We start from the raw sequence: 554108 nt of genomic DNA, 5'->3' as shown, positions 1-554108 counted from the left end.
TCTGAGATTGGACATTAGACTTTGCATCTATTACAAGATTATGATATTGAAGAGAATAGTATGCAAGCCATATTATCTCACTGCATTTTAAGAATGTAAAACGAGTATCCTCTGCACGTAATAGGTAGATGATAATCACATTGCTTTAGTATGCAGTTGGATAGTTGGTTTGTGAAGCACAGTTTTCATTTGTCATCATTTAAGGTCTAAAACTGTTCCTTGAATTTTTTTTTTTGTCTTTTTCCTTTATAACTTTGACTTTTTCTACTTCTTCTCTTTTCTTCTTGCATGAGTATGCCAGAATGAGATGGAGGACCGTGCTCCAGGCTATGATAAATAGGTCTGTGTTACTGTTGGCCAAAATCAGCCACATATAATCTGCATGGAAACACTCCATTGTATTAGAAGCATCTCATTTACATTTACCTTTGGATACCTGTATTTTATATTTTACTGGTTTTTGCTTTCTGTATCTCAGAATGTTATATAAACCTATTAGAAGACTCTGCAAAGCATTTGATGTCAACACAGTTACTTTGATCAAATAAACCTGTATTCAGAAAAAAGTGATGTTTGGCAAGACTTAGTTCTCCTTTATCTGTTTTGATGCTGATCAGTTATTTTAGCATCTCCAATTCTAAACTGCCGTCTTTATTTTCTATTCTATGAGTTTATCCAGTATCAGTGTCAAAGTAAAAGCATAGATTTATAAGTCTAGTGCCTTTCATGATTTGAAAATATTTTGTATTAATAAGAGCAAAAGGTCTGAATAGGTGGTAATTAAAACAATAGAGAAATCACAACAATATGAAGACTGAATTTAAGATAAATATAAGGAGCAGTTTTTGTACCTTTGTCTTCCAGAACGTTTTTCAGGACATGAAGAAGTATAAATTACTTCTTTAGCTTCCTTTTAAAATGGGTGCTGTAATGCTCTTTGCTCCTTTGGCAGTTTTTCTTGTGTTTTCCTGTGTTTGGTTTACAAGCTCTTTGGGAAAGAAATTATTTTGATCTGTATAACCTTTCTGCTGTAATAAGCATCATGTTCAATAACTAACAGCAAATACACCCTAGTTAAATAGTAAAATATGCAAATACAATGAAAAAAATTGCTATCAGAGGAAAAGAGTAATGAGTTTGTCTCTGTAAATACTGATGTTTGAAAGACACCTTTAATGTGGAATGTTTGTCTGTTGCAAGATGAGTGTCTGGATTTTTAATGAATTCCATACAATAATACACAGATTGCTTAGTTCATTGAATCAAATCTCTTACTTGAAGAATGTCCTGTGAAATTACACTTTCTGTACATGGTTTATAATTTGAAAGGAACTGCCCAACCTATTGTCCTGAATTGTTTACCCCTACTGTTCTTTTATAATTTTGCATATGTTTTAGTATCTCTAAGTGGTTTGTTTTGGTCTAAAAAATACAAATACTAATTATCTGCTGTTATTTTCAATTATGATGTGGCTTTGTATTAAATATTAGTTAATGTGTAACTGGGTTTTTTTTTTCACTGAAATTCAAGGAAAAAAAGAGTTTGTTCTTTCACACTTGTTTAAATTTTAATTGCCTTTCAAGTAACAAACAAGCTTCAAGCTAAGACTTGCAGATGTTGAAAACTAGGTCATCTTGTTTATGCACAAACTCTGCTTGCTGTACTACTGAGTTATGGTCTATAAAAACACATTAGAAGGATTCTACTAGAATTAGGCAAGTCAATAAGAATTTTATAGTATTCTTATTGCAAGTTGCCATGAAAAAAACATTATTTTTTATTAGTTATTGAGCTACTATAATTCTGGTTTTTGCTTAATTGGATTTACTTTATTCATCCAGAATATGATAGCTAATTTTTAAGGAGACTCTTCACTAAAAATGTAAGCCATGGAATCAAAGACTGGTATTTAACCAGAATTGATCCCGTGGTTTCCATAATTTGAAATCATTTGTGGGGCACCTTTCAACAGGTCACCACAAAGAGAACAGGTTCGTGCAAGACCACATAATCATACATGGCCATTACACAGCCATCTTTTTAACCATTAAATTAATTTAGAATGTGGTGATTTAAAGGTCTTTCCTTCTATCACCCCATGTTAGGCAGACCATATGCTGTCAGCCATTCAGTGTGCTAAAGTGGTGCCTAAACAGTTTTGCTCTTCACTGCAAAATCTTATATTTGACCATTAATCAGAAGTAGAGGATAAGTGGTTAAATGGTGACATCATAACTGCACATGAAAAAGATCTTTAGTGTCACAGCAGCAGTTTGTACATAGTTTATAATGTTTTTTAGATTTAAGCTGTCGCTTATTGAGAGAGAATAAAAAATTTCAGGATCACTTATGATAAACTTAGAGTAAACAGAAAGGCATGGTGAGATTTTTGAAAATTTTCTTCTTCCTTATCTGTTCTGCCTGGTCACAGCCAGAATCATCAGTGAATTGCTTCTACTTAGTTAAAATGCAAGCCTGATTTCAAATCAAGACCTACATGCAGTAGGGTTTTGTCTTCTTTCTGGGAATCTCTTATTTTATGGCAGTAATAAGGATATTAAGAAAAAATTATTGGATTTCAGAGCTTTCGATGTCATCTTGGTAAATAGCACAAGATTAGAGCTTCATTTACCCCTACTATTATCCACCCTTGTTCAGAAAAAATAACACAAAGTTATATGAGAACTGAGAGAAAATTGTTAATGTTTTATTAGTCTTAACTCTTCTGTATTATTTATCTTAGATTCTGTAAATGAGCAGATTGCTCCTGCTGCTATCCATATTAATATGAATTCAAGACCCTCAGTGTTGTCTCCAAGACTTACCTTCCTTTTGTAATTTTTGTATTTCGTATTTGTCATCTTTTTATTACTCAGAAATAGGATAAGAATAGTTAACCTGGAATCTTATTGCAGTGCTTGGTAGGTTGAGTATATTGTCCACATGAAAGGCTCTCTCAATTTCCCTGCTTCCTCCTGTTCAGCTTGATATCTTCCTGTCTGCTTCTGCTTTACACACATGAATGTATGTAAATAGATGATCTTGTGCTATTTATTTTTTATTCCTTCACTTTCTGATAGTGTGTGGGTGTACTCAAAACAGTAGAATTTTAAACTCAGTGGGGTGATAGAAGAGAAATGGAGAAAGTTGACTTTGTTATTTAGAACATTACTCACTTAGAAAATTTATTTTATTATTTGAGATGCAATTTGCAAAAACAACTAGGCTAGGTTGATAGAGTTTTATTTTTCACCAGATGACTGGATTTTTAACAAAACCTTTTCTTCATGACAAATATGTATATCCTTTAAAGATAAATAACTGAAAACTGGAAAGGATCCTGTTTTCATCTGATATTTGCAGTGTTTCGATGTGAATAACACTGTAGTTAGTAAATAATTATCAGGTTTGATGTCACTGCCTTAACTTTTCTTTGTACACTGGATTCTTTGACTTCACTACATGGTCTGCTCTCTCTTCTTTCCCCCACTTCATCATGAGGAAAGAAATAACATTTTCTAGTTATTTTATTCATCACTCCTTTACAGATCAAGACATATTATAAAGAAAAGCTTGAGGCACATTTTAAGAGCACATTTAATAGCAGCTATATAACTGTTCCAGGATTAAAGTGGAATTTAACCCTGCTAGCATTTTATTGAAGTCTAACCTGTTATTGTTTTTATTCATTTGTGCACAAATGTCAGTGGCATCACTTAAGTAGTTATGCAATGCAGTCTGTACTAATTCCATAAAGTGATTGTATAGGATCTCCTCATCTCATCTCTTTCAGAATTATTAAAACAACTATACAGATGTACTGGTTCCTATGTCTTGTCAGATGCTAGATTGGAATTGCAGGTACAGGTGATATGTTTTCTTAGAATAATTAGTGCAGTTCGAAAAGTAGCATTTGGTCACAGAAGCCCCTTTTTTGGATCTGAAAGAGAACAACAAACTTCAGAATTAAATACCATTGAGAATAATTGGTTTCAGATCATATGAGAAAGGAAATAGTGAGAAAAGCAGAGAAAAGCACGGAGAGATGATATAGACAGGGAATAGAGATGCCAAGATTATAATTTACTTGGGGAGAGTAATAGGTAAATTGTAGCCTGTGGAACAAGAGCATGTTTCAGTCAGCACCAGTAGAAAAATCAGAAATAACTTCACTTGATCTTCAAATTCTGTTTCTGGAATTTGAATTTGGTAGGGAAGGGAAATAAACCAAGCCACCCAATTTAGTGAATGATTTACTTAAATTTGCCCAATTTATAATCCAAGCAAATGTAATTTGTGTGTGCAGCACTGAAGCAACACTATTATTTTAGTGCAATTTTAAAGGCATTTTCTTCAGAGAAGGCTTATAGTTAAGTTCCTCTGAAACTACTTTTCGTGCATTGTATATTAACATATTGCAAAGAAAATACAAGACTATTGAATAAGCTGGGAATTTTTGTTTCCTGGGAGGTTTTGTTTCAGATGTTTTTTTTTCCTCTTTACTGTTCTTGGAGGGATATCTTGATGGTATTTGTCTTCTTATAACAGTTGACTTGCTTTAGAGACTGTTTAGATAAGTAGGTTCTTTGCCACTGATCACAACCCCTTGAGACCTGCCATTCAGCCACTTCTTAATCCACCTATCCAGCCTGCACTTTCTGAGCTTGCCTCGGAGGATATCATAGCGGACAGTGTCAAAAGCCTTGCTGAAGTCCAGGTAGACAACATCCACTGCTCTCTCCTTGTCTATCCAGTCACTTGTCATTGTATAAGGCAATCAAGTTAGTGAAGCATGATTTCTTTTGTTTGGTGTCACCTTTTGTAACACTGCTGAATCGTTATGAAATTTCCTGAATTGCATTTTGTATATGTATATATAATACATGCACATAATGAGAAAAGGCAAAGTTATAGATAACTGTAGAAATTTATTTAATTTGATATTGTCATTTTGTGAAGCCTTTTTAAAATATAATTTTATTCAGATATCACACCAAAACCAGTTAGGAGGCTACAACTGGTACAGAATTATAGCAAGAATTTTAATTCAAAACCATGTCCCATATGTAGAATATGGATTTGCAAACAATACTTAATTTTAAACTAAACTGAACAAAAAACACAGCAGTAAATTCCTTGAAAGATTTTTAGATCAAAACCCACGTCTTAATTTAGGGGCAGGCTTCCATTTCTGATGGTACATTTCACTGAAATTAATCAATACCCCATAATGTAACTGAGATAACACCCATAAAGGAGCAGAAACAATTCAGGTGGATTGTAAAAATAAATATAATATATAGATTTTTCTTAGCTAAATCTGTGTCACATTTGAATTTGTATATCTGTTATAGTACCTTTATAAAGTGGAAGAAGGCATTCTCATCTTTGATCTAGTAGGTATAATAATTTTTTGCATCGAGGAAGGCAAAATTTTCATTCATCAGGCTACCACACTCATCTTCCTTAAAAATATTTAATGTCAGCATTTAACCAAGTATTATATTTACTAATTACCCCCCAACATCCCCTTCTCCAAATAAGCTACACTGGAGGTAAAAGGCGATCCAAAAGAAGTCTTCTGCTGATCTTGTTCTCCGTGTGACATAGCTTCGCACCTAGGCAGATTCATTCAAGGACTCAAAACAGCAGCATATCTGCAATTCCTTCATATCTACTGCTAAGGTTATCTTTGTCTGGGTAAAGAGCCAAAAGCTCTGTAGACTTTTTCCCCAGTCTGAAAATACATCCCAGGTGTTCCTTAGAAAATTTTTTTTTTCCTCTTGAAAAACATTTTGGTGGAACATCATAAGCGATTGAGACATACTTTCTATTGCTATTTCTTCAGATTTTTTCTTATTTACTTAAGTGAAGATGGCTATTTTACTTTAGCTAGCCCATGAAGATTCCAGGTTTCCTTTCAAAGAATGAAGCTAAATCCTCAATCCTGCTGAAGAAAAATGTGACTCTTTACCACAATACGTACACAAGTGACACACATCATGGCTCTAACAATGATGGTTAAAAATGCTATTTGCCCCTGCTTTGAGTCCATTTAATTTTTTTTATTAAAACAACCTAAATACCTTTTGTTAAGACATAACCAGGGTTTTGATTTCCAATTGTCCAGAAAACAAAATGTTTTAGACACATGATGTCTCCACACTAGTGTATTACTTCTATCTAGTGGGAATATTCCTATGAAAGCACCTCAGAGTCTCATAATGTTGCAAATAGTCATTATCATCAGAGATGAGGAAAAGTGTCTTGATGGATTAAACTAAAATAAATTATCTATATATAAAATAGAATCAATGTTTTACTGTTAATTTTATAAAGAATTTCCACAATTCATTACTAAAGAGATATTTTTATTAGAGTAAGAACAAATAAAGGACATAAAGTGTGATTGAGGTTTGGGAATTTCTACCAGGGACCAACATTTCATGACATTGTTGAAGTTAACTGCCAATTAAACTAATATAATTTCATTATATTGTCATGTATTAATGTAGCAATATTCCACACAGAATAGAAAGAGCTGCTTGCATTTTAGAGCTGTTTAAGAATTTTTTTTCTTTGATGGTCATAATTCGCTGGAAAGTTTTATGTATCTTTATATATCTTCTTTTTGATATTTGTACCATTGCAGATGCCATTTGGACTTCACCTTTAGATTGGTGCTTGCTCTATGCCACGTACAATTTAACTGGCAGCCAAAGCAGTAATGAAGTTGTTACTCAGCACCTCATGACTGATCTTTCTTCCTGTGTTTAAAAAAGAGTTTTGGTTTTTTTTCTTTTAAAAAAAAAATTACACTAATTTGTTATGCAGTTTACTCATAATTTATACCTGTATTGTTATTTGTTTCAAAGTGACCAAGTTTCCATCCTAGAGTGTCTGTCCAACTAGAATTATTGCTGTATCTTAGGTAATATTCCTCTGTGGTTACTTCTGTAGGAATTACAATAATCATTGTGTAAGTCTTATTTACGAGGTCGTAGGTTGTATTTGTGTCTCCCATTTTTTATTCAGAAACCTTTAGGTAATTTATATACAAATACAAGATACTAATTTGTCTGTAATAAATTGTATGGTTGATAATAAAAAAGTATATTGTGATATATACCCACAAGATGGCAGATTAACTTTAGCGCATGTGACCTTTAGCATTTGTTGAATATTGGGTGTGGACATAAAGATTTTATGTTTATTGATGCCGGGAAGCTTCCGTCTGCCTGCTGAATGGATATATATTGGAAGGAGAGTGACTATGGGCAGAGTGCATAAGCACCTTGCCTTTGTGCAGTTGTAAAGATTAGTCAAAACTGAATCAATTAGTACCTGACACTGAAGCACTCCTAATTTCTCCTGATTTTATAAAAACTATGCCTTTTCTGCTAACCACTTGAAAGATACAATGTTTGCTGTTTACAAATGATGTCATAATTGATGGAAGAACATCTGATGTAATCTACCTGATGACACCTGTGACAAGGTGAATCAGTGGAGGAGGGAAAAGCTGAGGATGTCATCTACCTAGGCATTACTGAAGTCTTTGACACTGTTTTCCACAGCATTCTCCTGGAGAAACTGGCTGCTCTTGATTTGGATATGTGTACTCTTCTCTGGGTAAAAAACTGGCTGGGTGACTAGGTCCAGAGAATAGTGGGGAATGGAGTAAAATCCTGTTTGTTGTGGTGTTCCCCAGGGCCCAGTACTGGGGCCAATACTGTTTAATATATTTTTTTATTATCTGGGCAAAGAGATTCAGTGCATCCTGAGTCAACTTGCAGATGACACCAAGCTGGATGGGAGTATTGATCTACTTGAGAGCAGGAAGGATTTGCAGAGGGATCTGGGCAGCAGATTTGGATTGATGGGCCAAGGTCAATTGCATGAGTTTCAGCAAGGCAAAGAACCAGGTCCTGCATTTGGGGCAGAACAACTCCAGGCAGTGTCACAGGCCTGGGACAGAGTGACTGGAAATCCTTTCAGGCAGAAAAGGACCTGGGGTGTACTGATTGACAGCAGCTCAACACGAGCCAGCTGTGCCCGGGTGGCCAAGAAGGCCAATGGCATCCTGGCCTGTATCAGCAGTAGTGTGGCCAGCAGGACCAGGGCACTGACTGACAACCTGTACATGACACTGGGGAGGCCATACCTTGAATCCTGTGTTCAGTTTTGGGCCTGTCTCTCCCAAGAGATGCTGAAGTGCTGGAGCATGTGCAGAGAACAGCCAGCCCACATGAATAGATCCATAAGAGATCCAGGTGTCTAGTAGCTCTTGCCCTTATAGGAAAATAGAGGTCCAGCCCAATTCAACAATGCAGCCTCAGAAAACTTATGTACCAATGCTGATGGTAAATCTAAACCACAAACCAGAGAATTTTACAGCTTGCTTTTTAGTCCTCGCCCTCCAATGTGCCCATTTCAGGGAACTTGCTGAACACTGAAAATCCTTACCAGTCTGCATTTCTTTCCTGGGGAAACCCAGTGTGCTGGGAAGATAAGAGAAAGGAGATACTCCCACTGTATCTTGCCTAGTGCAAGCTTAGCCTGAGGTAGGGGCATGCAGCCACATCTGAGAGCTGTGAGGTACTGCCTAATGTATGCATAACCTGAGGTATAAGCTAGACGTCTGGGATGAGGAGAAAATGTTTTGCTCCCATTCCATTTAGGCCATCTCCTTTCTTTGCTGGGATGCATTTCACCTGCCTGTTTCGTTATTTATAATGTTTACTGCTGCCCTTCACTGAGTGGTGTTGTGCTAGTACTTTAGCAGGTTCTCTGATTTTTGGTCAGCTGATGTTTAGAGTTAGTAATAAAACTGGCAAAATGCTGCAAGCTCGACATTGTTAAGAGCAGACAAACAGTATGTAATATTCTGTGTGCATTTTCACTGCACACAGTGAATAAAAGCAATGTGTGTTAACAGTTGCAGCCTATTTTAAATTCTGTTTCTGTAATGTCGGCATTTTCAGCTTTTGGTCATAAAGCATCCTCTTTTATGATTTTATGACTAAAATTGCATTTTGAAGAGTGTGAAGCATGTTAATTCATGTCGATTTTCAAGCCACTTCATTTCATTGATTCATTTTCATAAGCTATTATTAATAAATCTGGAACTTCCTTCAGATTTTATGTTTTGAGAAGTGTTATCCTTTTCTTTGGTTTCTGTTTGAATCAGGCTATTTAGAAATGTGCTATATGCATTCAGCAGCAGCAAAACAAAGCTTTGCATTCTGGCTCATTGCCTCCATTGCAGGGGCAGACAGGTGGTGATGTCTTGTCACCATGACTACATACAGCCCTTAGGGAGGGCTCTTGTAAGATGATAGTAATTCCTGAATGGGGGAAGGGCATGAAGATATTCTCCTTCTAGCTGTGGGTTCTTTTGTATGGTTACATGCCTACCCTGTTCACTCTATTATGTGCGTGCGTGTTCCCTGACATGCAGGAATGGGAAAGAATCGATCACTGCAGACAGTGTGATAGAGGCTGCTTGCATTTGCCATTTAAAATCTTTACGTGGATTGGAAGGGCAAGAGGACAATCGCAGTTGGATGGCCTGAACCTTTGCATTGTATTGACCAAAGGTTTTCCCTGAGTCAAGCACTTCAGAAGGAAAAGTATACCTATATGCTGAGGTGAAAACATATTAATGCAGCAGTGGTTTAGGGCACTGGTCTGAATAAGAAGGAGAACTCTGTGGCAATTATCAGTACTAGCAGCAGAAAATAGACACACGTGGTGGGAAATGTTAATGAGAATAAATGGGAAAAGTCCTTCATCTCAGTCTTCCCACAGTATATCACAGCAAATTAGGTAAGTAGAAATACAAAGTTGGGCTTTGCTTAGGGCACACAGTCTTTTGCTTGTGAAAGAGATCTTAAAGCACTTTCAGTGATGAAATATGGTTTGACCTTGTCAATGTCATAGCAGAAAAATGTGATTGCATCTTCTTTGGCTTCAGATTCAAATGGGTCATAAAAGTGCCACCTAGTGAATGGTTAGTATTTTCCTTCCATATGCTTTGTGTGGCCTGACCTGTAAACTTCTGCAATCTGCCAAGACCACAGCTGGAGTTGGAGTTGCTGCAGGATACTTGTCCTTTCAATTCCACTCCTCCTTTGCAGTAGCACAAGTAAACACCTCTGCTACAGGAGGAGGTGAAGTGCTTGAGTAAGGAGTGGGAAACGAGAGATATGCAAGAGAGTTACCATAACCTCAAAAAAGGTAAAGGACTGTGAGACTTGAAGGGTGCAGAACAAGGTAAATGAAAGCTGGGAATTTTTGTGGTTTACATGAGTAGAATTTTATATTAAGGACCATGCAGTTGTCATTCTGTATGACTACACATAACACCTGGAGAAGATGGGTTGTGGAAAAGTGTTTGTTATCTATGATATAATTAAAATTATTTAGTATTGGAGTTTTCAGCCTAAAGTTCAGTCAGGAATGTTGTACACAGACAGCAGGAAGATGTCCCTGTTTCAAAATAATGTAGGCTGATAGAAAGAAGGAGAGCTCTGGGAGAGTAAAGATGGAAAGAAATCCTACCTTTTTAATGGGGAATTAATTAGAGAGATATGGCTAAATGGAAGAAAGGACTCCAGTTAGTACTTCCTTAAAGTGTCTAAATCCCCATGTTAAATGACAGTTATGATCTGGTTCGTAGTTTCCTAAGGGAAGCAGCTCTTTGTCTGTTTTCAGTGCTGTGGAGCAGTGTGGGAGCAGTGGTGAGTTGTAGAGAACAATTGGTCTTCTTTGTACTCCATCTTCAGATGAAGAATTTCCTTCACTCTGCTGTTTGTTTCTAATGATTTGGGAACAGAAAAAAGCAGTGACCTAGAAAATGTAAGAATATGGTTTTACTGTAAAATATTTACAATCTCTAGCTTCAGCTAGACAAATTCTGCAGAATGTGGATTGGGAACATCCAAGTCAGTAAACAGCATTGTCAGTTACATATTTTAATCTGAAGCAACACAAAGAGCTTGTATATTCTTGTATATATGAACAGTCTGAAAAATATAAATAAAATTGTTAGAACAAGAAATACAGGCTCAAAATCACTTTGAGAATTTACTACTCAGCCATCAAATTGCTCTGCCTGTTTCATTAACAGCATAAATCACCTAATTAAAAAACATTGCATGCTATGGACAAGTAATCTGGGCTTAACTAACAATGGGGGGCTTTGTATTTTAGTTACCTACTGAGTTTAATGACTTGTTTTCTATGACAGTATGAAAATAGGCTAGTTGTGCTGGATCTATGAACTGAGAGTTCCCCTGTAGGACTGCCCAATGGAGGCCAAGTACCCCATACAGCTATTTCCACTCATTGTATATTTCCATGTATATGGGCAGAAAGCAGGATGTTGCTTCATGTCCCCATATGGAACTCTTGAAATTCTGCTGTTTGTGAAGAACCTAGAAGGCATGGTAGAGGATGCAGGTAATTTAAATACTACTTCTGCCTATTGCACAACCTGGATACACCAGGCAATTTATTCTCATTCTTTGATTTAAAAAAAAAAAAAAAAAAAAAAAAAAAAAAAAAAAAAAAAAAGCTAAATGGAGCATTGTAGATTTTAAGGCTAAAACTTATAACTGAAAATACACATTTTCAATTAGGTTAAAATACTTCATTATGAAGATAACAGTAAAATAAAAATCTTTGCTTGTCCTAATTTCTGAACAAACTCTGCAGCACATGAATTAAGGATGTGCCTGGTGCAGATGGGAGATGTTAGTAACATCCTTTCTACACAGCACACATTCATGGAAGTAGCATATGCTCTGCCACTTCTGTCTCGTCACTTTCAGAGTTTGAAAAGAATGTGCTGTTCCCTGGACTTGCAGAAGGAAAATCGCATCCAAAGAATAAATGATACTTGTGATATGTGTCCTACATATTAGACTCTGACTGTATCAATTAAAACTACTATCCCTTTGACCTTCTATATATTTTTGTGTTTATGTATGTCCTTTAATGTTTTTTAGTTGAGAGAGAGAATTTATACAACTTTTGCATTGCATGCTTTCACACACTTCTCAGATCTTTCTCTGCATATTTGCATGAAGAGGTAAGATAAGGCCTTTGATATTCCACAGAGATAAAATCAGTTGTTTTTTTTTTTTCTGGGTCAATCAATTTCCTTCCTTAGATCAGAGCTGGGATCTCTGAAGTGTATACCAGGACAGCTTCCTGCAGTCATAAAATTGGACCCATCACTGTCATCCCCCTGTAACAGCAACAAGAGGAAAAATTGAAAACATGTACATTTTTGTGGCTGTTCAATTCAGTCTATCAGGTCCAAATCTCAGGGAAAGAAATTCATAATAAAACTTACAGTGTTTAGGTGACATAATTAAAAAACCCGTGCATGTTATCTTTGAATATAGCTGTGGTTATATGATATGTTGTTAAACTGCCTCTTTTGGCTTGCTGGATGTGGTATCACTGCATTAGGCTGAGAGAAAAAATGGCATGACCCACTTCGATTTAAATGATCAATTTCACTCATTAAGACTATACTTTGCTTGTATTTCACTGTAAGAATGTATCTGGGGCTATACCTTCTGAAAGCAAACCAAACACTTCTCTATCAGGAAAATGGTGAGGCAGAGTGTTTGTGATCTAGTAGTCCGCAGACTACTAGAGTTTTAGAATAAAGCATAAAGATCCCTGTGATACTGAAATTCCTGTTATAGAAAAAAAAACCAGTAATGCTATGTAAGGTCTGGTAAGTGCTTTTTATATTTTTATGTGTGTTTCCTATAAAAACAATTAATACTTTTAGGAGTGATAGTGTTTTCCCTGTTACCCCTTAATGTAGGTTATGAGGAAAAAAAAAACCCATTAAGTGGCTTTTATTATATAGGAAATGTACTTGAAGTGTGGAATGCTTGAGAACGAATGCCTGCTTTACTGCTATAAATTGTTCATGATATGTCTTTTCATATATGCATCAAACATAGCACTTGCTGCAGAGATGCATGTGATTTGTCTTCTCTCCTGAGAGATGGTAATTGGCTTCAGTTTACTTAGGCTACTGCAGTACAATTTATTCTCTTAGCTTAGCCAAGACTCATGTTGCAGTATATTTTCTTCTATGAGGGTGAGGTATTTAATTTGTGAAGTGGTGCAGAGTATGTGTTACATTACAAAAATGAAGCACATCCCTGCTCTGTGGTGTTTAGTGGAAACAGATCACAACGCTTCACCATTCTCCTTTACCTTATCTTGTCTTATTATTAAATTGTGTTTGAATTAATCATGATCTTTTAGAAAACATCCATTGTAACAAGCTCAGTAATTTGAACACATGGCTAATAAACTCTGCTTGCTATTTGCTTTGTCTACTTATAATTAAGTATTTCTGTGGTTTTGAGCTTCACTCGCATGATGTTATTTGTCTTTTCCAAGTCTTATCTTTTTCTAGATAGCCAAACATTTTCAAAATTGCAAAAAATAAAAAATAATACAAACTTATTTTAAGTGTAAGATTTTGTTGTTAGTCCAGTAATCTTTGGTGCTCAGATTTCTTTATGTTTTTTTCCATTTTATCTATCTAGTTGAAGAACTAAAGAGATGAACATAAAAATCACAACAAATGGCACTTCAAGACAGTTAAGCTCTGAAATGTGGAAATCTTCACATAATTGTGACATTTAGTGTAGCAATAATAATAATGTATCATGTCAGTCATATACTAGTGATGAACCCTCTGGGCAAGGACTTTCCTTATTTTTTAATTCCTATCATGATTTCACCTTCCAAAGGATTTAATTTTTTTTCAATAAATTACAGTATACAATTAATAATGGACTAAAAAGTACTGAGTACTCACCATTTTCTTTAATGCATTAATGAATTTCACAGTAAATACATTTGACTATTCAGGATCCTAACTTCCCACAGTGGCAGTCCTGCTTGTCTTTATTGTGGCCAGTCTGCTTCTTGGAGGAAACTGTTGGGGATTTTTTCCACCAAACACTGGTCTTTCCTCCTTTGTTAAAATTACCTCAGTGCTGAATTAGCTCCAGTTAATTCTGCAAGCTCGTTACTCTTTTATGACTGTGCACATGGTAGTACTGCTGTATTAGCTCATGTGAGGCACTGGGACTTCTGGGAACACTTGCATGGGAACAGCATTAAGCTGTGCTGCCCTATGAATTAATTCGTAATGTACTGAACAGGAATATGTCTCCTTTCTGGGCATTCATGTGGAAAATTTTCATCTGAAAACTCATTAAGGAAAAGTACCAAGTAATGAACTTATACTAGGAAAGTGACTTAGCTCTACTGTCAGTATTACTAATGCTCTCTTTTTGGCAATATGTGACAGATAAGAAGTTGAATACAGAGTGGAAGGCATTTTGTCTGTAGTTGTACATGTTGAAAATTCACCTGGACATGGATCAGTATAGTCATACAGTGAGGATTTTAGGAGCTAATAAAATAAGGAATCCTTCTTTGCTGGCTGGAAACAAAGGAGGGTTAACAGTAGGGAAGGACTACAAGCACAATATGGTAGTAATATAAAACTGTGCTCGACTGGAATAGCCATCACTACTGGCTTGCCTGCATGTGGAGAGTTCTTTCAAGTGTCATTTCCATTCAAATGCATTGGAAGCACAGGAGTGGAGTAATGTGAGGTTTAAATTATACAAATTCAACTGATTTCTGTGTGATAAGGAATAGGTAGGAGGGAAGAAGTTCACAGAAGCAGCAAAGGGTAATTAGGAAGACATACGTGCCCTCAAAGTGAGCCTATTTACAGACCAGGTTGAACCAAGACCCTCAGCCATTTCTGCTAGTCCACACAAAAAGCATTGTCAGTGTTTTTGCACATACAGTGCTTGGTAGTAGATGGATGCAATAACCTCACTTTTACAGAGTACTGTAAGAGACTCCAGGTTCCTGAAAATGAATGATGAACTTTCATTCCTCATCAGAACACTTGTCATCCTTTTCACAGAGCAAAAATTCTGCAGATTTTAGGTGCTGGTTTGAACAGCTAATGTGAAAAGATAACAGTAAAATGAAATTATTAGATTGAAGTCAGGAACCACAGAAGAAGAAGCGTTCCAAAAATCTCTAGAAGTAAATTGAATAATTTATAAAGTTAGATGAATTAGTCAGAGGACTAGTGGAATAAATAATGTACATAACTTTGACTTCAAGGATGTACATATTGACATCAACACAAGTTAGAGGATTCTCTCATTTAGGCCTTCAGGCCAGGTGCTTGTAAGTATGCCCAGACAGCTAGGGAAGGCCATGTCTTGAGCTTTAACCCTGTATTCTAAAAGGGCCAGAGGTCATCTCCAGGGTCTAAGGGTATGAGCAGGCTTAACAATTCTGCATGTTCTTAGTAAGGCATTTTTCTGGTGTAGGGAAAGCCATTCATATAAGCACACAGCTGGAGAAGCACACCGTGTAATCTCACACACGGCTCACACATTGGGTGCAAAGCATTGTAATGAATGGGATGACATAAGGTTGGTGATCTGTCACTAGTGGGGTTTCACAGGGCTCCATCTTAGGACCTGTTCTCTTCAATATCTTCATGAAGGACTTGGATGCAGGACTGGAAGGGATATTAAGCAAGTTCACAGATGATACAAAACTGGGAGGACCTCTTGACTCCCTTGAAGGCAGGAAGACCCTGCAGAGATACCTCAACAAATTAGAAGACTGGACAATCACCAACCATATAAAGTCCAGCAAGCAAAAGACCTGGATTCTGCAGCTGGGATTGGGCAACCCTGGATGTACAAACAGACTGGGGAATGGGGCGCTGGAAAGCAGTGCCACAGAGAGGGACCTGGGCATCCTGGTCACTGGTGAGTCGTCAGTGCCCTGGTAGCCAGAAGGGTCACCCATGTCCTGGGGGCATCAGGCACAGCATTGCTAGCTGTGCAAGGGAGGAATTGTCCTGCTCTGCTCTACACTGGGGCAGCCTCACCTTGAATATTATGTGCAGTTTTGGTCACTGCAATACAAGATCTGAAGCTACTGGGAAGTGTCCCAAGGAGGGCAATGAAGATGGTGAAGAGCCTTGAGGAGAAGCCGTATGAGGCGTGGCTGAGGGCACTTGGTTAGGCCTGGAAGGGACTGAGGAGAGACCTCATTGCAGTTAGAACTTCCTTGTGAGGGGAAGAGGAGGGGCAGCACTGATCTCTTCTCTGTGGTGACTACTGACAGGGCCTGAGGGAATGGCCTGAAGTTGTGTCAGGGGAGGTTTAGGTTGGGTATTAGAAAAAGGCTCTTCACTTAGAGGGTGGTTGGGCACTGGCATAGTTCACCAGGGAAGTGGTCACAGCACCAAGTCTGACAGATTTCAAGAAGAGTTGGACAGTGCTCTTGGGCAGGAGTTGGACTCAATGATCCTTGTGGGTCCCTTTCAACTTAGCATTTTCTATGAACCAGTGAAGAAGTATGGCTTCCTTATTGCATGCTAGTCCAACTCAGAGACAGCTGCAGCGACTGCTGATACTCAGTGTATTAGAGATTTTGATAGACTTTAGTGTTACAATGTTCCATCAGTTATTTCATGGTTATATGAGAAATTCAATATTTAGCCAAAATATGGTTGATAAGGCATAATATCCACAGTAATATCAGGAACACTGAAAACATGCCAGTGAGAAAACTCCAGGAATATTCTACTTACTGTTAATTTTGAAGTATAATAATAAATTTTAAATTAGCTAATATGATAATGTGGTATTTCAAAGTCCTAAATCTTTCTACCCTTGAACATCTTGATGACATCCATATTAAGTCAAACTGTGTTATCGTTTAACATCCAGATACTTTGGTTATGAACGCTACTTGTCACAGCTCAGCGTCAGTGTTATCCCTTGCTGGTGAGATCAGATGAGATGGTATTTATTAATTTTGAGAATTACTGGAATAAAAAGAATCACCAGACAACTAAAACCAACTTTTATCTGTTTGCAATGAGTCCATTGGCTAAGTGTTAAATGGAACCAAACAAAAAAACTTCATTGGAAAGTTTGTTTGCATATTTAAGATCATAAAACATGGGCAGCTTTGGTAGCAGTAGTGAGCAGTGCCTTTGTGGCTGAGAAGGGCTTTTGAGGGTTGATAGCCATTTTGGGGGTAGAATTGTGTCCTTTTTTATTCCCAGACAATATGCTGATAACAAAGAAGTAAAAATAAATTCAGTTTGATCAAAGTTCTCAGATTTTTTAAAAATTATTTTACATAGAAGTTAAAATGTGAAGAATAAGGTGTTTAGCTACACGGAAAAAGAAAGCAATTCTTATTCACACCAAAGTCAGTTTTTATCTTGCTATAACCAACAGAAGGTCAGAGACATAGCAAAATAAACATAATTTAAAAAAAAGAAATCTTTATTTTTTGGCTCATATGTAATATTGTTTGCGTTGTTTATGATAATAACAATTTCTTGCATGCATTTCACCAACACATTACAAGTCCAAAGCATTTGTAAAAGAAAGATTCTACATTTAATGTTAGCTTGTGTATGAAACACAAAATGTCCTCATGTCCTCGATTATACAAATGTGCCATTTTTTTCTTGGGAAATATTTTATTTGTACAAGCCTAGTGAACTGTGATTCAAAAAAAGAATAAGAGTAGACTATGTAAACAGACACTGCAAGATAGCAAGGATTTAATCAACTATGAGACTATCTTGGAACTTCTGATGCAAATAGTGTAGAAATTCGCACATTCCCCTAATGCTTTCCTTGCTATGTCCTGTAACTATTTGGAAACAAGCTGGGTTCCAGATTTACACAATTTACTTCACATTGGAATATATGCAAATATATTATTAAAACAAGATAGTCTACAAATACACACTTTTCCCCCATAGTGTGATGATGCCAGTTTGGAATTACTGTGGTTAGAAAATAAGCCAAGTGAATGAGGAAAGAAATATAAGAAACAGTGATCTAAACTTGAAGACACTTTTCTTACATACAGAACTGTTGCCAAATGGTATTTCTTTACATTATTTATATATGCTAACCACATTGTCAACAGGTTTAACAGTTTGCAATATGGCCTGTACAGTCTGATTCTACACGACATAGCAGCCACTTCAAATTTAAAATGCAAAACTAAAAAAGCTCATAAATAGCTGCAAACTATTGCTTAATGATTTGAAAGAATGAGGTCTGGTTGGACAACTTGATTCACTTCATCACTGACACATGGCTTCCTATAGTGGAGACTGTGGACAGTGAAGGAGCAAGGTACAGCAGCAACATCATCGATATGCATCAGTGATACTCTCCTATCTACAACACAGAATACATGTCCTGTTGTCTTGCAAATTAACCATACTGTGGTACATATCTGATGCAATTCAATGCAGCAAAGCCATTTAATTCTATGCTCAAATATGCACAACAGTATACTGTTAATATTTACATGGAAAAGGGTATTTTATGGATTCACTGGATGTTGGAGATAATGAGAGAAGACAGTAACCAAAGAATAGCCCAGGAAAAAAAAAGAGCTGTCAAAACCAAAGCAAAACAAAAGAACTCCCAGATACATTTTGGTGAAGCTATTTTTCCAGTTCAGAAACTGCACAATATTTTTTGAACTGTAAATATTTTAACATAAACAAGAACTTATTAATGTTTAGTCATTCACATAAAAATAAGTCATTGCAGAATCCTGTGAATTAGAGGAGACTCTCCAGGCACATTAATCTGGATGCACATAATCTGGATGCAGCCATACAAGTAGTTAAAATACTTCAAATTTAAGAGCAACCCTGAAACATGGAAGTTCTTAAAATCTTCGGCTTTGTGCAATGTCATATTTTTATTTATGCATTATTGACAAGTGCAGCATGTCTATGCAAATCACTCCTGTCTGTACATTATAGAGAATCTGAGAGTAGAACTCCTGGTCCTCATACCTCTTTCCCTAAAATAAAACCTATTACAAAAATAGTCACATGTAATAGTAAACAACCTGTGAATTAGAAAATGATAAATGCACTAATACAGTTTTTGTAAAAATATGACAAATGTGGCAGTTGCATTACAAACAGTGAAGAGAATTACTATTCTACATGTTGTGGAAATAAAGTATCCTTTCGCACCCATTTCATGCTCCATCTTCTCTATGGAGCCACCTTTTCCCTTATTCTTAGCAGTGTCAGCTGTAGTGAAAACAGTAACCCCTTGTCAAGTTTTTTACCCTGATGAACAGAGTCACAGTCTGATGATAAAGGTTCACTGTTTTGTTATAGGCACTGACCTTAAGTATATATATAATGTATATATAAGCACACACGCGCACACACACGCACACACACACATATATATGTGTAAAAACTGTCAGTTTGGCATAAATCTCCTGCAGGAGTCCTGTTGATGATTCATTCTTAAAGACTGTAAACAAGTTGTCCCATTAACAAAATTCTTAGATCATTATTTTTTATTTTCCCTGATGTCTTTACCTTTGTAGTTCTTTTCTGCTTTATCTTTTTCATATTTTTCTTTGTCTGGCTTTGTTACACTGTCATAAGAGGGTGGGGAAGTTGTAGAAGAACTCTCATCCGTTTTTTCTGGAGTGGAGTTTCCTTTAAGTTTATCAATAATTATCTCTTTTATAATGTGTCCATCTCCTTCTTTGTTTTTATTTCTGTTATATATACTAGACACCTGTTTAACTTTTAGCCTTAAGAGGTGACGTCTGTAAGCACGCTGAATGATGACAGCAGACACCTCTTCCTGCTTTCGTTTCAGTGTGGTTGTAATTGGTTCATAGGAGACTTTGGAAGGATTGGCTGCCATAAACCGATCTTCCATCTGTATTCTGAGGGCGTCCATCTCCCCACTTTCCCCCAAAACACGCTTTGTGAAAGCAAACAAGATGTCAAGGCAGTGAATTCTGTCACCGCTCACCATGGGTAGATCCATTGCAATAAGCTGGACTTTGTTAGGTTTTGCTATGAGAAGAGGTGGATCTAATGAAGCTGCAAAATCTGATAGTTTACTATATTCTATGAATTGTGTTGCATCGGGATCAAACTTCTCCCAGACCTCATAAAACATCTCAAAGTCATCCTCGCTCAAGGGTTCAGCACTTTCTTCAGTAGCAACACTGAAGTTCTCCAAAATCACAGCAATGTACATGTTCACCACTACCAGGAAGGATATGATAATGTAGCTGACAAAGAAGAAAATCCCAACAGAAGGGTTGCCACAGTCACCTTTCACAGAGCTCCCTGGATGATCTTTATGGGGGTCACAGTCTGGCTCCCCACTGTTGAGAATTGGGGCGAGCAAACCGTCCCAGCCAGCGGACGTGGTGATCTGAAACAGGCAGATCATGCTGTTGCCAAACGTTTCAAAGTTGAACATGTCATCAATCCCAACTTCCCTCTTGACATAGGCAAAGTTGGACATGCCAAATATCGCATAGATGAACATGACCAGGAAGAGCAGCAGCCCAATGTTGAACAAAGCAGGAAGAGACATCATCAAAGCAAACAGCAGAGTGCGGATTCCCTTAGCGCCTTTAATGAGGCGCAGGATTCGACCGATTCTGGCAAGCCGGATGACTCTGAATAGTGTGGGAGATACAAAGTACTTCTCAATCATCTCAGCTAAAAACATACCTAGGAAAAGAAGTGAATAATTAAAATAAAATTTTAAATTAATTAATTACCTATAGAATTATTGAGTTCTTGCTATCTCCAATATAATCAGTGTAGTGATCTATGCTATCACAAAAAATTATACAAGTTATTACATTTTATTGAAAGCTGTTAATAAGGTGAAAGCATCTTTCCTTATGTTGAAATGCTATCCTAGAGAAGGTAAATAAGTAAAATAAAGACTGATTGTAGCAAGTAGGTAGTCCCTGTCTAAGCTTTCAGTAGTTATTAAAATGGTTGGGAAAGGGATGTTTATGTCTTAGATACAGCTAATTCTTGAAGCTGAGCCTTTAAGCCCTTTCTTTATGAAGGATGATATTGGCTTAATTTCTGCAAGTCAGAGATTTCTTTAGCAGATCTACGTTTTATCAGCACAATCTTTCTCAGATGTGTCACTCATTTGCACCTTGGACAGTCACTAGATTTTAACTGACAAATCTTAGTTAGCAAAAGTAAAATTATCTCACCCATGTCACATAATTTTCAGATTTAGTACTGAAAGTAAATCTGTGATTAGTTTGCATATACCACTAAACATTCCTCTTTATATTTGTACACATTAACCTAATATGCCAAACAGTTCCATAATGTCTTTTGATGTGGAAAATGACAGTGGATCTAATGGGAGAGATAAAAATCTTATATGCAACATTACATATATTGTATGCTAGATAATATGAAGATCTGAATCGACATGTAAGTCATAGGAAAAAGGAAATTCTACAATCAATATCAACATACTTGAAACAAATGTTTCCTATTTCTTCCACTAGTTCTTTCTTAAAAGGGAGCTGTTCTTACCTACTATGGAGAGAATCACAACCACAAAATCAAAAATATTCCAGCCTATAGTGAAGTAGTAATGGCGAAGTGAAATCAATTTCAGGACAAATTCTCCAGTGAAAAGGACAATGAACACTAGGTTAATCCGGGATAAAATTGTTTCCATTTCTTTACTCTGATCATCTGTTTCTACCATCATTGTGACCATGTTAAGGCAGATGAGTATCATGATGCTGATGTCAAATACTTGTTTGGTTACAAAATCAAAGATCATGCCTTGGAATTTGTTCTGTAAACACAAAGATGGAATATAGTTTATACAGTGGAAATAATTTTCTTTTAAAATGTCAATTGAGAAAACAACTCCCTTCAAGATTTAGGAGTGCAGAGCAAGACTCATTCACAACAGAGGCAATAAGCCCAACACATACTGGTTTATATCGCATCTTGCTAGAGTGAATCAAGAAGTTCACCACTGTTGGCTGAAGAGACAAGAAGGGAAACATTGCAATAATAAGAGTAATAACAATGATAGTTAATATTATTGGGATAAATAGGTGGTGTAAATTGCTACAAGCTAGCAAGAGTACTAGCCAAACAAAAGCTAATTTTCTTATCTTTATTCCCAGATGGTTTTAGAATGCTAACCCTCTTTCTTCCTTAAACTAATTGTGCTTGGTGAGATCATTGGGCTGCTGAAGACACATGTCTCAAACACACCAAGACTGTTATATCCTAGTTTTTCTTTAGTACTTAGTTCAGTGTTTTTTGCCATATGTCTCTCCTTAGAGAGTTTTTTTTAACCACTTGGTGCATAAGGTGCAACAAGTATTTTATTTTTTTTAAACAGTGTAGGAGTTCAGTAAATAACAAGAGTAGTGTCTTAGAGACAAATTTATCCTAGTCTATGCTTTACTCCCTAGGACATTCTTTTATTCTGTAAGATTTTCTGCATCTGTCCTTCCCAATAGGTTACCAGTGCCCCTTTCTGTCTTCAGCAGCAAGGGCCAGTGCATCCCCATTTCCTACATATTCTCTGTCAGGAGAAAAAACAGAAAATGAAGTTTATCCCTGGTAAAAAGAACCAATAGATGAGCCAAACAATTGTGGTTTTCCAGGACTTAGGCAGCGAATTTTGAAATTTATCATTATTAAATAATTTTGTCCATACTTCAGTGTGTATGTTTTTAAACAAAATATTAATTATCTAATCTGATGGATTCAAAAAGGGACAATTTCTACCTTTGCAAGAAAATAAATGGAAAAAATGTTTCCAGACCTATAACCTTATCTTGTGGACTAGACCATATTCCCAAATGAGTATTTAATATTAAGGGTGTAAAACTCAAATTACTCGTACCACTGGCCTCGGTATAGGTTTCTGTGGCTTTTTGGATCCCAATTTTTTCATTGCATTATAATATTTCTTCTGTTCTTCTGTCATAAATATATCTTGACCTCCAAAGTAAAGAAACAATATCAAAATTAATTAGTATCATGTCCACACATAAAACATTTATCTACAGTATGTCTCCCTGTAATATAATATTACAATTATATTTAATTGATATAAAAAAGGAAGGGTTTTTTCAGGTGTTTACAGGGTGGATGCTCATATACATTCCTAACACACAGGAAGAACCCATTACTGATGCCTTGTCAGCTTTGCAGTTGAGTTTTTCCAATGTCTTCATGCTTGCTTTTGCTGAAATGGCTAAAAGAATTCTTGCCCCACTGCTGCTGTTCAATAACTTGCTGATTAGGATATGTTTAGTGAATAGAGCGTGACTTGTGCCTTACATGGCCTATCTTCTGTATAGATTTTTAGGATTACAGTTAGACAGGTCTAAAAGAGGCATAACTTTGAGGCAGAAGTGTTAGGAGAGTGTATTAGTATCTAATCCGTGGGTTTTAATAGCAACCCCCCCACCTTTGATGTAAAATTAAGAAAAGTAATTCATGTCATGCCACAGCAAATTAAAACACCACTAGAAGGAACCAACCTTGACAAAATCAAATCAGCCTTTGTTTGCAGATGCAAATGCTGCCAGTCAGATGTGCAACTGACTGACTGACTTCCAGTATAGGTAAATTGTGCTTATTGATGAATCTGCACTGAGTCAGATGGAAGCACAATGTCAATGTCACCATCTGCTAAATTGGCTACCACAGCCTGAAGCATCACAAAATTGATAGTAACCCCAGACATGTTTAGGAAGCTAAAGAATATTTACACAAGGAATAATTTGTGTAGTTCACAGTTTTTTTTTACCAGAGATTCTGTCTGGTATTGCTGTTTTTTACCTGGTGATTGAAAAAAAAATAAATAATATGAAACCGCTTTTTCACAGCACACAAAAATTTATAATGACCCTGGCATTTGAAAACTAAAAACTGTGAGGCTTCAAAATATTTTAAATGTACTTATTAGTATTTTTATATTTTAAAGTTCTTTAAAACTGAACTGTATTCACTATCAATTCAATTATTTTAAACATAATTGTATGTTAAAACTATACAGAAAGAAACCACCATTCCCTGTATATCTTTGTTTTAGTACTGATAGGAAATTATAGATTGTATTTGTGTCTAATGAATTAATCTCATTCTCATAGAAGTGTTAGAAGAAAAAAACCCTTATGTACATATTTTTACTTATATCTACAAGCTTATTCATACAAGGTCTATTTGACTTATTGTTTAATCAGTTTGCAGATCTGTTATTCATTATATCAACACAATGCCATATTGTGTCTTCATTAAGCATCAAGAGTTTGTAAGAATAATTATAATGAATGTACCTTAATTTATCTTAATTCTTTATAGTAAATTGAAAAAGAAATTATTTAATGCCAGATAATATTGCATCTAATCAAACCAATAATTCACGTTGACTTTTCACGTCTTCATTGTAACTGTTTACTCAATCTGCAAATTATTATGAACCAACTTTTTACTTGTCAAAAGGCAAAGAATGCAAAATTCAGAACCACATCCACAGATTTTAGCACAGATTATTATTAAAAAAGACACTTTATTTAAGATCTTGAAATACCTTTTGACTTTTATTAGCCTTACAGAAATAACTTTTTAATTCATTATAACTAGTAATTCATACCAATATGGAAATAATTTAAATACTTATCTTCTTTTTTTGTTGGTTGAAGTTGTCTATAATAACACCAATGAAAAGGTTCAAGGTAAAAAATGATCCAAATATGATAAAGATGACAAAATAGAGATACATATACAAGTTGTCCTCATACTTAGGTTGATCTTTTACCTACAAAATATAAAACAAATTATTAAATTATTACCCAAGAGAATACTATATGTAAAAAACAGTACGTATAATTTAGAATTAAGTATATGCCGTCTCAGATAGAAAAGCTATGAACAGCACTAATTTATTAAAAAGATCCAACTTGTCCATTCCAATCAATATTTGGAGAACTGGAAGCTGACAGAATTGTTGCTCATATGAAATTTTTAAGTAAATGTGCCCACAGATATGTTTGTGTATGTATATATATACAAAGTTCCTCATATAGAAGAAAGAAGCAATATGGGATGCAGAGCAGTCATTAATACTTAAAATTTTATTAGCAGAAATCTAAATATTTTATATTGTGTTCAGTATATTATCATGCAACAGAATCAATAAATTTTACTATTTCCTAAATCTCCCTGGAACTCTTTTGGTCCTGCATGAGTGTTCTTACATCCAGCTAGGAACAGATGCTTTCAATAAATATCTAGAGAATATATGCTTTGTGAAATCCATTAAATTGAGGAAGTTTTGAAGGAAGATTTTGTTATTGTCTCAATTTTTCTGGATGCCACATCCCAGCATCTGCACCTCTACAGCACAACAATCTTGAGTGTAGAAAGATACTATGCTAAAGATATGCTAAAGGTAATGAAACAGGACATTTTACTCTGGGAGACAATATCATTAACATGACTATTTGTGTAAATTAAACAGAGCATTAGTTTTGTAGCCAAAATAAAATTCTAATCCCCAAAAAGCTTAACAGGTGATCTTCAGCCTTAAAATCTAATTGCCCTAAAATATCTAGGTAACATAGGTACTCAACCTAAGGAAACAACAAAATGCACAGTTGCAAATTATAAAACCCAATTAATGTATTCCATATTGAATAACTGCATCATATAATCTTAAATTGATTCATACTTATGATTACCAAAAGAATTTGTCAAAAACATATTCTTGTTCTATTACATTAACTTTATCCTTCCAAAAAAAAAAAAAGTCCACTTAAGTTAATTTAGATTTTTTGGTTAAACAGCAGGAAGTGGGATTCTTTCCAGTAAAAATTCTGAGATTCAAAAAAAAATATGTATTGATGCTGATTATAATTCTTTGTTGTGTGTGTAGCTGTTTAAATTTTATACTCTTTATCAGAAAATAATCAACAGGTGACCTTTGAAAGATTTACACTTACGTCTCGTGAATCAACAGCAGCATACATAATATCCATCCATCCTTTGAAAGTAGCCTAATAATAAAACAAAGTTGTTTATCTTCTCCATAAAAATATCATAATACATACAATAACTAGATTAGTGATTTATCTGGACCTCCACTTTTAATAAAATCACTTATAAATTTTTGAGCCACACTTGACAACACAGGCATCATAAATATTTTTCGTAGCAATACTAGTTTTTTTAACAATTTTCTTTTTAGTTACTCAAATAATATTAAAAACTATCTCTGAAGATTTCAACAAGTTGACAGTATGTTTGGAGCTACAGATGTTTACTTTCCAGATGAAGAAAGATAGATTTAGACAGACATTAATGCTGGAGATATGTAGGTAGAATCTACTAGAATCACTCATGGCCACAGCCATTTTGTTAAGTTTACAACATGAACTGATGGAATCAGTAATATAACTTCTGGACAGAAATCAACATGTGTCTGAATGGGTTTTTTTCCTGTGTCTAAACTGACTTTATATTTTTAGAAATGTTTTAATCCCACATAGCTAAAAGGAATAGACTGTTCAAAGTAAAAATATATGTTGGTTCCTGAGAGATTTGTTTTACAGAAGACCAAAAAGTGAACTGTGAAAGAGATGTAATTGACATCTTTAAAAATTTGGCTGAGCTCCTATAGGGACTTTTTTCAAGTAAAGAGTAAAAAGATCTGCCATCATTACTCTAAGAAGTTTATTTTAATGGATGCAGGATGTCCATTTTCTAAGGAACACCAAAGTTGGTGTGACATGCTAGTTGAAAGTGTGAGTGTGCAACCATTAGCCAGGGTTTCCAAGCTTATACATAATAAAGAAAAAAGAGCTAAAAAAGCCTGTGAAATGAACAAAGAGCATCCCTCCTAAGGAGGTTCAGGATAGGAACCATCCCAAGGAGTTGATTTCCATCTGTGCTTGCCAGAAGTGGCTTTGGTACTTTGGTACAGCTGCCAGTTTCCACAGCAGAAAACTTGTACTCTGGAAGCATTCGTATCCTCCTGAATCTTGCAGTGCAATACCAGTTACTAAGAAGGTGTGTTTCCAGCCAAGCTTCACACATCTTTCTTGCTCAGTTGGCAATTGCCAGCCATTCGGAGCACTTTGCATGGCAATATTTGGAAAGGTTCAGAGTTAGATAAGATCGATAAATACAGAAGAGTGAAGGGAAAATGTTAATGGAGGCAATCAAATGAAGATGTGACACAAAACATGCTCAAAAATCCCTTAATCTCTGTGGGGAAAATAAAGGTCAGAAGGAATATTTGAAAAGGAAAATTATGAAAAATCAGAATGAAAAAAAAATTTAAAAAAAAAAACAAAAAGAGAGAGAGTGAGAAGAAGAATGAAAGGTTCACAGTAGTGAAGTAGTTATTGAAGACTTAGACTGTCTGGATGTGTGACACAGATGACATTTATACACAGCTTCAAGAGAAGCAGTTTTCCTTATAATCTTCAGAGGCAATGGTAGCAATGAGGTCTGAAGCCAGAGAATCAGTTATCATTCAGTATTACTACTCAGCACATAAGAGTCACATTGCCTTTACAGGAAAAACATTTTAATTAGGTAGTTAATTTTGGAATTAATGTCAGCTAGAGATACTGACCTGCTCTGAGATAGAAGGGACAAGCATATAATTCTTAGATAACTTTGAATATCAGAGCTGTAAAAATCTTTTCATTCAGTGAAGCTGTATGTTGAGTTATAGACAAGTGATTCTACAGAGTTCAATCACCTAAATGCAATTACATGCTTTCTTGCTTGTGTTTTGAATCAGATCCTAGCTTTAGAAGCTCCATTCTAAGCAAGAAACCTGTAAAGAGCTAAGGTCTTTATTTCTTTGACACAAATAAAATATGCTCAGTCCTTAGAATAAAGGCAGTTCAGAACACAGTGCATAAGATAAGCAATTGAAGGAGAAATGCAATTTACAGATTTTTTATAAGTAATAGGAAATAATGGAATTAATATGCTATGCAATAATATCCAGTACTTCACAAGGATAATACTTATTTAAATTTATAAGTAACATAATACTTATTTAGTATACTATAATGACTCTTTAATAAGCATTAAGGAATATGTTAGTTCTATACTGTACACCAATAAAGAGATTATTTCATTTTCTACACTTACTATTTTCACATAGTTATTATCATCATTGTGAGACTGTATTCTCTAGTCTTGGAAAGGAAAATTACTAAAATTAAAAAAAAATTACAAGAAACAATGTAATAGAGTTGCATGAGCTGTACGTTATTGCTATGAAGAAATTATTCCTCTACTTAACAGTCCTAACTTGCCCATTTTTCCTAGATACCTTTAAAAAGAGCAAAAAGAAAATATATACATTTACTTACTACTTGAAGCAGAGCAAGATATCCAGCTCCTACATTATCGAAGTTTACTTTCACATTCTTCCATCGGGCACTTTGATTGCTTTTTATGAGTTCCACACACTGAGTATAATTGTTCACATCACTGATATCAAACATCTCACCAGTTGTGGTGTTGACACAGTGATAGAATTTTCCAGCAAAAAGATTTACTCCCATGATGCTGAAGATTAGCCAGAATATAAGACATACCAGCAATACATTCATGATAGATGGGATTGCTCCTACAAGGGCATTTACAACCACCTAGTGTACAAATTAGACAAAATAGCCACTTAGCTTATGGAAAGAAAATGAAGAATACTTGAAAATACTTTAAAAATCTCAATTCAGTATTATTATGGGATGGACAGCTAAAATATTACAATACAATTTTGGGGGGAAATTTTAATGAGGTTTAATAAAATGCTAATGAGATTGCAAAAAATAAGAAACAAAATTATATGGAAACAAAGACAATGCAAAAGTCTGAAAAAAAAAAAAGCAAAAGAAAACCTGTTAGTAGCAAGATGAATTCTTAGAATTTGTGTGCTCTAGAGAAAAAGAGAGAAATAAATGTTAAATTCCAGCAATATAAATTAAAGTCTATAACTAGAAAATAAACCAGAAAAAGCTCAAAGAATGATGATGTGGAAGACTGAATAACAATGTCTGCATGTAAAACTTTCATTGCTAATCATTTTATTATTAGAAAAGTTATGTATATATTGGCATCAGTATATTTTAGTATCCACACAGAATGCAACAAAATTAAGGATATCTAATTTAATAGTTATTAACAGCATTTGCTCTAAGTCTTGGTTTTAAATTGCCTGGGTCACTATAGTTGCTCTTACACGTATCCTTTTTCTTTTTAATTGGTTGCATTTATTTCCCTTGAGCTACTGTGCATGGGCAAATGGCAATAAAAGACCAGATTAAACCTTTGGACAAAAGTTTTCTCTTAGTTATTGTACTTCAACTAAAAGAAAGTTGCACATATTCAAACAACAATTTTCTAGGAAATCACTAGAGACTGCAGTAGTCTTTTGTGTGTGGTTTTGAAAAAGTTAGTATTTTTCATTTCAGTGAGTTGACCAAAAGTAGGCTAGCATCAATAGAAGTTTTGCTTATTTATTAGATACTTCATGTGTTGTTTGTATTGCCAGTCAAGTAAAACATAGTGGTGATGGTGATGTGCACAGGACACACTTCCCTACACTGGCAGGTGTGGCCACCTCTAGGATATTGGCAGCCTTGCCCAGAGAGGAACCACATTATTTATTTGGCAAATGAAGATCTATGACTGAACTATAAATATGTATTGCAGTATTGGGATATTTTGAGGTGAAAGATTAAAAGGAGATTTCTCAATAACATTTTCTTTTTAATTTTTTATGTATCAATATTTTCAGTAAGTAGCATGATCTGCTACCGTTTATAATAGGGTTTTTCTGGGAGGGTTTTTTGTGGTTGGTTGGTTTGTTTTTGTCAGATTGGCAGAATATGAAAATTACAATCTCCTTAACAGGAGGGTTTTAGCTCTCTTTACATTAATATGAAGGAAAAAGTCTCTAGCTGAGGAAATGATTTCCCATCTCTCCCCTCTGTACTTCCAAATCTATCCTTATTTCAGGTGTCTTTTCAAAAAACCTTTCCCTAATACTACAGCATTTACTGTGGGATTTTTTTTCCCCAGGCAGGTAGGTAGGGAGATACAGTGAAGCTTTCATTTCTGGTGTGTTTTGTTGGTTGGTTTTGTTTTCTGGCTAATTGTGTTCCATCCTGAACCACTGACAAACTAACACAGAATTGAAACTAGCTATGGAAACTGAGTAAAAAAAATTCACAGATAAACTGCAGGAAAAAACCTCCAACCCTCTACCGTAAAATTTGTCATGTCCTTTTATTTTTCTACGTCCACAAATCAATGGAAATTTTAACATTCAGGGGCTGGGAAAACACAACTATGCAGCAGTGACCAGGCAAATTTAATGAGCTCAAGGTCTAATTTCCAAATGTAAGATGTACATTGATCTTGTTTGTAAGGACATGTTGAAAGGCCTTTTTCCACGCATTTTTGCATGCCTTCCCATGTTGAAGTTCTTTGAAGAAAGCATGAGTGTAACCATTAATATATTAATTTTTGTATGCATACATTTGTTCAGACTCATTCATTTTATCTCACCCTCATTCCTTCAAATCGTGACAAGGCTCTTAAAGGTCTTAAAGCTCTTAATGTCCGTAGCGATTTAATGGCACCAAGTTCAGAATAGCCCAGAGCATTGGCTATTAAACTAACCAATGAGACCTATCAAATACAGAAAAAAAAATTAAAAATAGTCTACACTGTTTATTTTAAAATAATAGAAATTCAAACAACAAATCAACAGTGACAAGTTGTAGAATGCCACCATTTTCATACTTGCTGGAAAGGCAAGAGGTCTTATAAAGGCATGGTTGAAAATGGAATATATGCTATTAAATGTCTATCCGTTATGGTTGGATAGGGTTTAACAGTCATATGGAAGCATACTGTTGGTGAAAGATAAAATTTTCAGGAATATTTAAAACCAAAATAGCCATACTTTCTGAACTTCATTAAGGTTCAACCTTCCAAACAATTTAAAATTCTGAATACATTTCATTATTTTATTAACTTCTGTCAATATCGTGAATATCTATAAACACTAAAAATATACTAAATATTGTAGTAGCTAATTACAAATATTTGTTACAAATATTACTTCTAAGTGAAACAATTCATAGCAACAATAACCAGGATACCTTGGAAATATGTATTGAAAGAGGTGATACTTTCTCACTTGCCTGACAAGTCTCTGTTTTTTTTTTTTAAATCTTCTAAGTATAGGAAAATATTATGGGATAGATATTAACAGCTGCTCACCTTACAGCAGTAAGAGCTTTATTATCTTTAACAGTGTTAAGCTCCTGATACATGTTATTGGGATTTTGTTAAAAGACAATCCACTTAAGTAAGGAGTAATTACTTTTCTTCTCTAATGGAACTGAGCTTTATACAGTATTAATATGAAAGGAATTAATTTTCTTCAAGCAGTTTTGGAGACAGGAGTGGGGAAAAAATCATGCCTGACTCATATTTTATTCATTTCTACCACCAAAAGCATAGATGACATGTACATGAACATAGGCATATTATTTTGGTCCTTAAGAAAATCCCTTAAATGTTAATTTCTTTGCCTCAGTTTAAAGAACTCTTCAAAGACTGTACAGAAATAGAAATTCACTGGTAATGGTGGTAAGATTTTGCTCATTATATGAAAAGTTGGTTTTCTGTGTTACTTATATGCATAAAGAACAGTTAAAGAAAAACACAGGAGTTACAAGATCATGTCTAAGAAGGCCAGTCCAAGAGTAAATACAAATCAATTATTCATTGCTATGTTGCTATGTATATTATCTAACAGAAAATAGTGTTTTAGTGAATTCATATTGCTCGACCTTTCAACTGAATTTCATGTCAGAATGTAATTCTTTTTAACAAAGGAAAGGATTATTTTATTGCTTTAATGGATATATGGAACTTGCTGTGATTTATAAGCATATTAAGAAGAAAATCTTACTGATTTTCTTAGTCTGTAACTGAAGTCTGTTCACTTACTAGACATAACAGTATTTTTCAGCCATTATATTAACAATTGACATTAATTATTTTTAATAATTATCATTAATACAATTTATTTTTCCTGTGATGCTACAGTGAGAGCATTTTATCTTTAGTCACTCATAATATGTTCCAGAAATAACAAGACATGGAATAATGGAATTTTCTGTATTTTTAATAGAATATTCATTTATTCACTCAAATCAACAAGATACCCAGCCATAACAATAAACCTTAGTGTAAAGAGAGCATATTTTATGAATTAAAAATAAACAATGAAACAAATATTTAAAAAATATCTCTTTCACTGGGAGAGTGAGGCGTCCTATAAAATTGAACTCCCATTAATGGCTCCTTCATTTTAAAATTTTGTCCCCAAATTTGCACTGTGCCTTACCTATCTTTCACAAACAAGACCCCTTCCAAACTGTTAGGTAGCAGCAGCTCCTGAAAGCCTTCAGTGGCACTGTGAGTATTGGCAGTTATTAGTTTCTGACTGTAAAATTCTTCAGTCTTGTTTGTGTTGCCTATTTCAGATTATTGGCAGCTTTCTTACCATGATGATAGTGCTCTTACACCATAAACATGAGGTTTTTTCTCAAAGAAATACTTTATCTATTGGAAACAATATGTTTTCCTCTGGACAGTTCATATGGGATGCAAAGTTTTGCTTGGAATTCTATTGTATTATTGTATACAGCTGTTCTATACTTCTCTGGTGATCTGAGTCTTGTTAACTTGGTCTTCTCTCATCTGTTCCACCTGTTTTGTTGCCAGTATGTGAGAAAGTAAATGTCCCTGTACACTGATAAATAGATTCATACATGCAGATGCAGTAATTTTAAGAAATGAAAATGAACTCAAAATGGTAGAAAGATATGCCTCCTAAAATTGAAGGATTCTATGTTCTCATTTGTGTTTGTCTTCTAACATAGGCTATCTGTTGCAAAAAAAAAAAGAAAAATGTTTAGCAGTGAGAGCCCTGCTCAAGATCTTCAGTCAGGCCATACAGTAGGATGGCATGATAGAGACTTAAACTGAGGTAGGCAGATGTACCAAGAGTCATCTGTCACAATTGTAAAGTGACAGAGCTGAAAATTAATGTTTCTTAGTGTAATTATCAAAATCTAATTTAGTCATAATCAGTGAGAGCAACTGTGGCTACTTGTCACAGTGAGGGACTCAGGTATGTGAGATATTGAAGGTCAAAGCCCCAAAGGACTATCTGTGTTTACTCTTGAATAATTTCAGAGAATGGAATTAAACAATCTGATTAACTTCAGTTGCTTCTAATGAAGAAGGAGGCACTGGTGTTCTCACTGGCAGAATGCTGCTGAATCACACCTGTTTAAACTTTAGTTAAAGCACTGCAGAGTCTGCTTTTCTATAGGAAGAGAACATGAGCTCATGTGCTTCTTTAAAGTGCTGATGGTGCTAAAGAAATTGCTGAGTTAGCCTTAAACACAGTAAGGCATTTTTTACTTCTTGCTAGAAAATTGAAAATAATTCTTCAGCAGTAGAAAGTTTCAATCTTATTTATTCATGTTTTTGTTTATAAAATTATAAACTATGGTAAAAATTTAGCAACATAAGCTGCTTTACTTATAGTGATGTATTTTTAAGTTTGAAAGCCTGCTCAGATAACAGCATCTATGAGGCTAAACTAGGAAATCACAGAGTATGGCTTAGAATAATCTGGTTAGGTTTAAGATACAGAAAAAATAATTAAAACATGAGTTGTTGTTTATCTAAAAAAAAATCAATTTTTAACACAATCCTGTAAGAGTGCATCTCCCAACTTCATTAACATCCTCTTAGGAAAACCATTCACGCTGCTTCATTCTAGTGTAGATTTTCAAGACAGAGCTAGAATTTAACTGCATAACAAAACTAACTCAGGCTGGTAAGAAAAAAGAGAAGATCATTCATTTTGAATTATGGGCCACTCTAGCTAGGCTTTTTTTTTCTGTGGGATTTACAAATATGATAAATTTCTATATACATATGGAATAAGTATTGATGAGATCAAATATCTCAAGAAATATGGTAGCATGGGCAAAAATTACTATAACTGCACAATTGCCCTCAGATGCCATCTCTCAGTTCCACACTGAGGGCATGTATAGTCAATGAATTGGGTCAGATAATGTGTGAGGCAAGAGACCAAAATATTCTGGGAGCAAAACCAGCTTTGATCCCTTCTGACAACATAAGCAAGGCCTTTGCACAGAAGTGTATCACAGCTGGGAAGATAGCCAAGAAGCCTTGTATTCTCCTCTATCATAAACCCTGCCAAGTCACAGCTGATTTAGCTATTGCAGATTGTCAGTCCATTAAAACCAATTATTTTTTAGATCAAATAGCCACTCTCTTTCTGGTTTTGCTAGAAATGATTACAGGATAGTTTTCAGTGAGAGAGTTCTGAGAACTTAGATGAAATCTGGACCAAATTAATTGTTTCATTTGAAAAGCTGCAGTGTTCGAAGAAGAAACTTGAACCACAAACTGTCTTATATTCTAAGGAAAAAGGTAGCATGGTCAGAGTCCATTCATCATAGCATGCTTAAAAACTAGGTCTTTTCCTCATAAAATCTCAAGTTTTATACATCATTTGTATGAAAATATTAACCATGAAGAATGAACAAACTGATAGGCAGCCGTCCTTTTCCTTTTGGCATATGAATGGACTTTAAATATCATCTCCAAATCACTGCAGGCCATTACTAATGCAGTGCAACAATAAAATTGGAATTATTTTTGCAACACAGGAACTTTTCTATAGGGAATTTTACAATATTAATTTGTACTTACATCAACAATCAGGAAGTCCAGCCAGCACCAGGCATTAGTAAAATATATTTGAAAACCATATGCTACCCATTTTAAAAGCATTTCCAAAATGAAAATATATGTAAAAACTTTGTCAGCATATTCCAGCATGGTCTTGATAGTTTTGCGTTGTTCAATATATATGTCTTCAAAAGCCTATAAAAATATATTCAGGTATCACTACTGTTTCACAGAATATGCATGATAAAATTAAGGAATAAAGAATAAAAAATAATTAGAGAAGAGCTAATATTTCCCCTTGTTTTTCTTCATTTTCTTATTTTATATGTTTGCCGTCTTTAACCATACTAATTGGAACAACAGGAGACCTGTCTGGAGTTGAAAAAAGAATTTTAAAAATTCTATTTTACTAATGAATAAAGAAAGAAACTCACAGCATGATTTTTTATCCTCTGTGGTATTTAAGAAACTTTCACATAGGCACAAAACCCCCCTTTTCTTATATATCTGTTCCAGATGTTTATATTGCTTTCTAGAAAGCAGTTAGATAAAGCTTATGTCTAAAAAATCAAATTAAATGCAATGTATTTGCTATAATGTACAACTATGCACATTGATATTGTAGCAAATGTTCAGCTTGAGTAAATCTGGAAAGGTGTGCAATGCACATCTTTTTGTATAGTGGTTGTTATGTTTAATTTGCAGCTGTACTCTTCCATATCTCCTGCCTTCAAAACAGTAATTGAATGAAGTAATTATTCCATTTTGTAGACTGGTCTTTCACAAGCAAAATTCAAAAAGTGGATCAGCTAGGAGGAATTAAAGACTTAAACCAATATATTTAGCTATATATTCACAGTTAACAATGGCCCTTTCTACTCAAATTTCTTGACAAACATGCTGAAAATTGGCAGGCAGTTTAAACTTTGTCTTAAAGAAAATGGCACCATTTTATAATGGCAAGACAAAAGCATGACTAAAAAAGTGCATATGAAATTGTCAAACTTTTTCAAGTTTGGGTCAAGTTTCATTCTATCCTGGAATGATGAAATGTAGGGAGTTTTAGACAGATACAAGCAAAGCAAGTCTTTCTGAAGCAAATTTGGTTTTTGCTGTTGCTCCTAAGAGATATCAAAATATTTTAGCATCTGCAATTTTTTTCTACTTACTAGTGCTCCACTGCTGAGGAGAATCATGAATACAATGAAAGTCTCAAACCAGTTGTGTTCAACTATGCTGTAGCAGGTTTTTCTAAGATTCCACCAAGTTTTTCCTTTGCCATCTTCTATACTTACTTGACAACATGGAAATTTCTGCACACAACCTGCATCAGATTAAGAGATGTTAGTATCCAAAAGCCAATTACTTCAAAGTCAGTATTTACTGTAGTATATATTATTAGCAGCTTTTATTAATTTTATAAGATTTTTTTAAAAATAATCCCTAGGATACTAAATAGGCTATCACATCACACAGGATGATGACTACCTGAATTAAGAAAACTAATCTGGAGAGAAACTAGGTAATAGTATACTTAATTATGAAATAAGTCAATAAAAAAAAAATCAATATTTTTGACTATTGGCATGTAACTCTTCTATTTGTTGATGGAGTCACACAAATATTTATTTCTTCCAAATTTCAAGGGCCCTTTCAAATAGCTGAAAAGCATTTTACCAATAGAAAAGTTAAAGAATTTTCTTAGTTACAAGTTGTATGCAGCAGCCAGATATATGAAGTTACTCAAAGCCTAGGGAAACCTTGTTTTTTCATCTGATTTCCAGCATTCTGGGCTAAAAATATTTTCTTTTGATTTTTGAGGACATGAAGGTACACCATATTTGAAACCTTTAAGGACCTAAATGTGCCTAGTAACAATGCCATTTTAGTAATACATCTCTAAGTCAACAGTTATTCTACAACCTTCGGTAAAACAGGCTTCTGGTTCAAGAGCTTCTTCACTTTCAATTTCTGCTTGCTCGCCCTCTCCAGGAGGAGCAATATCAACAGTGCTGCCTTCTGATGAGCTCGATGCATTTAGTTTCTGTAAGTAAAGTTCCACAGAACAATTTTTTCTCATTAGATACACATTCTGTAAAAAATGGTACTGAATCAAATCATGCCAGTCTAAATCTTAAACAATTTATAAATATGCATCATTACAAGTAAAACCACAGTAATGACATGTAAATTTTATAATTCTGTTTCCCAGTTTAGCTTCTCATAGGGAACAATTAAATATAATTTGGCTACTAACCTGATCCATGTGACCAGTGAAGTATTCTGAGTAATATGAATACTGGAGAGCTTGCATGCACCACACTCTCAAGTTATTTCATTTTCTTTGCTGTTATGCTGGATTACATTGAAAATGTGTCTTAGCAAAATGAACTAACAGAAATCTGCACATATGCCTTCTTGTCCACTAGGTATTTTTTCACAAAAATACACGCTATCTGGATTTAAAAGTTGTAAATTTAATGGCATTTAATGGCAAATTTCTGCACAATTTAATTTTTGCAGAAAGCACAAATTACCAGAGCTGAAACATCTTCTTTGCATTCTGGTCTCCTGTGCTTTTTGAGAGACCTCCTGATGTACTTTCCATCCCAAATTTTTCTATCATTCTACTGCTTTTTTGTACAGTGGAATACTATAGTCCTTACTACAGTAAAAGCACTTCTAGATCTGAAAACTGCAAGAACTGGAGAGTGATAAAAAATAATTTAAATTAAGAAAATTTTTACCAACTAGATTAAAAATCTGATCAGGTCATACAGTTTATCAATCACACAAGATTGGCCATAATTTTGCCCTTTTAAGAAAGCGCACTTTGAAAGGAATAGTCTGCTAAAGATGCAAACACCAAATGCAATAATCAGACATAGTGTTTGTAACTTGTTTTCAGTTGACAGTACTGTTATACTGTTGTAATTTTTTCATCCAAAATACTTTCTCTTTTACTGTGAAATAAGGTTTGTAATTAGAAAGCAACATTAAAGAAATAATGGCAATGAAATTCTTCTGATTTATCACATGTAGGAGTTGTACATAGGAATTTCACAAGGGATGCAGTATGCACCTCCCACTTAAATACTTTAAATTGTACAGGTACTGATGTAACAAAAGGGCATTCCAGCACTGAGTAGATTTGTGCTTTTAGCTGAGCAGAACTGATCATGTCCTTTGACCTTAGGAGGAAGGTCATGTTTAGAAAGTATGAAGACCTTTCTATACAATTTTGTTGAGAGAGTGCTTAATATCAACTACTTTTCACATTTATTTTTCAAGATAGTGACATTTTTAGAATATAAAAATCCCCTACTCTTTAGATTTCACAACAAATAATAAACAGTGATTTGTTTCTTGAAAGAGGCACTTCCATGTATTCTCTTCTTCAGAGACATTGCTGAAAATTAAAACTAGTTATTTTACTCTTCAGTTGAAACCCAGTCTCTTCAGGAAAATGTATTGGCAGCTAAGGGCTTTTTCTGCCAGAAATGAAGTAAATGGCACAAATATCTTAATACAGCTTTGTAAGGAATTATTTCCCCATATTTAACTTTTACATGATGTGAATGAAGTTTTAAACAAAAATCATGTTGAATGATGGATAATTTCAGGGATAATTTTAAATGCTGCCTTTTGCACACACAATATGTCGTCTCTCAGACCTCAGGTCCCATGGTTGTTACTGCATTGTGACCAAAAATATCATGTTTCACTTCTCATACTGCACTTCCTCTACAATTTCCAAAATTTATTTATGTAAAATAGTTCCAGCCATGTTGCCTCTAAATGGAATAATTTTATTACTGGTCACGTAAATCTGTGAGTCTGAGATAAAATACTGTGTATCTCATTGTGAGAATATTTTAAATTTCACTTTCTCTATTACATTTACAACCAAAATACCCAGTAATGTACACTATATTAAACACTATTAGCACACCACCTTATTATCCACACATAAGGCTGTCTCTCTTTTAAAAATAATACTTGTGAATTAACTCTCTTATTGTATATCACTGAAACACCAAGAAATAAGAAACCTTCAATTGAAATGATAGACAGTTTCTTAATTAAATAAAACTAAAATATTGCAAAAATAATTTTCTGTCAAATATTCAACTTAGGAAAAATAAAATTAATTAATGGCCTGATCCATCATCTTTAAATAAATTACTGACTTAATAGTAGCAAGATAAAGGTTCATAGAAAGCATCCATAATAAATCTATGAGTGCAAATTAAAAGGCAGTCAAATTTTTAACTGTATTTTCCCATGTAAACTCTGCTGCAGATAGTTCTGTCAGCATAGTTACTAAAACCAAGTGACAGAAGTGCAATTTATAACCAGTACAAACAAAAACTACTATAATTCTTTTCAGTAATTTTCCCATAAATCATTCTCTTCATTTTTTTTTCATATAATCTCAAACAACTGCATTATTAAAAGAAAAACCTTATTACTTAATAAAACTCCTCTTCTTTGCTTCATGACCCTAAATTAGGAAAGAACCAATACATTTTAAATAAGGTGATGTTAATGATATTCTTTCTAACAATAAATCTAATAAAACTAATAGGAAGCTCAAGATACATGATGGATTAGCACAACCTTCTTATCAGCTCATAAATGTGATTATCAGCCTCTAGAACACACCATGCCCTGTAAATATTTATTTGCATTTTCAATGATATCACATTTTCCTTTATAAGGAAATATTTGAAAGCAATTGCTTATAATGCAGCATTCTCAAGGCCTGAATCAGCAAAACAACATGCTTGACTAGAGCAGAAGCCTGAGCAATACTGTGGAAATCACACACAAAAATAAAAGAAACAATCAGACTACCTCAGTGGGATTATATTTTTCTGAAAGCAGTATTATAAATATTATTGTCTAGGATATAAAAGAAAAAAAATGCTTCATCACCCACCCAAACACTTGGTTAATGTGTGTATAATCAGCCTCCATAATGTTCTTTCAGAGCAGTGCATCTCTTATAACAGCTTCGATCATTAAAACAAGCTTTGACCAACAGCGTGTTGATGTGCCCATTTACAAGAAAATGCATTCACTTAAGACCCAGTCTTGCTCTCATTTGATTCTATTCTAAATTTTAATAAGAGCAAGAGCAGGCTACTGAAGTTTAAGCTTTACAAACGACTTCATGATTCAAGTGACAATAAAATAAAAGGATTCAGCCATTACAAATTGCCTTTAGTAATTCAGCCATGTGGTTTTATCCTTTCAGTCTTGAAAGCTGCACTGTAATTGAGTGAAAAAAATATAAAATAATGGAGATTGATGATTCCAAAGTGATTCTAAACTGTCTTTAAATCTCAGATCTTAGGACCTTTGATGTTTATATAATGTTAAGGATGTAATTTTACAATCTCTCTCCTGAGAGTTTTATTTGGTGTTTGAAGCATATCTTGGTTTAAAACTTGTTCATTAAAATCTGAGAGTTTTCAGAATGCCCACCAGTATTAACTTTTTTGGCATCTCTGGGCAATTCAGACCATAGTAGGTAGATCATGCCACACTACAATTAAGGATATCAAATTAACCACTTGGTAATCCTTTTGAAGCCAATGAAACTCTGCTTGAAGGGAACAGCATTCAATCCTACTACAGGACTGAAATATCAATCCCCTCCAAATTTTGATGCCTCGTTTTACTAGCATAATTTAACCTCAGTTTCACGTAACTTTAGCTCCTCTGTTATAATTACTGTCACTATTTCTGAAGGCTCTGCCAATTACTCGTCAATGGAGGGCATGTTTGCCTATAATGAAAAAAAAATCACTAGGATAAATAGATAGACATGCAATTTTATAAAAATGATGCTGACTACTCTGTAGACTTTCTAATTTACACAAATAAGTCCCCCAACTCATTTAGGGAACACTATCGTGAAACACATTCCAAACACTACTATTTATAAAGGGGTTTAAGAAAAGAAAAGTTGTAAAATGTTTAGCTTTTGATAGTTCTTTAGGAAGAGTTATTTGCTAGGTATAATTTTAGCAGTTATGAAACTGTTTGCTTTGCTTCCAGTTTATGAAACTCAAGATATGCACTGTCCAAATGAATATAGTGTAGTTTGTAGCATCTTGATAATCTGCATTACAGTGCATTGTAGATTTAAAAGTATAACTGTAATTTTTACACCAGTAGCTTCTGCAATAATTGAAATGTTCATTAAGGAGTTGAACTCATGGCAGTAATTATTTCAAAATCACTTAACACATTTCATTAAATATTTACATTTATAAGGGCTGAATCAAAAAGGGTTGTTTTTATTTTTTAAAAACTATGCATGCTCCCTTTTTCTTTGGCTTCTTTAGCATAAAACATTCCAAGTACTTTTATGATCCATACTTCAAAACCTGAAGAGCATGCAGTTATTGCTAAATACTGTATTTAAATATTCAGAAAAACCATTAGCGGAGTTAAAAAATGTATGTTGGGTTTGCCAATCCCACCTGACCATGCTGTGATGTGAGTCCCATAACTCAGCAGAGAGCAGCTGTGCATGTTTCTACTCTTGCAATGGATAGGGAAGGTACATAGCTGAATAGCATGCAGGCCAGTCAAAATCCATTAAAAAGTGATTATATATATATATACATATATATGTATAACTTGCTTAGGTAACCTGTGTGAAAGTGGTGACACGTTGCTCTACCTGGTTAAAAAGCACCAGAGCTGCATTCTTGATTGCTCCAGCTTGGTTTTACCCCTGTGAGAAGTAAGAATGGTAGGTAGTGAAGTTCAAGACACAGGATCACTAGTTTTTCTCTTTTTGGAATCTCTAATGCAAACATGGCTTTAACACAATTAAAACATAATTATTAATATTTTATTATTAGCTTGAAAAAGGGAAATACATACCACCTGAAATGTTCAACAAACTTTTCTACAGAACTTGTTAGTTTATTTTAGAGAAATTAGAAATATAGAAGCTAGAACTAGTAATCTGCACACAAAAATTGTGATTCATAAATAAAAGTGGAATGAATAAAATTAACAAAGACATGGTTAGCAGATCCGGAAACTATTCCTGTATTTATATAGTCCTTAATGCTTATTAATTAGAATTTTAAGGGTTGGGTTTATTTATTTATTTATTTATTTATGTCCTAGTCTTTGTTTAACTGACTATGTGATTACCTCTTTTATTTGAAAAATATATACATACAGGAAGCAAAATACTTTGAAGATGTATGCCTTCCCATTCCTCCTTCACCCTCTAATAATGGTAGAGATCCTAGATCTTGTTGAAAATAAACATCCTTAATTTCTCTTCAACTCAAATGTGATGAATTATCACATTTTGTAAAGTTTCTAGTTCAGATTTAGTATGCTATAAACTTCTGAATCTATAATCTTTATCTCACTGTTTCAAAAGAGGATTGTATCAGTGCCTGGACAGTGGAGCATCAGTGTATCCCGAGACATGGTTTAAATCATTAACCACAGCTAGTCTATAATTTAAATAATTTGTCACTTCTGAAGATACTGTCCAAGAACTAGTCAGTTCTAGAAAAAAAATTATTTTGCTGGACATTTTAAACACGATTAAAAAAAATCCAACAAATTGATGAAATCCTGCTGAGTCTTTTGGCTAAGAAATTTATTGAAGCCCAATGAAAATGCTTATCTTTTGGGAATGCAATAACTCTGTTCTTGTCTTTTTCACTTCATCTAGACACAAAGGCCCTGATGAAGCCAATCAGAAAACTGAATTTATTAGTTGTTTTCAAAATTCAGTAGATCTGATGACGAAGGATATTTTAAATTTTATCAAAATCACCTGTTGTGATCATCAAAAGACTGAGTAGCCTTATTTCTCCAATCTGAATTTGTATTTACTGTACAGACACTGTAGATTTTTTTGAATTGTGAATCATTGAGGTCTGTAAGTCTTTAGTTGTAAAATAAGTTTTCCACAACTGAGAAATATATTTGAAATTATTTTTCCACGTTGAAATGCAAAACTGTATTTATAAAGCTGTCAATCAGCTCTAATGAACAGTTGTTAAGTGGTGTACAATATACAATAGTTAGGAGTCTTATGTTTGCTAAGATTAACATAGTTACTAATTTCACAATTAAAACAGCATCCACATGCTAATGTTAAGACCCACCAAATTATCCCCTTCAGCTATTTCTAACTTTTTTATCTTCAAAGGTAATGATCTTGAGTATCTTCTCTTCAGAGTAGAAATCTGTTTCTTTTCTGATGATTATCTCATTGGGTATTGCACTTCTCTTTTTCTCATAATTTAAAAAATCCTCCTTCAAAGTATCAATGAAATGTTCACTTCTTGCAGGTACTTTCAGCCAATTATTACTCTAAAGCAGTGAGTAACTTTATAATCTCAAAAAGAGGTGTCCTCAAATTTCTAGTGATATGTATTAGAAAGATCTTGTTTAGGTCTGGAATTTGCAATCAGGTTCCAGACTAGGTTCTGGAAGATTTTGGAAGTTACTAACTAGCAAATTAATTAGAAAGTGTTTCCATGAAAGCATGAAAAGGGAAAAAAAAAAAAAAAAAAAAAAAAGCTAGCCTTCCAAACGAAGCTCAATGGCTACAGTTATTTTTCTTTTATAGTGTATATGATAAAAAAAAAAAAAGAAAATATTACAATTTGTTCCTCACTCACCCACAATTACCATGTCTATAGTAATTACTTGCTCCTGGTATATTCCTCAGGAAAACACAGGCTGTGCCCCACTTCTAGCATAAGAGACTTCAAATAATCATTCTGCTCTTAACATCAGTGACAGTCAGTAAGACATCAGAGAAAAAAAAATTCATTTTACAGTTCCTCTGCAGATCTAGCTTTGCACAGCTCTGTGGTTAAATAAAACGTTATTATAGGGGATATCTCCTCAAGGTATTTTAAGTGCTAATTACTGCCACAGTTAAGGCAGGAAAAGTTCTGCCCCATCTCTTACCCCTCCTTTTGTGGACCAGGCCTTCTAGCAGGAATGTTTTCCCAGTGGGACCCCTTGAGAGGCAAAACAGAGCAAGTGATGGTGTACTGTTCTAGACAGGTAACTTAAACACTGCACCAATGTACTCTTTATCTTCCTTAAAAGACAATCAGAAGGCAGCAAAAGATTAAGCAGTACTGTTGACTTGGTAGGAGAGGATTGGGAAACTTCACAAATTCCTGTCACATGCCAGAACTTCTGTTCATATATTCCAAATCCAGTGGATTTTTATACACACAATAAAATAACCCCACTTTATTCTTTCCATAGAAATCATCCAGAAGGAATGGAATAAGGAATCCAGAGCAGAAAGTGAAATTAATACAGAATTCACAATTTTCAGGATACTGTCTTTTTAGACACTGTTCACAATATGCACACTTGCACTGTATGAATACATGTCAGGCAGTTAAACAATAGACAGTTGTGTGTGAGCAGAACTTGATGGAAGTATTATTGCTTCAGTTTGCCAATGGCATTGACTACTACAGTCTACGAAAATACTGAAGCAGTATAGAAATCCTAAACCTATCTTAACCATATTGAAAATTTCTCCACAATTTCTTAATATAAATACCATCCATCATTTACTGCTGGATTTCCCACAGTCACCTGAAATTTTCACTGTCAAATTGCTTATTAATTGGTTTCTCTTCCTGAAGACATACAGATACCAGTCCATTAAAAAAGAGGGAAAAATCCCTTTTGATTTATTACCATCCAGAAACTTCAGGACAGCCTTAGAAGATAAAGGTATGATGCCTGAACCAGATAAAGCTGGAACCGAACAGAGCAATTGACTTGTGAAAGTCACCTTGAAATTGACATTCAGAAGTTGTCAACACATCAAGAAGGGCTTTTACTCCATTTTCTTGGGGTGTACATACATCACATATTCACCTGGAAAGCAGAGGAGTTTCTGCCTTTGCACTGCATTTAGTTTTTTCCTCAGCTGTTCTGATAGAATGTACGGCAGTACATTGTAATCTGAGCCATTCAATCTACCTTACAGGAGAAATAAACCAGTAATACCTATGGCACAACCAGTGACCTCACTTCTCTGAGGCAGAGAAAGTGGCAAAGACTGCCATGGGATCACTAACCAGGTGTGGATGAGAACTTCCCAAGTTCCTTCATTGCGGAGGCTAATGTCATGTAACCACAAATTCAGTATCTGCACAGCCACCCAGCGTCCTAATGCATATTACAAACCTTTATAAAGTAACATATTCAGGAAATTTTTAGGCTTGTAACTTGACGGAGTTAATAGGAAGGCATTCATAATTGTATTTCTCAAAGTTAGTCACAAGGACAGCAGAAAATATATAGAGTAGTGCCACTTAAAAAAAAACCATCAGAATATATGAAAGGACATAGAAAACTTTGCTTAAGGTTCATTGGAAATGAAAACCAAATTTTATTAGATCAGCTTATATGAAAAACACTTAACTCAGACCCAGAATCACTCTCAATGGTTTGGGGTTTTTTTTAATGCTAGTTGATCTCTTAATTTACACTGCTTTACACTTCCTGTATCTCTTATATTCTAAACTTACCATGGATAAACACTACTGCTGTACTATCTTATATATCTGCATTGAAACTGTCTCATAACTGAGCAACTCAGATGATAGACTATCTTGTTCATCTTACAATTTTTACACAGAACAGCATTTTTTGCAGCTGCAAATAAACACAGCTCTTGATGTTCTTTAGCAAAAACCCCATGCCATGATTAACTGGCTCATGGCTATGCATTAACGTATAATGTGGTGAAGTTTGATAGTGCTGAGGAATACAACATTATTGCAGATATGCCAGATATACAGCTATGATAAAGTCATGAATGCAGGGCTTCTTTATAGGAGAGCTTTCTTCATGTAAACAAACCCCTTTGGCCCGATGAATTATTACATAACATCACAGCTTCTAATCGAATTGAAAACAAATTTATCCATGGTTCCTGATCCCTTAAACCTCAAAGTTCCTACATTTCTAATGGCACTGAATATAATTAGATTCTGCTAATGCATTTATTAGCTTGTCATGGATCACTTCCCCAATATACAAAGTTTTCCTTGAATACTATTAGCACCTGTTCATGATCACTTCTGGTATTTGAGCCACTTACATTTTGAAACACATGGCATTGGGTTTTTCAGACCAACTTCTGTCACTTTGCACAATAATAACAGCATAAAGCCTTCAAGTAAGCTGTTTCTGCATGCATCTATATTACAAGGTCATTCTGCTTTCCAGGATAACTTCAGCTGCTGCTTTACCATGACATTCAGTACCTAGATTACTTTATTTCAGCCAGCCATAGTCTCTGAACCCAAAGTCTGTAGAAATATTACTCACAAAACTTTTAGATAATCTAGAAGACATTACTGATTTGTGATGTCTCAGGGCTAATTTTTAGAACTACCATAAATATTGAAAGTAATATTTTTTATCCACTTATGTTTGCTTTGGTATTGTTCCTTAGCCTTCTCTCCTTATTCCATAAATTCTTATCACATGTAGGTACTACAGAAAGAATGCTTTATCAAGTGTTTTCTAGTCCTAAAACCTCATAAAACTGTGAAAGAAATGGTAATATTTAAAATAAAATATCTTCCAAATTTTAATAAACAAAATACTAAAAATGTAAACTCTAAAGATCCTCTACTATACCATTATATATTTTTTTATTAAATGGTAATACATAAAATTCTAAAACATAAAATATATTTCCATTGGATATTACAGGTTTAAAAAAAATTGAAATTTGTAAATAAAACATATAAATGTATGACTACAATTTAATACTTATTTATGAAAAATCCTACCTGTTTGCTTTCTTCCATATCAGATTCGCTGCTAAATTCTTCTGTATTTAAATTTTCAAAATCTGATTCTCCGAGTGCAATGGGCACTGTCACAGTGAGGCCTGGGTTGTTTATGAATGACATGTAATCATTTTCATCAATTACGTATTTTTCCACACTGCTGCCTGTGCCTACACCACTGGTGGTTCCATTCCCGTCTTTGAGATAATTCAGGTCTTTGTTTATTTCAACAGCAGTATGATTGGAAATGCAGCTGTCCTTCTTGTTGTTTAGCTCTTCAAGTGCCTTGATTTCCTCTAAAGATTTCTGCTTTCTAACGAAGGCTTTTCGGATGAACTCCTGTATCTTTTTTTTAACATAATCTATGCCTTTCTGAATCCTTGCCACAGCAATCTGGAGATTGTTCATTTCATTATCATCGTCAGTAGCAGCAAGGTTGTCTGAACTAAATGAGCTCAGCAGCAAGGCCAGAAAGAGGTTCAATACCTAAAAGATGAGAGAATACAGCTATGTAGTAAATACAATCATATCAGAAGTGTTAAATTTGGCAGTGCTAGGTTAACAGTTGTACTTGATGATCTCAAAGGCCTTTTCCAATGTAAATGATTCTATGATTCTAAAAAAATCAGTAGAGCAGGTTGCGGATCATAAATAACTTTTTGGGGCTCTGCACATTTTTGCTGGTAAAATGTCAAGATTGCAAGGTCAGGTAAATGACTAAGATACAAACATTCTGAATTCTATTTTATAAAAATTTAAATCATACTAAAAATATCACTAAAGGAAGAGAATTTTGACAGAAAATTTTGACTGCAAATTTTAACAGGAGAAGAAACTTAAAGTGTAAATGGTGCATCCCTTTTATAGTACTTATTTCTGGGAAGTTCTCATCCATTCAATATTTTCCAATTGAAATTTTCCATTTTAGCTCATTGGCTTGAATTTAAACTTTTCTATGAAGGTTTCTTGTATAATTTTGAGTTAGAGGCTTTTTAACACCTTTTTAAGCTGGATGACAAATCACTGTGGGTTTCATTTTTGTTTTTTTATACGTAAACAATCCAAAAAGTTCAGTACTAAAAATTAAACAGCACCTCTAAATTAGCTGCAGCACTCCCAGGATAGGATGCTGGAGCTGACATTTGGTTTCCTTCTAAATGCTTGTACCCATAGTAAGAGTACTTCAGTGTATAGAAATGTTTGAAAAAGAGGAAAAGGGGATCTTCAAATGCTTTTACCTAAAATTTAGCACATTCAGATTAATTTTTTGATTCTAAATAGAAGGATGACAAACATTTTCATTGCCTAGCTGTAAGTCCTGCACATCTACATCACAGTTAATGTTAAAAACATGTTCATCACGTACCACTAGGTTTCCAATCACCATGACCAGCATGAAAACAATAAGGCACATGGTTTGGCCTGCAACCTCCATGCAGTCCCACATGGTTTCTATCCATTCTCCACACAGCACTCGGAATACAATCAGGAAAGAATGGAAAAAGTCGTGCATGTGCCAGCGAGGGAGCACACAGTCACTGGAGATTTTGCAGACGCATTCCTTGTAGCTCTTCCCAAAGAGCTGCATCCCAACCACAGCGAAAATGAACACAATGATGGCCAGCACCAGGGTCAGATTCCCCAGAGCCCCCACTGAGTTGCCAATGATCTTAATCAGCATATTTAGAGTTGGCCAAGATTTTGCCAATTTGAAAACTCGAAGCTGCAAAACAAAAATGCAGATGAACCTTTAGTGTTAGTTACAAAATAGAAGCTAGGTCCAAGATGTTTAGCAGAGTATACCAATTTCTGTAGCTTAATTAGTTCTTCAGTAGTACCTCATTATTATTTTAATACAAAGCAAGGAACATGGAATATTTGTCAAAAATGCATTGTGTATAATTTCATTTCAGTGATACACATAGTAAAAAAAAGTAATAATTTGTGTTTGTATGATGTTTTATTTTACTGTTTTTAAATGTCCACTTACAGGTGATTCTTGAAAAATTCTTAAAGACATTTTAGAAGTTTCTACACTTTTCATCACTGTCACTACACCTTCTTTGCTGGCTTAGTTCCACATTCCCTCAGCACCACATTAGGCCTTCCTTGCTTAGATAGAGGCCAATTTTTTAAGCAAAAACTTGATGCAGACATTGCAATGTCCATTCAAATCATAAACATTAATTTTAAAGTAATATTCATTACCCAAGCTATTAGGTTATGTGAAGTTGGGTACCATTGCAAGTAGTGCTAAATAAGACACTTCTACCTGCTCTGTGTATGAGGAGATAAGGTTTTCAAGTAATGTAGTAACTATTGGTAATTAAGGCTTTTAAATCATTAATCTTGTACCTCTAGTAAACATATTTATAAACTAGTTTCAAACTAGTTTCTGCGCAATACTAGTTGCTATAAAAAAAATACATTTCTTGTAGAAGCTCAGCAATATTTCAATTTAAATGTTACCTTAAAGTCAGCTTGTTGTGACTCTGTTATATGTAATGGAGTGACTAAAAGTTTACTGTTGGTGCCCATTAAAATAAATGTGAAGAGAGTACCTGCTTAAGTTCTTTTTAAGTTCTTTACAAGTAACACAAAGTAATGTTCACAATATAAAGACTTAAAATGTTATGATTATTTGTGCTGGTGACAATATGTATGTTTTCACAGATATTCAGCTTTTATTATTCTTAATGAAATCAGTGTAAAGATTCACGAAATTCTTAAAAGGCAGCAGTTAGTGTTATGTCGGCAAAGGAGATCAGTTGGATAGAAGATCAATAGGATAATTTGATACTTAAAGGTATCAAACACCTTAAATTTGTACTTACCAAACACAGCTTGCAAATTAAGCACATATGAAAAATAATGTGAGTCATTGAAGTATGTAATATATATTTATAAAATATGGTAATTATTGCAGGCACCAGCACTTTTATTTTTTAAGTGAGGTAATTGCATGCAAATATTTAATTATCAAGGTATTTACCAATCTGAATGACCGAAGAACAGATAATCCTTCAACATTTGCAAGACCAAGCTCCATTAAACTAAGGCTAACGATAATACCATCAAAAATATTCCAGCCTTCTTGGAAATAATAATAAGGGTCCATGGCAATAATCTTTAGTACCATTTCTGCTGTAAATATCCCAGTGAATACCTAAAACAAAACATAATGAATTGTTATGACAAATTTATATACCTGAGGATTTTTTTTTAATCCAATGAGTTCTCTTACCTGTTACTATAAAAAGTATCTGATTGCTATCTCCAAATGGCATCTAAGTATTTCTAAACACTGAAAACAAGTAACTAAATCAGGATTTATAGTAGGACAGAGGTTTGATAAACATATAAAAAGCTATTGACCAGTCAGCAGTTCAGCTCCCTGGTATGTTCTGGACTATCCACCCTACAGATGATGTGATGTGACCTGGTGCTTTAAGTCCGTTTGATGAGGATGGTTCCAGTAAGAAGACTTGACAGCAAGTATTTTCCTAGCTTACAGTCTAAAAAGATGATAGTCTCTAATGTCAGACTGTCTAAGCACAGACTCTCTAAAGTCTGTCTGACATGGGAAGTTGGAGTTTCTTTTCCTGTGCTTTTTGTAAGAATATAGAGGTTTCACACATATCTACCATGCTGTATGATGGCTATTTCCTTTTAGGAAAATGAACTTCAGGTTGATAAAGTTATTTGAAATATCTCCAAATGCCAAATGTGAAATTATCAATGCATCTTAGTGTTTTTAAATCCAGAATTTAACTCAACACTTTCTTGAATGTGCGTAGTGATCAGTGGTTTGTGCAGCACAACAAAAGTTTGGGAACATACATTTTTTGTAAAAATATTTTCACTGTAGTGTAATTGAAAAAAAATTCCAAGAGAAATTCTGACTTTGAATATTTTATCAATTTTATACAGAAGAAGAGTGATTTCTGTGATGTTATATCAGTACCATGGTAAAAATAGCATAATCTACTTTAACATTTGAAAGAAAAAAACCAAGGTAGATGTCAAGAAATCTGGCATTCCAGTGAAGGCTGAACTTCCACACATATTCAGTTATTCCATTATAGCAGTTAAAAATATATATTCATGAAAGATAGAGGCTCCAGTAAAAAAAATAACTTTACCTGTGAAAATCATAAATACCATTTCTAAACTGATGATAAAAAGACATTATGGAATAGATTTAAACAAACACAATATATTTATAAGTTTCTTCGTTTAGAAAAGGGTATTTTTACATCAAGTAGTGCATGACAAACTACTTACCAGGTTCCCCACAGAAAGGACACTGCTAAACTGTTCTGTCATTGGGTAATGTTCCATGGCCATAAACAAGGTGTTTAAAACAATGCAAATAGTTATAGCAAGATCAACAAATGGATCCATCACAACTAAATTGACGACATGCTTTACTTTTAACCATGGACTCCAGCAATCCCAGATCAAGAAAGTATTTGCAAATCTGTACCAACATGGTGGGCATTTCTGTCTGGATTCTTCAAGCTCTGAAAAAAATAGAAAAAATTATTATTGCAAATGTATCTTTTGGAAGTTCTTGTTTAAAATATGGGAGAAGATTATATCAATCAAATAAACTGCTCTCACTAACATAACCCATGTTTATGTACCTTAAAATAAGGCATCTAATTTATTTAAGATCCTCTACCACCAGTGGAGAGTGCAGTCCATTCACTAAAGAGTAAATCATCTGAGACAAATGTCTAAAGGAAGAAATGTATTTGTCTTTCTCAGGACAGCAGGGAGAATCTAGACATTTAGTTTAGGTTACTTAACTTGCTTACAGCAGATATCTTAATTTCAGATATTAAAAGTCAACATGACTCATTCATCACTGACCTATTATATAATTGGTATAAGCTTCATAAAGGATTCACAATTTTTGTGGTACGTAACATGATACATATTTTGATTTGAAATACTAGAAGGGTTATATTTGCTACTACACTGAAGCATTACAATATCAGATAAATTATTTGGAGTGCATAACTATAATTTCTTTTTTTGAATTGATATTTTTAACATATTTCATGCCTGTTTCCTTATTTTTTAATTATAACTTAATTTGTTTTGAAAATGTCTTGTACATTTGCAGTGTCAACTGAAAAACAGAGCAACATATATCTGTATTAGCAAAACAACTGTTTAGCAACTGCTCTCAATTAGAATCTTTGGAAACTGTTTTTTTCTTCCATTTCACTGCCAATATTGTCAAAGTTACAGAAGAATAGTAACTTCTTCTAAGGTAATAATAACAAGGATGAATATCTAATGCGATGGGATGTTCGAGGTCAGTGTAGAAGGAAGATTGTTGATTGCTCAAGTGAGATATAATTAGAGTACAGAATATATAAGAAATGTCCACAAGAGTTGCGATTAAATTTCTGCATAGTGGCATCAACCTGTCTGAAATTTCTCATTTGTAGGCATCCCTTAGAACACAAAGAGCTCTCCATCATCATAACATGAATGGATGATTTTGCTACAATAGCTGTTTCACAGATTTTCTAAAAAAGATTTACTGCAAAAATACACACTTTGAGGATAGTGGATTGATTTCTGCCTCTTATATTGTCCTATATGGGTAGAATTACCGGAAGTTAAAAGCTTTCAAACTACTGAAACCAACAAGTTCACCAGGCAGAAAAGGCTATCATAAGTAGCTAAAGCTTTCTATAGTCCTTATAAACCATAACAAGTCAGTACTTCTGAAGGAATGTAAGGATTGGTTGGTATAATCACATTTCTGAACATGCAACTCAGAATGCTGAAATGCAGAATAGCACCAGCCTTGGACAAAAGTGGCCACTCACACTGGGTGCTGAGTTGACACAGACTCTGTTGCTGCACGTAGCAATTTCTGAAATGGTGGAAACCAGATATGGGTAAGGAGGTGAACTATCAGGAAATTTTTGTTTACATTGACATGTTTTTTTCTAGTCAGGAGACAGGAAGGACAAACTATTTAACTGGAAGAAGAATGCAGCACTCTCTAAGGAGATATCCTGTTTACAGAGAGGAGAACCAAGATTTAAGAGGTACCAACAGCTCACACTTGCATTGAAGTAGGAAGACATACCCATAAAGATAGAAGTTTGTGAGAACAATTTTCTTTAGAAAAAACTAATAATTAAGGGCCTATAGGATATAATATTTCTGACTACAATTAGCTTGTGATCTACTTGTTTATCTGAGAGCAAAGGGCTTCAGAACTCACTTTAAAATTATATTTCAGTACTGGCTTAATAACGCTGTAGAGTTTCTTGGTAATTTCTTTTTGGTTTAGAATATATGTTGAATCTGCAAGGTTGGTCTGACTGTAACACATGCCACACTTTGCCACTATCCAGCAGATAGATCCTTCAAGCTTATAAAAATGCTTCAATGGTATATGTATGAAGAGTGAGCATACTCATTTTCCATTAAATAAGAAAAGAAAATCCCAAAGAGTATGCTTTTTTACACAGAAAATACAATATTTTTATAAATTCCATAACTATGAAAATTTAAGAAATGCCTAAGACACTTGGTGGGCATCGGCATGAATTTTTTTCCTTCATATTTTTCATTCCAATTTCCTATTGTCTATCTTTGGATTTAAAGCCTAAGGGAAATGACTGTTCTAGCACATCACTGCCTTTATTGTGGCAATTCCTGTGTTATCTTAATGGATTTTTCCTGCTGATGTCTAATGGAAAAAAAAACTCTCTATATTTTCTGTTTGAGGCTCTGGCAATCCCCTAGATACTTTTATTTTATCACTATTAGTCCACTCCGTAACGTAGTATTTTGGAAAGTGTCATGAAACATGGTTAAGCATTCAGTTTGTGTAAATGACCTTAGAAATGCTCAAAAGCCTTTTGTATCTGATGTTCAGAGACTCCACATGCCAGTTTTACATTTACAAAGAAAATTTTGTAAATAGTTTCTCTGTACACATAGTTAGCAGAACTTCACTGAACTGCCTGTCAGATAAAATGCACTAAATACCTTCCATTGTATTTGTAAGTATGCTGGCTATGCTCATTGCTCTTTGTCTTGCAGCAGACTCTTCCAACATTTCCATGGAAATTTGGTATGAACTCAGTCTTCTTTTCCTTATTTCTGTTTCTGTAGTGGTGCCCTGTAAATGAAATACTGAGGAATTAGATCATCCTTTTCAACAACCAATTAACAGTATTTACTGCATAAATATTGTAGTGATAATCGAATCAGCTTGGTGCAATGTACTAAGCTTTTCACTGAATGTTTCTGTTCTAGTCAGGATTTCTTTTTTCTTTTTTTGAGGAACTCAGTGGGAATTTTGTACAGTGGTACAAATAACCAACTGCAGGACCCAATACCAACATAGCGTGGGACCAAAGGTGGTTCACATTTAAATGACTGGCTGAAAAAAAATTTTGCTTGGTACCTCCTTGATAATACTAATAGTAATTAATAGTAATTATTATTATTATTACTATAGATGAAAAAGGCTTGCTTATCTGAATGTTTGAAAGAACATCTTAGTTTACAGAAGTCTGAAACTGAGACTAAAATGTTATATAATTTCAAAGGGACATAGGAATTGTACATATTTTTCCCATGAAAGAGAAAAAAGTCCTTGAGAAGAATTCAGAAAGGGGTATTTCTAATAACTATAATGAGAGTAGTAGCTAGCTTTTGTTTCATTTTACAGGAGTTTTCCTATGCATATTTCCAAGCTATAGCCTTATTTATATATTCAATATCTACTTTGTTGAAGTGAAACTATACCCAAATTTTCAAATTCAATTAATGTTTTTTTTCTATGTGTAGATCTCTTGCTGAAAGCAAGAATATCATACTTTATGAAGGCTTAGACATAGGAGGCTGAGGACTATTTTTCCTTTATGTTCTCTTATTTAGAAACCATTGCAAATTATTTCTTTAAGAAATTATAAGGAATGCAGAGATGAGGAATAAGAGAAAATTCTGTGCCTGAACCAAACTGTAATAAATACTGTCTTACTTACAATTACCTCTGGTATAAGCTGACCAGTTGGTGAAGTTAGAGTTGAAGGTCCTCCAACCAAGGACACCACTCCATTGCAATCCACAGTGCTGTGCATCTTCCCATTCACTGGAAGCGCTGGTATCATTCTAGATGACACACTGGCCTGGCTAATGTTACTGTTGCGCCTTTCTCCATGTCGATTTGGAACAAAGAGAGAATCTCTTCTGCTCTCGTTGTCTTCAAGGGTGCTGTGCTCATCATCAGCAAAGTCATTTTCAGATCCTACATCCTTTGCGTGACCTCTGAAACTGAAAATGCTGGTTTTGCTGTTGCGTCTTGGTGAGAACAGAGAACCACGAATGCTTAACAAAGACTGTAAAAGATTGAAAACAAACCAAATGAAACAGCATTAGAACTAAAGTTGTACATTCTTGGCTTTTCAATGAATAGTTACAGTGCTTGAAGAAGGATAGTCACTTTCTTCCATAGTATAAGTGTGTCCACTAGGGGAATGTGCTCACCAGGGGACCTGAAGCAGAGGGGAAAAATTCTTTTAAGGTAATGTAGCAGGACTGAGGAAAAGTTGTGCAGAAGACATAAGCAAGGTTGAACAGTTCTGAGTGAAGAAGGTGCATTGAACTGGCATGGACTGTGCTGGAGACAGTTTTCAACATCACTATCAAGATATTGTGGTATTGAAAGGTACTTGTCTTTTATTCCTTCAATTACAGTACAGAGCTAAAAGTCTTTTACTTCTCTTCTTCATCCCCTGGATTCCTAGAGATAATTAATAATGGTCACCGATCATTCTATTCTGTTTTATTTGATAGATGCAGAAGTGATCTTAAGTTTGCCATTGAAATCCTTCTAAACTGATGTAAGGAACTTGACTGACCTCTTCCCAATGGGCTCAATAGTGTGGGAACAATAACTAGAAGACAGAGGGGCAGCTTGGAGATACAGCAGCAGCACTCTTAGGCATAGCTCTCCAGGGGCCATAGCAGGTTACACACACCTGCCAGAAGGTATCACTTTGTTTATCAGGCAGCTCAAAGAAAGTATTCACCAGGGACACCATTACCTAAAAATATTCTGTTACAAGTGAGAAAAATAAATCTGTGGTGTTTGGTAATTCATTTTTTAATTACAGTAAAAGCCAGTTAATGAAGTGTTCTTCTCCCTTGCTACATATTTTATTAACAGCATTCATGAATAAATAAAATAAGTACTAATTGTGGAGAAAAGTAACCTGACATTCAGCCTTCTTCAGTTCTGCATTTTTGCGAATCTTCACATCTTGGTTCATCAAAAACCTGGTTTGAGACTATTGTCACTTTTTCACTATTTCTGCAGGTGGTAAGTCCTCATATGTAATAGCAATGGGTTTGATCCCAGGATAATTAAAGTGAAAGTGAAAACTGTCCTATATTATAAACCTATGTTAATACCTTGAAAATCAAACACTGTATATATACATATATCAACTCATATGTATCTGTGTATATGCATAGTCAGATGTATAAATTCACACATTATGTGTGTGTTGAACTGGTAGAATTGCCTGTTATAAGGCCTGGCAGGTGTTTACCATTACGAGGTGTATTGTTTTCTGTTCTTACAGCTACACCAAATTTTAATAGTTTGGGCTGAAATTTTCTATGATGGCTGTCAGCCTCAGGCTGAGTTACTTAAAAAATACCAGCCAAATGATTTTGCTAACCTATTTATGTAAACTTGGCTGGAGAAAAAGTGCTGTTTTGCTTATACTGAAATATAATTTTATCAAGAAAAAGCCCCTAGCTTCTATGGAACATGACACTGAATTCTGACAAAGCAGTAAACTAATTACTACACCCTTTTTACATTTCCTTGTAAATATATCTGGGCAACGTACAGTCCTTCAAAAAATTACATGCTCACCAGGGTTTCATCTGACTACCAGTGATAGCCTTGTTCTTTTAGAGAATGTTCCCATGGCTGCTGTGTTTTATTTGCAGGCCAATCTTTCCAATATGTGTTGCCACATTTTGAGTACAGCTAATTGGATCAGCCCCCTCAGGGATTTGGGAGAAGTAATGTCTGTTCTGCAAGTCCCTGCTGCATTGAGACAAAAGATATAAGCCAAAATGGCTGCAATTTTAACACATGTAGAGCCAGAAATATATGTGTCTACATGCTATCAGAAAGTAAGGACTGAAAGGAAGGCTTGACTTTTCTGGCAAACTGCATCATTCATCTGCATATGGAATATGGTATCAAAGGACAAAACCTCTTAAAAGGCCCAATGAGCAGATTATCTCCCCTTACCATTCTGCCTTATCGTTTCATGCCCTGGACCCTGTCTCACCAGGGATATTCTCTATGGCTAACAAAACAAATGAGCTCTTCTTTATCAATTCTACTGTTTGCAATTATTTTGCTCTTGTGGCACCTAAGTTTTAGTTGTATGCTGTCAACTTTTGCCCCAAAGCGTTGTTACAACTGCAAAAAATAATAAACTGTCAAGAGCTTCTTTGATTAAGAAATTATTCCTAACCTGGGTGGTATTTGTAGGTAAAAGTAATCTGTTGGCTCAGACCACACATTATCACTTTGAAGAGATGCATTTTGAGTGATGTTTTAAAAAAATGCCGTAATGAGTGTAGCCTTGAAATATGCAACGGTAGCACAGAATCATTTAGGCTGGAAAAGACCTCCAAGATCATCAAGCCCAACCTTTTGACTGATCATCACCTTGTCAACTAAACCATGGCACTAAATGCTATGTCCAGTCATTTCTTGAACACTTCAAATGACACTGACTCCACTACCTCCCTGGGTAGTCCATTCCGATTTTTTACAATCCTTTCCATGAAGGAATTCCTCCTGATGACCAACCTCAAATTCCCCTGGCCATCTTGAGGCTATTTCCTCTTAAGCTGTCACTGGTTGCCTAGGAGAAGAGGCTGAGCTCCAGCCGGCCACAATCTTTCAGGGAGTTGTAGAGTGATAATGTGCTCCCTGAGACTCTTCTTTTCCAGGTTAAACACCTTCAGCTTCCTCAGCTTCTCTCATATAACTCACTCTCTAGACCTTCACCAGCCCTTCTCTGGACCTGCTACAGCAGCTCTATGACTGTCTTGTACAGAGGGACCCAGGACTGGATGCAGGATTCAAGGTGAGGCCTCACCAATGCTAAGTATGGAGGGCATATGCTTAGGTGACAAAAGTGACCCTGTGATTTATGGAAGTAGGGCTTAGAATTTTGGATTAAATTATTTCCAGAGGTCCTTCTTAAACTACTTGTTTCCCTATGATTGCAATGATTCTCCATAATTTCCAATGATTTCTATGATTTCTAATGATTTTCCATTATTTCTAATGAAAAAGAACAGTATGGCTAAATTGCTACACATACAGGCCCAAAAGATCCCTGTGTAGTTTGTCCTTATTGTGCAGTACTAGTGCTAGTTTTCTCATCTTCACATTAAAAAAGCTAATTAAGGAAAATAATAGAAATTAATGGTAATGTGGGCTTTCCTGTGCAGAGTATTTTGATGTTGCAGTCTGCTAAAAACCCCACATATTTCTATAGTTTTGAAATGGATCCAGAACAGAAAATGTATGGTTCATTAATGCATGAATACCAATCTTTCTTTCTCCAGTCTACTAGATACATCCTCAGAAATACATTTTCGGAAATGCGTTAATTAAGTTTATAAGTATTCTTGGTACGTTGTTTTTATCCCTTTGCTAATAGAATGGGTCAAACCATCTCAAACTTACACTGTGAATGGTACTACCACTCATTTTTCCTTCCCTTATCATTTACATAACTTCCAATATATAAACCTGCTGTAATATCAGTGAAAATAAAACTGGAGTGGACACACATGATTTAGTAAAATAGAGTGCTGTACCTGGTGAGGAGAAGTGAGCCTTTTTTCATATGTCAGTTGACTTCCTTCTGTGGAGAAGCGGAAACCTTTCCTTCTGATACTGTCTTCTGACTCAGACTTGGGGAACTTATCGATATCTCCTTTGTCCTCTGCTTCAGACATTTCTTTCTGTCTTCTTTTCTTCCTTCTGTTTCTTCTTTCTTTAGCACTCTTTGAGCTCAACTTTGATGCTTCTGAAGAGCTTTCCAGGAGTTCTCCTAATCCCCCTACACCACTGAAATCTCTTGATGCAACTGATGCCGCTGCTACTGCTGCTGTTGTCTGTCAGGTTACAAAGCAAGGTATTCTTAGTAGGCCAAAAAAAGAATAATTTTATAGTCTTTTATCAACTGGTTTTTATTACCACTGTGATAATAATGCTCTTCATACACTCTCGAGTGTGTAAATATACCCAAACAAATTGTACTGAAGATAAAACTACTGAGTTGTATAGCTCCTCACTGTTTTGCAGCATGAGTTATTTGAAGCACCAACTTCGGCAGAACAATAGCTACACTATTTGTTAAAGAATTGCTGCACCAGACGCTTGTCTGAAATAAAAGGAGTCAGAAAAGGATTAACATAGTGCTTTTTCATGTATTTTGGACCTGTTATTCTATTTTCTCTTGAGAAAAGCCCCACATCGTGGCCTAATTCAGCTGATCCCTTCTGAGCTCTTATAGAGAAAACTAATGCCTAACATTCATTCTGTGAGTTAATGTATCAAATCCAGCTAGCACCCTGAAAGCAGTTGAATCCAGCCTTTCCTCACTGTCTTCACAGTAAGAACACTCTCTTTACTTTCCTTCTGCCTTTGCTGGTACCAGGCACAACCTCTAGACACGTCTTCAAGTCCTTCCTCCCTCTTCATGTTTCTCCTCCACATGTCCCACTGTATCTGCACTCTAGGTCTTTCTTATAGATATGCAAAGACATATTTATTTCCTGTTGATGCTACAGCCTGAGAGAAGAAAATAAGTTTAGATTTCTTCTTTGTGGAAAGGTGTGAGATGTCTTACTGGAGCAGAGTCATCCCAAAACTCAGGACCAGTATCTTTAACTACAGTGGTCAGCCTACTTGCTTTGGTTCATTAGAGAAAGGTTCTTTTAGTCATGAAAAAAAAGAATTGAGAGTATGTCCAGTACTCTCCTTAAAAGAACTGTGGGAGATTGCGATGAAATTCCGTAGTGGAAATTTCTTTAGGGAGCTGATAAGCTGCTCGTAGCTTACAAAAAAAGGGTGGTGTGATAAATGGCAAGAGACTAGGGTTATATAACAAAGATGACTAGTAATTATCCAGCAAAACATATTATATTCAATGCCAAGTAGTTCAGGAATGATGACATATCTCTTTACAGCAGGAAAGGATAGTTTGAAAGCTCATAGTATGAATTAATGTCTTTCATTGCCACAATATACAACCCATGCTATACAAGTTGACTTGATGCAGACTTTTTCTGCTAAATGGAGTATTAAAAGGATTATGAAGTGTTTATAAAATAAAAAAGCAATACTCAAATTTTTGTCATACATATCATCCTTCAAAGACTCTAACACCAACAAAGGCAGCAGATGCTGAGTCATCACCCATCTACTTCATAATACTAACAGTAAAGTTCAAACAAATGGGGCAATCCAAAAACCACTGTGATGACTTAAGTTTGTGGATGAATAGGTTCAGTGTCAAGGGGGTGAAGAGATGGGTCCCAGACTAATTTCTGCCTTAGCAACTAATTCAACACTTCAGTGATCTACCTTGTACTGCCTACTTTCTGCTAATGTTTTCACAAACAAAAGAGATCCTGACTAATAATGCTTATAATGAATGTAGTGGTTGCTCATTAAAAAAAAAAAATATTACTTTCAGGGTCTTTATTCAACCTTACTTATAGTCTCTGTTTCTTATTCTGTTCTTTCTAATTCCAAGTGTGAATCAGCTTCATTTCCCCCCACTCTCAGATACACAAACATCTAAATGAGCCTGCTGATATTTTTTAGTATAATGTGATTTAGTGCCTTTAAGGCATTAAAACATCAGATTTAAGAAAAACCCAGCAATATACACTTTGCTGACATTCAACCTTTCTAAATTTGATTTTTGCAGGATTCTACTCTTCCTTTAGTAATTTGGAAGGGATAAAGTTTAATGACTAACATAAAGATATGCTAATGAGATTTCACAAGTCATACATAAAGGTTTCGTTTCAAGCAAAAGACAGAGAGTTTGTCTTTTTCTTAGCACTTCATGGAGTCGTTTTAACTTAGTGAAAGTACCTGTAAAGTACTACCAAAAATAGAGTTTCATAGGAGTTTCAAATGTGCTGGCATTTTATAAACACTGTCCTGTTGAAAATTTCTAAATGCCATTTGGAAAGCAAGGGAAAATTAGTCCAGAAATTAGACAGATGGCTGACTCACAGACCTGAAATCCTGCATATATCCTACTTTCAGATAAGAAAAGCTGTCACAAAAATATCTATTAGAATGCCTTTTTCTCGTAAAACTTTAAATAATTTTCTTCTCTTTTCAAAGGAAACAAAAATAACTTTAAAAGAATTCTGAAAGGATATCTTTGCTATGAATATTGCTCATCTGTCTTTGAATATTGCTTGTCTGTTCTAAGAATACTTAAACTTCTGGTATACTACAGTTTCAATTAGGGATATTTTTAATTATCTTGCTGGATAGAAACCTAGAAGAACACTGATTACAATCCTTCTCTCTGTTTGGTGAATATTTGGGGAGAATTATTAAATACATCAAGCTTGGCAATTCTAATTCAGCTGTAAACCAGAAGTAACACCACTAGACTATGTTCATGCTATTTAAAAGATCTGTAACATAAAAGCACCATTATTTATGACTACTTAAATTAGGTTTCTAGAGCCCTCTTATGAAAAATATTTTACTTTTACAGTCTTTTGGTGAATGAAGTAACATTCTTGTCTGTACCATTAGCTTGCTTTTTTTACTGTTGGGATAGTTCCTGGTTTTCATTGGCTATTTACACATCTATAACTTGCATAGTAAACAAGACCTTTTATTTTCTGAAATTCATTGCACAATTTGTTTGTGTTCTTAATCACAGAAGATTTTTTTCCTTGCCTTAAGAACAAGGTTGTTCAGAGAGTACAATTTCCATTATTACCTGAGCTTCTTCTTGTTGCTTCTTCAGTTGCTCCAGCATCTGCTGAAATTCTGCCTCTTTCTGCTCTGCTTCTTCCAGGGTTGCTTGGTTCTGTTCTTCATATGCCATGGCCACCACAGCCAGGATCAGGTTTATCAGATAGAAAGAGCCCAGAAAGATCACCAGAACAAAAAATATCATGTATGTCTTCCCAGCAGCACGCAGTGTCTAGGGAGTAGAAAGCATATTTATATATTATTCCACAACTTATCTTTTTCAGCTCATGCAAAAATAAGCCTATTTATGTAATTTTGAACATCACCAACAGTTTACTATTTAAGTCATAATAATTTCTTACCAGCTGATAGAGGTTTTCCCAGAAGTCCTGAGTCATTAGCCGAAACAGTGACAAAAAAGCCCAACTGAAGGTGTCAAAACTTGTGTAGCCATAGTTGGGGTTTCTGCCAGCTTTCACACATATATATCCTTCTGGGCATTGCCTTTGTGAAAGTCAAATACGAGGACTTAGTCAAAACTTTTATTCCCTTCTAGAAAATATGTATTATCTTTTGGAAGAATATGCATTATTTTTCAACAGAAAATCCATAAATTACAATTAAATTAAATCAGAAAAAAAAGTTCCCAAGAATTTAACTAATAACATAGTAAATGAAACATGTCCTTTTCATCCACTCACTGGTTGGAATTACCTAAATATTAAAATTCTCTTCAATTACATTTTGTGAATAGAATCTTTATTCCAAATGAATTATTTCCTGGCAGAAATAATTGCTAGAATGTTGTTAAGGTTACAGACAGATTAAAAAATATTATTAGCTAAATCCCATTGTAGTATTAGGGATTTCCCACATAATGCTGATAGATATATTTTTAGTAAACCTCTTCACTACTGCCAGTCAAGCATCTAACTTCAGCTAACAATTCTAGGCTTATAATTTGGCACATGTAAATGGCAGAATTTGCCAGAAGTGAAGGAGTTAGGCTTGAAAAAACAGATTCAGTCTTGAACTATGAAGTCACTGCTGTGCTTTCTTAATATTTTCCATTTTCTCTTTCTCACTTTTAACTTTTGCTTCCTCCTACTTTCTAAATCGTCAAAGGAGACTTAAAATATTTCAGATCTTATCAATAAAACCAATTTCATTTTCCAATCAAGCAGGAAAAAGGCTGTTAATTGCTATTTTGTTTAGCCAGAGTGTAAATCATTTCGACTTCAATAAGAAATTCTCACTTAGCTGCAAAACTCCTAAGTTCTGTAACCCTGCTAAATCTGGAGTTGCAACTAGATCTCATGTTACTTCTTTTTCTACAGAGCATAACATAGAATTTTTGAAAGGGTCTTACCCTGCATCAGAGCTATTACCACAAAGTAGGGCATCTCTTTGTCCTTCCAAAATGTAAAAATGAGCTGTGTAGAAAGCATTATGAATATATATGAGTAGATAAAATAAACCTGAAAGCAATACAAAGTAAAATAAAAATAAATTGTGTTAAATCACAGCGGCTAGCTACTGATCCCTTTGTAGCATGTTTAGGAACCTTTCTGGTTGTTGTTTTTTTATTGTTTGTATTTGATCTCTGTAAATCAGTGACTGTAAGCAGTTCTACATAAGTCAGAAATATAAACCCCTCAATGTTCTTTACTTGGTCACAAATAATTATGTATTTTAGCCACAAATATATTAAAATACTTATATAAGAAATTCTTACTTTCATCCTCAATGTAATCTTTCCAGTTAAACGTGCTCACTGTCATGTTAACAAAAGTACCGTTTTCATTCATTGTGCTGTTAAAGTAGGAAATAATGTTTATCTCAAAAGTAGAATTGTCTGGAGGCCACTGCAGGCATTTATTCCTCAGGTTGCCCATGAACAGCTGCAGCCCTATCAGTGCAAATACACTCAGACAAAACACAGTCAGGATCATCACATCTGAGAGCTTCTTCACAGACTGAATCAGGGCTCCTACAATAGTCTTCAGGCCTGCAAAGAGAAAAGATCGATGGAATTATCAAAGAGTATCTTTGCCCTTCCCATATAATTAAGAGGCCATGCAGACACTTAAAAAGAAATTATTTTTCATTTCTCGAAAGGTAAAGCTTCATGAGCAGCCTCAGAGCTTGTGAAGATGAATGAAAGAAAAGGATTCCTTTTTATGAATATGCAATGTACATATATTCCAATAAATTGAATATATAATATTCTCAAACAGGAAACTTTATCAATCATGCTTTCCTAGTACAGATTTGATTGCATTTACTATTTTTTCTCTGCATTAAATATTCTGCCAATAATTCAGTTTCCAGTTAATTCTAAACATGACTTCACAACAATGCAAAGCAGCATGAGATAGAATTGCTAATAATTTTGAATGAAAAAATAGTTTGCATTTGATAAATTTTCCTGTGCATAATTTATTTCCTTTTTGGTATCTTCTTTTGTTGTTACTTGCTTATTTTTAAGATTAGTGTCAATTTTAAGTGATAAAAAAAAGGAAAAATTTCAAAACCAAGAACACCATAGCACTAAGCTTTTGTAATGTAGAGGCAATTTGTCAATACACAATAAAATGCAGAAAAACAAAGCAAAATAACCCATAGGCCTCATATTTTGTGTTTCATGCAAGACTCTGTTAAACTCAAAGGCTGATTTTGCAAAATAAAAGAAGCTAATGCTGAAAAGGCAAAGAATCATAAACTAGGTTAATGATCCATGCTTTTTTTTTTTTTTTTTTTTTTTTTGCAACATGAGCAGCAAACAGCAAGACTTATGCTCAAAGGAAGTGAATTCAATGAACGAAAGTCAGCCTCGGTGTTTAACCTCGCTCTCACCTGGAATGACTGATATTGTTTTCAAAGCTCGGAGAACTCTGAATGTTCTCAACGCTGAGACATTGCCCAGGTCCACAAACTCTGTCACATATCTGTAATAGGGGAGTTCACACACAAACACAATGACAGCACACAAATAACAGTTGGAGATATGAGGGGCCTAACACCTGACACCAACTACTTCTTACCTGGAATTACAGAAATAGTTTTCAAAGCTCTCAATACTCTGAAAGTTCGAAGAGCTGAAACATTGCCTAGGTTTACAAATTCTGTTACATACCTGTAGGATTAAATCACAGTTATTCAGAATTGAGGCAGAGCTTATACTAATAATGTGGGTCTTCAAAACCTCTGTGGCAATACTAGCAATCAGGCTTCAAAATTTACCTGTCTCTTCAGTACATTTCAATTTAATAATTGTTTTCATCAATTTTGCTTAAATGTCATTGAAGTGAAACTCACTGATTTGTATTTGAACATCTAGTTAAACAAATTAGCTTGTAATGGGACGGTAACATGAAGTCAAAGGGATGGCTTCATTTTTGGTGAGCAGAAAAATGTAGGCCATGAAATTAGTGTCCCTCAGCAGTAATTGCACTAGTGGCTGACACTCCATTTCGGCTTCTGCCGTATTTTACTTTGATTTATGAATACTAAAATGTGTTAGTTATACAGTGTCTAAGCTTCAAAGGTTGCAAAAATTAATTATGTTTAAATAAATACACTTATAATAATATTTACCACTAATTTCATGCCCTAAAAGCTTAAAAAGTTTTTGAACCACTTACGCCATTAAAATGACACTGAAGTCAAGCCAGTTCCATGGGTCTCGCAGAAAAGTAAAACCTTCTAAGCAGAAGCCCCTTGCAAGAATTTTGATAAGTGATTCAAAGGTATAAATTCCAGTGAAAGTGTACCTGAAAATCATCAGAGCAGGAATCATGGAGTTTTGCATACTTACAGACAGTGCCATTCTTTAGCAAAGATGACTTAAAAGAGAAGAAAAAGTATTTGGAAGAGAAAGGAGTAAATTATTAACTTCACTTGCCCTAAATATTGTAGTTGCTGTTCAGTCTTTGTTGAAATTTGTACCTGATATATATGCTACTGATTTTCTAAAAGGTTGGTTTAATCTCAGTTCTTGTGCTTACAAATAATTTCTGACTCTAGTATTTATGGATACATTTCAGACTTTGATATTTATATGTACATTCTTTGACACTCACAGGGTTGCCTCTTTGCTTGCATTCATAAATCAGGTAGATGTCTAAGTGTTACAAAAACTGAAAAGTTTTTTTAGGTCTTTAAAGGTTTTTTAGTTTAGAGAGTTTTGTAAAAATCAATTCTGAATAATAACTATACAAATGCCTGTTTATTTCATAAATAATCATCAAATATAAGAAAGCATGCCCAGACTGTTACTCTCAAAGATGGGGAGCAAGATTACCAGCTTACCTGGTGTGGGAGCAGCTATTCATTTAACAACATAGAATAGTCAGTTATAACCAGCATAATGCAGGCACTTCCTGAGACCCACATAGATCTCTGTGGACCTCCAGAATAAAGGAACGCGACCTACAGACCCTACTGCTCTTCTTTCAGACTCTCTACAACTCTAGCAAGCCATCATCACTGTTAACTGGGAATGAGTTAATGGTAGTTGTTTCTAAACAGGTTCAGTGTAAGGTTCATTTGTGCAGAGAAATAAATAAATAAAAACCAGTAATGGCTCTTTGAGAAAAGGAGGGAATGAAAGAAGCAACAAGTGATTAGAAGCAGATTTTTCATGCGTAGTACTATTTCAAATAAAAACATAAAGGGCTTTGAGGAATATGACCTAGAGGAAGGTGTCCCTGCATGCCAGGGGTTTGGAACTGCATGATCTCTAAGATCCCTTCCAACCCAAACCATTCTGTGATTCTACAGTATTTCAGAGGAAAACATGTATATCTGTATTTTGTTAAAGAATACACATGCATTTATAACCATGAACTAGAAAGAGAAATATTCCTTATTTAGGTCAGCTCTTTGTTACTCTTTCAAAGGTATGGCCCTTTCCTCGGCAATTTGAGTTTCTTGTGGTTTGTGAGTTGTGTGTCCTTTTTGTGGCAGGCACTTATGAGGTCAAATCAGTAAGGCACGATGAAAGTCCCACTGTGATGAGATCATGGATACCCAAGCAAGGTATGGCAACAATTTCATATGCACAATTTTACGTGCACATCTGTAGTTCCCTGTCTGATTTACAGCTCAGAATATCCAAGGACAAGCGCTCCTGTCTGTACTACACAGCAGAAGTTCAGATATTCCATAGGCATAATTTAAACAAACATGGTGTTACTCTTAAATCATTTAAGTTGTTCAGGAGGAAACAGGAAAGGTATTGATGATCTCATGGAATATGATTCTTCCTGACTCGGGCATTCACATTTTTATAAATGCTTCTTGTTTGGAGTCACACAAAAACAAAGACATAAAAATAAAGAAGTAAAAATGTTTAACTTACTCTACATTCTTTGTCCAGTCTGGAGGGTTACTCATGGTCATAAATACACAGTTGGTCAAAATAGTGCACATGATAAGCATGCTGAATAATGTAGGTTATAGTTAAGGCACATAGGTCAGAAAAGTAGGACAGCTTTATAACACGGAAATAACTTAAAAATATTAAGTGCTTACAAATGTGTACAAATAACATGACAAACTAATTAAAGCCTAAAAACAAAGCTTTGCTCATAATTTTAAATATTTTAAATGGTATGCCATCTGGCATATTATGGTGCACTTCCATAAATAAAATGCAATACTTTTGTAATTATAGCAGGTTTTAAATGAGGTTTAAATGTACCTTTAACTCTGTAAATCATGAAATGACTACCCAAATGTAATTACTCATTTAAGACAGGTGGATCATTCTAAAAGATCTTTAGTCAGAGGTTGGTTGTTTAGGTCTGAGTTTTTCTTTGAACATGATTGAATATATTTGAAAATACTCTCCTTTATCTCAAATCTTTTATAGGACACCTATCCCAAAGCTGAAAACGCAATGTTGAAAAAGCTGCTCTTTACCCATGCTCTTTTGTCCTTGCTAAGTGAGTCTAGTTCATGAATAGTACTACTGGTCTTGGTAAAAGTGTGACCTTAGACATGTTCAAGTGCAATGGTTTGTTACTAATGTGGCCTTAGCCGCAGGGCTTGGTATGGGATCGGTCTCCTTTTAGATATTAAGCCTGATATTTAAACTCTGACAGATTTAGGTGGTTCAGTAGAGAATTCTCTCAGCAGGGATGAAGATCATACTGCAATCCACATGTGATATTGCTCCTTTTTCTAAATGTGAGCAACATATATTTTTTTAGCATAGTTCACTCCCATGGGCACTATTTGTATATCCACATGAAAAGTATTATTTCGATCACTAAGTATTTTTAAATAGCAACATTTAAATCAACATTAAGAAAAAAGGATATGAATGTACCAAAATCTTGATAGCAATTTTTCTGATGGGATTAAAAGGAGTTAAAATATACAAGGCAGACGTGGCACTGAATCGGAAAATTGCTTTCCCCTTATTCAATACTATGAAAGTCTGCAAAAAAAGAAATACAAAATTAAAATACAATGTTGACTACATATATATCTTCACCTCCTACTAAAAGTTTCCATTCTTCACCTGAGAGGTACAAGTTCCATTCTACTGTCTACCTGGGGTACGAAAATAACTGATTTCTGTGAATACAATGGAGTAAGTCTTCCACAGCCAATTCTCCAATTTGCAAAATTTTCCAGCAATTAACTGAATTATGATGTAATTAAAATTTGTGGGAATAACAAACAGCAATAGTTTATCAATAGAAGGAAAATGCAAGATTCTGCCACAAAAATATTTCAATTATATTTCTTATGAAGTCCTTGATTAAAGTGATTAAAATTTATCAAATGTATTCCACCTTGTGAGCAAACACAAACAAAACCAAAATAGCAAAAGGCCAATTCTAAATGCCAGTTTGTATTTGGAACAAATACTTGACAGAATTATATACACACATAGGTATAGAGACAAAGAGAAATTGTCATTACAAAATCAACCACAATTTAAAAATAATTTTGTTTTCATTTTCTATTTTAAATACTACCAATATCAATTATATGCATCTTCTAAAATAAATATCTGTGAAAAAAAATTAAAATTATTAATATATTGCTAGCTAACATAGTTCTGAGCAATGTGAGACAAACAGACGCCAGGATTTGGCATCCTATCACAACAAATATTTTTAAAAGAATTTGCTGATTTTCTTGTTAACAATGTGCTCTTACTTTCCCTATATGTGAGCAGAAAATTTAGCTAGTGATTATCTTTTAAAATTTGGTCCAATAAACCTATGGTTTATGTTCAGTTCATTCTGTTTCTGTGGGCAGTCATTGCCTAAGTGTATTTGTCTGTGAATGAGGTTTACTTGCATCTTTGGTGCTGCTTGAAATTTCTTCAGGACATAACTATTCTTCATTCCTTTTGCTCTTTGTGGATGGTAATGGCTCTGCTTTGTGTTAACATAATAGAGTCTTTGTTACACTCTCAGCAGAGCTATAAAGTATCACTGTTCTTCATGTTGATTTCCATTCTCTGTAAAAGTTGGCTGTGATCAGAAGAATTCTGCCCTCTCTGTGGCCTTTACTGCCTACTTGGACAGTCATCTCAGGGAAGGAAAGAAAACCACTCCATGGTAGGAAAGAAAATAGGTAAAGGAGTGTTGCTGGTGCCTACTCACAGAAAAACATCAAGCTAACACTGAGGATGGCAGAGAAGGGACACACACTCCTTGGCATTTCTCCCTGCCCTACAGTCCTTCACCCAGCTGGAAATGCTAGAAAGATGTTGCCTGTCCCAAGGTCACTGCTGCAGCTGAGCCCGAAGACAGACTAAATTCACATATGATTTCCTCTGCACTGACAAGTCAATGATTAAGGGTAGTTTCGAGTATACACCAGAGGAGGGATGACTAATTCTAGTCCATGATTTAAGATGTCCATTTGTTTTCTGTTGAGCATAATTATATTGCTAGGTAATATAAACACAGATGTCACCTGCAACTAAAGATCCTACAGTTTACTAATTGTTCTCCATACTAATAAATCCATAATTAGTGTGAGCTTTTGCACTTTTGTTCCAAAAAAATCTGTCTACTTTTTCTGATCAATGGAGGTTAGAAACTATACTTCAGAACTTCTCAGGTTTTCTGAAACTTCAGTTGTTCAGACAACTTTATTCCTGAAGTGCGGCAAGCACATTTCTTTCTCTCTCAGGATTTTTTCACAGAACAGCACAGAAGAAAGAAAGAGAAAACAATTTCTATTTCTGCTCCTTGTTTTTCTCATGTGAAATGTGTTTAGAAAATTGTTTACCTAGGGAGGATTGTTTGAGCCTGATGGCCAATCAGAGCCACCTGTGTCGGGACTCTTGCAAAGAGGGTCATGAGTTGTAACTTAGTTAGATATAGCAGTTAGAACACATAGGTTTGTAGTTTTATTATATCCTTTAAAATAGTATATTAATGTATTATAGTATAGTTACAATAAAGAAATCATTCAACCTTCTGAACTGGAGTCAGACATCATCATTTCTTCCCACCGGGTTCACCTGTGTTTACAATACTGAAGTTTTGCAGCTGGTTGAGAAAAGGGCTTAGTACTGACATTATATTGTAAGTAAGAATTTCCATGGAACTGTTGTTATAACCCAAACCACATAAATTTAAATAAGCCTTGGCAATGCTACTTCTTTGAACTTTAATTTCTTTACATTTCCTTGTTTATTTAACTTTGGCAACTCTTAGGCTATGCAGTTACATACAGATTCTGCTTTATTTTCTGTTCCCATTATTGAGGCCATAATTTTTAAACCTGTTTTACAAACCAAAGGCAACCACAAATTTAGCCACAAAAGTGAGATTATTATTTGCATTATTTTTTTTTCTAGCAAACAAAGTTTCTTTGGAGTTTAAAGTATTTTATGCCTTGATTTTTTTATAGTGGCTCAGGATCAAATTTCTTATCTTGATGACAGCCTGGAATGCTTCAAGTCCTCAATAGAGCAACTGTGTTCAGTTCTTTCTATTTCAGAGAGATGGGAAAAGATAGTCCCAAGTACTTCTCCATAAAACACCTTCTGCATTTTTTAATTTAGGGGTGTTATCCACCTCTTCATCTTCCTTCACTCTCCTGACCCACAACACTTGGAAGTCTATCAGAAACTGAGAGAACATCTTGATGCTGCTAAAGGAGCACACAGAAATAAACAAGAGCATAGAGGAAAACTGGCTCTTACTGTCTCTTGTACTTTCACTAATCAGTGCAGGACCTAAGGTACTTTTTACTTGTTCCCAGATTGGACTATTTCAAACCCTAGAGGATTTTCAAACTGTCTACAGCTAATCCCAGCTATGAAAATATACTTGTTTTTTTCCTTGTCTTTCTCTTAACTTGAATAACACCCGTCTGCTTCCAATTGGTTGCATCATCAGTACAAGACCAAAACCCATACACTCTGCTGCATATCCTGACTTGTAAAAAGTGAAACTTTTAACTTGAATGGATCTGTTTGAACTACCTTTTCTATCTCTGAGTTCCTGACTTGGGGATCATGTGAAAAGGAGGACTGTGCATGCCTGTCCAAATTGGAAGAGAAAATGCACCTCTTTTAGAAGTTTGCATGTGTTGCATTCACACATGTAACTTAGATACACTGCTTTTATTTCATAACTCTTTGCTCTGGTCTTTCTGTATGAAAACTTTTCAGTACACCAAAAATGTCTTTTTTCGATTCCTTCCTCAAAAATAAGTTTTGTCATGGTCTGCAAGAGACTTCTAATTGACAGCTCTGCAGTAGAGATCTATCATATCAAACCCAAGCACCTCAAGTAATAGTTTGCATTGTGGTGGTTTCATATGAGCCAACATTTACAGAGACTCTATAGGCTACCTATACAGGGATACATGTATTTCATGTGTATGTTTGCATATGTTATATAGCTATACAGAAAGAAAGAACATGCTTACAGTCCTCTATTTCACTAACTTGAGTGGATACTATCTTGTTATCTACAACTATTTCCATTGCAAAACCATGCTTAGAATATCTCTTTTGTCATATCCAGTCTTACTATTACATTGAAATAAAAAAAAAATCATTCTGTGCTCAAGTTCAGGCAAGATCAAGGAAGACACATCTTCCTTACAATGAAGTAAATAGCAAGTAACTCAACAGAATTGAAGCAGTCACAATATGGAAGAGCATAAATCAGTTCTGTTAAATAAAATGATGGTTCTGGATATTTAGCAGATTGATAGTTCTAACCATCACATTTTGTGATTAAACTTTTCTAATGAATAAAGTTATATTCTATTTTGTGCAAAACATAATTCACTCACTTTTTTATTGATATAATATGGGTCCAGGTCTTCCAAAGGTTCAGATACCATTCCTGGAGGTATGTCACCATAAATAAATGGCAGTGTCTTTCCTGCCTCCAAGTCACTGTTTGGTTTTGGACCATTTTCATCATCATCATCTGTATGTTCTTGCTTGGGCTTTTTAGCTTTTTCTTCTGCAGAACGCTTTTCAATAGCTGCGAGGGAATCTCTAGTAAAATAGCGGAAGCTTTCAGGTCCAGGTGGTACCAGCAGTGCCTGTGCCATGTTTTCATCCTGCAAATTTAATTTCTTTTAGCTTCTTGCATAAGAATGACCTATAAAAGAAAATTAAATAATTTAGGCAAGCTAGATTGTACCAATAGGAAAACCCCAACATTTGGTCAGAAACTATTCCAGGCTTAAATAGAAATAGAAACAGCATATTTCAAGGCTGAATGGCAGTTAAAAGCAAATGCTCAGAATTTGTTTTGATATTTTATAAATTATTTTTCAGCTTTTCCCTGCTGATCCAAAAAAAGACATTTCTTTTTCTGCCCACAGATACTGCTTTGCCTGTGTCCTTGGACACTCCCAGATAGAGCAAATTGCTGATCAAAGTGTTTTAACAGTACAGCTTTTTTTTTTTTTTTTTTTTTTTTTTTTTTAACAGCAAGTATAAATGCATATTCTGTGAGGTACTGCTGAAAATGGTAAACCTACATTCTATAGCTTAATAGATTTTATTTTTCCATATTTTTTCAAGCATCAGTAATACAACTTTACAAACATCAATACTTTCATTAAACTAAAAGATTTGGCACAACTGGTGCTGCTTAAATGACAGCAACTGAATTATGGGAGGAACAAGCATAATTCTTTCTTACTGACACTTAACTGTGGTGAAGGCTAATATTAGATCCCAGAGCAGCTTAGGTTGTGTTTATTGACTGTTAGCTGTGAATCAAAACAACAGGCCATTTAAGTAAAAGTAAACAGCATGTATAATCAAGGCTATATGGGAAAAGATGCTGCTTCTGCTTCTTTGCAAGGCAAGTGTCATAGTATTATTTCAGACTGAAACTGTCCGAAATCTAAGACTCTGGTTCGCTGTGAATGGCTTTAGTACCAGTGGTGGAAGATGCTGCTTTTTCCTGCTCTCTGCATTGAACTCTCTACTGTACAGCAGGTCTCTTTATGAAGTCCTGCAGTGCATCAACTCAAAGCAGTGTTATTTTTCTCTCTTCCAAGTCCTTCTGCAGCAGGATCAGTTATTTAAAGTGATGTACTGTACAGCACAGTTGAGAGGTTTGAATAGCTGGAGGGAGAGAATGGCAAAATGAAGGCAGATATGGTTAAAGAGTGCTGCCACCAGGGAATAAATTAAAGCCTTACTTGGTGTCTACTTTGCAACAGTTTATGGCATACTGTTGTAAAAATTTTAGTTATGAGAACCAATTTTATGAGTGAATTTCAATGCTTAACTAATGGGCTTTAATTATGTTTTCTGTTACATTAAGCCATGTAGCTTTTGCTGCATTACTTCATGATTGTGCAACATCTGTATCCTGGAGATGCCACATCTAAATTTGAGATATAATATTCTGCTCATTTGCACTCATTCAATAGTCCTTCTCCTAAATGTTCTTGCCTGTCTGAAGCAGTTTGTAGAAATCCACACACACAGAGACACACAGAGTGCTACAGTAATGATCTTACAAAATAAGATATGTGAAGGCTGAAGGGGATGTTAAAAAGTGCTTGAACAACCTAGAGGAAGGAACCAGAGGAAAGAAATGAAACAGCATTCTCCTAAATCTGAATTACCAATCCCATGACATGATAAAGACTCATGTTTCTACGCCACCTCAAATCTTAATCTCTGGAGTGGGTTCACAGTACAGCATCCATCAGTGTGTATGATCAGCACTGAGGTCACTGAAATAATTTAGTCAGTAGATTATAGCACCAAGCAGATAAGTAATACAAGACCAGAACCAAGATACCGGACGATAAATTCAGAATTAAAATATACTGTAGTGTAGACACAAAGAAGAAAATTTCTCTCAAGGAATATCCTGGAGAGCTATGAGTTAATGTAATGTGCAGAATGACAGAGACCTTGGAGTGGCTGGAGATACAGATGCAGTATAAAAGGAAAAAATAAATTATAAAGTCAGCCAGAGTCTCCAGCATGCAACCTTATCACAAGCTTCTATGCTGAAATTTCTGCTGCTATTTTTTTCTTTGTACAAGATGGATGCCTTTGCTAATCCTTTTTTTAAATTAATGTAACTCTCAATTATAAGGATCATAAACTCAAAGTTGTCCCTTCTTCCTAGACTTAAAAGCACAGTCATTTTCTGGATACAGTCCTTTGATTACTACTTTTGCTTATGCAGGATTAATGAACTATGAAGATGTCTGAGGTTTCTCCTTGGTCTTTGTGAATAACTCATGTATTTATTCCCCATTTTACAGGTCTGTGATTCAACTTGTCACTCTAGGTGCCTTTTCTATGAAACTAGTCTCAAAAGATGCATCCAAACCAAGTCATCAGTGTGTATTTCTTGCCTTTATAATTCAATGCATTTGTTTAGGGTACTTTTCACCCATTAACAGTTACAGCTATGAATGCTGTAACAAAATGCATTGTCCTCACTTAAAGGATATGTATTTGTATTTCTGGAAATCCACAAAGCAGCCAATGACTGACTGGAGAAAGTATTGGCAGACTTAGGGATTCACTGTATTTTTCAGGGGAAAAAAACATGTCCTAAAAAAGTTTTCCTGATGAGTTGAAAACATTACTTGAGACCTGCCTCCACTACTGTCTAGTGCAATTATATCTTTTCTTTGCTGCTGCTATTACACAAGAAGGTTTTTCCTATACTAAATATGCCCCAAGCGGTTTCATTTAGGTTACAAAACTTAACAGAACAACACAGAAATATGTATCTGATTACAGTTTCTATACATGCATTAATTTAATAGAACAATGAAACAAAAGTTGTGCTGTTGCCTGTACTGAGCCCTAAACAAGCTCTTTGCAATCCTTGAATCATAAACTGCTCATTTGTTAGTGTTAGCTTCCCTCCTTCCTTCACTTGTTTTAAAATTGCTTCTTATCTGGTAACTAAACTGCCAGGATATGAATGATGTTAGGCAGAATTCAGATATCCTGTATATCTAATAATTCAGAAAAACTGTCATTAAAAAACAATCTTTAAAGAAAGAATTTCAAAACTACATGTGGTCCAGGCCCCTCAGTACCTTCTGCTGGTCAGCAAAGAGAATTTCAAGTATTTGAAATAAAATACTCATCTATAGTTCATATATGTAATGCTCTATAATTTAATATATTTCATTAGAAAAATGCAGTTCTCATTTATTAAAGACATGATTTTGCCATTTAGTTGTAATTGAGTATTGTATTCTGTAAGTCCTTCTCCAGTTTTCCTTCAGTCTCTACCTTTAAATAATGAGATTGAGCAATAGACAGTATCTATATGTTTTTAGTTTTATACATATTTCAGCTAGTTATATTATGTCCACATTTAAAGAAAAAAAAATATTTTTAATATAATAACCTTTGATCATTTACAGAAGATGAGTCAGGAAGCAAGTAAAATATCTTTGCTAACAATGTCAAATTAATTTTTCTGCATCTCTGAAAAAGCCAGAAGAAGTGGCCTGAAGGTATCTGTTTTAATGATATCTTAAATAGGGCAAATGGTAAAAGTGAAAGTAGCAGTGTAAGTACCAGGTAGATACCATGATTGTTTATTCAAATCTTCAGGTTATCTAACAGGTTATCTGCGTTTTGCATGAAACTGCACATACCCCTTTCAAAATTTTCAAGGTGGAGAAACAGCAAACCTTGCTGGGTTTTTTTCCCTTTAAAGTACTACCTGCTAAAACCTTGAAAAAGCTGACTACTGAGATTTTCATTCCATTAAAACTGTAACTGTAGTTGATTAGGATTGGAGTAAGTGCAAGGATAGCAAATGGAATCTGTAAAATGACCAGCTATCCTAATTTTCTTATGCTAATCTTTTATTTGAGAAGCTGTAATTTGGAACTAGTACCTTCCCCTGTGCCAAGCCCTGCAACAACCTCTCAAATGCTAGACCCTGGATTTTCTCTAAATCACTAGTGTTAATAAGAGCAGCTGTCTCAATGGAAGTAAAGCTATTTGTCCAAATCAAAAGGGTGGGTCTCCCACAGTAGGACAGACAGAAACAGCAGGGCTGTGGCACCACCTCAGCATCAGCTAGAGATTGTTTTCTGCAGTTTACAAATAAAAAGTGTAGCTCTTGTGTGCTGATATCAGAAAAATACGTCAACTCAAGCTCTTACTGTCCCAAGGAGGAAAGAGATACATTAGAGCATATTCTGGGACAGTCTGAAAAAATGAGTCATCTTAGCTCCCCCTCTTAGTGTTTGGGAAGTTGCTTTGCAAAATTCAGGTATTGGCTTTCTGGAAGTGAAGGTAAATTGCAGTTAAATTACTGTTCTCTGACCAAATTCCAAATCAGGAAATGCTGCCTTCAGTTTGTTCTAGAAAGAAGGATAGGTAAATACTAGTTTCTTGTGAAGAAGAACTAAAATTAAGTATTTTTATTGAAATTTCTCATGGCTTTTGTACACAGAGAATAATTCCATGAAGAAAAATCTGGTCTGAAATATTTTTTTTACATTACACATCATTATCTTTTCATAATTGACATTTACCCTTGTTTACCATTTATCCTGGCATATTTACCCTATTTTTTACTGCTGAAAATATTCTAGTAAAAATGGAATACAGAAAGATCAAAAGAAACTCAAAATGTCACTGCTGTAGTTCACAGTGGTAAATGCAATGCAATGCAGATTTCTTTGAGATATCTAAAGAGACATTCAGTTAAAATTAGCTGTGGGTCCTAAGGCAAGGAATACATGAAAGTTGGCTTCATAAAACTAGGTATTTCAAGGAAAGGAGTGATTTCCTCAAAGGTGAAAACAGCCTCCAGAACTTAGCACCTGGTCAGAACCTGCCTCCTTAAACTGTAATCTAGTAATTTAAACTTTCACAATTTGTTTTTACAGGTCCTCCCTGACTAATACATAGGATTTGTTTTCCTTTTTTCCATTAAGTTCAACATTTACTATTGATCCATTGTGTCATTTTTTAGATTATAATTTATCTGTAGCAATGAGTGTATTTGTATTTTGTATTTTTGTCTGTATTTTTACAGTCAACCTCAGTAGCCTATAGGCATTAGTGTTACATAACTATTCCAAATAAAAATAAAAATAATTAAATCACCACCAGATGTTTATTAATAAAATTAATAAATCCCAGGAGACAAAAATACTTGTTATGAGAATATGAAATCAACTAATAAGGGTATGTCACAGAAATAATATTCCTTCATAAAAACTTGCTTTAAAATGATTTAGAATAGGATGATTTTAAATCATCCCAGGTGGAAACCTGGCCAAAGAATAGTAAATATAGTAAAAGCTTCAGGGGTATTACATGCAATCTTATTTCATGTTCTCAGTAATGACTTGAAATTAGGTGTGAAAGTACATTAACTAAACCTTAAGAACCCCAGCCTCAGCAAAAGAAAACACTGTAAGACTTCAGAAATCTGTGTAGAATATATTACATGAGGTTCGGTCGGATTGGTGAAAGACCAGGCAGATGGGAAAATACTCAAAACAGATTAGATTACAGACAGGAAACAATTTCAGACCTGTCTGAAAGACCCAGAAGCTATTTCTTGGGAAAATATTGTTGGACGCTACTCCCTCTCACCAGACATTGCTATGGATAGCCTTTCCCCCACTTATTTGTCTGTGCCCATTGCCATTCCAGTCACCCCTTTCCTTCCTTCAACCTCTCTCCAACATTTGCTTTCAAATTAATTAGTTCTCATTTCTTATCTTAGTTCTTAATAATCAAAAACTGATAGGTTATGTAAAGGAATAAACCTGAATTCCTCAGATACCTACCTGCAAGTTGTAGAATTCCCAAATTAAATTATCTGACACACTTATCTTATAGATAAAATTGACCAAAACCTCTAGGAATTCTTTAAATGCAAGCCTGGCTTGTATTTTCTTTAACACCATGAGTTGCCTTTGAGAATGTGTGAAAAGAGATCAAGTGTCAATACTTGAAGTATTGGAGAAACCTGAAGAAGGACAAATGAAAACCATATGCAATTTAAGAGAAAGAGGAAGGGTCTCTTTCTTAGTCCATCAGCCTAATTGGAATACCCGTACCCTAATCAACATTTTGCAAATACCTTCCAACATTAGAGATCCTTACATTCTAAAGAAAAATAGCTACAATATATGAAACAAATTTCTATAGCTGAACCTCATAAAGGTATTAATTTCATTTTTCCACTGGTATTTGAGTGAAGATATGTAGCAGAATATCAATTAGCCATCTTTTGCAGTGAAACATTATTTCTAGCTGAGAAGACAGTCTTACCTTTATTTTTCTAAGAAATGCCAAATCTCAGAATTTAACCTCTGCATTTTTTGCTAATGTGAAAAGAAAAAGGCTGCATTTCTGGCAGAAAATGAATTAGCAAGGAAGCTTCTTCAAGACTGCAGTTCCTTCAAGACTCTCTCATTCTTTGTTTGTGTGTCCAAAGCTTCTCAAAAATTTATTACAGTAGACAAAGGTAAGTCTACATATTCACATAGACATATTTTTCCAACCTAAGAGTGCCAAGAAGAAACACAGGATTGAAAATTAGTTATTTCACAAAACCTAATACAGAACAAAAGTACTTTAAGAATATTCTTTAAGTGTGCATTTCAAAGACTCCACCTCATCTTTTACCTTCATGTTTCACTAAAAGGGAAAAATGGGTCTTGTTGGAATTACTGCATCATTGGTACAGTCTTTGGTAGACATGGGGTAAGACATTACCATGACGGTAGTTCCTGGACTAACAGGAGTGTTCTGACATGTCATTTTGAGAACTGAATAGGGTATCATTACTCCCAATGGATTTACTGTCTTTAAGCAGGCATGGAAGTTAATTAACACTATATTTGCATGAACTTCAAGTTATCTATCACAGAGATTGTTCGTATGAATGCTTTTTCTTTGTGCAACAAAATTTTTCTTTCCTGCCAAGTAATATAATATCAGAAAAACACAGTATCTCCAGGTTTTTCAGTATAAATTACTTGCATCATTACAAGAGCTGGCCAAAGGTTGGCCCTGTGTTCCTCAGTCTTTAATAATCTGGGTGTCCAGTTCATTAAATTTAAATAGTCTACTTACATCTTACACATATGAGTCTTCAGCCACTGAGATTCAGATGAGCTGTCTTTAAGATATTTATTTTCATTTGGATATCTCATCTAGATATACTTCTGGCTTTTTTTACTGTTTTATGTTGTAATTTTGCTTTTATTCCTCGAGAAGAAAAGAAGACATCCCCCTCTTTTTGGTCTCTGCTCTTGCCAAAGCAGTTATTAATAATACTTTTCTCCAAATACAGTGAGAATGAACAGCCACAGTTGAAACTCTGTAGGTAAAATAAAGAAAATTTGAATAGACACATATCAGGTCAGAGAGAACACAAAAGGTGGGAAAACAAAAAGTGAAAGCTTCCTCTTAGATCACTGCTTCTCTTACTCTTAAAGACAGAGGATCTCCAAGTGCTTCAAGTACAGAGAATATGTTTCAAAAACTAACCTAGAATTTGCCTAGTACTATTTCCTATAAATCTAGAATTGCATTTTCCCAAATATACAGTAAGTGTTAACATAATTAGAGCTTCCATTGTTTTATAAGGTAACATAAGCTCATCCCAATGATGGCTAAGAGCAAATTCTTTCAATTCCTTGGTCATTTTGAGTGAAGCACTGATTCAGCACATTTTGCTGTAGTGAGTCACTACTGGAGAGGCTCCACTGAAGACATCTGAAAGCTGTGTCTCCAGTTCTGACCTCAGGGAATCATGACTCTGCCACCATTGATACTTATCCACCAATGCATATTTTACACTGAATGCAGCTTTCCCTGGGGGTACAGACGGGACTTCCCAATCCCTTTGACTATAGGGTGCATCTGGATTCTGCCTCTCAAGCAGCGCTGTGGCTGAAATTTGATCTCATGGTCAGATACAGCAAAATGTTTAAGTGTTTTTGCTCACAAGTTTCAAAATGATATGTAAGGGATTCTAGAGGTTCCTAATAAAAGAAGAATCACTAATACTAAACATTCATATGATACTTATTTTCAAAAAAGGGAGTGTAAGTTTTCTCCAGCTGTAAAATATCTGCTAGTTTGCAAAATGCTGAGGAATTCATTTTTAATGTGAGAATTATTAATAACATTAGAAGAGCAGGTAATTTCAACAAATCTGTATTTTAAATTAAAGCACAAGGCAGAGAACCCTTTTTCACATGTGACCCCAAACTGGTCTCTACCTCTATGCATCATGGTTATACTATACTAATAAGTGGTAGTTACAGCAAAACTTGAAGGAAGCAGGTTGCCTGAATTGTGTGTGCTTTGTCCTGAATTTATAATAGACCTAGGCCATGTCAGTGTAATTTCATTACAGGATTTCAACTAATATCTCATCTCGTACAGTATTTAACACATTTTTTCTGTACAATTTTCAATACACTAAAAACAACAACAACAACCCAAACAAACAAACAAACAAAGAAAACCTACCCAAACAACAAACAAACAAAAAACTGCCAAAAAAAAAACAAACAAAAAAAACCCAAACCAAAACCTAAACCTCTAGGGTTTTTTTCTTGATCTAATATCTTTGGTACTCACACCAATACCAGAAATTTTCATAGATGAGTCCAGATTACACAGTTTTATTCTAGCTGAAAGTGAGGATAGAAAATTATTTTGGCTGATAATTTGTTGACCAAAATATTTTTATTTAGTGTAGCTTATCTTAATTCATCTCTCAAGAATGAATCATGGGTAAAATCTCAGGCCTAGTCAGAGGTGATTTCTGATGGATAAATTACATAGATTCTTTCATGTAGGGCTCTTTCCTGAAGTCTTCCGCATATATAGCATGAGCATTTAGTCTAAAACTGATTAGAATTGCTTCAAAGAATGTTTCAAACTATATCCTCATGCTCTTTAGCTCCCTTTCAATTTAATGATAAACTGAAAAAGAAAGAAATGGGCTTACTCAAAATGAGATTTTGTTATAAAGACCATTATAGGACAATATGCCAGTGATGGTGCCACCTAAGTGAAATCTCATGTTAGAGGCAAATGCAATGAACAGAAATTGTGAGCAGCTGTATGGATATTTGGTATTGAGCAGTTATAAAAGTGTTAACCCAGTTCTAGATTAACAAGAAACAGAATTATCCACAAAATTAATTGTCCAAATTCAACTAATTCTTAATACTTTGTGTACTCAAAATTTAAATGTGCTGACAAGTGAAACACTGGTACGTACAACAGTATCCACAGGAAAGGTGTTAAAGAAGTTACAATAAAACTTCAGTGAGCAATATCTAAATACATCACAATATTGATTTTGCTGTATAAAAGAAATAGAAAGCTCTGTTTGTAGAGGAGTACTCTTTTCTAAATGAAAAGAACAAAAATACACTTGCAACAGAAAACATTGTTTATGAATTTTTGAAAAAAGAAACAAACTAAACTTGGAAAATTAATTGAATCAGTAAAAACCTTGCAGCTGAAACACTCTTACTATGCTGCAGAAGCTAGTCAATACAAAATATGAAAGAATAAACTTCGTATAAGACAAGATTAATGGGCTGTATTTGTAATTTGACAGTTGTCTAGGAAACCAAAGGGGGAAAATTGGAACTTCTGTTTGAGAGGCTCACACAGAGTCCTTGGCTGAATGTGATCATTACTACATAAGGAAGAAAACACACAAAAACTCAACATGAAAATAGAGTTCTTTATACCCAAGGTTTAACACAGCATATGAAAGATGTGCATGGATTTCTCCAAGGCATTTATTCAGGTGTCATGGAACTGCCTAATAAAATATAATCAAGCCTTAATTCTGGAATGTTTTCCAAAGGGAGTATGGAAGTATGACTTACATCTAGTCTCTACCTGCATGTAATAAATCGAAAGGTGCAAAGCCTGTAAGTTACAACTTCTACCACCTCTCTAAAAGTTCTCTCTTATAAAGTTGAAATTTCAGTACATTAACAAAATATTGTACTAATTAGAGGCCTGTAGCTTTAAGTGATATGTGCTATGGAATGATAGCTAGTGCTGTAGCAGCTACTAGAATTTTAGTATTCTACCTATTATAATATTAACTAAAGCAAATTGATATGTAGGAAATACATGGCAAGTAACTTAAAATGGTGTTAGCAAAATCCTCTCAGGAAGACTCCTTTAATGCTCAGTTACAGCTTTACTCAGTAGGTAAGAAATTCCTTCATAATACATGTTGAATTTTATTTATGTTGATTTTGGTCAGAACTTTTGTCTCAGGTCAGATTTCTTCTTCATGTGAGCATTTTGGCTTTAAATATCAGTGACAGGCTTTTCTTTAGACATTTCATTTAAATGACAGTAAACATTAGGATAGCCCTCCTTCAGTTCAATCTGACCTTGGACTCTTGGACTGTTTTGAAATTGCCTACTTATTTCTGTCATCCAATTTATGCCACTCAGACATAAAAATAACATTACTGATTGCCTTTCTAACTGTGAAGTCTTTTGCTTTCATCTGTCATAAACAACTTTTGAAAATTATTAGGCTATTAATAAGAATAAACTTAAAGAAAAAATTTAAAAATATATTCAAAGCTGTTTGTGATGAGGGGAATTTATTTTGCTTCTTGATAAGGTGCAAGAGTGTAAGTTATGTGTATACCTTCACTCATCATTTAAAAGTGCCCTCTATGTAACATAAAAGTTATCACACAACTTAGATTTAGAGCATTATTTTTCTTTAAAGAGTGCTTTTAAATGGAAAACACACTCCAAGATCTGCTGAAAATAAAAATAATTTTCTATCTGTCTATCCCTGAGTGTCACTATGAAGTTAGGTTAACGTTGCTAAAATGTATTGGGATTCTTCATTCCTTTGACTTAATATCCTAATTGTGTAGTCTGCCAGTTTTATCCTTACTATTTAGCCACTCCACAAGAGCATATACATTCAAAAGTAAATGTTCTTGATAGTAATAACTGTGGAGAAATCTCTGTGCTCAAGGAAATCAAATTGGTATCATGTTAATTGCATCTGAGAAAAAAAAAATCCTGCATTTTTAGGTGGGACAAAGACGAATTCACATTCAGGTTTCCAAGACTGTCACACATATATTTCAAATATTTATAAATTGGGATAAAAATACTCTTGTAGCAGAGTCTTGATACAGCTACACAATTGTCCTCTATGACTGGCTTTTGAGAAGGCAATAAGGGTTGTTTGTTAAGAAAGCACATTCATTTAACACCTGAAAACTTTGTGTTTGGATGTATTTAAAACTGGACCAAGAAATTTAGGTTCCTGTGAGTACGTTTTTAACTAACACAACTTTGGAATTCCTCAGTGCATCCAAACATTAAAAGACGGTACAATAATGCCTAAGAAAGGACAAAGTTTTCAGAATATGCAAATCTAGGCAGGCAAGAAATTGGGACATGTGGCCCAAAATTCAGGCTATATGGATTAAAAAAATTCTGCTTCTATTCCAGGACTACCAGGCAGTGAAAGGACATAATTTATGAGAAATTGTGACAGGCTTTCCCTCAATTAATACAGTGGCCAGGCCACATAGTGCTATGTTGCCCTACATAAAAGGAACTATTTTTCCTGTGAACATTTCATTTCCTCATTTACTTCTTCATCTGCATTTCTGTAGTGATTTTGAACACAAACTTGTAACTTCCTAGAATCCCATATAATCATACATATTAATATTTTATTGTTAAGCAGATAAAGGAAGTTTCTTGCTTCACATTGTTCTTAAAATAAATTATGCTAAAATACCATAAACACTGATCCTCTCCACATTCAAAAGGAGGGCCTTAAAATTAAATAAGCAACATCTAATTTAATTATAAATAATCTATAAATGGAAATTGCCTGCAGTGTATACTTATCCCAAGATCTTCCTGTTGTGTGGTTATAATGGGTATGTATGGTAAAGGGGTTCACAGAACCAGTAGTGCTGATGCTCATCCCAGCCATTTTCCTTACTGGAATCTCTGATATCCTCTCAGATTTACCAGTGTGCCTCATTGCTTTCATTGAGGAAATCTTGTAAAGAAATATAAGGATGTGCCTGATGCATCTCACAGACAGGGAGTCAGCTGTATGTGCTCTTCAGCTATCGATAGATACACAGCCTGTATAGATATCTATACACGCACAGTAACTTCAGCAGCCTTGCTGAGCAGGTACATCATCTGTGCAACTGATATATCTGGCATGTACCAGACCCATGCATATGGACTATACACTCAATATATGCATATTCAAAATGTGACCATTTGATAAGGGTACATGACATCTAGAATGCTGACCCAAAGAAGTAGCAGGAAAAACAATTCCAGGTTGAAAAAGGGACACATGCACATGGTAGCTCCATGATTGTACTTACCTAAGTAAAACTACTCAGTCAAAAAAAGACCAATAGCAATAAAGAATTATTAACTATACAAATAATTAATCTGTTCATAAATAACCTTTTCCTTAAGCTTTTACATGTGAAAAAGCCTCATAAGCTCTTTAATTAAATATTAACTTTTTTAGTTGTGTTTTTTACTGTAAAACATATTCTGTGATCTGTCTTAATTGATAGAGTAAACGAAGAGCAAGTTTTCATACAAAGATGTTACCGAGACGGGGACCACATTAAAGTTCAGCAACAATTTGAAATCACCGTTTTGGGGTGGTACTTTTGTTTGAGATTTGGATCTTCAGGGTGTTTTTTTGCTGTTGTTAGTTGGTTTGTTGTGTTTGTTTGTTTGTACTGTGAAGAAATAATTTGGTGTTGCATAATGAAAAAATGAGAAACTGGATACTTTTGTGACCTAGAATTTAACTTACTCCTGTTTAGGATTACAGTGGTAGTACACACACATTATGGTTACTCAAGAGCATATGCTGTACCTACTCTATATTTTCAAGTAGCACAGTCCCTGCCTGAGCTGCTCTTATTCCTATTCCCTCTGCTTTACCTCATCATAAGGCAGCGAAAGTCAAGCAATAACATCATCACAGTAATATACTGGAGATTCCAGCTGTTCATACAGAAAATTTTGATGAAAGCAGATGAACAGGTTGTATGATGCCAGCTCCAGTATCAAGGTCCTATGGGAGTCCTATTGATCAATACCAAACTTAGACATGCCATTGCAAGGTGCTTCACAGCTTTTAATCAGGAGTAGATGCAATTAATAGTACCGGGTTTCCAGTTAAGAGGATGCCTTTTTCCTACAGGTAGTTTTTAGGGTGGTTGCCAGTTGATTTGATGGACTGATTGACACCACAGCTCAGACCATGTACATGTGTTCTGTAAGCAGCCTGAACTAGTGGGCATCAATTTTACTAAGATGCTTTAAACCATTTATTTATTCAAGTGAGAATGAAAAAAACAATATATTTTGCAAATGGCAACAGTATATATTACTGATTAACAGCTGTAAGGTAAAATAACAAAACAGAAGGGTTATACTGAGTGAAAAATAAGCTAACTAGAATTTTGTAAGTTCTAACTTCTGAATTTTGTAAGTTTCTAACTTCTAAATAGAATTTTGTGATAACAGAGTAAATGCAACTTTCTGAAACTTACTTTCAATTATCACTGTCAGGATTCAGTAAATATACAAATAAAGTACCAAATATCAGAAACTTGCATTTGTTCTCCTTAGGTTTAACTGAAGCAGAGTTCAAGCAATTATTTTCCTTTGTCACCTTATGGCAAGAAGAGCATATAGATAAAAGGGGCCAAGATTTGTACTTTAGAGAACAAGGTCACAACTTGCTTGCCTTGTACACAGCTCTCTTTTAGTATCTGCTATTCACTGATTCATCAAAAGTTGTGGGACTCCAGTAATGTCATTAGTACATAGCATACACACAACAAATTATATTGGGCTGAGATGGGAGCAGCAGAAGGAAATGGATGGCATCAGTCAGAAAGTTCCATCTTACATCCCACTATCCTTTTTTTCTTCAAAAATCCTTGCTTTTTTGAGGGCAAATAAATTTCTCTCCATGCCTAATCTTCATAAGGTAAAAGTTAACTCATCTAATGACATCTGTGAAGAAAAAGAGGTGAAAACACAAAAGGTATCACCAGTATATTGATTAAACACACCTTACTTTTTATGCTTTTTTCTTTCCCTTGATACTTCCCACTCCAGGTTACCTGTTAATATACAGAAATGACCAAACTACCACTCTGACAACCTTAGAGAGCACAGGGAAACTGTTTCATGTTCTTCACAGAAAATGTGAAATTATCTTTCTTTGCTAACATCTAGTATTACCTATACAGAATTTTGCAATACTGAGCTAAATTGGCACAGCTCAGAAAATCAGTATAGGGACCTAATGTCTGCTCACTGAGGGAAAAATTGTGAACTGACAACACAAGCATAATTTCTGTAAATATCACAGCCTAATAAACAGCATATCTGTTTAACAGGTGCTATAAAGCTTCAAATTACTGCAGCAACTCACATTTCTGTCTTTAACAACCTTCCATTCCAAAATGGAGATGTGCAAGAGAGCAAATATTAAATGTTAAACTGTTAGAGTTAAAAAGTCCCTTCTGCAACTCTTTTCTTGACAAGTCAATTATGAAAGCACAAACGTGATATGTTTCTAAAACAAGCATCATGATTACTGATTATTTATCTTGGAGTTAAAGAAGGATACCCCAAGCACCATAAAGAATACAAATTAAAAACTTCTTTCTTTCACATCATTACTTCAGGTACAGGCCTTGCTTGCTACTCTGAATATCACCTGAGAGCTAATCCTGCTTTTTTTGTATATATGCATTGAGGAGGTGATTTACAAACTGTGGGCTCCTTATTCTGCTGTATATGCTTTTTTTAAGGCATTTTTTCCTACTGTTTTCTTTTGGAATAATTTCCAAATCAATACTAATATAACACATCTGTCTCTAATGTCTATGTGTGTCTGTAGAATCACTAATGAAAAAAAGAATTCACATAACAAAGTGATCTTCAGTAGATATTTTCCTTTTACCTTTAATAACAGACAGCTTTAATTATTATGATAACAATGAATGAGACAAGAGATGAATGGACAATGAAATGAAGAAATATAATAATTCTTGTGTTGAAATATTCAAATAGTCCTGTTAAGAAGCATATATTAAGCTTGACAGTAATAATACAGACAAAATGTGAACTACACATTTGGTGTGGACTTCTGGTTAATAAACAGTCAGTGAGTCCATTCTCTCCTACACACAACCATGAAAAAAAATGGCACAGAAAGAAAATATTTTCTTATATCTTTTTTACAAAATTTAGCTAATAAGGGAATTTCTTCAAATACTACATATATATACAGAAAACAGAGTAGATTGTATCCCTGAATCATCAGAATCCGAGATGCTCAAAATCTTATGAGACCTTCTCTTCCGTAGTCTGAATATCACCAGATTTTTCTTCCTAGGAAACAAGGTCACTTCTATAAATTGCTTGTAATTAATGTTGTATACCTTGATTATAAAATGATCTGATTTTGTGAGGAAGACTACTGCATTACAACATCACAATCAGAGACCAGATATCAGATTTAACGGGGTTAAAAAGAAAAAAAAAAAAAAAAATCACACCATCATCACAATCAGTCAGTACAAAATGGCTTTGAATTCCCTGTTCCATCTTTGACTCTACCTTAACAGCAAACCAGAGGGAAAAATCCAATTCCAAAACGTTGAAAAGATCATGTTGCCATGATTGATGATGGATAAAATTAAACGTTTTGCCAGCTTACCTGATTGAAAGAGAATGAAAAATCACTGCAAAGCCCAGCATCCAAAAATAATGTAATATATGTCTCCTCTTGAAACAGTCCAGATTTCCATCCACAAAGCCTTACTAATTGATCACAATTTCTGTATTCTCGGTGGAAAACACAGAGACCTTTCCAGAATCCTCTCTGCTTCTGCCTCCGCTTCCTGTTCTCAGTGACTCTACGGTACCCAACATATATGAGAAAACAGCTTATTCTGCGGAGGGGGGCCGGAGGGGGATGCAGGGGCGCAGTGACGAGCCCGCAGCACCTGACGTGGCAGCTCCACCTACTGGTGGCGATCCCGAGCCGGCTCGGACCTGCGCTGCCAGCAGCTCCGCGGGGCGACTTACTGCGGGCAAGGAACAGAACAGACCCACAGAACCACACTGATTACTGAATAACCCTTCCAAATACCTTTTTCTTAAAATAATTTAATTTTGAAGCCGTTGTCCGTATACATTGAACAGAGCATTTGGTTTTAAATGTGCTGTTTCCTTTAAAATGCATGGCAACGGTGGAATGTGTAAACAACAGACTCCCTAACTGCCTCCCTAACTGGTGTATCCAGAACTTGCTAATTATCTTGATACTTTCTTATTCATTAAATACTACCATGTATTTTTGGCACCATGTTCATGTCTTTCAAGTGTGTAAAATGTACTATGCTTATGTAAAAAGCAAAGCTCAAAGTCTTTCCCTTAGATAGGCTTCCTGGGCACGTGCAGATTTACATCTGCTTTCCTAGAATTCCTCTGGCCATCCTGGGAAGAATTATTAGAGCAGTGGCTCCAGCACCACCGCCTCCATGGGCAGCAGTATTGAGTGAATAACATCCTTCAGGCAGCATATTGTTTTGTCCTGCCTGGCAGTTTAAGGAGTATTGTGTCTGTGGAAAATGAAGTGTAGAAATGCTGAGCAGTGTCAGCAAGTGTGTGCAATATAATGACTCAAAGCCTTGGGGCAGAGGTTGCTACAGATCCCACCTAATTGAAAATCAAGCTACCAGCTTTCATGTTCAGTCATGTGGGATTTAATAAACAAATATGACTCCACAAAACAAGAATAAATGAGTATAAGAAGCAATTAATATCTTGCTTTCTTGTAGCTCCTGTAGTTCCTTTAAATGCCGTTTCTGCAGAGCTTAGAAACAGCCCCATTCTCTGTCCCCTGGCCACACAGTTAGTTTTGGAAGCAAGGACCCCAGGGCAGCTAGCACGTATCCACCCTAATGGCCCTTACCAAGTCAGAACTGCACAAAGCAATAGGAGTAGTGGTAACTGCCCACAACTCATGTCCCATATCCCTCATATCAACAGAGATTCCTTTTGCAGCCAGCATTTATCCTAAAACATTTTGTGTCACTTTGTGAGTTGTCCTTTTGGTTTTAGTTACATTTGCTGTGTGCTTGACAGATATAAACACCAAATTCCTGAATCTGGCTGCAGGAGACAGAAGTACATTTTCAGGGGATGTATGTACAGAATAATTTCTGTATACTAAGTAAAAGAGATGTACCCTCACCTTCAAAATGTTTGGGGTTTGTAAACCTGGGGCATACAGGGACGCTCCTGATCATACTGGTCACACAAGTCCCCCATTTGCTTCAAAGACTTTGTGAGTGTGAACATACACCACGGTCCTATTAAAAAAAAACCTAAAGAAAAAAACCTCATCTTTTTATTTTAACATTATAAACTTCCAGAAGTTAAGAAGGAATATATTTTTAATTACAAAGTGTTCATTGTCTCTACAGCATAGATTTTGCCTTCATGGGATTATGTTAATTTAGCAAACCCATGAATGATGAGAAGCTGGTGTCTGCATTTTAAATTGCTTAGGAACATTTTTTTGCAAACACATAATGTTTTGCAAATCAAACCATTCCTTGAATAGGACTTTCATTTGCTTACATTTCTTTTATATATAATTTTTAATTAAAAAAATTCTTGGGGGTCTTTGGAAGTTTTCTTTAGAAAATGTTTATGTCATTGTCCAAAGGTAATCATCATCTAGTAACATCAGAGAGTTAAAGGGGAGTAATACATGTTGAATCTGTTTCTCCTGGAAAAATAAAGAAATGTGAATCTAAATAACAAACCATTAGAACTTTGTTAAAAAAATAAAAAGCATAGTCCTTAATACTAGCTGTGTAATTCCAACAGAAACAGGTATATGAAAACAGTTTTGAACCTGAGCTGGTTCAGAGGTTTGATTCTTTGTTAAGTTTTAGACGAGTTTAGTCTTAGAATAGCTAACAGTTCAATTATCAATCTTCACACTAATAGAAGAATCCAGAAAATCGAAGTTTTGTTTGTAGAAATGTGCATGCCACACATAGTCATGGTAAATGTTCATTTACAGAATCACAGAATTGTGTTGGAAGGGACCTCTGGAAATCATGTAATCCAACCTCCCTGCTAAAGCAGGCTCACCTAGAGCAGGTTGCAGGATCACATACAGCTGGGTTTTGAGTATCTCCAGGCAAGGAGACTCCACAGCCTCTCTAGGCTGTTGTTCCAGTGCTCTGTCACACTCAAACTAAAGAAGTTCCTCCTCATGTTCTGATGGAACTTCCTGTGTTTCAGTTTGTGTCCACTGTCTCTTGTTCTTTCTCTGGGCACCATCTGGGCACCACCTGGTCCCATCTTCTTGACATTTGTCCTTAAGACATTGTATGCATTGTTAAGATCCCCTCTTGGGCATCTCTTCTTCCAGGCTAACCAGGCCCATACATAGCTCATGTACAGCCTATATTCTTTAATCATGTACAGACTTTGAATAATGTTCTTAAGAACTTAGAAATCTATCAGCAGAACAACAGGGCACAAACAAATAGCTATATACATTTATAATATAAATGCATAAAACCATCTATATGGAACAATTCCCCCCAAACCCCTGAATTTTTACATATGAAAATTTCATTTAAAAACCCCTCTATATTAAATGTATATTTGTGATAAATAGTATATATACAAAATATCTCTCCTCTCTTTCTTCTGCCTCACTAGATCCCACTGCCAGATCTGAAAACAGAAGTGACCATTCAAAAGACAACAACAAATCGGCTGCTTTGACAAAAGTAATTTATAACAATTCAGCCTGACACTTGTTTCAATTCAAATTATGATGACAACTTTTAATGAATCATCACTGAAAGTTCAACTCAGAAATTACATTTAAAAATGTAACTTGAAAAGCCCTGACATTTCTACATAATATTTCTGGGAATCCTGCCCCAGGTGCAGTTTTGCTCCTGGTAAGACTGAATACATGCAAAGCTATCCAGTCACTTTTAACTAAACTGAAATACAAATGTTGAAATATCTTAGTTCCAAAGAGAAAAATAATTTTGAAGCATTAATTATGAATGAATACAGACCCTGTATGGGGTTTCTTAAGGGCAAGCCCTGTACATAGCTCACATGTAAGTTTTCAGCAATTAAGTCATCAACTGTTTAAATACCAAATATTTTATTTGATGAATGCAATTCTTTTTTGTCAACAATTCTCCTTAGTAATTCTCAGGCACTGTTGTGATGTACTTAAAGGCACCAAAATATAAAACATGATATTATAACTATTCCTTCAACTACTTGCCAACATTATCTTTTGAAAGAAATCAAAATTGCAGTATTTAGCTAAGTGTAATGAACATAACTTTAATTCAAGTTCAACACTGGCTAGTATTAGTGCATAAATCTCTTCAGTTTCTCTCTTTTTTTTTCTCCTTTTATCCCTAGTGTGCCACATCAGAAAACCCCCTGCTTTTAATAAATTTTGTACCAGCTACTAATGCATATTTACAAGCCATGGACCTGACATAGTAGCTTTTCAACTAATAATCTGCATTTTAACTTGAGAATCTATTTTAACAGGCCATAGAGCATACTATCTGAAAAATTAGCTGCTTTAAATTATTCCTAACATCGTAATAAAGATATATGATCAGCAATCTGTACTTTAATGGATATAGATTTTAATAATAACAAAATTATTTTAACATTATGTTATTAAATAATAGTTAAACCCTCAAACTCTTGTAGAAGAACCAATATGAAGGCCATATGCAAGTGGACTCCATTGTGATAATTCATTCATTCAGTAAAAATGAACTAAAAATAAGTCACAAAGCATAATAAAACACCCCAACCACCTTTCATATGGGCCTAAGTGCTTCCAAAATATTGATCTCAGGTTACAAGTTTCCTGTCATTCAGATGAACTACAATCACAATCATAAAGTTATCACAAGCTGAACAAAATGTACACAACAATCACCACTTAGCAATATCTTAAAATGTTCACTTATAAATGCACATACTCTGTTCATATATTTAAAAAGAGTAGGACTCTTGTGTATCTACATTATGAAGAAATAAAATCATTGTATTAAACTGATGTCTAAGTTCAAGATAATTACCAGCAAACAATAATAACAAAAGTGATCAGTAAAAAATTTTTCTTATGCCAGTGATCCTCAGGGTAGAGGTGGGCCTAACAGCATCACTATTGGTCTTCAGGAGCTTTGCTGCCAACCTCACTTGGCATTGTTCACTACTCAGTGAGAGATTTGGTTAACTGGAAAGATGTAGCTTTCCTGCCATATATGTTCTAGATGTTTCTATCCTCTAGTATGTAGTGAGCACTGCATCTGCTGCCACTGCAGAAGTAGTTTCCAAATTTCCAAGTGCTAGAAGCAGTATGCTTTCTAATCTTGCTAATCTTGCTTGATAAGGTTTTTTTATTTTATATCTATTTCATCACAACATAGGAGAATCATAGAAGGCAACAAATTTATTAGGAAATATGGTTTTTGCATGACATATGCCTCAAGATCTTACAGAGATACAGGCAAACAGGTTAGGAGGATTCTGAAGAGTATTAGATATTTATATGAGTAATAAAAGTTAGAACAGGGGACAGGCACTGACTCAGATAATAAGGGTTCAATATCTAAGACTTGCAATCTTGTGTAACTTCCAGAACTTAATGTATGTATGTGTCTTAGTTCCTCTCCTATGAAATGGAGATAATTCATGATGTCAGAAGGGTCTATAGCATAAATTAATTTTTTTAGATGACAAAGCTGTAGAGATCAAGATTGAAGAAATATTTTGTTATTCCTTGTAATGTCCAAAGAGGCCAATCAATCCTAGGAAGCTATTATTTCGAGCACCATATGTTCACAGGACATGGACCATGTTCAAAAGGATCTAACATATATATGGCAAGACCAATAAACAAAGATGAAATGAAAGCAATCGATTTCAGAGTGAACAAATACAATTTAAGGTAGGCAGATTTTAAGAGGTGGAGAAATGAATTAAATGATACCTCAGCAACAAGTGCACTAGTGTGCTCTCAGAGCTAGTAACAAAATCTAATAATGTTCTCCCAGGACACCTATAAACAGAGAGATTGCATTCATATGTTTTCATTCCATTTATTGCTACTGAGTCATGTGGTTTAATTGGTCAGATGAAGGGTAATCATCACTTGGAGAGAGGGGAGGTTTTGTTAAGCAAACCTCAAGTTATGATTTATTTATTTGCTAGTCTTTAAAAGCTGGAATGCCTAGAATAATTGCTCTGTTTAATAACATATGCTTGCCAAGTTGATTTTGCTTTAGAAAGTTTCTGTGTCTCATAGTACATGTAGCAGTTATCTGCACTAAAAATAGTACCTTTATAAGTAAACTATGAAAATATATTACACTAAGAGAGATGACAAAACATTTCAAACAATTGACTCTAGCATGTTAAAGAAAAATAATTGTACCTTGATCTGCTTTTGGCCAAGAATGATAAGGACACAGAACATGTGAACTCTTTGCGGCACGGAATTGTAAAGTACAGGCACACAGAGTCACAGAGAGCAAAGATGGAAGTGATATGTTCTTTCAAAAACCATTCTACTTATTCCTTGTCAAATCTGCATCCACCATTGGTCATTAAAAGGGACTTCAGTGTTAGCCTCCGGCAGCAAAGAAATTACTGGCTTTAAAGTTTGAAAATATTATAAATGTGATATAAAATAGTCCCTTCTTTAAAAGTAGATACCAAGACCAGAGAGTTTTTATTATGTAGAAAAAAATCTTCAGAAATCTTTTAAACTCCAAAGCTTTTTTTTTGCAGGCAGAGGTAAAATCTGGCAGCCTGCACTAATATGCCTCAGATGCAAAGATTTTAGATCTGAAAGAAATGTAACAAAATTCAAAGATTGCTAATGATTAGTAGTCACCAAAGCAGTTTCTCTTAAAGTAACTGGAACTGGGAACAGAATATGCTTCATATTTAGAATAACATTAAATTTCAGTTTCACTTCAATGAGTAATTTGCAAAGGTGACTCTCAGTCTTTAAAGGCAAGAATAATAGGCTTTATGATTTCACAAGAACTAAACAAAGGCTAATAAATTTTTATTGAGATTAATTTATATCTTTTGAAAAGATGACACATCAATAAACCACTGTTCAATATGTAGACCTGTCTTTTGCCTGAGTGATTTACAGATTTAGGTCTAGAGTTTGAGAGTTAAGAGATTTGTGGATTAAAAAAAAAAGATAAAAAGGAAAAGAAATGGTTCAACATATGTGAAACAGCTATTTCTTTGAGGCATGTAAACGACAGGCGTAGAGAAGTGTCTGTTGGCCAGAACAGCTCCAAGCATTGCTCCTTAAGCTTAACATCCCATGCGCTGTGGAAACTGGAGTTTGACCTTTTGCTCCATCTCTTCTGGGCAAATGTTTTTGCATGATTTAATAGAATGGTTATTTTTTTATGCAGATGACTTTTAGCCATGCTCTAAGAGGCAAAGAGAAATTTCTGGTAGAAATGAGCTCTATCAACATGGCTGAATAAGCAGAGAGATTCTTCCAGCTATCCTAGTTTTAGGACTTGAATAAAAAATCAGAAAATGAAATTTGCTCAATGCATATTTGTTTTCATTCCTATGATGTTCCTATAATTACTATTAAAATGGTTAATAAAAGCAAGAATAAATCATGTTTGTAGGTGTTGTTGGATAGCTTTAGGAGATTTAGAATCAGCTATGAGAGATTTGCTAGGATCTCTTTGGATCTCTTCTGAAATTTTCATAGAGAAACTCTTTACTTTCTCACAGGCATGTAACTGTTTGAAAGTTTGTGCCACTTTGTGAAAAATCCAGTTTTTACAGGAAAATAAAAACTTAGAAAACTCCCGAGAATCTCAACAGTTAAGTCAATTGTCTTTTAATTACTGTGGCACTTTATTGTGGTATATGTGAGATCTTATCTTATTTAAATTTTACTTTTCACAGAAGATACAGAAAATCAAATCTCACTTTGCCAATGAGCTTTAGCACTAAAATGTAATTGCCACATACTTACAGATTATAGAAGTGAGAAGCGAGTAGAAGGATTAAGATTGCAGAATAAAAGCTTCTCTGAATTTGTGTATATTTTTTATAATGCAGCTGAAACTCATGCTTATTACCAGTACAGGTTTAACTAAATTGCTACTCTACTGCAAAGAACTACATATTAGTACTATTATAAGTAATAAAGATTCATATAATTTCCAAACTTCTTGTACAAGTTTTATCTCACTTTTAATATTACAAATGTTATTAATTTAAACGCTATTTATTTTTTCTTAGCATAGAAGTTCTTGGTTAGTTTATGAAGTTGAATTAATGTTCAAAACTTTAATATTACATATTCCAATGAAATGATAATTTTGCGGAAAATGCATTCAAAAAGTGACTTTAGAATTAGGCTTTCAAATATCAGCTTCAGCATTTTTGGTCTCAAGTAGGCCTATATGCATTTATGATGTATTTCCACATTTATACAAGGTTATCAAAGTATATTCCAAAGTATCTCGTGCTGAGTGCCCTACTGGGGAGCGCGGCCCTGAGGAACAGTGGCCGTGGAGCCGGGCCGCGCTCCAGCACCGCGGACAGCGCCAGCTGAGGGTAACACGGGCGGCACTTCAGAAAAACCCCTTACGAGGATGAGTAGGTCTGTACTCAAGGAAAAAATCAGTAGGTCTGTACTTAAGGAAAAAATTCCTTAAAGTCAAACTAGAGCGCATTTTTTGGTGCCAACAGGATTTCTAAGACGCTCAGTCCATGCTTGCACAATAGGTGTTTTGACCTATTATTATCACTGCTTGCACTATTTTTGTATTTTGGAGTCCTTTCAGGGTCCAAGATCCCATTGTAGGGCTTGAACAAGCATGAAAATGGGTCATTTTCCTGGGACACTCCAAGGCTTTGGGATAACCGTGATGAATGGTTTAAGCTGACAAAAATATAGATCATTACTCAAATGGACTGTCTCTTCAGCTACTCCCTTGTGTTGACAACACTGATTTTTGCGATGAGTTAGATCATGGATCCCAATTATAAAGTCCACGGTTTTCATCTAGATCCATTCCTAGTTAACTCTGCACTTTTTTCCTCCCTGAGGCCCCATGTTTTGGTATGATTAAATTTTCCTCCACAGCTGAGAATTGCTGAGCCAACCCCACATGCAGGTGGCTGCTAGCTGTGTGATGTGACAGAGCAGGTGTACGTGATAGAAATAGAAGATAAAAGTAGAAACAGCCAGCTACACAGCATTCCAGTATAAGGTATCCTTTAGTAACACTAAATCCAACACTGCTATTATAGGAATTGTGGCTAGAGACAACTGGGGTGAGGCAGTCAATTTGTACATTAGTCTTCTACAACTAATAGTATCCCGAATGCCAAAGATCAGTTCTAAGATGCTATAAAATGCAACGGAGCCTTGGATTCAAATAAGTAAAACAGATCACCCTAAACACTCTTTATTGAGCAATAATGTAATAGTCATTGCTAGATCTAAGCATCCATTCCTTCTGTCTTTCTTAACTTTTATTTCCTTCTGGTTTTCAATAAATATATAAATGTCATTTGTGTTTTCCAGGATCAATAACCAAAGGGAAAAAAAAAAACCAAAAACCCAGCATGCTTATTTGCTACTATTTCTGTAGTGGAAAGTTCTGCACAAAGAATGATTTCTTTATTTCTGAACAGAACATGCATTAGTACATAGTAAAATAAAGATATCTGGCAGTTCCTTGAGTTTTCTTCAGTTACATGTATACTGATGTATTCAAATACATACCTCATTGTAAAAAAAAAAAAAAAAAAAAAATCGTGTTGTCTACTTTAAATGTCAAGCCAGCTTTCAAGAATTGGTAAGCACTGCTCAGTGTTCCCGTTCCTGTATTTAAAGCTGTGTACTCGAGGGTAACGCGGTGCACAAGCTGTGCGGGCAGGGTGTGCGGGCTCCAGCGCGCTCGGTCCTGCCAGGAGGTGGAGCCAGCACGGAATCCGCTGCCGCTTCGTTTCCTCCCTCTCCGCTCTCCCCCCCTCCCTCCTTTTTTTTCCCCTCACAACCAATTTTCTGATCGATGCTGGGATTCAAGGAGTGAATCTCAAAACAGGAAGCAGGCGAAGAGACTACAGTATACTGCAGAGGCTCCTTTGTTGCTTTTATGGGGAGGTTCTTTATTTCTTTCCTTTTTCATTTCAGTGAAATCAAGAGTTTACAAGCTTCTTTGCCCAGGAACCTGTACCTGCAGTAGAAGGAGCCTCTCATCATCTATCTACAAGTGTATGGATATTTCTTATGCTATGATTTTTAATCCTCTTTTAATCAGGTAAGACCACATTATATTTAATTAGAATGCTAAAAAGCCAACAAATTCTAGCTGGTTTTTACCAAGATTCTTCTCTTGTGGTGCCACACCTAGTTTTCAATTAATATTAATAGAGCAAGAGGAGAGGAAATAATAGCCATCTTTGCCACTGCATGGATTTTTCATAGCATTCAATCAGGTCTTAGCACAATAATGAAAAATGATGTTGCTCTTTGCAGCTTTCTGGTCCTATGTTTTTTAAGCTTGCATTTTGTAATAAGAATTATTTTTGAGTTTGTGTTTTTCATCCTAATTGTGGTAATTTCTTGCTGTTGTTTTAAGGTGGTCATCCACAAGTGTTTTCTTTTTCTGTGGGAGGCTATATTGGTGCTGTATTCTGAATACAAATTGGAGTGTGTTTTAAAGCACACAACTGCATCCCTGGGATTGCACAATTTTGATGCAGAGATGTACTGTTGCTTCTTTATAGCATTTTCAGTGTGAGGCTCCCTTTACTTCCTAAATTCATCTTTTTTTTTTTTCCTTTTTTCTGTGAGGCATAGGAGATTTATAGGATTCTCCCCTCCCTCATCTCCCAAAACAGCCTCTCCCTGATGGAAGACAGAATGGAGGACTTGTCTGTGACTAAACATGGTTTTGCACTGCTGCATATACCATATGAAACACATCTGTTTTGTGACTTGTTTTTTATATATAAGAATGAAATTTTTATTTTGAAACTTCATTCCATATTGCATGAGAGAGAAAAAATATTCCTTTCATTATTTTTTTAGAAGCATGATACCCACTGGGAGAGACAGCAGAATGACTCAGGAGGTGGGAAGCTCATGCAGCACCCCCTGACTCTTCTTTCAAACCTTCTGGTCTTTTTTCTACCTTCTCTTAATTACACCAATAATGGTTTTAGTTGGGAAAAACAACACAGAAATGCATTGACTTACAAAGTCATAGATCAGAGAAGGGGCTCAATAACAGGGGCTTCTGTTTTTTGTGAAAAAAAAACAGAGAATGTGCAATCAGTTTTTTCCCTGTTGCTTTCTATTATAAGGTGGTAAGCAGCACTTCATCAAAATTTTCACACATCTGTGTCAAGGCAAACTTTTTTCTTTTTGTGGTGATTAGTGAAGCAACATAAAATTGCCTGTTGGGATTTGAATGCTCGATGCTGTGTTGGCTTTAGATGATTCCATAGATACAAGTGAAACATTAAGGAGGTTCACACACATTCTCGCCATCTCTGCAGGTTGCCTGCTTGGCTGCATTTTTCTGATCAATGTTTTCAATATGCATTATCTGGGTATGGCTGAGCCATTGCAATGTCTGAAGGTCTCTTCACTAGATGGTAAAGGTTCCTTCATTATTGAGCAGATCTGGAGAAATGATGAATGATCATATCCAAATGATCTGCAATTTCCTCTGGTGACAAATGCATTAAATAAATGATGCTCTCATATGTCTATAGGCCCCACTTCAACAACAAACAGACATGTCAATGGGATGACTCATGTTCTCAATATTAGGCAAGTGGATAAATACCTGGCTCTGTTCTCTTGATTTTTTCAGACTGCACCAATTTTCAGAGAAAAAATATTTGTAATCACAGAAATTTTGTAGTGTTCATAAAATGCAGTTAGTAGGTCAAATGGGTGTGTAGCTTCAAAGGCGATCTTTAGATGAATTCTTCTGTTTAAAAAACTAAAAAGAAAATCAATTGAGTTATCATAGCCCTTAAAGGAAAATATTGAAGCGGAATTCTTACAGATTCTGAGTATATTTATTGTGAACATTAAGTCTTGGGAAACAGAGGCACATAAATGGCTATATCATATCAAAGCATGATCCAGTTATCTTGGATATTGCTGAAGGAGTTCAAGCATAACTTGACCCTAAGAGAAAGCTGACTCTCCCAATGTTGTGTGAAACTTAAGTATAAGGGCTATTAAGCCTACTTGTTATTTTTGAATACTGAATTACTCTAACTGAAGTGTACTTTGTACTCATATAAGCATCAGATCTCAACAGCAGAGACCAGTGTACCCATTCTGCAGCAAGAGCAAGAACAGCATCAGTTATGCTGCCAGGGCTGCTTCCTTGATTTCCTCTCAGACCTGGATGAATAGATTTGTGTGGTCACTACCTGCAGCCCTGCTCCACCCCCAAATAGCCCTAAAAACTCTCCCACCAAAGGGATGGAGAGGACACTGAAATCTAATATAGTCTATCTGCTTGACTCATACCTGTTACATACTCAGCTCCCAGATGGAGCACAAAAAATCTCAAGCAAGATTTTTGCTTTGCTGCTTCCAATATTTTAAGGCCATAGGCATGCTCCCACCGGCTTCTCCAAACCACAGCGTGGATCCTTTGCAGCTGCAGACCCTGGTCCTGCACTCCCCCTGAGTGGAAGCAACCTCTTACCCATCAGAGCCCTCCTGTTCTTCTCTCTTTGCTCTTGGTCCCAGCTTGCCAAGCAGACATCAGGAATCCCAGGGCCTCCTTTCAAGAGGCTTCCTGAAGTCACTCGAAGAAATCCATTTCTTGTACCTTCTCTCATCTCATGGACACCCATCAGTCTTAGAATTGCTGGGTGAGAAGACATTTCTGCCAATGGTCACTTGCATCTCCTTTTCCTCTGTTACTGTTTTTGAAAGACATATAATGTACCTCATTTCCCAGAGGTGGTAATGAGGAGAGGCAAATGATGTTGTGAATTACTAAATGCCTTAAGAGTTTTAAAAAAAAGCTGAGGAAATAATCATTCTGTACTTAATGCATACTTGGGAAGATATGCTGTAAAGAAGGTTTGGGACCAAAATACTGACAGAGGACAATTTAAAGAAACATTGAATAACTATATTCACTCTCTTCAGTTCAAATTCCAAGTTTGCAACTTTACCTCTCTTATTTTTGCTTCTGAACCTACTATTGTTCCTTTTCCGACCCTTACCTCCAACTGAAGTTCAGTTGCTTCCTCTTTCTGCCTCTGACTGGTTTGGGACCAGCAGAAGGGCTTCGCTTCCACTCCTTCTTTCAGTGCTGAGTGCCTCAGAAGTTCTTGGTATTAACTGTGCTGAAGGGGCTGCTAATGTAGAGACACAGCCAACACATGGCAGCTCTCTAAGTATTTATTACAAGCTGCTAAGAAGCTTTTCCTGAGCATATCTAGAAATTATTTTAGAGACGTGTTAAATGGCCAGATTTCAATAAATTTAAACAGGAGCAACAAGACTCAAACTCATATATTGCCTAAGTAGCCTACTTGACACAATCCACAATAAATAGATTGTAGCAAAAGTTCTCAAAAAAACTGGCTGGAAATACATTTTAATGCTGCAGTATTACCACCATGCTTATTAAATAAACACAAAACCAGTTTTTAATCTTCCTATTAAAAAACCCAACAACATAGACTCATCATTCTTTCCTGTTGTTTTTTAAACTTGTAGATTAGGGAAATAATACTGTCAAACTTTTTCCAATAAACAGACTAAAAATGTACTTTTTCTATTAAATGGTGACGGTTTTCTTGTTATAAGCATTCAAATGGAAAGAGGATATCTGAATCTGCATTGTGAAGTTGATATTTACTTTCTATTTTCATTGAAAGAAATATTTTGCCATTTATAGTGCCATTAAAGAAATAAATCGAGTATCGACAATTAGTATTTGGCAAAGCTGAAAGCATTATGAAGTGATTTACTTGATGGAAACATTAAGCAAACAAAACTCTGTCAGGTTGTCCATACTATATGGAAGAAAAAATTTAAAAATAAAAAAGTTAGCAATAACTTGTTTTTATGTCTTTCAAGCTGAAGTTCAGTGGTTGTTCCATGTGAAGTTTTCTTAGGCTTTGTGCAATTGTGATCTTTCTTGCTGCTTGATTCTTTGCTTGGTTTCTGCTGCTTTTGGCCAGATGAATTGTTGTAGCTAATGCTAGTTGGTCCTCACCATCTTTTCTGGAGATCCTCACAGGTGGTTGCCATTATGCATTAAAAATGCAAACTTCCTTCACAAAGAAAGAGGCTCATGTCCAAAAAGATAATGATTGCTCCGTGTAAGCTCCCTTACCTGCACAAACTGATGACATACAGCATGAGCAGGCATGCATTTTGAGATGATGGATGTCCAGGTTTTGAACATACAGCAAGTGGTTTTCTGATGTGGCCTTGTCGTATGAGAGGGGGTGCCTTCATTTTATGCCATAAGGTGCTGATTGTCTGATCTTAAATGGAGCTGTAACATACAGCTTTTGAGTAATTCAGATGCCAAACCACCTGTTCTAGCCAAAATATTGGGTACCGTTCAACACTGCAGTAAAAAGCAGGGTGGCAGCAGGTCCAGCCAGCCTTTAGCTTAGCACTTGGGTTTCAAAGGCAGCATTTGTGCTGTATGGAACTGTACAAGCCTACTTGATTCTTTTGGCCTGCTAACTTCTGATTCCAAAGCATTCTTGTCACTGATACTGAGCTTAGTTAAAGCTACAATGTTTCCCCATCTACTGCTGTCATTCCTCTCACAGCAGGGTGACTGTTGCTTTAGTTTAATTATTACCAGCAGACTTTGAGTGGGGCAGAAACCGTCTTCCTATCTGAATGGGAGGTAATTGTACATCATTTTTTTTCTATACCCTCTTTACCACGTCTCACCATCCTCAGTGCAACTGCAAAATCCTCCCATACTTTGACCCCAATGTAGTTTTATTTTATGATAAATGTAAATGACTCAGTCTGAAATTAGAAGTCTGACTCAAGTTCTCTAAAGCAATACACTGTGTTCTAGACTCACCCGTTTGTCTCAGTAGGGTAACAGATATATTAGGAGCTGGATTCCATACATGTATACAAAATGGAGACAGATACATGGAAAAAAATTTGACAGTCTGTGATCTCAAGAAAAACAGCGGCCAGAGTTTCATGGATCATAAACTGTGGGGAGCAAGGTTAGAAACAAATATCCTTTGCCTTGACACTGGGATTTGCAGTTAAAAATTAGTTCCATAAACAGGTACCAGCACCTGAGTATATAAACAAGCCATGTGCTTAAAGTATGAAACAATGACTCTGCCCAGGACAGTTGAAATTTGACAGCCTATCTCTGAGTATGCTAATTGTATTTTGTGTATAAGTAAAACATTTGTACCAAAGGCAAATGAGTGGAAAATCCTACTTCTTGGGCCACAAGGCAAGCTTTGTTAGTTAAGTCTTCCCTCCTGGAAGTCTCTGGCAAAGTTATTTTAACTAGCACTGTAGCACACAAGCTTGTACCCAAAGCGTTTAACAGGTGTATTTGTAGAGTGTGTGAGCTCCATGTGTTTTCTCCTTGCTGAAAGTCAATAATGCAACCATGGAAACTACAAGATAAGTACTGACACCAGGCAGGATGAAAAAATCTTCCATCTGTAGTTGTGTTAACCTGAAAGCAGACATGGGGCAAACACTGCACGATTGTTTGCAGATTGAGGCTTTGGTGATGGCTGCACAAACACCCTGTGCAAATGCGTTCACGCAGGTTAGATTTTTCAGTGCAGAACCTGGTTTCCATTTTGTAAAATGGGTAGCACCACAAAAGTGTTGACAGTAAACAGCCTCCCAAGTACCATGACAATACTGCTAAAAAGTTCTCCTAGTGAAGCAATGAGAATTTGCTTTGAAAATACTGGGATGCAGGTTGAGTTCTACTTTCATTTGGCTTCTGGAAAATACTAATAGATGAAATGGAAAGAACCGAATTTTACTCTCAGAAGTAATAGGAAGATGGAAACCCTTAAAATTATTAAGGAAGTCAATTTGATTAGAAAGAAATAGACATTAAATGTTACTGGGCCACACTCAAAAGAATCACTTTTCAACGGAATAACATTTTACATCTTGCAAAGAGTTTGCTTTTGTAGTTATGTTGGCTAAACATAAGAAACAGTCATAACATTTTCAAGACTTATTGTTTCAAAATTTTTAAGGTATTTTCATTTATAGTTAACATTTAAATTGCTTCACAGCCTTTACATTTGTGACTGCAAAAAGATATTTGTGCTTTTGCCAGATGAAATTTTTTGATCTTTCATCTGAAGCAAAGCTTTGGCCCTCAAAACCAAGCTGAAGGCAGGCTACTCTCACACAGAGAAATCTAGTACTTCACTAGTATTCTTCAGGGGAAAAAAAAAATGAACATAAGCCTCAGGGAATGATGATGACCTTTAATGTTATATGGGACACTTGGGTGTTATTACTCATGCTGGTATCTTGCTCTGTGGAGTGGCAGAGGCTGGGAACTCTGGAGAAGTGTTCTCCATTGCTGGGAGAGGGATTATATAGCTTTTCTCAGTATTGACCTCACTTCCAAATTAGTTCATGGATTCACACATTCTCAAAAAAATCTGTCCTTAGTGAGAAAGATGAAGGATATGATGCAGAAATGGAATGAACTGATATAAATATTGTGAGGATGGGCAAATGGCTCTGGAATTGTGGTAAGAGGAAATATCTCTGAATCTAGAGAAGAGTAATTGATGGGCAAAATGCAGTCAAATGTAGGGCGGGGGAAAGAGAAATTTTAGAAAGGTATACAAATTGAGTTTATATGAAAAAAAGTTGAATACATTGTAAAGGAAATATTGACATGTGTATCCATGTTTCTGGATGGAAATAAGCAGTGTGGTGTGCATGGCTCCTGTGGGAAAACATCCTTGCAGTGGTACAGCTCCAAAGTGCAGGTGATGCTGTGAGCATAGAATGCTTCTAAGAACTCTTAGGGGAGCTCCTGTATTCCCTCAAATCAGAACCTGTTTTTCTGGCTCAAATATAGTGGGAATGGAAAAACTCTCCTGAGGTTTTCAACATCTGCTCTGTTGTTTTATTCACACGTACCAACAAACACAAATTGAATATATAAAAAAACCCCATACACTTAGGAAATTATTCTGAAGTGGAAAAAAAATATCAAACTGAACAAATTTCAGTTCCAAATAGTTCAGTTACAATTGGCTGCAGTTTGATTTTAGCCTAGAATTTTGTAGATTATCCTCAGCAATCCTTCTTTTCCCCATAGTTATAAAATATTATAATGAACAAACCTCCACTACTTTTTTTTTTTAATAAAGTTACCTTGAAACCAAATCTGCATTTTTAAAGAAAGTAACTGAACTTTAAAGCTGTTAATCGTTTTCTCACTCTTATGGAAACAATCAGGAGGTATAAAAAATTAGTTTTGGGAAGATAGATGATGGAAGTATCCAGCTTTCCATTTCTGGCACATTTCCATACTTCTGTGGCACTTCTCCTTTTTTTCCTAACATCACTACCCAGAAAATTGATGTCCAAGGATGAAACAAGGCACCCATGTTATTGCAATAATACTTTGCCATAAGTTAACTTACTAAGGGTTTCTCATGAATTTGGTGTGTTTCAGCTGAGACTCTTTTTAAATCAGGGAACTGGTATAACCACACTGGGCAGAATGTCAGAATAAGCACTCATAACCATTCCCTCTGATTCTGCTCTTATGAATCTGCATTGCTCCCTCAGGCCTTTCAAGTTTCTTGATGGAATAGGGATACTACCTTCCTGCTCTTACCTAACTGCATGTGTTGGCCATAGGACTTTTTCCCTCAGGATAAATTGATCCATAAAGATGTTTTCATAGAGTTCAGAATATTTTCAGTTTATGTCTTGATATGACAGGTTTTGAAAACACTATAAAAGGCAAACAGAAACTGGGCCTGGCAAACTGTTTCAGGATTTTTTTAATGGCATTTCTATTTAATTGTGGACCAATTAACTACTCTGTTTCCTTTCAGAGCAAAAAAAAAAATCTTCTAAATTTAATAGAGACTTGTTTAATGCTTTTTAATGTTATATATCTGACTGAGCTTTTCATTACCCAGGGAAACAAGCATGCTGGTCAGGTCACCGGGGAGTAGTGATGATATTTGCTCTCTGGCTTTGCATGTGACACGGAGGGGATGAAGGTGCAGCTTAAAGCTTTTTAACAGTTCCTGCATGACGGTCTGGGAAATCCTATATAACCATTTGGCTGTGTTCTGCACAAATCAACAACCATATTACTCATTATAGGATCTAATTTCATGCTATTTGGTTTAATTTTTCCCTTTTGGTTGCCAAATTTTGAATATGCATTCAGTCTTATGTGTCTCCCACTGATGACATCTTCATTTAAAATACACAGTTACTCAGCTGTAGAGATGCCTGTAGTGTGAAGCTTTGGACAGTTGGCAGAACTGCAATACATAATAACTACTAAAATTACAGTAATTAATACATATTGTTGAGTACTACAACAGGAATATTCAATCTTCCCCTGTCTCTGTCAATGTGTATCAGAAAGCAGACCCCATATATTTTCATACGTCATTCTGGTTCCCAAACCATACATGGTTCTGCTTCTTAAAACACAAAATGGGAACAATGGTAATAGGTGCAAAATAAGTGGCTGATATTTAGTAAGGAGGTGTGGAAGTAAAAGGATCTACTAAATAATTCACACTTTAAAAAATCATATTAGAAGTATGCTAGTAAGTGGCAGAATGAAGCAATCAGTTGTGGATTAAGGCTATCTTTACATTCTAGAAATCACATATATGATTTGTAGCCACCTGTGAAAACAGCAGTTTGAGTGAATTGCCTGCCATCAGGCAGTACTGAGTACTCATCTCTTGCCCCTTCTAGTCAGTCCAGAGAGACAGGCACTTCTAGGGCACAACTTGCCTCATCTTAAGGTAGATATCTGAAATAGGTCAGAAGAATTGCCTTTTACAAAACCTATTTTTCTCCAGAAATATGAAAGGAGTTCAGATTAGCTTAAATGTGTATGCCAATAGATACAGGCATCTGATGCCAGAGAAGGCAAACCCTACTTGTGGCATGGCCAGTTCTCCAAGACAGCATACAGATCTTGCATGAAGGACACAGAGTTATCATCCTTCTTTCCCCCTTCCCACCAGTCACTTCTCCTGATCCCTGTGCAGCACCAATGAATCAAGGAAGTCTCCTCCAAAACAAATCTCACTGCTTTTAAGAGCTCATCCATATTGTATACTACATCAGACAGTGAACATTGCATTACAGCATCTACTGACAAATGCACCAAAACTAAAGCAGACCTCAATTCTATGCTGTCATTTCAGTCCTTCTTCCTACAGTAATAGGTGCTTTTTATGGGTATGTTCATACACAATTTTAGGGAGACCATGTTGATACACATATGAATGAGTTACTGAATACATGTTTACAAATACTTCACACAGCTCCTATCACATTTATAAACTCATTTTCACATATTTTTGTCCATCCTTCCAATTAATTCCAGCCCAGTTATCTCAGGTTTTTATTCCCTCTCTTGCCTATTCATCCCAAGCTTTTTGCTTTCTCCTATCTCTGCTTTCTCCATTATACTACCTCCTCCCCTGCTTCTGTTCCCTAGCCTGGTCTCCTTTGTATTCAAATTGATCAACCTAGATGAACTTCTTGATCATAATAATCTACAAGTCTTTGAGTTTTTCACATCTCTGCAACCAGCCTGCAGGGCTACTGCAGCCAGTTTTGAGACAGTTGCTTTATCCAGGCAGACAGTTCTTACACGTATCATTTCCCTGGAGGTTTCTTATGCTGCCGGTCTTCAGTCTGAGATATGTCTCCCTTTTCTCCTAAATGCCCCCTTTTCCTTCTGTATTTCCTTCTGGGTTTTTATGTTTTTTTTTTTTTTTTCTTCTTTGGTTTGGTTTCTTTAATAATGAACATACAAAATTATTTAGAACAAAAAGATGAAAGCCTCCCCACTCCTGGGTCAGCAGAGTCCACACAGACAGACTTCAGTTAAAGGAAAATCCCCTCGGACAACAAAACATTAACAGAAAATGCATTATCTCTGTAATTCACACTTTTAAATCTCTGAGGTGTTCTTTCAAATATATGCAAACTAATTTTTCAAAAATTTTCAACTCTAGGCAATTATTATAGATACTGTTCCAAAAGAAAAAGTCCCAAATTCAGAATGTGACTTATTCATGGTTTGAAAATTGGCAGCTATAAAATTTTAAGGGTTAATACATATACATAGACTTCTTCTTAGGAATAGTTTCATTTGAGTTGAAGCTTCCCTCCAAAAATTGGTTTGAGGCAAAAATGTAAAATTTTAGCCCCAGCACTTCAAGTTTGGCATAACCAAGCAAGAGGGAAAGAAGAAAAAAATAAAAGGAGATCTGGATTGCTCAATGTCAAGCATCTCAGTAATAAAAAGTACCATCAGCCCCATCTGCAATTAGCATGAGATATCACAACTTGTAACTAGTAGCTGGCTTGGACCCATCTGCACTCTGTCCCTAAGGATATAGTAAGAACTGCTAACCATAAACCATCGTAAGACTAAAAGAATATTTAAAAGTAAATATGAGACCTCATCTGTGACTTAATTTCCAGAATCACTGAAACCAGTTTGCTTCTAGTTTATTTGAAGTGGCACTTTACTGAAACAAAGCCAACTCTTCCATTCCAGTGGCAAAGGGAATCTAGTGGGGACCATGAATGAGAAAGGAAGTTGTGCTTTTTTGTAGTTGTGCTTTTGTGTGTGTGTGATTCTCTCTCCTTTAGAGACCTTGATATGTTTCCAGGTGCAGCTATATAGTAGGTGCATGAGTAGTGCTTATGAGGAAACATTTTGTGGCATCCTGCCCTTGAAGGTTGATAGATATCCAGGGAGTTAATGCTTCTTTCAAGCTGCATTAACTCCTGCAGGAGCCCCTTGGCAGCTGGTGCTGTGCAGCTGCAGGGAGCCTGTCAGCGTCAGTACAGTTCCCGGGGGAGAAATTCTCATCTGTTATCCATGGAGATATTTGTTTCCCCCATGTGGGATGGTCCTCATACTTTCTGTGCCTATTGTGTTTTGGGTTTGGAAGTTTCTCAAGAGGCAGTTTTGTTTGTCACTAGTCAGCTATCTTTGCAAATGCAAGCCTATTTAGAAAATGCTCCGTTCAGATCCAGGTTCTGTTTAATTTGCAAAGTTACAAATTGGACACGTACACCCTCACGTCCTCTCACATATACCAAGTCAAAACTCAGGGTTTTTGGCATGTAGTGGATGAGGTTAATTTTTTATCAAAAATATACCAACAGCTTGAAATGAGTGGAGATGATGTAAAAACTGTCCCAGCACCCCACTCCCCAGGTCCGTTTCTATGGTTTTACAGTCACCGTTTCCTATTTAAAAAAGCCCCACAACACACCCGCCCACCCGGAGCAGGGGAATTGGCTGGCTGCAGGCAGTAGGCAGCATGGCTGACTCTGTATCCAACACAGACGGTACACAAATGTAACTGAAGGAGGGATGGTGATCCCCCGGTTTCTTCCCGCCCTGATGGTAAAGCCTGAATTTGGCTCCATCGCTGCTCAGCTGAGCTCTTGGGATAGCGAGGAGGGACCTCGCCCGGCGGGGCTCCGCTGTCCCTCGCTGGTGGCTCTGAAGGGCGGGTTCTCCTCAGCAACCCACTCCACTTCTGCCTCTCCTGCCGTTATCTGCCCTAAACACCTGCTCCTTCCCGCGCCTCCTGCTGCTCCCGTGTGACCGTGCCCGGCTGAAGCCGCCGGGGGCAGCTGTCCCTCTGGAAGAGGCCGTGTGTCAGAGGAGGCTTTGCGGGAGCCTCGGAGCCCGCGGGCGGCGGCGCTCCCCCCGCGCAGCGCGGTGCCGCAGCCGCCGGACCGGTTGCTTGGCAACCTCCCCTGGGCGCCGCGCCATTGCGGAGCCCGGCCGCTTCCCGACCGCCTCCCCGGCCGCCTTTTCACTCGGCCTCGTTGCTTCCAGCGGCACCGGGCTGCCCGTCTTCCCTCGCTGTGCCAACGGCGGCTGCCGGGGCTCAGGGCGGCGGCTCGGCTGCCGCACCTGCGGCGCCCGCCGGCGGAGCGGGCTGGGCGGTGGCGCCGGGCGGGCTCCGCCTGCTTCCCCTGCCTCACTCCCCTGCCTGCTTCCCGCCTGCTCGCCGCAGCGCCCGCCCTGTCGGCCTGCTGGCGCTGCCGGGTTACAAGGAGCGGGTGGAAATGTTTTGCGTGGAAGTGGAAGCTGCTCGCAGCAGTTCATGGAGATGGAGGGCTCGACCCGTGCCCCTTTGTCCCTGGCTCGAGGGAAGCTTCGCCCGGCTTCCCTGTCGGAGCCTGACCTGGGCTTACGTAAGCGATAACTGATAAGGCACAGGCTTATTCATAGGTCGTGTTTGCAGCAGAAGATAGCAAGAGGCTATAAAAGTGGATTCACATAGTATTTCCCACAATAATTTGTCAGTAGATTCAGAATAATGATATACGTTGTTCATCCAAAACTTCTAGACAGATGTTCCGGGGATGTTAGAATCTCCCATATACCTGGTGCCTTGTATCCAGAAGGATGTAAATTATATATGAATTTTCTGTAGCCATGCTGTAGTTAAGATTGATTGGAGATTTCATTCTAAACATCTCTGCATAATGCCCATACTGGGAATGCTAAATTCCGAGTTCTGGTTTGTCAGGAAAGAAGTCACTGCGTGTTTTATTAACAGCATAAGTAGTCAGCATATTCTCCTATTCAGGCATCTGGAAATATCTAGCTCATCCCATACATATGGCACTTCTGTTATCATTACATCTTTGAATTGTATATTCACTCTCCCCACACAAACACACTAAAAATGGATAAATCTCTAGCCTGACACTTACACAAGACTCTGCTTGTGGGGATAGTTTCTCACGATGTGTAGCAGGGCAAAGATTGATTTGAAGAAGAGCCCACTGCAGCTAGATAGCTGAAAGGCCGTAATCACTTAATCAGCTTCATTAGGGATTTGGTGAATACTCTTGCATTGTCTTCCCACATTGCTATTTGATTAGGAGACAGTATTTCTCTTTTTGTCAAGGGAAACTTGAACTTTTGTTTTGAACCTTGGATTTAAATCAGCCTTTTTTCCTGTGGTCAAGGAGCACTGGAGGAGATCATTACAGTCTGTAGAAAGCTTATCTTGCTGTATTAAATAAAAAAGTTAAGAATGGTATTTTCATCAAGTGAAAAATCCAGATTGTCTAATACTAGAAAGAAGGATTTAAGGGGCTCTCATCTGGAAAGACAAGTAGGAAGTAGGTTTTTTGTTTGTGCACTGACATTTGAGTGAAAATCAGCAATTTTTCCAAGGCTGTTTCTGATAAAAGAGGAAAATGGATTAACTTTAACAAATGCAAGTCATTGCCAGTTACTGGTTAAAGTAATTAAAGATAACAATTAACTGATTTTTACAATTTTTTTTCATAATTCTTTGGAGTACATCTTGCCAGAGACCTATGGATAGTTTCCTGAAATAAATTTTAAAGAGAGTAAGAAAATTGATTTGAAGGACCCCCAGACTTTCCCAATATGGATCTTTGTATATCTGTTTTCACATTATATGATCCTTGCTGCACATTTTTCTTAAAATGCTATCCTGATGTTCATGTTGAAAGGAAACAGGTGATCCTGGTCACTTTCTATCTTGGAAGAGCAATCCTGAGACTGCTGTAACTGAATGGTAGCCTAATTTAATCTTAGATTTGCTAGCATTTAGGCATTTAAATAACCCTTTTTGTCTTTTTATTCTACTTATGTGTGTTCTACACCAGGTACAGGATCTGTGCCAATATTTGTTGACTACAGTTGTTAGAGCCCTGTTCTGCTCCATTATTCAAAGCTCTGGAGATCCATTTGTTCATACTCTGGTGCCTTAAGCCTTTTGAGCTTGCACTTAGGTGAAGCACTACAATTTGGAAGACTGAAGGTAGTCAGCTAGTCCTTTTCACTCTACAGTGAGAGGACATCACGAGACATTAAGACTCCTAATTTCTTTACTTAAGTGCAATGGATCAGCTCTTTGATATTTCTGAAATCTGCCCAGTTATTTACAGTTTTCAACCAGACTACTGGGCTGATCTGGCTAAAATGCAGAGATGCAGAAATGCTCAGGCCAACACAGTGGGAAATGAGCAGGCTAAGAGTGGGTGGAAAATGCATCTGTCCTTTCTGACAGAACTATCTCATATTGGCTTAAGGTTTCAAGTAATTACTTAAAGCATTTTCAGAGGTGACTTGCTAGTTATACATCCATATAAAATGTTGGAAAATGTGTAGGAATTGTGTTTTTATATAGCTCTTGTAAGAGCCATTTGGAAACATTTTTTTTGCAGGAACACCTACTGTTCAAAGTGCATGATTCAGTACATCGATATTGTATGAAGGGACCTCTGTCTCAGCTGTGGCTACTGAACAGACAGTGGAGCATTGTATGAAACACACAAACCTCAAGCACAGGAGAACTGATGTTTATTTGCTGTCTAATTTCAGCAGTGCAGCAGTGAAAACTTAAATCTTAGCAGAGGTACGGCACCAGCTCGAAACCGTCCACCTTCCAACAGGGCAATCTCATGTTATGCAATCTTTCATGCAATTCCGTGGAGTGCTGACAGCTTCCTTTAGGCCTGGGGAGAAATATAACAGATGAAGCAGCACAAAACAATGAGAAACCTACACTTACTAAGATCCTAAAACAGTGAAGGCCTGTTAGAAGTTTCTTGACTCTTATCCTAATCAGTTTCGCTACAAAACCACACTCACCACTGATCTTTTTCTTCCAAGGTCTAGCTTTTCTTAAAGTCCTTGAAAGATTGTCATATGTCTAATCTGTTAATTCCCTCTTTTCACTGGTAAAAAGTTTTCCTAACAAACCCTCTTGTGGCAGTTTAACGCCACAACCTGTTTATCTGTATGTTAGATAAAAAAGAAAACAAATTCCTTTGCTTCCTTGGAAGAGCTTTTTGGACATATAAAGACAATAATTGTGTCTTCAATTGATCTTTTCAATGTAAAATTATGATAGAAAGAGCTCAAATCTTACATCTCCCTGGAAGCTTTCAGATATAGGATCTCTTGGATCCTACATTTCCTTGGATGTTTTATTTCTGCAGTCTGAATTCTTTCCATATTGTCTAAGTATAAAATGTAGAACGCATAATTCTTCAATTGCATCACTTTTTGAGCCCATTTTGTTGTTCGTCAGGACATTTTAAATTCTAATACTATTCTCCTGTTTAGTTGTAGCCCTCCCAGTTTCATGTCATCTCGAAGCTAGCAAGCATGTTTTCCAGTCACCTAGATCACCATGATTAATTTAGTAGTATAGTAAGAATTCTAAGTATCATGGGGGGAAGAGGTGACAGGAATTCTTTAGATTCAATGTATTTGATTAAATGAAATTAAATTAATCTTGAAAAACTATTTACAAGAAGAAAAAGCTCTGCTTAGGTCTCTTTTGCCCTTTCAATTAAAATACTATTTTATTTTAGACTGTAAAATTAATAGTGTTGTTTAATTTTTTAAGATTAAGGGTCTTAGAGTAGTATTAACATATTTTGCAAACTACAGCAATTATCACAGTAACCTACACTTTGGTCAAAGTTGCTTGCCACTATTTTAATTTTGGGACAGATTTTATTTAAAGTTTAATTTATTGTTTCAGCAAAGAAATGGAAATATGCCAATATAATTTGCTCCTATCACAAAGTTGTAAGGCATTGTCAAAGACTGAGCAAGCTATTATACAGAAAGGACTAGATGAGCTTGATGACTGGTGTTAGTGGAACGAGATGAAATTCAGAACTATTAATGAAAAGTCATGCAATTAGAGACAATTTAATATTGTACAGGGACACACAGCTGGAGAGTAAAACAATCACAGAACCACAGAGAATGATGGCCACTTGCCAGTTGTGCATTTTAATGCTTTGCTTTGCCATTGAACAAAGACAGTTTTTTACACATTTCCGAGGAAAAACTGATACTCTATTTTCCTTCTAATTTTATTAATCAGGATTGTCTGTAAATGAAGGATCTTAGGATGTCAGGAAAAGATTTGGAGGTTTCTCTTGTCTCTGTTCTGTCAAAAATTATTCGCCCTCATGTAGAGTTTCTTTACATATGACACTGAAAACTTCTTCATCTCTACCCTCTCTTTGGGCCTTGTGTTTTACCAGATGAGTAAATGACAAGGTCCATTTCAAGCTTTCACACATGCCACAGTAGAGGGAAGATAGATACCGTCAGTGATAAAATTGTTCATAACATGTACCCATGGCTGTAGGTGGGAAGCTAGACAGCAGTTGGAATGACTTATTACCAGAATTGCTATTCTTATATCGTGTTTATGTTTTAGGTAACTTTTTTACCATGTTCACACAATAGTTCTTAAACATAGGCTATGTTGAATTGGGTTTTCATTGCTATTTGCTATCTAATTTAATAATTGTCCCTTTCTATCTCTAATAATTTTATCTGTTGCATTTACTATAGCTATGTGTAGTAAGGATTTTTTTTTAATTATTTTAAGGATTGTTACAAGCTTCTCTAGATGTATTACTGTTGTCTTCCCTTTAGAAATATATATATTTTTTCTTTCAGACTGCAAAGCTGATATTGCATTTCCTGTGCAGTCTGTCTCTCCAAAATACTTATTCATTTTCTTTTACAGCCTAGTAAGTCTGTAGGCCCAAGTCTCTAGAGCAATGGGATACAATGTCCCTTGGCTATTTCCTTTTTGTCTTCTCTTTTTGCTGCCCTTCCTCACACTGTGCTTGTAGATTGTATAGCACTGGTGGAAATCAAAATGAGATCTATGGTAATTTCAGACCCTTACAATAAGAAACAAATAATCAGATACTTTCACTTAACGAACTGTTAATGGAAGAATGAGGCACGTTTTCCATATTGTGTGAATTAGCCCGGCTTTTCAGGTACTTGGTTTACTGTAACTTTCATACATAAGCAGTTGCCTATCCATACAAATAAATAATCAAAATGCTTTTGTAATTAGAAGCTCCTCTACTCCTCCTGTGGATCTGTGCTGTCTCACAATCCACTTATTTTGAGACTTCAAAACAGCCCCAAGTAAACTGTAGTCCTAATTCGAGCCAGCCAGGAGTTTTCATCCAAAGCTTCTTAACCAAAAACAATTGGTTACATGGAATGATTTGTAAACTTTTTGTTGATTTCTTTGAATCATCTGTGAAAATAGAAAACCCTATCGAATGAAATGCTTTTCTAAAAAGGCTTTTAACATTATTTTAAAAAACGGTGTGATGTTTAAATGAATAAAAACCAATACTTTTGTTGTCCTTGAATTATAGTTCTCATTTGGCACAGTATGTCCTAGTTGCTGAAAATTTCAAAAACCTTATTTTGACCAAGTCAAACTTTTCATTCTCTCACCACAATTACAAAAGGAAAAAATTATCAATATTTTTCCCTCTCTTAACTGTCTGTTTTTCAAAGCCACAGTGACATTTCTTCAGCCACTCTATTAATTCCTTCTACAATGTCTCTTACTTTAGATTGACTTTTTGCGTTTTATTACTTTCCACACCTTTTTTTTTTTTTCTGTCCTCTTTGTGGCTGAAGGAAAGGAGACGGCGGAGAGTAAATGACTGCCAGAAGATATATAGATACATATAGATACGGCAACGTGTCTTGCTTTGAAAGTTTGGAAGAGATTTGTGTATGTGTGAAAGGAGGAGGGAAGAGCAGAAGGTTGATGGTGAGGTAGGAGAGCGATAAAAAAGTTTTATTGGTGCAGCAGGAGGAGAAAGTACAAAAATTGGTAAGCATGGAAAATACAGAGCAAGCAGAAGAGTGGAAAGAAGTAGGATGGTGTTTTGGTAGAGTGGGGCCCGAAGGGGGTGTTTTACTGATTTGCCACAGAGAGTGGTTTCCAGTGCTCCCAACCACCTGCTGCAGCAGGGAGCAGGAATAGATGACTTCTATACAGGAACTCGCTGCTGCAGTGAACACTCAGAAGTGCCCTCCTTCTCTCCCATTGCTGGCCGATCCGTATTTAGAAAGAATGCACAGTGAACATATTGTATGCATTTATTTTAGAATATTTACACAACCTGTAGTTCAAAATAATCCAGACTGCTGATAATACAGTTTCAGCAATTTTTTTAGGTTGTACTGTGCCTGTGTAACCTCCATTTTTTGATTTCTCTTACTTTGCTATCCCTCCTACTTTCTTTCTTTCTCACCTTCACAGTTTTAACAGCTATGGTCACATCAGCAGTAGCTGCTATGTATTCAAAAGAATTTTTGAGAATCTTGAGACTTGACTGGTTATATAAAATCATATATTTTAGTCCAAGAGTCTCAGTTTAAGCAAGTGTTCAAGCATGCAAAAATTCTTTACCATTTTTGAGAAGAATTTATGAGTATATATCAGTACCATCTACTGGCAATAAGAGTTACAGCACTTAGTAGGCTCACAGGAAATGCCAGACTTTACTTCATTAACCAGGATCCTTCAGCAGGAAGTTGGGTGTGGTCTGTAAAAGGAGAATTAAAAAGAAAAAAAAAAAAAAAAAAAAAAAAAAAAAAAAAAAAAAAAAAAAAAAAAAAAGAAGACGAAGAAAGGGAAAAAAAAAAAGGAAAAGGCATGATGGAATTTTAACTGCAGTCTTCCCTGGTGCCATTCCAAACCCACGTAACTGCAAGATTCTTCACTGGTAATGAATTTTTAATTGTTTCCTGCAGTATTAAAACAGAATTATGCTTTTTCTTTTTTTTTTTTTTCCTTCTGTAATTAGAAATAAAATTTAACAGGATTCTGCTGTAGGACCACTTTCATTTTCCTAATGAACCTTTCTGCTGGTGGTAATCAGTGTGGCTTCCAGCAGCAGTTTGGTACAAACCGTCCATGACAGAATGCACCAGGTGCATTTGCCTGCAGTGGAAGAGCATGCTCACAGGGAGACCTGCAGGAGTTGGGATATGTGTGGATTGTGTAGGTGTAAGTGGCTGTGTGCATATGGTTGAAAAGGAGGAGAAAGCATCATGTTGCAGCTTATTTAACAGCCTTCAAAAATATTAATTTGTTGCGGCTGTGCTGGAGTATGTGTGCTAAGCGAGACAGTAAAATAGGATCAGGCTGATTGTATTCAAACTTTTGTATCATTTTAATTATTGTTTCTTGGTATATTGTCTTACTCAGAATTCCTTATTTTATTGCATTTGCTATATTTTTAATGTGCTTACTCAGAAGGACGCTTGTGAAAAATTCTTGTAGGTTACAGCAGAAATCCTGTTTGTAATTTCAGATCAAAGTATTTGCATTGGGAATATTTTCCACTATTCTTTTTAACTGAACTGCCTGGAGACATTAAGAAGAGATGGTCCTGCTCTTGCTGGTGAAATTCGTGAAATATATATACAATTGATATGATATCAAATATAAAAGATCTAAGTGCAGGATGTAATAAATAAAAATTGGTTTTGTTTAATTCAGCAATTCTTCCAGTGCACAGTGTGTTGCCAGGCAGGGGTTCTGAATACAGGTGCTTATGCCTGAACCTCGTTTCCTGAGCTGGCAGTTCAGCAAAGGCAGCATATTTGTACTCGAAGAGAAGGAGCATCTTGTATTGCTTTCAACTGATCCTTCTGGCCTTACATGGCAGTAGTGGATTCTAAGAGTCATTTCTGGTCCATATAGCTAGAGGGAGGACTGGTCCAAGATGCATCTTTCTGGGTAATAAGGAGCTACATTGTCAGGAGTCTCACTCAACATGGAACCAAATACTTCAGAACTATTGATTCCTCACGCTGAATGTAGTGCTTCTGCTTTATGCTTGGTAATGGATAACATTACCCTTGATAAAGGCAAAAGGTGTTATTGTATTGTATGTGACTTTTTTATCAGCCTGTAGAATTGACAATCTGTTGGTGCAAGCACTAAATGAATTTTAAACTAAATGCTTTAAGAATTGATACCTCTGAGACAACTCTAAGAGGCAAAGAAAAATGGTTTGTCTTGAAATAAATGCAAATTTAAAAATTCATTTAATGGCAGCTTCCTCTTGGATGATAATTACTGAGCTTAACAAGATGTCCCCCACAAAATTCTGTGATGGTATATTACTTTACATTGTTGGTAGCTGTGTTGTTCTAAATTTTTTCTGTGTTTTTTTTTGTGTTTTTAGCACTTTTTTTATGAGAGAGGCTAAACAGTAATTAAGAGGTGCAGGATGAAAAGATGGCACAATCAGTGCTGGTACCACCAGGACCCGACAGCTTCCGCTACTTCACAAGAGAGTCACTTGCAGCTATTGAACAGCGTATCAATGAAGAGAAAGCTAAAAAATCCAAACAAGAGCGCAAAGATGATGATGATGAAGATGGCCCAAAGCCAAACAGTGACTTGGAGGCAGGAAAGACACTGCCATTTATTTATGGCGACATACCTCCAGGAATGGTGTCCGAGCCCTTGGAAGACCTGGACCCATATTATATCAATAAAAAAGTGAGTGTGTTGTATTTCTGTCAGACTTTAAGAAAAATAAATAACAAACAACCCTTCAAAGACATAGTATTTTTATTATTTTTGACCTAGAGCTTCCATATAATAATTCCCCCAACAGCTGATGTGATTGGCAGAGATCTCCACTCTAAGAACAGAAATTAGTAATGCTTATGGGACCTTATAGATAAGTAAAGATGCACTTAATTTTTTTTTTAATGAACTTGGCATTTTATTAAAACCTGTAACTTGCAATGTTTTACACACAGGAGAATTAAAGTAGCAGCACAGGGGGTTTCTCTTTAGAATAATTACTAATTGCTGTGTTATAGTTGTGAAAGGAGCAGGTCTTCAATATGAAATTCATCTCAAAGGTAGCTACACATCCTCTTACTACATTTCTTCACTGTTCTGAAAAGTTTAGGTTGCATTCTCTTTTCACTAGGAAGGCTAGGGAAGTATGTAAAGGTAATTTCTCAGGATATGATGATCATCCTGATCCATATTTACTCTATAGTGGCATCATATATCCAACTTAGTCTGGGTGAAAAAATTTTCTTATCCAATTCTATTTTGTTCCATGATTGTTTTCAAAGAGGAGGCGTTTAAAAGAGGGACATAAATAAAGCGGAGGTAGCAATTGCACTTGGAGTGTTGACAGAATGTTACATAATTAAAAAATTATTTTTATGGAGATGTTACTTTAAAAAAAATCCACATATTTGCTTTAATTTAAAGTAACAACAACTGCTGTGGCCAGCACAAAAGTGTTGAACTTTAGACTAGTGTCCAGATGGCCTTGGATTTCCTCCAGATTTTCAGTCCCTTTGATTTTGGCATCATATGTATTGCAGTCTCATTATTCTACTAGTAAAGAAGAAATTTTTTTTTTCCTATTTTCATAATTTTTTTCTCCTGCTTTCTTTTCTTTCCTGAGGAAACTAGCTAGCTAACAAAAACAAGTAAATTAAAAAAACAAAACCCATGAAAGTGAAGAAACTGCTTCAAAGAAAAATGAAGAAAAACTCCAAGAATTGTTATGAATCAAACTCAGACTAAGAGAAAAAATGCAAATGAAGATATTTCCTGCAGGAATTAGGGGTATGCCTCATCAGTAATATATTGAAACAATAGCAATATAGGCATACCATGAATAACTAAGCAGAACAGCTCAAAAAAAATCAGTTGTGCCTTAAGTGTTCATTGCAGAATTTCTAAAATTGAATTCATGTATGGAGAATCATGAATTAAATTTGAAAACACGGTTTTCAACTAATTGTCATGTCTTGCTCCCTTTACTCAAGTGATTTACCCTGTTGAAGTCTGGAAGGCAAATAGGATTTGGGTAAAAGTACCAATTCCTTTCCTTGATTCTTTCCACATTCTGTAGTAGTAAAAATCTAAATTCAATGCCAGAAATCCTAAAGTTAGAGCATGTATCATCATGCTTTGGAAACTAGAAGAGTAATTCTGCAATTAAGTGTGGACGTGAAGTAAAATCCTGCTGAATTGCTTGTTCCTGATTGAGAAATGCACAGCAGTTGTCGTGATCTTTTCCAAAAGCATTGTGGTTTCTAGTAGGAAAAGCAAGACTTCAAGCTGTATGTTGTGATCATATTTTCTCCTATTATTTTTCCTAGAGTTCTTTGCATATTCTTGAACATAATTTTTTGGGTCAGGCTCCATTTTCATTTTTTATCTTAACTTGATGAGTCAGTATAACACAAATGCTACTTCATCAGAGGTTTTGTCAGAGTAAAGGGAACAGAAAACATAAGAACTCTGATTACTAAAAGTCCTGTTTTCATTAACTCCAGGACTAATAGTAGGAGAGTTGAAAAATCTTCATAGTAAAGAGCATGTTACAGACTCCTGTACAATAAGAGAACAAAGTACAGGTTGAGAATCACTAAGTATGGGAGAATGCAAACATTTTACATTTGGAACCACTGATTTTTATAATTATTTCAGGCAGGGAGAGGCATTGTGGTTTCAGCTGCTCTGTTTGCCACACCTGCTCAGAAAGTAAGGCATAATCTTGACAAATGCTACCCTCTGATTTCAGTTGAGTTAGATCATGGCTGTTGGCAGGGTTCCAGGTCTGCATGGTTTATGTGCCCTTTGGGCTTCCTAGGACTGCCACAATGCTATCTAGGTTCACTTCCTTTCAAAAAGCCTGAAAGTCATCCATGTATAGAAAGAAGAGATGATGGAAATAGACAGGACTTTCCCCAGGTGTGTGGGAATCAACATAATTAAAAAAAAAAACCTTATAGGTTTTTTTCTTTATTGCTTGGATTTTAAAAGCACTCTTACATTTAAAAATGCATTTTTTAATGTTGGTAATATACATGAGTCATTGCTGAAACTGGAGAGACAGTGAAAATACCTGGGTACAGTGAATAGAGTGAATTCCGTATTAGGTGAAAGTAAAGTATGACAAGGAAAATAGATTTGCAGGTACAGAACTATCACAAGCAACAGTTGAAAAGGGGACTAATACATTACTCTCAGAACACAGCAAAAATTGAGTATGTTAGTGTTATATTAAAAAATGGTTATTGAGCCCTCTTGATTTCCGTATTTTCATGATCACTTGAAACTTAGACCACTTTGAGCTACTTTTGTCTTAGTACTTTGATTTGATAATTTATGCTGGTTATTTGATTTAGGGATTGAAGTTGAAGTTTTAATGGCTCTCATTTTGGTTACAGTTACACACCTCAGTGTATCTATTATACTGTACAAAAAGTATGCTAATTCTTCAAATATTGCCTACATTACTTTCATACTTGTCTCTGTTTACTAGCTAGCAATATCAGGATTACTTATGATTTCCAAATAGATGCATTTAAGTGTTCATTTAATTGTATTTATAGTAATTTGGCTGGATGCAACAACGTGTGAACTAGACAAGGGGATTGGGTCAATGAAAAAAGAGCATATTGACCAAATATGATTAATGATGAAATGAGAATGATTCAGGATTTGTAATTTGGTATCTTCTAAATGCTATTTTTCATTCTCTTTTTCTTTTTCCAGACCTTTATAGTATTAAATAAAGGGAAGGCAATATTCCGATTCAGTGCCACCTCTGCCCTGTACATGTTAACTCCTTTCAATCCTCTTAGAAAAATAGCTATTAAGATTTTGGTACATTCATATCCTTTTCAAGTGGTTAGTCTAAAACTGTAATGAATGAGATGTTACTTAGTATTTAAATCATTCTCTGGCACATGTCCCAGGATCAATGTGATCAGTAGTGCTTTGTCCCTCTTCTCTCTACTATTTCTGTCTTCTGTTCTTTTTCTCATTCTCCTTTTTCATTTCTGTTCATTGCTGGATCTAATATAGTAATACCAGAAGCCAGACAACCAGTCATCGTCTTTTACGATTTCTGTATCTTCTTTCTTCCCCCACATAATTTTTCCTTCCCTCTTATTTTTTTCTGTAATCTTGTCATCTTTTTTCATCTTTCCCCCTCCTCCACATTTTTCATAAACTGCAGATATATTGCTCAGATTACTTTCAGTTCTTCCCTGGACACTGTGTATTAAAATCAAATCTTTGATTCTAGGTCTGTGCTTGTGTGAGTGAAAATATGGTTTCACTATTTCTTTTCATTGTCTGATTCAGATAACACAGAAAGATAGATTCATAAAACAGCTTAGTTTTCTTGTTTTGTTACACATGCTTAGTCTTGTATGTATCCCACCTATCTGTTTTATTTCTTCATCATTATTGCATTATACACTTGTAAGCCTATTGATGTTTTAATTTCAGTCTTCCAAGAAGGTCATGAGATTTCCCCATTGCAGGTAGAGATTTGAAAAGCTAAATTATTATAATTACTTAACTATTATTTTGTCTTTTTCAGTGTTTTAATAGCAGACTATAGTAGGCATCCCACTGGTCTGATCCCAAATACCAATATGAGCAATGAGGTCATTGACTTTAGAAAGCCAGCTTACTTAATAAGGAAAAAATACAAATGTTGGCACAATTGTATTTAGAGTAGTCTAACATAAGCACACTGAAAGTAGCTTTGTGTTAGCATTGCATGTAGGAATCCTAAGATTATGTAGATTAAATCTTGAAAGGACTTTTTTCAGTCTTGGTATAGTGAAAGACTGATAATTATAGTGGTTGGTATGTGTTAGACATTGTTATCAATGGCTAGCCTACAAATGATTTCCAAAACAATCATGATACTATATAGCCTGTTTTCAATTTTCTTGCTATGGGTGCCACTACAAATAATTACTTCCAGTTATATGACACTCTTTCTCATATTCTGAAGCATTATTATATTGAGTTATGGGGAATAATAGAAGATTATGGGACTGAGGTGGTGGTGAAGAGCTAGTCACCAAAGTCAGAATGCTAAAACAAGTTGTTTAAATTTATGGTAAGGTATATTATAGTTATTTTTCCACTAACGAAAGTGTAGTGAGGATTTGCAACTCTAAGTGGACATTTCATCAAAAAAGATTTTGAAAGCCTATGTAAAGTACAGGGTGGTGAAACACTTGTAGCATGAGGTTTTAATGTTAAAAAAAATATATTTATTTCTCTTTTGCTTTGTTCATATGTGAATTACATAAAGAAAAGCTAGGTTCTCAGTAAAGGATTTTAAATATATTCATATATTCATTGCACAGAAAACCCAAAGAATTGCTGAATGTAATGCCACAGTTTTTGACAGCTCAGAAGGTAGAGGTATCATTACCACTTGAAGGTTTTTTTATTAGCATAGACATGCAAAGAAAAGTTTTTCAGGGGAACCTCACAGTACTTCTCATCCCATTGTATTTGGATTTCTATTTAGGAGCACCACATGAGCCTGCAGCTGTTCTCAAACTTGAGCTTTGTCCTCTCTGTAGCTTTAGATGTTGGTGCCATCATGTGGGCATTTTGTGGTTCATCTGCATGGTTTTCATTTTGGTGATTGTATTTTTTTTGGATCTTAGAAGAATGTCCGCAGTTCTGAGAGTAAAAGCTTGTAAATTTAGAGTTGTTCTGTTCAAATATATGACATTATTTATGACTTGGACTTGTTCTGGAATTCTACTTGGATTTATTTTTTTTCAGAATCACATGTACCTTCCCCTCCCAACAGCATTTATATTACAAAAGTCATATATAAACAGCAATAAAATACTTTTCATGTTAAGATTTCCCCATGTTCTCTCTTACTATGTGGCAGCTAGTTTTCAGTGTATCATAGTGATAAGGAAAAACGTTGATAAATGGCTAATTTTATGATAAAATATTAAAGTGAAGAAAATGTGTTTTTCATTGTTTTGCATGCATGAAGCAGATCAGATTTGTCTAGATCATCTAAAAGAAATACTTTTTGTGTTGCTCCATGACATTAGAAGTTGATACTTCAAAGGTTGACATTTTTGTTCAATAAGAAAAAATACTTTAGAGTTGGGGTGTTTTTTTAAAATATCTTTCAGATTTTCTATTTTTAGTGTATGACAGTTCTCTTGTAGCTATAAAGCAGTGAATTAAATCTTTACATATTCAGGGCTTTTCCCTGGCTATTAAGAAGCAGTAGAGGGATAGATAGCTCCTGATAGTGAAAATCTCCAAAGCAGTGTGTTATTTGATACTCTTTTTATGAAATTTTCTGGCTTACATTCCTTAACTCTTAGCCTACATTATTCAGCATGCTTATCATGTGCACTATTTTGACCAACTGCGTATTTATGACCATGAGTAACCCTCCAGACTGGACAAAGAATGTAGAGTAAGTTAAATGGATTTTCTCTGAATAACATCCAATAATCAGAAATAAACTACTGTAAATTATATTAGGATGACTTCCACTGGCAGCAGCTACCTTGTTGGGCCATCCTATCAACAGCTATTCTGATGCTGTTTCCTTTTGTGTAACATTAAATACATATAACTGTGTCATGACAAGTTCTTTAATGTCCTTCCTCTGTTTGCAGTACTAGATGGAAAATGTAAGAAAAGCCATTCTTATGATGATACAGAAAAAGTGGATTATAAATGTTTTTGACTGCGTTCAATGTCACATCTGTGCAAGAATGCAGGGATATGCAGTCTTTCTTTGTTGCAATAACCGTTACAGATAAAGGAATCCTCTTATGGATGGCTGTGTTGATCACAGTGCAGCTTTCTCTTACCTAAACCAATCTAACAGTGGAAAACTTGTATGCAAAATAAGCTATTAAAAAAGTACTGAAATGGTTAGCTAATCATTGGTGCAATATGATGATTGCTTGGTTAATTGGTCCAATACGATGTCAGCTGCGAGGTGCTGATACACAATGACAGTTCCAAAGCTGCAGGCCACAGGGTGAAACACTGTTCTTGGTTCTTCCTTTCTGCTGCTTCTTCATTCCTTACTGCTTGGGCTGATCCATACCTGTTTAATCTTCAGACATCAAAAGTGAAATCATAGAGCTATTAAGGTCAACGAAGACATTCTCATTTTGAGTTCAGTGTAAGCCTCTATGTATTCACGATATCTAGCATCTAGTAAATATTTCTGATGAAGATTTGTTGCTTGAATATTTCTTCATGTCTGTATATTGTGCCATTTAGAGTTACAATGGATGTCCTCATCTGTGGAATAAAGTTCTGCAGGAAATAAATTTTTTAGTAATCGAATGGAAAATTTTCATATTGGAAAACTGTTTTCAGTTTAGCTCAGTTAGAGTAAGCTTTTTGAGCAGTTTAATTTGAATTCCTTTTCATTAAAGATATAAATTAAACTAAATTTCAGGATGACATCACTTGAACACAGAAGATTGAAATTATGCAGAATGCCAGAATTAAATATATTTTCAATTTACATTCCAACTACATTTTTTAGTCAAAATCATTACCTGAATTTTATTGGCATTCATAAATAATTTTGGTTGTTCTTGCACTTTTTTGATTCCAGTACTACATTTGTCTTGCTATAGGTGAAGTACAGGATATACCTACTCCATAACAGTTACAGAGCAATGAAGACTGATCAGGGTTGGCACTTGCCAACTCTTGGGACTAAGCAAAATTTCAGCATAAAAATAACATTGAAGAAAGGATTTTTAGCCTGAAAGTAAATTCTAAAATCCTAATCTAATACATCTGAGTGGTTTGTTATAACATGGACTCAGACTGGTCATAAACATGCACCAGTGAAGTAACTGGGAATTTTGCATCTGTCTTATTGCATAGAATGTAGAAGTTGAATTTAAGATGTGGGTTATCAGTCTTTTAATCCTAATTTCATTCCTCTTTCCTTATGGTATAAATTATGCAGATGTTAAAGTTGGTTGTAACTACCATTATTTCTTATGCCACTTAAAGAGAAGAAAATGAGAATAAAACAACTAGAGAGCATAAACTGCAAAAATAACGTGATCTATAAACTCTGTCTTGCATATTTTCCTCAGATACACATTCACTGGAATTTATACCTTTGAATCACTTATTAAAATTCTTGCAAGGGGCTTCTGTTTAGAAGATTTTACGTTTCTCCGTGACCCATGGAATTGGCTAGATTTCACTGTCATTACATTTGCGTAAGTCTTTACTTATTTTTTTTTTAATAAAAATTCTTCCTGGTAGCATGAGATTAGTGACTAAAAATTGCCTCATATCTTGTCAGCCAGAATATTTGGAGCCTGGACTTCCTGCAGTTTCAATATGTTTCTTCTACTCTTTTACACATTTTAGTATTTCTAGCCAAGCATGTGCTGCGGAGGCCAGCATGGTGTGCCAGCCCATTAGGATTGTGAATGCCATCACCCTGAACTGTTCATATCCTGTCTCCTTTCTGCATACCAGAATTAAAGGAATCCTTTTGACTTCCTGCTAATAGCTGACCAAATTAGTTTCCAAACATCAAGTCAATGTGGTTTATTATGATAAAACTTAATTTAATTTTATGGCCAGAAGTATATTTATAACACAGGCAAAATACAGTGAATGGTGAAAAGGTCTTGCTCAAAGACCCAAGCAAATAGAATAAAATCTGCCTCAATTCTGAGTAATTGTGATTTAATCCTACAGGTATGTAACAGAATTTGTAAACCTAGGCAATGTTTCAGCTCTTCGAACTTTCAGAGTATTGAGAGCTTTGAAAACTATTTCTGTAATTCCAGGTAAGAAGTAGTTGGTGTCAGGTGTTAGGCCCCTCATATCTCCAACTGTTATTTGTGTGCTGTCATTGTGTTTGTGTGTGAACTCCCCTATTACAGATATGTGACAGAGTTTGTGGACCTGGGCAATGTCTCAGCGTTGAGAACATTCAGAGTTCTCCGAGCTTTGAAAACAATATCAGTCATTCCAGGTGAGAGCGAGGTTAAACACCGAGGCTGACTTTTGTTCTACAAAGGCTGTTCTCACATTTTCAAAGCATAAGCCTTGTTTGCATTGTCAACAAACCAAAAAAGCAGGAATCAAGACATGTAATTTATTTAAATTGATTCATGCTTGTATTAGTTGTATTTTCTTCTACAAAAAAAAAAAAAAAATCAGCCTTTGAGTTTAACAAATTCTTGCATGAGATATTTGCAGTAAACAGCCTATGTGATTTGCATCTTATGACATCAAGCTTTCCTTTACATGTTTTAAATGTAAGTTAATTCTAAGCTTTCATACTGATGCAAATTTTCTCATTTATTGAAGGCACTTGATATAGTAACTTAATTCAGTTTTAAGTTATGTCAAGAAAAAATAAACTCTAAAGGATAGCATGGGCCATGCATGGGGTATCATTCTAAAGATGTCTTTCTTCTCCAAACCATCACCCCTCATATATTATAACAAGATTATTATGATACCATTTCAATGTGCATGTATAATGTCTTTACAATGGGGTTACATTAATATAGAATACTTTGCAAAAATTCATAAAAGAAAGGTTTGGGCAAGAAGCATCAGCAAAAGCAAACAATGCTATTTTATGTAGGGTTGAGATATAGCATGAATAATAAAATCACTTGTTTTGGCATAAACAATGTGTTTGGTATCAGCTACTTTTTATTTTTTTACACTATAAAATAAGTCTAAACTTACATATTCTCATTCATCTTTCCAAATAATAAGGCTTTTCTTTAAAATTATTGTGTCACAAATTACTAGTCTTTTTGCATGAAACCTTTATCAGGAAAAAAGTCACAGGATTTTTGGTGTGTGTTTAGTATCTATTTAGCATCATAATAAAAATCTTTTCTCTTTGCAGGCCTGAAGACTATTGTAGGAGCCCTGATTCAGTCTGTGAAGAAGCTCTCAGATGTGATGATCCTGACTGTGTTTTGCCTGAGTGTATTTGCACTGATAGGGCTGCAGCTGTTCATGGGCAACCTGAGGAATAAATGCCTGCAGTGGCCTCCAGACAATTCTACTTTTGAAACAACTGTTATTTCCATCTTTAATAGCTCCATAGGTGAAAATGGTACATTTATTAATGCAACAATGACAACATTTAACTGGGATGAATACATCGAAGACAAAAGTAAGAGTTAATTACATTATCTACTGCATTGATTTTCTGGTATTGATTTAAACAGATTTGAGAACATCAGTATCTTTTCCTTGCCTTTAAAAGTGTGTAATATGGCCAAGAAACATAAAAGCACTAATTTTTCTCTAGTAAATAAAAGCACAGTCATTATATAATTTAACATTCATAACATTATACTGGGTAGCAAAATATCTTTTTATTTCACTGAATATGACTTTTAGAGGAAAATCACATTGCAGGATAAACCAGAAATTCCTGTGCTGGCTTCAAGCCTCCTGAAATACTGTGACAGCCCTAACATGGGATCTGAAATGTAACAGCTAGGTTAGTGCAAGATAGTGCCCAGTCTCATAAGCCCACATCTGAACATCAGCTAGCCCAAGAATCCTGCTAGAGCAGGTAAACGTAGCTACGTTGTTCCTTCTGGAGTTGGCTGAGTGGCTTTGCCCCACACGCCCTTGCACAGCACAGACACACCTTTAAGAGAATGCTGGTGATTTACCCCAAGATTCTTTCTTGCAAAATAAGAACTAGATTCCAGATTTCTGTCTTTTAATTTGTTTCTTATCTTTGGAAAATCAAGAAATGAGCACTTTTTTCTCTTTGTACCTCATAATACACTATTTCCACCATTTTAGTAGTTAATGTTAGTACTGTGTTAACAAAACTTGTTTAAAAATTCAGATAGAACAACTCTGAACATATCTATAGTAGATTGCTATTCTGTCTTTCATAATAGTATTATTAATCTATCCCATTTATCTGTTCAGCCCCTTCTATTGATTTTAGTGTATTTAGTATATTTAATATATTCATAATTAGGTCTAATAGGTTTTTAATAAGGTCTGTATGTATATTTTAACTGGTGACTATGTCAATGAAAGTTAGGAAACCTCAGTTTAAGAACTAAATGCTTTTGGATCCAGGTCTCATTGCCTTATAATCTTTTAATATACTTACCATCTCAGCATGCTTGAAATACACAAATGTCATGCAGAAATTTTAGATGATAACCTATTCTTAAAGCCATCTGAAGAACAAATTCCATTCCATTCCCCTTTAGTTGTTCCTGGTACTATGTCACACAAATAGAAAGGTTTTTTTCCTAAATATCTGGCCTACATTTTCCCAATTTCTGATTGAATATATTACTACATCTGCTGTGGACTAAGATAATCATAGACTACTTTATATTAGTCTTGATACCATTTAAAAACTCTTATCCTCTGCATTTCTGGTCTTTCCTAAGCCAAGCAATCCTATTTTCTGCTTTGCATTTTCTATACCTATTTTCATTTGTTTCTTTTTTTTTTTCAATCCTTCTAATTAGTCTGGCTTTTTTTTTCTTGTTGTTTTTATTTCGCCTCTTTTTTTGTTACATTTTTTGTTTGCATTAGGTTTTTTTTATGAGATGCTTAAATTGGGTGCTACCTCCTCTAGCAATTACTTCTAATTTGTATCTTCACCTCATGCCATATATGCAACATTCCTATTAGCACACTTCAAAATTAAGTCATTTTAATGTCAGCACTGTATTGTTGATTCACAGTCAGTTTGTATTTTGTGGCAGTTATTGCATCTTTTTGTACAGTGGCAGCTGCAGCCACCTCCTGATATTTTGTATTTACGTATTTGATTTTGCCTTGTCAAGTGTAGCATTTTCCACTTGTCTCTATTGGAATAAATCCAATTGCTTTTGGACAAACTTGTCAATTTGTAAAGGTCATTTTAAATTTCAAATACCTTTTCTCCTAGCCTTATGTCTTCAGAATACTTGATGCATTTTTCTTCTGTTGTTTCATGTCTTGAATTGATAATGAAACTTGTTAGAAAACCGTGTCTAGCACAGATACCTGGGAGATCTTCAGAGTGAGGCCCTTATGAATTGACATTGAGTCACTGGCATCTGCTCTCTAAGAACTTTCTTCAAGTGTTTTGTGGTAATTCCTGCCAGAACATATTTCCTTTCTTTGTATCTGGAAGTGTCATGTAGCACTTGTACCCATGACTGTTCTGTTATTAAGTTGGCAGGAGACAGGAATAGTTTTGTATATGGCATATTTTCTACAAACTCATATTTACTGGTTTTATTACTTTATCATTATTATTTTTGTGTTAAAAAAAAAAAAATCTTGTTTGTTTTCCGAAGTAGTGGAATGAAAGTGGAGCTGTGCCACATAAGAATGTGAATTAGGCCCATGGAGAGTTTTGCAAGTTCTGCTTGGACCCTGTCTGCATCTTTAAACTTCTTTTTAAGTAGGTGTGAGATGTCTCATGGGCTCTGACTCTGTGATCACCAGAATGTCTGAAAATGCATTGATTTCTTATATGATATCTGAGACTAGAATTGCAGATATATAAATTATGGACATAATTTCTCTCTCCCTTTAAAATAAGCAGATTTTATGCTGCCTCTATCATACACTGGTGGTGACAGAGTAGAAGCAGTCAGTAGGAGCTGGTTGCAATTCCCTGCTTGTCTGTTTAGCATTAGCCCTCAATTAGTTCATGCCAGCTAAGCTAGTCCATGCCAGCTGGCAATGAATCTCACAGAACCATCTGCTTCCTGAGAACAGCCAGAACATACCTAGTTCTGGCAACTTTAGCTTAATGTGCCACCTGACCCCAAAATCTCCATTAGATTCCCATTTTACCCTAAGGATCGCAAACTAGGAATTGATGGCAAAATGTGTTTCCTTTTCTGCTGCAAAGAAAGGAAAAAAAATAAAATAGAAGAATGTGTTAGGGGCTTTTAGGCCTTCTATCTCTTTAAATTATATTTTACCTCATCTTAATAGTTAGCCTAAATGTTCGAGTACATTCCCCTGCTACAGAATACAGGCTAAACATGCCCAGCTCCCTCAGCTGCTCCTCACAGGACTCACTCTCCACACCCTTCACCAGCTTCACTGCCCTTCTCTGGACCTGCTCCAGCACCTCAATGTCCTTTCTGAACTGAGGGGCCCAGAACTGGACACAGCACTCAAGGTGTGACCTCATTGGTGCTGAGTACAGGGAAAAAAATCTCATCCCTAATATTTCAGTTTTTTTTCATGGAATACTTGGATAAAAATATGTAATTGATAATTATAAATGAATAGTACTAAATGTTATGTATCAAAATGCACGAATGAAGACACAGAATTGCTCTCATCCTTTGCCTCATTTTCCTAGTATTTTTTTGATTTGCTAACATACACAATTTGATATTCCAACCCTTGTATCTTATAATTTGGTTAGGTTGCTAAGAATTAACTGCATAACTAACTTTTTATTTTCTAAAGGCTAACTTGAAGATTCTGTAAAAAGTAATTTTCCTGTCAAAACAATACTTTCCGTGCTTTTTTCATTCCTAACCCAATATATATTGCAGTTGAAAAATTTGTTAGCTCTGCTAGTTTCTTCCAAGTGTAAAAGTCTATATAATTGTTCAATTTTCATTAGGAGTAAATATTATCTTTCTCATCACCTTTTTGATTTTTTTTTTTAAACAGGTCATTTCTACTTCTTAGAAGGACAAAATGATGCACTCCTGTGTGGCAATAGTTCAGATGCAGGGTAAGAAAATGATCATCATTTTTCATTATGCACTAAAGAAAATTAGCTTCTTCGAATAGCTCAGGTAGTCAACTTTAATATCGGGTGTACTGTAGAGTTACAAATTACCAATGTTTTGCGTTTGAAGCTATACCTAAATACAGCCATCTCTGTGATTTGAATTTACACAGGCACTTCCATCAGCCTCTTAGGCTACTTTTGTAAAGGTAATCACATGAATGATCTGTGCATAATTGTTGCTGCCAGCTTGCTAACAACTGTTTATCAGCCATGCTACTTGATGTTCTTCTCTTGTCCTGATGGAGATGTGTTATGACAAATTGTGGGGAAGGGTAGAATACTATTAGTTATATTATTAAAGCACTGAAATATTATCAGGAAGTAGAATTAAAAAGTGAAAAATAATAAGCTATATATTTTTATCTTAGGTATGTACAATAACATTTTACTTGTTTATAGTTTCTTTAGCAACTGGTACTCCTGAACAATTTTGTTTTACTGCAGCATATCGTAATGTAGAGTAGTTGTTAAAAATAGCATTTCCTCTTCTTTTGTAGTCAATGTCCAGAAGGATATATATGTGTGAAAGCTGGTAGAAACCCCAACTATGGCTACACAAGTTTTGATACATTCAGTTGGGCATTCTTGTCACTGTTTCGATTGATGACTCAGGACTTTTGGGAGAATCTTTACCAGCTGGTGAGGACTTATTAAATAAACAGCACCATCACCAACACCATTGCTACATAGTATTTGCATAGTTATTTTCATTCACTTGTCCCTAAGGCTTTTGGAACGGAAACAGTCTTTAATTTCATATATGTAAACTGTTGTCTAACACAATAAGGCCCTTATTGATTTAGGTTCCCATGTGCTTCCTAAATACATTATAAGGAATAGCTGTTATTTTATGAAGATGGTTAAGCATTATTGTTTTTTTACCTAAATGAATAAATGAATTTAAGTTGTTAAAGTTTCTTACCCAAACATGCTGTAAAAAGATGCTATGTTTAATTGATTTGCAGTCTAGTAAAAATATGTTTTGTTTGAAAAGGTTACACCTTGTTCCTGAACTACACATATCCTTACCTGAAGGACTGTAATTTTCTCCACAGTAACATTTTGAATAATGCACTATTTTTGTGGCAATGTAGTTTGGGACTCATGAGACAGGAAGGTAAGAAGCTGATCAGTGGCCCCCTACTGTTAAATTTAAAAGCAGTAATGTAGATTCTTATTGGTATAAGTTTTGAACTATTCAGAATTGGATTTACCTTGACAGTAGTAGACACAAAACTTTTTAATATGTATTCAGGATATGATATTATTTCTATAAGGAAAAAGTAACTAAATAATCTTCTGCTAACATAAATCAATCTTATATTTCTAAATTATAACACAGAGGCTAACTTATTATGCAACAGTAGTTAAAGTCTGTTAAAAAAGTGTATTATCTCTTTTTCTCCAGACTCTGCGTGCTGCTGGGAAGACATACATGATATTTTTTGTTTTGGTCATTTTCCTGGGTTCTTTCTACCTGATCAACTTGATCCTGGCTGTGGTCGCCATGGCCTATGAAGAGCAGAATCAAGCAACAATGGAAGAAGCTGAGCAGAAAGAGGCAGAATTTCAGCAAATGCTGGAACAACTGAAAAAGCAACAGGAAGAAGCTCAGGTATCCCTGTAAAGTAAAAGTTCTTCCATTCATGACTGTGAACAGGTGCTTTGCGTCCACGTATGAGAGAACTTTTACTCCCCTACTCCTAACAATATATTACTTTGCCTCATAATTCCTTTATATTGTAAACAATCTCTAACGTTTTCCATTGCACTGTTTCTGCTGGTTTGAGTGAACTTGTTAATTTTGTGACAAAAATAATAACCAAAAAGCTAAAGAATTGGATTTTTAAATTTGAGATGGAAATTAACTTTTCACCGGAGCACTTGAACAAGTTACCCAGAGTGCTTGTGGAGATAATCAAAAGCCATCTGGATATGGTCCTTGGGCAACCTGCTTTAGGTGACCCTTTCTGCTGGAGAGGTGGACACGATGACCTTCAGAGGTTCCCTTGCAACCTCAACTGTTCTGTGATTGTCTGAAATGGAGGTGGAGATGTGGAAAAAAAAATCCAAAGAGTAATAATGCTTATGTAAGTAACAGAAGTAAAACTATTGTAGGTGATGGTGCTTCAGCAATATTTGGCTTTTTCTACTCCCTGCCCATCTCTCACAGCAGAAAGGCTTAGCTTTCCAGTTTTAAAGAGAACTGGGAAAAGTGGAGAAACTGAAGAAAACGCTTCTGTGGTACAAATGTAATGATTGTGTGCTGCTTTGAAATTACTTTTCATTTTTTGAAGGCTCTCAAATCTTTAATAGAAAAATTTATAATGTCTGCTTGGCATGTGGCCTCATAGAGCAGAAGTTGAACTATGTCTTCCATATATACACATGACTAAAGTCAGCAGTCAGGGTTTTTTGTTTCACTGGTCAATTGCTATCTGTTGGGGGGAATTCTGAGAATTTTTTGCTTGTTTTTTACCACAGCTTGTAAATAAATGTTAATAAAATGTTCCACATATTTTGAAAATCAAACAGCAACAAGTATATAATAGGGCATAGTTTAACACAAATCTCTGATTATTATTTGCAAAACTGAGATATCAACATTACAAAAGATCTTTAATAGACTAGGGAGTATTCAAAACCCATCAAAATTTTGTAACAAAGTGTTGCTTCCTATTAACAGGCATTTTACCACTTGTTTGAGCCTTGATTCTTTATTTTTACATACTATTTCAGATGAAAAATTCATTGCAACATATTGCTTCAATCTGAAACAGATGTTCTTTAACTTGGTTTTATGACAGCACAGTTTTCCCTGGGGTTACTCTTGCTCCTGGTTTATGGAGCAATGGCAAATTACGGTTCCTGTGGTATTTCACAAATTACACTTCTTATGATATGCTGGATTTGGTGCAGTAGAAACATTGCTTTTATTTTAAAATAATAATTTCTTTAAGAGTGTCAATAAATTTGAAATAGTGAGTGGGGTATGTATTTGTACAAATGCTGTAAATTGCACATGTGCTTGTATGTATAGGCGGCGGCAGCAGCTGCAGCAGCTGACTCAAGAGATTATAGTGGAGTAGGTGGAATAGGTGGATTCTCCGAAAGTTCTTCTGAGGCATCAAAACTGAGCTCAAAGAGTGCTAAAGAGAGAAGGAATAGAAGAAAGAAAAAAAAGCAAAAAGAACAGTCTGAAGGCGAGGAGAAGGATGGTGAAGAATTTCACAAATCTGAATCAGAGGACAGCATCAAAAAGAAAGGTTTCCGATTTTCCATTGAGGGGAATAGACTGACATATGAAAAGAGATTCTCTTCCCCACACCAGGTACCATAGTATTATTACCTCTTAAACACCTTTTTTGTCTACTCATCATATAAAGAAAGCCCTGTATAGTAGTTTGGTTAATTCTTGCAAGATACCACAGATTCATTAATATCCTAAATCAAAGACTAAACAAGTAAAACTTGCAGCCAAATATGAAACTGTAAGAATTTGAGAGATTTTGGTTTTACTCTGAATTCCTGTGTGAAAAATCAAAATTGCATATATTAATTAATATGAGCTGTATTTCAAGCTTCTTAATTAAAATGGATCTATTTCCCCACCAAGTTGGATGTATTCAGCATGATGAGTAGCTTCAAAACATGGTGCATACATACAAAATGTAATGTTTCAAATGAGAAGAGTACTAAAATTTGGGATGCAGAAAGCTCAATAGAAATTACATTAATGCTCATGTAAATTTGAGAAATTAATTGATGCAAGACCATTAATTGCGTTATCTTAAAAAAGGTGGAAATTTGTGTGGCAATGTGTCTTTGCATGTGTTCTCTTACATTGCAACACCAGTGACTCAGAGTGCCATCTGCATCTCCCATCCAGACATTTATTTCATTTGATAGTTTTGTAATGTTATCTCCTACAGTTTTCAAAGCTCCTCTTCATTTGCCCACTTCTCACTCTCCCCTTAGCGCTGCAAATCCAGATCTTGCATACATTCTCTCCTTTTTCTGCCCCTTTTTGTGTCTCAACATGCTTCTTCCTTTTATCTCCATCTTCTTAATTTTCCCTGGTCTTTATGACTTGCTTTTTCCCTCTTTTTAGTCATTATTACTAAACTCATTCCTGTCTTTTTAATCCTCTTCTATTTCTGTCTCTGGAAAGCCTGTTTCATTCCTTAATGGATCATGAGCGTTCATACTCTCTTCATGTATTGTTTTCTCCAGCCTCACATTCTCAAAGAAGCTCAGACCTCTTCATCCAATATTTTCTTACTAAGGACTGTCCTTAGATCAGACCGTGGTGGGAATATAATGTTTCTGGATTTCTATTTCTGCCACTCCTTCCACTCACTTCCTAATGTATTTCCTTTCTCAATAGTAATGCATCCTTCCCCCCACCCCACCTCCTTGGTCTGCCACTCTTTTATGTTGTTAACTGTCTAACTAATCTCTGTGAGGCTTCATTGCTGAATTTAGTTCATGATTCATTCTGTTCCTTATACAAATTTTCACACCTGTCAATTGACTTCAACTTCATGTTGAAGATCCATCTGATCCCCTAGGTACATATTCTTGCCTATCTCTTCATTTAAACTGCAGCCTTATTCAACTGCAGCTCAATTCATCCATCTTGTAAGAAATTAAGCATTCCTCATACAACTTGTTCTTCTAACATTTTCATCTCCAAGTTCATTTACAGTTGTTTGACTATGACAGTCTAGAAATCGCCTCCCCTCTGGTTTTCCAACCCTAGTTCCTTTTCACTCTGGATTCTAACCACTTAAAAGAAGTTTTTAGTACCACCAGTTTTTAGTACCATTTTCCTAGAGAAAACTCAGGCTTATATATAATCTTTTTCCTTGGCATTTCATTTTCTTTCAATGTAAATGACCATTTTATTCCTCTTGAAATCTTATTCTTCCTAACATTCATAACTTTGTCTCCTCTCAATTCTCCTGGTTTAGTTGTGCTTTAGGAGATCCTTTTACCCCTTTGACAATTTTCCGAGGGATTTCCACAATGCCTTTTGTTAGATCCCTTTTCTGTCTTTTTCTTTTTTTTTTTTTAACTCTATTCTGGACCCACAACTGTGAATCATTTTTAACTTGGACCTCTTTACTGCTGTATTCATCAAGAATGTTGTTGCAAAGAGCACTAACCTATCCCATTGCTTTTCTCTAATCTGCTAGTAAACATATTTACCTAAAGATTTTTTTTTTACTATCATAAAACATACTGTTCCTCCCAGCCCACCTTGTCTACTTAGAGTAAACAAGTCCCAGCTTTGACTGACCCAAAGCAGCATTCATAACCTCCTATTAAATTTCCAAACTAGTTTCTTTGAGCTCTTTCTGGTATGCTGCCATTCATGCTTGGAAGAAGCTCCCATGAGTTTTCACAGAACACTTCATTGCTTTCCTCAAATCCCTCTTTAAAACTCTCTTTTACCATGCTGCCTACAGAAAGCTTGACAGGGAAGTGACTTCAGGTGAGCTAAGATGACTGTTTATCATACTCATCAATTTTGCCTCTGTGTATTCCCTTTCTTTTTGTATCCATCTGTTGTGTTGCATTTAAATGATAAGTTCTTTGCAGACTGCCTTTTTGTTCTGCATTTTGCAGTCCCTAGTACAATGGGGCTCAGGTACACAAAGATAAGTTGCAGAAGAGAAACAAAGACACTGCTTTGTTATGTATCATCTCTGCTGTTCATAGAGCATAGAGGTCTTGGGTGAAATCAGGTGCTAATACTTACCAATCAAGTCAAGGCAATTACTGATATGAATTAAAATTAAGAACATGTATAATTAATTGTAAGATTAGAGCATTATTTTGACTCTAATACTGGAGATCTCCAATAACAGAACACTTACTCCAATGAGTAAACTGATGAAGATTAGCAAACCTATTTATACAAAATTTCAGGCACACCATTGCATATTCAGGATAGCTAACACTTTAAAAAAGAAATAGGAAACCTATAATGGTCTATTTGACTAATAGCTGAAAAGATACATACATTTTTTAAACCAGGCAGTATTTGGGAGCTACTTCTGTGTGCAGACTGGGTCACAGAAAATTTGCCTAAAATTTTATTTACTCAGCCTGTCATACTAATGCCAGCCTGGGGTAAAGAGTGTCTAGATCTACTTATTCAGTTTATGAACAGTTGATAATAACATAGGCAGAATAGCAGAGGAAACAATTCTGTCAAGCAGTTTCTTTTACTCTAATTAAACTGATTGATTTCATATATCCAAAGCAGTAAAATAACTAGTCTTTGTCTGTCACTTATGTGCTCTTTGTTTACTACCCAAAAGGGAGTGCATTAGGGGGGGACTGTGCCAGTTCATTTCTTTGTAGATGACCTTACCCTTTAAGACATTGTGGATTTTTCCTCTGTATGAAAATGTTGTATTTTAAAGGATTTTCATCTGATAATAATTGTTTTTATTTACCTGCAGTCTTTGCTGAGCATTCGTGGCTCCCTGTTTTCCCCAAGGCGCAACAGCAGAACAAGTCTTTTCAGCTTCAGAGGTCGAGCAAAGGATGTAGGATCAGAAAATGACTTTGCTGATGATGAGCACAGCACTTTTGAAGACAATGAGAGCAGAAGAGATTCTCTCTTTGTTCCTCATAGACACGGAGAACGGCGCAACAGTAACATTAGCCAGGCCAGTAGGTCATCCAGAACAGTACCTGCACTTCCAGCAAATGGGAAGATGCACAGCACTGTGGATTGCAATGGAGTGGTGTCCTTGGTTGGTGGGCCGCCAGCTTTGACATCGCCTACGGGACAGCTTCTGCCAGAGGTGATGATTGATAAAGCAGCCACTGCTAGCAATGTAAGGAAGTCTGCAATAGCTCAGGCATGATGTTCTCTCCCTGTATGATCAGTCACTGTTTCCACAAATGTAGTCACATGGCAATGATGACCTTTCTGGCTAAGCTGTGAATGCTCCTTTCATGTTTTTCAGCTATAAGATAAAGGAGAAATTGAAGCTGTCCAGCTCTCATTAATTAAATATGTGAAAATCCATGTGAATCGTCTGGGAATTAACAGAATAGCATAGTCAACCATTGAATGAATTTAGTTTGTCTAGTCTTACACCCATTGATTCATTATGCTTAGACTTAACTGGATGGTTCTGTGCTTGTATATCAGAAAGGATATCAAAATGGAAAAAAATTACTTTTACTTAATGGAATATATTAAATTTAAATATATTAAATTAGCATTTAGCTTCCTGCTGTCCATACATGAAACTTTTGATGTTACCCTGGTAGTACAACTTACAAGGGTTGTGATAGTGTTCCTGTAATATAGCTAATTTTTCTATGTTTTTTTTTATGTCAACATTACTAATTTTTTTTTCATTTGTCTGAAAAATGTGCTAGGAAATTCATAGGTTATTCTAAATTAAGAGTTATCTTAAGAAAATGCACTTATGCTTAGTTCCTTCACTGCTAGCTGTGTGGGCTGTGCATTTTCATGTTTAGAAAAAGACTTCACTGCCTAAATAGAAAGATATTTACAGCAGAACTCATTGACAAGCTCTGTGAAATATTTTTTAGTCTGAAATCTGCTTCAATATCTCAGCCCTGTTTCAGCAAAATACTTAAAAACATATTCTTCAGGCACAAAAGCAATATGCTGCAGTGTTTGACTATTCTATGCAGAGTCACGCATGCCTTAGTCTGTTGTGAAGCCTCAATAGAACTGCAGCATGGTGTGGGACAGCAGTGTTTTAAACCAGGAGAGCTCTACAGTAACTTATAGTGTTATTAAATGTACAATCAACCAGCTATTTCATCAGTGCTTTATTTGCAGGGCACTACTACAGAAACTGACTTAAGAAAGAGACATTCTAGTTCTTACCATGTTCCTATGGACTACCTAACAGACCCAAGTGCAAGGCAAAGAGCAATGAGTATAGCCAGCATGCTTACAAACACAATGGAAGGTATGTAACACAGATTTTTTTTTGCATGACAATGCCTTAAAAGTGCTATTAAATGTGCAATGCATTAAGTGGTAGTGATGTTTAAAGACAACTATTTCAGCCTAGAGGGTATAGACAAGAAAAGATTTCTATATAGAGTTAGGGGGGATTTTTTGATGGTTTGGGTTTTTTCTGTTTTTTTTTTTTTTGTGGGGTTTTTTTGGTTTTTTTTTGGGGGGGGTGGAGTTTTTTTGTTTTGGTGGGGTTTTTTTTGTTTTGGTTTGGTTTTTTTGGGGTTTTTTAGTTTGTTTGTTTTTAACTTAGGACTGACAAGTTTGGAAAAAGAGTCAAGCTTGCAACATACTGATAGGTTTGAGGTAGAAGTAGCAGGTTTCCAATTTAAATGCAAGCAAAACCAATTATTCAATGTAGTTTTTCTATACTGAAGCTATGTTTTGGGGTAAGCTCTTTTTAGGTTACTGAAACGGCTATGCTTCTTGCAGTAGAGCAATCCCCTTCTATTCACATATCAATTCAATAGACTTGCTGTTTCACAAAGGAGGGATCATGTTCTTCTTTCTGTACAGCTAAATACAATTACTTTAAATCATGGAATTAAGCAATTATTTGTAAGAAAGGTTGAAACATTATGTTGAGGCTTAAATGACTATGCCCAAAATAGAAAATTGGAAGGTAATAAAGAGCAGTTGTGCACATGTGGACCATAATGCGGCCTAAATACTTGTCTGACTTCAGGCTTGCTCTAAATGCTTATCTTTCATGAGGATATTTTTAAATACTTTATTGGAAGGGACCTTAAAGATCATCTAGAGTTCCAACCCCTCTGCCATGGACAGGAGCACCTTTCACCAGAGCAGATTGCTCCAAGCCCCATCCAACCTGGCCTTGGACACGTCCAGGGATAGGGCATCTACAGCTTCCCTTGGCAACCTGTGCCAGGGCCTCACCACTCTCACAGTAAAGAATTTTGGCCTACTACCTAATCTAAACCTAACCTCTTTCTGTTCAAAACTGTACACCCTCAACCTCTCACTCAACTCCCAGATAAAGTCTCCCTCTCCATCTTTCCTGCAAGGCCCCCTTTAAGTACTGGAAAGCTGCAATAAGGTCTCCTTGGAGCCCTCTCTTCTCTAGATAAGCAACCTCAGGTCTCTCAGCCTGACTTCACAGGCCATGTGCTATGGCCCCTGAATATCTTTGTGGCCTCCTCTGAACCTGCTGTTATGCTGAGAACCCTAGAGCTGAACACAGCACTCCAGCTGGCAGAAGAGAACCCCTTGCCTCAGCCCTCTGGCCATGCTGCTTTTGATGCTCCCCAGGAGGATATTGGCTCTCAGGGCTTGACTGACATTGTTGGCTCATACGCAATTTTTCAGCCACCAATAACCCCAAGTGTTTTTCTACTGGGGTGCTTTCAATCCCCTCATCACCCAACCTTATTACAGGTTTCTAAGACAAATTTCTCTTTTGAATTCTATGTAGCATTAGTTTGTGAATGGTTCTTTTATCTACTGAATCTTTAGTATAGTTGTTTTGGGGGAGGGGGGTTTGACGTTCTTTTTTTTTTTTTTCTTAATAGATTATTTTAATTGTAATTTCTTTTAACTGAAAGCAGGCTTAGTTTCAAAATATCAATACTGTTTGTCAACAGTACCTTGGAAAACATCATTTAGGCTTCAAGGAAATATCTAGGTGATTCTGGAATAGAGACATATGTTTAAAATGCTGTTTTCATTTTTCTCTCTAGAACTGGAAGAATCCAGACAGAAATGTCCCCCATGCTGGTATAAATTCGCTAACACTTGCTTGATTTGGGACTGCTGTACTCCCTGGCTGAAAGTCAAACATATTGTAAATTTGATTGTGATGGACCCATTTGTTGATCTGGCCATTACCATCTGCATCGTCCTGAACACCCTGTTCATGGCCATGGAGCACTACCCAATGACAGAACAGTTTAGTGGTGTGCTTTCAGTAGGAAACCTTGTAAGTCTTTCGTGATGTGCCATGTTTGTAAAATGCATTTTTCTTTAATTCTTTTGTGATTTACGCGCATTCATGTAAAATAAAAAGTTGACGATTTAGAGGTTTGGGATTGTTGAACTTAAATTTAAGTTGTTGACATTTGTAAATTTCACCACTCTTACTTTACAGAGTAAAGATCTACTGAGTTAGTATATGCGCTTTGATTTTGAAAATCTTCATCTTCTGTCATTGAAGCTCATTTAAGGATTTTTTTTTTTTAATGAATAGTTACAAAGCATGAGAACTTTCAGTTCCATTCCCACACCCATTCTGCTCCTCACTAGCACCTTGTAAGGATCTGGGTGTTCAAGGAGTTTTAGAGGGGAAAGACCCAGTAAGCATGACAGATGTAAGGAAATTATGAAATGGAATGACAATGTTTTCCACAGGTCATCCTGAAGAAGAACAGTTCTGCTCAACTTTCTGTATAATTATTTCTTAATAAAATAAGTTTATGATAGGAACAATTATCTTTATTCCTGGAAGTCAAAAGGTGATCTAAGGGCAAAGATGAGCTCTAAGGAGATAAAAATGAGCATTAAAATCAAATTATATTCTGTGTATTGGCATACCTACATATTAGCAGGCTAGATAAAAACCGCATTTTCCCATTCTTTTGCTTTGGAACCCAAACTCTGTGATGCATATGTAAGCTTCAAATATTAATTTTATTCCTAACCCCAGTGTATGGAAATATAGAGAAGATATTCAGATTTACCATTAATTTCTTGCTGAAAATATAATTTAGCACATGTTGATACCATTAGTTTTACTTTTTAAATATTTTCTTCTTAAACTGGAGTAAGAAGCTGTATTTTCCTTGCAGGTGTTTACGGGAATTTTCACAGCAGAAATGTTTCTCAAGATAATTGCCATGGATCCTTATTATTATTTCCAAGAGGGCTGGAATATTTTTGATGGTTTTATTGTGAGTCTTAGTTTAATGGAACTTGGCCTTGCAAATGTAGAAGGATTATCTGTCCTTCGATCGTTCCGATTGGTAAATATACTATTTAAAATATGTTTCTGGATTACATTTTTGTATTTGTATATGTATATTTTGTGCATTTTTCATTTGAAAATTAAATATTTGGCTGAGACAGAAGATCTTTTCAGAACTTCCAAAATGCTAAATTGCATACTCACTAGATGACATGTGTATATTATGTCAAGTTTGTTTTCCATGTTATCATAGTAATGCCTATTTCTCCTTCAAGATATTGTCAACATCAATTCTATTCTTGCTGAAAGCATGCTTAAAGGATTTTCTAATAGAAGGATTTTTTAGAGTCTTCTCCCTAGATGAGGGAGTAAAAAAAAGCAAGAGCTACAGGGCCTACACTATCTGTGACTGAAGATTAGTGCTTGGTAAATAATGAGTTAATTAATAAAATTTATTGACAATTTTAGCTTATAGACTTCCATTACCAATTGCCTTTATTGGTTAGTTTTAAAAGAGAGTAGTGTTAAGATTTTTCATTGTCCAGGGGCTTCTCATCCTTACCAGCCTTCTCTGTACCATCCTCTGCAAGGCTCTATCTGCTGTCTGGCAGATTTTCTGTTCAGAAGTCACTACGGTGTCTCTGTCTGCTATTAGATATCTCTTTCATGAACAGGAACTTAAAATACCTTGGTCTTCCTGCAGACTAGGCTAGCATGCAATTCAGTGTCCAAACACTCTTCTGAAAAGACCTACGCAGTGAGAGACATGAATCTAGAGTTCCTGGTCATCAAGCTCAACTTCTGCCTTAAATTTAAAAAAAAAATATTTAATTTGAAATTAAAGTTAAATACATCCCCTTTAAAAAAAATAAGGTGTTTTAAATAAGTTTTTTCTGGTTATCTGCATAGCATTATACTGTACTTTGCCTGAAGTCTAAAATCTGTCTGGATTGACTTCTCTCTCAGTAGTAGATTCTGGTTTTAACTTGACATTTATGTGGTTTTTTATGAAACATAAAATCATCACATGAAATAATATTTCGTTTTATATTAGTTTATTTTAGTATTCTTCTCTTTCAATTGTCTGAACAATTGCTGTATCTTTCCAATAATTTCATTTTTGTCTGTTTAAAGTTGTACTTATTAATATAATACTTTCCCTTGTTTTCCTCAGTGTTGTATGACAAGCTTTGTAAGACACATTACATTTATTTAAAAAGACAGAAAATATATTGTTAAAGATACTTGCAAGTCACTTCTATGTCTGACATTAACAACTCTAGCTTGTTTGTCTTTTTAGGAAAACCATTTCCTCCATCTCACTGCCTGTTAAGATTAAAGAATCTGGAAGTGACTATACACTTACGGTCCTGTTAAACTGATCACATTTCCTATGTGCTCATTTATTTTTAGTAATATTTTCTCAGAGTTTACAGGAGAAAGACTGTTTTGTTCAACTTCTTCAACAAGTAAAACTTCTTTATAAATACCTAAAGTCACCAAAAGAGTCAAAGTCTGAATAAGAGTATTTGTGATAATTTCAATGTAATTGAAATGAGCATACAGATATTATTTTTGATTTCTTATCACTTGAATCAGGACTTAACACTGCTGATATGTAGTATCGTACAAAGAACTGGAAACAGAAATTTTGTAACTTAAACTTCTAAAGATTACAAGAGACCTGATGTAGACACACAGTAACTAAAATATGAAATGTATAGCAGTAATTTCATTACAATTAGATAACAAAGAACCGTATACCATTCTTCTGTTTTGCAGCTTCGAGTTTTCAAATTGGCAAAATCTTGGCCAACTCTAAATATGCTGATTAAGATTATTGGCAACTCAGTGGGGGCTCTGGGGAATCTGACCCTGGTGCTGGCCATCATTGTGTTCATTTTCGCTGTGGTTGGGATGCAGCTCTTTGGGAAGAGCTACAAGGAATGCGTCTGCAAGATCTCCAGTGACTGTGAACTTCCTCGCTGGCACATGCACGACTTTTTCCACTCTTTCCTGATTGTATTCCGAGTGCTGTGTGGAGAATGGATAGAAACCATGTGGGACTGCATGGAGGTTGCAGGCCAAACCATGTGCCTTACAGTCTTCATGATGGTCATGGTGATTGGAAACCTAGTGGTATGTAATCAGTGGGGATTTTTTAAAACTCTTAGGACATATCTCCTGGTTTTCATGATTTAGAAATGTGAAATGATGACTAGAGAAGGACTTCAGGAAAACATGTAGTTCACTTACCCTTTCTGTACACCAGGTTCAAATATAACTTGATTATCTATGAAAAAGGTTTGTCTATTTTTCATTTACATCTCAGTAAGTTTATAATCTCTTTAGTAAGATCAGTGCTGTATTATGTTTATGGTTAAGAGTGCCTTTTAAAAAAACATCTAATTTAAATCACCTTTTACAGCCAAGTAAACTCAATTGACTCAATATTGATGGAAAATTGTTGGTCTTTATGACAACATTTATAATACTTAAAAGCTTACTGTTTCCGCTTTCAGTCATTTCTCTGGGAAACAAACCAAGCCCAACTCTTCAATGTTTTTCTCATAAGTGATGATTTGTAAATGGCTTATCCGTTTTGCTACTGGTTTCTGAATTCCTCCCAAGCAACATTTTCAATAAAGACACAAGTACTGAATAATGTGGAATAATGATACTTTCATTTCTTATACTCGGCATTCCTTGTAGTACATCCCCAAATAACATGAAATTTCTGTACCAGCGTTGTTTTCCTGATGCAGCCTCTACACCCCTTTCTGCAGTACTTCCACCTTGCAGCTTTCACACTTTCTGTATATATACTTTTCATTTTTCTTAACAGTCCTTTCCACAACAGTACTTCAGAATTAAACAACATACTGATTTTGAATCAGTTCATCAATTTGCCATAAACCATGATGATGTTTAATTGTAGTTCTTTCTCTTTGAGTGCTGGCATCCATTCTCTTTTTGGTATGATCCACACATTTTATAAATATGCTTATCCACAGTCATCACTACTAAGTCACTCACCAGACTAATGTGAGTCCTGTGGTATATCTTATAAAATATTCTGCAAGTTTGAACAGGAAGAACTGACAAATATAATCTAACTGATTTTTAATTAAATGTTTTTAATCAGTTTTGCACATGGTCTGTCATAATTGCATGCTATCCAAATTTCTCTTGTATGTTTGTAAAATGTCATGCAAGAAAGTCTGAAATAGCTTCTTGAAATTGAGGTGTACCACATCTGTGGACTCTATCTCTTAGCTAGTGTTCCTGCCCAGGACCAAGATAGACTCATATATACTTGCAAAATACAATATTTTACTATATTCTGAATTAGAGGTAGTAGAGCTATGGTCTGTTGAACTGTAGAAGACTGGTATTTGCCTACATTCCCCTGGCCTATGAACACTACAGTGGACTTAGCTTGCATAAATCACTGCATTATGTTGTATTCTGCCTCGTTATGTCTTTCTCCATTTTGAGGAGCAGATCTGCACTCCTGCAGATTGTGGAGGAGACAGTCAAGGAATAGCTCAGATTTTCACCTGTATTAGTGAAGTTAAACCAGCTAAAAGTGCTTTTGGCAAGGTATATAAAATGTTGGGGACAGGGATTATGAACTGAAAAGAATAGCAGGAAGGTGCATAGAAATAAATTGTTACATGTGAAATAAAAATTATCTCATATTGAAAATCTTTTAATGACTTAAAAATAAGAGTAATTTTTTCCTTATTTTATTTTAGGTACTCAACCTATTTCTGGCCTTGCTGCTGAGCTCATTTAGTTCAGACAACCTTGCTGCTACCGACGATGATAATGAAATGAACAATCTCCAGATTGCTGTGGCAAGGATTCAGAAAGGCATAGATTATGTGAAGAGAAAAGTGCGTGAATTCATCCAAAAAGCTTTTGTTAGAAAACAGAAAGTTTTAGATGAAATCAAACCTCTTGAAGACCTAAACAATAAAAAAGACAGCTGTATTTCCAACCATACAATAGTAGACATAGGTAAAAATCTCGCCTATCTCAAAGACGGGAATGGAACTACAAGTGGCATAGGCAGCAGTGTGGAAAAATATGTTGTTGATGAGAGTGATTACATGTCATTCATAAACAACCCAAGCCTCACCGTGACAGTGCCCATTGCTGTTGGAGAATCAGATTTTGAAAATTTAAACACAGAGGAGTTCAGCAGTGAATCAGACCTGGAAGAAAGCAAAGAGGTAAGCCTGTTTCTGCTTTTTTTTACTGAGGTTACTAGTGCTGAAGTCAAGTGTTTCTTTAATTCTTTTACCACAGCATATATAAACTCGTAATTGGTAAATTGATGTAAGGTTGTGAGTTTTGAATGATGGTGATACAATATTGCATTTACAGTAATAATCAAGATATGTAAGAAAAGTTTTTAGAAAATTAATTTTTTTTCTATTTTATTTTGTTAAATCTTAACAGGCAAAGGAACCAGTTTAATAGTCCTGGATACCTGAAGTCATACAATGTGTGTATGGCTAGTGCAAATTTCTCCATGCTTATTTCATTAGAGCAGTTTATTTTTTAATCTGCTTTTTTAACAGTTCATTCTGATGTTTTTAACCTTTTTTATATAGTGAAAATGCATCCATATACATCATAGACATATACATTCATACATTTGAATACTGGACTAGCATCACTAAACAATGTCAAATAAATCACTAATAATCCATCTGATGGTAGCAGAACGACAGAAGTGAAGTAATGGCCTTATGGTAAAAAAGTTACAAAGCTTAATATCCTAGTATAAGATCCTGTCATTTGACTACTCACTGTTATTTTCAAAGGCTTAAGATACTTGAATCTGTTACCTACTGTGACTAATTAAATGTACCTCTTTCTGGCACAAGGTGGTGCCAAGTGGATAAATCCAATCTAGCACTGAGAGTTAGTTATAGTGGATGCCAAGGCTTTATTATTGTGTGTATTATTAACCCACTGCTTTGTCCTGCACAACTGAAAGTGGTAGAGGCACATCAGCTCAAGTGGAGTAAGTCTGTGCAATGCTTAGTACTGATGCTAGTTCATTCAGCATTAGCATGGGTACTTTTGAATAGTATTGCATGCTGTGGGGTAGACATAAACTAACATAAAGGCTTTCATTAGTATTTTCTCTTACTTGAATCTAAGAATATAAATATGGGTAAGATTCTAGTAATTTTCTGCCTGAAATCCTTTTTTGTACCAACTGCATTACACATTTAGTCATGTTTTCTTGTTTCTTATCACAAATGTCTTTATTCTTATAATTTTTTTTCAGATTGATTGTATTAATATTTATCTTACTCTTCAAACCCAGTACTTGGGTGTAGAACAAATCAGTTGAAGTTTAACCTTCAGTTGTTCTGTTCTTCATTGCACAAGAGCACTGTGTCAGTAGGAGAGGTGGAGGGTGAGCTTTATACAAACCTCTGTGCTGGTGGTTACCAGGGCTGAGTATGACAATGGTACATCTCTTACTTCACTGTATAGCTGCATGATGTGACTGCTGACTGTTTTCATTAGCCAAATCTTTCTTTTCTTCCCATGGAAGGACCCTCATTGGGTTATTCTACAAGATGACAAAAATATTGACTTTCTATAGGAAAAGTTTTAAAGTGGATTATCCTACATTTGAGGCATGGACTCCAGTCATTGAGCTTCCACCATGAAAGAGAAGCTTTCTACACCACCGACCATATTTAAAAGAAAACAGTGTCTTAATTGCACTCTTAGAGGCACTTAATGCTGTTGTGCTTCAGGAACTGCAGACTGATCAGGTGATAAGACAACGAAATGCATATTAAGTCAGGAATGAGCTAGTGCCAAGCAGTTTTGACTGGACAAGTCTGAAACTCTGCTGAGCATATCTGGGGCCAAAATTTCTTACTAACGCAGATGCTGAAGGTGAAAAATTGAAGGGAATGTTTATCAGTTTTACAGATTTTCAAGAGAGAAACAGCAGTAAACAAAGATTGTGAGCATATTTCTTATGAAGATGCCTAAATTTCAAGTAGATTTGAGTCACAGAAGCGTGACACAAAAGCATTAAACTCTTAATCCTGATTCCTACTCTTAACTCTTAATCACCATGGTTTTTTGATATAGTAAAGTGTTGACTTATTAGTCAGGTGACCAACACTCTTGTAATGAAAATGATCCATAGGAAAAGAAGGCATTTTTTAAATTAAAAAATTGACTACAAATGGCTTTTTCATAAGGTTTCCTCATTTTTTTGCCATGCCATAATGTGCCTTGCAATTCTGGCCTCTCATGTTTTCCTGTTTAAATGACACTGCTGTTGCCAAGTTGACCTGCCAGTCATTTCATTGCTTGCACCACAAATGAAAAAATCTGAGTCAGGAACTGCCATCAAACTGTGTTCAATTAGCAGATTTGCAGATGAAAGGCAGCTGAGGCATCCAGGTGTTGTGAGGACACTGCACAAGATAGCCAGATGCTGATGGGTGTGTGTCTGTGTGCTTCTGCTTGCTTCTGTGTCAACAACCAAGTACATGTATTCACTGTTGTGTAGGGCAATAAGCTGAATTCCAACAAAATAATTATGATTTCTTAGCAAGTTTTAATTAAGCATGTTAATGTTTGGTGAATTCTTTATTATTATTGTCTTCCTAGTAGTTTGATAGAAATATTAACTAGATTTGTAGAAACAATACATATAATGTTCTACATGCTTAGTAGGTGTGAATTAACAAGGAATTTTCTAGAAAGTTACTGAAACCTAAAATAAAATTAATTATAAAAACACTGTGTCCCTAAGAATGTCAGTGGGTGAATACAGTATAATAAGGAAATTAGAGAACAAATACTAGATAAAACTTTATCATGTAAGTAGGCTGTTAAAAATTGTGGGACCACTGTACTGAGTCCATTGTCCTATAAATAAAGGTCTGTGGATCTGAGCTGCAGTACTGCTATTTAGTGTAGAAACTATATTTTTTTTCCATTTTAGGTTCTTAAGTACTCTGAGGATGGTTTATATGGAAAATTTTGTAGTACATGTATGACTGTATAATAATTAGTTAAAGTAATCATAATAGCAGGTAATAATTGATTTATGTTAAATGTAACTTATATCCCAATAACAACACCAAGATATACCAATGACAAAATATTTTTCAATGCTTTGAAGAAAACGGGCTCTCCTAATGCTGTTAAAGACACATTAATAATGTATATTTTACTTTAAGCAATATTCAGTAAAAAAACAGAGGTGCTGTGTCCTGAACTTCATTTCCTACCGTTCTTACTTCTCACAGGAGTAGAACCAAGCTGGATCAGTCAAGCGGGCAGCTCTGGTGCCTTTTAGCGAGGCAGAGCATCGTGTCACCAGTTTTACACAGGTTACCTAAGCAAGTTATACATCTCTCTGTATCTTATTTAATCACCTTTTAGCCAATATTGACTGGCCTGCATGCTCTTCAGCTACGATCTTGTCCCATTCATTGCAATAAGTAACAACATGCACAGCTGCTCCCTGCTGAGCCACGGGACTTGCATCACAGCATGGTCAGGCAAGAGCGGCAGCCCCAGGATTTCTGTGGTTCCAATGCTCTCCATAATACTTTAATAGTATTTTGCAGTGCATGCTATGTACCTCTCCCAATCTTGATGATACAGAATTCAGGATTCTGTTTTTGAAGGGTTTTCTTTTGCTTTGAGGGAAGGCAGAATACGTATGCCACGTTTCTCATCAGAAGCTTATATTTATATAGAAGTCCATCTGTAAATTCTGTTGATAATGAAAAGCTGCTAGCTGTTTCAGAAAACTTTCATATTGTATTTTAACTTATAATGGAGGTAACCTGCAAACTCATCATAGTCATGATTTTATTTTTCACTTTTTTTTAGAAGTGGTTTCTTTAGTACTTGTATAAGCATTCAGTTATTTTGGAGATTAATATGCAGTACTTGGAGCACCATTAAGCATGAAATTAATTTAATTTCTGCAGTCAAAGCATGTGACCATAATTTGGTTGAAAGAATTCATACAAAACTGTTATTTGGCTGGTTAAACATTCAGAGATCAGTTCTGCTCTTACTTACGCTCACACTTAGGTGTAGAGGTGCAAAGAGAACACTAATTGCAAGATGTGGCCCAATTCAATCTTATTATAGCTCTTCAATTTATGGTCAAAAAATTATTACCTCCCCAAACAGCTAAAATTGTCTGCCTTGAGAAACTTAAAGTTATTCTCATCTCATCAGTACTAAAAAAAAGTTTAGCATTCAAGTAAATAAGCTACTGAGTTTGGCTCAAAATGTCTGGAAGTTCCTCAGCTTCAGTGTGATTTATTTCTCACCTATTAAACAATGCCATAATATTTGCAACACCACAGTTGCTGCTTTCAGTTTTGTAAATCATACGTGCTCAAGAGCTTTTCCTCTTATATTTTGTAAAGAATAATTATTCTAATAAGATGTATTTTGATTTAAAAATATTCATTATTTAAAATCTCTTGATATTCTGAAGAATTTAGGCTTTGTATTGTGAATTGGTAACATTCTATTGGCATATTGTGATTCACTGTGGATGATATTAAGTTGTTAATGTTAGAGTTACCTGAAGTTTGCTTAATTAATATTTGCAAACAGCAGTCCCTTACTCTATTTCAAAAATATCCTTTCACTATTGCTTGTATGAATTGAAGAGCCTTTTAAAGTAGGTTTTGGTGGGAGAGCTTTTTCCCATTGGAGCATATTTCCCCTGCTACTTAAAATGCTTTTGCTTTCATACAACTTTTTTTGCAAATATTTTCATTTAATAAAAATCTCATTAATAAATAGATCAAAGGAATTGTGAACATTGATAAAGTCCAGAGTGGACTATAATTTAGAGAGACTGGGTTTTTTTCAGTATTTGCAACCAATAATCACCACAAAATGGTTTTGCTTTGATTTACAGTGTTCTGGATTTTTGTACTTCTGCCTAACTGTATAAGCACTAGAAAGAGTGACATCCAGATTCTACTTTATTACACCAGTGGAATCACAATGATGTCTACCACTTTGAAGATTTTATAGGTGATATAGCCATACTGAAAAAGACTGGATAGTTTGGATATAATATTGCCATTTATATCACAGAACATTTCATTTTCATATGACATCCACACAGCACTGAGAAAATAAAACCAATTTAATTTCTATTATTTAGCATTTTCACAGGTATTTGGGAGGAAAGGAAATTGAAAGCAAAATCAAAATGGTGGTTTCTCTTGGCGCTATCTTCCTGCTTATGTCTGTCCTGCTCTTTGCTCCTTCAATCCCTTAAATTATGATTTCAACATCTACTAGTGGCATCCTGGGCAATCATGATTTCAGGCTTTGTTAAAAATCTTAAGCTAAGAGCTGTCCAGCTACTCTCAGATAATCATCTTTGGAATAAACAAAGAAATGTTAGAAGTGGCCTGGCTGTAAGTGAAGCAGAATTGTATGAATCTATGCGATGTTGTCAAGGTTCAGAAAGTAATTATTTCAAAAACTTCCTGACCTAATCTTGGCTGCTGCTTTTTGCCATGCTTCTCTGATAGGCAAGCTTCTTTCCTATCTTGAAAGCTAAATTAAAATCTGTATCTCATACTGTTCTGTACTGCTGACTAAAGCATGACTGGCAAGGCTGTTGGTACATGTGATTTAAATCTCTAGGATAATCAGTATACTGCTGCTTTAGCAACGTTTAACTACTTTTGTTCTCTTACTGTTTTCTTCAAAAAGGAGGTAGAGTATGTATATTCTAAGGTTTTGAAAAACAGATTTCTCTGAGAATAATTCTCTTAGCATACTATTAAGAAAATTTCTATCTTCATAACTCTCAAAGAGTGTCTAATGCTTGATCCTGGTAAATCTCTTACAATCTGCATGACTGAATCCTTTTGAAATCTAGACTCATGGTATAACAAAAAGCTTAAAATGCACTTACTATTAGATCAATGCTAATGCTTGGGTTTGATTGTTATCTTGTTTCTATAGGTTCATTTTTTTAAAAAGTTATATACATGTTAAGTAAATTGCCTAAATCAAGTTTTTGTAATGCTGGTAAGCAGAGAACAATTTACCAGGTACAAAAGTAATTTTCAGATATGCTTAGATAAAGAACTGGGATATATGCTACATACCTAACATATCAGGATCTGCAGTTGGGGTAGTCTAGCTAGCCAGCTGGATTCCATATGTGTGAACACTGGTAAGTCACAGTAAGTGCTAGAAAAAGTCTTCCTATGTATTAAGGCATGGACAAACATGATAGCAATAACATGGTCCATTGCCAGGTCATGTTGTGTTGAATACATAGAAATCAGTACAAAGTCCCTGAGTCAATTGCTTTATACCAGAGCATAAGTTTGCTATGGAAATATGTAAATGTTGCTGAAAAGTTTTCCTAGCATACTGAACTTAATTGATTCGAGAAAATCTTGAGATGTTGTATCATAAAATCTTTCTAGCTGTTTTTAATGCATATTAAATTTTATAAATTTTGTACATAATGCCATACAATAAATTCAATATTAAAAATAACAAAGAAAAATTTAAAAAGAAACTATACTGTTGAAAATTTCTATTTTTTATTCTTTCCCAAATGATGATTTAGTCTTACAGACTGAATTTATTGAATATTTTTTATAATATTTTTCTTTATATACTGATCTGGTTGGGGCCAAATTCAGGTATAATAGAGCAGCATGCTAAGGAAATACTCTGTTACATCAGCAGAAGAGTAACTGAGTTCTCAGTGGAATAAGGCATTTAATTGTTGCATTTCAAGTATCAGCTGCTGTTGATTCAATTTAGGATTTTTCTGTTCAGTTTAACTCCTGTGGTTATTGTTACAGCTCTGTAAATGAAGCATAGCAGATTTTTAGTGAGAAGAGACTTGAAAGATACATAGTGCCCCACATAAATAAAGTTGTTTTTTTGATGTTCCTGATAATTTACAGTTCTACTGATAATTTTTTACCTTTCCATCTGATATTTGTGATGTCTCCTTATAGTACCTATATCTAATCTTCCATGTTGAGTTAACTGTTACTTTTAAGCAATTTCAGTAATAGGAATTCATTATCATTTTTTACTTATTAAACTAACTGCATAATATCTGAGTCACTGAACTCTTCATTTTCCTGTAAAAGAATGGACAGTAGGTCTTTCAAACTTTCGGTTCAGCCAGTTCATAATTTTTGTTTGCTCTGCTACTACTACAGCATTCTGCTAGAAATGCTCTCCAGATTGGAATGATGCAAGCAACATTTTAAGAAAACACTGTGTAATAAAAACAGTCACTTCTCAGTTTTAAAATAATTTACTATATTGTATTGACAAATGGTAATTTTTAACATAATATGCAAATTTTTTTTAATGTACCTTGCATTTATGGTATTTCTGGCGTTTCCTCAAACTGATGATTGACTTCCACTGATGTTTAAATGCTGTGGTCCTTACTTGACGACTACAGTATTTATCCCATACTTCCTAGTTTCTCCATTTTAGAGGCAGTATTCCACAATGACCAACTGCCATGCATTATCTATAATTCAAACATATTGCAATGTGAAATTTGTCAATAATAATCTGCAGAAAAGTGTGCATCCATCTCTTTGTACTTTGGACCTGATCTCAACAGATGTTAAAACTCATGCAGAAATATGAAACATGAATGTCTAAGCTGGGAATTTCAAAAAAGTATAGATGAAAGGGGTGTGCAAGTATCACTGAAACTAGGTGCAAAATACACCCTCTACATGTTTCTATTTGTTCAGCCTTCCTCTGAAATGTGCTCTATAGTGAACCATTGTACATAAAAATCAAAGTTAAGCTTATGTCAGAATCACAATACAATATATTGTCAGTGTGATTCAATAGAATCAGAATGGGGGAGAGAGGAATGAATCTTTTTTCTTTGAAGAACATACTGAATATTTGTTGCTATGTAAAATTCCATTAATGTCTCAAGTTACTTTCTGTATCCACAGACTAATACTGTTTACATTTCCTTTACAAAAAAACTGTATAGAATTTGAAGCTACTCAGAAATGCTTTAAAGGAATAATGCCTCTAACATCAGATTTAAGTGTCAGCAAAAATATGTATCTTTAATGTTATCATAGAACATCTCTGTCTAATATTAGTTCCCTATAGACTCTATTCTAAATCTGCTTACATCATTCCCTTTGTAAGATTAGCTACTTATCAATGCAGCCATTTTACTGATGTTATACGACATATAGTGATAACATTAGAAGAGTCATAGAATGCTGTAATCAAACTACTTTTACTTATTATAGTACTCATATTTGTCCGTTGCCAATATCATATGATGGTGTGAAAGAATAATTTTTAAGGTTTGGATTATAATATTGCTATGATTTATTGATGCAATATTATTTTATTACAGTATTGTTTTAAAAGCATTTGTTTTCACTTTAGTCATTCAAATTTTTTTTGGCCTTTCATAGTAATTGGACATCTATGTGTACTGTACCAAAGTAATAAGTAGTTTCAAAATGCACAATAAATTCAGAAAACGCATTGGCAAGTGAGTATGCAAAATATCAGCTACTGCTCCTAAAGTAATGTGCTGCTCTTTTGGAAATAAAAATAATTAAATTATCCTATAAAGCTCATAACGTGTTTTCATGTCAATAATAATGAAAACATTACATTAAAACTTTAGATTTAGCTTATTACAAACTTGCTAGAATAATTTTTACTTGAGACATGAAAATACATCTGTGCAGCTTGCTGTTGGTTTGGTCATGATGTTGGAAATTTATTTGTATTAAAATATGATATCTGAAGTGTAACCTAAAATGCAGCCACATGATTGGAATAATTAAACAGTACAAAAGGTGGAGAGCACCCATTCTTATGTTGCTGAAATTTCACTTCAAAATTCTTATGTGTGGCTCAGAATAATACTCTAGTAATTTCAGCAATTCCTTGTATGAAAATATCAAAATATTTTCAATAGGGAAAATGCACGTTATGTGGTTTCTAATCTTGTGACCTCACCTGTAGTAGAGCAATTTGGCATTATAGATTGTAGATAAGAAGTTATTTTAGTATCACAGCACTGAATACATTCAAAATATTTTTATATATATTTCCAACATAAATTTCTATTCAAAATGATAAAATTGGAAAAAAAATAATTACGTGAGGTTTTTTTTACAGAAATTGAATGCATCCAGTTCATCAGAAGGCAGCACAGTTGATATTGGACTACCTCCAGAAGGTGAACAGCCAGAAGCAGAACCTGAAGAAGTTCTAGAGCCAGAAGCTTGTTTTACAGAAGGTAGGCAAAGCAAAATAAAGGCAAGATAAATAGTCCTAGTTGTGTAGACTTAGGCAGGATTCTCTTTTTATTCAAAATCAAAAGTTTAGTGATTATAGTCGTAATATCTGTTAGTATTAGCAACTCTTTCAGAGTTACTGCCAGAGATTTACTGTTCTTGTATGTTCTCTCTCTTTCTTTGGAAGGTATTGCAAAAGATATGAAGCTTTAAATTCAAATACTAAACAAAAATGCTCAAAGGAGAATTATAAGGATCTAATGCAGTACCACTATGATAAGAAAGAAGTCAAATGATTACCATTCATTGTGATTCCTAATAAATATTTACTTTATTCTGACATCTCAAAATTTATTATCACATTTAGGGTGTGTACGGAGATTCAAATGCTGTCAAGTCAGTGTAGAAGAAGGAAAGGGGAAAATCTGGTGGAATCTTAGGAAAACCTGCTATAAGATTGTTGAACACAACTGGTTTGAGACCTTCATAGTCTTCATGATTCTTCTCAGCAGCGGTGCTCTGGTAAATTAAGTGTGGAACTATTGTGACTATTGTGATTTTAAACAGCAAGCATTTAAAATTACAGTTAATCACATAGCTACAGGTAACAAATTAGAATTTGATATCCAATTAATGTATGTTCTAATAGAAATATATAGCTGCAAGTATTTGGCATATATTGTAGGACATGTAAGAATTTGCTTGTGGTCTGTGAAAATTTGTTTGGCAAGTTCAAAATATAATGTTAATGGAAATAAGAAATTAGTTTTTTCAGACTGGTGTTCACGTCTTAATATTGATGATAATAGCTTCTTTCTTTTAATACACATTTAAATAAAAACACAGCTGAGCTATGAACTTAGCAGCAATTCAAATTGTCAAACTAAGGAGGAAGGTGCCAACACAATTCCATCAGATATTTTACCGATCGGTTTTAAATCAGGTGCACGGAGTAGGTATTGAAGTAATTAGTTTCTCATAGCAGGGGCAGAATATAATATTCTTTCTACACTTGGCTCAATGCACAGTGGTTCACTGTCAATGTATACGTTTTCTTTTGATAAGACAGTTACCTCTGTTTAGGATTGCTTTCTGAGTTAGTGTGCATAGTTTGGTTTCAATTATTCCTCAAAAATGCTGTATCACACAGTCATTTTTAAATCCCTCATATAATTTAATATAAGTTTGTAACTCCCACAAAGGAAATCCTAATGTCAATCGGCCCTTGCTATCTGTAGTGAGTTGATGCCAGGTACCCATCAAAGGTGCTCTGTAACTCTACACGTGGTCAGGGGAGACAAAATGTCATGAAGGGTTCATGGGTTAAGATAAGGCCTGGGAGAGATCAGCCATCAAATACTGGAACAGGCAAAACAGACTTAGCCTAGGGCTATTAACTGAATTTGTTGTTAACAAAATCAGAGCAGGATAATGAGAAGCAAAATAAATCTTAAAAACACCTTTGCCCCATCTCTCCCTGCTTCCCAGCTCTACCTCCTCCCTTCCAGTGGCACAGGTAGACAGGAATGTGTGTTATGGTCAGTTCATCATACATTGTTTCTGCCACTGCTCAGGGAGAGGAGTCCTTCCCCTGCTCCAGCATGGGGTCCCTTCCATGGGAGACAATTCTCTATGAACTTCTCTGATGTGAGTCCATCCCACAGGCAACAGTTCTCCAAAAACTGCTGCAATGTGGGTCTCTATTCCATGGAGTGCAGGCCTTCAGGCACAGCCTGAACCAGTCCTGGTCTTACAGGTCCTACTGGGCCACCTGCTCCAGCATGGGCTCCTCTCTCCATGGTCTGCAGGTCCCTGCCAGGAGCCTGCTCCAGCATGGGTTTCCCACAGGTTCACAGCCCTTTCTCAGGCATACCCCTGCTCCAGCGCGGGGCTCTTCCAGGGGCTGCAGGTGGATCTCTGCATCTCTGTGGCTCTCCGTGGGCTGCAGCGGCACAGCTGCTTCACCATGATCTGCACCACGGGCTGCAGGGCAATCTCAGCTCCAGTGCCTGGAGCACCTCCTGTCCCTCCTTCTGCACTGACCATGGTATCTGCAGAGCTGTTCCTCTCACATATTCTCACTCACTTTCTCTGCCTGCAATTCCACCTTTGCAATATTTTTTTTATTCCCGTCTTAAATATTTTGTCACAGAAGTGTTACTATCATTCCTGATTGGCTTGGCCTTGGCCAGTGATGGGTCTGTCCTGGAGCCAGCTGGCATTGGCTCTGCTGGACATGGAGGAAACTTCTAGGAGCTCCCCACAAATGCCACCCCTCTAGCTCCCTCCACTACCAAGACCTGGCCACACAAACATTATCCATGGAGGGAAATTAAAATGAAGTTTGAAGAGTGGTCTTACAGTAAGTTTTGTGTATTGCTGTTCAGCTCAGCTAAAAGATGAATATTGTTTGGAGCCAGCTTTATGAAAAGTATTAAGTGAAAGCCAAAGTTATACTTGAGGGAAAGATATGTGCTTTATCATCATGTATATTTTTTCAATTCAGATTTTTTTCCTGGCCATTCCTATATGACACTGCAAATTGTGAAAACATTTAATTATATCTTCAAAAATCTTTTTCACAGGCATTTGAAGATATCTACATAGAGCAACGTAAAACTATCAAGACCATGCTGGAATATGCTGACAAAGTCTTCACCTATATCTTCATCCTGGAAATGCTTTTAAAATGGGTTGCTTATGGCTTTCAAACCTATTTCACTAATGCATGGTGCTGGCTGGACTTCCTGATTGTTGATGTATGTATTCTTTTTCATGTCCTGTACGACAGGCTTAAAAAAAGAAGATTATGTTTTCAGGATAAGATTTCTGTTCTATTCAACAAAAACTCTATTTTAAGTGCTGGGGTGGTATGGTTTATAATTTTGTTCAGAATGGAAAAAAATTGGATATACTTATTTCTCTAGAGATATTTTTGAAATTCTCTAGTTTTATGAAGTTGTAATTCTTTCTTGAAATTATGCTTTTTACTATTTTTTTTTTGGTGGTATAGAAAAGATGCTGTTTATTCTGTTCAGATTTTTTTTGTATATGGAAGCAATTTCTCAAACTGTTTCTAATATTCTAATATTCTAATGAATTACTGTAAGTGTCCTGTCACTCTGTGCAATATGAAAGAAAAATACTGCTAGGTATTGTCAGTTCCATTGTACTATTCAGTACCCTTGCACTTTTCACTGTATCATGGGGGTGACTTCAAAGAGACAGTTCAGAGAACCATAGATGAGCCCCATCAGAATGGGTTCCCACATGATTTTCCAAAGGCTGCACTACCAAGGAGCAGATATACATTGTCTGAAGGAGACCTAGTGAGAAGTGCATTGTAATTTCAGGTCTACATGCCCAACAATGTCTGTAAAGTGCTGGGTAGCATAAATGGAAGATTACAGATCTTTGACCATATAGCAGATGTTCATTTCCCTTCCATCCCCAATAGCCTAACTTACCTCTCAGTTCCACAGATGTAATTCCATGGAATGCAAGTTAAGGGTATGTCTTCAATCACCTATTTGCACATTATGAAAGCACCAGAAATCTATAGAAATTGCTAAATATCTTCCTAAAACTACAGTGGAGGTCTTTACTACACACAGCTTGGAGAACACTATACCTTGTAAATCCAGAGTAGAATTGCAAATTCTATTACAAGACATGACTATATGCTCATATAGTATTTTATGATTGAGTCTGTACCTCTGTAAAACATGTATTGGCTCAATCATCCAATGTGTAAATTGCCATGACCAGTAGAACTTGTATTTATCAACAAATATTTAATTCTTATTTGATAATCTGTGGTTTAGTTACTTCTGTGACCCTTATAAATAGCTTTATTCGTTTTTCATGTCAACCTTAACTTGGTGCATGATTTTAATAAAAAAAATTTAATAGCTGAAGCATTCTTTTTAATCTATAGTCAGGAGATTGAAATAAAAAAGCAAAAAGAACAATTTGTAGATGAAGGAACTGAGAGAGCAGGAAGGATGGAAGGGAAGGGAATTAAATTGATGTAAATAGAAGGTGATTTATTTTATTTTTGATTTATTAGGGCCACTCCTTCCCAATGGCTATTAGAAATATATTTCTAAGGATTATTGATGAAAGATAATTGTATTATTTATTTTGCAGCTATTCTAGTTTATTTACTCATCTGCCTGCAGACCAGACCAGCGTTATGCAAGCCAGAATTGATGAAGTGGTTAAAGGAGTCACAGGGAATGTAATGAAGTGTGGATATCCCTAACAGTGAAGCTTCTACCATTGTCTAACAAACAGTTGGTTCTCAGTCTTGATTAGTCTGGTTAAATCTGAGCAGCATTGGTGGCTATGGCTGTTGAATAAGATTTTCTGGACACTAGAAAGTTACATTTGACCAAAAGCAAGGTCTGGATGTGGTTTTTGAGAGCATTTACATTCTTATCAAGTTCTGAAGATATCATGGGAAGTCCTGACCTAAATTGTCCGTTCCAATTCACCCAGCTTTTGGGTGTTTTGGTTTTGCATGTGACTTCATTTTTGTTTAAATCCCACCAAATGTTGACTGGTTTATGTGACTATAGAAGGCACTTTTATACCATTCTATCAACGTGATCTTATCAACAGGTACCTATTCTACTTTGTCTGACATAAAAATTTTTCTACATTATAGAGGGTTTCCTGGAGAAAGAGGTCCAGCCTTGAATCTTCTTCAGAAGTTCAGGGCACACATCATTCCCACCATATGTATCGGAAGGATATAAAGATGAATGAGCAATATTGCTTTTCTGTTTTTGTGTAGGTCTCTTTGGTTAGCTTAACAGCTAATGCCTTGGGCTACTCAGAACTTGGTGCGATTAAATCCCTTAGGACACTAAGAGCTTTGAGACCTCTAAGAGCCTTGTCGCGATTTGAAGGGATGAGGGTAAGACAACGTGAAAAAATCTGAAATAATGCATGCATCCACAGAAACAATGCATGCAGAATAATCAACGACCAATCCATGCAGAAATGCTACATTACCATCCTATATATTTCACATTTATCACTAACATATAAGCAAAAGGCTTCATCTGCTTATATGAATTCATGTGTTATTGCACATATTGTTACACTTAATGAGGCTCATTGGCCTTTCCCCATTTTCATATTTTCATGGAGGGCCCAAGAATTTACCAACTGCATGGATCTATGCAATATTACTGAATTTATCCTATACAAACACATCCTACTATAGTCAGAACAGTTTAAAAAAGCTCCAATGCTTCCTCTTAAAAGTGTGTGCACATACATCCATGTATGCATGCACATATGTATTTTGTACCAGTTTAGACTATCATACATAGTCTATATCTTTTACATAGTATTGTGTATATATAAATTGGGAATGTCTTTTAGAACTAAAAGTTTTGTCATTAATTTGTATGTTAATAAGTAAATTAGCACTATTAAAATACCTTCTCTCTTTCATATTAGAACCATTGCATTCTATTTAAGAAAACTTGTTTAGCATATTAGAGATGGAGCTGGTTTTATGATTTCTAGTTGCTTACTGCTTTCCATATTGATTGTAAAATGTTGATTATAATCTATAGAGCACTAAGCAGCCTGAAAACATATTAGATTTTGCTGGTATATTTGAGAAGTTACTGTCCCCAGCTGTTCATTATCACTGTATCAGTTCCCACAGCTGAAACCCTCAGCTGCCCAACAGGGCACATTCAGTCTGTCTCAGTGCAAAGTCACAGAGGTTAGTTTAAATTGCTTCTTTAGTGCACTGAAATGGACAAGGACCTGATGTACTCAGCCATGACTCAAAAGCTCTAGAAATGTTTCTCTCAAGGGTAGTAGTGAACAAGCAGACATGGTAGATATTTCTAGCTCCAGCCACAGGAAGATGTCTGGCTTACACCTTCAGGGTCCATCTCTCTCTGTTGGACATACTGCCATAGTGGGCATCAGCAGATGCACATGAATTGGAACCCTACTGCCATAGCTAAAAGAGATCCTTGTGTGAGCTCCCTCCTGCGATCACTATTCTTTGCCACGCCAGGTGATAAGCTAATTTGCTAATTTGTAAGTCAACTACAAACTGGCGAGCTTCTGAACAAAATGCCATGCCCTCTGTGTGTGGAAAGTAAGAAAAGAGACTTCAATGAAAAAGGAAATGGGCTTTGATGAAATGTTATCAATTCAAACAGGAAATAGCATTTCTTTGCCTCCAAAAAATGTCTGGACCTTTGCTAAAGCAAATTTGAAAATTTGGAATGTTTATATCAGAGGTAAGGCCTGTCTAAAGCATCAGTATTATCTCACTAAAATCATATTAACTGTTGGGGTTTCTTTTATGACAATGACTAGCAAAACAAAAAACCCAAAATAAAAATATTTCAAATTTTATATAAAATTGCTTAAGTGGCAATTTATTGTTGCAAGGAAAAACCCAATAACCTTGTCATGAAGGTTTATAGGTAATGTCAATCCCATGTCTTCCATGTTGGTGTAAACTTTACCTATGGATTTCATCCTGATCTGCCAACTGTATCTCTTTGTACAATACCCAGATGAGGAGAAGATTTATGAGTTTAGCAAAAAAATGCAATAAAAAGTAGTAGATGAAGTTAGATTACTTAAGACTAGAAATGTGACCTATAATTTCATTAGTTAGGCAATTAACCATTGAAATATTCCAATGGATGTAATGAATTTGGCCTTATTTAAAGTAATTAATTCCAAGTTTAGTGTCTTTAAAGATACAGTACCTCAAGTTGATGAAGAGGTTAGTATGAGAACATTTTAATGTCTGATACATGGAAATTCAAGATGTCTGTTCATAACATAATCATTTCATTGGTGTTTATCATGTATGAACTGAAAATATGAGAATACAATACAATGCATACATTTCCATAGACACTTAAATTACTTTCACTGAGCATTATACTTCCTGTATACAAGCAGGAAGTTCTGTTCAATACATACACAGTTTTTAACACACTGTACTATTCTCTAGGATTTTGACTTGTGCCTATGCAAACTAGTGAATAATACAAAAAAATTGCCCCTATGAAAAACATTTTTTTTCCCTGCATCTTCCCACCACTGTTATTGCTAGGAAAGTTACACTTTAATTTGCACTTGGTACTTCATTAAAATAGCCTGTGGAATATAATTAATTTGTCCATGCTCTATCCCAAGCACTGCTATATGGTGCTAGGCACTAATACCTTTTTCTTTCAACTAGGAAACAAGGGGTTTGAAGTCTTTCTTATGCTTCCCCTGCTTTCATTTGCTGTCAGGCCCCCTTTTCTCATAGACTTACTACTAGTGGAAGCTGGAAGGTGTCGGGATCAGTGTTTCCAGTGATGCTCAGCCATACCTTTTGAGTGTCTTCAAATGATTCGTATCACAAGCTGGTTCTCTGTAGCTTCAGGACTCAGACTAATACCAGAGAAAGTAGGTCAGCTGTAGAAATCCAGCAATTAAAGAAGGAACATGACTGGACCTGCAGCTGCAGCACAAAGAGGAACAGAATTCTTGGGTGTACTGAGACTGAAAGCTCAAGGACAAATATTTTCACTTCATTAACTATCCCTTTATATCTCAAGAATTGTTCGTGATGGATGATATTATTACATTTAAGAAAGCTACTTATATTTTTTGAGTAGAAGAATTGAGATAACTTTCAATTAAAAAAAAAAAACAGACTAATATATTTGGAAAATACTCTCAAACTGGGGAAAAATGACCTTGCCATTTATTATTCCAGTCGAAGTGCTGTAAAAATAAGTGAGTACATGATTTTCCAATTTAAACTAATTCAGCATAGTTATTAGACTATTCATTTGCTTAGGTCAAGCAACATCATATGGCCTCCTACATCATGTTGTCCACAGCACTGAGTACAAGCTTGTCAACATAAGACAGCATGATTGAAATAGAAGAGATTTATCTGTCAGTTAGGGAATCCTCTCAACCCAGATGCTGACTTGTAAACTTCTATATTACTTTTGCTTATTAATTTATAACAGGTATTGCTAAGGAGATTTTTAGTATGATTAAGAAACTATTCTGATTTGTTTTAAATTTCCCCACTAGAAATAACCATTTATTAAAACATTTGATTTACAATATGTGGAAAAAAGGTACAAACAAAACAGCATGGAATATTTGGACTTCATGCACCATTCTGTGCTTTTATAGAGCCATCGAGTAGTTTGTATCGAAAGCAACGTCATTTGATCCAGTTCCTAAATTTAAATATAACAACAATTTCACTATAGTCCTATAGGTTCTCAAATGTTGTCCAAAGTATGTATTACCCAAAAGAGGTAGTGTTTTGACAGGAATGGGGCCCTGAAAGTACAACAGGAATCTCTCCTTTCCTTCAGCCCAATTTTCCTTTATAGTACACATGATGGTGGTTCATCACCTATCTAATATTCAAAGGATTTATTTTCTCTTCTGTAAAAGGGCAAGAAATGAAATCTCATCTACCTGGATCACTAATTTTATAATTCATTGATTCTATGGATGGTATTAGTTGCAGTTATAACTTTGTAATGTGAAAATACTTCATAGAACTTCACTATATATTTGTATTTCAAACAGAACAATAAGTTTATTATGCTAGAGGATCTGCCCTAGTACTTGCATCATATAAGCTAAATGAAGTATAAAAAAGCCCATCAAAGCAATAGCTAGTGTTTTGCATTAAAAAAAAAGCAAACTTTAAGTTTTAAGGATTTGCTTCAGTTGTTTTGGGAAAGTTGTTAGCAGTGCTCTATACTTAACAAATTTTATAGTCTTAGAGTTATTTACAGAGAGATTTAAAATAGGAATTAATTAATTTAGCATAATCGATCCCATCATTAAATTAATAATTCTCATTCATAATGGACCTACTTTCTTGTGATACTTTCTCCCAAATTTTATTTTCCTCAGTGTTTTATTTTTATTCTGGCATGTTTTTAATCATTGCTCATCATCACACATTAACTCATTTTCACATTTTTCTTTCCTGAATGCTGATTTTTCCCAAAATTCAGTTGGGAATTAAATCGTCTGTTTTTCAAGTTTTATCTCCCAGTTGCCTGAACACTAACAGCTCTGGTGTGTTCAGCTACTCAGTAGCTTTCCTGGTTTGAACATTTCTACTTTTCTAATTCTAAATGTAAACATGCAAAGGAACATTCATACATCACTTGGTTTTATTTTTAAAAAGACTCAAAGTTAATGTCAATTAGAAATTTACTAGTAATAGATTTGAACTTGTTTGGATTTATCCAGTAAACATGTAGTATTAAAAATTTGGTTTGTTTGATTCAATCAGTGATTGTAATTATTATGGTTTTGCAGATATACATTAAGTAAATATTCTAAAAATAACTAATAAATACTTCATTTTCCTCTTTTTTTAAAAGTTTGTTTTACTGTTTCTTATTTTACCCATTCTTTAAAGCTACCATTTGCTACTATTTGTATTTTTCCTTCTAATTAAGTTTGGCATTTTGTCTTTTCTCTATACTGATTTTCTGACTTGTTATTCTCAACAATTGAAGTGCAACACAGATATTAGAATTATAATAGCATGTTACATGTGAAAGAGGCTGATGGAGCATTTGTAAGATCCTGGTGCCTGTGTTCTTACAGTGTCTCTCTTCGGTTTCATTTGTACTCCAGGTTGTGGTGAATGCCCTGTTAGGAGCAATTCCATCTATAATGAATGTGCTTCTTGTTTGCCTTATATTCTGGCTGATATTTAGTATCATGGGAGTAAATCTATTTGCTGGAAAGTTTTACTACTGTGTTAACACCACAACCGATGAGAGATTTGATATCAGCCAAATTAACAACTTTAGTCAATGTGAGGAGCTCATACAAAACAATGAAACTGCCCGGTGGAAGAATGTGAAGGTTAACTTTGACAACGTAGGCCTTGGTTACCTTTCTCTGCTCCAGGTGGTAAGTCACCACTTAATTAAGTCCTTAATTTCTATTTGTCTTTCTATATCTCTATTGTTTACTTGTAACAGTAAAAAGTTTTTTTATTTTTTATTTAATTTAGAAATTTTGTCTCTCAATTCTTGGTTTGAATTATGAAGTGTGGGATAAATCCATGACTCTACAGAAGTAACACAAAGCCTAGAGGATATACTGACTATGAGAAAAAAAATGTAATTCAACCCTAATACACCTTAGCTGCATTGAATCTGTATCAAGTAAAGCTCTAATGCTCATGCACAAAAAAAATAACTTTTACATCAGATATTATTAATAACAGACAAAAGTTCTTAATGGATGCTGTCTCCTCTATAGTCAGATATTAGAATTGGCTTGCAATTCTTGTACATGAATAAAACATACAATAGAAGGTAAGAGTCAGCTATTAGGATTTCACTCTGCTGGTTTTCATGATGAGTACTAAAGACACTTAGTCTTCAGCTCCTAAAAAATGCTTCTGACAAGCCATTTTCCAGGAAAAGTGTGACCTAAACACCTGTGCTCTGTTTATAGGCTACATTTAAAGGATGGATGGATATCATGTACGCAGCTGTGGATTCTCGAAATGTAAGTATGGTCCCTTAAATCCATTTGTTTTGATTGTATGAGCTCCAAGATTTGAGAATGTAATTTTAATATATTTCAGAAATTACAGTAAAAATGAAAGAACAAAGAGTTCCTATAATTTTGTAGTTAAATAAAATGGAAACCATGGGAAAAATACAAGAAATGTGGAAAGCAGAGGAGCAGTCCTAAAGGATTCCATTTTCTCTATGGTACACTTGAATCAAAATTCCTCAATCCTACAACACACCTATTGCAATGAAATATCTTTTCCTCCTCTCATTATGCATTGAGCCATTCTTTATAGTTGGAAACAGACACCAATACAGAGAGGGGTTATTTTTTTGTAATACTGATCTTATTTATAGTTAAGACTTTCATTGTGCTCTGCAAGCTGCATGACTACTTTCTTTAGGGCAGAGCGCTTATTTTTAATTAGACCTGTGCATTTTCTTACCCTTTGGCCTGCCTCTTGTTCCCTTGATGCAAATTTTCCTCTAGTTCTAAGTAGTCAATTGAATAAACTATACTGGTAAAGCTCCATTTTTTTTTTTTTTAATGTAAGCTGCACTCAGAGCAGGAGTCCTGTTGTAGTATGACAGTGCATAGCTATACCAAGAAAATATGCTTAGTCTAAACATGGCTTGGATGCCTCTCTTCCACAATCCTGTGCAGTTTCCTAAGTGCCTGTAGCAGTGAAATCTCCACAAGCCCACAACACAGGCCTCCCACAAGATTTACAGAAAATTCTGCAGATGTAAAACTTGGTGTTTCTGGTTGTCTGTACTTTTCTCGATTAAACCAATTGTGTTTTCAATATTTATTCTACATTCATACAGGCCATTTTTAAAAAGGAAATATCAGGTTTGATAGCAAAGTCCTTTTGCAAGAATGTAACTTCTTGTAGATTGAAGATCACTGGAATATATGTCAGGATTTGACCATAGGAACCAAAGGTTACACTGATAGAGCCCTAAATTCTATCTAGCAGGTATTTTGTGTTCACTGTTAAACTAATGTGTCATGTCTATGCCTTTTTTCAGGTTTTGGATCAGCCAAAGTATGAAGATAACTTGTACATGTATCTTTACTTTGTCATCTTTATAATCTTTGGATCATTTTTTACCTTGAACCTTTTTATTGGTGTCATCATAGACAATTTCAACCAGCAGAAAAAGAAGATAAGTACTTCATTATTATTCTGAAAAGAACATTAAAAAATTCTTATTTTTGGTCCACTGATGACAGATTCATTCATAAAATTTTTAAATGATAAATTAGTTAAGAGCACTGCATGGTAAATACATTAAATTACTAAAGCGTATAGTTTGGCTTGATGAGGGTTTGATGGACAAATCACAATCTATGACTCTCCATGCTTAGTGAAAATACTCAATGTCATCTTTGTAAAGATATGGATTTGAGACTGAAGCCTTAATTGACTCATAAAAAGGCTAACCATTGAAATAGCTAAATGTAGCTATAAGAGCTCTTTGCTATACTACCTTCATGTCACAGACCTCAGCAGTATGGATTTCTGAACTTTGATCATAAACATTGTATTATCTTTATTTGTACCCTCTTTAGTCTCTGTGTTTTGTCAAAAATGCCTAAAAGGGTATCAGTGTTCCAGCTGCCAAACTCAACACTTTCTGTAGCTTAATACTTAATATAAAAATCATAAAAGAGGATTTTTGTCTGTCCTAAATTTTCCCACAGATGAGAATCTGAACAAGAGTGATCATTAGTATTATTTATAAGTAATCAATAAAGATAACATGATTGTAACCAGTTTTTGTCTCTTGGGTTTACTTTGGAGGTCAAGACATTTTTATGACAGAAGAACAGAAGAAATACTACAATGCCATGAAAAAATTGGGTTCAAAGAAACCACAAAAGCCTATACCTCGACCAGCAGTAAGAATAAAAATATTTTCTGTTATTTTTACACCTATTTAAAAATTGGACTTTTTCTATTATGCCTTAGGCTGAAATAAGTTGTAAGCAAAAAAATACATTATATAAGAAAAGCCTTATTGATCTGAAATATCTTTTTTTTTCTTTTTCTTCTGCTACAACAGAACAAATTCCAAGGCATGGTCTTTGATTTTGTAACAAAACAAGCTTTTGATATCAGTATCATGATACTTATCTGCCTTAACATGGTCACAATGATGGTAGAAACAGATGATCAGAGTGAAGAGATGGAAAACATTTTATATTGGATTAACCTGGTGTTCATTGTCCTTTTCACTGGAGAATTTGTCCTGAAATTGATTTCACTTCGTCATTACTACTTTACTATAGGTTGGAATATTTTTGATTTTGTGGTTGTCATTCTCTCCATAGTAGGTAAGAGCAATTAATTTTTATGAAATGTCTAATTCTGTGAACATGGAAATACTTTTGGCATGTAAAATCTATTTATATTTTGGTTCAACTTTGTCACCAGAAAGTCTTATACATAAGATAACTGAAAAGTATGCTAAGAAGTTTTTAACAAGAGGTTTCAAACACTCCTACTTTTTTACTGATTGAAATTAGATCTATATTCTGAAATCAGTAGAGATTCCTACACATACAGAAAGGCAATTTTGATATGAACTTACAGTGACTGTTGCGGGTGAAAGAGTCCAGTCATCCAAAATCCAAAAGCAAAGTCTGTGTGGGACTATTATGAAGGTAGATGCATGCACCCCAGACAGCAGGGTAAAACCCTTTGCTTACTTCAGTTTTGTTTGATCCTGAGAGGCTTTGTGCCTGAGCTAGAGTGAGCACTGCAGAAGCAGAGCTGAAGCAGATGTAGTAACAAATAATGACTACACTAATCTTTATCTAGAGCAGCAAACTTGAAAGAACTTGAGTAAAAATTGTGGGCTTTTAACTTTTAAGTACTCCTTAATATGCAAATCGATTTTGCTATTTTTGTATCAAAAAAGTTGGTTTTTTGCTTTGAGGCATATAATACAATGCTCAATTCTTTTATTCTTCTATGAATTGTGACAAACTTAAATCGGTTTGTTTACATTCGGAATTTCTGTGTCATTAGTAATAAACCTGTTCATGTTATTTTATGTCTGATTAAGAAGTCGCAGTTTTCTTAAAATATACATATTTTTTAAAATAACCTAACTTTACTACATGGAGTTTTAATACTACTATGCTTATGATATCTTTCTTCAGATTAACTGAGATTATTTTGTTACAATTAAACAAACGGGTATTCCTCTAATCTCAGCATTTGCTAATATACATACACTAGTTATCAGTTTGTCCAACACAAAGGTATTGTAAAAAAACTGAATGGTTAATTTCTAAAAATCTTTCTAAGTATCCTACTCTTCTTAAAGTTCCACAATCCTTGTAGAATATATTTTTAGCAGTGGTTTTAAAATGTAATAATACTCTTTACTGATTTAACTTTTTTTTTCTAGGTATGTTTTTGGCTGAGATGATTGAGAAGTACTTTGTATCTCCCACACTATTCAGAGTCATCCGGCTTGCCAGAATCGGTCGAATCCTGCGCCTCATTAAAGGCGCTAAGGGAATCCGCACTCTGCTGTTTGCTTTGATGATGTCTCTTCCTGCTTTGTTCAACATTGGGCTGCTGCTCTTCCTGGTCATGTTCATCTATGCGATATTTGGCATGTCCAACTTTGCCTATGTCAAGAGGGAAGTTGGGATTGATGACATGTTCAACTTTGAAACGTTTGGCAACAGCATGATCTGCCTGTTTCAGATCACCACGTCCGCTGGCTGGGATGGTTTGCTCGCCCCAATTCTCAACAGTGGGGAGCCAGACTGTGACCCCCATAAAGATCATCCAGGGAGCTCTGTGAAAGGTGACTGTGGCAACCCTTCTGTTGGGATTTTCTTCTTTGTCAGCTACATTATCATATCCTTCCTGGTAGTGGTGAACATGTACATTGCTGTGATTTTGGAGAACTTCAGTGTTGCTACTGAAGAAAGTGCTGAACCCTTGAGCGAGGATGACTTTGAGATGTTTTATGAGGTCTGGGAGAAGTTTGATCCCGATGCAACACAATTCATAGAGTTCAGTAAACTATCAGATTTTGCAGCTTCATTAGATCCACCTCTTCTCATAGCAAAACCAAACAAAGTCCAGCTTATTGCAATGGATCTACCCATGGTGAGCGGTGACAGAATTCACTGCCTTGACATCTTGTTTGCTTTCACAAAGCGTGTTTTGGGGGAAAGTGGGGAGATGGACGCCCTCAGAATACAGATGGAAGATCGGTTTATGGCAGCCAATCCTTCCAAAGTCTCCTATGAACCAATTACAACCACACTGAAACGAAAGCAGGAAGAGGTGTCTGCTGTCATCATTCAGCGTGCTTACAGACGTCACCTCTTAAGGCAAAAAGTCAAAAAAGTATCATGTATATTTAGTCAGGATAAAGGTAAAGTGGAAGATGATCTGCCCATGAAAGAAGATATGATTATGGATAAACTAAATGAGAACTCCACTCCAGAAAAAACAGATATGACCCCATCCACAACCTCCCCACCTTCTTATGACAGTGTAACAAAGCCAGACAAGGATAAATATGAAAAAGACAAGTCAGAAAAAGAAGATAAAGGTAAAGACAGCAGGGAAAGTAAAAAGTAACAGAGAACACTGTTTGTAATAAACTGTTTACAGCCTGAGAAAGTATGTATTTGTGTCAACAGGACTCCTGTAGGAGGTACATGCCAAACTGTCAGTTTTTACATATATAGATATATATATAATTATATATATATATATATAAGGTCAGTGCCTATAGCAAGACAGTGACCCCTCGTCATCAAACTGCAACTCTGTAAAACAGGGTAACATCTTGACAGGAGGTTGTTGTTTTTAGTACCAGCTGACACTGCTGAAGAGATGATAAAATGGCCAACCAGACTGTAGGGACCAGTTCAAAAAAAAAGGTGCAAACCTAGGAATCTATGTGTTTAACATGAAACACACAGTACAAAAATTGTATCCACTGTTAGCATTTCAACAGTCACATTTGCCATATTTTTACAAAAATCAGTGTTGGTGAACTTATCATTTTTTAATTCACAGGTTGTTTACTATTATATGTGACTATTTTTGTAAATGGGTTTTATGTTGGGGAAGGGGGTATGAGGACCAGGTGTTCTACTCTCGGATTCTCTATAATGTACAAACAGAAGTGATTTGCATGAAGGCATGCTGCACTTGTAGTTCATGCATGGGAAAACATGACGTCGCACAAAGCAGCAGTCTGACTACTTCCATGTTTCAGGGTGGCTCTGTATGTTGAGGTGCTTAATAACAGTATCCATCTAGTATCTCATCCAGACAGATCTTAATGTGCCTGTAAAGTCCCATAGAGTCTACAGTAATAGAACAGATATTTTATTTTTTCATAAATCATTTAACAGTAGTTGAACAATTTCTGCATAAAAATTTTACCAAGGGACTTAGCATCCACTTCTAAGTATTCTTCTGCGGAAAACAGTTTACCTGACCTTGGGAAATTGAGTTTACCAAAAACCTGCAAAACATAAGGATTATGAAGTTGTTCTGCCTCACCCTGCAGTATCATTTAGTCATCTCCTGCTCTCAGCAAGGTTGACATTGTATGTGTTGATTAAAAAAGTACCCTCTATGTAAATAGTTATTTTATCCCGTGGTGCATGTTTGAGCAAACAAATAATGACATGTGCACAATATTTATTGCATCAAATATGTACCACAGTAAGTGTAATTTGCAATCTCTCAACAGCTAATATGAAGTATTCTGTACCATTATAGACAGTTTGGAAGCTATCACTGATGCATGTTTATCTTGCCTTTGCTGCTGTAATTTTACTCCTTCCACTGTTAAGAGTCTAATATGGGAAGCCATAGCTCAGTGGTTAAGTGAAATAAATTGTTCAATTGGTCATCATTCTTCCACGACATCAAGCAATAGTTTGCAGTTATTTAAGAGCTTCTTGCTTTGCATTCTAAAATTTTAGGTGACTACTGTACGGTGCACAGTCAGACTGTACAGGATATGTTGCAAACTGCTAAATCTGTTGAAAACTACATGGATAGAATTTTCTAAGAAAATATAAATACTGTAAAAAATACCATTTTATTTTATTTTTCAGCGTTTTGTACATAAAATAAGAAATGAGAATTATCTTCAGGTTGATGTTACTGTCACTTTTATTACTTTCTATCCATAGCACTTTTTAATTCAAGAACTTCACAAAATAAGAAACAAAGGAAAGAATGGGGTAGCTTTAGGTTTCTGCTTTTTTATTAGTACTGTATTTTTGCACACATTTTAATGTGAAATAAGTTTCAAACTGAGTCCAAAATGCACTTGCTTCCAAATAGATATAACTTGTAATTGAAATGTGGTGAGGAGGATTTGTTTAAGATTCTAGCACTGCCTGCATCAGAAGTTTCAAGGTAGTCTTTTTATTCATTAAATCTTTACCAGTGTTTGTTTACATAGACTATTCTTATTCTTGTTGATTCATGCTGCACTAGAACTGTTCTAAATATAATATGGGATCCACAATGTTTTTTTTTCCACAGGAATTAAATAGCAAACTTGTATAATTGATCACATCAGGACATTTTGTGTTTCTTACACAAGCAAAAATTCGATGTTGACTCCTCCTTTTACAAAAATATTGACTTGTGTGTCGGTGAACTGCATGCAGGAAAATGCTATTACCATAAAGAACAGTAAACCACATTACAGTTGAGCCAAAAGAATAAAGACTTCATTTTTTATTGTATTTAATGGTTTTGTCTGCATTTTTTGTTTTCCCACTAAAAACTACTAGATATCAAGAGGTGCTATGAAAGTAAAATATAAATATATTTAAAGTGTTAGAAATAGATTTGTGAAAAGTGAAAAAAAAACCTTGAAGCTGTATGCTTTCTGAAAGATCTTAAATATCATTTGAACTTACACTCTTGAGGTTATTAATCCTATTCAGGATTCTAGTAGGATAACAGCTAAGAGTTCATGATGCTTCAATCCCTTTTCATATCAGGTATTCTGAGACAACTAAAAAAACAGATATTAAAGAAAGTCTCTAGCTACCAAGGCTGCGATGTATGTATTATTTCAATTATGTTTTATATTTGAAGTAAAGAATTATCTTTGTGTTATAGAGAAAAAAGTATTTATCTCATTATTTTCTAAATATAATTTATTATTTTATGATAAGACATGAGAGGCAAATTTTTAGGTAGCAATCATATTTGAGTGCTATTTCTAAGAACTTTTCTCTGTCTTAAATTTAAAGTAATGTCATGAAAGTTACACTGAACAAATTAAAAGCACAAACTCTAATAATCATCATAGATGTGCTGATATGCACTCTACATCAGATCCTCTGAAGAGTATTGGGAAAAGCAGATGTACCCAGGAATCTGTGCGCTGTGGACCTCCGAGCTTTGGCTGTGTACCCCCGGAGAAACACTTGCAAATGGAGCAGTAAGATGGTGCATGCCTTTTGTCCCTTCTCTCCACAATTTTCAATCACTGCTGGTCTGTTGAGGTTGTTCACTCTAAAAATGAGTGTTGCTACTCTCGTGTAGTGAGCACTTAGGCTGCAGTATTTCAGTTAGATTTTTCACCTCAGCTGTAAAAAAAACAATTGTCAGGGCAGGGTGTAAGATAGGGAGAGATGAGATAACCCAAAATCCAAAAGGTGTAATTAAAAGACAAGTTTCATGTTGGTTTGGTTGGTTTTGCAGAGGGAAAGGTCTTGAAAAAATTGCAGGAACATAAGTAATGTATTTGTCTGACTTAGACTGAAAATATTCAGTATATATCTGAGAGGGGTTTGTGCTTATCAGAAGACTAGCACAAAGAAAGAAATTATTAAATGCCTCAAACAACAAGCAGTGAGTACTTTTTTTTTTTTTTTTTTTTTTTTTTTTTTTTTTTGCTTGGGTACCCCTCCCTTTGTTGTTTGTTTTGTAAACAAATCTGTAGCGACGGACACATGGGACACGGGCGATGCCCAGGCGCGTCCCCACAGCATCCCCCGCGGGCTGTGCGCGCCGCTCGGAGCGGCCCCGGCCCCGGCCCCGCCCGGGCGGCCCGGGGAGGGCGGAGCGGCCGCGGGAGCCGCTCGGGGTCAGCCCGCCCCGGCGCTGGGAGAGCGCCGCTCGCCGCGCTCTCTGCCGGCCATGGAGGGCGGGGGCCCGGCGTCCCTGGCGGTGGCGGCTGCCGGCGCGGGCCCGGCTGGCGAGCCTGGGAGGCGCCAGGCAGCGCTGGAGTACCGGTGGCTCAGGTGAGGAGCCGCAAGCGCAGTGCGAGTTTGCGAGCGCAGAGGCGGCGGTGGAGCGCGGCGCACCCGCTGCCAGCCCAGGAGCTGGGAGCTCTGGGTGAGGAGAGCAAACCCCGCTGGCATCTGCGTTTGGGAGTCACCCAGAGAGAACGGCACAGCGGAGACGTTCTGGATCCTCGCCTGTAAGACCGCCTGTCTCTCCTGGCGTTTGGGGCACCTGAGGCGTAAAGGGATGCGAGGTGAGGTGGCCCGCGGCACCCCTTTAGGGCTCCTTGGGTTTTGGCCGTCCCTCGGTGCTGCCGCTGGCCCAGCACTTTCATTCCCAGCTGTGCCCGTCGGCTCGGAGCCCCTCGGTGTGTGGTGTGGGTCTGCCCCGCTGGGCCGGGGTGCCGGCGTACAGCGCCGGGCCGGCTCTCGCTGCACGGAGGGCACGGACCGAGCTGCGCTAGCCCCAGCTGGCCCCGGCATAGCGGAATCAATGGGAAACGTCTCAGAGGATTTCTGTGCAGTGTGTGGTTCTGGATAGATCCTGTGGTGCTGCAAGACTGTGCTAGTCCTGTCAGCGCAGCAAACTCAGGAACAATGAGTTACCCCCAGTTCGTTCTTTGTCTAAAACATCTTCTGGTCTAAGTAGACAGGAAGACAAACAGTTGCGAGAGGCAGTGGCTGACCCAGGCTATTAGAGATAAATAATGAACAGATTGCTCCAGGCTGCAATACATGCTGGGTTTCCCATGTTCTTTCACACTTAATGAGTAATTATATCCACCATATATTGCACTGTTCTGAACGAGGGTATATTTTACTAGAGAGAGATTGCTTACAAAAGTCTGCCACAAAAGATTTCACATCCACATTAGTCACCCTTACTTTATCAGTGTGCAGATTGGAAACTGGATTTTTGGATAGTGTCTATAGATAAAACAAAGCTCGAGGTGATTTGTAAATTTCAGTATATTTACCCTGAAAAGTGGCAATGTAAATAAACACGCAAGGGCAAAGGCGCTGGAGTGACATACCTTAGGGTGATTCCAGAACAACTTACGTGCTTTTTACTCTTGTCAGAGAAAAGCAGGCTAAAGTAATCTCTAAAATACAGGTGTTAAAAATTGACTACAAAGGAAGGTCTGCCCTTTTTGTATGACTGTTCTTATCTGTGGCTATTGTTTCAAGATGTTATTTTCATGTTTATTGTTTGAACAGTAGTTCAGGTTAGCTCAGCAACATCCGTCACTAGTGACTAAAAATCTAATCATAATTTGTTTTAGAGAATGCAATTAAGTGCAGCAAAATGAGAAAACATGGATAGTTTGTGACTAAGCATGCTGTATTTTAAAATGTTCTTACACATCATAAAGATTTTTAGGTCTATTTAACTTTTACTATGAAATAAATAGAACTTTCTGCAATATGTGGTAGAATTTTGGTTGAACCTTGGGAAATCTATTTGTATTTTGTATTTTTGTAGGTAGTATATATGGAATATAAAGCACTTGAAGACTGATTTCTTCACTCTGTGGGGACCCTGACTTGTGTAATAGTCCAAAAAAGTGTTTGCTGCATGCACTGTTACCTTACTATGAATTTATCTTTGTGATAGGTGTTGTGTCTAGTGTTTCCATTTTTGTTTCTGTGAGGTTGTTCTAATGACAATTTAAAATTATTTCCTGCCTCTGTGATTGCATCACAATGGCTGCGGAGGGAATAAGCAATAAGCAACTGCAGGAGGTTGTAATGTGTATTACAACACACATTCACTATTGTAAATTGTTGTATTTTGGAAACAAATGGCCTTGTAGAGACGCTACAGATCAGCAGACAGCCTTGTTTGGCACTTGTCACAGTGGTAGCACAGCTTGCTTTAACCACAGACAGATGTTACTGCACGGATGGTACTACATCAGCCTATTTGTTCAAAGTGAAGGGGGGTGAATGGGGCTGAACTGGGGTTTGGTTTACTTTCTATTGGGGAATCTTCTACAGGTGGCAATGTAAAAATGTAAAAATGATGGTGACTGATGGTTTTGGTTTAACCCCAGCTGGCAACTAAATGCTGCACAGCTGTTCACTCACTCCAGCAGCAGGATGCGGGAGACAATCAGAAGGGTAAAAGTGAGAAAACTTGTGGGTTGAAGTAAAGGCAATTCAGTAGGTAAAGGAAAAGCTGTGCACACAAGCAAAGCCAAACAAGGCATCCATCCCCAGTTCCCATGGGCAGGCTGGCGCTCAGCCACCTCCAGAACAGCCAGGGCTGCACCACACGTAACGGTGACTTGGGGAGACAAACACTGTCACTCCAGACATCTCCCCTTCCCCCAGGTTTGTATGCTGAGCATGGCACCATATGGTGTGGGATAACCCTGGGGGCAGCTGTCCTGGCTGTGTCCCTCCCAGCTCCTTGTGCAGCCCCATTCTCCTCACTGGTAGGGCCGTGTGAGGTGCAGAAAAGGTTTTCACTGTGTGTGAGCACTGCTCAACAGTGACAAAAACATCCTGGAATCACCAACACTGTGTCCAGCACAAATCCAAGACACAGCACCATACCAGCTGCTATGAAGAAATTTAACTCTCTCCAAGCCAAACCCAGCACACTAATTTAGAGAAATGTTGAGCCAGAAAATCAGAAGGTTTGGATGCTGTAAAGGCCCCAAGCAACTCGCTGGATGAGCCATTGGAAAGGGCTTACAGTTGTTCAGGTACTCTTAAGTTAGACCCACAGGAGAAATACTGACAAGGCATTCTCAAGAGATCAAAACAACAAAAAGAATTTTACTGGCAACTTTAGAAAATCAAAGAAACTTTGAAAAGGGTATAATGCAGCATTCAATCAACATAAAACACTTCTCGAAGCATTAACTTGGCCCATTCAACTTAGCAAACTCTAAGCCAATTCAGTTGTAAGTTCTCTAAAATTCCAAGAAGAGGGAATTGGAAGAAGAAAGACAGAAAAGATCCAGAAAAGGACACGTAACAGCACCAACTCCTGGATTCTAGAGGTATTGAGATAAAAATTCCAAGAGGAAGTAGGGTCAAGATATCTGATTGCTTTGTGTTTTGCCTTAAATACCCCTTGGCCTTCCTGGGCCCTTCCCCCAGGTGGGACTTGAGGTCATTTGGCCACTTAGGAGCTGGGTTAGGGGCTCCAGAGGTGGGGTGTGGAGCATTGCTTTCTGTGTGCCAGGAATTGGCAGCCACAGCAGGGCTGGGATACGGGCTCTAGGGTGGGGGGTGTGGGGCAGGGCACTGCCTGACCAGGGCAAGGCCTGACCTGCCCCTGCCCCTCGCACATGCACTCCAGAGTGGCTTGGGACATCAGTCTTTTCAGTCTCTCAGATATCTCTGGCAGTGAAGACATCTTCTGAATGTGTGTATGAATCTGAGAAAAATAGAATATTTGTTACTGGAAAAAGGATTCATCAAATAGATGCAGTGTTAACTGAAGGACTGATACGTGCATCTAAAATGATCTAGAAGATTTAATATTTTCCTTTGTTTTTTGCTATTTCTAGTATGCCACATGGTACTGTAATAGTTACTTTCTTACCCCACAACCCATTTAAGGAAGCTTATATTTTTGCTAATTTTAAAAACTTGTCAAATGAATAATGCCACACTATTCTGAAAGTAAAATTTTATCTTTTTAAGGTTTTCTCATTGAACTGGTTCACTTTGTTGTAGATTGCTTGAATTCTTGAGACCAGTTTAAATACTTTTGCAGACTTTAATAAAGACTCAGGTATCACTGCTCTCCCTCTCCTTCATCCTGTTTGCTCTATGGCTTTGACAGGTAAAAAAGAAAAGCCTGTTGCATTTCCCATTTCCCAGGCAACTACCCTTTCTGTTGGGAATGCCTTCCATGACTCTCAATAGCCTCAGTTACTTGATAATTAGTCCAAGCGTTTTGCAAGACCTGTACAGTTCTGTGCTAGAGTGTGCAGGCTAGGTCAAAAAGGAGAGTGGGCATGGCCAAAATGGAGATAGCTGCTTTTATCTGCCCTCCAGGGAGGGGGGTGAAATGAAGGTAATCCAAACTAATTGGTTTCAGTGATAATACATTTTGTATAATGTGCTGTCTGATAAGCAAGTGTTGTTAGAACAGATAAAAAAGAATGTATTTCCTAATTAATGGTTCTGCAAAGCGAGCTGGAGCCATGAGCCAGTCTGCAGATAAGACTTGTACCTAGTTTCCTAGGATTCTTTTTAAATTAGTCATAATCTGATACTTAAGTAGTTGTAATGTTAAGAAGTATTCTAAACATATATGAGACTGCTTTGACATATAAAAGCAGTTTTTGCAGGCAACTGTTTTGCAAAACTGCTTTTTTCAGGGTTCTCCCCAACTTCATTGTTGTGTCACAAACCAGGATATGTGACCTAAAGGTCACATCATTTCAGTGCAGTACTTATCATGTGGTATTCTCAAGACATTTTGTATAATACATATATTTGACAGGAAAATAAGTCTAGTGTCTTGATAAGATTATAATGGGGTACTGAAAGGGTTATGTTTGAAAGTATGAATTCCATGTTATTACATGGATCCTTTGATCAGCCTCTTGGGTTTTTTTTATTCACACTTCTGCTAACTGTTTGTGTTCAAGTGGGAACTGCATGACTCTGGGTTTGACACTGCTTTTTCACTTTGCTTTGAAGTGCCAACAGCCTTCTCAATAGGCACGATGTTCTAATTTAGTAATCAAGCCCTGATTTTTGTTACCTGGTGAGAACAGATACAAAGGGCAAATTGGATGTATACCCTTGAAATATTGTTTTATATAATTGCATTAGGAGTCCTCCTTTATATAGTTTTTTATGGATTATTTTTTGTGTGTGTGCTTTTGTCTTTGTCTCTTCTGTTTTTTTGAGATCTGTTTGCTCAGTCTCTCTACATAAAGTACAGTAATGTAAATCACTAATGTACACTTTGTACCAAATATATCTGGAAAAGACACATATGGAAGTAGACATTTTTTTGCACTGGATGTAGTAGATATGAAATACAAATTCACTTCATTTTGTATAAACAATGTCTATATTTTCGTGAAAATTTGCAAGATATTTGTTGGAAGGAGGATTTGGAAGTAAGATTTGAGGCAGCATTTTGTTTTCAGGTTGAAAATACTCCAGCATTTTTTATACAAAACCCTGGACTGTTGATCATTTCACAGTAGACTTGCTTCTGTTATAGCCTTGCTATGTCACAACTGGTTTCTTTTGCAGTTCCCATGGCAACAAGGATTTTTGAACTGCAAAGCAAGATACTGCTTTGAGGGGGTATAAATACTCTTTATTATAGAAGAAATTTTGATCATTGAAAGCTGATCAGGCACTCTGCTGTTCCCCCTCAGGTTCCTCCCCTTAATAATCTGTGTTTTGCCCATATGTTTACACCTAAATGTGAATTCTTATTTCACAAGAATACAGTTACCTGTTCTAATTTCTAACATTGTATAAGAAACTATGAAAAAATTGTCAAGCTTTACTGTCGTGATAGCTTAGAAAAATGTGTTGTCTTCCAGATACAGTCTCAACAAGCAGGAGAGCGCTCTATATACCTGGAAATTTGTATGTTTATATATTTGTGAACATTGTATATGCTTGAGTTGAGTTGCTCTGGATTGGCCATGCTTCTGCTAGTGTTTACTTTGGCTTGAACTTCTTTCCAAGATGAATTCATAAAATATTAACTTCCTTAACAGACTTACACTGTATTTTTTAAGTGAAGGATCTCAAAATACTGCACCAGATTCACAAACTAAAATTTATTAACAGTGGCAATAATTTTGTGTGTTTTTCAGTGTCTGTCCCTCACCATCTTTGATGAGCAGAAGTGGTATGGGATGTTTGGGGTTTATCCTGAACCAAATAGCTATAGGATAAGCCTTGACAGACTAACTCTGCTTGGGACATTTTTTCAAAGTTAGCTAGGTTTTCTGTGTTGTTGTTTTTCCTTCTGATTACTCATTCCAAAATAAGAAGCCAGTTATTCAGATGTGTCAAGTTCCTGCCACAACCCCACAGTTTAGTTTGGGTTGTTCTGTTTTGTAACTGGTAAAAAAGAAAATGGGAATTATAAAGTTACTGAACCAAACAGCACAGGTAAACTAGATAATGTAATGTAATGCAAAAGCCTCTGAATAGTACATCTAAGAAATTTATCCTCATAACGTGTGGTAATTTAGAGATGTATTAAAAAACAAATTTGGAAAGTAAAGGCAGCTGCCAGTGGCCTGCTGGTCTTCATGGTTTGGGCTGGGAGACTCTGTTTCCCCCTGCCACTGTCACCACACACAAATGTGGATTAGTATGGAATCATGAAAAGGAAAAAACAGCACTGTGACCTCTACAACTGGAGCTACTCATTGGAAGACAAGCAGTTCTGTTGGAGAAGGATCATACAGGAAAGAGAAACCTAGTATTTAGTAATAACTTCATCCAGATATCCATCTGTTAGAGACTTTTCACTTCTGCTATCACCTGTGTAGGTTATAGCTGTAACAAAATAACTTGCATATACATGAGAGAAATTGAGCCTAGCACCCAGAGCCAAGCATGAATACCCTGGATACACATGAATTTTTTTTTCAAGTGAAGCTAGAATTTCTGGAATGACTGATTTTAATTTTTTCTTCCAACTAGCTTCCACCAAAGTAAATTCAGAGCTAATATAGGAAAAATGCTTACAGGCTGCAGGCTGTATATAATTCATAATGCTGTATGTGATTCTGGAACATTCTGTTTGGAAATTCAAGAAACTCAAGCTGTGAAAACTGGAATTTGGAACATGGGTCTGAAAAGATTTATGGTGATGGATAGCATCTGGCAGTGTATTGCATTGCCCCTCCTTCCCTGCCTTCCAACACAACTTCAACTTGCTTGTAAGAGCTTGAAGGCTTATTTTGGAATTTGCTGGTTTTGCTTGTAATACTAGGCAGTGCAGTTTGAATAATTTGTCCAGTGCTCCCTAAGAATTCAAGAGAACGGGTAATTGCTACCTTGGGTTTTGGGCTGAAGAAATGCAGAACGTTTGGGAAAAAGGATCCCTTAAATGCAGTTAAAGAATAAGAGGAGTTGAGTAAGAATGTCAGGAACTCTCTTGTTTCTGGTGAAGATGTGAGGCTGGTGATTCTGCATGAAGCTCGATGAATGGGTCGAACAGCTAGCTTCTGCATCTCTGTTGAGACACATTAGGAGTGACAATGTGATGACATAATCACTGACCCCAGATTATTCTCGGCTATAAATCCTCTGGTTGCAGTCTCCGCTGTTTCTCTGCATGTGCCGTTCACGTTTAAGGGCTTTTCAGATCATCTCCAGCACCATCTGCTGCATAATGGAAAGAAAACAATAGTGCTGTGTGTGGAGCCAGCTGACTCCCTGAGTGGATTTGGGGGTTTGCAAAATCCATCTCGTATCCAGAAACTTGTCTGTCTGCTTGTTCTCACTGCCATACTGAACACTAGTCACTAGGCTGCCATTACATGAAAAATAAAACAAAGCAGGAACTCATTTACAGGGGCATACACATTTTTGAGCTGGTCAGATACTTTGTGTCTCCTCATGCTCGTGTACAAGGAATACTGCACATCCTGATGTCCCCCTAATTGGACTTAGGGAAACATTGTATTTGAAGCACCTTGTCGGTATGAGTGTGCTGGTAACACTTGTGGTGCACGGGCAGAGAGGAGATAAGCGCAGGATTTCTTAACTACCAGCGTTCACTAGGTGTCAGTGTGTGATTGCACCGAACTGATGCTCTTGCTGAGTTCTTTGATTGTGGTACCTCCCTTATGAAGAGTAATTTTAAAGAAAATTCCCACTTTTGCTTGCAGAATGCAGTGTGGGTTACATTTAAGAATAACTAATGAATAAAAGTAATACTGCAGTCTTTTTTTTTTTTTAAGGAACAGTCTGATAAAAATGCTGATATTAAAATAAAATTACTACCATGCTTTGTGCTTAATGAAGATAATTTAAATACTTAGAATAGCTCCTGAACTGATCACTATCAGGCTTTCTTGTCAGTATCTAATATATTCCTGATGAAAAACTCTAGTCATACTGCTGCTGATCCTGGGTGTGACTAAAATTCCTATTAAGATGTGGGAAAATTGTAGTGTTTATAGTGATATATTATCAGAAAAATGAATATGTTCAATTATTATCAAAACTCTTGTTTTCCTTAAGTCATGTTAAAGATCAAGTCTGTAAATGTCAGTCAGAGAGGAGGAAAGCCCCATGAATGTAGCTAAAATTACCTGGTTTTCTGTTCTTTTATCATATTGTATCCCTAGAATGAAATATAGTGTTTATTAGAATATCTTGAATTGCTTGCATCTCACTATTAGATTTTTTTTTAAAGATGGACTAAAAAAATTGATTTAAAATCCATTTTAAAAACAGATTTAGATTCATATTTAGTTTAGTTTTAGTAATAAATGATTAGGGAACTCATCTTTTCAACCTCTGTAGAGTGATCAGCGTTCATCTTGAAGTTTATGTTGTTCCAAAATAGATGGTTTTTTGTATTGCTTTTGAAAGTGTTTGGTGAGAACTGTACATTAGTAGGTCGAAATAGCAAAAGAGTCATTCATATGATACATGAAAATATTTGAAATGGCTTTCCTGTATCTTCCAGTTTATATTGAACTTTCCCTATTATATTTTAATCCATAACATTGAGTGGATGATACCCTTTACCCTTTTATACTTAATCTATTTACAAGTGAGGCCTTTTGTAGAAATGTTCCAGGTTTTCCTCGGTGAAGTGCCAATGGTCATGCTAATAGATAAGAGAAGTTAGCTTGGTTAAAAAGACAAGTTTTTGATTTGTGCTGTACACTGTATTTCTGCATATTCAATAGGTAGCAGAGATACTGAAGGGATTGTCTAATGGCCAAGCTTCAGTATTTTCCTAGTTTGGTGTAGCTGTATAAGGGTCCTATCTTTGATGCCGTCTTTGTTTCATCATACCACCTACCTGTACCACCTACCATCTGATCATCAAAGGCAGATTTCTTCTGCCCCAGTGTCCCTCCAGTTACATTTAAGCACTGCATCTCTCATCATGAGACACAGCTACCTGACTGGACAGATTTTTCAGACAATTTTTGATTGAGTTTGTAAAAGATCTGTAAGGGATACAGTAGGAAGACTGTGGAGAACATTGCCTGCACCTCTCCCTTACAGATACACTGAATATAAACACTTGTTCTAAACAAAGGAGAGCTTGAATGACTTCTCATTGCATATGACTTTCTGATTTTCTGTCTGAACACTGAAGGAGGCCTGTTCTCCAGCTTCTATAGCTCATTAACTTCACCAAAAATTATCTATTCACAATGATGCAAAATAAAGCAGACTCTGTCACTGCTTTGAAAATCATTCGTAGCCTAAGGCTTTACAGTTTGTGGAAGAAGTGAGGCTTTTTGGTTTTGATGACAACTTTGGGATTCTTCCAGAACCACTCTTCAGAAGCTGATCTGTCTGAAAGGAGCTCTCTGCCCAGTGACAATGTTTTTTGTCTTTCCTTGTTTGACATGTCTTGAGAAAGCTGTTTAAATTAGTTCCTGGTTGTTGCTTTTGACTATCCTGCTTTTCACTGCCAACCCTGACATTCTGTTGGTATGGCACCTTCAAAGTTTGTGATTCTGCTAAGCGTTTTCTTGAAGGTGTGCTGCTGCACTGAAGGTGATTAAAAAGGCATTTGCAAGTCAGGAAATCCATTTGATGTCTCTCTGCAGCTACAACTTTTAAAGTAGTGTTTACTGTGTTTTTAACATAGCCAGTAGAACTTGTGTCTGCAAAACATGTAAAGAGGAATTCAGTCATCCTGCATTTCACTGGGGCTTTCACCTTGCTGAAATGGGCATACTAGGACTGTAGGATATCTGAATTTATGAGCTTTAGAGTACAGTCAGCTCTGTGCACTGGAAATACAAAGCACTGATCTCTTTTCTATGGGTGAACTCTTAATGTAATTGGATTTTCTCTTCTACCGGTGATAGCCATGTACTTGTTAATTGTAGTTGAGAGAACTAGTTCCTAGTTTTCTTAGTTCCTAAGAAAATGAGAGACTTCGATACTGTTTTTTCTTCCCTGAAAGTGTTGAAATTGACACCTGAATCTTTCAGAGATATACCATGATGAATGAGCTACAAAATAATGTTGGGAGGATAGTGCTAAGCAAGGGCCTGCCATTTCTCTTGGCTGATATTGGATGAAATGGGGCATAACACTCTAACGCTGGGCCACTCGCTTGTAGGGATCGTTGGGCTTTCTTGTTCACAAGATCGATTTGGAAATAGGGACTAGGCTCTTGTTCCCTGCCAAGTGAGTGTTCACTTCTAGAATGCTTTTGCAGATCTGTATGTGAAGACACAGGTCAATTTTTGCAGAACGCTGCTTTCTTTGGTACAGATGAAGTTCCTGTTACTTGGGGAGTGAGGACATTTCAATTTATCAGCAAAATTATGTACATTTTGAATTCCGCCTTAGCTATGATAGAACAAAAAGATAAATAATGACCTTTCATTTTACGAGACAAATTAGGCACACTCTGAATTTCTGAAAAAGCAACTGATCCTTCATATAATTTTCCCCTCCTTTTTTTAACAGCTCTGCCACTTTCAAGCTTTAAATTTGCTTAGTATTCATTCAGTAGCTTAACTTAATGCCCTACGCATCATCTTTTGTGATTAAAGATCTTTAATCTTTATGTGTTGCATAACTTCTTATGTTTGTTTCCTGTACAATGCTGATTTTTCTTTATGTTATTAAAAATACACTAGGACAAAACCATGCATAGAACAGGCATGAGAATGGCCCCAAGGAAGTGGTTATGTTGAAAGGCTGGTAGTACTGGTTAGTCACATGTTCTTATGAACTGGACATGATTTCCTTGGATGCTCTTTCCTTGTCTGTTTTGGTGAGCTGTGCATCAGCGGCACTGGGAAAAAACAGTGAGTATTATCAGTAGCAACAGTGCATAGTTGCACTTTTTAGTTTCCTAAAAGTATGCATGGGGTAAAGGAGGAGCTCCTTCGGTGACTTCTGGAATTAAATTTTGCACAAGTGTATTTAAAAATGTAGTACTTTTGTTGGTATAAATGTAAAACACTGTTAATTTTTTTTCACCAAAAATGGTTATGAAAAAAACCCTGTCTTGTTTGTATAATGTACTTGAGGACCTGATTCACCATTTGATACCTCATTTGATCACTGGTTGGCACATGGATACATGTAGCATATGGCACAAAATCCAATATCTAATACAGAAGAAGGGGGATTTTAGGTACCAGTGTAGCCTGGTGACCTCTCTGGTCATCTGTGTGAACTGACTGTGGGCAGCCCCACAATCCCCAATAAAAGTAAAGGGCTAAGGGCTACTTTTAGTGACCAATATGAGTCAATGTGAATATGACCAATAGGTGAGGCTGGAGATAGGGTGGCTGTAGACTGATGAATGAAGCTGGGCAGGGAAGACAGAGCTGAAACTTGCCAGGAAAAACCAAATTAGGAGGATTAGGACACTCACTGTGCATGTGGTTGAAACCATGATGATAATACTCAGGGCAAAATTTATCTAAATCTAGTTGATTTTTGATTTTACTCTTGAAAAAAAATAAGAGATGCCCACAGTTGGGGCAAACATCAAATGTTTGGAGGAACTTTATTTAGATATTATCCCTGTTCTTAATATTTTTCCAGCTCTCTTGTTTGAATTAGATGTTTGTAATTAATTGTGGTATACAGCTGCTTAAGCTCATAATATTTGGCTTCATGTATTTATGTTTCTATAAATTTTATTAATCTTAAAGGCTTCATCAAGTCAGTGCATTAGTAGAGGAGGGGGAATGGAAATAAAAAAAGAAACTCTTGCCTGCAAAATAAGCAGAAAAAGAACTCTTATTAATCTTTCAGGTGCTCAACTGTATTGACTAAGTAAAATCTCATGAAGTGCCTGTGACATAGCAGTGAAAAGTGGTGCACCTCCCTGACCTAGCTGTCAGTCTGTGTTCCTTTCAAAAGTTAGTACCTGCTCTTTTCCCTTACTGTGCTGAGCCACCATCACTAGAGCAGATAAGGCTAAAAGCCAAGAACTTTTATTTACCAGTTTTAATAAAAACTGGGTTAATTTTGCCTTTCACTCATGAAACATAGGTTATGGTTCAAGAGAAACTTGTTTTTGAAGTCTGATGTTTTAGGCTTTTGTATTGTTACTTAGTTATGAGAAGTCAATTCTGGGGTTTTGGGAAGCGCTTACCTGACTTAGTTGGTATGCAAATAAGCAAAATTTGAAATAATTTCCATGGTAGAAAGCTGCTTTATAACATAGTCACAGGTGAGTTAATGGAAAATTCATGTATACTTCTGTGCAAAAATTCCTTGCTTACCTTTTGTCTATTTTTGTGTCATTTGTTAAATGACTTTTGCTTTGACTGAAGGCAGATGACTATACTTTTGAGCTGATTGAAGGCATATAGACTGAATGTTGGTAAGTGGGTAGGAGTCTGAGAAACTTGAAATTTATGTAACTTGCATTTCTAAGAGGTTAAAATTAGTTTGCCTTGAATATCTTTTTCAGTTTTGCCTGGGATTTGTTCTCACCTGGCACTATTTTCATGGAGGTTTCTGTGGTGTAGGTCTTTTAGGGGTTTTTCTTTGTTTGTTTTTTTGGTTTGATTGGTTTGTTTGGTCGTTTGGTTTTTAATTTTACTTGATTTCACACAAGTTCTCTACATATATTTTAAGAAGAAAGAAACATTTGGTTTGGTTTTCCTTGGTTTTGTTTCTCAAGGAATAAAGAAAAACTTACTTCTAATGGGTGCTGCAGTACTGTTTGTCTTAAAACTATGGCAGGTGTTTTCGGCCTTTAGCAGGGCAATAGGCAGTGTAGTCCTCCCCCACTTGCCCCATTGATGAACCTTCCCAGTGTGCCCATTCCCGAGGCTCTGGAAGTTGCACTCCCAAGGCCAGACTTGCACGGCTGGGACCAGAGCCCCTTCATGGCAGGTGGCCCCAGTGACCTGGCAGGCCCAGCTGGATACCCAGCACAGCCCCCCTCACACAGCCACACCAAGTTTCCTCACCGGTTCCACCCCGGGTTGCCCACAGCAGAGCTTCACATGTCCATAAAGCTGTTTATTCCTGGCCCAGTATCACAGAAACAGCTGGAGCTGGTGCCTCTGAGCAGGGACCCCCAGCAAAGGCTTTGTGCCTTCACAGTCCCAGTGTGGAAAAGTCTCGCTTCTCCTCCAGGAGTCTTCAGCTCCTGCTGCCCTCCCCATGTCCATCCACCTTGCTGGTATCACCCTACTCCTTTCTTATTAATAAGTTCCTGCTGTGTCTCTCAGTGTCCATTGCCTGGCCAGTATCACCAATCTTTGTGCCTCTTGTCATCCCAAAGTTGGCAGTTCACAGCCTCTTGTCTCTCTCTGGCCTCCCCCCCAGAGCTCATCTCCATCTGCAAGCCAAGCATCTCAGTGTAGTTTTTGCAGCTCCTTGGTAGCTAATTCCTCCTACTGTAGCAGGAGGAATACATTCAAGTGCCAGATCCACAGACCAGTATGATGTGCCTTATGAGAAAGGGCTTGGTTTGTTTCCGCTCTGAACTGAAACAAACATGGTTCAGCTCCTTCAGACACAGTAGAGTCTTCTAGGTTCTGTTAAAGAGTAAAAAATGTATGAATGTTTTTATTAGTTAATCCTGTTCTTTCCTGGAGCAGTTTTGATTTTCAAAATATAGGGTGATGTGTTTTCATTGTGCATTGCCCATAATTATCCACCACCTCTTCTAACCTGAACTGTCTTCAGGCTTCATTGAATGCAGTCAGTAGAGCATTGAAGCCCATATAGTTTGTTATATGGATTCTGCATTTTTACTTTGCTGTTTGACTGTGGAGTTGTTTTTGGTTTTTGTTTTTTGGGTTTTTTTTTTTTTTTTTTTTTTTTGTGTGTGTGTTTTTGTGGTTTTTGTGGATTTTTTTGGGGTTTTTTTTGTTTTTTTTTTCCCCAAAGACTCATGGAAACTGTATCACACATATCGTGTTTGATAGCTTCAAACTACTTAAACCTCAGAATACTGTAATTCTGCAGTTTTTTTAAGACTAGATGATGGCATTTGTCTACCATTTGTGAGAAAGAAACATCCATTTTCCATTTGTTTTCAGTCATAGATCATACATAATTTCCTGGCAATGCCAACAACTTCAAATTAGGGAAACCTTGGCCTGGGTTTCATAATCAAACGTCAGTTGGTTCCAGTTTTTTTGTCTATGCAGGATTTTTCTAGGAAGCTGAGTACACACAACAAAGTAATACATAATTCATTCATCACTTTCTTTTCTTTTTCCCTTTATTGGTGTTTATTCTGCTTGGGGACCATGGTGGCACATTTTGTAACAACTCCAGGTATCCTGAGTTGCCACATGAAATTGGCATTGGCTGTGAAATTCACACAGTCTTGTTGCTTCCAGTATCTTTACACAGACATGTAGAACGCTGAGAAGGTGTTACAATTCCTGTCTGCATTCAGAAGATCTAGTAGATCTAACGTGTGGAACATGACATGCCTTTGTGGGATCCTGCTAGCAGAACTGTGAATAAGGTTCTGATTTCTAGACCCGTGTAAGAAATTCGTTTCAATATCCAAGGAACAATCTTTCAGAAGAAGATTTTTTTGTAGGAGAAACAAATTTTGCTGTGGGAGAAACAAACCTCTTACAACAGGTCAGGGGTTAGCTCTTCTGCTCCTGAGCTGGCCAGTAACCACTGCTTGTCTTAGGCAAATGCCTGAGCCTGCAGTCAGTAGTCTGGTGAACAGACTGGTGACTGTCTCAAGAGTCTGCCTGGAGCATTCTCTAAATGTCAAGCTCCACCCGTGCCTTCATGAAGGATGTTAAAGCTGCTTGACAGGAGAGATCTTCAGTCACTGGTTTTAGTGAAGGACTGTGTGATAAGCTATCATAAAGTTAGGTAACCTGAGTATAGCTGCTGGGATCCAGGGGCTGTGAGTGCCTGTGCGGTGTATGAAGTGGAGATCAAGAGATACTAGTTACCAGTAATCAGAGTTGAGATCTGTACATCTACAAGACCATTTTGCCCTTAGCCATTGCTTACCTTTTCTCCTACTTGGAAAGATTTGCATTTCAGGAGAAACTAAGATGGTGAAGAAGGTGTTATCCAATATCCCAGCCTGAAGGTGTATTTAGGAGGGAGGTGATTCTGTTGAGCTATTTAATACAGGAATTACCAAAAGAAACTACATTCTTTGTAGAGTCAGAGAAAACAGAAGTAAATATTTTGGTAGCAATTGGCTTAATCAGGGAAAGGAAGAGCGAAGGAAGTTGTTGCAGGAATTTGCTTTCTGGTGGAGCTTTTCTTTTTTTCCAATGTAATAGCTCTGGAGGAAAAAAGATAAAAGTGGTTGTATGGAGTATCAAGTATAGGTAAGTTTAAAAAAAGGAGAAATAACCAAATAAATACAAGTACAAAACATAATTCATTGAGTCACAGCAGGGACTGGGTACAAATCTGGATTGCTTCCATTTCTCCATCTCTGTGTATATGAGGTTAATTAGTCCAATAATGGCACTTTGGAGCTGGAAAGCATTGCTGAGATTTAGCAGGTGCTGGCTCTGGAAAGGGCCAGCCAGGTCCAGGTGCTCTGCCGGGGAGCAGCCAGTGCAGCAGGTGGCTTGGAAGGTGAGACAGAAGCCGGGGGCAGCTCAGCAGTGCAGAGCAGCTCCAGCTGGGGCTGGCTGCCAGGCTGCGTTGGGAGCCTGTGGGGAGGCAGGTCTGGGATCCCTCGGAGGCGGGAGAGCTCAGCCCTGCGGCTCCGGCTCAGGAGGTGCCTGGCCAGGCCCCAGCAGGGCTGCAGCAGTGGGAGCACAGCTCCAGAAGGGGCCGAAGGCAAGAGGCTCAGCTTGAAGGAAGGGTCCTGGCAAAGAATGGGCAATGGTTGCTGCTGCCTTCCTCTCTCAGGGCCACCAGCTGTGCTGTCTGTAGGTTGGGCTTTGGCCCAGGCAGCCATATGCCCCTACCTGCACAGGAGAATGTCCTCAGCACTCTGCAGAAGTGAACTTCATATATTTAAAATGCATTTTTTATGTAAACGACTTTACTCAATTCTTGATGTGCAAATTGGGGCAAGTTTCACAAGGACTGTCTCATGCTACACAGAAGTCTGAGGAAACTGGCAAGGTTAGGCTCTGGAGACTGCACAGACCCCACTGCTAGAGAGGCTGTGTGCAGCCCTTGTGAAGTGTGGGGGAAGCAGCAGCCTACTTAATGCTAATCAGTTTTTGTAGCAATGCTATTTGTGTTTTACTTTAGAAACACTGTCTGTCTGTATTGAGAGTTGCTTCATCCTGTGACTGTTGTAGAGCTGTTGGGGTTTTTGTTGGTAATACTCTCCTACTTTCATAGTAGATTTTGCAAGGAATTCTGATTGACTTGTTTATACTGCCCATTTTTCTGACTAGCTATTCTAAAGATGTTTTGGGGATGGAACAATGCTGCACCTTGCATCTATATTTAAAAAATATTAAGTCTAGTTGTGGCACTACAGTTCTGTATGTCTGTTAATTTCTCTCAGCACTCAGGCTGGTTGAAAGGTGAAGTGTTGGTGCTCAATTCCAAATTTCTTTCTGCAGATCAAAAAGAAAATAATTTTGAAGTCTTCCAGCCAATTGCTTATCAGGGCAAAATGTCTGTTTAGGTGTCCCTCAGTATTCCCTTTTTTCCCACTAAAGAAAATTGTATTGATTTTTTGGATTTGAAACCTAATAGTGTTTTAATGCTTGCAGGAAGGGATTTCCATTTTTCTAGGCATCTAAGAAGAGGTTTTATGCTAAACTGAGGTAATTTGGTTAAAAAGACACCTACTTTACTTGTAAAGACAGAATCTGAATGTTATGCACAGGATCTCCTGGCAGTTTGTTGTGATAAGACTGACAGCTAATTTTTTCAGAAGCTAAATCAGCTATTACTTTGTAGTGAAAGTATGCTAATTGGTATAGTCTTGCTGTTGTTAAAGATCAATAATTCATTGAAGAGAACAGATGCTTGTATTTAAAGGAATTCACAGTTAATTTTATTGGAAAACTATAGCTGAAGATTAAAATTTGTAAACACAAAGGTATTTGTCAGCTTCTGCTGCTTAATGTTTTTCTTTAAAAGGGGAAATCCTGGAGTACAAATGCTTTGATACGGCAGTAAATGATATCTTTGCTAAGAAGACTCGTGTTTGATTTTGATTTTAAATGTAATTAAACTGTCATAAACTAAATGTGATGCTGTTGTCTTCAACTGAGCTGATACCTACCTGATTTATATAGAGAGGTAGAAAATAAAATTCTCTGATTTTGGAAAAAAAAATTTCAAACTAGATTTAAGAGGCTGCAAAGAGACTAGGAGTATATTTCAGGCACATTAATTGAAAATTGTTCATCTAGTAATTCTCTACATTTGAATTCTTATTTAAGTAGAAAGTTTTGTGTAAAGTTCATGCAGCACACTGAATGTTGGCTACTGTATTATAAATACAGTAAAATAAATGCATGTGCACTAGTTATACAGGTAGAGGTTTACACAGCTAACATTCAAGAGAGAGGTATCTACTAATTATTCTTTTTGAGGTATTTTATAAATACTGCCTCAAACGGAAAGGAAATGTATTTTGTAGGAAATTCCTGGCATCTATCTCTGAATTATTCTAATTTGCATTGAGATTTCAGATCCTTGTTTGTATAAAAGCACCACTGTTATTTTAACAATCACAAGCTTTCCTAAATACACAGCAGCACTCTTCACTTAAGATCTGGATAGCTGAGTCAGTCTCAAGGAATGCATACAGGCAGTAACTGTGTTCCTACAGCTGTTTGCTTGTTTTTTTCCTTACAAAAAGGAGCTGAAAGGGAGAATTCCTATTCAGTAGTGAAGCTGAAGGCTTATTAATAGACTTTTTTTTTTCTTGTCTTTACATTTTGTCATTACCTTTTAGTACTGAGTGTCCTCACTGACTACTAAGTAGCTTATTAAAGCTGGTTTTTAGATGTGCTTTTTTGTTGTTTTCTTCTTGCTGTTTTCCCATTTTGCTAGCATGCAGATGGGGGTGGGGAGTGGGAAATAAGGGAGAGAGCATGTTCCAGAGGATGCCAGGATGACTTCAGTTATTGGATGGCTGCTGTCTGATGGACGGAAAAAGGGGGAGTAAACCTTTCATTCTGCACTGACAGAGCTGAAACACAGAAACCGGATTTACAGGTAAGGGTGAAAAATATTCCTATTACGAATAGCTATTCTTGATCCTTGCCACAACATTTCTTGGATATAAAAATGCGTGTGCAAGCATCTTGCTTGTTCCTCACAATGACTCTGAAGCAGCTTTTCCCATTATTATTTCTCCTGCCTTGGAGGTTTCAACGGATGTGAGATCCATAAACAGTGAAATCATAGGCATGCCTGATGCTGGCAGCTTTCTCATGTGACAGGATACGCATTGCTTCTCATTGATGCCGAAGTTGCTCAGTAAGCTGTAGGAAGAGAGGTCATTTTGTGTGATGGAAACACTCACTGTATGCTTGTGAGCGTACAGTGTATGCTCCCAACAGGAAGAGAGTGCTGGAAGATCTAAAAATGCTTTCTTTGAGTTTGGATAGAAAAATGAACTGCTTTTGAAACTGTCTTATTTAGTGGTGAACAAACAGTAAGAATGGCTCCTCAGTACTACTGAAAGGGATTTTGTTAGATTTTTTGCATTATGTTTAGATTTGGAATGAATATGGTTGATAACTCAGGTATAAAATTATCTTTGTTATAAAGGAAAAAAGATGCATATGACTATGTCTGAGACAGATACATCTTGTAGTACCTACAGCATTTACAGATGAGTTTTAATAAATTGTTGAAATAGCTTGCTTCTGCAGAGTTTGTGTTAGCAGCAGCTGTTAGTTCACTCAGTCTGGAGATGGCAAGCAGCAAATAAATTGCTCTGTACAGAAAGTAGATTGGTTTATCAAGTCACATTATATGAGAATATAGGACTAAAGGCAAAAGTCCTGGCCCCACTGAAACAATAGGATATTTTGATACTCGCCTCACTGGGGCAAGGATTTCAATGAGTCAGCTCTCTATTAACTTACCTCTACATTTTACATGTAGGAAATAATTGTTATACAGGACCCTGTTTTGCTGGTTTGAATCAAAAATATTAATTGATGTAAATAAATTGTGATTATAACTGATTTGAGTGTATATATATACTTATAAAGCTAAAATGGTGGAATTTAGTTTTAATAGATTTCAGAGATTAAAATCAGTAAATGCATGAATCCATTTTTGTTGTATTCCCTGAGAGAATTCCCTTAAAGCAGACCTAAAATTACTAAAAATTTGTGCCATAAAGACAAACTGGAGCTAGCCAATAGGACTCTTATGAGTGCTAAAAAGGACTGGAAGAAGCTTTGTCCACTGTCTACTTATTATGTACCTCACCATCGGGAGTGGTGTCCTTTCCTCCTAGCTATTTCTTCAGAAAATGGAACCTGGTATGTTTGCTAAAAAAATCAGTAATTTGCAGTGAATGTCAGTGATTAAAAAAAGTTATTCTGAAAGACTGTATCTTTTGTTTGTTTGGGTTTTTTTTGTTATATTGGAAAGTAATCACTGGTAAATAACATTGACTGAAAAATAGTGGAGTTGTATCCTAACATTTGTTATTTGTAGGTAATGGATATGTATCTGAAAGCATAAGCTCAACTGTTAAATTACAGGCTCAAGACCATGTATTCAAATCACTTTCCCCTCATCAAATGAGAAATCTGACTCAGAAGTGCTCCAGTAACAGAGTAGTTGATGAAAACAGAGATGTAGTTCCACATGTGTTTAAATTATTCTGTCTCCTTGGAAACGCTGCTGCTGCAGATGGATTTGGCTTTTGGTGGCTAAAAATATCTACTACTTAATAATGACAGCATGAAAAATACTGAATAAAACTACTGTGCTGTCATTAGTTTTAAAGTTCTCTAATGATTCAGGTATTCTGCGTGAACTACAGATTCACATTTTCTGTCCAGCATTCACTGTCAGCTGCTGCCAGCATTGACCAGCTCAGTGGAAATGAGATAAGCTCATTAGCCTTGGTTGGAGACCCTGCTGAGAAGGGAGCATATGAGGGGGAGGTAGACTAGATGAAGAATTGTAAAACAGGTAGAAAGTTGGTTAAAAAATTAGTTGGTGGTGATGCAGGTAAGTTGTTGTATAATATTTGAAGATACAGGCTTATTCCCAGGGAAGTCTATGATAGAAAATGTGCTTAAGCACTGACTTTGTAAGTTAACAACCTGCAAATGAAAGAATTTTTTCTTTTATTTATTATATTAGCGAATGCTTCCTTATCAGTTGTATGTGTAGGTGACTGAAATATCATGCAAACCATTTAAAGTAAAATATTAAATTTCCTTAAGCAAAAGCCAAAACCTATATCACTAAAAAACTTGTTACAAGAGAGAAATAGCATTTAATTACTTAGCATGGCTAAGCAATTGAATCTTTTAAAGAATTAATTATTTTTAGTTAAGAATGTGTAACCACTACCTGCAGCAGCTGGACTCAGTGATCCTTGTGGGTCCCTTCCAACCTGGGTTATTCTATCATACTACTTTTTTTCATCCAGTTCTTCATTATTTATTCCTTCCACATATCATAACTTGTTTTGTTGTTAGCTGGTGTTCAATATAAATGAAAAATACCAGTTTTTTTCTGTTTCTGCCTCTTTCCCATTGGATGACTTCCTGCTTGTGCCTAGAAAACAGCACAAATGACAAACATTTTCATAGTGGCCTAAATATACCTCTTATATTCTTTTATTTTGTTGGTATATATATGATTTCTGGTAGCATATGTTAGTCAATATGCTGATTCATTTTTCATCATTGAAGAGGGCATTTTTTCTGTTATGAAGTATCTTAAAGATAACATTAAAATATTACAAGGTATTGTGACACAAAAATAATGAATCCTCTGCAAGTTAATACTAAAATCCATTTTTAACTGACATCACAAGTACCACAAGTCAGTTAAAGTGAAAGTTGAATAATTGCTTTTGGTTACTTGAAATCACAGAATCAATTAGATTGGAAAAGATCTCTGAGATCATTGAATCCAACCTATGACCAAACACCACCATGTTAACTAGACCATGGCACTAAGTGTCAAGTGCAGTCTTTCCTTAAACACCTCCCTGGGCAGTCCTTTCCAATATCTAATCACCTTTTCTGTGAAGAAATTCTTCCTTATGTCCAGCTTAAACCTCCTGTGCACAGGTTAAGACTGTGACCTCTTGTTCTGTTGCTGGTTGCCTGGGGAAGAGACCGACCTTTACTGGGCTACACCCTCCTTCCAGCGAGTTGCAGGCTGGAGGGTCCCTCTGAGCCTTCTCCAGGCTAAACACCCCCAGCTCCCTGAGCCACTGTCTACCAGCACCCCCAAGCCCTTTCCCACTGGGCCACTTTCCAGCCACTCTGCCCCAGCCTGTAGCACTGCATGGGGCTGTTGTGGCCAGTTTGTAGGACCCAGCAGTTGGTCGTGTTGTACCTCATACCCCTGGTTTCACCCATCAATCCAGCCTGTCCAGGTCCGTCTGCAGGGCTTTCCTACCCTCCACCAGATCGACACCCTGACCTAACTTTGGAAATTTGCTCATGGTAGATTCAATCCCCTCATCAAGATCATCAGTAAAGACATTAAACAGGGCTGGGCCCAACACTGATCCCTGAGGGACACCACTCATGACGGACACCAGCTGGATGCAGCACCACTGGCCATCACTCTCTGGGCCCATCCATCCAGACAGTTCTTAACCCAGAAAAACAAATGAGAGGAAAAGATATATGAAGATATACAATGAAATATAATATATAAGATATATAATGAAAGAGCTATCTTTCATTCTATATGAGACTGTCAGCATATTGAGAAAGCAGATAATTAAATGGATTATTGAAACTTTTCTGTGAGTCTTCTTGAGAAAAATTTGTTTTCAGCTGAGGCGGACAAACCTGAGTTGCTTTAATTTTAAACCTCCTTTTCCTGTGTATGTAATTTAAATTCTTTGGAGATAATAAGTAATCTAAACATTACTTGAGGAAATAAAAGTGTGATCCAGTGCTAGAAGTACATCTATGCATTTTATAGTGGTAGCCAAGCTGTGCCAGTTTGAATCCTTTGGGTTTTGGATATAGAAGTGGAAGTTCTCATCTGGTAAAAATAGTAATGCGAAAGTTTGTTGCATATTGCCTGTGATGTCAACGTTGTGAAAGATAGTGATGATAACATGGAGGAAGTACAGTGGGATTTTTTTTTTTCTGGTTTCTTTGGCTTTTTTTATAGCAAGTTGCAAACAGATGAGCTGAGAATTCTGCCAGGCTAGATTTTTCCAGAGATTTTCAGCATTGCTCGTTCATATGTGAAGAGAATTCTGTGCTGTACAGTTAATACCAGACCACAAGGTGAAGGCAATCTTACATTTGCCACTCTGCAGAAAACCTCCAAAATACCCACTTGTCTTGCTTCTAAACTGTAATCTCCTAAAGTTAGTCCTTTTTTTTTTATCTTGTCACATAGAAGTAGTTCTATTCTTGTCAAAAATTGTGGCCAGAACAAGGTATGAAATATTTTACCTAAAATTTGCATCTACGCTTCCCTGTCACCACTTGGACATGTGCACACATCCCTCAGTACTTAAACAGTTAAACTGGAAGAGTCGGTTCCTATATTTTTAGAAGAAAAAAGAGGAACACCTAGTTCAGAGCAAGTTTTGCAAATATGCTGCAGTATGGTTTTGCATTACAAGTTCATGCTGCTGCTCTTGGAGTTCAGATGTTCTGAATTTGGACACGTTGAGTGTTTTTGTGAGTTTGTTTTGTTTTGGTTGGTTGGATTTTTGAAAAGCTGTTAAACAATACATATTTCAGAGTAGAGAATGGCTACCCCCTGTGTCAAGATGCAGAGAATGGGGCAGAAGAGGAGAGCTGTTGAATTCATGCTCCCTCTCTAGTGGCTTTGATGGCAGTGGTGAAGGAACAGCCAGGCTGTGTGCTAATGCAGCATGTAACAGGGAGCTGACTGATGTGTACTGGGGCTGGACAGGTGAGAAGGCCCCTCTGGCATGTACCAGTCATGGCCATGCTGTACTTTGACAGGAGATACACAAGATTCCCTGCCGTGTTGTGCAGTTCCTCTGCAGGCGGGGCGCAAGATTGATGTTCATGAAAGAACAGCATGGAAAATCAGCACTGAAATAGTATGAAAAGGTGATGCAGTGAGTCAATTAGTATTATTACATGGGCTAAACTGGGCAAAATTTATATTAAATGCCACTTATTTCCAGCACTCAGGAAGTTGATAGCATTCTAGTCTTTATTACGGAGCTGAAACCTGCTGCTATTCTTGCAGCTGGAAGCAGCATGATGCGAAGCTGCTGTGCCAAATACACTGCTGCCAGTCTCAGAACCTCATTCCTGTTGCTGGGAAGGTGCTAAGCAAGCCAAGTGTTGTATGTCCTTTTGTAAAGAGGTGCAGTAAAGATGTGTTGGTAGTCCAGATAACAGACAGGCCAGTTCTTCTCATCACCCACATGCTCACTCTGCTCTTAAACTCTTTGTTAGAAGTCAGGTCTTTAGAAGTCAGTAGGACTCACTACTGTTGTAGCAGTGTTTTTCTATTTTCACATTTCAGTTTTAGAAAGAGTTGTGACTTCTCCTGGCCAGACCTTTGCTGCAGGCAGCCCAGCAATGCAGTCAATGCCAATAGTAGTAAGCCTTTTCTGGGAGCATCCATACAAACTTGAAAATTTCTTCTGGGATACAGGTAGTAATTTCTTTTTTCTTTAAAAAGGGTAAACGAAGATCTTCTGCAGAGAGTTTTTAGTGAAGGGATTTTAATTGGTGAAATTCCATCATGAAAACTCAAAACTTAGAAGAGAAGTGTCCAATACCAGGTCTTCAGTAGTGTTACCTGAAGACTATGGAAAGACTTTGACAGGTGCTGCTAATAGTGTCCTAGATGACTTATATGGAGGTTAGGCATTATGAACCTGAATTTGTGACCCAGCTTCAGGATGTCTTTCTCCCAAATCTCCTGTTTTCCTCTGGGAAGGAAAGCTTGGTGTAGCAAGCTTAGAAAATTGTTATAAATGAAATACAAGCTCAAACAGCTTTTGCGGACAAATCTCATACTGACAGGAAGGCCCTCTTGCTGAATTCCTCTGAATCCCTTTCTGCCAGGTTGCACCTTCATTGCTGGAGACCTGAATGCTAAGGTCCCGGCTTCCTGGTTGAATTAATACTGCCTCTTACTCATTTTACTTTGTTCTCTGGGGAGCATGCTGAGAGAAAATTTAAGAAAACTAGCATAGAATTTTCTTCTGTTGCCTGAGTTATACAAGCATTTCATTCAACTGTTGACATCAGTTGATGTAGCTAAGAATTAAAGGTCATTTCACTGCTGCTGCTGTATGCGGGATTCTTGTGTTGAGTGATGAAGAGGGGGATATTTACATGCTTGGTTCATGTAGGACCATGTGAGATCTTTTGGAAGACTAAAGGAGCCAGGGCTATTAGCATCTGTACCGCTTGTAGATGCAAGAGGTAAGCATATGTCAGCATAGTTTCTGCATTTTAAATTCATTGCCAATGTAGCTAGGTGGCATGTGTTAGAGTGTGCAACAATGTGTAGGCAGTCTAGAAGATTAGTGGATTAGTACTCAAGTGTGAAATCAAGAGTACTGTAAAGTGATGGTATAGATACGCTGCAAAGAGCAGACTTGGCAGGATTTGGCTTGCAATGCCAGAACACATTCCCTAGGTTGAATTGTGCAGTCTTATCCTGCAGGATTTACTTGGCGCTGTGGATTTAGCTAGGCTGAAGCAAACGAGGAGAGAAAGACTTTACCTATTTTACATTTGTGTAAGTTGATCGCTGCTGTAAGCAAAAATTTATGAGTAAGATTATACTAATGGTATTCCCTGTACCTATACAGTGTAGTCTCTTAAGTGGAATTAGCTGGCTATGTGTTTGTAAATTTTACAGATTGTAGTACTGAAACTACCAGAGCCTACCTCTGGCAACTGGTGCTTATGATTAGAGCTGCCAAATACAGCAAAACATGTATTGCAAACATTAATTTGAATTCTGAACAGCTGTTTGATTCATGTTCATGTACCTCTGTTGTTCACTGTTTGCAAGCATTCATGCAAATGGTTTTTTGTCTGCATTAATGCAGTTCCTAACATGAATCGTCATTTTCACAAGCAAGTAATGTTCTTTGTGTGAATGATGATGTCACTGTAGGTGCTTTTGGGTTTGACTACCCCTCCCAAATTTAAAACTGTCAGTTACACAAAGAGCAGAATAATTCAGTGCATTGTATGGAGCCAGGCAACCACCTTGATTAGTTCACAACCATCTCTGCTGCTGACATTTATGTAGCAGGTAAGAAAAATGTCTTTTAAAAAATGAAGATTTGCAGGCTAAGAAAAAGACTTAAATTCAAAAAGAGTATTAATCACAACAAATAACCCAAACATCTTGACTTGTGAGCATATATATTCGTGATTTGACTGTGAAATTATTTGCCTAGTCTCCCTAGAATGTTATAGTACTTGCTGACTGGCTAGTGAGTGGGAGTTGTTTGTGATGAGTACTTTGCAGTAATGTTTTATGTGTAACATCTGTTTTCTGCATTCTCCAGTTCAGTTTGTAGTCATTTGCATAGAAGTGTTTTATGTTCAAAAGTGAATCTGTATTGCTGCTACAGACTTTAAATTTCTCTGTACTTTCAGTTGATACATTTGAGACAAGGAAAATGCAGTGTGACACATAGGACAGTTATTTATTTAATGCCCACCTTTGATGTTTATTTTTGGTTTTATTTTCAGATAACAATTTTTATTCAGGTAGATTGTATCATGAAATGTAATCAGGTCTCAACAGGAAATTAGTAGAGAATAAGGTTTCATAAATAAACCAAAGAAATAAGTAGTTGGATTTCTTATACCCTGTTCCCCAGCCCCTTCCACTCCAAATACCAGTGTGTTCTTGAGCTATTTTTCCTCTTGATTTTTCCATAGCTTTAGTCAATAACTGATTTCTATAGCGAGGCTTTTCTTGAAATCATGAGGAGATATAATTTGAATAGGGTTCTATTTTATTATTTCATATCTTTTTTTAATAGTTACTGCATATGGTACATGCTTGATGTTTATTTCTTCACAGGTATGCTCCATACTAATTCAGTGTCCAAGATGATGTTGTATGAGCTGTATACTATAGCACTAAGTTTTGCAAAACATTTATTTGAAAATTTTGGCTAGGATGAAAAAATTGTTGGATTTGTCTTTGCAACTTGTCCTGGTTTTGCCTGGGACAGAGTTAATTTTCTTCTTAGTAGCAGGGTCAGTGCTGTGTTTCTCAGATTCAGTATGAAAATGATATTGACAACACACTGTTGATTTGGTTGCTGCTAAGTGGTGCTTGCTGCAAGTCAAGAACTTCTTGGTGTCTTACCCTCTGCCAGTGAGGAGCTTCACAAGGAGCTTGGGGGGCGTGGCCAGGGCAGCTGATCAAGACTGGCCAAAGGGATATTCTATAGCATAGAATATCATGCCCAGTATACAAACTGTCCGTGGGTGTCAGTGAGACACTGAGGATATGGCAACTTATGTTAGGTTTTCTAGAACGAGTTTGGCAGCATATGTTACCACAGTATCATAAGAAAAATTTTCTCCTGGGAGCACAGGTAATGAATGCACTGTCACCTGTCCACTCACTCAGTAATTCTGACATCACTCTTTTTAGGCCTTTCACTGGGATTTGGGGATACCTGCTATCTAAAGAAGATATCTAAAGGTCTTCTGCAATGAGGTTGTTAACCAAGTTCCTCTAAAATTTCTAGCTTTTTTAGGTACTAAAGAAAGTCAAACGAGCCAGGCTTTTTATATTATTTTACTTTGTAGGTTCCAGATAGTACTGTGACAGTGTGAAATATATCTCCCACATTTACATGGAATTTTTATCTTCTAGTAATAACATATTGCCTCTGAATTTTTTAAATATCGGGTGCCTGCCAGGTATCTGGCGTCGTAGGAAGGCAAAGCCTGTTGCTATGGAGCTTGGAGGACTTGCTTCGCCAGTCAGCATACCTGCAGCTAGAGAACTGGCTACATGATCTCATTGTAGGAGTAGTTTCATTAGTGTGGAGGAAAACTAGGAAGTGAAGGAGGAGAAAATGGATGGGGGTGTTTAGGAGAGATACATCCTTCTCACAGCCCATAGCCATCACATGCTTCTGCTGTGTCAAGTTGTCACTTTCTTGAAGAGTCCTTAACTGTGTTAGGCAATTGGTGTTTGACCTAGAGCTCATAGCAATGTGTTAGCTTATTTTCCTTGCTTTAGTACTGTTTCCTCTGTTTCCACTTTGTTTTGCCTTGGTCTGGACTAATGCCACACAAGTACGGTGAGAAGGATGGCAGAGGATGATATTACACATCGCTGTGCAAGGATTTTTTTGTTGTGAAGGATATATCTACAAACAGGAAAGATTCCAATGTCTGCTTGTTCCTCAGTTGTGTGAATTGGAAGGATGCTGCTCCAAATCAACTGTAGCTACTAGACAGCTGTTTAGCAGTCATCTAGAAAGGTTTGTTTCTAATTGAAACCTTTCTAATTCCATACTTTTTAACCAAATGGGTAAGTATCATATAGCAGATCTCTTTACTTGCAGCTGACAGTTATATTTCAGACTCTGAAGGCTGAACCTCACTGGTGCCTTAGTGGAAGTCCAAGAATATTGATTGACCATCCATTTGTTTTTCTTAGTCATGCGCTGCTGTTTGGTTCCTATAGTCAGATATGGACTTCAGTGTACTGCATTCTATACATATATGCATTTGCTCACTTCTTTTCATAATATACGTATTACTGAAGTACTTCTGTGTATTTAAGAGTATTCTCATCCTATATAATAGTAGTCTCACATACCCTAAGTGACTTGTGGTAGCAAAATTGTATTACTCCTTAGTGACATTACCCTTATGATTCCTCCTATCAGTTATGGGATTTATTTATAGTTTTGCTTTCCATTCATGTATTGAAAATTAGACTTGTGTAAGTCTTTGGTGCCTGGTACCATAAGACATACCTCTAGGGTCTTCTGTTCAAATGAGATTGGATCTGGATTTCTTTGTGACTGCAGTTGCTTCAGTTGATTTGCCAAAATCTGAATTTACCTATTCAATTGTAGTTATAGTACAGGACAAAGAAAAACTCAGTTGACTTCTCTGTCCTGGTTCCCCGATTGTGCACTTAGGAAGCTTTCAGTGATATGACTAACTTTGTGGCCTCACTGCTGTTAGAAGTTTGACTGTTGCTTATTCCTGATGGTCTCTGGCATATATCCGTGTCTTCCACTGGGATATATCACACACTTTCATAAACAGCATTCAGTTGTGTGTCTCGTGCTTATTATGTCCTAGTTCCTGGAGATGTGGATCTTGCTCAGGTACTGCAGGATGCCTGTGTAAATAAGGCTATCAGATGGAACATGCCTTTGCACTACTGTGCAGATGTGCTTTTTCCTGAAGTATATTGGCTTATGGAGCAGCATCTGTTTATACAGATGTTATTCTGAAGGGATCTCCTGCTGGTACATAGTGCGTACAAACAGCTTTAGACACTCTTTAATCTCTCTCTGTGGTAGCCAAGCTCTTGAGTAATGGAAGTGTCTCCTTTCCCCCATGTAACATATTCCTGGGAAGACTTGATTACAGAGAGATTAGAATCAACAGATCTCAAGAAAGCGGCAACACCTAAATTTGATCACAACTACTTTGTCAAACAACCTTGTCAGTAATCTTCCTGGAAGAGATTCAGAACAAAAATCAGGCAACAGTCACACTGAATATATGTAATGGCTAGCTATGCCTTCTTTGTCTTGTGGTGATAACTCAGGTTCTGCAGTATCTCTGTATCTTTGTCTTGATCAGCTAGTCATGTAGAGCTAACCTATGTCATTTTCAGGAATCCTAAGACCCATTTGTTATGGTTCATTATACAGATTATCTTATGGAAATGGCTTTGCTGCTACCAGATTGTGGCACTTGCTGCAAATGTAGACTATGCTAAAACCAGGCAAATTCAAAATCCTTTGGTGTAAAGAACATTTGTTCCTCCTTCTTGGGAACAGTTGTGGCTGTTGACATTCTCACTGTGTGCAGCGACTTTACTGATGCACAAGATGCCATTTAGTCATCCAGTTGCTGTGTGCTTTTACTGGTGGGAGACAGTGTCTGACAAAAGGGCTTTTGTCTGGAAGTCATCTCAGGCTATGAAATGAGTTCTTGCTCTCTGACTGGCTGCACACTCATGATGATCACAGATACTAGGTTTGCCTTGCAGTGCAGTCATGACTTATGTTCTTTGGGCCTGGAACTTCACGACTCCTGTAGCCACAATTTCAGTGGGTGCACACGTGGATTTGACTTAGGTCTCGCGTGTACGGTAAACTCTTTGTCAGCTCATTTCTCACTCTCTTCACTGAGATGTTTGAATGTAAGCATTTTCTTTCTCACACTCCAGCTGCTTCTTTACCCTCTTCTACAGTCAAGCTATAATCCTGTGGATTTGATATTGCAGGCTGTTGCCATGGAAATAATGGTGATTTCACAATTTCAGTGCTGTAAGCACTGCAGGAGACAATGGAAAAAGGTGGTTGGCAAGAGATATAGTGAGGATATGGGGGACAATTCAGAGGAGTTGTTTTTAAACCTGTACTTGGAGGGTGATTCTTTATAATTGTGGGGTTTCAGTGTTTGTATGTTCGGTTCTTTTATCTCTATTTTTTCTTTTTTGTAAATGTGTTTTCATTAGAGGTTGGTTCATAAAAATGCATTCTTACATTTTTGCAAAGGTTATTGCAAAGTGATGCTAAATTCTCCTTTCCATGTCCTCAGAATAAAAGTGCTTTCTTTGCAGTTTATAGTAATTCATTTTTGGACAAAAGGGCAAAGGTTGAGATCTAAGCAACTTCTGTTTGAGTCATGCATTTAGCCTGAAGAAATCCGTTTCAGGAAAACATTTTTTTTCATAAATAGTAAAACAAGCTGAGAACATCATGGTGAGCATATGTATTTAAATCCATCTGTGTGACTGACTGTATGAAACCCTAATATATTTGTTATTTAATTTTTAACGTGCTCTGCATGCAAAGTTTGGTGCTGAAGATCATCCTATGCAGCATCCGTTCTTAGCATTATGTCAGGATTCCACATCTATACTGAAATCTTTTCTCTAAATTAGACACATCCAAAAAGGTAGAGTGAAGCTTACTGGAAAAAATAACTATGTTATAAAATGAATTGAATTGGCAGCTTAACAAGCTGAAGGCAAGTGGCATCAGATGAGAATTTTTGATACTAAAAGCTTAAAAGCATCAAACATCAGCCTTTTACCCCCAGCTATTTACAGCAGCATTTCACTGATTAGCATAGTCAGAGAGTAGATATTATCTGTAACTTTTAACTTGAGATCTTAGAATTAATTTTCAGTCTGCAGTAGGAATTAATCAGTAATGAATATGATAGTAACCAATTTTTAAATTAAAGATAGAGAAAAATGGTTTCTATCAGATATGTTAAAATTATCTAAAAATTGCTTTAAAAATATATTGATCTTTTTCTGCTTAGTGTTGCATAAATGGAGATACAAAGATCAACTGTTATATATGAAAGGGAAGCAATAAGGAATGTTCAACATGACTCTGGCTTTGTTGGGCAATGTGATTAGAAAGTCAGGTTCTTAAGGATGGACCCAGTCCTTTGATGCTTGTGTGAATGGAAATAATCTACTTGTGTGCCAATACTCACTCATATCTGAATTTCAAAAATTCTAGGCAAGAATCTTCTGAGTAAATGAAAATGGCAAAATGAGCCAGAACTGTTTACGCAGGGCCTGGCCTGGAAAGAGGTGAAGTGTCTTATACAGCTCTCAAATTTAATTGCAATTTCAGGCATTTGTTAGTACTGAGAATTACATAAATCAGACCTTTAAAATAAATCAAAAGAAAGAATGAGTTTTTTTCTGAACTATATTTATTACAAAACAATTTTTGTAATAAAATGTAACATAATGTTTCTTGGTGCCAAGAAAGTTTTTAATTGTTATGTAAAGGTCCATTTTTGATGAATTACGCTGGAGTATTATGCTTGACCTAAATTTGCTGAATAGATGAATATATATGTTTATATATGAGATTGGCTATGGAATTGTCTGCATTGGTAGAATACAGGTAGCATTTGCCTTCTGTCTTAAAGTCAGTGAGATGATAAATATACTGATGATAGGTTGTAGGTTTTTTGATTCCTTCTCGTAAAATTTGTTTAAAACTCTTAGTTAAGCAGCCATTTAGCTTCAGGTGGTATTATCTGACTGATAGGTGAACTCTTTAATGATAAATGAATTGGCAGACCTGCACAGTAGGTGCATGTTTCAGTGCCTCATTGCCTCTGTTTCTGTTGCAGGTGCATGGTGACAGCATCGCAGCAATGAGTGGAATTTTAAAGAGGAAGTTTGAAGAAGTTGGTGGAACCTCACCCTGTTCATGTGTGTGGGAATCAGATGATGATGTTTCTAGCAGTGAAAGTGCTGACAGTGGAAGTAATGTCCATCCATCTGCTTCTAATCATTTTACTCGTAAGTACTAAAGGGGTGTGTAAGGCATGATGATACTGTGTCTTATACAAGGTGAGAAAGGTTCATTTTAGAAATATTATTTCATGTTAGAAATACAGTGAAAGCTTTCTGCTTTCTGTTTGAGGTATTTTATCTGTTTTATTACATTTAAATGCTGGCACTGTGAGGAAGTACTTATTTTTGAAAAAATAACTATTTCCTCTGGTAATTGTTCCTGTGAAAATTTTTATGTCAGAGTGAGTTTCAGAGGAAATTCCATGTTTGTGCTTTATCATTCACATCTAGTTAGTATGACATGTTTTAAGTATATAGGAGAATGTCTTCCATTTTGGGTGATGATTTGGGAGCAGGGGGAATATTGGCAGTAACTACTTTGGAGGTCAGTGCCTCTGCTTGGCATTGTGTGTTCAGAGTTGGGAGGGGTGCACACAGTCTGTGATAGAATCTGATCAGTCATCCTGCCACCTAAGCCAGTGCAGCCATACAGCTTTCAGTCATTTTCTTTCACTCATTACAGGGATAAACAGAGGAACAAAATTGTAATTCTGCCTGAGAGATTATTTATAATATAGTTACAGTACAGTTTTACATAGGAAGAATGGGTTTATTGGAAAGAGCACTGTAACACATTGCTACTTACTTAAGATTTTTCAGAGTCTCTGGAATTTCTCATGTTCTATTAGAACACATATCTTTACAACCAGATTCTGATAGTACTGGTTTTCAGATTCCTGTCCCCTGTTGTGGTTATTTTCTATTAGTCATCAGCTTCTGTAAAACCCAAATGCCAAATTTATTGACAGTCAAAAATCTCTAGATGTAAAATGGAAACCAGTAAGAATATTTGCAAATAAAGATTTTTTTTTTCTGTGAGAAAACTGTAGGATTGGGTTGCATAATGTTTGATTATGGAGCAAAACAAGAAAACACACCTTGCTATTTCAGACAATTCTCTTCTCACTACTATATACTATATATAAAACAGGAGGCTTTTAGAATATGTAAGATGTTTGCTCTAACCTCATCTGAGTTCAGTGTAAAATTCTTACCCCCTCAGCCCACCTCATGAAGTAATGTGTTTATTCAGTTACACATACTCCATGAAGTCTTGTCTCATACTGTGTGCCGAAAGCCATTCTGCTGTTCAAAAAAATCTAAAAATATTCATATAAATTCTTCCCACTCTTATTTATCAATACATATGCAGATTCATTTCTTCTCTGAGGGACTGCTGAAACACACAAAAGCAATCTTAAAAATCCTATATTATGTCATGAATTCCAGTAAACCCTGTCAGTACAGAGTAAGTCTTTGTGATAGTAGAATGTTGTAACAGTATTTTATAAGCTGCATGTAGATTAAGGCTGTTCTTAATAACTAATACTCAATATTATACAATTATATTTTTATTTATTTTCCTGTGGTAGCCTGTCCTATACAAAAATAAATGTTGTGCATATCCAAATCAATTAAATGATTATAGCAGCCCTATCTTGATTTTCTTTTCCTCAGCGGCATCTGTGGAAATGAATGTGCTGTTTTCAGAATTAAAGATAGAAGTCTGCATGCATGTGTACACGTGTGTGTGTGTTTATAGTGTGAGAAAAGCATAATTGTGTATGTGCTTTTTAAGTGACACATGTGTACATGTGCTTGTGTACATATGTATGCACACGTGCACTAATTGTGCTAATAACATACAGAAGCCGTGAGTGATATTTTAAATGTTAATTCTGTGACAGAATGCCGTAGAACTGAAGAGAGAGAAGCTACAGGGTTTTATACATATTTTTGACTGGGGTCCCAGCTATGGTAACAGAAGAAATATATTTGTCTCTCCCACTGAGGTTTATGGGTTTGTGTGAATTGGGTACTCTTCTACTAAGAATCCTGAAGTATAATGCAGTAAAAAATAAGTCATGCTGTTCTTTTTAACGAGATTTGAATTGTGTTTTTTCTTTGTTCCTTGTAAAAAAGTTTATTATTTCACTCACGGGTTGTTTGCTGGTTATTTTACTGGAATCAGGATTTCACTTTGGTTTTAATTCCTGAACTCACCGGTAGTGAAGTTAACAGGCAAATTTTGCTGTCTCAAACTTTATCTTAGGTGCAGTTGGAAAGTTTCTTTGTGTATGTGTCAGTTAAACTTCAGTAGGCTGCTGAAGCATGTTACACGCCAACTATGCTCACCCTACCATTAAATGTAATCCTTAAGCAGGGTGGGAATGGGGGTGTGGTGTGAGCCTCTGAAGTTGTTTAGCAGGTCTGGAAACTCCTAGATGCTACCATGATAAAACAGAGTTTATTTAAGGCAATTCTAGGAAAACATAGGGAATCCAAATACCTGTTTGCTCTCTGTTCAAAATTTGTGTACCTAGTTATCTTGAAAGAATAAATTAAAGGTTCAGAGGGACAATATGTCAGAGGAAACCAGCTGAAAAAGAAAGAACCCCCTTAAATTTCTCCATAAGACTTAATTCAAGGCTTCTGAGATGGTTATTTTAAGATCAGAGTACTTCCACATTGCTGCTTTTTGTGTTACTTGTAGTTCAGCTAATCAGTTTGCTCACCTACAGTGAGGCCAGTCCAGTAATATTCCTGTGTATTATGACTATTTTCTTTTCAGCAGGGTGATCTCTGCTTGAAGGGCAAGTATTTGCAGTAAGGCAGCCCTGTCACTGAGTAATTATGAAGTGTCAAGTGGTTCCAATAAAAGGCAGGAAGAACCCTGGAATTGAAGTTGGTCTATGATTTAGCTCTTGGTTATGGAGAGGGGAAGACTCTTGTAGCCTGTCTTAGTCAGGAGTAGAGTTATATTTTACAGAATTTCATGTCATAGGGAAAAAGCCCGAGATAATTTTTGGAATGGAGCTGAACTATCTTGTGTGGGGCAGAGGTCTGCAGATAGAAGTCTTTTTCTGAACAGCATTTTTAAGAGACAGAAACTAATGGCAACACAGGTTATTAAAGTGGTTTGTGTCAGCTTAAAAATACCAAAAATGGGATCTCAGGAATGCTGAGAACATTGACCAAAAGCCCCTCCAGGCTATCTAAGATGTGTGATCAGAGAAATTCAATCCCCTTACAGGATAAGCTTGCATTGAGTGGTTTGAGAAGAGTCTGTTTGCTGTTAATGTAGCCAGTGTGTAAAGCAGGAGTGTTAAATGCTATTACTTTCCAGACTCTGAACAGATAATTAAAAACAATAATAACACCTATTGTTATAATATTCTTTGTTAGATTTGGGAAACTTGTTGACTCCCTGGTTAAATTCATAGAAATATCTCCAGCACAAAAACCTGAGCCTGCAGACATTTTCCATTGCTCTGTTTTTATGTCATGACTGACTTCAGTTTTTACAGTTTCTATGACAACTGTGATTTTTTGATTGGTAAAGAATCAAGCACTAAAGGATTTTTTGGACCTGTAAGGTATTTTTCCATCAAAGGTGTAGAGTGAAAATATCAAGATGCTTTTCACTAATCAGCATTGAAATTAAATTGCTGTCTCAATGTGGATACCTGTTTGTGGCAGGCTCCACATACACTAATTTTTCAAACAGAACAGATGAGAAAATAACCCTGTTACAGTTGCCAAATAATTATCTGGAAAATTAATGATAATTTATGCTTACAATTTAAGACATTCTTATTTTTAAAATCATGTAGGTATTGACATTCCCAGGTTAACCCTTAAAGAAAGGTACTTGTCAAGACATGGTTCAAAGCAACACAACTGGATTATATTCTGAGATTCTTAGGCAATTTTTGTGAGTCATCAGCAAAACGGAACTTGGGAACTAATGATGAAATTACATTAGATGGGAGTGAAAAAAAAAAAGAGATTAACAGAATGCACAGGTGAACAGTTTGTGATCATTGGGGAAATACAGAGAGGAGTTAATAAAGAGCTCATCAGGGTGGGAAGAGAGCTTGTGGACTATGTCATATGTGAAGGAAAAGAGAGAAGGAGGTTCCCCAAGATGAGGAGCTTGACAAGCAACAGGGTGTTTTTCAGTAAGAGCAGGAAAGCAGTGGTAACAGATTTTACTTGGTAAATATGTCAGCTTGCAGAAAGGGCTACAGATTGGCTGGCTCAAAACTGGGAAAAGGAGGGGGGGCTAATGAACAGAATGAGAACAAGCCAGCTTATAAAGATCAAAGGAATTTAATGCTCCAGGAGTTTGTAAATTCTTAGTCATTGAAAGTGACTCATACTCTTTCACTACACTGATGTATATGAGCATATTTCAAAAAAAAATTAGAAAATTACTGGGAAGAGTTGATTCTGATTCTACAGCACATCTGTATCTGTGCTGCATTTATTAGAGAAAAGCACCTTGCACTCAGAACATATGTATGAGGTCTGGTCTGTATTCAGGAGTGTGCACTGTCAGCGGGTCTGGAACCATCTTTTGCCAGCAATTCTTAGTTCAGAATGATGCTAACACAATGTAAGGGATTCTATTTGCTGATCAATATTGTCTGTGAGATTGGATAAAAATTAAACATGATGGTTAGATATTGTACTTGATTTGTTCTACAGAATTAAAATTATACCAGATCATATCTTAGCATATGGTTTTAGACTTTTTATAGCAGTTGCTGTCTCTAGATGCTATTACAATATGCAAAACAATTTTAATAACTTTATAGTCTCATTTATAAAGTCAAAGAATACGAAGTTTCTTTTTTCTCTCACCGGTGATGCATGAAATTTTAGAAATGCAAAATCATGATGACCATGGCTTTTTCAACAAAAAGGGATGAACATGCCTAAGTTCACAGATTTTCAAATTATATCAGAAGTTTTTCTTTTCAACTAACTTCTAGCTTGAGCTAGTCTCAGATAAAATCCTTCTCTGGAGAAATGATAAGACTGGGCAGTAGGTGAGTTTTATTTTAGTGAAGACTTGCTCCATGGTCTTTGTCAAATAAGATCAGACTTTTAAAATGTGTTTCTAAGGGTAAAAAAGCCTGAAGATGTCTTGGGTACTAAAAGTAGCTGTCCCTTTTTTCAGGTACAAAGAAGCATTATGACCACATTTGGATACCAGTGAAAGCTGTGGGTGGCCTGATACCATTACACTAGCTTCTGTAGGGAAAGAACTGGTGAATCAAATCACAAAGAAGGGGAAAATGGATTTTTCTGTTACCAGTTTATAACTATGAATAGATTCATTTTTGTCTGAAAAAAGTTTCATGCTTGCTTTCTCCTGACTGCTGTATCCTAATGCTCACTTTTATTCCTAGTGAGAGTCCCAGTGGCCTTCAGCAGCTTTCTTTGAATTGCTTTATGTGCTCTTACAAAGCAAATGAAGCCTCAGAAAGATTATTGTGATATCCTCTCTCATCTAGCGCCATGATCAGTACATATTCTTCACTTCATACTAGTTTACAATGTTTCCTACCAGTCTGTGTAAAGTTGGTTTTAAAGATGTTTTGAAATTTAAAGCCAAGTTAGATTCCATGCTTTTGACAGACTATGTTGTCTTATTGACCAGGTTGGATGGGGGAGACCCTGAGCAACATCATCCTCATGGGTGGCATCCCTGCCTGGAGGTGGGAGGTTGGAACTAGATGGTCTTTAGGACCCCTTCCAAACCAAACCATTCTGTGATTGTCCATTACAGTGACCTTCATAACTAATTTCAGGCTGTAGCACCATCAATACAATACATCAATACAGGTGCCATTGTGCAGTGTTTTCTCCTTACTGAACATTGCTCCTCTGTTCTTTGCTCTGATTTAGCCAAGCACTAATTTAGCAGTCGGGATGACTGAGGGGAGTTAACTCCAACGTAACGGCACTGATACTGTTGGTAGTGAATCTTCTAAAGGAAGCTCCTTCCAGGGGCTTGTGCCAGCTCAAAGGTTTTTTCTCTATCAGTTGATACAGCTGTTGTTTGTATGAACATGCTGAGCTTAAGCCTCTAGCAGTGAACTGGGAACAGCCTTCTCTGGGGTTTGGCTTGGTTGGTCTTTTTGTGTTTTTTTTTTTTAATAGACTAGCAGTTCTGCTTGCAAAGCAGAGTTAACGAGCAGATGAACTTATTATTTTATCTTGGTGCTTCATAATGAAACCATTCTAATGCTTACAAGAAAGATGCAACTGTATTTTATCTCTATTTGCAGTCTTACCAGCCTTCAGTGGTCGAGTTTTACATTCTTATTTTTCTTATATCATCTGTATTGTACTAGGACTTTTGACTCTACTGGGGACCTGGACCTCCTTAAGATGAAAGCTTGTATCTGTATACAGAAAATACAGACTGATTTTCTCCAGTATAAGACAGCAACCACTTACAGTAAATGCATGTAGTTGCTGTCTTATAAACTGCAGGGAGAAATGAATCCATGGAAATTACTGACCCATGGGCAAAGATTTCAAGAACTTTGATTGAAACATTAGGGAAAAAGGAAAGTATTCTGCTTGCTGGAGACTGAATTGACTTCTTCATTTCTTCTTCCTCTGTACACCAGCCCCATCTCCCATGTGTGTTTTAGTCTTACCTGGCGCTCAGGGCAGTCCCCTGGTGTGCACTGAGTGTGAAGGTGTATTTAAGGTCCTGATCCTTACAGGAATATAGAGAAATTGAGTATCAATCCTCTCCCTCCTACAAAATACTGTAGTGATGCAGTTAGGAGACTATAAACAAGCTATGATTTCTTTTTTGAATTTGCCAATTCAGTGACTTGAAAACAGTTACATTAATTGTTTGATTCTAAAGCTTTCATGAGCTGTCTCTGTTCTGTGGGGGTTTGTCTATTTGGCTTCCCAGCAGTCTTGCTGTGGTGTCTTGTGTTCATCTACCTGTTCATCTGTCTGTTTTAAGCTTTCGAGAATTTAAAGGAAGTGAGGGGATGTGATTCTTCACAGATGGTATTCAACAATATTGATCATCAGTATTTTGTTCACTAAATATGTAGCATTTTTGGTGTTACTGTATGACTACTGATGCTACCCTACCACAATGTATTTATTGTGCTAATAGCATTAAGGCATATGGGCAGAATCCAGTCCTCAAAAGTTTATATTTCAGAGTTTTTATAACACCTGTAGCAAAAAAACCCTAAAAAAAAAAAAAACAAAAACAAAACCAAAATCCTACCAACCAAAAAGAAAAAAAACAAACCAACCAAACAAAAAAAAAAACCCAGAAAAACTAAACAAAAAATGGAGAGAAGATAAGCAGCTCATTTAGTCTGAACTTATGTAATAGTGATATGACTGTTCTGAAGGGGAAAACCAGTTAGCAGTTATCAAGGACATTGGCTTGTCCTGTTATTTCCCAGTTCACTATCAAAGCCAATTAAGACTCTTTTTGTAATGTGGAGTCTTTTGTATTTTAATGAATTCATCATCAACTATGTATGCCCCAGAGTAATAGTGGTGAGAAAGGGAGTTTCACCATCAAAGTGATTGAAGACTCAATGACTTCATCCCAAGTGAGGCTTCAACTGTTATTATCCGTGGCTCCAGCCTTGTTACATGATTCGTTTTCACTGGGTGCTTGTGTGCAAAATAATAATGTGCCAAGCCATTAACCCCCACTTGGAGTGAAGGTACTGAATACACTGTCATAGGACTTGCTGTGAAGCTTAATGTTAGTGCTTGTTGAATTTCTGAGTTACTGATGTTTAGTGAATTGCTCTGTATAAATATTTTTTGTATTTGCAACTTCTTGTAAAGTTGTTTCTCTCCATTTTGGAAACTCCAGGCTTTAGATACAGACAAAGAACAGATTTCTTAGTATTGAAAAGTAGATTTTGTGTGTTGTCAGCTGGTTATCTGAGTATTTTATTTAAACAAAGATGCTAGGACATGCTTTTGAAAATGTTTAAGCAGGAGTTTTGTTTGCAACTAAACTAATGCCAGTTCCAAACTCTTTCTTATTTTAATTGAGGTATGACTGCTAGCAAAGAAAGCAGCCATAGGCAGTGGTCATCTGTAGAGCAATAGTTCAGCAGTGGTTACTATAGCAACCATAGGTGACCTACATTTTACCAAAAAGTGATCATATGTCTTTTTTTTTTTTTTTTAAATGGAGCATACCCGTTGATTTCTACTACTATTTTTCATCTTTCCTACATAGTTTTACTTAAATAGTATTCTTAGTTTTGAGTGATTAGTGTGAAATGGACATAAAAAGTTTTGGAGCAGAGATGCCATTTCATTGTTACACTACTATTTAAAATTAGTAGAAATTTTTACCTTTGCTGTCAGACCCAATTGTATGTTCTTAGGAAGAAGGTAAAACAATTTAAGTAGTTACAGTTGCATTAAAGTAATGTAGTATTTGTATGCCTACCAGTGTGTGGTTTATAATGGCTTGCAGTGGAAAGACTTGTTGTGAATTTATCTATTTCACTAACATTACAAGTCAGTAGGCTATGGTATGAATAAAGCTACCCAAACTTTGGACTTTGAATAAGCATCAAAAATGCTTTTGGCTGTAGTAAATTCATCTTGTCATTGCATTTAAGGAAGTGAGAATTTTCTCAAAAAATGAGACTATTCTGCAGACAGACAGAAGAGCAGCTAGGAGAGATGACAAAATGTGACATTTCAAATAAAAATGAGTTGGCATTTTAAATATACATTTCTCACAATGAGATTAATACAGAAGATGAGGTGCTGGGTCAGAGCATGTGCCCAAGGAAGGCATTAAATGTTGTGATTTGTCTAGAATTTTGGCTTGCAGATGAGCCAGGCCTGGATTTTCATAAAATTTTGTTAAAATAGGTTCTTCAAGAAAGGATTTACTTTTTTATTTTTCTTTTCTAATTGGGGTGACTTTGGTAGTCTTTAGATAAATGAAGTGTTATACTTTGAATTGTTTATTGTGCTTTGTAGTGTGAAGCAATCTTTAGTTTCATATAAATGAAGGACAGAGAAATCTACAATAGAGGCTTTTGAGACCAAATTTTATTTTTCATAACTTAATGGATCACCTGCTAATTACTAAAACCCTGTCACAGCCATGAGAGTCTATGATGGCATTTTGTGGGACTACTAAGGACTGACGTGAATCTATTCAGATCCATATTTTGCAGTCCTTCCTTACTGTTCCCATGTGCAACATCATATGTATCCTGCAGCTGATAATGGAGCCACCTCCCTATGTCTCCTATATTTTCCATTTTCTCCTCTCTACCCACATGTATTTTGTAGCCTGTTTATTGCTTTGAGGTTTATACAGCCCACTCGGGTTCATCCATACTGCATGGCATGCTTTGCACCAGCACTTCAGTCATGTGTTATTATATTAGCTATAGACTCATTTGTTTGCATACCTCAGAAAAGAAAATGTTCTTTGTTTGTTACCTTCTTTCCTGCTTCAGAAAGCAGGAGTTGGATGCTCTATGTCCATCTGTGTACACTCTGATACATGCAAACAGCAGCAGTAGTTGGCATTTTAAAGTAGTATTGGCAAGAAATATTAATTACTCGTGTGAAACAACCACTACTAAATGCTTTTGGGAGTTGATGTAGTTTGCCTTAATGATGCCGAATTTAATTGTCACCTACACTTCCTGTGTCATGATCAAAAACTTTTTTTCCTCAAATCATTTTGATCCTAAAAATTCTTACATATCCCTTAAGCAGAATGTCACAATAGCAAGCATCACAGCCCTGATTCTCAAGATAATAGCTAAGACAATATGTAAGAGCTGTATGCCCAGAGAATTATCGCCTGTGCTGAAGGAGGATATGAAAACCAACAGAGGTCTAACTGGAGTCTATACCAAAGCTAAGACCAACTAAGTTAGGATTCCGACATTATTTTAAAGCCAGTTCACAAGTGTTGGGGGCAGAATGGAAAGGGACACTGTGCTGGTTTTGGCTGGAGTAGAGTTACTTTTCTGCACAGTGCTGGTAGGGGGCTGTGTTGTGGGTTTGTGCTGAACACAGGTTGATAATTCAGAGCTGTTTTGCTTTTGCTGAGCAGGGCTTGCACTGAGCCAAGGCCCTTTCTGCTCCTTGTACGGCCACACTGGAGAGGGGGCTGGGGGTGCCTGGGAGACACAGCTGGGACAGGGGACCCCAAGTGACCACAGGGACATTCCAGACCACATGACATCATGCTCAGCATAGAAAGAGGGGGAAAAAAGAGGAAAGGGGGAGGACATCTGGAGTGCCAGTGTTTGTCTTCCCAAGTAACCTTTCCCTTGATGGGGTCTTGCTCTCTTGGAGATGACTGAGCCTGCCTAACCGAAGCAGTGAATTAATTCCTTGTTTTGCTCTGCTTGCATGTGTGGCCTTTGCTTTCCCTATTAAACCCATGAGATTTCCAGCTTTTACCTTTTGATTCTCTTCACAGTCCTGCTGGTGGGGCAGTGGGCGAGTGGCTGCCCAAGGCTTGGCTGCTGGCTGGGGTTAAACCATGACACAAACAAGCATCTCTAATGGCAAAGCTGCTGTCACTGCCTTGTGCCATCAGCCCCTTCTCTCTATATGATGACCACAATTTTGAAGTATGGATTAAATGTTCGGGATTTTTTAGTTTTGTTTTTCCAAAAACTATATCCAAAAATATATTTTAGAAAGATATCCAACCTCACTTTAAGGACTTCAACAGATGGCAAGTCTGTCACCTGCCATGGTAAGCAGGATTAATGTTTAATTGTCCTTGCAATTACTGAATTTTGCCCTGCTCAGTGAAATACAGGAAGGTTTTCAGACTCCCTGTTGTGTCAGAGCAGGAGTACCTCACGTGTACCAGAAATCAAATGTGCATGCTGGCTGTATGATCATTTATTTTTTATATATCAATATGCTCTTCTGAATTTTTTCACCCTAATATGGTAACTTGGTTTCATTGCAAACAAACAGAATTTTCTGTTTATTCTGTGAGTTTGCATATGGCATCACATCATTTTTGATAGAAATTCTAAGACTTTGTTGGTATCATTTTAACAGTAATGAGACATAAATTTCATTCTTTAAAGGACATATTAAGGAAATGTCTACAGACTGAAAACATGATTTCAGAGGTCTAAAAATCTCCTGAGAGAAACTGGCGTTCTTTGAGATCACAAGGTCAGTAGTGCAGTAGTAGTTATTCATGTGCATATATCTCTACAATTATACAAGTCCAATTTCATTTTGTACTATTTGATGGTACAAAACATGATGCTATATTTTACATCTCTGCAGGGATTTTGATTAACACTTTTGGAAGAACGTAACTAAAAAACACCCAGTTTTCCAGCTGCACCTTTGTGTTTAAAAATGCTTAAAATTCATGCTGAAACCTATTGTAAAATGACCAACATAATTTTGAAGAAACATGTTTTCCCATATCACATGTAAGAGGAAGGAATTGCTAGCCGACTGCAATTCTGCTTTGAGTTTGTTTGGTTTGTTGTTGGGCTTTTCTTTTTGTTTATTTTAAATATCCAAACACAAGGTCCTTGTCCACCATTTATCTTTACACCACAATCTCTGGCTAACAACAAAGAGGGGAAAAAAGATTATCACCACAACAAAACAAACATCCGCTAAACAAAAAAGCAAACCAAACCCCTTCTACAGCTCTTGAAATGACTCTGCATTCACAAGGTCTGAAGAGTGATGAGGATGAAAAATTTACATGTTCAAATCTCAATCCATTGTTTTAAAATGGGGAGAGTGGAGAGACAGAATAGATCACTAATCCAATTGTGCTAGAACAGCTGCCCAGATACAGCAACCGTGAAATCTGTGCTAGCAACCTGATTAAGTTGTTTTTTAACCACTGTGTCATCTAACTTAGCTCTGTGTGCAGTATGAGGGTATCTGGATTCAGTGGCTGCTTTAAGACATTTTAGCTCTTGGGGCTGAAGCCTGATGAGAGTTCCTGTACAAATGCAGTGTTTGCAGCCTCTCCAGTGGTGCTGGCTTGGGGCTGGATTGTGCACTTGGCGCAGGAGAGATGTGAGACAGAGATTTACCAAAGGCTATAAATTTCTGAAGGGGACAATCACCACTATCACAAATGCAACAGTTTTCCCATGTCAGGATCTATAAAACTGCAGGACAGCTGAACAGAGGATATTTCAGGAACAAATGATGGCATAGTCTTATTTTTAAAAAGGACATAATTTAATTTTATGTGATGGTGCCTGCATTTTAATGCATAGCATAATAAAGCCTGAACCCTTTGGCTGAGGTCAGCCTATCTAGTAGTGTCTTCTTTTAGGAGTAGTTAAGCATATAGAGGAAAAATTCTTCTCTTCCCATAAATACTTTCCAGTGGTTAAGTTCAAGAGCTTTTAATTAGAAATCACAATATATGCAAACTTGGAAGATTTCTGTGAGTATAAATTCCCTCATAGCACTTTTTACCTAGAAATTAGAAATACAGAATAAAAAGATAAGAAGACCTGTCCTATGTTGCAATTGCTGTAAAATTTATGTTGTAGTACTTGGGGTTTGTGTTATAAGTTGTGTTTCGTTTCTGAGAGTTTTGCTCAGGTGCCAGTATTAGCTAAAATTAAATAAATAACTATTTACTGGGGATAACAAAATCCACTATCCAGAGAGCAAAATTAATTTGTAGGTTTGTACTTCTTATGATGTAAGCGATAGAAATGCATGACTTGCCCATTTCAGGGCTGGGAGACAGTTTAAAAACCCAACATAATTCCACTGGAGAAGGTATGTAATATGTAAAGAATAAACACTTTGATAGTATCTCTACCCTTTTGTCTGGTAAGACACAGATTTTGTTGATAGTATGATGTAGTGTTTGAAATGTGACACAGGGAATTCAGAGACTTACATTCTATCCTCTAGAGTTTCCTTCCTTTGGGAATTTGAAGAATTCATTAAAGAAATCTGGCCAGAGGAGATTCAAGCTCTCTTTCAGAAAGGTGCTTAAGTTGGATTCATGGTTAATCAAAATAATTGTGCTGGGACCATTGGTTTCTAATACTTGTTCTCACTCAAATGGGGCCTTAAAAAATCAACCCTCTAAAATGGCAGCAGAATGAGTAGTTAAGGATGCTGATGAACAATTTCCAAAAAACATACTATTCACAATATTTTAAGAATCTCTTTCTTTCTACCTCTATTTCTTCATCACTATCCCTATTATCCTTTTGATTGTTTGAAAAGCATTATAATTCAGTGGTCTGGTTTAGTACTTAAGTAAGTCCTAGACACATTCTTGTTATTTCTAATCCATCAAGAGTACCCAACAGCTCCTTTATTTTCTTTATACCAGTCTAATGAGGTCAGAAAGGTCAGAAGAAACTAGCAAGAAGGGTCAGAGTGGCTTATGCAAGGGTCCTTTTCTGTAGGCTGATATTCAGCATGCCGGGAATAGGTCTGGCTATAGTATTTGCAATCTGCAGTGAAATAATGACATGAGCAATTTGACAAGGAGGCTTCATTATCCCTTCCCACAAAATGTATTTCTACAGCTAGAGCAATTAGTAGGGATTATCTCTGAGAGGAGAAATAAATGGCTTTTAACTGCTTCATGTGTACTAAAATCCTACTAGATGCTTTAAATTTTTCCCATGTGGAGAATTTATTTTGTCTCTTAAATTCAAGTGTCAGGATATCACCCTGTATCAGAACGAACAACACTTTCCCATCCACTTACTGATCTAACTTAGAAATAGAATCCTGAAGTTCATGTCAGACTTAAATTTCCAGACTTAACACTAAAATTTTCCATCCCCTCCACCTATTATTGCTGAAAGTGCAAAATATTTTCTTCCTTTAATTGTTTTGACTTGTTCAATGAAACAGGTTCTCTAAAACTGGTGGTCTTGAAGCAAACCTGTTACTTGTAACCACTAAAAGCACAGTTGAGGGATGGGTAACAAAAGATACTTGGTTAATTTTTTTAAATTTTATTTTATTTTTTTTGAATTGAAATGCTAGATATGGAATAGTTAAACTGCGCAAAGTCCTACAGAAGTCCTGGTTACAAGTGGATTTCAGGATGCAACTGGTTATGCAAACTGATTTCATATCTCTACTGCTAGCAGTTCAGTGGGTTCTTCTTTTTGCAATCCAGAGAAATGTTTTGAAATACAGCCATTCGTTGAAGTATTAATAACACCTGTATACTGATAATAGTGTTTAATAAGTGCTTGCCATCCTATTTGTTACCAATTTTTGTTCTACTGCTCAATTGTATGCAGTCTGGCTATGGTTTGAGAGTCCTCATTGGTTACCCATTGTCTAGTAAAAATTCCTCTACATTTTATTTGACATTTGTTATGTGGATATCTCAACTTTTGGGTTTGTTTTCTGAAGATTTGACTTTGGCTGATGACTGGTGTTGGCTAGAGACCATAGTGTTGGATACCACTGGCAGACTCACCTTATTTGTATGCGTGGAATGAAACAATGGATGTGCAGACAGGCAGGAATTTTCATTTCTGGTTCAGGCTGTATTTGACTCAGCTGTCAGCTTGTCTAGTGTTTGGGTTTTGGCATTTCCCACACCCATTGATAGTCTGAGGTCACTGGTATATTTTCACCAAATTCTCTGCTTTTTTATAGCAGAGTGAAACCTTTCAAATCTTGCTCTGCTTGCTCAGTGCACTTGGTGAGTTTTGCCACTGTGTTTGCTGGAGGGTTAGGATGCAAGAGAGCACCTTTTTATTGCTTTTTCTTTTTTAATGGATAGAATTATGTTCCTAGCAAAAATAGGCCATCAATGCCACAGTATGTTATTTCTGGTATTCTCATTCAATTAATTTTTCTCTGTCATTCATTTACTTTAGGACCCATGTGCCCTATTTTTTGCACATATGTATTAGATAAAAATATATTTCTTAGATCTCAAAATAAACATTTTGGCCTCATCTTTCACAGTTCATCTTCAAGAATTTACTATATTTCATCTTCTGAAATGTTGCCTTTTTGAAATGTTGAAATGTTGTGCCTTTTTCCACTTTTAGTTCTTTTATTCTTTATTCAGTTTAATTCAGTTTATTTTTGAAAAGTCACTTTGTTCCTTCCATATCTTACAACTTTCTGTAAAGTTATATTTTTAGTGGCCTTTTCATTCCCATCTGGACTCTTTCTGGTTAATCTAAAAAAAAGAAAAGCTTATGTATAGTGTCTGTGCTACCACCACATGTATCCTTCTCAGATTTTTACTGTAAGATTGTTTTCCAGTTAGCAGTTTGTCTCTCCTCCAAGACAGTTGACTGAAGACTGGGGTCTTCAGCTGTGAAGCAAAAGAAAAATTATATGCAAACTTTTTAGCAATTTCCATCTCAATATCAAAAAATCCCGGCCTTAAAAAATTGCATTCTTGCCGTGTTCTCTTGTATATCTCAATACTGCTTTAAAAGTGATGTTACTTTGACCTGTTGATGCATCTATTTGTATCCCCATTAGCATCACTTTTTAGTGTCATAAATGCATTTTTTGTCTCTGCCTCTTGAAACAGAGGCAAGTTTTTGATCTTTTCCTGTCCACTTACCAGTCAGGGTTCACTAATATTGGTAACTTTAAATTTTTTAAAATCTCATGCTGTTTCAAATGTTTTGGAGCAGTTCCTGCAAATGTATTTAATTGGTTTTTAAAATTTCTTTTAAAACTTGCCTTTGTCATTATGTGTATAAAATTGTCAGTTGTCGTGCAAAAATAACTGTTACAAGATGACAAGCTCTTTGTTTTCTCTGCAATGCTAGGTCTTTGAATCCATCGCTGCTTCCTGCTTGACATTTAAGATACTTAGCTTCTAAGATTATATATCAGGTTATATATAGCTTTTAAGGCTGTAAATGCCGTCATTATTGTGGTATACTAATTTAAGGCATCAGGCGAGGTTTGTGGGGAAATTAGCATTTTTTAATTAGATTAGCTTCTACAGCTAGAAAAGTAGGCAGGCTTTTGTGTCTCTGTCCCCTTTCTCATGTCCTCAAAGGGTTTGGTTTTCCTACTCATCTCAGTTTGTCTACTTCAAGATACTGCTGTTCTCTGCAAACTGCCTGTGTCATTGCTTGACACACTGAGTGTCACGACAAGGCTGGCAGTTGCTGATCTGGATCTGTTCCTGTGTGATTATGATCATAAAGCAATTTTTGAGTTGTTTGCAATTTTGCAACTACAGAAAAGAAAAAGAAGATCAGCACAGAGCATGTACCAATTTGCTGTTGTAAGTATGTAGCAAGCTAAATGTGACAGCTTTTCAGGAATTCTCACAGTGCTGGAGATAATAAGAAAAACTGCAGGATACATGCTGCACAGTTATGAACTCATTGCCATTGTAAATGACACAGAATATGTTTTCTGAATGTAAATGGGCCACTCCTGTCTCTCAATCTAAGACACCCAGGGCAGAGAGAATATCATTTGCTCTGAAAAAGTAGAATGTTTGGGACCGGCAAATCTCTGTATTTCTTGAAATCTTAAATGACTGAAGTCTGCATTTGCAATCCTGTATCCTAGAGCCTGTGTAAGTGTACATAGGGCAGGAGAGCAATTCCAGGCTGGCACCTAGAACAGTGCTACTGTCACTGACATCTGCCTACCCCAGAAGATGGAAAGAGAGAGCCAAGGATCTTGACTTCCTGCTCTTCAGTCAAAAAACTAGTGAGTTCCCCTATGAGCTTGGAGCTGTTGATGTGGTAGAAGTCTGTTAACAGCAAATGACAGCTGGTGCTGTCAGCTTGCACCTTTGCTGTGACCTGGAAGGTCAAAATAGACACAATGACTATGCTATTTTGAAATATCTGACAAGCCTAGTATTATCTCAACTTAATACAGCAGAAATAAACATGGTCCTCATGTTCCTAAAAGGGAAAATATTATGATGGAAACAATATTATCCTCAGTGCCTAAAGATGTTAGGCCAATGAATTAATCCCTTTGAGAAGTCACAATCATTGCAGGGATGCCAAAAACCATACTGAGTTGGTAATTGCTTCTTTTCTGCAACATAGGAAACTGTCAGATGATGCAACTTCGTATCAGGTGATATCAGCCGTCCCTGCAGTTTTCTCTGTGCCATAAATCAGTGATCCTAATGCAAAGTATTTGAATGTAATCCTGGTTGAAAGTCTTAATTTATTTTTTTAAGATGTTCACTGGAAAATATGTTTAAAAGGGGGGAAAAAAGTTCCTCCTCTGCAAGTGCACCAACACAAGAGGCTGCAGTCTTTAGGGACTGTAGTCTCACATCCTCAACCCTTGGGTATTGTACTGTTGTCAGAGTGATAAGTGTGTCTACTTAAGATTGTGAACAAAAAAAATCTAACTGAAACATTAAGTTCTCCAGCTGGTAGGTTTCAAGCAGTTTAATTTAAAAAAAAATCATGATGGTATTTGAAATGCTGAAATCTTGAAAGATATTTGAGCTATAAAAATGCTCTAATTAAAGTCATTATTTAGTTCTGATCTCTTTTAGGTAGAAGTCTTAGATAAAACAGTCACTCGATAACTACTTCTACAAAAGAACTTCCAAACTTGATCGTGTTGCAGAAATGTTGATCCTTGCACAATCTCAGGGCATATGGCTACTACACTTAACCCTTTATGCTCTTGGAAAATCAGACCAAAACCACAGTGTTTTGAACTTCGAATATCAGCTGAAAACAGTGTAATCAAATTAAAAATCAGTCCATTTTGATCTCTGACGTTATACTAGAGCATCCTGGAACTGTCCACTGGTTTGCTAATATGAATGTGGCTATTTAAATGCTGCTATCCATCTTCTTCCTATATGAAATAAATGACAGTCAGTGTTCTTAGAAAGCATATTTCTGAATTGGACTGGCTTATTTTCATAGTAAGGGTTGGGAGGGACCTTAAAGATCATCTGATTCAAAGGCCTCTGCCACGGACAGGGATGTTACCCACTTAGAACAGATTGCCCTATCCAACCTGACCTTTAACACTTCCAAGGAGGGGACATCCATAAGTTCTCTGGGCAGCCTGTTCCTATGCCTCACTACCCTCTGACTAAAGAATTTCTTCCTAATGTCTTATCTAAATCTTCCCTGTTCTAATTTAAAACAGTTCCCCCTTGCCTTGTCACTATCTGGCCATGTAAAAAATTACCCTCTCTCTTTTTCGTTAGCCCCTTTTAAGTACTGGATGGCCACAGTGAGATCTTCCTGAAGTCATCTCATCTCTGGGCTTAACAGCCCCAGCTCTCTCAGCCTGTCCTCACAGGAGATATCCTCCAGCCCTCTGATGGATCTTTGTGGCTCTTCTCAGGACCTGCTCTAACAGGTCTGTGTCTGTCTTGTGCTGAGGACCCCAGAGCTGGCCTCAGTTCCACAGATGGACTCTTTTGACAGTAGAGGGGGAGAGTCAGCTCCTTTAACCTGCTGGCCACTCCTCTTTTGGTGCACTTGGATTTCTGGGCTGTGAGAGTATACTGCTGGCTCAGGTACTTTCTGAAACCTTAGAATGTTGCAATGGCATAGTAAAAAGATTGCTGTAAAAGTACAGCAGTTCAGCTTTTAACTTGATGGAAATTATATATATATATATATATATATATATATATGCTAGGAAAATTATTTTGGATGCTAAAGTATATGAAAAGATTTTTCATTTAATTTGTTTAACACTGATGTTAGGGCAAGTTAAATCATTATTGTGTTTTTAGGGTAGGAGAAGGAAATTTCCTGCAAAAGACTTCTACTTTATTAATGTAGGCTGCTGCCATGGAACATTTGGGGGAGGTGGGGTCTGGGGAGGAATTGTGTTGTGTTGTGCTGGTAGAGAAAACTCAGCATAAGCAATAAAGTTCCCATTGCTGTGCTGATGTTATCACTGATGCTGGTAGACAAACAAAGAAGTAAATAAAAATTATTTTCAAGCTCTCCTAGATACACAAGAAATCAATGCTGGCCAAATGGAAATGGACAGAATTATTAAAGAAGAACCAGTTTGTATTCTTTAAAGGTTATTTGAAACAGCACAAAGTACCTTACAACCTAGAATTCAGTGTTTTTTTCAAGCTTTAAATCATTGTGTTCTATGTGGGTTGTACAAAGGTGGGAAGAAATGTTTTAGCAGATTCACTTCCTGCGGAATGAGATCCTAAGCTGATGTTCAGCAATTCTAGGCAGGCACCTTTTATTTTAGAATTTAGATATCTTCTTGTCTATTAGATTGAAAGTCCACTATGTAACATTATGTGTTTTATTCTAAGTAGTGTGTTGAAAATATCTTGTGCTTTAAGTTGGAATGCTTCATGAACTAACTGCTGTAAAATGTAACAAGCTATTTACATTGCTGCTTAGATAGGTCTGTGTGTCTGGTATATTTTCACATCTGTCTCCACTCAAAATACTTGTTTCTATGGTAGATAGAAACAAATTTGAAGATTGTAACAATAAAAAATACATCTTTCTGTGGAAGACAAAAACGGAAGAGCTTGTCTGCTTCACTGTGGAAGCTGACAAAACAAGGAGTGAGGGAATGTTGCTGGCTTAGCAGCAGTGGAGCTTTAGGAAGGTCAGTTGATAACTAGTCCAGGAAGGAAGGACAGTCTGCTTCCATCTGGATTTTTTTCCTGTTCCAACTGCATTGACTCAGTAAACTGTTTTCTGAAAGGAAGTGTGCTCTCCTCTGGGATACCAGCCTGGAAGAGGTTAAATTTATCTTGGAAAAATGTAGCTTATGTAAGATGTAGCAAGAATGTATCATTAAAAACAAGGTTTTCAAGACTTGTGCTAAAAATCATTGGGAAGGGATATGCTGTGCTATATACCACAGTATGTGTAAAGAGAATTCATTCTTAATCTGTGCCAGTTTTTTTCCCCATGATTTAAAAAGCTGCCTCTGGTCAAGCAGATATTAAGAGTCAGAAAAAAAGCAAACTATAGATAGTGTCCTTCAAATTGGCATGGCAGGGTAAGGGTGCCAGAAGTAGAAGTGAAGGACAGCAATGCCAGCCTTATACTGACATGCCAGGAGTCACTGTATGAAGTTTGGTGATGGGATTGCTTGAGTGCCAGAAATCAGAACAGCTGCTCACAGGCCTGCCCCTCACTTATAAGCTGCTTTCTCCATCTATCTGTTGATCGAGGATATCACCTTTCAAATAGATTTTGTCTATTTCCATTCATTTCACTGACTAGACTCTTATTTCAAAACATGGTTGTATTTCTTTGTTGAGAATGCCATTTATGAATGAGTAATATTTTCATATTTGTGCAGTTCAGGAACCCAAAGAATGTCATTCCTCCTGTCATGGCAGGCTATGGAAATCTATCAAGCCCTAGTATTTGGAACTGAATAGTTAACATGACACTGCTTGAAGATTGTTTAGCTGTGACTGATCTAGAGAAAGCTAGACATTTGGGCCCAAGGTGAGGAAATTTATTTGATTAAATTATATTTGGTCTAGAAAGAAATATGTAGAATTTATATTTAAAATTATCCTACCCCAGTGTTACTGACTGTAATTTTAGATTAATTAATATTACACTGTTTTCTCCTTGGTGAGCATTTTTAACTCTGTAGAACTTCCGTAATGGCACAATTCCATGGGAAGTTTGCAGCTATGCCTCATCCTGAATTCAATTTAGAGGAGTTTGCATGGGCAAGGTTTATAGATCTTACCGAAGAAATGACCACAAATCATCTATTTCCAAGCCTAAAAGCCAGTGCTGAGGCATTTAGAGCTGCTGCTGTAGCTCATAAATTGTAAGCCATGGCATACAAACCATGCTGTTTGTAAGAGCTGGAGTAGAGCATGGTCCACTGAATACATTTTCTAAATCCTGGACTTCAAATCTTTTTTGTCACTAAAAGACTGTAGAAGTTTCAGCAAAACCCTCTGTTTACTTAACTGGTATGGAAGTTATTACATTTCTGGTGTACTTGAAGAAACCAGACCTCTTGCATTTTATTGCAAGGTACAGGATTCCAACCTTTAGAATAACAAGGCATTGAGTGGTGCAAGTTGTCTCTTTTTTGTTTCATGAAATTGAACAGTGCTCTTCCCATAAGTTTGATTCTTACGTGATTCATCCAACTATGATACAGGATACTGAACAGCAGATTAAGTTTGATACCCAACAAAATAATGTAGTTTTATTAGGTGGAAATGATTTGAAGTTCAAATCATGGGCTTAGTCTGGTTTGTGATATATGGCTGGTTTTGGGTTATTGTGGGTCTTTGGGTTTTTGTTTGGGGTTTTTTATTTGTTTTTTAATTCTGTCCAAGATATGTATTTCAATGCATGTAATCTTTATAAAAGTACTTGAGTCTAAATGCATATAGAGTAGGATAAACCAGGATTTATAAAGTTATTACTCATTAATGATGGTGATTACTGAGAGTCCAAATTTCCTTAACCACTTCACTTTTCCTGTAGCTTCTGTGAAATGGGAAAGCATAAGAATGTTCCTATTAATTTTCTTACAAAGTAGATCTGGAATCTGACAGTTTACCCATATTTACAGATGGTCAGAAGGTTCTTGATTTGTTTCCATTTGGATTCACAAGGAACCTTTTATTTGAGAAAAGAGAGCCCTTGCTTACCTTGACTCCCATGGGAGACCCTGGGTGGAAGAGACTGCTAAGCATTTGTATTCTCCCACTGTTGTTTCAAGGAGAGGTGAATTTGGATTCTCCTGAAGAAATCCTGGCTGTTACAGGAGGGGTATCAGGAAATATTGTCTCATTTGAACCTCTTCCTTCTGTGGTGTGACAAGGGAGACCTAGGTTTTTACTCCTGTGAATCTCTTGGGTGATCTATAATCCCTTTTGTGGTGGCAGAAATGCCCTTCCTCAATAGTATGTTTGGGCAGAAATTCAGCAGTGTGGCTCTGACAAAGACTTCTATTTTGTAACTCTGTGAGAAGAGAGGATGGGATGGAATATCATTTAGCTACCTAAAAATGTCAAGTTATACTTAGGAAATTCAAAATCCCACTATGGAGGATTGAAGCTTCCCTCCCTCCCCCCACCAACCTTGAAGAAGTGATTAACCGAGGGTGCCTCTCAGCATGGAGACTGCCTCCTGCTATTGTCTCCTGCAGAAACAACTCTTTGCTGTGAACTGGTTTAACTGTATCATGTCCTTGAACATGTTTTCCTGTAATCACCTTTCAGGATTTGAGGACTGTTCCATAGTGTATATAACAACACACAGAAAAATGTGACAATAGTACTCTTTTCCTGACCAATTTTTGTTCTTTCTATATGTCAAATGTTTGCGTTTTCTTTTTTCTCCTAGTGCTACTGCAGCAAAAATGCGTGCCTTTTGTTTATGTCTTCCTACATGAGCATTGTGACATCATCAGTGGTATTGCCAGGGGAAAAAAATATGCATAGCTGTAGCAAAACCAGCTGCTCGTTAGCAATCTTTCTAGTCTGCTTTCATTTCTTCTCATTAATGTATGCACAGGAGTGTTTCCTGCTTAAGAGACATGGAAGGTTCTCAGCCACAAAACATCTGCTCAGTCCTTGTCTTTGGATAGATGAAAATGGTAGCACTTCAGAATACACTCATTCTTGATAATGGCATTTTTAAAAACTGAAATGAATGTAAGAGCATAGAAGATACTTACTACTGGATTTAGTTGTAGGTAATTCTGAATCCTTTGCTAACTATCTTGTATAATTCAGTGTAATCATAGAGACTGCATATCAACTGTTACAAAACCGTAATAATACAAACCGAGCAAGATGCCAAGAACAATAAAGAAATGAGTTTTGTCATTGATTTGCCTGACGACATGGTAAGGCGAATGAATCTGTTAGTCATGCTTGTCCCTTCTTCCATGCAAATCAGCAGCAAAACTTCCACTGACTTTGATAGGACCAGAATAATGCCAACCATGAGCTACAAGCTGTCATTTATTCTAATGAGAGAGATCTTAAATAGAATAAGGAGCTATTTCATTTGTGGAATGTTAATGAGAAAACAGTTTCTTTTGCTATCTCATGTTATCAAAATGCTCTGAATTATTCTAGAGATAATTGACTGTTTTGTAGAATAGCTGTATCTTTGCAATGTTAATATTATGGATAATTGCGTGTTCGGTACGAGTTTTCAGGGCGGAGGAGAGATGTTCATTTATCATCACTAGCTGTTTGTAGAAAGCTAGCTTTAAATTAGAATATTCAGGGAATTCACTCTGCAGTAGGAATCAAGCTATTTCCAAATATTCTAGCATGGAACCCTGATACTGATAATGGACCAGTGAAAAAAAATTAATATTTACTTTTTTCTGTAAGGCCTTTTTGTAATTTGAATTTAGATATTCACTTACTCTAATATGAAATACTCAGGTAAATATTGAGTTTTTAAGCATTATAAAATGTTATTTAAATTCATAATTTTTTGTTTAAAATAAACAAGAAAATCCAAGCCAATAAACCAAATGCATGCACGCACACACACAAAAACAAACCCCAGAGCATCACCAACTATTACGAAGAAGAGCTTAGACTTCACTGTATTACATAATTTGTCATTTGGATTTGAGAGTAATCCCTGCTCAAATGGCCAATTCTTATTCACCTGAGTAGCCTCACTGAAGTCAGCAAAACTAATTTTAAGACCAAAGATTACATGGTAATGCCCTTGACTGATGAGACAAATTTAAATTAAGGGACTGTTTTTTTAGGTACAGTTTTTCATTTGGAAGCTTGTCCTCCACATAAAGGATAAACACTGGCAGATTAAGTGTTTGTAAAATATTACTTCTTTGGAATATTAATTTCAGTGTGCACTGTGTGCAGAGCGATGCAGACAATGCATGGTTTGTGCCACTCCCCACAAGAAAAAATTGATTGTAACAAATCTCTTGAATTTCTTCTTGGACCAGTGTTACAGTGCGCATGATAATAATAATAATTAAAAAAAAAAAAAAGTTCAGGGGATTTCCATAACAACCACTGTCTTAATGAACTAAAGAAGCCTTAGAATTTGTTGTTCCTTCCTCATAGTAGACCTCAGCTGATAAAAATATCTGTAGCCGGTGAAATCAGTGGCATGCCTGGCTTTCTCAGACAAAACTCCCATGTGATCACACAGGCAGCCTCAGTGAGCCCGAAGCTGCTCAGCAAGCAGTAGGTAATGAGTCTTTGTGCAGAGTGAAGCTCTTGTGGCTGAACAATAAAGCATATGGTACCAGCAATAAAACACAGTGCTGGGAAATTTAAGAAGATTCTGCTGGAAGTGGGAAGACAGTGAATATGTCAAACGTTATAAAATGACGATCAATCTGGTTTGGGTCCTAATTAATAAAAACAGTGCATGGATTGGAAAAACAACAATTTGAACAGGTCAGTTGTTTTATAGATTCTTCACACACTTCAGTGTTTTAAATATAAACGGGGTTTTTGCTATTTCTTTATTGTTAATAAAGCCAGGTTTTTTTCATTTTGTAAGGTGGGATTGGAAGGAGGCACATCAGTGTGATATCAAGCTAAATAAATTGTGTAAGTTCTGTGATCAAATTCATTGTAAAAATGTTTTTACTATTATTCCTATGCAATTCAAACTTCAATTGTGCATGAAAAATGGGATAGCAAGTAAAATTAAATTTATGCTAGATGGATCATTTACCAATATCATAAAATATTTAGTAACAACAATCTATTACTTTGCTATGTATTTGAGACTAATTCTTTCTCAGTAGGAGATCTGTAGTGTTTGTGTTTGGTTAAACATAATGTAACATTAGAGCATATCTAACAGTGCACTTATATGGGGTTTTTTCTCCACATTCTTCTTGGAAATTTTTGGAAGTGGTGTTTTGTGATATTTTTAATGCAATTGTATACATATGGGAGTGATACATTATAACCCTCTGCATGCATTTCACTCTAATGTTAATGCAAAATATGTTATTTTTCGAGCAAGTAATTATTTCTCATAGTAGTTCTTAGTTAATTATACATAATTATTTTATTTTTTGGAAACTGTTCCCAAAGATTTCTGTGGCCTGTTTTTCTTAAAGAGGATAGATGTGAAAATTCTCGGTGATTTCACATCATGTTGAAATTAACCATGTAAAAGTTTTATTCCTTAAATCTCTTTACATTATTGGGTTTGGGGTTTTTTTCTTTCTTTTCTGAGTGCTGAAGATCGTAAATTAGATACGCTGATTTTTGTGGAGAATTTCAGCAGGAAGGCGATGGAGCCCCTGAAAAGGGACTGGGGAAATAAAGAAACAAAACTCGAAATGTAGAGAACAGTATCTCTTTTCATGTGTACTTTTGATTTCAAGGGAGAAATGTGCTTTATAAATAGCACGTTTATTCTGTGGCCGTGCGGGAGGCGCAGGGCCCGGCGCTGCGGGCGCTGCGCAGCCGGGGCTGGAGCGCTGCGCTCGCGGTCCGTCCGTGCAGGCTCGCTTTGTGCGGGGCTGCGCGCACAGCGGAGCCCGCGCTGCCCGCGCTCTGGAATTAAAGAAAGGGAGAAGGGGAAAGGAAGCCCGGGCTCCGGCTGCAGAGCCGGGGGCGGGGGGAGCGGGTCTCCGGGGAAACCGCCGCGGCGGGCGGGCGGCGCTCGCCCGGCTCGGGGCGGGGGGCGCGGGCGCCGCCGCCCGGCTCCGGCGGGCCCGGGGCGAGGGGCGGGGGGCCGTGCCCAGCATGCCCCGCGGCGGGGCGGGGCCGGGCCATGCAAATGAGGGGGCGGGGCGGCGGGGCGCGGAGGGGCGCGGGCAGGTACGGCGGGGCGCGGGCCGGGCGGCGCTGCCGCGGCCGCTGCGGCCCCTCCGCGGGAGCGCGGCCGGACACGGGCACGGACACGGACACGGACACGGACACGGGCACGGACACGGACACGGACACGGGCACGGGCACGGGCACGGGCTCGGGCTCGGGCTCGGGCTCGGGCTCGGGCTCGGGCGGGGCCGCGGCTGCCTCCGCTGCGGGCGGGGCCGGGGCCGCGCGGCCCGCGCGCTTTTGCAGTCGGAAATGTGCTTTGGCTTTAAGGGCATCATTTTCCAGTTGCAAATATTGCTGATACCTAAGCGAAGGTGCTTTGCAGTCCCTGCTTTAAAACGGTTCTCCTGTAAAAGGTAATTTTATATTACAGTCCTGATACAGCGTGGCATCTCAGAAGGCAGGCCTGTTCATGTTTTAGACAATAGATCAGAAAGGGTATGTAGAAGTACTTTTTCACCGTACTTATGTGCAACTATTAATTTCTTTTACAGAGAACCCTGGTAATATCGCAGTAACACCTGCAGTATGTACCATAAGGTTGGATAACACTGAACATGTCACTCTATGCTAGTTAAAATGGAGAAAATATAGCAATATACAGTCATACAATCATCATATAATTACTATATTCATCTAAAATTAGTACAGTGGATTTTAAATTTAAATTTATGAGGAAGTTAGGTACTTACAGTAAGTGCATACAGAGATAAAATTAACAATGTGCAGTTAAATAACAGTAGGAGCATCTCTACAGAACAGCATTCCCACTGTTACAATGGAATCACAACTTTGAAATACACCTGTCTATTTATATAGGAAGGAAACAAAAAGACCAAACGTTTTTCCTGTGGAGCAGGCTCTTCATATTCTAAAACACTCCCAATGTCAAGTGTTTAAAGAAAGCTTAAAGAAAAAATTCTGAAGCAAAAAGGTGTTCTGTGTTGCTACCAAGTTATGGTAATTTGAAGACACGCTTTTCTTTACCCCATCTAAACTCTATTGAAAGTGTGCTTATGTAAACATTTTATGCTGCAATATGGGGCTCTTGAGTCTCTTTAAGAATCATAAAGAGAACCAAATCTTTATGTATGTATCTGACATTTTGGAGACAGAGATGTGATTTTGATCTCTCATATTACTGGAGTTTTGTGTTAATTACACTGTCTTAATTTACTTCTGGATCTGAGGAGCCCAAATCTGGTGTGCAATGTTTTGGTTTGAGAATGCAGTGTTTGCTGTATATCTTAGTTTTTTGGTCTCCATTGTTTATCAGAAAGAGGAATTTGCATTTATTGTGAAATGTCTTGCTTTAGACAGATGCAGTAGTTAACTAAATGAAGTTTAAGTTCAATATAAATTGAAGACATGTAAGTCATGGTTTAGAGTACACAGTGGCAAATGTTGGGACACTTAATTCCAAAGCTTAAATATTTTCCCTGAGATAGCAACAGATGATTGTCTCATCTAAAACTTTTGCTTGCTCTTAAAATGTACTTCTAGTAGCTGAAGTTTGATGTTTAGAGTTGTTTTCCCTTTGAACAAGCAGGTGGAAAGTCAGGCTGAAGCAAGGCAGCTATAATATATTGCAGCATTGGTAAAGATCTCTTAAAGATAAATTTACATGCAGTCTGTCAGTATCTCTTTTTGCCCTTGCTCTGAGCCAGACGTGATGCTGTGAAAAACTGGATTGTAGATGTGCCCTTTCCTCAATAAAATATCCCAAACACCATCATATCTTTAAAATGCTGATACCACTTGAAGTCCTACCAGTGAGTTTTGACTACTGTTGAGTTGCTTCATTGCTCTCTTTTATGTTTTTTTGACCCTGGAAAAGGGATTGGGTGTAGATAAAAGACAGATACGACTCATCTACAAATGTACAGAAGCTGAAAATATTTACTAGGTTAAAACAGCTCTGAGATAAATAGCATGTCTTTAATTTCTCCATCTCTCCACAAATATGGATACAGTAGTCTAATGAAACTTGTGATAAACAGGAGATGAGTAATTGATACCAAAAAAAATAAAAACCAAACTGGAAAATTGTGGCCTTTTTCTTCCCTCACATTTGCATATAATTCTTTCCCCCTATCTCTACACCCACCCTACAAAAAGAGGTTTGTATTTTTAGCACCTCTGCTTCAGTTTTCCATTACTTCATATAATTTTTCCACAAAGAAACAGGGAACATGGGAAAAGGAGTAAAATCTTGTATTGCCATAACAATTTGATGGAAAAATCACTTAATATATGTAACTGGACAACTTAAATACTGTGAAGTTAAGGATAAAATGAAGAGGAGCTGCTTGAGTTTTTAAAGGTTTTTCTATGCTTAAACACAAAAATGTAAGCAAGGATACTTCTTGAAGACTAGCATCCAAATGCATTGGATGGTTTGCATTCAGGCTTTCAAATAAAAAGATATGTGTTTTTTTTTTAGTATTTCATAAATAATTTCGTGGAATATATAACTTGAAGTCCTGATTGATTTTGGGGCTGGTTTGTGTCCTGCTCTTTCATAAACAGTAGGGATTTGCATATTAATTCCATTGTCTAATAGGAGGTAGGAAATGTGGGCTGCATAGTATGGAGCCTGACCCTCATCAGTCGTTCTGAGGGATACGGGCAGGAACTACAACATCATTTACCGATTGTAGCTTCACCTTCTCGCGTAGCTGTTGGATTTTGATGAGGAAATGCAAGCAATGAAACCATTATGTAGTGGAGGGCTGCAGAGTAAATAAGCCTCTGTGGCATTTGTAGCTCTCATTAGCATGCTGCCCCTTCATTACATTTATTTATTCAATTCTGGCAAATCATTTCTGTGCATGCCTATAAGTAAGTGATGTTTTTGTCCGTGCTGCCTGGTGGGGGTGAAGGCTGCGGGCTGCGGCCGCGCTGCGGTGCCGGCGCTGCCGCGCTGTGTGTGCGGCCGCTGTCGCAGCGCCACGGCGGCTCTGGAGGGGCAGGGTGACAGACCGGCCCCAGGCCTGCTGGGCATCCCAGCTCGGGGAACCGGGCTTCCATCTCAAACACATCTCCCCCGGCTGCCTGGGAGTGGGGTCGGGGCTGTGCGGTGCCTGTGGCGTGTCCCACCTGAGGAGCACCTGGCTGCTCCTTCTGGGATGATGAAATAGGCTGACATGGTGCTGGCTTCAGGAGGAGGTCGGGTTTTTTGAGTAGGGATATGAATTTGATGACGAACTGCTTAGTGATTTAAAATGTGTTATTTGCCGCTGTTGAACGAAGTCTGCTGTAAATGTATCATGAATGTGTTAACAAGGAAGCTGGATTGCAGATGTTTTTAGTTGCACTTCCTAAGCGATAGCCATCTCTAGTAAATGCCATTTGTGTGGGGGTGGTAGGGTAAACAAAAAATGTTGAAAGCCACAAAATGTATTTGTTAATTGTTTTTAGTGCGGACAACAAATGGTAGCACTGCTTACTTCCAACATGAGCTGTGACAGCTGAGCAGGCTATTCTCAAGCAAACAGTTTTGACTTTTAAATATTTTATTTTAGGGACGGGGAGGGAAACCCCACGACTGGGGGAAATTGACTCCCAGAGTTGCTATTGTTTTGCTGTCTTGTTGTACCAGAGTCTTTATGGAAGAATTCACTTTCAGAGTAGCCAGAGGTTTAACTTTGTAGCTCTCAATTAAGTTGCTCAGTTGTTTACTATTATGCCCTTCTCACCCACTCTTACTTCTAAACAAACATATTTCAGTAATAAAATGGAAAAGTGGAAATTGCTCAGTATTAACCTTTTTAGCTCCTTTGGAAAAGACAAAGTGATCAGAGATTTAATAAAGCAAAATATATCAAATAATTAGAAAAACCCACCTCAGTTTGGAAGTGTAAGCCACATACCTTCACAGCAGTGCTTTCAGGAGAGTGTAGGGCAGATAATTAATTTTTTCCCAGCAGACTCCCCTGGCTGAAGTGGTGCTGAATGGTCATAAGGTGCTTACAAGTCAGGCAGTGGGCTCACTGCTCAGCTCCTATTCATCACTGTCTCAGTGACAAGAGTGCCTTGGGAATTGGATGGGTACATACTTATTATTAGACCTGGAGCTCTTCTGTCAGCTTTCTTGTGAAGTTTTCAGCTTTGAATTATAAAGTGAACTGAAAAGAATTCTTAGACATGTTTATTAGTATACAAGTCACTACAGGCATAAACTCCCAATTTTCTTTAGCGTGAAAAAAAGTGAAGAGAGTCAACATTCAATTTTAACACAACTGGGAATGTAATTTTAGGTCAGTCTTACTGTGGTCTGTCATCTTGTGTTAGCACCACAGGCACCTTCCTTTGGGTGTCTTTGTGTTGATAATACACAGGTACACATGTACAGGTGAGTAAGGACCTATGGGGAATTTTTGCTGGCCACAAATATGAAATTACTATTGGAAATTTTGCCTGTAATTGAATATATGCATTTAAAATCCTTTTTGAGGTTTTCAGTTATTGAAAATACAGAGAAGACTACTGGCTTACAGAGAAACGTTTCAGTTTATTGATTACACAAATTTTGTCTGTCTTCATAAAAAAAAAAATCTCATTCTATGATACCATGGTCACTAAATCTGGAACTTCGGAATCTGGCTGATCTTTTTGGCTCATTTCTTAAGGAAATTAGGTTTATGCAGTTATGCTTTCTCTGTGCCTGTCATATTTTTCAATATTTTCCTAATTAGTTTTTTAACCTGTTAGCTCATATCAGCTGAGCTTGAAGCAGAAGCAGTTAATCTTCTTCAAGTATTGTGCAAATGGGGGATGAGATGGGAAAGAGAGATTGCTAGTTCACACCAGTAAAAAACAATTTGCACTGTGGCTAAGACCCTGATTATCAAAGTAACCACATAGAGGAAAGCTTAAACACCATGGCCTTGGGGAAGAACACAGTGAAGCAGCCCTCATGCTGTGCCTTGGGTAATCCATCCAGAAGAGACAAATCCATAAATAATAAAGTTTCGTTTGTTTCTCAGATTTTTTTCTTTTTTTTTTTTTAATTGTAAAATTGAAGTAAATTCTACTAATTTTTAGCTGATAGCTGAGTAGCTTATTTTTACCTTGTGTCCTTCTTAGAAGATAAGGTGAACTGTCAATTCCTTACGTATGTGTCAGTGGCAGAAGAAAACTTCACGGTTGTGTTGTATGAATACACTGTTTCCTACATTCAGTAATTTGTTGTGTATGTTAAGGGGCCTTTTTTTGGTGAATTTCCCTCATCAGTGTTTAATTATGAAATAATGTTGTTTCTAAAAATCTCCAGTTTCTAAAAAATAAATGTATTGTTTTACAGAGTTGAATGCATATACCATGACTGGTGCAAAGTCAGAAAGTAAATCCTAGAAACAAATAGGAATTTTACATCTTTTATTTTTGTGTCATTTTTTTTTTTGTGGACCTGAATACCTACTTAGGACTATCTTGGGTGTGCATGAAAAATGCAGATTGTAGCATTATATTTTGGTTGTGCATTGTCCTTGATCTAGATAGAAAGCCTGAATTGTTATAGCCATAAAGCTATTTTTGAAGATAGTAATTTCAAAACATCACAGTCTTCCAGCAGATATTAATAATTTATATTTTCCAGTATGAATAGTTTTATTGGCTTTATTCTCTAGGAAGAAAGATGCACTTAAACATATTTTTACTAATTTTGGCTTTACTTGAGGCCAAACCTTGAATGAAGTCATGACTTTACTGTCTTGCCATGGAGCTACATTCATTTCATTGGTGGCAATTGAATGTTGACTCCTGCTGACCAAAATCTTTTTGTTTTTAGGAGCCTGTTTTATTCTTCCTCAAATATTTCTGCTGACAAAAATGTTTTCTGGTATTTTCCTGGCTGTTTAGTTTCTACCATTTTCTTTCAGCTTTATAGTAAAAAATAGCAACAGAGTTTTGGGCTATCAGAGAAGCCAGTCTGTAACTTTACATGACTACTAATAGCTGTGCCAAATATTTACTTGGTGTCTTAAAAATGTGCACAGCACTGTGATTTTATTAGAGAATTGGGTTAATTATGTTCTTTCTAATGTCAACATTTATTAAAAAGATAAAACAAAGCTTTTATTGGAGATTTTTATGCTTTCGGTGTTAAAAAAAAAAAGAGAGAAGGAAAAAAAAAGGAAAAAAAATTTAAAAGCCCATCAGCCAAAAATCTTTTGATTGGTTCCTTATAAGTCACTGGATGCAAAGAACAAAGATCATATAATAAATTTTAAATGTCTTGTTGCTAAAGTGGAAAGAATAGAATCTGACTGTTGAAGTATCGGGGCTCTGCACTGTTTTTCCTCTGTTCCCTCACTGAACCTGGAAACTCCTGGAGCACCCAGATCTGTCAGTGCTTGCATAGGAATAGTAGAAGGTATTCCTGTAGCTGTGCCTTTTTTTGAGTGGATGTGACAAGGCAAAGGCATGAGGTTGGTCAAAATCATCTGCCAAGCTGGAATTTGAGCTGAACTGAGGAGAGCTGAAACAGTGTCCATTAGGGAACGTGCTGAGCATGTCTATTGTGTAACGCTGCAGCAGTACTGAAACGCAAATGGCTGCTGGCTGAGCACAGGCAGGTCTTCAATATCACAGGATTTGGTGCATAATAAGCTAAGAGCCTTCTTCATGCCACCTCTGTGGTGAATTCTTATTACCAGTATTTGTTATAGCATAGTAAACATGTACATTAAATATATATGCATAATTAAATTTTACCAGTGTATGACAAAAGAACACCTACGTTAAAAGAGCAACAAAATTTGCAGTTAAGAATAATTACTAAATAGCATAATATTTCCATCGTATGACCCTCTACTGTGTATTTATTTTGATATCCAAAGCAATGTGTATTTACACTTCTGAGATGCCTGTTGAATCTAAAGATGTATTTCACAGGGGTGCTGCAAATGGTCTGTGTTAGGGCCGTGTTCTGCTGTACAGATTAGTTCTGCTCAAAAGCTGTGTATATTAGTACAGCTGATCTGCTTTTGCTGATTGTGCTGCTTGTTCAAAGTGAGCTGAGCTGATGTAAAACCTTAGCTATGTGTTCAGATACATAGCATAGGTGAACACCACTGAATGGTAACACTCAACTTTGAGGACACCTGTATTTTTGTAAACCTTCTCCTTTATAACTGGCCTCCAGTGATCATGACAGAGCATGGCTTTGCTATTTCATTATATTTCTTTTAAATAGTGAAGGAAATTTGAAACTCAGTATTTTTGTCTGAGTCCTACTTCTGTAGGAAAAGAATCTTTTCATAACCTTTTGCTTCAATCCCTTCTCATTATTTTTTCTTTCTTCAATTTTGCCTCTTTCATTGTGGTGTTAGTCTGTATTAGCATTTTCAAAAACTAACTAATTTAGGCAATTTTTCATGTTTTTAGGCACATCTGTCACATTCTCAGAACATCTCTACTAAGAATTTCAAGTCTTTTCTGTGATGTTCTCTGGAGTGAGAATGCTTTTCAACCACTGCAGTTGTAAAATTTTTAACTATGATTGGTTTTTAATGAAGATAAAACAGTTTCTCTTTCTCCTTTTTAAATATTTTTTGCCAAGTTTATACATGTGGAACATGCATATGTAACTTGTAATGAAGATGAGAGAAAATAGGTAAAAAGCGAGAAAGTGAGAGTAAGCTTTTCATGTTCCCTCTCCAGAAGAACCCATTTAGAGGTCAGAATAGCCAGCATAATTGATTCCTGCCAGAGGCAGTATGAATTTATATCTTTACCCTTGACTTGACTTTTAGCCTATATTTGTTTAGCCATTTAAATTGTTGTAGCCATTTCTTCCGACCATGCCCTTGGCAGTCTCATTGTTGACACTATCACTACACTTCCTCTGCATTTGAAGTCATAATTCCTGGAAATATTTTTGAAAGCAAGCATGTATGCTACAACTGCATACTGTGTAACTCTAATCCCAAGAGTTAAAGCTTTCTCAATTAAAGCAAGCATTGTGTAATACAAGGTGTATTTCCTCACAGGGAAGTTCTGACTAGATATTGAAATTGTAATTTTGATGTTACATTAGCTAGGATATGCAAACGTAATGCTTTAAAGATGTAATTAAAGCTGTTTAGAGAGAAAAGTTGATTTTAAGGTGTCTAGAAGATAAATTAAAGGAATTCAGTTGCCTTTTACTGAAGGGGGGAGGAGGGGGGAATTTATGTTCAGAAACAGAATTTTGATAATTAATAAGCCAAACTGTCATTCCCCCAGAGATCTTATTATTTAGTACATCTGCTTTGTGTATCAAACATTTCCTTTTGAAGTGTTTTAGAAGTGATCAGAATCCCATTGTATTTGAAGACAAGGCAGAATTACAGAGCCAGCAAAGCTGCTCCTTACTGATGCAGAGGTGCAAACTGTAGGGAGGAGTGCGTGTTTCCTAGCAGCGTCGAGATGGCCATAAAATTCCCTGTCCTTCCAATGGCTCTTTGAGCAGGAATGGTTTTTCTCTTGTACTGAGGTTTGGCTGTGGCTGTTGAGGACTGCAGGTCTTCTGCTTCTGAGTAGGGTTTCAGGATTAGTCTCTAAGTCGCGTCCACTTAATGAAGTGAGAAGCAAGGCGTTTGGAGGTTAGATGCTCGAGAGAGAAATGTTTAATGTGTGTCCGTGTGGTTACCCTTCAGCATGGAAGCAGTGCTGTTGGAGCTCCCTGTGCTCCACAGTCACAGTCCAGTACCTCCTGAAGGGAGGTACTTTGACCTTCCCTTCCAAGAGCAGAGCAGAGCATAGGTCACTCTTCCTCTCAAAACATCTTTCCTGTAAAGGTCTGCTGCTGAATGGGTCTCTTATTAATTTACATGGCAGCACAGCTACGAAACCCACCCAGATGCTGGAGAGCAGAGTCTGCTGTTCAGTACCTGCTGCCCCTAAGCTATAGCTTAGTGGGGGCATCCTAGTCCTTTGTTTAGGTGGAGACCATTTTGCTCTATAGAAAATATTGCCAAGATTCATAGTCCAAAAAGGGTGGGCACAGGTAGCAGCCAAGTGCTGTATTGTATTTACCAGCCTTTGGGTACATAAACAATTGCTCGTGGGTTTTGGCCTGGCCCAGCCTTTCTGTCCCTCTTCCTTCTCAGTATGCTTTGCACTCATAATAGATAAGACACTTCACTTGGATGAACACAAAGTTTCAGGCTCCCAGGGAGACCTCAACAAGAACTTATTCAGATATCTCAAGTCTCTGTAACTTTGGGTATGTGCAGAAGTGCCTTTATGCTAGGGGAACTTGAAAGTGAGACCCTGGAAAAGCTCACATGCCTTTGAAGAAGACAATTTGGTGACAGATTGTCAGAGCCTTCTTTGGTCTGAGTGGTGACTAATGACAAGGACGTTGGAGTAATTTCAGAGTTTCTGGTTACTCCAGTGAAAGCAGCTGTTGCTCAGTCAGCAGGCAATAATCAGCCATTTGTATGTCCCTGTGCCCTTGCAGGGGGAACACTGAGCAGGTGTAGCTGTGAGGTGTCAAAGTGCACCTGTTGAGATGGCACATCACTCCCTCTGTTCTTGTTTTCTAGCCCTAGGAAATATCCACCAGTTCCAAGAGCAGGCACATGTTGGCTGTACTGGGGACCAGTGCTCCCTCTACATTATTCTCATGAGCTACACTTTCTGATGGGATTCTGCATCTTGTTCTGGGGTTTATTAACTCAGAATTGGGAAGAATCTGAATAGTAAACAAGTGCTCAAGTGTTTTCAGACCTGCAGTTTCTTGCTCATTTTCTCTTCCTTGTTCTCGCTGATGAATGCTTTAGTTCTCACATTAAAAGAGGAGTAGTGTCAGCAAGAGGCTGTGTGGCTTGGGGAGCTCCCCAGGGGTAGGCAGGCTGTTAAGGGTTGCACAGCTGTGAGGTCGGGAGTGTAGGCAGGAGCACGCCAGGTGCTTTCCAGCAACTGCAGCCATTGGACAGATGCCCCAGTTTGGGATGTGGAACTTAATGTGCAGTTTCATTTGTGTCTCCATCGCTGTTCCCTCCCTGCACACCCCTCACATATAAAGGCATTTCCTAATTCTGTACAGGATCAGCAGATGCACTCTACCTCCTGTGTAATGTAATCACTACTGCAATGGAAATACCACTGCAATACAGCAACAAGATGTCAGTGATTTCTCTTCAGCTGTCTCCACTTTGTGAGAGGTACCTGTGTAGTTCTGTCTAGTACAGCATGCTGCTGGACACTGCTGCCTTCCTGCTGCTTACTGTCCAAAATATTGTAGAGGTTGAAACTGCAGTAATTTTGAAGGGGGTGTGCCTATAGTTTCAGAAGATGTGTTTTGTTATGTTTTTTTTTTTTTTCTTCTCACAGAAAACTAATAGGAAACTTGTTGACTCAGGAGACCAAGTCAAGTGAATTTCTAAGAGGCTGGGCACTGTCATATAGCAACATTTCAAGTCTCATGCATAGGGGAAATTGGCTGTAAGGATGAGGAAGCAGAGCTGTGTATCTGCAGTGGTTTTGGCTGGATTTGCATCCCATTGCTTTCCACTGAAGCATTACGTAGTGATACTGCTGGAGACAGGATATTACACTTGGTACAATTGCATGTGTGTTTTTTAGAGCTTTTGATTCTCAAGAAGTGAATGGACTCCCTTATTATAAAACTTCTGTTCTAATCCTTACAATTTAATAATATCATTAAAATGTTGTATAATGTATATGCAATTTCTAGTTTTGACTTACAAAGACAAGTTTAAACCTGCTTGTAAGTCCTTCCTGCTGTGCTTAGGAGCTGGCAGGCAAGGTAAAATGCTTTGTCAGCAAAACAAAACAAGTAATTAGAACTAAACTTCTTTGCACTGGGAAGAAACCACTGTGTTCTTGCCACCTCAACTCGTGCATTTCATATAGACAGGCTTCAGTGTTTGCAAAATTATGATTTGGAATTCGACTTACAGACTCTGTAAGCTGGTGAGTCCTACTTTTTCTTTCTTTTTTTTTTTATATACTTTTTCTCTTTTTTTTTTTTTTTTTTGGTAGTTCTCATTCTCATATATCCACCTTTATCTTGTTATGACTTCATACCATGCTGAAAGGTTAGAATTCTCTTCACACTGTCACTTTGTTTTTTCCAGGAAGGAAAATGGTGTTGGGGGTTGAAGGGAGCTGTAGAATACATAGGAGACATTGAAACTACTTAGCATGGGCCAAGTTGAGCAAAGATAGCAGAGAACCTGCTGAAGTGCTGTGCTGGCAGGGTCAGAGCACAGCAGCTACATCCCTGAGACTGCCTTTTTGCTAATTGAAAAGATAAGAAAGACGTGGGCTAGGGACAGCATTCTCTGGCTTCTGCTGCCAAGTGGCAGGATACAACTCTTGTCCACAATGGCTAAGCTGTCAGGCCTCTGCCAAAACCCAGGTGCCCTCATCCAGCCTGCCTGCTGGGAATGGTTCTGGCACCTGCTTCATCCTGCGTAATCCAGGAGAGCAAGAAGTGGCCTGAGCCAAAACGCTGAAATGTGCTAATTGTTTAACGTCTTGGCCAGTACTGGAATCTCTGCTTTAATCTTGTCTTCTTTAGTAGCCATTTAGCCCAGCTTATGCAAGCTTCCTCACAGATGTATTGGGGTTTTAAACACAGTGCCATAGAAATGTTGGTTGGAAGGGAGTTGTGGAGTATATCTAGTTCAGTTTCCTGGAAGGAGCAGAATGTGGCTGGTCCAGAATTAAGGAATCATAAAGGTAGCTGTAGAGATTTTAACAGTTCTGTCTCATGAGCAATGTAAATGATTTTTTTATTTTTCTTGCTTTCAGTGGGATTGGGCAGAACCCTTTGTCAAGTCCATAGTGCTGGGTTGTGTGTCCCTGACAAGTACAGTGTGTCATCAATCCCAGACAAACTTTGCCTGGATAAGTGTTAGGAGCATTTGTCTTTGCAGTGCTGCAGGCAGGATGGTGGCAGCTGTGTGTCCTCTGGGCAGGCTCCAGCTGTTCTTGATCTCTTCTCAGTTAGTTAATTACATGCACTATTTCTGCCTCTGCTGTGTCACGGTTTAGGGGGGTACTCCCCAGTTTAGTGCTCCCACAGAAACTCTCCAAACCATGCTGCCACTCATTCACTCTCCCTTCCCCTTGACAGTGTGCTGGAGAGGAGAATAGGAGGCACAAAAGGTGAAGATTGTGGGTTCAGATAAGAACAAATTACTGAAAATGGCAATGAGATAAGAAGAGGAACAGTAAGGGCAACAATATTTATGACAGAGAGTACAAGAAAAGAAATCTTATTGCTCACTGTGAAAACCCACAATAGACACCAGCTCTCTCTGGCTTGGAATTGGAGCCATAAGGAACTTGTACTCCCCAGAAAAGACTCCCTTCCCCCTGCCCCCAGTAATGATGTGAGGTGGTACAGAATAACCTTGGTGTCCTGGCCATGCCCCCTCCGGGCTATTGCAAAAAATTAACCCTGCCATGGCTGGAACCAGGACATGCTGCTAAATTTCTTCATGAATACTTAGCTTTATAATGTTCTACTCAACCTCAGGAATGTCTTAGGCATTTAATTTCTTAATTTTGGTATCACAGAATAATTTAGGTCAGAAAATACCTCAAAGATAATTGAGTCCAACCATTAACCTAATCAGTCCACCACTAAACAATGTACCCAAGTGCCACATCTACACATCTCTTAAATACCTCCAGGACTCTGGAGTGACTTCCCTTGGCAGCCCGTTCCCATGCTTGACCACCCTTGTGTTGAAGAAATCTTTCCCAGTACCCAATCTAAACCTCCCCAGCATAGCTTGAGGCCATTTCTTCTTGTCCTGTCATTTGTTACCTGGAAGAAGAGGCCAGCCCCCCCCGGCTAAAAAGTCCTTTCAGGGAGTTTTACAGAGTGATGAGGTCCTCCCCAAGTCTCATTTTCTTCAGACTGAGCAGTCACAGCTCTCTCAGCTGCTCCTCATATGAGTCACTTTCTAGACCTTCACCAGCTTCATTGCCCTTCTTTGGACTCATGCCCAGTTTACTGTCATCTCAAACTGAGATGACTGAGGGGATGGACACTTGATCCCCTTGTCCAGATCAGTGATAAAGTTATTTAAACAAGACTGGCCTCAGCTGAGCCCTGGGAAACACCACTAGTGACCAGCCACCAACTGGATTTAATTCCATTCCTCAACACTCTCTGGGCCATCCAGCCAGCCAGTTTTTGCACCCATCCAAGACATAAGCAGTCAGTTTCTCCATGAGGATGCTGTGGGAAGCGTTGTCAAAGGCTTTAGTAAAGTCCAGGTAGACAACATCCACAGCCTTTGCCTCAACCACTGGGCAGGTCACCTTGTAATAGGGGATCAGCTTAGTCAAGGGTGACCTGCCTTTCATAAACCCGTGGTAGTTGGGAGAGGAGAACGTTTGGGAGGCAGGTGGTGTGTTTAACTGGTGTGGGTAACTTCTGAAATCCAGGTGTTTATTGAGCACAAATTCATATATGGTCTTTGTGCCTTCACCGTCTTTTATCTATCTGTAATATTGGAATTATCAGATGAAATTCTTAAAGGGTGGTGTGAACACTGGTTACTTCACTTGCATAGGGAAGTGAATTCTAGCATTGGGAACTATAGTGTCCAGGATGATTTCTTCTTAATTTCATCCCTGATTGTGAACATTCCTTCCTCCTGTGGCAGCCAAAGGAAGGACCAAGTCCATAATTTTTTTCTCTGTTTGAAACTTTACAACATAACCTAGAAGAAGATAGGGATGCTGTTGACATAGTGGGAAAATACTCCCTGAAAGCAATCTGTTACAGATTATTCCAGTGAAATATTCACCTGCATACATGTTGAGTTAGAGTAGGACTTAAGATTGTTTTCCTTCTCTATGGCTTGACTCTCCTAAATTAGTCATGTGTAATTTCATATTAAATGATGATTCAAGACTAGAAGTGGCAATTTACTGCTATTTTGAAATAAAAATTACTTTGGAGTTTATGATTGTATATTCTGCAGATGGATGTTTCAGTGCCTCATTGCCTCCGTTCCTGTTACAGGTACATGTGATAGCATTGCAGCAATGAGTGGAATTTTAAAGAGGAAGTTTGAAGAAGTTGATGGCTCCTCACCTTGTTCCTCTGTGAGGGAATCAGATGATGACATTTCCAGCAGTGAAAGTGCTGACAGTGGTGATAGTGTCAATCCATCCACTTCTAATCATTTTACCCGTAAGTACTAACTCTGTGTACCTAAAGAATTATTCCTGCTTCTCAAAATAAAATAAATTTTATGGTAAGGTAAGCACGATGATTTTTAGTTGAACAGATCATGAAACAGTCTCTCCATGATGTTCAGCTTGTGACTTGCTCAAAAATAATACTTAGTAAAATCCTCTTACATTCTTTTGACTTCTTGTCTATTACACTGTTGTTGTAAAAGTTTGAAGTCTCTTGGAAGCTCCTACCTATTTGCTATTTGAATTATGTGGCTGTTTGTAGTTAATGTTAAGAGTTGTGTTCAAAATAGTTCAAGCAGGTACTGTAGGGAAAGTGCTTTAGCTCAATTTCTTTTCCTTAGCTTAATGTATTGCAGCTGTCAGCTCTCTGTAATACAGTATTGGTGAGAGTTCTCTAAAAACAATATAAGCTTTCTTTTATTTGGAACTGATGAATGTTGTGTATGGTGGACATTATTTCAATAGTTTCTATTTTTCAGATACCAGAGGATATTTCTGTACTTTGCAATGGTTTTGTGTACAAATAAGAATTTGGTCTTAAGTTAGCAAAGCTACATTTGCAGTATATATTTCTGGGAATGATAAATTTATAGTTAATGTTTGCAGTTTATGATACTTGTTTCAGGTGGTTATATTATTTATTAATAGTGAACTGCATCTTCTAAAAAGCAAGGGTTTGCCTCCTTCAACTCTGTTGCATTTAGATCTCCTCTATGGAGTTACTCCTTAAAAGTGTGAGCCAAGGAGTCTGTGAGGCTCCTCATTGCTGCCCGTACAGAGAATGTTCCATGTAACTGAGTGGTATGGATGTGCCTAGAAATCATATTTATAGCATGTGACATGAATGTTCTTAAAACTGACTTACCTTCCAGATGCTGCTGTTCAGTTTGAGTGGGCCTTTGGATGTGAGGGTGTGAATCCTCTTTGCTCTGGTAGGGAATGTTCCTGTGCACAGCAGGGATAGGCACAACTTTTGAAATGGATTTACATGGAACACTCTTGAGGTGCTATATGATATTTAACATGCAGTGCTAGTTGGGGACCTATTTTATTGAAGTGCCACAAAGGAGTAAGTGACCCAGTAAACCTCTTTGGTATCATTAGAAATCTAAATTTATATTAGCATTTAGAAAATTGTCTTGGGGACAATATTATCTGCATGCTGCTACTTTAACATTTGCATCTGCTGAAGAAGTTAGTTGATTATTCATCATAGACTGAAAACAGGCTTTTTACATCAAACAGTCATTCCCACCCACACAGAAGGCCAAAATTTTATGTGTAGGTGATACAGTGAAAGGGAACAATTCAGGGGACAAACTTGGAAGTTGTAGTACATGCATAAGATTTGATTGTAGTTGACATAATAAATAATTTAGTTTAAAGGAAATTCCCTTTCTGTAAGAGCAACTACAGTATTTCAGTGTTATGATTAATGATTTATCTAACTGAGATATTTGTGGCCAGAGTAATAAATGTTCATCTGTGTGTGCACTCACACACATACAGGAATTGCACATATTACATTTTTTCTAAAAATACATTTGGGTATATCCATTGGTGATACAGAAATAGAAAGAGCAAGGAGTTTGTGTGTGCATTGATAGCATTTTTTAAAAAGTATTGTATTTAAAACAGATGCATCAGCCTAAATTCCAAGAAACCAAATACAGAAACCCGATATTACTTAAGAGCTCTTGCGTGATACTCACCTGAAAATTACATGCACATGTAATGTATACTAACAAAACTGATAACAGTGTACATTGGAAGGTATTTTCTTCATGCTTTGAACTCATTCATCTTCCATAGTAAAAGACAAGAGACGAGCTTTTCAAAGTTGACTATTTGAATCTGAATATAATCTGTGAGACTTTTTTTCAGTGAGCAGACTGAAAAGAGCCAGTGCAGAAAAAAGGCTAGCAAGATTCCTTGCCTTTGTTACATGCTTGAATACCTCCTTGATGGAGGTTATCTTTCTAAGCTATTTCCTGACATTTTATACCATTTTCTGTTCTATTTAGTGAGACACTGTCAGATCCTGCGTACCATCTTTTTTCTGGTCTGTTTTCATATAGGTGAATACAAAGTTGAGTATAAACTCTCTTTTACTGACTGGAAAAGGGGGGGAGGGTTGTGTGACCTCTAAGTCAACATCACAATCTCTATATTAATTCTTAAATTGAGAATTAAAAAAAAATGCTAACGTGGTCCTCTAAGTCTTATTTTTTCTTTCTATTTGACCTGACAAAGAGATAATTCTAAATTGCTTGTAACTGCAATCTCTTCAGCACTTTAAAAAGCAGGCATTTTGTATATAAATCCATCTAGCACAGCTGATGCATCTCTGTATTTACACAACCCTTGAAACTATATGTATTGGGTCAGATAAACAGGAGCCTAGCAAGAATTCTGCTCCATTAGTCTTAAAGTCAGTTTAACCTGCCAGCTAAATGAGGCATACAGCTGTTGTGGATCATTCAGGTGGGGCAGAACTACCAGAAGATAACTTTGTTCTCAGCAATTAACCCTGTAGTGTGATGGCAGAAAACACATGACTGAGATGCCCTAAGTGCTATTGCTTGTGACTACTATACAGTTTCTTTAAAAATATTGCCATTTAAACAAGTAAAGACAGCAACAAGAAGAAATTAATAAATCCCTAGCCTAGGTTGCAGGCAACTGAGTCAGTAAATAAAAATTACAGTCCATAAAGAATAGACAAATTTTAACATTAGCATTTTCTTTATAAGGTGTGTGTATTTTTACAGATGTGCACATTTTAAAATCTCTTAGCAAATGGTGATGGAGTGCCTTCATTACTGCTGGCAGATATAATCCCTGTTGTGTATTTTACTTACCTTTCTCAGTCCATTGAAGCAATTTCAGTTTGATTCAGCAGGTCATTAGTCATTGCAGATTTACTTTAATGGATGCCAAAGTGTATTACTAGCTAGTCCACATGCCTTTCCCATTTCACAGACCTGCCTTCATATCAGTAAGAAGGATGTTCATCTTCAAGTAGCAGTGCAAGCGTTGCACGTACAGTATTAGTCAGGACTTAGGCATACATGGGTTACAGGGCTGGAGCACTCAAAATGACATTGGAGCTCCTTTCAGTTGCCTTGTTCAGTTCTGGCACCCCACTGCTGTATTTCATCTGTTCCACAGCAAGCTGAAAAACCTGGAATTGCTGTTGAGGATGTCAGTACAACACCCTGACCATTCCGATATTGTGTGCACTGAGGAGCACTGAGTTCCACATTCCAGCTGAGCTGTAGGGGAATATGTGCCCTTCTAGGGAAGGGTAATGAAGCTCATGAAGGGTCTGGAACATAAATCCTATGAGGAGCAGCTGAGGGAGCTGTGGGTGTTCAGTGGAGAGAAGGAGGCTCAGGGGAGACCTTACTGCTCTCTACAATTCCATGAAGGGTTGTGGCAAGGTGGGGGTCTCTTCTCACAGACAAGGGGAAATGACCTCAAAGTGTGCCAGGAGATGTTTAGGTTGGATATTAGGAAAGGTTGCTTCGCCGAAAGAGAAGTTAAGCATTGGAGCAGGCTCCCCAGGGAAGCGGAGAAGTCACCATTCCTGGAAGTATTCAGAAAACAAGTAGACATTGCACTTCGTGATGGAGTTTAAAGGGCATGGTGGTATTCAGTCAAAAATTATTTGATGATCTTGGAGGTCTTTTCCAACATTAGTAATTTGATGATTCTGTCTGTGATTCTCCCTGCTTTGGTGAGGTACCTGCCTCTAAATGCTAGGTGGTTTTTTTTTTTTTTTTCTGATAACGAAGAATACACAAATTTAACTTACAGAATCACACATGACCTGCAGAGTCACTTGTGATGGCCAGCAACAGCTTATCTGATAAGGTGATCATCACCAGCAGGAGGTGGTGCCATCACACAGCCTGGTTGATATCCTACATCAGTTATCTCTCTATTGCCATTAACATTATTGCTGTCATGAGCAAGGTTATCCTGTGGCCATAATCACAGGTCCTACCATTCCACTAATAAGGGTACTGTCTTTAGAGTACTTTTGGATGTACTTTGGTTCATTAGGAATGGGCAGATCACTGAGGGCTCTGAGAAAACCCTTTGGTCTCTAAGTGCTCTTGCCATCGTTTGATTTTGCTGTTAAAGGTAATGAGGAATTTGAAAACACAAATACATCCCTGTTGCAGTCCCTTCAAAGCACTGAATTGCCCTGTAAAGCACTGAATTTTGTACAGTTGCTAACTTACTGAGATTGCCTCATCTATGTGGCCATACATAATGTGAAAGAAGGTGTGAAATCCTTAGGAAGGTGTAGCTTCTTCTGAATTATCTTCATAGAGGGATGAAGTTTTATTTGCTGTAAGCTCAATAGCACAAGACACTACCTGAGCTTTGAACTTAAGCTGCATGTTTAATTGCTGGTTAATGATAGAAATCTAAATGAGTTAGAAGTGGTGGTGCTGGTTTCCTATGGGAAAACAAGTGTAACTAAATGCAGGCATTAATTCCTTTCTTCATGGCATCTTGCAGTTATTTATGTTGCCAGCAACCAGGCTTGGAATTTCCTTGTTAATGAGGAATATGTTGTTATTGCTATTTGTTGACTCACGATATGAAACGCTAACAGGTTGAGAGGTTCTTGTATTTGATTTTAAAATAAGTCAGCTCATCTGAGCGTTAAAAAGCAAGAAATGCAAATAAATTCAGTGAAATGCAGTGCAATGTCTTTGCACAAACTCACACAGAATGACAGGACAGGGTATACCGTGAAGCATCTCTTCATCTGGAATGAGGAATACTGTGATGAGAATTGTTAAAAATTGAAGAGGGGTTACAAACCAGGCTCCCACTAGTTTTTAGAATGGTTTGTGTAACTAATTATGTTTCTATATTTTAAAATAAGTTCTGTGTTATAAATTAGTGCACTTTGCACACAATACAACCAGAGAGACAGTTTTTGCATTACATAATGATTTTGTTGGCTTAGAAAACATCAAACAAAATCGTTTTGTCAGAAGATGTTCATGATAGATACATAAAATATGGTTGTAAATGCAAAGTGTCAGTCAGCTGAATGGGTAGCTGTGTTTGCATGAAATGGCCATTCACAGAAGTCACACATAGGATGGAACAAAGGATTGCCTGTACTGTCATAGGAGAGTTCAGCGAATGCAATTGTTATTCACGGGTGTTCTTACAGGAATCCCTGGTAGGACTTTCCTCCTCACAAAGCTGGGGCCAAGGTCAGTAATAATCACCTATGGAACAGCAGCTGGCATTTAGAGGAAATGGTGAGCACTTAACCATCTCCACTCCTCCCCACAGGCTGATAATATTCGCAGACTGGAGTATGATGTATGTCACAGAAAAGCACTCTGGAGGTAGAGGGTGCTGAGGAAGTAAACGTAAAGCTTTCACTGAAATTTTAGTGGTCAGGATCCAGCTTCTAGTAGGCATCCTGACAATTAAACATTTCTGCAAGGTTTCAGACAGAATAGTTAAGAGTGAGGTAAAATGCTTAAAATATGAATTAAATCCTCTCTATTCATGTCAGACTTGTCTGTGAGCTAGTAATTTTCAAAAATCTTTTCAAATGTGACTTAAATCTGGCATTAGGCAAGCATTCCCATCCAGCTCCTCCTGTGAGGTGAATTTAGCTTTGGTTTTACCCTGAAGGAAGCTCCTAGAAAGATAGAGCAGTGAAGTGCTTTAGGTAGGTGGTGGTGTTCCACAGCATTGTCCCTCTTCTCTCAAATTTCCGCTAATTTACAACTGAGTATGCAGTTCCCTTCTAGACTTCGAGATTCACATTTCTTCTAGAAAATACCTCCCTTGTCCTCAAGACTACATGTTTGTTTTGGAGGGTGTATTTTATGTCACAGAATTTCCTCGTAATGAAGATTTCCAGCATGTAGGAAAAGTGTTTTATCATTCAGGGTTGGAAACTTGTAAATTGAGTGTATGGAGACTCCTAGAAAATACCTCTTGGAAGACAATGGGATAGAAAGAGAGGTAAGAGAAAGAGGTAGATGCAACCTTTTCCTAGATTTTGTTTTCTATGAGGTTTGGGAAGCAAGCTGACTTTTATGAGCAGTGTTCTGACCTGGATTACGAGGAGGGATTAGGCTTTGCTGTTCTGTGGTGTTAGGCTTGATGAAATACTGCATGAAAAGTCGTGGAGCAGGTGGAGAATGGTGCTAATCCTTCTTGCCATAATGGTTTATATGACACTGAGTATGTAAAAAGCAGACAAATTGGTAGTAGAGTGTAAGAAATGCAGCATTTCCACTGCTCTAAGATAGAGCTTTAATCCAAAAGGCTGCTTCACACATGTTTTTTTCCAGCCTTTTGAAATTCTCACGTGCCTAAGATATTTCTGCACTGGTGACAATGCATTGCTTTGCCCTCATTGATGCAGGAGTGTGAGTAATCTGCTGGGGAGCCATATGGTTCACATTTATTTTAATGTGTCTTTGACATCAGGAGAATAGCTGAGATAGCAGAAGAAAGTGCTTATGTCTTGGAGTTCAGCCAGAACTGAGATCATTTAAGTTTTGTAATCAAAGAACTCCCAGTTTCCTGGGTAAAAAATGTTAGAAAAACATGATGAGCTTAAAATGTCATTCCTATCAGAATTGTATAAAAATAGGAAGCAGATTTTGCATTTGATGGATGAATACAGCTTCAGCGGGTGCTTTTCTCAGGTGGTGGTTTGGATTCCATTTCAGCCACTAAACACGCAGAAGGAAGTGCTGCATCTTCCACAGGTTTCACACGGCTGTAGCTCCACTGCCCAGCTTGGAAAATGAGGATATTGAAAGGCAAATGGAGAGTGCTGCTGCTTTGCTTCAGTCTGCCAGCATATTATTGCTCTTGCTTACCTATTGCATTAGTTATAATTTATCCATATACAAATGAAACTTGGGTGATTCTTTTAAGCATAGGTTGGATTGCTAGTGGAAGTACTGATTTTCCCCTTTAGAAAACTACTTTTCATGGGATTTGGGAGTTGGATGGGCCAATGATGACAAGAAATACCAAGATACAAGAAATAAATGATTACCAAGATACAAGAAATAAATGATGACTGAATTTTGAATGAAAACCTGAATTTTTCAAATTTTCAGTAAATTTTGCTGGGTATATATTCATGCTTTCTAACAGATCAGAACATACATATTGTGTGTGTCCTTCTGCTCTTTCTTGAGCTAAACAGTGTTCTTAGCAGTGATTCCAGCAGATTTAATATAATGTGTCAGGTACAGTGCATGCAAAATAACAAATGCCCCAGACTCTTGATAAGGTGGTAGTTCTGTTTTGGTTGGTTTGAAGCAAAGGGTTTGAATCAGTTATAGAACACTTTGTCCCTGACATTGGAAAATGTTCAGCATTTCCATTCAGTATTTAATAGTACTTTTGAGCTCACATCAAGGCAGCCCTCTGCTCAGAGATTTTTAGGAAGTGTAATAGAGCAAGAACACAGTGCTTTGCAGTGCTGACTGTGCTTCTTTCCATGTCCTTGGTAGCTGAGGTGGTCACAATTCTCATGTCTCCTCGCTGACATTCTAATCTGTGCTTTTGACTAATCAAATACTATCCTGTAAACTCCTGCAGCTCCTGCCAGATCTGTTCTTGTAAACAAAATTCACATAAATATGAATATATTCTAACTCCTCCTGACAGTAGCATTCAGGAGATGACCGTGGAGTTCTTCACAGGGCCTTAACTCTGCCCTTTAATGAGCTCTACCAAACGATAGGATGTGTTCCAGAAAAAGTAATCCCATATGTTCTGAGGGCTCTGAATGTTTACACATGTGTTTAATTACAGACTGTCATATAATTTCTCTGACTCAGAACTATAATGTTAATAAATAACAGCACAAACTTTAATGGCATTTACAGCAAATGCCTGTTAGCTCTCACATTATCTTCATACACGTCTTCAATCTAGTGCTGAATTTACAGTGCTGGTGACACTGAAGTTACCATGTGTCAACATTTTCATGAAGTTCATTTTAATTCTATTGTAACAGTTTTAATCAGTGATATATAAAAAAAAACCCACAAACAAACAACTTTGATGGTTTGGCGTTGACAATTCAATTACTGAAATTGATAAGAATTGTAAAAAATTGAAGACATGCATTAGTGGGTTCTTTAAGACAGCCCATGACATCTGCAGTCTTAACTGAGAGACTGCTGACCAAACTTCTAGGCATAAATATATGGCAATGCTTGAAATTCATGTTCTAAATTTTGATGCACACACATGGGCAAAAACACACATAGTGTAAAAGCTCATTCATGGTATCTCGTTTTTATCAGAGATGACTTTTTTTTTTTTTTTTTTTAATCTGGGGGTAACTAAATCACAGCCTCTTCAGCTTAGCTTCATTTAGCTATAAATGTTAGTATGTAGTGTGTGGATAAAACTTAAGGGTCATTTATTTATGTTTAGCCATTAGTATTATAGTAGTATCTCTACCATAATGAGATTGAGATTTGAAAAAACAGAAATGCTTTTGTTGCAGCATTTGTCATTCCTGCCAGTAAAGCAGTCCTGTCAGGAGTTCCACAACTAAGATCTAAACCAGATAAATATCAACACAGACCTTGTGTGATAGATACTCAGGTTTACAGGTGAGGATTCAAAAGGTTTGTGTGATTCTCTAACTTGTGAGATTTACTTATGCAATTACCTTCAATTTCTTCATGAAATGTATGTGTATATTTTTTTTTCAAGAGCAACTTTCCTTTTTTTTTTCTTTGAGTATTTTACTGTAGTTTTATTTCTCATTTCATTTCTGACCGATTCATTTATTTGGCAAAAAACCTGCCTGCCTTTCAGTAGCTGCCAGTATTTATTCTAAAATAGAGGCATCATCCAGTTGAGATCCAAATAACATTGATATTGATATCAGAAATTGGATACACCCCAGAATGGTTTAGATACCTCATTCAGCAGAAAAGGTTTTTTTTTAAATATGCACTTTCTTATGTATTAGAACATATTGGCAGTGCAGGTTCTGATTTAGAGTATTTGCTAATATGTTATATTGAAAGAGAATGTCTCAGTATGAAAATTTCCCCATCTTGCAAATGCTAAAAATTGGTTTTATTAAAGGTAGTTTTGTTTCAGAACTGTGATATATATGAAAAAGAACAGCACATTAAAACCATATTTAATATCATGCAAAATTGACACATCCCTACCAACTAGTCTGCTAATGAAATACCCTCTTCCCTCACTAAAGGCTTCCTATAAATACTTTTGACAAGCTCTGTTGATATGAGATTTGCTTCAACTTGGATGTAAGTTAACATGCCTACTGTAACAGAATTTGTCTTTTGATTTCCTTTTGTACATGCTATACCTTTTTTTGTAACACACTTTATTAGCAGCATATGAGTAACAGGACCTGATCTTATTTGTCTGTTTTATATTTATAATCCAGCATACCTGCAGGAGGTCTGAAGTGCCTGTTACTTATATAGCAAACCATATACTTTACCATACCTTTAGCAGCTTATTAGTATTCAGGAAAAGTAATCCTGTTACAGTGAGCCACAAAGAGTTCTGTGATAATGTCTGCAGGATACACTGCCTGTAATTTGGATACAGGCTTTATTTTCTAATATACTTGTATTTCCCACAGTTTGGTAGATGATGCTGGGTGTTTTGACAGTTTTACTTCATGTAGAAGTTTGTGGATTTATGTTGGTGGTGATGAACATTTCACAACAGTAATAGAGGCTGAACTATGTTCTACCTGTGGCAATAAACCAGACCTGTTACGAAACCAGACCTGAAGGCCAAGTGGGTCCCATCTCTAGAAATGGTGGAATTCTAGATTATCAGTGTACATCTTGTTGCTCTTACTGCTTTTAATGAATGATTGCAAGCCATTCAAGAGTGGTCAGGCACCCTTTAAATCATTTTACTGTCTGAATTCTGGCAATGAGGTCTCTCATTCATACCTGCACACACCTACAGTTGTTGCCTATAAACTGCAAAGCAATGACTTATAAGCTGCATTCTCAACAACCTGTTGCTATTTTGCAACTAATCAAATAAATTGGACTGCTCATCTTAAAAATCAAGGAGTGTCCCTTACCTTTCTCTAAGGTTTGTGTGTCTTTTTTATTTCCTCTAAAGGCATGCAGCTATTATCAGTGAGAAACAATAGATCAGTGTCATGGGAAGGAGTTGCTAAGTGTCTGTAGAACCAAAAGAAGAAGAATATTTAACAGTTAAAATCTGGCATTTTTTTAAAACAAGTTTCCTATATTACTGCATATGTTTATTAAAAACCTGAGCACAGGTATGACTGGAATCAGAAAAGAGTTAGAAAATACTAGATTTAATTTTTTGTCAAAATTCTATGTTAGACTACATATACACACACATATTCAGTGGATGGCAGCAGAAAGGTGGATGAAGGTAAAGAAAAACAAAGTGTGTCTGCTAGTCAGAATTATTTCTGTATCATTCAGTGGTGATGATGATGGTATGAATTTTTGAGACAGTATGAAACACTAAATATACTGGTTTTGTAGTTTTTCCAACATCAATTTATCACAAATTAGATTATAGGATATACTAATCTTTTCTGTCAGTGTGACCCAGTGCTGTAGTGATGTGGATCTCTGCTGCCTTGTGCAGCTTTGTTGGCAGGGGTTGGAAGAGGTGCAAGTCAGTGGATCACCATCTGTGTTGTGACACTGAAAGAGGTTTCTTTTGCTGGGATTTGGTTGCTTACTTAGTAAAAGGATAAAACATTTTTATGATGTAATGGGAAAGAAAAACTTTCCTGGCCAAGTATTTCTCTTCAGAAGTAGACAATGGTGTTCATAACTGTAACAGCTTGTAGTGGCTTCTAGGTTTGCATATGTGGTAAATATTTCTAATGTTATCTTCTCATTCTTCTCACCTTGGAATATGGTGTCTGTGTAGTCAGGTATTGTCACTTGTGCAGTTCCCTTTATCTTAACACATCTGCTGCCTGACTGCAAGTTACCATTTACAGTGAAATCTGCCTCTGTTCCAGCTTCTTCAATCCTGAAGAGAGAGAAGCGGAAGAGAGCGAAGAATGTCCATTTTAACTGTGTTACTGTGTATTACTTCACGAGAAGGCAAGGCTTCACCAGTGTTCCCAGCCAAGGAGGAAGCACGCTGGGAATGTCCACTCGCCACAACAGTGTGCGCCAGTATACCCTGGGCGAGTTTGCCATGGAACAGGAGAGGCTCCACCGAGAGATGCTGAGAGAGCATCTAAGGGAGGAAAAACTCAATTCTCTAAAGTTAAAGGTAAAGCTTGTCTAAGACTTTGATCTCTGCCCTAATTTAACTGAACAGCATCACAGCTACAGGGGCCAACACACGTATTAAACAAAACAATCACCTTCTGTGAGCTCCATTTTCAGTTGAAATAGATGTTTTCCTGGAGTTTTCTAATTTTACTGAAGGTGCATTTTTGTTTGATTATACCAAGTGCTCTTGTAGTTGTCATTGCTGTGTGCCACCAAGTGCTTTGCAGGGAGGTTGTTCTTTACTCCCTGTTCTCTACAGAGAGGAAAATAAAAGCAGAAAGTGGTGGGAGTTAGCCTTGAACAAGGTGTCCAGCAGAAGTCTGGAAGTACCAGGAAACGAATGAGTCTTCTAAGCCCAATGGTCTATTAGAGAAGGGAATAATAACATTATCGATACAGAAAGTGAAAGAGCTTCTTTCTTGGCTAACTTGAGTGAATTTGGGAAAAAGTAAGAAGCAGTGATACTAAAATGTTTTTTGTTATCAGTATTCCAATGATTGTGTATGTATTGTAAGCATGATTGTGTGACTATACTATTTAACCAGAAGAAATGTGTCAGATAAATTAAGCAGCTATATCAGTTCAGCTAGTCAGAACAAATCCTGGCTGGTTTTCACAAGAATTTTTAAGATTGGAAGGGACTTTTGGAGATCATCTGCTCAACAGCCCCCACCAAGGCAGGGTTCACCTAGAGCAGTTGATACCCGGAACATGTCCAGGTGGGTTTTGAATGTCTCCAGAGAGGGAGGCTCCACATCCTCCCTGGGCAGCCTGTTCCAGTGCTCTGCCACCCTCAGTGTAAAGAAGTTCTTCCACATGTTGAGGTAGCATTTCTTGTGGTTTAGTTTATGGGCATTGCTCCTCTTTGTTCTGCTGGGCACCACTGAAAAGGGTCTGACACCATGCTCTTGGCAGCCCCTTTGAGATATTAATGTGCATTAATGAGATCCCCTTTCAGTCTTCTCTTCTCCAGACCAAACAGGCCCAGCTCTTGCAGTCTCCCTAACAAGAGAGATGCTTCAGACCCCAAACCATCTTTGTGGCCTCCACTGGACCCTCTCCAGTAGCTCCTTGTTGTTCTTGAGCTGTGGAGACCAGAACTGAACACAATACTCCAGATGTGGCCAAGCAGAGGGGCAGGATCACCTCCCTCAACCTGCTAGCCACACTTCCTTGATGCACCACAGGATACCATTGGCCTTCCTTGGGCCAACTTCCCAATAAAGCTGTGCTTTTGAATACAATGTAGGAGAGGAAAGAAACTCTGTATTTGAGTAAAGGAGAGCAGGTAAAGGAAGTGTGTTCCTTCTGCCGCTTTAAAACTGGTGGCTGAAGTTCTGGTTTTTTGTGTCATGGATTGTGTTGCATATATTTTTGACTCTTTCAGATGAATCCTGTAATTAAAAGTGAACAATATTTAGAATTGTAACCAAGCTTCTGTGCTGCACATCCCCTTCTTTTGTGATACTACATCTCTGTTTCTGTAGTTGTACAGAGCAAAGTGGCACCCTCCAAGTTTAAGAAATGCCTTTAATCATTTTTTCTATAGAATGAGCTATGAGTTCATGAGTTCTTTGTCTCAGGGCCTGAGGAAATGTGCATGATCCTCACATTTGCAATTAATTTTTTCAGTCTCCTAACTTTTTGGTGTTTTTTCATAGCTAAATAGAGTCTTAAATAAATTCATAAGGTCATAAAATTTGAACTGTCATAGAGCAAACATAAAACCACTCAGGACAAAGGTGAATCAAAGACAGATATTTGGACAGGTTGGAAACCAAAAGCTAGTAGAGTGTTAGTGACTTATCACTTGATAGAAGTTATACCTGTAACATCTCACATCACAGGGCTTTCAGAGCATCAAGTGTGAATTGTGCTGTGTAACTGATGACTAGCTGTACATCCCTTGGCTGACTTCCAGGAATCAGCTCAAAGAGAGGAATCCCCAGTGGAGTGAGTAAAGAATAGTCAAGCATACAAATAATACAATTTCTTTTCTTGGCTAGAAAGTAAATCAAGGAAAATCACAGATCTTATTTACCTTGAAAGAGTAGATGAGGCCTTTTGGCCTTTAGGCACTGGAGTTTGGCTCTTCATCCTTTCCTAACCCTGCTCTTGGCTGGGATGTATCTCCTTTCTTAATTAACTTACTTAGCTTCTGCCCAGTCTGTTTTGGGGACACAGACCATACTTTCTTCTCATTTTCCAAATACATGTTTTTCCATCTTCCCAGCCACTTGTTTCAGTGGATGATTATTAAGATTATTAACTTTCTGCAAAATCTCTTCATAAGTAGTCAGTGAATAAGGAGAGCCTTATTTGCGTTCCTTATTTTCATCTTACTGATGTTAAGTCTTTTACTAGAGTGAAATATTCCTTTTCATCTGGAGCATGTATAAAGACATAGGCAACAAAAATCTTCCTGTTTTAACTAGTCCATTAACTTTGATTTAGTTGCATCCCTGATTATGTGCTTGGGTTTAAAAAAAAAAAAAGAAAATTTCAAACATGAAAAGAAAATCCAGGACTTGCTGAATTAGTGAAGAGTCACTGTAAGGCACCAAGCATGTTTTGTTTGCTTAAGAGAACAGGGCCTTGCTGATTTTTCATTACAGACATGGAAGGGCTGCTTGGTCATTCACATAGTTTCTAAGTGAATAAAAAAGGAAATGTGGCATTTTAAGGTGACAGTGCCAGAAGTTATGTCAGCAAAACTATTATTCATTTAAAGAAAATGTGTTAATCAGAATTTGCATTAAAAATTACTGTACATCACATAAAAATGAGAAAATGGAGTAGGATTAAGTTTAGTCAGAGGTTTTTCTATTTGTAAACCATTATGTAAATAGAAAGTAACATTTTCAGTGTGGTTTTTAATTTCAGTTTCTCGGGGATTTTTAAATTTTTTTTTAATTACATTAAAATATACAAATCGGTGAGTAGAAAGTATTTGCTCCTGTATAATCTGTTAAAAAAGATAAAAATACAGGAATATATTGAAATTGAGTTTCCATAATATTGAGTACTGTTTATTGTTTTTGTTGCTAAAAGCAAAGGGCCAAATCAGAAACACATCTAACTAAAAGCAGATAAAGGCTGTGAAATCATTTTCAAGTCACTTTGGCCATTTAGTACCAGCACTTTGATGTCAACACTGCTGACAGGAGCATAAACACTTATTAGCAGCAGAGTGTGAAAATTCTGGATGTAAAAGCCATCTTATCAAATGAAAGGTACAAGGTAATCATTTGAGAAAGCATGAGTAAGCACAAAAAATTACCTAAGAGAGTCCTTATTGCTTACTCATAATGCCTCGTGAAATTAACATTATTAGCATGAGACCAGTGATGTTAAGGCTCCCTGGTCTGTGGACACAGTAGGTTTCCTTTGTGGGAAGTCGTAATTTCCAACTAGGGCAAGGCAGAGGTGTCCATCCTACATTTTTCCTCTTTTACTGAGTGGGACTGAATTTCACCCAAAGGCTTCACATATTCATTGGCCTTTTATCTCTGGTTATGACATTAACCTTTAGATTTATGAGGAAATTTACCCACCTACTATCAAGTTTAATTCAGATGAGCAATATTATGACAATCAAGAGAGGTTAATGTTCCCTTGAAGTTCTGGAAAATGTATTTGGTACTTTTTTATAATCTTCCTCCCTCTGTAGTTACCCAGTTATTTTTTTGAGAAATGCTGGAGTCTTTCCTTTTTATTAATTCATTTGTTCTTTGTGTGCCAAAACTGAGGGAAAAAAAAATTAGAGGTGGCAACAAGGAAATCATCCTGCAAAGGAGTCAGGAGCTGAGGTGCTTTGAAATGGCAAAGCGCTGGCTGGTGGCACACGTGTGACATTCCAGCCTGTGGGATGCATGTGGCATTCAGCACACCACTGGAGGCCAGTCCCTAAAGCTCTACTGCTGCGGAGAAAAGTAGAAAAGATTGGCAGGAGGAGGAGGAGAAATACATGACAGGATTGGTATGGTTCTGTAGGTGCCTTTGTGTGCTGACCCATTACAGCATTCACCTCATGGGTAAGAGCCCTAAAAGTTAATTTTTATTAAACAGTAATTGAATAAAATAGTAAACTAATTACAGGAGCAGGGATTAGAATTTTTCTCCCTCCACAGTTTTAAACTTAGATTAAATAACAGTGATCTGCTTAAGGAGTGGTTTGAGCCTTTGTATATAAAATTAGAGAAATCAGATTTCTTAGGCAGGTCATTCCCCTATTATATATTAAACAAAAAAGCAAATAAATCAAAGAAACATAAATACACTCTACTTAGTTTTACCTTGCTAACATAAAATGAAAAGATATAACCAAGAATGCCATTCTGGACTGAGTATTCAGGCTGAGTTGTGTGTATGGTGAGGTATTAGCTTCTGGCAGCTAATTCAGATACATTTAATCCCTGTGTGGATTTACCTCTCTCTCTGTAGAATGTACAGGGGAAAGGATGATTTCTAATGTTGCTTTTCCTACCTTACTGAACTAATACATTGAAATACCTGGTGTAAATAATCTCCCCATTGTCCCAGGGCCAGGCAGAACTATTTAGGGAGCTATTACCCCCTCTTTTGCCAGTGTAATGTGAAAAGTATAACAGAAAATGGATTAGTACATAAAATATGTACTAATATGTACATTTTGCAAACCTGTGATGCATCATAATCTGAATCCATGTTAGTAGTATCACAGCTGTCTCAAAAGGAATATTTAAGAATTTCAGAGAGGTCAGAGACAGGAATCAAGGTCTTAAAAATTTTCTTGTGAAACAATACAGAAAAAACGAGATTTCAGAAAGGCATGAGATCGAGCAGCTAATGACAAACAGTACATTTAGGTAAATAAAGAACAGGTAATTTCTTACCTTCATTACAAACTTGGTATTAAAAATGTATTTTTAATTCATATTCTAAATGTGAAAGAAATGCTTGGTTACCTGTGATGATTTTCTGGAACTTCCTGGCAGTTATGCAGCATTTTTACGTACAGCTTTGTAGATTGATCATGCGTGTCACATATTGACATCTGTGGCATGACGTACACGTGAGCGTCATTTAAGGACTTTGTTAATCGTTCTGTGCAACAGATGACAAAGAACGGTACGGTGGAATCTGAGGAAGCCAATACACTGACTCTGGATGACATTTCTGATGATGATATTGATCTAGACAACACTGAAGTAGATGAGTACTTTTTTCTCCAACCCCTGCCTACAAAAAAGCGGCGGGCGTTGCTGCGAGCTTCTGGAGTGAAGAAGATCGACGTGGAAGAAAAGCACGAGCTGCGAGCCATCCGCCTGTCCAGAGAGGATTGTGGCTGTGACTGCCGTGTGTTCTGTGACCCAGAAACTTGCACCTGCAGTCTTGCAGGCATAAAATGTCAGGTAAATGTCTACATTATTGTCATTATTTAGTTGTCTGGGGAGGGGGAAAGTTGTGTGTCCATGCACATGTGTGTACTTTCTGTTCTTGAAGTTATAACTATTGGAAATTAAGTATTAGGCAATAACACTTGTGGATGTCCAACCTGGTTTTTAAGGCCCTGTTTTAAGGGGCCTTATAGTGGGCAATCAGTACAATCTCCTAAAATATCTTCAGTATGATTTTAGGCACATGCATGGCTTAGGGTTTTTTTTTTGTTCTTACACAAATATTCTGCTCCTCATACTCCTTTTAAGGCTTTATCTAAATAGGCAGATGCAGACAACAGACGAATAAGTAGCCTGCAGATTTCGGAAGGGATATTACCTTTTATTTTAGAAACAATTAGCAGACACTCCAAATATGAATTATAGTCCAAACTCCATGGGAAACAATAAATGACATTCTGCAATACTGTCCTTTATGTAACATGCATGATACTTAAAATCTGTGCATGATACCTTTTTACTGCCTATATGCAATTTTTTTATAGCAGGTTTTTCCTCTGCAGACTGAAGAGGTATTTCATATTGTACATTTGCATAGTGTCAGCTGTACATGTCCCAGAATGTTCCCTAAAAGACATTTCTGCTAGTTCTGCTGAGTTGCTGTTGTGCAGCTGAGTTTTCTTCCTGAATGCATTTTTCATCATCTCATAAATCCAAGCTAAATTTTCTCTGCTATTTTAAATAATGCAGTCTCTTTGCTTTCATCTCCACATGTGGGGAAGATGAACTGGATTATGTTGTGTGGTTCTCCTGCTCATATTTGATGTTTAGGTGTTACAGTGCAGGTGAAAGTCGCAGACCTTAGGCTGTCTAATCAAACTTGCCACCACATGGATTCAGTCACATTTTCAAAAGTTTAAGATATTAGATGTAGAAGTTATGTGCCCAGTCTGTTGAGCTTACAATATTGCATCTAGAATTGGCTGGATTACCTTTGAAAATGCACTTGAGTTTTTGTTCCTATTTTCTGAGATCAGGTGTCCCGATTGGTAACTTTATAAGGTTTTTGTATATCATTCATTTTTGTATATCATTCATTTTGTTTCAATGAGTGTCTAGTTTCCATGATTTTTACCAAATTTTAAGGTGTTTCTGGTAATGCTTTTGCCTGGATTTGAGCACAAAATGAAGTAAAGCTATAGCAGATCAAGAAGTTGAAACGCTACCTATTTTTTGTTCCACTGTGTAATAACCTGTGGAACAGAATCAATTTTCCCTTCTCTGCAATAGTGGAACATGTCCAGGCCCCAGGTTACTGTTCTCTCAGTACTGCTGAACTCCAGGGCTGACTCCCTGAATGACTGTTAGCTTTGACTTATTCTACCAGCATTTCTCAAGGTGAATCCTACTTCACCTTTGTATTTCTCTAAGCTGTCTAAGCTCTGTCATGTCACCAGGCTTTTGCTTCCTATTGTTAATCTGTATTCTCTTTTTTAAAAGGTGGATCGTATGTCTTTTCCATGCGGTTGCACTAAAGAAGGGTGTAGCAATACAGCAGGTAGAATCGAATTTAACCCTATCCGTGTACGGACTCACTTTTTGCACACCATAATGAAACTTGAGTTGGAGAAAAATAGAGAGCAGCAAGTTCCAGCACTCAATGGCTGTCACACTGAGATAAGTGCACACAGTAGTTCCATGAGTCCAGGACCCCATCCAGTTGAATATTCGATTGCAGAAAATTTTGAGATTGAAACCGAACCCCCGGCTACAGTTATGCATTCCCAGTCAGCCGAGGACTTGGACTGCGCAGGGGAAGAGGAGGAAGAGGAAGATGGGAGTAGCTTTTGTAGTGGAGTTACAGATTCTAGTACACAGAGTTTAGCCCCTAGTGAATCAGATGATGATGAAGAGGAAGAGGAAGATGAGGAGGAAGATGAGGAGGAAGAAAAAGCAGATGATTTTGTAGAAAGTATGAGCTCCCATGCTGATATGGTGCCTCTTCCTTCTGTCCTTTGCTACTCTGATGGAACTGCTGTGCATGAAAACCACTCTAAAAATGCCTCATACTATACTAACTCTTCAACTCTGTATTACCAAATAGAGAACCACGTTGCTGGTACTGCTAACCAGATCGGTGAGACTTACTCAGAAAGGGATGCTGTCAAGAATGGTAGTCTTTCTCTGGTGCCTTACAACATGACTTCAGAACAGTTTGTTGACTACACACGGCCATCAGAGGAAACTTTTAGCAGCCCTCATTACCCTTCTGCAAACCCCTCAGTGATTGTTTGCTGCTCATCTTCTGAAGGGGATGGCAGTACTCCCTGTAACAGTTTATACACTGAGCATAGGCCAAGTCACCCACCAGTGGAATTTCACTCATACTTGAAAGGTCCTTCTCAAGATGGCTTTGTTTCAGCTTTGAATGGTGACAGTCATGTGCAGGAACACCCTGCTGAGAATTCTCTAAACCTCCCAGAAAAGAGCAGACTGCACGAAGAGTGCATCAAATCACCAGTGGTAGAGACGGTGCCTGTTTAAAATTAAATTATTCTAGGACTGACTTCCTGTGTTAAAATTCACTCCCATTGGATTTTCCTAGAAACTTACTTTTTTAAGAGGTAGACAGTACTTGGACTAGTCAATGTTCCAGACACATTTTGTTTTCTCAAGCTACACTGGCAGTGGTATTGCACAAAACCAGTTCATGTAAAGATTTAAATAAAAATAATCAAACCCTTTTTTTGATAAAAATAAAACAGATAAGTAAAAAACACACCCAACATATTTCAAAGTAGCCTGCCTATGAACGTATGTGAAACCTGCCAAGCTGAATCAAAACTTCATGTTTTTGACTGTCGGGCCTGTGCAAGATTGTTAAAAATGATACTTTGAAATAATCATGTTTAGAGTCCTAATTTTCAACATATCTGAAAGGATGGTAAATTTAATGTAAAAATAACTACTGTACAAAAAAAAGTTTTAATTGTTCTGTACTGTTTGTATTTTATTTATGGTAGTTTAATATTCATGTTTTGATAAAAATGAACAGCATGTTCATTTGAGCAGAAGATCCATAATTACTTATGAAGAGCATGTCCACTTTTCATCTGGAGTACCTTGTATTCTTCCTTATTTTTTCCTAATACTATTTCTGATAAATCATCTTGAAACACAATTTTAGAGTGTACTATTTTTCTCTTTTACTGTTCTTGACAAACAGAAAAGTCAGAAAGGGGGCATTTACATCTTCTAGAATAGAGAAAGGTAGACAATCCTCCATTTAAAACTAAAATCAGTGGCATTCCAGAACTGGTACCCCCTCCCCAAAGAAGAATGATCTTGTATATAATGGCAAAGCAGTAGCTTAAGCTCACACAGCACCTTCAGCCCAGCCACCGTTCAGATCCTTACGCACTTTAGTGCCACTTTGCAGTACTGTAGGAACTGCAGGAACTGTGAACCTCTTCGGAGAAATGCCATAGCTCCAGACCCTGAGGCAATGTAAAATCTTAAAAGTCACTGTAACAAAATCTGTATGTTTCTCCCAAGCCAGTTTATGAATATGTCAGTATGCAATTTATAAAAGCAGAGCCTTACTGATCAAAGTTTAAATAAAGCATGGAAAAACAATGTGGAAGTGTCTAGATTGCCTAAATTTTTATGACATACAAGACTGGCTTTTGTGGACTTCTGATTGTATCTGAAATTTAGTACAATTTGGTCTTATTAGGAAACAGTCCACTCAGTGAGGAAAAATAGCTTCAGAAATTTTGTATCTACAAAAGTCTGCAAGCAAAAGAACATGTGCATCATTTGGATATCCATTACATTGTGATCCGCCTGTTTTTAAATGGGAATGAAACTACCTTTAATTTATTAAACAACCTTGCTTTTGTCTAGAAAAGGAGGCATAGGAATCAGCTTTTCTCTGCACTGGTAATTCTGCACTGCCTTATTTTGATTTCAAAATTATTTCAGCATTTTTGTTCTAATACTGAGATTTCATTTATTATACATCAAGTAGTTGAAATGTAGGCCTGTCTTGTTTGTCAAAATATGAATCAGCATCTTAGTTTTTATCTGTGTCAAATCTAGTTGGTTAACAGTGTGCATGTAAACACAGTGTAAATTTTATCTCTGTAACAGTGATTCTTCTGGTTAGAAGCTCTTTAAAACATCATGTACAGTACTCCAGTAGAAAAACTGCCGATGTAAAATATGCTTTTCAAAAAAAAAAAAAAAAAAGAGCTAACTTAATTGTTTTTATATGAAATCTGGGCAAAGTGATTTCTTGTATTTATGCTAAATTAGCAAAATATTTTTACTCCATGTAGTAGCTGGAAAGGTTTTTTATTTATTTGTTTCCACAAGAAGTCCTACATGTTTTATATGAACTGCATTGAAAAGTCTAGTTCTCTAGGGACTGGATTCCAAACTTGCAAAGTATTCCATCTCCTGGGAAAGCACACTCATGTTGGTTATCTGGCTCAGCAATTCCACAGCCTGTGTTCCTCACAGTCACAGACCACTCTAGTCTCTTTCTCTAAGGCTGAGTAGCCAGGTAAGTGCCTGTGTTCTCCAATGCCATACAGCAAATACCCATGATTTTTAAAGAGAAATGTGCTAGTCCTTAAAGTTCTGCACTTAAGAATAAATTATTCTGTTCAAGATGTTCTAAGGGCAAATATAACAAGTCTTTGTGTATATAAAGGTCTTGCTTTAACAGTGGGCTTAACTTAGGCACTCCCTTAACACCAGCACCAAAAGCACAAATCTCTTCTGCTTGAGCTGGACAGTAGATGAGGATAAGTAGCAGCTCTTTAACTTCAGACTGTGTTGGAGAGCCACACACTTTACTGGGGTATTTCTCTCAGGGGAAAGTTAAATTAAATCTTTTGCTTTGTTATTCATGCCCTTACTGAGCAATAAGAAATTATTTTCTTGGCCCCTGTGCTTTCACATGAAAAATATCTTTAATACTATCAGCAAGCACAGTAAGTGATTAACTTTACAAAATACTTCTCAGCTAGCTTTAAATATTGAGGTGATGATTATTTAGTATTTCCATTGGCACAGATTTCTGATCTCAGTCCTCTGTAATACTAGCATCTGTAAAAACTTCGGAGTATTTGGATGTGTATGTTCCATGCCATTGGGGCATCAGGGGACAATACAGCCAAATTCTCTAAAGCCTGCAGCGTAGGATAACAAGCAGTACCTTGTAGAAGAGAAGTAGAGGGAGTGGGGACTATATAAAGCATTTGTGATACTCTCTTTTTCTATGTTTGAAGTAGCTCATTCCTGGGAGTCGCATAGTAAAATGTGCAGAATGAATATTTAAGTTGAAAAAATATTCCGAATTGACTGGGTGGTGATAATTTAACTAATAATACTTTTCTTTTGATGCAATATGATATTTTGTGATCAAGATTTGGTCTCAAGATACAAAGTAAAGAAATCTTCTTTAGTTCTCACAGTAAGTTATAAAGTCAGGTCTGTTTATAATTCATGGAGAGTTCCTGGTAGCTACTATTAATAATACCACCACACCTTCTAAAATAGATAAACTCATACTGAGGAAGAAACATGTAACCACTCAGCCAAATCCATGCCAGCAAATAACAAAGCTAAAGCCTTTTCTAAAATGTATAAGTTAACTAGAGTGATTTAAAAAAAAAAAATAGTTGAAACCCTAACCGAGACAGGTAGGTCAATTTAGCTGAAATCTAGAGTAGGATGTAGAAATCAGGTGAGAGTCAAGTTTCCCATCACTTGATTAAACTTTGATTTATTTTTTAGACCAAAAAGCCATACTCTTCGTTTAAGGAAAAGCAGGCTTAAGTCATGGGATGGAAAATATTTTAGTGTTATTTTCTGGGCTAGTATATAATAATATATATAATAATATGTGTCCCATTTCCCAGCTGGTTAATATTCATGTTGATAACCAGTCCTTTCATTTTGGGTAGGCTGTTTCTTTGTGATAAAAGTATTATGTTGCTAAATGATAACCAGCAGTATTCGCTTCTGTGTCAACACAGCGTATTATTTGTGAAAATATCTACATTACTGATAGTCTTTATCAGCTTTATTTTCAAGATAACTGGCTACTGATAAACACTGCTAAGAAGCCCAGTATATATTTGTGATTATATTGCATCATTCACAAAAATGAGTCAAAGTATTTTCCTTTCTTGAAACAAACTGGAATTTTCACACAGACCATTATTGGAACAGCATCTAAAACAGATGCCCTTTTGCCTAGAAGGTGAACTTCATCTCTCTTGGAAAAAGGTGCACTGTTAACTATATATAAAGCTTTAATTGATAGACATGAAATTAGAATTTCGTTGGCACAATCACAGCAATTGCAATTGTTGCTTAAGAGCTGTTACTCATGTCCATTGAAACAGCCTTAAAATTAAAAGCTGGTCAGTAGAAGCTTCTAATATTCTTTGTTATGCCGTATGCCACTTAGATCAGAAAATTCTAGATTTGTAAAGCTTTACAATTTTTCATTTACATAAGTTCCTGCTAGTGAATCATAATTGGAGTTGGCATTTATTTATTTTAATACCGTTGGTTCCACTCCATATTAACTATCACTTGCTATAGATAAGGTTCAGCTGCTCCCCTGCTCCATTAACAGTGGGATCCTGCCTTTGGTCCAAGTGCTGCAGGACCCCTGTGTGGTATTAGTGATGCTGTTACTCATTAGATTGCTGACTGATCCCAGGCCAGATCCAGTTTCTAACCTGATCTATTTCAGTAGATCTGACAATGAACAGATCACATTGCTTTCCCTGCCTCCCAGGCAGTACCTTCACAAACAGCTGCTTTGTTAAAGATCCTATGCATGTATTTGTATGCAAAACTGATATTTTATTATTTCAGATGTTCCTGACAGAAATGTGATACACTGGATAGAGAGTACTGGGCTCAGACAGAGGAGACTTTGCCTTTGTCCTGTTGTGTCATCATGTTCTCTGTGCTCTGGTTTGTAATGTACTTGGAGATACTGTGATATAACATAATTCTATAGAACAGGTAAAATACCATTTTATTCTTGTGGTTTGGCATCATAACTAAATTTTTGTACTGCAGACTATGCCATTTTCCAAATAAAGCCCAGCCCAGCTCAGAACTGACCAGAAATTTTTCTCTAACATGAAACACAGCTGAAATGAGCTCTCCTTTCCTTAGACTGGATTAATGAGCAGAAGTTAAAAAGTAAATTTCACAGCGAAAAATTAGACTAAAAGCTGTGTTGACTATACAATATTTACCTGTCTAGTGCTTAACATTTGAGCAGCAAGATTGTAGTTTTCCTGCAACACTATACTTAGCAGTAACAAGCAGTCTTACTCCTCTGCATGTTGTCTTCTTTTGCCAGCTGAATTCTCTCAGTTGAAACTCCTTGTCTAGGCTGCTCCTGTAGCAATGCAGGTGTCCTTACTCAAACATAAAGCAAGACAGACCCATGATACCCTTTTAAAAGGCATTTGTTAAATAAGGGTCTCCACTGTTACAGCTCATGAGTTTTATGAACCAATGTTCATTGTGCCAGTTGTTTTATTTCTGAAACAGTGAGGAACAGAAGAGGATGACACAGAAAATCCAAAAGCATTTGGGAGTGTTATGCTTTCCTGCTGAGACTAAAGAGTAATTCTGTCATCTGCTTTATTACAGTTGCAGGACAGTTGATGTAAAATACTTTGAAAATCTAGAATTAACTCAGAGACTATATTCTATAGAATTTATTTCTAAAATACTAAATGTGATTACTATTTTTTTAAAATGGTAGAAAGCTGTTATTTTCAAAACAGAGTCTAGTTCACGTACATATTCCTTGGTATGAGAAATCTCAGTGTTTGCCTTTTCAGTGTTTCAAAGTTTTTTTAATATTCTTAATTTTGCTATTCTCTGTAATCACTGTCAATGTGCAAATTAATGTCCATTTTCTCCAAGAAGTGTCAAATCCAAAGTGCAAATACTGTGAAGTGATGAAGAAGTGCAATGTATTTTTAAAGACATCTGAGTGTACAAACGCTTGAGTTCTTCACAAGTTTTTCCTTTTCACTGTCTCTTCCCTCCCCTAAATCCAAGGCAGCTTTTAATTTTATGGCTAACAAAACCAGAGTATAGTTTCCACTTAAGGATGAAAGTTGCAACATCTTTGAGGACTTTTTTGCTACTCCAATAGCTGATACCAGTAGCTGATACCCTAATAGCTGATTTTACTTTAAATGAACATCCACTTTGTGGAACACCTGTTTTGCATGCTTTCTTTTCTTTTTAGTTCCTTCCTTCCTGTTGGTGTTTGGGATGTCTGTTGTGCAGTAAGACTTTTCATTAAAATTGAGCACAAGGGCAACTCTACTGCTCTTTGTGCTTAGAATGAAATCTTGAAAAGCCAGGTTGGGTGGAGTTTTGAACAAAATGATCTAATGGGTGGCAGAGGTAGGGGGGAGTTGGAACTAGATGATCTTTCAGATCTTTTCTAACCAGGCCATTCTGTGATTTATTCGAGAGTTAAAATATATATTGCCCTACTGCTGTGTTAGGTAGACACCCACACCTCAGAAGGTCCCACTGACTGGAGAACCATATTGGTGCTCTGTGTTGCACCTTCTCAACTGAGATCATAGTCCTTCATCCAAGGCTGGGGGTGGAACAAAAGCTAAGTCAAAAGGTAGACTTTGTATTTTATTAACACAATTATTTTAATTTGGAGCTTAGCAATGACACTTCTCTTTCATGAATGAATGTCCAGTAGGCCCAAGTCAAAAAAAGTTTGTCTCTCATGTATGTTCTGGTCTAACTTCACTTTTCCAACAAACCATCTTGAAGATGGGATTAGCTTTTCTTGACAGGGAAAACGGTAGAAGATACAAATGTGCATCATTGTTCTAATACAAGGATCAAGATAATCCTTTGTCTTCAAACACTTGAGTGAGTGCAGGGAGGATAGAACAGTTTAGAGAAAAAGAAAGATGAAGGCTAGAGGCAGATTGATGAGGATTATTTTTCTTCTAAAGGGAAAAATAAAGCATATTAAAAAAAAAAAAAAAACAACGGAAGGAAAAAGGCAAATTAAGATCTCTTCAGAGCAAGGATGGAAATGTGTATGGACATTCACTACAAGGTTGCCCATGTTAGATTGAAATATTGTTTCTGTTATTTAATATATTGTAAACAAACATAAACTCAGAGGAAACAGGAAATTACATTTTTTCCAGACCAGTTATACAGGTGGCCATTAAATAAAAGACTTATCCAAATCCATGGGGTAAAAAACCTAAAAAGCAGCACTCTAGAAGCATTGCTACCATGTCACTGTTTGCTGATGGCTGTTTCAAAGACAAATTCAAAATCATTTTAGTTAACTCTGCTCCCAGGCATGTATTCTTATATACCCAGTTTCTGAGCTAGCAAGAGATGCTAAAAGCAAAGACAAAATGTGCTTTTATCAGCATTTTATCTTGGCATTTTCAAATGAGGCTTAGTACATTATGGCAGGTAATTATTTTAGGTTTCTTCATCTTAAACTTCTAAAATGCATTCTTAAGAATGAAATTTTGGGTTGGATTGTGGATGAAGGTTAACCTTGCTGGGGTAGTGGGGGAATCACTGTAAAGAACCATTTGTGAGTCTCAGATATAGATTCAGCACCAGCTTTCAGCTTCTTGAAAAGATCATTATGTGCACTGGCAGCTGGTTCTCTTAAAACCAGAAGCAAGCATGCTGTTTTTTTTCAAGCCATTTCACACAAATACCACAACTTCAGGTCTCAAATGCCCATGTAAACAAGGCTTAATAACTGGGCACTTCTTTTAACTGACTGATTGTAGGCACTTCTATGGAAATATGTCTGAAGTGTAGTTTGTGAAATATGTTTAAAATGTGTTTGATGTCAAATAAGCGCTAGACATTTAACAGTGCAAAAATAGTCAAAATCTGTAGATTACAAAACTGTTCCTAAGATCCTCAGCCTGTAATATTGTCTTAGTAAAGTTGATCTTTTAAGTTAAATTGCATTCTGGTGTACTAACCTTTTACAAATAAAATTATTAATACAAATGTGATCATTAATACCTGTTAACGTAAAACATGGCAGTTGCATTATTTTGATTTGTTTCAATCTCCAACTAATAGAAATTTTGTAAAAAACACAAACAGAAACAAACACATTACCTTTTATATGTTTAAAGTGTTTTGTTTTAACAGACTATATTAACATTCATACTATCTAGTCCAACCCTGTCTTTTAGCAGGTTCATCTCTCTCTGTATACATACATATATATATATTTCCCCACAAGAATATAAAATTGCTTTTGAAATTTTTGTTGGCAAGTGGTAAATAGTACACCATGGCATAAACTCAGAAGCACTTAAGTTGATGGTCTTTCAGACAGGTAATCCATTCAAATGGGACTAGTAAAAATGCGTAATTGCAGCCATAGTTTAAAATTTGTACATTACTTCTAACATTACTAATTTCTGAGAAAAATAATTGTTACGTACTTAACATTTTCCATTACAGATGATCTTGCATACTAAAATTATGGAGGTCTCAACAGTTAAGCAAGATATTTAATTGGACTGCTGCTTTTAAACTGTTTGAAGAAGCAAGTGGAAAGAAAGTTCATCTTAAAATCTGTATATGGAAATAATTTTAAGCTTCATGAACTACACATTTCCTTAATTTCCTTTTTCTAAACAAGTTGTAACATCAAAGATGCCAAAGGGTAATATAAGCTACAATAATATTCAACAGAACCTAACCTAGATCTTATGTTGTAATAATTTATTCAAATTAACTGTATTCTTCTGTATTTATATTTTCGGTATTTATTATGAATGAGATGAAATTTGATGTATTTATTGTGGCTTATTACTGCAGTGTATATATTACAAAAATGAGCATTTTTAAGTCTTAACATTAGATTTTTTGTTAATTAGTGGCACTTGTATCAGCTGTATTTTTATTATATATTGTACAGTATATATTGTCCATTTGTTTGCAATGAAGTAAACCAGGTTTCTACGTTACATCCTGGCTGCCAGTGCATTGTGCGTCTCATTTCTGCTATGCAGTCACTGGAGAGCCTCTCTCAGCTAAGAGAGCTGGCATTAGTACTGCACCTCCTCCCTGACACCTGCAGAGCCTCCAAAGGCACTCTGTGAAAGTTCAAGCATTTCTCCCATTCCTGATAGTCTGATAGAATAAGGAGAATCAGTTTGTGTGGAATTTGTGCGTGTGTGTTCTTTTGTTTCTAAATATTTGTATGCCAATTAAATTAAATAAACAGAAATGCCTTCTTAGGTATATCCATTTGCCCTTTAATGATACTACTGCCTACTATTTTCTTTGGCCAGGGAAATACTGCACCTGATTCATCTGTGCCTATAATTTTCATAATAAGGTAATGAAACAATTGTTTTCAACAGCTGTTGGAATAAAATTTTGCAACAGCTCTCTCTGGTGGACAATTTGCAGTAATTTCATACATCAGATCATTTCAATGGCAACATTCAAAGACTACTGCTAAATTTCAGGACAACTGTTTATTTTGAATACTGATGATCAGCATTGCTTCATTAAGAAAATAATTAACAATCTCTGCTACCTTTTTATTCTGATATTTATTCAAACTGAGATGCACGTTTATAAAAAGCAAGTTGTCCTTAAGTTTGCTTATATGATGAATTACGTATAGCTAAATTGTGTTTAAAAACCTATAAAGATGAGCTGTTGTGCTCTAGATTATAAAGAAGTTCTCAAAGGAATTAGGGTATCACTCGGTAGAGGTCTATTGGGAGTCCCATATTTGCTATTAGACTGCTTTTGGCATTGCCATGAACTGTGGCTAAAAGGGCTGCTCCAGGGCTTGCTAAGCCATACTGATACAACAAAAAACAACTTTCAACACTGGTACTAATTCAGGTTCCCAGGATGCCCACTCAGAAGTAGGAAGATTTAACACTTGTAAGTTGATCTGTTAGTAGCACTCATGTTATCTGTACTCACCCTAGAGTAAAGCAGCAATTATTCCCAAGGGGGATAAAAAAAAATCCTCCAGTATGGCAGGCTGGCAAATTCCTACTGCAGTGAATGGTGTCATAACCAGGTGGAACCACAAGCAACCTGTAGGGACCAGTTGTTCTCAGGCAGTAGTACCCAGAGCCACAGGCCCTGAAGTCCCAAAAGATTTATGACCTGCTTCGTCCTGCTGGGAGCGTGGCTCAACTGGCCTGGCCTGAAGTCAAGCCTTCTTCAGCACTTGTGGTTACTCCCAGGATGTGTAAGAGAGCACAGTGAGATGGAGGTTAACACTGATGCCAGCTGTTCTAGTAACTGTCAGCAGTTTATACAGCCATCTGATTGAGGTACCAATTTTTACATGATGCTTATGCAATACTATTCACCTTTGTCCCCTTCATGGGGCAGAGAAGAGCATTGTAGTATTACTGAAAGACTTCTGGCTTAAAAAAAACCCCAAAAGACATAAAAGAGCCAGAGAACCCCTCTGCAACACACTGCTTTTCAGCAAGCTTTTCTAATGATTAGAAACTATTAGCCACTTTCAAGAGAAAATTAGCAACAGCCAGAAGATGCTGCTCCTTTTTTATTAGCTAAAAAAAACCCCGAAATCCAACTTCCTAAACTTCTAGTCATATTTACAGATCTCTTATTGCTCTTTTAGTATTATATGATCCCTATACACACACACACACAAATATTTGGGAAGTGCAGTAGTCACTGTGACCTAAAAATTAATTTCAGATTTTCAAACAGAACAGAACAAAAAAAGTCACTTAAAATTTTCCTCTACTTATAGATCTGCTTCCGTCTTTTCTGGCAGTTTGTAGAGAGTCCAAGTAAGACTGAACTGCTGTACTAGGTACTGCAAAATACAGACTAAAATGTCACCGTTTAAGGAATTATGATAGTTAACATGCCATAAAAAAATATTGTATGTATTTTGTACTAGTGACCTATGTTAGTCCGGAAAAGAAGTATCAAAAAATGAAAGGAAAATCTTTAAAAGACCATTTTAAAATCACAGGATTAATTTCCCTTTCTATATCTAGAACTAAATACAAAATATAATAACTAGGTGAAATGCTATACCTAATATCTGCAAAAAAACTCTACATATATTGCTATATCTGCAAAAAACCCAAAAAATACAAAGTGGAGCTTCTCTAGCATTGCTTAGGAAGAGGTTCCTACTTCCAAGTGCAACAGAACACTTGCTTCCTTGCAATTTAAATTCTACCCTGGTTTGAAATGTTAGCTCTTAATAAAAACTCAAACAAATGGCAAAAACCCAACTGATAATGAGCAGATAAATTGTGTTTCATATGTGCATATCCCAGTATGACAAGCTTCTAAGAGAAACAGGTTGCATGAAGAAATTATCCTTTAGTGATTTTAAAAATAATGCATTTTCTGTTTAACATGAACTGAGAACGAAAAGAATAAGTACTTTTAAACTGGTACGTTAAATACCTTGTCTTCTAGAACAGGTTCCTTGGACACTGAGTTTCCATTCCATACCTAAGGTTCAACACAACACAGCTGCTCTCTGTGTAATCTCCCATCCTCTATTCATATTCAACAATTTTCTCATTGACCTGCATTATATTTTTACTCAACTCCCCTATTTTATCAAGTGCATACATTGGCCTTCAAATATTGGTTTGATCTGCAAAAGTAATAATGCTTTGCATTCCGTTACCAAATGAAAACATCAGAGGATACAGGCAGATCTTTGTGCAATGTTGTTCCACACCCCATTCCAGTTTCAGTGGCATAAATAATCCTTCCTGGTACAGTCTTTTCAACAATTTCTGTTCACTCTGTATCAAGTTCTTTTAGTCGTACAGCTTTAACTTCATGGGATACTCTCAACAGGTGTCTCCAAAAGCCTTACAAAAGCTGAGACACAACTCAAAGGCAATATCAAGCCCGAAAAATAAATTAGCATTAAAAAGCTTCTGGCAAATTATCACTGGTCCTTGCTTATACACTTTTTTGTCTTTTAGATAACTTATAAGTACTGAAAGAAATTTTTCTTGCTGTTATTCAGAAAATGAACTCATTAATCAGGTACCATTAAATTACGAACAGGCTCCTTCCCCACCACAGAAGTAAAAAAACCCACATCATCATCCATTCACCCACCAGACTTAAGTTAGCATTTATCTGTAATGATATTATTTAATGCTAGGACAAAAGAACAGATTTATTATTGGTGTATTTTTGTCCTATTCAGACTTTAATACCCACGCCTTCAAATTTATTCTCAGCTTTAGATTTGATCATGCAGCCAAATACTTTTGTCTTCGCTTTGTAAGTTTTAAAAAAATTATTATATATTTGATTATGCTATATTATTTTATATAATCAGCAGAATAGTTAGGAATGCCAAGGTCTCACTCGGACGGATAAATCTGATATCAATCCTTTGCAAAAGGGGAAACAGAAACAAGAAAAAAAATATTAATATGCAAGTGTTGGCACAAGAAATTACTTATGGATAAAATTAGAAACCTGTGAGGTAAATATTGCATAAATCACTAGAAGGAGGGGCAGAAGTTTACTAGATAACATGTAATTTAAAAGCAGCAATGAACAGAATGCTTAAAAAAATGTATGAACGTTAAGCAGCTCAGAAGCCTACTAAAATACAACTTTGTAATAATTTTTTAAGTCCATGAAATATAAAAAAACCTATACAGGAAGTTTTGGCTAAACAAGATTAGTATCAAAAAACGCAGATTTTCCATAAAAATAATCATAAATACATATTTTAGTGAGAATTACTTTTTTCTTCTACAAAACAACTGACTTTCTAGAAGCTGAGCACAATATGGTATCCTATTTGGCTTTGACCTGATGGTCTAATTTTCCAAGTGAAGAAACTTAAAAAATATTGAGAAAGTTTCACTGAGTAAATTATTAAAAAAAATAAAAGTCAGCCATTTGAGCATAAAAACATACATATAATGTGTATTGGGTTTTAGACAGTAGACAATAATTTCTCACGACACTACAGAGAAAATTAGTCTTCTTCAGAAGTACTTACAGTACGTCAAAAAAACCCCACATATGGCCCCTAAGATAAGAGAACTAATAGGATCCATAAATCAGTGGTCAACATATAAAGTCTTATCATAGAAGTATTGTAAACAAAATATAACCAGGATCCCAATTATCTTTGGTATATCAGACTCCCAGGGAATCTCTTATGACACATTTTATATCCAACTTAAGAGGGAAAAGAAACTGTTTAAACATTTTGCATTTAAACTATCACATAAAAATCCAGTATATGTATATGATCACAGTTCAGAATGGTTCTTTTCTTTTAATAAAATGCTTCTGGCCTATAATATCAAATCTTAATCATTCTGGCCAAAGATCCATTTCTGGAAAGGGTCTGATGGATTACAGGATGCCAAACTTGGATGCTCTCCATTTCCTGTAAGGCACATATGTAGTGCTTCATTGTATAGAGTTTGATCCTAAAGTGAAGAAAAAAAGGAGGAAAAAAAAAGTGAACAAACAATGAACATGCTAGTTCCCCCCACAGTTCTTCCCCCAAGCTGGTGCTAAAGAGTAAGCTCATACAGGTGGTGCAGAGGGGGCTAGAAAATACATAAGCAGTATATAAGTGCCAACTTGCTTTGTTAGGAAAACTTTGTAAAATATTTTAAAAATACCAAACATCTGAACTGACTTCCAGGTGGATGTCCAGACAAACACACTAAAGGGTATCAACTGTTTTTTTAAGTGACATTCCTACTAGTGACATCAAGTTTTGATCTGTAACGGAAACCTCCATTTTCCTGCCAGAATTAAACTTACATTTTTTTGGCTTCAGAGTTTTTGTTTTGTGGGTGTTTTTGCTTTTATGGAAAATCCAAAATTAACTAATAAAAATGCCATTTCACTGCACAGGATATGTACCTTCTGGTGCAGCCACTGCTCCTCCCCAACAGCAAAGGTTTTCTGGCCTTTGTAGGTGCACTCACGAAGCTGCACAGGTCCCTTGGAAGCATGCAGACAAAGCTCCTTCTGAATGTTATGGCGAATTTCGTGGTGTGCAGAATATTCAAAGTACTATTTAAATAATTTTTTAAAAATTTTGGTAAATAAACAACAAGAAAAGTATTAAACTAAATTAAGCCTTTCAAATTCCCATCACAAAATAATACATTTCTTATTCAAAAATTTGAGACTACAGAATAATTCCTCTGATTTCTAGCATAGACAGTTCAAAAGTGTTTTCAAAACTAAAAGCAGTTTTTAGTAGTAATGCAATACTAATTTATACTAGTATGTATAAATTGGAAATAACATTTGCTGCATGTGTACTGTGATGCAAAATCTTACTCCCACACAGGCCTTATATAATTCAAGGAGACAAACTGAAGAGTAAAGATATTTTAAGATAACTTAAATTTTGGCATTTCTTAACTAAAAATCTGAATTAAATAAATTTTGTTGTTAGATTTTGGTTTTTCTTAGAGCAACCAAAAAGAAAAGTTGTCACAGGAAACAATACTGATTGCTGTATGCCAACTTTTGCTGCTTGAGCCAAACAATAAATGTGAACAATAGGATGCTGTTACATCCTCTTGTGAGGTAACCATTAGAAAATTATAAGCATGTATTTTGTGAGCTCATTTTACCATGATTTCCTGACAGCAGAGTACTCCTAAGGCTCACCTGTAAGTCTGATCCTAACAGGGATTTACTTCTAAAAGTTACAGACGCAGCTGTTCTTTTACCCCTTCAGCCCTAACCTAACATTAGGTCTCTCTTCCTTTTCTCCCACATTTACCAGCAGAGTCCCTAACATTACATCTCACTGCTACTGTTTCTTGCCCCTGGATGTCAGCCACCTTCATCATATCTTTCCTTTGAATATTAAGGCCAGGCTCAGTTACCCTCCTTGGCCTTCTGTTTTCCAGTGGTCAGCAATCACCTTCTCACTACCTTGGAGACAATGGGAACAGCACTGAGGAACAAACAGGCATCTCACTCTTAAGACTCTATGACCAACATTAGTCCTCAAAACAGGCAGTGAAGGAGTGACCTGCTTAGTCATTTAGCTCTCAGACACAGTAACTTACTCTTCATCTGGTAAACTGACTTAATCTGTCCTGATTTATTTTTGGAACTTCATCTCTGCAAGCCCTGAAAATAATGACTTGAAAGCTATGTTTGGAACTTTATTAATTTTGGATATTGAGATGGGCATGTTTCCAGCCTCCAATATTCTAAAAAGGAAGAATAATGCACAACTGATGTACAACTCTGAAAACTATGTTCTCTTTTCTACTCCCATTTCAAATCTATAGACGAAGATGACAGCATGGAAAATATCAGCCTACACTGCTGAAAGTCTGGTAAAGAACAGAGGACAACTGAAAACAAAGCATTGTAATGAGAAGGGTTAAGTAAGCAAATACGCATCTCTTAAGCATTACCAGCAAAATCAGTTCTCTGAAGGCCAGCATTTAAAGGGATTCAGACTTATTTTGTAGCAGAAGGGAAAACAAAAAACATAACACTTGAAAGAATAGAATTTTAGTATAGCCCAAGATAACTTAAGAGAACTATAGAAGCATACAGCAGATCTCTTAATACAATGTCCTTCTACAGTGTTCCCAAATGTGAACACTGTGACAATGTGAAAAGGCTAATATTATTATTATTATTTATATTAAATAGTATTAATCCACAATCGAATAAAACCCCAAATTCAATCCCGTAAAAAGCTAACATAACAGGGTAGTTCTTAATCTAGATAGCATGCCATGTCTCACAAAAAATGATTAGGAAGAAAATATCACCATAGGATTATGTGCCACAGTGCCATCAATGGATGTCTTTTAAGATTGAAAAGAAATTATGAACACCCTCCCCCCCATAAGATACCAATTATATTCTAATAAAAACTTTTAGACCTTTGCTGACCTTTAATTATTAAGGATCACTTTTAAGGGCAACAGAGAAGTGTGCATTTCTGGGCATGGAAGGAGATGTTCTTTTGTTAGTGTTACAGTAATGAGAGAACGATTCAGTATCTGACATCTATTGCAAGTCATATTGTAGAAGGAACAGAGCACCATTGCTGCTCCAAGAGCTATGGACCAAAGAGAGCTCCTCTTGAACAAATGGAATCATATTATTCACTTGCATTAGCCAGTACAGGATAGGCCACTTTGACCTCACACTGTGAGGCTGCAAGCGTGATAGGGAAGGTGGCTCAGGCCTGGACACTTGGTCTCCCATTGGCCGGATTCCAACCAACATCTTCCTTGACAGTGCGAGTCCTGGTGACAGAGAAAGAAGCAATAGGAGGAAGCATAAGGAAAGGAAGAATTAAGAAGACAACACTTATAAGACAGGAGTAAGGGTGGCATGAAAAGGTTTTGCACAGAAAAGAAAGGGCAAGTGAAGCAGTGCAAGTGTTGAAATCTGAATTTGTATACTGCAGTTAAAACATTAGAAACACGACATGACGAGTGGTATGGAATTTTTCTTTAAATATATATATATAGGAATTAACTGTTAAAGAAAATAAAGGAAGTAGAAGATAAGGAGAGAGAAATTGTATATTAAAAATCAGTCAATTTCTCTAAAATTAAAGTTTTTATATGATAAAGCTAGAGTAGAAGACAGAATAAAAATCAGGTATTAAATATTTTACCTGGTTTCCCCCAAGTCCATGACAAGAATACATAATCAATGGTTTGCCACCATGGTTATTTTCACCAACATCCAGACACATGCGGTTACCTATATTTTTTAACTAAAGAAAGGGTGTTGTCAGGATAAAAAAGCTCAGTGGAATCACAGAAATTCAAACTGTCTCAGTCATAGACAAAAGTCACCTTTAGTTTAACAACAATTACAGCTGTTAGTTCATTTTTACTTTCTGCTATGCTCAAATCTAAAAATCCTGTTTCCTCAGGTAATCTTTTCCAACTAAAAGCCTAGTAACTACAGTCACACATGGAGTTATTAGCCTGCTCTGTACAATGTTACTGAGATTCAAATCACAGTTTGAACAGATACACATAAAATATTTAAAACAGGAGGAAGGGGAAGTTTTATTTGCAAATACACGCTAAAAATTCATTTCACCTCAAGCTAAGAGGTTACTTTTTTGTTTGTTTTAGCAATGCAATGTCTAAAGTTATTTGGCAAGGAAAAAGACATTTGACATAAATGAAAAATGAAAATGACACAGCTATTGACAAAGCTATAAAAGGTATGCAGAAGAGATTCTTTGTCCAGAGTAGTGACAGAAAACCCTAGAGCAGTTAAAGATAGCTAAAGTCTAAAAGCTATGGCTAAGGTAGTACAAGAGATTAGCAAACTTCCTGGACTATGAAAAATATAGAAAGTAGTTAAAATTAAACTTACATATCCAGAAAACAAAGGATTCAGGTCTGGCACATACGCTTCTGGATAAACATTATTGAGGTACCAGGTAAAATTTTTACACTGCAGGCGCTGTCTTAAATCAAGTCTTTTTGATATGTCTCCAAATGTTTTCTGTTAGAGGAAAGGAGGAAGGATGGAAGATAAATATATTAACATTCACTTTGCACATGTAAAGCTATGATTTTCTGTGTAGTACTAGAAAGTTTTAAGCTTCCTTTGTTGATTTTTTTCTTGTTAATGCTGTACTACTACAGTTACTGCTGTCTTTCAGTGTCATAACACCACTGACATGCCTGCAGCATTTCAAAGCACTTGCAAGGAAAATACATTGCAAGATGGAAAACATAAAAGTATCTTTAGTCCCAAGAAAGTTTTAACAGAGTGCCATGAAGTGGGAAAGTGCAAGTAAGACCATACTGATTACAGCCATAAAGCCAACTGATCTCTCTAAAAGTGTAACCTGAAACAAACTGGATTGATGAAATAAGTAGCATAATATCTAGTACAATGTAGAATCTCCCAAACAAAATTCAGTTGTTTAGCTGCTGAACATGCTGAGGAAATGTAGTGCTTTCAGTGATACAACAGTCATAAAAATTTATCACGTGAAGGGGGAAAAACAGCTTCTAAAAGAAAACTTAGAATTCTACCTGGGCAGAAAACTTACAAAATAAACAAGTCAACACTCAACCTCAACCCCAAATACATGTTTACTTGAAAATAACTGACTTTTTAAGCAGATAGAGACAGGATGGTTATCCATCATCAAGTAACTTTTATTCTGCTGCTAAAGAACAACAAAACCTGCTTTTTCAGTAAGAATACTAAGCAACTTGAAACTAACAAGACATTTTTCTCACTCCAGAAAATAAGTTAGTTTACATTGTCTACACCCATTAGTTTCTCTCCTGTTCTTCTGGTAATTCCTGTACCTGCACAATGCAAACAACCCAGGAGAATGTATGAAAAAAACACCAATAAAAACCTCACCATATAAAATCAACATTCATCACCCAAACACTTAAGTTTTTTTCATGTCTGTTGGGGCTGCAGCATTAAGCAAACTAAACAGTCTTTTCATTAAGATATCTAGAATCCTCACATACTTTGTCAATAAATAACTTTTGCTCACCAAAACTCTCACCGCAGCAAGTGTGATTTCTAATACCACCACCACCACCTACTTGTTTCACAATTTTTGCTGCCTCTGTGTTTCTTCGGTAAAATATTTCTTTATATTCATCCATCCACACTTCTGCAAGGCGAACTTGATTACGTGTGATCACCTGAGTACCTTTTGGGAAAGTATGGGGACTCTTGCTGCGAAAGACATGGCCAACAACAGAGCAAGGCATGATCTCCAACTGTCCACCACATTGCCATACCTAATAATAACATTTAGTGTGTAAGTACACTGCAATTAGAACTCAGGGAGTGGGAAAAAAAAAAATCAGTAATACTTTTGTTTGCCAGAACACATCAAACCACTAGCAAGAGTACATGTATCAGGCATACCATTAGTGAATTTCCTAATCATAGAAACCCTGAAAACATACATTTAAGATAGCAACCCTAAAATCATTTAAAAAAAAATAAAAGCAGTTTAATGAGCATGTTTGTATTTTATTTCATAGGTAATTAGTAATTCAATTTTCCTTGTCCTAGTTGGCTGATTGAGCAGAGGAGTCAATATCTAATACTAATTTGTTTTCAAGTTCCCTGTACACTGTCAGCATAGAGGCAATTGCTAATTACGGAGCTAAACTTACTCTGAAAGACATTTCTATATTTTCACCTCCCCATATTTCCATTTCTTCATCATAGCTTCCAATGTGTTCAAAGTAGTCTTTTGATATTGAAAAGAGACCTCCAGCAAAGGTAGGTGTTCTGCAAAAACAAAATTTTACTGAGAAAGACAGTAGGGTTTTTTTTAAATATAGACGTGAAATCATGGTGCAACTGTTCCAGTAATTTTTCATGCACTTGTTAGTATTTCACTACAGTCATGCATATTCCTGGCATAGATAATACTTCTAGCACTTAAATATGCTCACATAGAGTCTCATTTGACAGCTTATTGCCATTTATTAAGAACTTGTTCAGACTAACAACTGCTGGTATAAAAGAAAGCATCAGGAAAGCAAACAAATTTTCTCTGTATGGAGGAAATCGATCAAAAGTACAACTCCTACAGACCAGTAACCTGTCTGTGGACAAAGCAGGTACAATTATCATCAAATGCACTACTGCATCAGCCGAGTATCTGGGTGCTCTGACCCTTTTTGTCATTCTTTCAAGTAAAGTGAATGAAGAGACAGAATCATTGTACTGTCTCTGAAAAATAACTGTGTATAATCCTCCTCTGCGCCTCCCCTCTAGGGATATAGGCAATTTCCACTGTATGTAGAAGAAGTAATGCAGAGCAATTACTATCTTGATGAGGCTATATTTTTATGAAAGTTTTAAAATGTGGTTCTTAAAGAAAGTATTACAAAAAACATCCAAGATGCTGTCTGATTATATTAATTTGAAAAACTAATTTATTTACAAACTATCATTCATAAGATAAACTCCGTGAAAACAGAAGGATTTAAATAGTATTCAAATTATGTTTACCTAATTGGATAGGTTTCATCCTTTCTTCTTTTATTCTCATGTTTAGGAAGAGACTCCCATCCAAATGACAAACTCCAATCAAAATTTCCTCTGTTGTGGCTATGCACATAAGGAGATGGTTTACTGAATTCAAAGGTATTGAGATCAATAGAAGCAATGTCAGGGCTTACAACAGCAACAGGATTCTCAGCTATTCTTGCCAATAATGGCTCTAACCAGCCATAAAAGCATTCACCTGTGGAGAAAGTGGGAAGACTGAATTTTTGCTTGGCTATGAAGTAGTACACAGGGTATGTTTTAACATGTCCAGCAAGCCAATGTGGACTATTTTTAAATAGCATTGCTAATTATACTTTCAATAATATGAAATAGCAATAGAAAAGATTATATATTGCTAACATTTATAATTCATTAAAAAAACGCAACATTAAATTAAAGACAACAGCATTATAAACCTGACCTGACATATTTCCAGGTTACACTTACAATGAGCATCCAGGAAGGTAAGGGTCTCTCCTGTTGCTACTGAAGCTCCCAACAACCGTGCAGTGATCAGACCTTTTCTTTCCTTCTGACGGACTACTTTAACTATCTGAAACTGTTTCACATATTCATCTAGTTTATCATGCAGGTACTCTGGAAAGAGAAATCAGTGTCAGGATATTCAGCGTATACACATGCCACTGCCCAAATGTTACACTATTAAGTGAACAAGATAAACAACTCACTCCAGAAATCATCTCAGTGTCAAAGCCATAAGAATTCCTATCTCCTGAAGTTATTTTTAAGGGCTGAGTATTCTGGGGGTAGGGGTGTAGGAAGAGGTGACCAGCAGAGAACAGGAGATGGAACATTATATTAATTCTGAACAAGAAAGGATGTGCTAGTCCATCTCTGCTGCAGTGCTAACCATTTGAATACCAATTCCATTTTCACAGCAAATGGATCGCGTACTTACATTATCTGCAGAACATGCAAATTCTTTCTTTAATGATGGCACATTTAAACAGTTTTCAAAGGCTACAGTATTTACAACAGCCACAGAAGCCATATAAAAAACTAATTAAGTGTTCAGATTTTGAGAAAAAAACCCACATCTCTCATGAAACATCTCACATCTTTTTTATTCTGCCCATCCTTAGTATTAAACTGTACTACTGAACATACTTCACATCCAAGTGTCCCAAAGCACTCAATACAGACTTGCAAAGTTTTTTGAACTTGCATTTGTGATCACACTAAGTACATATCTAATTATTTTTGAGACTCAACTAGTCCGTTGAAGATTATTTTGCCATTAAATAATTTTTGCTTTCTGATAAAGACACTGCCCTTCATATTAATGAAATTTATTTACATAAAGACAACCACTATGATAAAATACAAATTTCTACAAGTCTGGGCCAGTTTATACTTGGATACTTTCTTCTACAAATTGCAATTGGTTTGAAACACAAATAACAAAGTTACTTGTCATGCAAGCAGTTATGCAGGCAAATCAGCATCAGAATTGGAAAAAGCAGAAATGGAGTTTAAAAACCTTTTAGAGCACAGGAATTTCATATTTGACTACCTTATGGAAAAATAAGGTGGGGGAGGGCTATTTTATTAAAAAAAAAAAAGAGAAAGAAACAAAACCGCTTAGAAGACTGTTATACAGTCAATAGTGGTAAAGATCCTCTTAGCTAATTTATCTGCAATCCTAACCTCTTCAATTAAAAAAAACAAAAACAAAGCAAAAGCAGGAAGACTTCTTACCATCTACACTGGCATCATCCACCAAAATAATCTCTTTCAGCAGTATGGCAGGAGATGTGTACATCACACTGTGGACAGTTCTGAGCAGAGTTGACCATGCTTCATTATGGAAAACAATGATAATGCTGGTGGTTGGCAATGGTGGGCAACGCCTAAACTTTTGCTCAATGCATCTACAAATTAGAAAGTGTCAGGGGTTACAAAATGGACAATTTTTTACTCAAACTCTTAAACTTTTTTTTCTGGTACAGAACTTTATAACTATAGACATTAAATAGTTCTGCTTTTCTGCTTTCTGTCCTAGCTTTGGAGTGCAAAGGTAGGTACTTCAACTAGAGCAGCTGATCAGAATAGTTTTTAAAGTATCATGACAGAGAATTGAACAACTTAGTTTTGCTTCTGTCTCACACACATATTGAGTAAATTTCATATAATACCCAGGCCTTCTTCAGGAAAAAAAGTTATTTTATTGAGAGCAGCAGGTACTGACTGAGCTAACTTAAAAGTTACCATTACTGCTGAACCCTAAGAATACAAAGAAGAATATTTATTAGAAAAATATAGAGTTTGCAAGTAAAAATATAACCTATCTAATTCAAATTTCAAAGCTTTGTAGAAATGCTATGTAAGCCTTAGGGCAGCATGTCCCATTCAAGGATACAATTTTAAACCCATACTTTTTCAAGACTGACATATCCTAAACATAACTTTAGATCCAATGGCAAGTCAAGATGACAATGCTGTATTCATAAGTTGCACACTTAATGTTTATGGTCTGTCAGCTTTAGGGCCTGGAGGACACCCCAAGGTAATAACCACAGTCCTTGCCCCACAAAATACACAAGCAAAGCCTCCCCAGTTATGCTCTAGGAGGGGTTATGGTGAGCTGCACTGTGTGCATCAGCAGCAGCTCAGTCAGTTCAGCCACTTCTGGCACAGATGTCTGACAACATTTCACCTGACACTGACTGCTCATAACTGAAACCCACTCCCCCTTTTTCCCCAAGTCCTACAGTCTACAATTAAAAAAATTCTTCAATATTACAAGATTGCTGCTAAGATCATCCATTCCCTTGTTCAACAGTTTACAAATCCAAATTTATTAAATTATACCTACATTCCTAATTCATTAAATTAAACGATGTAGTTTTACTAATACTGAATGCTAAAAAAATGAGGGGTGGTGTTTTAATTGGAAAAATGTTGAAACCACATTTTTAGTTTTATTCTAAATAAAACTAAGCAGGCTTCCTGAAAGTTACTCAGAAATTTTAGCCTTAAAGGCAAAATCAGAACACCTTATTTAAATATGGTTACTCTGAATTCAAAACCATGAAAGAAATGATCTTTTCTAAACATTCTTGGCTTTGGCACTGTGGATCACTACGTACAGCCAATCATTATGTATAGCTAGGACACTTTCCTAAACTATCACCTACTGCTGAACTCAAATCACTTTGCAGGCTGTATTTCTGAGAAGTTTTTCAACTATCAGGACATACACATTTCAACTTACTCAGGAGGTCGAGTGTCTGGTCCAAGATCTCGGTGTAAAGAAATCCTATCACTTGCAAATGCATTAAAACAGTGTTTCTCTTCTCCAACCTGTTTTTCTTTCTGCTCTTCTGAATTTAAGTTGATGGTTTTAAATGCTTTGCCAGAAGCTCCAGGAGCGTTAGGATCTTGAAGGGGCCGATCTAGAAAGGGTTTCAGTTCCACTGGAGTATAGTGCCCTGGCAAACAGTGTCTCTCTCCAGGAACCTTAGTTTGCTTAATGGGTGCTTTTATCTGCATTTTTGGCTTTGCACCTTTGATATTGTTCATAGCATTTAACATAAGACCTAATACGTGACTTTTCTTTCCAACAACTGGCTCAATCCCTGCTTCATCCTTAAAATCTTGAACACCAACTTCTCTTTGTAATAAAAATAAAAATACCAGAAAGACAAACACAATAATGCTAAACTTCCAAAGTTTCCAGTGAAAAAACGTCTTAAATAGTTTATGTGTCTTTTTCAAGGCCATTCTAGTTATAAAAATTTTCACACAACAGAAGTTTCTGTGAGTGTTGTTCTTCAAATATGTCACAGCATTTCTTGAAATTATAACACCTGTAAATTAAAACAAATAGTATTAATTTAGACATCTAGTATATTCAACTATGTAAAGCCATAAGAAATTAATGGAATTAATTCACAGCTCCTAAAAGTCAAACATTATGCATGCTACATCACTTAAATATACATCAAACCTAGTTCTAAGATACCCAAAATGCCCTTTCCCTGCTTTTTGCTTTGGGTTTTATTTGTTAAATACACTTCATATAGAAGAACACAGAAATCAGGCATACCATCACGAATAAAACAACATTTCTACACAGTGCCACTGCTTCAAGTTTGTTTTCTTCCAAGTAGTTTGTTTGAAATTAGAATAAAGTCTTATAGAAGCAGGGAATTTTAGTTAAATGATGGGACAGAAGACAAACAGGTGGCATCAATACATTAGTTCAAGCTGCATGTCAGAAAGAGCCATGTGGAAAGTGAACTAAAAGATATGAAAGACTTTTCAATCAACTTATTTCAACAATTTTCAAGTTTCCACCATTATTTTTTCACAGACAAGTAATTATTCACTTGCTTTCAAAGATGAAACTATGAAAGATATTTCAGGACTACCAAAATCCAAGTGATTTGAATTAAATTCTATCTGCCAAACTGGCACTTTACAAGGGGATACATTCTGCCACCAGCCTGAATAGCTGGAATAGCTATTCAGGGAATAGCAGAATTTTTGTCTAAATTGCATGTATGTGAATCAAGAAGAGAAATAAACAGCATCTAGCTAAAAAACACAGTTAGTTCCCACTTGCAAACTACTGACCACAAAATTGCAAAAACTACTTTTCTATTTGTTCCTCTGAAATACAAGTAGATCTTAACTGGAGTAATACATACTCAGGAAGAGATACAAGTCAGAGAAAACAACCCCCCCCCCCCCCCAACCCTTTACCTGCTTTTCTGCAGGAGAATCTGCAGGAGAAACTAAGCATCTGGAGTTCTTCACATTATACTGTTTTTCAAAGCTTATGTCAGCCTAATAAACCCATACATTCAAAATACAGTGTTTTTACCATAGAGTTATTGTTAAAAGAATGCAGAGGGGAAGCATATCAGATCATACTAAAAGGTACCAAAAACCATGCTTCTCAACTGAAAATTTCAAAAACACCAAACCAAACAAACCAGTCCACTTCACATATTATTTTCGCAATTTTCCTTACTGACGAAACATTTGAACTACAATATGGATACCTTTATATGGAACACTACAAATAAAAACTTTCTTCCCAATGAAAGGATTGCCACCAAATTACCAAACTGACAGATTGAAAAATGTCTTCTTGTTTTCTCACAATGTCTGGTGGGTTGATCTTGACTGGCTGCCAGACACCAACCCAGCCACTCTCTTGCTTTCCATCCTCAGCATGACAGTGGGGACAAAGATGGAAAATCACATGGGTTGAGCTAAGGACACTGTGATCACTTACCAGTTACTGTCACGTGGAAAACAGACTTGTAATGATGAATTTGAATTTACTGCCAATTAAAAATAGAGTAGGGTGGTGAGAAACAAAGGCTCAAACTACCTTCCCTGGCTCAGCTTCACTCCTTCATTCCCAATTCTTCTCTCTCCTTTCTGCCTAGTGGTGCAGAAAGAATCAAGAATAAGGGCTGTGGTTAGGTTGTAAGACTTTAGCACTTCTTCCTCTGCACACTTTCCCCCCGCTCCAGCACAGGTTCTCTCTTTGCAGTACAGTACTTCAGCATAAACTGCTCCAGTATGGGCCATCCATGGGTCACAGTTCCTGCCAGGATCTTGCTCCTGCATGGGCTCTCCACAGGCTGCAGCTTTCTTCAGGGTATATCCACCTGCTCTGGCCTGGGGTCCTGCACAGGCTGAAGAGTGGATACATCCTCTGGGGTGGTCCTTTCCTGGGCTGCACAGAAATTCTTCACTACAGTCTTCTCCATGAGCTGTAGGGGGAATATCTGCTCCAGTGCCTGGAATACCTTCTCCTCTCCTTCTTCACAGACCTTGGGTTCTGCAGAATTTCACATTTTTCTCACTCTTTCTCACAGCTGCTGTGCAGTATTTTTGACCCTTTCTTAAATACCTCATCACAGAGGCACCACCTGCTACACTGGGTGGCTCAGCTTTGGCCAACAGTGGGTCTATTCTACTGCTGGCTGGAACCAGCTGTGCTCAGCCCTGGACGAGACTGGCAGTGGGGGGGCAGCCCCATGTCTCTCAGCACAGAGGCCACCTGTGCAGTCATCCTCACCTCCTAACCTCGCCATGAGAATGCAATACACAACGTGAAACACCAACTCTAAGTACAGATCAGCACCCAGCATTGCAGGGACTACAGTCTCTGCAGGTTGCTAACCAGGAATGATTTCCTAACACCATCAAAAAGAAAAATCACATTGCTGTTTCAACAGTGCACCATGTACAAGCACATAAGATACTAGTAAATCTTAAAGCTTAGAAATCAATAAGCAACATACATATATCTTCCTCAAATGGAAAGAAAACATCTTAATATATATACCTCTATCTATCTATACATATATTTTAAATACATGATGTCATAAGAGGTATTGGAAACAAGAGAGATGTGGAGCATGTCACCACAAAACTTATAGGAAATGTGTCTGTCCCTAGAAAAGAACCTTCCCTCGAGTTAGGTGGGTTGTGGAAGACACAACTTAACCCTTTCAGTGTGGATTGTACACTCTACCAGCATACCAAGCAGAGAAACAAGTGCAATTATGTTTCTTTAAGAAAGGATCAAGTGACAGCCTTGGAATATTATGTGCAGCAAACACCAGGTGGACAGAGGCTTGACTGCCACAGCATACAGCAAAACCTTTTGATATAGACAAATGCTGAGTGTAGCTTTGTTGACAAAATATCTGATAGGGATATTGCTTACAATATGAGAAGAGTTCTTTGTCGCACAAAAGAGTAGCAGTTTCCAGAACAGAAGCTGCATTGTCCAAAGAACTTCTGCTATGAAAGCTGTATTTTACTTAGGGTTTTTACCAGGATCATTTTGTAGTCAGAAATACAATCTTTATTCTCCACAAATGCCTCTCACATTTTCATGACATAGCAATGTGTCAGCAAACACAGACCAAGCTACTATTCAATCCTCCAGGACATGATGAAGAAGTATGTGGCATGATTAAACTCCCTGGGGTGACTGTTCAGCAAAGCGTTTAATCTTCTATTCATTAGTGTTATTTTCACTAATAGTAGTCTGGATTCTAACAGCACTCTGAAATAACTAGCCCTAAACATCTGTAGTTGGATTTTTTTTTCTTTTTGAAGAAAATAACCAGAAAACTAAAATGTACTACTGAATGCTTCTAGAAGTGCCAAAAAGCAGCTGCTACACTACTTCAAACCACATCACATGGGCAGTGTGAGAATTCAATGCAGTCTATGTTACATTATGCCACCCACTGGTTCTGATGTCAGACTGTCTGCAAAAACTCTTACAAGAAAGCCTTGCTAATGTAGCCAACAAGTAGAAAACTGAATTAGCTTGATCTAAACAACACTGTAGAGAATAATATTTTATTAAAAAGTGAAAGTATCATTAAAACAAATCAGCAGAAATTCTTTCCAATCATGTGAGACAAAATTCATTAGGGTTAGGTAATAACAACATACTTGACCTCAGTTTTTTTAAAGAAAGTATTTTAAAATCTACTTTTCTTCTATACAAATGTTAAACAGGTTTCAAATGTTTCCTGACAATATTGCTTACAGGACATAAAAATCTAAAAGAATAAGTAAAAATACTAAAACCAAACCAAAACAAAAATCCTAAAAATGGGAAAAACAGGGGAAAAATCGATCAGAATTATTCTAATCAAAACCATTTAACTACATAACTTGGCTTCAACTTGATCTAATTCTTCTATAATTCAAGAAGCACAGTCTCATAAAAAGTTTGTCCATTTCTCCTTGTTATCAAAGCATACAATCCCTTCCTCAATCCTTAGAGTCCCCTTAATCAGAAGGTGGGTGTGAATAAAAACACTAAGCAAATACTTTAGGAAAAAAACCAAAGAAACCAGACGATGATCAACTGCTCTCACCAAATCAGCAAAAGTCCGACAAAGATATTCAGGATATTTTAACTATAAGAAGTGCTACTTCCACTACTAGCATTTCTGAATCTAAAATTCTAAACAGGGCTTTTTGTTTTCTTTGCATGAGTATCAATGTAGGTGCTGCTAAAACATTAGTTACTGAAATAATCAGTTTGGTAAATGATATTTTCATCTTCTACCACCATGGAAATTGATGCTTTTTTCTACTGGCAAATAAAAAAAAAAAAAAAAAAAAAAAAAAAAAAAAAAAAAAAAAAAAAAATCACTGAACAAAATTGTTTGCACTTCCTAGAAGTTCATCTCACAGGAACATCCAATCACATAAGCACCTTTGGTGACAGACTAAGAATCATCCAATTCAGAGTGAACCCTTCATAAAGGTCTAGCTTTATATGGAATATGAAGATTCTTCATAGAATAAAAACCATTCAAAAGCACTTCAGAAATTTGGGATAATTAAACAAGTTGCTTAAGTTTAGCAAACTATGCTACTGTTTACAAGAATATTAGCTCATGATTTAAATAAAGGAACAAATGATGAAATGTACAGAAGTTAAAGACTAAAGAGACATGAAAATGAGAAACAGAATCAGCTGTTTCGTTTCCATCTCCACACTTGCTTATCTGTTTCAGTCAGTTCTTACTGAATGCACTTCTAAATAGGGTACACATACCTAAAAGAAATAGAAATTCACAAACACCAGGTGCTGTTTCTCCCGGTACATTCTTTGAAGCTCAGCCAGTTAAAGAAAGTTGTTAGAGGAATTCTGCATGTGTTCAATTCCTAAACCTTCATTGTAGAAACATTAAGAGCACAGGTTATTCTAGTGAATACGGGATGAAACCTGCTTCACCGATTATGACAGAGAAAGGAGAAGCTGTACCTTCTGGAGGAATTTACTGAAGAAGCTGAAGAAGTTCTGAGCAATAGCAGCACTGCTTGCTAAAACAAACCTGGTCAGGTATTTCCTTCAGCAATTTCATTTAGATTAAAAAAAAAAAAAGACATGAGGAAAAACCCCAAACAAACCATCACCAAACCTCCTCCTATGTATTCTAATGGAAGTGCTTCAAACTCAAACTTTCACATGCTCTTTCAAAATTAGCATTACTACCGTTTTTCTACAGCCAAGCACTGTATGTCACAGGCAATTCCCTTTGACAATTGATAGCACAGTAAAAATACACAGTAACCATATGTTATAAAAATATTTATGGTTTATTTTTACAGACCTGGGACATGTAAATGACATGCACTTATCTCAAATTTAAATTTCACTCAACTCTGTAGTTTCCTTTTTTTCTTTGGTCAAATTGTTTTGGGCCTCCATTAAAATTATTTTAGACTGTCCCTAAAAATGCCATGATGAAAAAGTGAGCATGACAGCAGCTGTAAAGTGCTGTTTTAACTTAGAAGGATTAGTGTCTCATTTTCATTTAAGCACCAGAAGATAATGTCTGGACCATAACTAGAGGACTTTAGTTTGTTTACCTGATTATAGCAATGTTTCTAAGATAACCAAAACATCCAAGTATCAAGTGTAGGTCTTAAAATCACAGTTTTCTAACTGGCCTTAAACTTTTGTTTAAGTGATAAGCGTAAAGCAAAGAAAGTCTCCTCATGGGAGATTTACTGAGATTTACAGGGTTAGTGACTGCTAAACCAATCTTTGTTGGAAGACAGCTGTCTTCACTTTCCTCCTCTCCCCACTTCAGTGTCTCTTTCCAGATACATCTCACTACTGAATAATGTTAGTCCACTGTAGTTAGTCACTGATGCTAAAATTTAATTGCTAAATCACTGTCAGTGGTTTTGTGATATGATTCTCTGTAAGCAGAACTATTTCCTATGGTGCATGATCTCAGTGAGTCTTAGGGAAAATCAGACAATAGTAAGACAGACAGCAAGTGAACAGATCCATGCTTTACATGACTGAAAAAAATCTAGCACTTTATAGTTTAGAAACTTGAGGCACTTTTAGATCTTGTAGAAGACAGGCACAACAACGAGCAGATTAGGATGAGAAACTCTTAAGTGTTGGCAGGCAACTGATCAGCATTTCATACCGTGAACATGACTGTCTACATTGATTCCAAAAGAGGGAAAACCTTGGAGTTGGTAACAGCTCTTCGAACAGGCAAACCAGGCAGCAAACTTTGCAAAGCAGAAAAAAAAATATCTCAAAGCAATACAGTGTGTCACCTAGAATCACAGACACTAGGGAAATGTCACAGAGAAGGCAATTATACCTTGGTTCCTATTTTGACAGGGCTCAAGATATCCGGGCTGCTTCTGGTATTACCCCACCCCAAAAAAGGGACAAGTGACAATAGCAGTTATGAGGAGGAGAAGGAAAACTGGTCTTCTGCTCCTTCCCACAGTGCAACAAAAATAGCAGTTCAGGCTCTCCGTAACTAACTTAATTTTTACTTTGCTCTGTTATTGAGAAGCCTCAAGATGACAGTGGCAGATGCCAAACTGACCAGGCCATTGAGCAAACCTGGCTAAAAAAGGAAACCAAACCCTGTAAGTTCGCTGCTTTGTCTCAGGCTCTAAGTCTGGCAGCTCTGCAGTGTACCACTGCCTTTAGTCAAGACTGAATTGATCAATATAATTGATAATCTTTTAAACAAAGGAGGTCTTTTTGTTACAGAAGACTAACATATACAACACTACTGAGATGCATACATATTTGTATTTCCAGTAAGATTTTTTTATTTAACCAACTAAAATTTTTATTAACAAATTCTTCTTTGTAAAGGAGTATTTTACACAAAGTTAAAAAAAAATTAAAAATCCATGACACTGAGGTTATTAAATTTAAAGTACACTTCTTCTGTCAGTTTCCAGACCTAAGCAAACATTGTGTAAGTATTGTCACCTGCTGTGCAGAAGACTAACAAACTGCCGGAGTGGAGAGACAATGCGGTAACTCTTTAAAAGCCCTCTGAGTAGGATGAAATACACCAGAGTTATCTGGCAATGTACACAACTGGAATCACCCCGCCGTCCCGAATCAACACGGTACTTTGGGCAAACCCTTGGGCGGGATCCGTACGTGGCAGAGACACCTCCCTCGGTCAATACCTTCGGTTTGGACAGTGCATCCGGCCGGCACCTCCCGGAGCCCTGTGTCCGCACAGGCGGCAGCCCGGGCTGCTCCCCCACTCCACGTTGCCCCGGAGCGGAGCTCGCAGGGCTGGGCTGGGCTGGCCCGGTCCCGGGCAGGCCCCTGGGGCCGGCGGCCTCGGCGGGAGCTGAGGGCACCGCGCGTGGGGCGTGCGCCCAGGGGGCCGCTGAGGGGAACCCCCAGGGCAGCCCCGGCCCCGCGCCCCCCCCAGGACCGCTCCCGGACCTCACGGCTCCCGCCCGCCTGCCGAGAGCCGCCGGGCGCGCCCGCAGGGCTGCGGCCGGCGGTGGGGCAACGTCCGGTGCCGCTTCTCCCCCGCTCGCCGCAGCCCTTGGAGAGGCCAAGGAAGAGCGGCGCCGTGCGGTGCGTCCCGAGGTTCCCCCACTCACCTCGTCCGGCGGGAGGACGGCGAAGGCGCCGCCGAGCGAGCGGCACCGGAGCCCCGGGAGGCCGGAGCCGGGCGGGCTCTGCGGCTTCCGCCCCGCGCCCGCCAGGTGCGCGCGGCCGGCGCCGCGCCTGCGCTCGCGCGTCCGCGCCCCGCCCTCACCTGGCGCCCAGGTGCGCGTGCTGCGCCCATCCCGCGGCCGCGCCGCTCCGGCACTGCCGCCGAGCGCGCACCCAGCGCCGCACGGCCGCGGCTGCGGGGCTCGCTTCAACCGCCCAAGCGTTACGTTGGCAAGATGGGGTTGAGCAAGCACTCCCAGTGCTGGGAAACAAAACACAAAATCCCTCTGAGGGTGACATCACAGACTGGGAGAAGGGCTACCACACTGAGCTCTCTTCACAATGTAGTTTCCCAGAGAGATGGGTACAAAATCACTTTTCTACAAAAGCATGGTTTGATGTGGGGGAGAAAAAATCCAAAGTAATATTTGCACTCTTGTAACAGTGTAAGAGTCTCCCCTTCTTTGTACGCTCAAATAATAGCAGCATAATCACCACCTCACTCCAGCACTTCAAAACTTCTTTCTCTGAGCTGCTGAACCGCAGGTATCTAAACGTGCTCAGCAAGTAGAAGGGGAGTTGGCAGTAGTTGTACTGATTTGTGTCACAGCAGTGCCAAAAATGGTGATGCCAGTTTTTTTAGGAATTGATATTGCCCAGGGAGACTTAATATAGATTCAGACTAGAATCTCTCAAAATTCATAGATTCTGTTATTTCTAGGATGTTAAAATCCTTCCTTACAACCTTGACAGCTGATGCTAAGCACTACAGCACCTGAAACAGGCATAGCCAGTGTTCAACTTTTGTAGCACAAAATTAATGTAAGGCAAATTTCTAGAGTGAACTTTTAAAAATCTGTTGTTTCCCCAAATAAAGCCTGCATCAACAGGCATACTGACTCCTTAAAAAATCCAAAAACCCCAGCCATCAAGAATAGTATCAAAGAAAACCCCACCTCAGAACAAGACTTAGACCATTCACACAGCTTCTCTTTTAGCAAGGACCGTGTCGCATAATTAGCAACAACTTTTAGCAGAGACAGAATCAAGAGATTTCTGCAGTAATGGTCCAATTCTCAACATTTTATGGCAGGTCAATGTTGCAAAAACCCAGGAGTTCTAATTTCATTGCAAGATGAATCAAGAGGTAAAACCACAGAGCAAATGAAGCTAGATAGCAAAACCACTGTTAAGATCTTTGAAAAGTGCCATAGTCAAAAGCTGATGGAGAAGTACTCGCTACTGAAAGGTTTTCTTATTTTCCTCTTTTTCCCCCTTTCAGCTCAGTATATGGAACACATTAATGAGTTATCATCAACTTCTGAAGAGCCAGAATCCACTGCCACTGAGATTTTGCTGGAATGTCACTTTTCAAAGAAAATCTTCAGCAAATTGTCTAACATTATAAGCTCTGTTTAAAGTATGCTTATAAAACTACTCACTCATTTAATAAATAACAAAATTAAATTTTAGGTTACTAAACCAGAGCTGCGTGATTTTGGGAAGTCTATAGCCTTTCTAAAAATTGCTGTAGCCATATTTGAGAAATTATTTGCAATAGTCAAACCTAGCCCAGAAATGGGAAAAAAAAAAAAAAAAAAAACCCTTCAAATTCTTTCCACTCTATTTTTGTTAAGAATCTTACTAGTTTAGTTATTTTTGGCTATTTATACTAATTATTTTTGCCTAATGATACTTTCCAGACCATCTTTTTAGCATTCTACAAATCTAAAAAAAGTTGCAAATGAAACCAGAAAATAGTATTTAGCACAGTGTTACCAAAAATCTTTTAATCTCCTCTAAAAGATATTCTAGGCATTCTGTACCTGCAGATGAAAAGCGGGACAAGAGAGAAGAAGAGATACCTATGGCTTATGTTGCTATAGCTACAAGATGCTTAGATTTTCAGTTCCAGTGAATGAATCAATAGAAACCACAGCTTCACTCTCCTCTTTTATTCATCAAAGGCAAAACTGGAAGATGGGTTGCTAAGCAACATCACACTGAAGAGTGCAGGGCTTTGAAATTAGCATTACTGACTCCCCTCCATCCCAGAAGTCTGTTCCATTCAAACCCACTTATTAAGGAGCCCCACCAAACTACCAGACCATGCATTTTTAAAGTAAGAAACAGTAAAAGCAGAGAGGTATGACATCAAACCATTTCTTCTACAGGGAAAAAAAAAAAAAAAAAAAAAAAAAAAAAAAAACCACAAAAAAACCCACAAAAAAAACCCAAAAAACCACCAAAAACAAACAACACAGGAAAACCTAAATTGGCTTATATAAACCAAAAGGGATATAGAAAGGAGATTTATTTCTACTGAGAATGTTATATTAAAGCAGGATTTTTTTTTCTGAAAGACTAAGAGCCTTTAAAATATTTAAATCCTAAGACATGTCTCATTTGTACTCCTATTTTAAAGGCCTCATACATAAAAAGACACCAGTGCCTAGATGGCTGACGGAATTCAGAAATCTTACCTGCATGGGGTATACATAAAACTCTTCACCAGAAGTTAGCCACAGAAAGCCTGAACTCTCAGTTCAATTTCTATCAACTAATTTCTGTATTTTACCATTGTCATGACTTAATCTGTCACACCCACCTCATGAAAGGCTAATGTCCATCTTACGAGAAAAGCAAATCAGATGCAGGTGTCTTAACGTTTTTGAAGACATCTTGCACCCTATTTTTATTCTGAATTTCAGCTAAATGTTATTCCTATACTATCCAGGAAGTAACAACACATTGATCCTGCATGAATAAGGCTGTGTACAAAGAAATGTTGTTTTACTAGAAGCTGCCTCAATAAGTACTTATTAATAGTGAAAAAACCCCACCAATGAGCATAGTTTAAGAATTTATAGCCTACTGACCCCCACAGCCCACCTGTCAAGAGTTCCCCCATCCTCAGCATTCTCCAGATCTTTCCACGTTCCTCATTCCACTCCCATACCATCAGTTTTTCCCTAGTGTACTAAATCTTCATCCTCTGAGCTCTGTCATGCTGCAAAACCTACATGCAAGAAACAGGAGGCTTGCATTGTGTCTGGTACAGTCACGTACACACTGACTGACAGTGCTCAAACAGAAGGGACAAAGCCACACCACAAGTTTCAAGGACCCCTAGGGAAGAAGAGGCCATTTTTTTGAGTATCTTCTCCATTCTAATATCCACACAAATCTTGCAGAAGTTTTATAGTACTGAGACACATCTATTCATTTTAGTTTAGCTGATCAACAGCTCCAAAGTTACTGGAATGCAGGACCTAGCAACCACCAGCAGGCAGCATCACTGTCAAAGTGATGCACCTCAATGTATTCAGAAAACAAGGCTAAAATTTCCCCAATATACAGCACCCAGTTACTGATAAGCAAGATTAGATGCAACAGCAAACAGGCTCCCTTTGGTAGCCTTAACATTGAGTTGTCCTAAAAAGAAACCCAAAAATCAAACTGAAAGTGACTTTAAACAATGTCAACAGGACAAGCTAAAAACTCAAATTGCTTATAAAATACATAAACTTAATCACTACCATTAAGAATTTCCTTCTCATGCCAAAACATTACTTTTCTAGTAAGACACATACAACATCAAGTGCTGTTTGAAAACCAAATACAGCACTGCAACAGGGATTTTTCAAAAATTCTGCATGAGTGAAAAGAAACCTGATCTTTCTCCTTCCTTTCACTCATTCATGACATGCTACTGCTCCCCTAAAGATTCACAGGTGTATTTTGTATGTGAGACAAGATGTAATAGAAGTTATTGCCCTAAAAAGATGTTTTTTAGAGATCAAACAAAAGAAGTGCTAATTTCTGCATATGACTATTTTGCCTAACATACAGTGTTGAAAGACCTTCCACTATAAATTAAGAACATGAAGTTCTCTTCATGGAAATCAGACAGATGGATAATAGCATGAGCAGAAAGTAAATTCTGTGTAAGATCTGCAGGGTCTATGAAAGTCTTTACTATTTACATAGGATCTAAATTTTAACTGTTATATTTTCATTTAAAAATGTAAATTTAATTGAGAACAATGCACATAGCTGTTAATTTTCAGGATTTTTTAAAAAATAAAGCATGCTTTTAATATATGTAGAAATGAAATCCCCTCATAATTTCATACACCTGTATGAATGAAGATTACACTGTAATTATGAAGTACTGGTTTACATGAACTGAAATCCAGCATCTTAACAGTGCACCTCCACGAGATAAGACAGGTTGTTGTTTTAGTGTTATTTCAAATAAACACAACAAAATATTGAGTTATATGTTTAAAATGTTTTTATAATGCTGATAACACGTTGTTATGATGACACTTTACATAACACATGTAGAGTGCTATTCTATCCTGAATGGGAACAAATACAATTTCTTTCAGGGTTGCAGATTTTTCATAAAAATAATCCAGATCTCTAATATAGTTAAATTCATCGTATCCACAGTATTTTTTTTTTGCAGACGTGGTCTCTGTCACTGCAGTACTTCATTCATAGTTTCCAAAGTCTGGTTAACAGAACTCCGTGAGTCATACAAAAAACTAATTCAGTTTCTTAGACATGCACGGGCCTTGTCCAGTATTTCCTTCCTGATCTTCGGATAGCTTGGATGTACTTTAAGGACCTGTCAAAAGACAATACAACCCAAAAGTTCAGAGTTGGTAATCCCCCTTATCACTGAGCTTACACATTTTAAAACTAAACTAACAACAAGTTTGTTATAAGAATGCACAAATATTTAATTGTGGATAGAGACCACCACACATGCAAGTCAAAACTACCTCTATCAAAGACACTGCTTCATTTCCACTGTCCTTTCAGCTTGGTGCAAAAGACATGGGAGTCAAGGGCTAAAGCCTCTGGGTGGCATGAAATGCATGAATCAAGATGGCGCCTCTGGAAACATTTCTGAGGTTTTAAACATACTTTCTCTGCAATGATGAACTGCCCTTATGTCTTCACTCCCTTGGATCTTTCTTAGTGTATTCTACCTACTCCATCTTCTCCCTTTCAATTCCCTCTTCTCTCTTACCTTCCGTTTATTTTGTTCTTCCTAATTATCTTTATTTCTTGGAAAAAGAGCAAATTTAATTTATTTTATTATTAATATGAATAATTATTAATTCATAATATTCCCTCTGCTTCTTTAATAGTAGCCCTTCCTCTTTACTCTGCATTCGCTCTGCTTATGTTTGCACCATACAAAGATAATAATACCTCAAGTTACTAAGTGTCTTCTGATACTAATATTTGATTTGATAAATTTTTTCATCTACACTTCTCTACGGATTCACCAAGTTGCAACCACATGGCCGAAAGAAGGCAGTGCCATTTGAATATCCCTTCACATATGACAGCCAGACACTTTTATTTATCTGGTTCCATGGAGCTCAAGACAGAGCAGTTTATGAAGAGGATATTTAACTTTTTAGATAGGGCACTTTTCCAACATTAAGCTATGTATTTTAGAAATGTAAACTCAGCCAAAAAGAAGGGTCATGATGTAAAAGAATGTTGCTACAGGAGACAGAGTATTGAACACATAAACAAATTCTACCTTATGGCAAACATCAATTGCATCAACATATCTCTTCCCTTTCAGGTAATTGAAAGCCAGCCTGTAGCCTGTAATTAAAGAGGTGAGGGGAGAGAGGGTGGAGAGCAAAAGCAACAATTTCAGTTTCTGTATTGAATAACAAAAATATCACATTTGAATTTATTTTGGGTCACCATGTGTTTCTGAAGTTAGTATTTTTTCTTTCTACTGTTGTCTCATATAAGCCTGATAATGATCAAAATTTCTACTGAAAGTCACTTCAAGTAGTAAATAAAAGTCCTTTACACACTGATAGCTATGTCTGAATCAAAAGGAGACATTATTCTGGAGAGCATGTGCTACTAGAGAGAATACATAATGGCTGCATTCTTTCAATTACCATGGTATCCCACAGAGTTTCTCACTGTGGCCTGCAATACACTGTCCCTCTGTAAAGGTAATTCCATTATTAAAGGAAAAAAGTAAAAAAAAAAAAAAAAAAAAAAAAAAAAAAAGACAACTAACTAGGGAATTAAAATGCTATTCAGTACCACTGTCAGCAGACCACTGATATAAAAAGTCACATGGAATAGCTAAGTCACATAGCAACATGCCAGGCTGATACTTGCAACCTAAGACATAAAGCTCAAGTATATCAGCCTGGAGAGAGACTAGGCCTGAGGAAAAAAAAAACCATAAGCATTCAATTTCCAAAATGTGAAATTTTAAATCTTTCATTTTTAAACTTATTCTCACTGTTTGTATGGCTTTACTTGCCAGATGGAAATTTGCTGCTTTAACCATTTTTGTTCTAATGTATGACAATCCTCACAATGCTGCAATGCAAAGCTAGAAACAAGTGCACAAAGTACCTTCAATATCGTACTCTCTTTTGTATGCAAGATTATTTCACAGTTTAATTTCACTAAGGAACTCTCCTATCTAGACATCAAAAGGTTTTGTAATTTGTTGAATTACCACTCTCCAGAGGATTTCAAAATTAAAAAATGAAAAGTCTTGATCTATGTTCTGTACAAACTCAAGAAATCACAACTCTTTATTATTAAAACTTCTTTCTAATACATTTCATTGGATTAACAACTGTAATATTTTAGCAACAACCACCATGGCTTAGTTTACAAGAACAGAAACATCTAGTAAAAATTACTGCACCCAAACTCAGATATATGGAGGTTTTTCCATTTAACCTATAGTCAGATTTCTATCAGTCATTTTTATTTCTGTTTTCATATAAGCCTTCCTCTGGTTTGATCCTCCTAATTTTTTGGCTCACAGTACATATGACTCACAACACAACAATCCATCCATGTATGTGCATTTTCAGAACTATGTTGTAAAAGCACAAGCTAACCCACAAACATTTAGTCCCATTAATAAAATACTACTTTAATCTACAGATTGTATTAGATAAAACCAAGAACCAAACCACTGCAGTTTCAGGTACGAAACAAAATGTTTGGCAGTTCATGTGCATAACAGTTAAAATCTTTTTCAAAAAAACACTGGTTTTTCAGCTGATGCCAAAGACTGTCTCATACTAACACAAAAAAACCCCACAGGGCACAAAAAAAGCACAGATGAAAGACTAGAAGTTGTATGTATTTCCAAGGGGCAATAAACACATCCCAAACCCTGGTACAAAAATTGTGTCAACCACTGGCCTTGGGACCTATGGACAGATTCTAGATGTTGAGTAAGAAAATGGTATTTTATCCTATGTATCCTTTTCACATAGTGTTTCCTACATTTAAACTGTGACAATTTAGTGCAAATTTCAATTTATTATCCAAAATGGAACTTTACTAGTGCCTCAAGTTTTCAGTTTGCTATCTTTTTTAAAATAGATATATTTAAAGACATTTAAAATAATTTACTTTTTAAATCCTCACTCATGTACATAAAACCTGATCAATATAGGTGATTTGAATCAAAAATGAAACAAACAAATCAGTGACCTGCCACCATCATATACATATATATATGTATGTAATTATAAAAGACTCTCTACTACAAACAGTATATAGCAGATTACTATAAATACATTATTAAAGTTAAAGCTGTACATACAGAGAAAGTTGTTCACAAACAGCCAACTGAAACTGTTTCAGATCTAACCTTGTACTACAACAGTAAGCAGAAACTTCTGAAGTATCATAAAGCTGCTACCTCTCGCCATGGGGGCTTTCCATGTTCAGTACACCTTAAAACATTTGTGGTTTTATGTAGGAAAACCAGTGATACTTTATTTCTATGGAAAATTAAAAGCAGTCTTTCCAGTAAAAGGTAGTTGTTTCATTCCTACCATAGTACCCAAAATCATACTTTATAGGTTATATATACATGCCTACTGTTGGATTCGTCTGGTTTCCATATTTCCAGGCCATTTCATAATTTATTGCTGCATCCTTATATGCCTGTTCCTTTTCCATTATGTATCCCATGTATTCATAAGCCTTGCAGCATGACTGCAAAATATAAATATTCATTCAAAATTGTATTTAGGTAAGCTTGCATATAATAAAACTGACAACTTAATTGCTAAAATACTCCAAATCCATACAACTGGAAAGCACAAGTGATACTTGTCCTAACTTTGATGACACAAAAGTCTTGATTTAAAGTATCTGTTATATGGAAGTTATATGGAATTATGCTCTACTCCAGGTCAAGTGCAGAGTTCATCACAGAGGCCACTGCAACGACTCCTACAAAACCAGGTATCTCTCTCAGTTAATAATAACCCCACACAGCTGCTTTTCAAGTCTAGTGTTGTAGTTTCCACAAATATTGTTTGGATTTTTTCTTAATAAAGTATGTTCATAGCTTTGTTTTTGAAAATGGTTTAACATTATTATTTTCCAGTTAAAGCCTAAAGATAGTCATAAGTAAGCTAAAGAGAAAAATCAACCATTAAGTATTTCATTTCTTATGAATCCAAGTGGGAAGTCACAGGCATCTGAAAAGCAGGTTCCAAAAAACTATTAAGCATTAGTTGAAAATACCAGCCTTGTAAAAATGTGGGTGTTGGAGTAGTGGTGCTGCTGCCAATAATCTGTCCCCCACAACCCTTCTCTGTAGAATAGCAAGTTGAGATACAGTCTTGCTTATATTATACACACATATAAATCCATCTAACTCCATAATAAAACTTCATATAAAAGATATAGTAATTCATGCAGAAATCTTACATTTAGTATATAAAGCAGGAAAATAATTTATAAAAAACCTAACTACTGTATGCCCCTTACCATGAACAGTTTATATTATCATGATGCCATTAGGTAAAACATTTTCAGGAGAAAATATATGCACCTTTTCTGCAAAGACAATGCAAAGCAATATTGGTATATAAATTACCTTCCATCTTTAATTTTACTACTTCCAATTAGGCTTTCAAAATCTACTGATAAAAAGCTTTCAAATCACAGCATAGTGGGATCAGTATGGGAATGCTTGAAAGTTGAAGATAAAAATACACTTTCCCTCTCATTTGTGATAAACAAAACAAAAAGTTCAAAACCAAGAGGAGTAAACAGTAAGAAGCCTCAACTTCATAGAAACAGTCTGCTTGCTGGGATCTTACTAACCAATCCTCTTTTAAAATCCAAAAAAATCCTTATTAAATTACACTAGGCTTTTATGAAATTTTCACTCAACATTACTTAAATTGTATATATTTGCTATTCAAATCTGTTAAACTAACAGAAAAACTAACAAATCACAGTAACATGTTTTCTCAATCCAATCAAGTCTCCCAAATTGGAGAATACCACATAAAAGATTGTCTTGTGGATTGACAAAATATGTTAAGATGTAAACTATTCAACATCTCTTTGTATAGCACAATTCCTGCTTACCAGCTTTGCATACAAGTTGGAGAGAAATCCCTCGTTCCTGTGCTGCATTGCAAGGAGCCAGATATACACACTTCTAATCTGCCATCCTTCTTGCAATAAGCAGAGCCTGTTTATCTATGTCCCTCATGGGTCCCAAACTTTTTATAAGAAAACAAATTACTTGGTAGGCTATGTTTTAAAGCAGCATTCATGGTATACACCTGCTCACAGACAATCTATTTCAATATAAGTCTTGTTTTGGGAGATGACTCATGTTTATCCTCCAACTATATGGATTTTGAAACTGAACACATCCTATTTTAAAGAGGCCTCTCTGCAGAAGTACATAATAGCACTATACCAAAAACTGTTGTAGTTGTCTCTCAATTTTATGTTTAGAAATAAAGCGTTCAAAAAACATCTCTCTCAGAAGTTGCTAAAATGTGACTGAATAATGAACCTTACCTTCTATACTAATGAATTAATAAAAAAATTATAAGCATCATGTCCTTTTCTAAACCAAATCTGTGCTCTATAAACAGTACCCTGAACCTGCAGCACAGTGTGTATGGAAGAGCAGCCTACTGGACTGCCTCACATGAAGGAAAGTCAAGCTAGAAGAACATAATCAGCTTTTTGCTGATCAAAATCAAAAATAAGCACAAAATAAGTGCTTGTTCCCATAGTCAAAGCACAGTATTGTGCAGTTTCCCTGCTCAGGAACCCTGAGGTAAAGAACACATTAGGCCTTGTCCCCTGACAATCTACCAGACAGTATTGACATAGAAAAAGATTAATACCAGCATAAAAAAAAATAATCCTGCTGTGTAGCAGGCTTACTAACATAAATGTTTAGTAACATAAAATATGAAGACAGCATCTCAGTAAAAGGAGCAAGTCTCCAAAATTTACACAGCCACATCTTTCTTCATCAGTTTTGTGAGACTCTAAAATGCATCTCTGACATTTCATAAACACTCCAAGTTTTTAGATTCCCTTCAGCTGAAACTTGCAGAAGTTGCTAGAGAACTTGAACAAAAATGACTAAGCAGCATTCACAGGTTTGTTTACTACTCTCCAGTGTGAAGTTGCTGGTTTCCTGTCTTGTTTTGGCCTACTTCTCTTTAATAAGTGAAATACCAGGCAAAATGAATAAATAAATACATTTCAAAACTCTGTTTCAGAGGAAAAGTAAACATTTTGATGAATTAAAAGAGGAAGGTTCTAAGGTTACTTTCAATGTGCACTGACTTACCCTGTTATAACGAAGGCATCGTTTTAGAAGTTCACCTGCCATATCATATTTTGCAGATTGAATATATATATCTGCAAGCAAAAGCCAACTCTTTTCAAATTCCTCTGCATCAATGGGATTCCAGCTCATTTTTGAAATCCGTTTTAACTGATTTCTGGCTCGCGGAGTCTGTTTCAAGATCATGTAGGCTGTGGCCATTCCCAAAAGTGCTGGTATATGATCCTTCTGCAGTAAAAAGTAAAGGGACTGCTTGATACTTTTTTATTTTGATTTTTTTAAGTAAGACTTTCATCAGGTATCTAAAAACTAAACTAAAAGCTAAATCTCAGGAAATAAAGATAGAGCATCTAATCTTACAGACATGTTTTGCACCTAGTGCTACAATTATTTCTGTAATCACGATAACCACCAGGCACAAGAAATGGTAAAATAATCCACAGGTATTTCATCTCACAAGAAAAAAAAAATCAGATATCACTAAGAGCTATACTTTTTATATACAAATAAACACTTCAGATAAAATCTGAATCCCTTGGAAGTTACAATAAAAGTGGTATTTTTCACTTAAAGAAGTGTCTGTCAAATATGAGTGAAAGGGACTCCGATTCCTTTTATTAGGTGTACAGCTCCTAAAAATTTAATGTCTAAACTGTATGCATCCAAGCTTTATATAAACAAACAGGATTCTTAAAAGCCATCATTATAGGCAAGAGCCTCAAAAGCAAGCAGTAAGAACTCCTGGCACAAGTGCAATTTTTGAAATCCTGCCTTCATTAGCAAAGGATGAGAATGGGGCTCACATCTTGCAACTGCAACCTCTACATTCAGAGAGTGGTTGTATTAGGCGCTAACTGAAATGCTTCTTTCTCCTTCTCAGTGCTCCTGACTCATTGTTGGTATTCTGCCTTTGCATCTTTCTAAGGTTGTGCTGTAAATACACTTGTCATAGTGCATTAAAAAAAAAAAAAATCCCACCAAAAGCTCCTCTTCCACATAATAGGCTCATCCCCCTTCTCCCTCAATAGCCACACCTTTCATGGATCAATAACCTCAGAAATATGAAGAGATTAAAGCTATCTTTTTATGCAACCCTAGAGGGAAGAATAAACTGCGGCACTCCTCCTGGTGGAACTGTCACCATGTGAAAGATATGCCACATTCACAGGATCTCAGATCAATTCTGAGCAGGACTGGGAAGCCAGTACTGGAGGCAGAGGGACCTGGTTTGTGATTCCCAGAACTGCCTTACTCGTGAGATCATCCTTGGTATACTCGCCTCGGCCAAGGTGCTGCTCAGCACTACTACTAAAGAGTAGTAGTAACTCATATATTTTATAGCATTCTGATGGACTAAATCTTTCTACACCAGTTGAAATAAAATCTGTTGAAAGTTACTGGTAACAGGAATATCTATTATTAATCATAAAACTAATAACTACAAATAGTTATAAAAATATTGGATATTTATATCCTAAGGATGAATTTTAAGGCAATGGATAATGTTGTTCTGCAGTCTTTATTCTGTCAAATTGCTACAAAGCACTGCAATTGATTTACATCCTAAGACACACTGCTGGCAAGCCTGGGAATTAAAAAACAAGCCCAGCAACCAAACAGCCTACTCACGTTTCAGTAACTAACAGTATCAGCATTTAGTTGGGTTCTAAATTTGCAATTCAACCAAAGACTTCTAAAATATATTGTTATTTTAGAAATGCCTTTTTCAAATTTTATGTAAAATATTCTTTGATAGGAGAATAATCCTTAGAGCAAATAGCACTAACACATGCCACTCTTGCTGAATGTAAACTGCAAGACTAGTTAAAAACATGTAGTAAGTATGAAGGGGAAGAGTGAGGAAATGAGACAGGTTACTAACCTCAGCCACAACTATTTCTGTGAAAGTGTTCAGTGCTTGTTCAACACTTGATTTTTGTTTGGTTGCCATGAGACAATAATTCTCCATGATTCGCAGCTGAATGTGACCCTGAATTGTTTGAGGCTTAAGCTCCTTCAGTAGGTTTCCTGCTGTTCTTACAGCCAACTGCACAGACTCCTGCTTCTCTGTTGAATTACTATTAGCAGAAAAAAAATGTTCATAGAAGCTTATTTTTTTAATAAACACCAAAATAATTACAAGTTAGAACTGCTCCTGTGCTAAAGACATGCAATTTTGTAGAAAAAAGGCTCTGGTATATAGGCATTCTACATTGATTCTCTTCAACAACAGCAATTCCAACTCAACAAGCTGATTTTAACACTGCAAGTGACCAGCATTCCAGAGCGAATCTTCTATATTTTCTGCTTGAGACTCACTTATTACAGTATAGAATGGCCTCTCACAATAACACAGAATACTCAAAGCACTAGATAATCTCAAAGTTCTAGCAATTTAAATTAACATACGTTGTCAAGGGGCAGCAGAAGGAGGAGATGACAGAATAACCCAAGCAGTATTTGTTTAGTTCACATACCCTATGTCAGTATCAAGATTTTCAAAGACTTCTCCACCCACAGTTTCATTATCTGGGTTCAAACAAATTTCAATCATGTTGTAGACTGCATTCTGCCCCCAGTCACTGTCCTTTCGAGCTTTATTAAAATGCCGCAGTGCATCATTTGGTTCACCTGTGTACCTGTACATGGATAATTAAAATATTTAAAGCTGGGCAAGTAAAATTGTCTGTTCCAAATGCCACCCAAATCCCAACAAACCCCAGTATTTAAAAACAGATGACCCATTTGCACATGTTTCAAGGTTTAGACAGCATAGACACCATATTTCAAGGTTTAGACAGCATGCATACCATTGCAAGGATCTTGTTTTTGCAAACTAAAAATAGTCTGACAAGTTACAAAATGTGAAGGAAAAACAGAATTACATTATTGAACCTGGAAGAACATCCTGAGCTATTCAGAGAAATTGAGAATTTCCTTAATTCCTGACACCTTAATTAAATCAACATAGCACCTTTAAATGATAATGGATGACTAGAAAATTAATTTAAATCCATACTACATAGTCAAATAAATCTTATCTTAATAATAATTGCAAGTACCAAAGATACAGTCCTTTGCAGTAGTGAAATCCTGGTTCAAGCTTTGTTCGGGAAGAATGTTTTTCTGCCATTAAAAGAAATCTTGGGACTTCTTCTAATTTCCCGGCTCTTCTTAACAGATCAATTAATCGAGATAGGGTTGCATAGTTATCTAAATATACAAATAATTAGGAGACTGTAATTCTATTTACTTACTATATGAATAAGTTAAGAAATCATGAGCCTGCCTTGATTTTTTCACATATAAAAGTGAGATATGATTTAATACATAAGGCATATTGCACAGTAACCTCAGATACAACAATGAAGATGTCAAGTGATACTTGCAATATCTTTATACAGGTTTTTATAGAAGTATAATTATACTTCACTTTCAAAAGCACCCAAAACCATTTGCTGCACTATCATGACTTCTTTCAAAGTCCATTAGAAAGCTTTACATTAATTCTGGAAAATTTTTAATAGATTTTAGTAGCTTTCTCTCTGGTCCCAACTTAAAAATTGCTAAAAAAACCTTACTGCTGTCCAAGACAAGTTTCCTTTATTAGTCTTCAAATAAAATACTACCTTTGTGTTCATGCACTTGACATTTTTAATATACAAGAAAGTGCTTTACAGTGAACAAGTAAATAACACCTTATTAGTATTTGACTTAAGGTAAACTATTCACATTACATTGCAGCAAAGTAAATTACTGTATCTACGAGAAGTATTTTTTATCACATTCCCCTAAAATATCTTTATGTCTTAATATACGGTAATGGTCTTTGGCTTTAGTATCCATTACATTATAAATAAAACATTTCTTTTTAATCAAGCAAAGAGTTATTATTCAGCTATTTATTAATCTATTTTGTTAGAACTATATATCAGAACAAATTAAAAGTATCACTGCTAAATATTCACCTGGCTTGCGCTCCAGGAGCTGCTGGAAATAAAAAACAGCTTGTTCGTAATCCTGCTTCCTGAACATGAGATCAGCCATCATCTACAGTATTGAACAATTTAGAGAAAACAAAACAAGATATTATAAATTGTGAAAATGTAAAATAAAAATTATAATTAATTGTCTTGGTTTTGGGCAAATTTGGGAGAAAACATTAATGAACTCTGGTTATGTGGAGAGCTAGAACTATAGCTTTAAAATGCTGCAAGAGCTGCACAAGAAGTAAAATCACTTAGACTTTTTATTACTCTCTGGAAAAGAAACACAATATACAGCACATGGGTAATAATGAACAAGTACATGAACACCTTTTCACATAAGGTGCAAATTAAAAGGTAATTAAGTAGTCTGCCATATCTTTAAAACATGGGTTTTTTTGCCTAGTTTTACTCCTAATTTTATTTCCAGTAACTGCAGATTATGCACATAGAAAGCAAAGTTAGTTTACTGTTAGGGAAAAAGAACGATGATAGCTCACTTCAGCACGTAAGGTAAAATGAGTTCTTTAATTTCAATTTCTCTCCACTGATAGTTAGCTAATATAGAGTAGATTTAATAACATATTTCAAGAGAGCTATTACTTCTGTTCATGCACTAGAACAAATTTCAGATGTTAGATTGCTATGAGAAAACACATTATTCCCATCTTAAAATAACTTTGCTCATAGTGTTACATGAAACGTTGCTCAGACTATTGAGCTGTCTTTTAGGTCAAGAAGTATACAAGTCCTAGACAAGAACCTGCAGCTGCGATTAAAACTTATTACGTAGGAATGTGAGTAACTAAGGCTGAATGAGGCTATAAAATTACCTTAAATACACAGTTCTTTTATCCTAGCACTTAAAAAATATATATTTGTTTTCATATTACTGTGCTGGGAAAATAGCTTCTTCCTTGAGTATTAGCCAATTATCAACAGAGCCATACTTTATCCAATCTTACTACAACTATTTCCTTTACTTCTAAAGACTCATTTTATACTGAGGTAGAACAATGGCTATGACTGCGAGAAACTTCATATTGAAACATCAGCTGGCATAAACACAAAAGCATTTTGTTGCCATGGATTTTTCGCTTTTTTTTTGAAATCACAAAGCTGTAGGCTTTTTTAAAAGTAGTGCTTTATGAATATATCATATTGCAGCAATAATTCAAAAAGCATTGATGCAGGATTAGTATAACAGCACATTACCATCGTTGCTGCTTCATTATCTTGGTCGTTCTTCAGCAGTAAGGAACACTGATGTTGACAGGCATCAGTATCGTCTTGTGCAAGATATAAACGTGCAAGTTCCAACATTGCCTGTATATTAAAAAATTTAACTGAATGTAATACAAAGATGAATAAAGTTGGTTCAGTTCTGAGTATCAACCTGACATTATAGGGCTCCAGGGAAAAACTGTATCTCCACTAAAGAGAGAGCCTTCTCTGCTGTTTCCTGTGGGCTCTCGGTCAATTAATGTAATCCATTTTCATTCTCTCAGCTGTTAAAACAGAGAAAACTTTTCTTCTTTGAAGGGATATTCTAAAGGTACATTGAAAACAGGGCTGCTCAGACAGTACTGCTCTGAAGACACCAGTATTTTGGTATGAATAATGTTCTTGGAAAAATGTAGGTGAAAGTAGTTTTAAAAATGTTTTGAAAAAAGCAATTTTCAATTACATTAACATTCACTAACTAATTCTGGAGTACAAGTAAGTTTCAGAGGAAACTATTTTCTTATTTGCATTTCCAACCTACCACATCAAGACTCTGTGTGAATCCACTTCTGAGAAGCCATCACAGAGTAAATATTGACAAACTGAAATGTACACCAGCATACATTCTTAAAGCTGAAGTCCTATCATAGACTATTCTAAATAAAATGCCACAGAAAACTTTATAAACAGAAAATACCACAGATTTAATCAAGTTTCTATTGAAGCAAACAGAAGGTAAACTGCTCACAAAGCAAAATTAGCAGTAGATAAACTGTAAGTCACTCCTATTTAATTTTAAATGGTGTTTTGATTTTCTTTCCAAAAGGGAGACATTGATAACTGCACCATAATTCTTTCGCTAGTTACACTTGTGAAAAGCACTTCTGAATCAGAACAGTGTTTTGAACATCCTGTTCAGAACATGCAGGCTTCTAGCTCAGTTTTTAAACTGTTTTCTTCCTACCTCCTGTTCTGCTCATACTCAAACATATACCATGTCATTCTGAAACAGGAAGGCAGGTGGGTAAGCACTGAAGTGATACAGAGAATGCATGCACGTCAGAACTTTTAACTATGAAAGCTTTCTTTAAGCTGCTGCTCTTATGTGCACAACTCAGTGGAATACTAAAAGGCAGTCTTGGAGTCAAGGAATACTTCCTGCAGAAAGAAAAAAAAGACAGCTAAACTGGAGTTCTACACTAGATTCTAGAAAGTGAAAGTTGTCTCTAAATTTCCAATTCCAACACAAACAATACTATGAAATGATGTGCATGATGTAACCTGCAATCCCCTTCAAGTCTCCTTCGGGAAACTGCATTGCCTCTTACCTGATCAAGGAAACAAAGGGAGGGTACTACCTACCAGATTTCACTGCCTAAAACAAAACAACACAACTCCCTTATGACATGCTCTGCAATCTCTTCACATTTACCTGAATAAATAGTATTTCAATCCCTTTGGCTAAAATACAGGAGATTTTGTTCTAATGAAACAAGGTCCAGACAGTTTCAAAGGAATTTCCATTATTTCCACATATAATTTTAAGGAAAGTAAACTCTGAAGGTGCTGAGAGACAGATGGACTTTTAACAGCTCAGAATAATGTTTTGTAATCTGAAATAATTAAATTCTAATTTTGTACTAGCAATTATTTTAAAAATGAACAGAAGAAAATAAGTTCAAATCTACTGAAACTATAAAAATAGACTGAGAAAACTCCTTTATACTAGTTGTGGGTAACAAAATATTTTGCTTTCATTACTCAACAAGTAGGCGGCAAGCTCTTAATCAGAAATTCAGACTTATTTTCTAAGATATCACTGTATTCTGCGCTGTTAACAAAGTAGGATTAAAGCAAAAATCTTCAGTAATATCTAGCAGATATTTAGTACAAATGTCTACACCTTGTAACAATGGGAATCTCTCAAAGTATGATTTTATAGCAAGAACTAAAGGGAAATGCTATGCTGGTATTTCAGTGCTGGTATTAAAGATAAAGTAAGGCTTTGATACTGACAAAAAAAGCCACAGCTGTACCTCGACCATGACAGGGAGTTTCCTTGCTCTTAATGGGGAAATCACATTTTAAGGATGCTTTTATTCCCTTCCCTATTTATTTTTCTTCTCCACATCATTTTTAGAAGATACCTTGAGAAAAGCCAGTTTCAAATACACTGAAGTTGTAGCTTTAGGAGGGATGTAGATTCTTGGAACCACAACACACGAGTTCAAATATCAAAACTAAGTGATGTATTTAGCAGCTTGTACATGTGACAGCTGTTCAGTAACAACCATCAAAATAAGAAGTCTTCACATACGTCTAAGTATGTAACATCATTATGATAGAAAATAATGGCAAATTAACAAAAATTGTATTTATTGATTTATAATCTAGAAAAACCTCACTAAAGATAACACTTAATCTTTGTGCTCATTATAATTATATATTTCTTAGACTTTTGCTTCCCTCTCTCTTATCTCCAAAGCCCAGGGTTACAAAATGATAAGAAGGAAGAGGAGGATAAAAATAAATTTGAATTTACCTGTATTCATCAACCTGTGGGAAAGAGACTGTGCAGAGAAGGGAGAAGCAGTACAATAATCCAGCTCAAGATCAGCAACATTCTGTGACTAAAATCAGAATCCTACCAAGTCCAGATAAAAGTCTAAAACTCCTAAAGTAGATGTAGAAAAGATAGAAATTGTCTGTACTGACCAAAATCATTGGGAGTTCATTTCAGAGGACAAGCACCAAGCAAGACTGAAACAATCTCCATCATTACTGGTACCTGAAGACAGGCTCACTGGGAGTGCATGCAGACACCACTTAAGTCAGGCATTCTTGTAACAGACACAAGTTATCAGTGCATGCAATAAAGGGGAGGAAGTTCAAGGTTCTGTGTATATCATGAAGCAGAAATAATTGTGAATTATCCTATTCTGTGGATAACTGGAAAAATGTTTTACTACATCTAAAAACTGAATGAAAAACAATGCAAAATAGAGGGAGAACTGACCTTGTTATTGGTTTCACAGTGAACAAGGGCTTCTTTGTAAAATTTAATTGCTTTTTCATAGTTTCGCTGGGCTGTTGAATGTTTTGCAATCTCAGCACAAATCTCAGCCGCTAACTGTTTCTGTGCAGGAACTGCATCCAGCTGTTCTACTTGAGCCCGCTTAAGCACTCTGCCTTGTAATTCCCGAGCCTGGTGTGGGGAAAGCAGTGAGCAGTCAAAAACTGTCAAAGGAATTCATTCCATTTCTCGACTATAAAATAGTTTACTTGTCTTTTTTTAAGAGAAGGAAGTAATAATACTATTCTGCTTCTTACAGCCCTACCATTTTGTCTAGGAGGAAATTAGGACTAAAACACAAAGTAACATCTGGGGAGAACTTCCAGCATCTCTCTGAAAACCAGGGGAAGAGACCTGTTTAAGACATTTAAGTCAGTGCTGCTGAAATCAAAATGCAGATGTTTTTGTGTAAATGAATGTGGCATCAAAAGGAAAAGGAACAGGAAAATATTTCAAAGAGAATGGGTACAAGGAAGGACATTTTTGAGGGCAGTAGTAAAAACGACAAAAGAACCCCAAAAGGACAGAAAGTTTTTTTGAAATATGATATAGTGAGAAACCTGGAAGAACTAAAGAAGTAAAGAAAAGAGTAAGAGAAGGAGACTGCTTCGGAGGAATTTTACTAAAGGAGAACTGGGGGGGGAAAGTCAACTCTGAGAAAGAAAGGAGTACATTATAAGAAAAAAATAAGTATTTAACAAAGATAAATCTTACCGGTATTAGTATTTAAACTCTCACATACAATTACCTTTCTAACCAATCTGCAGGCTTTTCTTGCTGGTCAGAAGATGCTACCAAGGCTTACCATTTCTGTTACCTTCAGTTTCACAGAGTGGAGGTATAACAGAATATAAAGTACTGACCACACCTCTTGCTAAACCTTTTCATTGAGAAAGCATTTTCTAAGGGATGAAATCTCAAGCTTCCAACTTGAACCTTTCAAGCCTCAGTCTGAAGGATAATATTGAACTACAGAATGAACAGATGTTATTATGGATATTTAATACTAATACTGCTGTTCAGCAGTACAACAAAACAACAGGTAGGGATTGAAAGCTGCTCCATTTTGCCCTGTGAATTGTTTTCAATGCTGAGCTAAAGATATGTAATCTAGCTGCCCTCATGGCCAATTTCATTTTCACCTGATATGCTAAAACTATGTTCCACTCACAAATGAAGGCAAAGTAAGACTGCAGGCTTGTAGTAAAAACCTGCATTCTTTTCCCTTGCAAAAAGTTCAGACTGTGTAACATCTTATGTACTTTACATTTCACAGCAGTCACTGGTGCTTTATCCCCAGCATACACTCATTTTCCACATTCACACAGATATTATGGTTCAAATACGGGACAAAAGTGAAACCAGAGGTAAACATGAGAATATTGCAAGTTTTCACAGGTATTTTTGGTTTTCCTCTTTACCTGTTGTAATGAAACAATAGCTCTGTCAATTTTCTCCATTTTGCTGTAAATTTTTGCCAGAAGTACCTGGTAGCGTACATCTTCCATCAGAGAAGACAACTCATTAACTGTAGGAATGACATTAAACAAACATTATTCTTGAAGGAGCTGATCCCAGTAATGTCAAAGGAAGAAGAAACTCATCACATCCTCCAGGAAAGAGCTTACTTGAAAAATTCACAGCTCCATCTTAACTTATTTAGAACTGTGATCTGACTTGGTGCAATGCTAGTGGGCAGAGTCTGTTGGTAGTAAGCAGAGTAGACATTACAGACTACAAACAAAGTGAGATTTAAGGCCAAAGATACTGAAAGATGCAAATAGAATAAAAAAAAATTGACTGGTCTATTAGCATTTTCAGAGATATGAGAGAAAATATTTTGATGTAAGTGGACAGGAAATAAAGCCATTCCTGATATTTCTTGTCTAAATCCTCCTGAAAGTCAATGAAAAATGTCCAAATTGATATAATGTGCTACTCTACTGCCAAAAAGCAGGAGACAGTTCAATGAAATTTCTAGCCAGACCTCAAACTATGCTTCTTTTCCTAGAGTCTGGAACAGACATGAATATAATAAATATTTCAGTATCTACTTAAAAGCAGCAGGCTGCTTTTGCATAATGGTTAAAATAAATATGCATCCATTAGTATTTGAAGAATTCAAGCCTTCCCTGGCTTAAATTTATTTTACTCTACTGACAAAGCAGTATCTTGAGCACTGTTCCACATTAAAATATAGACACCACCAAAAATTTTGGTTTATCTTTTTTAAAATTAAGGAGTTTATAGAATATATTCTTTCAGAAAACTGGTCTTCAAGGCAATGTAATTGTGACATGCTATTTTAAATCAGAGATTAGACTGTGTAACTTAGACCATGTAAAATAATTCCCTTCAGGGTATTTCCTATCATTAATTTTTTTCCCACAAAGTATATTCTAGCATTTCCATAAAAAATTATTAAACCATTAAATAATTTTCCCAATCAGCCAAAAAAAAAATTTTTCTCTTAGAGAATGTGTATGTATCAAAACAACAACAACAAAAAAGACATTTAAAAAAAGACTTTTTGCTTCATTTTAGGACAGAAGATAAGATTTTAAAGTACATGGGGCAAACTGTATTTACTGCTAATTATTTTTCCACACTAGAAAAATCAAGCTGTCTTGAGCATTTCTATTAAATTAGCCATATCCTCAAAGGCTTAACTAGGACAAGAATACAATGTTAAATCAGAGGACTTTTTCAGTAAGAAGTAAGCAAGATGGAAAACCAACATACTCCTGCAAAGAATGAAAGTGATACAGCGACATAAGAATGGACTACTAATAATACTGCTTATAGAATGGACTACTAATAATACTGCTTCTCTATTCAGACAGCCACAAAGGTTAACAAATGTAATTAAACCACTGGGAAAAAAGTGCCCATGAACTCATTTACTCCTTAGAGTCATGCAGAAAACACAAGTAACAGTCGAAAAGATGGTATGTTTTCCTGTGAATTAATAACAGTCCTACCAGGCTCATGATGTAAAGCTTGCTGAAGTACTTTTTCTGCCTGTTCATACTGCTTCAGTTTCATTAAAAGCTCAGCCAAATCATAACAAAGGAAGTTCTGTTGACCACTTCTCACTGCAGCCTCATAGTAACTGATTGCCTTGAAGAAAGAAGCAAAAATTTGTGTATAATTTAAAGATAAATCTTAAAGACAACAACCTTGTAACTTAGGTATTCAATGGCATGTTGTTTTACTCTTTTTTTCAATGGAGAAGCAATAAAACATGGGTTTCAGTGCAGGCCCAAACCCACTGCAAGTCACCAGAACTACAATTCACCAGATTAGAATCCACCAGCGTGTGGATCTACCAACTGTGCCTTTGGCCAGATGATCTGAAGGGAATCTAAGAACTTCCTTTCAGGATAAAATTTCTATTTTAGCACTCTGAAATATAATACTTTTACCCAAGCAAAGCCCACATGCTGAAACAGTATTCAACTAATCTAATGCAGTACTTATAGAATACCTTTGAGTAGTTATGTGTTTTGATTAAGGCTTTTCCAATTTTACTTGCTAAAGATGGATCTTTCGGATTTTTCTTCAAGGCCTGCTCGTAGACTTCTATGGCTTCATCAGGCTTCAACAGTAAAATATAAACACATGTAAGTCAAAGATTAAGATAAAAGGTGTTTGAAGAAAACAAAATATGGTAACAACTCCAGGAATGACTGCCAAGCAGTACTGATTCATAAGCTACAATACTTCTGAGAGAAGAATAGTTACTATAAACCTGGAGGAAATGTAAAGCCCATGTAAATTAACACTGCCATGCTAAAACAAAATATGGAGAGACATGGCAAACAAATGAGTTTAAATAAATATTCTTTTTTCACTGCAATTTCTCTACTACTTCTTCACTGGCTAGCAAAGAGGTAGATGTAGTAGTCCTGGATCTGTTTTTCTCCTCTAGCCACGTTACAGCAGATTAAACAAATTCCACTTCGTGTGATAATTCTTCATTAAGGAGAAAACTACACACAAACTTTAATATGAAAGAAACATTAATCATCTACAGATCTCCAAACTAGTAATCTAAACTATCAGTTGCATGTCCTAACTCAATATATTTTTTTTACACATGAATTTAAAAATGTAGCCTTCAAATTCCTATGTCCACTTGACTACTGCCAATACTAAACAGCATTTCCAGTTCATCAAGAAAGCAAAGGATGCAAAGAATGTATAGGAACTAGACAATTAAAACATTTAAGTAAAGCCATCAGCATGAAAACTAAGTTACCTAGAATTATTCTAAGTTTCAGAACACTATTGTAAACATCTCCAGCTTCTTTGTGATTTCAATTTAGCTCTCACTCTAGATATCCATTTGTCTTATGAGGCAGTGTTGCTCTAGAAAACATTCCTTCCTTGACTTTCACCATGTAAGCTTTTAGAAGAAATGTATTTTCAACAGTTTTTAATTTAAACAGTTACTCGTAGTCAATATTTATTGTTTTATATCCTAAAGCAGTTTCTGTTTAACAAATATCAATCAATGAGAGTCAGCATGCCACAATGTTTCAACTAGACAAAGTCAACAAACTACTCAAATATTCCATTCCTCTCTAGCAAGCACTCACCTCTTGAATATTCATGTATGCATCACCAAGAAGAAGCAAAGTATGAGCACTTGGCAGTTTTTCTACTAGGTCACTGGAAACAGAAAACAAAACCTTGCTCAGTATTTAACATGTCAATACTGGTATCTAAACAAGAGAAGGGCACAAGAATTTTATCCTCTGCGGATTTTAGTTTTTTATTTCTCAAAATAAACAAAAAAAAAATCTGAAATGTCTTTTCAAAATAAGACTTCCAATTATCGTTTTAAAAATTACCACATTTGCTCAAATGAGTTTGTGTCACTAGATATTTCTCATTTATTGCAGTAGAAAGAAAAAATGAGCTCACCATGTTATCAGTAAACATCTAGAAAACTATGCACACCACAGACTTTTACCTATAGCAGGTGACATACAACTTCTTATCTTTCCTATACTGAAGATAAATATCTGCCATTTTCTCTTTAGCTTGTACAAAGTAAGGCTGTTCAGGTGTAATATTGCGGAGCATAGTCAAGGCATGTTTCACATCTCCTTGAGCAATTGCCAGATCTGCATTTGCAATCACAACTCTTAGCTCCTCGGGTGTTCCAGAAAATTCATTCATGGCGTCTTGGATGACTATAGCAGCTTCATGCTGCAAATAATAAAAACAACAGAATTAATTTAGTTCCTGTCATTGAACAGCTAAAAATAAAGACATCATAAGCATTTATGGGCATTATGCAAACCCACCAAAAAAACTACAATAAACATAAACCATAGTATCCACTTGTTTCGCCATAGTGTTTTTGATTTTTTAAAATAAAACTCCTGTGATACAGACTACTATAAAAAGTTCTAGTATAGAAAATTACATTTGTGTTTCATATAAACAAGTACATGCACAAACTTCAACTAGAGAATGGCTTTACCACCTTGCTCCAACAGGTCCTGCTTTGAGCAGGCTGGCCTCCAAACCACAGAACTGTATGGTTTCTCTTATATTCTTACACATATGTAGTATCCTATTGCTTATATAGACACAGCTGATAGCAGGGATGCTGCTACACAAAGATAAGGAAATGATCCGAAACTACCGCTAATAGCATTCTGACAGCAAAACAGGGATCTACACCCCAGCAAATGAACGTCAACAGTGTGAAATGGTTTCTGTAGTCTCGAAATTGAGCACCTGTGAACAGTTTGCTTTTCTTTGCTGGGTAAAATTTAAGATACTTTAATTCTCAAATCAGATATTCACATGCTGGAAATTTTACTAAGCAAATCCTCCTGATACAAGAAGTGGTTTTCTATTCTGAACTAATAGAAATGGGAATGGGAAGAGGGAATTCTTTTCAGGTGTGTTTTGTACTTGAGCAGGCTTGCCATCTTACCGGTTCTCCATTCAAACGATGAGCTTCTACCAATTCTAGGAACACAGACACACGATCACTTGCATCAATTTCAATACTTTTTCCTTTTGTTTTTGAGGAAGCTGTAGGTTTTCTCATTCCAGGCAAATTCCTTGCCATCTGTAAGGTTTTAATAGCTTCTGATATTTCTCCCACCTTCTTTTGGGTTTGGGCCTTAATTAAGTGATACATAGGATGTTCTCTCACCTAAAAAAAGAGTAAAATAGAGTTTCCAAATTTTACTTGATGTAAAGTATTCAAACCCCTTGAAAGATTTTTTTTTTAATACTGACTTTGGTTTCTTTTTTCCCTCCAAATATACACAAATTCAATTTCAGAAACTTACTTCTGAAAATATAAGAATTGTCAGAGTATGCAAACCAGTAATTTAGTAAGTTTTTAATTACAAAGAAATTATTACAAGGGATGAGACTTTGGGACAGAACAACATTAATCGCTGCTTTAAACTATATTGAATTTTAAGGTATTCTGAGTGTCTCCCACATTGCTGCGTGCACACTTTTAGGCTATTCATTAAAGGAAATATACGATCATTATTTGGCACAAGTCCTGCATGCTATTCTTCACCTTCCTAAAACATCATATGAAACAAAATGTCTATAAGAGACATACAACTCTGTGAAATGGCAAGGACCTCAATTAGGTAGCTAATTAGATATTAATCTTCAGCTTTCTTGTATTACTTGGAGAAAGAAAGTAATATGGGACATGCTTGCAGAGAAATGGTAGTTTCCAGCTAAGTGGTCTCAAGACACGTGGGCACAACTCAGACCTAATGAGTGGTGTGTGTACTGTGTTCCCAACTCTCTGCTAATCCTACATAAAGTTCCTCTGATGTCAACAAATCAAAAATCCCATACTGTAATGTGTAAGACCCATGAAGTGTAACTTGTGAGGTGTTAGTTATGTCTTCATGGTCATTTCTTTGATAAATATTCAGATATCACATTCATATAAACATTTAGATACTAAATTTGTAGTGGAAGAGTTATAAAAATTTCAGTTGAAAATTATTATGTACAAAAACATACTATTTCAGATGACTGACTGAATAAAATTATTTCATTCTTTTGTTAAACTCACCTCAAAATTATGGCTTAGACAAAGTTCCAAGGACTGAGAACATAGCTTTATATTGTTTTGAGCCAAATACACCTGGGCCATCAGTAAGTGTGCATCTGCATAAGAAGGGTTCCTTTCCAGACAGTAATGTAGATTACTATGGGCTGCTTCAATATCCCCTAGGAAGTGGGGAAAGGAAGGGAAAGTGAAAAAGCAGTTGATATGAAATACAGATTTATATATATACATATATATATATATATATATGTTGTATACGCAGCATTTTTATTTGCCAATTTTTAAAAAATAAATGTCAGCATCCAGTGAATAAACTCATATACAAAGTATTATAAGGTTATGACATGAAATCAAAAGCAGGTCAAAGGTATGGTATTTTCTCATTGCTCCATCTGTAAAACATTCAGTAAATTAACTTTCTGGCAAACAGTAGATAAAAAATACTGTATTTATAGGTCTATATAGATACTCTCAGATAAAGGACAAAGAAGTGAAGAGTAAGTGTTCTTCACTTAGTTGTAATATGGTGTTCCGCAGTGAAAGAAAAATATTCATTGTTATTTACAAGCGTGAAATTAATTTTTTATATTAAATAAACTAAGGAGGCAGTTAACTACCTATTCATATAACTACTACCTGACAAGTACTTCACTTTTGCAATTAAAAAGACAGCTTGTTGAAGACCAGGAACAGTTTTTACAACAGTTTCAAGAACTGAAGCACAGTGCTTAAGAAGTGGTGAAGGAGACTGCCCAGGACTTGCAGGCTAGGAGCAAAAAAACAAGTAAGTAATGCAAAAAGAATGCCAACAAACTAACAAAAACCAGCATTTGAGTCAACAGGTTTTAGATGTAGATTTCTTTTTAAGTCTGAGCTTCACTTTAAACTCCAATGAGCATTAGCAAAGCCTTGTTATTTCCTTCAGTCAAAGCAGCTGTTGTTGAGAAGAAATATAAAAATAAGTTTGAAGTTTAAGGGGGCAACTTCTTGATATCAGCAGGAACACAAGACAGTCTCAGACTTCAAGGACAATAAAACACTTCAGACCTGACATACACAGAAGATTCAGGCCATAAACATTTGGTTACGCATTCTGATTTACCAGGCCAACTCATCCAACATAGCAGTACCATGAACTAAATTTCAAGAAAGCCGAAGTTAGAACGAATGATGAGAAGGTTGAGAAGAAAAGGTTCTGGTCCTGTCATGCCTACCCTCATCCCACACCACGGCACATATCCATACTGCTAGCAACAAACTGAAAATAGAAGCTGAAAAATAGCTACTTTCATGCAAACCACTAGTACAATATTTTAATGTTTTAATTGCTCTTTATCAGAAACATTATTCCTTCCTTTCCTTCTGTTACTTTAGCTAGTTCCTGGTTTATACATTAAAAAAGGAAAAGGCAACCTAGACATCATTATGCTCACAAACAATATTTTCATAGGTCCCAAAAGCAAAATGGAAGCCTCCACCACCTAGCTAACTCCACAATTTCAAACACCATGTGGTCCTTTTCTGCAATAAAGAGATAAAGGAAACTTCAGCAAAAACCTATCTTTTCTTCGCAAAATCTTTCTATGGACAAAAATTCAGAAAAGCTGTTTGAACTTCAAATTAAAAACCATCATTGCCATTCAATATTTCTGGAACGTATCCCAGGGAAATCTTGAGATAAGAGCAAAACCTCATAGAATGTCACTTCCTATCATCGCCATCTTTGACATGAAAATATCACCGCTACTGATGTTTTAGACTTTCAAATACTGTCATTTTCTTAGAGATGGTGAGGCAGTTCATAACAACGTAAAGCTACTTCTTTTCCTGTTAAGATTTTAAAACTCTACATAAACATATTTATGGAAAGGTTTTATAATTAGGCTAGAAATAATAAAAGGATAACAGAAGTCAGCTCCCAGCTATTTCAGAAGAATAATTTATTTAAGGAAGACACTATTTAAATAAAACTTAAATGTGTTTCTTCTGCTTTAAAGATGTCAGGTCCCCATTCTATTTATTAAGTTTTATCTGCCTTTGTTACCAAAACTAGAGCACACAAATTCAGCCACAGAAAATTAAGCCACCCAAGTAAGTGAGATTTTTCACTGGAATGAACAATAATATAAAAAGGCAGTATTCCACTGATTTTTACCAACACACGAAAGAATTTATGTATATTGAAAAGATATCCTAAGCTAACAAAAATATTTAATGAATAGGGTGGTCAGTGTCAACATCCTAGTCTCATAATGAGACAGCTCTATTCACTGTATCATTACAGTTTCCTAAGAGATACTAAGACAGTGCAACTACACACACAGAATGCATTGAATAAATATCCCAAGTTTCCTCAAGTGTCATTACTGTCACTTGCTCACATCACAAAATGCGTATTTTTATAATTACTTTGACTAAACAGTGGTGTAATATCCCAAAACATATTCTTCAAATAAATTCATATCTTAAAAGGGAAAATTTTCTATTTTTTTGCTTCATGATTAACTGTTCCCAAAATGAAAAATTCCCATTCTCAGACAGATGCGATCTACAGGTGCTTACCTGTGATGGACAAAAATTAAGATATTCTCTAATAATTTCTAGCAAGAAATCAGGGTTTAGTTTTTCAAAATATTCTACGCCGAGAGGAAATCCATGCAAAGATGAAAAGTGAGTATCCAGAACATCATTCAATAAAGCAAAAACGTCTTCTTGTCTCTTATGTTTTTTCATAGCTAGGACTGCATGCAGGAAAGATAATTCCTACAGGAAAGAAAAACACAAAACCCCAAACATTCTGCATATTACAGATACATTTATCTGTTACTCATACAATATTACATAATTATTAATGTTAGACACTTCTTTATTTTTACAGGTAGTCTGAGACATTTAGTATGTTGTAAAGGACACTTGATTATTCTATCAATTCATTCCTTTAATTTGTGCAAGAACTTTTACATTTGTCTCATCACAAAATCCTGAAAATAATTAACATTTGCCCCTCCCTGACATTTCAAACTTACGTTCAGAGAAAAAACACAGCTAGAAAGTGATGATGTTTTTGCTCTGCAAGCAAACAGTTTGGTTGCCAAGTTAAACAACACATTGACTTAAACAGAAAGAAAAACTGAATCTTAAGACTTAATAGTACTCCATTAATAATGCTCTACTCAAGTGACTGAAATATAGAATGTGTAATAGTTAGAAGGCTACAGTTCAGATTGTAATCAAAGTATCTCAGTAAAGAAAGATGTCTCCTACCCCAGATTTCCCAATGGATTGCTGAATTTCATTAAGAAACTCCAACTGATGCTCTGCATCTTCTAATTGCCCTTGTATTAGCTGGCAACGGATAATTCCTGTAACACATGGAAAGACTTTATTGCCAATTCATCTTCCTAGTCAAGCACATGCTTTCTTTTCCAGAACTAACTTCTCCTCTCCTCAACCTACTCAAAAAGCAGTGATAGAAAAAGAAAGAACGGATCAAGACTTATGGCAATGCAAATTTTAAATACTCAAAAAAAAAAATAGGTAGATGATACATGATTGATACATTAATATGCTATATAGCAGTTTGAAATGGTAAATCTTCAACTGGTTATAGACTAAGCAGAAGCATCATGAAGTCTGGCTTCTAAATTCAGAAAAAGTACAAAAAGGAAAACAACCTCAAGTACACACACAAACCATTCCTGCAATCTAAAGTTTTAATACTGTTTAAGGCCATGGCACAGTCAAAGAGGCAAAAATACAGGAAAAAAATCTGACAGGCAAATATTATATATTTACACTCCATTTTCTTGACACAAATGGGACTTACTATAAAGTGGGTTTTTTTTGGATGCAACACATACATCCAAAGTATGATGTTTTGACTTGATTATGATTTTCAAGCTAATTTGGACAAAATGAGGACATGGACAGCTTGTTCTATCATGCCCTTGATTTTCTTATTTTTGTAATGCCTAAGAGTTCTCTAGTTCTTTGGTACTACAGAAATTAAGTAATAAAGTAAAATACAGCAAAATGTCTCTTCCTACTATTTCTTTGGGAGACCTAATTTAGAATAGAAAAGATTAATTTTTCAATAAGGAAGATCAAAAGACATATTCAGTAAGGAGACACTGTTGCCACAAGGAAGAAACCACACAATGAATCTGAAAAAACAAACCAGTGCTCCTGTTCTAATAGTTCTAGATTTTCCTAGTACCAGTAATAGGAAAATTTGACCAATAAACAGTGTCTAGTAAAAATCAAAAGGAAGCATAAGACCTCACCAGTTAGCGCAGAAACACTTGTTTCATCAAGTGTCATAGCAGTCTTGTACCATTTTTGAGCTTCTTTCACTTTCCCTTGTAAAATCATTTGGTAGCCAAGTTCAGTAGCAAATTCTGCATTGTCAGATGCCAAATCAAATGCTCTCTGTACTAAGATTTGTGTATGCTGAAGGATGAGCTGGTTCCGGCCACACTAATGGTAAGAACAATCTTTAAGCCTCATGCTTTTCTTAGTTTTCAGATTCAACTACACAAACACACTGAATCTAGTCAGATCAGTAGAGACAACATCATCGCATGTAAGAATAAATTAGCCTGTAGTAATGCTATAAAAACGGTTACATTAATGTGGGGTGGATTCAAACATAAATATACAATACCATACAATAACCAATAGTTGCTTTGAGCACTTCTTTACAGCAATTTTTGATAAATACAGAGATCAAAGAAACCTCCACTTTCAAGGTTATGTGAGTTACTTTGTCAGTTTTGTACAGTAAGAAGATGGTTGGTGAACATTTGAGTGTATTTTCACTGTTTCTCACTTAAAAGCAAGCAGTAAAACCGGTTTTTGAATGAGATGGCTTAAACATTGTAATTAATGCTGAATATAAGACTTGAAAAATGTGGTTACCTTGGCTACATGAGTGAATCTATTTCAATTGTCCACAATTTTCTACTTTTTAGTAGATATTTAACATCTGCCTACCAAAAAATAGAAGAAAATCGGGATATATAGATAGGTGTATGCTGCTTAAGGAAAAAAAAAGCATACTCACCGTTCTACTGAAAGCTAAAGCCATCTTACAGAATAGCTCAGAATTACGTGGTTCTAATCTATCCAGTGCTTTAATCAGGTCTCCCAGTTTTGCTGAAGCCTTGGAAAAAAAAGAATAATATAATAAGTAATAGGAAGAATTAACAAATTAGGACAGTCAAACAGTTTTCACTATAAACTGCTCATATTTTTACTATGCACTAATATCTTGAAATGTAAATTCTGAGGTTTTCAGGCTGAGGACTTAGTCTTGACAACTGTTATGCCAATACTTTGGAATAGTAAAGTGACAAAATAAAATAAAGCAGACCATGTGTCTTTTATCCATGCTAGAAGAAGGTGAAAGGCTTGAGCTAAGTCTGGTATAACAGAGGCATCCCAAAAAGCAAGATACTCTGAAGAAGCTGATCTGCAAATCCTGTTTGGGCTTCAGTGTGATATAGACACACATGCTCAAAAGCAAAGCACTTCCAAGTGCTCAGACTTTTAACACAAGTTTCTCAAAACACCAAAGGGGATTTTCTGACATACAATAATTAGGTACTCAGAGTTTTTTAGTAAGATTTTAGATGCAGGCATCTGAAATGTATAAATCTAAAAGGCCTTGAAATTTTTCCCTAGACATGGCTCTTAGTAGAGTGTTAACTAAAAATTCTGGAGTAAAATGTCACATGTAAACTATGTCCAGCAAGGTTTCTTTCTGGATGGCTCCAACTGGAGTCAGCAATTCTTACTACTTCTTCATATTTCCCATGACTGTTCACAAGACTTAAATTTGATTGCAAGGAGGCTAATGACTGAGTTCTTTGCAATAACTGAAAATGTGTTGAGCAACATAAATACCTTTTCGTCTACAACTTGAAAACACCTACAACACAATGAAAACACTTTTTTTTTTTTGCTAACTTTCCACTTAAATTATACCATTTTTTATACCATAATTAGAAAAAATACAGAATGAATTTTTGGTGACAATTTAGATCAGCTATTTTAGAACTTCCTGAAAAATGGCACAAGTGCCGTACATACAAAATACACGCATATAGCCCTGTGCAAGAAAATGGATCTTGGGAGTAGAAGAAAAAATAGTGTAGAATGCTTAAATCTGAAAAAACCCCACAACTGTCAAAAAATGGTGAACTGGTGTAACAACTATGACCTGCTTCCAAAAATCTATCACTACAAGACCTCACAATTTCCCTTACTTCAATTAATAAAATATTTAAAAATAATGAAAGGCTTACAGTAACTTACGAATTTATCAAAAGAGCATTCATACAAAAAAGATCACTTTGATGATTCAAATCAACATGATTCAGTCAGCTGCCCAGATTAGATTTCTGTTTGGCTTGACACCTGTTTTCTGGAAAGATGAAGGTTGAAAGTTATCATTTCCTTCACATCCAGAAATCACCCCAGCAATAAGCTGGAGTAGCCACTCAAATCAGAAAACAGGTGAATGTATCTCCTGCAGATTAGTGCAGCACAGGACCAGCCAAAGTATATGAGAATACATAAAAAAAAGACAGCCTTTGTAGAGACCAGATGCCACATGCACTATGTTGTGCTCAACATTCTGCTAATAAGGACTCACCTCAGATATATTTCCTCCCCTGCACAGATGATGCAGCGCCTCCATTCTTATGGCTTCTATGTTGAGGGGATCTTTCTGCAATAGTCTAAAGCCAAACAATAGATGAATGTAAAAAAACCAAACCAAACACTTGCTCAATCACCTATTTTATCCTAAAACAGGAATAAGGTAACTTGTATTTTACAGCCATTTTACATCATGGATCTCAAACCAAAAGCACAGCTCTTATTTCATGCCTATCTCAAGAAAGATCCCCTTCCATCCAAAACAGATTCATGTACTGATGTAGCATCCTCATAAAATTGAAAGGCTGGTTTCTAATAAAACTTTATTTACTTGAAATATATTTTTAAAAAACTGATGCAACTAATCCAGATTCATTAACAATGAATAGAAACCTATCTACTTTTGTTTCAAAATGTCCTTTGGGTGTAAGCATGGCAAGAAAAGAACTTAGTGGTGTGCTACTTCATACTCAACCTATGTGCCGTTTCAATTGTCTGCTCCCAGTCCTGCAAGGCGAGCTGTAGCTTCATTTTCTTTATGAATGCAGGGATGAAGTTTGGGAAGTTTGCAATTATCTGGTTCACAATTTCCAGAGCTCCCGAATAATTCTGTCGGACCTCAAAATACTGTGCCTAATGGAAGGAAGAGAAGCCATATCAACAGCCTGTACAGTCACACAGGTGAGAAGATTCAGAAATTCCTTCATACGGAAACCAGGAAAAAGAGCTAGAGAGAAAGAACTCCTTCCTGAAGTAATAGTTTTACCTGAGTATCAACCACAACTAGATTTTGCAACAATCAAATAGCAAAGGATGGTGTCTAAAGCCTGGTGTGCGTGGTAAGTGCTCTGTAACAAAGGTAACTGCAGTATTGACAACTTACTAGTCAGTTGCGAGCAAGCAATAGTCAGACGTAGCTGAAGAGTAAAATCCTTCTGTTAGGTTTCAAATACTTTTGTATGAAGTATCCCACAATTTTAGGATATTTAACACAACCCACCGATGAAACATTTATTCAAGCTCTGAGGCACATACTATGCAAAAACCCACATTCAGCAGGTAACTATTGTTGTTGCCCGAATTAACAATTTTCTAACTGTAATGCAATTGACAGGATAGTCCAAATACAAAATTTTCAGAAGTCAAGAATCAGAGGTTTAAATTAATTCAAGTAGAAATAAATTTAGGATTTAAATCTTGTTTTGCTTTGATGCTTTGAATTTACTTACCATATTCCAGGTGACTGTATGCATGCTGTTTTATTTTGTCTTTTTAAAACAGAAATTATGCAAACACAGTAGATTTTGAGAGTTTATTTTTTAAGCCCTAGTGAGATTCATGTCTGTCTAAACCCTAATTACTAAATAACTACATTTGACATATACTTTTAATCTAATTCAATGATCCACATGCAGCCAAGCACACACACCTAACCAAATACCATTTTGCACACTCTCCTGAACATCAGTCTTCTAATATTCACTGAACAATTTTTTCTACATTTAGCTTTAGAATACTAAACAAACATCAAGTCAATGAGCAACAATGCCTGTGATATAAAGTACTATGCTTTGAAACAGAAAATGTGTAAAGAAAACAATTCATGCAACTCCTTTAATGAAATATAATCATTGATGATTACATGAACACAAATGAACACACGAAATAGACTAAAGACAACTTAAAAAGAGTGTTAACAATATTAAAAAAATCACACTACAGTTTAACTCTTGCATTTTGGCACATAGCAATTCTGTAATGTGCATAGGTATCCCGTGCAAAAAGGAAGAGACTACACATTTTTACATTTTCAAGTCATTTGAAACTCATTTTATACATATAAATAGAAAGGTTTTCCCATCTGCATAGAAAAATCGTAACAGTACACATTTAGATTGGCTGAATTTAAACTATACTTTTCTTTTCACATTGGTATCTAAAGAACCCAAAAGTACCTACAAGGTCTGAGCTGTATCTCTGTTTCTTGGACAAACTCATTATGCACTACTCTTATCAGCATCTCTCCAATCACACTACAAGACAAAGATAACATTTAGGAAGAGTTAAAAGAGTGAAGGAAACTTACTTTACCAAGCAGTGCAAAAACATCATTGCCTTCCTGCAGTGCTTCATCAAAGTATTTCAGAGCTTTTTTAATGTGAGTTTCTTTCCCACAGGTGAGATCAAGCCATGCTTTCAAAATTAACCCCTGTTAACAAAATACAAATTGGATTTCTTTGGTAACTATGTAATAGAAAATTACACTAGATACAATAAGCAGAAATAACCTAAATAGAGGACTTAGAGTATCTATTTTAACTGCTTCAGAGGCATAATTATATCCAGTCTTTAGCATAACCTAACACTTGGGTAATTCATTCCAGAATTAAATTAACCAAACAGTATATTTACTTACAGAAATAGAAAAAAAACACCAATGGCACCTAACAAGTCTAAGATGCTCAGCAGTCAGAACAAAACCTCACAAACATGACCACATTAGACAGAATATTTTCTGCAAACATTTCAGTACAATGTTTTTTTAAGATTTTCTTTATATGAGACACCAAGAAACATACTGGTGCTGCAAAAAGGGAGAAACTTGAGGTTTTTCTTCTACTTTCTGATTAAAAAGAGAAATCTTTATGTGCAAGGTAAAACTCTAGACATTTTTCAAATCCTCAGAAGTATTATTAGAAAGAACACCTGAACAATTAAAAGGCAAGATGTTTCCTTTCATTGAAGAACTTACCACTTATAATGAATTAAATTTATTTCTCTTATGTGTTCCAAACATTAGTTGTAACTTAAGTAAATAAAATCTATTTTGAAATGCTGAATTATTTAATCAAATTATGATTGCCATCAAAACAAAAACTTAAAACCCAAAATATCACTAGCTCTTTTAGAACAATAAGAAATGGGCCTGGTATTTAAAACTCAAAGGTTAGTAGAAGTGCCATATTTTGTAATTGCTAACAATCAGGGTCATGATTTTGTTATGTGACAGAGACTGGCTGAACTTTATATAGTCAAGCATTTTTTTAAAGAAAGGCAGGTGTTGTACTTCTATACAAGGAATACATAAACTATCTTATCAAAGTAAGTGTGTACTAAACAAATCTTATTTCACCAAGTTTAAACACTATGAACCACCTCCAAAAAATCTGATGTAAACATTTAAACATAATTTCATATTACCAAACTAGAAAAAGTGCTAATCATAAGTGAATTTCTAAAAAAAAACCCCTATATATTTAAATACTAATATACTTTTTCTTTTCTATGCATGTATCTGTAAGAAAAATAAATTAATTACTTTGAATATTTTTAAATAGTTCAGCTGGAAATATTTCACACTAAGCAACATACCCAAACAATATTTCCAAAGAATAAAAGCAAGCAAACAAAACCAAACTACTATTGTTTCAATCAGCAAAGTCATAAATACTGCTATTTTACCAAAATGACCTATCCTTAGTCTTTTCAGGAACTACCATATTATTGCTTCATGATGTCCTTAATTATTTCTTCATTAATGTAAGTTATTTCTACATTAGTATAAATTAGCCAATAAATTAGTTCTTATTTAAAATAACTACCAATTTAAATTAATAATCACTGTTAGTTTGAAAGCTAAGTCATTACTTAAATCACACTTTCAGAAACTAAGGTTTAGAATAGCTGCAGATTTCTAACTCATGTAATAGATCAGACAGAAAACTATAAATTACAAATTGAACAATGTACTGATCCACACAATAGAACATTTTTGTTTGATATTACTGTAAAATAATGCATTCAGTGTTAACAGCTCTGCCTCAAAGATGTTTAACTACAAAAAATACACCAGATTTTTTATGTTTCTCTCCTTGAACTGAAGCTGATACCTCCTTTAAAAAAATAACATAGTAGTTTTTCAGAAACCTCTTTAGAAATTCAAGATTTTAATGAATTGTAATGTCTCTATATAAGTGCTAAAGACAATGCCATATATAACACTTATTTCAGTAAAACCCTAGGCAAATGTTGACCTTAACAACAGCTAACAATTTGTATCCCAAATCCTCTGGGTATTTTTGAGCCTTCAAATCCAGATGTCTCCCTCTAGTGAGACTATCATGCTTATTTTTTTGCTAGGAATTATGAGTCTTGGTATCAAGTAGCAATACTGGCTTAAGCACATATTATTCCCATTTATTCATTTATTTTCATTTATTGAGCCATTATTTGTTATTTACTAAGTGAAAATTAATATAAGTCAACAAAAAATTATGGGAATTTACTCAGCTGTGTCAAATGAATTTATAACAGTTAAGAAGGAAAGTATTAGAACACAAAATAGTCCAGGTTAACTTCCAAACAGTATTAATGCCATAAGTCTAGCTTCAGAGTATGCATTGTCCTATTAATCTTTTACATTACAGAAAGGTAAGAACCAGTTACCTCTTTCCCACCACCAGACACTTTGATCATTCTATCAACATATTCACGGGCTTTGTCCTCACGACCAAGATGCCACAAAAACAAGCCAGCATAGTACAGAGCCTGCTGTCTTGCTGTTTTACGTTGTTCCTTCAATCTTGCATCCAACTCCAGAATAGCATCTCGATCTGAAAAGGTTTTGTTCAGAGCTCTTGTTGACAGCCTCTCAAAATATTATAAAAGAACAGCCAAGGGCTTCCAAAGCAAACACTGCTTCTGTACTGTACATTGATAAACATGCAGACAACCCCACCCAATTAGTAATATTTATCAGGTACAGATGGAAAAGGCAAAAGAGGGTTCCCAACAACACAGCTGATGGGGAGGTCCCAGAAGTGGGGAAGTCCCAGATGACTGGTGGTTATGCAACCTGATATCCATCTAGAAGGGCAGGAAGGAAGATCTGGTAAACTACAGGCCTCTCAACCTGACCCTGATGCCAGGGAAGGTCACCATCAGGTTACTGAGTGCTATCACACAGCACCTACAGGACACCCAGGGGATCAGACCCAGCCAGGCACTGGGAAAGGCAGAACCTGCCAGGCCAACCTGATCTCCTGCTATGACAATGGTGACCCACCTAATGAATGAAGGAAAGGGTCTCACTCTCAGAAAGTCTTGAGAGCCACAATAATTTTGCTATCCTGCCATATTAATCCTCAGGGACTCAAAAAAGAGTAATGCCATTAGTCAGAGCTGTTTCACATCAAATTGTTTGACAAACTGTCAGCAGCAGCTATAAACCTCCATAGCGAGAAAGATACTGCAGCAATACTTTAACAACCACTCAATGTACCTGATAAACCTACTCTTATTTTGAGAATGCAATTCCTAACAAAATTATTCCAGCTTTTAGGCTGGAGAAAGGAATATAAAAACTCACAAAATTATTTTTTACATTTGTATAGCCAGGATAACTTAAAAGATAGAAATGGCTTTAAAGACTTTTCAAGTTGCAGTTCTACTCAAAAGTACCAGTATCAGATATGAGTGGACAACAATCATAAGAAGATTGATTCAATCTTCCTCTTCCTTCAAAGATTCTTCATCACAGCAGAAAAGATTTTGTGTGTGGGTGTGTATGTGTTTTATTTTAACATTCACTCCTATGCTTCAGAGTTTAGTGGTTTGGTATTTTTGTTTACAATCTTGGTAAGCATCACTCAATTCAGTAATAGACCCTATATCAAATGCAAAGCCAGAGTAAACCTTTTTAACTTAGGCAGAATTAGCCTACGACTCCCAGGCTTTCACACAGGGCTGTTTAAAACATGAAACAGAATGTCTTAATAGGCATACCTGGATTAGGGCTCTTTTTATGGGCATAGATCAGAGCCATCATTGTACAAAGCGACACCTCTGGTTTGTTTTTAATAGACTCCAACTGTCGAATACTTTCTTGGACATCACCTAGTAAAAAAAAAAACACACAGAATAAGCTATCACACCTTTCAAGACAAAGAATATAATCATCAAACATCAACCTAACTTAAATTTTCCCTTCTGTTTTTTCTTCTATGCTTTTGTTCCTTATGCATATACTCACTTTCACTTGTTTGTGCCAGTCTTTCAAACAGACAAAGGAAAGAAAATAGCATCTCAATGCAAAGAACTTGAATTATGCCAAATAATTCTCTGCTAGTTCTGCCAACTGTCAGAAAGATGAAAATCATATTTATTGTTTTATACAGGGCATTGAACAGCTCTTTTTGCTCCTGTTTCTTTATATAACCAGTATTTTTGTGTGACTATTTCTGTGACTATTAGCAAATTAGCCAATATCTTGAAAAATGATAGGATTCTTAAATAAAAACATCTGGGAGTTTGGTAATAGACACACTCCCTCAAATCCAGCATACCTTCCCAGACTTGTTTCAGCCCTCCCTATTTGGGTTATTTGTTAATATTTCCAACATCCTTGGAATATACATGTTGCTCAATAAACTTCTCAGAACAGTATAATTTACACAAAGATCCCCCCATTAGTATTAGCTGTCAGTTTCCTGGAGACAGAGGATTCAACAAAATTAACACAGCCGCTTTGAAGCGAAGAGCTGCTAGCTGGGAGACACTAGTGAGTTTCCGATCAAATGCAATATGCGTTTGGGCAGGGCTCAAATTCCCTCCAAGGAACCCATTTGAGCCCGTCATGAAACCACGAAAAATACTTGCTATTTCTCACTTTGGTACGATGCTGTCTAGATCACTTTCATTCGAACTGGGGAGGAGCAGGACAGATGATAACGCACCGATAATTTACTCAACAAGGAATGCATTCAGACTCCGCAACATCGCTTTTCCCCGCGCAGCGGACTAGGGGCTGAGCTCTGGGAGGCGAGGCAAGGAAGCCCAGCGTTTCGGGAGAGAGCGGCGCCGCCCCGTTACCTGTCCTCAGAGCGCCGTAGGCCCGGTAGAAGAGGAGCACGGGGTCCGCGCCCAGCCGCGCCAGTGCCTCGTCGGCCGCGGCCCGGACGTGCTGGAAGAGCCCCTCCTGGCAGTAGTAATTGAGCAGCGCCTGCGGGAAAGCGGCCGCGGGTCATCGGTGCCAACGGTTCGCCCCGGGACGGCCCCGGGGACACCGCGCCCACCGCCCCGTCCCGCCCCAGCCCGGCCGCCCGCAGTCCTGCCCGGCACGCCCGGCCGCTCCCTCCCTCCGCCGGGGCGGGACGGCGGTGGCGCCCACTTGCTGCACCTCAGCGTCCATCGTCGCTACCCGACGCTACTGCGGGAGGACTCCGGAAGGGTGAGGACAGCGTCCTGCCATTGGCTTGGGCGGGAAGGAGGCGGGAGAGACACGGGAAGAGAAACTCCTGGAAGGCGGCGGGGCGGGACCCCGCGGCCGAGCCCGAGGCAGCGGGCGGGAGCTGCCGGCGCCTTGGCGCCCCCTGCCGGCTCGCAGCCGGGGTGCTGAAGGGGAGTTTGGGAGTGTGTTTTATTTCCTTGCTTTTCGTGGCTGAACGTGCGGCTAAGTGGCCCGCGTTTCATACGTTTCATAATGTAACGGAGCACTTCAAGTTATGTGGCCCTTCTCTTAGAAATACAATAGCAATAGGGTCAAGTCAGATAGAGAAACTTCGGTTCCCACAACCCCCCCCCCCCCCCTTCATCCTGGAGAATTAAAGTTGCAAAGACTAGTGAAATTAGGGTTTTTCTCTGGAGGTGAAAACATCCTCAGCCATAATTTCTAGACACCAGAAACAAAGGTTGCTAAAGAGCATTCCTTTGGAATGGGAGCGCAGTCTGTCCACCAGGAATGCGGGCAGTGATGCCACCGAGGACAAGGAATGGAATCCAATCTGCACGGAGTTTGTAGGAGAAGCTGCTTGGCTCTTGTGGCAGAGTGCTCAGAGTGACCTTTCCTAGCAAGTCTATTACACGTGAACTTTGTCACAAGTTCTCATCCCCAGCATCAGGAAGGTGCCAAAGAAGCACTATGTAATTAGCATTCTTGGGTTTCCTTGTTGGCCAAGACAATCCTCTGATTTTCCTGCTGTGTTTAAGTTCTGCTTGTCTTGTTCTGAAGCTACATTTAGGCTTCTGTAACATTTAAAACCTATTAGAGGTATGAATAACAAGTTGGGTTTTTTTCTGTACTTTAAGGTAACCATTTAAGACATATTTTGTCCACATATTAATCTAAAAAATACTTATCTTTTCATTTTGATACTTAGGCATTTTGAATCAAAGTTCTAGACCTCTTTTTTCATAACGTATTTCACAACAATTTTACAGAGAAAAATTTCCCTCCCTTGAAAAATTGTTGATGAATTTCAGGGAAAATGCTATTTTCTTTCTGCCACTAAGCAAGCATACAGACTACAGCTGCTTATCAACTGGTTTCATATGAAGTTCAGTATTCACTGTGAGTGTTTTCACGGTAATTTGTAGGGAAATGCAATATAAAATTAGGTAAACATATAAAATGAATATTTTTAGAAATTCACTGAAGCAATTAATAAAGAATAAGGAACAGGCTCACTTTCCAGATGTATTTGTTTTTTCCCCTATTGTTACCCACAAATGGTTGCTTCTAGGAATGGGGTGCTTCCAGAGAGATTTTTAAAATTCCTGAGGAAAAGACCAATGATTTATACATTCCAACACCATTTCATCTTTTTCAGAAATGCACTCAAATGTGAGATGCTCTGTAGCCTGTTTGTGAACAGGACCCAGCAAGAATAAACTGGCTCTCAACCCAAGTTGGGGCATGTCATGGATCTAGTACTATTTTCTGTCCTCATTTGGTCTTTGTAAACTCTTGAATGCTCAGTTGTCATCCCTGTGCCTGCTCTGAGCCTCCTGGGACACACTCAGGGCAGCTCTGGTATTCGATGGCTGTGCACCCACTGCCTGGAGCTGCTCCTAAGTCATGCAGGGCAGAGCTATTGATACATGCAGGAGTGTCATGCTCACTGTCTAACACACATCAAGTAACAAATTCCTAATTAGTGACTAACAAGCAACTCCCAAGGATTTCCTTACATGGAAGAACGGTATAGTTGCAGTAGAGGTTTTCAGTATCCTCTCATTCTGTGGTTTAAAAGCATACCCTTTTTATATTAATGTCAGATAATAAATACAAAAGGAACGTACAATAAAAAATGTAATCTTTATTATTCTGACGCATTAATAATGTTCTTTAGCATCAGTTAGGGTAATAGCATTTTCCTGCATGCAGTTCACTAATACAGATTTAGTCAATAATTTTAATAAAAGTAATCTATATTTAATTTTCCTGTGTAAGAAACATAAAATGTCCTGATGGATTGGATTATACAATTTTGCTACTTTCTCTTTGTGAAAAAATATCGTGGACCCTAGATAATATTTAGAACTGTTCTAGTGCAGCATGAATGAAAAAAAAAATCTGTGAGTAAACATGACAAAAGATTCAGGATTCTTTGAAAGAAAGGTTGTATCTGAAAACTTAGGATGCAGGCACTGCTTAGACATTCAATTTGAACTTTAGACCATTTCCCAACTGCAAAAAAAAAAACCACCAAAAAACATAGCTTTTTGGAAGCAAATTATGAACTTATTTAGCAGAAATTATTCATATGTTGGCAAATACTGTAAAAAATAAGATCCTACAGTTATCCATTCATTTAGTTGTATCTTGTTCTCAGGAGTTCTTCTGTGAAAAAGTGCTATGGACTGAAAGTAACAAAAATGTTGTGACATCAACCTGAAGGTAAAATTCAGTTCTTGTTTTATGTACATAATGCTGAAAAATAAAATAAAATGATTTTTACAGTATTTATATTTGCTTATAAAATCCTAACATTATTTTCAACAGGTTTAGTAGTTTTCAACATCTGTACAGTTTGGATATACATTATATGTTTTTCACAGAAAATTCAGAAATGTAAAACAAATAGGCTCCTAAATAGCTGCAAAATATTGCTTAATGGTATGGAGGAATGAGGTCTTTTTGCGTAGTTTATTTCATTTAGCTCGGATGTATGGCTTCCCATGTTTAAGAATCCTGGACCGTCAAAGGAATAGCAGCATAGGCAATATAAACATGCATTGATTGCATCCAAACTATCTATAATGGTAGATAATACATCATTTTACCTGTTGAATGCTTGCACACTACACTTATTGTGGTACATATTTGATGCAATAAATGTGCTAAAGTCATTATCTGTTTGCTCAAACATGCACCACGGGTTAAAAATTATTTACATAGCAGAGGGCTTTTCATTAACGTGTACGACATCAACCTTACTGAGAGCTGAAGATGGCTAAACAATACTGCAGGATAAAGCAGAACAACTTTATAGAGGGCTCTTTTGATCAGTTTGGTGGGCTGAGGCAGATTCATTTAGTATTCGTATGCAGAAAGACATTTGACAAAGACAATATCTGTGACTCCAGACCTAGGAAGAAGTTTGCACCTTCTGAGACTTAATGGTCTGTGCAAAAAGTAAACCATATTTACTGTTCTTGTGAGTTGTAGAGGACTTTACAGGCATACTAAGACTTGTTTGAACATGATACGATGTGAATACATTAATTAAGCACCTCAAAATCTGTTATTCCTTTCCAGAAACACTGTGCTAAAAAAATCTGTTGTTCTTTGTGACTTAATGTTATTTTCATGCATGATCTATAAGTGCAGCATGCCTTCATGCAAATAATTTCTGTGTGTATATTAGTTGTATAATAGAACACCTGGCCCTTGTACCTGTAAAGGTGTACTTAATTCCCTTCCCCAACAGAAGCCCCATTTACAAAAATAGTCACATATAATAAACAACATATGAATAAAAACAAGATGAATCCACCAACACAGATTTTGTAAAAATATGAAGTATGTGGCAGTTGAAATGCAAACAGTGGGTAGAGTTACCATATTGTTTTATGCTAAACACACAAATACTTGGTTTCACACCCCTTTAATTTGTCCCTACAGTCTGTGTAGCCATTCTTCTCTCCTCTTCAGCAGTGTCAGCTGGTAGTGAGAACAGTAACCTCCTGTCAAGGTTGTTTCTTCTTATCACAGTCACTGACAAGAGGTCACTGTCTTTTAATAGGCACTGACCTTTAATGTACAGTATATTTGTAAAAATTGTCAGTTTGGCATAGACCTCCTTCAGGAGTCCTGTTGACACAAACACATGATCCCTACAGCCTATGAACTACTTTGCACATATATGATTTTTCTTGCTATTTGTTCTTATTTCTGACCATCTTTAGCTTCCTTTTCATGCTTTTCTTTGACTGGCCTTATTACATGATCATAAGAAGGCGGACAAACTGCTGTTGATGCCGTTATATCTGTTTTCTCTGTGAATGAGTTTTCATTTAACTTGTCAATAAGGATTTCATCTTTCATACCCTGCCCAGCCCCACCTTCAGTTTTATTTTTGTTATAGATAAAGGAAGCTTGTTTTACTGTTCGTTTTAAAAGGTGACGTCTGTAAGCACGCTGAATGATGACAGCAGACACTTCCTCCTGCTTTCGTTTCAATGTGGTTGTAATTGGTTCATAGGAAGCTTTAGAAGGATTGGATGCCATAAACCGATCTTCCATCTGTATTCTGAGGGCGTCCATCTCCCCACTTTCCCCCAAAACACGCTTTGTGAAAGCAAACAAGATGTCAAGGCAGTGAATTCTGTCACCACTCACCATGGGCAGATCCATTGCAATAAGCTGGACTTTGTTAGGTTTGGGTAGATGAAGAGGAGGCTCAAGTGCTGCTGCAAAATCAGACAATTTCTCAAATTCCATGAATTGTGTTGCATCAGGATCAAACTTCTCCCAGACTTCATAGAACATCTCAAAGTCATCCTCACTCAAGGGTTCAGCGCTTTCTTCAGTAGCAACACCAAAGTTCTCCAAAATCACAGCAATGTACATGTTCACCACTACCAGGAAGGATATGATAATGTAGCTGACAAAGAAGAAAATCCCAACAGAAGGGTTGCCACAGTCACCTTTCACAGAGCTCCCTGGATGAGCCTTGTTAGGGTCACAGTCTGGCTCCCCACTGTTGAGAATTGGGGCGAGCAAACCGTCCCAGCCAGCGGACGTGGTGATCTGAAACAGGCAGATCATGCTGTTGCCAAACGTTTCAAAGTTGAACATGTCATCAATCCCAGCTTCCCTCTTGACATAGGCAAAGTTGGACATGCCAAATATCGCATAGATGAACATGACCAGGAAGAGCAGCAGCCCAATGTTGAACAAAGCAGGAAGAGACATCATCAAAGCAAACAGCAGAGTGCGGATTCCCTTAGCGCCTTTAATGAGGCGCAGGATTCGACCGATTCTGGCAAGCCGGATGACTCTGAATAGTGTGGGAGATACAAAGTACTTCTCAATCATCTCAGCCAAAAACATTCCTAAAAAAGAAAAAACAACAAAGGTACATTACCACTTAATCTCCATATCACAATAGAAATTTACAAACACAGTTTTAAAATTGGCAGTTTTGTGAAGCAATTGAAGATATTCTGTAGATTACACTGGCATAATTTCTGTTTTAGCAGTTAGTAGTCTTTGCAGGTGCAGTAAATGTTGGATGATTATAACAGCTTTGATGGTTTAGCTAAATTGCAAGTTAAAATGTAAAGTTTAATGACCTGGTTGCAAATCTTGCAATGGCAGAAGCTCACCATATAGCTCTATTCAAGAAAAAGTTCACCTCCTATTCATTTTATCTTCCTTTTAATTTAATTAACAAGACTTACCTACTATAGACAGAATGACAACCACAAAATCAAAAATATTCCAGCCTATAGTGAAGTAGTAATGGCGAAGTGAAATTAATTTCAGAACACATTCTCCAGTGAAAAGGACAATGAACACGAGGTTTATCCAGTATAAAATATTTTCCATTTCTTTGCTCTGGTCATCAGTTTCTACCATCATGGTAACCATATTAAGACAAATAAGAATCATGATGCTGATGTCAAATACTTGCTGTGTTACAAAATCAAAGACCATTCCTTGGAATTTATTCTGAGGAAGAAAGAAAAAAGAAACATCCAATACAAACTGTAATTTATTTACATTTCCTGTTAGAAGAAAGTAGAAAAACACATGCAGTAAGGCTTATGAGACTTCAATAAAATTGTAACTAGTGTACACTAGTTACTAATTGAGTATTCAAATACATCAACTTAATTCAGCCTCCTGTGTTACATATTCATAAATAAAATAGTTGTAAGTGAAAACTAATTTTTTAAAATTTTTGTTTTCCATTTCTGCTGACTAATGCCCCGGTTACTGATAACTTTCAATTGGCATATTTCTGCTCTCCCCGTATCAATAAAAACTCTTTGTAAATAGCTATTTGTCTGATGTGTATAAATAATTTTACCCCTGGTCTTGGTATAGGTTTTTGTGGTTTTTTGGATCCCAGCTTTTTCATTGCATTGTAGTATTTCTTCTGCTCTTCTGTCATAAATATGTCTTGACCTCCAAAGTAAAAACATGAAATCAGAACTGGTTATAATCACATTTATATGCAGTGCTGAAAAAACTGAGTGATTCAAAAATCAAGAAGACTAAATCGGGAAAAATATCTCAGCTATCAAATGCATCTGTCTACGATCTAGGCATTTAGTCTAGAAGTCTGGACATCCGGTACTGTATCGCTCAAAAAAAGAAAAAAAAAATGCAAGCAACATCTTTTTACAGTTATTTTCCTGGAACTCCAAGATATCATTTCCCTTACCTCTTTTCTTTTATAGTAAGAGATACAGTAAAGAGTATTTGAGATAAATTCAGATAGTCTGGGCTGCTCAATACTGTCACTTCTGAACTGTGATTTCAGTGAAACAAAGGAAAAAGACAAAGTCAGGTTTTCAGTACCGGACTGTGCTTTATGAATCTCTAGTTTATCAATCACATTAGCATTGGGGCCCAAAGTCTTCAAGGTTCTTGAGAAAATGGATTATCAGACTTAGAAGAAACTTTGCTGAAGATTGAAGCACCCTTGGTACTATTAACACCAAAATGTTCTCTTTTAAGTCTTTTATTTTGATTAGTTCTGTGTTCAATGAAGTTGTATTTAGCAAAAGCATGAACCTGCCTTTGAAGTCTGACAGTGAAGGTAAAGAAGGAATTATGGTCCTTCATATTTCTAATCAAAATCCATAGTAACCTCGTTTTAGAGACAGCTTGAATGAAAATCTATGAGGCTTCCCATACCTCTTGAAGAAAAGTTTTCCTAGATAAGAGATACTTGCAGACATCTAATTCCAGGAATGCCAATGCAGACACAGGACTGAATACAGCCCTTTGTGGATGACTGTGTGGGAAGCTTGAAGATGTGGGAATGCAAGGACTGTAAGCTGGGCAGGTTCCCTGACCATATACCTATACGTTTCTACATGTACAGCATCCAAAAATCTTGCTTAGTATTTCTCGTTATTAACATAAACCCAAAGACAGTGACACAGTCCAGTAAAATAAAAATAAACTAGTAATTCATAGCTGCTTTAGTCCTTGAGCTTTCACTGCTTTATCTATTTAAAGAAAATAATTTTAAAGGCAAGCATCTCCTACTCAGACAATCTATACCCGTGAGATTATCTACATCTGCACTGTGAAACAATAAAAGAAGGTCCTGAAATAGTTACAAACCACTCCTGCTCTATATAGTTTCAGATTGTTCAGTGCCACAAAATTGAACTTGAATACTTGGGATCAGATCATTAAAACATCATCTTTAACTGCATGAAATGATTTTGAATGATTTTTTGTTTGATGGAATGATTTTTTGTTTCATAACTAGCTAGCTATTTTTGTGTGTGTGTGCTCATAGAATACTAAAAATCAAGAAGGAAAAATCCTAAGAAATTATGAGTGCTTTAATGTAGGGACCTAATTAAGGGGTTGGATCATGCAGGAAGACTTAATGAAGTTTAGTTATGAAAAAGCAGAATGACTTGAGGAAGACCAAACTGGGAATTGACAACAGAACGTTCTGTCCTGCTCACAAAATGAAAAATCTTATGACTTTAATGAATACTGCAGGTATGATTTTGTCATAACATACTGCAGCTTTTTGAATTTTGAACAAGCTATGGGTGTACTTTCCATATATTATGCACCTGCAAAAATGCATTATTTTAGAATATCTTTAGAAGAGAAATGAAACAATACTTATCTTCTTTTTTTGCTGATTGAAGTTGTCAATAATGACACCAATGAACAAATTCAGGGTGAAAAAAGACCCGAAAATTATAAAGATGACAAAATACAAATACATATACAAGTTGTCTTCATACTTGGGTTGCTCTAACACCTAAGGAGAAAAAAAAGTGAAATATGATTCCTAAGACTTCATGTGAAAATTTCAACCAAACAAGTGGCAACCTTGCACAAAGTGTCACCAATATTTTGCATTTGGACAATATTCCTATCACTTACATCAATATATTTTTTCTATTCTACCTCTTGCTGATAGCACCTGGCAGTTTGCATTCAGCTGTCCACATTTTGTTAACACAATCTCATACTAATCAATTTAGTTTTTTCATTCTATTGTATGGATATAATTGCTTATTTAGGATAAATACACACTTGTAGATAGACAGACCTCAGGAAAAAAAATATAATTTAAAATATTTGCAGTACTTACATCTCTTGAGTCAATAGCTGCATACATAATATCCATCCAGCCTTTAAATGTAGCCTGTAAACAGTACACACCTGTTTAAGCATTCTAAAGACAATTCATTTAATAATTTCCTGCAACTCAGTACAGCACCAGGAATAATTAGTAGCATTAGATTTCTAAAGTGTTTTGCCTCTTGGCTCTCTATTCAGCTGCTCATCGGATATACTGCTGTGTATCCCATTACTTTGTATTAGATATGAACATTTTAAACAGTAAGTATGATTAATTTATTTCTGATTTCTGTTTAACAAAAATTAGAGAAGGTATTTTAGTTCATCAAATCATGTCAGCTGCAAGAGCTATGTACAGCTGGGTGTATAGCCTTATGTAACTGAGTTGCCACCAATTAAGGCTAATATGTAGTTCCTCTGTCCTGAGTCAGAAAGGTGGCAACAAAATGGAACCAAAAATTTGATCATTTCAAAAAAGGTATTTTCCTATAATCAGAATATAAATTGAAAGATTTTACCTGGTTTAGTAATTCTATGTTCATTTTAAATACAATATATTGTGCTTTACAGAGCCTAGATGTCTCATACATTCTGAGATAAAGTAGTAGGAAGTATTTAATGTGCATTGAATACTTAATATGCCTCATAAATGACAGCATTTACTGAAATTTTGGAGGTATTTCCTCTGCCCAAATCTGTACATTTCTGTATTTGACAGTGAGGTGTAGATTGCTTCATCAGAATGTTCAAAACAGAAAGTAATTTACTCTGTTGTGGCAATTAGTTCTCTTTTAACTAGGCAACATCTCCAGGTAGAAATCACTTGGTTTTTAATCCAGTTGTGCCCCAAAAATAGAGCAAAAAAAGGAAATAATTCTATGTTGTTTAAGCCTCATTACAATTTTGCAAAACAAGACTGCAGATCATTGGTTCCTTCATTGTCCTTGCCACAGAGACCAGTTGCAGGATAGAATCAGGAATGGAACACACTTCATCCATGTTTTTTACTGGATCACCATCATCTTCAGGTTTCATTTCTAGTGGAAGTTTCAAAAAACCTCTTTTTTATGCAGGACACAGAGCAGTTTGGCATCATCCTGAAGTGAACTTAAAATGAGAAGAAATTATTTTCTTAAAGGAAAGGTCCTTTACACTTTTGGAACAGTGGAATACTGAAAGGAGCATGATTATCCTTAGATGCAAATCCAATGTGCAGCAACTTTCACATCTTGGGGTCAACACAGAAAATATAAAGCTCAGTTAACTAACAGTATGATGGTGAAATCAAAATATAGTATCAGAGGACGAATAAATCAAGAATAAATCTGAAACAAGTAGCAGTCAGCTGAAGAATTTAAAGTCCTCGCAGAATACTTGGATTGCAAGGGATTAGGAGAGGTAGATAAGGTCTATTTATGTAATTACTAATATATGCTTAATTTGTTCTCAAAGGCTTTTAATGGTGAATGCACCACAACCTTATTAAAAATATGTATTCTGGAGCTTCCTTTTATTATTTCCTAATGGTTACATCCTTCTGTTGCCATTTAAGACTCACCTGTCATAGCCATTACATATTTGGAGAACTGCAGGAATCACCTTCATGCAGCATCTCTTACTTTTTGCAAATTGATGGTTGCCATCTTTCTTTTTTAGGTAGTGATCACTGTTCCTTTAGTCTTCCCATGCAACTCTTGTTTTCCAGAACTCTGATCACTTCCCTTATTTTCCTCTGAGCTCTATTACAATGGTTCATCTCTAGTAATGGCAACTAAAACAGTATTCAGTATTTCATCTAACAAGGTCTAAATAGGGCAAGATGATTGTATCATGTCTTACAGTGCTACTTTTGTTTCTGTCTTGGTACACTACTTGCATTTTTTGGTATATCATGACTTGAAATTAGCACTTCAGTCTGAAACACCACATGAAGATAATGGGCAGAGTTTTTCTTCAGAAAGATGATGCAAATGATGGAGTGGCACCTGTGCAAAGTGTGTGCTGTTGCCTCAGATTCAGACACATGATGATCTTTGCATATCATCTTCCAGGCAAAACAGAATAATTATTGGCTTTTTTTGAAATTTATTGGTTTAGCCTAGACTAAGGAGAGTCAATGAAAATAGACTAATTTTAAAATATTAAGCTTCACCGTCATCACTGAAGTACTGCACTATAAACAGACAGTACCCTTTAACTAGTGATAGGAAATAGAGCTAAAGAACTGAGCTGTATTATTATTATTGTTTTTGTTATTGTTGTTGTTAAAAAGGAAACTTGAAAAGAGTGTGGGGTGGAAAAATAGAAATATAACATATTGCTATCTTGTGATTTCCACAATGAGGTTCATAAAATTCTAAGACATTAAAATTTTTGAAGAAATTAAGAAAGAGAGTCAAGATATCCCATTCAGTGAAAGCATCATGTCTGCTGTAGATGCATAGACCTGTTTATATTATCTGCAATGTGTTCTCTTTAAGAGAAATAAGGTGTCATTTGTGTATTTTTGTATCCTGAAAGAAAATAACACAGAAAATGACCAAGAGATCAAGTGATTAGTTTCCATTTTGCATATGACCATATAAAATATATTGTATCTCCTCAGTGACACTAAATCAGGAATAATTAATTGATTTCAAAGATTACAGCAGTATAACTGAAGTCAGCATCTGTTGCAAATGTTTTGGTTTTTTTTTTTTTTTTCTGCCAGGGAGATTTCAATGACACATTCAAATGCAGATTCAAATGTAGTTATAAAAAACAATGGAACAAGCATCTCCCATCTCCTTTACTGTTAAAAAATCATAGTTTTTTTCTCCCCCTGATAAATAATTTCTAATGAAGTTTTAAGTCATGCTGGAGTTTTACCACTCAGTTTCTTTACCAGAAAAAATCACCACGAAGATTCACATTCCCTTTTGGAGATACAATACCATCTTGCTTTTAAAATACTAACCTGCTGGAACTTTGAAAGTACCCTAAAGTTTTAGCCTTAGAATTCAGCTTCTGATTTTTTTTTACCATACACTTCAAGAGATGTGTGGTCTTACTGATATTAGTAACAGTAGAGTATAATATTGTGCTTTTAGACCCACTGGTTTGTTACATTTTTTCCTGGTGAGCAGGGTATACCCTTACTAGCTGGATAAAAGCAGGCCTCTGGGAGATTTACTTACCAAGAAATCCAAATACTAAGTTCAAGTTAAAAGGCATAAGGCCATAAAATTATCAGGGCAGAAGCCACATCTCTGTGTACACCAACCTTTTCCTCTTCACTCATTGGTGTATTACAATTGTGAAAGGAATTTCTCCAGCAGATCTGTCTCTGCTTTGATGCTTCTCTTTAGGGACAGATAAATACTCAAGCAAGTTCAGACCAAGAAATGAAAAAAAGAAACTTGAAGATCCACATAAAACAACATCATCTACACTATATCGTAGAAGAAAAAATTCTTATAGAAGAAATGTGTGCTTATATGACTGATGGTATGAATAATTATATTCCAACTTCAAATTATGAAAGAACTCTGGAAAACAGTTTGATCAACAAAGTCCATAAAACTTGGTTTTATCAATGACTTGTATTTTTAGGCTGTATTTTTGGGCAGAAAGAATTATAACATTGCTATAATACTAAAGATTTTCCATGCAAAAATGCCTCCCATGGAAGAAAAAAAACCAAGAAATGTCAACCAAAAATTAGGTAATGTTCTTTTCCTAGGCCCCTCATTCAAGAAAGTCATTCAGCATCACTGACAAGTAAACTCAAGAAAGAGCTTGTTAGAGAGTTCCTTTTCCTTAAAGTTACTATCACATATTTGCATTTTTTGAGCCCAGAATACTTCTTTCTGAAATTATCTCTCTGCTTTTGAGTATTTCTGTGTGAAATATGTATGTTTTTTTTCCATATCACTCTTAAAAAAAGAAGAGTTTTCTGTGATGAACAGACTCATATACTGCCAGAGGCATTAAAAAAAAGTTCTTTACAGGACTCATTTATGTCTTTCCTAGAATAATAAGGCCCTCAGTGCCTTGGTTTGAAGTTCTTTTGGCTTGTTTTCATTTTGATTTTTTGTCATAAAAATGATTCTAACTTTCATTAGTATTCACTTCAATTAGTGATACAGATAGTAAGGTTATGGTTCTTGTAACCCAGAAAAGCTGAAGGAATGGAGAATGGAAATAATGAGGTATAAGATGAACCTTTCTGTATTTATTTTCTAGCCTCCTGGCCTTGCATGAGTAATTCATGCACTGATACTCTTCACAGAAATTGTTATTAGAAAAATGACATTGACCTCCCTGGGCTTATTTTCTCAGGTCCAGCACTAGCAGAAGTTTGTGCCAGAGGTTGTTGAGGTGCAGAACCAAATGGTTTCAGTAGGAAAGGCCATTCATGTTCACATTAGGCAAACAGGAAGCATATCCACTTGCATCATTATAATCAGATTTTTCAGGCTCAGTATATAATTTTAGGCCAACTGCTAAACTTTCAATAGCTTTATCTTTGTTTCTGACACAGTAATGTGTACCTCTAACTGAGTCATACCTTAGCATTTAGTCTTCTTCCTATTGCTGCAAGCTGTTTAGGAAGGGTAGGAAAATCTACAGCTATGACATACCTATTCAAGTGTCATGTTTGTTGAAACATGATGGTTTTGGAGTTCTGTTCTAGAGTTTGATCCAAAATACTTTATATATCAAATAGAAAATCACCTTATCAGTCTTTTTTGATTGAGAAAGCAATGTAAGAATCTCAAACAGTTATGAATTGTGGCCTTGTTTTCTTGAAGGTGAAATACATAGATTCTCCACATTTTAATGCATTAACTGAAAATCAAGCTGATATTCTTTCTCAGTCCTAGGGCTCTTATCATTCCATAACTGCAAAATCACTACTACTGTCTTACTTACCAAATCCTAAAAGATGCAGGGATGATGTTTTGTTCAGTGACAGAAATGCCCCTGTTTTTTCTGCTATGTCAAACAAAAAGGTCTTGATGATTTTACAAGCATTTTAGCAATACAGAAAAACTAAGCGCTGTTGTCATGGACATTCTACTCACACAAAATAACCTCCATGATTAAGTGAGGGTCTCATGTTCTTGCAAGATCTCTACATTGTAGATGGTGCACAAACAAACAGGCTTGTCCTCCATGAGAGCTAGGTCCCTGTGTTAGGTCTTGATTAAATTTTCCTTTGGAATTGTGGGAATGATTGTCAAATTTCTCCTAATTTGCCTCCCAAAAAATCCAATAATTTAAGAATCTAAGTCTTCATGAATGGAAATATTTGTGTCTTTTCAATAAATAGAAGATGAAATAATCTATGCATAGATACACTGAAATAGATATGACTGCAAGTAGCTAAGGGGTAGTGATTGCAGCCACGAAGCCAGGAAAGAAATGAACCTGGAATAAAGACATGTGTCCCTGAGTAGAATAGGTTACTACTAGAAAGAGAGTTGCAAACTACTTGGAAAGAATTTTGTTGGTGTCTTGTTTCTCCTGAACACCTGTAATGAAGCTTTCTGACTCCATGGGTGAGTAGACTTCATAAACATGGCAAAGAAAGTACTTAAAGTCTTTAGTTACCAGAATCAATTTGTATTCAATTCAGTATTTTATTTCTTTAATACTATTGGTCCCTCTCCACTCTTTCCCAATGTGCCAGTAAGGTAAGGAATCACAATGAAATTTAAATGTACAGACTTACGAGTCACACAGGTAAGATGCTGTATTAGGTGGGAGAGGCAGTTCACATTGCTCAGAACTATTGCTGTAGACCTTGTGCAGGACAATGTCCATACCACTGCATCATGTTAATGATTTGTTTTACTGGGATTTTGTATAAACAAGATAAAATCTGGAAACTAATTTAAAAAGCAATAAAAATTAAACATAAGATACTGCAGATTTAGATAGTAACCTCAAAAAAAAAAAAAAAAAAAAAAAAAACAACCCAAAAAACCCCCATAGAAATTGCTGAAGGTATACAGCATAGGTAAAAGTCCAGCATTTTCTTGATTAAAGCTGGGTCAGATTGGTATTGTTTTTGGTATTGCTATTGTCAGATAGACGGTGTTGTGAGGACATAATTTTTGATACTGAAGGCATATTCTTATAGTATCTGTCTGCATATATTTTCTTTCTTCTTCCCTCAGATTTTGCTAAATAAACTCTATGAAGACTTTTTGCACAGAAGTATCAGGAAAAAAAATCATAGATTATAGTCTCAAGTGGTATTTTTCTTTTCTTATTTCTCTTCTGAATGAGAAATTGCTTTTTAGATTAGATCTGCCCTGGCAGCAGCCACAAACCTGAGATGAGATTAATTACCTGGAATTCTTTGTGACTTAATCACACCAATGGAGATTTTTTTTTTTTCAGCAACTGGAAAACTTAAAATATTTAGATACCTGAATACCATCCCTAGGTAATTCTAGAAACTTTAAAAGTTAGAAGTGGCTAAAGGACTAAGGGTGCCATAAATAGGAAGTTATGTCATTAGATGTCCTAAAGATTCTTTATTCATCACAGTAGACTCTGCTTGCTGCTTATGAAAAGAGTAATCAATTACCAGTGTAGCAGAACTACTAAGTCACAGATAAAAATCATCAGGAAAATGTTTTGTCTCTTTGTTGCTAGAATTGCTTTTCACTACTGCATATAAACAGGAAAAGGTATATAAAGAGTGATCACTTACTACTTGAAGTAAAGAAAGATACCCAAATCCTACATTATCAAAGTTTACTTTCACGTTTTTCCATCGGGCACTTTGATTGTTTTTTATGAGTTCCTCGCACTGACTAAAATTGTTGATTTGGTCGACTTCAAACCTTTCATCAGTTGTGGTGTTAACACAGTAGTAGAACTTCCCAGCAAACAGATTTACTCCCATGATGCTGAAAATTAGCCAGAATATAAGACAAACGAGAAGCACGTTCATGATGGATGGAATTGCTCCTAAAAGGGCATTCACAACCACCTAGTACACAAATACAGGGGGAAAGAGAAAAGAATATAAGCATATTTACAGCAATACATTTTTATATATTGTTTCACCATTCCTTAATAAATGCTTATTCAGAAACTAATACTATACATTTTAAAGCAGTACATTAATAACTGTAGCATTGCATCACTCCTTTAAATTAGTGACATTAGTTCATGTAATGACAAGAAAATAAGTGAGATAATGAAAATAATTAATAGAAAAAAAAACAAAAAAGAAGACTTGGCAGTAGTAAGATGATGCCTGACACTGACTTGTTCTAGATAAAAAAAGAAAAATGTGCTAAATGAAAAATGTAGACATAATAAAATTCTAAAAATGAATGAAATTATAGCTTAAAAATGTTTAAAGCAAAATGGCAGTCTGTAGATTTGATCAGCATAGTTTTGAAATTTAAGCTAAAAATATAAATGCCATGAATCTAGAAACTAAGCTCTACATAAAAGAATTATGCACAAATTAAAGACATCACTTTATTGCCTTATTGTTCCATGCAAGATTATAACAAAGATTAATTTCTTTGTATACGAAAGCAAGACAGGTTTGCAATATGTGTCTACTTGTATCAACATAATTTATTTCAAGCTCCAGTCTTGTTGTTTCATTAATTAAATTAGCAATACCCTTAATTTATCTAAAAAAGGATATATTTAGGACTTCAGATTTTGCATTTTGAATTACTTTTGGGGAGTTACCTTCTTAGATATTTGCAGGCAAGATGTCAATCTATCTTATGTAGATAAAAGGTGCATTTTTCTGATATCTATAGAAATTAATCATATGTGTCTGTCAGACCTATCAAAACTTTTGTGATGAGCAGTTATTTTTCTTTAAGTATCCAATTCCAGCTTCTCATTTACAAGTTATTTTATTTAAAAGTTCACATTTTTTCTTCTGTAAACTTTTGGGACCTGGTAGGAAGGTAAAATAAAATATGAAGTAGGATTCTGACTTTCAGTAATCTAAGTCCTGCAGCAAGGCAGGAAAGGATTGGCATGGATATTGGAGTACATTAAGTTGTCTTAGTCCATCTCTGTTCCCTGCAATATAGATGCATTCTCCCCACTACCAACATAGTTGTGAGCAAGCTCAGAACTGCTCAATCTTACCACCTGTATTTCACAGCCTCTAGAAGGCCTTTGGAAGAGGAATATTGTGGTTGTGTTATTCATCACTCAGCATCCTCCTCCCCTCTTCCTCCCAAATATTATGGCCAGCAATTAGGATCTGTTTAGAGATCTTAGGTAGAAATGTTGATTTCAGGGCATATTTTCTATTCAATTAGAATGGTCTCCTCCATTGCCTGACAGTAGAAATGGGATCTTTCTGTAGCAGAATAACCCTTATCTTCTATAAAACCACGATTTGTTTTTTTAAGTTTAGCACTTCTAAATTTTTAAATTTTTTTTATATTGCTTGTATTTTTGGTGATGAAAGGATACCAGTAATAAATCTGTTGCTATTTAGCTTCATGGAATTGAGAACATAAAAATTAGAAATGGAATTAGAAATTCATAAATTTGTTCCAAGTCTGACCTGATCTATGATACTGCATAATGCTATTGCTGCTTTGAAATTCTAGGCCAGCTAGTGTTTGTCTTTTTTTCCCCCACTCATAAAAATGTTCCAGATGTGTTACACTGATTGAATTCCTCTGTTTAGTCTTGATGAAAAACCTGAAAATAAAGATGTCAAGAAAGAAAGATGGGGATTTAGTTCTGCAACTCAAATGAATCAAGGTTACCTCTGCTCACACAAAGAATGGTTTTGCAAAAATTGAGTGCCTGTAGCAGTTATCTTTATAACAAGCCTGACATCCATTGAACCACAGCACAGATCCAGAACAGGCAGCAGAATAATAACAGCAACAATAACTGTTACAACAATTATGAATTGATAATAGTTTTAGAAAAAAAGATTTCTGCAAAATGCATCAGTGCGTCTTGCACTTGATAATCTTTAGATGAACAGGTAATGCAGTCTCGCCACTGAGACTATGGAAAGATCAGCCACATCTTCTTGGATAAAAAGAGAACAGCTTCCAGCAACTGTTCCAACAATGCTTCCAACAACTTATTTCATAGAGGTCACTGAAAACCCATCAAATGGTAATAATTTTTGGTCACTACTGACCTGGCCTGGATGCGAACTGGTGACCTAGAGATGAAAGGCTCTGTATCCTATTACCAACCCCTTGAGCTATCCAGTCCCCCTGGAAGGTTTTTTAAGAAAAGAAGAAAAGAAAATTAAAACTTTTAGAAGTTGTTTTCTGTTTGCATTTTTTTTTCTGTTTGATTTTTCTTCCTCAACAGCATTGAGCCTTACCCCTATCACATTTATAATGTAAAACTGTGTTGCTACACGTTGGTCAGATGCTCGGCTGACTGTAAAGTCCTCTTTAGCAAGAGGTCTTTAATTTCTTCAACACATACAGTTGCAGGTAATTGCCGTATGAGTGTTTTTCTGTTTTACTTCTATTTTTGGGGGTTTTTTTGTTTCTTTTTTTATGTTTTTTTTTTTTTTTTTTGTATTTGTTTTGGGAATTAGCTGAGATATCTCAGGATAACCAGGACATTAACTTAATATATATCCAAGATTGTACCCGTACATACACAGACAGCAACTACACACAAGTTTCAGCAAATGGACAAAAGAAAGGGAAAACCAATTGAAAAGTGAACTGAAAGAGGTCAATTAGGATTTCTAAATGAGTTAATTTAGCAAATAAAAATTGCCATTCTCATCTTGTTGGAAAGAGTCTGTAGAAGGTTAAAAGAATGTTGGCAACTACAGCTCCTATTTTTGCTTGCTCTTTAAATCTAGATCAGATATATATGATTCAAAATGCATTTTTCATTTTAAAAGGGGCTATTTCTCATGGGCCTATTTTCTATTATTTCTTGATACAGAATATAATGCCAGTAAATTGGAAAAAGACGTTTGCATAGTTGTTTCTTTGGTTTTATAAATTACCTATGAATTTCCTCAAGGCTGGGATGTTGCTGGTCAGGCTGACTCCAGTGAGCAAAGCTGCAAAAGCCCAAGTTGATTCTGCTTGTTCACCTTCCTATAGCTTCAGGTAGGTGGAACAGCAATAAGAACAAGTGAGAAGCAACACCTGATGCCTAAAAAGACAAAGGAGCTCTAGACTATTTTACATTTCAGTCAACATTCATCCAGGGGGGAAAAATAATTGTGGGAAACCATATCTTCTCTAGAAGAAAGCAGTATGTCATATATATACACAATTTTTCATGTTTAAATTTACATAATATTTATCTTCCAATATCAGATTTATATATAAGAGAATTACTGCAATACTAATTGTATGTCCTATTTTCTGGCCAATATGACTTTCTGTCAAGGCAAATTAGTAATCCAGATGTTTTTCATGGCTGCTGCTTGTATCTTCTTTTGAAAAAATCTCCAAAGAAAACAGTAAAAACTGGACAAAAAAAATCAGTTTTGGTGTCATAACTGTTCATATGAGGATTGTACAAAACACCAGCTTTTCCCTGCTGTATGAATAGACTATAAAGAAGCTTTACTAGATTGACTCCTGCTGTGGGAGACGTAGCTGAACACGTAGTGAGAAATAAATGTATTTTAGTTGCCAAGGGAAAGTATTTTCCATGGATCCTGACACCTCAGCTGCCACAGACTTTCCAGGAATTCCTACATTGGAGCTGAGTAATGGATATATCAGGACCTCCTGAAATCTGTAAACAAACAAGGAAAAATCTTTAGTAGTACTTATCCACTTTTCCCATAACTTTTGCAGATTCTGTGAAGAAGTTCCTAACTCTCTTCCTGGTGCAAACGAGGAGGAAGTTACCATCTTTGGGATGGAAAGGGAGATTACAGGACTGTGTGTGGAACATTCTTTCTACTCAAAATTAAGTACTTTATTTGCCTCCACTTGGAACGTATCAACTTTGTAATTTTACCCTTAAATAGGAAAAGTTCCCAAAGAGCTGCCAGAGAGAACATTTGCAGTGAGAGATGGAGAAGTGAGCAAGTAGAAATTGGTTTGGATTCTTGGTGCAGCACATAGGTAAGACTGCTGGAATGGCAGAGGGTAAATGAATGGACACAGATGTAGGCACAGGTGACAGTGGGATCTGCATTTACCATGTGCTCATAGTGAAGGACCTGGAGGACAACACACAAGGAAATCTAGAAGACTCTGAAACCATGCTGACTTGACCAAGTGGGTATCAAGTAACAGACAAGTGCATTCTCTCTTAAACTGTGGAAGAGTTGAGGCAAGGGAAGAAAGGACATAGTAACTATATGTAAACATACAGTAGCTATCCCAGGCAGGGGATCAAAAGAGCATCTGAGGCAGACCATGAAGAAACCCCACCTATTAATCAGAAAGATTAACTATCTGATGCTATAATAATGGCTTTCTGTTTTCCCTGGTACTGTAAAATTGATGATGGAAACTGCCTTTCTCTGAAGTTAGAGGAGCTTCTTCTACAAGTCATAACACAGCAGTAAATCAGTGAGATTGGAGGAAACAGTTATGGGGCTTAATTTAGGAGCAGCTAAGTCAGTTGAAAATGTTTGTCACAAAAGCAATGGAAGTAGTGGACCTGAGGGCCAGCAGACAGAATAAAAACATGGCCCCGTGTTAAGGATTAAGAGAGACCCTCAGCAGAGGCTCTGGGATTTCTGCCATGGTTGCTTAGTGTGAGGTTTGGAGGTGTCCATGAAGGAAAATGACTGGTGATGCAGTACAGGAAAAATATTCCCACATAAGATACCCTGTCTCATCGGAGTGCATACGTGGAGTTGGATTGAAGATGGCTGTTGAGAGAGATAGGTTAAAACGAAGATTTGGTGAGGAGGGAATAGTTTCTCTCAAAGTGAATTTGCAGCTGGGAATGCTAAGCATGTCAGTGTGGGAAAACTCCATTTATTATGCCTAGTGTTGTTTATCCTCTGCCTGTTTTGAGAAGTAGAATTCCTGTGCAGACATAATACACTCTCACAGACATGCTTGAGCCTCCTGCTGGGAGACAGAGAGCTCATAAAAGCACAGCCTTGTGATAAGCTGTGCATGCACAAAGCCCTTTCATATATTGGGGCAGGCTGTGAGCCCTACTGTCCCCACGAGGATGAAGTAACCCTAAGGGAGCTTGTGTCTCTGTGTGTCTCTGCCTCCCAGCATTGTTGGCAAGGTAATGAAATAAATTTACTCTTTGCATTTGAGCTGTGTTTTGCTGGTTGCCCTGGTTACCTGTTGATTCACACAATGGCTATCTAAGGATAAAAGTTCTTTACATTGAAAGGATAAAGTATATGTACTTTGCCACAGCACTATTGGAGATGGGAATTTTACTCACAGTTAATAATGACAATTTATCCCATTTTATCAATGTTTATATCAGGTGATAAACATATGAGATATTGCAGTCTAGCAGATGACGACAGAACAGGAAAGGAAGAAAGAGAGAGAAGGAATTGAGAGAGAGAGATTGCAATAATTCTTTTACCTCAAAACTACAAATTTTGTCATTGAATAGCTTGGAATGGTACCCTGGGAAGAAGCATGCTCCATGTGCTTGGTGATCAGCTATGAACTGGCTGTAGAGGCAACAGTGAATGAAAATTAGGTATATCTGTGAGAGAAACTGCAACCTACTTGACATGATCCAAATAATGGTTAGAGAGGAACTAGGAGAAATTTTAGATTCTAGGAGCCTAAAAATGTAGAGTAATCTAAGTAATTAAAACTTTCTCATTTTCAGTTAATTACTCCTATTTTGTCTCAATGGACTTTTTCCAAGAAACTAATTTTCATAAGTTTGTCCCACAAATGGAAATCAGGGTGGTGCACCATGCACCATGTTGATTTGAATGTATGATCTATAATCCACTATGTGCTAGTGTTCCAGTATTTACCCGACATAAAAAAAAAAAAAGAAAAAAGAAAAAAGAAAGAAATCCCAACCCCAAAAAATCCCAATCCCAAACAAAAACCCCCACCAAAATGAAAATCAAACACCCCTATCCCCCAAATGAAAAAATTTGAACCATAAACCTCCCTAAAATCCCTTCCATCAAGTAAGAATTTCCCTTAACCCAACTTAAAGCTATTGTCTTGTTGCCATTTTTGCACATCTGAGAAGAGTCTGGCTTTGTCTCTTATCTATCTTCCAACCCAAATTACAGGTAATTAATGGATTTTCCCATTAATAGGTGTGTACTAAAACAACTAGTTTCTACTTATTCTACACAGTTTGCCCAAATTCTATATATATTCTATTCTACACTGTATTCTATTCTGCGTGCATATATATTTTATTTTTAAAGACATGATCTAGGGTTTTGTAAGGTCAGAATTAAAAAACATTTAGAAAAATGTTTAGAAAAGTTATAAGAAATTTGAAAAAATAAAAAGCCACTTATTTTTGCATATAAATGAATGTTTATCTTTAAGTCATGATCACTAAAAAATTAGTAAACCAAAAGTTTGGAGAAGTAAAATATGATGGTGGGACTATACTATTATTTAAATCAAATTTTAAAAAAGCAAAAAAGGTTGTTTCCTGAAAGAAACATTGAATGCATTTTGTCAGTGTTAGGCATGAGAAGGACCTTGTGTGAACCAATTGAAAAAAAATATTTATGACAATGTCTTCAATTTTTTGAGCAAAAGGAAGACTGTGTTGGGAATATACAGTGAAGATTATTAGAAAAGTATCATTTAAAGCAGAGATTGTAAAAAAAGTTGGACTTAACTGAGAGTATGCAAAGTCAGGCAGGTGGAAAGAACCAAAGAGACCTGTCAAGGAGTTACAAGTGAATCTTAACCTGAACAATAATGAATAAATAAAGCTGAAGTAAGAGATAAAAGGTCTCAGAGGATAAGAAAATCACTCCCTGAACAAGACAATTGCTGTATTTTCTACTTTTCTGCAACTGTTACTGTACAAGTGCACCAGACTGGAGAATGCTTCTCATAGTGAATTTTGTCTTCAAGGAAAGCAAAATACTTTCTCAAACAATGCACCAACTATTTTTATAACACTTGGTGCTGGAGAAATTTCATACTATTGGGTGGTGAGTTTATATCTTGGAATGCCACAATTGTTAGCAGAGAAGTTCAACTAGGTGATTCTGAAGTTCTGTTCTAGCTTCAATAAGAAAGTTTAACTTGTTTAAAGTAGCAACAATAGCATTTGTTATTCACATAACAGTCTATTAAAAGCAAGCTACACTGTTGGATTTAACAGAAGATGAGGTTCTGGAGCAGCCTGATTCTGTTTCTCACCAGAAATCAAGTATGCAACAAGTACTTTTGAAGACAATATAGAAGAAAAGACATAATTTTACATAATGCATTGTAAAATAAAATAATTATCTGCCAAGCCATAAATCACAGGGCTCCATTAGTTTGAGAAGACCTGGTAAATATTGTAAAGAGACATGAGCATGAAAACAGAGCAGTTACTTGACGTGGGAATAGTATCTTTGTATTTCACTGGATGCAGTAAAAAGAACCCAATTTCTTGCTCTCCTTGTTGCATTAATGAAATGTCATCAACTTTTACATGCCCAATAACATTTTCAATTCAAATCCAAACTATATTTTGTATCCCATTAATTTTTTTTAAAACTTGGATCCTAACAGTGAGGGTTTTCTGTAAGATACAGCAAATACAAAACTGAAAAGAAATGGTATAATTTTCAATTATATAAAGTAACTCTTCAAAAGCTCTCTTCTTATTGTAGGATTACAGTCTAAAAAGATACTAACATGTTTCCTGTATGATTTATGAACATCTACATAGAAAGACTTCAAAGTTTATAAAATTTTTCATTGTCGTTCAGGAGACACAAAACATCTCAACAGACTTTCCTCAAAGCTCAAAGGTAATGTATAAGATCACAGTCCTCAGGAAGTTCTAATGAGTGCATGATGTTTAGATCAACAAAATATATTCCTCTATTTTTAAGAGAAATTTGCAGAAAATATTCACTCACTTTCTTGAGAGTGAATACATAATTCTAACTGTGAGATAAGATGCTGAACTTACACTGAACATGGCTGCTACTGATCCATCATTTACACTGCAGCTATAAAAACCCCTGCATTAGTGATATCCTCCTGCAGTTCATGCTTGCAAGGTTTGTGGTTTTAACAAGTGGATTTTACTAACGATTCTAGTGAATGCAAAATTTGTATATCGCTGATATGTCTCCTGCAGGACATTTTTAAACCCCAAGAAAGATAATACTCTTACTGGAATTTTATAAAAAAATTATGAAAACTAGTTTCCAACACAGGCCAAAGAAGAATGACTTCAGATTCCAAGAAGGGATTTAATATGTTATATATTGTGTGTATACATTTGGAATTATTTACTTAATATAACATATAGGGTGTTTTAAATTACTCAAAAATTTAAACTGCAGTTATATAAACATCTGTAGTTGTGACTATTCAGATCACAGTATTTTGCAGTGTATTTAAGGTATTAAGGGTAATGTTCAAGACTTTCTTCAGGTTATTTTGAGTATATTAGTTATAAATTGAGTAACAGGGTAATGCATAGATCTTTCCAAAACAATATATAAACCAGATTCAAATTTTTAAAGAAAACCAATTTTTATCAGTTAAAAAAGCCACTAAAAATCTTAAAATAGCTGACAAAAATACCCATTTGCTCATTTTCATGTTTTTTCTTTAACATTGAAATTTCAAAGAATTATTTCCAAAGATTTAAAGCAATTGAGAAGCAGTGGAGGATGAATATATAGAATCTACTTTTACTGATACTGGGATTTGCAGATGAGGTTGTCTCTCCTCCTAACCCTTAATATACAATGCAGTGATTAGTCAGACTGTACTCATTAAGGGTAGAAAAGGGGGAAATACTGTACCCACAATACAGGTAAGGGGAGGAACCAGTGGTCCACCCCATCCAAGCTGAAACGTATCCTAAATGAAATAGAAATACATAGCCTCTTATTAGTTGTGAATCTGTAATGACAGACACTTGATGCTATGTTTTATAGCTCAGTTATATGAGAAATGTTTCTTTCATACTAATGAAGTTTTGAGTACTCTTGAAAATGCCTTATTGCCACTTTCCTGGTAAGGGAATCTAAGGAATAGCCATTGAATTTTAGAGGAGATTTAAGACATCAAATACTCTAATTTAGATTTTAAAAGTTATGAAATTGGACTGGAAATTTGAAATACAGTAAATGTTTAAAGCCATCAGCCAGAAATATGCATAAGGCATGCAAAACTGAAAGTGCAAGTGTATTTCAGATTGTTTGCTGCCTTCTACTATTTCTCTAATAAATCAAGCACGGCATGTCATGCTTTATTTTGTGAAGTTAGACACAAATGCATGCTTTATTGTCACTTAATTCTCTAACTCAGCAAAGCAAATGTACTCAGTATTCTACATTTTCCAGTAGCATACCAATTCAGAACTAGCGCAAAAGCATTATACTGCGAGTACTAAAAAGCTAAACAAAAAGCAATGGGTATATTCAAATCTCAGTTTTGCATCTACTTCTGCTTAGTACATACACTAATTGAGATGAGAATATAAACCCTAAGACAGAAATTTAAATTAAATTAAAGCAATCCTTTACTTTGCCTTCCAGCATCTGGGTGGAGTTGGTTTTGAGATTCAATATAGAAAGTATTAAAATTTCTCAGAATTCAGTATACTAGCAGATATTCTAAATGCCTTTAATATGGCAGAATTCACTTCTGTGCTCAAGGCCAGAACAAACTATGGATCGCCTGTACCCTATTTTCGTGCAAGTGATTCATAGATCTTATACTCACTTTAGAAATATAATTATAAAATTAATTGTAACTAAAGAGTATAGCTGAAGACTTCTAAGAATGTAACTTAAAATTTGAAGTGTGTTTCATATTTAGGCATAACAGAATAGTCATTAGTATGTATTGACTGTGTAAAATGCTGCACTCTTCCAATTTACCAGAAAGAAAAACTTATTTAAGAGAAACATTGATTGAATTAAAATAGTTGAGTACTTGGCAAATTGTTTTACAAAATGATGCAGAACTTCTTATATCCACAGCCTCTTGTGGAATACTTCAAATATTTTATATTTTCAGTGCAAAATATGCACAGTTTTGAACATAGGTAAACATTAAATACATGCTGAATATAAACTGTTTTATCACAGCTCAGTGTAGGTATGGGCAATATAAAAAAGCTAAGAGGGCTGTTTTATCTTTATTTTCTGCAGACAGAAAAAAGAATCTCTTTTTATGAATTCTTATGAAATGAACTTGGTTTCTGAGAAGACTTCAATTTGACTATAGTTTTATGAGCTGGTCAATTATTTATTATTTGAATCTTTTTACTGTTCGTGAGTCATTCATAAAGTAATGCCAACAACTGTCAGTAGGCTCTTTTGAATACTTGCCAAGTGCTTTGGAAAGAAGCCACTATTTCAGAAGTGCAAGTAGTAACTATAAGGCCTCTATATATTTGGCTTGTCGAATCTGCGAAGTGACTGGAATCAGGTACTTCATTGACTGTCATTAATATTGGAGGATAGGGTTGAAGCCTATTTGCTTTTCCAAGTTTCTCTGTGATTCCTAACCAGTAAATTGCTCATGAATTATTCGTGTTGTGTAGATGAAATTCAATCATATGATTGGGCGCCTGGCAGAGTTTCATAGTAATTCAGCAAGCAGTAAGGGAAAGCAGTAAATAGATTTCAAATAACAGGTACCTTAATAACAGCTTCTTTATGCATAAGTATCTTAGAGCTTGTAAGTGGAAAATTTACTAAGGCAATCATGTAAAGATACAGAAAAAATGAATAAAACATTTGGCAATCAATTTTAACATCTTTTTAGAAATGGTCTTTTCTTCCAATATCATTTTAATAGCTGCATTTTTTTTCCTCCCTGAATAATGTCTGTACTGGTCTCCCATTCCTCCTGCAGCTGACCAGAACATCATTAAAACATAAAGCTGACAGCAGTTTCCCAACATTTCTCTGCACAAAACCACATACATTTATCTGAATGTTCATGAACATTCAAAGAAAGACAAAGAGAAAATGGCTAAATCAAATAGTTGCATATTCTGTGGTACTTGACCAGCTCTTACCCTGCTGAATATCACTTCATGAGTTTCATATAAGGAGAAAACTGCTAAAGTCAATTTGCTGCATAAAGCTGAAATTTATTAATTCAGTAATCATTGGTTAGCAACGTATTTTCTGTTGCATTCTGAAGTGGAGATAGGTAGTCTGCTGAATACAATTTCAGGAAAAGAATTAGAAGCCTCAGTTTGACTTAATTAATCTTCGATTTTTTAATGAAGATTTTGCATTGTTTCCTCTTATGTTTCCATGATGCAGGAAAAAGCATTCTCTTAAAGCATATTTCATTGACATGCATATAGAGTTAGTTTGTATTCAGTGGCTTTAAGGAACAGAAGGTATAAACAAATGAAAAAATAAAATGCCTTCTTGAGTGAGATGAATAGTAAGCAGGGCCTCTAAATTATTCAGAGTAGCAAGAAATAACTTTATATACATTGTATTGAATATTGAATAGAGATTAGTTGAACTAAAAGAAGCATTTAACATACAAAAAGAATAACTTCATAGAGGAATCAAACAACTTGATTTGCTTTTTAAGTCAGCCAAACTCAGAAATAGATTTAAACCACTAGTGGAAATGAATGTATCTGTAGTATCATCTAATGAAATTCAGTGGGGTTAGATTAAAGGGGGTTTATAAAATATAATGAAAAACGAAGAAGTTCAATTTCTAGGAGAAAATATCTTTGTTAACTAATGCTAAATTAGATTCCTGTAAAAATATTTTGATATATTTATCAGTAAATAAATCAATACAATTGTGTTACATTTTATTTATAATTAGGACTCTGTTAAGAGTTCATAGTTGGCAATTTCAAAGACTCATATGAAAAACTCCTGAGATTGGCTAGAAAGTAAAGTAACCTTAATGAATATAAGTTCTGTGTGATAACTGTATATGGTTTTAGGTGAATGGATGAAGCTTTTTGCTTATCTGTTAGTGAAAGATATGCGATAAAAAGATAGTGCAGCCTTTCTGCATGGACTCGTCATTCCTTGTTGTGCATGCATGTATTCCTTAAATGCATGCATAGTTTCAGACACTTTCACGTTGTCTTACCCTCATGCCTTCAAATCGTGACAAAGCTCTTAGAGGTCTCAAAGCTCTTAGTGTCCTAAGGGACTTAATGGCACCAAGTTCAGAGTAACCCAATGCATTTGCTGTTAAGCTAACCAAAGAGACCTATATGAAAACAGGAAAGTAAAAATTATTATATGGTACCTTCTACTTTACATACCATAGATGTGAGATATACACTTCGTTAGAAGATTCTAATTTTGGATCACTTTCTTCAGGAATAGGGAGTCTTTCAAGTTAAAAAAAAAAAAAAGAAGAAGAAAGAAGCAATATGAAAGGTGAATAGGTAAACAAACAAGCAAAAATATAAGATAACTAATATCTGGAAACATTAGTACTTCTGAATTTCATCCTTTACTACTGATCTGAGGACATATAATACCACAAAAACTGAATTACAATAATCTCTCCTTTTTACCAATTTAGATATTGGTCTTATTTTTTCTTTGTTTTACAATACTGCTGGGATCAGTAACTGTGGTTGATAATGTCATTTGATTGCCCACAACTGAAAGGGAAGTGATTGAAGTTTGTGTTGAACTACATGTGGGTCGCAGAACAACATTGCTCCCTGAAAATTGGTAAAAAGGATTATTTTTGCTATAGGCAGTTATACTGATTAATCCTTTTGCCTGACTGCTGAAATTATGTGCTTTACAAGGTGACATTTACCTGGACTATGCTGTTTCTAAGACCTTAGAAGAACAGTTCCATAGGTGGAAGAATTTGACAAGCCTTTAAATATTCCATGTCCCTACATTACCTCAGTGCGAAATACCACATTCTCCACATTTGCTATGGCTCCTGTCCAAAATATCACTTTCTGTTTGTTTCCCATTTCCCCTAAATGTTCCTTCATTATGCTGTTCTAATTACTTAAGTATTTATTGGGCCAAAAATAGCATAATGTTCTCATATACTCCTTATTATAAAGAACAGTGTATCAGGTAAACAGAATTCTAAGACTGTGCTCATATTTAAAAACAAGCATTATATGTGCAATTTTTAGCTGTTAAAAGTAAATAGCTTTTCTGAACTTTTCAGCAGCTCTAGCAAGCACGAAACGTGGTTCTTCTAAAATCTAAATTTCCTTTTTCCAGCACATTCATTGTATTACTGAAAACTTTAAAGTTGCCTTAATCTAAAAGAAAATTAAAGAAAATATCCATGTTTGTAAATCCAGCATATATCATGAACTAATTCAGACACTTGAATATGTACTATACCTTCACATCATGGTGTATTCACATTTTCACATTCACAAGATGGCTGTTCGGGATAGTACAATTTAAATAAGGTCAAATATTAGAGAAAATTGGTTTAAAAAATGAACAGCTGATTCTGCTTCTTGCATGCTTGTTCAAGCTTTTTTGTTGTAGGTGTCACTTAGGTACCCATTTTGAGAATTTCAATACTAAAGAGCAAACTGTTTTCCGAGAGAGGGTATTTTCTTTGTATGAAAAATGGCTATATGTAGCTGTATATGTGGAGTTGAATCCTCAATATATTTAAACCACAATGTATACAAATCAAAAATGTTGTAAACACCCATAAAAAAAAAAAGGGAGAAAAAAAAACAAACTGAAGGAAATTAATTGTTCTGATGCTCTAATTAGCCCTTGTATGATGGGAGCACATTGAGAAAGTGTTGGATTTTTGGCAATACTTTGGGACAATAAATTCTTATAAAGATCTCTTTTTGCCTATTCAGTGTACATTTCTAAGTCATTGAAACCAGGACAAAAATAATCTTAATTTTAAAACTGAGCTTGTTCAATACTTGGGTTTTGTATATGTTTTACCAGAAATTACTGTCTTGAAAATATAGTGACTGGTTCTGGTTTTGTAACTCTGTAAAACATAGTATTTGAGGTTCACCCACAGAAATTCATGAGCTGCAGAAACAGTATGCATTCCTGCACATTGATGTTTCTTTCCCCAGGATATTCTTAAATGCTCCATAATTGTATCAATGCATCAAGAAATGTTCTCTCCCATTTCACAGCACAGTACTGTAGAGCTAGAACTATGAGATAACCCTTGCAGCAAAGATTTCAAACATGCCTGTGAAGACTGCAAGCTCACTAGTACTTATTGGACTTCAATACTAATTAATCCACACTACCAGTGCTAGAGGTAAATCTTCCTTTCCTTGTGGAGCCCTTAATTTATCCACATGCTGAAATTTGTGGATATGATATTCATTTTCTTGCCAGAGGAGTTTTGATTCAGATGTTTGTCTGATGTCTGGTGGATCAGACACACATCTAAATGCAGAGTTCAGCCTAGACCACAGCAGGAGGAATGATGGGTCTGAAGGTGGGAGCGAGCATCCCAGGCCAGAATGCAAGGCAGGATGACCTCTTTCAACAGCAGTGTTGGGAACAACCCCCGAACTGCTTGGGAGCTACCATGCAAGGTCCTTGTGTTCAGCAGGAGAACTTCCAGTCTCTCTTAACATAGCAAGGCAGTGCTGCAAACATAGAGTGAAAGAGAGAGAAACATGGAATCTTTCCAGCTACCTTACTTTTCAAATTGAAAAGTAGACTAGTTGGCATTAATAGATATTATGGCTGCAGAGAAAGTAAGTTTAAAAATTATCAGACAAATATAAAAGTATCACCTAGGAAATGCACTACATACATCGACAATCAGGAAGTCCAGCCAGCACCAGGCATTAGTAAAATATGTTTGGTAGCCATAGGCCACCCACTTCAGCAGCATTTCCAGAATGAAGATGTAAGTGAAGACCTTGTCAGCATATTCCAGCATGGTCTTGATAGTTTTACGTTGCTCAATATAAATGTCTTCAAAAGCCTGTGAGTATAAACATTCAAAGCTGTGTTATGTTTGGTTACTGCACGTGCTTCAGGTTGTAACACAACAAACCAAAGACAACAAAAAAAGGAAATAATATTTAAGAAAAGGCAAGGATATGTCATTTCTATCTAATGCTTCTTTTTCTGATAACTCAGTATATATCTGTTTTCTCCCTATGGAAATATATTTTCCAGGTCACAGGAGGAAGAAGCAGATATTACACAGCAACCACTACACTTGTCAGAGATTTTTAAAAATGTATTTATTTATTGCTGATAGTGAATTATTCTTCTCAGATCATATTGCATAGTGACAAATGGAATTGATTCTGCCAAGTGTTGTGCCTGAACTGAATTCTACAGAGATCATTTGGCTTGCATGTAGGTAGGCCCAACTACAAAATCCAGGGCCATAGCTGTAAAATTTTCAGGACAATGACAATACAAGCTAACTTCTGTTTTTAAATCCTCTGGCTTCCTGAAAATTTTAAGTTATAAATCTTAAAATAAGTTCCTCCTTTCTTAAAAAAAAAAAAAATATTCTATCTTAATCAATTACCTGCTTTATTATTCACATTTTATGAGATACATAAAATTTCTGAGCTCCTTGCCATGTTATTTACACTTTTTGTGTTCTCATTTCTAGGCAATAGAAAAAACAAATAGCTCCTGCTTTTCATAAGTTCTTCAATTTTTTTTCCTTTAATTGCTTTCAAATTTCAATGATGCTATTATTTCTTATGGAGACTGACTGATTTTATCAAGCTGAAAGAACTGGAATGATCAGCTAGCTTGCAAAGAGTTGGATATTTTTTGATACTAACATTCATTTTTACTCAGCTTACTTTTGAACCACTTGACATCTGTCAGTTCAAGTGATTAGTGTTTGTATATCAGACATCAAGCTAAGATCTGTGTAATTCTGGTTACTTCCATCAGGCACTGTGGTACCTGACACTCCTGTATTCACTAAAACCGGGAAGTCAGCACTTGCCATTTCATTTGTACAGGTGGGGGATGCCGGAGGCTGAGTGAGCAGCGCTCCTGGCAGGGAAATGTGTGTGCTCCCTGCCTGGGAGCCTGGGGAGGGCTGTGCATTTCCTGGCTGTGCTGACAGTGAGATTTGGCTGGAGCATGGCCTTGGGGTGAATGTGGGATGCAGAGCTGTTAGGTACAAAGAGACCTGTTCACTATCACAAAGGACTTTAAAGGGAGAGCAGAGTCTCACATCTCCAGAGACTTGGGCTAATCCATGGTCTTTGAAACGTTTTCACAAAATAAAGGTTCTTTGCATGACACACCTTAGGCTCACAAGCACGGGGTACTAACACTGTGGGATCTTGTCTCAAACTTTCTCTAAATATTATAATAGAAATTCACCTTTTTCAGATCTCCTTCCACTACTTTTCTCATTTAAATTTCTTGTCACTGACGATTTTCTCCACTTAGTTGTATGAACCAAAATTCATTGGCGTAAACTTGACATTTTTTTTGTTATTTGGAGGATTTTAAATGGCATGGAAGGTGTCACATGGCATTGCATAAAAGTTGTTTTTCTGATGATTGTGTCAATATTAGACCAAACAAAAGCAGAATAATTCTTAGAGATGTAGCTGAAACTAGTGATAGGTATTATCATAAACTGCTAACAGTATTTAAAAGTATTTTAAAGTGTTGGCAGTGGTCTAATGAGCTTATAATACAATTTGAAACACAATTTTGGTCATTATGTAGGAAGTTAAGTAATTTGCTAAAGGGTAATTAAATCTGTCAGGGTAGAGGCTAGATATACTCTGCATTGTCTTACAGTAAATAGTTTGCCTAAGAAACATCACCTCAGTGTATTTATTCAGGCTCACTTTAATTTAAAAATTCATCTACAACTTCTTTATTCTTCATCATTATTTGTATTTTTGAAAAAACATATTATAGTTAGGGTTTATTTAATTCATTTATATAGATTTTTATTATGGTTGGCTTCCCTTTATTCTGCCCTTGCACGCTTGTAAAAGCAAATTCATGTTTTTGCAGATGTCCCTTCAGTCTACATGAGTATGAGTCAGTAGAAGTTTGAATTTTAAGTCTAAATAATAAATTCTTATTCTTAGAAAGGAATTAAAAAACCCCACACAGTCTTAGCCTTTTTTTTTTTTTTTGCTGTTCTAGCACACAGCATTGATAGGACTACATAAGGAAGCCCTGGCCCTTGCAAGGTGTTTTGAATTGTGTATGCCATTATGGTTCCAAATACTCAACAGTGACAGTCCTTTTCCCTGAGCTACATCAGTAAACAGCAGTGAAAGGAGGGAGCGCAAACAAATAAGAAAGTTTAGTATGTTCTCTTCTTCACATGTGGTTTCTCTCTGCCTGAGGCATATCACTGCCACTTCCAGCAATGGAGGTAGGCTCTCTCTAATCACTTTTGTCTGTTCTTTTTTCTACATGTTGTTAAGAAGAGACTGGTTTTGCTGCTTTTCCCAAGGCCTGAAAATTTAGTCCTATCATTTGAATACATGGAATTGTATTAAGTTAAAGCTGTGTTAGAAGAGATAATTATAAGGAGTTTTCTGACAACACAGAAAGGTTCTGTTCATGTTTTACTTACCAGAGCTCCACTACTGAGGAGAATCATAAAGACAATGAAAGTCTCAAACCAGTTGTGTTCAACAATCCTGAAGCAGGTTTTTCTAAGGTTCCACCACTGCTTTCCTCTCCCTTCTTCTATACTTACTTGACAGCACTTGAACCTTCTTACACAGCCTTTAGAACATTGTATGTAATGACAGGAAGAAAAAAAAAAAAAAAAAAGAGATTTTGTTGAGTTGCATTAATTTTGGTTATGCATTCTGTTAATAATATAATGCTATCTTTACTGTGCTATTTAGTAAAAACCCAATAGATTTTTACCTAGATAACCTTTTTCTTCAAAGAAAAAAAAAAATTGAGACAGTTGGAATTTACAGTTAAATGAACAAGTGAGAAGAATGCATTTCTCATTTATCAAGAAGTGCTCAATACCGTGCACATAAAAAGATAAAAGTCCATCAAACATGAAGCCAAATTACAGAATACAAAGTAAGAGTTAAAATATAAAAACTCATCCAAACATCAGGTAGGTTGATGTAGTAAGATATGGGCAAATGATATTAAACTGTACCTTCTTTTGTTCAGGATACTCAATTCAGGCAATCTTGCATTCGTTGCATGAAAAAAACCTAAGCCTCTTATCTAAATTCTGGGCTTTTCAGTACCAGTTAATTTCTCTAACTTGTGCCCCTAATTTATTTTACACTTTTATAATTTAGCTGCTGACTTTTATGCAGAAAAATACTAGTAATAAATAACAGTATATTCCATGACAAATCCTAGGCTGTTACAGTACTACCTCTTATGAGTTCAATGCAAATTTCTAAAGAATGATCTGTTATCATGTCCAGAAGTAATCCAACCTGACAATAGCATTTATTCGCCAATGCCTAAATCTAACTTTTGTTTACAGATACCAAAAATGGTATTTGTATCCTGATATTATTATTTAAAAAAAATATTTCTTTCTCCACCTCCTTCACATGCACACATCCATAAGGTTTCTCCCAAAGAAATGCCATTGGAAAAACATTTATGACTAGATTGGGGTTTTATTGAATTGTGGGCCAATATAAGGAAGAATGAAAGATGAAGGAGTCCACCAGATTAGACTGTTCTTTCCCCAGGTGGCACGCAAGGCTCTTCCTTCTCTTGCCAATTTGTAGAAGATTCATTTAGCATTTTTCACAAGACCATCTAGGTGCAGTTTTCATTTATCGCTAAACAGATTTATTTTATTGTATTTATTTTATTGTAGTAATGTATACTTTATAAAGCACTTAGTTATCTGTGAAGAAAATTTTAAATAGTGTGTTTATTATCTGTAACTAAACTCTGAAAGTACAGTAACATACTAAAATAAAACTTTCAATACTGCATTTTTCTTATTTTAGAAATAGAGATACATTTCCAATAAAATGTTTTCTTAACTGTTTATCCAATACATTATATAATTGTGGTATCAGTTTCCACATAATGAGTTATGGACTAAAATTACTACTGCTAATAATCAGAGCTTAAACACTAACAAAAGGGTAATATGCTTCATAAATCTTAATACTTAACTTACATAGAAAATGGTTCTGTAATTCTATTAATAATTATTACTAATGTTTTTCTTCCAAATACCTTCTGTGAAGCAGGCCTCTGGCTCCTGGGCTTCTTCAGGTTCAGCTTCTGGTTGTTCTTCTGCAGGAAGTCCAATATCAACTGTGCTGCCTTCAGATGAGCTAGATGAATTTAACTTCTATAAAGGAAAGAAGCATCACAAATGAACAGTAAATAATTAAAAGGCAAATATTATTTGATTCTGAAATAAGTAAATTAGACAATGTTTTTGAATATTCTAGAGTTCAACATAAGTAAGTTGTTGATAAAACACCTGAGAAATTTATAGTCTGGTTTTCTTCCTGTACTGTATCAATCTATTAAATAGAAGTTGGATCAGTAACAGATCAGACTTCAAATAAGATTGTGCTTTAAACTGAAAAATGTGGGTAATGCTAAATCTGAGAAGATTTATGACCACAACAAGCCATAAGTCATAATGATCTCTTGACCTACATAGAAATAATGAAGCTTAAAAAAATATACAGGAATTTGTAGTGTCTACTGAAAATCAGGTAAGAGTCTAAAAATAACTGCATAAATGAGGTGGGAGCTCAGAGGAATGAGGAAAAAAAGCAGAGAAGGCCATACTTCAGGGGTTAGTAAATCCAGATTAAAACTGCTGGAAGTCTAGCTCAGAGTGAGGCAGAATCTGCATACAATAAGGCTGACGTAGTTTAAGCCCATAAAAAAATCAGATGTGTTTTATCAACAAATTTTCAACAACGTGACGAGCATAAAGACAGTGAGGCATAAGTTGGAAACCAAATTAAAAAAAAAAAAAAAAGAAAAAAAAAAGAAAAAAAAATAATGCATTTAAGCTAATTCTCATCCTAAAAATCCCAAAACTTGTAACATGTAATGTGCAGCTGGAACCTGCTTGCAATCTATCTCTTTGGTATTGTGGCTAAAACTTGGGCAAAATTGTGAAGGAATATATTTAAGTATGTATGGCTAAACAAAATAATGAAACAACTGCAATATAGATCACTGAGTCTAACTGTAAACTCAGCACTGCCAAGACTACTATTAAACCATGTCCTCAGGTGAGGTGCCACATCTTTTAAATACCTTCAGGTATGACAATTCAACCACTTCCTTGGGCAGCCTATTCCAGTGTTTGACAATCCTGTCAGTGGAGAATTTTTCCCCAATATCCAATCTAAACCTCCCCTATGGCAACTTGAGGCCATTTCTTGTCTCTTCTTACTTGGGAAAAGAGCCTGATCCCCACCTCGTTGCAGCCTCCTCCCGGGTTCATCATTGCTAGGTGGCAGCAGGCCTTTTGGTATTGAGGACAAAACACCCCAAACAGTTACAACAAAACTCTTATTAAAGCAGTGGCAGCAATAAGTCAGAAGTGTCACAGTACTTTTTCAATGGGATAAAAGGTAACCCTGTTCCTACAGGTAGCAGCACATCAGCAGACAGCTTTCCTAAGCTTTCCTAAACTGAGGAAACAGGAACAATGTCTAAACAGGAACAATTCTCCATTGGTCAGTCATAAACCAGCTGATGTCTCTCTATTTGACTGTCTGCTCTGTGATAAGTTGGAAGACTGGACTGGACAGCATGAAGGTAGTTGTGGAGAGTATATGATATGTCATTGTTTTCTTCTAAAGGATCTTTGTTTAAATGTTTTATTTTGAAATTGTTCATGCTGAGAGTTGTTCATAGTGTGCTGAAAGAAATTTTAAGAACCTTTATTGTAGCAGTGGTTCATAAGCATAAGTCAAATGAATTATAGACATTTTAGCTAATATTTATAATTATTAATTATATTATTAATTATTAATGGTGCAGATATTAATTAGGGAATGAGAACAACACTGTCTCTGAAGTAAGTTGCTGTGGGGAGAGGCTGTTTTGTACAGGTTTCCTTTCTTGGAGGAGGATCCAAAAATTGCACTTAGCTTAACACTGGCTGGGAGCACTAGAGGGCTCTTACACACACTGAAAGGATAGTGATAAGGAATTCAGCTACCCTAAAATTTGGTGTCTGAAACAATGGTAGCAATACAGCCGTGTGACAGAAGGGGGAAGATGAGCTATCCTGTAAAGAAACTGCATTGCAACCAAAATGGGAACTAGCTGTTTAAGGCTGAGGTTTCTCAAGTGAGAAAATTAACATTGTTAAGTGTCTGGAAGGGCAATTTTCTAATTTGATAAAATGGCAACAAAATAAGTCATTGAGGGTGTAGTTGTTTTGCAAATTCTGTCATCAAGTCAATTTCAATTATTTTGCTAAAATAGCCACATACAAAAAGTTATGTAATGGAATAGTTATAGCCTTTATATGCTTTTTAAAATTACAGTTCTCAAAAAGGCATTATATCAATAGTCTGCTTTAGCATTCCTTTGGCAACAGTAGATATTTTCATCTGTTGGTACATTTCAATTTTAACAACCAAGTGAATTTGAATTATATGGGAGAGTCTGGTTAAGACTTCTTTTTATGGGAATCTAGGTGTAGAAGAGCTGACAATTTTAAAATTCAAAAGAATTCATATGTCTAAAGAATTGTCTAAAGGAGTTACATAAACTATTTATACATTTTCTGGTTTACATATGCTTTTTCAAGAGGCAGAGAGAAGATGTATCACACTCCTCATGGGGCCCTTGTCACAGAAGGCAAACAAAAATTTCTAGTGGAAGAACACTGCAGCTAAGGCACTGTCCCCTACAAGTTGTTATAACTACCATGTGGACCATACTTGGTTTTATGGATTAGTTGAGTCTCCCATTACATGGCCTCTTATCCCCTCTAGGAGGCTATAATTCTTAACTCTTTCTCACACTTCTGTTCATCAAGAATTAGGTCCTCCTTTATGTACTCATTTATGCCTATCTACAAAGAAATGTCAAAATAAATTATTAAGCATTGAATACACTGGTTTATGAGAAGTAAAACAAAAAAAACCCTAAACAATCAAACAAAATCGCACATAACAAAAACCCTCAAAAGATGAGAGAGAAGTGCAAAAAATATCTAAATACCTCTTTGCTTTCTTCCAGGTCTGATTCACTACTAAATTCTTCTGTGTTTAAATTTTCAAAGTCGGATTCACCCACAGCAATGGGCACTGTCACGGTGAGGCTTGGGTTGTTTATGAATGACATGTAATCACTCTCATCAATTATGTATTTTTCCACACTGCTGCCTGTGCCTATACCACTGGTGGTTCCATTTGCATCTTTAATATAATCATGGTCCTTGCTTAGTTCCACAGTTGTATGGTTAGAAATACAGCTATTTTTGTTGTTTAAATCTTCAAGTGGCTTGATTTCATCTAAAGCTTTCTGTTTTTTAACAAAAGCTTTTTGGATGAATTCACGTGCTTTTCTCTTCACATAATCTATGCCTTTCTGCATTCTTGCCACAGCAATCTGGAGATTGTTCATTTCATTATCATCGTCTGTCACAGCAAGGTTGTCTGCACTAAATGAGCTCAAGAGCAAGGCCAAAAATAGGTTCAGTACCTGCAGAAAGATTTTTAAAAATATCTTCTAAGATGTTCTAAGATGCTTTATTTTAAAAAATAACGTTTATTTTGTTAAAAAATGTCCTATTATTGACATCAAAGACTGAAAACGCAATAATTCACCATAACCAAAAAGTACCCTCAAAAATTTTTCTCTTCTCTGTAAAAACCAAGCTTATTTCATTTAGTTCAGGTCCTACTCACTATTCAAAAATATTTGTACGATTGACTAATATCTGTAAATGTGTCTTTAATTCCCCACAGTATGTAAATATTTTGGTGTCAAAGCTTATAATCTAAAAATGGAGCTATCAGATTTGCTGTTCAGCATCATTAAAAAGTTTCATTTATCCCATCACACAACAGAAATTAGATTATTCAGGTGACTAATCATATGGTATAAATAACAAAAAAAAATCCACAGTAAATGGTCTATAAAGAGCCCATAAACTAAAATTATTTGGAGCACAAAATATTTTCAAAGGGCCAAAAGAGAAATTAGTCACATTCTTAAGTGCCCACTTGGACATTCTTAGGATTTTGACATGGCAGAATATTTTGTTCTTTATCCAAAAAAGCTCTTAAGCTTAACTTTAAGCATTTCTTGAAACCACCTGCTTAAGTGCTTTGTTGAAGCAGAGCCAGAGCACTTAGTTCACTTCGGGACTGAGACCACTCTCTTGCCAAATAATTTTTTGTTAACACTTGGATTACATACCACTAGGTTTCCAATCACCATGACCATCATGAAGACTGTAAGGCACATAGCTTGGCCTGCAACCTCCATGCAGTCCCACATGGTTTCTATCCATTCTCCACACAGCACTCGGAATACAATCAGGAAAGAGTGGAAGAAATCTTGCATGTGCCAGCGAGGAAGTTCACAGTCACTGGAGATTTTGCAGACGCATTCCTTGTAGCTCTTCCCAAAGAGCTGCATCCCAACCACAGCGAAAATGAACACAATGATGGCCAGCACCAGGGTCAGATTCCCCAGAGCTCCCACGGAATTACCAATAATTTTTATCAACATATTTAGTGTTGGCCAAGATTTTGCCAATTTGAAAACTCGTAACTGGAAGGAAAGAAAAATATTGTTAGGAGAACCAGAAAGACACAAGGCTATTTGAACGTTAATTTGTGTAAGGATATTGCTGCAAAATATGCCTTTAGTTGGATTGTTCAGAGGATATCATCTTGCCTAAAAGCATGAAGATGGAAGTTTCCCTCAAGAAAAATTTGTAAAATTGTAATTTGATATTCTCAAACCATAGCTTTTACTGAAGGCCAAAGAAGCTACTGATTTGAACTTAAAATCTAGGGTTCACCTGTTAAAATAATCTGGACAACTTTTAAACTAGTATTTGTAGAGATCTGTTCCTGTGATGCCAATCAGAGCATAATACCTCTAGTGAGTCAATTTAATTCTGCATAGTGGGATGTTTAAAGTGTGTACATACAAAGGATACTTTGGAAATAAGCCCAGGGTACCTACTGCTATCTGTTTGAATCTCTATCAATTTCCACTGAAGACTGTAAAATACCACAATTAGTAAGGATTTGTGCTAATGAAACTGTCCTCAGGATCAGTATCATGGCAAACATCAAGCAAATTTTTAAGACAAAAATAAACTTATTTTAATAAAGCCACATTGAAAAATCAGTACAATTGAAGTATATTTACCAATCTGAATGATCGAAGAACAGATAGTCCTTCCACATCTGCAAGACCAAGTTCAACCAAGCTAAGGGTTACAATAAAGCCATCAAAAATATTCCAGCCTTCCTGGAAATAATAGTAAGGATCCATTGCAATTATCTTGAGAAACATTTCTGCTGTGAAGATTCCAGTGAAGACCTGAGTTCAAAGGGCAGTTTGTTATTTCAAGGTGAAACATAATACTCCAGATCTAGTTTAATTCAAGCTATGTCTTATCCAAAAGCAATACTTAAAAATAGTTGCATTTACTGTAGTGATTTATTATGCCCACCTTCCCTTAACAAGTGTCAGAAAATCAGGTAATTTTTCTATTGATTAAATTTTGTACTAAGCAAATTACAAAACTTCTGTTTTATAACATTTGAAATCCAATTTCAACTTTCTAAGGATATGGACTTTATCATGTGTAGTACAAAGAATGTCCCAAATTTGATTTTCAGAACATAAACCAGAATGCTTTCCAAGAAATTATATGGTATAGCTCTTTCTTGTTGTACAAATTACAAATTAGGCCAAATCAAAGGCTACAGGGGGGCACTTCTTGCCTGATATGACCTGCCTATAATTCAGTTGAACAGAGGTGTGATTATACCAGATGAATAAATGGAATATTATAAATGGTATATTATAATGTACCTCAGTTGATACAGCAACTGAGATACATGATGATGTGCTGAGATACAATTTCCTGAAGCTGAGTAACTTCTACCTAGGCATGCCCAGAAGTAGCAGCAAAGTTGGTTGGCTTAAACACTTCAATATCAGGAATAGAAGAGTAATTAAGAATGCATTTTAAACAAAGTGCTGCTGGTAGTGGTTTCTCATAATGAGTTTCTGTGGTGAAGGAAGTAGGAATTATATTTAAGACCCACCAAAGTAATAAACCTGGGTAGCTTTGAAAGAAGTCTTGGGAGAATTTCTTCTAGGATAGGAATGTACTAAAGTCACTGTTAAAAACTGCTTGAGCCCTGCTCTGACTGGTTGTTTTCTGGTTTTGTTGTTTTTTTTTTTTTTCTGGTTTTGATAACCCATTTTTCAGCAAGCTGGAAAGAAAATAGGACAGCTAAAGAGAATAATCTAAGTGGGATAATCAGGAGACAGGAAAGAAGTCTGACTTGCTCTGCCTGGGAATATCAATACTCAAGATAGATTGTTACAGTCTTTAAATACACTCTAGATACAGACACCAGAGAGGGAAAGGTTACCAATTTTTAAGATATAGGATTGGAACCCCTGAGAAAGACATAGGAATGATACAGTTTGAAATGCTGACAGGTTCTTAACAATCAGAACAGCACAAGAAGCTTTAAAGTGGAGCAGGCAACCTCCGAGATCCTCTCTATTGCAGAAGGGGTTCATGTCAGGGAGCCTAAAACTGGAAGAATGTGGTGCTTATAGACAGGTTCTCTCACACTCCCTTTGTTGTCAGAGGTACACCAAGATTTATAGGGAATTTTCTTGGGTGGAAAACAAACCTATAAAATGCTACAAGATTTTACATTTTATTAGGAAACAAAGGTTCAGCATTTCCCTTATATTAAGTATATGAAAATCAGCTGTACAATTTTCTATTCATTCTCCCCCTAAATTCTATAGTTATTTACATGAACTATTTGTTCCTCATTACAAAACAAGGATTATTAAAAATCACATTATAAGAAATCAGTTCTTAAGAAGGAGATAAAGTAGGACTGTAGCTGCAGATACTTCTATGATCAAACCTGTCAGTTCAAAAGCAGGAGAGCTACAAAAAGTTAACTCATGAAATCTTTAATAATTTATCTTTTTGAGGCAGAGAGAAAGGGAGAAAATACAGCTGACAACCTGAAGAAAATACATCTTACTAATTATCAGAGGATAAAAACAATAAAAAATAGGAGAGGAAAAAGTACTGTGGGATTTTTTTTACATAAAACATAGAAAGAAAACAATCCACTTATCCATATAAAAAGACTTTTGCACAAGAAAATTCTAGAAATGCTTTTAAAGGGATCTTTTAGCTATTGTAATTTCTGCTCAGGAAACAGCAATTAAAAACACATTCATAATTTAAAGATTTATATTGTATTGATTGAGAAATTAACACTGCATTTATTTGCATAGTGTCTGTTTCATGGAAACAATGCATTTCCTGTAGTAGTTACACAAATCAAACTCTGCTTAAGATGGACTTTACTTAATGTAGTATTGGAGCCAATTTTTAAATTTTTAATTTGATTTTGCAGAACACAGCAGTATATTGATTTTACAGCATCCTAAGCTACATGAGCCAGGGTTGACAGTCAAATTTCCAAAAATGTTCTGATACTTATATCTGAAGGTCAATAAATGTCCAAAAAGCTGTTAAAACCTTTTCTTTCAGTTATTACAGGCATATTTCCTTCCAAATCATGACTGTAAAACCCCAACAAACTTACCAGATTTCCAACTGACAGTACATTATTGAATTCGTCGGTCATTGGATAGTGTTCCATAGCCATAAAGAGTGTATTTAAAACAATGCAAATTGTAATAGCCAGGTCAACAAATGGGTCCATTACCACTAAGTTGACAATGTGCTTAACTTTTAACCAGTGTGGACTGCAGTCCCAGATCAAGAAAATATTTGCAAATTTATACCAACACGGTGGGCATTTCTGTCTCGATTCTTCAAGTTCTGTGGGGAAAAGAAAATTTATGTATGCAACTATGTGATTTCTCTAACATTCCTCATTCCAATATGAATTGTACCAGTCAAGTTTTCAGTCTGTAGTGGTACTGATTAACCTCCTTTAAGCCCCAATTCCACAGGGCTTTTAAGGAAAGCCTTTAAAAATTGCTATTGAATATATTTGCTATGTTCAAAGCTTATCTGTCAAGCACAACTTCTTTGTATTACTATCACTATGCCAATCAGTATCAATTTATGCATCAGTTTCTAATATGTATTTAATTTTTCCGTGATTACACTTCAGTTTGTTTCTCCCACCTACTGTTCAGGTATGTAAATATTTTTATTCTGAAATTTGTAGCATTTAAGTGAAAATGTTTGTTCCGAATTCAAGAAAAAAATCATTTTGATGACCTAGAATAGCTTTACAGAATGATTGAATAAATATAACTGTAAAAATGCTTATATATTTTAACAATAGTTGCATATGTTTGAAGAATATTCAGTGGCTTTTTTGTGTCCAATAATACATTTTTAATTACTATGTGTAAGTACCCACTCACATGTGTTAGAAGGCAACAAAACAATGAGATAGAAATGCTTCTTTATGTAATAGCTTTAATGCTTAGTTATATAATAACCTTAATAAATAAAGAGCTTTGAAATTACTGGTAAATATATATCAGTTTGTTGGATGTTATCTGTACTTAAGCTATTTTAAATCTGTTTTCAAGTTTCAAATCAAATTTTAGAAATCTATGGGAAAAGCAGAATTAAATATTAACCTATGCATAGCACACACCTTCCACAGTGTTTGTGAGGATGCTAGCAATACTCATGGCTCTTTCCCTTAAAGCTGGATCTTCCAGGAAGTCCATAGAAACATGAAAAGAACCTGATATTCTCTTCCTCATTTCTGGTTCTGTCGTGGTGCCCTATACAGAGAACGATAGTAGGTGAGACCACGTTGAAGAAACAACCAGATAAGCAAATACTACATAAGCCTGTTAGTAGTGTCTTAGCTTGGACACGTGCTCCGTGCACTTCATATTTTATCATGTCAGACTTTTATTACTTTTTAGTACCTTTTAAATAATTTTAGAATTCCATTAGGTCACAGGTACCTACAGTTCAAGACTGAGAGGGAGTTTATTGACTCAATTTTTGCATTTTTTTCTTTAAGATATGGAAAGTCTTTAAACATTTAAACAAATTTAAACAAATGGAAAAGGGTTGAGTTCAAAATATTGCACAAAATTTTGCAAACTGTAATTTTTTTTCCTTGCTCCTGTTGACAGAATATTCTCGGGTTTGCAACATAATAGTCTTTTCTCCTAATCAAACTGTAGCAAGTAAGAAAAGTCTGACTTCCTCATGCTTCCTCATGCTAGTATTTTTTAGCAGTCTGAATAGACAAATTTGAACTAAGCAAGAAATTTTTTTGGAGACATTTTCTCTTACCTTTGTATGGTAAGAGAATGGCAGCAATATGTGCTGCCAATATGTTCACACAGCCATTTGCATTTTTAGAAATATGTATTAAGCTTTGATCTTGCAATGAACTATTTGTTGTCTAAACTACAATACTCCACCAGAAATGGATGGAAAATATATAGGAATGAGAAATAAATGGTAATAAGTAACTGACAACTTCCTTACATTTTTAACCAGGCGGATAAGGAAGAATGATATCAAAATTAACTAATAATGCTAATTTTGATAGTGGTAATACAGCATCATATTGATTGCAGTTATTGAACATTTTTGTATAATATTTTCCACTGTATATCAACTACGATAGCTAGATGGACCTTTAGATCAGCTAAAGGAAAGTATGGCACAGTAATACAGTGAAGCATAGCATTTTTATGAATGTGTAAGTTTTTACTCTATTACTTAGAAACTGTCACTTGCATTTGTTAGTTATGTGAATCTTTGTAAGTAAATGCTTAGCTTGCAAACCTATCTTAGCTGTTTTATTTACTAAAGAGTTTACAAGATGCAGGAGCATTCATAGCTTGACCAACCAGGAAGCATTGCCAAGGGTTCCATTCTGTAGAAAACACTGGCTGGTGCAGTAAGAAAAGGCCACCATGCCTGAGCTATTTAAAACTTTCTTACATTGTCATCAGTAGCTGGTTTATCTATTATCACCTCTGGCAGAAGCTGTCCAACAGGCGATGTAGGAACAGATGGTCCACCAACCAGGGAAACCACCCCATTGCAATCCACGGTGCTGTGCATCTTCCCATTCACTGGAAACACTGCCAGCATCCTGGATGACCTACTGGCCTGGCTAATGTTACTGTTGCGCCGTTCACCGTGCCTGCGCGGCACAAAGAGAGAATCCCTTCTGCTGTCATTGTCTTCAAAAGTGCTGTGCTCATCATCAGCAAAGTCATTTTCTGACCCTACATCCTTTGCTCGACCTCTGAAGCTGAAAAGACTTGTTCTGCTGTTGCGCCTTGGGGAAAACAGGGAGCCACGAATGCTCAGCAAAGACTGCAGGTAAATAAAATACGTGATTATTAGCTGAAATCCTCAAACTTAGCAGTGTTATTAGATTAGGATTGGTTTTCTTTTTTTCTTAGATAAGAGTAACCATATTATCCAGAAGCTGCATGGTGCTGTGAAATTTTTGCATGTATTTCATTAGAGATATATTTTGCAGCTAGAAGTATCACTGTTCATGGATTCTTAAGACAAAACCCATGCTGAACACTCCTTTTTCATCTGAAGTTGCCAAATAGATTAGTTGCATAATTCCCACCAAGAAAAAGAGGAAGTCCATACACACACTTTTTTTCATGTATGAGGGATCTCACCCATAGTGAACAAGCATTGGTTCGAACATCATTGAAATAAGAGGAAAATGTGAGGTTATCATAACAGAAAAATAGTGTAGCATTTTTACAAATCTAGGTAATATATAATCATGCTAAAAGGAACCCTACATAATCAATCAGAGGATATTTTATTATGATTTTTAAATAATACTATTAGAAGAACAGAAATATGAGGTTACATTTAATTCTGAGGGTTTTTTAACAAGGCAATCTAGCAGCTAGACCACTTCCTCTCAAGTCCTAGCAACACTAATTAAAGTAATAAAAGTATCACTATTTCCTTTGTTTATGCAGTAGCATCATATTACTGTACTTTAGGAAGACTAAAGTAGTTTTGCAACAGCCTATGATGCTTTAAATATATGCTTTTACTTAAAAAAAACAACTATAGGCAATACCTGATGTGGAGAAGAATACTTCTTTTCATATGTCAGTCTATTGCCTTCAATAGACAATCGGAAACCTTTCCTTCTGATGCTGTCTTCTGATTCAGACTTGTGAAATTCATCTTCATCTTTTTCCTCTCCTCCAGACTGTTCTTTCTGTTTCCTTTTTTTCCTTCTATTTCTCCTCTCTTTTGCGCTCTTTGAGCTCAATTTTGATGCATCTGAGGAACTCTCTGAGAGCCCTCCTGCTTCTCCTGCAGCACTGGGCTCCCTGGACTCTGCAGATGCTGTTACTGCTGCTGCTGTCACCGCTGCCGCCTGCCATGATGCAGAAGGAATTGAATAAACCATGACCTAACATTTTCCTTTCTTTAATTTACTTATACGTAACTTCTACTCCAAAAGTCCCAGATCTTAATACTTTCTACAGGGTATCCTCTCCCTAGGTTTTTCTTCTACTTATTATTAATCAGTTGACTCAAGAAATGTGTTGGTCACAGAATTCTCTTAACCTTCATGAGTAAATTTTAAATGCAGAAATCTATCAGACTGTGTTAATGGCACTAGACTAGAAAAACATAGTGAATAACCTATACCTAGTTTTGAATATTCCTTCTCGATGGCTGAATCATTCACAATACCCTTCTTCAGTGCAGAATAGAAAACCACTGAGCTAGCTCAGTCATTGAAAGACCAACAGGGTACTTTATATTTCCAATTTCAGAAAGCAGAAATTGAATATCTCTAGTAAACTCACTTCCTTACAGTCCTGCATTACTACATCATAAACGATACCTGTGCTGCTTCTTGTTGCTTCTTCAGTTGCTCCAGCATCTGTTGAAATTCTGCCTCTTTCTGCTCTGCTTCTTCCAGAGTTGCTTGGTTCTGTTCTTCATATGCCATGGCCACCACAGCCAGGATCAGGTTTATCAGATAGAAAGAGCCCAGAAAAATCACCAGAACAAAAAATATCATGTATGTCTTCCCAGCAGCACGAAGAGTCTGGAAATAATATGACATTTATAAGCAAGTATATGTTAACTGTTCTGTTTTTCATACTGTTAAAATTCAGATAAGAAAATTGACTCTAGTCCTTTTGCATCACTGATACAAACATATTTGGTCTATTTTTAATTAAAAATTTCTCACCAGTTGATAAAGGTTTTCCCAGAAGTCCTGAGTCATTAGCCGAAACAGTGACAGGAAAGCCCAGCTGAAGGTGTCAAAACTTGTGTAGCCATAATTGGGGTTTCTACCAGCTTTCACACAGGTATATCCTTCTGGGCACTGCCTACAAAGACAAACTGGACATTACCTATTTAGTCATTTTAATATTATCAGCTGGATGTTAGTATACTCATATGTGCAGCCAGAACTGCAAAATAACATGTTTTGCCAGGTTTTGTCATCAGGTATTGCTCTTCCTTTACTTATCAACCAGGCACGAGCTATACTGATACTAAATTACTCATTCATCATGCAAACACTCAGTTTACCTGACCAGTCCACTGAGTTCTGATCAAGAATACAGATCTTAAGCCCAGTGTAAAAGCCTTTCTTATGTGAAAGGAAGTGGTCACTCAAAATAAGGCCCACTCGAACTGCACATCTATGGAATGTGGATCTAATTTCTACACAGTGCAATAATATGATGACATTTGTTCTTACCCAGCATCAGAGCTATTTCCACAAAGCAGAGCATCGTTTTGCCCTTCCAGAAAATAAAAATGACCTGTTTCAAAAAGAATTTAAAAGATTATAAAATTCAATATATAACCATTATCTCTAAAAGTTTTAAGGTGATTTCTGATCCAATTTTAAACATGCAGTGCTATTTTCTCAGCAGGACAACAGCTTTAGAGTAAATGACAATATGAATTTCATTAAGTACTATCGCTCACAGCATTCACTGTTAAAATGCCAAAATTTACTAAAAATTCTGTCAAATGCTTCTGGATGTGGATTCTCCCTTCTGTCTGATCACTGAACTAAACAATGCTTTGTGAAATGATGTGTAGTTGTTTATTAGAATAATTACAATCTATCTGAAAAAATATTCTCATAATTTCTTCAAAACTGCCTGATCAGTGTTGCCAGGGGTTTCAGTTTGTTGCTCACAAGCACTTGTGACAGTCATCTCATATATAAACCCTGCAAAAACCCAAACATCTGCCAGTGGCTCTGATGGCCATGGGTATGCACACTGCAGTTATAGCTCACTGACTCTATGAAGGCCCTGGCATAAATTCAACTCAGACATAATTACTGCAGCAGTCACAACTTCTTAAGTAAGATTTTAAGAGTACATGACAAAATTATTGAACACCTTAGTAAAAGAAATTGGGTAAGTTCCACCAAATCACCCTGTAACCAATCATACCAAGGTCTGTACAATAATGCCATAGTTAAAGGACATATTAGATGGTTTAAATAAGAAAGACTTTGACCTATCTCTTCTTACAAGAACATGGAGATGAGAAAAACTTTGTGCTTATTAAGATTCATCTTGACTGTATCCTTGAGAAGTGTTTTTCTTTTCCGCTTCAAAGCAGATACCTACAGTTTTGATTGCTGAAGTCTTGATTTTTGGGAGAATTGTCACAGGAGAAGCTTCTCCTGTAATAACAATCTCCCATTTGGTCACAGGCATAAGGATGTTTTTTATATAGGGTCAGACCATGTGTCACATTTCTGATGGAATCCAAAAGTATTGCCTCAGGCTATCTGTAAGAAAAGGGCAGGGACAATGGTGATGCTCCTCTGAGCACCTCCCTAGCTCCACCACTTCAGAATCATAGCAGCTTCAGAATCAAGGTGGTACCCTTTTTGCTTCCTGAGACCATTTAAACCCCATGTTGGATTTCTTTTCCTTTTAACTGTTGTGTTAGATTCCCTTAAAATGATCTCATTTGAAAATGAGTGCAGGTGACTTTCAGCTTGACTCTGCCTGTGCTGCCCAAGCCAGGCTACTACAGACACTAATGAATTCTGAGTCTGAGGAGGTGTCACAAGCTGCTGGCTCAGCACATATTGATTTGCTGCAAGAAGGGACACAGTACCTGGGCCAGCTGCATCACTCCATCCTGTGAGCAAAATTCACCATCTAGAAAAATGAGTGTTTAAGCTGTATGTAGACCTTCATCTGACACTTTGCAAAGGACTCATTTTCAGTGTCTAATGATGTATCCACATCTCACAGGGAGCAATCTCCTGTGCTGTGCCAATTGCGCAGCCCTGTGTGGCTGCTGTCGCTCTGGGCTGGTGTGCATTGCAGAGCTGCTCTGTGCTGAAACACAGCTGTAAACAGCAAGCTGACAGGATGCTGGCCACAGCTGACCCTTAGGAAGCAAATTTTATTCTGCCTTATGTCAGCTAATCATGATTAAAAGATGCTGGAACATAGCAGCTTGTTGGGAAGAATTCAAACCTGCCTTGATGCGGTTTACATGGAGCAGTCAGTCCTGATCAGCACTGCACCAGCTGAGCTGAACTGCTACAGCAGGTCTGCATTCAGGTTCTGTGCTTCAGACAAGATGTGCCCTGCAATGGTGCTGTGCTTGCCAGCTCCACAGAAACTAGAGCCACACCGGCCTTCTCTGAGTGCACTGATAAACCTGGGCAAGTGCTCAAAATATTACCATGGTAGGAAAATTTTTGTAACACAAACATATAACCAACTGAGCAGTATAAGCAGGTATATCAAAGAGAAGTGAAAAATCCCTCATTACACCAATGGTGTAAGTTTGGCTCCTCTTTAATTGATTGGGAAATGGGAAAATTTCCCTGGTAAGTGAGCACCTAACTTCAAGAAAGATTAAAGCTGTTTGAGTAAACATAGGGTGTAATATGAGAAGCACAGAGAATAATTGTTATTTCATAAAATAGATTGTGAGATGCTTTTCCTCAGAAAAAACTTGCTTATGGAAAGCTTATTAAGACTTCAGCTTATCTGGAGCTAAGTTTACCAGAATTCTTATCTTGGGAAAAGAAAAGGGGGTGGGGGAAAAAAGTGCTTGACTCATTAATGCCCAGAATGCTTAAAGACCCTCTAAATGGTGTCTCCAAAAATTAGCTCAGTGGAAAAATTAGGGGTTATGTGCATTTTTCTGCATAGTATACACAACTAATGGCATAATAACTTCCATAATTCCTAGAAAAGACACTGCCATTGCACTGCTCTGAGCTGCAGGTAAAGAACAGCTTATTGCCTTGTGAAGTAGCTGGTTTTTGTATCCTGTCTGCAAAAAGAGAGCAGGAAGCTGTGAGAAGATAATTTTACTCTTTGAAACTGCTGGTAAGCAAGGACAACCTTATTAACTTCATAATAAGACTTGTAATTTCATTATAAATTTCATAATACATATGAAATTCTGTAAATATACCAAAGGCAGATGTAGCCATTCAGTAAAGTACTTCCTAGAACCAATTCAATTGAGCTTTATTTTCAGGGGGCTTCAGGTCTTCTTTAAATCAAATGAATTCTTCAGAACTTAAGTTTATAAATTCTTTGTTAAAAAGTCAGGAAATTAAGTTTGGCCTTGAAGTCTAAGCCTTCATTAGGAGACTGCTTAGACTGTCATACCCCATGGCATGGGATCACCATGAATTCACATGTTCAAGTAAATTGAGTTTCACAGAAAGATTAGTTTAAGAAATTCAAATGGAAATCCATCATAGTCATTGATTAGCTGTGTGATCACAGTTAGAAGCTGTCTCACTTCTATTCAAAATTTGTCTGGCTTTGACTTGCAGTTATTGAACCTGTTATATATCTGCCTGCTAGATCAAAGATATGTCTACGATGAAAATTCTGTTCCCCATGGATTTTTTTTTTTTTTAACTGTGATCAAATCACCCCTTAAACCTTCTCTTTGATATGCTAAGTAGGCTGAGCTCCTGGTCTATCTTGGTATAAAGCATGTTTTCAAACCCTTTAATCATTCTGCTCTTTTTTGAACTTCCTCCATTTTTTCAACTTTCTATCTAAATTGAACTTTATACAGTATTCCAGTAGCAACTGCAGTACTGCTAAATACAGGGGTAATTCTGTCTTCCTGGGCAATAATTTATTTATGTGAACAGGATATTATTTAGCTTTTTGGCTGCAGACATTTAGCCTTAATTAGTCAGTCCTGGCTGCCCTGGAGTCCTTAGGTGCCTCATCCTCTATATTGTTTCAATTGCACTTCTCCATCCTGCCTTTCAGTTTCCCTGCAGCCTTACACATAAGCTGCTGTGGCAGTGTATTCCAGAGCCTCTGTGGCATTATCTTTCCTGTGCCCTCATGTTGTTCTTCATGTCACTTTTATTCTCATGACATGACACTTGCAAACACACTATTGCCATAGCAGGTGGCAGGAAGCAATTGTCTTTGGTCTGAGATTAATCTCTTTTTCTCCTCCTTTTTTCTATTCTTTGCTTGTGGCTTTATATTAAGTGACCTAATAACATGCATATACAAGCTTAAAAACCAGCCAGCCATGCAGCACCCACTCTAATCAAAGGGCACTCCAATTAGTGCTAATAGCACTGTAAGAAGGAGCATGCTGTAGGGAATTTGAGGAGATGATAATGAAAATCACAGAGATGCTGTGGGAGACGTGCTGTGATCACCACTACACTGGAAAGGATACTCAGGTGAGGAGACTCACCTGGAGACCCCACGACTTCTCTTTGCAGCTGGTCACTGTAATCTCTTTTCCTTTTCTATCTCTCTCTCCCCTTTAGTTCTTAATTTACATCTACAGTCTCTGTGCAAACCTGTCTCACAACATGAACTGTGAGCATTGAATTTTAAGACTTTTCTATCTCAGGGGAGATGTGAATTTGGCAGATGGAGTTGACAAAAAGAGCTATTCCAAGTAGCAAGACCACGTTCCTTGTTCCCTCTTCCATGCAGGCCTTTAGAGCAGATGTATGAGAGAGAAAATATTTCTCCTACTCTGTCTTAACGAAATGTATCATTCCTTCCTCTCCTTCCTTCTAAGAACTGGGTCAGCCACAAACCACTTCAGTGAGAATTCTGCAGACAATACTTACTTTCGTCTTCAATGTACCCCTTCCAGTCAAATGGAGTCACTGTGGAATTAACCAATGTACCATTTTCACCTATGGTGCTGTTTAGCTGGGAAGTAATATTTGTTTCCAAAGTAAAATTCTCTGGAGGCCACTGCAGGCATTTATTCCTCAGGTTGCCCATGAACAGCTGCAGCCCTATCAGTGCAAATACACTCAGACAAAACACAGTCAGGATCATCACATCTGAGAGCTTCTTCACCGACTGAATCAGGGCTCCTACGATAGTCTTCAGGCCTGCAAATGGAAAGGAGTTTTTATTCTGATGTTGGAAAATTTTTCAAAGCACAGAAATGACAATGTCTCCCAGTAAAGTTACAAATTTCATGCAGAAGCCCAAATACATGATTGTAATGTCTGTGAAACAACATTTTTGTGAAGAACTTTTTCACTTGTGAAAATGAATAAACAGCTGAAATTTATGTCCACTTGAAACTGTGAATGGAATGAGTTGCATATATTTCAAAACAACTTGATTCAATGATAAAACAAGCAACTATTTTTTATTCATGCTGTACACTGATCTCACATAAATATCTTCTTTCTTTTCATTTGTCAATACATCTTGCTCCAAACCTTTACTACTATCAGTTTTATAACATACTAGATTTAGAAGACAGTAGTAAAAAGCCTGTTGAACAATAAATAGGATTCAAATTTAATGCTATAAAACTGGAAATGGTTTGGAAAATTGTAGCTTTTTAAGATAATAAATCCCCCATGCAACACCCATGCTATTCTTTATTATCTTATTCTTTCATCTTCTTAGTAAGTCAACATTTCAAACAGTTTTATTTTTTAGACACAGATAGTCATGAAAAATACCACATAACATCATGTAGGTAGGATACACATGGGTAAGAAAACTTTAGGATTACTAATACTCATTGAATGTGGAGAAGGAAGCTTGACATCATACGAAGCAAACCACACACACTGTGTACTGCAATGTCTCATGCAAGAATCTGTTAAACTCAAAGGCTGATTTCAGAAGGAAAGTGCTCATTTTCAAAAGCAATGAATCAGAGATTTCAGTGAATCCTGATATCTTCTGATCCCTGCTTTTTTTTTTGTGGAAAAAAATAAGATTTATATTTAAAAAATATGAATTCTGTTTTAGTGAATTAAAGTCAGCCTCAGTGTTTAACCTCGCTCTCACCTGGAATGACTGATATTGTTTTCAAAGCTCGGAGAACTCTGAATGTTCTCAACGCTGAGACATTGCCCAGGTCCACAAACTCTGTCACATATCTGTAATAGGGGAGTTCACACACAAACACAATGACAGGATAAAAAGGAACAGTTGGGAGGTAAAAGGGGCCTAACACCTTACACCAGTTACTTCTTACCTGGAATTACAGAAATAGTTTTCAAAGCTCTCAATACTCTGAAAGTTCGAAGAGCTGAAAGATTGCCTAGGTTTACAAATTCTGTTACATACCTGTAGGATTAAATCACAGTTATTCAGAATTTAGGCAAAGTTTATGCTACTTACTTGGGTCTTGCATCAAGACCACTTTGGCGTTTTTAGCAAAAACTTAAACAGCAACAGTCAGAGGTTTACCTTTCACTGCAGTTTGCCTTGCATTATTATACTTTCAGAGCCTTCAGCTAAATTAAATGTCTCTGAAGTGAATCACACTGATTGTACTTTGAAAGCCTAAAATTTATCTAGACTAGATTGGTAAGTTTGGAGAATGAAGTCAAAGGGAAGCTCCTTTTCTGCTCAGAAAAAAAAAAAAAAAAAAAAGAAAAAGCAGGACATGAAATTAGCCTCTCTAATACTATCTGTACTAATGGCTTCTGCAGTATTTATGTTTACATAAAAATACGCATTTTTGAAAGTGAAAATTGTTTTAGACAAAAGTAATTCCATAAAAAGATTTCCATTGAACAAAGTTGGTATGTATCGATACTAATTTCATGCCCTTTTTGCCCTTCTCCTTCCAAGAAAAAGCAAAAAACGAGAACTTACGCAAAGGTAATGACAGTGAAATCAAGCCAGTTCCATGGATCTCGAAGAAAAGTAAAATCCTCCAAGCAAAAGCCTCTTGCAATGATTTTTATTAGTGACTCAAAAGTGTAAATGCCAGTGAAAGTATACCTGAAAAATATAGAAAAATTTAATCAAAATAAGTAGCAATATTTTACATTGGTATTCTGACAGAAATGTGATGATCAAATGAAAGGGTTTTTTATTTCACAGCTGGAGAAGAAATACAGTAAATAAGCAATTTCTTCTGAAATGCATTATATTAATCAGAGATACTTGTGTATGTACATGATTTAGTTCTGCTGTTGAAGTACAGCAGTCCTGATCTTACACATAAATAAAAATAAATAAATCCATCAAATAAGTAACATATTAAAATTTGTAGGTGACATTCAGTTTAAAAGTATGCAGTACTAGGTCCTTTACTGTTAAGTGAGAAAGCTGTGAGCATAAATTACTGAATACTGTCTGAGTCACCAACATATAAAACACCTGGTATTGGCTCTAAAGCGGGAAGGATGCAAGCATGCACTGAGTTCTCACTTTAGTAATACTTTTGCTTGTATGCTGCTCTTAAGTGACATGAACATTGAAGTGCCCATGGTTCTGCTATTAATGCAATGGTGTAAGGAAGGGCAAAAAGAAATGGGTAGGTGCTAAACCATGGAGAAAACTAGTGGAATCTCAGTAGAATATGATCTTTAAACTATTTTCATGGTTTTTCTACCCAATTGTTCTACTAGAATGAGATTCAAATAATTATTCAACATTTCTGCATAGTTCAGAGAGGAAATAGTCATAATGCCTCACGATGACTCCTGCTAGCACATCTTGCACTGCAGTTACTGGCATGGTAACTCCTAGAGGAACAGACAAAGATATATTGAAATAATGTGCAACTTACTCTACATTCTTTGTCCAGTCTGGAGGGTTACTCATGGTCATAAATACACAGTTGGTCAAAATAGTGCACATGATAAGCATGCTGAATAATGTAGGTACAGTTAAGGAAAACACAGTAGCTGTTCAGACAATATCACATCAGTCATGGCTTAAGTACAGTAAAATACTGCCACTTACACAAAACATTTAACTTTGGTAAACACTGACATACACTTTGCTTAACCTCGTATTTTTCACTTTAGTACATTAGACTTTAATATTGGTCTCGATTTGTTGACACTCTGATGTTGCTTTGCTGGTGTCCTGATGTTGTTTTCAGCCAGTCCTGAAAAGGAGATGGCTCTCACACCCTGGGAGGTAACATGAATTGAGCAAGAGCCAAAACCAAAATACTTTGCAGGAGTTTGCCTTAAGTACCTGGCATGACTGAATAAGTGTTAGTCTTTCACTTCTACAGGCTTGGTACTAAAATTAAGAGTTGGCATATGCAAGGGAAAAAAGTTTCTGCTATCTACCCAGAGTCAGAGCTGAGCTGAGTCAGTACCTAGCACAGCCAGTCTGTTGAAAACACAGAATAAAACATAGAATAAAGTTTTTCATTGCTGAAGTGAGTGCATTCCATGCTTCCCTAACACCAGCTTAATGTTTCAATCAGTGAAACAGAAATCCATAGTGAGCTCAGAGACTAATGTGAATAGTTTTCCAGTATTACTTTTGGTCTCTCTCAAAACCCAGCAAAATCAGTGTATTTGTTTCTACTAATGGTATAATTAGAAAATACTTCAATAGTTGTGTCAATTGCTTGAAAAGCAAAGAAAACTAGTGAAGATTAGAATGAAATAAATTTTTATTTGATGTTCCAGCAAGGAGCATTTATGTACTCTGGGACTATGAAACCTAGACAGACAGCTCAGAGGGGCTGGTTCTAGGGAGGTGAGACAATCCTCTGGGGCTTCATGACATTCAATGCAATGTTCTTTGTCCACTAGATCACTGCCTCTTCAGACAGTGCAGTTCTTCCCATTTTGTGGCAATAACCTCTATTCAAACATTTGGAAGTACTGAAGTAAACAAACTAGACGAAAATCTGACTCAAAATGGCCACATGATGGCAGCAAAAAATCAGCACTGCTACACATTTACACCAAATGGTTAACTTACTTTTCCTCTAGTCATCTCTCTAAATTATGTATTCCTTAAAAGTCCTTGCATCACCATAACTGGCAAAGAAAATAGTTTAAACTAAAGAAAGCTGTTTACAGCTAAGATTGTATCTGAGAGCCCATGATTTAATTTTTTTTTTAATCAAGTAGATAGCATTTGGTTGTTTTGGGTGTATTTTTATACCATCAACAAAACCAAAATGAAACAAAAACCAAACCAAACCAATCATCCACCACCACGAAACCCAAACCAAGAACACGACCCTTCACTCTAGGTGAAGGAGGAATAAGAGAAGTAGCACCAGGATCTAAACTTCTCAGAAAATTGCCACAATCATTTAGATCTTTCCTTACAGCAGCTGAAATATTCAAACTTTAGCATAAATTTGCAATAAACACTCAAATCACAGGGAAGGAATTAGCTGCCTGATTCCCACAGACAGGTGTGTGCCCTTTGCATAAATGGCTGGTCCAGCAGTGAACATTTTGGTATATTTCAGTCAGTGACTTAATTAGTTTTGAACATCATGTTGCCATACAAACTCTGTAGAGTAAAAATTGTTCAGTGCCTTAGAATAAATTATTAGAATGCCTTACCATCACAGTCCACAGACAGGTCTAAAGAGCCTGTTTTAATTTAATTAGGAAATTCCTTTCAATATAGAGAATCCATTTTGGAATCCAAATTGGAGATGTGTGGCTGCAGTTTCAGTCATCTCATGAAAGAGTTAGAGAAGTGCAACGTGCACTTAGGAGAGCTGAGGTTTTACCCACGTGCAGTGTGTTGTGTGCTTACAGCTCAGTGCCATGGTACCACTCATAACAAGGGCCACAGGTAGGTCCTTGCACATTGCTCACTCTTTACAAAACTTGGCACATCTGGGAGCCAAAAGTCACCAAAGCGCTGTCCACTCTGAAAGGGAGCAGATGCTCATTAAGGGCTAAAATACTTAGAAATATAGACTCTGACCATTTCTCTTATGAGAATCTCAAACATAACTGTCACATTCAATGTCTGTGCACCTCTTCTGTTCTCTTCCACATTTTGAGTGATTGATTTACAAGCTCAATATTCCCTTAATTTACTATTTTATGTTCTATAACAATTCAACTATACACATAGACAAAAAAACCTGATCTATGATGACTTCTTCACAGAAATGTACTGCCTTTTTCATGCTCTTCCCATACAGGCATGCAGAGGCACCACACAGCCTCAAGCTAATCAATTACAGGAGCAGCTGAAGTCTCTTATCACCTGTGTGGATTGGTGGAAGATGAAACAATTGGGAAAAAACCAAATATTGCCAACTGGTTTCACAGATACCATCTGGCAGTTAGGCCACACTGTGGAATACTGTAATTTAAGCTTCCAGAGCCTTGCAGAGGAGCACTTACACATTTTTCTCTAGAGCACCTCCCCAGTTCTTTCTAACAGAAATCTCTAACACTCTCCAGCTCCAGCCACTGCCACCTTCCTTTTTTTGACTGCTCAACACTCGTTCTCACCTTTTCATTCTTTCCTATTAATTGCCAAAGGCTGGCCATCTCCACTCTTGTGCTGCCTCCTCAGTTCCAAGTTCTACCTTAAGTCGAGTCAGGCAGGAAAAGAAAAGAGAAAAAAAAAAAAAAAAAAAAAAAGAAAGAGAAAAAAAAAGGGCAGACTACCAGGAGATGAGTCAGCAGAAAGAAACTCATGCTGTTACCAGTTTCTGCATTCAGTATTACAGTAGGTACTGGCAGTGAGAATAATTGCAGGGAAAGTCTGTGGGCACTGGAAAGAGACACACCGTTTCTCTGCAGGGCAGTAACATCTGCTCATGTGTCTGGGCACATGCGATCGGAGCACCCTGCACAGAGGTTCAGGGAATTTGGAAGACAGACAGATGAAGGTTTTCCAACCAATGTGCTAGTTTCATTGTGCTCAACACTTGTCTTTCATACTGAAAGTGAAAGGCACATTTCTGCTACAAAGGCCAAAATGGCAAACACCTGCCATAAAATGTGGAGGAAATAGAGTTTATCTATAAAAGTCAGAGGACTATTAAAAATAATAATCCATTTTACCCCTCATCTTTTTGTGTACGTAGCTAATCTTGTATAAGCAGCTGAGATTTGAACTGTAAAAAGGAATGTATTTAATGGTTCTTAGTTAAAACACTTTAAAATTTGCAGTGTTTGTACTATAATGAATAATATTTTTAAAAATAGAAAATTAGAGAACCTGCACATCTATTCTTGTGGTTTAGATTAAAAAAAAAAAAAAAACAACAAACAATCCTATGCCTATATCTAAGATATAAATAGCTCCTGCAATAATTAGTTGGTTGTAAGAAGAAATCAATCCATATACTGAAAGAAAACCTCTTTTTGTAATAGAGTTAAATTACACGATCACTTCATAGATGGAAGGGAAAATACTGAAATTCCATATTGTCTAATGGAATTTCTTTTGTTCTTACTGTCATCAAGACCAGCTGGATACTCTTTGAAGACAATTAGGAGAAACCTAAAACCAAGACCAAACTCAGTAACTAATATGCCAGTGAAAAGCCTTACCCACAACTCAGCCAGATGCAATGATGGAAGGTATTGCAAACCAGTGTCATGTGAAGGAATGAGAATTCATTGGAGGCTGCAGTCTGACAGTATTTGGCTGTGTTTTCTCACCATCACCACCACTGTGTCTCTAGGTCTCTGTCAGCTCCCTTAGCTACTGTCCCCAAACGCTCCCTACCTCCTCTCCTGCCTGACACCTTCCCCTTCTCTCACACTGCTTTAACTTCCCAGGAGCTCAGAGTAAAAGGTGTTCTGAGCCAGCAACCATCAGCCTTGTTTCTTACTTTTTCCAAAGACCTAGAAAATTCTGCCACCAATCTCTATTAATAAGGCTTCTGCCTTTCACTACTTGTTCAATGTTAGAAGTCTTACTGTCACACTGAAATTTTCATTTGATAACTACATTTCTCAGTCCTGAGGTTTTGCAAAAAAACCAAATGCACCAAAGCCTCACCCACTAGAAATTCCCATCAGCCTGTTATGACCATCAGGCAGCAATCCCCCATGTCAGTCTAAAACTTTACCTTGTGCACCATCCCATCAGGTCTGGTCCCCCAGTCTGTCCACCACCTGCAAGTACAGCTGCTTTGCAAACCGCCTGCAGGAATGCTGCCTATGCTTTCTGGCCATGTATTAAATTTGGCAGAGATTTATGGTGCAACTGGGAGGGTTTGGGAATGTGAGCACCGGCGTGCATGAGCCAGGCTTCAGGCACACTGCTGCAGCAGACTGGAAAGCTGATCCTGAGGACAGCCCCAGAAGGACCCTGAACCTTTATTTATGATGAAATCGTTATCTGTTTTCTTCATTTCATTTTGAACAACCACTGAAAAAGGATATGAATGTACCAAAATTTTAATAGCTATTTTTCTAAGAGGGTTGAAGGGTGTTAAAATGTACAGGGCAGAGGTGGCACTGAATCGGAAGATTGCCTTCCCTTTATTCAATACTATAAAGGTCTGAAAAAGAGAAAGAAAAGACATTTTATCAGAGTTTATTCACTGTAGATTCTCATTTAAAAAACTGTTACAAGCAAGCAATCACTAAAATTGTAACTTTTTGAACAGTTAATACACAAAAGCATGAATAATTTTTCAAATAAAAATTATTTCCAGTACTTACCTGATGAATCTAACATATGAAAATGCAATTAATTCAATTCATTAAGGTTTTTTGTTTACTTCTTCATTAACAAACTCAGTAAAGTAATATTCCTTTTCATGTGTTTCTTGTAAATAAAGATGCATAAATTATTAACTGAAATTTTATTTATGTTTTCCCCCAGAAAATTCTCCCTGTTTGAAATAGTACAAGTAGGGTGTGGTGGTGCATTCTCCCCCACTCCTTTCAACCCTATTTGGGGACTTTATTGATCTATTAGTCTTACTAACTCGAAATCCTTCTGGGAACTGATTTATTAGACTATCCACTGTTGTAATTTTTGGGGTTTTGTGCTAAGGAGAGAGGGAAATAACAGCAACATATACAGCCATATTTAGGTAGGTCTCTGAGGACTGGAAATCTGAATATACCTTACTAGAGGAGAGCAAGAGACAATCCCAGTGATCCTTCTGCACAATTGTGGTTTCCAGGTGTGAAAATTTCTCACAAAATACATCCTTTTAAAATTTAACTTTTAATATCTATGGAACTAATCAAATTTAGAGAAACTTGCAGGCATCAAGCCTTACTTCAGAGGATTGTAGAAGACTCTGTAGGTTAAATGTCTCAAATAAATCCATGAGCCAAAGCTAAACAGTACGACAGCAAACCCTGCAAACACTGCTTTGTTTCCACTGCAGGATATCATGGCTGCACCTGCCCTAACACTACAGCACACAAAATGTGGGCTGCCGGGTTCTTTTGTGTCACTAAGGTGCTCTTCAACTGCAAGATCAATCAGAAAAGAATGAAAAACAGTGCAGAAGGAAGAAAGGTTCAGTAACTCAGAAGAAATCTGCATTCAGTGAAAGGGACGATGCAAGAATAACCTAAATTCAAATGAAATTAAAGGAAAATTTCTTAAATTGCTTTTTTCATTTTTTCCATTGTCATATTTTGCACATAAGCTATGAGAAAGCCTCCCTGATTTCTGTTAAGTTGCTGATGAAATGAGCTGTAAGCTAGAATTCCAGTGGAATCGTGGGCAAGGTTATGTTGGTTTCATCTGGTGTCCATGATATCAAGTATTGCTTCAAGACTATAAGCAGTGAACTATGTGACTATTTCCAGGAAGGCTGGCAGACAGGGAAAATATGCCAAGGAGGTTCAAGGGGGACAGTGCTTCAGTCTGCTGAGATTTGGAAAGTTTAGAATGTATGAACTGTGAAGTAGAGATACAAATGTCTAGAAGCACACAGGAGAGAGATGTGGAGATGGGGGTTTACTGAAGGCAGAGGAGAAGCAAGGATTCAACTGTGAGGAAAAGCTGCTCCAGTCTCAGTGGCTTCTTCCCTGAGCTGTCCCTCCATCACAGCTCTACACTGAACAGCTTCTCATACAAACTAAACCCCTTAGGAGTAAGGGACTCTACCAGGCAGACTTTACACTATCTTGAGTACAAACTCAAGATGTGTAGGAATGTATAAGATATGTATATGGTTTCCCACTTCTGCACAGAAATGGAGAAACTGCATGTGAAGCTGAGGACAGCCTGAGCTAATGTTTCCAAATTGCACTTCCAGTTTGGGCTTAGAGGTAACAGCCTGCAGATGACCTGGCCTTACATGAAGTTTTCATTTCAACTCCTGAAGCAACCAACCAGATGAATGACTTTTTAAAAAATGTTTTAAAGCCTCACACCCCAAGGGGAAGGTGAATTTCCTCTGCCAGGTCTGTCCCCAGCCCCCAGGACTCACGTCTCAGATGCCTCCAACTCATGCTCTTTTTGGTAGTTATGAGGTAGTTGACAAAATGCATTAAAAATCACACTTCCTGCTAACTCTGTATCTAAGACTACTGCACCTCCATTTAGTCAACCTATATTTTAAAAAACATCTTTGAACACAAGCATCTTAAACATACATCTATTTTCTAACATGCCGTATGGAAAATAACAGCATGCTGGCACAGTTCCAGTTTCAGTTGGAAGCTGCTGCTATTTTAGCTGTTCTACTTTCTGCTGCCCTGCATAAGCAGAACCAACAAGACATAAATTCCCTACCTCGGTTTTAATTTTTCACTCAAAGCATCTTTGTGACTTGAGCTTTCAGAATGACTTTGGTGGTCCTCTAACTTCTAGCCTTAAATATGAATTAGAACTGTACCTTATTTCTGAAGGAGAATTTTCATTAAAAAGTACAGGCAAGAGCTGATATGCCCTATGTAAGCTCCCTGCTATGCCTGCTGTATCTCACTCCACTCTCAACCCAGATGCAAGCCAATGTGTAGGCAGTGTGGATGAACATGAAGTATTGTACCCAAAGCTGTCAGCACAAAGTAGACATACACTAAGAAAAGCTAGATAAATTCTAAACAAATTGTAACATGAATGCTTTTATATGAAGAATTATGTATAAATTTCAGGCCTTATGTTTTATTCATTTTTATAAAGGCACAAAACCGACTCACACTCAAAGTATTTGAGGGCAAATACAAATTCAGAGCTCCCTGAAAGGAAGTCCCTTATTTGCTGCTTTTGCATCTGTAACCTAAAACCCAATCCATCTTCTGCCATATTTGAAATCAAACCAGAAACTGAATTCTTAGCAGGGCAAAGGAGAAGGAAGAGTGTTTTGAGAGAAGAGTCAACACTGAATAAAGATAAAGAGTTCCCAAAACCTTATTTCTCCTCTCCTTCCTCCTAGTTAGCTTCAAATGCAGTTTATGGAAGGCTAGATTTAGTGCACTGTGTGTTACCCCACTGCATTTCCACCTTCTGAAAGACAGGAGCAGATACAACGTTGAGCTGGGTCCGCCGCCTCTCTGGAAAAGCTCCCGCAGCAGCTAGAACAGGACACTCATGGCATATGAGAAGTTGCCATTTCTTGGGTTTGTGGTTATCTTTTGAAACAATGTTTTCTAGCAAGTCCTTAACTTTTTTGCTTTGCTAGGACTTTTCACTTAAAAATTATCTCACAACTATGAAACTATCACTAATGCATTCACCTTTGCTGGTGTAATAAATTGAAGAAATTTTACAAAATCTTTTTGGGTTTTTTTGCAATGCAAGACACATCTGGGAAACCCAGGAGTTAGGGATTTGATCAGATTAGGGACTGATATTGAATGCCAGGAGAAAAGGAGGCATCTTTGGTGACAGACATCATTCAGATCCTTCTGGCAAGAGGCAGGGCATGGAGTGGCAATAAACAGTGTTATATCTCTATCACTGCAGGAGGAAAGTGAAGCTTTACCCACTTAGTTCCACCTATTCTCTCCCTCCTCTTTAATGTAGCAGCCTAGGTTCAGAGGAAAAGAGCCAGCCCTTAAGTGGACCAGATTTTGATTCCTGCCTGCAGGTCAGGATCTTAGGGGATTCCAGCTGCTCTGTTCTCTACAGACAATGAAGTGAACATCGCTGATCCTTTGTGATGGCAGCCTGAGCATGAGCAGGCAGGCACTGTTATACTGGGAACACACAGATTTGCAGTTATACAGAAGCAGAACACAAAACATGAGTGAACTTCCCGTTCACTTTTAATCAATTTTGGATTAAAAAAAAAAAAGACCATTGCAACCCTTTAAGATGCTAAATTTCACAGTTCTGAAGACCAGCATTATTGGCCACCACAGTCAGCAGTATTTCAGTATAATGAAATCATAAGTATAAGAAAACATTATTATATTTTACAATAAAATAATTATGTTTCAAGGGTACAATTGCTGGCTTTCAGGCTATCTATGATACAGTGTAAATTAAAAATACTATCAAGTGTGTAAACCTGCTATAATGGGTTGTCCTACTGTCAAACAGCAGTTGTCAATATTTTTCTTTTCCTTTCAACTTCAGATTAGTATTGAGTATGGATATGTCCTCTTTCGTGGTAGGTTTTGCATAGAAACATGCTTACAAAACCATAAAACTATTATACCTATTTGGGTGTTCTTCTCTTAAAAGATGTTTTATTTTAACTTTTCTTCTCAAGGCTACCTCAGGCACAAATTAGGGCTCTCAAAGCAGCTCAAAGTACATATTTATTTCTGTTTATTCACTATTAAACTGCATCAAATCATGGCATGCACAAACCTTTTGCTCAGAAAAAGCAGTCCCAAGGATGGAACATAAAGCACTCTAGATGACATTTAAACATTCACCACATGAAAAATACAGTGAGCTTGATCAATCTTGGTATAAAGAATAGGAAAAAGAATAAAAAGCAAGAGAGATGCAATATTTGCTTCTAAGGAAAATGATGGATGACTTCATTCATGTCTCATAATATTCCTAATATTCCTAAAATTCCTATACAGCTTTTCCAAATAAATACAGCGACCAGTGCTGTGAGCAACCATTTGTGTTCTCTATTTGAAAGTTTGGAAGCCAAGCTTTCTGGTAGTTTCTGTCAAAAGATCAGCTATAGTTTATGCAAGGATCTTAATAGAGCTTTGAAAAAACAGTGGCATTGGGTAATCCTCTACACTTGCCCTAACCCTTCCTTGCAAATAAACATTTTCCTTTATTCTGGTGTTTTTCATTAGATCCATGACATTTCAGATAGATGCTTCACCAGGGAGAAACAGAACATCCCTAATGATTGTGCAGCAGTTGTCACAGTGTCTCATTGGAGAAGGTGTGCTGATGGACTTCTGGGCTTAACAAGATGGAATTCAGAGAGGGGTAAAGAAATGTTAAACATTACAGGGATAAATACAGTGAGCATTCCTCTGTGTCTTCCTAGAGATGTTTACTCCTGCTACAAGCTTTTCTCAAATTATTTCTCCTTCTGAGACTTGCAGGCGCATCAACTGCTGCCAATAGTTTCAAAATACAAGTGAAACCAGACATAAGTATTTCCAGAATTCACACACAGGTAGATAATATAATTTAGAAATTAGATATTTTAAAGTAAAATTACAGGTGAATAATTGAAATAGGTGTTGATTTTCTATTAGGAACATCTATTTTCGTCTAACTGAAGAAAGAAAAACAGAGAATTGAAGCATTTGAGATTTTTTTGCCTTGTCTTAGACTGACAGGGCTGTTTCTATTTCTGTCCTGTAGAAGATTAAAGCACGTGCATAGAGAGAATATGTGGACTTCAGCAGAAAGAAGAGAATTCCAGAGGGTATGTGTTTGGACCATACATATTTAGTGTGCAAATAAAAAGATTCTTCCTTTCAAATAGTACAGAAACTTGACTGAATATGCTCAGCTGGTTTCTCCCATTTCTTGCAATTCTATCACCAGACCTGGCTAATTTAGTAAGTTTTTGGCCACATTTGTGAAGGGACTGAAAGGGTCTTCCATACCCAAGGGTTTGAGAGGCATATCTGTTATAGGTCATACCTATCATGTATCTGTTTTCACTGCCAGAAACATCAGACTGATTTGGCTATAAAGGTCCGGGATGAGCTGTGGGCAGGTAGGGATAAAATTATAGGGAATACTGTATCATAAACAGACACAATTAGTACAGAACTCTACAAGGCCTGCTTTTATAGAAACACATCTTTTATCTTTGTAAAAGTAGAACTGTGATTTAAAGATAAATCTTCGTATGCTGTGAATGGCAGATAAAGGCTCTTTCAGAGGCACCAGATAATAGAGATAAAAAAATTGTTCTTCCACACAGTATTTTCTCTCTTGTCAAAATAGGACTCATAAATCACATGAAATTTAGCAAGCTGAGACACTTAGAACACAGTAGTTTGTGAAAGTCAAAATAACTCCTATCTTAATATTGACATTTTTACAATCATAGAATCAGCAATTAAAGTATCACCCAATCTAGCTACAGCTATAGAGCATGAACTTTTTCTTCTGCTTATAGGCTGTGCAAAGGATCATTCTGAGAGGATTCCATGCCTGCCCAAGGCCAGTATCACTAAAACTTTAAAATCAGTTCTTATACTCTTTTTGTTACATTTACTGCTTATCTGTTTGTTTCCCTATTGATTCCACAAACTTCCTAAGCATTTGCTATCAAAGCAAATTTCTGTGAACGAAATGTTTTATGCATCAGTTCATGTTGTCAGTTTTAAATCTGAAGAACTTTAGAGAATTTTGGTGTACACAGTATGAATGTATGTTCATTTTTAAGAAGTTCACAAAGTATATATGTATTATTACATATTCACATGTTTGTATAGGTATTACATATTGCTTATAATCAAATATTACATATTATGCTTCATCTTTGATATAAATGTTCCATTGATATAAAGTCAGTTATATCAAAGAAATAAATTTTGAGGTAAATTAAAAGAAAAGGGTGAAAAGTTAGTAACCATTAAGGCAAATGGGTTCTGGCTGAAAATTAACATACTGAAGTAACAAGCTCTATGATCCACTCCAAAAAAACAAAACGAGCATGATAACACACTGCAAACACTGGCACGTGAACAGGATTGATATTAGACTCACTTTTTTATTGATGTAATATGGATCCATGTCTTCCAAGGGCTCAGACACCATTCCTGGAGGTATGTCACCATATATAAAGGGGAGTGTTTTTCCTGCCTCCAAGTCACTGTTTGGTTTTGGCCCATTTTCATCATCGTCTTTGCGATCTTGTTTAGGGTTCTTGGCTTTTTCTGCAGCGATGCGTTGTTCAATAGCTGCAAGAGACTCTCTAGTGAAGTATTGGAAGCTGTCTGGTCCTGGTGGTACAAGCACTGACTGCTCCATCTTTTCATCCTGCACATTTTAATTACCATTTATTCTTCTGCATAGGAAAACACTAAAAGAAAGCAGAAATAAAATTCAAATAAACATGTTGAAATCACCAAGTAAGAAAGATGCAGTAGTTATTTTCAAGTGCAATTGCTTTTGCTATGTTGAATTGTTAAAATACACAATTTGAAAATTATGTAAACAAAGTAAGCAGTTTAGTTGGTGATTTGGCATTTGTAAGAAGCACTTGTGTTGTTCTTACACTAGTTATTGAAACTGTAAAAATTTCTCAGCTTCAGGACGATGATAGTCTTTTACTCCAAATAAGGAAAAGTATGATAGTTAAGAATGATCAAACACATTCTTTCCTCATAACTCATATTGTGATCACACTGCTCTGGAATCAATCAGGATTACCTTGGTAACTATAAATAGAACAATTCAACAGAGCTAACACAGAAAATTTCACTGAGATCAGCAAAAGTATCAGAAAACAAGCACTGTAAAATCAGAACTTCCATTTAAAAAAATCAATTTGTATGTATTACAGTAATGATTCCAAATAAATTTTTGTATGGGAAATTATTTTAGATAAGAAGAAGAGCAATTGCTGAGTATTATTTCAGTTTAGCTGTTACTGTATCTGGTTCTTTAGAAAATACCTGTAACTGGAAAATTCTGGAAGTATTTTAGTTTACATATTTATTTATACATTGCAATTGCAAAAATAAACCTGTTGGGAAGAAAAAAAAAAAAAAAGGAAAAAAGAAGTCCTGTAAAGACTATAGATTTGGCATGTTCGATGCTGCTGAATAACTTTCTGATGACACCAGCCATACAGATGAAATGCATATTTGGGCTCACAACGGTGCATATATCCCTCATGCCTGAATGTAAAGAGGTAAATGCAGTCTCCACCCACTGCAGAGATCCTTATGAAATGATCAGTCAGCCTATCAAGAGACTCAAGGGCCAAGGCAGGTCAGTAGTCATTGAAATAAGCCAGAGATATGGAATGAAAGAGAAGCAGGAATACAGTAGTAGGTAGGGGGCTGGGGGGAAACACATGAAAATGAATTAAAAAGTGACAAAAAAACCCCAGGAATTGAAGAAATATGCTGGAAATTAGGAAGGAAATAGAGATTAAAAGTGGCTCAATAGAAGATTGTAAATGACTGAAGAATTAAGGGAGAAAATGAAGAATGCAAAAAGATAGAAATAGGAACTCTGGAGGAATAGCAATATAAAAATGACATGAAAACAAAGTAAAAATAAAACATAGGTGGAATAACAGATTACTGGCAAAGGAGCAGAAAGGAAAGCAAATACTAATAGGGCTAACTTTCTACTGAGAAAAAGTAAATATGGAGAATAAGCAATTAGATGACAAATAAAAGGAGAAGAAAGAAATAATGAAGCTGGGAAATAAAGAAGAAGGTTATATTATATTAAGAAGGTTAGATTATATTAAGTAATAAAACACAAATTTTCTTGTTCAGTAGTGCCAGGGTAAGCACAACATCTTAATCACATATTTGTAATGAGTACTAGAATATAGTACACAAGAAAGAGGGGGGAGAGTGCTTATGGTCTCCACAAACCCAAATGTCTTGATTTTAAAAAAACATTAACACCCCCATATTTCACACAGATATATAAGATCATCACCCACAATTCAACGAAAGACTTTCAAACAATCAAGGTGCAAGTTTCTCACTGTAAAAAAATTCAAGTGAGCTGATCTCATACCAAACACTAAATATTCACCCATGCAGACACTCATGCCAAAACCAATTCTGTACAGCTTTGCTTCTTTCCAAGGCAAAAGGAATTATACTGTTCTGTCTCCACTGGTGGGAGCGGGGAGGATATAAGAAAATGTACCTCAGCTAAAAGGGATTTAAAATCTTGCCTTTCTCCACATAGAGAGTATCCTCTAGACAGTCCTCAACTCCCTATGTCATGGTTCTGTTTACTTCTGTGAATTGCCACTTCAGTCACTTAAGTTAAGTGAAGTTATAAAGTCACTATTTGTACACTCTGACACTGTTTCTTAATGTTCAACCACACCTTGTAGATACTGGGAAGGAAGGAGAAAAAACTGTCAGCCACATCACTGAATTTTCTGATCTCAAACTGATCCCCATGAGTGGCACCACAATTTGGAAGATAGATCTTGTACTAAGCTGTTATTCAGATGTTATGGGGGACACAGCTGCAGGTAGATTCCACTTGCTCTGTGGGCTTCAGGTAGATACAGAGACTCAAGACAATCAAGCCCTCTGCTCAACTTATTTGCGAAAGAAGGGACTAAGACTCCTCTCCTCTCCTCTCCTCTCCTCTCCTCTCCTCTCCTCTCCTCTCCTCTCCTCTCCTCTCCTCTCCTCTCCTCTCCTCTCCTCTCCTCTCCTCTCCTCTCCTCTCCTCTCCTCTCCTCTCCTCTCCTCTCCTCTCCTCTCCTCTCCTCTCCTCTCCTCTCCTCTCCTCTCCTCTCCTCTCCTCTCCTCTCCTCTCCTCTCCTCTCCTCTCCTCTCCTCTCCTCTCCTCTCCTCTCCTCTCCTCTCCTCTCCTCTCCTCTCCTCTCCTCTCCTCTCCTCTCCATAGACATGTCTGCCTTTCCCTCTCCTCCTCGTGAGACCCAGGAGGGTCCTTTCCCCGTTGCCATTTTCCCTTTGAATCCTTCATTCATTGTCCCAAAGCAGCACTGAGAGCAGCACTTGGTGTTCCCTGCCCGCAGCCGGCGAGGGCACACCAAGCCAGACGAGTCCTGGCGCAGTGGGAGGAGGTGCTGGACAGCAGCAAGGGCAATCTCATGTGCTGCAAGGAAATGGGCAGCCAGCGAGCAGTCAGCAAAGATGAGATCTGAAACCATAGGGTGCTGTGTCAGGATCACCTTTTAGCTCAGTGAATGTCCCCACCTGGCATGCAGGACAAGGATTACCTCAGGATTTGCCTGCAGGTGCACAGAAACAAAATGCTTCACAGCCATTAGTTATGTTGCAAAAAGATTTGATTCAGCTACTGTGTTTATATACCAAGTTTCAAATCAGCAAATGCTGTGGGCTTTTCCAATAATATGTGCATTTCTTTATATAGAAAGGAACTCCACGTTATTTTTCTATAATTAATCCTAGAATGTTCTCTAGTCTGTCAAAGGTACATGGAGCTAGCTAGCTACACCTTTAGATGTAACTAAATCTAGGTAGGCTGTACTTAACATCGTTCAGGAGGCTTTATGAAGATTACCTACTTTCTATCCTCTACTTAACAGATTAGAGGATGATATTCTGGATACGTTTTCCCCTTTTTCATACACTTCAATGATTATAAGTCTCCAGAATTGCAAATAGAAATCTTGTATGAATTTAAAAGTCAATACTAAATACATGCAGAATTTACTAAAATCTTAATCCCAAATCACTTTCATTGCTCATATGGCAGTGCTTAACTACTAGGTTTGTATTTCCTTTACTATAGTCAATTGATTTATTCTCACTTATATGTGATGAGGATGCATAAAAATTTATACCAGACCAATTAATCTACTGCTATCCTTCTGTTTTCCACCAAGTGAGTTATTAAATATTAATTGAATAACTACAGATTGCTTACATGATACAATTTTTTTTTTCTTTAGCATAAGTCATTCAACATAGGAAAGACTATAAGAACACCAAAATATTAATTTCTTATTAACTTGTTTCCTACTCTCCTATACAGAATGAGGCTTTTTTTCCTTCTACATTTCCATGTCTGAGTGACCTTCTTATGATCAGTGCAAAACATTTCAGATTTTGGAAAATAAGATACTCAGAACATTTGAGAATAGAATCATGGTTTCTTCTGATATTTTCCAGGCAAAATAGATTCACATATACTTCATAGCATGCATTGTTGTAAGCCAGATAACTGCAGAGCACACTCAGCATGCAGGGATGGGACCATCTGCAGACCACAAGCAGAATAAGTCAGAAGCTGTTCAGCTGCATGTGTGTAACTGCACAAAGCACAGCTGATCTGCCTACGTGTACCAAGTCTGAGGCAGCCAGAGCTACCCTGGACTGGCTATGCACACACAGACCAGCTGGGTGATACACACACAGTCACTGCTCTCCTGGATGTGAACTACAGTACACATCGAGTCATTTTAGAGCTAAGCATTCTTTGAGAATAACCAAGCTATCAAACACCCATAAAGCATCCATGTATTTTTATAGTCTTCAAATTTCTCCTGAATCTTCAAATTTCATCTGAGTAATTTTTCTAGGCAAAGTAAAGGGACATATTGGAAGTAGATGAAGAGATGGTGCCTTGTCAAACAATGATTTCAAATCAGTTACACACTGCTTCTTGAAAAAGTCAATTAAACAATACATAACTCAGAAATAGAGACAAGCTTGAACAAGATTATTTCCTAATCTGATATCATCTAGTACTGTCAAGCTTGCATATCCTTCATATCTTTATAACAAGAGTTTCTGGAGTGTTTGGTATGGGGGACCTTAGCGTACATGTAGAACTACAGTGATGCAAATACTTAAACTTCAGCAAGTGAATTTCTTTATATTATCCATACACTTAGATCTGAGACTGAAACATGCTTTGATGTTTGATATTCTGGTATAACAGCCATGAATTAAAATTTAACTGCTGAAAAATAAAGTAATGAATCTACATGTAAAGTCACAGAGCCCAGATCTCTGTTATAACAATTTCCATCATTTATTGGCACAGTTTCCCATTGCTTTTGATTTATCAATTACCCATTTAGGATTCTTGTCTTCAGCATATGAATAAATATAATTTATCTTCCTCAAAGTGTGGATCTGTGGGAGGAGAGGAAGAAAGTTGTGGGAAGCCACTACAGTTTTGTATGTGCAGCCTCAGAACCAAGCCTGTGCCTGTTCTGTCTGTCTCAATTATAGGGTTACTGCAGGTAGCAAAGCTAGGTAGGATATCCAAAGCAACACGCTTGGCAGAAGGGCAGGAATCAGGTTGGAATATTGGAACTATACAACTTTTTATGATTCCCTGTAGCTCACATATAAAATTAAATTTAATTCTCATGGACAGCGTTATAAGGGAAACTTGCATATTACCAGACTGATAATAGGATTCTCCCATATCTTTTTTTACCATCTTCTTGATGTTCCCTCTCAGCATGGATAATGCAGATCTGGCACAAGGGCTTGCTTGCATTACATTACTTAGACTTGGATAACTGCATTGATTTAATGCATATTAATTTTAAATAAATGGTAGGTGCAGTAATACTGCAGACATCAGAATAGGGTACATAGATATCCACTGAGCTATATAAATAAATTATCTGAAATATTGGAAGCAATCCAACAGTACATACCAGTTTAAGTGGAAGTTTATGCTTTGGAGCTGGATATTTCCATTACTTAACCTGACTCACAGAAAGGGCTGCTGAAGGGGAGTGATGAGGGGAGAGGATGACTATTTAATTTGCCACAGAGTTGCAAACACCCATGGGGTAGCTGTGTGATTCAGGAAGGCAGTTCAGTGCTCAGTGTGGGCTGCCCAACAGCCAGAAAGCAGAACAGACAGGGATAGGAAATGCAGCTCGTGTCTCTGATACCCACACTGTTGTACAATTGCTTAGCTTATTGTGCTAATTCAAGATTAATGGGATAGAAAGAAGGCGTGTAAGAAAACATGGAATTGGCATCTTAAAGGTAAGCTTTGATTTGGGAAGGTGATCATGACTTCTGATCCCTGCTCCTAGAACTATTTCTCTATTATGCCTAGTAAATTCACTTGAGAAAAGTCAGTTGAAAATCACCAGAGATTAACTGAGAAGAAAAAACAGGAAAACAGGGTTTAGTTCTAGTGTTCACTCACAACCAATTTCTTTAACTCAGGAAGAAAATACAAGCATAAGTTTTGAAAAAACTTAAAGCAAAGTAAAATAAGCCAGCCTTCCCCAGCAAGACAACCAGCCAGCAAAACCCTCATGCTGGTAAAATCAGGGTGTTCCCTGTGAGCTGTTTGCTACTACCTTTTCTCCCACTAACACCTAGATTTTCAGTCCTGTTCTTGTGTCTTGTTTAGAAGAAATTAGAAAATCATACGATGGAGACACAGTATATTATCCAGCTCTATTAGTTATATATATGTATGCATTGTTGAAATTGCTATTCCCAGCATATTTTTAAATTCAACTAATGTATCTCTAAACCAAAATGTAAGCTTGGCTTTAAATTTAAAAGAAATAGCTTACTTCGGCTTACTGCTTTGCTAGTCTAATTCCAAGTCTAATTAACTGTAAACAAATCTTTTCTATTTTAGAAAGCTGAAAAAACCAAAATTAATTATGAAGTTTCATAGAAAGAAAGAAAATATTTTAATGGGACAAGTCATAATGCAGCTGCATTACTACTCCATTTGAGCAAATGCATTTAATAGCTTAGAACTACTGGACTGCTACCAAGCTGAATGGATTCTCTGCTTGCTTTGTTCCTGCAGCATATCTTGTGCAGCAAATGACTGCAGCACAGAGAAGCAATCTTTCTGCTTTCCTTCATTTGATCTGAGCACTGACTCCTTTTACTGACAATCTACATTACTAACTCAAGTTTAATTTTCTTAAACATCTGTTTCTTAAACATCTGTTTATATTTACCTTAGCAAACATAGCAGCATCTTTCTCCAGTTAAAAAAACAAACAAAGCCATGTAGGCTATGCAGTGTACATTACATAATACTACTGATTCATTTGATATTAAGCTAAAATTGAATTTAAGACAAGATTTAAGTTCTGGTCTTGGCATATTGCCACACTTGGGAAGGAAAGAAAAGTTGATGGAAAACAGATTGCTCCATACCCTAGAATGATGCAAAATTTGCAGAGCTAACAAACCCAAAGACATTGCCATACTCATATTAGTGCGTTGCCTGAGCCCATTAACAGCATTCAGGTACTTGCTGTCTCATATGATCAGTGGAAAGGCCAGAAGCCTGAAAGACATAATGACAAAAATTATTTACTTTCTAACAAATTTAGCAAGCACAGATTTCATTCTTGAGGTTTTCCTGGGTCAAGGAAGCAGATGCAGGAACAACAGGAACATGTTTAACACACAAGACCGCAGGGAAAAAAAATCAATTATAATTAAGGAAACAAAAAGCATGTCTGCTTTTCATGCACAGTGATGGGGCCACTGAGAAGTAATAAACACCCCAAATTGTAGAAATGTGTACTTTTCATACAGCACAGAAGTCCAGACACCATATGAAAGCAACTTCTGAAACTTTATCCCTTTGCTTTTACACCCTTTGCACTCAAAGCATGCCCCAGGACATGTCCATGCAGAGAGGAGGCAGTAGCAGCCCCAGCACCCTGTGTCAGGAGCTGGGTATCACCTGCTGCTACTGCACTGCAGCACCCAAAGGAGGAATCCATCTCACAGACTGTCTGTGAAAGAGGAGAGTGCTCAAGGAATGGGAGATGCTTAAACCACAAAGGAACTCTTCAGCCTAGGAAGCTCTACTGCCACTGCACGACTTTGGGATGGCTCTGTGGCCTCAATCCCTTCTGCAGCTCTCAGTCTGTCTCAGGTTTTATGAAATGCAACAAGTACACTACATGTGAATTAAGTGTTTTCCAAATGAATTGGTACTCTATAAGCTAATGCCATGCAGCAGGTAACACAAGTCTGTAAATGCACAACATTTGCGTTTCGGTTTTTGTGGGCAAGGCCCTGCACCTTGGTCACTGGAATCTTCTGATCCTGCTAAGGCAACTCCTCTGCAGCTCTCCCCTCATGTCCCTCTGCATTTTGTGATTCTGAACACACAAACCACTTGTACCAAAAGTAAGAGTATTCTGGTGTTTCCTAGTAAGCTTCTTTGAACTTAATAATTACCTAATAATATGTGAGAAATGGCTTATTCCCAGATTGGCAATTTTACTTTAAAGTAGCATAATTAGTATCTATTCTTACAGATACAATTTTAGTTCACTTCAAAAACTATTTTATATATTTTCAAATAGTTTTAAAAATAAAAATAAAATTTTAAAAATTTACATCACTGCTGTAAAGAAACTTCTTCCAAAACACAGACCTGGTCAAAAATAAACAAGTAAATAACTCTCACCTATATCCTGATTAGGTTTGAACTAATTTTTAACCAATTTTGAATTAACAATGATAGTCCAATGTAATTTTGGAAAGTTTTCATTCAGTGGACACTCATGAGGCCACAATGTCCCAGCCTTGTGTCCAGGCATGTCTGTACATGATGTGGACTAGAGACATGACAATACTCAAGCCCTGGCACCTTGTCCCCTGCAGGTAGTATAGTTGCAGAGCTCATTTACTCTATTGAATATTAGATATTTAGCTTGTTTTAAGATCTAAAAAGCTCCTACATGGCACTCAGTATTTTCAGTTGCATAAAGGGGAAACAATCTGGAAAACTCCTAGAAAAAAACAAAATGTTTATTGCTATTAAATGGTTAACTACAAGCAGCAGCAGAAACATCTGCTACCTCTACACCATCCTTTGAGCAATGTGTTATTGGAAAAAGCTTCAGATTTGCAAAGAAAGGCAGGACCTGGGAATTAGTAATTCTGCAGAAGCAGCAGTTTGAAAGCCATTGAGTGAAGACTGTTAGCCACACAGACTTTCACTTAAAAGCAAAGATTTCAAGGTTTTTTTTGTCTTTTGAGGTGCTGGTGATCTTCCAGTCATTTAATATTTTATGGTCTAATAAATGTTCAGGATGTTAAGTTGATTTTTGATGGAAGTGTAAAGATATAATAAATAATCCAGTCAAAAGCCAAGAGCAATACAATTATAGGCGAAGAAATCAAGTGCTATTGAAACTTTGGGAATTTTTTAAATCCTATGATTTGTCAAGAGAAACAATTAAAGAAATATGCTTCTTTAAAATAAATAAGAATACATTATGTGCAGGAACTTCAAATATTTAGCAGCCCAGAACACTTGAAAATGAATTAATTTAATGGTATAAAGTATACTGAGAAAACAGACAAAATGTGAAACTAAGATAATATCACAAGATACCATCTGTTATTCAAAAATGGAAAACCGTTCATTAGAAATATCTGAAATATTGATATATACTTCTAAAGAGCATAAATGATAACAATTTTTGAAGCAAAATATCCAGTCATTCAAATTCTGAGCCACTGTCTGGTAGTTTTCTGACAATCAGATAATCTGCTAAAAGCAAGCAACATTTACTTTATCAAATACAAATACAAATATCAATACAGTATTAAGCTATGTGGTTAAACATGGAATTGTAGTGCACATTTAGTGATTATTTCTCAAATACAGGTACAGAAATATAAAAAAGAAAAAAGGTTTGAGATTTGTCGTTTTTATAAATATCACTTGGTGCCCACCAAATGTACACAAATGACATTAATGAAGATAATGAAGCAATAAAGTATTTAATAAAGTTTTCTATCTTGTATTCCACCTTGAATTCAAACTGATAGATTACTAGGTCTGTATAATGTGAATCTGTTCATGTGGCTCCACCTGTAAGATGAGAACTCTAGTAGGAGAATCAACATGGTAAACTGAAGACCACAGCAAAAAATGTCAACAAATAATACCTGTTTCAGTCTCAATTTTTCTGATTGAAAAATACCAGATTTCCCATTTTGTAGGATTTGTGATAGGTGATTAAAATACTTTCAGCTATTCTCATTCAAAACCAACACTTTTGTTTTTTTATTTAATTGAAAATACACTTGCATTTGTGATTGAAACTGTTTATTGCTGTTCTAAATTGTTGGTTTTAATGTTGCATTAGAGATTAAAGTGTTTTGCAATGTTTTTTCTAATTAATAATTTTTAGTATATAAGAGTGAGTTGCAATGCCTTCTGGTATCTTGGCACTGGGTGTCCAGGGCAACATCTTAAATAGTTTAAGGATAAATTATAAATTAGTAATAGTTCCCCATAACTCTTTACTCCACTAATAGCAGACCAGTGTGAAAGTTAGTTCTAACCCTACCAGATGAGAGAAAGCTTCAGCCACTCAACCTCCCGGAGTTAGGTGTTGATTTACAATACACCCAGCTGAGAAAAATTAGGAGATTCACTCCTCAGCACGTCACATTTCTTGTCTGATCAATGCCTCTGAAGACAGGGCACCATTTCCTACCACACTGAGAGCTGAACAATGTTTCTGCACATACTGTATGTACAATCTAGAAGCATTTGTATAAATAAGCTTACAGTGAGAAACGAAAGTAGGAAACTTCCTTTTTCAAAAACCATTTCTCAATGCACTTGAGCACAACAATGGAAGATACATAAAGATAAGAATATCCAGGTATGCAGAACTTGTCTTTAGTATGTCAACAGTGAACACTGTCAGAGAAGAGATCAATGTAATTTGTGGGGTCATGGCTCTAATGAATCGAAGGACATTTAAATCTGAGGGAAACATGCACAGTTAAGAAGCTTAAAAATATTCGTGTTTCATTCATTGTGAGTCAAGGACAAATTGGGGACTTAATATCACAGGTGGAAATGACATCAAACAGCTTTTAATTTGACTTTGAGGAAAGAGCCTATGAAAAGTATAAATACAGAATAATTTTCAGTATTTAGCAATTTTGAGTAGGAGCTGGTTTGTTACATCCATTTATGTAGTTTTCCATATTTATTACTCTTAAAATTTCTTGTTTTCTCTATATTTAAAATTTCATCAGGAAGTATGAAAATGTCATGAAAATTTTTGTTCTCCCTTCCTCTCTTACTTTTCTTGCTCAGACTTTTTTTCCCTCCATGAAGTCTTTTTGTCTTTCTGGCAAACCCATGGAGGACATGAGCTTAACATGGTCCTTAAGTGGACCCTAAAGAGTGAGATGCAAGCTCCCTCCCTCCATGCCTGTCTGAGCCTTCCCAGGCAGCCAGGCTGAGTGTTTTGGGAGTGTTTTGGGCTGGATGGCATCAAGGCTGGGTTTGCAGTAATGTAGTTGTGAAGTTAGGCTTGCTGTGGCTCAGTGATGAGGGAATTCTTGGGGGAATTACATGTTGACCACAGAAGCTTGAAGCAAGCCAGCAAGTGGGAAGCAGTGCATGTATCTAAAATATTCCAAACGCCGCTAAGGTCAAGATAAAAATTGTTACCACTGTAAAAGATAGTTAAAGTCAAGTAAGAGTGCAAAGCAAAAGGCAATTTTTCAGTGCAAACACCATGATGTGATCCATAACAGGCGGCGAAAGTGTTAAGACTGTGATTAGGCACCCTAAAAAGACTATCCCCTTAGTGACTGTGTCCCCTAAGAAGAAAGGACCTCAGTGAAAAAGTGCAATATATTATATAATAAAATCTTAAGATGTTTGTTTTGGAACATGAGCACATAGATTTATCAGCAGCAATATGAAATGTTAATATTCTGTTTTACTACCAGTTTTGCTCAGGCTACATCTATACTATATTTGACAGAGTGCAGCCAAAACTGTATTCTGTCACAAGCAGCTCTTGAGGCAACGTGAACCTGCCTGTACTGCCTTTTACAGGCAGTTCTTCCAGACTTGGGAGACAGTATGCTTTCAAAGCTCCAAATCTGCAGATGTCTGAGCTTTTCTAGCAAAGCCCCACTTGAGTTACTTTTGATTTTGTGCCCTCAACAGACAGCCATGTTTACTCTGCAGGTAAATGGATTTACACACCTGTGAAGTTTACCTTTTCAGAATAGCATCAGAGCTGTCCAAACCACATGAACCCTGCTGAAAGTGGGAAAAATGGATAGCTGCAGCTATTTTAGTCTCCAAACTTCTTTCAGAGTCATCCTATTTATCCTATATGTAGTCCAAGTTTTAATTACTTCAGACTTCCCTCTGCTGCCATTGCTGGTGAAAATGTCTTCAATTTCTAGATGGAGTGATTCATCCCAAACTATGAGTGCTTACCACAGCAGCTCAGCACACAAAAGGCAACCAAGCCTAAGGGCTGCTGAGGTTAGTGGAGCCTGTGCTACTAGCAGTCATAATGAATCTGACTCTTATATGTGTCAAATGTCCTTGTCTAAGTTTTGGAGCCAAACTATAAATCATACTATACTCCTCCTGCTGCCATACAAACCAAAGGTCTGTTTTCCATCACTCTTACAAAAAACCAGGAAAGTTTCTTTGCCCTTGTCAAAAAGTGCTGCTCGTATTCAGAATTATTTTCTAGCTAGTTTCTTGGGCTCCATCATCCTGTATAGATTCTCAGAAAGCAAACGACTGGTTGCCTCTCAGAGGCCCTTAGCAGCCTTTCTTCATTATCTCAAATTTCATTTTTCAGATGTTAACTCCATTGTTTAAAATTTCAATTTACATCAACACTGTAATTTTGAAGATTTCCAGTCATATGTAGGAGATACAAATATCTGTAAAGATCCCTCATTTTGCTTATGTTCCTTTTAACCTCTTCTTTTTCAAGATACCTTCCAAAGCTCTTCAGTGGTTTGGCTGCTCAGCCACCAAAACTACTTCATCACCTTAAAGGTCTTCTTTCCCTCTGAGCATTTTTCCTTATACTTAGGTTGGGAGACAGTATACTTTCAAATCTCATTCAAATATCATGGCTGGAGCAGCAACTCCCTCCCTCTCTGCGTTTGAATAGCACATTCAGACTGAGATCCTACATTCCATGTCTGAACTCCTGCCTACTATAGACATCCAAAAGTTCCTGTACATCATTCCAAGGCAACCCACAATGCTGGCCACAAATTGAAATAGAATAATTTGCAGGTAAGAACCTGGATGTTAAGAAGTGTCAAAATTCAAGAGTGCATATTTCAGATGAGCAATATGAAAGAATGGGCACAGAATTGAGTCTGGCACAGCCAGAGAGCAGGAGTTTTTTAATAACAAAGTTCCTGAAACTACACCCTACAACACTGCAATATGGAATTTTAACAGGGATGACACATGAATGTCTCCGAAAATCTGAAATCTGTCTTCTTGTAATCCCCCAAAGCAGTTAAAAAATACTGCTTCAGTAAAGCCACTTGAATTAAAAGCATTACACAGAGAAGCACAGACCTGCAGATCTCTAAAGAGAAACAGCTTACTTTGTGGACTTCACTTCAGAATACTGCTAATCACAGTTGCACTGCCCCCAGCCATTATTTAGCCATCTTCACAATCTCTTCTCATATGAAAGAGAGAAAATGGCTCATATTTCCTATCTGAAACTTATCTGAACAGACAGCTTAAGGCATAAGCCATCCTTTTCCAAAGTGCTAAGTAATCAAGAATTCACACAAATGTCAATATAAAATTCTTGTCACTCTGCATGGAGGCATTGTATTTTTTGCCTCAGCACTAAAATATATAAGCTTAGACGTATCATATGAAATTTCAGCCTTAATATCATAGTCAATCTTACTTTAATCACAGGAGGAAAAAAACCCTCTTCCCTAAACTGACCAGTTTCCTGCATTTCAGAATTCTGCAAAGCATACAACCCTGAGAAATAATTGCCACTGCTAAGACTTGCAGAGAAATATCATGTACAATAAAAGGAAAAGGGAGAGGAAATTTTGGGTAAAACACTATTAGAAAGTTAAATAGAGCTTACTGTCCTGAAGACAGATTGCTTTGAAACAAAGAAATAGCTTTTAAAAATAAAATTTGGTTGCTACTACTCCCCTGCATTTTAAAAAATTGATTTGGATTTCCTCGGCCTTTATTTTTTTCTCTTCCCCCAAAACTCATTGTTATTGTCTAGGAATTAGGCATGCAGACAGAAGAGCAGGTATTGTACCAGCTACTTTGCTTTCTCTTGCTAGCAAATCTCATATTTTATCACTCTCTACTCTTTGGCAGTAAGCATTTTTGTTTCTCTCAGCAGAACCATTAAATATTATTTAGTGCTGGTTCAGTAGTAGTCTGAACTTAGACTTCTCAGAAACCTGCTTGAGGGGAAAGCAGAGGGCAAGTCTGAGATCAATGCCCACAAGTGCCAGACTGGCAGGCAGGCTGTGCAGCAGCTGGACAGCACGTAACCCACAGCAAACCACCAGCTGCACTGCCTGAGAGAGAGCAGAGCTCACCAGGCTGCAGCACAGGCTTCCCAGGAACTGGAAGAATCCTTAGGATTAGCACTACCTACAGCATCCACCAGTTTTTAAAGATCTCACCCAGAATGTGTGTGCCCTTCCAAGCTGCTGGGCAGTGCCAGCTGGTGGCAGCGATGCCCTGGGCAGATGCTGCTGCTGGCAGAGCACAGGAGACAGCGCTTCTCTCTGGGCTGGACAGGGGCTGCGTGGCAAACACAGTGGTAGCACCAGTCGTACAAGAAAAGAGTTTCAAAAATGATTTCTAAAAAAAAGCCTTAAAATACTGTCTGAATAAAAGTAATCTTCAGCTTGATTTCTATTTCAAAGGTCCTCCATAGTAATTAAGACTTTTTTCCTTGTCTCCTTGCACATCTATATCAGTCAAGCTGAAAACTTCTGTCTACTCTCTGTCCCAGCCACGAAATATGACAATTCAGAGCAGGTACACTCCTCATACCTCACAATGCACCATTATACCTACATTAGCATTTCCAAATTTTCTAATACATCTTTCTATTAAAAGAAATGGGTTTATATTTATATAGGTATATATTTAATATAGACCTCATGTATTTTATAAATTATATTTACATTCTCATTTTTTGTCCTTGGCTCACAGCTGTTCCTTATTAGAAATGGGCAGGCTGGTGACAGCCTCCATCCAGCACTCTTAGGATGTGGTTTTGTATTATAGGCTCATAAAGGTTGAGGAGGGAAGGCACTTCTGGAGATCTGCTGCTATGTTAGAGTAAAGACATTTTGCAAAATTTTCTCAGATATGTAGCTCAGGTGGGTGGAAATTCTGCTTCTATAAAATGTTGCAGGCAATTTTATACTTGCCATCAAAAAGCAGACAGCAATAACCTGAAATAATATCTGACAAGCTTTCTTAATCTGGGTGTGCCTAGAAAACAGAATTTTACATAACTCCACAGTTCCAGAAACAGTGCTATAGAGTATACTATTTTTCAGCACATTTTAAGTATATTCCATACATGTTTCTTTTCTCTGACCCTATATATATCATATTCATCATTCATTAAACAAAACCACTTTAGTCTACCTTTAAATAAATAGTAATGCATTTTTAATGATTCATGTACACTGGTTTCCATATAAATATTCAGAATTATTAAAAAAAAATTGTTTTGTTTCACTCAAGTCCAGTTTGGTATCTCATTTCACAAGATGCTTTCTAAATGGGTTTTGCATTTCCTGTAACTATTTATTAGCAATCTTCCACACTACAATAAAGAATCTCTCTGAAGGTGTGCCTCTCCATAACATTGAGTTTAATGGAAGAAAAAGAAGATATATATTTCAGATTTCTTTTTTTCCAACTATTAACTGTTTCTAAAGGACACTCAAGACAGTATTATACTACTTCCTTTGCAATTGTTAATTCAGAAGTTGCAACATTTTGTATCTATTCAATTAACATGTTGTACTAGTTTGTGGATTTATTTAGCTTATTCTAAAACCATAATCTAAAAAAAAAAAAAAATCTGCTCATGAAAATTTAATTAACTCTTCCTAGGTAGCCATATTCATTTTTCATTCTATATATTTATATAGACAATATTTATTTTGTTTCCTCCATAGCTTAGAAGCCAATTAATCAGTGGTAAGAAATACTCCTGGATCTGGGGACACAATCCCCTGTCTTGCTAAAAGGAGCTGATCCTGATGCAATTCTCAGTAGTTTCCCTGCTAGCAGTTTCCCAAGGAGTTTGGGAGCACCCCTCAGGAGTCGCCCCCCCAGCAGTACCCTGCTGACAGGGTGCAACAGCCACTGCAGTGGTGAACACCAGACCTGTGCAGGCACAGGCCAGCCCAGTGCCAGCTAGTCCTGGTCTTAGACTGAGCCAAAAGGAGTAAGAAAAAATACATTGTAATACATAGATAATTTTTCTTGGAGAAAAAATTTTTCTTTCAGATCAGATGCTTCATTAATTCAGAGTAGTTGATTTTGCAGTATTTAGTTCTGAGGCAATATGAAGTTATGAAAACATAATAAAGCATCATCCTTTCTGGTTTATCCCCCCAGTGTGTGTACAGAAAAAATAAATTGAACTGAAGGCAAAAATACTCAGATGCAGGGTTTCTAGATTATGCTTGGATCACACAGTTCCTGTTTAAGAAAAATATATTAATTTGTTGTATAACTTCTTTTTCAATTAAGCATTGTTAATGTACCCAGTATGGAATTCTGAACAGTTCTCTGTCTCTATCCATCACTGCACATTTTAAGTGATATATATATACATACATAGCATTATTTATGTTTCATTTTAGAAAATAAATGTATCAGACTAGGTTTCTCAGCTGTGAAAAACACTGAATATGAACATTAAAAATAGAACTTTGAAATGGCTCTGGTACACTCACTTTATTTAATCAGAGTCAGAAGTGTCCTAGTTCTTTCTATAAAGAAAAACTATCAATTGAAAAATCTTTTTAATTAAATGTGTACTATTCTCCAGACAGTATGGAAATTTGATCAGATTTGCAAATATCCTTTTTCTACCCCTTGTATTCACACACTTGCTAGTTCACTAGTAAAGACTATGTAATCTAAAAGAAACACTAAGAAATTAAATAACTTTTAAGGACACATTTTCTGCTCTTTCTTGGTACATTTGAAGCATTGCAGAGTGCTTATACCATAGAATAAACATTTTCAGGGGATGTTCGTATGCTTTTATGCAATCCTAGTGAAGATAGCTTTTAGTGGGTCTATTTTGGACCCTATATAATTTATTGCACACTGCCTATTATATCTCAGATATCTACTTCTTTTTGTAGACTCACAGAAAAACTGGGTTGGAAAAAAGAGATCAGAGGCCACCTAGTTCATCTCGCTGCCCAAGGCAAGACTGCTATACCTATTTTCCAACAGATGTTTCATTTAACCTCTTCCTACAGACCTTCAGGACAAATTTCACAGATTCTTCTGACATTCTATTACAGCTCTCCACTATCTGCTTTAGTACAAAGTTGGTTCTCATATCTCATCTGGGTGAGCCCATTTCTTTAATCTTCACTTCCTGTCCCACCCACTCTGAACAGAGAGAGCACAAATCATCTTCAGCATTCAGCTTCTATGCTCCACCAGCCACTTCACTTCTGTTCCCATGTGTGGACTTACTCCAGGGATCCTGCAAAGCTACTTACAGAGCCCTGCTGAGACATTCCTGATAGGAGCACCTATTATCTGCATTCAGAAATACCTCCAGCACCATTTCCTCTTAACAGATAAATCCAGCAATAATTTTAAACAAAGAAGTCAAACGCTTCAAATCAAAAAAATTAATGCTCTCACTCTGAAGGGAACAACACCTGGTAACAGCACTGTACTTGCTACTTTGATTTGTCTTCTTTGACCAATGCCATTATTTGAGTTATTAAATAATTGAGTCACACAAAAGCCACTTCATTTACTCCTAAACTTTTATTTCTGACCTTGACAGGATTTGAGGTTTTGTTTGGTTTTGCTTTGTTTTACCAGGAGGAGATCATCAGTTTGTTTGATTTGTGTTACAATTCTAGAAGCAAATTGGACCATTTTTTGAAGAATTAAGAGAAAGATTAAGATCAGTCTGCATGTTTACAAACTACTGAAATAAATTACAAAGAGAGGGAATTAGAAGGGATAGAGCTTGGAAGCTCAAACTGAGCTGGGTGTTTCTGAGACTAAAAATATGGGTTTTGTCCTTTTCTCAGAGACTTCTGGAAAAAAGTGGAAATTAATTAAAAAAGGGATGGAAACACTTTAAAATGGAGCACTGGAAGGATGGCTAGAGATCCACTAGATACTGCTGAGACAGAAAGCAATGGAAACTTGGGTTCTGAAAATGCAACATAATGAGAATTTCATAGCAGAAAGAGGAAGGAGAGAGAGAACTTCTGGGGCTGATAAATTACAACAATAAATAACAGGGTGGATGAATCAGAATTGTGGATTTTCAAATTATATTTAATATGGCAGGGAAGGTTTCAACCCAGATTTTCTTAACAAGTGCAAAATAAAATCAGGTTTTTTTTTCAGAGCTAAACAGAATTTCAGAAGAGTACAAAAGGGGACCTGAAATCACCACACACTGGTGAAAATGGAACAGACAGAAATAATGACTCAATAATCAGTAAAAGACAGCAATCCTAAAAACACTGAACACCCGTGTATTTAGTAAAACATCATAGTGATTCTTTCAACAAATATAACTCATATTGAATAAAAAGAGACTGGCATGTTTTACAGAAATTGGACTAACCCCAGTATGGAAAGAGTGCTGATTTCTATGTCCACATTTGCTATTTAATTAATTTCTTCACTCATACCAAATTTTCAGTTGTTTTCATCCAACTTCTATGTCTTTTTATGGATAGAAATCTACAAAAAATAAGCCTAAGACTAGAAAAATGGAAGTAACATACCAGAATTATTGAGCTTTGGAAAAAAAATCTGGAGAATTTGCATGATATTGCCCATCTCCCTACAATACTATGTTCAGTCAGAAATAACAGCTTTAGATTTTAATGGTTCAAATTTATTTTTTCCCCACATTTTAGAATAGTTCAGCTTTAGGGATTTTTTTTTCTCTTATAGCAATGTGATCTCTTAACTGCTGTTAAGTATTATGCTAAAAAAAGCCTAATGGTATTCCTTAATGGTACTCCTTCTCTACTATGTCATACTGTCTCCATAACAGTGGTTGTCTTAGTTTAGAAGTGTGAATAAATATTGTTCAATTTTTCATTTGGTTTTTCTTCTGCTGTAGTCATTTTGGCACCAATAGGAAGTCTACAGGTCAAATACAGGACTCTTGAGGAATCCCACTGCCTCCCACCTACATAAGCTGTTATCAATGAGGAAAAATAAGGCAGAATATGTTTCTGTTACTGGAAAACAATCCATAATTCTCTTCATTATATTTAGCCAAAAGACAAAATATGTTTTCCCACAGATGAGCTGGGACTGGAGTTCAGAAAATGAATAAAATGAAGGAAAAGAAATTAATCCACAAGAGTGTCACAGTTCTAAATGCACACAGAAACTAAGATCAAGATTTCTGCCACTTCTCAAAAGAATTTGCAAAGTACTCACTTCTCCTGATTATTAACAGACTATTTCTCATAACTAAGGGTAGAGAACACTCACACTTAGTTAATCTCAGTTCTCCAATTAGCAGTAGCCAAAATGATAGAGAAGGATTTGTAAAATATCATTTAAAGGACAAAATTCAATGCTAAGCTATGCAGATTTGCCCGTTAAATATGGTGTGTTCTGTCATGAATGTACAAAACTCTGGAATTAGAATTCACATGCTGGAAGGATGCAGTGAATGCGGACAGCAGCACTACTGCCATCCTTAAAAGTCAACAACAGCCAGTTGTCCTGGCATTGGGTAGTGCATTGAATGCATATTCATAAATACTGTGAAGGTCTTCTAGCTCATGGCCTTCTTCATTTTAAGAATAAAAGAATCTATAATTAATTTTAACTTCTCAGCTGTTGATGATTACAACTTCTGAAACTTCAAAGCAAGTTTAGGCTTTTATATGATAATTTCAACAAAGGTTTCAGTGATCAATAATAAACTACCCTTGCCCCTATATAAAGTACTGTCTCAGACAGCTGACAGGATATATGGTTTCTTGATATACATTTATCCATATAATTTTTCTGTAAGTCATCATAGATTTTAAATTTTTTTTATTTTTGGTACCAGAGGGTTTGCAAATTGCTGTTGTTTTCCTAGAATTTCACTAGAATCATTCTGATTAGACTGTGCCTTATGCAAGCTCTTAATTCCCCTAATTCCCTGTCCCACTCCCCTTGATACTTCCTTCAAAATAATGAAAACTTTCTGACAAACAGAGGACAGCCAGTTTGAAGCTGCTTGTCTCTAACTTGCTTCCCAGTGTCTAAATACTTCAGCAAATATTCAAGATCACACAAACTAGGCTCAGCAGAATAAAGTATCAGGGTGTCAGTCCTGACAGCAATCTTGTTATTGTTTTGCATTAGATTTCAGAGTAATTTTTAGCACAGCCTTTTTTCTTTTGTACTTGACATCAACACATTGGTCAGGAATGAAAAACACAATAAACAAGGTAGGTGCAGTTCAAAAATGCAACACTAACATCAGCCAATATAGCTCAGGAGTCTGACACCATAACCACAAAATAAGCATTTCTGGAAAAAATAGAGTTGAAGAGGTTCTCAGTAGGGACAGAAAACACCAACCCCTTTTCAAATACTGCTGAGTCAGTAACAACAGCTTTCTCAAAGTGGGGCTGAACAAACAGCCCAATCCCAGGTAATTAGTACAGTGGGATTGTTTTAAACACATACCTCAGACAGGCAGCAGAGAAGAAATCCATTTGAGAAAAGACGCTGACAGAGCTTGAAGTCCACCTGGCAAATTTCTTGTGCTGTTTGAAAAAGCAATATGGTTCAGATGATGAACCAGCCATATCTACAGCATTAGAGCCAGTCCTGGTCAGTATGTAAATCAAGGTAAGAGCTGCCAGCAATGCACCTGATCAGAAAGACTAGGGGCAGAGGGAGGGAGAGAGGAAAGAGAGGGCTGCCTCTCTTCCTTTGGTAAAACATTTGTGTGAGGCATTTAGCCTTTAAGCAGAGCTTCTCTATGGGAAGGAAAACTGCACAATCCTGCAGTGCTTGCTTTAGACTTTAATATGCCTTCCATGAGAAGGAAAAATACAACCGCTCTTATGTTCCAAAAAGTTCAGGGGAAAACATGTAATAATTGAAACAAAATCACCCTCCAGCAAAAGGGCAAACACCGAAAACTAGAGGACCATTGAAACACATCTTGTAACAAAATGCTGAGATGCCAAAAAGAACCGACTGCAGCTTGAAAAACATTTTTGAAGCAAAATACCCAAATTCCTCCTTAATTAAAAAAAAAAAAAAAAAAAAAAAAAGAGGAAGGGAGGTTGGGGTGAGGGATCCATGCTGACTGCTCACATAAATGCACTAAGGTCTAGGATTTACCATCCTCCTGCCTTACCTGATAAAATTGGAATTTCAAAAGCATTATGAAAAAAAAAAACTTAAAAAAAAACCCAAAAAAACCCAGGAGATAGTGATGATGAATGCTTGAAATGCTAATAAAGGCATTTAGATTCACGGTTCCAAAAGATTAAAAAGTGTTATAAATTGCTGCATTCTCATTGAGAAGGGAAAAAAAAAAAGACCTCTGCAGTATCCTCTCTGCTTTGTTCTCATCTTCCTGTTCTGAGGCTCACTCTCTGGTACCTAATACAAATCAGCAAATAGCAGGGGAAAGAAAAAAGAAGGGGGAAGGGAGGAGGGTAAAGAGAGACAGAAAGGAGGGTAGAGATAGAAAGAAAGGAAAAAAAAAAAAAAAAAAAAGGATACTAAGCCATCACCTTAAAGGACAGCCCCATCTATCGGTAAAAGCAAAGAACCGCTGTAAAAGACCGCTTTTTTACAGATTTCCTGACCTAAACGAGACTGAAAATCTGCAACTCCGTTTTCCTTCAGGGAGGGACAAAGGGCAGGGATAGTGCTGAGAAGTAGATTTCTTTATCCAGTATTAAATGAGCTAAGGTTTTCAGTAATTTAAATTTCTTTTCAGTTAATTATTTGTCTCTGAAACGTGTGAAGGAAATATTTTGCGTTAGTCTCAGCCCCTTATGAAAGCACCAGAAACCTTTCCAGGTCAGCCTCTGACATGTCACAGATAAATGCTACCTGTGCTCTGTCTCATTTTACACCTGCCCACTGAGGACTGGTGGGAGATTCAACCTCATCAGTCATGGGTTCAGTCACCAAAAAAAAGGGTTCCTGAGCCTGAGCCCCGCGCCGGGTCCACCCATTACAGCCTGCACTGCTAATCACGGCGCCTGGTACGACTGCCACGTCAGCTCTATACATCCCCCTGGATCCAGATGGCAGCTGCGCAGCCAAATCTGGAACCCAGACAAAAAAAGGCTCCTTTTTAATATTCAGACTCCTAAGTACCAGTAACTGCTAACACAATGAACCCCATCTGCATTGGATCAGCCTCAGCTGGAGCTAAATCAGACAGCATTCTGAATTTTTCATTTTGCTGTACTGACCAATGAATTAAAAGTGGGGATGGCCACGAGTGAACACTTGTGAAAGCCCCAGTGCCTGCCACGCTGGGCAGGGGTGGGCACACACTGGCAGGAAAGGAAAGGGGGAGGCAGTGACTGCCAAGGTGAAAGGTGCATGGAAGGAGGGCTAAAAATAACATTGCATTTCTTTCATGGCTCAATACCATTTCTGCATCTAAAGACAGAAGAATACCAATCTAATTAATACCTGTGGGCAATGAGGCATATCTATAACAGACACTTAATGTTAACCCCTGATTCAGTGACCCCAAGCAGCTCTAATGAATTTTATGCCTTAGAGTCACTTCCAATATTCTGATATGGGTTTTTTTTTCTAGTATTCTTGCATCATGGTGTTTTGATTGCTTAAAGTTTGCTTGAATCCAAGCTATGTGAATCAGAATTTTTCCACCTCCCAGTGGTGACCTGGGGTTCTTGTGCCTTCACAAGAAGCACTTGGAATTCTATCAATATAACACCTAATTTTCAAGCATTTATCAGTAGAGAATATTATGAACAATTGTTCTAATAATGAAATCTAATTGCACAATTTTAAAATATGTTGTCTTCAAATATTGCAGTGATTAAAAGGACACAGCAAGCGAGCATGTGACACTAAATATTTCCTTAAAACACACCATAATAGATTCAAATACTAATACTAAAATGTGACATGGAAATGGCAAGACCAAATGGCCACAACCATTCAAGCTGTCTCCTTTGAATACATCTGAGCTCTGATTTACAAAGACCTCACATGCTTTCATCTTTCACTGCAGTCATGACCACCAGTTTCCAATGTATCTTTTCTACTAGCACTACTGGTAGAGTTGCTAAGTGGCTCAGGCAGGACCTCTTTACCCAAAAGCAGTTTGAGTCTATGATCTTCAGGTAGAAAGAGCTTTATATAATTTTCTTAATATTAGCAGTTGGTAGTTCAGTTGTTTGGTTCTTTCTTGGGTACAATTCTAAAGGCAGATTTGTGTGTTTTTCATATATTTGCAAAGCTCTTTGGGATCATGTAGAGCATTTGCAGGTGACAAATGACTTTGTAGCACTAGTGACACACCTGACTCAGAAGCCTAAAAATTTTAAATACTAATCAGATGTTCAGATACAATTGCTGATGCCAACTGATCATTCCCAGAAATCTTTCTGGTTCATGGAGGGTTTCTGGAAATGATGAATTGTCAGGTGTTTATAAACATAGATTTATCACAAGGATAAAAGGCAACATATTTGCATTTGTGTGTCATATGACACACACTTGACATGTTACGGGCACATTTCCTTTCAAATATTGCACTTTGAAATGAAATAAACATGACAAAATGAAACACTAAACTAGGAGCAAATGAACTAAGACATCCTTCTTTAAGCACCATCAGAGGTTCAGCATAAGATGCTTAATATGACCACTGACTTAGAGAAATCTCCAAGTATCATAAACAGAATGCTGAAAGCTGTTTTTTCCAAGCAGATTTCTCATGGCTACAATTTCACTGCTCACGGTATAACTAGGTGCTCAAACTCAGCTCCAGCTGCTTACATTATCAGGAAAATTGATAGGGTTTCTGATTATCTTACCAAACTTCTTTGGCGGCTTCTTGAACCAGACTGTCATCTATTATGGGGTTTGAGAGAGATTTGATCAACACAACAGCAACTTCTTTCCAATGGCTAAAGAGCTATATCCCATGAATTCTTGCATTTTTAAAGTTTTATATATTGCACCACAACTGAAGAAAACAAAAAAGGTATCGATTTCTCAGCCAGAGCTGCGCCAATTCTAAGATAGAAGGAAAGTTAGTAAATAAAACATGGTCTCCCTTTCTTCTCCTCCCCCAGGATACTCACTGCATTCCGTTTGGAAATCTTTGAGGAGTTCTTCATGCAGGTGTGGTGACAAATCCCTCCCTGAGTGCCCAAGAAGGAAACAGGCATGGGCTGAAGCAGCCATCCAGCAGGCATTGAGGAGAGCCCCTCGTGCCACGCACAGCGGGGACACAGCTGCCAGGCACACTTCCAGTGCAGCCATGAGCTTGCAATCCTGCAGATTTCAGGTTCTGCAGACCTGGACACTTTGCATTAATGGGGATCTGTGGTTTACGTGTCCTCATATAAATTTTGACCAGTCCTACCTCAGGAACACTGTGTAAATATTGAAGAGCAGCCCAGTAAGATTTTGGCTCAAGAGCCTTAGTGATCACCAGGCATTAGAAATCTATTATTCTTCAGCACATGAAAAGATTCATCTGGAAGTCCTTCTTTAGTGCCCCTCTGCAGCACAGTTCTCTTTCTGAAAAGACCTTATAATGAACTGCAAATGAATTAAAAAGAGAATGTAGGTTTATTTGTCTCTATCCTTCAGCATTTTTGCTGCAACAAACAACTATGTTTCAGCATTTTTTTGCTGCAAACATAGTTGTGTACAATATAGAGAAACCTTCAAAATTAACCTTAGAAGTTCAGATGTTCAGCCATGCATGGCAAGCTAACCACATAAGCAACAATGCAGAATGGTATGTTCAATTAATAAAGTGTTAAGAGTAATATAAAAATATATGTGTCTTTTTAATTAAAGTTTAACAGGTACATTTTATTTACCAAAACATTTAAAACAAATCTCCCCTGATTCTTTATAGTATCTCTTTCTAGTGTTCTAGCAATGAATTCTGTGAATTACAGGGGGTGTGGAAAACAGCTAATGGAGTAATTAATCTAATAGATAGGGGATTAGCCAACCAAGATCCTCCGTAGACACGCTGGTGAACATCATGATTCAAGGGACATTTTCTCTTTCTAAACCTGTAAACCAATTGTACTGCAGTCACAGAAGTGCTATCCAAGCAGTTAAGGATGGGAAAACATCATAATGGAGACCCAGGACCTGAAAAGTGAGACAAACTGTAGCAACACAGAAGACTGCATCCAACCAGTTTCAAGGAAGAGCAAGGAAAACCTCTGAATAAAAAGAGTAACTTTTTGCACAAGGAACAAAGCACATCTACCAGCTTCTAAACAGCTGTTTTCAGAATAGGTAGAGCACATTTCGACAGCAATAGATTTTTGTCACATCAGGAATTTTTTTGTGTACTAGATGCAAATAAAAATTGGCAGTTCTAGACAGTGAAAGATCTGCATTTGTGAGCCCAAACTTACATGGAAACTTGTCAACTATACTACTACAGTCATTTAGTTGTTACATGACATAAACTAAAACACTAATATTTTTAGTCTTTCCTTTTCAATTTAGCACTAATTCAGCATATGTGTGTCATCACAATATGCACTTCAACTACTCAACTTAAATGGACAGATAAAACCTGAGATCTGAATAACTTATTTCACACACTTTGGAATTGTTTCCATGCTTGTCAGTGTAATTTCCATAGCTACAAAGAGAGCAAAGAAACTCCTTTGCAGTACAGAAAATTCTAGTGCTCAGAGAAAAAGTGAAGAGAAAAATTTGCCAGAAAATCCAGCTGCATACTGTGATTTGAGGAAATGTAAAGAATACTGAAAGCAAGCTGCTGATGTAGCCATGGATTGGACAATTCCAGTAAACCACAGAAAAAAAACCAGGAGAAGGTACTGATCACTAATAATAAATATCCTGCATTGTAGTGGGTTCAAAACATATTTAGCAGCTCAGATTCAATTTCTCAGACCCAAAGTAACATGCCAGAATATGGGATATATGAATACACATGGGAAACACCACCTTCTAACACTTTGTGTCCTGCTGTAGTGTCTGCAGCTTTCTATGCTAAGAAGTACTGTGTGCCTTGCTATGGACCATGATGCAAAAAATAAAAATATGACTTCCAGAAGACCACTATACATTTAAAGACAATAAGGCCTTTTTTTTCTTCTTCTAATTGAATAGATAATATTTCTTACAGGCTCCTTGAGCCTCAAGCACCCACACTTGAAATGGGATGGAACACAGTGTACTCATATATAATAGCGTAACTATTTTAGAACACTTCATGCAGCAAGAGACAAAGAATGTGAAGTACATCATTACAATAATTCATGGTACCTAGCAGTTTTGTTCTAAGTTCCTATACTATGCTATTATTTTAAGTTTGTTTGAAAGACATACTTCTGTACTTTGAAGTCTGAAGTGGTATCTATAAAATATTATACAATGTAATGTGCTGCATTGCAACAGAGGTGCTATCAAGATACCAAAAATGAGCTACATTTTCTTGAACCTAACTTTCACAATGTAATTAATGAAGGCAGCAGACTGGTATATCTAATAAATGACAACATAGATCTATATGACTGTCATTACCAAAAAAAAGTAACTGGTAAGGTAAGACCATGATGAAAATACAATTCACTGCTTGGCAGTTCTTTTCCAGAGAAAGAGAGCTTTCAAAGACAATAAGAAAATGATAAAATAATCCATCTCACTTCAGAGCAAGTGTTGAAATTAAAGTCTGTTAGTTATTTCTAGAGCAATGTGAAGAACAACTAGTTTTTTATGGGGAGGGAAAAATACATTTAAAAGGCTTCCAGCTTCCATTCTTCCCATCAACATTAGTTTTAATCTGATATTAATACATAAACTTATATAAATATCCAACCTTATTTTGATTTAAGGGACCTTGGCATTTACACTTAAAGTGAGCAGTTACCTATTAGACATGAAATTTTTTTCAATGCCATATTGTAAATTGTCAACAATTTTGCATTCTTAATTTACTATTTTGACACTCATTAACATAATAAAACCACAACTATTTTAAAGTTCATATTAAAAGAAATCTTGGCAGTAAGCTGTTAAATGCAGTGCATTGATAACAATGCTGACCAAAGTTCCTCTCAGTTTTGGTTTGTTATTTTTTTTTACTATACATTCACAGGATTTTTTAATTCATTAATGTATCTTAATTTTATATTAATTTTCACAAATTTCTGAGTCCTATGAAGGAGACTCACTGTACCACAGAACAAAAAAGTTGCTGTCCAAGGTACTGCACATAAAGACAAGTATTCCAATTAATCTCCCAAACGTGCTAAAAATGTTTTCAGGTTTATTAGCTGTCCTTAGCAAGCAAGCTAGCCTTGCTGAAATTCCTTCTATGATACTGCAGTATCAGTGTTATGCTGTTACTTTCCAGGGCCTCTTCTACTGCATTCCAGCACCTGACAATACCCAGTATGTATAATTAAGGACAAACCTGTTCTAGCCTTTGTTACAGACTGATTTTCAGCAGGGCTGAAATACAAAAAAAAAGTCTTTGAATTCTACACTATGCATGAATAAAAGCTACCCTCTAATATAAATCTAGCTCCCATGTACTGTTCTGGCATTCTGCAGAGCAATCACTAAACGTAATTTTATCTGCAGTATTCACCTTACATATCCCAGAAGCATAAAGATTCACACATTCATGCAGTACACAGCAAATAGCATCCTGGGTTTAATTGCTGCTTCAATAAGTAATCATAGAGTATAAGAAAATTAAATACAAGTTTTGGTTCTTTTGTTATGTTTAATAGGAGAAGCATATTTGTAATTTGCAAGGCTAAAAAAAATGCAACAGCCAAGAACTGCAGTTCTCTCAGAGCTAATAGCAATGTGCAATAATGCTTTCCCACACCATCTTCAAGCAAATGGATTTAATTCACTGCTTAATCAGTCAAATTAACACTAATCCCCATATGGTTAGAAAGGATGCTTCTTAACAAACCCGATTTATGGTTTATTTATTTGCAAAGTGTCTTAAAGCTGAGATACCTAGAAGAACTACTGTGTTAATTCAATCATGCTGACAGAGCCGGTTTCACCTAAGAAATTATCTCTGCAATTCACAGCATGGCTGACAGCTATCTGCATAGAAAAGCAGCACAGTAACCATTCAAATCATGAAAAAAAATACTCACCCAAGAAGATGTAGCAAAGATGAGGATCCAGCTTCCAGACCCCATGAAGCTGAGGGAGCAATCCAGCAGCTTGCTCAGGCCAGCAGTGTCTCTCCTACACTTGACCTAGACTGCCTTACATAATGAGGAATCAGTGCTGTATCCTGTGTGGAGGAGCAAGCTGAATGTCATCACTGGCAGAAGTAGGGAGAACTGGCAGCAGGCAGGCTGGTAGTTAGCATGGAGATCACGAAGTCTGCCTTCCCTGACTGTTCTGGGAGAAAACACAAGAACAGCTCAGAAATGCTGCTGTCATTGCTCCCCTGGAACAAATGACCGGAAGGAGCGAGGGTGTTCCAAATGTGAGGCAGACAGCAAGAGCTGAAGCTGCAGCTGTACCTGCTCCAAGGCAGCAGAGCTCCCGTCACACGGTGTCTGCAGGACTGCTCAGCTGCAGCTGACAGCAGAGCAACAGCACGGCAAAGCATCGAGAGACACACTGCTCCTGCACACCTCTGCCTGGGTATTGCTCACTGGGGTGAGTAGAAGGAAAGCATTGGTATAAGATAAAGTCTGGGATTAATTTCCAAAGAGAATTGCTATTCCCTCCAATAAATCTTACTGCATGCAGGTTAGTTTCTGGAAAGTAACCATTTTTTACCTGTTGTACATGCTGCTACAGGGGTTAAACTGCTTCTATTACAGAGGTTTGGTTTTTTTAACAAACCTCTATATAACAGAGATATATTATCTGTTGTGAAGATATTTACAGTCATTTATGGTGTTTGTTTGCTTTTGTTTTTTCTTTTTTCTTGAGAAAAGCCTTGCTATATTTTGTAGTTTATTATTGTTTGGGTCATATCAGCACTTCTGTGCAGGGCACAACAGGAGAAACAAATATTCAGGCTTAGCCAGCCATTACAACCTACACAACCTTGTTTACAAAAATCACTTTATATAAATTAAAACTACTACATATAACTTGTATTCCATAATTAATTTCATTTTTAATGCTTCAATAGTAACTAAAGAGCCTTAAATACATGTAATGTATATATAAATTATTCTTGAATTAATATTTTGATTGATAAAGTTTCTCTTTACAAAAGAAGGCAAAGGTTTCACCAAGATGTTTTGTGGTTATATTTGAGACTGCTTGATTAGACATAATCAAGAATAAATGCAACTGGACACAAAATCCTGTGGCAACATTTAAAGACAGGGCAAGAAAAGTTTTAAGTCTCAATGTGGAACATTGACTGGGGTTTACAGAAGTCAGGCTAGGTGCAGACTCTATTATTATTAGTTATGTCCTTACCAGACTAAACATGACTTGAGCTCTGGTCTCAAAAGGGAAAATCAAGGTGAAAGAGATAAAAATAATACAAATTTTTGTCTTCCAAATCTATTTAATTTATATTTCTCCTTTCAAGATAAACTTACAATGACTTTTCTATCAAATTTGATCAAGTAAAAAAAAATGCTGGGTTTTCACTGGTTTTGAAATACATATTTTCATTGTCTCTTGTTGAATGTTTTCCTTTTTCCTTTCTTGAGAATTAAAAAAAAATAAGGAAAAAGAGAAAAAAATCAGAAGCATTTGATATAAGAGGCAGATCACTAATAAGACCTATAGCTAGCATACCCCGAGTTAAGAAGAATGTGGAAACTAAAAAAAAAAAAAAAACCAAGAAAAATATAATTTGAGAATGATTTTTAAAAACCAATTATTTCTGTATTTGAAATCAATAACTGTTTTTCCAATCTTCAGAAAATAACATTAAAAATACCTTGGTGCATTTATTTTTTCACCAATTGGTTTAGACTAATGAGGAGGACCTTTTAAAACTTTACATAATTTGTATGTACCAACCTCTACTTTTGGCATGCTTCAAGTGTTAAATAAGAGTGCTTGCTTTAGAAAAAATCTGTTTGCATATTTGGCCTGGGTTAATGTAGAGTTGAAAATATCATGACCTGTGTTAGGCTTTGGAAACATACAAGGGCAGTTTAATTAAGGTGCAAAACCAGCAATTCAGTTGGTCACAGCACTCCAAACAGCAAAGCAAAGCACTCACCTAAAGCAAGCACAGGTGCCTCCACAGCCATGGCACTGGACAGAACAGTCCAACTAGAGATAACCAAATGTTGACTGCTTCAGGTAGAAATATAAAGAAAATTCATCAGTAAACTACAGGTTACCCAACCCAATCCACAGAAATTAAGTAGAAAAGGCTACCTAAATGAACAGAATGCAAATTTGGCTGGCAGCATTGCAAAGGCAATATACAGTCTACTTGATGTTGCAGTTCAGGCAAACTTATCTAAGTTTGATACAGCTGATCCATCTTTGGGCTAAACAATGAATCAGATATTCTTTCAAAGTTTTCCAGTCTTATGTTCTATGATATTTCTTTTAACTGTGTATCCAACCAGAGAACAACTCATCACAGTCTGTTCTCATGAGGATAAGCAAATCCAGTGTCATAGTTTGCAAACACTAAGTTTTTGTCATTCAACATACACCTGAGAGCCGTAGCTTTTGTCTGGAGTATAAATACTGTTTACTTCTCTCAGGTAGTAGCCAAATTGCTCTTCCATTGAGTCACAGTACTTTTCAGTTTACAGTAACTCCTATAAGCTTTTTTCCTTGGGGCTAATCTGCTGGCAAGTCAAGACTATCTAAACACAAATTGATACAGAAATTGCTGACATGTAGCAATGACTTTCAGCAAAATATTCTTTCTGAGCCAGCTGCACTGGTAATGTGAGTATTAATGTCTAATACTTGACCATAGTAAGAAAATAAGTCAAGTTTATATAAAATACTCAACTAGCAAATTAATTATTCTGATGCCTCAGCAGATAGATGGTCAAAGTAAATAAAGTAAATGCAGTTTGAAAAAAATCCTTTTAAAAGCTGCAGTCTTTTGAAAATTACTGCAGAAAAATCTGCTGATTGGAAAAGAAGAATGGACTAGACAACCCCTCATGAGGATGGAGCTGAAAATATGAATGTTTGGGGGCTTAATGTGAGCAACAATCTAAACTCTTGCTATGCACGTTACAAAGATAATGCTAGTCATTATTAAAGAAGACTGTAAGCCTATGAAACAAATTCTGGAATTGTTCTTTTATGGAAAATATGGCAATAGAGATTTGCAGTGCTTGTCACTAAATTGCCCTTACTTGCTGAATTTATTTCCATAAGGTCCTTTCTATTCCATGCTGAAATGAAGGAAGCAGTATCTCATAGACCTTACTCCTGCCAACAACCTTGAGTAAACAGGACAATTTTTTTTTAGACACCTTGCTCTTAAGATGCCTTACACATAAATAAATCATTGCTTGAGGTTTGCTCATACTAATACAGATTCCATTTGGGGTCTGCTGAAACACTAAAATGCTCTGGTATCAGTGACTGGAGAGACAACTACAATATCTTGTGGTGCAGGTTTTTGGTGTTTTTTCCGTCCTTCTCGGTGACCTTTCTTTCTTTTCTCAAAATAATTTATCACTTGAGTTCCTGAACAACCTGCACAAGTGAGTCATGCTGAAATGTGTAAACAATGGCTCAAAGTCTTCAAAAAATAAACTCCTGCATTTAGACCCTATTACACATAGACCTATAAATGGAGGAGGAGGGGGATTCCTTACAAGAGTCCTTTACCCAAGTCTCTCTGAAGACTTTGGCCATTTCTCTGCATGTGCTAATTCTGTAAGCAAAACCTATAACACATACCTCCTTTTTGAAACAGGTAGCAAAAACTTTTGATTTCTTTCTTCAAATATTATTTAGCAGCTCAAGACCTCAATTTACTCAGCATATATTCTTTTATTATTTGACCCGGTCATATCACAATGAAGACCACTGGAGGACTTGTCAAAGAGGAATGTTTTTCTCTTTTAGTTGACTAAACTTCCTGCTATCTGACTAATGCCAATATTCAGATAGGCAGAAGAGTATCTCTAAATACCCTTTTGTCCTTAAATGATACCGTACCAAACTTGCAACTGAATTAAACAGCATTTTAAAAAGTGGTCATATTTCCAAACAAATTGTACCATTTAGATGCTAAGATCTGTCAATATTTTCAAGCCTCCTTTCCTTAGCATTTGACAATATTTAGTATCCTACTTATTTACAAGAAGGTGCCTGATCTTCCTCCAAATGATGAAGTATTCCAGTAGTGAAGGGTGAACACTGAATTATTGAATTCAGTGGATACTCCTCAGGTGGGTATCACTAACTTTATGCTCACATGCAGTGTCTGATATTTAACAATATAAATTATCCTAGAAAATAACTGAAAAATTATAATCCAATTAAGCATAAAAACCTTCTGCAATTAAACTGTGAGCATTAAATAGGTCAAGGTCACAGTAATCTGAATATTCATGGACTGTTCTTTCATTTCTCTTTGACATCTCTTCCTCTACAATAAAACTAGCTATGATAGTCTTCTAAATTCCTTTTCAAGATTTTTTGTAAGATTTATAGGGTTGCCTATTATACCTCTGAGAGTGCCTATAAACTGATTTCCCAAGTGACTATTTTTGTACTTATATCAAATAAAAAACCATCTGCTGTTTTGCATATTAATACTAAAAGAGAATGGAAAAAATAGGAGGAAAGAAAAAAGTTGAAAAATGAAAAAGCAGTTAATTAACCATTCAATAAATATGCCTATTTATTTTGAGTAACTGAATGATTTTTATCAACTGAAAAGAATTAGTACTGGCAGGCTTTTCAGTTGGATTTTCTTGTGTCACTGATTCCAGGATGTTGAATTTAGATTTTAATTATTTTTAGCATCTCCCTAAACTAGCTTTTATGAGCCTAAGAGCAAGAAAGGGACCACACTTAGTTTTGGAGATTAAGTTGTCAGCCAGCCATCAGAACATTTCTAGAAATTGTAGTGGCAGTACCTTGAACTCCAAGCCATGAGTTATTGATGCCTAACAACAGTATCAGGCAAAACAGATTTATGGTTCAGCATAATAAATGTACCATTAGCACTAAAAGCAATAAGGTGCCTTTTTTCCTCCCCAAACCCTTCCTAAATAGCCACCAGCATGCACCATTTGTGATATTGATTTAAGAGATGCAGAACTGGCTAACACAAAATCCTGAAGGACCTACTACAGCGAACATGTTCGCAAGACTGGTTATCCCCTCTAGCAACACATGAAGACACAATCAGTACTCACTTTTAGCTAAAAGGCATAAATTCATCACTTCAATTTCATTCTGGATCCAAGTACCTTATTTTTGTCTTTCTTTAATTGACATGGGCCCAGACCAGTCAAACAAACTGATATATAATACTTTCATTAAGTTTTAATGTCTTTTCCAGTCTTTGAAATGTCTGTATTTTTGGGAAGAAAAATAATTCAGATATAGTTCTTTAGAGAAAAGTGATATTTCTTGTATTTTGCTTTACCACAAATTTTAGAAACATGCTTAATAACTGCAGGGTAACAAAAGGGTGGCTGACCTGTTAAATGTTTTCAATAGACTTCTTTGGTTCCCACCAAAGAAATTGTTCCAGCTCCTGTATTCTTGTTCCTCTAATTTCCATCATTTGGATGCTTCCAGGAAATAATACAGATTCCCTTTCAGTTTCTTGCTTTTCTTACCAAGATGTTCCTAGCCACTTGGGCATAGTTTACAATGCAAGCGCTCACAATTATGTAAATAAGAAACCTGTGTCTCAGGTAATTTTCAAGTCTCTAGTGTCTGTAGGTATTTTTCACAGAGGACTTAGTGAGCAGTAATCAAAGCTCTTCAGGTTATGTATTCCACATCCAAATTTTCAACTTGCACACTACAAGCTCTCATAGGCAAAAGACTGTTCAGCCTTCAGACTAGGTAGAGTTAAATATGGATGATGCTCAGGCATCTAGGTCAGGGTGTGCTTCTGTCTTCATTTCTCCTTCACCAACCCAAAGATGAAGCTTAGTAAGAACAAGACAAGTCTTTTAGGATAATACCTTTGTACTAAGCACATCAACTATCATTCAGTGCTGAATGACAGAGTGGTCCAACGCACCAGATGTCCCAAATCTCTGTGCATTAAGGGTAGGCCCTTGCAGAGCAGGAGGCTGTCTGTGATATTCTGCAAACCCCAGGTTCTGAGGTTCCAGTCCTTTGCTGATTGATAACCAGTGTTTTATTATTTACAAAGCAAGATACATCCTTGCCAACACCTTAGGTTTGCATACACATTTCACACTTAAGTGATCCTTTGTCTAATGCTGAGCTTAGCAGCACTGCACAAAAGCGTTAGAAAAGATATGAATACTATCTCATCTAAAGAAAATTCAGTAACTTCTAGAATGCCTTGTTTTAAAACATCTGTTTTATCTGGCAGAATAAGTATTATTTTGGTCACCATTAATTGATTTTTCATTTAAATTAACTCTGAAATTAAAAAAACACAATAAATGCATAATCAATGTATTTTGAAGTTTGCAGGACAAAGAGACACGAAAGTCTGTTGTATTTCCTTATCCTGTTAATCTTTTTGATGTAGCTGTCTCTTTTTCCTTCCCTTATGTGATAAAGAAAACTAAATATCCTTGTAAGCCACTATGGCTTGATTTCAGCCGGAGTAAATCAAACAAACAAACAAACAAAACTAGCCATAAGCAGACAAAAGCAATGCCTAAAATGCCTCGTCATCAAATGATATTAGCTCTTTATGCTAATCTTTTTCAAACTAATTCCACACTCTAAAGCAATGGTATCTGAGAAAAATCTACTCAAGTTCTCCATTTCTCAATCATTCCTAGTGGGTAATTCTTCAAAATTCAGCTGTGTATAGTCAGATCACTAAGTCCTTAGAGGTCAATAAGGGAAAATACATTTCTGTTCCTATTTTTAACAGGTCACCTCAGGTGAATTCAGCAATTTCTATTTTTTAAGGTACTTTAATGAAGCAAAATTCTTTCCTTGATCATATTTATTTTAACAGTTTTTAACTTTTATTTGAAGCTGTGGCAATGTGACCTTGAGAAAGACATGTTTCTATTTTTCCTTCTTCAATTCCTTATAGTGCAGTATTGGGATGCCTATCACAGTCCTGACAGAGACTATCCTCCTTCCAGAACCAGTATCTCAATTTATGTTAGCTTTGAATCATTGCCTGGCAAAATGCAGATTTTGGTCTCCTTGTGTCCAAAGGTGGACTTGCAAAGGAAATCAAGCAATGCAAATCTCTCCGTTCTTTCACCTGAGAACAACTGGCTGAAGCCTTCTGAAAGCTCCAGGTCTAAACAGAGTCCTCTGGGAAGGAGATCGAGCTCTCTCTCACAACACATGTCAGAATTTCTGTGGAACTCGAACAGAATCACAGAATAATTTAGGCTGGAAAAGCCCTCTAACATGACATCCAACCATTAACCCAGCACCACTGTGCTCACCACTAAACCATGTCCCCAAGTGCCATTAGAATAGAAACTAGAACAGAAATATTTATAGGACATTCTGCCCATAACTGCAGCTCTCAAATCTTCCTCCAGGATTTCTGTTTTGATTCACCAGCTTCCTGAAAACACTGAGTTTTCCACTGAACTTTCATTACGTCCTCCTTTAAGACTAAGAGAACAGGATGAATAATTTTTATTTTTCCTTTTTTAACACAGCACTTCTGTGAGGATACTTGAGCTTCAGTAGGGTTACCCTGATTTTGGTTGTGAGGCTATATTGATATTTTATTTCTGCAACCTGTGCCCCCCCCTTTGTTACTCTGAGTCTGCTGGAATAGCCATGTCAGTCTAGAATTGGAGCAGTATGATAAAATCTGCCATTGCCAAGAGCTGTTCTTAAGCATTTTCAACAACAACATAGAAAGGAATGCTAATCCATGTTAAGTTTACTTAATTGCAGCCACATTCAGACAATGCAGTAATTTTAGGCAAAAAAATTGGAAAATATAAGCAACATTACTTCATAGGACTTCAGGCCTCATGGACTAGAATGTCTAGTGTCAGCTTCATTCCACTGAATTTAGCTCAGTTACCTTTCTAATGGAACAATAATTTATTTATTTTGATGGGAATCAGAAGGAAATTGAATAATTGGGTGACAAACGTCATAGAATAAAGATGAAAAGCAAGTGCCTCTATGGTAAGTGATTGCTAGATGAAATGTATCAAGATGTCCTGTGCTGCAGAAGAAAGGTTTTCAAGGGCTTTCCCCTTCCTTGCTTGCTGATATGAGCTGTAGCCCTAAGCTCAACAAACACCTCACCACGTGCTCCAGCTCACACCATGCTCATGTCCCTGCTTCTACGTGCTGCTCTCCATTCCCATCATCACAGTAGCACGTTGGCCTTCTTGCCCAGGCCAGACACTTTGAGGTGGTTTTGTCTTTTACATCTTTTATTCTTGCTTCATTTGAAAATGAACATTCTTATCCTACATTCTGAAGTCCCAGTTCTTGTACGTTGCATTTGACTACCTTCAAATTTGGTGTTTTCAACTCCAATATTTAAACCAGACTATGCAGCTTGCTTTGAAATACCAACCTTATTAACTTTGTTCCTTCTTCCATGTCATCTGCAAACTTTACTATCAAAAACATTACAGCATAGTGTGCATAACTGACAAAAATATTAATTACACCAAATAAAGAATCTATTTATAGAGGATCCTTCCTAGAAATAATACCACTCAGATACATCTCCTCATTGGTAATATTTTTAAATTTATCAGCCCAGCCTGTAGCGCACCTAATGTAATCACTTGCATCCAAAGTAAATGTTTAAAGTGTATGATATTTAGTAACACAAAAAAAGAAACTGTGCTTCTACAATTGCTTTTTTAAAGAGATTTATGATCTTTTCAAAAAAGAGAGTAATTTGACAAGATTTATCTTTGTGCTCACTACCATAATTATCACTTTAGCCTGTATTTTGTTGTTTTTCAAATCCAAGTATCTTCAGTATTTTACTTGGAACTCACATTCATGTAACTAATCAATAGTTCTTCAAAATGTCATTTCTAGTACTCATAAATTTGGAGTTAGACTGGAAGTCCTCCAGTATTCCTAATGTCATATTTTCAGAAAGTTGCTGTTAATTGTGCTAACAATAAGGGAATATTACTATTGTTCATTAAGTCTTCACTGATTCATCTCATTTATTTCAACTTTTGATACACAGTAATAAAATGGAGTCCATGCCTGGTACGTCAACGGACAGCATTCAGAATATTAAAAAGAATGTATTGCTTCACTCCTTTTCTTCTCATCTATCCTAATGATGTTTTGCTGATCTTTCTTCTGCTATTTCAGTAAGATGCAATCTACCCCTAACAGTCATGAGCACTACTGTTAGTGCCATGATAACTGAATGTGTATTCTCATGTTAACCTTTGGACCACATTGAATATTCTCACAAAATGCTTTGTGGCTCTCAAACCCTTTTTGACTATAACTTGAGCACATATCTCCATTGATAAACTTCTGGAGGTCACATCCCTGCCTGTGCTCACTGCTGCCACCCCATCAGGAATGATACAACTAGCTTCAGTGAAATGTGGTTGCTCCTTAAGATGGGAATGGTAGGAAAGTATTTTCTGTAATTTTAACTGAGATTTGAAGCAGGAAACAAATACCAGCAGCAGGCCTGTGCAAGTCATCACGTGGCAAAAACATGACTCTTGATAATTCAGAATGAAATTATTCTCTACTCTTCTGGTTATACTTGTGCTGCTATTTTGGTAATGCTTTAAATTTTCATTAAAAGTATTTTTCTGTACAGAAGAGTTCTTTTCCGATCTAAGAAAAAAAATATGCAAAGGGATTGTTTTGGATGTATTACAAGCACATTGTAATTAAATGTTTTGGACACTGCCAACATAAGAAATAAATGGTGAAATTTGGCAATGAAACTGCCATATAAATGTAGTGAGTTTTGGTGCACCCCAGCAGGTGCAAAAGAGCAGCAAGTTGATTTCCCCAAGTCCAACACACAACCAGAGCATGCCACAAAAATGTGCCACACTGAAGCTACTCAAAACAGTATAAAAGATGTTCTTACATAGATGGCATTACACTACAAAGCACAGCTCCCCTAATGATTTAAAATGCTTCAGTAATGTTTACCTTAATTCAAGTGCTGATCTGGTGTGCTTTGCACACTTCAAACTCAGCGGGGGCCTGAAGACTGACAGTCACCAGTTCTCTTGGCTAGGAGAAGCCATTAGAATGTATTAAGCTTAAGCAACATTTCCAATATTCCTTCAGCATACTCCCAAGAATAGCTTTCTCCTATTTCCAAATATCTTTGCAGTCTATCTGATATAAATATATAATTATTAGAGAAAGAGGATTCATACAATCTGTGGATGAATGGCAAATAACGGACAACTTAAAGCAAAGTTTTGTGGGGATGAGATTTCATCGTTTACATAGGCTGGAATTTCTTGCCTGCAGAGACAAGAAGCTCTGCATGGCTATTGTGTGCCAAGTACTATTGATCTTGATTTTTTATTGCACTGAAACTGGAGGGAGTCAAAGTAATTATAGACATATAATTTGACATTCTCCCAAAGGACCTTAAAGCTTATAATAATCACTAGAAAAATAATTACCAAAGTTATTTTAGATAATTTTCAACCAAAATTCCTGAAAGCAAAGTGCAGAACAAATTATTAAATTTTTGAAAGAAAACAAAGTAATAATCTTTAGAAGGCTGATAAGACCTTTAGTGTAAAATATTATCAGGCCAGTAGGAATACCAGTAGCAAAAAAATATATTCCCCCAAATAAATCTTAATTTTGAGAACCAGAATAAGTAGCTGAATAAAATGCAATATGTCACATAATAAAAAGTGATAACTTTTAGGCCTTAAAACTGTACTCATTTTGGTATATTAAAATTCCTGAGTTTTTTCTTTAAAGATTGCCTTTTTTTATGGAATTGTATTTTTTCAATTTCTTTTATAATAATAAATAATCCAAAACATTGTATAAAACTGTGTATGGGGTTTTTGTAGGGGCTTGTCTCACTTTTCACCTGTCTTGAAGGTTTTGCTACCAAAGTATTAATGCTTCCTGAGGTATTCTCAGTGTGCACCTCTGGGAAGCTGCCTACTGTTACTGCTACATTTAGCTTTCTGGATTGCATTTGCAGGCTGAAGTCTGAAACCATTACAGCATAATCATTTATATTATTTTTTTCCACAATTTTCCAGAAAAGAGCACGATGATTTTCAGTAATGAAAGTGATGGGAGTATGCTTTCCTGCTTACATTACCAATTCTTTCAACCTGTATAGCTGGGAACCTACTATTCTTGGGAGCAGATGTTCCAAATTATCCGGTTTAATAGGGTTAAACAGGGTTTATTTATTAACAGGGTTATTTTATTATCAAATAATAAGCTTTTGCAAAACCTTTTTTTTCATATGACAGGTACACACATGTAGATAGGTATTTCTCTGCTACTCTACTTACATGTTGCAGTTCATGGTTACAAAATCTAATTTCCCTGCAGATGCTGTAATATAGGAACTATAGGAAGTATTTCTATTTCTATGGCCTCCCCTCTTGGTGTTTCTTTGCCTGTACCCAAATGATTTGGAGATAAAATCCTGTCTAAGCCAAATCCAGATAACACAGAATAGGAAATGTGCTGCCAGTAGGAACTCTTCCTCATGAGACATAAGGACTGATCAGAAACACAGATTTTTTTTTTAATAGCTGCTATAAAGGCATATGTGTGAGCTTATGTTTAGGAGGGTCTCTAGAGGAAAGCACATATGCATGCTATGTTTACCATAAGAACCTCTTCATCTTTCAAATATGCCTGGCATCTACATTTCTGTTTTCAAAAAGATTGACACATTATATATTCCAGTAACTTGAAAAGCAAAGTACATTTCAGAAGATCTTAGCCTGTTACTGAAAAATCTCAATCAGCAAATATGAAGTAGCTGGGTTGATGGATCATCATGCCTGAAATTGTTTTTCCCAACCATTTTGATGTAAAAATAAGATGGGATTAAAAAGAAATATTTGTATGTTGGAAGAAAGCCTAGGCCTAATTTTACAAATTACCACCCTTTAGAGAACTCAAAACTCTTTTTCAGCACTCTGTAGCTGTTGATTTCCTTCAGTACCCTGTCTAAAAGTTTACAACTAAAGATTCATTCCCCTCACTTACAATTTATGTTGCTCAGATGGTATCCAGGATGCTTAATTAGAACTGACTATACAGTCAAGAGCTTCAAACATGGAGAATACTTTCAATTATCTATGTTTTGATAATGACATTGAATTGAGTATAATGACATTGTCTTGAGTATTCAGTATCTAAGCTAGTTTTGCTTAAATTTGCTGAAGAGTTTCTGAAATATCGATCATAGACCTCTTTGCTTCTGTGGCCTATTCTAATGTACTTTCTGAGTTCAATCAGTTTTTTTCTTCAGTTTATCATCCCCCATTAGACACATTTTGAAAGAAGCTACACTTGCATGAGTTTGGTATTGCCCCTGGCCTATTCCTTAAAACAGATGTAAATTTGTCAAGATCCCCTTGGACCGCACTTATTGCAAAGTATATGTTGATACTGGTGGTGCTTTCAGACAATAGATTATTGATACATAGACTTGAATATGTTGGTAAAAGGGTCTGAAAGTAACAGAAAGGGCTCTAATGTCAATGAGAAGTATCTGGTGTCTTGAAGTGAAAAGTTAAATTTTAGTGAGCTGAGTGGCTGTGTGTTAATTCTTCTGAGCTGAGCTTACTCAATTTCTTCTGAACTTGGCATCTGTATGTCTTCCATTGTGAATTTAATGAGAGGATCATGACTAGACAGTTTTGATTTAACAGAAGGGGAAATATTTAGAACCGCATACATGGAGCACCTGTTTTGCTAAAAATATTATCTCAAGATCTCTAAGTTCCTACACACTGATCAGGAAGAAGCTGAGCAGCTCTTAACACCTACCAGCCCTCTCAGGAGACAGCTGCCTTTCTTGCAGCCAGCACTTCCATAGTCCTGACACGCTCCAGGCAGCAACTCACAGGTCAGCTTCAGTGGGATTTGCAGGCAGCCAAGCCAGGAATCTTCCAGCTCACTTGTTGTGACCTGGTTCCTCAACTGCCCTCTAGTTAAGAGCCTGCAGAGCGATGGCTTCCAACCATATTTTCTTTTTACTCATTATGATCTGCTGTCCTATTAAAGAAACTGACTTATTCATAGACCAGACTAGTAGAAGCAAAGCATACACTATCCAAAAACTGTTGCAGAGGTGTTTTATTTGTCATGACTTGATCACACTTCCTTTCTATCTGCATTTCTTTCAGAATATTTTTATATCTTTTTCTTTCTCTACATGCTTCAGGTCATTCACCTCCTATTGCCTCTTTTTCCTTCCATTTTATCATTTACTTTTAGCTACAAATTCTCCTCATTCACCCAAATCTTAACATTTAACACTTTGTTACTATTTATGAAGCTTTCCAAAAAATGGTGACTGTCCTTGGGATTCTGGAATGAAAGGGATTGGAACAAGTATAGCCGTGGACATAAAAATCCAAATGCACCATGTACTAATTCTTGCCTGAGAAGTAATCATACAAATAAAATAATACACATTCTATTCATAAAAGACAGGGTAGTGTATTTTTTTTTCTTCAAGAGAATACCACATTTGCCTAATGTATTAATTCCCTATTCTCCCCACCCCCCAAGGAAAATCATAAAACTTTCTGCCTTATGGAAAAGGGGGCAGAGACTTGTCAGAGATCCTTCCAAGTATTATTATGCCTCTCATGCTATTCACTATGCATCAGCTCTGGCTTGTCTTCCCATCCAGAAACTCATTCTTTCTCCTCCTGAGGAGATTAATGTGAAATTTGATACCTTTCAAAAGTGGTTTGAAACCTTAAACAAGAAATAAGAGCAGTTGGGACCAATTGTTCTGAACAGTGAAACTTGTCACACTGCATAGAGCCAGGCATGCTTTGACAGTCCTTTCACTCTGAACTGGGTAATAGGAAAGTCAGTAAAGAAATGTTGTGTAACCTGCCTTGAAGCCCATATTCTCCGGGTATAAGAGAATTTGAACGAAACACAATGAAAACTGTATTTGTTCTGTAGGAAAATAACAAGTTGGTTCTGCTTATCTTCTAAAGTAAGTTCCCCCAGGCAGGGACTTTACCTGCCTGTAAATGTATCTTTGTACTTTTTACAATATCAAGTGTGCTGTAAGCACTTAACAATTAATGAATTGTAAGTAAATGCAAAACTTGTGAAAGGTGCCAGACTGCCATCTCTGGAGAACTGGCCTGTCTATTTATGTAGAGAATAGGCAGCACAGCATTGCAGGCTTGTTTATGCTGCTCCAAAAATTTACTAATTCATTTCACATAGGCTGCTGAACAACCATCAGATGGTAACTGCTCACAATCACTGAAGTCCTAAAGAGATTTAATTTTTCATGTTCTAAAGCTACAACAGGGGGTGTATCTCATTTTCAATCAGCAGAATGAAGTAGCATCCTCTATTTTTAATTGGAACTAACACTAATTAAGAAAATAAAAGATTCTTAAGATACGCTAAGAAATATTAAAAATAGTATTAGAGGAAATGCTATTTACCAGAACTCTGTTTAAGTGCCATAGTAAGTGAATTAAAAATAACTTGTTTGCATTTCAGCCCTATAATTTTTAGTTCATTTAACATTTCTTGCATTTTCTGAAATTTTGAGGAATCTAGGCATTGTATAACTGACAGTACATAGAATGCTTAAGTAATATCTAATCATCTTCTTTGAACTTCCCCTTTAAAATACCCATGTAATAAATGAAAAGTATGAAAACCTTTTAAAATAAAACCTGAACAAAGTGGAATGCTTCATTCAATGCTGTACTTACCAGTAATTCATTGGCAAAGTCAGGAGACAAAAGGAACTTCGTCAGTTCTATGCTGAAGTAAAAAAAAACAAACCTGAAATTTTTTCCTTATGTCTACATCTTCCAGAGAACAAGAGGTTCACCTTCACATCAGTTGCTCTGTAATTAATAAAACAGCAGGAAATCAGGCTTATCTCTCTTACAGCCACCAAAATCAAACCACTGTCTTTCTCATTAAGCAAATAATGGAAAAAAATGGGAGTAGTAGGGTAGCATTCTGTAGAGGTACCCATCTGCTTTTGCATTGAGGCAGGTAAATAACATCAATGTGACCAAAATGAGCTCCTGTGGACCTGCTCCCACGTGTCTGTGTACTCTGAGCGTGATGGGTTCAGGCACAGATTCACACAAACGCACTTAGGTCTAACTATGGCACCAAACGTTGATGGCACTTGGCTTTTCAGGTGTTGCACGGCTTGCTGCCACCCCCATGTCCCTCCCCATAGCTGAACCTACTGGAACCAGCCTGTTTTTATAACACACAAGTCTCAGGCTCTCTGAACCTGATGCCTCCCTCCCCACATGGCAGGTATAAAGGTACATCTCTCCAGCTGATTTACTATCTAGGTTTTTAATTACCAATAAAACACGGCTCAAAGTAATGTCTGTCTGCTTTGTTCAATTACCCACTGTAGGAGACACCAGCCTGCAGCTTTTTGCTACCATTCCTGGCTATTCCTCAAGTCACCATGCACTAGCATTGCTTTGCATGGCACATGTAATCAGCCTCTCAATTTTGCCCTAAAAAAAAAAATCAGCAAAACACAACTAATACGCACATGTCTACCAGTCACCTTGAAACAATAAATTCACAGGTTCTATTCAGGGTCTTTTTTTGCTCCCATTTAATCCCCAAAATAGTATGATCGTGAATATTACTGCTTTTTTTTTTTTTTTTTTTTTAAATTATTGAAGTTCATTTTTCAATTAGTTTACATTCTGCGCTTGGAACAAGCCCCACAAAAGCCAAAAAGAGTCACTATCAATATCTGTTCCTACCTATGTAAGACATATCACTAGCAGCTTTGCTACTATTTACTACAGTAACATAGACACTTGCCTGAGTCTGTGTAGTGAAGAAGACATTTTAGCCAGTTCATACCTCTGGACTTTGTGTGGTAATTTATTCCAAAAGCCTCTAAGGAAGCAGAAATTTGTTGAATTTCTCAATATTCTTTTAAAGGCATCAAGAATATCAGTGGATTTCTGAGAGCACAAACTGCGAAAGGTTGCTCTCCTTACACCTGCAAACTGCTGCAGCATTCTTCCAAAATCTAACTCCCTGCTCAGCAAGCACACTGCAGGATCAACCCAGTCTCCCCATTTCAACTCCCAAAATGTCGGTACATTTACTGAGCCTGGAATACAAGTGAATTATTTCTTCCATTTTATTAGCATTTGTGAAGAGACAGGTGAGATCTAATTTTAAAGAGCTCAGTCTAATTTTTTTGCCATACTCATGAATCTTGGCAGAGAGCCCAAAGATGAAGAAGGATCATTGTATTCATTTTTTAGGGGAGTCCTGCTCTGATTAAATCCTTTAAAGCTAAAAAAATATCCTTCTTTTCTATTACTGAGGCATGTATAATTACATGATATATGTATGAATTAGGTTAATCAATTATTTTCAAATGCATGGACTACATATTCATGTCAGAAAAAGTGGTTTTTCAAATAAGCAAATTAATGTATATTTATCAAAAGTTGTATTGTTGCTAGAAGCTGCATTTCTGAAATTTAATGACTAATAAGGGTTTTGAGACAGGGAGAATTTCTCAAGGTTGTTCAGAAATGTGAAATAACTATATCATGATGACTTAAAAAAGTCACCATCTGGGAATCCTTCCATTCAGCTTAGGTAGAGTTTGCTTCCTGATGGCATGACTCACTTTGATAAACGGAGGCAGCCAAAAGTGATAAAAAGCCATTGGGGGGGGCGGGGGTGGCAGGATGCTAGAATGAAAATATCCTACCTCATGGGAGATCATGTCTTATTATTATTATAGGTCCTGTCAGACATTAAGAAGTGATTAAAAAGATAAAAATCCCTAATTTTGACTATAAATACCTGAACAAAAATTAGCGTAGAAATTGAAAAAAATCTACTGTATGATAATAAACATGTACACAAATTATTTTGTAAAAAAAGTCATGGAACCACTTGCTTCATAAAAAGATCTCTGGAATTCAAAGATTTATCTTTAATTGAATAAAGACTCCTTAAAAAAATCTCTTCTGATCCTTGGAAAACATGGCTATGGAAAAGGCAGTTATGCGAGAAGCACTTTCAAGCCATGCAAATCCTCAAGAGGAAATGATATTAATCCCCAGATTTTATGCATTCTTCACTAATCATTTATTATGCATACTTAAAATACAGAAATACAGAAAGCAACCCAACTAAACAATAAAAAAAAAAAATTATGAGTCTAAAAATTCACAGATCTTCACAGAATAAGTAATACAGGGACACACAACCAAAAGGTGAAAGTCAAGTTTAAAGTGGAAGTAAATTCATTAGTGGATGTCATCTTATTCCTTACCCCACATTTTATACAATTCCCACATACAGAAGTTACCGTATTCCTCGTCTCCAGTAGTTGCCAAACCACAATACTGGGTCCTCCTCCTGCCTCACCAGGTCACTGCCTCTGCCTTAATACACCCACCCTGATGCCATCTCACTGTGCCTCTGCCAAGGCACACTTTCATGTCAGACAAAAATATATTTGAATATACTACAACAGAGTAACAGATGGAATTCCTCCACACGGAACTGCAGCACAGCCCTCTTCTGAATTTGAAGTAGCCTGTGCTGACTTAGTTTGCCTCAACACCCCTTAACTTTCTCTGGTAGAAGACAGTGTTTTTGGAAGCTGGAATAACCAGAATGAGCACATCTCAACAGGTGGCACTATGTATCAATTATGGACTGCACTGAAGCCATACTTAGGTCTAATTATTTGTGGCAACATTGGGTAGGGAGAGGTATCCGCCAGGAAATGTTAAAAAGGATTCAGGTTTAAAAATCATCAATCAGAAGTGAAGTTGATCACCTACACAACTTTTACTTCTCTTGCAGGCAGATGAAATGACTGGCTGGTAAATCAGTGCTACACATGGAATAGCCTACTTTGGAGATGACAAGAAAAAGGATGCTTGTGAATAAAACATTGAAAGAACATGAAAGCAGTTTTCTCTTGGGCAAAACTTTGAAAAAAGTAATGCCTGAACTGCAAATCCAATGATTGAAAGACAAAATGAAGAAATTTTGCATCACACTTTTGAGGCTATAAAACTACCAGCGGCAGAGACATGGAAAATAAAGCTATGTAATTTAAAGGCTGGTGCTGAGTATGTTTTAATTATTATGATTAAACTTAGGGAAGAACATAAGACTTGCTATGAGGTGACACATCCAAATTACTGAGAGAGCTTAGAGCAATACAGTACCAGACAACAGTGTTTTCTAAGAAAAATTTCTTAGAAGAACAAAAAATTATAAATAAACTGAAACTTGAAATATTAGGTGTATACAGACAAGTTTTCCATTAGTCATAAAGAGTGAAAATTCTAATACAATGGTGTTGAGTTTCTGAGTTTCCATACATGTCTTCTTGCATTTTTACTTGTGGATTTTTGAGGTGTTTTTTTTTTCCTGGTATTTGGGGTTGGTTTTTTTTGTTTGTTTCTTTTGTTTCTTTGTTGTTGGGGTGTTTTTTTAATAAGCATTATTTCATAACTTAGAAACAATGGTAGAGACAAATGAATCAGAAAAATATAACACACCACAGTACTTGAAGTAGTGTGAATTGAATAGAAAAATTATCTAGGTTAAGGATATACTTCTTTTATTCTCGCTGAGCTTTTAGTTCCCCAATCTTGTCTGCTGTAGGAAAGTATAAATGGCTGTTCTAACTGGGGGGAAAGGACTTCTTCCACATACATTGCCACCTTATGGCAGTTAAATATGTTTGTGAAACTATGGCCTAATTTAGACCTTCTACTTGGCAATTAGTAAGGATAAGCAAATTCAGAGTTGTCAGCTGTCGGAAGTGCTACTGGAACAAAAATCACAGTGAGGCACAGCACCAGAGCTTGCTCACCAGAGATGTCTAGAATTCTAAAGAGGGAAAGAGAAAGCCACAGAGATATAAAATATAACTACATAAATGAAATTTTGATTTTATGATAACTAGATTTATAAACATGATGTCTGTCAGTATTACTTTTACTATATTCACACTGAATCAGAAGAGTCAAGACTGATGCATTGTATTTTAGGAAAGGAAACTGGAATTCTGGAAGATAATTTGATGTAAGGCTACAAAATAAGAAAATTATTTTCCATTAATAATATGTAAAGAATGAATTTTTTTTTCTAAATCACTTAAGATCAGGTAAATTCACTTATTAGTAAGATTTGATCCTAACTTCCCTGTGCCCATTCACTACCCAGCAGCTGTATTAATATATCTTTTACATAAACTCTGAACATTGAAAGTACCTAACAGCACTGTAACAAATTCTTTTCATAAACACTTTGACATTGCTTTCCTGCAATGCCTTTCACAGCTGAGTTTTGAAGGATCTGCTAAATTGTCATTATATCCTAGCAAATTTCTGAGCCACTTGGAGTATTCTTCAGTTATATTGGAACATAAATGTGCCCGTGTTATTAAAACTTCTTTTGAAGTCCCAAACAATTGCAGTTTCTGAAAGTATCAGGACAGCACTAATAAAACCAATGAGCTGAAGCAACTCCTCTGCTACAACTAAGCTTAGGAAGACAATGATATGGAATGCTAATTGAAGTACACTGATTATCTGTGATTGTAACAATTCCTCTTGTCAGTACAACTGACAGCAATAGATCAAGATGGTTTCAGACAAATCTTCAGTGATCCCTTAATACATAAACTGAGCAGAAGCAGGCAGGAACTCTTAACCATGCATGTTTTATAAATACAAAGAAAGCTGTGCAATTGCTCAATACCTCTTTATGCTAAAGAATCCTCATTGATCTCAAGATCATCTTTTCAGTAGACTCATGATTTTCTGACATATTTTTTTTAATACTAAATTAGAGTAGTTAAGCTAGTTCAGTCTTTGACAGTCTGCAACAGAAGTTACTGCCCTCCTTCATCTTTATCCCTACTCTTCCCAGCTCCTTGTCAGCTTCCGGAACTGAGTTGCTTCTCCTCCTCCTTTCCATACCTTTACTTATTTCCCTCATCTCACAGCCAGGTAAACAGAGCAGAAAAATGGGATGGAGAAACCCTGCCTCACCTACAACAGAGATTGCTGGTTATGCACACAAAGCTCTCACCACAGTGTGCAGGGTAGAGAAGGGACTTGTTGGCTCTTGTGCTTTTACAGACTTATTGAAGCATTAAGGTGCTGAGAGTTGTTTGTGGCATGCTGAAAGAACTTTCTTCCTGCTTGGTAACTACCATGACTTACCCAGTGCATGTGCAATCAACAGCCTGGAAAGAACCAGAAAGCAATTGATTGGTCAGTCTCTCACCCTGGGAATCAGATAAACCTTGGATTAGCTTGGTAATACCTCTGGTGGCTTTTTGGCACTAATGTGGTTTGTTTTTTCACTGTCAGAATGGCCAGCAGCCAGTAATATTCAAGGAAGGCTTTTCAGACCAGCATTCCAGTTGTGCTCAGAAATACTAGAAATTTAGTAGAAGTTTATATTGCATTCTGCCAGATTAGTTATAGATTAGCAAGATATCAGAAAAGCCCTAAAGCACCATGAGAAAATTTTTAAAGGGTTAGGGAAGTTCATAGCTGAAATTGTCCTAACATTTAACTAGAGACTTGAAACTGTTAAGAAAATGCAGTCATAACTCAAGAAACTCTCACAAAGTTATGAACAAACCAGATACTTTACAAAAGTCCTTATTACTTTCATCAGATGGGGCACTTCTTAAAGAGACAGAACCAAGTTCTCTATATGAAAAATATAAGTAAAAGGAGGAAGTAAGTTGTTTATCAGTCTCTGAATATCAAATTTATTTGCCTCTGCTTGCAGTTAAATGGGACATTTTAAGGTGGTATTTTTGCCATGTTCCAACATTATTTAAAACCACTTCTGAATGTCCTTTATCTCCACAAGGGAGGTCTGAGTACTGTGCATCTGTTTTTTAAAGAATTCATACAAAAAGTTGTAATTTTATGGGGAATAAAATTACCTATAAAACCTAAAAGACCTTGTCTCTAATTTTTGTTTTTAAACACCAATTATATTCTCTCTTCACTCTTTAACATTTATTCTAATTGCTGCTGAAGTCTATTTGCTAATGAGGTTACCTACCATCATTTGCTGGTGATGTCACATGTGAAAAAACTGCTGCAGCTGATCCAGTTACTCTTCAGCTCCACCATTTGAATCATCTGCAACAATAAATTGATTTGTGGTCTTCCTGCTTCAAAGGCAACTCTTCTGTCTTCCAGACTGGGAATAGAGCAGGAAGGAAAAGGAAAGGAGACACAATTATAATCTACTAGAGCTGCCTTAAAGTCAGAAAGAACCTTTGTGTAGAGGAACAGGCACAGGCTCCTATTTACCTACTTATATTCTCTCCCTTTAGATTTCCACACATTTACTTCTGTAAAACCAGAGGCAAAAGAGATTGTAGACTAAATGTAACTCTGAAGAACTAATTTTTTATTCTATGTGCTATGTATGAAGAAATACTGAGGAAACACTGAGGAAACCTTTCAAATGCAGTTCCTTTGACTTAATACAGAACTTTTAAAAAGCCAAGAATTGCACAAGTGGATTTTGGACAGAATATTACTGATAATTCTAGGGAGACCTGCAAACACAACCTTTTTCTGTTCTTCAGAGGAGAAATGGCACTTTATTTTACTTCATTGTGGATTTTTAAAAGGAGTGCATTCCACCACATCAGTCTGAATTGCCATGTGAAACCTTCATCTCGTGGAAAGGGATTGATGGTGGAACAGAGAAAGGGAAGCTGGAATGTGAATAGGTACCAAGTAATACAGAAAAGTTGAGCGCACATGCCTTCCTATTATGCCTTTTCTCTTTTTTTCTTAAGAAAATTTTGAGAACTTTTAAACTGCAAAATTATTAAAGACATTTATATAGTAATAGATGTGAATAAATAGGGTATGTAGACATAGATGTGTTTTGGGTATTAACAGATATGTAAAGTATTTTCTGATCCTAGCTTTTAGTATGAAGTATTCTCTCCAATCATGAAAGTAAAACAGTTCCATGTGTAAGACAGTAATTTCTAATCATACTCTGCTGCAGATTTTTCTTACTCCATGTTCTGTAGCACAATCTTTTATTTTCAGAGTTCATCAATTTCCAATTAACTTCTGCAAAAGACTTTTTTATTAATAACCTGTCAGCACTGTGATTTCTTTTCCTGTCACTTCTTCTATGCAGCTTTTGAAGTTTCCTGTTGGATGTTCTCCTCATATGTAGAAGAATTCAACTGTGAAAAAAAGGTTTTAATCCTGAAATACAAGTAGAAAAATCATGTCAACAGTGTATTATGTTGTCTTCATATGTCATTGGTTACTATCTTTTCAAAGCAAACATTCTCCTTTCCTTGTTCTTTCAGTATTTATATAAAAGTAACAGAATTCTAAAAGACTGATGCAACACAGATAAATGAAATTTCAAGTAACTGCTTTTCAAATAAATGAGGAAGCAAAAATGGTAAAGCTGGTGAATTCACAGTGCTCTTTAGCATCACACTGAAATTTTTTTTCTTGGATGTACGTGAAGTTCCAGACAGAGGCCATCAGGAGCCTGCATTTATCTGCCCTCCTATTCAGCATTACATAAATCACATCCAATTTCCAATGTTATATAGTTAGAGCACGAGCATCTGCTTTCCATCTGCATAAATAAATTTACTAGCATTTGCAGCAATGCTGCAGCAATGATTTTAAGACCACATTTGACAACCATCAGGGCCATGAAGAAGTTAAGACAAGAGAAAGGGTATTCACAACGTTAATTATTGGAGAGAATATTTTAACATTTTGCCTGCCCGAGACCATGAACTTGAGAGCGCTGCTGGCATAGTTCAGTTTGCATTATGTTGTGGATACAGCTACAATTTTCACTGAACACTGTATAAAGACATTAATGCAAGTATGGCTGCAGAATATGAGCATAAAGCTACTATACAGCTTGGCAATCAAAAAGTACCACATGATGGGTTGCTATGGTATCTGCAAGCATGACTTTTTTACAAAGCAGTATTGCACATAGCATGTAGTTCTCTGACCATTTTTAAACATGACTGTTACAGATACTACTTTGGAAATGAAAACAGTTTATTTCATTCCATTTCAGATATACATTGTTTGAAAAATATTTTGTGCTATTTGTTCATCAGCTGTCACATTCCACAAAGATGATTATCAAGATTGCTGTTAAAGAGAAAGTAACATGCTTTTAAGACAATAGAAAATGGAAGTGCAGAGCATGTCTGGAACTGCAGGGTTTGATTGTTATAAATTGTTTATGAAATGCCATTCCTTATTTTCATCAAAAGCTTTTCTTGCAGCAGACATCATGTGTGCTCCAGCATGCAATTTTCCCTCTCCAGAGGGATGAGAATGTGCCGCAGTTTACTTTGCTTGGGTTACACTGCAGTGTCTTTTTTTTTTTTTTAAGGCAAGCACTAGAATATGTCTCTTTCCACCGTGCAACAGCTCCCACTGATCAGCAAGGAAAAATAAATATGCTGAGTGACAGAACCTGCATGCTGTATCACATAGACAAAACCTAGTTGTGCTCTAAGAATGAAAGAAATGGTACCATCCCCCACTGAAAAAGATGTTGCTAATGCAGAGGTTTGTGAGCCATTAAATATTCCTACACTGCAGAGATTTCAGATTATTTCTCCTAATGCCTTACTGAGCTAGATAAGCCTTTTTGAATCTATACTATAGAACGGATATTGTAAAGATTTTCTGTGTCCAAAGAAATCTCCTACATTGTTAATAATACTTCATTATACATATATATACATATATATATGTATATATCACTGTCTGCTGTGCAAATGACACAGATACTTTCATATATGACTCTTTTAGAAGGCTGGGGCTGTTTCAAGGGTGCACCGTGGGATTAGATGAATTATGCCTATTAAGAAAAGCAAACCTAAAGCTATTTGAGGAATTCCCTGCATCAAAACCCTTCAGCTGTAGTTTAGTAAGCTCAGATGAGCATGGCAGTTCTTAGCTGACGTGTAAGGATACAGGTCCACGTGCCTTACAGAGTACAGAACTGAAATCCAAGAAGCTGCTGTTTCAGTCACAAAAGTACTGACAGTGAACCTATCTTCACACAACCAGACGAATTACGAGGTTGTAAGAAGCATAAACCCCGTCCATTCCGTGCAAGCCCAGGCTCTCGCGGTGCCGGTCCCGCAGCCGGTGCTCGCAGGCGCCGCCCGTGGCTCCGAGCGGCTGGGCGGGCACGCCCGGCTCCTGCCCGCTGCCGGGTCCGCCCCGGAGCGGCCGGGAGATGCTCCCACCGCCCCAGCAACGCAAATTCCTGCCTGAAAATACCAACTACTCCAGAACTTATTTAAGGCCTCTTTATGAAAACAAGCGAGAGAACAATATCCTACCTATTCCCCCTGCTATCTTCTCCCTTTCTCATTTTCACAAGCGATTTCATATGATGGATGCGGGACTAGTCTTGTCCTTAGAAGTGAAACAGAGTTTTGTTACAGGGTTGAGCCAGGCCAGGATTTGAAAAATCCCAGAAATGTTTCACTTTTATGTTCCCATACAGGTTTGGGGAAGAGCTGAGGCTTTTTTGGAGGGTGGAAGGAGGAGCTGGAGGTTGATGACACCTTCACAAAGTAAAATACACCTGCATTCCTGGGTTAGTAAGAGAGAGTAAAGAAAGCTCATTTCTTAGGCAATTCTAAGGGAGTTTTCTTATTAATTTTTCTTTCTCTGTGAGCTGGGACAATAAGAGACTGCAGTGTGGCACTGCTCTGGGAATTTTGCTTAAAGTTTTCCACAATGATATATGACTGACCCATTACCTGAAACCACTGTCTTATATCAAAATTAAAACACAGATTTATTTCATACCTGCAGGTTAAGGAGTAAGTCTGCAAGTCAACTTTGTCTTCCATACATTTTTTACCTTCAAGGTATACTGGCATAATTTCAAAGAAATACAGAAGTATCCAAATTTATTCAAATATATACACTTGGAATCCAAAAATATATTACTATTTTTGTAAAGTCTAAGATACAGCATTTGAGATACTAAAAATAGAGTGACTCCAGCTGGATTACTGGTTCAATAGTCATAACATTAAAAATAATAGAAATTTTATAGGGTAAAATGATTTTATAAATGACCTTATATATTTCTGTGCACTACCAAATCTGTAGAAAAAATATTACATAAATATTTTATGCTTATTCCACAAAGGATTTTCAAAATAACTACACACCCATCCAACACTGACTTAACTTTATTCTTTAAACAGCAATTTAAGAGTATAACCAATATTTTTAAAAAGTATTTACATTATTACATTAATATGTAGTTATTGTTAGCAACTGCCATATTAAAACAGTAGCTATTCTGGATTGAAAAAAACATGCATATTAATTCAAATCAGGTATAGTGCTAATTGTCCTACAAAGCACAGCATAGTTCAGGGTTTTTTCCTGTTAGCCATATTGGTCCAAGTGTACAGCGGCTACTCTTCACAAAAGAAATGAGAACATACACACACAAACAAAAAAAAAAACCCCAAAAACCCCCAAAACCAAAAAACACACAAACAAACAAACAAAGGACTAACCACCCCATGCCCAGGTCCAATGCTCACACTGTGCCACCTGTGTGCAGCAGCCTCTTGCCCGGGACCACACCTGAGAGCCCCAGCAAAGGCAACAGCTGCCTGACGACGGCTGCGACACGGACACTAAAACCTCTAATAGCTCTTGTTCCCTCCTCTTGGCAAGCACGGACTTCCTCAGCAGGAAAGGAATTAAAGCAACTCTGTTATGCTCCCATGGGGTTCTTTTGGTAACAGATCCCAGGTCCCCTATCCCAGGGTGAGCAGTGTCTGCAGGAGCAGCTGCACAGCCATCCCACATTGGACTTGCCCAACAGAGAGTATCACTGGAGCTCTTCCTGGACAACTCAAAAATTTGGCAAAAAGACACATAGTTGAAATGTATTTTTTTTCTGAATTCTAGAAAAACTCCTCTGGTCAGGACAACATCAGCATTTCATTTCATCTTGATGGTGACAAGTTGATACTGAGCTAACTCATGAAGCAACATGTGATCTAGATGTCTAAATCACCTCACTGCTGAAGTGGCTCCCCCTTAATTTTACCAACCATTACTTGTTAATCATTATAAAATTCATACAACAAAAGACAAAGACTAAAATAATTACATAAAAAGGTCATCTTTATTCTTTTGGGTTTTTAGCACTGTAGTTATTTTTGGTAAAACAACTTCCTGCATGCAGTTCATCAGTACACTATAAGGCAATAATTTCCATAAAAGCAGGAGCCCATCAATATTCTGGTTCTTTTGTAAGAAATGCAAAGTGTTTCACTGTCCATTGCACAAGTTCACTATTCATCCTCATGAAGGAAGATTTTTTAATAACAAATTATATTTAAAGTGTTTCTACTGCAGCGTGCACCAATAAGCAAAGCAGACAGTGTGAGATTAACTCTGGGGAAAAAGCAATTTTCCTATGATTAAGATTACCCTGAAAATCAACAGACAGGATTATAACATAAAGAAAGACCTTCTATCTTGTTTCACGTAAAAAGAACAACCTACGGATCAGAAAAAAAATTCGTACTGTCCATTTGTTTTAAAATTATTCCTTATTAGAAGCTGCTTAAAGCAATTAGCAGAAATTTTCAATTACACGTTGTATATTAGGTTTCTGAACAGTAAAGTGTCAAAGACAGACAACAATAAATATTAATAACAACAGGAAAATATGTGCAATTTCTTATAGTAAAAAATGTTATAAAATAAAACTATTTTTAAAATAAAAATAATAGATATATGTTATAATTTTCTTCTAGCCCCATATTTTAAGCTATCTATTTGTCCTGTATAGTCCACTACCTTACTGCATATTTGCTGATTACAACATTCACACAAAATAAAATCTTTAATAGCAGCAAACTATTGCTTACTGGTATGAGGAATGATGGTCTTGTCAAACAGTTTTTCTTTTTACCACTCACATCTCTTCCCATGTTAAACTTTAACAGCTGTAGGATAATAGCAGCAAGCATGCATCAGTTAGAGCTTCCCATTATTTGAAGTATCAAATATGAAGTATTTGAAGAATATATCATAATATCTACTGAAATGTTGTAAGCTAACTTACTAGGGTACATATTTGACACATATACGGTAATTAGGTCATTGTCTCTTTGTTCAAAAAGGTACCACTGTGTAAAACAACTGATTAAATAACAGAGGGTATTTTACTTACATGTATAGTGTCAGCCTGAATGAAAAAAAAAAAAACAAACCACCAAACAACCCCCCCCCAAAAAACAAAAACAAACAAACAAAACAAAAAACCAAAACAAAAAAAAAACCCCACCAAAACATCTAAATCCCAGTGCAGGACAAAGCTAATTTCACTACATCTTTTTAGTCATCTCAGCTCTCTATGGAAGGTGGAATTTCACTTTCTATGGAAGTGGAAACCTGACTAAATTGCTAAGAGGGTGTCAAAACCACCTCTCACGTACATATTTTGTGTTTCTATGATTCATCCTTCCAAAGTAGAGAAATTTAAATCTGAGGTATATATTAAAGTAGTATTTGTCCCCAAAGGTACTCTGCTATCAACTTATACTCATAGCGTTTATTATTTTTCTCAGTAGGATACACTCATGGAAAATAAGAAGTGTAGCAAGAGACTTTGGAATAAAGTATGGAACCTACTCACGATACTACAGGGTCAAAACATACCACTTAAAAAAAGAAAAAATTCCTATAGGCAGAATTTGGCATTTGTAGCTTTTCTGTGAAAATAATTGTTTGAATGATTCAGGAATTATGAGCTCTCTTGCACTCTGAAAGTACTTTTTTTCATAATTTCACAATTTTCCAAAAAGGAGCTCTATGTACCATCATTTATTTAAACCAGTGTATCTGAAATGTACAGTGCAATAAATTCAGAATGACTAAAAGGTAATAAAAATAAATATATTAAACTTAAAAGACTAAGTTACCAACCTATTTTCTGAGAGAATTATTCCCTTGTTAGATTTGCTGACAAATTCTTTATCCGGACTCTTGTTTTTTTTATAGTTTGCTGCTTCTTTGATCTACACCCTGAGGTTTGGTAATCTGGAATCCTGGTTTTCTGCATTTAGAAGTGCCTTGAAGAGAACTATGTTCATATTATGATGCCACAATTACGTACTCCTGACATTTGTGTTTCTCTGCACATAAGAGTATTATTTAGTATTTACCTAAATAAAGAGTACTTAGATTATTTTTCTCAGCAGAGCAGAATTAATAAAGCGGTATGTTATTAAAACAAACGAAATCATCAACAAGAACTGCCACACATGGAAGATAAGAGATGAAATGTACACAGTGGATACACTTACTCCACAAAAATACAGGCTTATTAGAACCCATTAAGGTTTCCTATAGTCCAAGTAGAAATTTTGTGTCTCCTTTCAATTAGCAACAGCTGATAATCAAAACTATTGTTCTGCAAGTTTGTTTCCCTGTTACAGACCAAGAGTTTACTAGGGAAGGATCATTGTCTTGGACAGGCATTGACTGCAGCAGTGGGTAAATATGTAAAAACCTGTAATTTTGGCATAATCTTCCAGTAAGAGTGCTAGTGACAAAAACGTATTTTCAAGTTTGCAAACATTCATCGAGGATAACATCTGCCTTTTACTTTTTGTTTCCTCTTCTGTCTTTTCCTTTGTCTTCCTTTTCTGATTTGTCATCTTCATATTTTTCCTTTTCCGGTTTTGTTACACTGTCATAAGAAGGTGGAGCTGTGGTGGATGCAGACATATCCATTTTCTCTGGAGATGAGTTTTCACTCAGCTTACCAACAATCATATCCTTTCTGATGAGTTGATCACCCCCATCTTTCTGATACATAAATGAAAGTTTCTTTACTGACTGTCTTAGAAGATGACGTCTGTAAGCACGCTGAATGATAGTGGCAGAAACTTCTTCTTGTTTTCGTTTCAATGTGGTTGTAATTGGTTCATAGGAAGCTTTAGAGGGATTGGATGCCATAAACCGATCTTCCATCTGTATTCTGAGGGCGTCCATCTCCCCACTTTCCCCCAAAACACGCTTTGTGAAAGCAAACAAGATGTCAAGGCAGTGAATTCTGTCACCGCTCACCACAGGCAGATCCATTGCAATAAGATGAATTGTGTTTGGTTTTGGTATATTAAGAGGAGGATCTAGAGAAGCTGCAAAATCAGACAGTTTGCTATATTCAATGAATTGTGTTGCACCAGGATCGTATTTTTCCCAAACCTCATAAAACATCTCAAAGTCATCCTCACCCAAGGGTTCAGCACTTTCTTCAGTAGCAACACTGAAGTTCTCCAAAATCACAGCAATGTACATGTTCACCACTACCAGGAAGGATATGATAATGTAGCTGACAAAGAAGAAAATCCCAACAGAAGGGTTGCCACAGTCACCTTTCACAGAGCTCCCTGGATGATCTTTATGGGGGTCACAGTCTGGCTCCCCACTGTTGAGAATTGGGTTGAGCAAATTATTCCAGCCAGCGGACGTGGTGATCTGAAACAGGCAGATCATGCTGTTGCCAAACGTTTCAAAGTTGAACATGTCATCAATCCCATCCTCCCTCTTGACATAGGCAAAGTTGGACATGCCAAATATCGCATAGATGAACATGACCAGGAAGAGCAGCAGCCCAATGTTGAACAAAGCAGGAAGAGACATCATCAAAGCAAACAGCAGAGTGCGGATTCCCTTAGCGCCTTTAATGAGGCGCAGGATTCGACCGATTCTGGCAAGCCGGACGACTCTGAACAAAGTGGGTGACACAAAGTACTTTTCAATCACCTCAGCTAGAAACATACCTGTGAAGCATAAAAATAAATTAAGAGAGTAAGTTTTTAACACAGATTACATTTTCCACAAAAAGTATAAACACCCTCCCCAGCTCTAGTTGTGGAATTAGTGGAAAATACAATTGCAGATGAATTTTATCTCCTATGGATAATTTTAGAATTTTTCCCAGCACTTTTAGAAAATAACCCCAAATTTAGAAGTATTACAACTGATACAGAATAACTAAGAAAGTTAGCACTCTCAAGTATGCATTTAGTTTCCTAAATAATCAAGAGAAATTAAAATTAAGTAACTCCTCTAATTTGCACAACTTGACAGAGATAAAACATTAAATACACATATAACTATATTTCATTTTGAACATATTAATTTCTTACCTATTATTGAAAGAATAACAACCACAAAATCAAAAATATTCCAGCCAATGGTGAAGTAATAACAACGGAGTGAAAATATTTTGAAGACACATTCACCAGTGAAAAGGACAACAAAGACCAAGTTAATCCAATATAAAATATTTTGCATCAGTTCAGTCTGGTCATCTGTTTCTATCATCATTGTGACCATGTTAAGACAGATTAGAACCATAACAGTGATGTCAAATAGTTGCTGTGTTACAATATCAAACACCAGACCTTGCAATTTGTTCTGAGGGAAGAAAAAATAAAAGGTTATAGTATTTTTATGTAATAAACATCTGTTTCCAACTTCCCATTTCATTCTTCCTCTCCCAAAATATACAACCAAGCAAAAGGCTCAAAAATCTAAGAAAATCATCATCCAGTAACTTATATGCCAGTTCAAAGTCTTTCTCTCAAAACTCAACAAGCCTACATTTCTTCATGTTCTTTGATTCTCTACTTTCTCAGGCTTAACAAATATGAGAGATTTTTCCTGCAGAACAGACACATGTACATCTCAATTCAGAATGAAGGGGTAACTTTAATTAGGCTGAAACCGTTTTAGAGTTAAAGGAGAAATTTTATTATAATTAATGTACTGCTGTGATTTCTCACCAAATAGAGATGACATAAGAATAGCACAATTCTTACCACTGGTCGAGGTATAGGTTTTTGTGGTTTCTTGGATCCCAGCTTCTTCATTGCATTGTAGTATTTCTTTTGCTCTTCTGTCATGAAAATGTCTTGGCCTCCAAGGTAAATTAATAAAAGAAACCCCAAATCTGATTACAGCCAAGCCTTCATATCCATTAATTCACAGCATTGCAGAACATGGTTAAATGAGCCCTTTATTCATCCTTATACATTATTACCAAAACCAAAACATAATAATTATTTCAAAGATTGTTAAAATATCTGATGAATCTTGAATAAAAAATGAAAGAAATTATGGCATAAAGAAAATCCCAGAAACTTCTATTTCTTACTAAAAAAATACATACCTGATTAATTCAATTAAACAAATTTTAAAAACTAAACCCAAATTGCAAAATACACATTTCATAGATTCTTATAATCTAGCATCATGAACTCCACATTGTAAATCAATCTACCAGAAATAAAAAAGCTTCAAAGGTAAAAAGATACACTGTGAGCATATATGCCTTCAGGTAAAACATACAAAGAGAAAGAAATTACTGATTTTACTTTTCAGGATGTGCATTTTGCCATTTGAGTATAGGTATCTCAATTCAGATGATATATGAACAGTGTATATGAAGCTTCCCCCTGCATTGTACCTAGATCATCAGAAGCATGGGTTTACTTTGGGGTTTCTTGTCTAATAAAAGGATTTCTAGACTGGTGTAATACACACATGGAAACACTTATCAGAAATACAATTTATATTGACAAGTAACTTTTTTTTCCTTTCATGCATTTGTTTGTAATTATATTCCAGGTATGCATGACATCAAAGCAGTGGCATATGGAAATGGACTTCAGAGCCAGGGGTGATTGTGTGACTTTGTCCCACTGAATTTGTCAAATGTAGTGCCAATCTTATAGACAAAGTAATGATAAGTTTGAATGAAGGTGTGTTTAAATTTCAGTTGTGTCTATATATTGACATGAAGATTCAGAAGTCAAAAGAGACCATCTCTAACAAACTCTCCTCATAAATCAAATATTCAAGTAAAATTAACTTATTGGAGAGCAAGAGTTTTGGAAAAAAAACCAAGAAGTTGACTTGATAATTATGGTAGAAATGAGCTGTGACTGTTGGAAGATTTCACTCAGTGGGAAATAAAGAACAAAAGAAAAGAGCCATAAAGATAGTGGGAACAGGTTGGGGATTTCTTCTGCTGTGTCACTGATGTAATGGCTGAACAAGCCATTCTTGTCTCAGTGTGCTGTCCCTAGGGAGAATATAGGCCTCAAGGCAAGATAACCCTTAAGGACCAGTCAGGAAATCGACAGTAGAACGTGGCCTCCCTCACAGAACTAATATAATGAAAACAGGATGTACACAGGAACCACAGAAAAGCACAGTTTAACTACACAGAGACAGTATACTGCAACATGAGGTCTTTTCCCATTCATATCCCAACATGCCCAAATGTCAGTGATATGAAAAAAAAAAAAAAAACAAGAAGAAAAATACTGCTGGGTAGCCATGAACTGTGTGATCTGCACATTTCTATGAATACAGATGCACCTATACATTCAAAAGACAGATAAATAATGCTTGCTACTTTGCTACATGAAACCGAAGAATACCATATAGATAGAATTTTCCCCAGCCTAACTGTATGTCCAGTATTTTACTTTCTTGGTGACTTGCAACAGCTCCAAATGTACAAAGGGTGTATACCACACTGCCAGAAAAAGCCATTTAGCAGGAACCCTTATCTGCCTTCTGAGTCATGATGATTCCAGTGGACAGTGTCTGCCAACTGAACTTAATAAAATTTATAATTTCCTCATTACTGAGTAAGGTCACCTTGTTACATATCAACTGCCAAAATTGCCAACAATATGTATATAACCTTAGTCTTGCTCTCCAAGGATGAGAAATGGATCCACCTTCCTGCTAAGCACTGGATGCCCCTGAAGTTCACTCCAAGGAAGGTGCAAGTATTTTGAAGGATGAAAATGCTACCATTAATGGTTTAAATAACAAGTGCAATTTAATTTGCCTTTTCGTCTATTTACGTGTCTCTAGAGTTCTTGACACAATCCTGTGTTCATTTAAGTAATAGAAACAGCTTAAGTTGAAAAAAAAACCCTACACATTTTCAAATGATACCCATTTTCTTTTCTTGCAAATTCACTAACTCAATACAGTTTCCCTACCCTCTCTAATCTTACAATACAGAGAAGTATTTTCAGCATTCAACGTGTTAGTCTCTGTAATGGGAGGCCTTCACAATACTGCTGTATGTTATCTCCTTATCAATTTTGAAATTTATAGTTTTGCATATTTTCTTCTTTCCTGCCTTTTATTTACTTAGGTCATCTGCGCTTTCACATTGCTTAGTCACAGCACTGTAAAGTTAAGAAACACAAAGACATGACTTTCTGATGGACAACATATCACTGGGCTGTACAGGGATGTGGAGAACACTCAACACTAAGTGTAATTTTAAATTACTTCAAATGTGTTAAAAAGAAAATAATGTTATTTCATTATTTTGAACAATCAAAAATCTGAAACATGTGGTACTTATCTTCTTTTTTTGTTGGTTGAAGTTATCTATGATGACACCAATGAATAAGTTTAGGGTGAAAAATGATCCAAAGACAATAAAGACCACAAAGTAAAGGTACATGTACAGGTTCTCTTCATACTTGGGCTGTTTCTCTGCCTATGTAACATAGAAAAACAGCAAAGCATCACAAATAACACTGAAGACACATCAAGGATTCCCGAGCAGGAGAAGTTGCATCCAGATGGACAGGGGGTAAACCCAACTCTTTTGGAGCATGCACTACTCTTGCCTCATATTTGAACTTGAAAATCTATTTAATACAGGTTTCTGTAATCGCACACATTGCAGGACTTGCTATCCCTCTCTGTCTCTTCTCTTTGATGACATTTGACATTGGTCCTACTAAATTTGAGAGAAATGTGCAAATCTCAAAAGCAATTCAGTTCCTATAGACTATATGTAAAATCAAGAGCTGGATTGAGGAGAGATGCAAAGAGGTATCAAGATTAAAAGAAAAATAGGCAAAAATTAGCAAATTCGGTTTTTGAGATCATCAGAGTCAGCAGCTCTGGATTAGCTTTTGCAGTGATGCCTCTTGACTATTTGGGTTATTTTTGAGGACACAGAAAAAACTTATTTCCTAATCTTCAGACAAATTAATAGAAAACCAGATCTCATTAGTTTGGATTTTTACAAAAGAATTATTAAATTAGTAATAATTTACATAGCTTACAGCTATAATTTTTTTTTTACCTGATAAAAGTATAAGCATTTTGTGGGCATAGATTGTAGAAAATTGATCAGGACTTTACTTTTAATTTTTTATATTTTAGTTCATTTCAACTGCCATTCAAGAAGCCTTACATCAATCTTAGATTTGTTTTCCCTCAGTAGATTTTATTTTTATGTAGATTTTATATTGCACTCACTTTTGTAGAATCAACTGCAGCGTACATAATCTCCATCCATCCTTTAAATGTTGCCTAAAAAGAAAATTTGTTAATATTTTCTATCAAAGCTCCAGTTCTGAGAACATTCTAAATAAAGCAATGTCTTCTCTAATGTATTTCTGTTCATAAAAATAAAGAAAATATTACAAGCCTGGTGCGTTACAAGTGAAGCATTCACAGAAGTTCATTACTGCGGAATATCTCCCCCCAGTTCTTAAAAAACACTGAATAAATTCTAATCTTCATGGAAATTCATATAAACTCTCTGTGAGATGAGTTGTAATCCATATCATCATACCAGAGAGACAGCAATTTATCTCCCAGGGAAATGTGATGTGCTGGTTGCCATCTGTAAAGTATTACCTTAACAGGAAAGGCACTGTGCTATTTGGCATCCCTTTAAAGCCAAGTCCCTGCTGTCAGGATACAGGGAACCTGCATGATCAGCTAGTCCACCTGCACAGGGATGGTGTGGCTCACTCCACTGGAAACAAGGAGCTCCAAGAAGAGACTGAGTGAAGCTGCCCAAGGACTCAGTAGCTCATCCATCCTTCAAGTGTGTGCCATGGTGTCCATGGGGACCACGGTGGGCCATGGACCACACACAGCTCTGTGCTCCTTCCAGAGCCAGCACCCAGCCTGGGTCCACTGCTTCTCCTCCAGGACCTCCCCTGCACACCCCAGCTCTCTGGCTCCTCTGTAATTCCGTCACTGATGGAACCATTCTGAGCTGCACCATTCCTCTGCCCTGAGTGCAGCACATTATGCCAGCCCCAGCTCTTCCCAAACAGTGCCTGGTTTTCCTCAAGGTGGCATTCAGTTCTAACTGTCTGACTACCAAAAAACTGGAGGACTTTTCCAGGAAAAAAAAAATCAGCCACCACCTATTGGCATTTTTCAGACAGAATATGGAAACAGTCCTAGAAAAAACTCTAAAAGGTAAGTAGTCCCAAGAAATCTTAAGAAAATAATAGAATCATAGAAGGGTTTGGCTTGGAAGTGACTTTTAGAAATTATCTAGTTTAAACCCTCTGCCACAGGCAGGGATATCTTTCACTACATCAAAAACTTCCAATGACGAGCCATCCACATTCTCTGCATTTCCATAGCACTTGAAAAGGTACTAGCAGCTGGGTGCCAAGCAACCTTTTATCCATCAGGTAAATATTAGATATTCCTCCTCTTCCAAAATGGCCAGAGAATCTATCATATTTTTACAATAAGCAACATGAATTAGCTCCATAGAACAAAATTATACAGTCAAATCCATATCTATTTATTTATTTTAAAATAACATTGAAAATGATGGAATTAAATGATACCACAACTAAAACTAAAGCTGGAAAATTTATGCACTTACCACTTGAAGCAGAGAAAGATAGCCAATTGCAACATTATCAAAGTTTACTTTCACATTTTTCCACCGAACACCTCCAGTAGTTCTGCTCATATTTTCACACATACTTTTATTACTGACTTGCTCTGGTGTGAACATCACACCATTTGTGGTGTTAACACAGTAATAGAACTTGCCAGCAAACAAGTTTACTCCCATAATGCTGAAAATTAGCCAGAATGTAAGACAAACCAGAAGTACGTTCATAATGGATGGGATTGCTCCAGTAAGAGCATTCACAACCACCTAGTCAATAAACACAGAAAAAAAAATTAAAAACAACACAAGGGTTATTTTTTTTTTTAATCTAGAAGATGATTTAATGTAAAACATTACATTACACTGAAGTAATGCAAATAGAAAAGGAGTAAGGCATGTCATATAACCAAACATGCTACTATTGGCCTTACTAACAGACATTCAATTAGTGCTCTTCCGTGCTTTTATAATTTGGCATACTTTTAGGGATTTGTTTTACACATTGTTCCTCTTTTTTTTTCCTTACCCTCATGCCTTCAAAGCGTGACAAAGCTCTTAGAGGTCTCAAAGCTCTTAATGTTCGGAGCGATTTAATTGCACCAAATTCTGAGAAATCAAGGGCAGTAGCTACTAAGCTAACCAACGAGACCTAGAGGAAACAAAACAAAACAAAAGTACTTTTCTTTTTTAAACAGCTTCAAAATAGAAATGCCTTGAGGGGTAAAATTTTCATCTGAATATTGGGAAAAAAATTTCACAAGGTCCCTAATCTTTCAGTGAAAATAAATTAAAAAAGAAAAAGAAGAAAAAGAAAAAAGAAAAGAAAAAATTAGTCGAATACTGCATGTAAATTTCAGAACAGTTTGAACAAAAATATACTTTAATCCATAATACTATCTGTGGATTGTATTGGACTATGTGTGTATTTACATTTTTATTTTTTTTTAAATAAGTAATTTCCTCTCCCTCCATGTGTTTGATTGTGGTTTGGACAACCTGTGATACCAGTTATAAATTGGCTTCTACACATAGATATCCTAAATATAACATTAGAAAATTAGAAAATCCAAAAGCTGTTTTGCAAAAAAAGAAGGGGAAATATTAAAAAACATCCTGTAATGATGCACATGAGACAGAATCCCAACCTCAGCTTCATTTCAACTTTCTGTTCTTGTAGCTACCAAACAGTATAATTGCACAAAAGCACACTGTTATCACAAGCTGTAAAAATCTTTGGATTTTTCAAATTGTTTGTATTTTGGACAACTAATGTGCCTACTTTTGTGGAAGAAAGGGTTTAATCCACAAGAATTTTTGAAACCTTCAGTACAGCTGGATTAACAGCTCAAAAGTTGATTTTCCTGCTGTTTTCCACTGGAAGTCAATGACTTGTGTCCTCACTGAGCCTCCCACTCCAGATGGCTATCTCCTGTTGTGTTTACGCAAGGAAGTCTTCTGCAGATTTCTTTCCTCTAAGGGTAGCTCAAGCAAGCTGCCAAATACTAAACAATCCCATTTTTGCTCTTCTCTGTGATACCATTTGTAATTGCACATGGAAAGCTGAGCAAAATGAGCATTTTTATTTGTTTCAGGGCTAATAATCTGTTTCTGAAATAACTGTAAACAACACAATGGGTAAGAACGTCTATCTGTATACCATAAGTTCTTTCCCAAACAGGGAACAGCTGGAGAGTTTAGGCTGCTAGGTACAGAACAGTTTGCCTGAAAAGATTCTGTAAAATGTCTCACAGTGATAATTTAACTTGACTGGTACTGGTATGGCAAATTTGTTCAATGTTTAGCTGAATAAAGGCATAAGACAGAAAGATAAAGATCTATTTAAGCAGTTGAGGGCAGCACCTGCATGCTAAACCAGCAGGAAGAGAAAGAATTAATATTTCTTGTTACTGGCTGAAAACAATAACAAGTAAGTCTGGCAATAATGTCAGAAAAAGCTAACCAGACCACCACGTCTTTAGGGGTGGGAAGGAGTGGGTTTACAGTACAGGAGGTCAAACACTGGAAAAGCATTGCTAAGTAAGGCATTCTCCATTCAAAACAGAGTATCAGCCTGAGCTGTCTAGTCTAACCTTGAGATTACAGCAAATGGAAAACTGCCAATGGTGCCTCCCAGCATGAATTGTTATATAATCTGCTGCTACAGGACCACAAAATGCAGACACTCTAATCAAAAGATTAAGATGGCTACATGAAAGCACTGAAATTGCTGAAAAATGAAGAGCCCCTACCTATCCACATGGATATATGGTATGCCTAATCAGAAGAATTATCTTGAAACTCAATTCAAGATCAGCATTTCCCAATACAGGCTTGTACACAGACATTAAATCTGAATACTCCTTAAATAGTAATAGATTTATTTATTTCTGTTTAATTTTCTTTTTTACCAATGACCAATGTAATGGAAAGAAATGTCAAGATTTATGTATCCCAAGCTTCTGGAAACATAGTGTCTTGTTATTCACAATATGAAAAGAGTCTAAAACATGGCATCAACAATTTTATGCAAAGGTGACAGAATCTATCTAGATGATTGCTGCTGATTTCCCATTGATTATATAATTGTCATAATTTTTCACTTAACACTTAAGTTATAATAAAGAAAAATCAGAATGCTGTAGCATTCACAAAGAAAGCAAATATACAAAAATTATATATTCAGCTTAATTCAAAGACAATCGTAACTTTTTTTCCTTTCATGTGCTAAGGTTATCTTGTTTTGGAAAATTTAGTCTTAGGGGAGGGCCTTGATACTTGCTAAGTTTCTTACAGGTCAGTACATCTGTTGTGGGAATATGTTGACTTTATTCTTGGTGTAAGTATTAACTGGGAGTTCACAACAGAAGAAATGGAGAGGCCATAAAAGTAAAAAGCAGTAAACTGCATATCCCAGAAAAAACATATCACATATTTCCTCATGTCACTGAGTTAGTTCATTTGCTAAGAATGGGGATTCACTGAAAAGAGAAGCACAGTTAAATGAAGAAGACAAATAACAAACACCACTTGTAACTTTCCTTCCAAAAAACCAACTTTAAAAAGAGCATTAGGTAAGTTTCAGTCCTACTGGTAGGGGACAAAATTTCTGTCCTAGATTCCAGATACCATCCAATCAACAGATTTTTCTTTTGTCCACTTGAATTTCTAGTCCAACATATTCACAAAAAGAACTCCTTTCAATGATCATATCATGCAATGTCACTAATTTAGTTTCTTTGGAGTGCAATGTCAACACTAGCTTTTAATGTTACTGTTGAAAAACAATTCTCCCCTGCAGTTCTTCATCAATGCCCCATTAACCACAGGATCAAATGCCCTACCCCAAGTGCTCACTTAAATTTCCCTTTCCTTTCTTGCATCTGCGTCCTCCTTGCTCTCTGCTGCCACATCCAGCAGACTGAAGTCAAATCTGTGAGTGTTCCCTCACAGCTGGGACCCGCACAGTACAACACAGAACACAGTACAAAGGCAGATTTAGTTACACACTGGATAATTGCAGCAGGATCTTATTCACCAGTATGTAATTTTCCATTCCTTTAAACCAAATTTATATTATTCACTGCATGTATCTCTATCAGATTGAACTCATATAAAATGACCTGCCTAAACAACAGAAACAGACTACTTAGAAAGCATAGTACCTACATCGACAATCAGGAAGTCCAGCCAGCACCAAGCATTAGTGAAGTAAGTCTGAAAACCATAGGCTACCCATTTTAGCACCATTTCCAGAATAAAGACATATGTAAAGATTTTATCAGCATAGTCCAGAAGGGTTTTTATAGTCTTGCGCTGTTCAATATATATATCTTCAAAAGCCTGTAAACAATGGGTTACATACATATAGGTCAGATATTGAAAAGTCTTTGAAAATTACAAATTAAGTCAGAACTAAATGAAAACAGATAAGTAAAATCACTTTCAACTTTAGATGTTTTACCTTGAAAAACCAAAAGAACAGAAATTATAATGATACTCTTTCTGCATTTTAAATTTTATTATTGCCTGAAAATGGAATTACAATATAAAGTCTGAGGTTGCCTAAAATATTTTTAGAAATTTCAATAATAGTCAACACAGAATTATAATTTTTCATTCTGAAAAGCCCAGCCAGGTTCTGTCAGAAGCCACTTTCATTATTGCATCAACTTCAATTAACAAGAGACCAGATTTTATGTTGATTATCTCTAGTGAATTCCTATCTTAGGTGCTGATGGCAAGGTTTTAGTAGAGGGAGGCCGCAGATGTGGCCACTGCGAGAAGAGACCAGGAGACTGCTTTGTGCCAGCTCCACCATTGACCCCACACAGGAAATAGCTGGGCACAACAATGAAGCTGTTGGTGCCTCTGGGAAAACATTTAAGAAAGGGCAAAGCACTGCATGGCAGTATGAGCACTGAAGGAAAAAAGTGAGAGAAACTACCTTGCCAACACCAAGGTCAGGGAGGAAGGGAGAGACGTATGTGGTGCTTTAGGTGCTGAAGCAGAGCCCAAGACAATATATAGCAAATCCTATGTCAATCAGCAACCAAAATGAACCACAATATGTGAAGCACTAAATGTAATTAAGAATAGTAAAAAGAAATTCAAGTATTCCTATGTAACAGTCCAGAAATACAGTAACTAAAACTGTAGCAAAAAATTAACTAATATGATGAATTCAGTATCTGCTTTTGGGGACAATTTTAATTTGAAGTAGAACAATTGTTTCATGCACACATTTCCATTTTCATTATTTTTATAATTTCTTAAACAAGATTTTTAGCGTAATCCTTTTCCTAAACACACACATCACCTAGCATTCATCAGAATTTTAATGTAATGTAATTTAAATGTAATACTCAAAATATTCTGGGAATTTAGTTCCAAGTTCTCTTAAAAGACAACTTTGTGTTTTATTCTTAAGGAATACATGTGTTATAATACTACACTTAGATAAAACATTTTTATAGTTACTATGTCTGTGGGTGCAAGCTCTACTTACCAGAGCACCACTGCTGAGAAGAATCATGAAGACAATGAATGATTCAAACCAGTTGTGCTCTACTATCTTGTAACAGGTTTTTCGAAGGTTCCACCAGATTCTTCCTTTTGTGCTCTCCGTACTGCCTTTACAGCATTTAAACTTCCGTACACAGCCTAATAGCACAAAAATTAAGAAACTGTTATATGGTAGAATTTTCATTATCCTGAAAAACAAAATCCTTCTTAGCTAGCTCCTGTTTCATGAAGTTCAAACTACTTCATGCTACTTATGCTACTTACCTTTTCAATTCTATACTCCGGATGTAGGAAAACTTGAGTGTACACAATTTTTTCTCTACTCTGATGCAACATCAAGCTTATAGTAAAGGACAGTCATCTAACTGAGCTAGTTTTCATTTACAAACACATTTAAAAATATCTATTATTCAGTTTATATACAGATAATTAAAGAATATATGCAAATTGTGAAGGAGTAGAAACAAAGAGCATACATAGCAACTTACACATGCTTAAGACTACACAAGTTTCTTCTTTTAAGAAAAATTTTGCCTTTTAGAAAAGTTTCAAATAAATCAGACATAAATATTATTTTTACTATGCTGAGGCACAACTGATGCTCCAAGGGCTGACAAAGGATAACTCTTTACATAAAGAAATGTTTTAACAGGAGATAATGAGAGCTTTTCCAGTGTGATACAGATCTGTGGCAACTGTCCACAGAAATCTGCCTCACACTGGAGAGCTCCCTACTTTATCATGGGGCCTCAAGGCATTGTTAGCAATGAATCTCAGTAACTGCCTAGCCAAGAGTAGCCTCCTTAATTCTTTAAAAATTACTACTCACATAGAAACAAAACCAAGTGGATGTGACTTAAATGGATCCCAAAGGCATTCTGGTTTTCCCGTTGTGTCATTAAGTTAATATGTTACAAATAAGTTACACTGTATTTCATCATCTCAGCTAAAACAGCTACCACTATGAAAAACATGAGCTATCTTACCTTCAACCACTCAAAATATTTACATTATGAAAATATGAATCTTATGCCCAAGAAGGAATTGGTATCACATAACACAAGGATAAGGAAGAATTTTAATATATTGTCAAATTATTTGAGAAAGGTGCTTTTTTTTGTTGGATTTTTTAAATTAAGAACTTGATTTAGTCAATTCAGCCCCACATTGACCAAAAAGTCTGGTTTTATAAAGACCAGTAAAATAATACTTCAAAGGACAAAAGTCCTAGCCGAAATCAAAGATGTCTGCAAAACAGTATCTAAAAAATATGGACAGGATAGGAGAGTTAATCCTGGACCATATTTTGTTCTGAATTATTTTACTCATGATTTAAACGGAAATTTAGATCCATAATATCACAAAAACCCAGAAATTCTTTCCTACATAGTAAATTTCAATAGTCCCCCAGAAGATGTAGCTATTCAGAACTAAAATAAATCAAAACATTTAAGGACATACAAGTATGCTGTTATGACTTCTTTAAATAGATACATAGGATGTCATCTACCTGTTTTAACCCACAGTATACTTATAGATACTCTCCCCCATTAATGCTGCAATGTCAACAAAATAAGCTTATTGTTTGAGTCAAACTCTCCATTGAATAATGGTGGATAATCTGAATCACCCACTGGATTGCTTTCTAGCACTAGGAAGTGATTAATCACATTATTCCCTTTTAAATTTCTCAGTGAAGTGAGCCTAGTGTAGGGCTTGATCTTGCAGATTTCACTACTGACAAAGTAATTTATATCAACAGAATTACTGTCTGCTGAGAATAAGTTTATAGAATTGTGCCTAGTGATTATTTTAAAATGTTATGAATTATTACATACACACATATTGAACTTTGCTTTAACAAATTACTTCATAGATGTTGGTATTGCTATCTACAACAGGCAAAATTAATTATACCCTAAGACTTGATGAATTAGGATGCAGGACTGCTGTAGCAAATAGCTTCCTTGAACTTCCAATGTTTGTTGCAAACAAGCAAAATGTAATTGCTAGGCCCAAATTTTATTTCCATACCTTCTGTAAAGCATGCTTGTAGTTCTGATGCTTTTTCTGGTTCAGTTTCACTTTTTTCTTCTCCAAGGACAGCTAAATTAACTGTACTTCCTTCTGATGAGCTGGAAAAATCTAGCTTCTGAAAATAAAATTCAATGATATTTTTACTTTATTGATATTTATATTTTTAGAAGTGTAATTAACTAAGCATGCAACACCATGTGCCAGTAATAAGAACAATATTTTTCACCAGAAATACAAAAAAACACCCACACGTAGCAGTCAATGCTGTTGAAATGTGCATAAATTGTCCACTTTCTATCTAGAAATTGCACAGTACATCATGGAATCTTTAATGGAATTTCAGAATTTCTAGAAAGTTAACTGTTACCAAGTTGATTTGCTGATACATATTCTATTTACTTTGCTTTCTACTATTACTTTCTTATACATTTCAACTGGCATTAATTTGCATTCTTTTTGCCAATGCACATATGTAGTACACTGTGCATTCTGAAACTACCCATTACTCTGGTACACATACCTGTACAGTCAACACCCAGAAATAATTTTTGGGGTTTTTTGGGTTTTTTTTTAATAATTAATATTACATAAGTCACATTATTAAAATGATCCCCAAACATAAAAACAAACACACACACACAACCCCCCACCCCCATTCCAATACAGGAATAAGCCTTATTATATTATTTTGTAATCTGCCTATGTATTGCAGAGATGTGGAGATTTTAAGGGAAGATGTGGTGTCCTGTACACTTAAGTAAAGTATGAGTACCAAACTAAATCGGAGTAGTTTTGGTGACAGCATTCTCTGACATTTTACAATGTTATTATCAAGAACTATATAACATCAGTAATGAAGTCACACAAGTTAATGTCTGTAGGGAATGATGTAAGCACAATTTATAAAACAACCTCAGTTTTGTCAAATCATTACCACTTTTACCAATTTAGCTAGATTTTTATGATTAAGAGATATTTAAGAGATAAATGCAGACAAGTTACTACCCAATCGAATTGTACTTACACCTCAATTGTAAAATGTGAAAGGACAAGATTATTTTTGGCAATAAACTATTTCTTTATGTTTGTGAAAGAAGACAGATATGTAATATGATAACAATAAGTAACCCAGTATTCTGCATTAACTTTAATTAAAAATGGTTTTGTTATATTGCCTACTTTCCTATTACTTTACAAACTGATTATCTGGAATAGAACTCCCATATTACTAATGTTTACAGTAAAGATGTATTTTCTGTTTTAGCAACAATTTCAAAATAGCAATATTCACAGCAAACAACGTTTCCTACCATTACTTCTACTGAACCCAGGGATAGCACAATATGCCCTCCACAATTCTATTATTATGCTGCTTTCATCATTCCATGACATAGCATATATATTGCAAAATGTTGCAGTGGTGGTGAGTAAACTAAAAAATTTAATTAAATAAGTCAAATAAGTCAAATTATTATTTTTAAAATATATACTTTTTAAGAATAAAGAAGTTTTGTGTCATATCATTAATAAAAATTTGAAACAATGTGAAGTACCCTAAATAATTTGAACTATTAGCTTAGCAAATGACATTAATTCAAATGAAAGTATAAAAGAGGAACAACCACAAACACAAAAGTAACTGAAAAGAATCAATGTGTTTAGAACATGAAGTTATATATTTCATATAACTCATGGTAGAAGAATCAGAGATTAAAGCTTTTAAAAATTTATTTTTAATTACAAAAGGCAATTTTCTTTACTCTAGAAATAAAACTAGAGATTCCATGAACTATTTTCATATAAACCAGGTAGTCTGGTCTCCTCTTTCTCCTACAGATGGTATAGAGTATAATCCTACTGCTTGAAGAGTTACAGATTTAATTAAATATTGGTTCTCTTCTTTATGTGAGGGGCTCACACTTTTCACTAAGATGCAGGTATCAAACAACAACAATAACAAAAAAAGTGATTGTAAAAATCAATATGCACAGAAGAGTTTCTCCCTCTAATTAAAAAATAGAAAGTTAGTGTCTTTGCTATTTACAACAGAAGTCTTTGTAGAAGTCTAACTGATCTGGGGAACCACTCCAGGGAGAGAACTTTTAGGAAAGACAGAAATGTTCATCCTTCAACTTCCAGGGCCCCAGTTTATTAAACAGAGGTAAGAAGGCCACATTGTACGAACACGAAGCACTGGATTGAATGGATTAACTTAAAAATAATTGGCACACATATCTATTAGAAAAAAGTATTGCCTTATTATGCAGGGAAGGGTAAGTAAGACAAAGTGACACCCAAATGAAAAAGATTTGTATATTTTTCAGTCAAATGACTGGAAGCTCACATTTACTGGTTTGCATGCTGCTCTATGCTTGTCTAGACTCATGTAAGCAGAAGCCTGGGTTAGGAGCAGTGTCACATAATCAATATCCATCAAAAGACTCATCTCCTCATACCTGGGATCACTAGGATGGGATATTACCATTCTACTCTTCCCTACTAAAGTGCCTTTTTGAAAATAGCTTCCAAAAATCCCCAGAAAGGTATTTTTCCATTCCTTCTGAACTGTTTACCGTCCCCTCGGACACACAAGAGAGACCTAAATACTGCCAATTCGTAATACAGTACAAAAGAATACATGGAATATAATGATTCTCCAACAAATCCACACAAGTAAAAGTTGCATTTGCAAAAAGATTATCCCAGTGGTAAAGAACAGAACTGTCAAACTATAGAGAAGAGATCATCAGGAATAAGAAATGCATATCTTGGTACAATTAAGCTAAATAAAAAACTTTGTAAATTTTATGGTTCTACAGTTTCTGAATTTAGAGGTTTGGGAGTGTAGTAGTTCCTATTTTGTCTTTTTAAAAATTGTCTTCATTTGATCCTTATCCCAAGTTTTCCTATTTTATATTTCTTTCTTGTTTAAACATCCTTATTTATATAGTGTTAAACGATCCAGATTTATTTAGACACCTGCATAGAAATTTTAATTAATGTTTTATGTTTGTCTTTATAAAAATAAAGCAACTGGATTATATTCACAAAGAAACAATTACTTAGGCTGAAGAACAAAACTTACATAAATGATTCCCTATCTTCCAACCTTGCAGACATATATAAACTTCATGACTAGACTATAACTAAATCATTATATCTATATTCAAAGGAACTATGCATATGTATAAAAAAATACATTTGATTGTTCCTAGGAGTGCATCTGTCATCCTATATTTTAGCTTCGTTTATATAAGAAAACTGAAATGTGAATTACAAAAATGTTGTGAACAAACACAAAACTATTTCTATAAAAGATATAAACATTTTAGCATACAAGTAGCTGTATATATGTAATATTACAGAGGCATTGGTCAAATGAACATGATCAGAAAATGTTCATAACTACATGACAGCTAAAAACATAGTACAACAGATGAACAGAAAACACCAAGTGAGGACAACCTTTCCATTGTCATAAAATCATAGGTTGTTAACCTCTTTTAATCTTGAAAAGTGTTGATGCTTAATCATTCAGTTAACAATAATAAAACTTAAAAAGCATGCATGTTATGTCACGGAAATAGTACAGAAAATACCAAGGATGTAACAAGGAGAGAAGTGTGGGTGTTGCCCTCGGTCATGCTGTGATGTGACTCGTGGGACCCAGCTTACAGAGCGCTGCGCATGTTCCCGCTACATTGCAACATATGGGGGAAAAGATACTGGAGCTGAGTAGCATGCAGGCCAATCAATCTCAGAAGTGATCAAATATGTATGATTTGTTTAGGTAACCTGTGCAAACATGCTGACACGTTGCTCTGCCTGGTTTAAAAGCACCAGTCTTGACTGATCCAGCTTGATTTTACTCCTGTGAGAAAATGGTACGCAATGAAATTAAAATATGGTACCTTGAGGTTGCTTGAGTACTGGAAACAGAAGTGTGGATTCCTGCTTACTTAAAATATGTGTTTTCTAGATATGTCACACATTGGCAGAACATAACATTTTTAGGTGTGGATTAAAGCTTTAGGCATATCCAAATATATAATGGAAGAGGTAAGATTAGCAGAACATCCAAAGCTCGTAGATGTATACTGCACTTGGGCCTGAACATAAATAACACCCCACAAACAAAAACCCAAACCACCACCAAAAATCCATCACCCTCAAATCCTTCTCCTTTGGAAAAAAAAAAAAAAAAAAGAAAATACCCACACTATTTCAGCTTTAGGTATCCTTTAAGTGGTATTAACTAGACATTTAAAACAACAGAAATATATTTCTCCTTGAATTTAATTTTCAAGGTTATTCCTGGTCTTCACTAGATGCTAATTAGGATACATCTAGGTCCTTTATTTCAGAAAAGAGCTGCAGTCAAAACAAAAAGTAAATCATACCATGTTAAAAATGGAAACTTCTGCATAAGAAATTTTTCACAGCATCTTTAAATATTTAACTGAATGGTTTTTAAAGAATTTCAAACACTTCAAGGTGCATTATGGATTGTAGCAAACATAGCAATGAGAAACAAAACCTCATGCTTAGCAATAAACCTGTAAGTTCCTCAGTTTGTCTTCTGGTATAAATCTGATCTCACTTCTTCGCAATGGCTTCTCAAGGATTCATGAAATAATGAACAATTTCCCTACTGACTCTGAACGAATGTACACGAAATAAGGGGGGGTTTTGTTAGTTTATGTATCTCCTGTGGTTGCCAACTCTCAGCCAGTTTTCCAAATGTGAGAAGTCAAAACTGATACTAGGTAACAGTATCTTATGAACGGCTGGTGCTTATGGATCATCTTGAATATCAGAGCTAAGAAGGCAGAGATTTTGTCACTCAGTTCTAAAATATAAAATACTGAAGAAACAGGTGTCTTCAACTGAAGGCTAATTTACAGGCAAGAGGTAGATTTAAAGTTAAATAATCTGGATTCATTAAATACTCCTTCCAGAAAACCCAAGTTTTATTAAAACACTAAGAAATACAGTATCCTTCAGTCAGATAATATGTAAAAGTTGTAGTAGCTATTCAGCAAACATTATAGCTCTATTACATAGAGCAGTTTCTATTTTAAATGGGTTAATAATACTGTCTGCTTTGCTTTAAAGAAGCCTCTTAGTAATCTACAGTCTTCTCAACTGAGTGGTCAATGTAATGTCTGCAGTAACACAATCTCCAAAAAGTAGATGGAACAAATCAAGGATCAAGAAACAAGCTACTGAAATAACAAAAATTAGTGTAATACCACTGAACACTGTACTCTGCAATAAAAGAAACACCTGAAGAGTACTTTATTACACCTTTCTAAATTTAATTTCACTATACTTCCCAGGAACAAACTTATTTTCTTAACTTTGGAAGTAATACTGGCAAATTAACTTCCAGTTCAAAACAAAACACCTGAAAACCTAACATGCCCACAACCAGTCAAAAATCTCCCAGATTCATCAACTGAATGCCCAAAAACCAACCACACACGCACAAAAAAAAAGAAAAGAAAAGAAAAGAAAACAAAAACCAAACAAACAAAACCCCAAACCCACCAAAAAACCAAAACAATCCAGACAAAGAATCCAGACTGGAGTACAGCTGTCTGCACAAGCGACGATATTCTACTTATGTCCTCGTGTCTTCGGGTGCCAGAGGTGGTGTTACCAGACACAGCCTGCTCGAGCCACAGATTGCAATCTGAATTTTTAGTGTCTTTCAAAATCCTGCTGAAATCCAAGATTTTGCTTTTCCCCTCAGACTGAAGCTGCTAACAAATGACTACAGTCCTAGAGATGACTCAGTTTAAAATGAGGCAGTTGTCTTAGAAATGACTGGTTTAAAACTCCTCAAAAAAAAAAAAAGAAATTAATTTTTTTTCATTCAGTAATTCTATTTTTTTCTTGAGGTTTTAGTTGATACATTCACATTATAATACAAACATTGCTCCCTTGGCTTTCCCCATTATTCTGATTTCAGAATATGAAAACAGTTGCTACTGCTCTCATTAGCCTGAGTCAGCACCTCTGGAAAGTTTATCCAGTAAAAGAAATGCTGATTTTCCTTTAAGCGTATTAATATTCTTTATTAATATCTTCCCTAATATTTTTAAATAGCAGTTTACTTAAATTTAGCTCACAAAAACATTACAAGATTATAAAAAAACCCCAGTCTTTTGACACTCTTTATTCTGTACATATATACTAAGTTCTCTCTTCAACTAACAATTTGGTAGTTTGCTTTACAAACGTCTTTATAAATGGATTCACATATATTTATACAGTTCTTCCAGGATTTCCTACTCTCTTGAACTCCACTTTCCCACTTCAGATTATTCACTCTCTGTACAGTCCAAGAATCTTGAGTTACAATTGCTTTGCATTTCTAAGCAGGAAGAATTACACTTGAAACAATACAGTTAGTATAATTTGTTCATCTAAAATATAAAATGCTTAAATTTTACCTCCTTGCTTTCATCCAAATCTGAGTCACTGCTAAACTCTTCTGTATTCAGACGCTCAAAATCAGACTCTCCAACAGCTATTGGTACTGTAACAGTAAGGCTTGGGTTGTTTATGAATGATGTATAATCACTGCCACCTATAACAGTGGCCATTCCATTTTCATTTTTGCCATAATTTGTATCTATCCTTAGTTCAGTGATGGTAGAATTTGAAATGCAATGATTTCTCTCAACATTCAACTGATCTGTTGCTGTTCTTTGGTTTACTGCAGCTTGTTTTCCCAAACAAGACCTTCGGACACATTCACCTGCTTTTTTCTTCACATAATCTATTCCCTTCTGAATTCTTGCAACAGCAATCTGCAAGTTGTTCATTTCATTATCATCATCTGTAGCAGCAAGGTTGTCCGAACTAAATGAACTCAGCAGCAAGGCCAGAAAAAGATTCAGCACCTAATTAAAAAAAAAAAAAAGTGAAGACAACAGAGCTGATTTTTTCCATTTCTCATCCACACAGTTCTTATGAACTCATTATGAACACAGGCTTTGTGTTTTCATCGACAGTAATGATTCTGAAAGTACACAGTAAAGAAAATGCAAATGCACTTTAAGTACAACAGTTTCCCTACACCTCAACAGAGGGGGTTTGTGGCTTTACATTGCTTATATTTGTAGAAGGTCAGAAATTAATGATTCTTTTGTACTGTCTGAACAGATTCAACATGTTTACCTTTCTGGCAAATTGCAGCACTCTGATCTGTGCAGAAAACACATTTTCTACGTGCTGGTCCAAACTCACACGAACAATTTTTTTGTATGCAACTTAAAAAATGAAGAATGCACCCTGTCTTTTAATCCCCAAGTCATCCTTTTCCACAGCACAACAAAACATAGAACATATATCAGTTACAAAAGCCCAGAGGTTACCAGGAACTCAAATGCCAAAGTAGCAGAGTACCAGCTCTTAAAATCTTCTAATCAGCTCTTCCATCAGCTTGGAAGATAAAAAAATGTTTTGGAAACACAGGAAGACAAATGGATAAAACAGCCCTGAACATAGAGCAGGGATGTCTGCTCATGTAAGAGTTTCTCCAAGAGCTATGGAATAAAATCAGGATATAGCAAACACTGTGGAAATATTCACATAGGAGAATACTTCAGTCTACAAAGTTCAATCTTCTGGTTTAGAAAACTACTTATGGAGTTTAATCAAACAACTTCACAGTTCTCTTCATTATAAGACAATAGACTTGTAGAAAATCCTGAAGCAAGTGGCTGTGCAACTAGATGCAGGGCTGGCTTGGTTTAAAGATACTTACCTTATTCCTCTCAGAAATTTTATTCTTAAGGAATACTTACAGGATGGCTAATTTAAAATCTCTTCTGCTACTGAAAATTGTTTAAAGCAGAGATGTTTAATGACAGAAAGAATGAGAAAATTGGACCAATAGGCAGAGCAATTAATGTCTTAAATACTGGCAAGCTAAAAAATAAAAATAAAACATTTTAAAAGAGAAATTTATACGAATTAGTGCAAATCTGATGTTTTCCTCTGAAAAAGAAAAAAGCAGATATAATACAGGCCATGTTAGAAGTATCTGTAGAAAGCACGAAATAGCAAGCAAAAAAGTGAAGAAGCAAAAGAAAACCTGAAGTAATTGAAGCTGGGATTTTTTTCTCCATAACAACTTCCTTCTAATTCAAGTTTCCTTAATCCATTTGTGTAAAATGCTGGCAGTGCAGCAAGCGGGTCTCAAAATGGCATATATTTCAGAGCCTTACTAATGCAATAGCAGTCATTTAGACAGGAGAGATCAGAGAAAGATTTTTAAAAAGGCCAAATAACCTGTCTAAGTGTGATTGGAAGCAATGACTAAATTGGTTAGGGAGAAAAGGCCCTGTTATATCCCCTTCTGCAAATAAGAAACTTCCACTCTGGAAGTCCAACACTGAGGGTGCCCTTGCTCTTCTCTCCCTCTCTAGGTAAGCAGGAGTAGCCCACAACACCCTGAGCTGCACGCTCTCATCCACATCTCTGAACTACACTCCAGACCCCTGACGGGGGGTCATCCTCCAAGCCGAGGACTCCAGATAGGCTCAGAAATCTAACAAAGATTTCAAAACCCATACTCATAACAAACCCAAATAATAAAAATCATATTTTAAAAGAATATTTAATAATACTTTTATAATTAATTACTGGTTCTCTTACCTTTCATATTCTAAATGAATTGTGAAATTACTTTGGCTACATACCACTAGGTTTCCAATCACCATGACCATCATGAAAACAATAAGGCACATGGTTTGGCCTGCAACCTCCATGCAGTCCCACATGGTTTCTATCCATTCTCCACACAGCACTCGGAATACAATCAGGAAAGAGTGGAAAAAGTCGTGCATGTGCCAGCGAGGAAGTTCACAGTCACTGGAGATCTTGCAGACGCATTCCTTGTAGCTCTTCCCAAAGAGCTGCATCCCAACCACAGCGAAAATGAACACAATGATGGCCAGCACCAGGGTCAGATTCCCCAGAGCCCCCACTGAGTTGCCAATAATCTTAATCAGCATATTTAGAGTTGGCCAAGATTTTGCCAATTTGAAAACTCGCAACTGGAAGAAAAAAATACAGGCATTATTTGCAGAAGTTACAAAAATGCTATAGAGAAGACAGCCTGTTACAAACTAGTGACTCTCAGCAACAGCAAAAAGAAGGAATTTCAACATGATTCGAACAACCATAACTTCCATAGCATTTTACGAAACCCACACTTTTAAAATGTAATAAATTTTAGACTTTGCTCTTTTTTTTTTTTCCTCTGGGTTTTTTTTTTTTTTTGGTAGTGTTGTTTGTTTGTTTGTTTGAGCATATCTATTCTTTTCCACATGAAAGAAAAGCATACTGGTTGTATTTGTTCAGACAGTGGATTCTGAACACATACACTTTGGACATTACATGTAGAAACATATTAAAATAATAATATTTTCTAATAAAATAAAGATTTTTTTTTTGCTAAGGGAAAAGAAAAATCAATCTTCTTAAAATTCATTAAACCCATGAATTTTATAATTCCTACATTTTAAAAGAACACCTCTAGCCTTCTTGCTATTTCCAGATATGAAAGTCAACAAGACTACAAAGTTTTCCACTTCTCAATATGCACTAAACAAATTGTACATTTCACTGAACTTTACTCATTCATGTTTAAACAATTACAACAAAATTACAGCTCTTTCCCTTGAAAGAATATTTACTCCTGAACAGTAAAATGACACACAGTATTCAATGATAAATAATTTTTAAAACATGCCTGCAGACTATCCTGTGTCACTTACTAAAAAGTATACTAAAAGGTGTCTTATTTATATGAATAGAGTTGAAATACAAACACAATTCATTAATTAATGCAGATGTATTATTTACCAATCTGAATGATCGGAGAACGGATAATCCATCCACGTCTGACAAAAAAAGCTCCACCAAACTAAGAGTAACTATAAAACTATCAAAAATATTCCAGCCAACTTGGAAATAATTAAAAGGATGCATGGCAATTATCTTGAGAACCATTTCTGCTGCAAAAATTCCAGTAAAAACCTGAAGAAAAAGATGTTACTGTTACTTTATGGATGAATATGAAGAAGTTGAACCCACAGATAAGGAACAACTGAAGAAAGAAGTAACACCCCTCTTACAGAAGGATGCCACGAAGTAAAATTATTACAAGCTGAGCCCCACAGAGAAGGTAAGTAGCAACATCAAAATGAGCTGTAGCATAAATATGTAACATCAGTTAAAGCTAAGACGCATTTTGTGTATACCAAAGAATAAGCTACTCCTATCAGGCCTCCAGTTTGCTCCTTATATCTGCCATTTATCAAATTAAATCTAATTAAAGAAACTTTCCCCAGCAAGATAATACACTCACTCTTGTCAGAATGGAAGCTTTAACAGAGGTGTGTGGGAAAACATGAATTGGTCATAAATTGGAGTAATGTACCACTAATGAGGTCTATATAAGAGCTCACAAGTAAGCTTATCTTCTCTAACGGCCAAAAAAAAGGTGCCAAGGCTTGCCTAAGTAAAACTTCTTCCTGACTCTGAATGCCTCTGATATCTTTGGAAGCAGCAGGCAAACACCACCTCTGAAATAAGCTCATTGTATTTACTCTAGATGTATGATCACCAGTATCTACAAAACTGCATAAATTACTATCTTTCATGAGAAAGATGAAAAAAATTCAAAACAATCAGGAGCATTTTACAGTCTCTAAAATGTAGAGCTACAGAGTCCAAAATGGAAGAAAGCAACTGCTGAAATCATACCAGTGTCATACTGGCTGACTGGGAGCACACACAAACTCCTGGCATGAAGGAACACTTATACTCACACATGCTAAGCTACTCCGTTACACAGGAAAGGTAGGAATGGGAGTTTCCTGGGTAAAACAGACAGACATGATCCCAAGACAGTTCTCTGAAACAGCCATTGATCCTCATCTATTTATTTTCCCTATCTTTTCCTCAAAGAAATCCTGCATATATTTCAAACAGCAACATGAGATATTTACTTTCTACAGATAATGATCTCTAATTCCAGGTTAAGGTGAAAACAGTGATTGGATAAAAATATCAGCATACAATTTAAATGCTGATACTTTAACTCTTTAAGTCTGAGTATGTTACAAAAAGGTATTAGAATGTCACATATTCTAATAACCAAATTGTTTTATTATTTTTCTAGATCATAATCACCAGAATAACTACTTAGAATAAGCAGATTAAGAAGTATAGCAGATCTGTATTATTGCTGTTATAAACCAAGTAAAGCTATGTCACCAAACCTGAACTACAGACTGTGTCCATCAAGGAACAAAACCCAGATGTATCAACAGATACTCTTAGAATAAGTCACACATTCTTTGCCTTCCAAATTGTTACAGTCCAATCAAATAAATGGTCTTCAAGGAAATACAAATTCAACACATAGAAATAGCAGTGAAAAATAATAATCCAAAATAGCATTCAGCTCTTTTTGTATTATCACTGATACTTTCACTAAAAAGGATCTTATTTGACTCCTACTTATTTTTGTAATACTAAACAAAAGCATGTCAGATTTCTTTCAGTTTCATGTAATTCAAACTCTGGCTGTTGGAAACTCCATTGAAGAAGCTGTAATACAGAAGTCAAACTTCAAGATACAACATCTCTCAAATACTCTTATATACAACATATTTCAAATAGTATTTTTAGACTATTTTTAGTACAATTAAGCCTTTAACATTTATTTTATGGGATGACAAAAATTATAAAAGCAATTCTATTCCAAAGAGAAACCAGATTCCAACTGTATAAAATTTTATAGATTGAAGGACTTACCAGATTTCCCACTGAAAGTACAGTGCCAAAATGTTCAGTCATTGGATAATGTTCCATGGCCATAAATAGTGTGTTTAAAACTATGCAAATAGTGACAGCCAAATCAACAAATGGATCCATTACAATAAATTCAACTACACTCTTTACTTTTAACCAGGGCTCACAACACTCCCAAATTAAGAAAGTGTGGGCAAACTTATCCCAGCAAGGTGGACATTTTTGTCTGGATCCTTCAAGTTCTGGAGAAAAAGAGAAATTTATAGTGAACAAGTTTTGGAGAATGTGGAGGTAATTTTTTATCTGCTTTTTCAGGTTTTAATCTTTATACCTCATACCACTAAGGACACTTGGAAGAATATCCTCAGATTTCCAGGAACTTAATTTATTGTTTCTGATACAAAAGGTTTTAGAAGACTAAAAGAAAAACCTCAAGTGTTCTGAGCAAATAATTTAAAAACTTGTCTGTTTTTAGTAACATATGACTGTGCTTAAAAAAAAACCCAAAAAACATTAAAAGCCACACTTATGATTAGGGATCTTTTTTTCAGTAAAACTTCCAACTTCAATGTTCTCTTAAATGTCTAAATACTTATTTTCAGGAAAAAAATAACATTAATTTTAGCCTGAAAGGGGTTCTGAAAATTATTCAAGTTTTTTCATTATTTTCACTAGTAGCCATTCCATTATTCAAAGTAATCCTTGTACAAATTTTCTTCTCCTTGTTAACTAAAGCCTGGCCTTGAATTTGCTCTAATATTTTTATGGGATTGTTAGTGGCAAATGTATCACAAAGCATTTCTTCCAATAACTGCATTGCTCAGCATGAATAACTAGCATAAAACACATACATATGACCCATTTTAATTACAATGAGTTTTTTACATCAGCCTGTTTATCAGAGTCCTTCCTTTTTTTTTCACTATGTACATGCATTTTTTTCCTGTTATCCAGTTTATGTATTTGCAATGGCTACATATCTTTTCTCTTCTGTATTTGTATTGTGATATAATACCTCCAAGCAAGTCTAAGAGTGTGTCAAGAAAGTTCAGGTGTCTACAGTTACAACACACCTTCCATTCTATTTGTGATAACATCAGCTAGACTCATGGCCCTTTCCCTTAAATCAGGATCCTCCAGCAACTCCATTGGTATTTGATACGAACTTGTACGTCTGTTCTTTATTTCTATTTCTGTGGTTGTGCTCTATAAAAAAAAAATAAAAAATAAGGTGTGTAAATTCAACCTTAGAAATACTGTGATTTTTTTTAAATTACAATTTTCATTATATACTTCCTAATATATAATACTTTTAAAACATTAAGAAAAACATTTGGATACTTAGCTCCCATACTTCCACTGTATCCCACTTCCAATTATATTCAAATAACATTACTCCACGTTAGACACCAATAAATTATGGAGGGGCTACAGCCAAGAAAAGAAAGCAAGACTTGCAGAACTTGTGTAAAAACAATTCCCAGTTCCATACTTTCTCTACCAATATTTCCGTTCTAAACTAGCTCATTCACAAGATACTTCTAACAAGTTTTTAATGCTAGGAAGATTCTGCAGCAACAACTATTCCATAAAATAAAGTTTTAAAGATCAGTTTTGATCTCTATACCCATTCAAAACTTATTTAAATTGTATTTTCTAAATTGAATCATTATCAAGTCTGATTTATTTTAGGAATTTCAACTGAAGAAACAGCATAGGTCTGACTTAAATGATCCCAAAAATAAATACTTGTTTTATATGATTTTATTTTTAAAATGAAAGCTATGTTATAACTATAGTATTGAGCACATCTCAGTTACGAAACATTTTTGAATGGGTAGACTTTTTTTCAGTCCATTAAATATATGCATGAAAATAAACATATAATAAACTGCAAGAAGATTATAACTGCAAGGCATCTGGCTGATAACTGCAAGGAAGCTGGCTGATGTACTTTCAGGTGCTGTGACACATACAGAAATTTCTGTTTCAGTAAAATAACATTTTTAGGAAAAAACATGCAGATGTCTGTGCTACATTCCCAAAGCAGACTGAGGGAAAAGGAAAAACCAAGCAGAATTAAAATGTTTTGATGATTTGGGGTTTTTTTTTTTTTTTTTTTTTTTTTTTAATTATACAATGAGCCTAGGCAGCGAGCAACTCAGATAGTCTTTGAAACCCAAGAGGAAAAAATGCTTTCAGGACTTTTAAAATTTCAACATAATCTTTAAAACTATGCTATATTTGCACAATACCAAATGTATGAACAAATGCATATTACTGACAGAGAATCAGAAAATACACTTAAAAGGAGGCTAAAACCATAAAGAAAAAAAGAATTGAAATAATCTAATAATGTACAGGAAGCTTAGAGTTGGACATCCTATTTTGCACTCTAAAACAAATTTAGCAATGGAGCATTACTAATCTGATTCATTAAGCATATGTATGCGTATCTTTTCTTTCCAGGTATGTAAAAACTTACTGCTTTGCTCTCTTTCATGCTTCAGCCTCTCATTTTTGACTGAATCAACTTCAAACCCATTTAATTACAGTAAGATCTGCAAAAGCATTCATGACTTCCAATCCATTTTCAAAGCAATAATTTCACTGAAACACTGTCCATGCAATAAAGGCCAGGAAACCTGGAGTAATTTATAACTTTCTTACATTGTCATCAGTCGTTGGTTTATCTATTATCACCTCTGGCAGAAGTTGTGCAGTAGGAGACAAGAGACCTGCTGGTCCCTCCACCAAGGAAACCACTCCATTGCAATCCACGGTGCTATGCATCTTCCCATTCACTGGGAAGACTGTCAGCCTTCTGGATGACCTGCTGGCCTGGCTGATGTTACTGCTGCGCCGCTCACTGGGCCTGCGCGGCAGAAACAGAGAACCTCTTCTGCTCGAATTGTCCTCAAACGTGCTGTGCTCATCGTCAGCAAAGTCATTTTCTGAACCCCTCTCTCTTCCGTCGTCTCTAAAACTGAAAAAACTTGTTCTGCTACTAGGCCTGGGAGAAAACAGGGAGCCATGAACACTCAGCAAAGACTGCAAAGGAAACATAAAAAATGACGGTCTGAAGATTGTAAGTATACAAAATGCATGTCTATGTATAAGAAAAACAATAGTAATTTATATTCCCCAGGAATTTGTCAATGTTAATACACTGCTTCAGGCTGATCTCAAAGATGCATTACAGATGAAAGTCAACTGAGTGGGTAAATTTACAGTGTGCCTAAAACAATAACCGGAGAGAAAAAAAAATAACATGCATAAGGCCATAGTAGTTTCAATCTCTGCTTTAAAAAGAAAAACCAAGGTTTCCATAAACTCCCAATGATCCACACAGATCATGCATTACTTTAAAAGGTATCAAGACCTTTAGTCTTCTAAATTTATACATTATACTTAAATTTTCCTTTTATGAATTAAGAAGGCATTTCTATTTCAGATTAACTAGGAAAACGCAATGCTGCTGTGCATGTTAAGGTCCTAAATAATAAAATGAGAGATTTTTTAAGGTACACTTTAGAAAATAATACCAATAGTAAGTTGGTATTTAAGAGAATGCTACATTATTTCTCCTTTGATGCCTTACATTGCAATGTTGCAGTGAAGTTTGTTGTGTATGACAGTAATCTCACAATTCCAAAAATGACAATTGCATTACTCACCTGGTGGGGTGATGTAAATGGCTTCCCATAAGTTAGTCTGTTCCCATCAAAAGAAAACCGGAAACCTTTCTTTTTGATACTGCCATCTGATTCAGATTTTGGAAGCTTCTCATCCTTCAAGTCATCCTCTTCTCCAGAGAGCTCTCTCTGCCTTCTTTTCTTCCTTCTATTTCTCCTTTCTTTGGCACTTTTTGAGCTAAGCTTGGATGCATCTGAAGAACTATCTGAGGGCGCAGCATTCTCACTTTCACAGCTGTACTCAGTCATCTCTACTGCAGCTGCTGCTATTGCCTGCCATAGCAATTATTTAACAAGATGCTTTATAAATCACACCATTTTAAAAGAAGGATATAGCCCTTGTTCCTAAGATTACTATCAAATTACTTCTAGCAAACAGTGTAGTTGGATTTGTGCAAAGCTACAAATGAAATTCTGTAGTATGAATGGAATTCAAATGGCGTTCTACTTAGCATCTGTGTCATGGAGTCAGCCCACATCATCTACAGCCACAAAGTTCATTAGAAAACATTGGAAAATTATTAAATTTATTAATTAGAGTGAAGACAACAGCAAACAAAAGACCTAAACAGAGTGACACTTCAGTCTGTATTAATTTAGTAAACTAATCCTAACTTTTATTGTAAGTAGCCTCCTCAAGCTGCTTCCAGTCTTTGATTCGCTAGTAGCAGCACAAGTAGCAAAAATGAATCAGAAATTTATAGATGAAAATATTTTACACTCTAATCACGGGTTGAAAAGTACTGAAATTATTTCTAGGATGAGAATTTGGAAAATCATCATGACAGTTTACTAGCTACTACCCCAAAATAATAGAGCTTCATTTAAAACTATTAGTGTGATTTGGATACTACTCTCTGTTCTCAGTTCAGAAATTTATTAATACTTTATATATTATATATTTTAAAAGCAGTCTACAGTATTTGCAAGGTATGTTAAAGAATTAAATTTTTTAAATATGTAAATTTAATTACTGGTTTTGTTTTAACAAATAGCATGCAAAGGAACGCACCAAGGTCCAGATTCTTGTTAGAAAATACCTGAGCTTCTTCTTGCTGCTTCCGCAGTTGTTCAAGCTTCAGTTTAAAGTCTGCCTCCCTCTGCTCTGCTTCAACAATAGTTGCTTGATTTTGTTCTTCATAGGCCATGGCAACCACAGCCAAAATCAAGTTAATCAAATAGAAGGAACCCAGAAAAATCACCACAACAAAAAATATCATGTATGATTTGCCCACAGCTCGTAGTGTCTATAGGAGGAGAAGAGAAATCAACCAGCTGGTGAAGAAATGCATCAGTCCTGCAGTTCATAAGCGTTAATGATTTTGAAAAGTGCAAAACTTAGTTGGTTTTTCTTCTGTAGTAAAATCACACAAGTTTTCTGAATTACAAAATAATCAAAATAAAGGGAGCATTCTTGTATGTGAAAAATATGCCAAAGGATCACGCTGCTTAGCGACAAACCTCTTTCAATGCCTAATAATCTTGAGAAGTATGTGGGATCAGAGTTCTTAATGTAAGTCACATATCACAGGTTGGAGTCTTAGAATGCTTACCATGTATTAGCATGCTTTTCCTTTGAAATAACCAAATTAATTAAAAATGGCACAACTGATTAGATAATTAGAAGATAGTATTTATTATAATTAATACATTTGCACACACCATATAATGAAAAGCTACTGTAAGAAAGTTAATTTGTATCAAGTCATTCATTCTAAGTCATAAAAAATAGGATTAAGGGTACTGAAATTAAGGTTCAGGTTTTGCTGTCATGAAGTCTTTTTACTTTAATTTTACTTTAATTTACTTTAATTTAAACTCAATATTGACATTTTTGAAAATATCCAGAGACACAAAATGAAACATACACTGTAAAAATTAAAGGACCAAAAAACCCCTCATGTGCCTCTTCAGAAATAATGAGATTCTGTATCAAGTGTCCATGTCTGCTTAGTTTTGCAACTGAATTTTCTTCCTTTGATAAATTTTAATAGCTAACAATAGCAATGGTATTTAATATAAAAAAGAATGGCCTTTCCATGATTGATTTGGGGCCAGTAATATGCTAACCACAATTTTTAAAATATACTCACCAACTGATAAAGATTTTCCCAATAGTCCTGTGTCATCAGTCGAAACAGTGACAAGAAAGCCCAACTGAATGTGTCAAAGCTAGTATATCCATAGTTGGGGTTTTTACCAGCTTTCACACAGATAAACTCTTCTGGGCATTTACTAGAAGAGGGAAAAAAACAAAGAAAAAGAGGCAAAACAATCCATACATAAGTTTCATATAGAATGTTTTAAAATTATTGTTTCTTGAGCTTCTTATTAAGCTTCATCTGTGGAGGGTGCTGCTATTTATGGCACAAAACAACACAAGGATTAGTGGGGAAATTAAAAGGAAAGGGAAATTAGTGGGAAAATTATTCTTTAAAGAATAATCCAGAGTGAGCAAACAAGTAATGTCAATATTTTCTTCTATCACCTTTCACAATTTTAAACAAAATAAAGTTTATTATCAATAGTTTGATATTACCTCTTCAGATATCTCTTCAGTGAAAATAATATATGTAGTTAAGACAGAGATTTCAATAGGTGAATACTTCCATGCAGGAAAAAGACAGCCAGCACACATATTTTATGCTGAACTTTGTCTGTGAGGTTGGCATACCAGATTTCTTGGCTTCTTCATATCTGTGAGCCTAATTAACAAATTCTACCAATTTGTCAAGAGCAAAAAACCAGCATAGGAATACTTCTATCTCATGAAATTTTTCATATTGGTTTTGAGAGTAGGTGATGCAATCTTGATATCAAATGTAAGCACACTGTTTCAATTAGGACAGAAGAGGCTCTTGTCCCCAAAACCTCAACAGAAAAACACTATGAAGATTTCTTTTCATGTGAGTCTGCCTGTTTGATGTGCATTTATACACGTTACATTATTATCTCAGAGTTATATATATAAGTTAAACGTTTACAAAAATAGTTTGTGTGTTTTAAAGCTATTACAACCAAACCCAAGGGATGGACTGATAATTCATAAACATATAGAATTATATGATTTGGTTATTATATGATTACTATTTTAGGGTTGAGAAATGGCAGGAAACCCATGGAAAACAATGTTCTTAAGTCATTGATAACACAAGGTCTACTTGCTAAGTGGAATTTTCTAGTTACATATGAGCTTTTAAGACAAATTTCCAGCAAAGCATTTTGTCATTTAACATTTTTACTCATTCAAGTGTCTAACTACTAGGAACCAAGACCGTATTTTTATTAACTCTGACATTAGGTAACTAAATTATCTTTTTAAAGTTTAGATTGATATTTTTTACATGTTTAGACAGATAGTATGTAATTTTCAGTGTACCTTACCCTGCATCTGAGCTATTGCCACAGAGCAGAAAATCCTTTGCTCCTTCTGGGCGATAGAAATGACCTAAAGAAAAAAAAAAAGAAGTAGCATGTTTACAATTGAAAGGAGTTTTTTTGGTTTCTTTTGTGAGGATGAATCTATGTTCAAGTCATCAGGTTTTGAATGTTCATAATCTCCCATTAATGTTTTCTCAACAATGGGTTCAAAAACTGGCAGAATCATAGAATTGCTTGGGTTGGAAGTGACCACAAAGATTTGTTTCCAAGACACCTGCCATGGGCAGAAATGCCATTTAACAGATTGGGGCCCCATGCAACCTGGCCTTGAACACTCCCAGGGATGGGGCATCCACAGCTTCTCTGGGCAACAAAATAAAAACAAATTACAAAAATAAAATTCTAGAACAATGATTAGAACATAAATTGCATATTCTTTTCTTGAGCCACTGTCCACTGAATACCCTTCCAATACAGATAAGAGATATAAAATACAAAACTTAAAACTCCTCTTATTCAGTAAGTAAACTGTTATCAGACAAAGCCTGCCTCCTTTAAAAAGGAACATTTATAATGGCTTTCTGGCAGTTTTGCAGTCAGAGTAACATTAACTAGCACATCCTGGGAAAATATGACACAGCAATTAAAAATAAGACAGGTGCTCCAATTACAATGTTCTAACAGCTGCTGTACTATAAACAACTTTACAGAATTTTTATTTTAATTATAAGGTGGTAGCCTTCAGAAAAAGAGAAATATATGTTATTAATGAATAACAATTGTGCTGTCCTTAAAATAAAATTAAAAAAAAAAAAAGAAAAAGAATACAGTTAGAAAGATGATAATGAATTAGGGAAGAAGTTTACAGAAGGTAGACCCCATTCAGTGGAACCTAGGCAAACTGGAAAAACAGGCTGACAGGAGACACATAAAATTCAGCAAAGACAAACACAGCTGTGTATCTGGGAGGGAAGAGCCCCTTGCAGTGATACAGGCTGGGAAGTGACTGGCTGACAACAGTGCTGCAGAAAATGCACTGGGAATTTTGCTGGACAGAGAGCCAAGAGAGGCTGAGTCAGCAGGGTGCTCTGACACCCAAGAAGGGCAACAGCCTCCAGGGCTGCTGGAACAGGAGGGGAAGTGACTGCCCCCCTCAGCTCTGCACTCATCAGACCATACCCAGAGTACTGTGTGCAGGTTTGGCAGCTCAGTGCAAGCAGACATGAATAAAATGGAGCACAGGGTCACCAAGGTCACAAGGGGGCTGGAGTATCCACTATGTGCTGAGAGGAACCTGCGCGCGTTCAGCCCGGCAAAGGGAGGGCTCTGGGGGGAGTTGGTAGAAAGCATCCAGTAACTCCAAGGAAGTTATCAAGGGGACAGAGACAGGTTCTTCTCAATTGTGCATGGCAGAAGAATGATAGACAACAGGGATAATTACAAACAAGAGAGGTTCTGACTAGATACAAGGAGATACTGCTCACCATGAGGATACCCAGGCACTGAGATCTGGAAAAGAGATAGAAATCTGGGAAAACATTCAACTAAATCAACCTATTATAGCTGTCATTCACTCAACCTAGTGCTGTCATTCTCAGCTGCTTTCAAGCTGACAAAGGTTTTGGCTTTCATAGGGTAAAAAACTTACTGTATTTAAATAATCAGGAACAGCCCATAATATACGAATATAGGATGATGAATAATATTTGAACATAGAAGGATTCTAAACTGAACATTTAAATATAGTGATGAATATAGTTTTGAATCTACCATTCAAAACCAGTACTTATAATGCAGCTGACACTGCATTATACAAATGATTAAGAATAGATATGAGAGAAAGCAGGAATACAAAAACAACCAGACCAAACAGCCTTGCCTGCATCAGCACTCTGTGATGCCCAGCAAAGACAAAACATGTAGCACAGAAAGCAACTGATATTCCAGAAAATTTCATTTCTTTTAGATTGCCACCTAGTGCAAACTGGAAACAGAGAATCTATTTACAGGTACTGTATAACCTGTATCTGAAGTGAGAATTCACAAATGTTCTGTAGCATCTTCAAACTATCAGCCAAAATTGCCCAAAAAGCACTATCACCACTCCATTTTCACTCCATCCCTTCTTAGGAAAACTAGCTAAAACAACAGATTTCACAAAAAACATAAACACAGTCACAGAATTTAAACAATTCATAACTATAGAAAGATAACCCAAAAATGCAGAAAACAGCAGACAACTTTAATGCCCAATGTTAAAAATGGGAGAAAATCTGGTTCATCAAAACTCAGCCTGTAACAACAGTATTTTCCTTTACTTTTTGTGAGAGTCACTGGGGAGGAAAGCTAGCATCCATTATCCTACATATTTCTTTTTACTTAAATACACAACTTTTATAATTAATCACTAAGCAATGCCCTGTAAATCCACTTCTAGTACAAACCCACACAGGGGGGAAACAGATTTTTCATAATTAGAGAAGTTATTATACTACATCTCACATTTCATTGTGTATTATGTTATTGATGCAATCACTTAAAAGGACAGAAATACAAAACATAGGCATCTGCATGTTTCTGAACCAGCCTGGATGTTACCCCTTCAGTCTACAGACATTAAGCCTGCTGGAAAATATCTGGATAAAACCATCTTTTTCAGTCCCAAGCAACAAATCCTAAAGCTGAATACCATCTCTTTCCTACCAGAATCTCAACCTGCCTGGGGAGTTGTGTATCAGTGAAAGCAACTGGTTTGTTACCTCTACCAAATTAAAAAAAAAACACCTCTTAACTAGGCCCTCATATTTATCTAGCCTTTCTCTGTCTTTTTTATACCCTAAAGATACAAAAACAGCATAAAAGAATTGGTTTTGTGAGGCCTTGAGAAGACTAGGGAGGGAGCAGGCGTGGAAGAAGGCATGGGCAAAGATCTCAGTCCACCTACAAGTAAAACATGAAAGACTGTAATGAAGATGGAGCCTGACTCATCTCAGGAGCGTACTCCGGAATGATAAGAGGCAACTAATAAAAGTTTGAGCATGGGAAATTCTGAAATGATATTCAAGAAAGTTTCTGTGAGACTGGTCAAATGCTGGCACACGCTGCCCAGAAGAAGCTGTGGCATCTCAATCCTTAGAGACACTAAAAATTTGACGGGAACAAGGGATTGAGCAGTCTGCTCGAACTGGACCTGCAGCTGAGAGGCAGCTGGTCTGGACTGTGGAGATTCCTGTCCAACCTGCATGATTCCATTATTCTAAAACTAACATAAGCCTCTACATACATTTCTAAGGGCAGTTAATGGAAAGAGCAACCACGTCAGCATGAGTTTGGGATGTAATATACACAAATTCCTATTCTTTGCCATCCAATTAATTTTTTTTTAATCTTTAGTCTGCAGTATAAAACATTTATCTTGTGATGGTATGTTGGTTTATATACAAAAAAAAAAAAAAAATCAGCAAGTTACCACAGTATTTCTTACTTTCTTCATTAATGTATGCTGCCCAGTCAAATTCTGTACCATTAAAGTATGGGACTACATGCTTTTCATAAGCTGTTGAATTTTCTGTTGGCCAGAACAGGCATTTATTCTTCAGGTTGCCCATAAACAGCTGCAACCCTATCAGTGCAAATACACTCAAGCAAAATACAGTCAGGATCATCACATCCGAGAGCTTCTTCACAGACTGAATCAGGGCTCCTACAATAGTCTTCAGGCCTGCAAACAGAGGCAGATTTGTATTACAATATTAAATATCTAACTAAGCTACAATGCAATCTAAATGTTTCCAACACACTACTAAATACCATGCACAGCTTCAAAACAACAGTCTTAAAGCATTTTCCAAAGGAAAAGCTACCAATAAGTTTCATCATTCCTGAAAAATATTTTGAAATTATGAATGGGAATGAATGGCACACATTCCAAAGCACCTGCTCTACAAATCAAGACCTTTCAATTCATGCTCTCTATATATGTACACTACATGTAAAGAAAATAGTTCATTTTATTTTCTTTTTGATGCCTCTTGCTCCAAACCTTTGCCAATATTCTATTACAATACACAACATTTGGTTCTATAACAGCAAACAAAAAGAGACCGCAATTTTATTTCAGTAGTAATTTTAATGCCTACATTCTAATGCATCATCTTCTGATGGAGGTGGGGTTTGGTGAAGATGGGCATCATAAGCTAATAACTACATCATGCAATCCCCATGCTATTCATTATTATCTTATTCCTCTGTCAGAAATTCAACTTTTACGAAACTCTAAAATTTTCAATCCCAAATGTCTTTCATAAATACGTATATGTAACATTAATATTCAAAAGACTTAATTTTGATCCTTAATGTGGGAGAGAAAATTTGACATCATTACATGGAGGAATATACAGGCTATGCAAATGAGTTCTTCATGCAATTGACTATTAAACTCTGAGGCTAACTGTTTTACAGAATTAGAAATGGAAATGAAATTGAAATTAAGACGAAAACCAGGATGTTTCTGTCAAAAACATGAGTTCAGCTTCTGTGCAGTTTCAGTCAGCCTCAGTGTTTAACCTCGCTCTCACCTGGAATGACTGATATTGTTTTCAAAGCTCGGAGAACTCTGAATGTTCTCAACGCTGAGACATTGCCCAGGTCCACAAACTCTGTCACATATCTGTAGTGAGGGATTCCACACACAAACACAATGACAGCACACACAAAATTAAACAGAGGTGACGTAGAGTGTATACTATTTTACACAGTTACTTCTTACCTGGAATTACAGAAATAGTTTTCAAAGCTCTCAATACTCTGAAAGTTCGAAGAGCTGAAACATTGCCTAGGTTTACAAATTCTGTTATATACCTGTAGGATTAAATCACAGTTATTCAGAATTAAGGCAGAGTTTATACCACTTACCTGGACCTGAAATCCAGAAATCCTGGGGGTTTTGTTTTGGTTTTTTTTTTGTTTTGAAGGAATAAGTTAAAAGCAAAGACTTGCATTCATATTTTCCTGTTTCAATTAAGTTTTCCCTAAGAAATTCACCCTTAACTGCAAATTTAAAATGAAACCTAAAAGACCTGCTTTTGTTATTAAAATCCTTTTTTAAATTGATTGTCAGTGGTATCTTCTGTACTGTGGAATAGTCCACCAATTCTGCTATGTGCTACATTAGTGCAAAATATTCTAGAGGAAAAACCTGAAGCACAATTCAGCTACAATTAAATTCATATGAACAAATATAAGCCAAACAAATTATTACAGGTTAAAAAATTTGTTATTTTACTTAAAAAACATTATATACTTACGCAAAGGAAATGACAACAAAATCAAGCCAGTTCCAGGGGTCACGAAGGCACGTAAAATCATTCATACAGAAGCCTCTTGCAAAGACTTTTACTAGAAATTCAAAAGTATAAATTCCAGTGAAAGTGTACCTATGAAAAATCATTCAAGCAAAAGTTAAAGATTGTTGTGCTGTTCAGTGACACATCATGAGCATACAGGAAAATAAGTCAAACCCAGTAATTAGTACATGCACTGAACAGCAGTTATAAACTCACATAAAGTATGACTGTTTTTCCACCATTCTTTTGTGAGACAATAGGATTATACTTTTTAATTTTGTTCAAAAAATATTTTTGCAGTTTCTAGCACATAAGATTTTTTAATTTCAGCAATAATAATGATAATCATGAGTAACATGAAAAAAAAAAATTGTTCAAATAACATTTGAGCATGTTTGCCACATGAGAAATAAAGTCCATGGGTAAGTAAAATCTATTTACTGAAGGTACTTTACAGTTGACCAGGCAGACCTAAGAATGATAAATGCTAATCCTCAGCAGATGTACTTTCTTTAAAGATTGGGTGTCTCCCATAACTAGATTTTGCTGCACAAAATGAAGATGTTTCAGAGGGGTTAGAGAAAGCATCTTCCACACTGAAAACCAGTAGTTTTGGGTGGAATGACCAATTTCTTTTTTTTTTTTTTTTTTTTTTTTTAATTATAAAGAACAGGAAGGAGAATTCATGAAAACATTGCTTGTATGAACATTCTGAGGAAATGTATTTATCAGCATTTTGTTCAGAGACAAAGTTTAAGAATGCCACAGTTTTTTTTCTTCGCAGAGCTTGCAGGACTGTGCTGCTTTGGGTTGCAGCCACAATCAAGAAGGGAAAAGGAGAATACTGGTATTACAGAAGTAAGTAAAACTGCATGGTCTAGCTCTTAATTTTCTTTTCATTATTAAAGCATTTTAACAATTATTAGCCCATTTAAGTATACTTACTCTACATTCTTCGCCCATTCTGGAAGATTCCCCCATGTCATTAACACACAATTTGCCAAAATAGTGAGCATAATGACCTTGTTGAACAATGTTGACCGTAGTTAAGGAACATACCCTTTTAAAAGCCAAATTTGCACAACACAAAATACAAGGAATTGACCAGGACATAGAATACTGACAACATACACAATACAAGTCAGTTTACTATCACTAGCAATGTCATAAATAATGCAAAGATATTTCACAAGAATGATGGTTATACACCTATCACAGAATCATTTAGGTTTGAAAAGACTGCTGAGGTCACCAAATTCAACTTCTAACTCTTCACTTGTCAACTAGACCATGGCACTACATGCCACATACAGCCATTTCCTGAACACCTCCTGGATATTGACGCTACTACTTCCCTGGGAAGTCCATTCCAATGCTTGACATACTTTTTTGTGAAGAAATTCCTCCTGATGTCCAACCTGAACTTCCCCTGGTGCAGCTTGAGGCCATTTCCTCTTGTCCTGTCACTGGTTACCTGGGAGAAGAGCCTGCCCCCCACCTGGTTACATCCTCCTTCCCTCAGCTGCTCCTCACAGGACTCACTCTCCACACCCTTCACCAGCTTCACTGCCCTTCTCTGGACCTGCTCCAGCACCTCGATGTCCTTTCTGAACTGAGGTGCCCAGAACTGGACACAGCACTCGAGGTGTGGCCTCACCAGTGCCGAGTACAGGGGGACAGCCATTGTCCTGGCCCTTTTGGCCACGCTATTCCTGATACAGGCCAGGATTGCCCCTGGTTTTCTTGGCCACCTGGGCACACACTGATGTGTGCTGTGGCTGCTGCATGTGTTCAGCTGCTGTGTACCAGCATCCCCAAGCCCTTTTCCACAGGCCACTTTCCAGTCATTCCGTCCCAGCCTGTAGCACTGCATGGGGCTGTTGTGGCCAGTTTGTAGGACCCAGCAGTTGGTCGTGTTGAACCTCATGCTCTTGGTCTGGCCCATCAATCCAGCCTGTCCAGATCCCTCCACAGGGCATTCCTACCCTCCAGCAGATCGACACTCCCACGCAACTTGGTGATATCCACAAACTCACCAAGGGCACGCTCACTCCCCTCATCCAGATCATCCATAAAGCTTTTAGACAGGGTTGGGTTCAATACTGCACCTTAGGGAACTCTGACTTTTCTTCTGAATTTCATCAGCAGGTGAAATGACTAATCTTAGCTCAGATTGATTTTGAAAGAATTAAAGGCAAGAACACATTCAAACACTAAATCAAAACTCCTAGTGTTAATATTAATAATATTAATCAGTAACAATTTTTAACAAACCACTTGAAAAGGATATGAATGAACCAAAATCTTAATAGCTAGTCTTCTAGTGATATTGAAAGGAGATAAAAGGTACAAGGCAGGTGTGGCACTGAACCTGTGGATTGTCTTCGCTTTATCCAGTACTATAAATGTCTAAAAATAGACAAAAAGGGCATCAGGGTAGTGGGGTTAGGAAATTAAGGATACATTTTAGCAGCTTTAGCATAATACACATTACACACATGTCAGTAGCCAAATTTATTTTCAGTAGAATTGCAGAAGGAAATAACAGATTCTAAATTTTCATATGAGCAACAAAAATGCTACACCATGCATTCTTTGTGCTCTTAAAATCTGCATTTCAGATTTTCTAGGATTAAGTTATTACATTAAAACTATAATTTAAATGTCCCTTTTTACATTTAAATTTAATGCAGCTCTTTTACTTGCATTTCAGAACAAAGTTGGCAACACAAAACAAAGCACTTAAGTAACCAATTTTTGGGACCTCACAAGGAACTATTTAACCATTTCAGCATGTTAAAACTGCTTTTGGGGTGAGACATCCTTGACTTTTAAAATCCTTGGCTTTACTGCTTTTATTGCTTGTGCAGCTGTCACTATTAACCATCAACGTAACCATTTTTGATTTTAAATAGGAGACACGATGAAAATATCATCTAATGAAATCTTAATTCAATCTACATTTAATGACTATTCTCCCAGAATTTAATATCTGGAAATAAGCAGGCTACAACACTGAATATTTCTGTTTTCTAATGTTATTTTACTACAAAATAAAAAGGTAATTTGTCAGTAGTGTTTGTGAAGTCAACAGAACAAAAACTGAAATAACTAAAAAATCTGCATCTGATTATTAGTATTCAACATTTTATACTAGGAAAAAACACTACTTTAATTAGGTTGCTTATTACAGATATAATACAGCTCTTTGGTTAAATTCTTATCTTGCAAGATACTATTTTGTTGATTATTCAGTACTTAATTTCAAAAACCCATTCTCTGGTTTTAAGTCAAAAAGCATTTTATTGATTACACAATAAAATAACAACTTGCTACTTATTTTGTACTGCCTTTTTAATGTAAACTCAGTTTTGTTTTCTTTCTTGACATCATTTCACTTCACACGCATATATAAAAATAACTTTCCTTCATGTGTACTTGCCAAAGTAAACACCTTGCTCTTTTCTTCCTTTTTGATCAGTATTTCTATGAATGAAACTGAATCAGTATATATCAATTTAGATTTTGTCTTCAGGTCTATATTGGGCCTATAACATAGACCCAATATCGAAACACAAATATTGGTTTAGTCTTTACGCTTTTTTTTTTTTTAATTTTGTAAACCAAACATTTTTATGATATTTTCAGGAATGTTTGACAGTGATTGTTCTGTCATATGACTGAGTGAGCATTTTGTCTAAAGACATCTGTAACGAACTAGATCTCGGGTATCATGTTTCTTACAAAAACCCAGAGAGCAGCCAGAGAGATGGAAAGTTTTCAAATGGTTCAGTATTAAATCAGATCTGAAGAGATTACAGGACATTTAATACAAAATCCATTAACTAAAATACCATAACATGAGACATTAAAAGAAAATTGCCTTTTTTCCCTTTTTTTTTTAAAGGCAACTTTAGCAAGAGTTACAGTTGTAACTGCAACTTTATAATTAAATCAAAATAACTAACATGATAGCACCTACTGCATGATACTTTCAACCAGTGCTTCTAACCAACTCCCCAGCAGAGCATTTATCAGGTTACAGTAAAACAGGAGTGCTCTAATTACATTCTTAATACAAACCACTTACTTTTTTATTGATGTAATATGGGTCCAGGTCCTCCAGGGGTTCAGACACCATTCCTGGAGGAATATCACCATAAATAAATGGCAGTGTCTTTCCTGCCTCTAAGTCATTATTTGGCTCTGGGTGGTTTGCTTCATGACCAGCATCATCTGTAGGCTCATCTTGGTCAGAATGAAATTTTTCATCAGCAATACGTTTTTCAATAGCTGCAAGAGATTCTTCAGTGAAATAGAAGAAGCTGTCAGGTCCTGGTGGTACCAGCATTGCCCGTGCCATCTTTTCATTCTGCAAATTTTAAAAGCTTTTAGGCTCTTGTGTAAGAAGATCCTAGGAGGACATGTAGGAAAAAGAAAGAAGAAACAGAAGGTCACACCACCAACAAAATCCCCAAATATCAGCTTTTGACATCGTCAGAATCTGCCTCTTTCTCTTTATAAAGCCCTGTAGGAAGAAATATTTAAATTAACAGCCAGACACTTAATAGAAAATTAGCTACTCATGGCAAAGAGATAGAAGTTAGGAAGTAAAGAAAAAAATAATGAAAGAAAAAAGAGACAAAATTTTCTTACAGTTTGTCAACTCAGGGTAATACCTCACAACAAAAAAAGAACAAACATTCTAACTTTCCCTATCCTAATATTAAGTTACTTTATTGTGAAAAAGTAAAAAGTGTTTCAGCACAGCTAAGTATTGCAGTCAATGATCACAACCTCTGCCATAAAGATCTATACATTTTTGGCACACCACCTTAAAAAACCTTGCATTGATATTACAAAGCAGAAAGAAAAAACATGCTATTTTTATTACTCTCAATTTCTTATGGCAACATTGCTCCATCTGGTGGCTTATACTACCACTGCCAAACTAATGTTTATGTGATACTATTAGGTACTACACAAACACATGGTATATATAAAGCCATATTCACAGGCAGAAAGCAACTGGCCTGAAGTTTAGTCTTTCCCTTTTAGGCTTTCTGATTCATATCTACCTGATTTCCAATTGTAACTTTGATGGCGCTCTCTCTGCAGTTACATGAGTTATGATGGATGAAGTGTTTTAGATTTATACAAAAAGCACAGCTCAAGTCTTTGGCACATACCACAACAGAGACATAAAGAGGGGGGGCTCTTTACACTGACTACTAAAGAGATGAGAAATTTCCTAATAAATAATTATAGAAATCAGACATTTTTCATGTCACCTGCTAAGCACTTTAAGAAAACACAGACAGTTTTTTTTTGTCTGGAAAAGAAAGCCTGAGAATGTCAAGTCTTTCCTTATTTATATAAAAATGCCTAATCTCATCTGTTCCATCTTAAAGCGATTCACCATTTTCAAATGCAAGATTTGATTGCTGTTTAGCCTTTTGGGGCAAATCGTTCTAAAGTCCTTAGCATCAGTGAGCCTGAAGATCTGACCAATCCTACTTGGACTGACAACCAGCTGTGTCTCAAAAGGTACTTTTCCTTCAGAAGCTGAATGACACACGTGGCTCTAAATAACCAAAAAACCTTCACCATCAAAAATGGAGCGAGATCTGTCTTCCAAGGAAGAACACCAGGACCCCTTTCCTTCAACTTCATTTTTACTTAAGAGCTAAGGTAACACAAATATTACACGGTACCTTTAGGTCATTTATTTAGCTTACAATTCTGGGTTTGGGTTTTTTTTTTATATAAAATGGAGGGGTAGATAGTATCTGCTTCTTCATTTGTAAGCTGCAAATTCAGAAAAATAATTTCCTTAGTGCAAACAGTTGAGTCTATATATATATATATATATTTTTTTTTTTTTTTAAGTCAAGGAAAGTTCTTGTAGGGGCTTTCTCCTACACCAAGGTGGTAGCAGTATTAAAGAGTATGTTTTCCTAAAAAAAAATGCTAGTAACATATGTATAATGTATGTATGTCTGTAACACAGGAATGACGTTTTATATACCAGTACTATATGTATTGTAACAGATTCTGAGGACAGCATTTGTAATAAAATTTGTATTTCATGAATGATGCAAAAAGTTAATGCCATTATAAGTAGTCCACATCCACTCAGTTATTATCTAAAATGGTTAGCAAAAAAGTAAGATGTACAGCTATCAGACCAACTTCTATCTTATAACCAAATGAAAAAGGAGCTGTACATATTGTGCTGCCCTGTCATGGGAATGTTGCTCTTTGGAGGCTAAATAAAATACAAGCTTTTCAGCACAGTTACACATTCACTGACCACTATGCCTATAAACAAGTAGGAGTACACCTGGCAGTCTAAGAAATACTTAGGTAACTTTGTGTTTCAATTATTATCTTCAGAAACAAGCATGTGAACAACAAAAACTAACCAAACAAAACCAAACAAACAAAAAAAAGGGAGATATTGGATGAGAATACAAATACATACCATAACATTCAGCTAATCTTTTAGAAGATGTTCTCATTATTTAATGAAGACTCAAACTTCAAAAATAGTTTTCTAGTCAATGTTAGGCATATAGACTTGGAAAGTGACAAATGAGATGCCCACAGAAACTACTTGTTATCAAACAATGTACTTGAAAATTTCACTAACTGTTATGTCTGTCTATGCATTTTGTCCAAATTTACTCTTTAAAGGTCTATAATGCATAAAAGTAAAAGTTCATAACTGTTCATTTTACCAAATACCACTACAGCCTTATGGCAGTTTTTCTGAGTTATTGCAGTTGTGATCAGAATGAAAACCAATGTTTCCGCTTGCGTGTTCATATTCCGCTGGTTTATTCAGCAAGGCTGAAGTGGTACCCGTAGGGCTGAGATGAACTCCAGCATTTCTCCCTAGAGACACCACAGTCAACGTCTGCAGCACAATTTTCAGTGTTAACACAAACCAAAAAAGTAATTTTCCACTACATGACAAATATCTTCTATGAATGCCTTATTCTAGCAGCCTAATCACGGCCCATGCTGGGAAAAAAAAACCCCACCTATTAAATATTTCTTGAGTTTCAGTTCAGTGACTGTTTCCTTTTCATGACTGTTTTAAAGTACTGCAAATACATAAGTGTTGTAACACTGTGGAAGAAAGTGATGCTGCTTATACTGTTATCTCATGAAAATCACTTTACCCAAGAAAAAAACTGAATAAAAAAACCCCAAAAAAAGATAAAGCAGGATAGATTTGTATGTGTCTCTTTCCTGCAATTTTGACAGCATTTGTATTACGAACTAAGATAACAATCAGACTAGAAAACCATATTTAATGTGAATCCTGAAGAAACTGTCACCATTCCGTCCAAAAAATCTCATGAAGGTCCTTTTGAAAGCCCAACATTAAAAAAAATCACCATCAGTAGAAACAAAACCCAGCACATAAATCCCCATTTTCTCAGCTTACAGTTAATAAATAGGCTTCTAATTTTTCATGGCTACGTTGTGCATGTAAACCTGACTGGAGACCCTGTCCATCAAGCAGGACAGAAAATTCAAATTAGAAATGAAAGATTACAGAAAACTGCTACAAACCACAGACTGTAGTAGGACGGTACTAGGAGGAAACTCCTAGGGCAGGAATGAACTAGTCAACAACCTGATACTAGTGGTAACATAAATATACTCTTATGGAGTATGGTTGAATGAGCAAGAATAATTTTTAGCTGATCTTTTGAAAAATAGTCTTAATACGTATACAATGAAAAGCATCAGGGTAATTTATATTAAGTTAGGGGTTTTAAGTTTGAGTCCACCTGACTGTGAAAATAAACATGAATATATAGTTTTTATTGTTTCCATATATATATCAATAAATTTAAAAAATACGTATTTGTTTCTATATTACTTTTAATATTTGCAAAAATAATGGTCAAGCTTAAACAAACCAGTCAGCAACAAACCCTCAGTACTTACAAAATGTGTTTCCCTAACATAGCATTTTTATCTTAACATTTTTCAAAGGTGGAAACAACACATCTTCTCTTCCTACTAAGTATTCTACAACATAATGATGAATGTTTTACAGTATTGTTTCCAATGTTCTTTCTGCTATGGTACATTTCATAGTGCTACTTGAGTAACTTGAATAAAGCTTTCAGAGTACTAAAGAAGCCATACTACTGAAACTACTACGCCTCAAAACACATCTAAGCCTCACATGTATGAAATTTCATTAAAAAATAAGACAGGTAAAGATGTTCAGTGAACTTCATTTAGGCAAGTGATCAAATCTGAGGAGTCATAATCAAATTTACAGATTTATTTTTTTGCTAGGCTCTTTTTTGTGCATTTCTGTATATAAAAAAAATAAGGTGTTTTTTTCCCATGGGTGTTTAATTCTACTATATAAATTAAGACTTATTTTATTAACTAATATATTGTCATTGAGCAGTGATGGAGCCTTCATTTTCTACAGAAAATAAGACAGGTTTATTACTGCTATGTCAATTTTACAATTCTGTAACAAAACTGTTTGCAAAACAAGCAGGAGGCTCTAAGACAAATCCAGAAAATTCTTAGGACAGTGGTTTAATCTAGAAAGCATCTGCTCCTAAACATCAATAAGAACTAAAAGGTTTCTGAATTATTTATTGCTTTGAGACTGAATAGATTAGATCTATGCTATATTTCACCCCTGATACTTCTCAACAAAAGATTGTGCTAATGCAATAGCACTAAGTGGGACAGCTGATTTTTAAAGAAAATATTTTACCATGTCATTCTTTTGTCTGTAAGTAATTTCATTCTCTATAGCTTGTCCATGAAAATAATTTTAAAACTCGAAAATAAATGCTTACAGAAGACAAAATGCACTTCTGTTCAGTTTAATGGGTTCTACCCCTTATATGAAAATTGCCTCACACAACCTGTATTACTTCCAAAGATACTCTAAACTAGATATTTTCAATTCAACAGCCTCTGATTTCAATTTGTGAACTTACGGTAATACACAGAAGACATACAAAAATATTGCGGGAATGAAAAATGCTTAAAATATAGAGGATGCTACAGCTGATCTTAAAAAAAAAAAGAATTCTCTAATATAAGCCCACTTTTAGAATCTGCAACCACTTAGAGGCAGATCAGTTTGCCTTTCCTTTATGTCAGAAAATGCATTAATTGGGTGCAGATCTAGGAAATTCAGTCCTCACAAAAAGCAATTCAATCCCCATGTATCAAGCAGCCACCTTGGAACAGAGCCAATACAGCAAATAAAAAAAAACTGTAAGAGATTTTACTATTGGCTAGGCACGGAAGAACTGTGAAAAACACGATACATTGCCACAAATGTGATAGGCACATATGATGATATTTCTCTTATCTGTATGACTACTTGGACATTTCTCCAGACGAGAGGAATACTGCTCAAAACATCAAGTTTTGATGCTTCTAGTTAGGTCCAAATAAGTTATGTAGCCAACTCTCTGCATTATAAACCTAATTTAAAGCTTCCTCAGCCTGTTAACTCCTCTTACAATATAAAGACAAGTTTCTATCAGATTTGCTCCTACACTAAGGCTGTTATTCACTTCAATAGCCCATCACTTCAACAGCCCATTACTTTCATGTATTTATAAAATAATATGTAGAAATTGTAAAAATTCTCTCAGTATTTTCATCTGGCGACATAAGTTCAGTGAACATTTTCTGTGAGTCACATAAATGATATCAGTCACTGAAACTTATCTTTACATTCTTATGTTATACTGTGGGGCAGATTTGTTGTTGTAAATCCTGGTGTTCAGTCTTGCAAGATTTCATTATCAATGTGTAGGGCTTTTTCCTCCTCATTTCTCCAGATTACTTCTTCAATTTTCTGCTGTTATTTATGTGTCATTTAACAAATTTATGACAAAATAAGACTTTACATAGTTTCCATCACAAAGCCCTGATAACGTGTGTTTAGTGCCTTTGCTCCAAAACACTATTTGTATGATGCCAAAGATGATAATATCATCTTTGATATTTATACGTTTGGATAATATTTCTGTATCAATTCATAGGAAAGACAACTATAAAAACTTTTAAATACTACTTCTATCTGTGGACTGAAATCAGTGTGTATCTAACTCCTTGGTTTGATTCTTAAAAGATGTGGCAGCAGCTCTCTGGCCACAGAGAGAAACACACAACTTTCCCAGGCATCACCTGAGAAAGGCTGTGAGAAGATCAGAGAAAAGAATGAGAAACAATTCTTATCTCCACTTGCTGCACCTGTTACTGTGAACATGTGGAATGTGTTATGGAGATCTGTTTACCAAAGGGTGGTTTCCTAATTAGCCAATGGTGATGGTGTCTTAATTAAAGGACCAATCAAGTACACGTGCATTGTAACTGTCTATAAAAGCAATGGGTTTCTTAATAAAGATAGATGGAGCAGCCTTCTGTGAATCATGGAGTCAAAATGCTAATTATCACCTGGCGAGGGGTCTGCCTTGTGATGACAAAAAGATAAACAGAAAAAAGAAATTTCTCAGTGGATAATATATAGTAACATAACATAGCTGCTTAGAGATTAAGCTATGAAACGATACTCTACATATATTTTAAAATAATCATTGTACTTCTGCACTCTTTATTTTCCTTGCATTCCTTAGCTGAAAGAGAGCATGAAGGAAGGGCAACTACTACAAAGGATAAGTTTATTTTCTTCACATGGAGTCTTTATTACCCAGTAATTATGAGTTACAAAACAGAGTACACCACTTAAACTTGTTTTAACTATTTGAACTCCTTAGGATGTAACAGCCAGATTCCTAAAATTGTAGTTCTGGAAACAGGGAAAAAAATTGAGAGCCGCTTTCATTCTTTTATGGCTAGGTGCTAGAATTTTCCCAGGGAATCCAGTGCTGAACCATTAAAATATATCCCCTGAAAGTTCATTTACTACTCAGAGAGACTGCCTCAGCAGCAAATCAGATGTGCTGCAGAACTTGCTCAGGCCTCATAAGTTTGTAATAATTAATTATTAATACAGTACTAAATAAATTAAATGCAATTATATTGCAAAGTACATAAACATTGCGCACAGTAAAGAAACTGCATGCATCCACGTACATGGGATTTTTCATTACTCTGACTCTTACAAGTATCAAGCCTCATTTATCAGAACGCTCCAAGTAAATCACTCGAAGTTTGTACATGATACCACCTCCAAGTGAATTATTCCAACTTATGCAGGTGAATCCCTTGTTATAAATTTTTTACACTAGACTGTGAAGTGATTGAGTTTTTTTATCTTTCTGATAACTTCACTGTAAAATTCTTGGATGCCTTACCTCTATCAGATTAAAGTTAATGTATTGAGATCCCTATGGCTGTACCAACACTGTGGTTACAGAAATAACTTTCATTAATGCAATCCTACTCTGATTTATGACCAATTCCATGAAAGTTAGAAGAAAACATTCTGTCTGATTTTTCCACACAAGGAATGTGTATGTCGTGTCTGAAATAGAAATGAATAGTTTGTACCAACTGCATCTAGAGGGGAAAAAAAAAGCAAAATTCTAATGAAAGTTTTGGTGTTGAATTCATAATAACTTATGTAAAATAAGACTGCAGATATCAGAGGAAAATATAGCTTGGTAGGCACCTTCTCAAGGCAGATAGTTCCAAACCCAGCTCAAAAGGAGGCAAAGGTTACCTTACATAATCTACAGGAAGTACAAGTATGTACAAGGGATGTGTTTAAGGTTGCTACCCCATATTCTTGCAGTGTGTCTTCCAGCCTGCTCCTCATGGAAGAGCCCAGGCTTCTTTTACCAGCTGTCTATCAGCCTCCTGCATCAGCTGCAGCCTCCAACCTTCTGGCTCATATTCTTGTAGGTGGAGCTCTGCAATAATTGCTGTAGGTTATTGCTTGCCTGTTATCAGAATTTCATTCTCCTTTTTGTGTTCTGCTTCAGTACTGGGCCACCACTAACACAAGGCACCACTGCAAAGCAACAGTGATAAATGATGTAAAACCAGTACAGCTCCCAAAAACCACCCCCCCCCCCAAAAAACAAAAGTGAATTAGGAACTTATATTAAATGAGCTTTTTAAGCTGTCCCAAATCAAAGCTTAATAACCTGAAGATTTGTTTAATATTAGAAAAGTCCTCTTAAATATTAATAAAGTAAAAATATACAAATTAGTAACATACTACAGAACAGAAACCTATGTTTGACTAGATTTGAAACAGTAAAAAATGTTCCTGAATCCTTAAAATGTACACAGTCTGGTTTTTATCTACCAGAAGCTAATTATATTTAGAACATAGCAGAAAAGAACATATCTACCGATAAAAGAAAATAAATTTTTTCATTGACTGAAAACTGCTAAAATTCTGAAGCTATCTTTAAGTTTATTTGCTGTTATAGGTAACATTGGTATTATGACCTAATAAAGATGATGGACTTTTATTAAATGTTTCTAACAACTATTTTAAAACAGTCATTCCATTGCACTTTTATTTCTCACAAAGAAAATGAAGACCTCTGTAAAATGGTCGGAGAGCATAACTGAACAGACATATAATTGGGAAGACTTTTGAAAGCCAATGTGCTTTGTTAGTGCATGTCATGAGCGTTTTAGCCTGCAAGCACTACTTATGTCAGGTCTTCTTCCTCAAATTTTTGCATAGCTTTTTTTTCCTTTTGGCAAATAAGAAAGCAGGAAAAATGAATGTGGAGGGGGGATGGGGGGGCAGGAGGAGGAAAGAAAGCAACTCTTCCACCAAAGTAAACACACAGAATGTGAAAACTGGCTGCAGAATGCAGAAGACACAAAGCAAGGAGTACAGCCAGACCTCTTTCCGTTCCTCTTTCTGGCCAGACAGGCTCCCTATATCTCATTTAATGGCCTCATTAGTGTAATCTGAGTCTACTTTCTGTGCTGGTCTAATTTCCTAGAAAGACTCGGCTACTGTTCTGCAAATGGATACACGCTGGGATGATTGGTAAAACCTGGCTCAGTTTACAGCAATGTGGGGGCAAAATTCCCACATCCATTCTAGGGCTTCCTGCAAACACACCAAAAGTGGAAAATGGCATCAGCATGCATCAATACAGAGATGTATGGTACGATGTTCTTGAAAAGGCCTACCTGTCCGGTTCAGAAAAGATTTTGTTCCTTCCAGTATATTACTGAAATTTTGTATGTATCAGAAAAAAATTGTTTACTAATGACATCCATTAAAAAAGCCACAGAAGCAGAATAAGCCTGTAAAACTGAAATGAGAGTTCAATACCAATTATTCCGTTCAGTTCAACAGCCTGAAACACAATGCTCTTTTGGTGCAAGAGAATTTCAGGCTGTCAGCCTCACTGAACATGAGAGCATGAGAAGGAAAGCAAGAATATGCTAGACCACTTGACACCATGATGGCATTTAAAACTGCATTTGTTCATTTTTTGGTTCGTTTCTCTTCTGTTTTAGTGGCGATTCAATTACTTACAAAGTAAAGCTTTTTTGGGTACAGATTGCCGTGTGCTCTGGGATGACTCTACTTGAGCAGGGAGGTTGGTCCCTTCCAACCTGACCTATTCTGTGATTCTGTGATTGGGAGCAGTATAACCTCCTGTGACTTGTGTTCCATAGTATGTTATTAGTTTGTACCTTCTTAGTTGTCATCTACATATTCTGTCCTAACCAATTCAATTTATATGGCACACTAACATTAAAAACTCCCATTATTAAAAATTCACTTAAAATTTCACGTACTGTGCATTTCCGTGAGTTTACAAAAAAACACTGGATTTTATAAATATGAAAACTAATGTAAGAGCATGTCTTCTCTTTGACACATTAACTATGGAATAGCCACAGGAATACCTATCAAGCAAAGATGCCAGGAGAGTGTAGACAAATCAAAGTGTTTTGGAGATCCAAAGAAACTCCTCTAGCTGAAGCAGAAAATATATACACAAAATATGTACATGTCAACAGCAATGTAGGAACTTGCAGAATATGGTAAAATTACAAATAGCACAGCACTTAGAGTGGACATAACAGAATTAGGGGAAGCATTGATAGCCTTTTTCCTCATGCCAAGTTCATCCCAAAAAAGCCCCAAACAATCAGGCACCCTTGTCATCATAATTTTAAACCAATGTTAACCAAACTAAATCCACCACTATGCCAGTGGCTGAAGTAAAGAGCTAGAGAGCATTTCCTTTGGTTTTTCTCCATGTTCTAACAATCACAACTAGTTTAATACAGAATTGCTTCCTATGACAAGTGAAAGACAAGTGGTAAAGAGATTGTGAAAGAAACTCAGAAAAGAAGTTACTTGAATTTAAAGTGTTAGAAAGTGTCAGGGTGAAACTAGTTTGATAAGCACAGGCCTCTTTCACAAACAAATAATCCCTGGATTTTACTACACTGTCTGCTCTGCTCAGTTGTGTTCAGGGGTGTAATTATTTTTAAAAGGAAATTTTTTCTTATGAGCACCAATTCTTTCCTATAAACAATGGTCATTCTCTTAGTCTTTGTCAGTCATTTTCAGACATTCATGTGATCATAACCCAGAACAAAGGAACTTCAAGGCAAATTTGGCAGTAGTTTTCTCTGAAAAAAGAGAATCTAAAAGTCTTAACATTTTCTGAAGTATTTGTCCTCCTTCATTCCCTTTTATTCTCGGCTTTATATTGTAAGATAGGTCTGCATTCAAATGTACCTGACATTACATCCAGTTGGCAAGAATACAACCAGAGACTTTCTCATACAAAACCCTCACCACTGGAGACCAAGGGACAGCTGGAAACACATCTCATATTTTCATTTACTTTCCATATTTACTTGCTTTTGAAAATAACTCCTGTTCTAGATTGTGTAAACAAAAATTATGGACAAGAAAAATGAACTAGATTAGGTTAAGCTATTATAAAACAAAACCCCCAAGTTATTGCTACTCTTGCGCCTGCAGAGGAAATGATGAACAAATCAACAGATACGACAGTATCCCTTAAAAGAATACAAAACCTGCTGAATGAAAAAGGGAAAACAATTCTGAAATATTAATCTAATTTCATAATTGGTTTTTTCTCCACTGAACATGTTCTACCCTCTGCATTTAAATTTAGTTTCAAAATCAAGACTGCATTGGCTGATACCAATTGCCAGCTGAAAAATGAGTAAGAGGCAGAAGTAAAACACTATATCACATCGAATTATTGAAAAATACTGAAATATTGACAATTATTAATGAAGTATTACCATTATAGTACCAGAATCTAGCCAGGGAAATACATTTTACAACCAATTTACCTGATTGAAAATCCATTTTAAAGGATTTCACTGCTTGTACAATGAGAAGTAATGTCCAGTAATTACGTATAAAAGATTCTTGAAGATCAGAAAGAAAAGGATAGACTTCTATGACCTTTTTCATTATAATCTTTAGACAAAGATAAATGTAGTGTTCTGGTTCAATCTCCTCTTCTGCTCACTAACATATAGAAATTGAAAAACATTTCTTTTTCACCTCAGGTTAGAATGCCAGATACCTGTATTTTCCCGAAGCATGCTTAAAAATTCAGTGATTAAGAATAAGGAGAGGTAACTGTTAGTTTAATTGACCTAGGTTTTGTAAATTGTGAAATATTCAAATTGCTTGCAATCAATTTATTAGCAGCATGACTATATATAAAAAAAAAACCTGCCAGGTTCACGCTGCCTTATCAGGATGAGCCACTTGGTAAAAGAAAAAGAACTGCATAGAAATGTGTCTTCCAATAGTACTTATTCTGAAGTCACAGAACCATCTACTGGCTTGGAATCACTTTCCTTGAACTCAGTGATTCATAACCCTTCCAAACAAACCCACCTGCACCCTTGGTGTGGTTCAACACAGCAGGTTGGACAGGGCTTTGAGCAACCCGATGGGTGAAAGGCGTCCCTGTGTGCCCCTGATGACAGGCCTGTCCCTGTCTCCAGCACAGACAGTTAAATACCCTTCTGACCAGCAAAGGCCCCACCTCCCAAACATGAAAGCACTTGGTAAGAGTCACACTTTTATTACTACTGCAAGATCAGCACAGGAAACATCCAAAGATGCCCTGATAGATAGTCAGTGTTTGGTCATCATAAAATCTAGAGCCATTAGGAATCCTTTCAGAAATGACACTTGATAATCATTTACTTTGCACAAAAAAAGCACCACAGGCAGATGTTTGAAAATATACCTACAGCAAAGGTGACTGTCATGAGTATATAGTGGACAGAGACTGAAAAAATCCTCCCTCCCCCCACCCACCCCAAAAACCCAATCAAAACTAACTCTAATCTTGTTCCTTGCTGTAGGCACGCAACTTTTCTTAATACATGTGCCATAGTACACAGTCCCCTATAAACAAGGGAGTCTTTGCCTGAACTGCAGTGATTAATTATATTGTGGTTGTGCAACATAAAACAGAATTGCAAGGCATTCACAGAAAACAGTCATTAAAAGAGCAGGATATAAAGTGCAGTGATTGTTTTTTAAAAAGCAATTTGCTTTTTTTTTACATAATATGCTGCCATTTTCCATTTCAGACAAAAGGAAAACAGCTGTTTCAGTCCAGACCACCAGAGCCACTGTACTTTGTCAGCACTGTGAAATGACATTCAGCTTCAAAACCTTCTGTGTTTCTTCCTTCCCAGTCATAGAGTAGGAATCAATAATTTAATCAAGTATTCATCAGAAGAAGGGAATATCCTATTAGTCAGGGCCTGCATTCCTTCCCCCTCACTTCTTTGTATCACTTAGATTTCCAGAAGTGTACATCATTCTTTTTAGCTTAGCCAAAAACAAAGCTCTATGAGTTTAAGAAAAAAAACAGTATCTGTAAATTCATGTGCAACTTTCTAAAACTAGAAGTGAATACATTCCCATTATAAACATAATGTTGCAACTTTTAGAAAAGAGCCAGAGAATTCACAATGCAAAAGAAACAGGAACAGCACTAAACCACCATTTTTGGAAAAACAGTTACTGGAGACTTCTTCTATTAAACACCCATCTCCATCTAAAAGATACCAGTAAACACACATCACTGTGATGCAAAAACCATAAAAAAGGATTTTGTGGCTAGTTGACTTGCTGGTAAACACATTTACATCTCTTAAATTACTTGCAAAGTACTAAGCTACTGTCACTTGACACATTTGTCCAAAGATGGGAGGAACATTGTGCTCAATCTGACTGAGAACAGATTTTTAACGGAAAAACCTGAAGATGATCCTTACTTATTATTTTCTGAAGGCCATAATTTTATTCTTTTTCATCATTCATGAACTAGTATCTTCACTACAAAAGGAGAGAACTCTGATTGAATTTAGTGAAAGGACAAAGATATAACAAGATAAGAAAATAAAATACGCCTCCAGTGACCAGATGGAAGGAGAATAAAGGAAAGAAAGACAAAATAGGAGATCATGGCTATTAGGTGCTTGAGACACAAGGATTCCTCTTTCATTCCATTTATCAAATCTAATTTTAAAAATAGTCTTTATTAGGCCACAGAAACTTCTACATAATATTATCAAATATTATCTCTAAAGCATCTTAAACCTTTTCTTGCCTACGACAGTCTTTGTCTAACAAAAAAAACTACATCACTTGAAGGACATAAATAAGATTTAAAACCTTAAGATTGTAAAAGAAAGTTGTAATAGAAATTCTCATTGGTTTTACTTCCTTAAAATTCTTTAAAAATCGTGCAAGGCATCACTCCAATTTTGAAGTACATTTTCCCACCAAAGCTGAGGGTCATATTATTAATGAAGTGAATAATTTGAGAGTGAGTCAAGAGCTCTGTTTAAAAAAAAGACCTGTATAATCTTTTAACAAGGGAAACACGTAGTAACTCCTTAAAAATACATCACTTAACCTGCAAATAGAAAAATAAGCTTCCAAGAAATAGGATCTGAATCCAAATATAAGTTAATTAATATATTTTTCTTAACAGAAGTGGTATACAATACAGAGCTCAAAATTATCTAACACAGTAGTCCACTACGTCATGTATTTACATGCCTGGAAATCTCTTGTGGAGGCTATGGAAGAAATCCAGGCTGTGTTGATCAAGGCTATTGTACCTAACAGGATTGCCTGCAGGGAGAGGTCAAGCAAGCTGCTCTCTTATATCCTCTAAGACAGACCAGCAGATCAACAGAAGTTCAACACAACTCAGTTCCACGACTGTTCTACACAAAAGTTGGAGTCCAAGTCCCAAAGCAGAAATACTGTAACAGAAAAGAAACTGTCTTTTGATGGGGAGAGAAGGAAAAAAATCCTACCCCATGAAAATTGGTATGTCCTGGCCAGTAAGGGGCTCTATTCCTGGATGAGATCCCTCTGACTGCTGAATCTGAGGTCTCAATTGTCATAAAGGCTTCTCAGATTTTGAAGGATTTACAAGGAAAGCAGTGACCTTCATGTTACCCTTAAAATGAGGTGATTCCAAATATGAAGTTCCTTTGTCTCCACTGGTCTTTCTATAGACATGTTTGCCTAAGTAATGCCTCCACACATTATTTTCCTCATTAAGTACCACCTCACATGCCAGTTGTTCGACCCCCCGCCCCCCTCTCCTTCCTCCTGCCTTGATTGGCCTGTATGTAATGAAAGACAACCAATACTAGAAATACTCTCTCCAGTAATTCAGCTCTCAGATAATGAGCCTCTCCCCCCCACCATCTAGGTAGGAAAAAACCTCAAAACCTTAAAACACCCTGTGTTTTAAGATGAATAAATACAGAAAAACTTGTAGCCAATCAGAAGGTTTGGGTTTTTTTTCAACAGAATGCTTCAAAGCCTTTATAAACAAATTCTAGATAAACACATTCTAAATGCTTTTTTCTGTCTCTTATTGTACCAATTAATCTGGCTATACATCCTAAAAACACTGAAGGTATTGCTTGTTTTCAAAGAATTGATTTATTAAATTTCCTTTGATGTTTTCTGTTCAATGTAAACCCTGGTGTAAGAGAAGGGTTCCCAGACAGAATCAGGGTGGAGATACAAAAGCTGAGCCAGCACATAAGAACACACCCCTTCTTGAACAACCACAATCTCAATGCTGAGCAAACGTGCAGCTCCCAGGCAGCAGGTCCCAGAGAAGCCACTGATGGATTAAGGGCAAAGAAGCACAGGTCCCTACTAGATGGCACACCTTCCAAATAAACATCTCCTCACTGGCTGGCCAGCTGCTCAGAAGGCACATTTCTCATTATTAGAAAGAACTTGCATGCTAGCTGAGCAAGCCAGATGGTTAAAAAGTATATTCACATCCATTATTTGGGTACTAGAAACAAAAACTTCCTTCCTGGCTGCTGTCTGATCAAATATCAAAAGTTTCCTCTACACATGCAGCACGAGAACAGAACAACTGTGTCTCACCTGGGAGGGAAACCAGTGCAGTGGGTGGAGGCAGCTGGGAGGGTACATCAGAAGGAAAGGGTGACATGTGAAACAGTCAAGAATTACTAAAGAAATTGTGGAAAGAAAAGAAATACAGCAAAGGCAGGAGGAAGGGAGAGATGCAGCCTTTATACAGTCTGTAATAGCCTAACCCCTGGTATATAAGTTTATTATACACAGTAAAAATAGTTTGGCAAAATACTTCCCAGGGGTGTTGTAAATATTCTAAGACATATATTATACACTCAGGAAACCTGAATATATAGCAATGAATACAGTAGGATTTCACATTTTCCACTTAAGGCACAGAAGAACCCCTTATCAGTGACACTGTAGCAAGATAAAACAGTATCTATAGAAGCAATGTACAGTTACATGCACTTTAAAATTAAATCAAAGTGAGTGTCAAGATTGTGCTTGTATTAGGTTAGTTTTCCTCTGTAGTATAGCATCACTGATTATCTACTCATTTTCATACCAGGATAATGTGTTCAGTGAATCATAGCTGTCCAGACACAAAGCCAAACAAGGAGTCAAATGCAAAGGGGTTGCCTGTTTTGTCCCAGAACTTGGTGGGGTCTTGGGAGCACACAAGACAGAAAAAAAACCCAAAAAAACTAGAGATGACCTGCCAAGCAGGTCCTGCTTTGGGTGCAGCATAAATGGCATCATCTCTCTGCATGCTGGCAAGCACCGGGGCACAGCACCCAGCACTGCCCAGCCCTGCATGCACACAGGGGCAGCTGCTACAGGACACTGCTCCAGCCCCTCTGCAGCGGCAGGTAACACTGCAAGGGCACAGAGGGACACTTCAGGTCTCTTGGCCACTCAGGCCCCACTAAGACATGGCAACTTCAAACAAGAATTTTAAGTCCAAACATACAGGATAACACTGGATGATTCTGCAAATGCTTCCTCTGAGAAAGCTGTAGTTTCAAACTCAAGAAACCCCAGCCTAGATCTATACATCACTGGTTTCATCAACACAGTAAGAACCCAAGAATAAATTAAAACTTTAGATACAGAAGGGACTCCAATTTAATATATGTCACAAATACATCACAAAAGGGCACAAAAGAGGCTTGCTGGAGCATTGCTGCTGAATTTTCTTACTTAACTTGTTGAATTGAATTTCATGGTGAGTTTTTCAAAGAGAGCCCAGTCCTCACAGAAAACATAACAGAACTTCTATGGAAATAACTGTATTAAATCTATCTTTTCACATATGAAAATATATTCAAATTTCTGTTGGGGGGAAGGGACTTTGTTTAGTATGCAACAACTGCGTATGATCCTAGATCATTTAATTTTTCTTTTAAACTTCTGCTTTGATACTAAACTTCTAAAATGGATTTCTCCCACAACTTTAAGAGAACTATTTATACTGAACATATTACATCACAGGGGAAAATGCAACCTGCACTTAAAAATTTGAGAAAGAGTTAGTTTGCAGTCTAGACATCAACTAGTTAACAGTGACAGAAACCTTTACAAGAGGAACAAGACAATTAATGGAAAATCTTCCCTGGCAGCAGACAGTGTGCTTTGAACACAACTGCTTCAGCCAGTGCAATCACTCATTACTGAGGATGACTCAACCCTCTCTATGGAGCATGACATCTGTGATTATTACTGATAAATACGTCCTTGTCCTGGGCTGAGTTTACAATTTATGTCAACAGGAAAGGAAAATATTTTTGAAGATTAAATTATACCAGTTCCGTCTCCATGTGTTCTGGATTATATGCACTTGTGCAGTCCCAAAGGACATGCTGCAGAAGGCACCCAACTTAGGGTGCCTGTAAAACAATTAAATGAGAACACATATTCTTGAAGGATTAGATCCAGGTACAGTATTTTTCTTTGGACTGGAATAAAATGGAATATCTTCTACATGCTATCACTGCTTATTAGTAGTGAGTATGTATTAACAATAAATTAAATTTACTTATATGAAGAAAAACAAAGTGTTTTTCAACATTACCTCAAAGCTTCATCCTTGCCTCAAATAAGAGAAACAAGTTTTACGATAAAATACTGAAGGCAAAAGACGTCAGTATCAATATTGCACTGTTGTTAATAAAACCTTAGGCTAACAAAATCTGTTTAAATGCCCAGAAAACTGTTCATGTCTCATACTATTTATCTGCACCTAGTATTTCTTTTAATGTATGCAGTTTTAAAATCAACAACCTGTTTTACCCATTTCCATTTCTCTCTGTTGAATTCCATCTGCAAACACTGAAAAAATGTTTTAAATATGGAAAGGGCAATGTTTGCTTTTGTGTCTCTTAGGAATAATATAAAATGATCAATGCCTAAGATTTACACAGAAATTGTATTTTCAAGTCTGCAGTTGCAAAAACTTTAGCTAAATACACCTTTAGAGGGCCAGTTAAAAGCCACAGTATTTTAAAATATAGATAAGAAAGAAGAAAAAAACCAAGATCCTACATGAAGCTATCCTCTTGAATCCCCAACACAGAGAAAGGGCAGGGATGGAGTGGGGATAAAGTCGTGGGTGACATCAAAGCCCTTGGACTGGCTAGTGGCCAACATGGCCCTTGGCAAATCTTGCAGCATCTTGTACACACACACCTCTGACATCCCGAACCTCTGTGCGATGCTCACACAGAGCTCTGCCTCCCACCCTGACACACCCTTTCCCCGGGAGCAGCCAAGCAGCCGTCGTGGCTCGCAGCGAGATCAGAAGCAGCACACAGGATGGATCCCTCCTGTTTGCCTGCAACAGCACTGTTGGGCAGAACACGACAACAACGCAGCAACTGATCCCATTCTAATAAAAGTAAATCTTCAGTCCACTTAAAAGCTGAAAAACGTTTAAACACACATAAAACTGACATGAAAATGGCAGTGTCAGAAGTGCCTTTCATTCCATACAAAAATTCACACCTTAAACGGTGCTGTGGTGCTTTGCATCAAATTGTAAACATGTCATACAGTAACACTAATTTTGGGGGGAGTTGGTGGGTGGTTTTGTTTTGGTTTGGGGTTTTCATTGATTGCTGGTTTTTTGGGTTTTTTTTTTGTTGTTTGTATGGGGGTTTGTTGTTGTTAGTAACTCATATGCACATATTTGCTCAAGCTCAACAAGTTCAACTGGGAAAAATAACATTAAATCTACCCTTCCACAACTTAATTTTTCTTTTTGCATCCCAACTCAGACTAAAATTTTTTTTATTATAATCCACAAACTATGAGGTATTTTGGTGAACAAAGAAACATTAAATACATCGGAGTCCTCAAGTTCAACAGCAAAACCTGATTTTACAAAAGGAGGGGGAAAGGATACTGAAATTAATTGTTGCAACTAAAAGCTTCCTTTTCATAAATCACCTTACACTTTTGTGAAAGGATTATTCCCATCATTTGTTTTCCTATCAAGACTTTTTTTTTTTTTTTTTTCCCGGCTGAAGTGGTGCCACTTATGGGAAGCACAAAGTGCACTTTTATAAATGACTTCTCTTTGTATAAAAGTCATGACAAACCAATTTGGTTGAACAAAATAGTTTTGCTGCACCTGAACTGTAAGCTGGAATGCCAGAAGTTTAGAGTTAAGGAAACAGGCACATAAGAAGGATTAATGCATTGGTGTTAATTCTCTAGAAGAATACCCAGCAGATAAGGCTGCCCGAGAGGAGATTCTGCTGTTCTTCCTGGCTTTTCCTGTTGCTCTCTCCTCTGTGCTTCTTCCATCTTTTCACAGATGTGGTCACCACTGCTTAGCAACCATGGGGACATGATGACAGAGGAAAATCCTCCATCTAGAGCTCACCCTGCTCCACCTACAAAGCAGCAAACTACCTTTCACAGCAAATTAGGAAGAATATGTTTTCTTTGTTACCGCAGAAATACCAAGTGGGACCTCACATGTAGCTTCATGTGAGACAAATTTTCTTTGCTTGGTGCGTGCACAGGTGAGAACTTAACAAGCTGGAAGAGAACCTGAAATTTGTCGGCAAAACAGCTCCCCGGATGTTTATGCCAGGTAAATAAACACATAAATAAATATAAGGAAAAGAATATAACAGAAAGGTCCGATACCGCGGGGATGGGAAAGAGGAAAGCGAAGATAAAGAGACTCAATCGAATACCCTACCTACTTTTACTCAAGTGCTCCAGCCGACCTCCAGGGAGAGCCTAGGCAGCTCAGACCCAAGTCAGGGCAAGACCCCGCCGCCGCCGCGGGCGGAACGGCCCCACTCACCTCTGCCATGCCACAGGTAGCCGCTGCCTGCGCGCCGCCGCTCCGCGCCCAGCGCCGCCCGCTCCGCGCTCCGCTCCGCCGGCTCCGGGGAGCCCCGCCCGGCCCCGCCCGGCCTCGCCGCCGCCGCGGCGCCCCCTCGCGGAGCCCGCGGGCACGGCCCGCAGCGCAGGGAGCGCGCCGGGAGCGCGCCGCCGGGAAGCGGCTGCGGGCGGGACGCTGCTGCCGGCCCCACAGAAACGTGCAGGCTGGACGGCGCCTTTCCTCCGGGAGGCCATCCCGCGGCCGCCCGCCCCGACCTCCAGTCCCAGGGGGAGTCGGAGCGGGGTCCTACCGCCGCCGGGGACAGGCGGAGGCGGCAGCCCCGGGGCGCGCCGGCAGCGGGAGCCGCGGCGGGCGTAGGGTCGGGACCATGGCGAGCGAGGGGCGGCCACGTCCCCCGTTCCTGCCCGCAGCGCCTCCCGTCCGCTCCCTCCCCTGGCGGCCCTTGCCGTGGCGCGCGTGGGTCGGTTCCAGTAAGCGCAAAGCCACACTTCCCTCAGGTATTCATTCACGTCCAATGCTAAACGGGTTTCCGAGAGAAAGTCATGGTGTCCTTGGCTGTAATTCAAGGTGGTAACATAATACAATTTGCCTTATGAGCTTTTATAAGCATTTATGTGTGTTTTTCCTACTGATGACTAACTTTAATACCTTCTGAATCTCTCTTGGAAACCTACAGTGAAAAACAAGCTCGTTTGCAGCTCAGTGAGAGGTGTTTTATGTGATACATTACTCAAGGAAATATCTCAGAGGAGTTACGTTCGTGTTTAGAGAGAATATCCCCCTTGCTTCTGGATGTGGACAACAGACAATAATTCTGTGCAGATTTTAGGGGGACATCAGCACCTAAAGAGCACTAAGCATGAGAGCCATAGAGCATCGTTTTCAAAATGTGTATTTAAACCCCTTACAGATCACCAGCTGCAACTACAGCCACAGCTAAGCCTAAGTTAAAATGCTTAGCCCCTCAGGTAAAATGCCAGCCTACCACCGCTTTCCAGCACTTCTCACAATCAGTGCTTCCTATTCCTGAAGGCCTCCTGCTGTGGCCTGGGCATGTTGTCTGCATCGATTCCCTTGTTCTATTGTTCATAAAGCATCTTGGGGGCTGTAACTTAGTACAGGAAACACCTGATTTTGGTGACTACAAATGAAATCCTTTAGATTTTTGCATGTATTTGAAATTTAATATTAAACTGAAAGAGATAACATGCAGAGGAAAAACTTATCTTTTCCTCATCTCTCAAAACTCAACCCAAATAAAGGGAATTTTCCCCTTTTTCGATGTTATTTCAATTTTTTTTCTTTTCTTCATCATTTCCACATTTTAGCGATGGTGCGCAATTACTTTCTGAATGCCTTGTCTATGTTGAAATCTGTAATATTTCCATATATATTACTGGAATAGTCATGTCTGTCTTAGGGACAGACAGCCCTGTGATATTCCATAGAATGAATATTATGTAGTCAGCAAATAATGACAATGCTTTTAAAACTAATATGCATTTTACAACCTATAGGTTTTCTTACAGCACAGAAGGCTAAATTAATACTAAATACGTCATTCATTATATTAAATTGAAATAGGTCATTCAAAAGCATCCCTACACAGTAGTCTTGTTTTTCATCTGTTTATATAAAAACATCTACTGCAATTCATTACTTGGCTGCACTTACCAATGCTAGAGTTGCACAGACAATAAGTACCCTACAGCTACTTTACGTATTTGGTCTCTGGTTTCACAAACTTTTAGTGATGCACAATACTATAATAATGACACTAAACATGATACCACCATTAGTAGTAGAACCATAACTGTAATTGCAATCTAAAAACTGAAAAGTGGTGGGGTTTATCAGGTGGTACAACCTGTTTCCAAGGGAGAAGAGTGAATTGCAATATTTAATAGGAGAGCACCACTTAGTGTTCAAAGTGGATATGGCTTTGTAATCAGCACATTTCTTAACAGCTGCACTGCCACCTGAAGAAAAACAGTGATGACACTATTTATAATCTCATTAATCTTATACATGAGAGAAGTAAAGCATGGATACAAACGTGCTGAATATAAAGATATTGGAAGAAAAATGTTTAATACTTATCTTGATATAAATGGTCCATGTGGAAATATTTACAGGATGGAAATCGCTGCACTTTGTTACCAGCATCTTTTCTCCAAAAGCTAAGACACAATTTTTGGCATGTTTAGTCCTTTAATTACTTTTCTACTTTGCTACTTACAATAGATAATCCTGAAGAACAGAACAGACTTATGCTCTGCCCACACTTCCCACTGAAGAGTATTATACCATGTAATCTGCTAACTTTTTATTCAAGAACATGATCAGCAAAAGGAGATGGCCAATAATTGGTTTCAGAAAGTCTTGGCTTGGCATTCAGCCATGTTAAAGTCACAATGCTTGTATTAATGTCATGGTCTCCTCACAAGGACTGGATATCTGGGAAATTAAAATTATCCTATTTTCTTCTCCAGCAATCCTTTTTTCTGTCAGCAATGAAATATTGCTGTCTCAGGACTGCTTCACTGATGTCTCTGCAGTGCACCAAGATCAGCAACTTCCTCAAGAGTCAGAAAAAAATTTCTATTAGAATTTTTAACATATATTTATTTTAATCTTCCCTCCCTCTTAATTGGTAGTTTTACATTTTTATATAAAAATTGTACCATTAGACTTCACTACTGACATTGTCCAGTTAAGTGTTTCTTTCTGGCATTATGTTTCTATCTTCACTTGACTTTCCTTTACCATATATCCTGTATTTTAAAATAAGCCATTTGCAAGATGTTTCTTGATGAAATGAGTCAATATCATAAAAAATGTGTCCCAAAATACACTGTACGTAAATAATTAGCCATAAAGCCAAAATCACAGTGTTCTGAAGTGCTGTTTCAGTAAATTGCTTATTAATTGCAGAAAGTAATGTGTTGCTCTGTCTGATTCCTCAGCTCTTCCATAGTCTTATCTACCACAGGCTTGAACTAAAAAAATAGTGGACTATTATCAGTGACTTCTTAAGATCTTTTAAGATCTGCCAATGAATTAAAATGTGGTTATGAAATTATATAACTATAAAAACAAAAAATTGAAAAAATAAGCAGCAGTCAAAATTTCCAATTACAAATTTTCCTGTAGTACACCCATTCCAAAGCAGTATCTGAAAGGTCTCACTGGGCTGCAGTGTAGTGGTCTCAGAGGATGCACAGAAAACATTGTTTCAAGACAATGGTTTGAATTAAGGGAATCATGTACTGCTTTCACCTGCCCACCAACAGTGGTCTCCAACTTCCTGCCCAATACTTGTATATTGGTTTATTTATCTTGTTTTAATGGAATTTCCATCCACAAATGCATCTTGTTTACTGGAGGCTGAATTGAACTTCTTGCCTTCTTGTTGACTGTAAGAAGTTTCAAATAAAATTAGTATTTTTAGAACATCTTTTGTATTGCTTGGTGTTTGGCTTCTATATGAGTGACTAAGCCAACACTGTAGAGAGATCAAATTAAGCATTTAGTGCAAAACATCACTGGATAGCTTGACACTTGCAACATCTGATTATTGATTTTACTTTTGAACACATTCTTTTGCCATTTCACAATAAAACAAGACGAGGCAAAATGGATGAAAAAAAGTATTTTGCAGAAAAATGTACACTGTTTAAACCTTGTCTAAGCAAATCATTTGCACACTAATATCTAAACAAATGTGCTTAATTTTAAGTATTAATAGAAATATTAATACAGTATTTCAATATCATAACTGATTTGTTTGTCCTGCATGAGAGCATCAAATCTCACCTGGATTTTGCTTGTATCTTTCCAGTCACATTATCCTGATATGTTCAGAAGAAAAATCTTCTGCTTTGTTGTGTATGTCTGTGATTTCTCTTACATTTGGGAAGATGGAACATAAAAGACCAGAAAAGGTTGGATAGATGAAAAATATTATTAACCTTTTTATTGCCATTTTATAAGCATTTTTAGAGTAGAAAGAAAACAAATAAATATGTATTTAATAATAACTAAGTTTTACAAGGAAATTAAGAGAATACTTCTACTCATAAAATGGGTTTGTAGAAATCTCCATTTCACTGCCACAACAATGTAAGCATTTATCTCATTTTCCAACATGAAAACACACATAGTAATGCAGATGAAGTTAGAGATACTTTACATATATGAAATGCATATATGTATTCTGACTTAAAACCTAAATTAATGCTAATGAATTAATACTGAAAATTAACGTGGGCAGAGATTAGGTTTTCAAAATTCATTTGTTTAAACCATCTTACATTAGTTATTCACATTTACTGTCTTTTTCACTATGTTGATTCATTATTGTCTCCATCAGTTTTAATTGTACTTGCACAATTTATACTTGAAAGAGAAATTTAATTGTTATTGAAATAAAAAGCAAAACTTCCATAAAGAGAAAGATTTTCACAGGACCATACTATGAAGAAACAAAATGATTACTTTAAAGAAAGTCTCTATTTTCTAAATTAAATATTTTGTTACTTGTCTGCCTGCTGCAGTTACTGTGCCCACTGTGCTGTGTTGTAAAATAAACCAAGTCTACTAGGCACACTAAATCACCTTGGAATCACAGGCCTGTGTGCTCACAGTCTCCGTAAGAGGGCACCCTCCCCTAACAGCAGAATGTATTTTAAGAAAGGCTTGTCTAAAAGCTTTAGGAGGGAAGAAAACCCTCTGGAGACTATAGTCAGAGAAAAAGCTACAAAATGCCCGTCCCTGGCAGTGTTCAAGGCCAGGTTGGATGCACACCCTTCCTGTGCATCAGTTTCTGCCCACTGCCTCTGGTCTTACTGATGGGAAGTGCCAAGCAGGGCTTGGATCCATCCTCCTGAGGGCCTCCCTTCAGACATTTACTGACATTGATGAGGCTCCCTTCAGTCTTGTTCAAGCTGAACAGGCCCAGCTCCCTCAGCCTTTCCTTGAGTGAGGTGCCCGAACCCCTGCTCACCTTTGCAGCCCTTTGCTGGACCCACTCCAGAACCTCAGTGTCCCTCTGGTCCTGAGGAGCCCAGAACTGGACACAGCAGTTCAGATGTGCCTCAGCAGGGCAGAGCAGAGGGGCAGGATCAGCTCTCTTGAACTGCTGGCAATGCTCTTCCTAATGCACCCTGGGACACCATTGACCTCTTGGCCACAAGGGCCCCCTGGCTCATGGACAGCTTGTTGTCCTTCTCCTCAGAGCTGCTCTCCAGCAGCTCAGCCCCCAGCCTGTGCTGTTGTGTGGAGCAATTCCTCCCCAGGTACAGGGCCCTGCATTTGCTTTTGTTGAATTTCAAAAGGTTCCACTATTTTTTCTTATTTTGCTAATCTGTTGTTAGAGAGATCTACATAGATACTGCATTCATTCTGTTTCTTTCCTTAAAATGAAGTCTGATCTGTAGCCATTGCCTTGTCTATTTCCCTGTATATTTAGAACCTGATCTTATTTACAGATGTAGTTGCACTAAGAAGTACATGATTACTCCTGATTTATGTAATGTAGCTAACTTTTGAGAAGAGACTTCTGACATTTCTATGAAATACCAAGGGAAACCTTTCCTAATCACTCCCTGGTTCACTTCTGTTGAATAGCAGTAGTTCGAAGAAAAACATCACTGATTTAAGAAGAAAATGAAAAAATTTACAGTCATTTCCTTAAGTCACAGATATAATTAACAGAAAACTTTAAACATGTGAATAGAATAGTAAATGTATTGAAAAATGTTTTTACATAGGAATGAAGTTCAATGACTTGATCTTGAACTGTTCATTAATTTTTAATCATAACTTTTAGTGTCACAGATTGTTTTGTATTGTTTCCAGAAGATGCAGGTTGTCTCTGATGAATTTCAGGAATATAATCACTAATTTTTAATGGAAAATTATTTTCATCCAAGCTAATATCCTATTAAGGATTATAAATTCCAAATGCTGCCATTTGCTGCCAGAAAAGGTGTCAAATGAAAGAAAATTCATGTTCTGATGTGTTAATCTGGGTAACAGTTTCTTTAGATGCTTGTTTTACCTTTTCTCACTTTTTTTTAGCAGAGTACTGTTAATTGCTTTTCTCTGTCACAGTATTTATTTAGCCTGATTTCTTTTCCACATTCCGCTTTCACCGGACCAAGGTGCACACAGTTATTTAAATGGCCCAAATCAAATAGAAGTGAAAATTAGAACTATTTACAAACATATCTGGTAGAGAGAAATGGTATTTATTTACTATATTAATATTTATAATTCTAAGACCATCACCTTTTCTAGACTCATTGATAAGTTTCCCTCTTGCTATAGGAATAAAAAAGAACTAGCTGTGGCTCTTCTTTCAGCATCAAAAATAAGTAAGTTTTAGGGAACCTTGAGTATTTTAGGAGTATGTAAAATAGGAAAATATATCTATGCTGAGTAAGACCAGCAGCAATTGACACCTGAGGCTCAAAAATTTTAATAGATGACACTCAGTGTTTTGTTTCCTTCTGTGTATTTTGTTTCCATCATCATCTTTGTTACACCTTTGTTAAAAAATATGACCATTAACACCTGGTAGACAAACACATGTGTAATACAGTATTTACATTAAAAGGACAAAAATACTAGTAGCCTAAGAAACTTACAACTCCTATTTACTATAAATATGAAACAAATTATTTGTTACACGGTGTCAGATTTTTTCCATTTTCCTCAAGAAGAATGTGCAAAACACTTAGGTTACCCATGAGGCAAAAACCAGCAATTAATAATGTACTTCATTTACTTCCTGTCCTTTCATGAAGTACATTTACTTCATGTACTTCCACAGAGCTCTTCTTTGTCTTGCAAGGCATTGCACTGATTTTCCTGAAGATGGAAGACTCCGATTTACAGCAAAGCAAGCTGTCCTTATCTCCAGGATAAGGGGGAACCTTGAGCAGGGAGATAGTTCAGTCTCAATAATCATTCAAACCTCAGATCAAAGACAGAAATGGTGGCGGTGCCTTTTGTGCCCACTGGAAACTGACCTGCACTGAAAAGGCAGTGGCACTGATGCCTTGTGAAGGCTGCCCTAGAACAGAGACTAGATAAAGTTAAAGAATAAAGTAGGCATTTATTAGGAGGCCTCAATAGATCCACCTTGGGCAGCACAAGAGCCCAGCCAGGGCTACACCCCAGGTGAACCCAAAATGGTTACCAAATGGACGACCAGTCATGGGGTCTCATACTTTTATAAGTTTGGGTCCATTAACATATTGGAGCTAATTGTCCAGTTACAGCTCCAGCCCATGAAATTCCATCCTTCTTGTTTTTCTCTCTTCAGTCCACCATTATTTATGCTCTTGGGCCTGAGACTTGCATCAGTTGTCCGTGGGTCTTCAGCTAGTGAAGGAATTGTTTTGTCTACCTATTCTGTGAAGAGAGTTTACTATCCCCTTAAATGAAGCCCAAACCCACACTAAAAAAGCAGAGAATCTGAAAAATAGAAAAGCTAAAACCTGAGGCATCCGCACTACATCTCAGTGCAGCAGCAGGCTGCAGCAATTATCCCATCTATCTTTAATGTTATCTTGAGTGCTTCCACGTGTGCATTACAGCTGACAGGAGTACAACCAGGGCCATAAGGACACTGTCAGTAATCACAAAAAGATGGATTTGACCTACTTACCCAGAGATGAGTAGCATCTTATTTTCAAGCAGCAGAGGTGGATTACACACCTTATCTATACAAACATGAAAGATAACAGGAATTTGACAGGTGAGCGAAAAGGACTGCTATAAAATTTGAATTTGGAGGAATGTGAGAGAATGAAGACAGGGAAGACATAGCCCCTGTCTAGGCTTATACCTTACCTCTCTCCAGCACTGAACATTCAAAATTCTCACTTAGTTTCACTCAGTTCAGGCAGTAGGACAGGAAGCCATATGCCAGGGTATTGGCTAAATGGTGCCTGTGAGGCTTTACTAAGAGCATCTACCAAATGTGAACTTCATCTTCTTTTAAGTGCCTGTCAGCTATACCATATTCCATATTGACATGACCTTTTATTCTTATCACACCACCAGATAATTCACATCAATGGTACAACCATTCTGGTTCCAGTAAGGTTAAAGTACAGCTGAGATATTTTTGTTTGTTCGTTGCACAAATTATTCCAGGCCATCCAATATTATCAGGCCAGAGTACTACATATAACATACAACAGTACTTCGTACAACAGACCTAAATTTCATCTGTACAGCATCTTGCCTTGCTTTTAGGAGTGCTCAGAAACTGCAAAGCCTGACAAGAACACTCATTTACTATTAAACTGGTCTCACACTTTCAGAGAGAAGCATATTAGAATAGATGGAAAGCAGACTCACAGATCATGAGACAGAGGGTTCCCACATTAAAGAAAACAGGAGCAACCAAGTCTGTTTAATAAATGGATTACACTTTTAAAGGCTTGTGTGTAGGAGAGTTGTGAGCTGTTTTGAGTTTTCCGCTAGTAACTGCAAGATGAAAGTTTTGGGGAAACTTAACGAGACACTATTTCCTAGCAGTCCCTCTCCATCAGGAATTTTCTTTCTAGCAAGGTCAGCAAACAAAAATAAATGGAGCATTTGTGTTATGAGGTCAGTTAGATCCTCAAAGGGGATTGTTCTGTTGCTGGAGAGCCTGAGCATCCAGATTAATATCAAAGGATTATGATTGCTGAAATACAGTTAGCTGAAAACAGATCCTTTTTCTATTCTTTTTTCTCTTCTTGTGCAGAAAGATGCATTCAAGCATTCTGAACAAAACAACACTTTGATCTGTTCACACACAAATCAGAGCATTCCTGGTACTAGAAGATAAATTTCTGATCAGTGAAATTTTATTATTTTCACAGATAAAATTATACACATTTATAAGAACCTTGAACAGTACCGTTTACTCATCATGCTTTCAATACAGCATGAGTATTTGACTGCATCATGAAAGAAACAAGTCGCAGTACTTAGGCAGAAGCAAAACTGTGGAGCAAGTTTGAGGGGACAAACCAGAAGGAAGACTGGAATGAAAATTAAAGAATAATACACAGTTTTTTTGGTAGGAAACACAAGATATGAGGAGGAAAAAAAATACATGTAATTGGGAGCCTTTTAGAGAACACAGTTCAAGATGACTTCAAAATAGATCTGGTCAGACTTTTCAAATTTCATTCTGCTGGGAAGGTCTTCACTCTGAATCAAAAAGAAAACCCAGAAATTGTGAAGCTCCCCATGGGTATGAAATTAAGTCTGTCTTGTTTCATTTAGTTTCATTTCATTTCATATCATTCCATCTTTGTAACTCCTTCTACTGATTTAATTCCTAGCACTGATGAAAATCTACTAGCAGCGTTTCTGATCCTAGGAAAAAAACAAAAAGTCCACTATTGATCTCTTAGTACGGCTGTGATCCCTAAACTGCATTGACAACTACAACCATATCATGAGCAAGAGTGCTTAGGCAGCTGTTGTGAAGAAGGCAAACTAGAAATGAAGAACAGATAAAGACAAGGCTAAGGACACAAGAATCTTCACATAGATCATGGCAGCAGGAATCCTTCAAGCACTAGAAGTTCTCATTCAAACTCCTACACTGGACATGCTCTTGAGTTTTTACAGTAATTTTAAGTAGTGCTACATGCAGAATCTACTGAGGAGAAAGAATGCAATTTTACCCATGGATTTACCAAATGAGACCTGGAACAAAGGAAAAGCATGCAATCTCCACAGAAAGTAGTACAACTCTCAGTGGCTTTGACAAATACAATATAATAATTTTTTTTACAATGCTTTAGAAGACACGATTAAACAGTTTCAGATGAGCCATATTATTTGGAATCACATTTTGATTGTGTGATTTACCCTCCCAGCTATTTAGGCTGCATAACATCCACTGTCTGCTTAACCAAAATGGACCAGCTGATGATGGATACTTTTATACTGAGTGAAATTGGCTGTGCAGCTGTTTAAACACTGAAGGCACTCAAGCGGCTGCTTAAGCTATTATTGCTAGAGGTACTGCATTCTGAATCAAGCTCTAACTAGGAAAAAATACCTTTCACATGATTTTCATGAAAAAAATACACTGAGACAGAGTTACTGGGTGAATACCACTAAAAATACGGTTTGTTAAAAAAAATTACTTAAAATTGCACCATTTAATTCTGTTTTGAATAACATTTCCCCAGGGTCTCTGTTGTAAATTTTTCATAATGCCTATATTGGAAACATAAGGAACGTTATCTACTTGGAAAAAAAAAAAAGGATATTAAACAACAACAACAACAAATCTACTATATTTAGTCCTTCATTCAATAAATGGCCTTCTTCTAAACCAGTAGTGATCAACGTACTTTGACAACCTGGTTGTGTTATTTGTAAGAAGTGGAACTATTTTGAAACAAAACCAGTCTTCACTGAAAAGCATTCATGTTAATTGATAATTCTCATAAAAAAAAATCACAATTGAAAACTCTGTTTAGTTTTCTAATTAAAAACAGCCTGTGTATTAAGTTAAGCAATACTATTAAAAGCACATGTCCCTAAAAAAACCTCAGAACAAGTGTTGATTTTATTACCTTCATGTTCCTCACAGGAACATAATGATACATAATTAATTTCCCTACATTTCAATGTCAATGATGACCCTCCATTAATCACTCCATTTTACAATGTTCTTGCATATGGGTAAACTGCACAATGCTGTTTATCTGGGAAAATTATAGATTGCAGAATTATGAAACAGTATTTTACAAAATATATATTCTCTTGATTTGTTTTACTGTGATGAAATGGCTGACTACACAGAAACACCTGCACAGTTTGCCAAGTTGCCTTCCTATTTTAGAAAATGTAACTATTATTCTGTATGATTATTGCAATAACAAATAACTTTGCTTTTAATCTGAAGGGGTTATCTAGGGCTTAGATAAAGAGAATCAGTGTCTGAAGCCGATCTGTAAATGTTTAGTATTTGCATAACAAACACCTTTTTTTTTACATTAAATAGTTTGGAGTATAAATAAAAATTTCAGACACAGGATCTGCACAAAAACTAGTATTCTTGCCTGACAAACACATATTCTCATTTCTTATTTTTTGAAGACATGAATTCACTAAAATACAGTACAATTATAAGTAATAAATATTAAAGGCAATATTGACAATTTCAAGGTTGAAATTTACAAACTTCAAAAATCTGTCAAATTATCTATTTTTCTAATTTGAAATTATCAAATTGTTTCTTACTGTTGACATGGTCAACACATGGATGTGATGTGAGCTATACAAAGTATTTTGTATTCACTGTGTACTTGGTCATGTACTTTGGTCATGTACTCTAACTTCAAATGGACAAAATGGCATCTAAGCAAGATTCAAATGAAAAAAAAAAGAATAAATTTATAAAACTTGCAGTGCCAATCTCACTATATTATGAGAAAATGATAAATTAATATTGTACCATGTCTGGGTTTCGGCTGGGATAGACTTAATTTTTTTCATAGTAGCTGGTTCAATGCTGTGCTTCCAATTGAATATGAAAACAATTTTGACAACACAAAGCACATTTGTTTTGGTTGTTGCTAAGTGGTGCTTACCCATAGTCAAGGACTTTTCAGTTTCCCATGCTCTGTCAGTGAGAAGCTGCACAAGGAGCTGGGGGAAGCATGGCCAGGACAGCTGTCCCGGACAGGCCAAAGGGACATTCCACAGCATGGGAGGGCACGCTCGGTACAGAAACTGGGGGAGTCGGCCGGGAGGGGCCGAGCACTGCTCGGGCGTGGGCTGGGCATCCATCAGCGGGTGGTGAGCAGCTGTGTCCTGTTTCTTTTCAGTTTTATTCCTCTCTCTCTCTCATTTTCATGACAATTATTATTAATAATTATCAATTAATATCAATTAAGTATTATTATTGCCATTCTCATTGTTATTATTATAATTAATGTTATTATAATTTTTCCCATTAGTAAACTGTTCTTGTCTAACCCATGAGTTTTGTTTTTTTTTCCCCAATTCTCCTCCCCACAAGGGGGGCAGGCACAGAGGGGAGTGAGTGGGCATCTCCATGGTACTTAGTTTCCAGCTGGGTTTAAACTACAACATGCAATTTCTTCTTTGCTTTGTCACAAAAATAATGTGTAATAATCTTTAATGTACAGAATTGGTAGGTTGCTAGTCAGTCCCAATTCAGTCTCAAGACATTCACAATAAATGAGTTAATAACAAGTACATCACTGGCTTTGGCTTGAATTAACGTTTCATAGTATGTTGAATTTGGTGGTACACAAATTTGGTACCAAATTTATTGAATTTGGTGACACAATAATAGTTGTGAGAATGACAGATATTACAGACAACACTAATTCAGTTCTTCTTGCAGTCTATAAAAATTATAAAAATGACACTGTTTTGGAGAGAAAAAAATTACCTGTTTAGAGATGTCAAACCTTTCAGCCTTGCAATTTGCTTTCCCATGAAGAGCCAAAGCAGACCAAAAAAACTGCTTTAAAATGGGATAAAATAATAAACCAGAAGTCTTAACAGCCTTTCAGAAAAATAAAAAAATAGCTGCAATTTGGTACATAACATTAATGGTGCACTATTAACTCCCAGCTGCAGAACAGACAGATGGCAGCATACAGCCATACTTTTGTGAAATGGAGTAGAATTTCAACACTGACCTTCTGAACCAGGGGCTCACAAAAAATTCTATACAAGATTTGGCTGTCTCACCAAAGCTTCACGAGCTACTTACAGGGTAAAAAAAAAATTAACAAAAAAAAAGGGTTCACTGTCTTTACTGGTACCTTTTGTGGGAAAAAATACATGTAAACAGAAAAGAGATTGCAAGAATAAATGCTAAACTGACATAATCAAAAAAATGCTGTTTCTAATACCCCAGCAACTAAGCACACAGATACATTTGTTGTTACATTTTTTAGCAGAATATCTCTCTGCATATGGTCTTAAGAAAAACAGTTACAAATATAGACTAGCATAAGGTTTTAGTTTGAATTGATGCTTGAAGAGTTATTTTAAAGGGCTACATTAAAGGCTTATTTTAAGACTTTCGAGTGTTGCAAAACACACACAGATTTCCCCTAACTTCAGCACATCACACATCCAAATTAGAAATTATATTCATGCTGGTGACCTTCCAAACAAGAAGGACATGTTAACCATGTTTAGGAACATCATGCAAGAATGTCAATCTCCAGTAGAATTTTGGTAAGAACTTGTCACAAGAACTATTGATAACTGCTATGTGAGCAGAAACAATACTTAATGAACAAAAACCCCACCTTTCTTTCCAACATCAGAACCCACATTGTTTAGAAATTACTTGAATACACAAGCTTCACATGTAAAACAGATGAATATTAAAAAACTAAAATGTCAAAATTTAGGTCACAGCTCCCATACACCAAGGAAATATATCACTTCATGAATCACCACTTAGCTGAAAGATTGCTCTGTTCTGACCTGCCCAAGAAGTTTATGCTGATGCAATCAGATAGGATGGAGCTCTGGAGCAAGGGTTTCCCAGAACAAGCTGTAAGGTACCGGAAAAGTAAGGAGGGGAAGGAAATTCTCAAGCTTGTATTTCCTAATTATTGGATGTATAGCTTCTTGCTAGCAAGTCAACAGAAAAGACCCCTGTTGTCACCAGAATAGGAAAATGTGAAAGGTTTTCAAAGACACCAAGAACAAAGAAGAAGGTCCACAAGTCAATCATCATATGTAATGATGTAAAGATGGAAATATAGTGTTAGCACCATTGTTTTAAAGCTTATTTCTTAAGGATATAAAGAAAAAATATTCACTACTGGTTTTGCTTCCCTGGCCTCCTCACAGTGATTTTTTTAAATAGAAAGACTAATCTTGGCCAGATTAGATAAAAGTAAATCTGTCAGCTATTAAGAATCTAGAAGTTCCAGGCAACTAAGTGCAGAGGGTCTAGATGTTATTAGTGCTCTCAGAGATGGAAAGACCAGAGTCTGAGTGCAGGAGTCATTAGTCACCAGAGCATCCAGATGGGACAGAACTGTAGGAAATACTTGACGTTTGTATGTCATTCAAAGGGGAAAATAATATAGAAAACCATAATGTTAAGGTTTGTTATTTCCAGTATTAAAAAACCCCACTGGAAATGCCCTTGTGATGTTATACAGCTTTTATATATTGAACATTGTTATACATCACAATAGGTATCTAAGTATTCACATAAAATAGGCATACGATAATTTTTCAGATAACTCAGATTTGTACAGATAGAGTGCACAATGAAACAGCCTGAGATCCCTCTTCCAAAGGGAAACTTTACAAAAAGAAAGACAACTAGAAGTGCTATTTTCAGTTCCATCTTCCATCGGTTCTGGTTTCAGCCAAGTGACTTGAGTGTTACTTAAGGCACTTAAGTCATCACTTTAAATATATTCTGGTTTATTGGCCGTGGAAGGAAAGAGAAGAAAGACCACATGACCTGTTGCTACAGCTGTGTAACAATTAATAGGAAGAAAATTGGATTTCAAATCCACAGACTACAGTGGTTTACAGCTACTGGGCTATTAAGGAAATTGTCTTTGGGAATAAACCCATTCCATGTTTTTTGAATGTCAGGATTAAATTACTTTTATTGTTACAGGAATCTTCATTTTTTAGACATTGTGCAACTGTTTCATGCTTGCATAAATTTGGAATGGATCCTGAGCTAATTAATTGTCATGGAGTCTTTTAAACTATCCAGTTGAATTTAACGCTAATGAAAGACCTTGCCAATCTGTTTGACAGAATAGAGGCAAAACACAGGTAGCAATATCAGCAGCTGGATTTCCATATCTCATTTATTGATGGGCTAGTTCTTTTAGTTCATTCTTTTATCTTATCATTTACATTACAGGAATCTAAAGATGAAGCAAAAGATGAATCAAAGTACTTAATCAAGTACTTTGCTTCTGAGTTCTGCTATTAAAGTTGCCCTTGTAGGGTCAAAATTTTTGAAGGTAACTGCTGTTGCCTGCTGCTTCCCTCTGACATGTAGCACACCTAGTTTGCTTTTCAAAGCTTCTTCAGCTGAGCATGGGGCTCTGAAAGCTCTTCACAAATAGCAGGGTATTGTTTTTCAGGCTGCCTTCTCCTACTGACAGAAGCATACTTGGAAGAAATCAATCATTGTGGCTAGCCCGGTTTCCTGATTGGATACGGGTGGTCAGTTCTATTCAAATAAACCTCTCAAATCACTGTGACTTCTCTTTCATCTTTTTCACAGACAGAAATTCTGAACAGCACGATAGGCAATTCAGATACACAGAGACATGGGTTTAGATGGCAGTAAGAATGTAGCTACTACACTTTTTCCAGTATTACCTTAAAGAGATAATACTGAGCCATTTACCACATAGCAGCACACTATCCAAAACTGCTACACAGATTGAGTTCTTCTATGTCTATTTCTATGTTAGAACCAATTGTATCTTTGTGAATTCTTGCCTTTTAATATTGCCACAACCTTGGGGAGATAAGGCAGGCAAGGTAGAGTGGTAGGGAAGCTACCTGTATGTCCAGAATTGCAGAGGAGATGGCATGGCCATACACAGAGCTAATGTGACAGAAAAGAAAGACATATAAAGCTAGTAGAGCATTAGTTGAATTAGTAATCAAAATTATTCACAGTCTGTCCTATTTCAACCAGTATATCCATGTAAATGAAGGGCAGAAAGATGCCCAGATTTTTTAAAACAAAGCATATAGATTCATTTCCCAAATACCCTTCTTCAGGCTAGTTGCACCAACATAGTGCATAAGGAGACACTGGATAGAACTTGAATTTTTTAGCATATATCTAATAATGTGCACAATATAAGAAAACATTTCAACATTACTCAGCTGGCTGCTACATTATTTCTGCCAATCACAGAAATGAATGCATGGGGTTACATTTGTAGTCCTTATTTATATAGCTAGATTTAGAATCCCCCTCTCTTAATCCTCCTTTAAAGTAATCCCCTTTTATGTGTTCATTTTAATTGTGTATCTTGCTGATGCCTATTTTTTGTTTAACATAGCATCAGAAAACCACCAAGTAACAGCACAGAAAGACTATTTCACAAGAGACTATTTTGAAACATAATATTGAAAAACTACAAAAGCAAATATTTTTATGGTGCAACTTATCATGTAATTCCTGCATGAAGACTGAAGCAGCCTCTATCTGCTCTGTTATGTGAATTACTCTAATTCTCCTAGAAGGGCAATGCCATGGTTCAGAATGACAACACTGCAGTATCTTTGTTTTAACTTCTATGGCCAACTATAAAAACGTTCAAATAAAGTATATTTAAAGTAATTGTGCTGATGTGTCAAAGTAGGAGGTAACATTACCTAAGAACTGTATCAAGTCCATGAAGCTAGATCTGCACCTAAGCCACTAGACTTTGAAATCTCAGAGGGCTTTTCCTTGAGTTTGATGGATGAGCATGGCTGCAGTGGCAGGATACACCAGCTGCCTGAGCAGCATTCCAAAGACGGAGTTCAACTGGAGCAGAAACACATCTTAGAAGCGCTGTGTCACCTGCACCAAAATTAAAATGGTGCTTTCTGCCTGATTTTTTTCCCTGTGCCCATTTTTTAAGAGGAGTAACATTTTTGGAGAGAAGCAACATTGCATATACAGAAAAGAACTTTTGTCTCATAGTTGTTTTGGCTACTTGAATATATCTTATTTGCTTCTTACTATTCCTACTTGGTGACATTTCATTATCTCCCTGGTCATAATGAAACCCTGCTGCCATGGTTTGAAATTGTCCTCCCTGCAGGCATCTTCCTCTATTGGTTCATGGCTAAAGCATTTTGTATTTGAAAAACTGTATGAGTCCTGCATCTATACTCATGAATGAAAGCACAATGGTATAATAGCTCTGTCACCATTTTCTTCTTTTTTTAGTAGCAGAAATGATCATTAGTAAACTAAGGACGAAATCAATTACAACACTTATTACTGCGTGAAGGAAGTGGGGCAGAATGAAGATTGCTTTTATTCCACTGCTGTTGGAAATTTTACATAATATCCTTTTAAAATCATAGAATCACTGAGAAAGCTTCATTCTTCTGGCTGTGTCAGCTTTTTCAGTGTTTCAGACTGAAAGTTATTTTTACAACTGTGGGTAAGTGAAGAGGTTGAGTGATGAAGATTGTAAATGAATCTGTAGACAGAATAAGAGATGAATGCATTTTTCCTAAGTCACTTGTAGTAGTTGGCTATATTTTACTTCATATCCTCTCAAAGGGTTTCATATAGCTACACTGGACTAATTTTTTTTCTGTCTGCCTTCCTACAAGAAGTTGACACAGTCTCCCCATGTTTTTGGCAGCAGTTCAAAACTGACCTAAAATTTTCAAGACATATGACAAAATTTTGCATATTTGAGTACTTTTGCAGTGAAGAACATTTTTTTATTTGAATTTTATAAATGAAATTTAGAATGCTGTAAATACTTACAATTTGGTGGAGAAGAACTTTTAATATCCCAGCACACTTATTCCATCACTTTTTAATAGGAGAAATATTTTTCATAGGATATATCTTTTTAGTCTGCAAAGCATATTCAAGATTTTTTCTTGTTTCAAGTTTGGAAACAAACAATACTATGTAAGCCATCTTATCTTTCGAAGTTCAGTCTGTCATCCTGGATAATTATATCATTCTGATCATCATACTTTCTAAGAATCTGTTTAATATTAAAAGCAGTAATAGACAACTCATTGGAAAAATAGCACAGTAAAAATTCAGTTTGAAAAATGATTGAGATACCCTCTTAATTTTCTATGCATTTATTTTTGTAATTACTATTCTCCTAGCTTTATAGCTTGGCAGTTACAGAAATAGTGTAATTATTATTAGCATCCAATAAAACATTTTAAAGTACTTTCATAAAACTGAAAATCATCCAGTTGGTACTTCAGAAATTTGCAATGGGAAATGAAGAATGAATCCCATGAATCAGAAGTTATTTAATATTCCCTTATTTTGGCAATCAGCAGGAAATGCTTCCAAACTACTAAAGGCATTTCACAGTTCTTTTGAAAAAGTGCATACTTACAGTTAAAAGACTTAACATATTTGTGAACAGTGGTAATTTAAAATAACCTTTCTGTTTCAAATAATCCATATTAATTTCATATCTAGCATTGTATGTGTTTTAACCTTAAAGTAATGGCTGCTGATATAAGAGCTGTAGGACATATGAAGAAATTAAGGTAATGTTTTTAGCTTCAGGCTTAGGCTGTGGTTCATAATCGTATTTCTCTAAGAAAGCAAAACAAGAAATACTTTCTGCTGCAATCACCATGTATATTCTGTCCTGAATAAGAAACCCCATTTTAATTTAACTTTTTTTGTGAGTACTGTTACCACACCCTCCCACAGGTACAAATAAAACAATAATTTTTCATATCAGAAGTCAATGTACAGTTTTGTACTAGTGTAACCCTACATGGTTATGATTAATGACCTGCCTGTGGCATTTTCATAAGGGTTGGAACTTCAATGTATAAGTTAAAGTATTGCTTCCATTCAAGTCAACAATACAATTCCCAGTGACTTAAGATGTTTAAGAATTTCACCCACTGCCCTTTGCTTCACATTGTTCTTGATTATTCATTTGGAGATTATATGAGAGATGAAAAATATCAGTTTTTATCAATTCATAATCTTTTAGATGAGCTGTATACAGCTGTTGTTTCTTTAACATATATAAGTGTTCTTGCTAGGCACAAAGAAATCTGACTTTCAAGCACCTCTGTACAAATCATGTGAAAGCAACCCACTGAGTTGATGCTTCTCTTGTAACACTGTATAGATACATACAGAAAAGTACATCGAAGTTTCAGTAATTATGTATTCATATATTTGATTGTGCAGTGATGTGAAGATTAGAAATTTAAATTTGTTTTAAGCCTGAAAATTCTGTAAATGCTCTTCTAGAAATCACATATAGAAAATATTTTCAGTTCTTAAATAAATAATCATTCAATCACTCTTCTGCATCTAGTGAATATGGATGTGTAAGTAAAAATAAATCTAACACGAAGTAAGGGGTAAGAGATATAGAGCAGACAAAAAAAACTTTTTCATGTATTCTTTCCTTTGGCCCACTGTGTGATGTCAGTGCTGCAGAGCCAGAAGCAGGCCTGTATCAAAGCACCAGTATTCCCCTCTTGCATGGACACATGGTTCTATTGCTCGCTCTCTAGCACAACATGGGCACCAAATACACAAATTACAAAAAAAAAAAAAAAAAAAAAAACCTCAACTTGATGCAATGTTACTATGTAATATATAACCATTAAAGCACTTTGTCTTCAGGTGTTTCTGGGCCATTGGATCCTTGTATTTGCCTCCGTTAACTGCACTGCATTTCAGAAGGTTCCACTTCATGTGGCACTGTGTCCTACCAACTAAAACATCTAATTACAAATACTGCCAAACATAGAGTAAAAAAAAAAAAAAAAAGGAGAGAAAAGAAAACCTCTAAGATATCAAGGGATGGGGGTTATGGTTAAGATGAGCCCTGTGACTTTGTGTACCTGTATATAAAACTGGCATTTACATGGTAATTTTTATAAAGGCATGTGTTGAGACTTGGTATCTTGATATCTTGGGCAAAGATAATATTGATAAAACTGTACAAGATACTACACAGTCCAAACTGCAAAATTGTTTTAGTTACATTTTAACCATCTAAAGAGAATACAAGCAATCAGATAAAGCTTCGATGTCATAGAGAAGACTGATTGATCCTAAACTATGCTATACTATAAAACAAGTGCTCAATAGCATCAGAGCACGAAATTCTTTGATTACACTGACTCTCAGCAGCATTACTAACATATCTATTCTTGTCCCTAGTACATCAGAAATGACTGGTTCAGTGCTGCCATCAGAAGAAAAGCACCAGAGCTGAAAAAGAGATTTTTACCTGAACAGTCTGATTATATCAGGACTCAAATTCTTGTTCTTCCCAATGAAATGCTGAATTTGTCAGGAGAGAATCACGTAAATGATGGGCAGAAATTTCTGTACGTACCGGTGCAGTGGACCTAGGATAGCAAAACATGCAAACAATAATTTGTAACTGTAGCTATCACATAGAGTAGATTAGCAGCTAAAACTATAAAAAGGCATACTAGAATCCTGACAGCAAGGTTTCCATAATCCTATTTTATGCTTTTACTTGCAAGAAGTATGAACACAGAGATAAAAAGCTGGCATGTTTCATCTTCCCTCTCCTCTGGCCAGGTCTAATGGAATTCTGGCTATCAATAAAACAAAAGGGTGATTGAATTTTGACACTCTTCTTGTGAAAGTGAATAATAAACCAGAAAACCTTCATCTTTGACCATGGTTCAAGAGAAATTACCCTTGTGTCTTATGTTAAATTAATATTTGATGTAATTCCATTTAAAATTTGGAGTTATACACTATCATTTGGTAATAATGATTTAATTTCAATTTGATTAGATGTGCTTCAGCTTATTGTCATATTCATTAACTACATTCACTGCCATGGGAGTGTAATGCTAATCTGTTTGTTTGGATTAATTTCCCCCAGTCAAACAACCTGGGCAGAAGTGCTCTTTCTAGGTTTTACAAATACATAATGTCTACTTCTAAATCAAGAGTATGAACTTGAGATTACTGTCTCTGCTGTAAACATAGGTAAAGAAAAACTGAAGTTCCAACAAAGTGCCAGGCTGATGATGCTTACCATTATTTATCTTGATTTACTAATTGATTTTCTGGCCTTCCATATCTTTAAAAAGCAGCTGGGCTTTTTAAATACTGTAATTTTTCATAAGCTGATGAGTAACACTGAGATTTAGAGCCTCCCAGCAAACATTCCTGCTATGATCTAATTCTCAAAAGAACACATTTACAATATTTACCCCTAAATTTTGTTTTTCTGTTATACCTTGTTTCTAAAAATCCTTGAGACTCCCAGAAGCATTCTTTTCCTACATTTCTGTATTCACATAAAGATTCTCACCCTTCAGCATTTCTTTTGCAACTGAAGCCAATAGGACTTTTCTTTGTAAGGACATGGGGAATGTATATTTGCATCACAAATTATGCCAGTGATTTTTTAAAAATCAAAATATGATTAAAACTGATCAGAGGATCACCTTACCTCATTCTTTTGAGATCTTCTGCTTGAATTTGTTTGATTCTGCATACAGACTGACATAAAAATGAAGTTAGACATTATATGTGGCCTCAGACCCATCTACAAAACCAGATGTGAATCCAGGGCTAACCAAAATTCAGTACTGAATTATAGGCTTGAAATATCACATGCCTGGGTGAAGGAGTGCCATAAAGAGAACTTTGTGTACATTGCTATCTAAGATCTTGAATGCTCAACTCAATATCTTGTTCATAAAACAGTACTTGCCCATCATGAACAAGCCATGATCTTACCAGAGGTTCAGTCTGAAGGATTCTCAAAACAAGAGCCCCCACTTCAATGCTGACTACCTTGAACATAGGTATTTCTGTGTTGAACTGAGAAAAAAGCACAGAAAATATAAACAAAGGATGTTTGGATAAAAATATGTAATGTTTACTGAAAAAAGTGAACAACATCAAAACTATTCTTGTGAGTTCTTGCTTGAACAGGAATTAATCCTGAGCTTGCAAAAAAGACTTTAAATTTTATGATAATTATTTTAAGGGCAAAATACTAATAAGAAAGCTTTAGGGAAAAAAAAAACCTACATACAAACCAGCAAATTACCTATTGATAATTTATATTTTAATTATAATTTGACTTTGCCAGACCATAATCTGATATTTACAGAGAACAGCAACATGGGGCTCATTACTTTTATTACAAAGCAGCAGCTACATAAACTTTTTACTGGCATGGGCATTTACTCAGCCACCAAGTTGTCCTCTCTCAGAAATTGTTCCCTTAATAGGCCCAGGGAGTAGTGGTTCCCTTTCAAAGGGATTTTTGCCATTGAAATACAATCTCAGTCTCTGAATTGAAATTACTCTTCTCTATTATAATCATTCAGTTCTACTATGGAGGTACTTGAATGTGATTTGAAAAAATACTCACATGTGTGAACATCTGGAAATAAAGTTTTCATTGCCATTGTATGGCAATGCATACATTTTTTGTTCAGAATAAAAAATACACAACTAGAGCTATGTAGGTTCTGTGGCATGTCCAATTTTAAAGAAAGGCATCAAATACCTTGTTAATAAAGGGATTGCCAGATCTTCAGATCTGCTGCAACCATTTTTATCAGAAGCCACCACTATACCAATGGTATTTTGCCTCTGCTGGGAAGATTTGCTACTCAGCCAGGAAAAACAGCAGTCTTTCTGTCTGTTTCTTTTAGTTGTTTCAGTATTTATCTAAATTCAAACTGCAAAGCATGCTGGGTCTGAATTCTTATTGTTTCCTTTGATACCCTCTTTGAACAGTTCTGGCCCTATTCTTGCCCCAAGATTATCCCTCTAGGGATCTCACCAAATAAACATTGCTCAGGACTCTCTTACTCAAAATTATATCCTATCTGATAAATTCATTCATTACACAGAATAGATCAAGCATAGTAGAAAAGTTCTTTACAAACCAACATTCAGTGTAAGTAGAAAAGGGATGGCAGGGAAAGAAAAATAATGGCAAAATCTGTAGGGCTTTTTAGTGAAAGCAAAGAATTCATTCAAATTCTTAATCTAGCCTTAACCTATTCCGTGTAGTGTCTAAGAAAGGAGAGAGGGAAAGAATGGATCAAATGTCTCTAAGGACATGCATTAAGGAAAAAATTATCCATGATCAATAGGCCTTTTAACATTGAGAGTAATATAATTTTTAATAAATGACTTGCTATTTAGATTGAAATTAGTTGTCTCCTTCCCCTTCCAAAAGATTCACAATGGAGACTGCAAAAATAAAAACAGTTCTTTCTTTCTGTCCTACTCACTTTAAACTCACTGGCCAATGTGACAGAAAGACTAATAAAAGTATGTGTGTGTTCATAGTGGTGCTTGACATTTTGTGCTGGTTTTAGCAGAAATTAAACTCCGAATAATCCACTCCTTTTCTCTCGCCCTTTCTGGTAAAGCAGACAATATGGGTTGGGGTCACAATTTACTGAAAGAACAAAGCAAGGATAAGACATGCACAATAACAACAGCAATATTAACAGCAAAACCTTACAAAAAGAGGAGGTGTTTTACCTCCAAAAAGGTGTTTACCACTGGGAACAAAAGCGCTGTGGGGTTGTCATTTTCCTACCACTCCCTTGTGCACCTTTGGGCTCAGCCGGGCTCCCTCTCAGCTTGGCTGTTACTGGCACCACTGCTCTTGATCCCTTCATTATTACAAAAGTCAGACCCATCCTGCAGATCAAGACCAGTCTTCTGTCTACACTTTGAAAAATACATTTGGTTGCATAAAGGTTCTGAACAGCAACTGTGCAATTTATTAAAGCATGGAAAGAAGTACCTGAAACCAGCAGCTGGTTCATTTTAATCATTTGTCAAGATGTAGATAGGCTACAGAGCCAGTTCTTTAAAAATGAGGTTTGTGTCCCATAAAGTCAGATAAGGATCTTTGCTGTTGTGCTTTGCTTTGCACAAGCTTTGCTTTTGCTTGTGCAGCCAACATCAAGCAGTATCTCATGCTGCTGGTTTGTAACAGGTTGAAATATTAACATGTGGAAAAGTCAAATATTCAAGAAAAATTTTAACATACTGAGGGCTCTTGTCTCATGTCACTTTCTCAGTTATTCTGTATCTTACAAGAAAGTGTGACTTTGACATTTTATGTTACTTCTTACATCTGTATCTTGGAAATTTCAGGGACGTCCGAACGGTAATGCACAATGATCCAACAGACATCTGTCAAGCCCAGACATACCAGAAGCAATGACTTCCTGTGGCTGGTTTGGGACAGGGTGATTAATCAGGTACTCTCTTTTGCTCAGACTTCCTGTAGAATTCTCGAGAAGAATGTTTGAAGGCTACAGCTGCTTGCTCATCCTCAGCCAAATTCAGATCACTTAAAATTCAGCACAGTCCTATATGCAGAACAGAGAAAACCACAAAGGTAATGCAGATTCTAGGAAGCATAGCAGCCGTATTTTTCTAGTAACAACTTGACAAATATGCTGCAAAAGTAATTACAACCCTTGAGCCAATATTCTATCATTAGGTTTCAAGTGTAGCATTTTCAGTTCTTCCTCACTGGCAAAGCTTTTAAAATCTTATCTGACATACCTTATTGTGTCTTTCATTTTATACAGTCTCTTTTTTCCTTGCTGGTATTGTTGCAGATATGAATCATAAAGTGTATTTGCATAGTATTAGGAGTCTATTTTCTTTTTTACATGCAAGATGGAACAAAATTCTTTAATTCTAAAAAATGTAGCTATTCAAAATGTGACTCATTAAATACTCAAGCTCTTAAGCACTTCAAAATACTGCTAATGAGGCTATCATTCAATCACTCATTTGGGCATACCTCCAATTTTGAATGTGGACCCGTTGAACCCGACTCTTGCTTGAAAATAATAACGAAATTCAGGACCTTGCTGGATCAGAACCCAAAAGAGGTTCATTTCAATCTACAAGAGCAGCCATTAAAAAGGTGCATAGACTAAGCCACTTACAAACAAGAGATTTAATGTATTTACATCTGTTCTGTTCTTCATGTACCTAGAGACAAATAATCCTCAAGACATAGACTCCAGCATATTAGAGCCCAAAACAGTATCTTACTAGTCCAGTCATACTTAAATTTAGTGGCACAAACAGGAAATATATGTTTTCTCAATATCTGTTAAATACACCATCTCCTTTCCGGTTATCCTCCCCTTCCATCTCTGTTCTCTCCTCTCACTCCCTCCCACCCCTTTCTCCTGTAAAAACATGAAATGAAAAATATACAGAAAGGTCGAGGACAGAGAGTTTTGTTATTGATACATAGAAAGGGCTTAGAGTTAAGTAACGACAAGTTTAGTCAGGAGTCATCCAACTACTTCTCCTTCCTAAAAAATAAAAGGATGAAGTATTCACACACAAATACCTCCTTTGGCCTTAGTATATCCCATTGGTGACAGGCTATTAAAACAGCAGTGTACTTTACTACCCTTCATTACTATCCTTTGTCTCACTAAACATTTGTTTCACGCCTATCAAACCATTCAGTGTTACTTCCTGTTTCATATCATAATTAGTATTCCCAGAAAACATAATTTATTGCTAATTTGTGCAGTACATAGCACAGTCAATAAAAAAACCTCCAACATCTTCTGGATATTTTATTTATTTTGGAGCTGTGTTTGCCTCCATTTCTTTTACTGCAGCTCTACTCACAGACTTTGCACTCAAACCATTATGACTGCTGCATTTACAGTGTTGCTCTCTAAATGACTCACTTTTCTTCTTTTGTCTGTGTCTCTGGGTTCTTTAAGGGATCTTATTGATCAGAAGACAATAGAGCTGACACTTTAATTCAGCATTATCCAGTCTATGCTTCTGCAATTCCTTGAAGTGCACTGAAATTCCAGAACATCCTACTTTTGATTAAAAAGTTGTCTCTAAAAATATCCAGGTTTGTCTTGGTCTTGGGTTTTGAATATATCTGAGAACAGGAAGGGCGAGAAAGGAAATATTAGTTTAAAGAAACCCACACACTTTCAAACCAATATTATTGTTCAGCCATACCACAAAAGGAATAAAAGGAATTTAAGAGAGAGATTTGAATGAAAGAAGAATCAAATGTTCACATTCTCCACAAGGGAACTTCCCAATTCTACCTAGCTACAAAATCATATGTGATAAAACCACCCTCTTAATCAGGCCAGGATCTGAGGAGGAAAAAAAAAAGAAAAAAAAAAAAAAAAAAACAAAAAAAAGAAAAAGAAAAAAAAAAGTGTTAGCAAGCTGAGCAGCTTTTGTCAAGGTTGAAAAAAAGTTTTACATGGTCCTAGGAGCCTCAAACTCTGCAATTGTGAGGCAATTGTCAGGCAATATCTCCTGTGACACAGACGCATTGAGGAACATGAGAGCAGGGAATAGATATTTATGATAAATGAAGTCTTAATCCAATTCCATCTGAAATGAACAATGAAATCACAACTTCTTTTAATGCTGAAGGAAACCTTCCACACACAACTTAGTCTATTAAGCTCTTCTCAACTGTATATATGTAAAATTTTACAGTACTACTCCTTTGGACTTCCAAATATATAACCTAGCTTATATATAGCTTATATAGACTTAGTAAAAATATATTAAAATATTTATAAATCAAAAGCATGTAACCTCAAATAAAGCCATGATTGGTTCAATGTGTCCTCTCTATTAAGCTGTGGTGATCATTACAAACCTACTCAAATTTCCCATATTTGATGCCTTTGCAATGTATGTCTTTTTCTAAATGAGAATTTTCTCCCAATCTCAGGTATATTTTAATGTCTTGTTGTGCAGAAGTTTACATTATTCCTTCCACAATTTCATGAGTCTAATTAAGGCATTTATTAACACTTTCTAAGAAGGTAATTCCAATACTGTGGAATTACCGTATTTTCTTTTGAGAATGAGAAAGATCCCAACTGTAAAACTTTCTCTATCCCTGGAGCAACAGGACTGAAACACTGCCCTGGAGAACTCAGTCCAGAATTTTTAATTCTGCAGGGACACAATGTCTTCTGGCATTCAGACTGATTAACTAATAAAAATAGAATCTGGGCTATCACCTGACCTTGACAGAAGAAGTTCTTCATTTTGTATCTAGTTCTCAGTTTGCTACTATCACAATAAATGAATCTGCAATGCTTATTGCAGTTTCAGCAACACTTACCATAGATTGTGTACAGTCAGTATCTTATATCAATTTTCTCTAAATAGAAGGCTTTTCCTGAGAAAACTATAAGAATGTAAACTATACTCTTTCGTACACTTACATTTTTTAGAAGGTTTAAAATACTGAAAGAATGATCAGAGGCATTCTAATTAATTCTAAAAGCATGAAAATGGGAGGCAAAACACTTGGCACCATTTGTAGAAACAGGATGTGATCAATCTTTTTTAAAAAAACCCATGGATGTCCTCTGTGTATGTCTGCTCTGCCTCAGAATGTGCACTTGTTGGAAATTATTACTGGTTTCACTAGATTGTCTTGTCTGGAAAAGTGCTCTCTCCTGTACTGTTTTGTTTACAAATGTTGTTTGTGGAGTGAAATGTTGTCAGTGAAATGCTTGAATAATACTGTGGACATACTGAATATGAAATTGCTGTCTCACTGGAGAAAACAGGAGCAACTATGTCAAGTCATTAAAATATGTTGGTTTCAAGTAAGTTTAAGGGCACACTCAGGGCCATATCGTGTTTTTAATGAAGATTTCAATGTCATCAATAAATAATAAGATATTAAATCTCAAACTCACTCTCAGGTATATAGTACCTGTTTTTAAAAATTAATGAATTGAGCACAGAATTGTGACACAGTTGAAGTAAATTTCTGGAGAAAGATGATTTGTGCTGATGTGCTGGACTAGGCCTTGAATGATCTTGGATCCATTCCCAGTTCTGCCCTCAAATTCATCTAGAGCCACATAAGCTTCGGTAGACAACACTGCAAAGCTGTTTAGGTATTTTAACATGCACAGAGGTGTCTGCTAGGGTTTTGAAAACAGTTAACTACACTTGGCAATTATATCCTCTGGAATTTGGAGCCTCAACCTCAAATGTGGCCTGTACACAAATGATAAAGAGCATAGAGTCCTCGTTCAGACAATACTTTATCTAAGTCTCAAATTGATCACCACACCTAAGCAACTGAATCAAAGAGTTAAGTCAATACCTCCTCACTGCTGGGGACAGTTCACTTTCCGTACCTGACAGAATTTAAATTCCTGTGATTTAGGGTGATTAGCCATCCCAGGGTCACCAAGTCAAGAAGTTTTAATGGATAACCCTTTGGTTACCAGAATAAACCCCATCATTTAACCACAGATATGAGTTTCTGGTTGAGGTCTCTGCATTTTTTTTTCCCTGAGTATTGCTAGGGGATAAATGTATTAATGTCCTCTGAAGAGATTCTAACTGGATCAGACAGTGTCATAAGAAAATTTTGAGCAGAATAATTTGTCATGTTGAAGCTAGACATATTCTTAGAGAAAACATGTAAATAATTGAGAGTTCACAAACATTTTCATTTTACTGCTTACTCACATAAGGATTCTAATTAGTCCAAATCATTAAAGCCCAAATCACTGAAATCCACTGACAATAAGATTATTTTATGTTCCTTAACCCTTCCTAGTGGAATGATTTAAAATTAATCTGCATGGCAGAGTAGACAGAACTCTAACCCAAAATCTCACAAGCCCTAGAACATAAGGTCCAGAAGAGGGAGTGATTCCCAGAGATTATTTTTTTTAAGAGGGAATAATGTGCAAGGTAACCTTCAGGACAAGAATGACAGCTTGTATGGGATATCTTAGCTCCTTTAATTCAAGACTTTCTATATAGCCAATGCACTGGCTACAACCAGAAGTAAAAGCGAAGAGTATGAGAACAGCAGAAGACAGAAACTACAACTGTTGATACAGTAGGATCAGGATGACTACATCCAGTGGACAAATACACTCTTATGTGGATGTACTGGGTGCTTTCCAAGAATCACAGAAACATCAAGGCTGGAAGGGAACTCAGGAGATTATCTATTCCAACCCACTGCTGCCAAGGCAGGGTCACCGAAAACAGGTTACACAGGAACGTGTCCAGGTGGGTTTTGAATGTCTCCAGAGAGGGAGGCTCCACATCCTCCCTGGGCAGCCTGTTCCAGTGCTCTGCCACCCTCAGTGTAAAGAAGTTCTTCCACATGTTGAGGTAGCATTTCTTGTGGTTTAGTTTATGGGCATTGCTCCTCTTTGTTCTGCTGGGCACCACTGAAAAGGGTCTGACACCATGCTCTTGGCAGCCCCTTTGAGATATTAATGTGCATTAATGAGATCCCCTTTCAGTCTTCTCTTCTCCAGACCAAACAGGCCCAGCTCCCGCAAGAGAGATGCTTCAGACCCCAAACCATCTTTGTGGCCTCCACTGGACCCTCTCCAGTAGCTCCTTGTCTTTCTTGAGCTGTGGAGACCAGAACTGAACACAATACTCCAGATGTGGCCAAGCAGAGGGGCAGGATCACCTCCCTCAACCTGCTAGCCACACTTCCTTGATGCACCACAGGATACCATTGGCCTTCCTGGCTGCAAGGGCACTGCCAGCTCATGGTCCACTGGTCATCCACAAAGACTCCCAGGTGCCATCCACAAAATCTCCACTCTCTGCAGAGCTGCTCTTTAGCAGGTCAGCCCCCAGCCTATGCTGGTAGCACGGTTATTCCTTCCAAGGTGCAGGACCCTACATACACCTGCCCTTGTTGCACCTTAGTAGGGCTCTCTCAGCCCAGCTCTGCAGCAAGAGTCCTGCTGAATGGCAGCACAGCCTTCAGGTGTATCAGCCACTCCCTACAGTTTGATATCAGCAGTAAGAATTGTGCAGAACAGAGTGGTCTTGTATTCCCGAAATAGCATCCATGGACAAATGCTCTCAGGCACAGCATAAAACCGTTGGGAAGCTAATAGATAATCTTACGCAAAGGAATAGAGGATATGAGATCCCGAAGCTCTCAGTTCCATCTCATGAAGGCTAAGTGTAAGCTGCTCTGTTCACTAAAAATCTCTGGCTTCCAATTATGTATGAACAGCCTCACCACTGTCCTCGCTGAAGTTACAAAGGTGCAAAGCAGGTGCAAAGCAGGTGCAAAGCACCAGCCAGGCGTTTTCCCAACAGCTTGACAGACAAAATCCTTGGCCTTCTGAGTGCTCTTCAGGTCACAATGAGACTTCTCCCTAACTAAACCCAACTGTCAAGTATTCTTGATAATGGTGCCTTGAGTTATGGCAGTGGAATACAAGTACAGGCCCTAAAACACTCACTGAATACTCATAAGCATCCGGCACTATTTACAACACTGACAGCTTGCCAAAGTCCCTGTGAGTGTCTATCACAGCAACTCTCTACACTGTGAATGCCAATAGGGAAGAAGAAATAGCTTGCTGTTAGGGGCAATAGTAGAAAACACTGCAACACACAGGAATATCCTATTGCAGCAAAATCATAGGATGATATTAAAAAGCAGGCAAAAAGGAAGACTTCCACTGCTGAATACCTTTCAGACATTTTTAGGTATACTCTTCACCTAGAACTACTTGTTACAAATTCCTGCACAATGCCACAGGACAGAGAGTGGGAGTAGAAACTATCCCTGAATAGTCAGTCACTGGCTCAAAAGATAATTTTTATATAAATATATGATGGCCCTCAGGATCACAAGAGAAGCAAGACATAGAGGCAGTAGCTAAAACCTGAAGTTATGGTATCATATATTCTTCATGAGGCAAGGAAACATGAGGGAAAATATTAGAAGATGCTTTGAAGACTTTAAGAAATAGTTTCTGAGTTTGGAAAGACAGACATACTGGCAGGAAGTTCATTCAAAACATTCTGTTCATGCAAAATTATTCAAAAAGTCAAAGAGAATATAACATGTTTCAAAAGAGAAGAGATTTTATAGTTTGATGGAATGCATATTTAAGCTGTATGTATATTTTAGAAATACAGCTTAGAAAAAGTGTAGAAGTTGGTTAGGACTACTTTTGATCTGGGAGAAATTTCTGAAATTAATCCATCAAGTTGGTCCCTTAGTGTTCTCAATAGTCAAACCCCATGAGATGTGTTAAAACTGAACAGTAGTAAAATGGTGTGAATTTTAAATAATATAAATGAACACTATGTATTAGACTGCTTTCTCTGCAGAGAATTTGTCTTTACTGAAATTCTAACCACACCGAAACTATTTGCTCTGACATCTTCTGATGAAGTAGAATCTGCTGACTTTCTATAAGGAATTGAAACGCATGTGGCACCTAAAACCTCTTATGCTGTAAAAAGATGAAAAAACTTTCTTAAAATCAGTGGATGTATGTCACAACTCACATTACAGCAGGAGTTAGTAAAATGAAAGAAGATGAAGCCAGAAATGTGGTGTTATTGAACAGAATAGCTCTTACTACTTCTTGTGTGACTAAGATACGTGAAAATTAAAGTATTTGGAGAACACCACAAATGACCATAAAATCCTACTTCCAGCTACTCAGCAAGCAAGCAAGCAAATATTTCTAGAGGGGCCTGGAGGACATACTTTTAAAACACGACAATGCATGACAAGAATACATTAGCCAACTTATGCTGGTAGGCAACAAGCCTGGGGTTTTTATCACACACATTTAGAAAAGGTAGCATTCTTCACCTTTAAGCACAAATACTACAATTATATATAGCACATCAGTTATATATACAATATTCTTCATGTACCACCTTTGTCATGACCCCAGGTCAATACCATCCTTTGATCAGGAATCCTAAAACAAACATAAAACCAAAGGAACTTGAGCACTGTAGAGAAAAAGCTGAGTCTTTCACAGCTACTAAAAATGTAAACACAATAACCTTTCATTTCAGTAGAAGATATTTGCCTTTGAAATTTTTAGCAAAGATTAACTCTACCTCTTATCACAAACATAACCATTAATTAAGGTTTTCAGCTTCTTAAAGGATCATGAAAGGATTTAGCCAAAATTTTGCTGTGTCAGCCAGTGTGGATGAGTGCCATATCAGCTTTTCCTAGAAATTGAGATGTTTTTCTTTCTATCCTCCTCCCCTTTCAATTAAAAGAAAAATCCTGCTTTCTACGTACAAAGATAAGCAACTTATAAGGTTGCTTATAAGGTGAACTTAGAGTCACAGAATTATTTACGTTGGAAAATATCTAAGATCATCCAGTCCAGCTGTTAAGCCAAGTCCACCATTACATTATAAATTATAAGTGCAACACCTACATGTCTTCTAAGCAACTCCAGGAATGGTGACTTCACCACTTCCCTGGGCAGCTTTTTCCAATGCTTGAAAGCACCTTCCATAAAAAAAGTTTTCTAAGATCCAGTCGAAACATCCCTTGGCACAATTTGAGGCCATTTCCTCTTTTCCTACTGCTTATTACTTGGGAGAGACAGCCCCTCACCTGGCTAAAACTTCCTTTCAGGTATTTGTAGGGAGCAATAAGATCCCTGAGCCTCCTTTTCCCCAGGCTAAACACACCCAACTCTGCCTCATAGTATTTGTGCTCCACACACCCTTCACCAGCTTCACTGCCCTTCTCTGGACCTGTTCCAGCACCTCAATGTCCTTTCTGAACTGAGGTGCCCAGAGCTGGACACAGCACTCGAGGTACAGGGCAACAGCCATTGTCCTGCTCCTGCTGGCCACACTACTCCTGATACAGGCCAGGATGCCATTGGCTTTCTTGGCCAACCAGGCACAGCTGGCTCGTGTTCAGACACTGTCAGTCAAATCCCCCCAGGCCCTTTTCCACTGGGCCACTTCCCCGTTGTTCTGCCCCCAGCCTCTAGTGCTGCCTGGTGTTGCTGTAACTCAAATGCACTTCACCTCGCTGAACCTCAGGCTGTTTGCCTTGGGCCATCGATTCAGCCCATCCAGATCCCTCTGCAAAGCCTTCCTGCCCCTCCAGCAGATCAACACTCCCACCCCACTTGGTAGTATCTGCAAAGTGATGGAAGGTGCCCTTGATCCCCTGGTACAGACCATTGATAAAGATATTAAATGAGACCGGACCCAGTACTGAGCCCTGAGGAACACCACTGGTGACCAGCCACCAGCTGGATGTAACACAGTTACAATCTAATGACTTTTTGTGTTCAGAAAGAAACTGCAGCCTTCACACTTGGACGGGTATTCTATAGGAGTTTCTACAAGAGTTCTGTTATAAACAAAG

General features: G+C 36.4%; 7 protein-coding genes and 2 long non-coding RNA genes across 26 annotated transcripts; 3 read left to right on the top strand and 6 right to left on the bottom strand.

Moving 5' to 3' along the window:
• Positions 1–17376: 17376 nt before the first annotated feature.
• LOC128791069 (sodium channel protein type 2 subunit alpha-like) lies at positions 17377–72248 on the bottom strand. 13 transcript variants are annotated; one of them, XM_053948421.1, is made up of 27 exons: positions 71967–72233; positions 68006–68124; positions 67042–67131; positions 65324–65452; positions 64724–64815; positions 63415–63687; positions 63049–63112; positions 62042–62183; positions 61705–61911; positions 58538–58837; positions 54646–55011; positions 54507–54521; positions 53654–53786; positions 50912–51150; positions 49620–49793; positions 47994–48350; positions 46628–47113; positions 36708–36828; positions 35954–36108; positions 34806–34979; positions 30537–30659; positions 28334–28615; positions 25943–25996; positions 24622–24759; positions 22837–22941; positions 21495–21765; positions 17377–20654 (listed from the first exon to the last, which is right to left on the bottom strand). In XM_053948421.1, exons 1-27 carry the CDS (start codon positions 72231–72233, stop codon positions 19462–19464), a joined length of 6069 nt encoding a protein of 2022 aa, XP_053804396.1. In that variant the 3' UTR covers positions 17377–19461. The 13 variants fall into 13 exon arrangements, with proteins under 13 accessions (XP_053804396.1, XP_053804395.1, XP_053804393.1 ...); XM_053948420.1 differs by lacking the exons at positions 54507–54521; positions 64724–64815 and adding exons at positions 61348–61366; positions 64536–64627 and having other exon boundaries at positions 58538–58827; XM_053948418.1 differs by lacking the exon at positions 64724–64815 and adding an exon at positions 64536–64627.
• A 37443-nt stretch (positions 72249–109691) lies between these two features.
• Positions 109692–172682, top strand: SCN2A (sodium voltage-gated channel alpha subunit 2). Its single transcript, XM_053948415.1, has 29 exons — positions 109692–109798; positions 111815–112005; positions 115077–115275; positions 117644–117963; positions 121003–121121; positions 123626–123715; positions 125379–125507; positions 126186–126277; positions 127172–127444; positions 130948–131011; positions 131569–131710; positions 132480–132686; positions 134112–134402; positions 137545–137925; positions 138912–139044; positions 140792–141030; positions 141896–142069; positions 143794–144150; positions 145770–146249; positions 155230–155350; positions 155716–155870; positions 157934–158107; positions 160147–160269; positions 165027–165308; positions 165861–165914; positions 166955–167092; positions 167724–167828; positions 167993–168263; positions 169346–172682. The coding sequence occupies exons 4-29, from the start codon at positions 117697–117699 to the stop codon at positions 170539–170541; spliced, it is 6057 nt and encodes a 2018-aa protein (XP_053804390.1). The 5' UTR covers positions 109692–109798; positions 111815–112005; positions 115077–115275; positions 117644–117696; the 3' UTR covers positions 170542–172682.
• Positions 172683–192398: 19716 nt separating this feature from the next.
• CSRNP3 (cysteine and serine rich nuclear protein 3) lies at positions 192399–273754 on the top strand. Of its 3 annotated transcripts, XM_053947916.1 has the most exons (8): positions 192399–192458; positions 205769–205940; positions 245546–245716; positions 256778–257037; positions 262136–262432; positions 263918–266984; positions 269318–269470; positions 272969–273754. In XM_053947916.1, the coding sequence occupies exons 2-6, from the start codon at positions 205793–205795 to the stop codon at positions 264959–264961; spliced, it is 1920 nt and encodes a 639-aa protein (XP_053803891.1). In that variant the 5' UTR covers positions 192399–192458; positions 205769–205792; the 3' UTR covers positions 264962–266984; positions 269318–269470; positions 272969–273754. The 3 variants fall into 3 exon arrangements, with proteins under 3 accessions (XP_053803891.1, XP_053803889.1, XP_053803890.1); XM_053947914.1 differs by lacking the exon at positions 269318–269470 and having other exon boundaries at positions 192410–192458; XM_053947915.1 differs by lacking the exons at positions 192399–192458; positions 205769–205940 and adding an exon at positions 231819–231899.
• Positions 273755–275041: 1287 nt separating this feature from the next.
• Positions 275042–296067, bottom strand: GALNT3 (polypeptide N-acetylgalactosaminyltransferase 3). Of its 3 annotated transcripts, none has more exons than XM_053948159.1 (11): positions 295976–296067; positions 287787–288381; positions 286271–286443; positions 284999–285148; positions 284513–284747; positions 283666–283783; positions 283081–283281; positions 281876–282007; positions 281157–281258; positions 278405–278557; positions 275042–277959 (listed from the first exon to the last, which is right to left on the bottom strand). In XM_053948159.1, the coding sequence occupies exons 2-11, from the start codon at positions 288293–288295 to the stop codon at positions 277837–277839; spliced, it is 1896 nt and encodes a 631-aa protein (XP_053804134.1). In that variant the 5' UTR covers positions 288296–288381; positions 295976–296067; the 3' UTR covers positions 275042–277836. The 3 variants fall into 3 exon arrangements, 2 of the variants coding, with proteins under 2 accessions (XP_053804134.1, XP_053804135.1); XR_008431914.1 differs by lacking the exon at positions 275042–277959 and adding an exon at positions 280421–280779 and having other exon boundaries at positions 278477–278557; XM_053948160.1 differs by lacking the exon at positions 283081–283281.
• A 246-nt stretch (positions 296068–296313) lies between these two features.
• Positions 296314–297502, top strand: LOC128791063 (uncharacterized). Its single transcript, XR_008431955.1, has 2 exons — positions 296314–296576; positions 297313–297502. It is a non-coding gene; the product is annotated as an uncharacterized LOC128791063 (long non-coding RNA).
• A 2807-nt stretch (positions 297503–300309) lies between these two features.
• TTC21B (tetratricopeptide repeat domain 21B) lies at positions 300310–335973 on the bottom strand. Of its 2 annotated transcripts, none has more exons than XM_053948038.1 (29): positions 335883–335971; positions 335576–335705; positions 334490–334600; positions 333152–333318; positions 330792–330914; positions 329181–329338; positions 328701–328785; positions 327108–327206; positions 326329–326521; positions 325310–325407; positions 324608–324808; positions 322682–322811; positions 322049–322206; positions 320927–321151; positions 319949–320187; positions 319572–319644; positions 318458–318568; positions 317952–318090; positions 316392–316498; positions 314914–315102; positions 311889–311999; positions 310656–310737; positions 309750–309900; positions 309165–309326; positions 308570–308765; positions 306691–306915; positions 303944–304064; positions 301600–301667; positions 300310–300666 (listed from the first exon to the last, which is right to left on the bottom strand). In XM_053948038.1, the coding sequence occupies exons 1-29, from the start codon at positions 335892–335894 to the stop codon at positions 300589–300591; spliced, it is 3942 nt and encodes a 1313-aa protein (XP_053804013.1). In that variant the 5' UTR covers positions 335895–335971; the 3' UTR covers positions 300310–300588. The 2 variants fall into 2 exon arrangements, with proteins under 2 accessions (XP_053804013.1, XP_053804014.1); XM_053948039.1 differs by having other exon boundaries at positions 300579–300666; positions 303940–304064; positions 335883–335973.
• A 1807-nt stretch (positions 335974–337780) lies between these two features.
• LOC128790580 (sodium channel protein type 1 subunit alpha-like) lies at positions 337781–430219 on the bottom strand. Its single transcript, XM_053947446.1, has 27 exons — positions 430161–430219; positions 401812–402127; positions 395127–395245; positions 390566–390655; positions 389644–389772; positions 388828–388919; positions 387633–387905; positions 383262–383325; positions 382743–382884; positions 382389–382595; positions 381606–381911; positions 380483–380863; positions 379164–379296; positions 378129–378367; positions 375676–375849; positions 374710–375066; positions 373507–373989; positions 370531–370648; positions 368921–369075; positions 366140–366313; positions 363479–363601; positions 350986–351267; positions 344290–344343; positions 343816–343953; positions 342022–342126; positions 341390–341660; positions 337781–341041 (listed from the first exon to the last, which is right to left on the bottom strand). The coding sequence occupies exons 2-27, from the start codon at positions 402073–402075 to the stop codon at positions 339873–339875; spliced, it is 6042 nt and encodes a 2013-aa protein (XP_053803421.1). The 5' UTR covers positions 402076–402127; positions 430161–430219; the 3' UTR covers positions 337781–339872.
• Positions 430220–456512: 26293 nt separating this feature from the next.
• Positions 456513–501812, bottom strand: LOC128790603 (sodium channel protein type 2 subunit alpha-like). Its single transcript, XM_053947493.1, has 27 exons — positions 501540–501812; positions 499740–499858; positions 498395–498484; positions 497411–497539; positions 496682–496773; positions 495589–495825; positions 492108–492171; positions 490817–490958; positions 489764–489970; positions 488706–488996; positions 487699–488079; positions 486102–486234; positions 485032–485270; positions 483073–483246; positions 481905–482261; positions 479649–480101; positions 473188–473305; positions 471137–471291; positions 469798–469971; positions 466658–466780; positions 466117–466398; positions 464736–464789; positions 463825–463962; positions 461249–461353; positions 460574–460844; positions 458343–460204; positions 456513–457360 (listed from the first exon to the last, which is right to left on the bottom strand). The coding sequence occupies exons 1-26, from the start codon at positions 501810–501812 to the stop codon at positions 459021–459023; spliced, it is 5985 nt and encodes a 1994-aa protein (XP_053803468.1). The 3' UTR covers positions 456513–457360; positions 458343–459020.
• Positions 501813–542364: 40552 nt separating this feature from the next.
• On the bottom strand, positions 542365–546830 carry LOC128790801 (uncharacterized). The gene is made up of 5 exons (XR_008431863.1): positions 546631–546830; positions 545112–545271; positions 544430–544591; positions 542657–542740; positions 542365–542416 (listed from the first exon to the last, which is right to left on the bottom strand). It is a non-coding gene; the product is annotated as an uncharacterized LOC128790801 (long non-coding RNA).
• Between the last annotated feature and the right edge of the window lie 7278 nt (positions 546831–554108).

Source organism: Vidua chalybeata, chromosome 7 (genome assembly GCF_026979565.1).
Source record: "Vidua chalybeata isolate OUT-0048 chromosome 7, bVidCha1 merged haplotype, whole genome shotgun sequence".
Taxonomy (NCBI): Eukaryota; Metazoa; Chordata; class Aves; order Passeriformes; family Viduidae; genus Vidua; species Vidua chalybeata.
The sequence above is the reverse complement of the archived record's forward strand: the minus strand, read 5'-3'. Positions and strand labels throughout refer to the sequence as shown.

Coding starts and splice junctions, on each gene's coding strand:
- LOC128790580 (XM_053947446.1), bottom strand. CDS start 402,075: ATGGAGCAGTCAGTGCTTGTACCACCAGGACCAGACAGCTTCCAATAC. Junction 383,326..387,632: donor GGGGTACATTGAAGACGAAA/GTAAGTATTGTC, acceptor TTTTTGAAACAG/GTCATTTTTATTTTCTGGAA. Junction 378,368..379,163: donor CCTCACAAACACTGTGGAAG/GTGTGTGCTATG, acceptor TTTTCCCCACAG/AACTTGAAGAATCGAGACAG.
- LOC128791069 (XM_053948421.1), bottom strand. CDS start 72,233: ATGGCACAGGCACTGCTGGTACCACCTGGACCTGAAAGCTTCCGCTAT. Junction 65,453..67,041: donor GACTGGACAAAGAATGTAGA/GTAAGTTAAACA, acceptor GATGATTTTCAG/GTACACTTTCACTGGAATTT. Junction 55,012..58,537: donor GGCTCACTTCTCCTCACCAG/GTACAGCACTCT, acceptor AATCTTTTACAG/TCTTTGTTAAGCATTCGTGG.
- CSRNP3 (XM_053947916.1), top strand. CDS start 205,793: ATGAGTGGAATTTTAAAGAGGAAGTTTGAAGAAGTTGGTGGAACCTCA. Junction 205,941..245,545: donor TGCTTCTAATCATTTTACTC/GTAAGTACTAAA, acceptor TTCCTGTTACAG/GTACATGTGATAGCATTGCA. Junction 262,433..263,917: donor TTGCAGGCATAAAATGTCAG/GTAAATGTCTAC, acceptor CTTTTTTAAAAG/GTGGATCGTATGTCTTTTCC.
- TTC21B (XM_053948038.1), bottom strand. Junction 312,000..314,913: donor ACTGTGAAACCAATAACAAG/GTCAGTTCTCCC, acceptor TTTAATATACAG/GCAATGTTGGAACTTGCACG. Junction 300,667..301,599: donor CAATTGATGTTTGCCATAAG/GTAGAATTTGTT, acceptor GTCTTTTGACAG/GTCCTTAAAGTACATCCAAG.
- SCN2A (XM_053948415.1), top strand. CDS start 117,697: ATGGCACAATCAGTGCTGGTACCACCAGGACCCGACAGCTTCCGCTAC. Junction 131,711..132,479: donor GGGAGAATCTTTACCAGCTG/GTGAGGACTTAT, acceptor CTTTTTCTCCAG/ACTCTGCGTGCTGCTGGGAA. Junction 139,045..140,791: donor GCTTACAAACACAATGGAAG/GTATGTAACACA, acceptor TTTTCTCTCTAG/AACTGGAAGAATCCAGACAG.
- GALNT3 (XM_053948159.1), bottom strand. CDS start 288,295: ATGGCCTTGAAAAAGACACATAAACTATTTAAGACGTTTTTTCACTGG. Junction 284,748..284,998: donor TACCTTCCTGGATGCTCATT/GTAAGTGTAACC, acceptor CTTTCTCCACAG/GTGAATGCTTTTATGGCTGG. Junction 278,558..281,156: donor ATGGACTTGGGGGAAACCAG/GTAAAATATTTA, acceptor TTATTTAAATAG/TACTTTGAATATTCTGCACA.
- LOC128790603 (XM_053947493.1), bottom strand. CDS start 501,812: ATGGCACGGGCAATGCTGGTACCACCAGGACCTGACAGCTTCTTCTAT. Junction 496,774..497,410: donor TTTGTTGTCATTTCCTTTGC/GTAAGTATATAA, acceptor CCCTCACTACAG/ATATGTGACAGAGTTTGTGG. Junction 466,399..466,657: donor CACGCTTTGAAGGCATGAGG/GTAAGGAAAAAA, acceptor TTTATTGACTAG/GTGGTTGTGAATGCTCTTAC.